The following is a 576,716-nucleotide window of genomic DNA, read 5'->3' as shown; positions in this document are numbered from 1 at the left end:
TGTCTTGCCCTGCAGCTTCCAGGGAGCTGCAGAGCAAGGCACTAGGCACATCCTAACCACAGGGACCCTGGGATTCTTGAACAAGCTTTAGTTCAAATGGCCCAGCTGCCATTTTTAAGTGTGGAGACGCTGATGCACCAGATGCAGGAGGCTGCTGGAGTGCAGCAATTGCCACATTCCAGAAGACTTGATTAACTGAGTTTGCTCCAATGCACTAGAATTCCAGTGCTTTGGAGCAGCTTCATTTATCATGTATAGGCACCCATCAACTGCAGGTTGCTAGAAGAGATAATGGTCAATTCTGTGATCCTTGCTTAAGCACGGCTTCATTGATGGATTTTTTTGAGTGTTTTGAAGATTTACGTACATATTCCCTAAGTTATTGTAAATTAACTAGATGGAGAATTACCAGTATGAAAAACTGTAAAATGAGAAGTAGAACCAGAAAAGTTTTGTTCACTTATGCAGTATTTGTACATACACTTTCTCTCTGATTAGAATGGTTTAGGTCACAATACAAATATTTCTTAACATTTTACAGATTATGAAGGAATGGATAACTGAATTATTTGCTAGATAGTTTCTAATTTATTCAAATTACTAAAACATTTAGAGTTGCATCACAGCATTTCAAAAGTTCATTAACAAACAAGATTACATTGCATGTTTCCAAAAGTATTCACTTAATCCTCTTAAGTATATTGCACTTCTGAGCATCAGTGATCAGTTTCAATTAAAATAATCATTTACTACTTCAGTACCACTTGGTGTCTTGGCTGTCAAAAATACACTGTACTCTTACAGTTGCCTGTGTATAATCCAATGAGGCTCCCATCTTTACAAATTATTGTGCAAATGCCATCAGGAGGATGTACAATTAGTCACAGTTGGAGCCTCAGGTGATCTAATCTAGTATAGTCCACAAGTATGTCACTTCTGTAAACATGTCTCAGTTTTAATGTTCTTAGTCTGCTTTAGCTAGGCCTCTTGCAATTACTGGATTTGTCTTTAAATCTTGATTATTTACTGAATTTTTATAATAAAATCTGATTTCCATGCTGAAGAGGCTTAATTTACTGGTCACTTTTCTGACATTTGCTACCTGTGTATTAAGCTAAATTGAATATCAGGGTGCCAAATCCAAAAAAAAAAAAAAAAAAAAAAGTAGAACACACACAGACTTCAGGTAGGTAAGTGACTGATCTGGAAAGGCAGTCGGGGCCTTGTTATGCTCAGAGTTCCTTAACCCCTGGATTATCCACAATTAACACCTGAAAATAGTTTTAAGCACACTTTAGGTAGCTTAAAGTTATGCCACTGCAGGGTGGGTTTATCTCTGATATGAGTTACCCAGCTCATGTTCCATTAATGTGTGTGGCCTTTCCCCACAGATTAGCTGCCCAAATTGCAGTCCTCTAGCATCCCAGGATGTAGCGTTCCCTCACCCTCCTGTTCTGTGTGGACAAGGTTTCCACCCCCTGACCTCTGTTGCTGGCGGGGGGGGGCACACCAAGCCAACTCCTACTCCTGCCCTGGGGGGTATGACCTTCCCACTCCCAGGTATGCAACCTCATGCAGACAGCCTGCAGAACACATGTCAGCAAAGCTAGCCACGTAACAAGGCACAAATGGGTCTGGAAGTGGGGGGTTTAGGGAGGGTGGGGGAACAAGGTAGGGGGCCAGATCAGCTTGCCATGAGCTGTGACTTCCTTCCCAGGGCAGGGGCCGTAGCTCCTAAAGCACCTTCCATCACTGCTCCCAGCTCCCAGCCATCCCGAAAAGCTTGACCACACCCCAATCCCAATCCGAAACATGAGACCTTCTTTAATTTACTTCCTCTTTATTTCTTTTAAAATTATTTTTAATGACTTCTTTTTATTTTATCCTTCAGTGACTGACTTCCTTCATTTTGCCACTGATCTTCCACCACCACTCCATTAACTCTCTGCCTCCCAGCTGCATGTTCCTGCCCCCACAACCCATCTCTCTCGTGGTCACGGAGAGCCTGTTTTGGAAACCTGTCCTGGCTCACCAGCTCTTTAGTGGTAGCTCACAGCTATAGCTCCTAGTTAGGCCTCTGCTCACCAGCCTTCTGGCAAGTCACAGCTATGCAGGTTGTGCAGTCAGAGAAGGTTTTTAGTCTTAAGAGCTAAGTACAGACAGTCAAAGGGCCTGAGGCTAAATCAGTCTTTGCTGGTTAATCTAGACTGCATAGATTGAACGCGATAGGCCGTGGAATGGGGTAGGCCACCCGGGCCATGGCCTGACCAACTTTTAGCATGTTAATTTAGCTAGCTATGCAGTTAAAAAAATAGCTATACAGTTTTAACTTGAATAACAATTGTGCATTTGTGGGTTATATAAATTAATGTGCTAAAAGTTGCTTGGGCCATGGCCCAGGTGGCCCACCCTGTTCTACAACCTATGGATTGAACCGATAAGCAGGTGAACAGACCTTCACTTTTGATTCTGCAAATGCAGCCACATGCCTGCTGTGACCCAGGCCTGAAATGGTGGGGGATGGACACTAAAGCATGTCTCCCTGAGAGTGGGGTGTTGTGGGGGGGGTGGAGTCCTGGGTCCCTGTCCTTGCTTCCAGGATTTTTTCTGGGAGTCCTGTTGTGTTCTTTGAAGTGGCATGCGTGGGCACCTATCCCCGGGAAAGGAGCTGGAGGTTAGGGTCCTGTATGGATGGAGATATCTGTTGGAAGCGTTGAGTCAGGCAACTATTTTTGGGGCGTGGGGGAAGAATGGTGGGAGCTGAGAGTTGTGATACACCCCAGTGCTTAGTGCTTTATATTGGCTAGTTCTGGGTGCCCCCGTGCTTAGTGTGTGGGTCTTTTGGCTCTCCCTTTTGAGGTGTTTAAACCTTAGTATGTATTGTATAGGGTGCTGGGGTGCCTAACTCTAGTTTTTGGGGCCCAGGGCACCTAAAAGGAACGTGTTGCAGCATCTAAGTTGTAGGCACTTAAGTCTCTTACTTAATCTAGCCTGAGCACCTTCTTTTAGGAAGGGTTTAGAGTGCTTTGAAAGTCTCTCTCTTCTGTTTCTCTTTAAATGCTTCATATAAATAGTTGCTGCTTATTTGTCCTGGGTGGTGTGATATCCATGTTAATAATGACCCAGAACAGTCTTTTTATGAATTTGAGAGGTCATTCTCCAATGTTTCAGTATTCCAGAAAAAGTATTTATTCAGTAATTTGCTAGGAATTTTTATACATGGTAATGATACAGGTAAATCTACCTAGTCATGGAGAAACATGACCGTCTTGTGTAGTGCTATATTAAAGTTTATGAGGGTGAATTCCTATTTGGCATACACAGTGAAAATTAACTTGTATTACACAGACATGTACTTAAGTATAGGCTAGATTTACAGTAATATTAAATTTAGCTTTAATTACTTCATAAAAGTCACATAACTGTACCTCATTGGCTTGTGAAAAATCTAACTTCCTGGGAGCAATCCTTGTTAATGTAGCAGTTTCCTTGCTTTCCCTTAGCTAAGATACTGATACATTTTGATCATTTTAACCTAAACATTAGTTTGAAAGTAAAGATATGGCAAATACCCATGGAGTGTTTTTATTCATCCATAAAAAAATAGTTCTACTCAGAAAAGTATAAAGAAATACCTGGAGTTTTGCCTGGAACCTGTCTGTGTGGTTGCCCATATTGGCATCACTTTTCTTAGGCTATTTATAAAAAAAAACCCAACTCCCCCAAAACTTTCTAAACATGAAATTAAATAAAAAAATATACTTCTACCAAAAGTATACTTTTGATTTAGTGATATAGAGAAGATTTAACTGTAATGTGTAGCTCGTGATTCAGACTCCTTGGTGTATAACGTTTATGGACAGTTAAACAAATGTACATATATTCAGATGGCTTTGAGGCTGAAGCAGTTTGAATGTTACCAGATTACATGTGTATATATGCTCACTGAATACCATAGGAGCTCGTCTACACCTTGGAACGCAATAACTTTTTTTGGAAATGTATTTCCAAATGAACAGGGCCATGTATGTTTTCGCGAATACATCTCCTCAATGAATGCACCAACATATGCACTTTAGTTCTGGCACTGTTGTATAAAAACACTTGAATTCCTTTTTACAATTATTATTTGCTGTCTGTCAAGATTAACAGCATTTGTTTAAAGGAGCTTGTTACCCTGAGTAGCATATTCAGGTAGTTTTGTCATTTGTATTAAACATTTTTGCTCTAGTGTAGTATTGTACTAAATAGCTTATATTTAACTAGCTATCTAAAAAAAATTAACCTGTAGAGATGAATCCAGTCCCCTAAGATGTATACAAAGACAAATATTTATCTTCCATTGAGAGTGCTTCTTTAATCCAAGTCAGTGTTTATAGAAGAGCCTTGCATTCTTTCTGTGTGTGTGTATACAAGTACAGGCAGCCAGTCAGGGAGGTGCTCTAACCTATGGCACTACATGGGTAAATTGAATCCTCTTGTGGGGGGCTCAGAACCTGCCTGCACGGACCCTGGCCAGCAGGTAGGGGCATTCTACCAGCCTCTAGGTAATCTGCCAGATAGCCCCTGCCCCTCCCCTCCCTCCACCCCAGCTCTGGGCATGGCAGCTTCTACCACTGTCACAATGCTTGCATGAGGAGGTATGGGGGAAGGGAACTCCCCTCCCCCGCTGTGAAGGCCTAGTGACTGGGGGGGCTCCCTTCCCGCCCCCCAGTCAGAATCACCTGAAATTAACCCTCGTTAATTAAGCTCTGCTTCAGAGTGCTTCTGTCTGATATTTCATCAGACAAAGGCTAAATTTTTGTACGATCGGACATTTTAAAAGCACTGTGCAGCCATGAACGTTTGTTACGTTATAGCTGTAAAGTGCCTTCAGGGCCCCCATCGCATGAAAAATGTAACTTCTCCAAGTGCCCTAAGTTATCTTTTCAGCCTGCTAAGAGCTCTTTACATCGCAGAATCATTGTGAACCTTCTGTGTTTCTTCCTATTTATATGGAACCTGCTTCGCGTTTCATCCTGATCTTTTTCGTTAGAGCTCTGCATAAGGTGGACTGTCTTCTATCCATCTCTGCCTTCAGATTTCTAATTTATTTAAAATTTGTTTTTAACTATTAGCTCATAGAAATTGCACTGTCTTTCAGTATTCAAAAAAGTTTCTCTAACTTTCAGGTTTGTAGGCAAGAGAAGATTTCTTTTTCCAACAAATTCTAAGAACTTCCACCAGATTTCTAAATATACATTTTTTACCTTCTATCCTGTAGAACAGTAATTTGATAAGGGAGCTTTTCCATTACTAAAACTTCTCAATTTTTTTACACCAGTCAGTAATTTTTTTGGCGTCTCTTCCCTTCCAAGCTTTTGGAATTTTAATTCTTGCATCCACTACAACAGGGTTGTCCAACTTCTGAGTGGTGGGGAACCACAGGACTTCCAGCCACACACTGCGCAGGCTGCATGCCCAGAGGCTGAGTGCCACATGACCTGCATGTTGTGGCACAAAATCCCTGTTCTATCGCACCGCACTTCACAGCCCTTGACGTGTTGTGTGAGCCCCTCTGCTGCATCACATGGAACCCCAGTGTGTTGCATGAGCCCTCTCTGCTGCACTTCATGGGTCCCCGGCACACCATGTGAGCCCCCCTGCTTCATGATGTGGGCTCCCAGTGTGTGGTGCGAGCCCTTCCTTCCCTCTCATGGTGCAAGTCTCTCTTCTGCTGCACATGGATCCTTGCAGTACAGACTTGCTGCCCTATGGAGGTGTCTTGCATGCCATGCACAGGAATGGCACTCCTCTTTCTACTTTCCTCCTCTTCCCCCTCCATGCCCCCCCCCAACCATGCAGCAGGTGATTCCTCTGTACCACACCTGTATGAAGGCCTGCAGGGTCTCTGGACGCCCCCCCAACCCCAAGCCCTCTGATCATAGGCATACTCAGCCCCACAGGCTGTGCCACTCTGTCCTACCCCCAGAGTTGTGAACAGGCAATGGAAGCTGGAGGAAGAAGGTGGAGCCTGATGACTCTGGCAGAAGCAGGAAAAAACAGGGGAGCAGAACCTGAACCAAGAACTTGGTAGCCATAAATTAATCAACCAGGAGCTGCTATTTGGATTGCCTTGCACTAGAAGATGTGATCAGTTCTCTATAAATCTTATGTTCTCAGGGAGATTGATTAAAAACATTAAGGGGTCATCTGATAGTTGGCATTCTTGTATTTCTTTTATCACATCTCCCAAGCCTTTTTTCAGAACAGTTTTATTCATATGTGGGCAGCAAACAAAATGCATTTTAATTTTTAGTGCTTAGGGCTGATGAAATTATTTTTCAAATTTTTGACACATCCCTTTCAGAAATACCCTTTTAAAGTGGAAAGCCTAAATTAAAGAAAAATGAAATGCCATCCCTTTCTTTTAAGCAAACTATACTCTAGATTTCTGTTTCTCAGAGTTAACAAGAATAGCAAAGAACCATATGAGCAGACGTAAAATGAAGGGTCAAATGTCAGGCATACAGGTTTCCCTTGCCAACTGCTGGGGTTATGTTCCTGAAAGTTCCCATGGTTGGCAAAACAAAAGGTTTATGGGAGAAATGGCAGGGGGTGGGCTGATGCATGGCCATGGAGAAAACCATGGTTACTCAAAACTGTATACCGGGGTAGCCAAAATGGTACACAGAATATTAAGTGTGGATTCTCAAAACCATGTTGGTGAGGGAAACCTGTATAGCAAATGTCATTTTTTCCTTTTAATTCTGTTTTTTGCTACTAAGAGTATAGCAAGCATCTGAGCAAAATACAGAAGACGATATAATTTGTTTCACTTGAGGGAACCTAAGAACTGAAATCCCTTAGGAAAAAGAAATTAAAATGGGATAAGCTTTAGCCCACAGCACAAGATGTCCATCTTTCTGTGTTACTGCAGAGTCCTGAAAAGCTCAAAATTTTTGAGGAAAGATTCTATATAATGTGTGGTTTCATGTGGTAAACTCCAGATAGTTCCATTCACATGCAACGTGAAAGATCTGCAAAGAAGAATAGGGAATGTGGTCTTCCTGAAGATGGGGAAGTCTCCAGGGAAAAGTGAAACTATTGTATTTGTTTTTTACCAGCCAATGCACCATATATGCGTAGTTCAGAGCAATGTGTCACACACTAAGCCTCTTCAGCACACCTTTACATCTTCAGTTGCAACATTTATTCATGAGTTGTACAGCATCTGAAACAGAATAGCCCGCGTGGCTCGTTAGCCGTGCTTTCATACGGCTGGGGCAAAGCGACGTCAGAGAGAGGCGCCGCTCAGGGGAAATAAAACGCGGCCCCGAAGACAGAGGGGGCGCGCGGCGAGAGGGCGTGGAGCCCGGGAGGAAGCCCGGGAGTGGAACCGGGCCCCCGCAAGGGGCCTTTGCCATGGGCCGAATAGGCTGCAGCCGTGCCGGGAGCGACGGAGGCGGGGAGAGCTGCAGCGCTGCGGAAGAGCGGCGAAATTGACGAGGGAGCCGGCAGAAGCTCCGAGGAGGAGCCCAGAGAGAGGGCCAGCTGGAACCACCGGTGAGGTAACGGGATGAGCTGGTAGAGGCTCCGGGGAGGAGCCCAGAGCGGGAGCTGGCAGAAACTCTGGTGAGGGAACCGGACTGGAGCCGGCGGAGACTCCGGTGAGGGAACCGGGATAGAGCCGGCAGGAACTCCAGCGAGGGAACTGGACTGGAGCCGGCGGAAACTCCGGTGAGGGAACCGGGATAGAGCCAGCGGGAATCCCAGCGAGGGAACCAGGGAAGACCAGGCAGAGACGCCGGTGGGGCATCGGGGAAGAAGGCCACAAGAGGCAGAGAGGGCCCTCAACGCCCAGTCCTTGTTCGGGGACAAGGAACAGAAGGTCCACGACCAAAGGTGGCGTTGGCTGGGGTGTAGGGGAGGTCGGAGCCCCGTGGGAGCCCGCCCAGGGGCGCTTCGGCACGGGAGGCTACAGCGAGGGGGACCCCCCTGCTGCGGGCCCAGCCACGACCGCGGTCAGCGAGTGCCGGGGACTCCCCAGCGAGAGCGGGGCAGGCCCGGTTAGCCACCCGCGCAAGAGTTGCCCGAGAACACCTTCTGGAGCAGAGGCGGGCACAGTATTAATGAAATATTTGATGACAATGGGATACTGGTTTACCCTAGAGGATAGATTTGGCAAGTCATGAAGTGGTCCTTTTCTTAACAAATGTGGGTAAATCTATTTAGAACGTTCAGTCAATAGCAAAATATGCAATATGGAAAACTGCAATGAAAATCTTACTGACTCATGCACATTCATTTTAGGACAGGAATTTAAAGCTTTGCTGTCTGCAATTCTTCTTTATTTAAGAGGCACATTTAAAATTGTACAGATTCCTAAATATAAAAGTCAGATTGTTATAAATGATGATACACAATACTTTATGTTGCTTTTATGGCAAAGCCTAGCTGCTTGCTACTGTTTTTGTATAATTTATGCATCATAGTGAACTATAAATACAGTTTACATAATAAATGGCTTGCAGTGGATATAGCTCTGCAGTTTAGGGAAGTTGCTGATATCAAACTGAGCTCATAATTTGAGCTCATAATGTATGAATGGGTTGCAAAGAGTCAATTTTATAGGTATGTTTTCATTTTTGGTATTTTTAAACTCATGGTATTTTGTTATGAATATTTTTAGCATCCTCTTGCATATAATAAATTTAGCATCCTCTTTGTATATAATACATTTCTTAGAATCAGCCTCATATACGTATAGGATGCTCTCAGATTAAGCCAGGAAATCCTTAATAGATAAGAAATCTGCAAACAGCAACAGAAAAGCTTAAGCCGAAAATGTTTCTGTATCATATTGATCTACAAAACTAAGACTAGATGTTCAGCAGGACTTGGTATCTATTTCAGATCTGAGTCAAGTATGAGCATACAGTGACTAGCAGCTGTTCATCTCTTTGTGAAGTGAGTTTGTTTTTAGCCATTATTTAAATACGAAAAATAACTATCACGTTTGTCAGTACTTGCAGCAAAGGCTAAAGCTGAATAGACATACAGACTGATTTAACCTTTCCTGTCTAGAAATGGTCCCTTCAGGAGAGGACTGTGCTACGTAAGTAGGGTTGTGAATAGAATTTGTTATTTCCTTATTCCTCGTATTTTAACATTGTTCTTACAATTAATAATTCACTGACTGTTTTATGATGGAATATATAAAAACCTTTCATCCTAACTGAATTTGTCATATGCAAAGTTATCATGACAAGAGTTACCTTGTAGCAGTATCTCTTTTCTGATCATGAGCAAAGAAGAAATGAAGCTGTGACAGAGCATATACCACCACAGTGGTTTGATGCTTTAATTGTTACTTAGATGGCTTATACAGCAAATTTGTGCCACATCTGCTTGAAAAGCAGAGCAGCTCTCTTTCTTGAGTATGAAAAAGAAACAGATCTAGTGGGGGATTATACCCTGGAAGGTGTAGGGCAGGAAAACCCATTCAGACAGTAGTCTGTCGTGGCAAATCCCTTCACAGTGCACACACAAAACTAGAGCCAGTTATCAAAGAAGGTTGACAACCTTGTTAAACCCTCATCCTACTCCTGTGTGGCCCCCCCCCCTCTTTTGCCCACTCCTAAATTAAAAGAGTGAATGAGCAGAAGGGAGACACTGTTCCCTCCTTTCAGCTGATGAATGGCTGGAGATCAAATATCAGAAAACTTTGTTTTGCCTAATTCATCTGCCCATTGCTCACCTTCCAAAACAAACTAAACCATACCCAAAATTATATAGAGTTCTCCTATTCTCCCTCTCACATTAATGAACTGGTGGGGACTAGTGTTGGGTCAGCAACAGTTTTCCTGTCTCCAGAAAAACTTTAGAGATTTTAAAAAAGTTTCCATCCTAAATCATGATGAAAAGTCAAACACTTTGATTCTTTCAAAGTGATAATATTAAAATTCGGTTCAAGTCCATCAAAACATTTTGTTTATATTTTGCTCTTTTGGTTTTACATATTTTTCCCTATCCATAATGTTAAGTCTTGCAAAGTTATTTCAAACAGAAGAATGGAGCATTGAGAACGTTGAAATGGGATATTCTTACACCATTTAACCTCTTTTCAAAGTTTTTTGAAGTAATAAGTTTATCAAAACCAGCCCTTTTTTGTGAAATCTTAGTTTTCTACAATGGGTATAGACAAATGTTCTTGTGAAGCGCTTCAGTTTCTGCACCAATATGAAGTGCTATAGCCTTGTACAGCCCCTCCCAACTGAAGTGCTCCAAAATGTCCCTGGGTCCATGCTGTAGTAGAGCTCTTCAGTTTGGGGACTGAAACACAGAGATCCCAGCATGCTTTTCAGGTCCAAATCTCTGGAGGCCCTTAAGGACTGCTGACTAGAAAGGACAGAGCCCATTGACTATTTGCCTTCCTGGGTTTTATTCTGAATGTTTGCTGCTATTGTGAGTCTGGCCACATTCATTTTGGGAGGGGGGCTCATCAGCAGGCATCCTGGTTTTCTCTGTTTAAAAATCTCAAATTATCTGATTCAGACCCCCCAAAGTCATGTTTTTCTATGATTTAAAATGAAACACCACTAGATATATATAGATATTGAACATAATGTTTTATTGATATATTTACAATTTTAAAGCAATTTGGAACCCTACGAGTGCCTCAATCATTATAATATAATAAATTCTAAATATCTATATATTTTGGTGTTAGATCTTGGTTTTATTTGTTTTTTTCCATGGAAAATCAGAGGTCCAGCTGCCCATTTTGCTCACCAAGGCGTGAGTCCAGCTGTGGTTGTGTCCTCCCCTCCCCCCACTTTTTTTTTTTTTGTGCTGAGTAGCCCTGATATGCCCCTCACTCCTGACCCACTGCCCCAGCCCCCCAGTATGTGAGGAAGGGGGAATGTGGGCAGAGGTGATGCGTCAAGGGGATGGGGCGGCATATGCCCCCAGATTTCTTTTCCCACAGTGGAGTGCAGGGTTGCAGCCTGGCTGGACCAGCTCCAGGCAGAAGCCACCTCCGTGGCCCAGTGGGTAGGACCTGGTGCAGGAGGGAACACTGCTGCTGTGGCCACCAAGGTCAGGCGCAGTGGCAGCAGCATGGAGTTGTGCCCCCCACTGCTGCTGGGGAGGTAGGGGGTGCTTCACCTTGGTAGCCATGATGGCGCAGCACTTCCTCCTGTGCTAGGTCTTGCCCGCTGGACCATGGAGGTAGCTCCTGCCCAGAGCTGGTCCAGCTCAGCTGCAGCCCTGTGCCCCACTCTGGACAGAGGAGTCCGGGGGTTCATGTGCCTGCCCGACCCCCACCCACCCACGCATCACCTGTGCCCCCCCTGCATCCCCACCACATCGCTTGTTCCCACCCTGTCCCCATAGACTTACCTGGAGGGAGTTGCAGGAGCTGCTTTCCAGCGTATTGCTGGGCTGCCACGTCATGCACACGGCGTCCTCTGGCTCCTATGTCCTGCTCCCGTCAGCCACAAACAGCCCCTTGCAGGCTGGAACTCTGCCAGCCTGCGAGGGAAACCCGTGGTTTCTCTGAGTTTTTCTCCTTTAAAGGAGAAAATCCACATTTTTCCATGGTAAACAGAAAACCTGGATCCCTGCTCATCAGTCACAAGAGCCTGTTGCCCTCCAGGAGCCAGGAATGGAACTTTACCGTCTCCTGTGATTGGCTAAGGGGCCCTGTTCCTTGCCACTGATTGGTGAAAAGGGGTGGGGCTGCATGACAGGCAGCTCTCTTAGGCAGTCAGCAGCGAGGGATGGGGGCATCAGCCATCTTGGGCTCCCCTGCGTGCCAGCAGCCCATGCTCCCCCCAGCCTCGCACTGGCGGGCTGCATGGCCGGGCTGCAGTGCTGTGAGGGCTGTTGGCTCCTTTTGGGGAGCCAGCATTTTATTTTCAGTAAGCTTTCTTTTTTCTTTCTTTTTTTGGTAGATTTTGTGGCCATTGCCTGCTTTTTTCCATGAAATCTGCAAAATCTCAATTTAAGTAGGTCCTTAGTTATGGCCTAGATAGGCTTGCCTTGAATTCTCTTTCAGCTCATCTGCCAGCTCCTGGACAATGCCGTGACTGATATCCTGGAAAGACGCCTCCTTCCAACGTGTTATCTTTTCTACACTGCCAACTGTGACATGTCAAAGGATGACACCATATAGGACATCATGGAAGAGGGCCTTCTTTAAGATCCCCTGCAGACCACATATTGGCATTTCTGGGCCAGGGAGATGAATGTGATTGGTGCGGATATGGGCAGGATGATTGGTGGTAGTAGGACTTTAGGATAGCTGTACCATCTTTGTGGGATCTGGCACTTTCAAAAGCTGGGGGCAGTCTTTCCTTTCATGCTTTTCTATTGCTGGATGAGACAGTTCTGCCCAAGAATCTAGCCTCCTGGAGGTGGCAAGACTGCTTGGATGGCTCACAAGGTCCTAGCTGATAGAGTATTTCCAAAAGAAGTTCCAGTGTCTGTCCCTTAATGTCTGGGAGTTGATATAGAATGCCATTGACTCGTTCCTGAGAGTGCAGCAATACCTCTATGGAGACTGTAAACACTGTGTGGGGCTTGTGAGTAGGGCTGTACGAAACTTGGGCAGCTGTTTTGTTTTGGAGGTGTTTCAGAACCTGAAACACTGCATCCGAAACTAAATGGAAGGCTCCATTTCGGAAATGTTTCAGAGGTGGGCTTGCAGGGAAACAAATTCAGAAAGGGGAGGGGAAGCGGGGAGGGGCGGGGGGAGGATTGCTCTGATATTGACATCTGTAGCTGGCCAGTGTCTGCGATCTGTCCCTGAGGTCCCTTCCAATCCCAGTGCTCTGGGGGAGGGGCAGCAGCCTGCTTTCATCCTGTGGCGCAGATCCAGGGGCCTGCATCCCCTGGGAAGAGTCTGGCACAGCCCCGCAGCCCTCCTTTAAGTGCCGGGAGGCTGGGGCCGGGTGGGGGATGGGGCCAGGCAGGGAAGCCATAGGGGCTTCTCCCATGGCTCCTCTGGCTGTGCCTGCCTCTGCCTTGGCAGGGGGAGCCGTGGGAGAAGCCCCCATGGCTGCCCTGCCCAGTCCCAACCCCAGGCCCCCGACACTTTCAAAAAAAACCCTCTGGGGGCTTGTAGCAAAGCCCCCCTGCGCAGCACGGGTCAGTGAGGGGCAGTAGGGACTGCCCCTTCCTCCCCCACCCCTGCTTGGCACCAGCGCAGCAGCTGTTGCATCATGCGGGTGCAGCATGGCTCGGCAGGGCACCATGCACTGTCTGGGAGCTGGGACGGCTCTAGCAGTCACCCAGCACCACTCAGCCCCAGTGGCCCCAGCTCCCGGACAGTGTGTGGAGCCCTGCGGTGCCCTGCTGAGCTCTGCTGCACCCGCACCATGGTGGCAGCTGCCATGCGGGTGCCAGGTGAGGGGGGGGCAATCCCCAGTGTCCCCCATTGCCCTGTGCTGCATGGGGGGGGGGCTCTGCCATGTTCCCTCAGAGGCCACAATCGCTGCTGCTGCAGCTGATAAGTGCAGGGGTTTTTGATTATTTTTTTTTTTAAAGTGCTGCGAGGCTGCGGCTGGGTGGGGGATGGGCCCAGACAGGACAGCCATGCAGGCTTCTCCCGCAGCTCCCTCTACCTAGGCAGAGGCAGGCACAGCCAGAGGAGCCACAGGAGAACCTGCAGCCACCCTGCTGTGCCTGCCTATCTCCGGTTGATCAGAATCTCCAAATCAGCGCCGAAACAGATTCGGCCGAATCAAAATGGAATAGTGATCTGAAACACCGAAACAAATCGCTGTCCCTCCCAAACAACCAAGTCCAAAACGAAACATAGCCATTTTGCACAGCTCTACTTATGAGCTGAATATATCACTCTCATCATGGCTTCAAGCTTCCAGAGGTTCCTGTTCACCAGCTCTATAAGACCTCCGTACTGAAGCTGTTCATGCTTCCCAAGGGAGCAAACTGAACCTACTACCACAATTTCCTGCGCCCCTGGCTCCATCCTCTCACTGCCAGTCCCCAGACACCAGATTCTCAGCAACCCGCATCTTACCATTGTACAAAACATGCTTCCCTGAGCTGCAGCCAGGGAACTGATCCTGCAACATTTAAAACAGTTTCAGTTAGCGAGAGATCTGTCCAGGGACAGCTGGTGTGAGTTTCTGTGTTGCAAAATATGCATGGAACTTACCTCCCCATATCCACCCCCACCTTTGTTGCACGTTCTCAGTGATGCAGGAGAGTGAGGAGGGCTGGGCAGGAGAAGGTGCTGCTGTGATTTCCTGTTTGGAATGTTACTACTGGGTATCATATAACATTCACCCTGTTCTGAACTGTCACAATCTATTATTGCAGCAGTTTGGGCCTGGGAGTGAGAGGCAAGTTCCTCAGGGTCAGTGTCCAGCAAAATGAGGATGCAGGGTGCCTTTGTGCCTACCTGTAAACATGTGAGGTCATTTGCAATCCAGTCCATGACTCTGGAGCAGTGGAACTCACTGTGAGTTGGCTTCTCAAAGCAGGTTGGATGGGGGGTTTGGAGGTGGGAGGGTAGGAAGTGAACCACTGTGGGATACCAGTGAGTTGACCAACTCCATTTCATTAGGCTGAAAGGTATAAATGTAATATGAAGCACTTCATAGTTAAGTACTTCTAAGTTCAGAATTGATCCTATTTTTCTTGGGGTCATTTTGAAGCAGAATGGCCTGTTCTGTGATATAATTGGCTGCATTGTCTACCCTTATTTTTGGTGCGCTTTTAAAGGCACTTGCAGTGCTTCAAGTGTTGTGTGTGTTCATACCTAAATTGGCATGTTTGAAAAGAAAAATATTTCATCATCAGAACTCTTGACTAGCTCTAGTAGGGGCTGAAATGGCAAACCCCCTCCTGAATTGGCTAAAATAGGGATCTGTTTCAAAGCACTAATCTTCAGTTGAAGGAGAATCCAAATAAATGTGCTGAAGATGGAGAGCCTAATCCAGTGACTGCCATACTTCTAAGAGACATTCCAAAATCCAAGTCTGGATGTATGTCAGGGAAATATTTATGGTAGTGAGCTCAATATATATTTCTAGATGTGATATATGACCTAGTTTTATAGAGGACGTGGCTAAAGCACTCTAGAGTTTACCACATTTCAAAATAGTTTGGGCAAAGCACTAAAAATTTGCTGTAGTGGACATCCATGCCCTGACAGTTTAACAAACAGAAATTCTAGACAGGAAAAAAGATGATTTATTTCTAGAATACGTGCATAGATGATGTTATAAGGCAGGGGTAGGCAACATTTTTTGGCTGGAGCGCCGAAAAACACCACAATGCCTACCTTGGAAGGTGCCGGAGTACCGGCATGGCAGAAAAACAAAATGAGGGCGAGGGGTACATGGCAGGATGCCCTGCTTGTGCCCCACAGCCCGGGCTCTGTGGCTGCCAGCAGCTACACCGGTTCTGGGTAGCTGCTGGAGCCCGGGGTGCTCCCAGCAGGGCTTGCAGCATCCCAGCTGCCTGCTGGGAGCAGCCTGGGATCCCGACTGGCAGCAGCTCCCCAGAGCCGGGGCCGGCTGCAGCGGAGAGGCTCCAAACAGCTGTGCCAGGCTCCGGCACCAGCTCTGCACTGGTGTGTACAGATGTGCCTCGGAGCGGGCAGTGGGAGAGGGGCCGGAGGCAGCACAGCACAGTCTCTCCCCCGCTCCCGGCATGGAGGTGATGAGCCCGGCTCAGCTGTTTGGAGCCAACCCGGGCTCTGGGCAGCTGCAGCAAGCAGTGGGCAGAGTGCAAACAGCTCTGCCAGGCTGCACAGCTCCGGCATCAGCTCCATGCTGGTGGCAGCTGTGTTCACCTTAGGGCGGACAGCAGGGCAGTGCAGCCCGCCCCAAGGTGCCCATGCAGTCACCACCAGCATGGAGCTGATGCTGGAGCTGTGCAGCCGGGTGGAGCTGTTTGCACTCTGCCCACTACCTGAGAAAAAATCATTTGGGGGCGGGGGCTGAGCATGTGTGCATGCGTGAATGTGCATTCTCCCCACCCCACCCAGTAGGTAAATTTGTGGAGGAAGGGTCGTGGGGGGTCATATCAAGGCTCCCATGGTTAGGGAGGGTGCCCAGTCGGGCCAGCTGGTGGGACGATCAGAGCCTGGGTGGCTCATCCAGGGGCACTGGTGGCTCCCACCACTGTGCACATCCTGGTGGAGGCCCTGGGAGCACATGCCCCCCTGATCTGTGCATGGAGCGGAGGTGGTGGCCACTGTGCTCTGCACGCCACTACTGGTGCAACAGCCGTGCAACGCTATATGCATCCTGTTGTGGGATGGGCAGGGGGCGCAGTGCAACCCAGCTATGGCAGGACACTCATGGCGTTGTGCCATTCCCAGGGTAGCAGCACCAGCAGTGGCATGCAGAGCCCAGTGTGCAGTGGCAGCTGCCTCTGCCCCATGCACAGATCAGGGGGGCACATGTCCCCCTGTCCTCTGCCAGGATGCGCACAGCGACAGGAGCCCTCCCCCACACCCCCCCTGCACCCCTGAATATGCTGCCCAGGCTCCGATTGTCCCACCACCTGGCCTGGCTGGGGCCCCATTCACCCCAGCCCCTGCTTCTGCCCCTCAGTGTGGGGGTGTCAGTCTGCCCCTCCCTGCTCCCCCAATCCATTCCCCTTTACAGAATAGACAGACTGGTATTTGCCTGCCATGCTGGGCAGCCAGTTATCCACATGCCGGGCTGTGATCCTGACTGCGTGCGTGCCCCTCCCCACTCCTGCTGCACTTGCCTGTAGCCCATGGCCAGGCTGCCTTGCAGCCCTACCTGCTGTCCTGTGTTTGTGGGGGCTGAGCCCCATTAGCCTCAGCCTTCTGCTGTCTATGCTTTGGCTACAATTCTGGAGAGTTTACTTGATCTGAAAAATCTTCAATATATTGAGAAAACTCAACTTGGATATTAAATCCATAGTCTCTGAATGTATCCAAACATACCTCTTGAACTGCAAAATCCAAGTGAAAAGTTTAAGATCCAAAATTAGGGCACAAGAAAAATGGCAGTGAAGGAAGCTTATTCTTTTTCAGAATTAACTTAAATATATCAGTAGTATTCACTATAATACAAAACTTTAGGAGCCAGGATTTCTGTTTACAGTAAAAAGAGAGGATAACAATGAGCCTGCAGAGAGTGGCCAATAATTTGGTACATTAGAGGAACAACTGGGAGGTCTGCTGTTTGTCCAAGATCGATGACCAGTCATTATATAGTTAGAACTCAGATGCTGACATATGAGTGGAAGATTGTGATGGGAACATTAAGAGAATTGTTGGCCGAGGTATGCTATTTAGCATTCTTCTTCTCTGGTCTGTCTTATTAATAATTGCTTATACCTATGCCATCAATTTAAATGCCTTTTCTTATAAGGTGATGCAATTCTAAGGCCAGCAAGTTGTGCACCTGGATGCACTGAGACTGTGAGGACATTAACACCTCTACTCATACTATGCCACTATAAGCAGTCAAACACATCTGCCTCTGGGTGGTAATCTGACCCATATAGAGATGAGGACTTTTACACACACATCCTCCAGTTTATGTAATATATTGACATATAATTTAAAATATGAAAACAAAGGCGCATAGAAGTATAAAAAGTCATTTTTTCTGTGTCCTTCCTGGGGTTGCCTAAGAGTATTTTAGCTTTTCAGCTAGTCTAATAGTTTCTCAGAAAATACGTACATCATTAGAGGAACTGAGAATCAAGACAGTTCACCCCGTTTTATTTTACCTATGATTCCTCTCCCTGATGTTACCATTTTGACTTAATGGGCTGTAGTTCAGTGTTGTTGCTTGTTTTAGAAAATGTATTGTAAGGAACTACACAGCTATGCTTTGCTACTCATTTTAGATGCCAGGCTAAGAATAAGCTCTTTAAGTTACCTATTTTAAAAGGATCATTCTGAAATGGAAAATAAGAGTAGAAAGGTGCCTCTCTTTTGTATGAACAGTGGAAGCCACTGAGTCATTATTTTCAAGATACAAGTGACCTCGCTAGTACATTAAGTGCTATTGGCACTGCCTCAGGAAGTTGAACATCCTAACAGTCAATTACCTCCAAGCTAAGACTCATCTGATGATCTTATTGTTCAAGTGTTTTTTGTGGTAAAATCTGTCTTCCTTTATTAAAGGAATGAAGTACTTTCCTTGGACAGCTAGGACTGGTTGCAAATTCAAAACTAAATAGAAGAAAAGAATAACCTATTCTGGAAGTGTTAAAGGTTAGTAATATTTTGGCCCAGAGTATTCATAAATGGTTGCAAATCTAATCAAACAATAATATAACTGGATTTCACTAAATGTAATCTAACACATAGGTTCTACTAATTTGGATCCCTGCAAAATCACTACTGAGTTCCTTTTAGACTTTGGACAGAAAAGAATGACCCTGTGAAAGAATGTATTAAGGCATACTACAAACAGTTTCACATGAAAGAGTTCTGTTTGGACAAGAGCTAGATTGGATGATTTTGATGGGAAAAACTGTTCCTAAAATTTACAGAGGCAGCATAATATTCCTTCCTCCTACAAAAAGAATAGTAATCATGCATTCAATTATTAATATGTGCTGCATGGTCAGTGCTATGCTGTGTGTAATTTTTGAGGGAAACTCAAAGCAGATGAGGCGAGATATATAACAGTATGTTTTATGTTAATAGGTGCTTCTTTCTATTTATCAGGTTAGTGGTTTTCTTATAATTTAGAATTTGTAAATTGAGTAGTATATATTTTGTGAGGGTGAAAGTAACTTGCAGGATTTAGAATTGTTATACACTTTTTCCTTTTTGTGCTTACATGTTAGTATGAATGAAGTTAAGTGGAAGAGTGTAGACTTCAGAAATATTTCGCAGGTGTTATATGTCTTCTTTGGAAAAGCACAGTTTGTTACCAAAAAGGAAAAAAAAAAGAAATCAAATATCAGCTGCATCTAGTATTTTTTTTAAAGTTAAGGCCAAAGTCATCTCTGTAAAGTTGGAAACAATAATATGCCTGATATGTTCTTGGTGGAGAATAAAGGAAAGGAAGAGAGAGGTTTTGGAAGAAAGTGTGAATGTTAATATAAGTTTAAAAATGCTTTTGAATAACCAAACTTCTTTTTCAGCAGTTGTTTAAGAGAAACACCAAGATAAAGGAGTGTGCATTTTTGTGTTGGTGGATTGCTCGGCCTTTCTTTCTTTGCCTTTTTTATTTGGAGTAAATCTTTAGTTAAAGCATATCAAGCAAATTAGACATTTTGTACTATTCTGATTCTGGCTGGTGGCTGACCACCAAACTGTAATGCATCTTTGAGCTTCATTTTTCCAATCTGGAAAATAATCTTGAAGGAAAAAAAAATATTCCCTGCTGTAAAGCACTTAGCACATTTTACCAGTGATGTTCTATATCAGAACCAAAACCATTTCCCTGCAAAAATCCCTGACAGTGAAGTATAAGGGTCTGTTCCTTTGACCTCTGCCTTTGAGTCATGTATTTTAAGAAGCACTGAATTTGAATTTTGAATCTGTACTGGAACTAGAATATTTAATATGATATATTATAGAAAAATGTTAGGAACTACTGTGCTAAATATGTTTATTTAAAAAAAAATCATTTTAATGTCTCCTCCATCAATTGCCATTCATTGTCTTCAGCTGTGTAAGAAGGTGAATGTGGCTGGGGGTGGGCAGAGTGGCTGCCGCATGGAGGGGCAGCAGCAATTTCCAGTTGCCCCTGCTGCTGCACTTGTACGCTGTGGCAAAAGCCAGTTTTTCATTCTGCATGCCTGTTGGCACCTGGGGCTTTTGCCCTGCTGCCCTGCCCTAGTTATGCCACTGCTTGCCTTGAAAAGATCTCTCCCCTTTTTTAGTAGGTGCTGTGTGTCAGGATTGGGGCCTCTATCTCACAGGCCAGATTCAGCCCATGGCACCATGTCATCTGGTCCACAGGGCTCCACATGGCTTCAGAAATTTGGCAGTGGAGGATCAATGGCACCACTCCCCTGCTGCCACATTTCCAAACCCATAGAGAGCCCCGAGCACTTTGTGCTGGGTAGGGTGCCTGATTCCAGCATGTGGAGCCAGGTGGGAGGTGATGCTGCGCCCCAGAGCCCAATTCTGGTAGTGGGGAGCACCTGGGAAGAGGTTCCCTGGCTCTCAATCCCAGCTTGTGAGGGGTGGGATCAGGCAGCCCCGGGTCTCCAGCATCCAATCCTGGCATGCAGGGCAGGGAAGTGGTGGTGCCAGGCATTAGGACCTGATCCAGCCAACAGATTGGCCCCAGGCCACTGATCTGGCCTATGGGGCTAAAAGCATGATTACCACTGCCCTAGCTCAAGTCAGGTAGAATGGCTTAAAGATAGTCATGCCTCTTTGGGTAAGGGTTAAGATGCTTAGAAGGTACTTAGCAGTATTTAAAACCTTTTAATGTGTAGATGCTCCTGTTTTAAATGCCTTGGGTTTAAAGGTAACCTGTAACACCATGTCAGACTTCAACTGAGCTGTAACCAGATCCCCTTACTTGAGTGTATTTTGGGGGAATATGGATGAAACTGCTGAGGACAGTGATATTGCATGTTACCTGCTGCCTGCATATAGCTTTTTTGATCTCAGCTTGTTTCAGTGGTAACTTGTACTCAGTACTAGTGTGATCCTTTACATAGACCAGAATAAAAATATAATTTTCCTAGCACCCCAAGATTTTACATCTTCATCAAATACAAAAGGGATAACTGATATGGCGATTGGAGCATTACATCTGAAATGACAAATTCCATAGTTTAAAACAGCAGATAATTCAAAGAATTTTAGCTGTGCTTTTCTGTCATCTGGATTCTGATGAGCTCTGAAATGGGAAGGAAATGAGAATAAGCACTGGGACAAAGAGAGCAGATAGTAATATATATATATATATATGCATGCACAGCAGCAAGGACAACTGGAAATTGCTGCTGCCCTTCCATGCAGCAGCCACCGTGCCCCCTTGCAGCCACATTTACATTCTTACACGGTTGAAGACAATGAATGACAATTTATGGAGAAGATATTAATATGCTTTAAAAAAAAAACCCGAACATATTTAGTACAGTAGTTCCCAACGTTTTTCTATAATACATCATATTAAATATTCTAGTTCCAGTACAGATTCAAAATTCAAATTCAGTGCTTCTTAAAACACATGACACAAAGGCAGAGGTCAAAGGGACAGACCCTTATTTTTCAGTGTCAGGGATTTTGCAGGGAAATGGTTTTGGCTCTGATATAGCACATTTTACCAGTGGTGCTCTAAGTACTTTACAGCAGGGAATATAATTTTATTTATTTATTTATAAAATAATATTCCCTGATATATATCAAATTAAAGCTATAGGAACCTGAAAAGAATGGCATGGGAAATAACACTAGAAAGACAGAGACATTAAGCAGTTGGGAGGCAGTAAAAAAAAACCAAACCAAAAACAAAGGAAATATTAGGCTAAGAACAGAGGGGAGAATTCGTGGAAATGTTTAAAGCAAGATGGAACATAATGTAATACAGTAAAGGAAAGAAAAACAAGTGATGAAAGAAACAAAGGGAAATAAGAATGAATGAAAAAATGAAGGAAACTTTCAAAAGTAAGATAAAGTAAAAGAGTGTTAATTGAATTATCCCTGTTGAAACAACTGGGGGAAATTTTAGTTCTTAGAGTAAGGGCATATATTACTTTATCATAACATTTACTTTAATGCACAGCTATCTGAAAGCAAAAGGTCTTAGAAACTATGCTGGGACTGTGTGCACTTCTGCAGCCAGGAGTATAATCTTCAAATTGTCAGACTCTTGGTGTATTTTGGGATTCATTCTTTTCCTTAATATTTTTACTAAGAATAAATTAACCTCCTTGGAGTTTGACACTTGAAATTTGGTTTCCTTATTTTTTTTTTTTTTAAGTAAAATATCTGCCCAATCCCAAGTGGCCCTTCGGCCACTTGGTTTAAGACAGTGGTTCTTGAGATCTTTTCAAGGGTGCCATGGGATACCACACAATGTTAGCATTGTTAGATGTGCTAATGTAATTCACAAGATAAATCCAGAAATTTCAAATAGGAATTCATAGGGTTAAAACATTCTTACCTACTGTGGTCTCTCAGAGTTCTTTGCAACAGAATTGTTCTATTATTTTTCTGTAGTAAAAAAAAAAAAAAAGAAAGGGGGGGGGAAAAGAAAAACAGTGAAAGCTAAGAGCTGATATTTTTCAAGTGGTACCTCAAGTCTAAAAACCATTGAGAACAACTGGTTTAAGATGTGCCAGTTTCTATAGCCAACGGCAAGCAATAGTGACAGGGTTAGCATCACATCGCAAAATGCCATATTTGAGTCGCTAGGTACCCTTTTCTGAGCGTTTGCTCAGCACAAGTCCAGAACAAGTCCCAGCCTCCCCTCTCTGGATCCTCAGTGAGACACTGGAAGTAGTCTAACACTAGTTGCTTCTTCCTTATGGAAAAGGGTTTCCAATTTGTTGTATGCATAAAATGTCTCTTGCATGTATTGCTCCTGAGTTGGGCAGGATTGCTCTTGAGTTGAGTAGCTGGTGTACATCCTGCCTCCCCCCCAATTTTAGGGGTATTGAAGGGTTTGGTGGAGTTTTTTTTGGGGGGGGGCAGGGAAGGAGGTTAAAAATTAAAGTAAAACTGCTTATCTAAATTGAAGCAAATAGATCGTTAATGGGTTTCCATTAACATTAAGGAACCTTGAAAAAAGGATTCATTTAAAGCAAAAATAAAAAAAAGATTAAAACAACAAAAGAGAATGGAAGGGGAAATAAAAGCACTCTTTCAGTTGAATGCTTTGCAGAGTGTTTTTCTTTGCCTACTTGTGTTCTTGTTGCTGTTTGTTCAGCCATCCTCACCTTCTTCGTTTTTCTTCTTGAAGAACATCTGTTGTTACCCTAAAATAATTTCTATTCTCTTTTGACTGTTTGTACCTCTGCATTGTTTTCAGTCATATTTATGAATTTCTGATGTTGTCATCAAGCTTTTTTTCCAGGCATGTAGTTCAGCACGATCAACAAAATCTGTTACATTGACATCTCTCCTAATCCATTACAAGCTGAAAATCACTGATTCCTACGTTGCCAATATAAGAACTCTTGTCAACCACTTGTACGTTGCAAAGAAATTCACAATTATTTAGAGAAATTGTACACACAATTGGGCTTAGAACTCTAGTCCCCCAGTTTGAAAACTCTTCAACACTTGAGGTACGGTAATGGTAATCTCTTATTCTTTCTGTGGGTCCTTCACTAGATAGAAGTCACTTTTTCAGATATAGTTGACTGCTGTTGACTCCTTTTACCATTTAGGCATGCTCTAATTGACATTAGGATACAAACATCACAATCTCATATTATCACATGATTTTATGATATCATGAAGATATTTTGTATATCCAGATTCTTTAATGGCATTGTCGAAGATTGTGAGATTATTGCACAAATATTTTTTATAAGGGGCATGCATCAAGATTCTTCCTCCTGTCCTTAAGGTACAGTTTATACCTACACATTACCTCCCATATAATTAACCTGATCCTACTCCAAATGAACTTTCATGTTTCTTGAGGAGGGACTGGACTTTATTTGCTCCTCACTAATTGGAGTAAATCATTTACTTAAATGAGAAAATGCAGAAATAAAATGTATAAAAGAAGGATCAAAGCCCGAAAACATGCCCTTTGTATGGAACATGAATCTTCACTGGACAAAGAAAAACAGAGTTTGTTTGTAGCCCTAAATGTAGTATTCCACAGATAAAAGTCATATTGCTATGTGAATTGGAGTAGATACTTTTCATTTAGGTCTTTGAAAGGCCAACCTACAGCAGACTTTCTGCTTTTAGAATTATTATTTTTTTGGCTCTTCAGCCTTATCTCCCAGGTAGTTACGAATTTGATGGTGAATGGCCCAGAAGCACTACAGACTCGACTGAGCTGCTGAGTGTTCATAGCTGCAGTAAAGTAGACCTTTAAAGACATGTCTACAAGTCTTCCAAGCTAGACTTGGGAGTATCATCATGAAACGCAGGGAGTCCTTGCTCACATTTGACTGTATGCGCCAACTTCCAAAAATGTGGGCATGCAGCAGCCATAGAGTGGTGTTGATGGCACACACAGTACCATTCATGCGCTCTGTTTTAGGCCTGCTTACTGGCATAGTTTAGCACCCATTATGATGGCTACCTGGCGAACCGGAGTGAGTAGTTGGGGTGTGCTTTGTGGCATTGCTTCCAGGTGTAACAGAGAGGCAGCTTCGACGTGTCTTAATGGAATAACCTAAATATGGATCTCAAGAGGCTAAATTTAAGAACCTATTTTTTTTAATCTTGGCTTTAATTTTTGCATGACACTTGTGAGGTAGATAATAAACATGGTTTTCTATTTTATAGAATGGGGACAAACTGAGAAGTGTAATGGCTTGCCTATATCACAGGAAAGCCGTGTCAAAATTGGAGTTAGAAATGAAGATTTTTTGCTCAATTTAATTTTACTGCTTAGTATAAATAATATTCAGGTTGCAGAAAGAAGACTAGAAAAATGTGTCTTGTATTGTATAGTTCCCCTTTACTTTTTATTTTCATTATTTTGACTTAAGTTTAAAGAGATTATGGGCTCTTCCCTGGGCAGAGGGAGGGTGGAGGGAGGGATCTGGCCTAATATATGAATTGTTCTGATTTTACATATTATCAAGTTCTACCAGCTCTGCTTTTTAAAAAACTCTTATTTTTATAGACTCTGATATTTTATAGACTTTTTATGACACTTTTTTTCTGTACATTCTAGCATTAAAGCATCCCATTATATGTAAGGGAGTTTAATCAGTTTGCATATTGTTTTATTTTATTTTATCAGTTTGCATATTTGTTACAGAACTCTAGATTTTCATGCGTTATCAGTGTGATTTATTGTATTTTACAATGATGTATGTTTTAGCAGTGGTATAACAAATTTATGTGTCTTGTCTTTGAAAGTCTTGTATTTGAGTTAGTCGTTTCAGGATGATACAGGAGGAGTTAAATCATCATAAAACTTTTAAAAAGAGAAAATTACCATTTTGTAATTGGAGATTTTTTTTCCTTCCCTCTTCTGCTCACCTCATCTAGTTACAATCCATTTAAATTTAGAGTTCCAATTCTTCTGATTCATTATCAGTGCTATTATTTCATAAAAGATTGTTATACTTATTGGATTAAAATCGACTTCCTGGAGCAGATTTTCTACATATCCTATTTTATGTAATAGGAAAAAAATTCTGAGACCCATTGTTTTTTGACCTGTACCCATATGTTAGATAGAGTGCATCATTGTAAGTCAGTATGAAAGTCAAGTAGTCAAGTGGGTTGGTGAATCACTCTGTTACCTAACATGCTATTTTAATTTTTTTAAAACAATGTTCTGATTAAATCTACCCTCAGCTGTTCCTTTGTCCATATTGAGTCATATTAACTCATTCCTTTCCCTGGCAGAATAAATTTTTACTACTTTTTCTCTTATTAGCCCTGCAGAAGCAATACAACTATGGGAGATGAAGGTTTTTACTGATGTGTAAATCATCAACAAAAGTGTTAACAAAATTCCAGTTATAGGACCTTTATTACTTATGGATTGTGAATTGTGCATATAGCACTGGCCATTTTGTATTGGAAATTAGTGACAAACATGGGACCTCACAATGCCACGTATAAATAGTCAGTCTTAGGAATAGGACTGTATTATGAGATACAGTGAGGAATTAACAGTACCATAGGACAGAAAGAGCCATTATGAGAATGGTTTACCTACTTCAGAACCCAGACCATGAACTTTACCCATAATTCCTGTATCAATTTCACAGTTTCCATTTGAGCTAGGCTTCATCTTCTTAGAAAGGTACCCAGTCTTGACTTAAATCCACCCAGTCTGTAAGTGTTATTGCATGGTTACAACTCACCAACTCTGATTGGTTGAGGGGCCCCGGCAGTCCCACCTATCCCCACAGATTGCCATGTGGCCCAAAACCGCAGCTTAATTACCTTGATTAAGCCTGGGGAAGCCATTAATCGATGTGTTATTAAGCATGGAGTAATGGCTTCCCCGGGTATATCAGGTTAATTTAGCCACAGTCTTGGGCCATCCCTAAGTGGCAGGCTTGTTGCAAAAAAAACAAATAAATTACTAGCAAGCAGAGAAAAGTGTGTGGGAAATCTTTCTGTCTTAGAGCATGGGGGGGGGGAGAATGGAACAGGTAGGGTGGGGCTGCTCACAGCAGCTTGCTACGAGCAGCCTCATCCCAGTCCCCCTCTATCCTTCCCCCTCCGCCCTCCCTCTCTCCCCCATCCCCCTCCCGTTTTCCCCCCCACGCTCCAAGACTGCAAGGCTTCTCGCATTCTTTTCTCTGGTTGTCAGCAAGTTTGTTTGCTGGGGTTTTTTTGTTTTTTTTGCAGCGAGCCCATGCTTTTTGACACAGCCAGCCTGAATCACAGTTTTCACAAAAATTGCACAATTGCAATTTCAGTAGGTCCCTACTGACTTGTAAATCTGACCCTCCAGTAGAGACTTTGGTGATCAGGGTAGAAGACAGTAAGCTATTTGGGCAGGTGGCCATCCTTTCCTTCTGTTTTAATACATTATGTAGCACAATGAGGTCCTGCACCAGGATCAGGGCTCCTGAATGTTAGTGTGTTATGTTAGAATTCAAAATGATTCAGTCAGTGAACGCACCTCTTGCTTTAAACCTGGAGATGTATTTCAGATATTTAAAATATCAAGAATTTGTTTTTTTTTTCCCCTCCAGAACTCTAAGTTTAGAACAAGGTCAAACCCAAATCTGTGTAAATCAAGCTGATTAAAGCTAGTGGCAACTGGGATAAAGCTGTGTTAGACGTTAAGCTTCAGATGCATGCAAATTAAATTAACTTTTATAAGGAAACTATGATGCCTCTAATGGCATTAGCAAAATAATTGTAAACTATGAATTGTTTAAATTCAAAAGCAGTAAAAGGCATTAATCAATTTATAGCAGGTGTGGCCAGCCTGTGGCACATGTACCACAAGGTGCATGTGGCCTTGTGTGCCACACAGGCCCTGGGTACTCAGTACAGGGAGATGTTGGAATGGAGGAAGAGGTGTTCAAACCTCCAGCCAGCTGTGCGAAGCGGAGCAGGAGGCTGTTCCGTAGCTAGGGACAGAAGTTATACATAAACTGATGTAAGTGATCGGAAGCTGGTTCAAAACTGTAACACAACAGAAGTTCATTGTGCATAAACCACTTTCAAAATGGCTGAAACCAGTTTATGATGAACCTAGATGGATGTAATATCAGACTTAACTGATTTGGGCTAAATCGGTTTTTTTAATTTCTGTCCCAGATCCCCTCAAAAAAAAAAATCAGATTCATCATAGGAGCAGTTGGGCTATTTGCAGAATTTGTAGTGATATGGTTATTAAGCTATGATAACCAAAATGGTGAAAGTGAGGATGGCTAAGCTATCTATATTGTGGGAAAAATTAGGTAGTATTTATAATAATTAGATAAGGTAATATTTTTTAACATTTTTTGATTGGACTGTAAATGTTTTTTCAAATTAAATCATGCCATAAATCATTGTTCCTCTAGCTGATGATCCTTCAGGTTTACCTGCAGTTCTGTCATAATGTCTGTTCCTCAGTATGTCCAAGGATGAGTGATTAATTAATAACAAGAAAAGTAGGTTAAATTTTAATAGGAGAAATAAGGGGAAGATATGCATTCACTTTCACTGTATAATCTATTGACTTAAATGTTTTTTGGATGTAACTTTAGATACTTGTAGAGATTCAGCTTTCTTGACTTTTATTGAAATTTTTTTTAGAGACGTGTTCTATTTATGTCTCTAGCGGGATTTTTTTAAAAGCTCTGTACATACGTATGCAATTTTAGGAACTTTTACATTAAAATCTGTATGTATGTGCAGCCTAATTATGTTGCTGAAAGATTAAATTTATGATTATGAACATAACTTTTTTTTCAAGTTTTTTATTTCTTTATAAGCTCCACATGAAACGATTTACCTTTTCCACCAGAAGCTATAAACTTATTTTTAAATACTATTGTAGCACTATAGTTGTCTTATCTCACTTTTTGGACCACATCTCAGTTTTCTACGTATTTATAAATGATGGGTGAATTTGACAGTGCTGCCAGCAGTGTTCTCCACTCCTATGTAGTTTTCCACTTTGCTTGAGACATACAGCGTGGGGTAGCCATTTTGCTGTTAGTTTCTAAAACAACCTTGTATGTTTTCCTTTGAAAAAAGAAAACTGCGCTTATGTACTGTGAGTCATAACATTTTCTAGTTCATGATTTATCTAAGGTTCCAGGTGGTTCATAAAGAAGGGATTTAGTCGTCTTGGAATTAAAATACTATCCCTCAGAACTAACAAAGGGGAACCAACTCCTAAATATCTTATCATAATTTGCAGAAGGAACGAAACATGACTATACATGTGACAAAGAAAGAAGTAATCTTTAATATTAATTCATTCTGTATGGATCTGTTTAGCTAAGCAGAGGTTAAGATGAGCAAGGAGGAAGTTTTTTTTCCTAATATTAAGCCAACAGCTTCCATTTAAAGACCATTAAGAATTGATGCCAGAATCAAGACCCCTCTGGCTTTGGGGTGGTTTTAATTTAAGTATGATAGATATGTGTATAAATCATAGCTAAAAAATAATTCCTCTTTAGTTTCTTGTCTCAGTTACTTGTTTTAAGGTCACTGTTGGTCAGCTTTGCTGGTCCTGCGTTTCCATATGGAGGATCAAGCACATGCCATATTGAGATGGACCTTTATGGTAATCAATTGGTACACAGGAGGAAGCACGGTGTGCAAGAGATCAATTTAACACACAAAATCATGAGCAGATTGGTGTTAATATTTTAATGCAGGAGTGTCAAACACAACTGTACCCCCAGGCTGGATCCAGCTGTACCTCCCCAGACCAGGGAGCTCCTTGCAGGCTGGATCTGGAGCGTAAGGAATTGTGAGCTGGATCTGGATCTGGCAGGAGTTAACACAGCCAGTGCATACCTTCCCACCATTAACATGCGTGCCCAGCTGTGCTCCATAGCTGGGAATTTGGTGGCAAGGGCTGCTCCTGAATTCCCAGTCCCTTGGGGAGCCTTGCAGATCATATTTGGTACCTCTGCTTTAATGTTTCTTGCATAAATTTATCACTTGAGATTCCATTTACAGATATAAGCATGGTGTCCTAGACCTTTGCCTACAGCTGAGCAGCGAACAGTGCAGCGTGGGAAGAGGCAGGCGTTTGTGGCCTTGTGTTCCCCTGAGTCGGGGGTGACCTGTTTGGATCAGTTTCTTAGAATCATAGGAAGTTAGGGTTGGAAGGAACCTCAGAAGGTCACATCTAGTCCAACCCCCTGCTCAAAGCAGGACCAGCCTCAACTAGATCATCCCAGCCAAAGCTTTGTCTAGCCAGGTCTTAAAAACCTCCAGGGATGGAGATTCCACAACCTCTTGGTATGACTTAAAACCAATTGAACACTGAAAGCTGCTCAAAGTTATTGCAGTGGCCTCAGGACCAGTATGGCAGACAACAGCCGTTGTTGGGATTTAAAGGATCCCCAAGCATGCTCTTGTAAACTGACCAGCAATGGTGGTTGTGGTAGCAGTGGACATTGTGGCACTATGGTTGCTGATCTTCCGGTGTCTCTGAAGCTGGCATAGCTGCCCAGTGTGCATCATATTTGTGCCTACTGTCTTAGCAATCTAAAATGCTTAATGGAAATCCTGTGCATTATATATGTTATTTGCACATGAGTTCAGAAAGCCCTGAAACTTCTCAAGTATATCAGTATTCCTGTATCATTCATTCAGGCCTTCTCCCACAGAACGTACATTAAATAAGATTGCTTTCTTCTTGATCCTTTCTCCTTTTTATATGTGGTAACACTATTAGGAATGGATTGTTTTTATTTTCTTTCCCTTTCATGTTGTGTTACTATTAGTGTTCTCAATAAGAGATTTGTATCCATTTTATTTATCTTTCAGAACAAAAAGCAAAAGGATTGTATTAGAGTGTCTTATCTATGTAAAACACATCTATGTTTGCATATAGTATCCTAATCATTCTAATGCATGGGGAGGTTTTTTTTTTGTAATAGTTTGTTGTATTACAGAATAACCTCTTTTCTCAACAGATTTTGTAATTGGCTTATTGCTCTTGTAGACTTGTCTGAAAAACCTTTGGTATGCATAGATTTGTTGTTTCCTTTGCCCTTTTCTTTCTGTGTGTAAATTAGGACTGTCATACATAGTAACTATATAAACTGGTAGTATTACAGTTGTTAGACACAACGATGGTATTTTTTCATCAAGGGTGTAGGTTAGCAGGAGATATTGTGGAGTCAGACTATACCATTGTTGCTTATTTAAGTCAGATCTCCCAACAAAGGATTGCAGCTTCAGTATTTCTAAGTTGTAAAGCTTAGGTCAGTAGTAGCCTTTTTGGTATGTGTGCTACTTGTTAAACGTTGTCCTACCCTCAGTGCAGCTCTGATCCCTGCACCCCAGAGGCATGCCTGTTAGAGTTTGTACCCTGGGAAGCTGGGGTGGACATAGAGGGCTTGAGCTTCCAGCTGTGTGGAGCGCAAGTAGGGGCAGGATGCTGCTGCAGGAGAGCTGTTGCAGTCAGATTCCAGGTTAACCTTTCCCTGGCCCTGCAACTACCAGAGTTTTATATGGTGAGCAAGGATCCAAAGCCCTGAATTTAGTAGTGTCTGTAGAGCTAGGGAAGTTAAACTGTCTCTTGGTGACACCTAACACCTGTTCTCCCAGTAGCGTCCTGCCCTGTCACCTCCCACATGACCAGAGACGTGAACCCTGTCCCCTCCTCTTGCCTTCTTTCTAGTACCTCCCTCTACTGAGCACCTGGGGCTCACATGTCACACAACAGCTCCCAGTCCCACCTGTGAAATGTGTGCTGTGGGTTGGCCACCCATGGCTTTGGTGTTTTTAGTAAAAATATTTCTATAGCATTCATTATAGTAAAATCTAATTCTTTTCATCCTATGTGGTGTTATCTAGGAGAATTATAGATGCCTAGCAGTATTTGTGCTATTATATCTCAGGGCAAGAAGGTAATATTTAAAAAAATAAGATATTTGATACCTCTTACTACAGAGAAATTATTCCTACTTATCCACAGAACAAGTTCTGTTGAACATGGACAACATCAGTGTATTGTTCCAGCTATGGTAAGTCTAAGCCTTGTGAGAGTAATAATATAGGGAGGGGCGCTAATTTAACTTCCTTGCATTCTCCAGCCTAGACTTCTCTTTTGGGAATGCAATGCAAGACGGGTGGCAGGTTTTCATGTAGACTTTTTGTGATGGAGACATTGGTTTGCTAGAAGATGCATTGGAATCAGAAACTCATTTTGCTCATAGTAGAACACAATATAATACCAGCTAGCAGCAGCTTTTGGTCATCCTAGCTGACTTTCTGCCCCTGGGGCAGGGGACTGGACTTGATGATCTTCAAGGTCGCTTCCAGCCCTAACATCTATGAAATCATTGACCAAGTCTGATTTGAAACCAGTAACATAGGGCTGAAAGTTTCTGACTCCTGCTGTGGCTCCTGTTAAATGAACAGAACTGTTCCAAGTCAGTTGTATTGGAGTTAAATTAATAAATATCATAGTATGTAAGTTTATGTTTGAGCACATCAAAAAGGTTAAAATTTTGGAACTTTCTAATAATTTCCCTCATCCCTTTAATCTCCTTCATCTTCTCTCCCCTTTTCTGGCTATATATCTAAAACCTAAAAGTGATGATGTGCTTACTGCTATAAAATTGCAGGTTAAAATGTACTTTGGTTGGTGCAGTGTGTTACTGTTTTCAGCCCCTTTTTCCTATTACATTGCTTCACTTTGTTCAAGTGATTGACAGTGAAAGATATTATGGATATTTACATGTTTACAAATATGCGAACAGCTACTCTTGCTGTGGCCAGATGACAGGTGGACACAGTTCAGTGGCTTGATATTGTCCTGGCATTAAAAGGCAATAAATAAATAGCTGAGTTGGGAAAATGCTGCATAATTTAAGCATCACATCTATTTGCAGCTCTAGTTTGTCTTCTGTGAGACTAAAATTTAAACCTACTAAATTCAAACAATTTCTCATGTTAGCTATTATTGCAATATAAAATTTAATTTCTTGTTGATATTGTATTATTGGAGTAATATTTACCACTCTTGAGGTGAATTTTAGAGGAACAAATGGATGAATAACTCAACTACAGGAAATCACAAGTTGATTCAGGAGTTGACGCTAGGTCAGGTGGCTCTCTCTCCGTCTTCCGCTTTCCATTATTTCCAGCACACTTGCTTTAGCTTTACTGTAACATGGGCACTTTGTGTTTGGTATGGAAGTTGCCAACCATGTGAAAGAAGGGGAAATCCTTTTGAAGGCTGATAAGAAAAGGGTTTCGTGCTAATCTGGATAAGCGTCCATACATGAAGGACGGACAAGCAACTGAACGTGACAGAATAGTTGCTGAGCAAGCCACAGGGCAGGCCTTAAATTGGAGCAGAAATTTGATCCATTGACCTTCAGTGAAGCCCAGCGTCTCAGTAAAATGGACAGTGTTTTTTGCTTAGGTAACACAGATTTTTTGCAACTAAATCAGAGAGAAGATACCTGTATTAATGAAATAATTTGATATATTTATAAAGATTTCATTTTTATTAACTAAGAATCCCGACAAAGGTTTCTTCTTGATCGATTAACAGGCTTACTTGAAAGACTTCAAGCGAGTCTTAAAGACCTTAGTCTTTACTGTAGTTATGCTAGTTTTAAATTGAAGATTTGGCTTCCAAAAGTAGAGGAAGAGGAGGCTATATAATGCATTTTGAAGGATGCAGGTTTTCTTTTCTAAGACTGTACATGGCATACGAATAATGGTGACATTACATCAAAGTTGCTACTTAGGGTCATTGTATTGTGTAGCACAAAGCTACAGTATTCCAGCTGTAGGGGGCCTAGAATTTTAAATGTGGATAGTTGGCTTGATTCTGACCTAGGAGAAACAATTTTTATCTGATTATTTTAATTAACAATGACATGCTAAAAAATTGTAAAGCAAGAAATAGAAATTCCCAAAGAAGCTTATAATTTATGTCCATTTTGAAACATATAGAAACTGGACCCGGAAAATGGTATAAATAATGGCACATCAGGATTTTTTGGGATTGATTTCAGTTCATTGACTGTCAAATGTTAATGTGAAGAATATTTCACCATAATTTAGGTGATGAATCATTTCTGACTCATGCAAAAAATATCAAATAAAATGAATAAAAGTCCAGCTATGAATATGTAGATGCTAGCCATCGCTTAAAAGAAAAATAATTTGGCATGGTGGCAAATTTTTGCTGGTTCTGGGTGTGTTAGTCCTATATCTCAGAAGTTAGAGCAGTGGTCTTGTAACGAAGGGATTTATAACTTCAAATCTTACAGGTGCCTTTTTAAGAGAGCTTAAATTAACCATATGTGGCATGTAGCTCACTTATCACACAAGCTGCTTGCAGGTTGCATCCTCTGCTAAAGATGTGGGTTTTAAATCCAGCTCTGACAATGGACTGAGATTTTTTTGGGGATTTGATAGATTTAAATGACCACCTGATATCCCTTTCTACAATATAGGAATCCTCTGGCCTTCCTTCAGAAAAAGGAGGGTTTTTAGGTTTGGATAAAATTACGAAATTCCTTCTCCCTATAAAAAAGCTACCTTCAAATATTGGTACTTACTGCAGTTGAAACCCTTAACTTTGAGGAAAGAAGGACTTTTTTATAATAAAGTTTTTAAAAGTCCAGAAATGGAGAGAGACACCTTCATTCTTGAAATATTAAAAACAAATGGTGAAAGTGCAAAGGTATGTGTCCTCACAGGGGCCAAGTATGAGACACTTGTTAACACTAAAAAGCCCCACTATGTCAAGATTGAAACCCCATCCCTCTTACCCTTCATGGGGTTACATATGTAAGATCAGGTGTCTGACTTCCACCTTGCAGAAGGCCCTGTCAGTGTCTGAGAGTGACACAAACTGGTCCATGTTTTGCTGCAAGGTGAAGTGTCCAGATTCAAATGCTGACCTGCTCCCAAACCAAAAAACGGAAGAGTTGGAGGGTGTCATCAGAGCTGGTGTCTGCAACCTGGTTTCTGTGGCTCTTCAGAATTGCCATCTTGGCCTGATCCAGCAGGAAATTGGCCAGGAAAATTGCTCTCCCCTTGGTTGCTTGGTATAGGCTAGATAACTTGTATATAGTTTCAGAGAAGTCCAAGTCCTGTGTACCAAAGAGAGTGCGCAGGGCAGCAAAGAACTGCTGCAGCCAGGGGTAGTACAGGAAAGTGTGCGAGGAGGAGATGAGAGACTCCTCGCAGGAAGAGGACGCCACTGATGTCACTAGGTGTGGTGGGGGGAAGGTCAGTCTACTGAGCTGCCACTTGGGGAGTGGGAGGGGAGGGCAGTGGGAGTGGGAAATGGGGTCTTCAACCTTTCTAGACTCAAGGCACTTCTCAGAAAACACCAGCTTTTAGTTTTCACTCTATTTTTTGACTCCAGAACAATAACAGAGCAATTCGTCTGTTGTAAAGCACTCAGGAAGACCACGGCATGTCAGAAAGTTTTGCACACTATGGATTCCTATTTGAAATCTCTGGGTTTATTTTATGAATGATGTTTGCATGCTTAACAGTGCTACCATCGTGTAACAACCCATAGCACCTTGAAAATAACTCAAGGCACTTCAGGGTGCCATTGCACCCTGGTTAATAATCCCTGCTAGACCCTCTCCTTCATGCAAATTTGGATGATCTTTTAACAAAAGCCCTAGCTTGGGGCATTGCCAAGTATGTATTGAGTAGGTTCTTGCCCAGTTGTTGTCATGTGGTTTCACCAGCAGGAACAATCCCAATTACACATCTGAGGAAGAATCCTTACTTCTTTGATTTGGATGATATTCAACTGAAAATTCATTCTAATTTGGTAAAATACTCAAAGGGGAGGAGGCAGAAATATGCTCAAGCAACAAATATCATTCCATAATTCCATAAAATAGGGGGACAGGGGGAAGGCAAACGTTTTCAGTCAACTACATATTTCATAATTTTAAGGCTTCCTCTTTAAAGTCTTTGGTTAGCCATTTTAGAGACAATAGAATATTAACCAGATCTGAAAGGAAAATATTTGCTATAGAATTTTGCCCGATATTTCTTTAGCTGTGACCTGGTCTATGGGGTACCTCTAGAGGCCCAAGTTTCTCCCCACTGTCCTGCTGCTTGTCCCAGGGCAAACCTTGGTCTGTTCCTTGAGATAGCTGCTTCTCCCCACAAGCCTTGGCTCCTCTGTCTTTTTGCCAGGCCCTACAGCTGCCAGAGCCCTCCATAGAAAGGGTTAGCCTGAAATATTGTTTGCCCCAAGATTATGCATGTGTTACCACAGGTATTCAGTAAGGTAACAAAATGAGAAAAGGATTTATTGCACAGGGAAGAATTGTACATGAGAAGTTGACCATATAGTTTGAAGATGGAACAAAAACTCAAGTCAAGTTTTTCACCCTCTTATTTGACTACAGCCTAGTCCTTCAGAGGGTCCTGCCATTATTTCCATCCAGCATGAGTCTTCCTGCTAGTCCTGACTTCCAGGAGCCTGGACTCACCCCACAGCCTGGGATAATCCAAAGATAACTGCTACCTCAAAAATAGCTTCTAAATACTTTAAAACCAGTTCCCGCATCTCCCCCCCCCCCCCCCAGGAATTCTCCAGGTATTTCTTTCCTGCCTGGGGGATCTGGCATTTTCCTTGTTAATTACTGATCTCCCTGAGATGCCTTTGTTATTGCAGGGCTGGCTTTTTTTTCCATTGCAGGCAGACAGTATCTTGGGTGCCCATCTCAATAGCCCTTCCTGCCCTGTGCCTGGGAGTGGCTATTGTTCTTGTCCTAGTAAAACAATTGGCCAGTAATACTTGGTAGCATTAGAGTGATGCTGTAACCATGGTGCAATGGTGGCTTTAGGGTTGTTGGGGCCCTGGGCAAGAGAGTCATTTGGAACCCTTAGAGGCTTAACTTTGACCTATAAGCAAATTGGACATTTTCGATTTCAATTTCACTTTGCCCTATCCATGAAATTGTAATGACATACAAAGAAAGAGTTTTTTAACATTGAGCTATATTCTAGGTTCAACATTTTGGGTCTCCCTGAAGTGCAGGGCCCTGGGCGGTTGCCCAGTTAGCCCTTCCCTAAGGCCGCTACTGCATGATGGTCCTGGAATTATACAAGAGGCAAGGATTTCTTAGTGTGTTATCTTTTATTGGACCTACTGCATAGCTGGGATACAGTTAGACAAGCTTTCGGATATAATTTTGAAATTTTTCATTTGAAAGCTTGTTTAACTATCCCAACTATGTAGTCAGTCCAAAAGAAGCTATCATCCCTGAGAAATCCTTCCCTCCGGTTATATACATTCCTAATTTCCTTTGATGCATAAAAAAACTTTTAACTAAAATCTGGCCATAATTTTTGCTTAGGTTACATCCCCAAAATTATAAAGATACATATTGACAGCATGAGAGTCCATACAGAGATAAAAGTGACATAAATGAACATAGCATAGCATAGCACTGGCTCTTGAAAGAGACTAAACATGAGGTTAGTCAAATCAAACTTGGGACAGATGTCTCTGTGGGAAACACTTTAAACCCCCAAATCATTCCTACTTTTCAGGTGGTTTTATGACCCTGTCTTAGGCACCACTTGATTTTTTCTGGAGATGGTCCATCATGATCAGTGTATTTGGGAAAAATCAAATTTAGTAGATAATGTAAAAGCAGGCAGTAGGTCATCCTTCTCCTACTGTCTTATTCTTTGCAAAATTCACAGCTGTAGAATTATTTAGCAATCTTACTCTCTTGTCGCTTTTGCTTGGTAATGATTTTTATTATTATTTAGATGTTTATCTCTCCTTTTAATTGAAGTCAGCATTACCTCACTTTAAAGAGACAAAGAAATGTACGTTTATTTTCTCTGGAGACAAGCTGGGGTAACTACTAGGATGTGCTATTTTCATTCACTGTTTCTTTAAAATGTTTTGCTCTCATATTAGATTTCTGGGGAAAAAAAAGCTAGCTGTGTCAGCAGTAATATTTCATTAAGCATAGTCTGTCATATTTGCACTTTAATTCATCATCCGGTACAAAGATGTTGAGACTCTGAGGAACTCAAAGTCATTTTGGTCCTGAGAGTATTTATTATCATGGACTACTTTGCTTGAAGCATTTAATACCTAGCTTAAAGATAGCTTCAATTTTCAGTCAACTATAGACATTTCTTATATATGTATAGCAATACTCACTATTGAAAACTACTGGAACTTCCCTTAGATATGTTGCAAAATGTAAGCAATGAAACTACTTCTTCCCAGGACCCCATAAGCACTGTTTAATTTTTTATCATGTGAGATTTTCTGCGATGCTGTTCCTCTCCAAAAACAGTGGACACTATTAAACATTTGATAATTACCATTTGCAGATGCCTTAACCTTATTGTAGTATCTCTGGCATGCTTGTATTTGAATTAATTTAGATTGGAATAATATGGATTCCTGCAAATATTGTGGTGACACCGTGAGTACTGTAGTGAAGATTAGGTTTCTAATGGTGATCAATGTAGATTGCAATGTACTGTTTAAATAAATAACAAGACTATGTAGGTACTTTACTAATTAATATTAAAATGTTTGATTTTTCCATAACTTCCTTTTTCAACTTTAGCAATGCATTAGAAACGGACACTGCAGAAATACAGTAGTCAAATACAGCTTTAAACATGAAAATCTTTTTTTTTTTTTTTTTAAATGTGCTAGAGGAAATACTGGTTAGAAGACCAGGACTGTCCTATTTGTAAAGTGTTGTGGGATCCAACTCCTAATGAAACTTCCTTCAGAAATGTGGGGAAAGTATATAGGTTTAACATTTTGCATGAGGGCAATGGTTGAAACAGTGCAACATCCAGCCAGTGTTCTTTTTTTAACTGTATAATACAGGAAAAAGCATTTTTCTTAGGTCATTGTTGCTGCATGCAGCAGATTTCTGGACTGAAACAATGGCATTTGGTTTTAACATTTTTTGTTTAATTTCTGTTAAGAGACAAGAGATGTAAAGTCAGCTTTAAAGTCAAACAGTTACAGGGCTAAAACCTTGGGCCGTGATAACGGTGAAAGTATCCCGTCTCTGCTGTTCTTGGGGAATGATGCTATGAAGCACACCTTGGCTACCCACTCAAATGCATTGGAGACAAAGGGCTCAAAAGTGACCCACTGGGGAACACTCCTAGCACAGCTTATTGTCACGCTTCTGGGTTTGTCTTCTGTGTGCAGAAGCTAATGAGTGAGGTGTTCTCAGAAACATCTCACCCTGAGAGTCCTGGGAATGCAGTATAGAAATATCCATTTGTTTCCTTTGCCTGTACTCTTGTTTCTGGACTGCTCTGGGTGGCAAGTGATGGGGTAGGAGCATGGCTGGTTTAAAAGGTGCTCTGCATTCCTGGGCTGGAGTGCTAGCCTGTTGAAAGCAGCTGCAGGCAGAAATCATTCGAAATTACCCAATAAGCATCATCTGTATTAAGCTATGGAAGATCAAGTTCAAGGTCTAAAGCCTTCCTGAGCCCAAAAGCATATGAGGCTAGTTTAATGAAGGCGTATCAATTTCTGTAGTCAGTGCCACCAAAGGGAAGGGTGTAGCTAATGGTGCATTTGGTCACCTTTGATCCTTCAAAGGGTCCCTGGGGTTGACAGGGACAGTTTTTGGCACAAGTCTGGAATAGGGTTTGAACTGATACCTCTGGAGCTGAAGTGAACTGCCTTAACTGCTCTACTACCTCCCCCATAGTTATATAAGCTGAAAAAACATAGTCAAACATAACACTATCACTCAGGTAAGAAATGTGTAGGAGATTTCACAGATAAAACATAAAACCTTCCAAGACACCCTGAGTGCCCCCCGCCCCTGAACATTGTAGCTATAGTTGTGACAAATGTAATGAACTAATTTGTAGGTGCAGAGGATGGTAGGGGAAGATTCCTAAGATGGGCTTGCCATTTAAGAAAAACAGATTTCTGAAAACTCGAGAGCTCAGAAATCTTATTTTTAAAGTATGTCAGAAAAAAGAACATAAAAAATAGTTACCCTTCAATAGGCCTGTACTTGACGGGCACTTCTTTGCTCTATGATATCAATAATAAATCATCGTATATTTTCAGTTGAAATTAGCAGTGAGATTTAAACAATTGGGTACAAGGAAACTACTCAAGAAAGTGATAGTTGGAGAACGCAAGGCTCCTGCGCACTAGTATATGTTATATTTTATGGCAGGACTGCCATATCAGAGGTGAGCATCAGGAGCTAGGCAAACAACTATTCACCAAAGCACCCCAGGGCAAATCCGGGAGCAAGTCATAAACTCCTAAAAGACGTTTTCAGACTAGATATAAGGAAAAACTTCTTCAAGGTTTGTGTGACCAGACTCTGGAATAGACTCCCGGCTGGAGTGTTGTAGGCATCTACCCTGCAGATCTGCAAAAGGAGACTGGACATACACCTTGCTTTGGTTATTTGACCCCAGCAGTCTTTCCTGCCCAGAGCAGGGGAGCTGGACCTGATGATGTCACAAGGTCCCTTCCAGTTCTAAACTTCTGTGAATCTGTGAGATGAAAGTAGGAAAGGAGAATTGAAAGTCTCTGGGGTTTTGTGCAAATAATGTGAACAGTTTTAAAATGACTGAGGAACCTGGCAGTGTATGGAGAGGAGTAATATTTGAGAGAGCACATGCCAACATTCTTCTACTCTTGAAGGCTGGAGTAAGCCTGTTTTTTACTTCATTGGTGATTGAAGGACAGCTGTACATTCTGGGTGTAGGAGGGCCATATTTTTAGTTCTTATCTGTAGGTAATTCAGATTGAAAATACGTGATCTGATTATAAAGTCCTAGAATAGGTAGAGTGACCACCTTTTCAGAAAGCAAAGGTGGGTTGCATGTTTGCTCACCCACGCACCTCAACCCCATCCCATGGGCGGCATGGCTGGAGCACAGTCCAATGGAGCTCATGGGTGGGGAAGGATGTAGACTGTCCACTGCAGGGCTTGGGGCTCCCCATCTTGCTGCTTTTCCCTTGGGGTCTCTGTGGCCCAGCAGGAGGGTCCCAGCGCAGGAGGGTAGAGAGGCTTGGTGTTGCTGCCACCACCACTGGGAGCCCTGCCCTACCATGGTGAGGCACCCCCTGCCTGCCCAGCAGCAGCAGGAGGCATAACTCCTTGCCACTGCCACTGTCCCTGATACTGCCGTGTGGGCTGGGGGCATCTCACCATGACAGCACAGCTGGCATGGGGCTCCTGGCATTGGTGGCTGCACCAAGCCTCCCTGCCATTCTCTGCCCTCCCGCTCTGGGTCCTGTCCACTGGGTTGCAGAGGTCTGGGTGGAAGGGCAGTTGAGTGGGGAACCTCAAGCACCACCTGTGGGCAAATCTGGGTGGGGGGTGTTCTTCCATTCTCCCTCCCTGGGAGTGTGCACAGCAGCAGGAGCCAGCCCTGCCATTGCCCCGTAGATGAGCCACTAGTGGCTCCGTCCCACTCCCCCAGCTGGGTCCCATGGCCATGCATTCCCACCCTGCTCACAAGCCTCATGCACCACCTTAGCTGGACAGCACTCCCACCCACAGCTGCCATCTGTGCCCCACTCCCTCCCTCCTCATGGGGGCCTCAATCTGCTCCCCCTGCCCTCTCTGCCTCATCACCTATTCCCTCGCTCCCTGACAATTGACTTACCTGCAAGCAGCTGGGGGAGCTGCTCTTCACTGGTGCCTGGCTGTATTGCTGGCCCACGTGCATGTTTGTGCACGCACACATGCACATGGCGCTCCCTGCATCCCACTCCCCTCAGTCCCAAGCAGCCCTTGCAGGCTGAAACTCTGCCAGCATGCAAGGGGAAACCCATGTTTTCTCACATTTTTCTCCTTCAAGGGGGAAAATCCACATTTTTCCACGGCGAACAGAAAACCCAGATCCCTGCGCATGATACTGGGATGACAGTTGAGTGTGTTGAGAGGAATCCAGGACAAATGTTGTCCTGGAGCCGTGCAGCCCGGGACCGGAACTTGATGTCTATATTTCAAGATTGTCCCATGCAATTAGGGACATGTGGTCACCCTAAAGTTTTTTTGCAAACTCTAGACAATTATTGATGCATCCTTTTACATTTGGTGCAATAACCTTGTATGTTTAGGAACCAATCCTGTAAGCTGCTCAGTATTAGCTCCTGCTGGGGGTTGAGGGTTATCACCACTCACATGATAAGGCCCTAAATATGCCTGTAGTACAAACTGCATAGTCTGTGTACATGCATCTGCAGTAAGCATTCTGCTGAAACAGTTCTGGCATACTAAGAATTAAGCAACACAATGACTTTGCTTCTCTTAGTTTAAAATCTCATGTCAGTGAAATGTCTCTAAATATTTATTTGCATTACAAATTCACCTCTTTCCTCCTTCTTCCCCCCCCCCTCGCAGCAGAAACATTTTCCTCTCTGGTGGACTTCCCTGAATCCCAATAATTAGTAAGGACTTTTAAAATATTGCAGAGTCATCATGAGTTCATTGTATCTGCAGCCAGCATAGTTTGCAGTTGCTATGCCCACTGCCAACTCTGCCACCCACAAACTGTGCCCCCTCACGCCCCAGTCTCAGGAGGCACCAGTCAAATTTATTGTGCAACACTACATTTTGAGCAACTTGCAAAAAATGTATTTAAATACAGAACATTGTAATTTACCTCATTTTGGTTTCCCTGTTGAAAAAGAATTACAAAAATAAAACTCTCAAAGCCAAATTTATTGTGCAACACTATTCATAAAATGACATTTCTATCTTAACACAGCTAGCAACTGCACCAGTCACCCATGCATCCAGATTTTGTTCAGACAGGTGCATGTTTGATGCAAGTTCTCGTGCTTGCTTGTTTGTGTTCCTTTTCAGAGTGCTGGGAAGTACTTATGACACAGTTTGGAGTAATCTGTAGAGATGCACCAATACATCAATCCATAAAGTACTGGCACCGATAGAAGGAAAATTGACATCAGCAATTGGCCTTTTGGCCAATATGGCCGATAATGTCACAGATAAATGCCTTGTGCATGTGCACAGCTGCAACAAAATGCAGCCAGGGGTACAGCCCATCAGCTTGGAGAGCAGTGTCTGGCTGGTAAGTCTATTGGGGGCAAGAGGCATGGGGTGGCAGATCAAGGCCCCCACACTGGGCTCTTCCCAGTGGGGGGCCTAGGCTGGGCTTGTCCTTGGGGTGGACGGTGGTGATGGCACTGTGAACGTAAGCTATGTGGGGGCTATGGCAAATTTTGGAGTGGCTGTAGCCCACCCCATACACAGCCCCGGCCCAGCCCTTCCCCCCACCACTGGGAAGAGGCTGCAATGGACAGCTTGCCCTTACCTTGTGCACAAATCTGGGAGGCATATGCCCCCTACGCCTCCCCCAGGGTGTGCACAATTCAGGGAGTTGCCCCCCCTCCAAACCCTGTGCCCCCCCACAAACAAGCCATCTGAACCTCCATCGCACGCCCCACCCTGGCTGGGTAGTACCTGCCCCTGCCCCACTTCCTCCCTCACCGTGGGGGCTTCTATCTGACCCCCCCATGCCCCTTCCCCCCCCCCCCCGAACTTACCACGCAGATGCTGCTCTCCAAGCTGCCAGGTTGCATATCAGCAAATGGATCAGTATTGGCTGATATGGCTAGTTAATAATTGGCCATCAGTATCAGCCAAAAAAAATCTTTATTGGTGGACCCCTAGTAATTTGTGTATACTTTAGCATGTGTGCCGAAAGCCGGTGGGTCCAGCTTCCTAAGCCTATACCCTATTATGGCCATGGAAACCGAGGACTGTTGAAGTCTAGAATTCTAGAAAAGGGAGCAACAGATTCATTCTACTTAGTTGTTCTCTTCCCACTTTATACATAACAGGAAGAAATAGCCCATCATTTGGCAAGAAGATTGAATTTAATTTAAAAATAAGCTGAAAACTCTACTGCTGTTTTGGTGCAGCATTTTCTGCTAGGATATAATTTGTGAATACAACCTGCTCTATTTTAAATTTATAAATGGATCAAGCAGCAGAGAGATTGACAGTAAATCTCCATTAACTACTGTGTGTGTTAGAGGCATGTAGGAGTTTAACCATTATGGTAAAGGAATAGAAAGACTTGTCTTTAAAGCTATGATCAACCATGTCAGCTGAATTACAGGTGCTGAAGAGCTCCTTTTTCATTCTGTGCAGTGCAGAGGTACTGCTTAGTAAGAAGCTTTTCACTGAAAGGTTTATTATTGACATTCTATATACTACACTTTAACGGGAGTGACATGAAATAAGAACTCCTAAGACCAGATAGTCCTTAGATAGTGCCACAGATAGTTGGTTTAAATATAGGTAAAGTAGTGCCTAGTCTATAATTAATTTATCACCCCATCAAAGGCAGATTTCTCATTCCATTTTTGTGTGTGTGTCTGGAGGTGGCAGAAGAGAATTAAAGGGTACAATGAATGTCCATAAAGCTTGTATATCTCAAATTACTTTATCTGAAAAGTGACTGTACTACAAGAAGTTAAAAATAAAGGTATGGCCTGAAATTAGGGACTTGGAAGAATTCTGAATTGAAAGTGGTCCTCTACCACTGCCACTTTATGTAGGTTTGGGTAGGTTATTCTCTTTGTTTTTTTCTCTTATTAAAATGAGATAGAGATTGTAACAAAAGTTAAGTAATTAAATTAGAAAGTCAACATTTTTCAACATCTGTTATACCATAGGAGATTAAATAACTCAGCTATTTCCTGTATTGAGTTTTTGTGGTGGGTGGGGGAAGAGGGAGAAATGCTTCTGCACTGAGAGCATCTTTTCATTGACTTGAATGAGAGTATCAAGCCCTCCCTGTAGCATGTATCAAGCCCTCCTTGTAGCATGGTATCACTGGTTCACTGTATGTTATCTCACAGAGATAGTCAAAGTTTGTACTTCAATTTATATTAAGTTATTATTAAGCAGACATCCTGATACCTACCCAATATGTTATATGATTGTTTAAGGCGGGGATCAACAGCCTTTTGGACTGCTGGGACCATGTTAATGGAGCTTAGCTCTGAGCATGGGCCCCTTCTAATCCAAACTGCACTGCTTCAGCTACAGCCACAGTTACTGCCCCCAACCCCTCCACTTCCCCCTTCAGTGCTGCCACCACCACTTCTACCTGCTGCCTGATTGCTACATGGGTGAAGCCCTCTCCCACTTACATGCTGCAGAAGGCCCCTGACTCCATAAGTCTGATCAGGTCCATGGGCTGTATGTTGCTGACCCCTGGTTTAAGGAGTCTTGATGTATGTTATACAGCCTTAATTATCTTGAAAATTAGGGAGCACCAAACAAGTTTGTATCATGCCATTGAGGGAAATTTCAATATAATTTTTAGAGACTGGGGTTCATGACCCTGTATTAAATGACATGGACACTTGAATTAACAGGGTGTGGAATAGAGAGTTTTTTCTTCTGCTAATTCTTTTTGCATAACTTATGAAAGGTGGCATAGCCAGTAAGCATTGTGCTTCTTTCATGTATTACTCATGGTCATTATTCATGAAAGGCAATCACTTGGCTTGTGATTGATGACTCATCAAGTATATAGGTAAAGGAGTATGCAAGTTTTAAAAAAAGAGATTGCAGAACAGTCCCCATCCAGACATGTATATGTTACCTTCACCATACTTCCGATTGTTGGATTGTGCATCTTGGGCCCTTACACATTACATTTGTAGTGTTACATGGGATGTTTTAGTGAAACAGAAAATGAGCAACCATAGATTCTTAGATTCATAGATGTTAGGGTTGGAAGGGACCTCAATAGATCATCGAGTCCGACCCCCTGCATAGACAGGAAAGAGTGCTGGGTCTAGATGACCCCAGCTAGATACTCATCTAACCTCCTCTTGAAGACCCCCAGGGTAGGGGAGAGCACCACCTCCCTTGGGAGCCCGTTCCATGAACCATAAGTTCATGCTGTTTGTCATGCTAAAAATGGCTGACCTGACACAAAAATGTTACTGGAAACTTTTCCACCACAAATCTAATGTGTGTACATATTTTCTGCCCCCTCCTTCTCCCCCCCCAGTATGCCACAGTGCTCCATTCCCCCTTCTTCCTCCCCCAAGAGCAGGTGGATTCCTACTAGCCTGCCTAGCCAGCAAACCATCAGGGAGCCCTGCAGGGACCAGCTTGCAGGCAGTTCCATCATCTGTTGCTGCTGGGTGGCAACAGTGATGGGGCTGCAGTGGTAGCAGAGGCAGATGGGATGGCAGAGACTGTCCAATCAGCTTTCACCACACAGATGGCTTGTAGACACCTCCATCAGCTGGTGCTGTAGCAGAGATGATGATGGCACTGCTTTAGCAGCAGCAGGGGTGGTGTGAACAGTTAAAGCACCAGCACCATTGTAGGTTAAAGTTCTTGGTTCTTTAAAGGGCTCCTGGTGCTTGGGCACCAGGAAGTTTAAACTGTAATGGTGCCAATGCTTAACCATTCCTGCTGCTGCTTGTGCTGTAGTAGCAGTGTCATCATTGTGAAGGGCCACTAAAGCACCAGAAACAGATAGAGTACCCATTGTTCCTGGTACTGTAGCAGCAGTGGCAGCTGTGGTCTTGGTAGGGACTGATCAGGTGGCAGAGGTCATATGATAAACCTTTGCCACTGTAGGCAGCTTGTCACTGACTCCTCATGCATACTTGTGGGGTGGGAGCAGGATGAAAGCAGAAAAATCAAATAATTTTGTCTGTCTTCTACATTGTTCTGCCCTTTTTCTTATTTCTCTATCCTACCAAGGTATTATTTAGATTTTTGCAAGGACATTTTATTCCAATTTTATTCCAAGATCCACCCCCCGCCCCGCTGAGCACTTTGAGACCTGCATGCCCACAGCCCCACTGCTTTACCCTTTGTAGAGAAACCACACACTGCTGGCTCTGGGAAGAGGTTTCTTCTGTTAACAGGAAGGAGTGGAGTAGTTATTGCTTCCCACCCCTTCTGCCAACAGATCCCTGGTCTGGGGAAGGTGCAGAGGGCAGGGATGAGGGGATAGCTGCAGATGAAGTGCCTGTCTTTCTCCTTCTCTTGGAATGACTGTTAGCAGTGAAAACTTCTAAAAACAATTTCTACCACTAGAGATGAATGCCTGTTTGAGGCCATAGTTCAGGGATGGGCAGTTATTTCAGCTGAATGCCACTTAATGAGGCTTTATAATTTTTTTGCCGAAGCTAATTATCAAATTTGATGCAGGTTTCATCTTCAAAATACCAGCCATAAATTGAAAATATGAACATTGAGATCTCTAAGATGTCTCTGAACTATCCTTTTTCTCCCAAACACCACATATTGTAATCCACTGGTTGTGATTTATTTATTTTACTGTCCATTATTATTTCAACTTCAACATATTGTTTGTTGTCTCTGTTAAGGTCTTGGTATTCATTTTTTTCCTAAAATAGGTTGAAAAAATACTTTAGAATATTAATTCATCACTGAGTAAAACTAATTTAAATTCTGCAGTATAGATTCTTTTAATCCATATGTAATAGATGTTTTAAATTTAATATGTCATCATGCAAAGATGAGAGCAAGAGGTAAACACATTATTAAAAAGTCAGTATATTAAGCCAGTATATTAAAACCTTCATTCAGATCAGCTGGGCTAATCTGGGGTTTTAGATATAGGGGCTGTTGTTAGCAAGACTGGAACCAAGGAATATCCATTAGAAAGCTTAGTAGAGATCAGTCGGTCTGTCTGTCTGTCTGTCTGTCTGTCTGTCTGTCTGTCTGTCAATCAATCAATCAATCAATCAATCAATCAATCAATCTATAGATATAGGTACGGCCAGAGGGTAATGCTGCTTAGTTTTGTGATGGTCCTTACTGGCCAAAAGGAAGTAGTAGTCCAAAAGGCAGCATATATAGAGCTATATATATAGAGCTATAAAAAAAATGCTTCCTTTTGGCCAGTAAGGAACATCACAAAACTAAGTAGCGTTACCTCTGGCCTGGCATCTACTATGTGAATGCCAATATTGTACTGAATCTTTCTAACACAAAGGGAAAGAGACCAAAGAATTGAGTTTATATTTAGAACATCTTTACAGTAGAATATGTTGCCTTTTAGGTAACTGTGCTTGCTCTAAAAACTTTTGAAAAAAAACAAATAATTGATATTAACTATGTTTGTTAACAGATGACTTGGGGAAATTGTCAGTACCGCTAAATTCCCGTACAAGATAAAGAAGCAGTTTCAGCTAGGCACCCATGCTGAGCAGTAGCTTTCTCTGCCACGAGCCCTATTAAAGTCAATAAAGCTTTTTCACTAAATAAGACACAACTTAAATAACAATGGTAGGATCTAGTCCAAAGGTTCTTAACAGACAAAAGGGTAAAATCCTGGGCTACCTAATCAATGGGAGTCTTGCTGTATACTTCAGTGGAGACTGATTTTAATGCAAAATGTGAGAAAAGTATAGTACATGACCTGGAAACAAATGTCTGGGTTCAGACATTATTTTAAAAGAACCCCAGGCTGCTGTTGGCACGATTTGAGGAACTGCCTGTTGCCTCCTTCCATTAATCAAGGTCAGACTTGCCAACCTGTATGTTGAATGAATTCTTTCTCCTCAGGTTCTAGGAAGAGAATAAATAAATGCTTAGTGCTTTTACGCCCTCATTTTAATGAAATTTAAGTTCCAGAACAACCAGCATATATGCAAATCTCTCTCTCTGTCAGTCTTCCCCATCCCCCCCTTTTTTTTCTTACTGGAAGTGAAATTTTGGGATAATTTAAATGAAAATATACAGAAAATGTAAAGGGGAAAGTATTCAGAAAATGCAAATCTACTTATTTTTATGGCATTCTTTGACTAGTAAAATATTATACTTTAGAATATATATTCTACTCTGCTTCAAAATCTTACATCATTTATATAGTGCTGGAATGCATGACTTAAATGTTTGGCTAAAACAAATATTATATAAAAAGTATTACTGGAGATGTAGGACAGTTTTTAATTACTGAGTGTTAGAAGAGTTGACTAAAATAATATTAAAATGCACATGAAGTATAAGCAGGTTTTACGTGTATATCAACATTTTCTTAGAATTACAAGATCTTTTATGTGTATGCTTGTAATAGCTTTTAGTTCAGATTAGATGAGAACAAATACAGAAAAGAGTAATTTTGGTGAATCTTGAGCTTGGTGAAAATTTACCCATGGCATTGCCATAAAATATAACGGACTAAGTAGGATCTTGCCTACATACCTGGTAAGCAGGTGACATGAGGAAGACATTAACAGAAAGAAGTGACTTATCTCTGCCACACACGAGCAGTTTAATATCTGCCTGAGATTATCCACGTTCCAGGAATAGGTACTGACAGCGTGGACTTTTCTAGTGTGGGTGCTATTCACACTGTTCACGAAACTCAGTTGTTGATGGCTTTCCTTCATTGTGCAGATGCATTACTTCACTGCTACGGAAGACATAGTGCTGTCAAGTTGAGCAGTATTTTTAGCGTGTGTACAGTATACTTTCTTCACTGAATTTTGGGACTTACTTGTACTTGTTTAGCTCATTCCTTTCCCAGTGTACTCCCCTCATATATTTCATATGAAAAAAATTACATTAAAAAAACATTCTTAAGATTGCGAAGTCAAATAGCCAGAAGTCAGAAATGCTTGGACTATGGTTGCTTTGCAAATCTATTTTGAAAGTTATTCACAAGATCACGCACCCTTTTTTTCCAGATTTTCCCAGTCTCATTCGTTTAGCAGAGTGGAGGGTGTTCAGTTTCTGAGCAGCTACTGAGCTATGCATTAATTTGTTTTCTGCCCCTTGTTTAGCATGAACCTTTTAGTCTTATTTACTGCAGACTGTTGGAACCTTGTTCTGAAGGCAGAATTCTTAATTTCCCCCTAAGGTTTTGGTTTAAATGAATTAGGGGTCTAAGTTCCTTTTGAAGTTCAGTGGGGGTTTGGTGACTAATTTCCCTGTTTTCTTTAGGAATAGCAGGTTTAAAAGTTTGAACCAGAACTCTTAATTAAATCCTCTTTAAAAAAGAAAAAGAAGAGGATTAAGTGAAAAGTATGGAACATTTGTGGCCTGTGTTCTTAATGGTTTGTTTTGCTTAATTAGTGGGCTGCATAGTCCTTTGTGCAGGCTGGAAAGTTGAAATGGCCTTTACTTCAGCACTAGCTTGAAAGAGTTTGCTTTTTCTTGTTTTGAGAAATAGACTTTTGACTTAAGTTACATGTAGTTCAAGCTTATGATCTCCAATAGAGCTTAACACAAGAATAAGCAAGGAAGCTACTGCAGATAAAAGTTGTTACTAGGCTTTAATCAGTTATTTAGTTTTAGTCAGTCCCTTGTATAATATTAACAGCAGAATAATTCCATACCCATTTCTGAGTCCAACTGGATATCCACATGCAAAAAATTGTACTGTGGCAAATCTCAGATTAGGCCCTACAGTTACTAGAAATGCACAAAACTGACAGGCTATGGCAGATTTAACTTTTCTTAAGATGAAGTCCATTGTGACAAAGATGATAATAGTTTCCCTTTGGTAAAAGAGGCATGGTATCCAGGAAACTGAGGGAGGGAGTTGTGAATATAGTACTTGCATTGTAATCCCATTGATACCTTATGTACCCCAGGGTAAGTCTCTAAACTTTTCAGTTTCTCTGTTTATAAAATGGTAAGATAATTCCTGTATTTACTTGAATCTCAAATGACATTGTATTTAAGATAATCCCCCCAAAATTAGATATTATACATGGAAAATTATACATTTATTATAATTTTCAATGTGTAGAATCTAATTATAGATTCATAGATGTTAGGGTCAGAAGGGACCTCAATAGATCATCAAGTCCGACCCCCTGCATAGGCAGGAAAGAGTGCTGGGTCTAGATGACCCCAGCTAGATGCTTATCTAACCTCCTCGTGAAGACCCCCAGGGGAGGGGAGAGCACCACCTCCCTTGGGAGCCCGTTCCAGTCCTTGGCCACTCTAACTGTGAAGAAGTTCTTCCTAATGTCCAATCTAAATCTGCTCTCTGCTAACTTGTGGCCATTATTTCTTGTAACCCCCGGGGGCGCCTTGGTGAATAAAAACTCACCAATTCCCTTCTGTGCCCCCGTGATGAACTTATAGGCAGCCACAAGGTTGCCTCTCAACCTTCTCTTGTGGAGGCTGAAAAGGTCCAGTTTCTCTAGTCTCTCCTCGTAGGGCTTGGTCTGCAGGCACTTAACCATACGAGTTGCCCTTCTCTGGACCCTCTCCAGGTTATCCGCATCCCTCTTGATTATCAGAAGGCCATCTTAAATTTGTTTCTTCTTCATTTCTTGGAAGGAAAGCAATGATGGGGGGCAAAGGGCCAGATCTCTGGCCCTTGTTCTCCTGCCCCTTTTTTCCCCGATGCTGATTAGGGAAAAATACTAATCTTGGTTTTCAGTAAATATGATAGGTCCCCATCTTCCAGAATTGTTTGAGTATTTATTATTTAATATTTGAAATGCTTTTTGAAATATGAATCTCTAAACAAATGCAGTGTATTATAGTTGCACATTTGTAATGGGAAGATAAGTATTATGAATATTTTTTTCTTACCGTTTTCAGATACTTTTATTTCTTTCTCCAACTGGGCTTTTTACTAGGTTACCAAGTTTGGACTGAGGGTTGAATAGATGTTCCAAGATGTGGAATATAAAATGAACTTTGGGTCAGACCCTATTCAGCCTATTAAATACCTAAGTGGATTTAGGTGCCTAACTATGATCCCAGTCCACATTTCTCATGTCCCTGGAAAAAATGTTAATGCGTCTATTTTTGTAATGCGTCATTATGTCACAGAAATCACAAAAAAAACAGCAAATAGGTAGAGGACCCTATCCACCTTTTTTACTAGCCTTTTTCAGGAACTTGAATGGAATGGAATAAAATCACAGGTGCCTGTAAGAGGCAGGAGAGGGCTCTTTGAACTCTGTTCCTTCCTAGAAGTGATCTTCTCTGTGTTTCCATCTGCCTTCTGACTGCAAACTAGGTTCCCCCAGCTTGAGTGCTTGCTTTCTCTCCCCTTGTGCTTTTAACTGCCAGGTAATCACCAACACCTGGGCTCAGAGCCAAGGACAATCTGCCCCAGATGAAGGGTCAGACTGCCCTGTTATGCATCTCCCCCGCAAGAGTGGAGTCTGAGACTTAGTCTTCTATATTCAGTCCTCCCCACCCTCTTCTCCCCACACAACAAGAAGTCTGCATTGGTATGTGCTGCTCTTGGGTGGTGGCAAATATTGAATGAATAGGGCTGCAGCACTAAGTACCGACACATGAATTGGGGATTGGCTTCCTTCATTGTGTGTAGCCATATCAGGGTGGCATGATCTGCGACTAGAGTAAAGCGGATCCTGAGGATGTAGTGGAGGGTCTAAATTGCCCATGTTATTGCAAGACACTCCTTTCAATAATAGATTACTTTTGATCTTCAGGAAGGAGTTTTCAGCTTAGATATGGGACCAGGTATTCCCCATCCTCAAAGTCTTGGGAACGCATGGCTTCTAGGCCTTGTTCTGAAGCATCTGTTTGTAGGATAAACCTCTGACTGACTGAAGTTCAGACTGTGTAATACTGGTGTGGTACATAGAATTTCCTTTATCTTTCAGACAGTCAAGCTGTGGGTGACACTGCACTGTTTTGAATGCTGTCAATGGGGCGTTAAGCACTGAACGTTGTGGGATAAAGCGGAAGCAATAGCTGGCTAAGCCTAAAAAGTTTTGCCTTTTAGTTTTAGGCATGAGAGACTACCAGTCCCTATACCTTGTCTGCAGAGGATCTAATCTCCTCATTCCTGAAAGCATACCCCCAAATATTTAGTCTCCCAACTCCTGAGCCAGTCCTTACCAGATTTGTCATTAGACCTGCAGCCCAAAGTGGTTATAGTGTGACCCTGGCCAGAGAATTATGTTTCTTCCAAGTGCCAGTGAACACTACCACATCAGTGAGATACACTGCTTTACACTCACAGAATTCTGTCCACCAGATGCTGGAACATGGTCAGGGCACTGTGGAGACTAAAGGGGAGGGTGTTAAATTGATAGAGCTTCCAAGGTGTTATAAATGCAGTTAGCTTGGAGGATTCTGGAGCAACGGGGATTTGCCAGTATTCCTTCTTCAGATCAGGTCCAAATATGTACTTGACCATCTCTAGCTGTTGTATCAATTCAGTGACTTGAAGCATTGGGGATGTATCAAAATTCATGCTGCATTTAGTTTGTAGAGCCAATGCAGAACTGGATCATTTTGTCCAGTTTGAGAACTAACACAACCAGGCTGTGAACTAACACAACTGGGCAGAACTTCTTTACCAGACCATCTATCTCAGGATATGATAAATAGTAAATGGACGGTCTGCATGGGTGGACTTCCACAAGTGCACATACTTCTTGCAGAAGCCAAGACATGAAGATGGTGCTTTAGTCCATTAATATTTCTCATTGGAGATCCACCCTTAAGAAAATCCTTAGCAGTTCTGTGGCCACTATCTGGCCATGATCATTTCTGAATACCAGGTAGCGTAATCTGCAAGGACCAAGAGTAGTGGTACCCGCTGGTACTAGGTTCCAAGGGTCTCACAATATCTGTCCCAACCTACTCAAACGGGGTACTTACCAATGGCAACAGAATCAACAACACCTGATGCTATTGGCATGGGACCATCCAGTGGCACCTGAGGTATGAGGCACAGTAGTCCTTAATATCCTGGTAAATTCAAGGCCAGAGGAATCTGGTGAGCACTCCTCCTTAGGTAGTCTTTGTCCCTAAATGGCTGGCCTACAGTATGTTGTATGCCAGTTTCAAAGGGTGATTTGGTATGATTCTGGCATCCGTAGCTGGGTCCTTCTGGTCCCAGTCATTTGGTCCCATAAGATCTTCATCAGGACATTCCTCTGCCGCTTAAAGTGGAGTCTTAGGTAGCTAGGTGAAGATCTAGTATTTTATCATTCACCTGGCCAGTTGGCCATAAAGCAGTGCTAAAATTGGTTCCCCTCTTTGCCTTTGTATAAAGTCAGATCTCTCTTCTAGATGTCCCCATCTCACCCTCAGGTGAACTTTCTATGGAGCCAGCTTCTTTGGGCCCACCAAGCTTACACTGGACACCAACCCTTTTCTTTTGCCTCTTATCCAATCTGTTCTCTGTTCTAGGGCTGTCTTCCTGATCTCTCGGTGCTCTAGTGTGGCATAGCTTGGGATCCAAAGACCTTGGGGTCAGAAGGGAATATCTCCCCTGTTTGATCCCCACACTGTTCCAGCAGCTCCCAATTTCCTTTCTGTCATGCGGCCTGGTATAGCAGTTTGGTTAGTGAGCTCCAATTCTGACCCACCACTTCCAGGTAGGAAAGGTGGCTGGCCACTACTGCAGCCAGATCAGCCATTCAACTCGTAATTGAGAGCTGCACCTTTGTAGTGGGATAGGGCCAAGTATCCCTATGTATGCATGTTAGATGTACACACTCCGCAACTGATAGCTGGGCAGGTCCACAAGCTGCCAATGCACAAAGGTCTGGATTGAGTCAGAGCCCGTGGGGCCCAGGACCTGGACATCTCAAATTGTTACAGGGAGTTCTTGGGTTCTCTGTTCAGGGTTTTCTTTTGGGACTTCAGAGACCCCAGACTGGACATGACTGTAGTCCATGAGTGGGCAATCCTAGTGCCAGTGCCTGAGGTGGCAACTTGAGAAACAGATTGAGGGCTGCCCTTTTCCTGGGTTTAGTACAGTCTCTCAGTTATGATCATCTTCTAGCCCTGACTCCATGGCCCAAGGCTGCTGAGCCCACTACTGTTATTTTGGGGAGTGAGGTAGGACTCCTGGGCCAAGTGCATGCCTGGCTTTACTCACTTTATTCAGGCTGTGGTGGACTTGTCCCTTTGGCCTGGATGAAGAGTCCTCCTCTAATTCCAACTCAAAATGTTTGTATTGAGAAAGTTAAAATAACAATTCCAACTCTTAAGGTCCATAACCTGCTGCCTACAGACCCCGCCCCCCACTGGCAACACCTGTCTGAATTGTTTGACTGGCACCATCCCACAATACTTACGAGTGAGTTGAAGTCTGGTTTCAGCCACTGGGTGCATAGTTCATTAAGGCACTGCACCACTGCTTGGGGCCAAGAGTCCTGGTGAAAGGGCTGTGCCCAGAACTGGTATCTATATAAGCCTCACTCTAAAATGGTGGACTTGTGGGTGTCATAACTGGGCAGGCCTCAGGGCCTCGTTTGCTACTTGAGCTTCCCCTGTCAAGTAGGGTAACATCTTGATAACCCACTACACCCAGGGCCACTGATACATCTCGTTTATTTGCTTGAAAGTCTCTAAAAACACTTTGGGGTCATTGTCTGCTCCCATTTTGCTGAGCATTCTACAGTTCCACCTCATTCTGCCTGCTTTGGAGAAGCCATGCCCACCCACCTTCTGGGCTTCACTTCCAGAAACTTAAGTGTGACATTTGCATTTCTCTTGCCATGTTCACTTAATCTGCAGCTGCTGCACCTGAAGTGTATAGAACTCCTGCTGTTGTTACTCTAGCACTCGTTGCTGCAGCTGATGCAACTCCTCCATCTATTTCAACACAGCCCTGGGATCTGTTCGACTGGTTTATGGCTGAGGGCTATCCATGTTCTCCACCACCTGTTTGTGTGCCAGCTTCTGTGCAGGTGGGCTTTGCCCTCTTAGAGTGCCCTCAGCCAGTCCAAACAATAGTATGTAAGTGGGGTTGAGTGCCTGCAGCCTTGCTGTCTGGCTTTGCCACCCAGGGAGGCTCTTAGGCAGCCTCATAACACAAATAGTAACACTTGACTGAGACAGGTGGAGAGGACCCTTATAGCTCTGTCTCTTCCTAGAAGCGAGCTCCTTCAGGTTTCAGTCTATCTCCTGGCTACAAACTGTTCCTTACCAAGCTTGAGTGTTTGCCCTCTCCCCTTGGGCTGTTAACTGCCAGCTAATTGGCCACACCTGGGCTCTTACCACAGGGCTGTCTGCCTGTCTTAAAGGGCCAAACTGCCCTGTTACAGTGCCTAATAGATGGAATTGGATCTCTGTGCATTTCAAGCTGACACTTCTGTATCATTTCTGTTCCCTCTTTTTTTCTGTTTTACTTGAAAGGTCTATGCTGCGTGCTCTGCATTTGAAACCTGACAGACTAAACACTCTTTGGTGATTGATTATCTTCTCCAGGAGCTAAGCACATAACTACTACGACATGTAAGGAGCAATAGCTCCAAAATTCTGGCAGCTCGCTTAGAGTGGTGGAATGGCAGGGATCCAGCTGAATTCTTGCACACAGTGCAGCTTCCCTTGCAGATCTGAATACTGTATTATAGCGGGCCTAAAGTAGAAATCGCAGCAAGTATCCTTAGTTCTCTAGGGGATATTAAACCAACAGACTCATGTGTCCAGTGCCCACTAAGCATAGGGTCTCTTGTTATCAGTGTTATTTGATTCTTGGTCTCTTTAGACCAGAACCTAAGCACTGAGCTCATCCTGGAACCAAGGGCCTGGCCCACTCTATAGCATAAACACTTTTAAAGACTTGCTGCCCTAATGAAGCTCATCTTCTACTGCCTCTTTTAGGAAGGATTGTTATTGCATGATGCCTGGATAAAGCAATTGTTTTTACTCCCCTACATGAAAACTTAGTTTCTTTCTCCATTTGCTAGGGTATGATGTGCACACCCTGCCAAGATGGCCCATGTGATGAATCTGACTCTTCATTATTCCAAACAGTTACTGTTGAATACCTTTCTAATTAAATCTCAATTTTACAATGGTAGTACATCATTTTCTGTTTGATATCCTGTCCTCTTACAAGTAAGATTTAACTTTACTTTAAGTAAAGTAATCAAATGAAATAGATTCTCAATTGTTTTAATACTTTTATCTTTGTATGTTTCTTTTGTACAAAAAAGGCACCAGGGTAAGCTGACTTGGAAGGCTCATAAAATTTAATTAGAATAGTATGAGTGTAGGTTTGTCTCTAAAAAATGTACTATTGTGTTCATGAAATCTTAAATCTTTTAAAAAAGAAAAGGATTGAATTTCTTGTATTTGTTTCACAGACTGAGGAATCAAGCTTTCAAAAATTTGAACATGCTATAAGGTGCTGTACATTATTCATTAAAAACCTAAGCTACTCTTTAAAGATTTAATGACAATTTACAAGAAGATACTTTATCCAAATGGATTTCTAAAACCTGACTTAAATCTGTCTATCTTTGACAAAAGGGAAAGAGTATTTTGGGCCTGCTTATAACATTCTTGAAAATAGGCAATTTGTGTTTTGTTTCTACTTGCTCTCCGGTCCTGAAAAGCAGCTTGGAATTTGAAACCTGGGCATGTGTGAAAATGTGTTTGATTTCTCAGTTCTTAGATGTTTTTCCATACCATAATGCCAACACTTACTTCTCTTTCTTAGAGAAGCTTATGGCTTGAGTAAAACAAATTGGAGGGGTTATGGGAAAACTGATAACAATTGTCTGCATTTGATGTAACTGAGTTGAGTCTGTGCTCGGATTAAGATTTTTTTTTTTCTCGTTTGTGAAATACTCTGAGGTGTGCAGATGAGAAGTAAAATGTTAGCGCTAATATTGAGGACATTTTGTTATTTTAACTTTCTCATTACAAATTGTATAACTGAGGAAATTACACATTTGTTTGAGATGGCATGACTTACTACCACACTAATATACAGAGGGTGCACTAACAGCATCATGAAAAAAATGTAAGAGATCAAAGTAAACAAGACCAGGAAATGCCACTGCCAGACTGGGAAGCGGGGAAGAATTGGGAAACTGGCCATCTTGGTCAATGTGACTACACAGCTAAGAAATGTTACATACTGTTCTATTCTCTTCTAGCGGAAGTAAGAGATCTGTTTTTTCACTTTGGAATTTAATAGCTGTCCTGGACCAAACTGAAGACTATCCCATGCCTCCATCCCCTTAACTTTGGCAATGGAAGAGAAACTAGAGTTCTATAACATGGTCAGGAATAAAAAAGTATTTGGTTTGTTTTTCTTTTTTTCTCTTCCTTCATGAGCCTGAATCTGCTGGTAAAGCCACACTCATGCAAAGCTACTTTAAAAAATATGCAGACAATACTTTAAAGTGCTTTAAAACATTTTATCAGCAGAAACTGAGCTCCTGCTAACTTCAGGCTATGCTTTTCTAGGGCTGAACAAAAGTTTCGTCATTAATGGAGGAGGAATAGAAGGTGGAAGATTTGATTCAGAGGTTCAGGATTTTCAAACTTCTGAAAATTCTCTTAAAGACTAATGGAAAAACAGGGTAGGGTAGGGTAGGGTAGGGTATGGTATGGTAAGGTATGGTATGGGGCAGACAGACATGGAAAGAAGAATGGAGACTACAAGGGACTTCAAGTGTGGGTTAAAGGGCTATTAGGCCTGTCCGAAGCAGCTAATATTCGCTTCAGATTCAGCTGATTTGGGGGACAGTGATCCGATTTGGTGATTTGAATCCCTGTCCTGAATCGATTTGGCTGAATCTTCAAATTGGACAGGCCCCATCTCCTGCCCACTGTCCCAGCCCAGTCAATGGCTGCCCCACCCGGCCCCAGCTCTTAAAAAAAAAAAAAAAAGCCCCAGGTTCAACGGCTTCTGCCAGGCAGGGAGGGGGTGTGATTTCCCACTGGCCCATGCTGCATGGGGGGCTCTGACACGAGCCCCCAAATGCCCCAATGGCTGCTGCAGCAGCTGGTGAGTGGGGTTTTTTTTTGTTTGCTTTTTTAAAAGAACTGGAAGCTGGGGCAGGCAGGACAGCCATGTGGGGGGTGGGCTGGGAGAGCGGTTGGGGGGACTCAGAGGGACTGGGGGAGCAGGCAGGGGATGGGGCCTGGCGGGGGTCCCCCTTGGTCCCCTCCCTCCTTTTTCAGGCCCTCCCCCCCCCCCGCCCCTGTGTGCCAGCACGGAGTTCAGGTCCACCTCCCTGCAGCAGCGAGCGGGGACTGCCCGAATCTCCGAAGCTCTCTGAATCTTTTCTGAATCGATTCAGAGAGCTTTGAATCGATTCAGACCTTTCTATTAGTCTTCTGATTCTATTCAGATTCAGAGATTCAGCTGTCAAATCGAGCCGAATCTCCTCTGAATTGAATCAGTACCCGAAACTTCTCACAGTCCTAGATGGTATCAGACACAGAGACAGTGTGAAGCTGTAGCCATTGGTTTCAGGATACGGTATGGAAGGGGCTGAGAGCGTAGAGCTGGAATTCAGTGCAGGGGTGGAGATTGAGAACAGGAGGGTGAAAGTATATTTTTAACAGGAACCTGGAGACAAGATATTACAACTGCATTTTGACATTTTTTGAGGCTGTTCTTCATGTTTATCTGTTAACACCATTACTTTTCTCTGCTGGGGAAAGCCTTTCTTGTTTGTTAGGTATCTGGAAAATGACAAAGTATCATATACTACATCAGCTATTAGCTGGGTTTGGCAAACCAGATTCTGAATGTTCAGTAAGACCACAGAATACCCCTTTTTTTTGACCAAATACAGTTAACGTTTTTCAGTTAACTGATTGAACATGATGCTCCCTGTTTACTGATAAATGGGGACCTACTTAATTCGCAGTTTCACAGAAACTGCAAAATCTTCAGTTGTCCATGTCATCAACTTAAAAAAAACCAAAAACAATAAAAATAAAATGCTGGTTCCCCAGTGGGAGCCAGCTAGTAGCCAAGATGATAGCCACTCCTTACCCCTCCTGTCCTTCCACAGGACCTGTCCGCCAGTCAGTGGAAGGGCGAGGGACCAATAGAAAATGCTCACAAAATTGGCTCTTCAGGCCATGACCAAGCTGCAAAAATTGCTTTGTCTGGCCATGAATTAAGTAGGCCCCTACTGATGAAATAATCCTCAGAACCTGTTATCCCCCATGCTAGGTTTATGTGCAGACTCTAGCTTGTCATGTGCCAGGAGAAGGAAAACGGATTTCATACCCACAAAATACAGCTAGTTCAGAAAATTATTAAATAATTATAATTTCTCTGTGGTATTTACATGTTTGTATAGGTGAATCTGCCTAACCTGGCATGCTTGAAGCAAGATTTTCAGTTGGGTCTTATACTCCTAAGGGGTTTCTTTGAAACGCTAAAGGGCACGTGAACATTAATGCTCTGGTTCCAAACATAAGGAGTCTTTAGGGGGATTTTCTTTGTGTCATGTATAAAGAAAAGCATCCTTGACACTGGGCAGGGAGCATATTTCATCCATATTACTCCAAAGACCTGGCAAGGTTTATTGTACTATTGCATTGCTGCACTGCAAACTCTTGATTTTAACAGAGAGCCTTTATTTTTCTATAGATTCATATAGCTTTATCACATAGTATGAGTCCTCCTTTTTTCATAGTTACTCCTTTTTACATTTACAGATGCCTAGGTGCATATAAATTTGTAGCTAATAACCTATGTAGTCAAATATCTATGTTTTATAAATTTGATATGGGAAACTGTATTTTCATTTGTATATTTAGCATATGAACAGTGGACTTGTATGAGATGCTGCAGTGATCAGAATAATAACCTATCATACATCTATTAAAGCAAATCATGCTGCAAAATGACTAGTTATATAGAACGCTATTCAGCAGAATTGTACTACAGAGGACACTGCTCAACCATGCCAGTGTGAGCTATTCAGCAGGAAACCTAGCCAAGATATCTAGCCATTTTGGATGAGATTTGGAAAGTTTGCTGGTAGAGAGTTGATAGAAGGTGCAGAACATCTAAATTACTTTCTAAAATTGCTGAAAGCTCTCTTTTAGGAAGAACAGAAAATAAAGCTGGAAAGGCTGTCAGGAGCCCATCTAGCCCAAGTCCTTGCTGAAGGCAGGATCATCCCTGTCTAGACCATTCCAGATACGTGTTTATCTAACCTGTTTTTAAAAACTTCCTGTGTTAAGGATTCCACAGTCTCTGTAGGTAGTCTGTTTCAATACTTCACCCTCCACATAGTGAGAAAATTATTTCTCATTCATTCTAAATATCCTTGGTTGCAAAGTTGGTTTTACTTTTCCTGTTCCTGGTGGTAACAGAGTAGTCTATCTATACTAGTAATGTATAACCATCTCCTTTATAACCATACTTCACGTACTGGAAGATTGTTATCAAATCCCGCCTTAGTTTTCTCTTCAGGCTAAATAATCATAGTTCTTCCAAACTTTTCTCATAAATCGTGTTTCTTAGACCTCTAATTCTTTTTATTTCTCTCCACTGGACTCTAATTTACTCATGTCTTTACTGAAACATGGTGCCCAAAACTGGACACAGTGCTCCAGGTGAGAACTCACTGGTGCTGAATAGGGCAGAAGATTCCTTTTCCTTAACTTGCACACTGTACTCCTGTTAACACAACCCAGAATGCTCTTGGCCTTTTTTGTAACAAGAGAACACTTACCACACCAGAACAAATGACTGGGGAATGGACCACCAGTTTGTTTTGTTTGTTCCCTGTGTGTTTTATTCATCTGAAGTACAGGACTTTGTATTTGCCCTTATTGAATTTTATTTGATAAATTTTGAACCATTTTCCCAGCTTATCAAGGCCCTTCTGAATTCTAGTCCAATTAGACATTGAGCCATTGATGGCAGTTCTTTGAGCAGGATGATGTAGCCAGTTATCTACCTTTATGGTATTTTTGCCTAAAGCAGGGGCTTTCAACCTTTTTTAATAAGCATACCCCCAGAAACCGGATGCGGAGCAGGGAGGTGGGGAGGGGGCATGTGGCCGGATGTGGAGTGGCGGCAGTGCGGGGTGGTGGGTGGTGGCAGCTGCTGTGTACAAGCTTCCCCTTCTGCCCCCCCCCCCGTGTTCGGCTGGCCATGTGGCGCCTGAGAGGCAGCAGCACAGGGCGGTGAGTAGTGGTGCTCTGTCCCCGCCCGCCCATACATACCCCCTAGGGCCTTCCCAAGTACCCCCGGCAACTGGACAACCCCTGGCCTAGACTATAGTTCCTTAGCTTCCTAATATTTAAAACCTTGCTAAAGTTGAGGTATATCACACCCACTACTTTACTTTCCTCCCTTCCACAGAACCTGTCACCTTGTTATAGAAGGAAATGAGGCTCGTCACACATGATGATTTTTGATGATTCCATGTTGACTGCTCCTGATCACTTGATTTGTCACTTCAAAAAACTGGCTTTCTGAACCATAGGCAAATTGGGATTTAAGAGAGCAGTTTTCATTTGGACTTCTCTGGAAAAACTGTGGAGCCTATTCCAAACTCTTGCAAATCCTATGAAGTTTTAGAAATACATTTATACATATTTGTTTGTCATTTCTGAAACTTGTGTTTCCTTAAAACTTCCCTAAGGGCTGTTTGGAAGGTGTCCCTTAAGTCTCTGGGAGTAGCTCACAGCATGAGCAGGAATATTATTTTAAATTGCTCATTGTGAGCCACAGACAGCACCATAGGTAGCTAATTTCTCCTTATGGACACTGGAGGAGAGAAAAAATCACATAAGTGGAAACTGATTGAAAATCTTGATTTATTCCTATGAGAGGAGAGCAACAGTATTTTTTTTAAGCTGGCATTACGTATATGTGGGTGCATAGTACATGAACAATTATCTCTCTCTTTTCTGTCTGGCACCTGTGAGCTTTTGAATAGCATTGTGGACTGTCATTGTGTATTTTGAAAGAGAGGGTGAAATTGCTTCCTGTATAGGTGTAAAATAACTCTAAATCTCTTTGCTATTCCAGTTAAGCTTTTGACTAACTAGTGTGAAGAGCAGATCTGAAAAGCCTCACTGGCCTAGAAAACTCAAAGTTAAGGCTCTGTTTCCATCCCTTTCTTCTCTGTTGCTTTCAAATTTGAGGGGTGACTATCTGGACAGTTTTGCTTCCTATTTCCCCTTTTATTTCTTATTTTCCCTTTTCCCCTTCAACTACCCAGTTTAAGTCGTACATACTTCTCTACTTTCTTTGTACCGTATGATGTCTATGTTTCTATAGGCAAAGTAGAAGCTCAGGCAGACATTTATGTACATGAGATCCTTCTGCAGTGAATGGATTTATTTGAGTCCAAGATGAGGTTAGAGTTACCATATTTTCAGTATCAAAGAAGAGAACACTTATGGGGGTAGGTGGGGGGCGAGGTGGGACACGGAGGAGGGGGAGGAAAGAGTATATGATGGGGGGGGCGGGCAGGTGATACACCCATGCCCTGCTGCTGCCTCTTACTCCTGACTGACTATACCCTGCACTTCAGACCTGCCAGTGACCTACATGCCCAACCTGTCAACCCTGCAGGTGCCCTTCACACCCAACCAAGGGCCCATACTGCCCACTCTGAGCCCTGCTGGTGCCCTGCAGACCCATAGCCCCCTGCTCTTCCCCAGTCCTGGTAGTGCCCCTCACTCCCAACCCATAGCCCCCAGACCTGCTACCCATACAGCTCACATGCATGCGCTCTCTCCCTCTTACCTGTGAGCACTGTTGGGGCCCGCATGCAGAGCAGATGATCCCCCAACAATCAGTCACCTTGCTGTGCTGCCCCAAGCAGCCAAGCTGAAACTGCCCAGAAAAAGCCAGAGGCAGAGCAAAAACCTGGACATTTGCTTGTGCAGCATTGGGCGGGGGCAAAGAGGTGGTGGAGCCTTGTCTTGGATTTGAGTACCAGCCTGGGGCAGTCATCATCTCAGCTCCAGGTTTGTGCCTGAGCTTGGAGCTGAAGCCAGAGCTGAGCCACCACTTGTCTTAAGGTGGAATGGCTCATATGATGTGGGAGGGGACGTGCAGGTAGTGGGGGTTGCAAATGTGGCAGGGACTGGCACAGGCATGAGCGGTAAAGGCCAGGGGGTGGAGAGCAGGTACTGGGGGTAGGCACAAACAAAGAGTGGCAGGTAGCAGGGGGTGCATATGGTGGGGGCCTGGTACAAGGGGACAGGCACAGGCATGGGGAGAGAAGGGGCAGGGGTCTGGCCCCTCACCCCCTGCCATTGCTTTCCTTACCATAGTAATGGGAGGGATGAATTTAAGATGACCTTCCATTAATTTGATTCTTTACATGGAAAATTGTAACGTTTGTTATAATTCTAATATTATAAAAGCCTTAATCTGTGTGTCTGTCTGTCAGTAATTCTTTATTCATGCTCTGATTGGCTGACAAACAGCCAATCAGAGTGTGAAGAAGTGTTCCGACAAGTGGCAGTGCGCCGCCATGATAGTGGGATACAGGGGACGGCGGGGGGGGGGGGTGAGGCCAGCATAGCTGACCTTGCCCCCCCTGCCCTGCTCCCTGGAGGCAGCAGCAATGAAGTGGATGGAATGGGGGAGCGAGGCCATCAGCACTGGCTTTGCCCCCACTTTTCCCTGCTCCCTGCAGGTGGCAACGATGAGGCAGAGGGTGAGGGGCGAGGTCACTGAAGCTGGCCTCACCCCCACCCTTGCAGGTGATGGCAGCAGCGGTGGCCCAGGCGGGAGCAGGGTCGGGATGTCATGGGGGGCTAAGGCCACTAGCGCTGGCCTCGGCCTGCCCCTCCCCCATTCTGTTGTCATCGCCTGCAGGGCTGATGCAGCAGCAGGGGGGGGAGGAGCGGGCACGCTGTGGCAGTGGCAGTGGGGGGAGGGGAAGAGTGGGCCAGGGCCCGATGTGGGGTGGGGAGGAGAAGTGAGCCCAAGCGGGGGGAGCGGGCCCGCCATGGCGGTGGGGTGGGAGCAGCGGGCCCAGCCCGAGGTGGCAGCAGCTAGGGGAGGGGAGGAGCGAGCTTCCTGGGACCCAAGCGTTTCCCCCCCCCCTCGTGTCAGATCTGAGCTCGTTCCTCCCATCCCCTCGCTGCCGCCAGGTTGGCCTGGACCTGCTGCTCCCCCCTCCTTTCCCTCCCCTTTCCCACTGCCACAGTGGCCCGGTTTCTCTCCACCCTTGGGCCTGGTCCTCCCCCTGCATTGGGCCCAGGCCTACTCCTCCCCTCCCCCTGCTGCTGCAGGGGGGGGGGTGGGGGGAAGCAGGCCTGGACCCCAAGCAGCAGGAGGGAGTGGGCTCGGATTGCAGGGAGGGCACGGGGCTCCATCCCCGCCCGCTCCCCACCTCCATCATTCTTGACGGGCAATTGACTAGATTTTGTACATGGAAAATTGTAACAATCTAAATAGTGGAAGGTTGTCCTAAATTAATTCAAGTAAATACTGTAGTCATGGTGATGAAAAGCAAGCGTGTCATGGATCCAGACCTGGCTTTCTGAATAGTCTGTATTACCTCTCAAGCTTCAGACTGGCTGTGTGGATGCAGGAAGAGCAGTGGATGTGATGTACCTTGACTTTACCAAAGGATTCAAAATTCATGGAAGAGGTGATAACTTTTATTAGACCAACTAGAATTTTGCAAACAAATTATTTTATTTATTTGCAAGCTTTCAGGCACACTCATCCTTCATCAGGAATAGGGGAGAACAGAGACTGTAAAAGTTCTCCTAGGTAGAAATGAAAATTCATATTTCACAGGACAGCTGAAGGTATGGTAAAGTCTTCTGTTTGGAATAGTTCATTTTGTCCAGGCACAGAGAAAGGTTGAAAAAGACTTTTTACCTCAAAGTTGCTTGGTGGCAAGCAGGATGTAGAAGTATATTTCTTTCAGGTTATGATGTTTCATATTTCACAGAAGAGTGGAAAGATGGAAAGCTTTTCTGGGCAGGAATTTCTTTTGTCGTGAGGTATTATTAGACCGACTTGATATTTGCAAATAAATTATTTTATTCATTTGCAAGCTTTTCAGTGCATACACTCTTCCTCAGGGTGAGTGTTTGCAAATACGTGTTTGCAAATATCTAGTAGCTCCCTTGGTAACCCTCCTCCCAGCATGCTGCCACCTGCCCCAAGTACAGCCCTGGCCCAGCCCCAGCCCCCCTGCTGGGAAGAGCCTGGCGCTGCCCTTGGCCTGCCCTCACCCCACACACAGATCTGAGGGGCATGTGCCCCTCATACATTCCCCAGGTGTGCACAGTGGCTGGAGCCTCTCCTCTCTTCTTGCGCCCCCCGGACGAGCGACTTGTGGTTCCATCCAGTGCTCTTCCCTGACCCTCCTGGGCAGCGGCTGCTCCTGCCAGAGCCCCAGCCCCACTTCCTTCTTCACTGTGTGGGCCTCAGTCTGTCCCCCAGCCCCTCTCTTCAACAGACTTAGCAGCCAGACGCTGCTCTACAAGCTGCTGGTCTAGCCATGGCATTCATCAGTGACCTTATCAGCCACATCAGCCAAAAAAAGTCAATTGCCGATTTATATCAATTTTCCTTTTATCAGTTCCAGTATGATATGGACCAATGTATTGGTGCACCTCTAGTTTAAAGCAGTTTCTGCTCACTTAAACCGGTTTATGTGTAACTTCTGCCCCTAGGAGAGGCTAAGGGAAGGAACTGGGCTTATTTAGCCTGGAGAATAGAAGACTAAGAGGGGATTTAATAGCAGCTTTCACCTACCTGAGGGGTGGTTTCAAAGAGGATGAAATTAGACTGTTCTCAGTGATGGCAGGTACACAGAACAAGGAGCAATGTTTTCAAGTTTCAGCAAAGTAAGTTTAGGTTACATATTAGGAAAAAACCTTCTCTGTAGGAGGGTAGTAAAGCCCTGGAACAGGTTACCCAGAGAGGTTGTGGAATCTCCATCCTTGGAAGTTCTTAAGACCCAGGTATACAAAGCCTTGGCTGGGATGATCTAGTAGAGGATGGTCCTGCTTTGAGTAGGCCCTAGATGACCTGCTACACTAGATGACCTGCTGAGGTCCCTTCCAACCCTAATTATCTATGGTATTATGCTTCTTGGTACTTATTTTCTGAGAATAGCGTACATTTTTAAAGAGATTGAATTCTTGGAAAAAGTGGGTGGTGTCTGTAGTTCAGCAAATGGGTAAGAGATCCAGGGAAGCAATTATCTGTTGAAGACTGACAGTAAATGAAAATATGGACTTACTGAAATAAATATAATGCTTTGCATGCTATTAAAAAAATCTAATGCTTGTATGTACATGAGATGCTCTCTCCAAATTAAATCCAGTTGGAGAAAACAATTTCACTTTATGCTGGGAACAGTTGGAGAGAACAGGCAATTATTGTAGTCATTCAGGGTTATATCCTAAACTTTGTGCCTTTTGGTGAAAACAATGGAACAGGTCATGTGGTCTCTGGAGAGGGTATTTGATCACAGCTGGTTGAAAATTGTCTTATTTTCCATGAAAAATTGGCATGCCTTTTCTTTACAGAATTTCTGGGGTTTAGTGAAAATTGAACCTCCTTATAATCACTTGGCAAAATCTAAATAGTTTTATCATTTGATAATCTAATTTCTTTTTATGAGAACAGAAATTTTCACCAGAAAATGTCTTAGTTGCAAAAGCCAATTTTTGTCAAAAAATACTTGTCAACAGCATATATAATGTGTGTATATTTGTATATACATGCACACTTCAGTTTCAACGTAATATTTAAAACTATTTAAAAATAGAAAAATGTCACCTATGCATGTGTACCTGTGCCCATATTTTGACATTTGTATATATTTAACCAGGTTTTACAATGGATTGGAAGTGGCATCAGTCATCTCAATCTTTCCTGTAGTCTCTCTTCACCTTTAAATAGAAAAATAATGGGAGATGGTTAAAATTTTACAACGGCTTGTGTTTAACTCTTCTTTCCACACCCCGCCCCATCACAGGCAGCATTCCAATGTGTAATATGTGTAAATGAACTGCTACTACAGTAAGTTAAAAAAAATTCCTACCTCCAACTTGTGAATCAGTAATATCAGTGCAACATCATGAGCAAGGAGGAACGACAAATAAATCCTAGGATCTCTTCAGCTGAGTCAGTCTTTAGGGAATGAAAAAGAACTAAAATCTCATTTCCAAATTATTGGCTAAGATGCAGATTTGAATGCATGGGAACTCCTATAATTACCATATATATGCTTCAGGGATTCTGAAAGGGTAGAAAACTATGCTTAATCATGTAGGCAAGCAGAAAATAGAAAAGGCAGATGTTGTACTGACCTCTCATCAGAATCTGATTATTGGTTCTTTGACCTCTTTCGTCCATTTGAGGTCACCATTAATGATGAAGTTTGTGTTAGCTATGTATTTTAAAGCCCTATAGGCCTGCAGAGTTAATTTTCCTTATATCTTATTGGAATATATCTGAGCCAGGATACGATATATCATTGTAAAAGAAATGTTGTTGAGAGGAGTGTTTTGAGAATATGCAGGAACTGTGAGTACCAAGTTAATAAAATCCTCTATAAGATGGCATTATAAGCAAAGTAAACCTTATTGATGCTTGCTTATGATTATGAGATCTTTGGTGGTACTTCATATTTTGTAACTGAGTATAAGTATACTTAAAAAAATCAGTAGATTAACAGACAAAGCTTTGCCCACATACATTAATTTTAATGTGAATGAGAAACATATATTAATTTTAATTATTTTAATAACCTTTGTGCAACTAACAGCAAATGTCCTGTGGTACATTAGGCAAACATCAAAAATATTTTCCTTTTTGTCACCACTTTGAGACAAGTATTAAGATAAACTTACTAGTCCTTGAAGCATTTTGTGCCTGCGAATGTTTTTTAAATAGTCCTTAAAATATGATTGCAACTCAATGTAGCAACTTTTCTCCAGTTCCCTTGCTGTGTTGATGAATATCAGTCACATAACACTTTAGTAGTTTCACAAAACTTAACACCAATTTAAAAGTTTCTGTAGTTCCCACTTAGAGCTAAAGTTGTTGAATCGGCTATAAATTGTTGCTGACATTAACCATTTCTTTGTCCATCTTGCTGGGGTCATCTGACCCCAGCAGTCTTTCTTGCCCAAGTGCAGGGTGGCTGGACCTGATGATGTCTAAGGTCCCATCCAGCCCCTAACAACTATGAAAGTATGGAAAACGATAATTTTTGCAGTTTTGTAGAACCTGATAATATGGAATATGGAAAACTACAGGCAAACCATAAAACACAGGTCTTTCTCGCTTTATGCGGGTTCTGTATGTGTGAACTAACTCTTATGCAATGACCCTTTTTATACCAAAAATTCATTATGCGAGGTAAATTCACTCTTATGTGATTGGTGTGGTGGAAGCCCGCAGTCAGTGGCTTTATGTGGTGCACTGGGGAGCGATGTGCACCAAAATATAGTCTCCCGTGCGGCTCTGTGCCCCTCGCTCGTCTACGACACGTGTTTCTGTACTTGCCATCCCCATTATGGTTTCTATGCATCCTGCTAGCTTATCTCCTACCCTTCTCTGGTGTTGATGAGTACCAAAATTGTCTTGTAAAAGTGGTAGAAATGAGTCCGGGGGGGGTCAGTACAGTTGAGGTTGTGGAATGTATCCCTACATTGTTACATTGTCAAGTGGGTTCCCTTTATACAAATTTGAGTTATATGCCATTTTCCAGGAACGCTCATACAGCATAAAGCGAGGGGAAACCTGTAACTTTCTTCCAACTGTTTTCTCCGGTGCCTACCACGTAGTCTAACTTCCGCATTGCAATGAATGCCTATAATTAGAAACTAATGTTTTATACTGCTCAACCCTGGGCTTTTATAGTAGCTGAAATATATTACTAATCAATTGATATGAATTTTAATGTTTGGCATCTCACCAGCAATTGGTATTAAAAACTGATTGGCCCTCCTATTAGCTCATCATTTGTTTCTAGCTATAGCCATTCAGGAAGAATTGGTTATTATTTAAATAGTCATTGGTCCCTGAAACTAATATTGCCATTTTGGCACCCGTGCAGGGTTTTAAATAAAACGCTGATCTCCGATCTAGGACTATTTTTTTAATCCTTGCTTTAAATCTTAGCACCATCAGACCTCCTTATACCTCTGTTATTTGTTCTAAGCATGAGAAATTGATTTTTTTTTTTATTGAGACATACTAAAGTTTGTGACACATTAAAGAGAGGATTGATGAGGTTTTTTTTCCATGTTACAGATATGCCAAGAATAATTAATAGTTCTTTAGGACCTTTGTTCTCCAGGACCTTTGTTATTTCTGACACAGGGCCTGAGGGTAAAGCAAATTCTTGTAATGCCTGAAATAAATCAAGTCAACGTTAGTCAACATTTTCACTTCACATTTTAATATCTGCTGAAAAGATAAATGTATCTAGGAAGTCAGAGGATTAATTTTCTTTTTCCCAGGTTTAATTTTAATGTTTATATTTAATGTTAATGCTTAGTTTTAAAAAGATACGAGTCCTTTGACTCTTTAACCCAGTGAGCGTACAGAGAAATTTGGATATCTACTTCTCATTGCATCAAAAGCAGGAATTCTTCTAGAAATGACAGACAAACAATAAGTCTCCTGTAGATGTGGGTTGGCTCACTGTGTAGGAAATAGCACTGTTGTGGGGGGACAGATGCAGAAGCTGGAGGTTGTGTTCTATGTAAAATGTAAAAAAACGTTAACTTCGGTGACTGCCTGTGCTAACTGTCTACAGCTTTCCCAAGCAGCAGTAGCAGACTGAAAATGATATAATATCACCTTGCTTCAGTGCTTAGTATAACAGCGATGTAAATGAGAGAGGTTTGTACTGCACTTCAACAAACCTATGAACAGCAACAGTAATGGAATTGTCTTTGTCTAGACACAGGAAAGAATCAGTGCATTATATTCTCTGCAACTATAGATGATTTTGTTTTTCAAATGAAAAGTAAAAATCTAAAGATGTTAGTGGTTATCATGCTCCTTGTCCCTCCTTACCTTTGCCCACATACCTCGTCCCACCCAGCTTGAGCACAGCTGCTGGGAAGAGGCTGGCTTCCCTCTCCCCTGTCATCTCCTACCCCTGCTGCTTACCCGTGCTTTGGCCTCTGGCTCCAGCAGGTGCCATTGCTGCTCCAATCTGGGGCACAGGGTGCATGTTTGTTCTGGCCCCAGCCTAGCTCTGTAGCAGCATCAGGGGCAGCTCAGGCTAGGGCCTTGAGATAGAGCTGCTCTGCTACTGCTGTGGGACCAGTCTGGGGATGAAGCAAACGCATACCCTATGCCCCATGTTGGACCACAGATGGAACCTGCTGGAGTTGGAACAGAGGTGAAAGGTGAAGGGGTTGGGGAGAAGGCTGTGATGGGGGCAGGCAGAGGGTGACAAGTGGTGGGGAGTGGACAAGTGGCACATGGCAAGGTGTGCAGGGGCAAGAGGCAGGAGTCAAACTGTTGACCCCCCCCACACTGCTTCCCCCACTGCCTGCCCCTCAACAGCCCCCCTCTTGCCTGGCCCCTACTTCCTGCCATCCTAGTACCTCCCTACTGCCTGGTCCTCCCACAGGCCCACTGCCAGTCCCCCCTGTCAGTGCTTTCCCTGCTGCAGTAGTATGGGGAATGAATTTAATATTACTTCTCAATAATTTGATTGTATACATGGAAAAATTATACATTTGTTCAGATTCTCCATGTATATAATCTAATTAGTAGAGGTTTGTCTTAAATTCAGGGTCATCTTGGATTTGTGTTAAATATGGTAACTACTGTCCATTTTGCTATTTTTGTCAAGTGCAGGACCTTGAACACACCAACTGTTCAGTAACCCATATTTTCATTTGCTGATTTAATGCAAAGCTAGTGCATAAGAAAGGTATTATTGCCTGTGTTTTGATTAAGTATCTCCAGCATGTCTGCTTTTGTAACTAAGACCTGTCTGAGTGAGGCTGCAGGCTCATTTATGCAGTTCAGCAGATACTAGTTAGATACTCGGTTCAGAATATATTGAGAGAAAGTCAGGAAGGAAGAGTGGCTGTGATGTTAGCATCTAGTCTCAGGAGCAAAAGTTTAAGAGCTTTTAAATAGGTATAACTAAATACCTATGTAATGTATGGTTTTCCATTTAGGGAAAGTCAGCTTCTGGTACCTTTTAAAAAAATGTCTCAAGAAATAAGTGTACTTAATATAGTTAAGTACATAAAGTTAAGTAAATAGCAATATTCACAGGACATGTTCCAATTATTAAATACAACTATTAATTACACATTCCAGGTATTTAGCCTACTGCTTTGGAATGTCAGACTAAGTTTATCTCCATCCACTCATCTGAAGCAAACTAGATCCGTTTCTGATGTAAAGTAGTTGGTGGTTAGACCTGAAGAGAATCAAAGGGGTAAAGCTTAATATATAAGTTTTTGCTTCTGTAAATAATTAAAAGAAATAAATAAAGATTATGAGTTTAAAAAGCAACTGTGATCTTGTTAAATGGATTGAGCAAGAGATCATAGAACATCCTGAAAGGAGAGCATAGTCCCTAGACTTTATTTATTCCTTTTTCTTATGGTTTGCAAAAATGAAATCTGGAGAATACATATTCCTAATTTTAAATCAAGCAGGTTTCTGCTCAGAGTTCTCTCTATCCTCTGTTACACACTGATCTCTTATTTGTTGGTGCTGGGATAAAAGGCCACATAGAGACATTGGTTCTCCTGGGAGCATTGCTGCTTTTCCATTAGAAACCACCAGTATACAGATGATGGTCAGGATTTTCTGCAAGAGCCCTCTGGGAGAAAAATAGCCTGGGGATGACTGGGGTTAAATTGCTCTCTGGAGAGTTTCTCCTTAGAGAGTGAATGTCTGTACACATTCCTTTTTGAGAGAAACCATAACAGAGTCCTCCAGCATCCCAGGTGCTTTGCCTTTTCTCCCACCCGGGAGGCAGTGTGTTGCTTCAGCTGGATTGTACTGCTCCATCCAGGCAGGGAGCAAGCAGATTATATACCCCCCGCACAATGTCTACATTGTGATGCAGGCAGACACGGGCTGACACTGAGCTATCTCAGTTGGTCAGGGCTGCCCTGTGCACTGCTGCCATCTGTCTCCAGGCAGACTGAGGGAATCTGCAAAGCACTCTGAAATGTGTGTACAGGGCCCCCTGGATATGCAGCATCAGCACTACAAGTTTTCTGCTCTTTAGGGGCTCAGCATTCAAATGTCTATTCAGGGGTCTCTGGGTGAGTCTTTCTACCAGGAAAACAAACCTGAGAGAATTCTCCAAAATCATTTGAATGTGCGTACACAGCCTAAATATTTTTCTCTCCCTCGGGCAGAGAGAGACAGCTGGTTAGCCATGTTAGTCTGAAGTCAGGCAGGGTAGCACACTGCCTTGCCTTCTTCCTCAAATATATTGGCTAATGCTGACCCCAGTTACCTTAAGAGGTACTAATTTACATTTCTGAGATCTCTTAATTAACATTTACAATAGGAAATCAATAGTAATGGAGAACTCCATTGACAGAGATAATTCTCCCTCTTTTTTTCTTGGGTTCAGGTAAATTATTAGAAGAAGTTATTCCCCAGCTCTAAAATATATTAGTTCCTTGTGCTGTCTTCTCTTCTGATCTGTATAATTTTAGGTTCCTTTAATTGCTTAGGATTTCTTAGTCAGTTCACCCTGGATTGTAACTCTCTGGTGGTGTAGAAGTCCAGAGCTTTTCCCCAGAGATTAACTTTAAATGCTGATGTGGCTGAACTTGAGTTAGTGGCTATGAAGAGATTGATTCTCTATTTAATAAAAAAGACAGATAGCTCATTTCCCATAAGCAGGTTATTAAATCACCAGCACTTTGCTACATTATTGAGATCTGTTGTTTTTATTGTATTTTTCATATGCAACATTTATAACCTATTGCCTTGGGCCGTGATGAAAGCAGGGTTATGAATTTATTGCATCTAAAAAGATCTGAAATATGGGTGGTAGTGGAACATTTAGTAAAGTATAAAGAGCACTATACAGTGGCTAGTGGCATAAACTGACAGTTCCATACAACCACAAAACAACACATAAAAGCTCTTCCCTCCTTTACTGATAGACCACTATGAAGAAATGCTGAGGTCAAAGTGATTAAAAAATTTTGTGTCAGTCTGATGCATTTTTAATTTGTTTATGTCTACATCCTTACTTCCACCCCCTAAATTGTGTTGTCAAATTATTCCTACACTACCTAAGATATTAATCAACCGATAAATTATGTTGAGCAACCATGTGGAAAAGAATTCATTATAAGAAACAACTAGCCTTTGGGGAACAATACACATTTTTTTTTTTACAGAAATGTGTCTTAGATTTGTCTTTATCTGGAGCAACTCAGCAAGAACTTTCAAATGCTGCTTTTTCTATACAGGGTATGAGGTTATTTCTGAAACTGGGTAGAGCAGGCATATATTGTTGCCTTATCAACATGACTTATAATGCTTTTGGGACTGGAGAAATTCTGAGCCTGATACTTCATGGGAGCACATGCTATTCATAGATGCTGGGGTCAGAAGGGACCTCAACAGACCATTGAGGCAGGAAAAGGTGCTGAGGTCAGATGCCTATCCAGCCTTCTTTTAAAGACCCCCAAGGTAGGGGAGAGCACCACCTCCCTTGGAAGCCCATTCCAGATATTGGCCACCCTTACCGTGAAGAAGTTTTTCCTGATATCTAGCTTCAATCTGCTCTCTGTCAGTTTGTGACCATTGTTCCTTGTTACCCCAAGAGGGACCCTGGTGAACAGAGCATCTCCAATCCCTTGCTATGTCACCCTAATGAATTTGTAGGCAGCCACAAGATCACCTCTCGGCTTTCCCTTGCGGAGGCTGAAGAGGTCCAGGTCCCTCAGTTTCTCTTTAGGGGCTTGTCCTATAAGCCCCTAACCATACGAGTGGCCCTCCTCTGGACCCTCTCGAGTCTATCAACATTCTTCTTGAAGTATGAGGTCCAAAACTGGATGTAGTACTCCAACTACGGTCTGACCAATGCCACATAGAGGGGAAGTATCATCTTCTTGGATCTATTTTTCATGCATCTGCTGATGCATGATAAAGTGTGGTTAGCTTTGCTAAGGATTTCATCACACTGACGACTCATGTTCATCTTGGAGTCCACTGTGACTCTGAGATCCCTTTCCGTTTCTGTGCTGCTGACATGGTCACTTCCCAGGCAGTAGTTGTGCTGGATATTTTTGTGCCCTAGGTGCAGCACTCTGCACTTGTCCTTGTCCTTGTTCTTGTTGAACTGCATCCTATTGTGTACTGCCCACTTTTCTAAACTGTCCAGGTCCACCTCCAGAGTCCCTACCCTCCAGAGTGTGCACTTCACCCCACAATTTAATATTGTCCACAAACTTGGACAGAGTACACTTCACACCCACATCCACGTCTATACTGGTGAAGATACTGAAGAGTACAGGTCCAGGACCCCATTACTCACATCCTTCCAGGTCGATACTGACCCGTCTGCTACCACTCTGGGTGCAACCACTAAGCCAATTTGCCACCACCAGACCGTGTAAACATCTATATCACAGCCTCTTAATATGTTTATGAGAATGGGATGAGATACCAGATCAAAGGCCTTGCTAAAATCCAAGAAAATGACATCCACCTCTACTCCTGCATCTAAGCATTTTGTGACCCTGTCATAAAACGAAACCAGATTTGTCAGGCATGATCTACCTGCTACGAATCCATGCTGCTTTCCCTGCTGCATTATTTTTCCCACTGGACTCCCATGATTATGATCATTCATATTTTTTTCAAAGACCTTTCCAAGGATGGAGGTGAGACTGACTGGCCTATAATTACTTGGATCCTCCTTTCTCCCCTTCTTGAAAATAGGGACCACATTGGCCCTTTTCCAGTCCTCCGGGACCTGACCCGAGTGCCACAAGCGCTCAAACAGCCGTGCCAGTGGTTCTGCTATGACACCAACCAATTCCTTCAGTACCCTCGGATGCAGCTCATCCGGGCCTGCTGACTTGGATGCATCCAGTCATCTAAGTGACTGCATCAAGTCAGCGTCGACAGTTGGTAGGCTGGTGCCCCTCTGATACCCGTCTAAGAGCTCATTAGGAGACTTATCTTGACTCCTGTTCAAGAACACTGAGGCAAAAAACTCATTGAATAGCTCAGCCTTATCCCCCTGTCTGTCATTAATTGCTCCTTCTTGTTCAGTAGGGGTCCTATGCTGCCCTGCGCCTTCCTTTTACTCCCTACATACCTAAAAAAAAAAAGACTTTTTGTTGTCTTTAATTTGTGTTGCCAGCCTCAGCTCTGTAGTTGCTTTAGCCTTTCTAACTGCCTCCCAGCAAGTGCAGGCCAAGTACGTATACTCCTCCTTGGTAGCTTCCCCCTGCTTCGACTGCCTGTATGCCTTCTTTTTTGCCCTTAGACTTCCCTGGATTTCCCTGTTTAGCCAAGGAAATTTTTTGGCTCCTTTCCCGCTTTTCCCTCATACCGGGATCGTCTCCCTCTGTGCCCAAAGGATTGCCTCCTTTAGGAACGACCACCCTTCCTGGACTGTCATCTTGCCAATTCTCCTGTCCTGCAGTGTGTCATTGGCTAGGCTGTGTTACCTTGGAGAGCTCTCCATTTCTGTGATGCGGTACAGGTCTTCTCAGCAATGTCAATGAAGTTGTTCCAAGGGTACTCTTCTGTACTCCTCCCTCCATTTCTATTTGTGACAGAAGAATTGCTGAAAAATGCTTATCAGTGAACTTTTAAAAACAATTCAGGAGCAGTACTTGAGGGAAGCAGGTCTGGCAACTGGAAGAGTCAAGGATATTTTTTGAGGGGCTGATATCTTTCATGGGACCAGCTGCCTGGTTGGTAGGGATTTTTAGTCACAGACAGAAGTGCAGCTCCCCATTCCCTTGGATCAAACAAGTTCACTGTTGGTTCCAGGGGGGAGGGGAATCCAGCTGTTGGCTGGGAGCCTGAAGCTGGTTTCCCCTAGCAATGGCTCCTCCTCCCTGTCAGCCTGTCCCTGTTTTTAAAATGGGAGGGGGGGGAAGGGGAGCGGAGGGAGCTCATTCTAGGGGATCCCCAGCCAGCACTGGAGGGTGGCATGGGTGAATTGGAGTCCCCCTACGTCGGGGGGGGGGGCCTCCAAGCTCCCCCCCACACGCACACACTCTCCAACGGGAGTAGAAAACCCCCCAGACTGAACTCTCTGCTCCCTTTCTCCCCTCCCATTCTGAAAACAGCTCGGAGGCTAGCAGGCAGAAAGACACAAGTTACAGAAGACGCTATGTTTTGAAATGTCTTCATCTGACCCCTCATGCAATGAGGGTTCAGATTTTCACCTGATCATCCATTTTTTTTAAGCAGTCTGCAACCATGCACTTGTTTGGTCATGGCTATAGACCACTTTCTGTGGCCAGATTAGCTGAAAATTGTAACTTCTGTCTTCAACCTTAGTTCAGCTTTCAAGCCTGAAATACTCATCCTCAGGTCTAAAAAAGAAGCAGATGTGATCTGAGTTAAGTAATGAATAGATCAATGGCTTGTGAAAAACTCTCTATGTAAATAAAAACATTCTGCTAAAAGGAACGCAGCAGAGCTGTAAAAAGAGAAAAGAGACAACATAGGGATAAGCAGACAGAGGAGTGAAATAGGGGAGAGAACCTGATAAGTGAAAGATCACAACTTTTCAAAAAGGAAGAGGATACTAGAGCAATGAGGTATTAGCAGGTAGATTATAATGAGCCAAACATTCAACGTCTGTGTGTTTATTCCCTGTGTACCCGCCTGACTTCGTGGAGCCTCTCTCTGGTGGCCCTGGAACGGGCACCCAGGGTCTGCCGTGGAGGCTGCTCCTGCTGCCATGATGGTGGGTGGTGCTTTCCCTGAGGGATACCCTGATACTCGCCTTCCACATCTTGGATATTTCATTTAGTAGTAGGATACCCTCTTACCCTCTTGCGCACCAGGCATCATCACTAGTGGATGTTCCTGAGGCTCCACTTCCCTTGCACCCCAACCATTCGCCATCCTCTGGGGACAGCTGAATGATGGTCAACTTGACTACACTCAGGTGCTGCTTCCTGTCCCCTCTGTTCTGGCCCTCAGGGTTCACAACAGTTTTCCTTTGTCACTCGGGTGTATTCAGTGCAGTGAGGCAACCCGGATAATGGGTCGGGTCTCTGGGTGTTGGGGTCCCATATGTGGTCCTGGCTCTCTCAGCCCTCCGAGCATTGCTTGTGGGCTTTTTCTTGACCCAAGGGCTTAAAATGAATCAAAAGAAAAACATAACTGAAATTCCAGGGTGGGGCCTCAGCCTGCCCCCCACTCACACATCCTGCATCTGACGACCTTGCCATCCCTCAACGCCCTCCTCTGGCCCAGTTCACTCGCTGTCCAGGGTGGCGTGTTATTTAATTAGATGCCAGACCCCGCAGATAAAAGTGACTGACAAACTGTGTGGGCATTCTGCCCCTCTGCAGCTCGTCTGGCCCAGCTGCACCTGTGAAAGGTAAGTTTGCTCTGTTCTTGGGGCTTTTCCTATTGTCATGGAGGGGTGTCCCCACCTCAACCCATGCTGCAGAAGGGATCTCCTGTCCATTTTCCTTCATGCCCCTGGGACACTCTGGGTTTTTTGGTGTCAAGAAGTTATGAATTTTTGTTGCAAGCCCTGTTTTTGGAAGCGTTTTGTAGATTTCCCTTGAGCACAAGTATTATGAAGTCAAAAAGTGAGCAGTGTTTATTGAAAAGGGTTCTCCAGCCAGTGTTTGTGGGGCTCTGCCATTTATCTTTTTCCTGGATCATTCTGGAGCTTAGTTTGTTTGTTTGTTTGTTTTTCTGGTTTCACCCATAGAGTTTCCATGAGGGTATTTCATGCATTGGATCTGGTGTGCCAGTTTCTGGAATACACATGTAGGATCTGTGGACTCTGATGGTTTTCTTGTGGAGACTATTTTATAGTATTAAGATGAATTAGCAGGTTTTACATTTATTTTTAAGGCAGGATTGTGTTATATTTGGTGTGTATTGATCAGTGGGGAGTTTGCTTCTGAAGGTGAGTTGGGACAGATTAGGGTTTGTTTGAAAGACAGGAGCAGTGGGGTTGGGAATATTTCTCTTAAGGCCTGATTGTTGGTTGTAACTGTTTGCTGGGTGAGGGTAGTTTTCAGGTTGGCAAGGTAAGTGTTACAGGTATTTTCCTCACAGCAAATGAGGTGGTATCTGGGCATCTGACTGTACAATACAGCTTTCTTGGCGTGTTTGGGTTGACTGCTGGTTTTGTGGATGTAAGCACAGTGGTCTGTGGGGTTTTTGTATATACTGGTTAGTGGAATACCATCCTGGATTGTGAGTCATTGCATCTAGGAAGCTGCTGATAGTATAGTAGTTAGTTCCAGAGAGAATTTGATCAATGGGTGGCAACCATTGAAACTATAGTAGAAATCGGTAAGCAAGTCCACGTGGTCAGTCCACATGATAAAAAAAAAAAAAAAATTGTCTGTTTAGTGCTGGGGTGGCTATGGTACCTTTTTCTAAAAATTCCTCTTCCAGAAACTGCCAGAGGGTTTTTCTTGCATTATAAGGAATACTGTATTTTTTTTTTTTTAAAGAATGTCTTTTTTTGAAACATCAAAAAGATTGGCCATTTGAGTGCTTCTGTGACCCAATGAAGTCCATTATATTCCTGAGGTCTGTGATTGTCAATGTTTTCCAGACCCCCAAACCCTTATTCACCAGCGTCATTTTCTTTGTATAATCATAGCCAGCTTTAGGAAAAATGGTGCCCTGGGATAACTTGCATTTTGTATTCTTTAACCAGAGCACAAAACAGAGTTGATAGGGGCAAATTCTCTCTGGAACTAACTACTGTACTATCAGCAGCTTTCTGGATGCAATGATTTACAAGGGGCATATACTGAAAAGACCTTAGAATTCCAATACAAGAAAAATGGTAACTAAAACCAAGTGGAAACCCATCACAGAGTGAGCAGAATATACTTAAATCCAACTGTTGAATTAAGAGTCAAGGAGGTCCCACTATTATCCCTGGCATAGGTAACCAGTGCCTCCCCACAGCTCCCACACTATAACAAAACATTTCCCACTTACTATAATCCAATTTAATTAGCTGTTACATCTGATAAATTCTCAGTATTATAATTAAATTGTGAAGGGAATGTAGTAAATGCATATAATAAAATTCTAAGTAGTAGAGTAAATGTCACCTCCTTTCAGCCCATCTACTGTATTTCATATCCAATTTAAAAAATAAAAATGAATTAGCAGTGGAATGCTCAAGTCAAACTAAATATGAAGAGGTTCTTACCCCTTCAGGAATTTGTAAATAGGTGATAACTGCTGCATAAAATCATTGAGGCAGGAAAACTGGGCTTATTCAAAGTACAGGTGACAGCTATGAAGCAAATAAGCAGAAGAAAAATGAACTTAGAGGCTAAATGATTTCATAGACATTAGAATTGGAAGAGACCTCACAAGACCAGATCACCCCAGCAAGATGAGCATGCAAGCAGTTTTTAAAGGTATCCAGAGTAGGTTCTTGCACTACTTCTGAGGGAAGTCTATTCCAGACTCTGGAGCCTTGGACGGTAAAGCAGTTTTTCCTTGTGTCCAGTCTAAAATGGTTTTACAGCAGTTTGTGACCGGTAGACCTGATATTCCCTTGGGGTGCCCTGGTGAACAGACATTCTCCCAGTTCCTGATGCATACTCCTTATACTTATAGGCTGCCACTAAGTCACACCTGAGCCTTTGCTTCTCCAAGCTGAAGAGTCCCCTGACTGTCAGCCCCTCATAAGGCCTGCTCTCTTGGCCTCTAATCATGTGTGTGGCTCTCCTCTGGAATCTCTCAAGGTTCTCTACATCCTTTCTAAAGTGTGGAGCCCAGAATTGGATGCAGTACTCCGTCTGCGGCCTCACCAAGGCCAAGTAAAGCGGGAGGATGACTTCTTGGGTCTTGCTTGAGATGCATCAGTAAAATGCAAGCCAGAGTTTTATTTGCTTTGCTGGCTGCAGCATCACATTGGTGACTCGTGGTCAATCATGACCCCCAAGTTTCTTTCAGTTATGGTGCTAGTGAGTGTAGCACTGGTGAGCTTATAAGTATGATGTGGGTTTTTTCTCCATGCATTTCTACATGTTGAATGTCATCAGGTTTTGATCCACCCACCTTGCGAGCCCAGTTTCCCTACATGCAAAATGAGGCAACATTTCCCTATATCATAGAGATATTTTGAAGCCTAGATAGATGGTTTAGAGTTGTTACATTTATGAAGTGTTCTGTAAGTTTAAAATAATATTGAGTCCAATGAGCAGAGGTGGAACTAGAATTCCTATCTCTGTGGTAATTCCTCTAGATCAGAGGTCAACAACTGATGGCTCAGGGGCTGGATCTGGGCTTTCAAGTGATTTATGTCTGGTTCATGAATCTGGGACATCAGCAGCAATTCAGCAACATGGGAATTGGCACAAGGAAGGCCAGGTTGCAAGTGGCAGCCTACTGTCGGACTACGCTCTACCACTTCTACAAGGTTGCTAGCCCATGCTCTAGGTTTTCATAATCTCTCCAGCGCTGTCACTTTCTTGTTTTCAGATGTCTGCCTCGTCTTGTTCCTAGTATCCAAACTACATGTTTGTGAAATACATTTGGTATAAAGTGCACAGGTCTTACAAAGGTCAGAGTAAAGCCTCTCTGTGCTACCCAGGATTCCTAAATTTTATATGGTGTCTTTGTGCTCTACAAATTCTCTGAGATTACAGTTCTGACATTGCAGTTAGAAGTACCTTGCAGTCAAAAGGGTGTTTATAAACAGGGTTGAATAACCAATGGCCTCTTTTAGCCACCCATTATGCACATCGAGTAATATTGTAGCCCAGGGGTGGGCAATTATTTTGGGCAGAGGGCCAGTTACTGAGTTTTCACAAGCCATGGAGGACTGCATGACAGGCAACCAGGGGCAGATAAATATTAATTTTCTAAATTTTTTTAGGGGCCACGCAGGCCAGATAAAATGACCTGGCAGGCCACATCTGGCCCGTAGGCCACATTTTTGCCCACCCCTGTTGTAGCCCATGAGTTCTCCCATTGACTTCAGTACTTTCCCAGGAAGATGCATATTGTACAATATTAATAGCAGAATTGGACCTACATAATTCTGACAAGAAACCTCCCACAACTGGTTAAGGCCTAGTTTTTATCAAGAAAAAAGGGTTAATACAAAGCTGCAATTATCACAACTCAAATAAAGCTAAAACATGTTTAAAAACCGAGACTATGTTACTGTTTTTGGAATTCTCATTTCCTGAATTTGTCTAATTTCCCTCCTGTTTCTACCTTGGCCTATGGCTTGACCCTTCTCCCACTGAAGTCACTGACAAAACTCTAAGCAGCTGTAATGGAAAAGGAGCAAAACCATGTGTGATTTAGTATAGCTCTGATAAATTTAATAGGATGATCAAAATTAGTTTTCTAAAAGAAGTTGGCTTTGGTCTTAGCTGTGGAGAGGCAGTAGTATTTCCAGGAGGTTTTTAAAGTTTATCGCTTTTGATATGCTTTTAAGAAGTTTGATTGCTTCAACTTTCAGGCAAAATTTGGAAGATAAGATATGAAGATCTGAAGAAACAGAATCTAAATTCAGTGTACCAGAAAAGGAAAGCTTAATTTTGGGGCATCCTTCCTTAGATTCTATGTTGTTACATTATAAAATAGAGATATTGGTGATAAATTCATTAATAATTTCTCTCATGCTTACAATGTCTGCCTGTTTTTTCAGTCACCTTTCCTAATTTTGTCTATAATTCTTTTAAAATTATTAGGAACCTCTATACTAGAAATATTTAATTTTGTTAATGCTTGTGTTATTATTGCCTGAAGTGTTTTCACTGAGCAGGTACTGAGGTACTTGAAATTCTGATGCATCAGAAAATTCAAATTGAAAGCTGTATCATAGATATTGTAAAGTTCTTACTTTTTTAATGGAATAAGCAGTGTTTACATCAGTATTAAGGGAGATGGTGTGGTTTTCCATGTATTTCTTCATTGGCAAGAAAACAACCTGATATTAGGTTCAAACAATTTAAGAGTTTGGTTGTCTTGCAACCACAGAGTTTAGCTCAAGTGTCAACAATTTAATTGTATTGTATTTGAAATGTGAATAGGAAGCACTTTACAGTAGCTTGGGACTGGAGAACATTTATAGAGTTGCTGTTCTGGAAAGCTACTTGCTGGCCCATAGCTTCGTTCTACCTACTTACCCTTCCTGGACACCTTTAGAATGGATTAGACTAGAAGTGGATAAAATATGGCTGAATCTGGCTTGTCAACTGATTGGAGCTGGCCCAACTGATTGGATCTGGCACATGGCTGTTCCCACAGCACTCTTCATGGGGCTGAGCCCCGCTGACTTCTGCCCAGGGTGGCGTGTACCACACTCCCTCCTGTACCTGCTGCCGACCCTGGCCAGTGTGCAGTTTCCTGGTGGGGCCACTCCCACTGTTGCTGCAGCCACCTGGGTACTGATTGGCTCCCTCCACCTTCAGTGATGGCTCTTCTTCCTCCTCCTGCCCCTGCAGTGTCATTCTGGGCAGCAGGTAATGGAGGGAAACAGCAGCAGCCATGGGGATGCATTCAGGAAACCACATCACCAGCTAGGCAGGGGGGAACTGCAGCCAGGGGGCTCCTGCCCCAGTGTGTGGGGCTCCAGCTCTCAGCTATCTTCCATTCATTCAGCCACCTGGAGGTGGCACTCATCATGCTGAGTGGGTGGAAGGCCACCTGGTGCTAGAGCTCTGGATGCTGGGGTAGGAGCCACCTAGCTGCTGGTCTCTCCCACCTGGAGTGGCTCAGCAAGGAGGAGCAGGAGGAGCCACTAAAGGCAGGGGGAGCAGAGCAGTACCTGGGTGGCTGCAGGTGCACTGGGAGCAGCCCTGCTGGGAAGCTGTGCACTCTGGGCAAGGGTGGGGCTGAGACTGGGCAGGCTGCTCCAGGTGGGAGCAGATGAGGCCCGCAGCCTCATGTAGAGCGCTGCAGGGGCAGTCACAGGCCAGATTGGAGTAGTGGGCAGTGGAATGCTGCACCTACACCAGCACCACCCCAGCAAATTCTGCTGCACACGCCCTCTGCCCTCACGCCCTTCCTGGGCCTACTCCTGGGACCTAGTGTGGTAGCCTCCCACACACACGCATGCATCCACTCCCCATCCCCACCCACAGCCCTCCACACACCCCTCCCATATGCACATCCATGCCCCCCATCCCTCTTCACACACACCCACACCCCCTCTACAAATCTCCCCCCACACACAATATACAAGAGTAAGAGTCTATTATGTAATTGCCTCTATATACAATACTCAAAAAACATCAGTCAGGGCAAAAAAATTTTGAGATGAAATTAAAATATGTTATAGTAGATGTTTGATTGCTAGTATATGATTTGTTTTTAATTTATAATATTTTAAAATGATGTCTTCTAAAATATTTTATGTGTGGCTCTCAACAGCTCACCAGAACTTAAGTGGCCTTCCAACTGGAATAATTGCCTACCCCGGATTAGACAAACCTGAAGTCACCATCCTCCTGTGCTAACACTAAATTAAATATTTTCCACATATTTACAAAATATATTTGTACTATTTGTATTGTATAGCAACATTATTAAAATGGACTAGCCATCCTCAACCTGACACAGGAAGAAGGAAGGACCTCAACTGGAATCTCAATTTATTACCTTTTCAGTGTGTGGGCTGTCATGACGAAGGAGGCAAGAAGCACTGTAGAGACCTATTTATTGGGAAATTATGATTTCAGACGAATGGACAAAAATAGTGTGGGAGGGCAGATTATGAAGAGAAGTACTCTTCTGAAGTTCTGATTATCACTTTTCCCTAATTCATCTATAGTGTAGAAGGGTACAAATTTATTGACTTGTAAAGAGTTGTATTTACTTATACCAGGGTAGACTCTGGCCCCATGCTGTGTATCTTTAAAAACTAAGTGTTTTCCCCTCCTAGTATTCGTGGTAACAGTACATTCAGGATAAGAATATACCATAACAACCACAGATACCTGAAACATTTAATACTGTTAATGACTGTTCCTCTACATTTAAACAAATATGAATAGTGATAACAAATATAAATAGTAATAAGTTATGAGAAAAAAAAAGAATGAGCTGTGAAACAAACACAGGTTGGTTGTTTATGTTCAAGATTGCAGAGAGTTTGGTCACTTAGGAAACTAGCACAAATCAAGAAGATTAAATCAGCATCGTGGCAAGAGAGAATTCTAGTGTAGATGGAAGAAATGATTGGAAAGTTTGAGAACTCACTTGTTTAGGCCAGCACTCCTTGGACAGTGCTCTATGGAAATTTAGCACTGGTAGCATTTGTTGGTATGGTAGTCATTTGATAAGCACCACATACACAAAATGATTTCTTAGTCCCAACAACAGTATGTTTTTAAATATGATCTTGCATCAAATTTAACTGACCTTTGTTATTTTTCTTGACAGGGTGAATTTGCAGCTCTAGGGGCAGATCTTGTTTTGCGGATCAAAGCAGACTAGGACTGGCTATACCTGCAAAAATGTAGGGTAGCCAGCCAGTTCATTATGCCTCCAGTAGCTGAGAGAAGGCTTTATAATTACTAGTTCTCTTTCAGGCTAAGTACAGAGAGTCAAAAGGCAATCTTTGTAGGTTAGTAGAGAGTCAATCTTTGTAGGTTAGTCTAAATTGCATAGACTGAACCAATAAGCAAATGAAGAGACATTCACTTTTAATTCTGGAAATGTAGCGACATGCCAGCAGTGGCCCAGGTCAGAAGCTGGGGGGCACTAGAGCATGCCTCCCTGCTCAGCAGGAGCAGATAGTTTGGGCCTAAGTAGCCAGCCCACTCTGCGAGGAGGTGGGGTTTGCAGGAAGTACAAAGCATCCTGGGATACTAGGGGGACTATGAGTTAACTTGAATCTGGGGGGGAACTGGATCAGAAGATAAACTGATTTAGCCTAAATCAGTTAAGTCTGACTACATCCATACAGGTTTATCTTAAACCAGTTTCAGTGATTTTGAAAGGAGTTTCTGCACACTGAACTTCTGTTATGTTACAGGTTTTGAACCAGTTTCTGATCACTTATACCTGTTTATGTGTAACTTCTGTCCCTAGTCTCAGAGAGCAACAGCAAAACAGAAGAAGCAAGAATGGTGGTAGTGTTTTTTGAGGCCACAGTGGCCTAGGAAATCTGTGAGAAGCAAGGTTTTTGGGAGTGACCTCTTATTGGACATCTTTTATTGAAAAGATATCACCAAAAAAACCCTTTGCTTCAGGCAGACAGGGACATTTTCCATTCTTTATCTACTTGGTTTATCAGATGCTTGGCAGTCTCCAGTTGTTATTTATCTGCATGGGTATTATAACAAACTTGCTGAAACCCCCAGATGCAATGGTAGCTGGCTGCAGCAGCTTCCAGAACATGTCTGGGGAGGTATTTCTTGCAGGAACTCCTCACAGAGAGCCTTAGGAATAGACAAATTAGAAGTTCTGAACCCTTTCCTAATGGACTATCCAGACCCTGCTCTGTCTACCAGGCAGCAGTGTCCATGCCAAGATAATGGCATGGATACTGCACATGCTGCCATCCTACCCCGTCCATTGGGTAGGAGGACACTGTTTACATGGAAGCTGCCATGGCTGCATACCTAACTAGTAGGATCCTGCTCTCTCTGCTGAACTCTTTCAGAGCTAACAGGACCTAACTCATGATGCAGGGCATCCATGCCTCACTGCTCTGTCATTTATCCTTGTTAGGCCTAATCCTGGAAGAACAAGAGAACGGGCAGAAGATCCTGTCCCTGCCTGCATCCCCATGCCTTGTTCCAGACCATTTCCTTTAATGACATCTGTGGGAAAGGATGTGAATCACCCCCTGTATCTGGTGTGGTCAGTGAAACTAAATATCTGCTGTCTGTGCAGGATCATAGATTCATAGGAGTTAGGGGCTGGAAGGGACCTCATGAGATCATCAGGTCCAGCTCCCCTGCTCTTAGGCAGGAACGACTGCTGGGGTCAGATGAACCCAGCAAGGTGTGTACCCAGCCGTTCCCCCATCTCTTACTACAGAAGGGGTTTAGGAAACATCCGTAAAATTCCGGAGTCATTTCGGAAGAATGACCCTTTCCAGGTATTACTCTTTATTTCTATAGTATAGTAGCAGTTGCAGTTCTGTCAGATTCCCTGTTGTGTGATATCTTAGCAATAGCCGTTATTGTCCTACCTGTTATTGTCCTATTGTCCAATAGCTGTTATTGTCCTACCTGTTCTAAAATGAAAAAGGGAAAACCCTTTTAGTTAGATTATTCTCAGTGTCAGCCTCTTGAGAGGTTAATTTCTCTTTCCTTCCACATATAAATCTGAGAAACTGGAAAAGAAGAAAAAAGGTATCAGCTCTACAGATTCTGATTCTCAAGGTCTTTCCTTTATAGGAGAACATCCCTATGATTCAGTTTTCCCAATAAAACAAGAGGTTCAGGCAAATCCAACATAATACAGATCTTTTCCAGTGTAAAGCCTTCAAAAGGGACCAGAGAGAGCTTAAGTATCTTCCTTGGAAAGTAGGACAGGTCTTTTGGACATGGACTTGGGCCCAAAGAAGTGTAAACTCAGAATGTTTGTTTTGAGGAAGAAATGTGCTTTGAAACTATTTTAATTAGTATTATGCAGACTCTGTATGCATCTCAACTGGTCCTTGAAAAAGAAGTAAGTCTACTGCAAGGACATTTGTCCTAAATTATACTTAGAATCATAGGGCTTTTTTACACATATAAGCACTGCAGTGCCAGGCGCTTTGAAAAGCTCCCAGTGCTGTGACGTATGCAGCTGTATAAGTGGCGAAATGTGCGTCAGCACAAATAAAATGGCGGTGGCACGCTTTTGAACTAAAACACCTCAGAGGCGCTTTAGTTCAAAAGCACACCACTGCCATTTTCTCTTCACTGACATGCATTTCGCAGCTTATACAACGGCATGTGGTGAGCGCAATGCAATTAATTGAGTCTGCTGCAAAGCAGATTTCTGGCACATTGTGGGATAAAAAGGTACTTGTATAAATGCCCATAGAATCCTAGAAAATTAGGGCTATAAGGGATCCCAGGAATTCACCTAGTCCAACCCCCTGTTCAAAGCAGGACCATCCCCAGCTAGATCATCCCAGCTAAGGATTTGTCTAGCTGGTGTGCGGGCCGGGAGCGATCCGTGTTCCGTTTTGTGCACGCGGGCTGTGGCCAGCAGCCCGGGCATGCGGGGTCGGAGAAAACCGGGGGGGCGAGCTAGAATTAGTCACGGACGCTTAGTGGTTGATTCAAGATTGTTTACTTACACCAAAGATGGTCGTGGTGTAGGCTGGACAGTTTTCCAGGCACAACTCCGCTTAAATCCTCGTTTGAGGATTCTGACAAGCTCGATCTCCTACGGAGTTGTCGAAACTCCGTGGGTCCGTCTCTTTTTGCGCGCAGGGAGGGATAAGTCTAGGAATCTATCGGCGACGGGGAGAGGCCAGAGTCTGATCAGGCCCCTGTTGCCTTTTAAGAAATGCGTTGGGTCCGTAAGGATCCGCAGCGCTTAGAGATCTTCACGCAAGGCGAAGGTTTTTCTCTCACTCTCTTGACCTCCAACTTGGGCGGAAACCACCCAAGCTCTTTATACGGCTAGCAAGCCAGTCGCTAGCCGCCACACATGTATAATTTAATGTGAACCAGTAATGTGGCTCGAATTTCAATACAAATGGTGGGAACTCTTTGCACCGAGCATTTCTTAGATGCAAAAAGAAATGCACCCTGCAAAGAAAGCTACAATTTGGCGGGAATTCTCCGTTGCACCGGGATTCTCTTCTGCAGCAGAAAACTCCACCGTGCAAAGAAGCTGCAATTTAGCGGGAAAATAATTTAGCAGTGCTGAAGCACACACAAAACACAAAATCACAACTTTGGGTTGTGACAGCTGGGTCTTAAAAACTTCCAAGGATGGAGACTCTACCACCTCTCTACATAATGAGTTCCAGTGTTTCACCACCCTCCTAATGAGTTTTTCCTTATATCCAAGTTAAACGTCCCTTGCTGCAACTTGAGACCATTGCTCCTTGTTCTGTCATCACTGAGGACGTTCGCAAGTCTTTGTTTAAAATAATGTAGTATTGTAAATAATAAAGTTAACAATTCTAAATTCATCTGCCACCACCACATCTTGTGTTAAGCCAGGCATCAGTGGTCAGTCTAGCTATTACTTGTTGTGTTATTTTAGATCAGAAGATGCTTTGGGCATTTTTTTAGAGAGATATTCTTTCCTTCCCTTTGTCACAAGAGATACTTCCTCTACCTACCTCAGAACAGCCTGAAATGAAGCCATGAGCTATATATAACTCTATGGCAACACTTGGTCTGCTTGAGGTCATGGAAAACTGATCCACAGAAAAAGTAGATACTTGTTATCACTAAATATCCATTGGGTAGGCTCATTGCTGAGTCTACACAGATAGTGCTGCCATGGAAACTTCCTTTAAGTAAAGACTGTATTTTCTCACATACAACACACCTGTCATAAAAAAATACACATTGTTTTTGAACGATAAAATGAAGAAAAAAATCTTTCCTTCAGAGCAACCAAATAGCAACAGCTAGGAAGCCAAACCTGCTCATTGTTCTGCTCCCTGTAGATTGTGTGTAGTTACTTTCACTTTCACCAGACAGGAGCTAAGACAGCAGAAATCGTTGTTACTGTATTTCCTCATGTATAATGCACACTTCAATTTCCAGCAGCTACTTTTTGGAAGAAATGTTTGTTGTATGCAAAAAATACGGTAAATTCAAGGACTAAGTTGACCTTGCAGCTCAAAAGGAAATATAGATTCTATGGTGGATCTTGGTATTTTTGATCCAGATAATCAAAATTATATAAGGGACATCCAGTTAGCCAAATGACATGAATCAATGGCATTACTTCATGGAAACCTTCTTTAGCCTTCAAGTAAACTTAACAACATCTGCTATGTGGTTCCTCATGTTGGGGGAAAGTGGGAGGAAATTTTGAAATGTTGGGTCAATGCTATAACAGAAGCAGGAATGTTAGGCAGAGCTATCCAGCCCCACTTAATACTTGGACTTAAGTGCAATTCCAAAATCAATATGGCTGATTTTTTTTTCCTTCCTCATCCTGTCATTTGAAACACTTGACTGTGGGAATATGAACATTGCAACATGCCACCATCTTCAAACCAGGAAAACTGAACTTCCAGGAACAAGAAGTCTCTTTTACTCTATGCTCAAACATTCCAAAGGCAGATTCACACAAACAAGAGATCAGGATGGAGATCCTAAACCATTTCCAAAGAAGATTTCCACCCCCCCCCCCCCCTTTCTTAGTTGAGCCACTGAAAATATCGGTACTAATTACTAGATAGACATCTCATAGGGTATATTTCAGCTTTATATGAAAAATACATTTTTACTGGTACATTGTTTTATCTTCAACTCCTCTGCCTTCCTAAAGGTACAATCTAAAGTGCTATTTCACATTTTGCTTGCAGAGTAGTAGTCATCTACATGGATGTTTTACAATAACTTGCTCTTTTTAGTGGGGGTGTCAAACTTGCTTGGCTTCTTGGGCTGGATGAGAGTGGGGCCAATTCATGGGTTAGGTTGGGCTCATGGAACCCCCTCCCTTCCTCTCCCACATGCCAGATCCAGGTCATGTAGTGCCCGCTCCATCTGAACCAGGCTACACGGGCTGGTCCAGTGTGCCATACATAGGTCAGCTCTGAGACTGGGAGCAGGACTGTGGACCAGACTGTGGGGCTCCGTGACTTGTATCTCTGACATCTCTGCTTTTAGAATGTTCTTTACAGAAAATGCACACAAAACAGCTATCATACAGCCCAAATTATGTTCTGGTTTTCTCATCACTCCCAAATGGCCTTATGCAACCTGTTTCTTGTAGGAGACTGGATAGTTTTTAATATCCACAGATTCCTACTTTTTAATATTGACAATACAGGAGAAGTGGCCACAAGGCATGATGTTCTCCAGCCTCTGGTGTCCTGCATCAGAATGCTAATCTCTTGCACTAATGTACTGTTGTGAGTGAGGCTCTACATGTGTCCTCTCCAGGTTTCCTAATTTCTTGACTCATCTCATTCTTCCTCAGTACCATTGTCAAGGATTATTTGAAGGACCACAGAATCTGAAAATGTTATTGAATGAGTAGAGAAAGTAAATGTCAGCTTCAAAATGGGGAAGCTCATTCAAGGAGCAGTTTTATCCAAAGTTAATGGAAAAACAGACTCTTAACACAGTATTGGATCTATGTTTATATTGCACCTACTTATTAAAAAGAATGAAAGGACAAAAAAGGCATTTTTATGGTTTACTCTTTGTTTCCCTCCATCGTAACACATTGGTATTGGATCTGTCATTGTAATGAATTTGCAAACTTCATTATGAAGTAGAATAGGAGAAATTGTCTGAATTTACTCAAATGCCCACTGAAGCATTCTTCTAAACCAGTGATCACCAACCAGCGGATCTCAATCCACCAGTAAGTCTCGGAGCCTCTTGCAGTAGATCTTGGATCCTCTTGGAGTTGATCCAAGGTTGGGGTGGGGGCTGAGCGCTCATGTGCATGCACATGCATGTCTCAGCCCAACAGGTCCATGGAGGAGGGAAGAGACGGGGGCTAGGTCAAGGCCCCTGCAGTGAGGGACACTGTTGCAGAGGTAGGAGCAGGGGTAAGTTGAGTGGGGCTCTGACTGGGTGGGACTTTCCTGCTGTGGAGGTGTGCCCCCAAATAATTTTTTTCTCCCTCTGCCTTGATCTGCCCCACCCTTCCCTCTCCACAGACTACCTGCTGGGTGGGGGGGAGGAGTGTTGGTGGCGTACATTAGATCTTGGGTTGTTTTTAAATGCCGAAGGTGATTTCCTACATAAAAAGGAGATCACATAAAATGCCACAGTTCTAAAACAAGCTTGAAAATTCTAATGGAAGCTAAACTGTCACATTCTTTTCAATTTCCTTTTTGGCACAGTGCACAGACCTAGTTGAAGTTGGGGTAACATTTGAAGTTGCTCTGTAGTCAGCTGGGTATGTGAATCTTTTGTTCTATCTAATAACCTGGGAATTGAAGTTTAAAGGAAGGAATTCTGAAGTTGCATTGTAGAGCTTTCTTAAATTGGCTGGATCTTTATAAACGTGGCTACCAACCTGCCTTGATTGACAAGTCTAGCTCTACCACGAAAGTACTTCAACTAAGGGTAAAAGTTCTGTAGACTTTTTTTTTTTTTTTTTTTTAGAAGAAAGGATTTTTCTTGTAAATTACAAAGACACTACTCTTCAATTATTTTAATGTTACTGCAATTGCAGGTAAAAAAATGCAAACCAACTACAGGTGTAAAAAAAAATAAAATAAAGATGAGATCTGTTGAATATATTCATGAAACTATATTATAACATAGCAGCCAAGAGTCCTAGTGGTGTAAATAAAGCTGATCTTTCTTCTGGTTTACTTGCAGATGAGCAGTGAAACATTTTAAGGGTGAAAGCTTATTCATTCTTTCTTTTTTTTCTTCCTTCCTTTCTTTTTTTAAAAATTAAGGTGAATTTTGGATGCCAGCTGAGTTCATCTCCTTCCTGCCAGTAGAGGATAAACTGTGAAACAATTATGTGGAAAAACATTCCAGTCTCATTTTGTACATGAGTTTCAGAGAGGATTGGCATGGTTTTAACACCACAAGATCATCACTAGGAATTGGCTGCAACCATGAGTTCAGAGGAAAAGGGTATATCTCCTTCTCACAAAACATCTACTCCATCACATAAAAGTGCCTCCTCTTCATCGTCCCAGAGAGACAGTAGACAGGTAAGGAAAAGATTCTATACTGTTGATTTCCATCATAATTTGTAATGTCTGATGGTTAGACTGATTTAATACTTCTTCACAGGAGGGAGGCTTCACGATTAGTTGTTTAATTTATTTGATAATAGTGTTGGGTATAGCCTGTGCAGGTAAAGTTTGTGTTTCAGTAGGGTTTTCTTCCTTTTATTTTGTGATTAGGAGAAGACACAAATGTAGAAGCAGTTTGGATGCTCAATTCAAACCTAAATAAAACCATAGTGTAATATGCAGGAAGAAAATATTATAACCTTTAAAATCTTAAATATTCTGCAAACTCTGTACATGAATATTTCACTACTCAGTGTGTCATATGGGTTTTTTAAATGCGGTAACATGCTATATGGGAAGGTTCTACTTGAATTTAAACGTTTTATAGAAACAAAAAATTATAAAAGAATGTATCAGGTTTTCCAGGGTTTCATGTAAAATGTCTGGATGTTATATGCTAACTAGCCAATTGCCTGTCAAGAATGATGGCGGGGGGGAGGAGCAGGCAGGGATGGAGCCCCTTCTCTCCTGCTGCTTGGGGTCCGGGCCTGCTCCCTCCCTCCCTGCCGCACCAGCGGAGGGAGGAGCAGGCCTGGGCCTGATTGGGCTGTGGCAGCCCAGCTTTTCCCTTGGCTTGGGCTCGCTCCCCCCTTCCCTGCATTGGGCCTGCTCAGGGACAGGAAGAGCAGGCTTGGGGCCAACACCGGGACGGATGGTTGGGGAAGGAGTGGGCCTGGGCCCGAGGGGAGCAGGAGACCTGCTCCTTCCCTTCCCCAGCCACTGCTGTGGCCATGTCAGGCCAGGCCTGCTGTTCTCCTCCCCTCCCCCCCCCGCCACAGTGGGGTGGCTTGTCCCTTGCTCAGGCCTGCTCCCCCCCCAAATTACCCACAGGGAACAGACCTGGCCCCCGCTTCTGTCCACTCTTGCCACCGAGTCCAGGGAGCAGGGGCGAGGTCAGCTGTGCTGGCCTTGCCCCTGCTACTCCACCCCCTCTGTCTCAACCATCCTGGTGGCGGGCTGCCTTCTGTCAGAGTGCGAATAAAGCATTACAGACAGCAGGCAGGCAGATTTAGGTTTTTATAATATTAAAATATTGCAGTTCTATTGGTTTTCTATTGTTAATATGCTGCCTCTTGCCTAGACCTAATATTTCTCTCTCCCAGGAACTATGCAGTTAGGAGACTTCACACCAGGTCTACTCCATGACAGCCTATTACCTCTGTCAAGTTCTATAGATATTTATGTTGTAGAATTTGCATTTTGCCATAGCTACCTCTATGGGTTTTTCTGGTTGGGAGACGGAGTTGGAATGTGGCTTCAGGCAACTAGGAGTGAACATTACATAACAATATGCCTAATGCCCTGGTAAATTCATACATGTGATTTTTATTAATGCAAATTGTTGCATGCGTAGAATTTAACAAGAACAGAAACCTATTTGGAATTCTGGCCCAAAAACAGAGTGGACGCAGCTATCATCCTGCATCTAAAGTGATTTAACATCAACATTTAAAAGAAAAATGATGTTATATCAATATTTTCATACGGTGGATACTGGATACTTTTCAGCTTAATGAGCAACGCTATCAAAATTGTGAAATAATTGGTGGCAGAGTGGGTATACATGTATATACTTGAGTATCCGTAACTCAAAGTACTTTCTTTACTTATTTGTACCTAGGCTTCCTGTTTTCCAAGTTTCAGCCTGGAATATTTTTTTTTTTCTGCCTGATTTATAAAAACCTTTAAAGTAGGCAACTATGATATGCTATGTCAAATAATGTTAAATTGGGCCCTGCACCAGATATTCATTCCAAGACTAGGACATGGTTACTTCTTAACCAAGAATACATTTATTAAGGCTTTAGCAGTTACAATTCTATTACTGTGTTTAGTCCAAAAGTAGTATAACATGCCCCCCACTGCAAAGCACAATGAACTCGACAGCACCAGGTGATCAATTTGTGAAGTCTTGTCTGGGGGCTCCCATTTGCTATGCCTGGTGTCTGCATAGAGTAGAATTCTTGGATTGTTGTCAGGATGTCTTTGGGAGGGACTCTGGAGTGCAAGCTTGTTTTCTACTTATATACCACATTTCTTATCATATAATTAACTTGTGCTATTCCCTACAATGCATATTAATAAGCCTATTTCCGCTTACCACATATGATAAATCTTTACTAACTTTCCCAATTTTAGGTATCTATTTCATTCTTAGGTAGGGGTCCATTTTACTGCTTATTGTTCCTCTTTCCCAAACTAAATCTCCTTATTTTGGTTGGCCCATCGCTTGCTTTGACTTTCGTCATCCAGACAAGATCTCTCTAGACTTCTTTTTCTTTGCCAAGAACGAATCTCGGTCAAAGTGACTCTCATGTCATCTCTTGTTCTTGAGTTGCAGCTTGGTTGAAACCACGGTTAAATTGGCCAGCTCAAAGATTAATGCCAAGCAAAGTTAAGAAAAGGAAAATCCAGGCCCACCGGTCTCTGAATTCCAACAACTGGAAATACTGACATAACTTTTGTAATTGCAGTGTAAATGATCTCACAGTAAAATATATATTTTAAAACATTTGTCAGTTTATAAAAGTTAAAAACAGAAAGAGCGTTCTAATCCAACTCTGACGGAAGGTGTGAAATGTCTTACATTTTTCTTCATTGCAGTTACCTTTCAGGTGGATTTGAATTATGGTAATTCAGGCTTAATTAAAGCTGTATACAATTAGGATCCTGAGCAGTTTACTATCCCAGGGTCAAGAATCCTGACCGCTTCGGTTCAGCTTGAAAAACATCAATTTATGTGAGATCATGTTGCATCCCCCTGCAGCTAAACCAGAAAATAGAGGTCTTGAGAAACCTGCTAAGCACATCTAACAGGATATCCTTCAAGTGTTGTCCATAGGCAGGCAGTGTGACAGCATCCTATGAGTTATTTATGAAAAGCATAATATTTTTAGAACGCTTTTTACATTCACTCTATTTAGTTTATCAGTGCATTATGAGAATCAGTTACAAAGTACATATTCCCAGTTTTTAAAATTGTAATTCTTAAAGTTAGGCTCCTATATCCATAGGTGAAGCTTTGATGGGAGTTATTGGGTGCTCGAGCCATATAAGTGCTTGGTCATGGTCTTAAGACTGGATACTTTTAGCTTAATGAGCAACGCTATCAAAATTGTGAAATAATTGGTGGCAGCGTGGGTATGCATGTATATACTTGAGTATCCGTAACTCAAAGCACTTTCTTCACCTATATGTACCTAGGCTTAACTCCTGGTTTTTAAAAATATTTTCCATACTATTTAAGGTGCAGTGTAATGAGTATAGACTGATGCAAATGAATGGCTTCTGGAGGTGATTGTCTGAAATGAGGCCAAGTTAGAGCATGTGATAGCCCCTAAAGGTGTTAAAATTTATAAGATAATAAGCACAGGAATATTTATAGTATTACACAAAAACTTAGAGCTAATAAATCATCACACTTTTGTTCTTCAGTAATACAATTGTTGTTTAAATAACCATTTCCTCCTCATGGCATTTTTCTGTATGTATGTATTTTCATGTTTTCTCAAAATATACGAAAGAGAACCTTGCCATGAGAGGGCTTGGAAGTGCTATGCTGCCCTCCTGCATTTTTCTGAACATTTATATTATGTTCCCTTGAAATATGTAATCTATGTGGACATGGAATGGAATGTGATTGGATTAAGTGTCACTATAGTTTCATTTCATAGGTGAGGATAACGTTTAATATTTTTGGTGAATGACTGAAATCTTCTAAGCATATAATTCCTGTCAAAATCAAACTAGCAATTATGGAGTAGTTTTCCAATATATTATGGTGGTTAACTGAATGTGTGTGAATGCAACTATGACTAATCATTTCAGGAAGGATAGAAAATTTCTTACAGTATATAATCCTGGCATTTTAATATAGGTTACTTATTTGTGCAACCTACATTATCTAAAAGAATTAGCAGCCAGCAAAAGCTTGACATTGTCACTTTGCAGACTCCATAACTATGCAATTATTGATAAATGAAGAGTCTATGGCAGCTAGCTATAGCAGAGAAGCTTGTTTCCAATTTTAGTTATCATGAAGACTTCAACATCATTCTGTCCTAATTCATGGTAGCACTTAGGGGACCTGTTACAAAGTAGACGCGTCTACACGTCACTGTAAAGTGATGTGCTATGGCACCATGCTTTGGTACTTCCTTTTGGAAGTACTAAAGCATGGCGCACAGTTAGATTTTGCCACTACATCATCATAGTGATGCACTATAACAGGGGAGCATGCCACTACAGTGACGTAGCTGCCAATTGTGTAGACCCGTGTGATTGCTACGTCACTGTAGCATGCCATATGGCAACATAGCACGTTGCTACGTTGCTGTAGGGCGACATGTAGATATGCCTGGTAGGTCTAACAGTTGTGCATTTGACTCCTGATGTTGCTGTGAGGTCAAACACCATTTGAGGGACATCCTTTAGGATGGTGCAGCATGCTCGCTTTGGTATGGCTGACCTCGTCTGAGAGCTGATCAGGTCAGGAGGTGTTGTGTCCATTCTCTTGACTAACTAGGGACATGCAAGAATACAGTTTCTGCACTGTGGTGAGTGTAAGCACATCGGTTGTTACAGGTATCTCTTTGGACTCACAAGTAAGGACAGATTTTTTTTCTCCACTCCTACATGACACTCCAAAAAGACTAGTCATAATCTGCTGCTTACCAAGTCAGAAAACAAATCAAATTCCTGAAATACCATGAAAACACACACTGTTTATTTACATTGACAGCTGTAAGTTCATTTTAAGTACAGAAGACTTATAATGAAGTACTAAATGTACAGTCATATGTTATAGAATTAGGATGTCTTTGTAATATGTTATGTACTCACTACAACAGTCTGGTAGTAAATCTTTTCTATGAAGGCAGAAAGCCATTTACATAAGCAAGAAACCTCACATACTTACACACATGGTTAATTCATTTAAGGTCAGTAACACTCAGAGTTGACACTAGGGGTGTGTGGGACCCGGGGCATATCAGCCTGTGTGGGGCCTTTGCTGGGGGGGGGGGCAGCAAGCAGCCGCAGCGCAAAGCCAGCAGTGTCTGGCAGCCGTGCAGAGTGCTGGCACCTTTGACATGTGCCAATGGTGCTGCCTGCAGGGACTGTGCAGCACTGATCATGGGGCCCCCTAAAGTGCGGGGCTTGGGGTGGTCTCCCCGAATAACACCCCCCCCCCCCCAGTTCCCCAGGACAGCTCTGGTAACACTGCTCACTTGCATAAGTAAGTCTTGTGTGTAATGGTTTCCAGGATCAAGTCTAGGGGATGCATGGGTGTTAGCAGGATTCTGCTATATCATCTAGAGATAAAATATAATCCAAGATTTTCAGAAGTGGCTAATGATTCTGGGTGCCCAGTTTCAAACCCCTGAGATGGGCCTGATTTTTAGGGGGAGGGAGGTAGAACTGTATAATAGTCATCTCCTTTTTATGGTGTTTTAAGTTTGGCAACCCAGAACTGAGACCTGCTGAATCACCCATGACTTTTTAAGAATCGTACTGTGTCTGTGTATTGCTTTATACATTAAAAACTATATTTAAAATATTATTAAGACTTCAAATGCCTGGGTCCTATGTACCTAAGGGATCACCTCTTTCCATATGCACCATCACAATCCCTAAGGTCAGCTGAGAACAACCTCCTGCAATACCATCTGTGCGCACCAAATTTGCTTAGCCAAAATATGTAGGAGGTTATTTTTTGTTGTTGTTCCTCAGCTCTGGAACTCCCTTTTCCTTGAGGCCTGCTATAGCTCAAGCCTGGTTATCTTTCAGAAGGGGTTAAGGCCAGTAAGGGTGCCTGTCTCTATGCATTATGGTACCTTCTTTAATTATATGATCACATACTGCATTTTCCACAGTACTCCTGCCTCATTCATTGCACACAATAAACTTGCTCTGGAGAGTAATCCAGAACTGGGTAGTAAAGGAGGGTACAAGAGGCAGAAGGCTGCAGGAAGGGAAAGGTATAGTCTTGGGATTAAGACTGTTATCTGCTTATAAAACAGATCCAGCTTAAACATTGTTGGTACAAGCTTCCCTACACTGACATGCTTTATGTCTTCAACATGTCAAGGGATATTTCAGGGCTTGTAACTCTTGAGACCTCGGCCAAAATTGTCACTCAGAATGTTGTAATTGTGATTGGCTTGTGGATAGAAGTGATATCTTTTATTAGACCAACAAGAAATATAAATAAAGATAATAAAAGATATCATCCCTGCCCACGAGCTCTGATTGCTTTTTCCTCTAGACCAATACAGCTACAACCTGGGTAATTGTAATGGTGCTGTTGAGAAATGCCATTAGACATGTAATTGTGGCACTGAGTTTGTGGTGTATATGCTTGTCCACTACCATGAATTTGACACCAAACTGTCCAGAAGAATTCAGTCTTCAAGAAGTTTAAGTCAGATTTTAGAGCAAAGTTGCTTCATTCCAGTTGAAAGGTCAGCTGAACTCCTTGACGTTGATTTTACTGAGAGCTGGTTTCAAAGTGAAAGACAAACTTCTCCAAAAGCTTGTTGAGGAAAGATGCTGTAGATACTCACTTGGCAAGTGAGGAAAGATTAAGGTGTTTTTTTCCCCAGAAGAAATAGCATAATACTTGGTTGGTTTGCTAGAAAGAGGCACAGGTGGACTTGGAGTGCCAGAAGATAGTGGAACATGAGTCATCTTACTAAATTTCAAAAGGACTGCTTGTTACCTTGAATATAAACATGTTCTTATGCACTTTGCTGAATTGAGAGTCCAAAAGGGAAGAGACCAGGAAAGTAGAACTGACAGTTATGATTGAAATAAGGATGCAGTTTTCTTCATAGCAGTGATCGAGGACCCTGGTTTTCTCTGTTTAAAAATCCCAAATACTCTGATTAAAACCCCCCAAATCTGCATTTCTCTGCTATTACAATGAAACACCTCTATATCTATATCTATATATTTTTATAATAATGGTTGAGGCATTGGTAGGCTTCCAAACAGCTTTAAAATTGTAAATATATCACTAAAACATTGTGCCCAACTGATACCTACCTACCTACCTACCTACATATACGCGCGCGCGCGTGTGTGTGTGTGTGTGGTTATAACACACACACACACACACACACACTTTTTTTTATATATAACACACACATGTGTGTAGGTATCAGTTAGACACAATGTTTTAGTGATATATTTACAAATTTAAAGCTGTTTAGAAGCCTACCAGTGCCTCAACCATTATAATAAAATAATTTTTAAATACCTATATATTTTTGTGTTTGACTTTGTTTTTTTATCATAGAAAATCAGAGCTCCCCCTGCCCTCTTTGCTCACCAGGATGCGGATCCAGCTGTGGCTGTCCCCTACATTGCTTTGTGGTGCTGAGTAGCCCTGATATGCTGTTGCCCTTCCCCTGCCCATGCCATTGCCCCTCAATCCCAAGCCACAGCCTCCATGGCCCTGCTGGTGCCTCTCACACCTGACCCGCAGCCCGCCAGCCCTACTGCTCCCTACCCAATGCTCCCCAACCCCACCGGTGCCCCTCACTCCCAAGCCTCTGCCCTCCAGGCTTCCAGTGTCCCTGATTCCTAACCCACAGCCCTTTGGCCTTGCTGGTGCCCCTCACTCCTGACCTATTGATCCCCGTTCCCAGCCCCACATTGTGTGAGGAAGAGAGTGGGTGGGTGGGGAATGGGATGGGAGCTGTGGGCACAGGCAGTGCATTGGGGGGTGGAGGGACACAGGCAAATCAGAAAAGGAGGTGGGCAGGGGCTTTCTGAGATTTCTGAGCCCACAGCTGGGCATGGGGCTGCAGTGAGGCCAAACCAGCTCTGGGCAGGAGCTGTCTCTGTGGCCCAGTAGGCAGGATCCAGCACAGGAGGGAGTGCTGTGGCCACCAAGCTGAGGTGCCCACTACCCACCCAGCAGCAACAGGGGCACAACTCTGTGCTGTCACTGCTGCGCCTCATCTTGGCAGTCATGGCAGCCCAGTGCTCCCTCCCATGTCAGGTCCTGCTCCCTGGGCCATAAAGGCGGCTTCTGCCCAGAGTTGTCTGACCCAGCTACAGCCCCATGCTTCACAAATTGCAGTGGGTGCAGAAATCTGTGTCTCCTGTCATCTGTACCCCCCCCAACACGTTGCCTGTGCCCTCTTCCCTTTGCCCTTCACCCCCAGCTAGAGGGAGCTGCTCTCAATCGCTGCTTGGCTGCCACATACATATGGCGCCCCCTGCCTACGATAGCCCTCCCCCACTCCCCCCAGCCCCAGGCAGCCCCTTGCAGGCTGGAACTCTGCCATCCATGTTTTTCTCTATTAAAGGAAAAAAATCTGCATTTTTCTGCAGTGAACAGAAAACCCAGATCCCTGGTGATGATGAAAGAGCTTCAAGAGACATGGATGAAAGAGAGCTGCCCAATTGTAGGTAGATTATTGAGTTTGAAGGCAACAGTAATTCATTCATCTTCTTGCTTTGTTAAAGCTTCCATAGTACTTATAGAATCCTATGTCCAAAACAACCATTGTGAATCATGGGTATCCTCCATGTAAATTAACACACAGAAGTGGGTTTTGCAGCCTTCCAGGGTGTCATCTAATTAAACAGTGAATTATGTCTTCCATATGTCCTAAGTTTAATTTTTTCACCAAATACTATATCACTGATCCATGTACTAGAGTGAGGGGCTGATGCAGGAGGAGAGGTGAGCAGATAGGAGTAGAGCAAATGTGTTGAGCAGTGTAGAAAGTAATACGTATTAACTTACAAACTGGGGGCCTAGGGTAGAGGAAAATGATAAGGTGAGAGAAAGTTCAGCAGTCCAGATGCTTTTTGGGTGAGAGGACAACATAGAATGAGGGTGAGCTGGTTTGCAGAGGGTAACGTAAAAACTGTTGATTGGATGATTGCAGAGGGAAGGAAAAAAAAGTGAGGGGAGAGGAGTTTGAGAACATAACTATGGGTGTTAGATAGAAGAACTGATTGAGGTATAGCAGATGTGAAATGTTAATTTATTTTTACTGAATTTTTTCTAGTTGTTTTGATGTCTAATAAACTCCCTTTGTTTGGCTATGTAAGAAGTAGTCATCGGATTCACTCTCTCTACCTTGTACATTTTCCCAAGAAAACTATTACTCGTATCAACTTTTCCATTAATATGGTTGTAGGGTTCCTCTTGTGATTTCTGCTAGCTCTTCAGTAAGACTTTCACTTGTATTTTGAAATAATATGTTCCTTTGACTTGATTCAAGTAAATTACTGCATTTTATTTCCTTTCCAGGAGACTTAGAACAAGCATCTGTACTGTTGCTCTGTGTAGTGTGTGTGTGTGTGTGTGTGTGTGTGTGTGTGTGACTAGTATTATTTTTGCATTTATATTAGGTTTTGTCCAAATTTTTAATTTACTGTTCAATCGAAAAAGAGAGAGAGGCAAGTGAAGGTGGCATTTTTTGTGAGACTTCATTATTGATTCCAGCTTCATAAACTGTGGGTAGTATATACTCTTCTATGGTTTTGTTTCTTGCCTGTCCATCATAGAAGGGTGTAAAATGTTTAAGGTAACATTCTCTGCATGGAGGGGAAATAATATGGGAACATTCTCTGCATGGAGGGGGAATAATAATATAATATCTAAAAAGAGTCCTGCTGAAATCCCTTATTTTTTTTAAATCCCTTTTTAAAAAATGAGCAGAAACAGATGCATTCATTTATTTCTAATAGCTCACTGTGATACCCCAAAGAGCTCTAAACAGTGCTTTTATTTATTTGTTCATACCTTTGAGGGAATGGAAGTTATATTCCCTCAAAGGAATATGTTCATAAGGAAATATGTTGCTGTCTAGCAGTTAAACTGTGTGCTTGAGTTTTGGGCTATATTTGTAGCTTTCTTCTTTCATGTGATAAAAACGGTGTCCGTATCTTTATCTTTGCGCGCTTTGGCATGTTTGTCGATTCCAGAGCTCTTGTAGAGCCATGTAGAGATGTTACCAGGGATCACTACATGGAAGTGGCTTCCGTCAATCCCCTTTGTAGCTGTGACACCACTCCTTATATTTGTCAAGTCACTTTACCTGTCAGTGGCTATTTCTCAATAGAAAGGGACTTGGTGAGGTTTACTTAACAAATATTAGCTCAGTACTCAAAGTACTGAACTAATATTTGTTAAGTGGCTTAGATGGAAGATGATACTAAGTGTGAGGTATTAGTATTACAGTGACATAATTCCTTTCGAAAGGGAATTCCACTTCCTTTCCATCTATATTTTATCCTTATTATCAGAACAGAGTTAACCATGAAAAAGATAATGTGAGATAATGGGGTGGTAAATAAACAGAAACCAGTTGGTAGAATAGTACATGTAAGAATCAAAGAATGAGGTACCAGAACTACTAACAGAAATATGGAATTCATCACTGAAATCAGCTACTTTAGCTACACTTGACTTCTCTGATAACATGACACTTACCTTTAGCAAACGGCACTAGGGATCATCCTGGAAATTACAGGATGCTATGAGCTTTACTCAGTATCAGGAAAACTGGCTAAAATAATAAAAATAAGGTTATGAAACACCTAGGCAACACTCCATATTAAGAGCAAACCACAGAAATCATCCTAAAGGGTAGTTGGACCTTTCCAGTCCCTTAGATTCCTTTCTGAGGATGAGAATCATGCTGTGGATTGAACCAATTGATTTTTGTTAATATAGACTTCTGTAAACTCTGTGATAAATCCTTAAAGAGAACCAGAGGCAGTGGGAATTGCTGAGAGACTAAATGGCTGTAGTGTAGGGTTACCATATATCCAGGTCCAAAAAAGAGAACACCTGTTATGCGGGTGGGGGGACAGGGGGAATATGATGGGAGGGGCAGAGGGAATGATGGTAGTGCAGCAGCAGTGCTCTGCCCCTGCCCATTCTGTTTCCCATCACTGACAATACCTCCCCCGCCCCAGCCCTGCTGCTGCCCCTCACTCCCAAACAGCAGTACCCTGCCCCCACCCCTTGCTGGTGCTCCTCACTCCTGACCCATAGCCCCCTGGTGCTGCCAGTACCCTGCACACCCAACCCACAGTCATCCATCCCATCCCCCAGCCCTTCCAGTTTCCCACACTCTGGACCCATCCCCCATGCCCCTCACTCTTGACCCGCAGACCCCTGCCCGCCCCCCCCCCCCCCCCCCCCCCCAGCCCTGCTGGGCTAACTTGTTCTCTCTCTTGCTGGCTTGCTGGAGCCTGCTCAAGGAGCATGGGACCCCTGACAACCAATCACTTTGCCCACTGCTCCCAGCACAGCCAATTTGGGACAGCAAAAAACCTGGATGTAACAGGCTCGAGCAGAAGCCCTGTTACTGAGTAAAACCAAGGATGCCAGTGAATGGGAGAGCCAGAGCACAGCAGTGGCGGGGGGGGTTTAACATACCGGGGAAAGATGAGGGTAATTGGGGCTACTGCCACACATAAAAAGGCGGAGCCAGGGATCCCACATTTGCCCTCAGGGCATTGGAGAAGAACGGAGACCGACACAGAGATGGCAAAGCAACAGAAGGCTCTGCAAGCAGAGGCTCGGGAGATCAACGTCGGACTGGAGAGGCTAGGGGTACTCCCACTGAGGTGAGTGGTTGGCGAGACCCTCAAGAGGCTGGGAACACTGCCCCAGACAAAAGATCCAGAGACTATCATTCCCTGATCAGGATGGCTGGGAGACCACTGCAATTAGGAGAAGAACAAAGCAATCAGCTAAGTGGCAGAACAGCCGCTTTCACGCTGAAGCAATTAGTGCTGTTAGTTACATTGTATTGGTCACAATAAAGGCTGGCACTTGGTAAAGCTAATACCTGGGTGGTCTATTACTTAGCACCTTCTCCTTCAGGGATTAACATCCAATTTTTTTTTCATCTCCTTAGTCGTGGCAGGTGAGTCCTGAAGGGAAGAGGGGCGGGTAACCAGCACCCACTCACACTGGACATTTGCTCTTATTTTAAAAACCTGCCTCGACACAACACAGGGGTCCAAAAAAGAGGACATGTCCAGGAAAACCCAGATGTATGGTAACCCTACCATGGGGGTGGGGGGGGGCGGGAATTGGCAGTAATTGGCATCAGAGGGAAGTGGTAGTGGGGGAATAGGTGTGAAAGTGGCTAGCTTTTCTGGAGTGGGGCATAAACCCAATAAGTTTGTAAAAAGCTACATTACAGTATCTTACAGGAAGGGAGCAGGAGAGACAAGGTTACCATTAACGCATAAGCAGCTGCAGAGAAAGGAGTATTAGGTAAAATAGGAAGTGGACTACGTTGCCCAGGCAGGGAAACTGAAACTAATACCAAACAATCCTTCAGTCCCCAAAACACAGTGTGAGAACCAGATCTACCAGTCAGGTACATGAGAGGTTTAGGAGCACTTAGGCTAATCTTCAACCTTTAGCAGTGTCCAGTGCTTGAAAGGGAAGCAGTTTCCCCTCTTCTTCAGGAAACCAAACCATGCATTCAAATGGGGAAAAAAAATCTTCCTGGTCCCAGCAACCAAGAAGCAAAACCTTGAAGAATGGGATTAATGGCTGAAAGACTTGAGGAGAGAAAGGCATTCAGGCAGGGGGAAGGCAAGAGATCCTCTTGTCAGTCATCCATAGATTTGGTGGTGCTAAAATACATACTTTATTTCCTTGTGCTCCCAGACATGGGTCATCTGTGATTTAATAAATTCCATCAATTGAGCCATTTTAGTTCCGGGAGTTCAAACACTTAGAGTAACTGTACAAATGCAGTTAATGTGACACAATAAACTCTGGAGCTGTTTGAACCGGCGTGAACTGCTCTTGGGTACAGTGTCTACACGTGTACCTGGGACAGCAGCAATTTGAGCTGGAGTGGAGCAGCCCTAGGCTGGCAGGGGGCACTGGGGACCAGCCCCAGGCTCCAGGCAGTGGTGTCAGCTGGTTGGGGTATGAGGGTGCAGAACATGCAGAGTTATGTGGCTAGTCATTAGGCAGAAGTCTGGGCCCAGTGATGACATGTAGGGGGTGCATGTGCACCCCCTGAGAGCACCAGTGCAGCCCCTGTCAGGCCATGTTCCCCACTCAGGCGATGGGCAGAGGGGACAGGTGGGAGTGCCAGCACTGGATGTAGGCCGCAGCTGCTTCTGGAAACCCTGCAGCCATTTTCTGGAGCAGCGCAGCCACTGACCAGTTGGTAAGTTTTGCAGCGTGGGGGATTCTCCCCCTGTTGGTGCAGTTGGCCACGAAGGAACCCCCCCTGGTTGCTTACTGGTCGCTGTGGGGGCATGTGCCCCTCCTGACTAAGGCGGCACCAGTTGTCCATGTCTGGCCCCCAGCTGGCTGGGCTAACTGGGTGCATTTATGCTTATCTACACGTGTCTTTTGTTGCAGTTAATTACTCCACCTTAAGATAGTACTGTCCCTGAGTTAATGTACTGTTCCCTAATGATGGCTAGAAAATGCTATCTAGAAGTTTGCTTTTAGGAATTGACTTGTAGGTAAGGTAGATATTATTGCATTAGAACAATGGTCCAGGGGAATGGCAAGGGTTAATTGATTTCTAAAAGCGTGTTTGTGACAAAGTTTCTTTCCAGGCCCACTGTGTCTAAAGCCAGCAGAAAACACGGGCTGAGAAATTAAAGTCATGTGCCACACTGTTCCATATCAGAGATAAGGGACTTTGTGGCATTGACACCAGGTCATAGTGACCAGCTGCAGAGCCCTTGGGATTTCTGGTTTTGGTGAACAGACCAAATTAGGAGAACTCATAAAAGTAAAAATTAAGATGTGTGCATGTGATCAGTTTGTGAAACGAATACGCTGACAGGACAGAATGTGAGCAGTAGGACAACCACAGGGAAACCAATCAATGATGCCCAGAGATGAGGAGTCATCAGAGGGGGAGTAAGAAAGAATATAAAAGGAGGGATTACAGCACAGCAAAGGGTCCCTGAGAGGGGAACCTGAGGCTACCATGAATAGAGGGGGCACCACCAGCTTGTCTCAACCCCTCCTCCCACTGTGGGGTGGAGGGTGGGCCTTGGCCTTCAACTTCTAGGCTGCTGACATCTGACATTCAAGAAAGAACCTCAGGATGAAGCTCACGTACTGGCCAGCTCACGTACCTTCCCTCTGTGACAGCTCTCGGACTGGTAGCTATAGAATTGTTTGCTTTATTCTTATGTGCTATCATGGAGTATCGATAAAATTTGCCTATTATTGATTGGAAAGGGTTTGGTGGTCAGTTTGAGGGTTTGGGTCTGCCCAGAACAAGGTATCTGGGTCATAAATACAGTGCCAACACCTAATACTGGTACATGTGTAGATGGTGATGCTTTACTGCTGAGCTAATTAGTCTACTTCGTAGTAAAGCACACATGTAGATGCACCCTCTGGCCATGTCCACACAAGTGCAGATATTTGTTTCCCCAGGGACAAGAAGCACCGCTGCTACTTGTCCCTAAGGAACGCCCATGCCACGTGCCCTCTGATGCACAGAAAGTTATTCCAGGTCGGGTAGGGGAGACTGGGGCCAGCAACTGTGATGGCCTCAGCAGCCTTACCTGGGGTCCTGGAGGCTTCAGGGAGCTGCAGCCATGGAGATGCTGCAGCTGGGAGGCTGGCTGGGAGCCAGAGCATGGCTCCAGCAGGCCACGCTCCGGTTTTGGGTGGAGCATGCTGTTGCCACGTGTGCCACCTGGCTTTTTTAAGGCAAGGGTTTTTTTGACTCTGGGGTCTCCTTGGCTCAACAAAACCTCCCACACTACAAGGTAGCACCGCGGGGAACGCCTGCATGTGTAGTGTGTGGCACTGCAGATAGGCCCATGGCACCATATACTGCATGTCCGTGCTTGTCTGGATGTAGCTTCTTTGTAGTAAGCTCTGAGGTGTTTTCTGAAAATATTTCTTTTAGAACTGGATCATGTTATCACATAGGATTATAAGAAGGTAGGTCTGAAAGGGACCTCATAAGATCATCCAGTCCAGCCCTCCACTCAAAGTAAGAGTATCCATGACTAAATTATCCTGACCAAGTTCCTGTCTAACCTGCTCCTCAAAATGTCCGGGGATGGAGATTTAACACTTTCTTCAGGAAGCCTGTTTTAATGCTTGATCACCCTCATACTCAGAAAGTTCTTCCTCATCTCCAACCTAAATTTCCCCTGTCTTAACACATTGGTTGAATGTATCATACTGTACATTAACTTGGTTAACTTTGTTGGCAGTAAATGGAATGTACATGTGCAGTTACTGAATTTTAGATGTGATGTATGAAGTGAGGTATACAGTACCTTCCCCATTCCACTTTCCAAATCAGAATTTTTCCTATTCTATATTAGATGAAACCAATGACTTCCAATTTTTTGGGGGTGAGGACAGATGTGTACATATGTCTAGTCTGGTTTCTGGGCACTGTCCTGGAGTTTGGGAGATTCAGGTTCAGGTCTGTGTTCTATATGAAGTAGTGCAGTGGTCACCAACTGGTCGATTGTGATCGACTGGTCAATCCTGGAGCCTCTTCCAGTTGATACTGGGCTAGGGGGGTGGTGTCAGCCTATGTGTGCATGCACGCACATGCCCCCCTGTCCCCCCCCCCAAGCCCAGCAGGTCGGTCAGTGGGGGAAGGGAAGAGGTAGAGGCCAGACAGAGGCCCCCACGATAAGGGACAGAATGCAGCAGAGGCCCATAAGGCAAGTGGGGCCCTGGCTGGGTGGGGAGTGGGAGGATTGAACACAGGTGGCTCGTCCAGAGTTTGGGGTGGGGGGTACTCCTGCTGCTGTGTACACCCTGGTGGAGGCCCTGTAGGGCACATGTCCCCTAATCTGTGCACAGTGGAAGCTGCTGCTACTGCGGGCTGGGCTTTGTGCCCCAAGCCCCTCTGCAGCTGGCCCAGGAGTGACCCAATGACATGTGTAACCTGGTTGCTGGATGGGCAAGGGACAAGGCTCAGCCTAGGGAGGGATGCACGTGGTGTTGAGCCACTCCCAGGCCAGCTGCAGCAGGGTTCAGGATGCAAGGCCCAGGCTGCCTCCACCGCACACAGATCGGGGGGCACATGCCCCTTCAAACATGGGGCAGTGCGGGCAGCTGCAGTAGCTGTGAGGTAGGGAGTGGGGCAGGGGCAAGCCCTGCACAGCCAGGGCGGGGCAGGGGATGGAGCTGCAAGCAGCTCGTCCGGGGGCTGCAGGGAGGAGGGGGCATGCAGCCCAGGAGGGCATGGGGCACGTGCCCCCAGATCTGCACGTTGGGTGGGGCAGGCTGGGGCCAGAGCAGCACTGCACTGTTCCTGGTGGAGTGTTTGATCGTACGGTGCTCGGGCTGGGTGGTGGTGCTGCTGGGAGTGGGGCCACGGGCAGGGGCTGCAGCCACCCCAGAACTGGCCATAGCCCTCCCCAGCCCCGGCTTCCAGCGTCATCCCCACCTGGCCCAAGCACCGTGTGACCAAACACCTCTACTGGCAACTGCGTGGCACCATCCCAGCCTGCAGTCTGCCCCACCCCATGCCCTTCTGGGGTGTTGTCCCCCTCACTGTACCCACTGGATGAGCCACTTGCTGAGCCAGCTGTGCAGAGCTTGACCCTGCCCCCACTCCCTCCCTCACTGCTATTGTAGGAGGAGGGGGCAGATCAAGGCCCCAGCAGTGAGGGAGGGAGTGGGGCTAGGGCTGGGGCCTTGATCTGCCCTACCTCTTCCCCTCCCCACTTCCCTCCCCCACAGACTTATCTGCTGGGATAGATCTTGATTCATAGATTCATAGATGTTAGGGTCGGAAGGGACCTCAATAGTTCATCGAGTCCAACCCCCTGCATAAGCAGGAAAGAGTGCTGGGTCTAGATGACCCCAGCTAGATGCTCATCTAACCTCCTCTTGAAGACCCCCAGGGTAGGGGAGAGCACCACCTCCCTTGGGAGCCCGTTCCAGACCCTGGCCACTTGAACTGTGAAGAAGTTCTTCCTAATGTCCAATCTAAATCTGCTCTCTGCTAGCTTGTGGCCGTTATTTCTTGTAACCCCCGGGGGCGCCTTGGTGAATAAATACTCACCAATTCCCTTCTGTGCCCCCGTGATGAACTTAAAGGCAGCCACAAGGTCGCCTCTCAACCTTCTCTTGCAGAGGCTGAAAAGGTCCAGTTTCTCTAGTCTCTCCTCGTAGGGCTTGGTCTGCAGGCCCTTGACTATACGAGTTGCCCTTCTCTGGACCCTCTCCAGGTTATCCGCATCCCTCTTGAATTGCGGCGCCCAGAATTGCACGCAGTACTCCAACTGCGGTCTGACCAGTGCCCGATAGAGGGGAAGTATCACCTCCTTGGACCTATTCGTCATGCATCTGCTGATGCACGATAAAGTGCCATTGGCTTTTTTGCTGGCTTCGTCACACTGCCGACTCATGTTCATCTTGGAGTCCACTAGGACTCCAAGATCCCTTTCCACTTCTGTGCCACCCAGCAGGTCATTTCCTAGGCTGTAGGTGTGCTGGACATTTTTCCTCCCTAGGTGCAGCACTTTGCATTTCTCCTTGTTGAACTGCATTCTGTTGTTTTCTGCCCACTTGTCCAACTTGTCCAGATCTGCTTGCAGCTGTTCCCTGCCCTCCGGCGTGTCCACATCTCCCCATAGCTTTGTGTCATCTGCAAACTTGGACAGAGTACATTTGACTCCCTCGTCCAAGTCACTGATGAAGACATTAAAGAGTATCGGTCCAAGGACCAAACCCTGCGGGACCCCACTGCCCACACCCTTCCAGGTCGAAACCGACCCATCCACCACGACTCTCTGGGTGCGACCCTCCAGCCAATTCGCCACCCACCGGACTGTGTAGTCATCCAAGTCACAGCCTCTTAACTTGTTCACCAGTATGGGGTGGGATACCGTATTGAAGGCCTTCCTGAAGTCTAAGTATACGACATCCACCCCTCCTCCTGTGTCCAGGCATTTCGTAACCTGGTCATAAAAAGAGACTAGATTGGTCAGGCATGATCTGCCTGCCACGAACCCGTGCTGATTTCCCCTCAGCATAATTTGTCCTGCCGGGCTCTCACAAATGTGAGCCTTGATAATTTTTTCAAAGACTTTGCCAAGGATGGAGGTGAGACTGACTGGCCTATAGTTGCCCGGGTCCTCCTTCCTCCCCTTTTTGAAAATGGGGACCACGTTGGCCCTTTTCCAGTCCTCCGGGACTTGGCCCATGTGCCATGAGCGTTCAAATATTCCCGCCAGTGGCTCTGCAATGATGTCGGCCAGTGCCTTCAGCACCCTCGGATGGAGCTCATCCAGGCCTGCCGACTTAAAGGCATCCAGTTCTTCCAAGAGACTCTGCACCATTTCAGGGTCTACGCATGGAAGTCTGGCGCCTTGCTGCTGCCTCTCTACAACCCCAGTGAGAGACTTGTTGTGCCCCTTACTTAGGAACACTGAGGCAAAGAACTCATTGAGGAGTTCAGCCTTGTCCCCCCTGTCCGTCACCAATTGTTTCTGCCCATTTAGCAGGGGTCCTATTCCTCCCTGGGCCTTGAGTTTCTCTTAAATTCCAAAGGGTGGTCTCCGACTTAAAAAAGTTGCAAACTGTAACAGGGAGCCTATGAAACGAGAGAGCAGAGATAAAAGGAAACAGCTGCAAGAGATCAGCCCCTGGAAGGGGACATGAGAGAAAGAGAGAGAAGTTTGGAATCTCCCTGTGCAGAGGCACAGAATGGGGAGTGCCTTGCTGCCCTGAGCAGAGAGACTGCCAGAGAGGTTTCATAGTAGCTAGGGTCAGAAGGGACCTGAACAGATCATCTAGTCTGACCCCCTGCCACAGGCAGGAATGAATGCTGGGTTCACAAGACCCCAGACAGGTGATCATCCAACCTCCTCTTGAATTTGCCCAATGTAGGGGCGAGGACCACTTCCCTGGGAAGTTGGTTCCAGATTTTGACCACCCTAACTGTAAAATATTGCCTTCTGATCTCTAACCTAAACCTATTCTCCATCATCTTATTACCATTGTTATGGTAATAAGTAAGTAGGTGGGTGCCTACCTACTTACTGGATTAGACCGTGGCATTTCTATGGAACAGAGGGTCAGGACTGATTCTTCCTAGAAAAGGAAAAGGGTGGTAATTAGAGGGAGCCTCAGTAGAGGCTAATCACCTAATCTAAAGATGTATAGAGACTGTGCATATCTGGGGCTTCAGTGTAATGATGGTGCTATCAAAAAGGGTTAAGATAAAAACATCAGTGAGGCTTTGTTTGTGGCTAATCTTTATTTATTCTCCCATCCAGGTGTGGCAGGAGAGTGCCTGAACGAATCAGAAACCCACAGGAATCCTCCTCTAAAGAGAGCCCTGAATTAGAGCATTTGATAGCCAGGCTGTATGCTAATCTGAGGTGTCTCTTTTTTCTGAGCTTGACCTGTAGTTCCATCCTCTAGCTGAGAGACCTTTCCTGTTGTAAGTTTCAACAAAACGTTCATGTTTCAGTGAATAAGTATGTTTTTGAAGAATCATCCTTACAAAGCAGTAAGGATTTTGATAAATTTATGGTAGTCTAGGTTGGTGTAGTTTACATGAGAAGGAGCCCTAGGAAACTTTATACCCAAACGTTTTGAAATGGAAGTCTGAGAAACTAAACCCTAATCTTAGTAACTGTTCGTTCTAAGCACCTTCATTCCAGCTCTCAGGGCATGTTATTTATATTAATTTAGGCTCCTTATGCCCTCTCATTGATGTATAATTTAAACATGCACTGAATTTTGCCCTCCCACATTTCTAAAATGTTTAAATTAATTAGTGAATTAGCACATCAAGAAATAGTTTTCTTTCATGCATGGAATTTTATTTTTCCATCTCTTTTTCAGTTCATCAGCATTAATGAAATGCATCAGCTCAAAACTCTTAGGAAAAATACTGTTCATCTATTTAATTGTCATGAGCTAGTAATCATAATAAAAGCTTCCTCTTAAGCCATTATTTCAATGCTCTCTCATTCCATACTTGACAACTTACTCATTTGTTCTCTTTTGAGACACCAAGTCATCTAGACCATAAAAGAAGAAAATTGTCATTGGAGGATCAAATTCTGTTATCTGTAAAGCATCCCCAGCCAACTGTTACTAAAGCCATTGGTATATTGCTATTTCTGAGGCAGATGCTTCTACTCTAGTCTTTGGTTCATTTCGGGGGCTAGAGTAGAAGCCCCTGAAATAAACCAAAGGCTCAGACTTATCCCAGGCCCTAGGACCAAAAGGGTTCCTCCTAAGCTGTATTCACAGGGCTGCATTTGGACAGCAGTGTGGATTTGGGCTGGTCTGAGAAGCAGTGCACTTCTGTTAGCCCACCAGACTACTGGTGGGCTGCGGATGTAACGGTTCCACGGGCCATATGTTTGACACCGCTGGTTTATCTGGTTCTCCTAAAAGCTCTCCGCAGGACAAAATACTTAACTCTATTACATGTTCTTCTGGGAGAAGTTATTTTAAAAAACAAGAGTCTTTCCCCAGAGCCCAGAAGCATTACCAGTGAAGTAGCACATACTGTACAAAATCAGTTCCACAAAGGGCACATAAATGATACTTGACTAAAAAATGTGTTGTCTCTGTAATTCAAGAAGCATCTGTTAGCATGTGCAGAAATTTATATGTGGATATTTAACTCTGTTCTATAGAAATGTGGCTGGCAACAAGTTTATGTTGAAGTACAAAGGTGACAAGGAGAAACTGTTTAAGGGTGGCAGTTTTGCTGTTCAGTGTATTTCCATCATGTGCTACAAGAGGAAAAAAGTACAAAGGACATGTATCACCCTGCTTGAGAATCACTGCTCAATTGGTTGATAATTCATATTATACTCAAAAGTTCTGGAGTTAGATAATACAGGGTCAGTAGAGGAGATTGAAGGTATGAATAGGACAAGATAATAGAAAGGAGGAGTAGGAGGACTAAATTGATGAGATGCAGTTATATTGCTTCCTACTTTCCCTTCCCCCACAATGACTTTCAAGATTGTCTGTCTCTCTTTATTCTGACATCAGCAGAAAGAAAGCTAGGGCATGTTGACAATCAGTGCAAGAAGATGGAAGCGCAACTCTCAAGGTTATTCTATGCACAAATATCATTTCAGACTAAAACTCAGTTTATGTAATGCCTCTAATTAAAAAGGAATACCTGCTATTATGTTTTTCTTTCATTATTACTGCTCTGCTTCAGATGACTGGAATGTTGTGGTGTGTGTGTGTGTATCTTTATCTTTACACACACACACACACACACACACACACACACACACACACACACACAGAGAAACTATTTAACCCTTCCTGCATCATTTAAAAAAAATCCTAAAAGTCTAAAAAAAAATAATTAAATTCCCAGTGCTAAGAAAAATTCTATGAAAAATATGCAAGTATCCATCAGTTACTTGACTAGAAGAATAATACCATCATATAACAGTAATGGAACCAACAACAAAAGTCTTATAGAGATCAGAAAGGAAAATCTTCCATAGTTCTATTAGACACAGTATCTGTTATATTTCTTGTATACTTAGCTCCCAGGGGTTATAAATGCTGTTTTTATTTGCCACCTTCTGTAGCAATGGGTTAATGTGGTGGAGAGACAGAAAAAGAACTGTCAGCTTTCTTCCATTAGTTAGCTGACAGCTGAATTTTTCTGCATGTTGAGCTAAATCGTGAATCTCTGAGCTTGAATGTGTGTGAGCAAGCGACCGGTGCTTCATCGAGCTCTTTCTCTCTCTTGAAAAATTAAGTAAATTAACACAAATTACATAAAAGAATGAATTGTGTTAAACAATTAAAGAGCACACCTGAAAGGAAAACAAGACTGGTCTCTTCTGGATTCCCTGCCTTCCTGCACACAGAACATTACTATGAGAAAGGAGCCTCTGCTTTCTGTAAGATTCATTAAGTCATACCCAGGTAAGATAGTTTCATTGACTCATGGATTTCCTCATCTCTCTCACCCGAAGCAGGTCAAAACCTGAACTTTTTGGGTTTTGTTCTAGGTGTTAAAGGACTGAGTCACTAAACACCAATGTAGAAATACGGTTGTGCAAGATTAAAAGGGATGCAATAAAATATGTTTCCAGCCTTAATTTTCCAAAGCAGATAAGCAGATTTTCCCCTGCACAGAGGAAGCAAAAAAAAGCACCATAAGGTTATACTCTTCACCAGCATTCTGCTCTTTATGGATTTTTTTCTGCCAAGTGTTGCACTAAAATGTTGAGAGAAGGGAGGTCCTTTGATGGGAAAGGTGTGGAATAGGGGAAAATGCTGCTGGAGTGTATATGTACAGTATGTATGATGATAGGAATACTTTTGAGTGTCCTTGTTGTCATAAAGATTGTAAGTTGTAAAGATGTTCAGAAAATTATTCTTGGGATCAAATAGGAGGGAAGGATTGCCGGTATGGTGAAGTGGCTTCGTAAGTGACAATGAAGAAACATCTTGAATTAATCTTAAGAGCCAAAACCTGGCCTATTGAATGTGATTCCAAAATCTCCTTGGCTAGGATTTCAGTTCTGGATTTGAAGTGAATTGAAAGGACACTGTGGGAGGAAGAGATGTGCAGAATTGAATAAAGGAAAGACTATTTCCCAGTATAAGGTAGGCATGAGGGTGCCAAGTGAACTAATATACCTAAAAACACAGACCATTTATTTGTTTATGCTGCTATGACTACTTTAGGTCCAAATCCAGTAATTGTGTTGCTCCTTAGCCTTGAGTAGCCTCTTCCTTCCTGCTTCTTCTGTTTTTATTTTATTTTTGGTGTCTGTTTCTTTAATAGATTGATTTTTAGTATTTTAACCTAAAAATCAATAACAAGGTTTAGGGCCAAATTTTATTCCTCCAGATTATCAAATAAAAATTAAATTGAAAAAGCTACTTTGTCAAAAAGTCTGGCTTTTCTCCCCACAATTTTAAATAATCTATGTAGTTTTTAGCAATAACTTTGAAGACTAACATACAAAAATGTTTCTGTTAATGGGAAGTATTCTGTACTGTATAAGGATCCTTTGGACTTTATCGTCACCACAGCAAGAAATTAGGTGCGATTGTTTTGTGTTGGTATGTAATAGTCATGACAGAAAACAATAGGAAAGGAAAGATTTAAAGGAGCACAAATGACAGTTTTTAAAATAATGAATCTCAAGAAGGCACTTTTGTTTGAAAAGTGTCAATTTTCTTGTTTCCAAACAAACACTTGAAAGAATTAGCCTTCATTAGAGTGCTGTTGCTGTCAATCCAATATGTGCTCTTCAACCCAAGTGGAGCTATAAAGGCAGGGAATGAAAAAAACTTGATTAAAATACATGATGGAAAATATTAATGGGCATCTGACAACCAAAGGTCTGCTGGGCCTCTCCACTCTAAATATTGTGTAAGCATTAAATTGCAGTTATGTGGCAACATACTGCTTTGGCTGTTACAAACAAGACCTTTTGAACATCTGTGATGGGCAGTGTTCCAGCTCAAGATGGAAGGATCCCTGCCTGCCAAACCAAGCTGGCAGTGAAGAAAGTGGGAGAATAATCTTGGTTATAATAATCAAATATATAATCAAAGCATTTGCTACTTCTTTGAATAAGTAGACTTAAGTTTTTTAGTTTATTATCTCAAGTTGATGTCATGTATAAATGTATAGTTTCAGAGGTTCCACTAGGAAATTTTACCATTATTTTAGCTCTTAAAGTGCTAAACTCCAGTTGGCACATTAATTTACATATTACATAATGTAGGAACTTCCATTAGCCCAGCAAAACAAGTACACAAATTTTGGTTATGTGTAGCTTTGGGCTTTAGGCTAGCAAGGATTAGGTTATATCTGATAGACTAGATTTACAAGCCACAGTCGCCAGAGGTCTTGGTGATCCCTGGAAAGGGGGCTGGTTACACAGTGCTGCTTCTCCTCTCTGTTTTTAGCTGCTAAATGATATTAAAAGAAACTGCAGATGCATTAAGTACTTTTATTCTTTTATGTGGCTTATTAATGTAATTGTAACAGGGATGTTTTGTAAGTATGCATGAGAATGAAGACAATCTGTGCACCTTCCCACCTATTTCTAATAGCAGTTGTAAAAAGTGGAGGATCCTGAGACGTCTTCTTTTTCAAGATATAATTTACATGATGGAAAAAATATGAGAACCCCTGTGATATAAAAGAGGAAGGATGATCTTATTAAGACAGTGGAATAGAATTTGGAAGAGCTGACTTCAGTTTTTGACTGTCATAGCTTCCCTGTGACTGAAAAAACTGTTTCTTTATGACTAAGTTTCCTATCTACAATACAGGGCAATTATGCTATGGTAGTAGAGGATGGGTACAGTCTTAAGTTCATTTAAAGTATTATTTAATTAATTGAAGATTCATTAAACAATTAAGTAAATTCTTCAATTCTTCAGGTAGCTCAACTTGAAATAGATGGAGATGTTTCATATGGTAGATGCTAAGTGCCACATAGACATAAATTGAATTTAGCTTTCATAGCTAAACTTCCTAATCACTAACTAAAAGTACAAACAAACCTGAAAATCCTCTTAAGCAGAAACTTAAAACTAAATCAAATGCTCTATATAGCAGTAAAAGGAGAGGCAGTTTTAAATGGGTGTGTTTTTTGAGCATATGTAGAGCCTCTTTTTAGAGCCTGATCAGATCCCTGCTACGTATGAGCCTCTGCATTAGGGTGTTGGATCAGGTCTTCAGCATTGTGTTTCCAGGCTGATATGTAGTACATAAGTAGAGGGAATAATCTGTCGTTAGGCTTCTGGAAATTCTAGATGAAATTCCATTCTCTTTGGCCACAGCAACAACTGAAGAGCAAAAAGAGCCAAGCTACCACTGGTAGTAGAGGGGAACAAATTGGAAAAGAATCAAATGATCATCCTTTAATTCAGTAAGTTGCTCATATATGTTAATAGTTTTTAAGTAGGCATTTATTAAGACAGAATACGTAATTGTTTCATAGTTTGTGAAAAAACAAAAACAGACACTAAAAACATGTATTTTTTATGTTTTATTTCCCAAACTGCAATGCTTCCTCAGAGGTGTAAAAGAGTAGTTTTGCACCCTGGGTTTCTACGTGCAGACCAAGCCATGTGTTGTGGTTTTGGGAATGTGATAGAGATGTCTTCAGTAGTTCTGGCCCCTTGCAGCCCTTCCACTCCATGGCACAGAGGGGTAGATTCTACAGTCCTCCCATAAGAGACAAGGCTGTTCTTGTCCTTGCCTCTGTTGCTGAGGGAAGAGTAGGAGCCAGATTCCTAGAGATGTCTCAGCAGGATGTCCTGGGCAAAATACCTAGGAAAATGTGTGTACAAATGGAAATGCAAAAGGTACAGGCATGGTTCAAGGTTTGGGAGACTGTTGCTCTGAAGTTCACAATAGGACTGATGGCTAGGAGCAGATGGGATGTACCTGGTTAATATGTTGTTTTTTTCCCTTTCAGGATCCTAAAAAAAGTAAAAAGTACCTTTTTAATTTACTCTTGTATCCAAAGATCTGTCTGCACCAATATGCACTCTTATTTGGGGCAATTAATTTAAAAAACAAACAAAAAAACCCACCGGCCTGACACCTTATGTTTTGGTAAATGTTAAAGATGAAGTGTTATTCTTGGATTTATAAGGGTATATGTGCATGTTTCTAGTTGTGTTCCTTTATAAGCACAAAGTCATCTGAAGAAACTATTTTGTTGTACTCATTCTGTGAGTTAAGTTTTGTGTGAGAACATACTACACTAATTTTTTCATTACCTGTCAGTTTCTACTCTCACTTATGCTGATGAAATCTCAGCCTTCAGTTGGCATAAACAGACTCCGCTATCTTTTCTTAAAAGGTTATCCTTCTCACAGAATGTTTTCTTGGAATAATTTACTTTTTTGTAAATTAGGGATGGCAGGAGCAACAACAGAGTACTACTTGCAAAAAAAAAAGTCAATATTGCCATGTTGTGGTAGAACTCTTACCAATTTATGCGGGAGAACATGATGAAATCTTACTTTAAAACAAAATGTAAATAAGAACAGGCAAAAATTAGCCATTTTTCCTCTGAGGTAAAAAAAATGCTGTTTGCCTGCAAAAACATACTTTAAGCTTTGCTGAAGAACAAAAAAACATTTGTGATGGAATTCTCAAATGTTTAACTTGCTTTGTTATATTTGTGTTGTTTGTTGGGAATAAGGTTATATATCCTAGAAGGTTACTGTTAGGTTAATTAGTTCACAGGTATATGGTAGTTTAGAGATGTGCCATGTTTGTGAAGTGCCAAAGATACTAGTAAATGTCACATGCACTGGTGGGAAAATGTAATCTATGTGGCTAAGAGTACATGTTTTTCACTTTGAAATTTTTGTGTGCAAGAGAAGTTGAGGTAGTATTCTTCCTTTTCTAGCATTAACAATTTCCATTTTTTTTTCTGAGTAAACCAAAGGTAACTGATCTAGGAAGCGATAATATTGAAATAATGTAATACTAGATAATATTGCAAAGAAAACTGGGCATCTGTCTATACTGAAAGAAGAAAAAAAAAGGAATTGTAATACAGAAGTATCAGAAAAATCATGTAGTGCCACCATGCCTGTATACATTTAATATTTAATTTGGCTGGTTACAGCAGTACCCAGATACCTATACCTCTACCATAAACTGTGTAATCATTCATTAATTCATACATTTTTCAAAGCATGTTCTGTAATTGGGAACTTATTTAGGGTTTTTTTTGTTGGTTTTAGAGCGTTCATATTTTGGAGCGGAAGGCTTCATCTGGAAGTACTGATCAATCTATAAGCAAGCAACTACTGGAAACAGATCCTGTCTCTCTATCAAAGGTAAACAAATGAATCTGACACTGTGTTTCAACCTTCCATACTTCTATAATAAAGGCTTTAACTATCAACTTTTTCATGATGGCTTTAGTAGCTGGGCTGTCAAGTATGTTCCGATCATAGCCCTATAGTTTCTGGTTCCTCAAATGCAACTGGATTCAAGTATGCCTTAACACATTGGAAGAGATTATTTTTGGTAGAGTTTTTAGTAACAAAATTTAAGTTTTTTATTTCATTTCACTTCAAATGGAAGATATCACTAAGAAGAACTACTCACATTGTTACTAGGAATAGTGTCCTAAATCACTGATAAGAACTGGGAGTGGATTTAGGAGGGGGCACTGATGCATTTGCACCTGCTCCCTCCTCCTCCTCCTCCTCCTCCTCCTCCTCCTCCCCCCTGCTTTGATTCCTGTTCTACCCAGAGTTTAAAACCAACTCTTGGCAGTAGCAGCAGCATTTCTAGTCAGGCAGTGCTGAGGGAATCAGTTGTTGTTTCATATGTGATGATGCACCTCACCATCTACATCCCATTTTCAAAATTCTAGATCTGTCCATGCTAATGATGTTGTTCATTAAAACACAGCAGATGTGAGATTCTCCTTTATTAGGCAGTTTTAGCAGGGAGAAGTAGTTTTACTATGGAAGGCTAGGACTGCCCAAAAAATCTTGGGGGAGACCTGTCTTCCAGGGTAGTATTGGCTAATACAGCTGGAGAGGCAACTCTTGCAATCCCTGGAAGAGGGAATTTTTGGGTGTATAGCTTTACAATAGACCTCTCTCCAGTTGACTTTGAAGAAACACTGATAAATTCTGGAAGGACTACAAATACAGCTGGGAAACGTTGTTTGACAAGGGCATTCGAGCCATATCACTTTTACTCTAGTCACACTTCTCTTTTTTCTCTCTGTTTTAGCACCTGGAGGGTGGAGGTGGGGATAGAGTCGTACAAGAGCCCTTTTGGTAGTTGCCTATTGGATATGCACAGATTATAGTGAGCCTCATTGCAAGAATCAGGATTAATGGTTTGATTATGAACTTTTTGTACCAAAATATATCTACCCATACTGCACAGGCAGTCCTTGACTTACAATGTTTCACACTTACAATGTTTATAAATTGACATCCCATTTCAACTTTCTGACATCAGTTTTGACTTTACAAGTCTTGATCCGATGCCATGCCATGCCAGCAAACAAGTTCGTTGTATCACCCATCTCCCTGGAGAACTTCCTGTCCAAACTTCCTTGGACACTTTCTTTAAGAAAGCAGACAAGACTCCAGAAAAACCCGCAGCCAAGACTCCTGAGGAGACTCCAGCCAAGAACCCTTCAAAAAGTCCAGCTAAGAGCCCTTCAAAAAGTCCAGCAAAGTCACCTCAAAGAAGTCCTTCCAAATCAATATGATTGCTATTTACAATATAAATACATTTAATGTAGCTATATTACTCATCTGTAATTGATGGAGTACAAAATTCTGGGGTGTTTTGGGTGAAAATAGGGTATCAGGCCTTGGTTCAGGAACCAATCCCATTTATAACATTGTTTCGTATGAGAAAATTGGTTCCGAGTTACAACGTTTCAACTTAAGACAGTTTTCCGGAACCAATTGTATTGTAAGTCCGAGGGCTGCCTGCATACATATATGTATGAGTTCTTGTTGAAACATACTTCTTGCCTAGGTGACCTTGCAGATAAAAGATATTTCCCTACAGCAAATCTTGTAAAGGAGAAATTAGTGTTGTGGAGAATCAGTAGATACAGGTTCAGAAATTCTGTACTTACCTTCTCAGGATAATTGGTTTAAATCCCCCCCCACGCCCTCAACATGTAAGTGTGTATTAAGGAGAACCTTTGCAAAATAAGAGTTCTGTGATGGGAGAAGAAGGAATAACCATCCCAAAGTAAGCATATAAAAACAAACTGCTGCTATTCCTCAAAAAGTATGCTGCACACAGGCAAGAACTGAGACATGCTAGTTAAAGTTTCTGTAGAGAAAGCTGAATTAGGAATACACTTGCAAGAAAAATTGTTTCTGTTATTACTTCTTTGTTTAAACGAGTGGTATTTGACCTTTTTTCCCAGCGAGCCATATGGATAATGCCTGGTGCATGCTGATCCAGGTGGTGGTCCTGGTTCAGCACTAGGGGAGGGCATGGCAGGGACCCCTTTGGCTGCACGGAGTGGGGCAGTGGGACAGCCTGACTGTAACCTGGCCCTGCAAAGGGGGAGGAGGACAGAGGATGTGACCTAGTCTAAACCTGGCCCTATTGGGGGGAGGGGCATGGGCCTTGGCCCAACCTCGCCCTGTGTGGGGAAGGGGGCATGACCTGACCCCAAACCCACCCCATGTGGGGAGGTTGGGGGCAGGAGGGAGAGGGAAGGAGGTATAGCCTGGCTCCAAGGTGGGGTGGAAGGAGCACGGCAGCCCCAACTGGCCCCATGGGAGGTAGGAGGTAGCATGGCCCAGCTCTGACTTGCCAGGGGGCTTGGGGTTTGGGGATTTGGCAGTGGGGGAGAGTGGCTGTACTAATTACCACCACTCCCCTGCTGCCAGATTTCCCAACTCTTGGGGAATCCTCTGGACTGGATGCCAGTGCTCCATGGATTGCGTTTGCCCCACAGGCCAAGGTTGAGCACCCCTGATTTAGACCACTGTTTCTTAACCTTGTTTTGTTTTAAAGTGAAATATTTTTGTGATATGCAACACTTACTGTAAAATTAAGAGGGCACTAGAAGATCAGTGATAGCTGGTAAAAGTATAAGTATCCAAGAAGTGTCTTACTGGGTCCATCTAGCTCAGTATTGTGACAGTGGCAAGTGGCAGATGCTTTAGAGGGAGAGTATATGAATAGGACACATCTAGAGTGATTCTTCGCTTCTCATACTGTCCCTGGCAAAAACCATAAAACTCACTTGAGTGCATGTTTTGAGTGGTTGACAGGGAATAAGTTTCTTCCTTTAGATTATTGTATATTTTTAGTGCCTTTTGACCTTCCTTGTCCCCTGATTGCCTTTCACGATTCCGTTCAGTCAGACACACAAGTTGAGAAAGCATTTAGTTTACTTCATAAAAGTGTTCATAGATTCATAGATGTTAGGGTTGGAGGGGACCTCAATAGATCATCGAGTCCGACCCCCTGCATAAGCAGGAAAGAGTGCTGGGTCTAGATGACCCCAGCTAGATACTCATCTAACCTCCTCTTGAAGACCCCCAGGGTAGGGGAGAGCACCACCTCCCTTGGGAGCCCGTTCCATACCTTGGCCACTTGAACTGTGAAGAAGTTCTTCCTAATGTCCAATCTAAATCTGCTCTCTGCTAGCTTGTGGCCATTGTTTCTTGTAACCCCCGGGGGCGCCTTGGTGAATAAATCCTCACCAATTCCCTTCTGTGCCCCCGTGATGAACTTATAGGCAGCCACAAGGTCGCCTCTCAACCTTCTCTTGCAGAGGCTGAAAAGGTCCAGTTTCTCTAGTCTCTCCTCATAGGGCTTGGTCTGCAGGCCCTTGACCATACGAGTTGCCCTTCTCTGGACCCTCTCCAGGTTATCCGCATCCTTCTTGTTGTTATATTTAAGCAGAGCTTGCTGATCAGACTGGCCATAAATTAAAGGCAATACCCTTACAATCTTTGCACAGATACTTCATATTTTTTATTTTCTTTACTGCCATGTTTCCAACATAGTGTGCCAGAATTCTGGTATGACTCATGTACATCAGGGATGTCAAACTTATCTGGCCTCACAGACTGAACGAGTGGTGTAGTGCTTGTCCATTTACCTCCCTCCCCCACCATGCTGGATCCAGTACATGCAGTGCCTACTCCAGCCGGTCTGGGGTTGTGCTGTACCCAGTACCTGTGCAGGCTGGTATGAGATGCACACCTCATGCGGTGCCCGCTCAAGCTGGTCCAGGACCCGTGCTGCACATGGTCTGTGCCCTGGACCAGGGCAGGCACTGTGTGTGGCAGAGTCCCGGATCCACTGGAGCGGTTGCCACATTCAGTTTAGTCCTGCTTGAGCCAGAGAAGGTGCAGCATGGTCCCAGGCCCTGCATACGGGGCTGGTCCAGTGCATGCCATGTGCTGCATGCAGCACCAGTGGCTAGATGATAGGGCTCTGCAGACTGGATTTGGTCTGCAGGCTGTATCTTTGACACCCTCGCTGTAATCATAATTCATGATGACTGGTAAAGATGACTGGGGGAAGTGGATTGGCTACCTTCAAACACACACAAATATGAGAACTAGTAGAGTACATACATTAAGAAATGATATAGAGCACATCAATTGAATCCTCATATTTACATTTCTTGTAATGCAATGAAATTTTACAGTAGGAAATTTTAAAAGAAATTACATTTTTCCTAAGGCACAACTAGCTTGTAAAACTCTGGAATAATATATCATGGAAGGAAACACAGAGTCTAAAGTGGTTAAGAAGGACTTGTCTCATCTAGTTATCACATGCTGTATAGCTTGATTATTAGTCAACCCCAAATATAAATTCACCCTGCATTTTAAGGTTCAAGTTAAGGAAAAATAGATTTGTACATTTTAGCACATGTGCTTTGATTTTCAAATATTTTAAAATTTAACATCAGACATTTTTAGTTTAGGGCTAGAAATTTTTAAGATCATTCATCTTTTCTGGATAATAAATAGAAAGGCACTGTGTTAGGGAGTAGGGCAGAAAGTGTGATATGCCGAATTATCTTCTCCAGCATGTTGGCAGTGGTGCATATGACCCTGTGCACATGCTTAAATCAGTGGAATGTCGAATGGTCCCACATGTATGTTGATTGTGACTTTTATTCTTCTTTTTGAGCAAAAGCAGGGCAGATCTAAAATTGGAGCGATTCAATAATTGGCTATTTTAGATGGTTTTTTACACATTCCTTAGTAAAGGTTGGCTTTGACTGCTGTCAGGGACAGGAGACTTGACTGGATGGACCACTGGCTTGATTTGCTCTGGGAATGATGAACATGTCTACACTACAAACTTGCCATCCCAGATATTAGTGTCCTCAAACATGCTTCACTGCTGTATTGCTGTTGACAGTGTTCATCACTCCAGCTGCAACACAGTGCAAAACTGAATGCTGCTTTCAATTCAAGATGTAACCCCTGCAGATCATTACAGCAGGTTTGAATGTGCTGCTGTCTCTCAATAAGTTTGCACTGTATACGTGTCCTGTGTTTCTGTGCAAACCTGCTAATATGTGCCCATAATTTACCCATGAATGTGCTTCAGTTCTTTGCATAATACAGTATTTCTAGGAGAAAGAATCTGTATAAGGGTTATTGAGTAGTGACTGTTAGTGAATCCAGAAGTGTAACTTGCAGACCATGTCCTTGCCTCCTTCACCCTGTTAAACCCTTCTGTAGATCTTGCCATGAAGCGTTCACAGAGAAATACCTGTACAGTTTTCTCAGTGGTCAAAACTGTGGAGGAGACCTCTTTTGTTCTGTGCTTCTGCTTCTGTGTACAGATTTGCTAGAGTACACATCCTGATCACAGACTTTGACTTGATTTCCATATTATACTTAGTGTGAATTGCCAGTTCATAGGGCACAGTCCCATCTTGTTCAAATTGGAATGTACAAATAAAATAAAAATTATTGCCTGATTTAATGGGTCAGACATTTTAAGAGCCCACTTGTATTTCATTGCCTGAATAAGGGCCAGATTTCCTGAAGGTGCTCAAAACCTAGCAGTTCCCAGTACTCATGGTCATGTTTGGCATAGACTAACATCCTGAGCTCTTTTGAAAATCTGACTACGTATTTTGATGCCTAAATGATTGCTGAGCTCATTTGAAAGTCTGTCTCCCAAGCATGTGTTGAGTACTTGAAAAACTGAGCCAGGTAATATGGGTAGTTTCATAAGATATACGTATTATTATTACATGGTAAATGTGTTTTATACTCTCCTCAGGAGCCTGACAGCTGGGAAATTATAGAGGGACTGAAGATAGGACAGACTAACGTCCAGAAGCCAGACAAACATGAAGGTTTCATGCTGAAGAAAAGAAAATGGCCTTTAAAAGGTTGGCACAAGGTAAATATCTCATAGAAAACTCAAGGGATTGTAAGTCTGGGCAATTAAAAAAGATGTGGAGAAAAACTTAGAGAAAAAATTGTACTCTTGGTGCATGCACAAGAACACACGTGCATGCGTGCGCACTCCCCCCCCCCTTATATATATCTCCACACCTATTTATTTATGTGTGTATGCATGTATTTTTTCCTTCCGAGGATGTAAAGTGTTGGTTGTATACACAGCCTTACAGCCTCCAGTTTAGATTACTGTAGTGACTGCTACATATATAATGATATACTTCAAGGCCAGTTTAAAGCAATAGCTACAGGAGCAGGTATTTAATTGCTTGGAAAAATTAACTATATAATAACTAACACCTCTTCTTCATATTATTGATTTCTAAATGTTTACCAAGGTGTTTATTTTGACAAAATAAAGCTCTACCCATAAAACTCTCTCAGATTGCCTCCACTGCACAATGCTTTATGGAAACAGAAATAAACTAAGGGGCTTTTGAAAACTCTTCAGATTTAAATATTTGGGACTGGGCAAGATGTTCTTAAGGAAGTGCTCTTATAGTAGAATTTGCTTCCCTTTCTGCCTGCAAAAGGTATAATGTAAAATGCTCATCTCAGGTGGACCTATAAAAGTGTAAGCAATGGTGTGGCACTATCTTGAGGAGGCAGGCAGTTCAATTTTTATTGGTTGTGTGTGTTTTAATTGTTAAATACCTATGTTGCCAAATAATCATGTGTGCTAGGATGGGCGTAAGATATTCTATCATTCATCTACTAGTTGCTCAATTGGCTTATATGGCCACCTATTAAATAAGAGAAATAGCCATATGGCTACCTCTTGGCTGAGAAAGTGCTGTCAGAAGAGGAGAGCTGATAAAGAAACAACCTAATGGGATGTGTAAGAAAGTATAGGATTAGGCAGATTCCCTTATCTTGATATATGCCAGGTTAGGCTCCCTTGCACTGGTATGTGTAATTTTAAGGGACTCCACCAGATTTAGTTTAACAAGTTTACTTGACTTGGTTTATACATTACTTCTGAAGGAGAGTTTGTGAACCACCTTCCTCACGTGGATAAGCAATTACTCATGCTGATAGTTGATTCTGAATGCGAGTGTCTTAGATGCAGGGCATTCATGATCTGGCCGTAGGTCTTTATCTGTTTTACATTTCACATACAAATATGACCTCAATTTGTATTACAGGATTGTGGATTCTAAACGATTTTAAGGTATTGGCTGTATGATATGCAGCCTCTGTAGGAATGCTATAGAGTGCACTTGTATGAAAATTCACAAGGCAGTAAGTACTGTATCAGTAATTCACAAGTGATAGCCTAATAGTTATAACCTAATTTTGTGCATGTGGCACAGGTCATTCTGAAGGATCTCAAAGTGTTTTGGTAATATAACAGTGTTTGGAATATTAAAATTGATGTATTACTTTAGGCAGCTCAGAAATGCAGCAAGCTGAGGAGTGAAATTCTCCAAGTGTTTCTCTGCAAAGTTCAACGCTACACAACTGTTAGAATAGGAAATGAAGGAACAACACTTTATTCAATCAAAAATTCAGGAGAACTGTAGGGACCCTAAATTAGATGACACTAATATGACTATTCTTACAATGCTAAGGGATCACTAGCGACCATAAGTAGTTAAAGAAAACATGTTTTCATGTCATTCAAGAAATGATATTTCCAGCAACATGGTATCTTCTCATACCATGTGAGACATTGGTGCCACCTGCTGAGTCATTGAAGCAGCATCAGCAGCTGTTTCCAGAGATCTTTTCTCCAAATATAGACCTTGTCTATGCTGATAAGAGTTAACAATCTTACAACACAAGAAGTGTGTCTTTCCTTTCCATCTGTGATTCTTCAGAGGGTTTGTCCAAAGTAGGATAAAATGTATTTTTTTTTAATCTTTTGTTTAAAATGCAGTAATATACAACTTGTCCTTCTTGCACAGGGTTTTTAAAATGAGTTGGGGCCTATCTAGGCTAGGCTGTAAAGAAGTGATGTTAGCATGTGCTAACATGACATGTTTTAAAAACCTACTTCAAGGCTGCATCCAGCCCATGAGCAGTTAAAAACCTTGTTCAGGTCTGTCCCATTGACAGTCTGTGGGTTGCAGCATCACCAGAGCTTGTACTGCCCGTGGTGATGACAGCAACAGGGGAGGTCTTGTGCTGCCCACATGATGGTGAGGGGGAACAGAGATTGTATGGGCCACGTGGCAAGGGTCCTGGAAGCCCATGTGACATGTGGTCCATTCATTATGTGGCTTGGCACCTGCAACTGGTGTGGCATGCAGCCCCTGGCCACTCAGAAGTTGGACAGCTCTGACCTACTTAATATTAAGTGTACACAGGTTAAGTTAGCTTAGTTAAGGCCCAGGAATCCCCCAGACTTCATCTTGACCAACTGGGGGATATTAAAGTCCGCTCTAGTTTGTCCTTAATACAGTTTCAAAATGTGTTAATTAACACATGCCAATAACATATCTTATGTCCTAGTCCAGACAAATCCTCAGACCTGCTCTCTGCCTATCCCCTGCAGTGGCTGAGGTTATGTCTACCCAGCAAAATCAAGGTGAGATTGTAGTACAGAGAGTTATACCTGTGATGTACGTAATTTAGCTAACCCAAGTTACAATCACAATGAAGACATAGGATCACAACAAACATCCTCAGGGTCCCTAGAGAAGTTGTGGTCTAGTGACTTTTTCATCTGAAACCCATACCATCCCATCTTCACTAATTTTGTTAAAATGGTATGCCAAAACGTCAGCCTTATGAACTGAAAGTAAGAAATTATCCTCAAATACTGATTCTTCCTAAGAAAATTTGTGGGAACAAAGTTTGGAAAAGGAAAGAAACCAACCTGTCTTTGCTTACAAGATGTTTGGTGCCAAAAAGAAATGAATGCAGGTAATGATGTTTGTAGTACTGGGTGCTGATTACTAAGGGTTGTGGAATAACAACTCTTTCATAGATGAGTTATTTTACATAGTTAAAAAGCTGTTTGATCACTAAGAAGACACTGTCTCCTTCTTTTCCCACTGCAGCGTTTTTTTGTCCTGGATAATGGCATGTTAAAATATTCAAAGTCACCAATTGATGTAAGTATAACTGAAGTATACCTGGATATTTAATCCATTGTTAAAGTTGGATCAAAAGCTGAGCCTACTGTGTGATTAAGTCTCATTTGTATGCTTTGGGAACTTGAGGTAGCACAAAGTTGAGTATTGTGGCTGCTGGGTTCAGAATGGAGCACACTGCTTTTTGTGGCAGAGTTCTGTGCATGTTCTGCATGGCTTGAGCCTTACAGATGAGAGGTGTAAGGCCAGGATAGCTGCTTCCCCTTACAGTGTTCTTCCTAATAATCCTGCATAAACTGGTGTCATTACAATGCCATCCCACTTTACTCACTTACCTTCCCTACACCTTTGGAGTGTGGCTTATGAGGAAACCAGGTTAGTGCACAAGGCATTGTTCAGGCTTTCAGAAATGAATCTAGCCACCTATGAATCCAGTATAACCTGAGTGTGAAAGCTAGAACATCTCCAGAAGAGGAAGGAATCTCTGTAGGTAAAAATTAAGTTACCAATATTCTTCATGGAAAATAATACACAGGAGGGAAGACATGGTCTAAAGTTACTCTTTTTTTATTCTGAGGTAAGATAGATCTAGCCTCGTTACACCACTAAAGAGCAAATTCTGTTCACCTGAGGATCCTAATTAATACAGTAACAGACACAAAGAAAACATATAATTAAAACCTGGTTGGCCAGGGATTTAAGGATTATTTTTCTATCTGGTATACAATCAAATATGATGGGTGAGAAATTAAGACTAAATCTATGTCCACTGAAACTGCCAGCTTATGCCTGTGGCCTCTTTTTAATCAATTCAGCAAGTTAATTACATAGATAATCGTTTTGAATATTACTCAAATACAGCTTCTACATTTCTGTTTAAATGTGATACATTGTGGATGCTCCAATTTCTTGGAGTTAACCAACATGCATTTTAGGCCAATTTCTGTCCTTCACTCTGTTTTTAGTAAGAGTGTCTTTCTTTGGCTGAGAAATGTGTGTATGAGCAAACTAGAATATCGTAAAGATCTGTTCCAGAGAAGAAATTTCCCTCCACTGACTTGTATGAAGGTGCAGAATGTATGAAATAGTAATTTATTTCAGAAACTGCCTTGACTGATTAGCTTGACTGATTAGCTCTTTACGATAATTTTTAACTCTTTGCTTTTGATGTTAATAAAAATCAGTAATTCAAAGTAATGGCTTTGTCTCCCTGCAGTCATCTTGTAGAGGTACTAGGGCTAGCTTTAAACCATCTAATCGGGGTACTGACAGCAGTCTAGCTGTGGCAGGACAGAATTCAGGTTGCACTTATTTACCTTGTTTCCCATGTACCTTTTAGTTATACCATTGTATAAGCCAGCAAGGCTGTTTATTGGAATTGACCCTGTAATGAGCTCTCCTTGGAAGAGATTCTCTTTCTGTAAACAAACGAGGAATCCTGCTTGACTATACTGTTTAACATTAAAATCTTCTCTACTGCTACAGCACTAAGCATATATTCAGTTAGAGACAGTAAAGAAGGTTTTGATGTTACTAATCTCTTCACATGTCTTCTGATTACAGATACAGAAAGGCAAGGTACATGGAAGCATTGATATTGGTTTATCAGTTATGTCAATTAAAAAGAAAGCTCGTAGAATAGACCTTGATACAGAAGAGCACATATATCACCTGAAGGTGAGCAATAGTGAAACCAATTTTTCTTCTCTTTTTATTAATAAGGCAAATGTTTAAATAATAGGTACAAGGGATGAAGAGAACCATGATATCTTTCTGAATGTCTTGTTGACTCTGACCCTTCTTTTAGGTGAAGTCCCAGGACTCGTTTGATGCATGGGTGTCAAAATTGCGCCACCACAGATTGTATCGTCAGAATGAAATTGTAAGATCACCAAGAGATGCTAGCTTCCATATATTCCCTTCAGGCTCTACTACAGAATCTTCACCAGCTGCTAATGTTGCTGTATTAGATGGAAAGGTATGTAGCATCCCTTCTCTGGAAACTTAACTTAAAATTAATGTAATATTTATAACTGGCAGATTCCCTGATGAGTACTGCTGGTACATGCTGGTGTGGCTTCCCAGAGAAGGATCACCAATGTGGGTACCACCGCTGCAGCTTTCATTAGTAGGTCTTCTTTACAGATCCCAGTAGAGCACTAAGCTTCCCATTAAAGCTATGCATACTCTTCTTAGCCAACAGTGATTGATTTGGCCTTTTATTGTTGTATAATGATTGTCTTCATCAAAACTGTTTTTCCTCCCAATGGTCAGCAAGTACTGTTTCTTTATGGTGCCTCATGTTTCCTTTTCAGTACACTGTTGTAAAATGATGCGTCTCAAGGCTCGAAAAATGGTTTCTTGTATGCCATTTAAATTCAAGTATATAGTTTGGTATTTCAGAGTAGAAAATGTAGACTGTTGGTCATCAGTATATCCAGTTGTGTAATGGGGGGGCAGGGAAGACGGGGCAGGGGCAGCAGCGCAGGGGATCACCCTTGTGTCGTGGTGGGGCAGGGGGTTGGGGTGGGCATAAACATAGCACTGCAGCAGTTGGTGCTGCCCCAGGTGTCACATGGCTGCCTGCGACATGGAGCTGCCTGGCTTTGCCTCTGTGTATATCAGCACATTTTAAATGATCTTGTTGTTTTAGGTACAACAAAATAGCTTCCCATGGCAATCTCCTATACCATGCAGTAATAGCCTTCCTGCAACATGTACTACTGGTCCAAGCAAAGTAGCAGCTTGGCTACAGGACTCAGAGGAGATGGACAGATGTGCAGAAGGTTAGTCTCACCTGTGCAAGCCCTTCTTTACAAGAGAGATTTCTTGCTCATAAACAATAAAGAACTAAGATGGTTAAAAATGTGTGTATGTGTGTGTGTATATATATGTGTGTGTGTGTATATATATATATATATATATATATATATATATAATAGCCCTTTAAAATGATTAGTTATCATTGCATGTATTGTGTTTGGCTTTTATTTTTTTATTATTTAACAATCTGAAGGAATAAACTAGGTCATGCTGTGCCTTTTCACCCTCAAGTTGATCCTCAACCAGGGTGCCCATGCAGAACCCTGCAGTGCCTTAAGATCCTTTCAAGGGTAACATGCAATATTAGCACTGGGAGGGGTACAAGCATGATTTTCAAGATAGGAATCCATAGTTTTAAAAACGTTCTCACCTGTCGTGGTCTTTTTGAGTTCTTTGCAACAGGGTAATTGCTCTATTATTTTTCCATAGTCAAAAAGCAAGTAAAAGCTAAGAGCTGGAATTTTTCTGAGAGGTACTTTCAAGTCTACAAAGGTTAGGAACCGCTGATGTAGTGAGATGAAGAGGTGCTCAGCATTTCTGAAAATCAGACTACTAGTTTAGGTGCCAAAGGCAGAATTAAGTACCTAATTCTGAGTACTCTAACTTTAAGATTTAGCCTTGTTGTTCATCTAAAATTTACTGCATCAAAAGCACTAGACTAAATACTAATGGGTTTTTAATCTTTAAATAATATAAATGGCATAGTTTTACTTGAATTCACTTCAGTCTCCCAAAACATGAAATATAGTAAAAAGCAGAAGGAAAACAGGAAACTTGCTCTTGATCTATTGTTGTTCATGGTTTAGACTTTTTCTGGCAAATGTTATTCAGATAGCTTCATATGTCTAACAAAGCTTAATGGCTGGCAGAATTAAATATGCAGCGAATGAAATGACTGGTAAATAAAGAAACTCGGAAGAATAACAGGTAGTGAAGATCACTTTCTGAAGCAAGTTAATCAGCCAGTGTCAGCATAAATCTGATACCTAATAAAGATACTTAAATCTGAGTGGTTGGAGTCTTATTAGCAAATATAGGCAAAGTTGCTGCCGGTGCTTATCTGCATGTTAAATGTAATGCACATGCGTAAGTGTTGGCAGGATTGGACCGGAGTTGCAGCAGACCCTGCTGACTTATGGGAGCAGAGAAGACTATGGCTCCCTGTAGGCTGCACAGGAAGACGGAGAGCAGCCTTTTCTGGTGCCCCTCCTAGTTCCATTGTGTAGAAGGATGAAAGTAACAATTGGTTTATAATCCTTATTATGAAAACTAGACAGGATCAAGGAGCTAATGCCAGTCTTTGTTTTGTGTTTATAGTTTTGTGGTTCCGCTGACATGTGATACCATAGTAAAAAATGTCACTGAGCCAAAGTACCTAATATGTTTTCTTTTCATATATATTAGACCTTGCACACTGCCAGTCAAATCTTGTGGAACTTAGCAAACTTCTTCAAAATCTAGAAATACTACAGAGAACTCAGTCAGCACCAAACTTCACTGACATGCAGGTATGTGTATTTAAAAAACTGGTTCAGTTGCACTCATCATTTGACACCTGCAGGTTTGAAACATTTTTCCCTGTATGTTAGGGGATATGCAGAGATACTTTTAAGTCAGACTAGTTTGTGTTCTGGAGTCAATATCCACACACACTCTTGTACTTTGGACTGTACCAATATAAACTTTGAAAAACATGTTTCTGATAAAAGATGATTTTATTAATTGGTGGCTGGTTTTGGTTATGTCCTTTGTTTAATCAGGGTCAAAACTTGCTGAGAATAGAAATAAAAATAAAAGTAACGTCGCAAGTATGCTCAATTTTGGCAGTTTGCTTTATAAAGTACATTTACATAACAGTAAAGTTTAAACTTTAAAGGGGAGAAGAGACCCAAACCAGCAAGTTGTCAGACCTGCCTTGTGCTTTTCCAGCAAATTGTGAGAGTTGCTGGTGCTCAGCATTTGCATTATGTTGATAATTGGAAAAGGAAGAGGCCAGAGGATGTACCAAACATTTGGTGATTTTTGTCATGGACTTCAGTGACAGCAACAAGTCCATAATTCTGGATCGTTTTTACTTGGTCCTTACTTATGTAAAACACTCTTTGAATGCAATAGGGATGACATTATGACCCCACTGAAGTGAAAGAAAGTGTTGCCATTGATTTCAGTGAGGCCTAGTTTTCACTCAGTAATAAGAGTAAATAGTGATATAAGGATTTAGGATTTGGCCCTAAATATTATGTGCTAACAAAATATACTTAGAATATTGTTATATATAGTTCAGATCTATGCAGCCAATTTGTTTCTAATGTAAGTGGTTTTACATTAGTTTATACTTAGACCCTACTGAGATTGAGAGATGTCATTCTTTCCCTACTCTCTTATTTATATATAACACTATGATTCTTTACTAACTTACTGTTGTCTGTGTCAGCTTTGTCAACTTAATAGTGCCTTGTTGCTTTTAACCTATTTGTATAATGTAGGCTAACTGTGTAGATATTTCAAAGAAAGACAAGAGGGGCACAAGACGATGGAGAACAAAAAGTGTCAGCAAAGATGCAAAAATACAGCTTCAGGTACTGAATTCATGATGTTTTCCTTTTCATCATACTTTTAGATTAACTTTTATATATGAACCAAATATATAAGCTAAGAGCAGGAAAGCAATTGATTCAATGTCCTGGCTCTTTTATAACTGATTATTTGAATTAATTCACATTTGGTTACTTAAATCTGAGAGAGAACCATAAAAATGTATTGTTTTTACTTACACTGACATGGAAACATTGTCATCTAGAGAAGCAGAGACTGAATGCCAGTCATTCAGGATGCAAAGAAGGTTAGTGATGCTCTATTTAATGTGTACCTACTACAGAGAACAGCTGAGTTGGAGGCATAAAAATTAAATAGAAAATTAGAATGAAATATTTCACAAGTCTAGCCCTGCATGAGGGAATTTTATTAGTAAAAATTATTTCCTAAAGTTCTTAAAGGTGGAAAAAGCCAGTCTGTGAAGGAATTAATTAAATAACTCATTGTATGCAATTTCCCCTTTGTTATAACAAAAGTATAAGAAAATTCTGTGAGAGATTGAGTACTGACTGAATGTTTCACGCTTATACTGCCATCAGCTTCATTATGCCTTATTTTGATTTGTTTAAAGCAATTGTGGCTTCTGGGGCAATCCCAAACCTCTCTTGCCGTAGCAATTTTCAAGCAACAGGTAACAAAGGCCCATGGATAGTGGTGTATATCAGTCAAAATGCATTGTTTGCTGCCAAACAAATGCCTGTGTTAGAATAATAATTCACCCTAACAGCTTTTGCTACAATTAAGTACTTTGAAACTAATGTGAACTTCAAAAATCTTTGTCCCTTTGAGTCACAATTAAGGAGTTTGTTTTGCCCATTTAGACTTCCTGGTCAAAGTGATGCAAAAGATTAAAACAATGAAATCTAAATGATTGCAGTTGGTAACATAAACTCTTTCATTTCAGCTGTTAGACCTGGTAAACACAAAATGCCTCCTTAGTAAATATCTGAAAATGGGTTCAGTCATGTATTAATATTTATGAGACTAAGATTTATATTGATTGATGACATTTTTCATTACTTTATCACAGGATCATTGTCATTTGGGGCCTTAGGTTTCCCCTGCTTTTTGACAGCACAACAGGAGCAAAAGCTCAGGGGGGGAAAAATTAAAAAGGATGCTAAACCTGACTAGAGGGGAAGTGGAGCTAACAGGGCATGCTTGAATAAAGACGCTCATCTTGAATTACGAAAAACCCTTTGCACAAACCGCTTGGGCTCTCTGAGTTCTGGAGTAAGAGAGAGAATCATAAAGCAGCAAGCACATAAGATGTATTCTCTTACAAACTCATGCAGTTGCAACCTTAATTCACTCTGAGTTACTTGCATCCATTTTTCAAAATGGATAATATGCCATTACCAGCCAGAGAGCCATATGACAGCTCATCTTTGAGTGAGTCACAAAGGGATCAGTGCAGATGCATGTCTTTCTGCATGAAAGCCCTGAGACCTACTGGGGTAACTCTAGACTTACTATAGCATCTGGGAAGGATTCTGTCTGTATCTTGGCACCATACACACCATGTAAAAAGCCTGCAAGAAGCAAGAGGCAGGTTCCCAATTCAGGTGCAGCCTTTGGCCACCATAGAGAATTCTGGGCTGAGGCTCCTACACAGTCTAGCATAGGAGCATGCTGAAGGTACAGCTAAGCTCAGGAAGAGTCCGTTATACACACTGCTGAGACCATTTTGGCATGTTCTGAAAGCCATCCTTCCAGAGATGCTGTTGTAACTTGGAGCAGTCTCCCAGGCTGCTTGAGTTATGATGGGAGTGGTCTCAGTCCCAAAATAGTTCAGAAGCGAGAGAAAACTGTAGTGGTGAAAATTTATAATTTAGAGATGCTCCCTAATTTAGAAAAGATGGGAATTGGGAGATGGCTCCTCAGGGAGTAGCAGTTAGAGGCAACAAAGGGTCTGTAGAGGTTGCTCCATAATCAAAGTTTCTTGTTTAGGTCTTCTCATTCATGTGTGTGTGTGTGTTTATTAAATGCAATGATAACTAGAGACACAGACTTGAGACAGTTTAGGATGTGCTTTTTGACGTGCATCTCTGGGAGGGATAGCACAGAATCTGACCTGTTTTGTGTCACACCCTCACTACCAAACTCAGCAACCCTTTTGCCCCATAGCACTGGAAACCAGCAGTGCCTATACACACTCTCAGAGCATTACAGCATGTCTCTAATTACAGTGCGTCACAGCAGACTCCGTTAACAAATGTGCTGGAGCATGGTAATTATTGCATTTCAGCCAGCCTTCACATCTCGTGTATCTGTGTCCCCATCACAATGGCTGTGGGGGTACCTTATCTAAAGCACATTCAAAGTGCAGGGATGCTGATGCACAAGATACTCTGGGCACTTTAATTAGAGTAGCTCTAAGAGCTGCTCTAATTAATACTTTCTGTCGTTTCTCTTCTCCCCCCGCCCCCCGGAGCATGTATATAGATGCCCCAGAGTTTTTAGGACACCTTTCTTCCTATTGTATATTGCAGTCAGAAGGGGAATAGAAGCTTTGTGCAGTCTGCTAGTTGGACAGTGAGTCTGTCCCCCTGCCCTATAGGGAAAGGTCCAGTTTTACGTGTTTTCATTAACTATATTTCCACAGTCTCCTTTTTCTACTGGTTCCATTGTCTTGTAGAACTACCTGGGAAAGGGCTCATGTTTTCTTAGTTACAAAAATAAAATAAAAGCATTGATAGGAGCAGTAATTCTTTTCAGAGTGCTAACATACTAAACCTGTGATTTCAAATACCCTTATACCATTGTGTTTTCCTTTATAGTAGCTGTTTGAAACTATTTGTATAGAATATTTGCATTTCAGGCAATGCTGCTTCTCTAAAGGGTTTGTGGCGGAGCTGGAATTAAAATGCAGGGGTTTTGGATTCACTATCCTCTGCATGTCCTGCATGTCATTGTCTTAGACCTCATGGAGTCCGTTACAGACTCTCTTCTAGATTTGTGTCCTCTGGTCTGTTCCTGTAACTAACATTGCTTTGGTTGTGTTCTTGCTAACATTCTTTTCTGGAATGTGAACTCTTTTAAGTCTACATCAGAATAAATGTTTCTGTGAAACAAGTCTTGTTGCTTGCTTTAGTTTCTATAAAGATATTTTTTATCAATTTAGGTATGAGTCCTAGAAATACTCTTCCATATGCTTAATTTAACTCACACAAATAGTTCAATTAAGTACAATGAGAATGCTCCCATGAAAAAGTTAAGCATGTGTATAAGAGACTTCTTCAGCCTGACAAAGGGTTTTTAAACCCGAAAGCTTGCTAATATTTTTCCAAATATTTAAGTTGGTCTAATAAAAGATATTAGATTCACCCAAAGAACCTTGTCTGCCTTCTGAATGGAGGGCTTTAGTTTTGAATTGTTTAAATAACAGCATTGTCTTGCAGGCCTTTGCTCTTCTCATGAGCACAGAGTCTATTCAGTGAGCCTAATTCTTTGAGAAAGGACTACTTGCCCTAAGAGAAAATTTTCAGAAACAGCAAATTTTCCCAAGATTTGTCCAATGAAAAGTATCTGCAAGTGTTGTGGATTTTTTTAAGGCCAGTTGATGTATTTTGTTTTTTTTTACCTTTCTTGTAATTACACTTTTTATACAGAGAAGCTTGGTTCTGAGAATTCTTTTGTGTTCTGGGTAATTCTGTAATTCTCACAATGGGCTAAGCATTTTCCAAAGAAGAAAAGACTGAAGCTTTTACTGACCAGACTTCTATTCTTAGTGCTCTTAAGTTATTTTCTTAAGCTCAAATTAGCAAAATTGCAGGCTCGTTTTACCCATAATTATTTTAAAAATAGAAAAATATTCCTCTTTTTGTAAGCAGTATTGTCTACTAGAAGGTCAGCTTGTTATAGTGAAGCCATCTGGAACAATAGAGCCAAAATGAAACAAACCTTCCATACACAAAGACTGATGTATAACTCCTTCTAATGAGTGTTATAGTTACACAGATGCTACTTGGGGTATAATTTCATATACCGGTGTTACTTTTTAATGTACTTTTGAGTCCATATGGAGTGTCATTCACATTTTAGTAGTGTCCCTCTGCATCCAAACATTGCATATGTTTCATGTATCTAAAACATTATATTATTAATTAAAAATGATAAGAGAGTATTTTGCTGGATGTAGAATAGACTCTCATACACAGGATAAGGATGCTGCTGTAGAATACAAAGAATTTTGAAGTAACTCATATTACACAGCCTTTGTTATAACCTGTAAAAACTTGATTAGTTAAAGGAGAATGTATTTAATTTTGGGGTTTTGAAAAAATACGTTTGATACAGTCACTGCTGTATCAGAATTTGATTATAATATGTTTTACCTCCCCTTTACTTCCTGACTGATAATTGGGATCCTCAGACACTTCTCCTTCTACACTTGACAATACTGCCACTAGTATCAACCAGATTTTTTAAAAAGCAGTTGTCTTTTCATGCACATCGCTTGCTTTAACATATCAGTCTAGCTTGACTGGTCCAAGGAGTGGGAAACTTGAATTAATTCCTGAACTTGGGCATTCTGTAGTGTAAATGCATACAGCATTGTTTACAAACATTGAGCTGAACTATTATTTAGTTTATTTTGAATAAATTAAATTGTGTGTAGCTCTGAAACATTACGGTGCCCGAAAGTAAAGGAGGTATGGAGGAGTCCTCACACAGTTATTTATTAGCAGTATATACTCCTGTTTGCAGGAATTCAAGTTTTCTAACCTTATAAAATCCTGCAGTTACCTTCAAGTAATGACACTTTGATCAGACTTTAAGGAGAAAGACTTGTGATGGGTATGGAGACTCACCATTGTGTAAGGTTTTCTTGGCTCTGGTGCAGCATTATGACTCTTAAAAAGTAATTTAGAGTTGGTTAAATTGAGCATCTACATACATCTATGTGTTATCAGAACTGTCCAATTTCTGAGCAGCCAGGGTTTGCACGCCTTGGTGGCTACATGCTTCATGGGCTGCAGTGACACAAACTATAGGCCATTTGGACCCCACTCCATGTGGGTGCCCCAGCCTCATACTCAGCTCCCCAGCTGTGGGGTCCTCCACCACATTGGGCTGTGCAGGAGCCCTAGCCCATGCTGCACCACCCTGCTCCCTGAGGCAGGGGCAGGAAGTAGAAGCCAGAAGAAAGAGGGGACATCTGAAAACATTGAAGAGGGATGGTGGGGAGCCAGGCCCAGGTGGGATCCTTGGGACTGCAAATTAACCCGTTGCAGGCTGCACACTGTCCCAGGGCCACCACTTTAGAAGATAAAGTGACCCAACATTTAGTTCTCAGTTTGTGTTTCCTGCCATCCCATAGCATTCTTTTGTTTTGGTATCTCATAACTGCATTATGACTATGAAAAAAATCTATTGTTCACTTTTAGTAAATACATGGTAGTCTAATTCCTCCAGAGATAATGTCATGAATTAAATAGTTGTTTAAACCCCTGGCATACATGCATGAGAACATATGATAAATTCTCAGAATGTTTATGCCATTAAGCTCTTTACTGTTAAGAAACAGTGAAATTAAAATTCAGTTAAAGACTCTCCCTCTCCCTTCTCTGATCATCTTTCATCCTCCCACAAACCATCATCCCTTCCCTTCTCTTTTCTATTCCCTTCTCTTCTCACATTCACTGTCAGGAAGGGCCAGCGCCGAAGGGTCAGTTCAGCACAACACGACGCCGGCAGAGACTAGCAGCTGCAGTGGCTACAACAGTGAGTGGATTTAAAATCAAGAGAGAGTTTTAAAGATGGGAAGCTGCATAACTTGAATATGTAACAACAGTACTGAAAAGAGCACTTCCACCTCATAGAGATGTCCTTGTTACTCATGTTCGACTGGATCATTTGTGAGTGATGAGGGTCATCCCTGATACATGAAAATAAATTCCAGGGGCTTGGGTCCCATCTCACTTAACAATGGTTATATATCAGTGTTACCCCATTGTATGAGGAAGGAGTAATTTCTTGCAAGGCAATTGTAAGCTATTTAGAAGTAGGCCTTTACCGTGTGTATATTTACAGCACATTCTATATATATGCATAGCGTAAACAATAGAAAAGCAACCATAAAATTCAAGTCTGTAGTTCCATCAAGGGATTTTGATAACAGCACACCTCAGGACAACAGAACTAAGATGGCTTGTATTATTTTGTTGTTGAGTTTAGTAATATAAAATTAGCTTTTTCATTTGAAACACTTTTTGTTTACATTTCATAATCCCAAAAAGTCATATTACTACCGCTAGTATGTATAATTGTAGTAGTTGTATGAGTGCTTAACATGAAATATGGGGCTGGGCAATCAAAATAAGAGCTACTAATTGAAAAACAGATATTATTTAGTAGAGTTAGCATCCTGAGGCCAATTTTTAGCTTCAGTCTCTAAAGTAAAGTATATCCTATTGAAGGGAAGCCTAAGACTAATCCACATGCAAAGTAGTATATGTATTGGTATATATTTGGTAAAAATAAAAACCTATTGATCCATATGTAGTAGGAATATGTAGCTAAATTAAAAAAGAAGGAAGTTGGTTTGCCAAAGGTTAAGACTTCGCTTGGAAAATATACCTTTATCTAGCACAAGTATCAAGCTTCTTCCCCTGGCCAAAAAGCAGCCTAACTTCAAAACATACTGCTTCTTCCCTAGATTCCTCTGACATGGGCCTGAAAAATCACAAAAACAGCAGATAAACCAGTGCTTCTCATCTACATATTTAGGTTTACTCTCAAGAGCTTCTGCGCTCCATAAATAAGCATGGAAGCCTGAAGAGCAACAACTGATTCAAAGGCAAATTCTCAAAGCCAGTGTGAGTTGCAGAGTTACATATTTATTTACGTATTTTTTCAATTTATACCATGTCCTATCCAAAAGGCTCAGAGCAGCTTACAGTGAACAAACAGCCCATGGACAGGATTCCTCAAACAGCATCTCAAACCTGAGAGCTCCACCTCTCCTTCTTCTTCCCACAGCCCCACACGAGGAGACTTCCACCGATCCTGACTGCACCTCCCAACTGACAATTACATCCAGCTACAAGAAATCCTCCCCTGCCTCATCCTCAGGGGAGATTCCCCTCTACCTCCAATGTCCCCTCCAAACCCGCACCCCTTCTCTTACAGAAGAGCTGTGACTGTCTCCTCCCAATGCCCCCCAAAAACACACCTAACTCCCCCTCCTCCTCCTTCCCCCTCCAAATACAACACAAAATTGCAAAGAACCCTAGCAAAAAAAATAAAAGAAAGACCTTGCATCACTGCTGAAGGGCAGTGTCAAAAGGCACCCTTAAGTGTCACCCACCCAGGGAGGTCTGCCAGTAGGTCCTTCTCCTTTGGGCTGCCAAGATGATGCCTGAGCTGGGCCCCAGATGGGAGGGAAATCAAACTGCTAATAAAAAAGAACACAGTTTGATTTCCTAATGTAGGCAGTAATTGAAGGACTGTTAAGCCTCCAATAAAATAGTTTACAAGCTCTTTGTTAAACCAGTTAACAGAGACTCACTTCAGCGTCTCTGACTGGGCTCACTTGTAAACAAACCTGCAATATAAAGTGTTTTTACACATTATTAAGTGGATAAACTGCCACACCTAAGTTTCATTTCACATTGGTATCAGCAGTGTCAGTCCCCACTTAAGAAAAATAACACGTTCTGTAAAGAAGATTGAATACACTTAGAGGCCTCAGCATATAAGTGGGAGAACCTGCCTGTAAAGGCCTCTGGCGAAGACTGCCACTTGTTCTGCACACACTGAAGGGGTTGCCAATGCCCTTGACCACAATGGCTGGTGGTCTTGTCTCCTACCCGTCCTGAGGGATTAGACAGTCCCCCAGTCTTCCTAAGAACAGCTGTTCTCTATTGCAGCAGCAGTGGGAAGGCTCACGCTGTCTCCCTGAGTTTGACAAATACCACATTATATGTTAAATGCTGGTTACATGTGGAAATCACTATCTGAGCCAGGAACTTTTTATTACTTAAAATGAAAGCTTAGATTTTGCAGAAGCCAATGGTACACACTCAGGAAAGATTCCTGCTCTATGTATGAGTATTCCACTTGCAGATATTTTAAATAAGGACTAGAAGAGTGAGGAAAACTATAGGGGTCTGAATGGAGAATGAAAATGTATAAATAGTCAAGATGATAAGTTAATTATCAGTCAGAAATAGATAAAGATAAAAAATCCCAGGCAGGGAGAATGTGGTTTCTTAACCAGTGTTTCATAATCTTTTGGAAACTTGGGCAAATGAGAGATTCAGTTTAATTTTTTTCAGCTGTTGGGGAAAGCAACTTGGAAACCCTGCTGAAACAGACAAATGTTTATGTCAGTCAACTGTTTCTTTACTTTTGACTTCTGCATAGTGTTCTCTAAAGCAATTGGCAAAAGATTTACTTGTCTCTTTTAGAGTTTTCCTGCAAGGGGCATGACTGTAAATGTTTGTAAACATCTAAACACTAGGAGACATTTTAAAATGTCATTTACACACTTGAAATGCATTGTGTGGTAGTCAGCGAGCTTTTTTCTATGTAGTTTTTCAATCTGGTCATATGAAAAAAACAAGAAATAAATTATTTCCTCCACAGTGTAGGGTCTCAGCTTGGGGGTTGAGAGGTCTAGTGAGATTGTAGCTACTCTGCTGATCTTAACAGTTAGGTGGGCTGGAGATCCAGGGACTTGCTTTGTGTGCAACATGAGGTCATGGTGTGGAAATAGTTGAGAACCACTGCTCTGGGGCTCATATCTTTAATCTGCACCAGACTTGGGATCCACCACCATGTGCTCTTGTCTATTTATTTTTTTTAACCACTAAGTGGCAAAGCCTATGGAATTAATTTGGGTTTTCAGTGTTATGTGGATGATAATGTCTGGTTGGCTAGAGCAATTCAAGGTTGACAGAGCTCCAAACTAGGAGAGTCTGGAAATATGTTCTAGGAGCATACAAATGAAAAGTATGGTAAAAGAAGTTTGACTGCCAGTCTGTTTGTAAAATAAGGTGGTTCTGACTGACTGTTGAGAAACATGTTATTAACATAGTACAGAATGGAAGAATGGTGAATATATTGTGGAAATGGTAGTGATGAGAATTGCTGGGGAAAGGAACTTATTTATTCTGTGCCTCCTTGTTAGAAAGGAAATTGTTCATTATGTAAATATGAAAACTCTTCTCTGCATAATTAAAACTTAGAATGTACAAAAGGAACTAAGAAGACAAGTAAATTTATAATAAACAACTGCTTTAATGCCATTGTTGTGCACAAAGTATGAAAGGGTAGGGTGCAATGTGTACTGGACTTTGGAATGAGATGTGATAAAATGAAGATTTTTAAGGGCACCAGCGAGTAAGAAACATAAACACAAAACATATAGTAAATGGACACAGTTCTCCAAATTGAAATAACTCTTCTCTGACCTATTATTAATGTTCATGACAATTTAACTATTATGTTAAGAAAATCTATAGTAATATGACTTTTTTATGTTATCTGCTGCTCTATAGGAGGCCTCAAAAAGCATATAATTTATATTTAGAGCCCATTTTTCATTCTTGGGTATACAAATTAGTGTAAATTGTCAACCTCTGAATTTGAATACTTAAAACAACTAAAATTGAAATGCAAGTGTTTAAAACCTGAGGATCAAAATGTTGTTCTGAATGCCTTAACTTTGACACACAAGTCTGAAAATTGGGCTTCCGGCCTCCTATGTTTATTTGTGTGCATATGTAAATAATATAAAAAGTATACTCTGTATGTATGCATAGTACATATGACAAAAGTGGTATATGTGTATATACTTTACCATATAATACACATGTATATGTACATTCAATATAAAATATGCATAAATAGATGTTCTGTATATGCAAAAAATATAGAGGAAATATGAAGAGTGAAAACATATGAGAAAAAATGTACTGCTTTTAATTTGTTTGATCCAAGCGGTTTAATGTGACCCAGTAAAATTTGAGTACAGTGGATGTACTTGGTAAGTGAAAGTCAGTTTTTTGTCAAAAAGAACATTCAAACACAAGAAGAGTCTATATGGTTATCTATCTCATGTGATATCCAGATAAATTATACAGTGAATTTCAATAACCAGAATATTAATCACAAAGTTTGGAAAATCTACAGATGGTTTTCGTGTGGGAATATTGAGCTTGATTTTGCTGACTTCATGGAGAAACTAATACACTTTAAAATATTGATTCTGTGACCATTAAACCATACATTATATTAAGTGTTTTGATACTCTGTTAAGTAGAGTATCAGGTTTCAATTTTCTGGTGTTTTGCAAATCTTATACTATATTATTATAAATGCTCTAATTGGAGCTAAAGTGCACCTCTGTCTCACTTCCTCTTTCTCTCTCTCTTTCTCTCATTAGCTGTCAGCCCTTTGATAAACTATCATTTGTGTTTTTATTAAAATTTTTAAAAGACGGGATTTTATACCAATGACTAAGACTAGAGACTCCAAAAGATAATTCCCATTACAATTTTTAAAAAATTTATCACATATGTGATAAACTTACGTTTTTTTCTGTGCAGAAATTTTCTATCTGGTTCCTGTTTTGTATGGAATGTGAATATTATTATAATAGTATTAATATGAGTGGATATACTGTATTTTATCACAGCACCTTTTCCCCAAAATTTTGCTGTTGGAAATTGGGATGCACATTATAAGCAAGGAAATACGGTACTAGCAGTTTTTGCCTCTTCCAGGGGAGAACGAAAGTAACACTGGTGTTGCATGTGAGCTTCCTAGCTCTAGCTGTAGACAATCTCTCTTTCCCCTCATCATGCAGCAGAAGCTGCTACAGTTACTTACTGTTACTTACCAGTAATTAAAAAAAATCTTTTTTTAAATTTAATTCTGCCTTTCAAAACAAGGCACGTATCTTATTTGGGGGCATTTTGTATGCAAGAACATTTGATAGTCCTATACAATAACTATTTATTTCTTGGTTGCTTCTCATTGTAGGTCCCTTTCAGTGCTACAATGTCACCAGTTCGCCTGCATTCGTCCAATCCCAACCTTTGTGCAGACATTGAATTTCAGACTCCCCCGAGCCATGTAGCTGACCCCTTGGAATGTTCCACAGATTACATCAAACTTCAAGAAGAGTTTTGCCTTATGGCACAGAAAGGTAAATAGAAATGTGGGCTCTCTATAAGTCTTTGCTACATCCAAGGTGGCCAGACCCAGAGATTTTATTTGGATCAGGCAGATACCTAAGATTCTTTTAACTGTAGTTGTTTAGGATGCAAATTATACATGTTTATTTTTTTAGATATTTTTATGCAGCTGGTACATATGTAATATATGAATTCTGTTTGACTGAAAATTGTGCATGTCTTTTGAACCATGTTTGGACTGTATTTGCAATAGGGTTGAAGTGTTGTTATAGCCCCTGTGGTCCCAGGAATATCTTTTATTGGACCAACTGTATAGTGGGAAGAGATGTTAGGCTTTCAGGGATCAAGTACCCTTCCCTCCAGTCTGGCAAAGAAATAGGAACAGCCTGGACTAAATATCAGATTAAAAATAGCTTTTGTTTAAACTCCATGGATATATGAAAAGTCACTTAAAACTAAATTGGTATAAAGAGAAGTTATCAGAAATAGCTTTAAACAAGAGAAGTACAGTTAAATAAGTGACCTCATTATGCAAAAGAATAAGACCAAAAGGGAAAAGGGTTGTTATTACCTGTGGAGTACAGGGCAAGCATTTTTTCCCATGTAATATAAACCACCTATATTTTTCCCCAAGGATAAATCAGTTCATTGACCCAAATGACCTTGTAATAGTTTTGTATATCAAGATTAGTGGAGTTCATAAAGGGTCCTACTACATGTGTAATTTTTAAGATAAGCAATGGACTTCAGAAATTACAGTAGATTGAAACCAGTGAATAATTGGCATTGTAGAATGACAAATCATTGTTTGTTTGTTTTTAAGACACTTTTTAAATCTTGAAATATAAAATGAAGGAGCTAACTTTGAGACTAATAAACCAGACTGCAATATGGACAAATTGTTGCATTTCTTAGTTAAATGCAAATAATTTCCCCTGTATTTCCCAGCCCTTGTGAGGTATTTGCTGATGCTGATGCATGCAATCTTGTGACTATATCACACAAGTGTGGTGGCCATTTTTCTGCTGGTCCTTGATAACAATATATAGTTTACAGTGTTTTTTCGATTATATCTATGTGCTTCTGTCTGCAGTGTTTATACTCAATACTGAATGTTTTACGACTGAATGATAATCCTAGTGCATCAAAGAAGAGTTAGCCAGAGACTAAGGCAGGAGCAGATGCCAGCCTGGGGACATTCCAGTTTTGAAAAAAACTATCTGGAAAAGGAAATGGGATGTTAAGCTTGCTTGAAAACCAGAGCCCAAACGTACTGCCATTATATTTCTCTCTCTTTCATCAAACAAAGAGCAAAACTGTCTTAAACTGCCATGTTCAAGAAAGTGATTATGTTAAAATAACATAATCTTTCATACGTGGTTTCTTCAGTGCCTTTGAGCCGTATTTAACTATGACAACAAAAATATGAGTTTGTTACCATCAGCAGCCAGGAACCATTTACATGCCTGGCCAGTTATCTGGATTGCCTTTTGCTTTCTACAATACTGTTTTGCTAAGTTCTCCTTCAGGTACATGTATATTGCATTGTGGGTGTTTGTACACCTTAAATTCTTGCAGGTTTTGTTGCCCTAGCAGTACCTGTATAGCACAAACACACCCTGTCTCTTTGTGTCCTCCAACAGTACTACTTTCCTTAGTTCCTGTCAGTTAACCTTGCCTGAGAGGGAGTTTCTGATCTAGACTCAGTGCTTGACCAACAGAACTTTAAAAATATGGGTTTTTGTCTTCATTTTCCCTTTTTTCCCTTTAATTTTGCCTCTTCACAGTTTGTGGCTTACTTTTTTTTCTTGTTTTAGTTTCTGATAGTTTTTCACCAGCACCTGAGACTCCCTTGGACAGGGCAACACGTTTTTTCAGCTGAGCGAGTCTCCATTTTTCTCTTCACTCCAATCACACTTCTCTCCTCAGCACCGGCATGCCTTCTCCCAAGTTGACTAGTTCCAAGTTATGTCACTCCTGCAGTAGGGAAATGCCTACCATGATTGGCATGCAAAGTGCCTTTTTTTCCTCCTCTGAAGGAGTCTCAAATAATTTACTTTGCAGGTCACAACAGACTATGAGACTAGGCTTCAGGCGTGCCTCCTGAGTAATTTATGAGGTTTGTCTCAGATGCTAGGGGATAGGACTTGGCTAAGTACAGACCTCTGGGGGCACAAGTCCCTTTCAGGAAGACTATCCTGATCAGTGGGCCAAAAAAGTCCTCCTCTGAGCCCATGGAGATCCCCATCCTGGTATCCTTTAGATACAAGCTCATCACTCTTCTTATTCCTTCAGCTCAAAGGCTATATGGGATCTCTTTGTGGATCTCAGTGAAGCTTGGAAGTTTACCAAAACTAGTCTTAGCATCCATCACCCAGTACACTGTCAGCTCCGAGTTGTGTACCTGTTGGGCCTTCACAATACCTGAGTGGACAGTCTCAACCAGCACATCTCTACACCATGGATGGGAAATCAAGGACTCAGCCTAGGTTCATTTAGGAATTGATTCTTTTTTACCATAGATATCAACAAGTCCTGGCTTTTTTGCTGTGTGGAAAGGCTCAGACTTGACTCACTGTCCAATGCTGCCTTTTTTTCTATGGTCAGGGAAACTTTTATATACATTCATCTCTATCCCGCTCCATATTTTGAGTGCAGGATAAGGTAAGTTAGGACTCTGCATACCTGTTCTATGGGCCCCAGGCTGACTGAGGCAGTTCTGGTTTCTGGACCTTTTTTGCATGTCACTGAGGACTCCGATGCTGCTCCTGGTCCTATTTTCACAGCATGAGGGAAGGACCCTCCATCTTACAGCATGGATTCTAGCAGGCTCTGGATGACAATGTGGACCTGCTCCACTCCTTATCACAGATATTCTCTGGAAAGATTCTGCTAGGTTAGCAGAGCTCAATCTTTTTCTCCAGTGGATCGGCTGGAAGGCTAGATCCTGCTGGTGGTCCCAATCCAGCACTGGGGATGGTGTGGTGGGCACCATCTGGCCCTGCAGAGGGGTGCGGGGGTTAACCCAGGTGCAACCCAACCCCAGAGGAAAAGGGGATCTGGCCCTGCAGAGGGGGAAGGGGACCTGGTCAACCCCCCAAATTGTCCCTGTAGGGGAGATAGGGAGTATGGCCTGACCCCAGCCTGGTCCTGCCAGGGGTGGGGGAGGGCATGGCCTGGCCCCTATCCACATGCAGGGGAAGGGGTGTGGCACAACTGCGACCAGCAGTGTGGAACTTGGGATTTGGGAATTTGGTGGGGGGAAGGTGACTGTATAAGTGGTCACCACTCTCCCGCTGTCAAATTTCCTGCTTCATGGGGAGTCCCATGGGCCAGATGTGATGGGTCTGCAGGTTGCATTTGACCCATGGGTCAGAAGTTGAGCACACTGTACTAGATGAACTTTTCACACTTGTTTTTAGCTTGGTTTTTCTTAGGGTTTCTCCATTTCAGCTATCTTCAGCCATCTCTACAGGGTAAAGTTACTATACTCAGCAGCTGCCCTCTCAAACACATTGCACTGCTCTGCATAGGCTGCCTCCCTCTAACCATGTCTTCCTAGTGTTGTGTGGGGTTAATTAGGGTCAGTTAGTCCAGCTGTGGCACTGCATGGGCGCAGTTACATTGCTTCTGATTTAGGAGGCAGCCTATGCAGAAGAATACAGCATGCTTGAGGTTACCACTGCTGGGCATAGCAAGTTTACAGTGTAGGCATGTCCTACTTTCATCTGCCAGAACTAAAATGTAGCTATCTGTCCCTTGGCTCTGTTAAAGTGCACTTGACTCCTGTCGCAGCTCACCATCCACGTAGGGAGGTTAAATGGTTTCCTCCCACCCAGCTTTGCTGAATTTCCTGGCCAATATATTCTAGTGGGAGGTCTTGGGCCCTTGATGGAACCTAAACATTGTCCTTCCAGCCCTGTGGGCCCATCACTCAAGTGTGCTGACTACTGTCCATGAAGACAGTAGGTCTATCCATGAAGACAGCTGTCTTATACTTGCGAGAAGGGTGGATGAGATCCAGATACTCATGGCAGATCATTCCTACCCTTTGTTTCCTTCAAACTTGTCTTCCAGATGTACTCTAACTTTCCATTCATGATTTTCATGGAATTTCACTTCCATCCATAGATTCATGTACCAGTTTTCTTCCAAAAGCTCGCTCCCTAAGAACGGAGGCATCTGTTCATACTTTGGATGTGGGCATGGATCTGATCTTTTACCTGAACAAAACTAAGCCTTTCCAGAAATTTCACCATAACTGAGAGATGGAAGGACACAGCAATTTCTACCCCAAGGCGATCTTAATGTATCTTGTACTGCTTCAGGGTGTGCTGTGAAATTAAGAAGCTGGACCCACAGTTGAGCATATGTCTCAGATGAGTTCTGTGGTTTCCCTATGGAATGTTTCTATTCCTGACATTTGCAAGGCAACTGAGCTCCATGTACATGTTAATCAAGTATTATGCCATCCTGGAATCTTCCAGAGCAGGGGTTGCATTTGTCAGAGTCCACCAGTTATTATTTACAAAGCACTCTAAGATCCACTTTACTGGGGACTGGGCTTTGCACGTATGGACAAGCACTTGAAGGAGAAAGAGAAGTTACTTACTAGTAACTGGAATTCTTTGAGATGTGTTGTCCATATATACATTCCTCATCCTGATTTCCTTCCCCTTTTCCTCAGAGTCCTTGAAAGTCTGGGATTCTGTGGTTGAGAGGAAATTGTGGAGTAGGAAACATGCTCTGTCCTTTGTCTGGAGCATGGAACATAAGAGGCAGGATTCATTCATACTATTTGAGTACTGTTTGGGATAGCACATCTCAGAGAACTCTAGTTATTGGTAAGTAGACTCTTCCTCATTGTAGAGTTGTTATTACTAGTGCTAATATAAGAGTCATGAAGAATGGTGTGATTTCCAATTTCACATTGAATTTGCAAGTGAAAATCTTTTTTTCATTTACATGTTAGAAAAAAGCAGAGCTAGAGGTCACTGGGAAGGAAGGAATACTGAATTGCCTAATATCCTCTTTAGGCAGTGACTCTTTAGACTATTAAGTGCATTTTGATATTTTTGTTTTGAAATGTTCTTTTTCAGTTAATTATTTAAAAACCAAAGATGTTTTTCACAGGAAACATTACTTTTGTTATATTGTCTTGTATTACTTGTTAAATTAATTTATTATATTTGTTATATTTTCATCTGCAATTTCCTATCTCCTGTAGTACTATGTAGTCTATATCGTATCTTTTAGATGCATCATTTTGACAGGCAAACAATGGATTCAGTGGGGAATAAGCTAATAGTCTTTCTTTAAATGCTTTATGGAATTTATAAAAGTTAAACATAATCTGTAAAATCATTAAAACTCTCAATTGCTGCCTGCCTCAGCTGGCATTCAAAATCTACTGAAACAATATTTTTCCTTAGTAGGGGCTTAGACACATTTAGAGTCATGCATATATATGTGTGCATGTGTTTACATATGCAGCATTGAAGTGCATGTGCATAGGTAGTGTAAGAACTCTAGTCAGTTTAAAGGATCTTCTTCCCAGGTGTCACAGAGCACTAAGGTGCCTGCTCCTATAAGAGCCGAAACTGCCTGGGGAGAGGGTGCTAAGAGCCAGGCAGAAGCCCACAGGTGCAGGTTACTGTGGCAACAGGCTGAGTAAATTAGCCTGCACCTGCACCCAGTCAGCTGACCGGGAGAGGCAGGGCTCTGGGCAAATATAAACCCTAGGGCTGGCAGTAGAAGGGGAGTTCTCTGCCAGCAGCCAAGGGGGAAGGAGCTCATGGTTTGGTGGCTTGTTCTACCCTGGGTAGGATTAAGGGGCTCCAGGAGCTCACCCAAGACTCTGGCTTATAAGGCACTTAGTGCTGGGAGAAGCTTGCTGTTTTAAAGGGACAGAGCACACCTGGAACCGCTTATATTATGTTATAGCCCGGGGCTCAGTGTTTAGTTGCTGTTTTGACTGGTGGATTGGGCTGAGGCTATTGGGGAAGGAGGAGGCCTCATTGGGGGGCCCATGACAGTGTAGGGACCCCAGCGCCAGAGAAGGGTGCGGAGACAGGGCTGTGCAGAGCCCGGCGCCAGAGAAGGGCGTGGAGACAGGTCAGTGTGGGCACAGAGACAGGGCTGTGGAGAGCCCGGTGCCAGAGAAGGGTGCGGAGACAAGTCAGTGTGGGTGCAGAGACAGGGCTGCGGAGAGCCCACTGAGGACAAAGGGCTGAGTTATAGCAAGGCTCAGGAGAGACAATGTCAGTACCATCTGTGAGGCTTGGGGTGTGGTAAAGGGACAGTTTGGAGCCATGCATCTAGCCCATAAGACTGAGGGTGTCCCTTGAATCTTCCATTTTGAAGTGGGACATCAAGGGGCCTCTAAACCCACAGGGTTCAGAGGGGTCCAGCAAGACCGTGTCCAATAAGATCAAGGGCAGCCTCCCTATACTAAAAGTACCAGCAAAATGTGGCAGGCGAGAAAGAGGGTGCCTGTTGGGCAAGATTGGCACGGTCAAGGAGCCCAAGGGGTATCACGGCTATCCCTGGGGACCCCATCCCATGACACCAGGATTAGCAGATATTTAAATTTGACTAGCCTATACATGCCTCAAAAGAGAGAGTGCTTCTTCAGTGGGCTTGCACAATTACTGTCTGGTTCAATGGGTCTCCTCCTTGTTAATAGTTAAACAATCACAAGTCCCACCAGTGCCACCAGAGGCACTTATGTGGTGGGAGATGATGCTTGTGGCAGCGAGGGGCTTAACATGGATGTGTGTTGGTGCAGCCCCTAATGTAACTGCTGCTGCTAACTCCTGTTACTAATGCTGCCAATTCCTGTGGCCACCAGCAATGGGAAATAGTTAATTCAATGGCAGCTGCACTTGGTGCTGTGTCAAAACCTCCTACCACAGCAGCCTGAGACTGAGGGGGTTGCAAACCTCACGGGAGCGATTCCTGACCCGACTCCACCATTCTGGCTTCAGGAGAAGACAGCAGACTAGATGACCCACCTGGGTGTGTTTGACCCCCTACCTTAAAAGATGTCTCACGCATTATGAAACCAAAGTTCTCTGCACTGATATTTTTGATCAGTGCCATAAAGTACTAGCAATAGGAAAGGAACATCTTGGGATCAGCTTATCCCCTTCAAGAATGCATTTACATGCGTAACTCAGTGCAAGCACCCTAAACAACAGGTCAGAACAGGAAATGAAGGAGAATGCTGTTCCCTGTTGAATGAGGGGGGGGAGGGGGAGCACAGGAGGGAAGTTAGGGTAGAAAAGGAGAATAAGTGAGCAAAATTTTATTTCCTAATTACCTGAGTTGCAATTTAGTCAGGGCTGTATGAGTTAACAGATTGGCTCTTGCCAAAAGTGTCATATCCATAAATGTGCTGGGTCTTTGATTTATGTCTTAATTAAAAGATGGTAGATCTACTAGTGTAACCTCAAACCACACTGAAACAGTGGTTTAACTCTGAATCACAAGGGGAGAATCAATATAGTCCAATTTGCAGGAAGATTCCAATTTCCAACAGCTGTCTTGAACTGGCTTGATGCTAAAACACTTAAAGATATTTTCTCAGTAGGACACTCTGTAGTAGCCCTTTAAGGGTATTAACTCTCACAGTAGAAACATCATTCTGTAGCTTGTTTGGCTTGTTAAACAATAAAGTCATGGTTTACATTTCCTTCATTTATTTTAATTGGGTTTTCAAAAGGGTGGCCCAAGATCAGATATTTTCTGGCTGATGCTGCAGTCCATCAAATATAAAATATCATTTTTGAACCCAGATTATATTAATTTTATGTGATTTTGTTTTAGTATGGAATGACTAATTTATCATTAGATGATTATTGTATTTACCAATCTTGAGTTGAATTTGTTGCTGACATAAGTGAGAACACCAGTATGCATTCAGTGAAGTTTCCCCCATTTATGGAAGCAGAGTGGGTCCTTTTATATTCAAGATCCACAGTTTGGGTCACAGTTGTCATAAAGTTTTGAGACTGACAAAACTTAAGTTCAAAATCAAGAGTCTTGGTATTGGAAAGAGAATTAACATTTAGAAATGTATGTAATTAGATGTAGGAAGATAGTAATGACTGCAGTTGCAAAAATTTTAATAAAGATATATGAAGAAATGGAAATGTTTAATGAAGGAAAACTTTTACAAAAAGGACAACAGGGAGATTTTTAAGCTCACACAGGAACATTTAGCATTGTATTTAATGCAGTTTGCATTCAAGGATGTCAGTAGAAAGCATTTATGAATGAATTATGACTATTTAGTAAGGTTTCAATAGTGATTTTCTATTTCTTTATTCTGTACTACAAATCTAGAGAGCCGTAAGAAAAAAGAACAAAATATGGGAGAAGAAATGAGAAGAGTTGGATGTTAGGTTGAAAAAAATTTTCTTCGTCTCTTTTTTTTTTTTCCTCAATAATGTATTTCGATTCTAAAAAGGAAGCAGAGCTTATCTGTACAAAGGAATTTACATTAAAGTAAGACACATCACTGTAAAAGTTTCTGTCTAAGTGTTACAGTGAAAATGGGTCCAAATGAACACCTGACTTTTATTTCACTATGAGTCAGTTTTTCCAACTTGGCAGTGAGGTTGAGTTTCCACATTATGGTCCTTTCTGTTGCTCTTGTGTCCCATGTATTACAGCAGGGGTGTTAAACATATAGCCCACAGGCCATTCTGTCTGGCCCACTGGGCTACCAGTAGTTGGAGATGGGGTTAGAAAGTGTGGTTTGTCGTAGAATTGGTGGGTCATGAACATGGCCTTTGGTGGTAGGGGATGAGCAAAGGCTGTGCAGATTGAGCTAGAGCCGGCCTCAGGAAAAGTGGCACCCTGGGCGAATGTATATTTTGGCATCCCCACCACCATCCAAGTCAGCGGCCCTGCTGCAGGCAAAGGCAGGGGCACAGGCTGTAGTCCAGAGGGGAGGCATAGTGGCATGGTGTACCAATCAGGCAGGTGGGCAGGCAGTGCTGCTACTGTGTGGGAGCAAGGGGCCAGATTAGAACAGGTACCATACCCCCACATGTGCCTGGTATGGCTCCTGAGCAGCTTCTCGCGTGTGTGTGTGTGTGTGTGTGTGTGTGGTGCCCCCGACCATGGTGTCCTAAGCAGTCACCCATGTCATCCACCCCTAAGGCTGGTACGATATAGAGCCTCACTCAGCCCGTGGCTGGTGGATACCTGCTGCTACCCCCGACCTCTGCTGCCACTACTTGCCACCCAGACTGCTGCCACTAATCCTATAGATGTGGCCCAGGCAGAGCCTAACAGTCCGGATCTGTCCCCAGGCTTGGGGTGAGTTTGACACCCATGCATTAGAGTATTCTGCATGGTGGGACCTGTACTAGAGTGGCTGAAATCTCTGTGCTCAACTTCCCAGGATCAGATTCTAAAATCCTGTGCTTCCTTTCTCATTATCCCTTGATGCATTTCTTTTGGGTAGCTGGCACTATTTTAAACACCCAGAGGGCACTGATAGATGTGTGGCCCCTGCTCTAACTCATAAGCGCCATGAGTTAGAGCATTCCACCCCCCTGCCCCCACCCCGACCCAACAGATGTTTGCTGTTGGGTCAAGAGGAGAGGGGAGTTGAGCCTGTCTGCAGAACCTTAAGGATCCTGCTTGCCTGCAGCAGAGAAGTCACCCCTCGCCCCCAGCCCTGTTACGGAACATTTTGCCAGCAGTTTTCGAAGCTCCAACAGTAGTAGTTACAGCTACAGCTTCCCCTTTTTTCCTTGCATCGGAAACTAGAGAAAATAGGTGAGGATGAGGAGACTGAGATGCTACTTCAGAAAGTACTTTTCTGTCAGCTTGTGGAAAGTTCACATTTTTTCCATTTTTCCATGGGAAACGGAAGACCCATATCCCTAATGATCACTGGGGTAGCTGCATGATTACAGTGAAGAGAGATCTTTGAGACACCTAAAAAGTAGGTGGTAGGAAGTAAGTGGAAAGCCAGAGGTGGCCAAGCAGTATTTGCTTGAATTATACCTGTTCTGCCCACATCTGCAAAAACAAACGGGAGTGCTTTGCTGAGAGCTGCAAGGTGAAGGTTCAGATACTTTCCAGACAGTTTAAGCACCCTACAGTTCCCCCCTTCCAAGTGCCATGTAACCAAGGTTGTCTTGTGTATCTATTTTGAAAAATGGTCCTAAAAAATTTCATATGCTGCTTGTTGGTGTGTAGCTGTGGGATGTCAGTTTTGCATGCCCTGTATGTCTTCAGGAGTTAAATATAAAGCATATCAGTCATCTCTGTTGAGGTATCTGTGTGACGGATTAGTGGGTCTGCTTTGTAGGGTATCATGGTCTATGTGTTTAATGAATATGAGTATTAAATTGTGCACATTTATCTCTAGGTATATGGTGTATGTGCACACTTGTGCTGACAGACCTATGTGGGTTCATTGTCTATGGGTATATCCATACCACATTTCCAGTATGTCCTGGTAAAGCCCTTTCTGGGTGCTCACCCATTCTCACTTGCATGTGGCAAACTCAAAAGTGTGATGATGATGCGGTGAGGGTCCCCCAGCACCCAGTCTCAAGACCTTGGTCTCTGGCATGTTTGAAAGTGACAGCTGAAGATATCCCCAGAATGGCTTTATTACTGTACCTCCAATTCAGCCTCCAGTCCATACTACATCACAGGCATAGCATAGACATGCCATATAGGCAGTACTGTGTGCTCTACAGAAAACAGTTGCTTCACTGATAAGAGAAAATAAAACTTCCTTAAAGGTAAATCTTCCTTCATGAATAAAAAAATCCAGACTAAAAACTTGTTCAGTTGTATAAGCAGAAGTGGTGGGGTTGAGAGAGAAAATTCAAGTCTAATTTAAGAGTTCAGACGGAAAGACTCTTAAACACTTTTTTCTTTGTGTATGCTCAGGAGCTTTGGAGGCTGAAATGTTGTATAACATAACCAAAATGTGAGGCTTCAAGGGATCAAAGGATCTGGGTTCTCATAGAAGTTGTTTTTTCTGTCAGACAGAGAAAGTAGCTGTGCCTGAGAGTCGTGCTGGCAAACACTTGCAAGTGCGCTTGCCTTTTTTCATTGCTGTAGCACCAGGACCATGTGGCTGCTGGGTATGATGGAGAGTGCCAAGAGTAAAGCAGTTGGAAGACAAATAGTAGCTCTGAAACTTGGTCTTCAAGAGGAACGTCTGTTCATCGTGTCCCTGAGCTCCTGCTGCTGCTTCTCAGTATCAGTTTGTGTGGTCCTTTCTGTAACAGCCAGGCTCTGCTTGTTCATTGGGATTCTCTTTTCTGCCAGCTCATGGGGCAGATTAAACCCCTTCTGCCAGCTCCTTATCATGTCCTCAACATGTTTTCTTGGCTTCTCTGTCCTTCTCCTTTTTGTGCCTCAGGAATGCCCAAATTCCTAAGAAGCTCTTGGTGCTTTGTGGAGGCATTCATAAAGCTCCACAAATATCTCCTCCTTTTCTTTAGAAACAGAATTTGGGCAGTCCAGCCCCTTGGGACTCTGGATGTTGTAGGTGCTGACCTTATAAACAGAGAGCGGTAACAAGCAGTTAATGTTCAAAGAGAGGGTTTTGTTTTTGTTTTTTAAATTAAACCTGTGGCATAAGGTGCAGATACTGTTTGCTTTCCTGTTAAATTTTTTGTTGGAATTCCCAAATGAATTTTCATTGAGAACTTTTCTGTGCATTACCATAGTATTTCTAAGTACATGGGCAGAATGACAGTGCATATTGCTTGAGCATGTGGACTGATTACTCCAAGTATTGCAAATACTTAACAAAACAAAAACATTCGTTTTTATTTTAAAGGTTATGGGAAATACTTATAGGTTTATGATTGCAAGAAAACAAATTCATGCTCAAATTATATATAGAGATGGCCAGGGGTTATTTTCTCCAGTGATAAGAGTTCTACTTGAAGAAAGGCTTGTTTTATATAGTTGGATTGGAAATTATCAAACTGTAACCATTAGGGCTGTGCGAAGATTCAGGTGGTAATTCAATTTGGAGGAGATTCGGCCCAATTCAGTGGCCAAAATCTCTGAATCCAAATCAAATCAGGGGACCAATTTAAATGTCCAAATCATTCAAACCTCTCCGAATCTTCAGAAAAGATTCGGAGAGCTTTGATTTGGACAGTCCCCGGTGGCTGCGGCAGGGAGCTGCAGCCGACTCCGAGCTGGTAAGTAGTAGGGGCTGGGGGAAGGGGGAGGGGACCATATGGGGACCCCTGCCAGCCCCCCCGAGACCCCCTAATGCCCCCCACTCCCCCAGCCCCCCCATGACTGCCCCCGCCCACCCCAGCTCCCAGTACTTTAAAAAAAAAGAAAAAAGCCCACGGGCTCACCGAGTGCTTCTGGGTGTGTGTGGGGGGGGGTGGGGGAGCGATCCCTGCTGCCCCCACTGCCCCATGCTGCACTGGGGGCTCTGCACAAGCCCCCCAACCCTCCCTCATTTCCCTCAGCCCCCCCATGGGTGCCCCACCTGGGCCAGCTCTAGCCCTTTAAGAAAAAAAAAAAAGCTAAGAAAAGCCCCGGGACTCACTGCTCCTGCAGTGTCCTGAGGGCTTCTGGGGCTCGTGCAGAGCCCTCCATGGGACAGTGAGGGGCAGCAGGGATTGCCCCTGTGGCGGGGCTGAGGGAGTGTGGGGGTGGTCGGGGGCCTTATACAGAGCCCCCCATGCAGCATGGGGCAGTGGGGGGCAGCTAGGATCGCCCCCTGCCCAGCAGCACCCTCTGAGTTGGGCCTTTTTTTTTTTTTAACACGAGCTGGGGCGGGAGTGGCAGCCATTGCCAGCTGAGAGAGCAGGCAGGGGATGGGCCTGGCCTGGCTGATTCAGAGTTTTGGCAGCAGCCGAATCTCCAAATCAGATTCAGCCAAAATGAATTGGGACAGTGATTCGAATCACCAAATCAAATCACTGTACCCCGAATAGGCCAAATCCGAAGCGAATACTAGCTGCTTCACACAGGCCTAGTAACCATGCTGCCAGTAGTTTTACACAACTTCAGTCACGTGTGTTCTGTACTGCAGTGTTCTGTACTGCATACAAGAGGAGCAAGCATACCACCCATGCCCTCCCTTCCAAATGTCAGATCATCAAAGGTTCTATTTCAAGATCAAAGTAATACTCCTTTTTTAATACAGTATTAAATAATTATGGTACTGGGATACTTATTGCTCTGTTTCAGTAGGAGAATTAAGAAACAAACTAATTCATTTACAAAGAAAACATTTCCAAAATGTACATTTTTGCATGCACCCAACATGCATACATACTAGCCACAATAGTGTGTTTATGCACGTTATATGCATGCCAACCACAACCAGTTTACATTCATTTTGGCAGACTTTGGGAAGTTTGGGCCTTAGTTTCTTTTTTATATAATCATGGGATGAAAGGTTCTACTAAGTAATTGGGGGGCTCTTTTCTCCCAGCTTCTCGGTAAGGTTGACCCCTTTCTCTGCCAGCTCCTTAGTACCGCCTCATAATTTCCATTACTGAAATATTGCATGTAATGTGCAACACTATCTCAGTAAATATCTTTTTTTCTTTTCCCCAGTGCATTCTCTTTTGAAGTCTGCCTTTAACAGCATAGCTATAGAGAAGGAGAAGCTTAAGCAGATTGTTTCAGAACAGGATGTTACCGGCCACAATGCACAAATAGCACATCTCCGACAGTCGCTTTCTCAGGTATGCTCTTGCTTTTATTTCAAATGTATGTTGTGTTCTGTGACCTGCCAAATGCCTTTATTTTTGTTAAGCTTTTGCCACTTCCAGAGATGGTAGGAAAAATTCCAAATGTTGCAGCCAATTATTTTTTTCATTATACTTATCCAGTAAAATATAGTGGATGCCGTTCTGAATTTAGCCATACGGCTAAAGGCTTAACCTGCTTCCCTGTTTTGAAACGCCTTCTGTTGACAATACGTTAGCGTGCAGAAATAACCTGAATGTGTGCAAAGAAAAATTTAGATGCAAAAGCTGAAGTTTACTTCCCTCTGTACTTTCATTGCATTTGTCTATATAAAGCTAAAGTATGAGGTTTTATATAAGAACAAGATAAATATTAGAAACAATTAAAGACATGTTCAGCCTATTCAAAGAGATTTTTCAGTTTTCCTAAATTAATTTAAAACTGATGAGAATACCATTAACTTGTTACTCTGTTACTCATGATTTGAACTGCAAAAATTATCATTGACAACATATTTTAAAATGCAGAGATTAGACTTTCTGCAGTTCAAGCCCTTCCATAAACATATATTAAAAAGTGTAATTGTTTGAGTTTTACCACCTATTGCATGTATAACTTAAAGGTAGTATTCTTGAAAAAACACTCTATGTTGGCCAACTTCTATTCCTATTAAAGGGAACTTTACATTGGCTTCAGTAGAAGACAACAGTTTGGCCAATACTGATTACAAACCTTACCTTGAATTCTTCTCAGGTTATTAGGCATTACACTTGAACAAAGATACCATTCTAAAAGCAGGTTAAGTTTTGTAATGCAGGGATAGGAAAGCAAGTTCCTTCTGACATAGTTTCTCAGGTTGCAAAATAATCCCACACTTTGAATTCATGGTCAGAGAGCCCTAATGATAGTTTGGATAGTCCTTGAAGGACTTTTCTGGCTGTTTCCACTGGTCTGAAGGAAAATGGACTGTCAGGGAGCATTAGATCTGTTCATTTTTTGTTTGTTTGTTTTTTAAGTATGTGTAAACTTAAAAACAAATAATCTACCTAAATTTACACATGATTTCCTAACTATAACCAAGTAATTGTTCTAAATAAAGATAAGAAGACAAGAGAAGGTAGAGAAAGTGCTGCTTATCTTGATCACTGATCTATGTCTAACTCAAACCAATTGCAACTTTTAAAAGGTTTTTTTAAAATGTGAAATGGATTGATGGCCTGTAACTTTAGTTTAAAGAATATAGACATCTATCTAAAAGTCATAGTTATAAAGGAGTAAACTTGTGGCTGGTGGAGAGAACATGGAAATGAAATTAGATTCCAAGTCCTAGTGGTGATCTCTTACATATATATACAGGTCATCTCTCAAGTAACTGGCAATTCATGTTGTGGGAAAAGAGGCAGCAGTGCACAACATACTGTAACCCTGAGTTCAACCCTTTTGTGTATATCTCTTTTTATAGAACATGCTATATATATATATATATATATATATGTATGCACAGATATAAACTAGGTTTGGTTAATTCTTAAAAAACGATAACAAATATTAGCTGTCAATTGAATTCCATTGGCATTAGTGTATTCTTTGAATAAGAGTGAACACACTCCAAATGTATCAGTTTGGTCTGAATAGGGTATATGGATGCACTTGGAGAATATACCCCCTTGCATCCTGAGTGTGTGTATATTTGTCTTGTGTTTCCCCTTAATGTAACAGTGTCAGTGATTTTCTGTTTATAGCTCCATTTCAGGTATTGTTTGTACTTCCATTTTTGTCATGCAGGAGGTCAGGGCAGTTGTTCTTACTATTGGTAGAGTGAAAGCCCACCGTCGTTTTTTCACTATGACCAGAATTCAGAACAAACCTTGTTCCCTTTCCTTTTCTGGTTCTGCTGTCCCCCACTTCCCTGCTCCTTTCTCCAGAAAACCCATACGTAAACCCCCCCCCCACTTACATTGAAAAAGTCAAAGTAAAGTTTTTCTGGCCCCTGAAAAGAAAGAAGAGACAAAGACACCTTGAAATCTACTAGAGACTTGTCTGTTGGCAATGTAATTAACATGCAGAGTTCTCTGATACTATCATGGAGGGCAACAAAACACATTTCTAAAACAGACAGACACAGCATGCCCAAAAATTCTTCATTGCTTTGAAACCTGGACAATGAATATTTTTTAAAGTGCTGTTATATGCCAAATTGCAAGCCACAGGGAATTTATATAGCTTTTTCAAATGATAATTTCCAGGTATTAAACAACAATCTGTTCTATAAAAGGATTCCTTCATATTGGGTGCATCTACATGTGCATTTTACCTTGGAGCTGACAAATTAGCTCAACAGTAAAGTGTCACTATTTACACATGTGCCCATATAAGGACACAGTAAATGAATGAACTCTTCTGTAGGATTGTACTGTCTGTGATAAGTACTGTCCTATAGCGGAGTAGTTACGAGCCCTGAAATACACATGTAGAGGAGAAGAAGGCTGGGTTCTTAGCCTGGGAGTCATAGCAGCTCTGATCTTATATTGCTAAATATGAAGGAGGGTTCTGGCTAGATCAGTGAAAAGAAACTTAGGTACTGGTGGAGGGGAGCTGTCCCATAAGATTTTTAGAATCTCTGGTCTAGTGTGAAAGTAAAAACCAAAAGAGTGAGGGTAAAAGGCTAGTGATCAGAGAAGTGCATTTTCTTTGGAAAGTGGACATAATTTATCTTAATTGAAAGTCTTGAAAGCTGGCTGGTGATTTTAAAGGAGCTGCAAATTAAGTTAAAATACACTGTTTTGTTTTGTTTTGTTTTTTTTAATGAGAATTGTTCTTAACATTGCTAACTCCAGTGCTATTCCTATTGACTTCAGTGCAGAAAGAGATTCTTGTTGTCTGTTGACTGTTAGGAAGAAAATAGCAGTCATCATCGAATAGTGTCAGAGACGGACGTGGCCACAGTCAAGTTGAAAGTTTATCTTTCTTGTTGGCCACAGTGGTGTTTCAGAAGAATGATTGTAACTTGTTTTGATGCATATCTGAGTTGTCAATTTTGAGAAGTGTGGGGAGACAAAACTGGAATAAAAAGGTGTAGCCTGCTTGGAAAGAAATCAAAGAAGTACATGTAGTAGAGGAAATATATATTTTATCTGATATTTGAAATGAGAAACAGTAATTGAGACATGGATACAAGTAGACCATGCTGTACTGTAGAAACTGAGATGAAGCCAGTTCTAGACAAGGAAATAGAATGGGAGAGTAGCAACGTGAGAAGGTATTTGAGGAAAGCTGGAATAGGGCTATTTGTAATAAGGTGAGTAATTTTAAAATAATTATTGAAATAAATGAGCTGGTAGAGATGTCTAAATGTGGGGTTTTGTGGTTGTTTTTTGCTGAATGTGCAATAAGACGGGCACAAATGGAGATCGTTTACTAGAGTTTTAAGAGTTAGGGAATTGGAAAGGCCATAAACAAGGGACATTGTAAGAGACAAAAATGTGCAAAGAGGTGTAATATTATAGAACGGCTGCTGTTGTACAAAGTCCAGGACAAGGAGTATGTTTTGGTAAATCTGCATTCATTGCAAAATGTGAGATAAATGGATCCCCATGTTAAAATATCAAATATTGTTCAGTGGAACACTGTTAAAATTAAAAGCATATATCACAGTTCACAAGAGACTTGACGCGCGCTAATTATCAGGAGCTAATATGATTTAGTTAAGAGATCCTGGGAATTCTCATCATAAGGAAAACACAGTTGTAGGAACTTGTAGAAAATACAGTCCATCATTCATTTGATCCTTTAAAATATACATATCTGTATTCCTTTTGTTTTGTTTAGTTACAGCATAACAAAATGTTGGAAATAGAAAACAACAATGGCAACAAATCATATACAACTAGTACTAATGTTGCATCACTCAAATTCCATTGAACCTTTTTTGAAAAAATTGTGCTTACTGAAAAAATCGACCTCTGTTTGGGACACTAGAGAGCAGCTCAGATTCATATACCAGGAACATGTCTATGCAGTTAAATTATTGAATCAGACAGTGCGGTGCTAACACATCTGTACTGTTCTGGACATAGGGAGCGGCACACAGGCAGCTGGAGGCAAGTGGGAGGGGGAGTGCAGGGTGGTGGGTTTGGGGAGGGGTACAGTCATATCTGGGCAGGGGTGCCCAATCAGAGGGGAAAATAGTCTGGTCAGGGTCCTTGGGGGAGATGGGGAGTAGTGAAATAAGTGTGGCCCCAAGGCTGTGGAGAGTGGCTGCTCTTTCCCAGCCCCTGGGTTTTGCTGGGGATGTGTGCACACATTCATTATGTCAGGTTAACCCATTTTAGTTCAGGGTAACCCACACTGATCCAAAGTTAGCTCTAATCTGACAGGAATCAACTTTAAATATGGCACTTCATTTTTTGGGTGACCTAAGCCCCATGAATGCTTGCATACTGAGGCATTTAGGATCACCCTAAGCTTGGTTAGGGCAATCTAAATGTAATGCTTGTATGCACTCTTTGGATGCGTCCAGACATGCATGGACGCTTAGTTCCCCGGGGACAAGTAGCGGCAGTGCATGTTGCACTGACGCTACTTGTCCCTGGGGAATGCCCGTGCCATGTGCGCAAGTTCCCCTGGGAGCAGTAGGGGAGGCTGAGACCAGCACTGTGCTAGCCCCAGGAGCCTTACCTGGGGTCCTGGGGGCCTCCCGGGGCTGCAGCTCCAGCAGTCCTGCTGGATGGAGCCTGGCTGGCAGCCATCGCACAGCTCTGGGCAGCTCGGCTCTGCTTTTCAGCAGCGCATGCTGCCCAAGCATGTGCTGCTCTGGTCTTTTTTTCCACAGGAAAAAAAACAGGAGCAGCCTATGCTTGAACAGTGCGCCCTTGCAGAACACCATACTGTGCGGTATGTGGCACTGCAGACATGTTTGCAGCACCACATACTGCACAACTGCGCTCATCTGGACGCACCCTTTGTCTACTTACTGGGCACATCTATATGTGCCTCTGACTGCACATTTGATACTGCACAGTCATTTACTACTTGATGTAGTACCCACCGGTACTGTGCAGTCCTGACAGCACATGGTTATTTTTAGATGCTGTGTCATGATTTGTGCCCACTACCTCTATGTCACCATAGTAACAAGCTATATCGCCATAGCTCATCACTATGGCTACATATCATCTTGTGTAGACATGCTCACTGTCTATTTAGATTGTATTCCCCGTGGATTAAGAATCTGTCTAAAGTAAAGGACTTTGCTCACCTTGTGTTCTTCTGTGTGTGTTTTGCAACTGTGACTTGCTGTGCACAAATTAAAAATGTTATCACAACACTTCTGTCTTTTTGCTTGAGAGTTAGCTGTTCCCTTTGGCTGACTCTTCAGAGTGGTAGTTCAGTATGTACCTCAGCTGCAATATAAGCATTACCTCTTTTGGCATTTGGAGATTTCGTTGTAGTAGTATGATTTAGTTTCATTCTTCCATACTGCATTTACTTCCTTTTTCCAAAATGTGCATAGTCTACTGACATTTCTGTCAAATGCTTTGAGCTAGGCAAATGTTAGAAAGGGCAGAATATTACTGTTTTATTATGAAAAAAGAATCATGGTTCAAAGAAAGAAAGAAAAACAAAGTAAAAACTTGGATACCTGATGGTTTGAATGGTTTGAAAGATCTACAAATGGATCGTTTTATAAAAATACAGCTAAGGAGATACTGTAATTCATTAGGCAACCTCTGGAAAATATATAGCTCAGACGCTTTGTGCTTGCTTTGTTTTATGCTTGCTTTTTAATTTGAAATTAAATGTCCAATTTTTATTTTAAGGCTCTCAACCAGAATGCTGAACTAAGGAGTCGCTTGAACAGAATACATTCAGAGTCTGTTATTTGTGATCAGGTTGTCAGTGTAAATATTATCCCTAGTCCTGATGAGGTAAGATTTTGGCCTTTAATGGATTTAGAGTACAATCAAACCTTGCTAATTCTCACTAATAACTGAGAGACCCTTTGCAAATTATTAAATCTTGAAAACAGACAAGTAAGTGAAAAGCACATGACTACATGAAAAGTATGGAGTATAGATTCTATAGTATCACTAGTGAGGTCAGTGAAGTTTTACCAATGTTAGATCTCACTGGAGAGCTCTGTTCTTGAATCTCTGCAGAGAAGCAGGAAAAGACCACAGATTTTAAATATGAATTATTGGGTGAGTGGATTATTGAAGTGGGAATTAGTGAGGTTCTATTGTATTCGTATATAACCAGACAAGTAGCTGAAAACTACTGTATCTTGGTTTCTTGCAGAAGCGGTAGAAACAGTTTAGTGTATGAGAGCTTATAGGGCCTGTTGCTTACTACTGAGTGGTCACATTGAAGTCAGGAGGATCATTTTATGAAGGCTAGGGACAGACATTACACATAAACCGATTTAAGTGATCAGATACTGGCTTAAACCTGTAACAGAAAATAATTTCAGTGCACATAAATGAGTTTCAGAATGGCTGAAACTGGTTTGAGATAAACCTGCTTGAATGTAGTATCAGACTTAACTGATTAAGCTCAAACCGGTTTATGCAGCTTCTGTCCCAGACCCCTTCCTGGTTTAAGTTAAACCAGAGCCCCCAGCATGCTCTCTGGACTCTGCTCTCTGCTCCAGTGGAGCAGGGCTGGTCCCACCCCTCTGCTCCCCAGTCATAGCAGGGACAGGCAGGGGTGGGGGCCTGGCCAGACCATGGCTCTGGAAGGGAGCAGGGAAGAGGTTCATTTCCCCCCTCTCTCCCCTGTCTCACCAGCACAGACCTGCATTTCTCCGCTGGCTGCTCCAGCAGTGGGGGTGTGGCCAGCCCTGACAGTAGTCTGGAGTGAACTGGCCAGGGTAGGGGTTTAATTCCCCCATCCCTGTCCCATGGACCCAAACTGAGGTCCATCTGGCACTCCCCATTCACTGCTGCAGCCGCAGGGCCATGGCCAGATGCCGGCCAGCGTGGACCCCAGGGGGTGGGGGAGGTAGGGAGGAGGGTTATTCTTCCTTATGCCCCTAGGAGACCGCAGCGGGGCCTGTCTGCCCCAACTGCCACCGCTGCTCGCTCCCTGCCTGGGGCAAGCGGTGGGATGAGCCCACTCCTGCTGCCTCCACCAGACGCTGAAGGGAGAAATAACCCCTCTCCCTCCCCCTCGCCTAAGGGGCCGTGCTGACCAGGTTCTGGTCGCACCCCTGCCCTACCACTGCAGTGGCGAGGGGGCAGGGCCCTGACAGGGGAGCAGCCCCTTCCATGGTGTCTGGGGGAGCATGAGCCTCTTCCTGGTGGGGGGCACCACAAGTGGGGGTCTGAGCTGCCACGGACTGTGAGGGGTGAGTGGTGGCAACAGGGCTTGGAGGGGGCCATAGCACCCCAAATTCCCCTAGCACTGCTGCCCTGCCACTCCCCCCACATAGTCCACAGCAGCTTTCCCCACATCACAGTGTGGCCCCCCCCCCTACTGGGAAGAGGCTTTCATGCAGGACAACATGACAGGGGCTAATGCCCCCATCATGGTTGCTCCCCCCTCACCACTCCAATGGCAGGGCAGGGGCAGGGCACTCCAATGGCTGGTTGGAATGGCCCCATAGGCAGGGGGAGAGGGCAGGGAGCTGGGTTTTTCCCCCCTCTGCTCCTGGGAAACCACATTGAGGCCTGCCTGCCCTGACTCCTGCTACTTGCTCCATGCATCGGGCAAATAGCAGGATAAGCCCTCTCTTGCCCCCTCTGCCAGATGCAGGAGGGAACCCCACTCCCTGCCTGCTCTCCCCGCCCAAGGGTTTGTGCCGGCCAGGCTCTGCCCCTGCCCTGTTCTGCCCTGCCAGTGGAGCAGTGACAGGGGGAGCAGTCCCTGTCATGGAGTCCCAGAGCGCAAGTCTCTTCTCAGCAGGGGGCCGTAACTTCAAGGCGACAAAAGCTGCTGCAGACTATGCGGAGGGGAGTAGCAGTGCTGGTGGGTTTTGGGGGGCTATGGTCCCCTCCGAGCACAGTCTGTAGCAGCTCTGACCCCAGCTTGTGGCCCTCCCACCAAGAAGAGGCTCGTGCTCCTCAGACACCATGGCAGGGGCCATGGTCACTCCTCACTTGCAGCTTCAGTGGCAGGGTACGGGTGCGATCAGAGTCCAGCTGGCATGGCCCCTTAGGCAGTGGGGCAGGGAGAGGAGTTATTCCTCCCTCCCTCTGGCATCTGGCAGAGTGGGCAGGAGGGGGCTTATCTTGCCACTTGCCCCATGCAGGGAGTGAGTGGCCATCAGATTGGGCAGAACCCACTGCAGTCCACCGGGGGCAGAGGGGGAATTACCCACCTCCCTGCCCCCTCTGCCTCAGCATGCCATGCCGGCCAGCATCTGGCTGTGCCCCTGCCACTGCAGCAGTGAGGGTGGGGAGTGCCTGGTGGACCCTGGCTCCAGTCCATGGGACATGTATTAATTCAACCCCCTCCCTGACCTGTTCACTTCAGGCTACCGCCGGGCCTGGCCATGCCCCCCCATCGCAGCTTCTCTGCAGCTGAGGGCTGCTCTAGTGCCCCCCCCTCCCCCCCCGGCTCCTGGCCTGAGTGGCTGCAGGCATGTGCTTGCATTTCCTCGGTCCAGAGGGAATGTCTCTACGGTTGCAACCTGGTTCAGTCTAGGTGGGTTAGCGTAATCTTCAAAGACTGAATCAATTCAGGCTCCGGCTTCTTGAATGTCAGTCCCTAGCCAAAGTAAGCATCATAGTGGTATTAAGCCTTTGCAAGATTTGATCCTTCCTGGTTCCCTGTCCTCAGTCAACAAAGAGCATTTATATCAATGACAATTCACCTTGGCTTACAAGAAGAGAAGATTTGAATGTAGGTAGACATATGTTATAAATTTACGTTGTCACTCTCCATCACTGCTACTGGTGTGTGTATTTCACCATGTTTTGTATTGGTCATTTCCATTCAGAAACGTGTTTTTTTTTTTTTTTTTATGCATCAGCTATTTCAATTAACATGCAATTTGCCTCCTAATTTTTTCCCAAGAATTAAAAAGGGAGGAAATGTTCTTAATTTTTCTTGTTTATTTTTGGAAAAATGGAATTTTACAGGAGCTCAGCATGGTGGAAATCTGGAGATGCCATATGCAGCAGTTTCAAAGCATAATAGTCTGGAGTGAAAATTTAACAGAGACTTTTTCTCCGATTATTTTATTTTGTTGGTTATCATTGACATTATTTAGTTATTTCTGCAGGCTTTGGTATAAAAGCATCTGATCATCTGATTCTACGGAGTTTGTAAGCTGGGGCCTGCTTACATTGAATTGTAAAAGTTTAAGGCTCCGAATATGAATCCTCCTGATCATGCTATAATACAATCCATACTCTGTGTACACTCAATTGTTTCTGCAAAAAAAGCCCCCTAAAACAGCAACCATAACAATATACAGAAATGTTAGCGGCTTTACTCCCAACTATTCAGACTTGTTTCAGCAATTCATTGAGCAGGTGACATTTGTGTCCACAGAAGGTAGGCTACTCATCTGGAAATACACTCTAGAGTATTTTTTTAATCAAGTTGACTCAGGAACAGAAATAAATATTTAATGTTTCATTTATTTTGATATTTTTAGTACCTGTCTTAGGCTCTGTTATCTTGTACTAATTAGAACCAAAAAATTCTAGCTTATTAAGAAACTTAAAACTTTAATGGCTTGCTAATAAAACAGCACTAAAAAACTAGCTTTTTCTGTGGTGATAAGCCATCAAATGCTGTAAGTCATGAATTTTAATTTGGAGTCAGCTTGTAGGCCCAAATCTGCAAGCTTTTGTCCTGGACACCATATATGCACTTCTGTAGTTTGTGCATGGGAGAATCTGTAGTCTTTCCAGCCTGGGAAAAGCTCCTTTAAGAGGAAGTTTGATGGCAACTGGTTGTAAAGGAAGCCTTGGCAGCATGACTTCAAAGGACTCCTAGTGCCAGAGGGTTGCGGAGTAGGGGTTGGGTAGTTACACAGCATGGGGAATCTTCTTCAGAGACCATGTTGGCCACATGTATCTTAATAGGTCTCCAAAGAGTCTGGGACAGGACTTCTTATTCATGCCATAGTGAAGCAACACCTTACACTCTCCTTGCCCAGTATGAAGTGATTTAAGGCATACATCTTGAATAGTTTTTACATCTATCATGGGTTTTCTGATGATGGATAATAGTCTGTCCCTTATTATACAATTGTTTTGATTGAAGTCATAACTAACTCCTTCCCTTTAGCTCTGCTGGCTCCAGTTTTGGCATCAATTATGAATAAGATTTGAAGCATACCCAGGGAATAAGCACATGGAATAAGAAACTTCCGTACTCACTCTTCTGATCATAATTGCACATCAAGTGATTATCACTACAGAAATGAGGCCTTGCGTTGAGAATAATAATTAAAAATAACTACCCAATTTTATAAGGGTTTTTTGTTTTGGTATGTGTATCAAAGCTAGTTTCAGTACTGAGAAAAATTATATATTGTAAAAGATTTCTCCTTCCCAGGAATCTCTTTATCTAGAGTTCATGGTTGAGATTGGTTTGGAACTGCATAACAGAGGGTACAAAGGGTGTCTCTTTGGATGCAGTATCCAGATTCATGAGTATTTACATTGCTGAAGCTTGCATATAACTACTGTTGAATATGGTTCAAATGAAGGAACATATTTTTACAGCTGTGTAATTATTCAGATTGTATTTAATTGTGTAATAGTCCCAGTCTCTTTTGTTAACTGTACTCGAGTATCTAGGGAAATGTTGGCCCAAGTAAAAGGTCTTTGTGTTATTTTTTTCTAAACTGTCTCTTTCTGATTTATAGTTCTGCTCAACTAGAAATAACATCTTATATCCTGGTGTTTATTTTGTTTACAGACTGGTGAACAAATCCATGTTAGTCTCCCATTGAACCAACAAGTTTCTAATGAGAGCAGGCTCTCTATGTCTGAATCTGTCTCTGAATTCTTTGATGCACAGGAAGTACTTATATCAGCAAGCTCTTCAGAAAATGAGGTAGGTCATTGTACTGGGTCATGTCCTTCTAGTTGGCAATCTTCTGAGACCAAGTAGCAGAAAACTACAACTGCCAAATGACATTTTCAACCTAATTAGGAAATGTTTCTATCTGTGGAAGAGAAATTCATGGAGAGCACCGTGGAAAGTTTGAATCATTGTGTAGTAGTACAGTACATTTTGTTGTATGTCCTTATTAGAAAATTGAATCTTAAGGAAAAGATCCATTGATTTAAGATGATAAGTCATTTGGGGGAAATATCTGACCTGGGCACTCATTCGAGCTGATCCAAATTTAAGCAGTTAAGTACAGTTAAGAATAAAGCTACAATCTCCAACTCCAGTTTTTTCATTTGCCTGAACAGGGCTTTGACATTGAATTATGTGGGTTTGCACTGCAGAATTCACTACCTCTTGTGTAAGTGACATGTGGAACGTATTTTGTGTTTCTATTATTTGTGCTATCCAGTTTCCCTAATCTTTCTGCTGTCTTCTTGAATAATCATGTGTTGCTAATTACACCCTTCTATAAATGCTCTTGCAGAACTTGTAATTGAAACACTTAACTTTCTAAATAACATGTTAGTGACCTCCTCAACACTTACGACTACAGTTTGTATTCACATTGATGAAGAGCATCAATATCCTTTTCTATCAAGTCCTTTTTTCAGGCAAATTCCTTGAGGTGGATTCTTCCATAGCTGCTACCTTAAACCCAAAATTAATAATTTGAATCAATTTAAAACAGATTTAAACACCTTCCTTGCAGTAGGTACAGCTCTTGCTCTTGCAGGTCTTCTTACAGAGCAACCCTGCAGAATTGAGTCTTACATCTCCTTTTTCAAAACATTAACATTCTCCTGTTGTGTTTGCAGTGCAAACTGCATGGTATTGTGCATTTTCATGAGAGTCGGAAAGTAAAACTCACTAGAATAAAATCAGGCGAGTTCTGTTCCGGTGTTAAAACAGAAGACATTACATATATATTAATCTAACATCACCTCTTTGCACCTCTTTCCTGCTAAAAGGACTAGTGTTTCCTTATCGATTCAGTGAAGATATAAAAGTTTCTAATTGCACAAGTGTATGAAGGAAGCACGGTAGCCCTGAAACAGCGACAGTGGTAACTTAAAATGAAAGAAAAAAAATCTTGGATCAAATAATTTACGAATTGGATTAAAGTATTGATTTTAAAGTTCCTGTGATCATCCACATGTTGTTAACAATAGGTATTTAAAAAGACAGAAGTAATTCTTTTGTATTCATTTTTTTCAGTGCACAGAATCTACCAGGGTACAAAACTCTTAATAACTGCATGCTACATTTGAAAAAAATACACTTTGTTCTAATGTCAAATTAAATGAAAACAAAGCTCCCAAAACACATTTCATTCCATAAGATTGATCATTTTGGGTAAATAAAAAATGGAGTGAATAAGTTGTTCTCTGCTCTTAAAGTCAACACATTTGGGCTGTGATGGTTTAACAGGGAAAGCAAATTCCAGACCTTTTAGCTGTGTATCAATAGTTCTATCTCTAATCAGAGATTCAGATAAGGGTATAAACAGACATGAAAAATGGCAGGGATGTAAGCTGTTATGATGTAACTGTTACATCTTCATGATTCTATAGAGTTACAAATGTAACAAAATTGTTACAGCTTTAACTTGGTTTGGTTCAGGTTTAAAGTTACAGTGATTTACCCAGCTTGTATCATGCACCTCGGAGTTTCTTGCATGCTCCTGAGTGTCTCCTTTCCATTTTCAAAGTGATTAAAGGGTATGGTTGTCCATACCATAAGAGAAAGTTGTAGAAGTCTGAGAGAGAGGCACATACACAAGTGTAAATGAAGTGTATTGGTGTTTTCTCTCTCTTCGCCTGGTTGGCTTGAACTGAATCCCACTGAAGTTAATGAGCTTTTATTCTCTTATCTTTTATACATTCTTAAATTACTCATCACTTCAGCATTTTTTGCTCCGTTAGTAATTCATTAAGTAACATGGCTAACATCTGCCATGGATTTCTTCTCTCCATCTGCTCTCTGGGAGAAACTTTGATGGGATTTGACTCAGACCAACTGAGGGTAAAGAGGGAATCTAATTTGGAGTATTAGGTAAAATGAGGTTGAATGGTTTTTGTCTATGTTATTTGGAATTTAGGACAATAAAGTGAATATAACACTTCTTTTTATGCTATTAGAGCTTGTTTCTTTGTATGTGCAAACTGAAATACAGGTGGTAGATCTAGTTTAAAATCTGCCAAGCTGGAGATACTTTCTTTGAACGTTTGTTTTTCTAATTATATTCTTGCCTAACTTACATGTGTTTACTATACACTTGATATTTTTTATTTATTTTCTTCCTTAGGCTTCTGATGATGAATCTTACATCAGTGATGTGAGTGATAACATATCTGAGGACAATACCAGTGTCACTGACAACATATCCCGACAAAGTAAACACCATATTTTTAAAAGACTAATAATTGATGTTGTTTCATATCATGAACCAAATTTACCGAAGGTGTAAGCAAACACAGCTCAGCTGATAATAGTAAGATTGCATCTGCTTACATCAGTGGTGACTTTGGTCCCATGAATGAATTTTACTATTTTCAAAATGCTATTTCAATGCAGTAATATACTTTCCCTCCAGTTCTCAATGGTGAGCTGACAGGAGGCGCCTTCAGGAATGGACGACGGACTTGTCTTCCAGCTCCCAGTCCTGATACCAGTAACATCAATCTGTGGAATATTTTAAGAAATAATATTGGTAAAGATCTCTCCAAAGTGTCCATGCCAGTTGAGCTCAATGAACCTCTCAATACTTTGCAACATCTTTGTGAAGAACTAGAATACAGTGAACTCTTGGACAAGGCTGCTGAAACAGATGACCCCTACGAACGCATGGTAAGGAGTTTAGTACAGCACAACTTCACATATGCGAGGGCTCAGATTTTCACTTATTCTTCCCAGGACTATCATGTGGAATCCCACACAGGACTTTGGTGAGACTCTCTCTCCAAGGATTAGGAAGCCAGGAGACTTCAGATAAATCATCTGGGTACTGATGACATTATGGTTCCCAAAGTCCTGCTCTCTCTCCCCCAACTATACAGTTGGTCCAAATGAAAGATATCACAAAAAACAAAAGAATACATATCCTGGACCATCATGTCTACAGCAATACTCCAACCCGATTGCACACAAGCAGTATCTGTGCTCTGTGCCTTCCTACTGCAGTCACCACTTCTCAAGAACATACAGAAACTAGGAAGGAGAGAGTAATACTATTGATGGCTTTCTGGCAGACAAGGCTATAGCTGTGAAGTTTTTGATTAACCTGGCATTGGATCTTCTAATGTCCCTGCTTGACGTCTGCATGCTAAAAAACAATTCTTCATCCAGGCTTGGGCGAGTTCAAAATGGATATTTGGATAAAGCAGTTGTCATTGTTATACATCTTAGAAAGAAGATAACAGATGCAATTTATTCTGCTGTCTAGTGCGATATCTGCAATTAAACAATCATAATATTATACAAGCAAAACGTTGCCTTGAATACTTTCAGATGAGTCTTTTTGTAAGTGCTGACCAAAAAGTCACAGTACTGGTACAGAAGAGGTCAGCTAACATAATTTCTGCTATTAAACAAGTGCTAAGGAAAGAAGCCTGATTCTTTTGTATTGTTTCGCATTTTGTATAGTGCCCAGAAACCATGAAAATAGAAAGCTGTAGGCTTTTTTTTCCCCTCCATTACTTTTAGGTACATTGACAGCTTTCTATCAATATGTAACTGTTAAAATACAAACATGTAAACAAGTAAAATACAAACAAGTAAAATACATACAGTAAACAAACTGTTTCCAAATGAGAGGGAAATTAAGTACTTTTAAATGGAAAAATTATTCACATTGATGCTTAAACAATGTGGGAGAACACCTTAAAGGATCTTCAATTATTTTCTCTTCTTTGTTTTCTTTAACAGGTTCTTATAGCTGCCTTTGCAGCTTCCGGATATGCTTCCACTTACTTCAGAGCAGGAAGCAAGCCATTTAATCCAGTGCTTGGTGAGACTTATGAATGTATTAGAGAAGATAAAGGATTTCGATTTTTTTCAGAGCAGGTAATATCTATTTCTAAGTAACTGCTAAAGAAAGTTTAGAAATAGATTTTGATTTCTTTACAAAAGTGACCTAATTTTCTAGTGAAAGTTTGCTACTGAAAAATTTATTGAATGCCAGTACATGTATACATATGTGTGTGTAATATATATACGTGTGTGTGTGTATAGCAAAAGGGATTCATATAAACCATCTCCTTTAAAGTGTCAGAATATCATGTTGAGGTTCTTTGTTTAGTTGTTTCTTCTAACAATATACACTATTGAACACTCTTTACTAGAGGTGCACCAATGCATTGGTCCGATATCAGATCAGCACTTGTATAAAGAAAATTGTATCAGAAATTGGCCAGTAAACACCCCGTGCATGCGCACAGCTGCAGCCACAGCACATAGGTGTCAAGGAGCACAGCCTGGCAGCTTGGAGAGCTGCGTCCAGCTGGTAAATCTGTTGTTGTGGAAGGGGAGGGCAGAGGGAAGGGATATGAAGGGGGCAGATTGAGGCCCCTGCGGTGAGGGAGGGAGGGAGTGGGGCTGGGGCTGGGGCAGGCACTGCCCAGCCAGAGTGGGACGGGATGTGGGACAGAGCCACAACTTGTCTGGGTGGCATTGGGGGTGGGATCTGTTCCTGCAGCTGTGCGCACCCATGGAGTGTATGGGGAGCATGTGCCCCCAGATCTGTGTGGGGCTGGGGTGGGACAGGCTGCTGCTGTGGGCTGGGGCCGAAGCAGGGTCTGGGCCAGGCTGTGCTCAGGGCAAGGTGGGCGGCAGCATTAGGAGGGGAGGTTGGGGGGGGCTATGGTGAATTTTGGAGTGGCTGCAGCCCCTCCCATAGCTCCCCTCCCAGCACTGGCCCATGAAGCAGCAGGTGCTTCCCCCCTCTCCCCACACCACCTGGATGAGCCTCAGCTTTTTCCCATGCCCTGCCTCACCCTGGCTGGGCAGTGTCTGCCCCAGCCCTACTCCCTCCCTCACCGCAGGGGACTCAATCTGCCCCCCTCTTCCCTCCCTCCTCCCTTTTCACCACAACAGACATACCAGCTGGATGCTGCTCTGCAAACTGCTGCGCTGGGTATTGGAAATCAGATCAGTATTGGCTGATAAGCCTCTTTAAAAATCAGCTGTCAATATCAGCCCAAAACATCTCTATCGGTGTACCTCTAGTTTTAACTTTTACATAAATAGTAGTTGTATTGATTCTAAAGCTTTTTTGTGTATGTGTTAAACCACTCTTCGCTTCCATTATTTTTTTTTTCAGGTTAGCCACCATCCACCCATTTCTGCCTGTCACTGTGAATCAAAGAATTTTGTGTTTTGGCAAGGTAAATATTGTAATTCAATGGACAAAGATCCAATTTTATGTAAATAAAAATTATCATCTAAAAATGTTAGTGTGTTTTCCATCTGGGACTTTAAATGTGTTTTTTTTTTTAATGTTAAGTTGGTGCTGACTGCTGTATTGAAGTGTTTCACTTTGTGTTAAAATGAGCTGATGCATTATGATAATCGCCAGTGTTATTTGTGTAAAAACTTTAAGACCTGTATTAGCTTTTCTGTATTAGTTTCTCTGACTGGTTGGAGGACTGATTTTCATCTGGTATAACCCTTTTCTCCAGATCAGGCTACTGTTCTGTTCAAAACGGGTCTAGCATAGATTGATCTGGTATACCATAAATCAGTGCAAATAAAGTTTGGGTTTTTTTGTAATTTTGTAAAGTTTCCACTCTCATTTAGATATCAGATGGAAAAATAAGTTCTGGGGGAAATCGATGGAAATTCTTCCAGTTGGAGCACTGAATGTGACTCTTCCAAAGTAAGCTACTGTCTTGTTTCCTTTGTTTAATGTTGGGTTATACTGCTTCCTTCTGAATGGTTTGTAATTAAGTGTACAGACCTCAGAAACATAGTAACAGGCAAGATATTAACTACCTGCTCAAATCTCCCATGTTATAAGAGTTAAAATCACGCTGAAGTAGAACTGGAAGGGACCTCTGGAAGCTGTCTAATTTGGGGTGGCATATGAGGCGAATACAGGCCTTAATTTGTGGCACACCTGCCAAAAAGGGTGGTCCTCAGTGATCTGGTCCATCGCTTCTGCTCAAGTCAGGATCATCCATGATTAAATCATTGCAGCCAAGTGTTTGTCTAACCTGATTTTAAAAACTATCAAGGATGGAGATTCCACAACCTCTCTGGGGAGCCAGTTCTAATACTTAACCACCCTCATAGTGGAAAGTTCTTCCTAATATCCATCCTTTTACCACAGTTTAGACCATTGCACCTTGTTCTGGCCCTTGTGAGCAGAAGTGGATCCAGAGTGGGTGCTGTGGCACAGCTGTATCCCCCCTTTTGGATTGCACTACACCGTAGGAGCCTCCAGGACTTTCTGAAGTCCCAAAAGCAGCTGAAAATCCTCTCCCTTCCCCTTCCTGCCCAAAGACATCCCCTCTCACCAGCCCTCTGCACCCTCCATTTCCTCCCTCCACTGCCTTTTTCTGCTCTCCCGAAGGTGGGGAAGCACCAGAGCTGTTCCTACCTTCATTGAGCTGGGGATGGGGACAGTGGCAGTAGGGATGGACAGGGTGGCCTGGGAGGGTGTCAGGCCAAGTACTCTCCCACCACCCTGTTTCTGTTGTCCCCTTCCCAGCTGAGCCAGCCCCTGGCTCAACCCTACTGTCTCTGGAGCTTCTTCCCCCCAAAACAATGGAGAAGACAGCAGTGGGAGTCAGGGGAAGTGAGGGAAGAGGAGGGGAGTGTGCCTCTGAGCTGAAAGGGGAAGGGAGGAAGGATTTTTACGTGCTTTAGGGATTTTTAAAAGTCCCCAGAGGCTTCCTCTGAGCAGTCTGCTTGCACTTTGGGGAGTGAAGGAAACTGGGAACAGGGGAAGCAGCCACCCCTGCAACATGGGTTGCTGCTCCTGCAACCCCTCTAGGAAATCCTGGATCCACCCTTGCCTCTGGACAAACAAAATAATCTATCATCATCATCTTTATAAGCATCACTGGGATATTTGAAGACTGTTATCAAATCACCCCCTCAGTCTTCTCTTCTTCTCCCAACTAAATAGTCCCAGCCTTTCCTTAAAAATCATGTTTCTCAAACCTCTATTCATGTTTGTTGCTTTTTGCTGGACTTATTCTAATTTGTCCTTCATAAAGTGCAGTGTTCAAACAGGGCAAAGTACTTTAGGTAAGGTCTCACTAGGGCTAAATAGAGCAGAAGAATAGCATCTGTTAACTTGCAAGTGGTGCTCCTATTAATGCTGTTGGGAGCAATATGCCACTAATCTATTGTTGTCCACTTTCTTTTTCCATTTTTGATTCATTTTTCTTATATTTGCTCCCATTGCATCTGAGAGCAATATATTGTAACTATAGCACCAGTACAGTATAACATTTTAGTAAATCCTATTGAAGTAATTGATTCGGGACAAAGTGGCCAACATTTTGAGAATTCACACAGTGCCAGGCATTCATGGCTCACTGGACCGCTGCAATGGGGGTGAATGTCACCCATATGAACTGATTCAGGGTTAGCATTAGGAAATAATAGTCATAATTAAAATGGAAGCTTTAATTACAGTGAGCAACTTACTGTTGTTTCAAACAGTTTTGAGGGATATTTTTTATATGATAATATGGCTGAATTTCACTTTGTCAGTAATGTTGCAACTTAATTTTCATTTCCATTTATTTCATAACTTTATCCTCAGGTATGGAGATCACTATGCATGGAACAAAGTCACAACCTGCATACATAACATCCTTAGTGGAAGGAGATGGATAGAACATTATGGAGAAATAACTATCAGAAACACAAAAAGCAGTATTTGTATTTGTAAACTCACATTTGTCAAGGTAACTTTCTGTGATACAACAGTAAAATGTTTGTCTGTCTTTCCATCCACCTACCTATCCCTCTTTTTTATTTTAAATGTTATGAGTGGCCATATTCTGCTATTTAATAACATGAATATCAGGAACAACTCTGTGGACTTCATTGTAGTTAATCTGGTGTCAAGCTAGTCTAAACAGGATTAGAATTTTTCTGATTATCTTATCTCATAAAACAGTGGTGCTTTGTTTTACTGTATACAGATGTCTTGATGATGGGCATATATGAAATATAACTCTAGATTGATTTTTTTTTTTTTAAAGCTGAATTTTCTCCTAAAAATAATGGAAATAAAGGATATATTTTCAGTGGTATAAAGACACGCAAGTGCAAAAGGCCCATTTCAAAGGTAGCAGTGACTCATTAATGCTTGCTTCATGAATTGGATAGTTGGCCCAGAAATAAAGGTGTAAGGAATAGAAATGTTTGTGAAGAGGATCAAGAAAAGCAAATGCAGGGTATTATGGATGGAAGTACTCCACCTTCCATGTGTAGTTTACTGGACTTGGCACAAGAGTTCCTCCATACTATCAACTGGAATTAATCAGAAACTCAGTCATATAGGAAGAGAAAAAACACTTGAAGCTCATCCTTCAGTTTTCATGGGGTGTTTGGATGCCAAAAAGATGCAGGAAGCCACCTGGCAAAGAGGCTGTCTGGTGCTTATATATGCAGACAGTTTAATGAGGATAATCAAACCTTTTTACAGCACAACAGATAACAGTTCTCATGAAAGCCATGTAATAACATACTTTTGCCAAAGTACTCAGTATTCATATTTTAAGTTTTCAACATTTATGTAGATTGACAGTAAACTGAGAAATGACAGATTTGATGCAAAATCTGGAATCTCTTCAGTAATATTTGCAAATATGTACGCATTTTAATTTTATATGTGCATTTTTTCTGTATAGAAAATAATGTAAATTTAAATATTTTTCATTGTACTCCACCAGCTAAAAAGTTTGAGAGAACTTTTTGTTTTCCTTAGTTTTAGAGATCAAGGCATGCAGAACTGTAGTGTCACAGAAAAACATTTTCTTTCCTGTGTTCCAGTGCAACTAGGACATATTTGAAGTAAATTTTAATATAAGTGCCAGTAATCATGACTTGTGCTCTACAAGGACCTACCATGAAAAGTCCCTGCCCTTCAAATTTATACTTCAAACTTTATAGACCTCTACCAGGTCTCTAGACAATTCTTTATAGGTTTGTTGATAATTTTGGAAAGAAAAATTCAAATATGTTACATCCTCATTCATATTTCAGCTTTGAAGGAAAAAAAAAACTTTAATTTTTGTCTCTTGGAGATGTTCTCTCTGAATATCCATATACAGTAATATTTAGAACAACTGTATTTTAAAATTAATGTGATAAAATGTGATGAGGAAATCGATCTGTAATCCTTTGCTTTGTTACATTTCAGTTAAATTACTGGAATTCAAATGCAAATGAAGTCCAAGGAGTTATCATGGACCAAGAAGGAAAGGTTGTGCATCGCCTCTTTGGAAAGTGGCACGAAGGACTGTACTGTGGAGTTGCACCTTCAGCAAAGTGTATATGGAGGCCAGGTAAGGAGATGCTGATAAACTGCTAACTCAGTTGGGTAGTTTTTGTCATGATTTGTGTTTGCGTACTGTCTATAGAGGTGATTGCATAATAACTTAAAAATAAATTTTGAGTTTTGTATATTGTGTGGTATGTGTATATGTGGTGTGGGGGGTGGTGTGGTGTGTGTCTGTGTATAGTGGGTGGGGGGATGGTGTGTGGGGGAGTGTATGGTGTGTGTGGTGGGGTGTATGCTGTGGGGGGGGTGTATGGGGGTGTGTGGCTCTGTGTGTGTGGTAGAATGTGGGTGTGTGAGCTGTGAATGTGAGAGAGGGGGGTGGTGTGGGGGTGGTCTATCGCTGGTGGTCCCTGCTGGAGCCCATTGCCTTCCCTGCTGGGGCTGTGCTTCAGGAGGGGAAGCCCCAGCCCTGACAGGGAAGGCACCTGGGTCCAGCATGTGTGGCTTCCCTTCCTGTGCCTGGTGAGTGCAGGAGCTGCACGTGAGTGTCAGGGAGCACTGGCAATACAGACAGCTCGGGGGAGGCTGTGCCCCTTGCCCCAATGTACAGTGTGGCCCGGAGCCATGCTCCACCGGGCAGCTGCACCCTGAGCACCCCACCTATTGCTGCTGCCCCATGGAGGGAGTGTGGGTGGGTTCCCCACACCCCCCGCCTTCCCTCACACCCACATGCTGCTCCCCCAAGCGCAGCTCTGCGCTGCTGCCAGCCCCACACTCCGGGCTCCCTACCAGCTGCATCCCAGGCCCTGCTGCTTCCCTACCTGCTGTCTGGAGCCTGCAGGAGACCGGGGAAGTGGAGCTGGTACCTGGGGGCTGCAGCAACAGCAGGTCTGCCTAGAAGCTGAATGCTGGCCGGGCAGGGCCCTTCAGCCCACGAGGGTGGGAGCAAGGCAATAGGGCATTTTAGGGGGTGGGTGTACACGTGGGTGGCTCGCTTCCACCCTCGTGGGCAGAAGGGCTGGGGCACAATTTATTGGGCAGCCCTGCAGGCTGAATGAAAGTGCTTGGTGGGCCGGATCCAGCCAGTGAGCCATATTTTGCCCGCCCCTGCTTTAATGTAATTATTCTATAAATGATGCTTTTCTGGAAAGAGGCAAAAGTGCTCATCTTGAATGAAAACTTCTCAGAGATTTCACAAAAGCAGAGGAAGATTTAAAAAGTCTTGGATCTATCATGCAAGTAAAGCTTGTATAATCTTATCAACATTAATATTAAGTAAAATATGTTCCACATAGGAAATAACATTAGATGCATGTTAATTTTACTTAAAAGTATTAGAATATATAACTATTTTACTGGATTTGTAACTTTGTTAAATTCATGAGGCTTTATGTGTATGTTTATAACAATTGTTAAAACAAGCATATTTCTTTCTTGCATGTGTTCATACAGGCTCCATGCCAACGAACTATGAACGTTATTATGGTTTTACAAGGTTTGCTATTGAGCTCAATGAGTTAGATCCTGCGTTAAAAGATCTTCTTCCAGCAACAGATGCACGATTTAGGCCAGATCAAAGGCAAGAAAGCTCATTAAATATTTAGTATATCTGACTACTAAGGGGAAGAGTTTGAAACCAGTATTGAATTTTGTCCGGATCCGCACAATACGGTGTGTTTATGTCTCAGAGGCCCCCTCTACGTATTACATTTATGTGATGATTAATGTGTTAATGTGCAATAAATATGAAGTGGTATACAGTGGCAAACTAGCCATAAAAATCTTGTACATTATGTTTTTCATATGACACCTTCAATTAAACCTTTGGCAGGGCAGGGGCAGACAATCAGCTGATTGTCCACTCTGGCCGTAGGACTACAGCAGGATCTTCACTTGGGATCTCAGTACAGTCTGGGGCTGCCACCCATTCAGCTGAATGTTGGCCACAGCCACAGACTACCAGGACCACTTTGAGACTCTGGTGTGGTCTTGTGGTTGGAGCCGACAAGTAGGTGATAATTGGCTCCAGGCCTGGATCTGTGGACACTCAGTTTTCAGTTTTGCAGTGCAGGGGGAGCTCAGGATTATAATCCTGAGCTCACCCTGCATTGGCAACTTGGATATGCTCCCTGATCCCAAAATCTCACCTCCTGCCATGCATGTGTGGAATGGCAGAAGGCACGATTGTTGGGACTAGGGGTCAGATCTCATTGCACCTTTAAATGAATGTGTGCCAGGAGCCAGATCATTGGTAGATTCTGCTGTTAAAGAATGTATAATGCTACAGTGGAAATGCTTCCTGAGTTCAGAAAAAAGGGAGAAGACAGATATGCTAGTGCCATAAAAAATGTTTATGGCAGAGGCAGAATTGCTTTGGATGAGCTAAGACACATTGTAAAATGTCTTTTCCTGTTCCAGTGCAAGGAAACAGTGTCCACCAACAGGTACCTGCTGTTAGACGTGTTTTTTTTTCCTGACTACCTAAGCACTCCACCTGAATCACTTCTGAGAACACTCCTGGTCCAAGGAGTTGTCATGGACTAAGCCAGTGGTACCCAGCCTTTTCACTCCATGGGTTGAGTGAGGGGTGCCAGATCCGGGTGGTAGGCTCAATCTAGCACAGTGCTGTGGGGGCCCAGTCTGGCCACAGGTGGGGATGCACAGCCCATGCTTGATCTGGCCATCCAGGAGAGTGAGGAATGGCTCAGCCCTAATCTGGATGTGTGGGGAAGGGGCAGTGCAAGATCCAGGCATGAGGAATGGGGGGCAAGGAGCAGCCCAACTCTAATCCTGATGCATGGGGGAGGTGGAAAGGAGCCAGAGTGGCCTCAGTCTGGATAGGTGGGTGGGGAGGGGGAGGAGCAGCCTGGAATCGATCCAGATGTGGAGAAGGGTATGGGAGTAGAGTGGCCCAGCCCTGATCTGGACATGTGGGGAGGGGGCAGGGGAAGGGAGCAGCCCAGGTCAATCCAGATGAGCAGGGTGTGGGCCTGGTCCTGATCCTGTTGTGCAGCAGCAGCTTGGAAGAGGCTGGATCCAGCTTCAAGGAGCTTCCACTGCAATCCTGCTGCCAAATTTCCCAACCCATAGGGATTCCTGCAGGCTGGATGGCATGGTTACACAGCTGGATTTGGATTTGGCCTAAGAAACAGGGGTTGAGCACCCCTGGACTAAGCTATCGTGTAGATACACTGGTAACTTTGCAGTCCAGCATAGAGGCACCAAATGATTTTTGTGGCTAATAAATAATGCAGTGCCATTTTGAATTGCTCTTTGGAACTTAGACACGTAGACTCTGCCTAAGTTCCATTTAGATGCTTAAGAAGGCACTTTGAATTCTGCTCAAAGAGACAGCATTTCAGAAAGGTATAAATTAAAAACTTTCATATTTTGGACCAGGGCTTAAACCAGGTGCCTAGAGCTGAAGAAAGGAAATAGATCATAATTGCACTGTTCTTTTCAATTACAGTGAGCATTATTTTCTGTGCTGAACCTTATTATGACAATGTTTTTACATAAGGTACTATTATAGAAGCTAACAACATCTAACTGCTAACAAATCTATTATTGTCTGGACAGATTTTTGGAAGAAGGAAATGTAGAAGCAGCATCAGCTGATAAGCAGAGAATAGAGGAACTCCAGAGAAGTAGAAGGCGGTACATGGAAGAAAACAACATTGAATACAAACCAAAATTTTTTAAGTGAGTAAATTCATTTTAGTAATAAGCCTGCATCTTACTGTAAGTCCATCAACATATGAGAAAAACAAAGAGGACATTTGAATGTTAAGACAGAAGGCCCCAGCATAGTGCAATGAAGAAGTGAAAATAGGGATGCCGTTTCATATCAAGAAAAATCTTTGTGTATACTTTCCATGTCTGATACATTTTAACATATTGTAAAGGAATTTTTCTACTTATCAAATGACTGGCTTGATGAGAGTGACTGGCTTGTCAGTTGAATCCCCTTAATTGTCCATAAATCAAGAAAGACATGGGCCAGAGCCATACAAGTTTCTATATAGATAATCTTCCTGGTTTAACTATAAAATGGCAAAAAAATGGCAGCAGAAAAAGAGATTGTAAAACAGATTGAACAGAAAATGTTTAAGATATTTTTAAATTGTAATTTTTGTGGGGGTGTGATTTTTAATTTAAATATTTCTTTTAAATCTGGGAAGCCCAAAATTAAGAGCCTTTATGTTAGTTTATGCAAACCCTGCGATGAAACCACCTGGTAGAATTTCACTGTAGAAGAGAAGCAAAGTGCAAAAATGAAATAAACAGCATAAATGATGAAAACCTCTGAGCCTGAAGCCAGACCTGCGTGAATGGATCCCCTCCATGCTATAGCTGTTTCAGTCAGCAAGGCTTCAGATGGGTGCAGGGGTCCACTTGCATGACTCAGATGACAGTATTAGACCTTTAGGATGTTTTAACAATCTTTCACTTTTAAGACAGGCAAAAGATTGTTTTTCTTTGTTCTTTTAAAATATGAAATCATTTTTATTAAGACCTCTTGCATATTTTTTATTTTTGTCTGTTTTCTTGTTTTTTTAACCTTTTGCAGAAAAGTTAACGATGCCAATCAAAGAGAAGCCTGGGTTTCTAATGACGCCTATTGGGAACTACGAAAGGATCCTGGCTTTAGTAAAATAGAAACCCCAGTACTCTGGTAAACTGAGAATGTAGATCTGGTAAACATATCACTCTCTGAAGAAAAAAATAACTATGCACAATATGTTTCTTATAGCTAAGTGTGGTTTGTGGGTCTACACAAAACCTACCATTTGCTTTTTATATTCATCTTTATAAAGGACTTTCAAAAGTGCATTAGACCAGGCTCCTGACCACTTTTGGATCCTTTTAATTTTGCAGCAGCCATTAAAAAAACACAAAAAAAAACCAAGCAAACAAAAAAAAGACAAAAAAAACCTTTTAATGTTCATACGCTGAAAATGCAGAACAGAAGAAGCAGATAAATTATCCATAGTCATTCTGAAGTAGTAGTACAACACAAAACTGCAACCGGTGCTTTAAAAAGAAGTTAAGAGTAATGGGGGATGGGATGGGGCAGTGCAGGGAGAGGGTTGAAAAAGAAAGGAAAAAGGGAAGAAAAAGAAAAAATCCGTTTTGTTGTAACTTATTTTGGTAAAGTTCTCGAGTCACAACACTCTCTCATTTCTGGCTTCAGATTAGTCCTTTGATGTGATGTGCTTGGGCTGGCCTTGTCAAAAAGACATAATGCTTTTCTGGAAGCTGTTCCCATTCATATGCCATTGTCCATGCCTTAAAAAAAACCATGAAGATGTACAATAAGTCATTTAAATATGTATTGTTAGGCTTGTGTGAAGGGCAGATTTTTAAAGCGTTAGGATTTTATTTATATTATAGATGTTGGAGAATATGTCTTGTTTTAAAAAAACAAACACCTAAATGGAATACAGGGGAAAGTAATCTACTGTACATGCTTTAGCTTTGGGAAACGTTGTATAATCAGACTGAAAATAAAAAAAGGAACTAGCTAATTTTGGGGAATTTTGGTAAATGCATCTGTGGTGCTAGTCCAGAAATTCATATTCTAAATAGCTAATGCTAAAATATATGTATCTCATGCACCACTGACTTGACATAGGTTTGCTCTTTGTCTCATTTCCCCATAACTGTTTATACAATTAGAATTCCCTGAAGCTCTGCAGCAGTGTTAAAAGCACAGAGAGGTTCCATAGGAGAGTCTCTGACTTCACTCCAGAGACTGGATAGTACTGTAACCTGTCACTGTCACACTCATACTGCCTGTTTTACTGCACTGTTTGCCTGTGCACACTATCCCCCTGCTTTCTTAATTGAATTTGTTAGTGGGGCCAGGCTGAAGCAACCATATTTGCTGCCCAGTAGCTTGTTCTTAGGTTGTCAAAATAGCTTTTATGCAAGATTATATTTTATGATTTTTCATAAAGTGATTCTATATTTTTGATTAAGGGACAAGTCTCTACAATGTTGCTATGCCACAGTTAATGTGTATGGGAGGAGGATGGGCACTTTCTGTCTGAAAAGACTGAAATTCTAAACTGTAGGGCAAGTCTTACTTAAAAAAAAAAGGTTTATTAGATAAAAAAAAAAATTGTATTCCATGTGGTAGGACCTAGTCTTCAATAGACACTTGTAACAGGTTAAGATTCTATGCATGTGTATGCATCTCTATCTCTCTCTGTCCCTGAAAACTGTATATGTATGTGCAGTATACATAGTGGACCTATTGGAGTTTATATTATTTTTCTCTTAAAAATTAAATCTAAATTTGAAGCTTAAAAAATATAATCCTACAATTGATCCTACAAAGAGAACTGCTGTAGTGTTTAACATCAGAACTCTGTGTGAGCCCTAGGGTGTATATCCATGGTTCTCCTGCATTTCTGCTGATCAGATTACTGGGATTATTTTATATACCAGGGGTCAGCAGTGTTTTCTGACAGGGTGCTAGAATGACCCAGCTCAGGTCTGAGACAGGCAGGCACTAGGACCCAGGCACCTCCATCTCTGTGCCACCTGGCTATGGAGTGGCATGGTGCAGGGACAGCTCCCCCTCTGCCAAAGCTCCAGGCATCTGACTGGCAGAATGCTGGCAAAGCCCCCGCTGTGAAGTGCCATGGAAGCCATGGCTCTGCCGGCCATAGCAAATGTTCTACAGAGCAGGTCTGGCCCGTTATTTTCTGAGAGGAGCAGCAGGGCAGCTGTGTACCTGGTGCCACGTGAGTTTTAAAGTAGTTCTGAAAGATCAAATTCTTTCTCTCCATGCCACCATGTAACTTTTCTTTAATGTCATTGAGCTAACTTTTATCCAATTCATTTTAGTAGCAGTATACTATAAATAAATGAGGTACATAGTATTCAAAATGGCAATTAATTATTCTTTGTCAGATTCCCTCTATAGGGTAATATTCACTTGCCTGTTTTGTGCCCCCAATCTCTGTTTGCACCTCCTGATAGTAAGGACTGAATGTGCATGACTGGTATCTTGATTAACAGAAACACAAGTGGTGAGTTCTTGGTCTCTTTAAACATTAGATTTTACTTTTAGGGCATAACTTCAGGCATCATCTTTTCATGCATGTCAATTTTTGTGATGTATGGCAAAATTTAGTGCACCCTAAAGATTAGCAGATGACAGATTTGAGAGCTCCGACTGAAACTTTATTTTTTAAAAGTAATTTTAAATAACACTCTTTTATTAACATACACTTGCAACAAGATTTCTCTCAGCAGTTGTTCCTTAGAGAAAACTTCCCAGTGATTTAATTAAAATTTTGCCTGAAAAAGGGCCACAAGATCACTCCACAAAATAACTGTGCCCGATTATCTAGTCAAGGTCCCAGTTCTTCAAATACAGACAAGTGACTTTACTTGTAGGAGCTGTCCTATTGACTTTAAAGATGATTACTCACTTGAGTACATACATATCTATGTGCAAGTCCATAGTCCTTTAGGGTGAAAAGATGCGGACAGTGCGGTCCCCCAATGCTCGGTTTTTCGACCTGTGCTATTCAGTGTCTTCATCAGCGACTTGGATGAGGGCGTGGAGAACATTCTGTCCAAAATCGCGGATGACACGAAATTATGGGGTAAAGTAAACACACTAGTGGGAAAGGATCAAATCCAGGTGGACCTGGACGGTTGGAAAAGTGGGCAGAAAAGAATAGGATGCAGTTCAACAAATACAAATGCAAAGTGCTGCATCTAGGGAGAAGGAATTGCCAACACACCTATAGGGTTCTCAGCAGCACCTTCTCACACCTATAGACCTTCTCAGCAGCACAGTGGCAGAAAGGGATCTCAGAGTCATAGTTGACTCCAAGATGAGTATGAGCCATCAATGTGACAAGTTGATCAGTAAAGCTAAATGCACTCTGTCATGCAGAGTGCATCATGAACAGGTCCAGGGAGGTGATACTTCCCTTCTATGTGGCATTGGTCAGGCTGCAGTTGGAATACTGCATCCAGTTCTGGGCTCTGCACTTCAAGAGATGTGGATAACCTTGAGAGGGTGCAGAGAAGGGCCATTTATATGGTTAGAGGCCTGCAAGTAAGGCCCTACAAGGAGAGACTGAGGGACCTGGATCTCTTCAGCCTTTGCAAGAGAAGGCTGAGAGGGGATCTTGTGGCTGTTTACAAATTCATCCGGGGGGCAGCAAGAAATTGGAGATGCTCTGTTTACCAGGGCTCCCCTTGGAATAACGAGGAACAATGGCCACAAACTGACAGACAGCAGATTTAGGTTGGACATCAGGAAGAACTTATTTATGGTAAGGGTTGCCAGAATCTGGAATGGGCTTCCAAGAGAGGTGGTGCTCTCCCCTACCTTGGGGGTCTTTAAGAGGAGACTGGACAAGCACCTGACTGGGGTAATATGACCCCGGTGCTCTTTCCTGCCCAGGGCAGGGATTTGCCCTCAATGATCTATTGAGGTCCCTTCTGACCCTCACAACTATGAAACTATGAAAAAACTCTGTAGGGTGAAATTCTGGCTCTATTTAAGTCAATGGCAAAATTCCCATCAACTTAACTGGGGCCAGAATTTAATTGTATAGTTTTTATTTCCCTAAATCTGTCTTATTCTAAGAGATATCTTAAATAATTAGTAGCAATAGTACAAATTTGTTTACACAACTTGACAGTTGAAGAATAAGCTATACTTACATTTCCCACATTGCTAACAATAATGGTGCTGCACTGGTGATAGCAAAAGGGGAGTGTTTTGAGTAAAGGCTTCCCATGGCCTCTGGCAGACATTGCATTTATTGCATGGTAAATTGTAACATGCCACATGTTCAAGCTGTTTATGTGATAAAGATGGCAAACCAGTCTCAAAGCTGTTAATCATTTTTGTGGCTCATTTGTATTGCTCTTTAGTTTGAATGTGTGGTATGTTATTTATAGAGTGAGAGGGTCATCCAGCATCCCAGGGCACACTGAACTGCCCCCTTGCTCTGCACCCCCTGCTAGGTGAGCTAGGGCTGTGCTTGTGGCCCTGGCTGCCATGCTGGGGTCCTGACAAATCCCAGAGCAGATGGAAAGTAAAATTGTGCTAACAAACATAGGCTGCAGCCACGTACAGGGAGATAGGACATGGTTTCTGCCTGCAGGCAAATGGCTGTGCTCACAACACTGGCTGCCACATGAAAATCCTGACTGGTCTGTCATGGTCACCCCAGTTCTAGGCAAGGAGAATGTCCGCTGCTTCTTGTACAGAAGGAGGATGACATAAGGCTATGCAAAAGGCTGGGGACATTCCCCCATGGCTGGACCTATCCTAGATATCTGTGGAAGGGGTCAAACTATGAGGAATGCCCCCTCTTCCCCTTCCTGCCAGGTCCCACTGATCAACAAGGGACAGTGGGGAAAAAGCAGCGAGACTTGAACTGTCCCAGTTACACCTCAGACAGATCAAACCATGGGGAGATGCCCACCATGTCACACAGCTCTGGGCTATCCTGGTTTTATACAAAGGGCGTAGGTGAGCAGTAGTGGAGTTCACCCACTCAGTTTCAGAGCTACAGGGTAAGCGGGTGAGCTCAAAGACGACACTGCATGTGTGTCCAGCCAAAACCAGGACCTGTTATGGCACTGTCCTCACTAGCCTTGGATCTATCCTTGACAGCAGTTTTTCACCATCAAGGATAGATCCAAGGTTGATGAGGATGGCCCAAACAAAAAAATATTTTGCAAGCAAATCTGAATTAGAAATCTTAGAAATGTACTGTTCCCAATCAAGCTACACTACCAGTATTTCTGAATGGCCTCATAAGAAAACCAACTCCATTCATTTCTCTCTCTTAATTTCTTATCAAGCTATTGAACTAGTACAGAAAAGTGTTAAAATATTTCTGGTTCTCTGTTATGAAAATTTAAGTGTCAAGCTGTGTAGTATGTGAAATAGTTCCCTTAAACATTTTGTAATTAGTGAAAATAATGATCAGGGAAACAAGTGCTGTTATTTACTAAATCTACTCAAAATTGTGAATAATTGTTTAGTATCAAAATAATTTCACCTCCTACTTTGCCAAGCCTACTTACCTTGTTTTTTCCTCTCTACTCTGTATCAGACAGGAGATGAAATTCTGTTTCTTGGAGGGGATTAGGATATACCCACCACCTGCCATGGGAAATAGAAGACATAGATCTTCTGCTGGTGAGAGCTATGAAGGCTCATCAGTTTTTCATGGCTTGGTACTAACTTCTCTATGTGGGGTGTGTGAGTGAGGAAAGGACAATGGATTTAAATCTTTTTGTGTCTGGGTGTCTGTTGCTTCTCTTTTCTCCTGAGTGGGAACTTTGGACCCAGTGACAACCTTCACTTGACCACCATGATGAACGTGATATGAGAGAGATTCATTTTTGTCCCTCAAGCAAGGATACTTTTTGAGATTGCTTGAAAACAGCCTTGATTTTGATCATTTTTAGGAGCCAGCAACAATGCCAAGTCCTCCAGAATCAGCAGATAAAGCAGTGGAGAGGAAATATTTAAGAAAGGAATGTTTATATACCTGAGAATGCAGGGCTCTGCAGAAGTTAAATCTGTCTTAAAATGTTCATATTCCAAAAATAATCATTGTATCTGCGAAAGGGCAGTATTAAGCTATATTAATGGCTATGTAGAATAGAAGCAGAGAGAGACCTATAACATCTACTCTGCTTCCAATGAGCTGTTTATGGTTTTTCCTCACCATGACTGTGTTTCCATGGCCAGTCTTGCTTCCCCTGGCTGCTTCATTACTTTGTGGCTTGAAAATCATGAAACTTTTAAAATGCCCACCTAGAATAAGATTGTAACTAAATTATTTAGACCAGTCTAGCTCCTTTATTAAGAAGAGTCTGAATTTTAAGAGATTTTGTTACTTGGTACATTTAGTGTGAAGTTACTCTAAAAAGTTATAAATTATCTTCATGCCATTTATTGTGTTCTGTTGAACTTGTGCAATATATTCACTTTAGTGTGGAAAAGGCAATGTGCATAATATGTTAAACTAGATATTCTATTTAATGATTCAAGTTTGACTGAAAAGCAGGTAGGTACAGTATCTTATTAAAGGTTTTAGTCATTTTTGACTAAGATACCTTAACTGGGCCAACCTCAAAATAGGACGTATGCCTCCTTAATGAAAGTTGTACAATTGAATGTTTGATAATTAAAATAAATAGTTCATTCAAATAAATAATCAAGTGAAGGAAGTTTGATTTTGGTTTTGTATAAATATTAAGGAACTACCTACAAGAATTAACATTTCCTCTCTTTAAATCAGATATGTGATGCACATTACCTTCATTTATATTTTCCTTATGCATTTCATTAAGTCCCAGACTGTTTTATACAACCTACTTAAGAGGGATTCTTTGATATGAAATCTAGTGAGGTTCAAAAAAGAGAGTTAAAGGTAGTTTGTAGGTGATTTGTTTGCCTATTTGTCAGTTTTTGTGGTTTTATAATATCATCTCTGATTTTTAAAATGTTTGGTCTCCATTTGCAGTCTGTGATTCAAAAAAGGAGACATTAACAGTTTTTTTTCATTAATGTTTTCTTGCATTAGAAGAGAAATTTATTACATTTGTGGTTCGACTGATTTCAGCATGCAATTAAGTGAGCATCATTCCTTTACTTTCCTACACAGTTGGAGGAGTAGGAAAAATCTGCCTAGAATTAGTTATGTGGGTATGAGTGGATCTGGCTAAGTACAGACCTGCAGGAAGTTGAATTGGGTTCAGTATGGCCACCTGATTTAAACTTACCTCATCCCAGTGCTGATGTGACACCTACAGGCTCAGTCTCATTGACTGGCAATCAGTCTAAACCTATAACTGAACAGAAGTTCCATGAACGCAAGCCAGTCTAAAAATTGCAGAATCTGGTTTAAGATAAATCTGGATCTATGTAGCAGCATATGAATTCAATTTAGGTCAAACTAGTGCATGGAACTTCCTCTGTGCAGCCCGAGGGCTGGGAAAACCTGGACACTGGCCCCATCCCTGGGGCTGCTCTTTTCATTCCCCCCCTCCCCCACACTGGTGTAATTTTTGCCCCTCAGCCCCTTGGTCCCCCCACCCCAGCCAGCACTTTCAACCCCCATGTCACAAGTCACTCCAGATGCAGCCACTTTTATCAGCGTTCATCACTGCTGGAGCTGAGCAAGTAAGTCCCAGTGGTGGGGAGAGGGGCAGGAGGGATGGGGGTATAGGTTCATTGGGGTGCACCTGCCCCCCCACCTTCACAGGTTGTGCCTGCCACCCCTAACCTACACGCAGGTCGCACCTGCCCCCCCACCCCACCCGTGGGTCAAGCCTGCTACCTCTCATGCCTACCTCTCATGGGTCGTACCTGCCCCCTACTGTACTCATGGGTCATGCTGCCCATGCCCACCTCCACCCCACCTGTGGGTCATGCTTGTCCCCCCCCCCAATGGGTTGCACCTCCTCCCAGCCCCCGATGGACACCTGATCCCCTCCAGCCCGCTGGACTTTCAACCCCCCAGCTAGCACCCTCCATCCCGACTTACCTGATATCAGGCAGCCATTTAACTTCCCGTTAATGCCCCTGAATTTCTGCACTTAGCCTTTCTCTCTTTTATAACAAAAGTGAAGATAGACAGGATATTCCAGTTGCATATTTGCTGTGTTGGAAAGGAGTGTTGTTTTTCCTAAATAATGAAACTAGGAAAGTCGTAATGTACAATGTGAACTGTATGTATTCTGCCTTTTCAGGGAATGTATTAGTTTATTGGAAAGTAGTGTAAAAGTGCCTATTTATAATTCTGATTTTGCCTCTTCTGAATCTCTCGCTCTCTCTCTCACCCCCCCCCCCCCCCCAGGAATGTTTGGGATTTTTCTTAGCTTGGCTGACTCTCTCTCTCTTAGCAACTTTTGTTAGACTTGATCCTATAAACAGGATATTTTAACAAGGGCATTCCTCCTTGGTTCAGCCATTTAAAGGAAAGTTCAGAATGTTGTTTAGGAAATATATCAGGAAAGAGGAAGCCTGCTATTAAATCCCGACATGTTTAATACATTAAAGGAAAGCTCTGCTTAAATTAATACACTAATTTACTTATGTTCACTCCTTAATAATTATTTCTAAACTATTTTTTTTCTCCACACATGGATTCCTCAGTAGGGACTGCTTACTTGTGATGGTTGAATTTTTAAAAAAACACAATCTTTAGACTCTCTGAACATAATAAATAGACCCTACATTTTGCAACTAGTGTTTTAAGCCTTTCTAATTCTCAGTGCCCATAGTTCAAAACTAGGCACTTTGAATCTTAAGTCAGACTTTTCTAAGACGTCACATTTAGGCTGAAACAAAACATCAGTAACCTTTTCTGGATCTGTTATGCTGTTGCTTTTTGACATCATTTACAGCTATGTACAGAAGTGGAAAATACAGCTCTTAAATCTGATGTTCCAAATCTCGTCCTTCAGAGTAATGCTTAGTGTTAACTGATACCTCACTGCTTGCTCTTTTACTACCACTGCAACTTCTCAGAGGAAGATGTCCTTACTTAGCACTTACAAAGCCATGATAAAATTAGTTATACTGTTGTAGTGATCTAATTTATTGTTATGATAGATCTATATTAGAAATTTTTCCTGGTAGGTATTTTTTTGTTACTCTTGTCATAGTGTGGCAAGAAGTGTGTCTTTTTAGTGTCTGTCTGCTTTTCTTTGTATAAAATATTTTTTTGCAGTAACATATATTATTCATATACGTTGGCAGTAGTGAATTCTATATTCTCCCACTTGTCACTAGGTCACTAAGAATAAGGAACAACTTCACACTGCTTTTCTGAGATACAACATCACATGCCAAGACTTGTATGCAAAATGTATTGAGCCCCAGCATACTGAATATATGTACTTTGCTCAATCTTTTGGGCATACAATTATAAACCAGATTATATAATATTCTTAATTAGGGTGTATATTGTAGCTCCTCAATCTGCTTTGTGTTTAGTCAGATTGATAATCAGTCTGCATTGCCTCACTCGACTATTATGTTTACTAACACCTTACAGAGTTGCAAAGAAAAATAATTCCATATAAAATCTTTAGCAGATTAGAAAGTGAAAGTGTAAATAAAAGGAAGACTGCTTATTGCTCATGTCACTGTGCTCATTGTCTGACAAGAATCTCACAAATACAGTTTTTTTCTTTGTAGATCAAGACGTAAAGCTCACTGCTGCATGTAAATTTTGTGTTGTATTTTCTCATCAATTTCTTTGTAATGAAAGAATCCTTCCGCTGTGATTATACTGTTGTCCCACTTAGAAACTTAAGGTTAAAATTCTTTCGTAACTTTTTTTCTTTAAATATCAAAAATTAAAAACAGATAATATAGTTGCTCCCTAGGAACCTTACATATAGGAGGTTAGTGTTGCTTTTTTCATACCATGTGTATAATTAGTGTTCTAGCTAGAAATCAAAAACTGTAGTTACAAAGTGTCTGTGCCTTCACGCACTAGACAGGAACTATGCTGTTTACATGAAAGCAGTAGAGAAACTGCTACCTGAGGGTGGGGAGGAAAGCAAGGAGCATTTTTATGTACTGTTGCCTAGCTTCCCAGTGTTGCAGATGGAAAATACTCAGAGCACTGTAATATTGAAACACCTACACATTGCTCTTCCTTTTATGTTTAGGAGTCATTATGGGCTTCCATAAGGAGCAAGAGAAGAAATGAGTGAGAGGGGAACTACTAAGAATGTAAACTAACAGTGCTGTATCAGTGTTGCATATTCCAAACACTTCAGTAGAAAATGCATTTTAGTTGCAAATCTTAGCTTTTGTTTCAAAATCTACAAAACTGTACAAAATAGTGCAGTTTTTAACATTGTAATCCTGATTCTGGCTGCAGTTCTGTGAGTACTCATTGATTTGCTTAAGCATTTGTAGGTTTGGGGCCTTCCGAGATAAATATTTATTCTTAATTAATGTGTTCCCTGGTTCTTTACATTTCCTTTCTCTTCAAATACTGAGCATAATTATGTGTGTAAATATATTCCAGTCACTAATATGGTTATACATAAAAAGTTGTGGAATAATATAAGTAATCTTAGAAAAATGGCATTTCTTTTTTAAAAGTTCAGGAGTTAGCAGTCAATATCCGTTTATAAAGTTGTGGGTTCCTTCCCCCCCCCCTCTCCCATTTTATCTACTTTGGCTTGATCTTGCAAATGTATGCCTGCTTAATTTATACATTATAAATAGCCCCATTGAAGTCAATTAGAAAAATGTGAATGTTAATTACTGTTCAAAAGGTAAAGACTCAACAATTGTATTCATAAAAAGTCAACCTAATATACTTGATAACCATCAGGCTGTGTTTTTAAAGCTTCATGAACTAAAATGCTTTGGAACACCTGCATGTGTTTTCATGAGCCTCCTGATGTAGTTTATACTTTAAACATGCATCACATTCGGGGCCTGAAGTGCTCATTTAGGACTAATTATGCAAATATAACACACATGCTATTGAAGTCAAAGGGACTACTCACAGGTGTGAAGTTAGTAGGTTTTACTGTTTGTAGGTCAGTCCTGTGTACCACCTTCCTTTGCTCCTTGACCATGTTGCATTTCAAAATATAATTCTAGGCCCCATGGTATGTTGGGAAATAGTTAGCTTTCCCTGCCAGTAAATTTCAGCTACTAATGAATTTGGGAGAGTGGTTGAAGGTGAAATGTCTAATTGGATCTATCAGTTCAGATGGCATTCTTGCAAACCTGATCATAAATCCATTTGCAGTCTCTATCTGCTTTCTGTAACTTTTCCCCAGGACAGCTCCACCCTGGAGTAGTTTAACATATGAAGACAAAACTAGGAGATTCTGTTTAGCATTGTTAACTTGAGGCAGCTTATTCCAAGGCCCATTGAGAGGCATACTCCTGCCCTCAGCCAGGAGGGTCATATACATGAAAGAAAGTGCCTCCCCTCTCTCCTCTTAGGCTCGAGTATATATAGAATTGCTTTTGCTGTATATAAAGCTCTCTGGCTAACTTTTTAGATGGGACCTGTTTGTCAGCCAGGGACAAGCTGTAAAGGACTTGTGTGAGTGCCCCATGTTACACTACATTTACTCTAAGGCTTGTACTAATGCAGTTAGTTCTCTCTGACTACACTGAAGTAGTTATCCTGAATCCGGAGAAGCACTTAGGATCTCCACATCTAGTGCATTAAATAACAGAAGTTCACAAAGTAGTGGCAGTTCAATATATTATCTGAACTGGGAACGGAAACTTCTGCTGTTGGCTGGAGGAGGGAGGGAATTCTTTCAGCAAGGGAAATTTAATTTAAAGTGTAGGTTTTATATCACTAAGGTATTTCATGTACACGAAACCTTTATCATCATCCCCAGTGAAAGGGAAAGTCTTACAACTTTTGTTAGGAAATTAAAATGAATATGGTTATTCTGTAGTTTTACATCACGTGCTAAAATGTAACAAAAGGTCCATCAGTTTCCTTCAGGCTGAGCCTGATTGAACTGCATATTATGTTAGAAATCACAATGTAAGTAAGTTCTAATTTTTTGAGGAAACATGATGCTCTTTTACCTGTTGCAATGTAATTGGATAATGCATGTACAAATGACGTGTTTAGCCTGCCAATGAATGTTGCTAATGCCTTACCAAAAAAAAAAAAGCATATTTTTTTGTATTTTTTTTCCCTCAGAGGCAAGTTGAAACAATGCTAGATTTGGGAAACTGTTTACTGAAAAGCATTTTCTAATAGATCTCTGAAGAAGTGCAATTGTATAATTATTATTGTTCAGTGCATACAGTACATTGTCTCCATCACTCTGTACACTGCTGCTATTAGTGCTTGTTCTAATAAATCTCAATGTACACTGTTTAAACTACTGTAACTTCTGTGGTTTGATTTATTTGTAGAAGAACCATTTCAGAATATGATTCATAAAGCAACTATGTGTACATGCTTGCTGGAATTTATTGATGAACTCTGTCCTGCATCTCAGAGCAGACACCATGCAGATTCTTACCTGCCAAATTAAAAAACTGAAATTGATTTAGAGACTAGAGTGATTCTGGCAGTCATAACACTAAAGCAGCCTTTTTCCACAAGCACCCTCCTTAATAACCTCCTGCACCCAACTAACATTTTCCACTGCAGGATTCTCTTTATAAAGAAGTGTTTCCCTGGCATGCCACTCTGTTCCTGCTCCTTTAAAGCTGACCTAGCAACTTGGGGTTTTTCAATTGTCACGTCCTGGCTAGATCTTTTTGTTATATCTGATACAGATCTGGTTGTCATAATTTTGTATTATGTATGGTTAGGGGGATCTCATGGTTTGTTTTTCAAATTTCTAAATGTGTCTAAATTTTTATGGGGCAAAGTAGGTATGTGGCAGTTTAAGGTGTTCTCTGTGATAACTAAAGGTAGTTTAATGAAAACACATTTATGATCACTTGGCATATTCTTGCAGAAGGAACGAGATGAACAGCATGAAGTAAATCTATTACATTTGGCTTTGGAATTTTTCAGGCTCTAAAATGTTGTAATGTTTGCAGAAAACAAGAAGAATTAGTTCCAGAGGATGTAAGGCATTTAGTTGTTTCTTGGCCTTATAAAAAATAAAACGTTAAAACAGGCTGGAGTACTGCCTGGTTGGAAACACCAGAGAATGAGGTCAAAATCCTTTTTCTCTATGCCTTTCAATACTACTTTTATGCTGCAGAGTACACATCTATACTCATCTAAGTAGATGCCTCAGGCTTAGTTGTGTGCTCAGAGCATGCTCTCAGTTAAGTCTGCTATTTCAGTGGAGCTTCTCAGTGTTCATGATAGCTTAGTTGAGATCTCAGAATCTGGCTCAAAATGTCTTTCAACAACATTTTTCTCTGTTCGGTGCACAAGCTAAGTGTAAAAAGTCACCTGTCATGTTGACTTGATTGACTGAAAAAATAACCTTTGGGCTTAATGTGATACAGGATCATTAAACTTCCTTGCTATGCTCTTGTAGAATTACCTGACTCAACCTCAGGACTATTACTTAAGCATGAAAATTATTTTATTTTTAATGTGTAATCTATCCAAGAGATGGATGGAACCTCCTTTAAGCTGCAAACATATATGCCCTCTGGTGCAGTGAAGTGAGACAGTGTGGGAAGAGACAAGATGTCAGTCCAACTCAGCTAATGTAGCTGCCCACAGAAAAGCTGTTAGGACTGTACATTGTAGGTACAAAATCAGAAGTATGCTATAGTGTGCAAGGAATTCTTGGCTGCCTATAAGTCACCCAACACATCTAGACAAGGATTTACCCTTTGAATCTCTGTTAGTTTATTACAGGCTTGATTTTAATTTTCTGAACTTTAAAAGCAGCCATAACTGCCTGAGAAGTTCCTGGTCTGTTATCATTTATCAACAATTTTAGCAGTCTGTCTGGTTATAAAATGTATTGGACTAAATCTGAGTTACTTGTAACACACTATTATAGCATAAAGGATGTGTTTAGCAAATGACAGTTTCAATGGTAATCAGAAATTATTTAGGCTTTAAAATATCTAAGAATGTTAATATTATTGTCTGCCCAAACTTTCAGAATACTCAGTATTACATTATGGGATGTGAACAAGTGGAATAGTCTGGTACTATCTTTGGGGGCTGTGTTATTTTTTTTAACTAATGTATTACCTCACCTAATTTACTATGTAACCAACCTGTTGTAATTCCTCAATCCTATTTTGATAAAATCAACTCATTGATAAAATCAGCTGTTTAGTAGGTTTCTATCAGGAGAGGATATAAGGGCTCAATTTTCATTAACAAAGATACAACTGTCATTTGAAATGGGTGATTTTCATCTTCCTAATTTTTGACAATATCACAATGCTGCCTAATTAAGGCAGGTTATCTACTGGATGATTGATATAACTGGTAACTCCCCTGTATAGGTAAAATGTGAACAGACACTCATGTTTCTCCTTCCTTGAACAACTATTTTAGGCACAGTGCAATGTTATGGTTCAATGGTAAAATTCATGCCTGTCATTTGTGAGACCAGGGTTTGATTCCCAGACATGCATATAACTGCAGCCATTGAGGCACCAAATGTCCAGACTCTGGCCTTTGGAAACTGTCTCAATGGTCAAAAGTGGGGATGGAAGGTCTGGACAGCCTCCACTCCTCCATATTCCTGCCTAGGCATATGTATTGAAGGCCCTGGTGACCTTTCATGCATACTTCCATGTCGACAATTGCCTAATGCTGTCTTTCTAATCTCTATAAGTTTTGCAGCCCAATGAGGTCAGAAAAAAATTGGCAAGCATATTGTAGTTTCATTCTTCATGACATTGAAAGGCATTCTTTGGGGTAGAAAGAAAAGGTAGTATACATGTAGAATAGCTCCTACTGGGAAATTGTATTAAATATTTATCTGAGACCTGATGAATTTGATCTTCTGAAGACAGTTGAATGGCAACATCAAGTTTTAGAAGATCAGTTTGGACCTAAGGCTTTAGGTATAGCAAATGCTCCAGATATAATAACTGTTACTATGAAATCTTTTCCATATTCTGTGCCATCAGTCTACGAAGCAGGGAATGTATAATGTTACATAACAGACCAGAAGCAAACTATTTAAAACTCAAATAGCATGAAAACCTAAGTATTCAGAAGACAAAATTCCAGTAGAAATCAGCAATTCAGACTATTTGAACATCTACAGTTGATCTCAGATTGCAGTTTATACAGAAAAAGATAATGTTTTGTCCCAGGACTCCAGCAGTGGCAATCTGGCCACTCAGAGCCTGGCCAACAGCTAGTGTGTGGCTCTGGCTGGCTGGCTCCAGTTTCAGGCTCTGCACAGTGTTGCTATGCGCACTGCCCTGCTTTTTTCCACTGCAGGTTTTTTGACACCGGGATTTCCCAGTGTCAACTCCCCCACCTCCACACACACACACACACACACACACACACACTACAAATTAACAGTGCAGGGAATGCCTGCATGTGCGGCACTGCAGATAGGTTTTCAGCCCCACATACTGCACTTGCTTGTTTGGACGCACCCAAGGAGTTCAAATTGAAACCTTCCTAAATTGCACTTGTAGTAGGCCTAACTAGTCACATGCAGGATTATATTATTGCACTGAAAAAATAGAACATATCCAAAGGTCAAAAGTTGATATTGTGAGATGGCACAGCTGGCAATTATGAAGAGTCATGTTTTGCATGCATAACTGCCTGAACAAGTGTGGTATAATTTGGAACGGGTGTAAGTTGTAGCCGTGTTGGTCTAAGGACAGGCAGACAAGGTTCTTTGGGTGAATCTGATATCTTTTATTAGACCAATTTAAATAGTTGGAAAACAATTATTAAGCAAGCTTTCAGGTTCAAAAACCCTTCTTCAGGCAAAGGAAGCTTCTGCAGTTGGTGTGTGCTCTTCCTGGATGGAATTAAAAGTAAAGAAGCCAGAGGCTGGGCTGGTATGCATACAAGACAGGTAGTATCTGTATAATTTGGAAAGATTTCTTAGAATACTTTTGTAACTAAATTGTCACTCCTTACACACTTGTTTTCTTCTTTCATCCATCTCTTCCCTCCTTCCTTCCTTTTTTCTCTCGCTCTTCCCCCTGTGTTTTGACAGACAGGAGTTCTGGTTGATATGTGTAGTTGACATGTATGTATTTCTGACTTTTGTGTTTTGCATTTAAAAGTCATAATCTTAAAAAAACAAACAAACAAACAAACAAACTATAACTGACCTAGTATTGATACTCTGTGATTAAGTACTCTATGCTTATGCTGAAGCACTTGTTTCTTTTTCCTTTATCTGAACATATGGTATTTATTTTTCACCTTTTGTTAGCTAATCATTAATTGCCTAACTTGCTAAAAACCTTTGCTAGATTACTGCTATATTATGTTGTCACCTGCTCTTCAGGGACACTTAACTACAGTAACTGTAGTTATGCAATTGGTAAAAGGGCATCCTAGTAACTGGAATCAAGCTCTTACCTTGGCCTTTAAGATTATTTTCATGTAAGAGTATAGTGTTGCAGTTTGAATCATGTAGCTGGCAGCAGCTTTACTTCTGTTGCTGTCAGTGTGTGTCTTGGATTCCTAGTATTTTGCTTACCACAGGGTGCCAGCTTCTGTATGTCTGGTTTAAATGAAATAGTATCCAACTATAGCACTTACAAAGACATTATACATAGCATCAAGAATTGCTTTTGGGGTTACTGACATGCCAGTTGCCTGAAGTTAGTATGAAGTCTACCTGAATAGACTTGAATTCTTATTTGAAATTTACTGTGGTAACATACAAAATTTAAGTGGTTTCTTCTCAAGATCTTGCTTAATCTTAGTCACTGAATAATAGGCAGGGTTTATAACAAGTATCACTTTGCCTTATTCCTATACTACAAGGGAATACGTTTCTGAATTAATATGGAAGTGAAACATTTAACTGTCTATTCAAATCATAAATATTTCAGCTGGGACATGGAGGTAAAACTGAAGACTGTAAAAATAACAGAAATTGAGCAAAAAATATTACCTGTAACTTATGTTTGAAAGATTAAAGTCTAGAAAGAGAAGGTATCACATGGTTTATTTTGAACCAAATGGGCAGTCTGCCTTCAAAGGTAAGTAAAGGGCTGTCAGGTTTTGACCTCCTGAAAAACTCTTAAATTTACATTGTGCTTTTTATGTCTGAATACTTCAAAATGTTGATTTACAGGCTATTTATAGAGTGTACAAAATGTGTAGTATGCAAGTATCACTCAAACGTTTTGCTCCCTGGACCAGATGCGGGGAGCAGAGCCAATCTGTGGGCTGGATCAGACTGTGTACACCAGGATTGTGCTCAAGGGCCCCATCCTGCCTTTGGTCCAGTCCCTCATAGAATCATAGAAATAGGGTCAGAAGGGACCTGGTAGATCTTCAAGTCCGACCCCCTGCCTGGGCAGGAGAGAAACTGGGCTCAAATGACCCCAGCCATGTAGGCATCGAGCCGCTTCTTAAAGACCCCCAGGGTAGGAGCCAGCACCACTTCCCTTGGAAGTTGGTTCCAGATCCTAGCCGCCCTAACTGTGAAGTAGTTCTTACGGATGTCTAATCTAAACCTACTCTCCAACAACTTGTGGTTGTTATTTCTTGTTATCCTGGGGGGCGCTAGGGGAAACAAGGTCTCCCCCAAACCCTTCTGATCCCCCCTAGTGAGTTATAGAAGGTCCCAAGGTACCCCCTCAGTCTTCTCTTGTGAAGGCTGAACAGGTTCAGGTCCCGTAACCTCTCGTTATAGGGTCTGCCCTGCAGTCCCCAGATCATGCAGGTGGCCCTCCTCTGGACCCTCTCAATGTTGTCCACATCCCTCTTGAAGTGGGGTGCCCAGAACTGGACACAGTACTCCAGCTATGGCCTGACCAGTGTTGCGTAGAGGGGGAGGATCACCTCCTTGGACCTACTTGAGATGTACCTGTGGATGCACGATTAGGTCCAGTTAGCCCTGCCGACCGTGACTTCGCATTGTCGGCCCATGTTCATCTTGGAGTCGATGATGACTCCAAGATCCCTTTCTGCCTCCGTGCTCTCAAGAAGGGAGTTTTCCATCTTATAAGAGTGCTGTCGGTTACTACTGCCCAAGTGCAGCACCCTGCACTTGTCCGTATTGAAACGCATCCGGTTTTTGTCAGCCCACCCTTGCAACGTATCCAGGTCTTTCTGCAGTCTTTTCCTCCCTACTAGCGTGCCCACCTCACCCCAGATTTTGGTATCATCAGCGAATTTGAACAGGTTGCTTTTCACCCCATCGTCCAAATCGCTGATAAAGAAATTGAACAGCGTGGGCCCAAGGACCAAGCCCTGGGGGACTCTGCTGCCCACTTCCCCCGAGGTTGAATGTGACCCGTCCACCACCACCCTCTGAGTACGACCCTTCAGCCAATTAGCAATCCATCTGACCATGTAGGCATCGATGCCACAGTCTCCTAGTTTTTTAAGGAGGATGGGGTGGTCAACAGTGTCAAAGGCCTTGCTGAAGTCCAGAAAGGCTACATCCACGGCGACACCTGCATCCAGTGCTTGTGACCAGATCGTAAAAGGCAATCAGGTTGGCCTGACATGACCTGCCCCTAATGAAACCGTGCTGGTTGCCCCTCAGCATCACCCCTGATGCCAGCCCATCACAGATGTGCTCCTTGATGATCTTCTCAAAGAGTTTCCCCAGGATTGAGGTCAGACTGATGGGCCTATAGTTGCCCGGGTCCTCCCTCCTCCCTTTCTTAAAGATGGGGACCACATTGGCTATCTTCCAATCTTCTGGCACCTGGCCCGAGCAACACGAGCGCTCGTAAAGCCGTGCCAAGGGCCCTGCAATAACCCCTGCTAGCTCCCTCAACACCCTGGGGTGGAGAGCATCTGGACCTGCTGACTTGGACACGTCCAGGCCCTCCAGAAGCACTCTAACCCAGTCCTCCTCAACCTTAGGTCTTGGGGCGTTCCCCTCCAGTCCATCTTGAGTCACGGTGGGGGAGTCCCTGTCCCTGCACAAGAAAACGGAGGTGAAGAATTTGTTAAAGAGGTCTGCCTTCTCCTCTGGCGAGACCACCAGATGGCCCAGCGTATCTTGCAGGGGCCCCACATTTCCCAGCGCCTTCTTCAACCTCCCTATATATTTGAAAAAGGACTTTTTATTATCTTTGATCTTGGACGCTAGTCCTAGCTCTATGTCTGCCTTAGCTTTCCTAACAGCCCCCCTACAGGCCTGAGCAGTGGAGGTATACTCCTCTTTGGAGATCGCCCCCGCTTTCCACCGGGTGTATGCCGCCTTTTTGGCAACCAGGCCTTCCTGGACGTCCTTGGTGAGCCAGGGGGGCTTTTGGGCACTCTTGCCCCCCTTGCTTCTTGTTGGGATTGTCACCCCTTGGGCCCTGAGTATTGTCTCATTAAAGAATGACAACTCATCTTGGGCACTGAGTTCCGCTGCCCTTGAGAACCCCAGTGCCTCTCCCACCAGTCTCCTCAACTCATTGAAGTTGGCCCTCTTGAAGTCTAGGGCTACCACCTCGCTGTAGGCCCTTGACACCTGCACTGGATGATGAATTCCAGCAAGCGATGATCACTATCACCCAGGTGGTCCAGGACCTGGAGCCCCCTTACCAGATCATTGCCTGTGACCAGGACCAGATCCAACAGGGCATTTCCTCTGGTGGGACTGTGCACCTCCTGGGTTAAGTGGAGGTCCTGTATCTCGGCCAGGAACCTCCTGGATCAGTCCGACCTGGCTGACTGCTCCTCCCAGCAGATGTCGGGGTGATTTAGATCACCCATGACCACTACATCCCTTGCCTTAAGTGCCTCTGCAAGCTGGTCCGAAAATTCCCGGTCCAGCTCCTCCCCTTGGTTGGTGGGTCTGTAGTAGACCCCCACTGTTAAATCCCTCTCCGCACGACCTCCTTGTATCTTGACCCAGAGCACCTCAGCTTGCCCTTCCTCTGACCCCATTTTGCTGGCAGAAGATGTGTACTATGCACTCTGGGATCAGGGTGCCTCCCCTGAATGCCCAGTAGGCACACAGGGTCATGGCCTGCAGGGCTCCCCTCAGAGCTATACCATGAATTTAAAGTAGGCCAAATGTAACAGTCTGCAACTTGATCAAAACTAACATACTGTACCTATTCTTAAAAAAAATTGTCAATAATTTTCAGTGGCCACTATTTGACAGGACCTCTGGTTTACATCTCATCCAAAAAAACAACACAAAACCCCTTTTAATTTCCATGTATACTAAAATGCATCTAAACATGCATTTTAATGCGTATTAGCCTATTTTAAAGCATCACAGAAAAAGAACTCTTTAGCTAATGCACATTAAAATAAGCTAATGCACCTTTTTCTAGTATCTCACAATGGAGGTACTAGATTTAATGCATATTACTTAAACCACATTAATGAATGTGTAGACATACCCACAGTGTAATTTCAGTGTTTTTCACAAGAAATAATGTTATTACTGCTATAGTACCTGAGCTTTCCCATGGGGAGTTATTATCCAGTTGAGACCAGGTCAAACCTTATTTGTTATGGAAATCTGAAGGCCTTGCTGTCCAAGTATTTTAAACAACAGTAACATATTTTCTGGATCTCCAGATGGAATGCTACATAGTTATTGACTTAGGAAACATCAGCTATGTCACAGATTTCCATCAACTCCACTAAGTAGTGGTCTTTATTTCACCTTTCTGATACATTAACAATGGTCACAGAGATGACTATACAAATGAAACTTCATTCAGAAGATGAAAAAATAAAGAGAGATTTCTTATGTTTTCAAACAGAAGCCGCACCCCTCAGAAACAAATTCCATGAACTCTCCCTACCTGGAGGAGTCTGATGCTAGCATCTCTTGCTTCAAATATAGAGGCCTTTCCTAAAAAGAGTAGCAAACTGCACCCACACTTTTTAGGAGATTCTGTTGCTTTCCCCTTTTACCTTAGGTGGGTTTTAACAGAGCAGCAGAGGGTAGAAAAAACATATTTAAATAATTCAAAAATTGCAAAAGCAGAACACTGGCAGGGGGACTTAAATGCCTGAAAATATATATATTTTAATTACAGTGTTTTAGGTTAATGGGGATCCCACAACTTTCTTATATACATTAGTTGGGGATTGGAACTGGCATCAAATTCAAAGGACAAAGAAGCAGAGGTGTTATAGGACATGGGTACATTCCACTCTGACACTTAATCGAAAGCAGCTCTTGAAACATGCTGCAGAGTACATACCATTATATCATCTAGAAAACTACTATTTTTAGTATTAAAGAGTAGTCTTTATCATCTTGCTAATAAACTTGCAGGGTCATATTCTGTGCTAAGAAAGACCTTCAGTGCCTTTTTATTTTACCTACATGTATGTGGAAGAAGTGAAGAAAATATTCATTAAGATGATTTTTGGAGCCTATCTAGACATTCCAGCTAGGGACAGAAGTTACACACAAACTGGTTTAAGTCATCAGAAACAGGTTAAAATTGTAACAGAGCAGAAGTTCAGTACACATAAACTAGTTTCAAAATGGCTGAAACTGGTTTAAAATGAATCTGGTTGAATGTAGTATCAGACTAAACTGATTTTATGAAACTTCTGTCCTAGACCCCTTCCTGGTTTAAGTTAAATCATAGCCCCCCAGCATGCTCTCCAGCCCTGGGCTGGGCTGTGCTGTCTGCTCCAGCAGAGAAGGGTTGATAGGGGGAGAAGAGGCAGGGACTGTACTGTCCCCATCGCCCCCCTCCCCCCCCCCCAAAAAAAAACAAACCCCAGCTGGGGTCTGGGGCCAGGGAGGGAGTTCACATAAGCTAATTGGTTAATGTGGGCAATGAGTAACTAGTACTGTGGTAGCAAAAAGCTTAGCTGTAACAACAGCCTACAAACGGATCCAGTCCTTTAGTGCAGATGGGACTTTATTGTCCAGGATGATGGAAACTGCCTCTATGTTTACAAACGCATTCGTTAGAAATATCCACAGTGCAGTAAGACTTCTACAAATGTCATCATTTGCGGTCAAATACCTTTCCACTCTTCATGTTGGGGTCAAATACGAGCACAGGAACTGTTTTGCTATTCTCCCTCTCACCATTAATTACTGATAAATATTGTGTACTTAATGTTAGGGTAACAATAATTTGGATTATTAGGGAAGCACTGGATTTGCAGCTGAATACAAAGGCTTTAACCTGTGGCCTAGCAGAGCTGATGACCACAAGGCAGAATGATATCTAAGCCAGCCATTTGCTTATGCTAAGTAACCATTTTAACTGTGTTAACCATTTTTCTGAGAAAAAGCAGCAAGTAACTCTGCGAGTCTGTGTGCTGTGAACCAGCTACAGTAAGGAATGAGGTAAGATACAGGGGCCCAAAAAAAGGTGGAAGAGGGTACAACCTGAAACAGAAAAATAGACTGTAATGTGGAAAACAACACGTAATTGGTAACAGAATCCAAGATGAACATATATGCAAGAAGGTGAATGGTAATTGGTGAAGAAGCCTCCAGAAGCTTCCAGGTTTTAGTCAAAGTCCGCCCATTGACTGAAGAGCCGGGAGTCAAGGTCTTAGACATGCACTCATAGCAAAAAGACATTTAAATGAATGAAATGCATAGGCAATTCCATGCTAATGAGGCAAACAGTAAACAGAGGCAAAGCTTAAGATGAGAGGAGAAATGGGTGGATCAGAAGGCAGGGCGAGGGTAGAGTAAATGTTAATGAGTATAAACCAAAATGTATAAATATGGGAAAAAAAGCTATTGTTCATTGCAGCTCCCAATACTCTATCGGTGTGGGAGCTTGTCCGAAGCAGTCTCCATTCTGAATAAAGCTGTTGCAAGCAGTGTGTTCTGGTGTTTGCTCCCTGCTCTGCTCTGGCTAACGAGTAACAGGATCCATGGGTAATTGGACCGTCGTCTCCCTAGTCGTTGGGCACTGCATGGAGTCGGGGTCTAACAATGCATCACACTGGCCATTCAAAACACTGCAATAAAGCATGTAAAATATGGCAAATATTGAGATTTAGAACATAGGCAATAAATTAAGAGACTTATTGTTGAAAGAGCAAGTAGTTTTTGTATTTCTGTGGTCAGTAAAAGCAGATGCCAATCTCCATGCTTCTAGTTTCTTCTGTTCGTCTTGCACATGAATAATATGGCTGGGCTGGAAAGCACTGAAGGCAAGCTAACTGCTCACCGACTTTTCCCTCATCACCAAACATATAGACCAAACACTGCCTCATTTTACTTGTGGGTGGTGGCTAAATTTAACTAGATTATCAACAGCCAAAAACCAGAGAGAGAAGCAGGTAACTGGTATATGTACACATAATACTTGCAGTAAAGTTGCAGATTTGAATATCCAAATGACTAACAGCTGTATTATAATAGAGGACTTCTTGGCAGAAAACCTACCCACGTATTTCTAAATGAAATTGCATCATATATGCTACATATTCACATTCATTATAATCCATTCTGAGACTCAAGCAATATGCAACCACAAAGATGGAAGGAACATTTGAACTGAATCTCTTTTTTTAAAGAGAATTATACTGTATCTGAAATAAAATAGTAATGCTGTTTTTCAAATAGTATCTGGTTACAGATTACCAACTCCTCTGTGCAGATGAAGGTTAAATGTTAATACTAGCCAGTTCACATTCAGTTAATTCATAAGAGCAAAATACTTGCTTCTCTGCTTATTTGCCAAGTATATTTTCCTCTCTCAATCAAACAGAATGCAAATACCAACTACCTCCAATGAGCGAGAATCAAATTTCTCTTACTTTTTGGATGACTTAATTAGCAGAAATAAGAAATATTGATTAAAGCAGCTAACCTTGAAAATAATTTATTAAACAACTGATAATGACATTGTAGATAGCTTAATGAAAATGTAATGTTTCTGTAACAGAACTGTTTTTAAAAAAATTTAATTAAGATTGGGTTTGAAGGCCACTCTTCAAAAAATGAAGTAATAGCACAAATCACCATGTTCATTAAATTTTCTCATCAAAAAACACTTTTTACTAGATGATAAAAAGCAGCGAAATATGATATCAGGGCCCTGACCCGATGAAAGGTAGAGCATGCCTGAAATATAGGATATTTGGTGGCACTTAATACACCATAAAAGTTACCATCTTATGGCTACCATCTTTGATATGTTTGAGTTCCTTAACTTTGTTATAAAATACTTATATTTATCATGCTACCATGATAAATGAGATTTCCATAAGTAGCAGTTAAGCTTCAGTACGTATACAAGCAGTAACTGAATTCTCACTGCTTTACAATACAGAGAGCTTATTACAGTAAACCAACCCACAATGAAAGCCTTACAATGTACCACATAATTAAAATGGTGCTTGTGCTGTGACTTAAAAGTACCCCAAATCAATTTGAACTACATAAGGGAAACATTTCAACTTGTAGTTCTCTCTCCTTAGGTCAGATCTTCATCAAAAGGTTTTGTTTAAATATATGTTTATTTTCTTCCAGCCATAATCTTTAAATACTGTAGTACATTATGAGAAGCATCATTGTTTGCATTACCCCAAGAGATCCTAGTACTATGGCAAACTGTGACTGGATTGGTTGAAAGGTCAGCAAGACACTAGTACTGTCCATTAACACTCAGCTTTTCTGAAGTTACACAAGCAAAAAAACCAATCAATTCAGCATTATTTTTGCCTGTGACAGTTACTGTACAAGTTTAATTTTCAAGTGTTGCATACTGGAATCAAGTATAGCTACTGAACTGTGAAATACTTCACAAAACATGGGTTTAAAATTCATTCAGAATAATAATGAGCTGTTCACTAAAGTCTTAAGTGACCAAATCACATTTTTCTGCTATTATGATGCAATATTTTTGGTAATTTTACAATAAATTTGGAAAGAGTAATTGGAATATATTCATCAACTAAGTACTGATTGGGTTATAAAAGTCTCTTATTTTAAGAAGAGCAGCTAAGTTAACTATCTGTAAAGAAACCACAGTTACCAAAACTGAGGTAAGATTTCATTCTTACCATGTCCTTTCAAAGTTATTTTTTTTTTTTTTTATAATCAGCATAAAGATTTCCCAAATAATAGGAAGTTATACTTGAAAGTTTGTACATCGGTAATGCTAGCTGCATATATTTTGTCTCATTTTATAATAATGCAATAGAAAACCGAAGAATTGGCATTCCAGTCTTGTAAAGCAGCAAGGTGTCCTTTCCACCTGTAATAGCAGTGTCAGCAGCCTCCAGGGTTGTTTATAGCAGGGGAGGGCAAAATACAGCCCATGGGCTGGATCTGGGCTGCAGAGGGGCTTTGTCCAGCTTCCAGCATGTCCCCTGAGTTTCCCCTGGCTAAGGTGCCACTTAGCCCTGGCATGTCCTGCCCCCCACTGGACACAGTGGGGCTGGGGTGGCTCTGCAGTGGGACTACCTTTCTAGGCAGCCCGGGCAATGGCAGCTCCTTCAGGCTGCCGCTGGCTCCAGCCCCGCAGTTACTGCCAGGGTCCAGCCCACACAACCCCGACCCCATGCTGGTTCCGGGCTTGCCCATATGGGCTGAGCAGCAGTAGTACAGGAGAGAAACTGCTGCTCAACGTGGGGAAAAGTGGCTCCTCCCCCTCCCCCTTGCTTCCCGGTGCAGCTGCTCGGAGCCCGCACTGAGCTGCCCTATCTATGCTGCGTTACATCTGGGCTGCCCTGTGGGGCAGCAGTGGCAGCGTAGAGCAGATGCAGGACAGCCCCATGCAGGCACCAGGAAGCACCAATGAGGGGGAGGGGAGAGGCAGCTTTTGCCCCACAATGAGCATCAGTTTGTCTCCCCTAATGAGACGATACTCAGGGCCCAAGGGGTGACAATCCCAACAAGAAGCAAGGGGGGTAAGAGTGCCCAAAAGCCCCCCTGGCTCACCAAGGACGTCTGGGAATGCCTGGTTGCCAAAAAGGCGGCATATACCCAGTGGAAGGGGGGGGGGACTATCTCCAAAGAAGAGTGTACCTCCACTGCTCGGGCCTGTAGGGGGGCTGTTAGGAAAGCTAAGGCAGACATAGAGCTAGGACTAGCGTCCAAGATCAAAGATAATAAAAAGTCCTTTTTCAAATATATAGGGAGGTTGAAGAAGGCGCTGGGAAATGTGGGGCCCCTGCAAGATACTCTGGGCCATCTGGTGGTCTCGCCAGAGGAGAATGCAGACCTCTTTAACAAATTCTTCACCTCCGTTTTCTTGTGCAGGGACAGGGACTCCCCCACCGTGACTCAAGATGGACTGGAGGGGAACGCCCCAAGACCTAAGGTTGAGGAGGACCGGGTTAGAGTGCTTCTGGAGGGGCTGGACGTGTTCAAGTCAGCAGGTCCAGATGCTTTCCACCCCAGGGTGTTGAGGGAGCTAGCAGGGGTTATTGCAGGGCCCTTGGCACGGCTTTACAAGTGCTCATGGTGCTCGGGCCAGGTGCCAGAAGATTGGAAGATAGTCAATGTGGTCCCCATCTTTAAGAAAGGGAGGAGGGAGGACCCGGGCAACTATAGGCCCATCAGTCTGACCTCAATCCTGGGGAAACTCTTTGAGAAGATCATCAAGGAGCACATCTGTGATGGGCTGGCATCAGGGGTGATGCTGAGGGGCAACCAGCACGGTTTCATTAGGGGCAGGTCATGTCAGGCCAACCTGATTGCCTTTTACGATCTGGTCACAAGCATTGGATGCAGGTGTCGCCACGGATGTAGCCTTTCTGGACTTCAGCAAGGCCTTTGACACTGTTGACCACCCGATCCTCCTTAAAAAACTAGGAGACTGTGGCATCGATGCCTACATGGTCAGATGGATTGTGAATTGGCTGAAGGGTCGTGCTCAGAGGGTGGTGGTGGACGGGTCATATTCGACCTGGGGGGAAGTGGGCAGCGGAGTCCCCCAGGGCTCAGTCCTTGGACCCGCACTGTTCAATTTCTTTATCAGCAATTTGGACGATGGGGTGAAAAGCAACCTGTTCAAATTTGCTCACGATACCAAAATCTGGGGTGAGGTGGGCACACTAGTAGGGAGGGAAAGACTGCAGAAAGACCTGGATACGTTGCAAGGGTGGGCTAACAAAAACCGGATGCGTTTCAATACGGACAAGTGCAGGGTGCTGCACTTGGGCAGTAGTAACCAGCAGCACACTTATAAGATGGGAAACTCCCCTCTTGAGAGCACGGAGGCAGAAAGGGATCTTGGAGTCATCATTGACTCCAAGATGAACATGGGCCGACAATGCGAGGTCACGGTCGGCAGGGCTAACCGGACCTTATCATGCATCCACAGGTGCGTATCAAGTAGGTCCAAGGAGGTGATCCTCCCCCTCTACACGACACTGGTCAGGCCACAGCTGGAGTACTGTGTCCAATTCTGGGCACCCCACTTCAAGAGGGATGTGGACAACATTGAGAGGGTCCAGAGGAGGGCCACCTGCATGATCTGGGGACTGCAGGGCAGACCCTATAACAAGAGGTTACGGGACCTGAACCTGTTCAGCCTTCACAAGAGAAGACTGAGGGGGTACCTTGGGACCTTCTATAACTCACTAGGGGGGACCAGAAGGGTTTGGGGGAGACCTTGTTTCCCCTAGCGCCCCCCAGGATAACAAGGAATAACGGCCACAAGTTGTTGGAGAGTAGGTTTAGATTAGACATCTGTAGGAACTACTTCACAGTTAGGGCGGCTAGGATCTGGAACCAACTTCCAAGGGAAGTGGTGCTGGCTCCTACCCTGGGGGTCTTTAAGAAGCAGCTCCATGCCTACCTGGCTGGGGTCATTTGAGCCCAGTTTCCCTTCTACCCAGGCAGGGGGTTGGACCTGAAGATCTACAAGGTCCCTTCCGACCCTACTTCTATAGTTCTATGATTCTATGATTTTATGACTACACCCTCTGGCACCAGGGCCTATGTACCTCAAATACTGCACCCTCTCTGGTACCAGGGTACCCACACTGAAGTGAACCCCCAGGTGAGGCCTCCTCCTCCCCAAATAGCCTCTTCCAAACCACCGGTAATTAATCAATCAAAACTTATACTTAAAGAAGGCAGCATGCCAGCTTACAGTTTCTCAGGGGTTTGTGCTTCTGCTCCCCACCATGTGCTACAGTCCTTCTTCTGGGGTTGCTGCCACTTCTTCAGGGGTCTTCCATAGATCCCCTCCTGCAGCCACTGGACTGCTCTCCATGGAGCTCTAGGACACACTCCTTCCCCCTTTGCCTACTGGCCCCTGGTGCTGCCTAGCCCAGGGTTTTTAGAGTCCTGGCCTGCCCCCTTCTGATCACCTGACTAGCTGGCCAAGCTCAGCTTTTAACGCTCACCTTACCAGAATGCTGTGCCCAGAAAGTTCTGGTCTTAAATGGGGCAACCTGTCTTCTGGTAACAGGGTTAGGGTTCCCTGTTACAGTCACCAAGAAGGAATATATCCTACATGTACTATAATAACATATTAACATACCTGTGCTTAAATGTTTTATAACAAAACTATGATCTTCTGCAAGTTCTCTAAGGAATTGGTTGTAGCATGTATTAGGAATATTGAGTCAACTCCTCTTCAGTATTATCTTACCTCTTGATGAATTCCTTAAGGCATCCCAAGTGTATCCTAAAATATTCCCCAGCCCATTTTCCTGAAAAAAAATTGGAAGAGGTTTTAGATTTTCATATATTTCAAATATCTGTTTCTATATTACAATATCTATGTATCATGAAAAATGCTTTTCAACAACAAAATAATTAAATCTTCTCTTTAACCTGTGCAAAAGCAACATATTCAGACTCCCATAGAGCACCTTCAGACTGTAAGTTGTTTCCAACTTTCTTGTTGGACTGTCCCCATGATCGAGTAGTGACTGGTTACCTATTTCTCTCTATGTGCCATGCACTGACTTAGTTACTAAAGTCTCACTTTCCTGTCTCTAGTCTCCATCTCTCATTCTTTGTGAATTTTTAACTTCCCCACTGCTTCAACTTATTTGCTCTTCTTCGAAGCATCTCTGGTGTCCTTTCAGCCAAGTCCAACTTTCTGCTCCTTTTTATAGTAACTCCTGGTTTTTTACCTCACCCAATTTTTCTCCTTCCATGCTGTTACACAGACAGCAGACAGTACTGCATGGTGGTATAATATTGCATGGTGGAGCTCCACTAATTGCGTGGTGGAGCTAATTAGGCAATTCCACAGTAAATGTTTCATGTAGACATGCCCATTGAGTGCCAGTGGTTCACAGTCCTGAGGTTTTTTTAATATAAAAAGATGGCACATGGCCACATTCCCACGTAGCCTCGGTCAAGGCAGATAGTTTAAACTAGGGAAAAAATCAAAAGATTGAAAACAGTGAATGTCAATTTATTTAAATGTGATGGCACCAGTGATGTGTATGGTTGTAGAGTAATAGTAGAAAAAAAACACACCCACGCAGTCATATTTATGCTAGAATTTTTTTGTGTCTGTAATTGTATTATAAAATATACTATCAGGTCAAAATGAGATGTTGTCTGATTATAGTTTCCTTACGATAGCTCTTGAGCAGACTGGTATGTAAATTGAATATAAAGGATTTGAAAAAGGTATAGTACATTCTTTTCTGGCAATATATAACTATGATCAGTTTCATTCCAGAATTTAAAAGCAATTGTCAGGAAATGTGGTTTTAAGAATTTCTTCATGTGCATGTTTTAAGCTAAACTTTTTGAATCCAGAATCTCAACAATATCTGTAGAAAACAAATATCAGATATCAGAAAACAAATATCAGATAAGACCCCAAATCTGTCACAACCAATAGACAATTTTCAGTTTTTTATTTATAGTTACAGGAAATGATTTGTGTATTGTGCATTTCCTCAGAATCATGTAACTCAGGGCATTTACAGATGTGCTCTTGGAAGTGGGAAGGGCTTAATTAGAGCGGCTCTGAGAGATGCTGTAATTAAAGCACCTGAAGCGTCACATGTATCAACATCCCGACACTGAAAAATGGGGGGGAGCACTTTAACTAAAGATCATCAAACCAGCTTTACTTAAAGCACCCCCACTGTCATTTCTCAGCATGAGAATGCTGATACACATGACGCTGGAGTCTGCTGAAGCACGGTAATTATCATGCTCCAGCAGACTCGACTAATCGAGCCTGCTCCAACATGTTGTAATTGCAATGTATCAGAGCAGCCTCTCTGCACATGTATAGGTGCCCTCAGGTTCCAAGACTGCGTTTAAACATACACTTACATTTTAAGCGCATGAGAAGTCCTGAAGTCTGGCACTCTCCCAAGATGTGAGAGATGTGTGTTAAAGATGACACTGAATCACACTTCCTGGTGGCTATGCTATTCAGCTGAGCAGAGATGTATCAAACTCGTCTGCCTCCTGTGGGCCAGATCCAACCTGTGAGGCTCCTTCAGGAGATCCAGGTCCACCCCTGGTGACAGAGTCGTACAAGCAGTAGCAGGATGTACAAGCATCACTGTATCAGCTCAGAGAATCTGGGTGATTAATAACAGCTATCACTTGCCCCAGAACTGCTAAAACGAGTCCCTAGGGGGCTCCTGGACAAGTCAAGAATTCAGAGGTGGGATCTGCACCTGCTTGCTCTGCCTCTGAAATTCTAGGCCCCTCCAGGAGCCCCACAGACTGGATCTTTGATACACATGCACTAGACTATTGCATGATTAGGTGGGAACTATGATCATTACCTTGAGTTTTAAAAAGTGTGACCATTTTTTAGGGATCCTTATCCTGTCTGTGCATGGTAGACATGCTCTGATGATGCCTGCTGGATCAAAGCCCTGAAGGGATTTAGGCAGAACATCTAGTTCTAGTTTTCAAATGAGCTTAGGCCCAAACTCACAGGCACAAGTGCCCTCAGTTGCTCAAGAGTGGGTCAATTGTAGGCATTCACACAGCAACTCTTGGTACCTAGAGAACTTTAATAAGAAAAAAATAAAATTCCTATGAAGTTTAGGTGCCAGATGGGTGGAAGTTAAGCATCTATATGTTTTTAACTTTTTTTTTTATTTAGGCAACTATAAAAACAAAACTCCAATGCAAGTGGAATACACAGGAATTACATTTTCCAAGGAATGCCTAAGTTTACTGAGGGGTGCTTCAAGTCTAGAAAGCTTGACTAGAGTTCTTGAATACTGCAGCAGACAACCCAGTGCATCTCAAGGGATATGACCACTTATGCAGTAGTTATTGTTCTGGACACTTCCCACAAGAATATATTTGGACATCTAGGTACAACCATCACATATAGAAAAAGGAGGGTCTTACTCAACAGTCTTTCCAGCATGTAGGAATCTAAAGTCTACATGTTGCTTTAGTCACCTAGGTCCCAGATTCACAAGGTATTTAGACACTTAAATCAGTGGAAGTTAGACACCTACATGCCTTTCTGAATACACGTAAATCAGTGCAAGTTAGGCTCCTAAATTACTTTATGAATCTGAGAGAAATGCAAAACTCTAAAGCTCTTGGTTCAGAGGCGGTATCTTTTATTAGATCAACTAAAAAATAGGAAAAAAATATCTTTCTTTGTAAGCTTTTGGGCACATGTGCTCTTCTTCAGGCTGAGGGGGAATCAAAGATTGTAAAAGTCCCCTTAGGTAGAAAATAAACTTAATTCTGCATAGAGGAAGCTGAAGGGTGGATGTATATTCATCTGGGTTCATGAGAGAGACATTGTGTGAGTTACTCCTTGATGTACAGATAAGGCTGTTTCTCTTCTCTGGTGGTGTCAGATATCAGAAAGGTAGGGAGGTATAGAAATCTTTCTTGTTTAGTAATGAAGCTTATAATCCAAAAATGGCTAAAATACGGTATCGTCCATGTTTCAGGGATATGTTTTGTAGCCATGTTGGTCTGAGACAAAGAGAAATACAAAATTTTTTTTGCTACTTTTTAGTTGGTATAATAAAAGGTATCACCTCTGAACCAAGAGTTTTAGAGTTTTGTGTTTCTGTCTCATGCCAACATGGCTACAAAACATTTGCCTGAAACAAGAAGGGTGTGTGTGCCTGAAAGCTTGCAAAGAAAGATAAGCTCTATCAATCTGAGCCTTTGCTAGAATTAGCCCTTAATGCAATGGATAGATATTAGAGGTGGCTGTTTTGCAGGTATATATTTATTGGTAAGGAATGGGTAAAACAAAAATATCAGAGGGTAACTTTGGTACCATTGTTTTCCAGGCATCAAGGATACTGGCTGGGACCCTCCAGTTAAATGGACATGCAGATTTATCATGTCTACAAGGCATAACAGAGCTTTAAAGAACTCATGGGCAGAATCTACTGATGTATTTACTAGGACACTTCTGTAATCACGCCCTGCCGCAGGAACGGGGACCTCAAGCAAGGACTGCTCACACATGCACATGCGCAGGCCTAGAAACATTGTGCTCATCTTGTTTTGGAAGTGAACTACATCTCCCCTGCCCCCCTCCTCCGTTTCCTAACTGGCCAGCAGCACTGTCGAAAGCTGGATGGGGTCCCCAGCACTTCTGAGGGTAAGAACAGGTGTCTGTGAGCCAAGAACGACTGGTGCCTCCCAAGACTGGGGGCGGGGGGGGGCACAATTTGTGGGCTGCAGCGGTGGTGGAGGGATGGTGATTGGTGACCGCCTGCAGAAGCTGGGGGTAGGGGGGGGGTGGCAAGCGGCAGAAGCCAGTGGCAGCAGTGGCAAGCGGTGACCATCCATAGAAGCCAACACTGACGTCAGCCAATCTCGGGGTGGGGGGCATATGCCCCCCCGCCCCCCCCGGTGTTCCCTGTATGAGTTACCTGTACTGTGAGCAGATGGGCTCTGAGCTCTTGCCCCTTGTGCCCCCTCCCCCCACAAAGGCTGCATCAGCTGCCTGAGGTAAAGTGTCACATAGGGGATCCTTCCCCTCCACCCTGTCATGTAGGGGAGAGTGCACAGGATCCCCCTGAAAACTCCCTTAGGGGAGAGAGTGAGGTACAGCACCCCCTCCACCAGGGCATAGGTGCTTCCACTCATGAAAAGACTAATACACACCACAGGCACCCACATAGGATCGTCCCCACAGATAGAGTTGTGTGGCAATAGGTCCCACGTGCACAGGTAGAAGACCCCTCCCTGGGGAGAGGGCTTCCCAAGGTGATCCACATACCAACACGTTCCCCTCCTTGGGGAGGGCACTGTAAGGGAGGGAGATCCTGCCTGTGGGATGGATCCAGCCCACCTAGTCTAGTAGGCTACCAGCAGTGAGGGATTGCGGGGTATGACCTGCTGCAGAATTCAGGGCTCCTAAGCAGGAAGGGGTGAGCAGGGGCTGCCAGACCGACACCACCTACCCCAGATCCACCTCAGCTGCTACTGGCCCAACAGATCTAGCCTGTACTGAGGGCTGATCCTGACCTGCAACCTGGTGTGAGCTTGCTACCCTTGTTGTGTGGCAGTTGCATGCACACAAGACTCCCTTTGGGAGAGAGTAATGTACAGCAATTCCATTCTTACATACCACACATGCAGACACGCACAGAACTAGCTCTTGTGGGTAGAGCCATGTACAGTATCTTCCTTTGTACACAAATGCCCCCCGTCCCCACCTTGGGAGAAAAGTGTTGTATGATAAAGATAATGCCCCAGACAGACAATAAAATGTTATGTCCCACTCTGCAGAAACACTGAGCTACTAGCAAATCCTCCCCTCCCTCCACACACATTTCTAGGAAAATGTGTCAAAATAAGGCAAAATACCCAGAAATATCAAAATGCTCCAAATACATGCAATAAAACACACACACTGAGGCAGAGATAAAATACTTTGCAATATCCTTTCCCTTTAAGAACAGAAAATAATATACATACTGGAACCTCCCCCTCCAAATGCACATGCCTAGCAAGGAAGTCTGTAAATTCCAGTAAAGTATCCCTGGCAAAACCATTATATACAAAACAAAATCTCTCTTCCTCACCCCAAGAAAGAGGTCACACACAGTAAAAGCCCCACAGCTGTAGGTAAAGTCTCATCTATACTTCAGCAAAGGAAGGTTTGAAGGACCAAGAGAACATTTTATTCTGTCTGGGCTGAGTTCTGTACCCATCTATTATGCAACTACTACTGAAAGGAAATACTCCCTTAGATGAGATAACAGCCTTCATGGCTCTGTAACTCAGGAGGCCTGCTGAGATGAATTTAGATTGCACAGCCTGTTTTTGGTAAGCACTTCAGACTCACACTGTATGGCAGGCACAAACAGTCAATATGTCATTATCATTGCAAACCCAAGAAAAAGAATTCAGAAGCGTCTTTTTACTTGAAAGTTATCATGATTTTCAAATAATAGTTGTCAGCTACTAAAGAAAAGGCAATCATTTCCCTATCAGTTTACACAGTTAATATATTATTCAGTATACTGGATTAGATGACATAATTGAAGGAAGTTGAGAGAGTTCTTGAACAATACACTGGAAGCTGGCTTGTTAAGCCATTATTGATTCTCTTCTCCAAGTAAAGCATACCTAGCTTTACAACAAAGTTTAACATTAGGTTTAGCCGCAGGCTAATTAATTTACAATATCATTACAAAAGGATTTTAACATGGGTATGAGATCTGGAAATTGCAGGTGATACAGTGCTTTTTTATTACTGCTACCATAATATGTTTGCTGCTGCTACCAAAAATTTTGTTAAGCAGGTTGATGATGGAGGGAGATTAATTCCTGTTCCCAGTCTCAGTGAAGCTGACAAATACCAACCTTTGAGCCTTGTTATTAAGAAGAGAACGTGTTTTCTTTCAAAAAAATCTAAATTTGCTTCAACGCCTTTCACCTTAAAAGACATTCTTCAGGGAGAGAGAGAAATTTCTTCAGGTACGTTTTCTGTCCTCCTTTAAATCCTATAAAATAATATTTTGCAGTACATGTAGAACTATAGTAATATGTGGAAATCATAAATAACATGAGGCTGTATTGGTATATTTACCAGACAATTGCCTTAATGAGTTATGTAATAAACTCATGGACTGGAGGAGTAAATTATAAACATTGTTGGACTTTAATAAAAAGTTAAAGCTGAACTTCTATGATTACTAGGTGTCTAAAGGAAGGCACCACAGTCAGCCCAATGAAATGGACTAAATATCTAAAGTTTCCAAAAATGAGTTTAAAACTCCATTTAATGTATTAATAAAATTAAAGTGTAATTTAACCTTACGTTTGTTTACAAAGTATGATTACAGAAGAGTCCCCACAAATACATTAATATATCTTGTCTATGACTTACCTAAAGTTCCATTATTCCTTATAGACTTTATAAATACACATATTCAGTAGTATTTACTAGTGACAAAAAATACTAGCCTCAATCCTACAGTTGGTTTATATGAATGAATGCTTGTATTGCCTCAGTTAGTAGAGCTCAGCACAGGGGCAAGAACTTACCAATACTGATCTGATTAAATCCTTTTTATATAAGATCTTATAAAATTATAATTCATTTCTTTTTATTCATTTTTATTTTTCATTAATTTTATGCAGACATTTAAGAAGTGTAATTGCTTCTAGATATAAAGTTTAATAAGTCTTAAGGAGACACTGTCATAGCACGTATACATTTTGACTATAGTGCCTATATTCTCCCTCATAGAGCCACATAACTAACAGCTATCTATAGTGTTGCTTTATATTCTAAAATAAAAAAGTCAAATCAATTTTAGAACCTTAGCCTTAATAAACAACCTAGTAAGACAACCAATGAATTCACATGCAAGGGGAAATAGCTATAGGAAAAAAATTATATTTCAGGATTACAAGGAAAATTGACAGAAAAATAAGTGTTAAATCCTTATACTGATGAGTAATATATTCATCAGTACACTGATAAATCCTTATACTGATGAGAAAGTCAGTTGGATTATTTGTATGAGTTAAAGTTGCAAAAGACTTGTAAGCCTTTGAAAAAATTGAGGACACTTGGATACTTTTTAAAGTAAGGGTGAGATGTCATGAAAAGAATTTACTTTGATTTATATTAAGAATTTTAAAATTTGTTTTCTAATTTTGTTTGACAAAGATGTATTTTTGATGACAGATATATGTATTGATGACTGATATGTATGGGTACAATCCATTTAGCCTTATGAGAACACATATAAAACATTTTATAGAAAATTTAACTGAAAGATTTGATCTCGATAACCTTAAAATGTCACTCTATCTGGTAGACTACAAGGTTTTAATTAACAGATATATAGATTTAACCCCAGACCCTCAAAGGCTTTTAGATGCCTCACTTATCTCACTCATTTGAGATTCTGGGCCTTAGGCATAAAATTTTGATCTTAGTAGGTTCTTTTTTTCCCAGTCAGTCTATCAGAAAAAATACCTTATATATAACTAGGAAAATATTACTTAAAAATACTTATTGGGGATAGAAAATAAAGGAAATTCCCTACTTTATTGTAAGATCCATGTTTATGCAAAATTTCAAGGAAGTTAGACTTGGTTTGCTTTATAGTTTGCTACTTTTTCAAAAATGGATCAAGTGGATTCTAACTTCTATCAAGTGACAAGGGCCAGGAAGCACATATGGTATGTTACCATCAGTTCTTTGTATTACAAATTCAACTCTATTGCTGCTACTGAAAAATTCAGAACTTATTAGAATAAATTTTACTTTGGATAGTATTACATGGGACTTCACAGCAACTAAGATAGTGCAAAAATTACAACGGGAAAAAACTATCATGAGCCTCCATGAAAAACGCTATGAGGAGGGCAACATATTCTGTAGATATAGCACTAGGTTAAGTGTATAGAGACTAGGTTTTGTTTTTGGGTTAGACATTGACATATCGTGTGAATTTGAACAAGTCACTTCCTTTGTACTTAAAGTTCTCCCTTTACAAATGCAGATGAGACATAATCTTCAATTCAATAAAGTACTGTTACATTTATGGATAAAAATAGATGATAATATAATCATGGGCAACTGGTGCCTCCTGAGTCAGGAGGGCACTTGTCCCCACAGCAGCCAGTAAGCGACGGGGAAGGGGTCCCCCTGTAGTTGATTGTGCTGACCGGGGGAAGGTGTTCTCGTGGCCAATTATGCTGACCTGGAAGTGCCAGGGGCATGCCCAGAAATGCCAGGGGTGCTTCTCCTGGCACCCCACTCCCTGGCTGGCGCTCTCGGGGAGGGGGGCAGCACTCCCACCTGCCCCCTCTGCCCATCACCTAAGCGGGGAACGCTCACTTTCAGGGGGTGCACCAGTGCTCTCAGGGGGTGCATGTGCACCCCCCTACATGTCGTCACTGAAAATAATCATTATTGATTAGCTTCCTCTATTTGTTTGTATTTCATTGCAAAGGAATTAATGTCAGTACTTGGTATTGTGAGAGTGATGCACCCTGTTCTTTCATTTAATTTTGTTTTGATAAAACTAGTGACTGTCAAACTCCCTTATATTACTGACATAATTCTCATCCATTTGGTGCCTGCATATTTAGATATTATTCTGTTTATAACCTGAGGATTTCTACTTTATCATATTGTACCTGGACATGAAAGTGTTTTCCAAACCAGAAAATATCCTCTTTTCCTCAGGTGTTTCATCCTATCAGTTGTTGAACTATGAGGACAAATCAGATCTTTCTCTGAATGGTAAACGAGGAAATCAGATAATGAATGATGTCGGGGTCAATATTGATGGATCAGATTCTGTTGCAGTTAAAGCTTCATTTGGCATAGTGACCAAACATGAGGTTGAAGTACCAACTTTGCTTAAAGAACTTACGACTAGGTTAGTAGTACTTTTTTATATACTTAGCCTATCTGACTCTATAATTAGATTACAGGAAATTTCATTGCAGTCTTGTTTCATATTCCATTAATATAATAGTATGCTTTTTATTGAAGAAGTTAAAGAAAAAAAATTGCTATCAGACCCTTAATAAATGCTTGGATTATAAGGTCAGAAGGGACCACTATGATCAGCAGTTCTAACCATCTACATAGCACAAATGTCGGGACTTTCCTGAATCAATCCCTGTTTGAATTAATATATATCTTTAGGCAAATATCCAATATTGATTTTAAAATGTCCAGTGATCAAGAATCTGGCACAAACATTGATAATTTATTCCATTTACTATCACTGTTAAACATTGGCACTTTATTTTGAACAGACTCATATAGCTTCTGATTCCAGTCAGAAGCTATACAAGCTTCTGGATCTTGTTACATTTTTATTTGTTAGATCAGCCATATGCTACCAAAGATCATTTCTTTATGTAGATATTTATGGAATGTAATCAAATCTCCCCCTTAACCTTCACTTTGATAAGCTAAATACATTAACTCCTTCAGTATTTTACTATGAAGAATGTTTCTAATCACTCTTAAGGTTCTTCTCTGAATCCCCTCCAATTTTTCATCATCCTTCTTTAATTGTGGATGCTGGAACTGACTGCACTGTTCATAAAATTGGGGCACCAGTGCCAAACACAGAAGTAATATATCCTCTCTGCTCTCAATTTATATTCCTCTGTTTATACAACCAAGGATTGTATTAACTCTTTTGGCCATAGCTTCCCATTGGAAGCTCACGGTCAACTGATTATCCACCTTGAAAGTTGTCTTTCTAGAATTACTGCTTTCCAGGATGGAGTCCTTGCATCCTGTAAGTATGGCTTGCATTCTTGTTCCTAGACATGTGACTTCCTAGACATGTGACATTTGGCCATAGTAAAATGGAAATGGTTTGCATGACCTACTTTCCCAAGCAATTTAGATCCCTCAATATCAGTGGTCTGTCCTGCTCAGTATTTACTGCTCCTTAAATTTATGTACATTTTATCAATAATTATTTTTTCCAGTTTAGTAATACAAGTTTAAAAACCTTAGGGCTAATAACCAAATCTTGCAAGACTCACTAGAAACATATGTATTTGATGATCATTTCCCGTTTATACTTCTGTTTTGAGATCTATCCGTTATGCAGTTTTTACTAATTTAACATGTACCATATTTATTTTGCATAATTCTAGTTTCATAATCAAAATACTGTGTGGTATCAGATCAAATACCTTTCAGAAGTCTTAGTATACTGTATTAATAATATTTTCATTACCAATCAAGCATGTAATCTGTTCAAAACAGTTATCGTATTAGATCTGTTTTCCATAAATTCATGTTGATTGATATTAATTACAATACTCTTCTTTAATTCTTTATTAAGAGTCCTATATCAGGAGTTCCATTATTTTGCCCATGGTTAAGGTCAAAGTGACAGGTGTACAACTCCTTGAGTTATTTGTTTTAGCCTTTTTTTAGTATTGACATACTTGCTATCTTTCTTCCATTTCAATTGAAAATTCCTAGTCTTCCAAGACTTACTGAAAATCAACACTCACATTCCAGAGACCTCCTCACTTAGCATTTTTTAAACTGTACAGTGCAAGTTATTCAGATCTAGTTTATAATGTCTGATTTTATTAGATGTTGTTTAATTTGCTGATTATGTATGGATTCTTTCTGTTTATTTTAGAAAAATTAACTTTGATCATTGCCTCGTCCGTCAGGCAAGACAAAGTAGGAAGGAAGTTCTGTGTGTGGTAATGGAAAGTATTAGAACAACACGGCAATGCTCATTATCTGTCCATGCTGGAATGCGTGGGGAAACAATGAGGGTAAATATGTTTGACAGATGTATCTCACTAAAGAGAATACAGTAGAATTCTTTTTGTAGTTGTTTGTTGCCAGATTTTTACTGAGTTTACACTGGTATAAACCCAGAGCAATTTTAATAGAAGTCATTGGAGTTGCATTGATGTAAATGATATGGTCCTCTGTTTCTTCTGGGGGGTTTTGGGTTTTTTTTTTTTGTGGAGTGTAATTACTACAACGCTGTTAGGATCTTTGAGTGTCATTCTGGCCTTATGAAGAGCAAAACTCCCATTAACTTTAATACTGTCAGGATTTTAGCTCTGTTCAATTAGTATTGGCTTTGTACCACAATTATATCATCTGTATAAAAATATGAATGTGGTCTTCAATTAGAAAACATGCTTCCAAGTCAGATTCTGTATGAGAGAAGAGGACAGATCACTAAAAATGAAAGGAAGGAAGGAGACATGATGGTGGTGCTGGCAAGGGCCATGGTGATCTGTTCTGAGTTGTTGGAACCATTTGCTCCTAACCCATCTACACTGCTAATAGTTCATCTCTGATGCACCTGAGTGTGAGTGAGTGGGTAGGGCTTATTTTGTCAGTATCAAACTCAGGATATGGAAGGAAGCCATATAGACATAGCCTAAGTTAAGTCTAACCAAATCCGATATTTGTCCCAGAAATATTCCTTAGAAATTACTTGGTAGCCATTCATAATGAACACAGTAAGTCACCTTTACTTGTGTAGTCCCCATTGCTGGTTAATTAGGCCTGAATATAAATGTAAATGCTATTTCTCATTAAAAGGGAGCCTACTATAATGCTATAGAATAGGAAATACAGTCTGTAACACTATCATCAACAAAAAGCAAAGCAAATTCACTAAGAAAGATGGCACATTTGGGCTCAAGATCAGCACACTGAGTTTGAGGGTTCAGGGAGTAGGAACCACAGTGCTGGGGTCCTATTAAGGCATAAAAATTAGAGTTGAAAAGGTAGGAAGAAAAGAGATTTAGAAGTAGGTGGTGTATTACTGTCTTTCTGGAGAAAGGAGGTGGGAAATACCACAGCTTTGCATTTGAAAAAACATGTTATCAGAAGCCAGCCCTGGGATCATTTTTAAATGGAATGTTGTTTCCACACATCCCTATGCTCTTGTAAATGTTAAACCTCTTTTGAAAACTTAAAAGAGCTATTTTTGAATGCCAAAGGAAGGTGAAAGTACCCCCATTGTCTCTGTATGCTGGGAGCAGGGCTGAGCTGATACAGCCCAGCCCTGCTCCTAGCACTATTTTCAGAAAGTGAGGGGGTGAAGGGAGTAGAGGGAGCTAATTTTGAGGGTTGCCCAGATGGTGCTGGAGGATGGGGCGGGTGGATTGGAGCCCCCTTGAGTTGGGGAGCTCCAATCCACTTATCCCCCAACTCCAGCACAGGCTGAGGAAACCCCAGAACGGACCTCCCTCCCTTGCCTTCTTCCCCTCCCTCCCTGAAAAAGCACCAAGGACAGGGGGTGGGGTGGGGGGTGGAGCTAGAGGAAGACGCTTCAGAGACGTAGTCTCTCTCCCTGGATCAGCTCCAAATTGGAGCAGGATCCCTCACCCTCCTGACCTAACAGCTAATGTCTGTTGTGTCAGGAGGATCTGTCTAACTCATGGCATTTTCTGTCAACTGCCATGAGTTAGACTGGGGAGTTGAATATTTTGGATTGCTCATCCAAATCGAAATGAACCAATAATCCTTCGAGATTTGATAATCACTAATGTTTATGTATCAGGCACAAAACCTATGTTTCTATGCCCAGATTGGAAATTAGCTTGTTTTCTCTTCATCAAACAGTAGTGAAGTGTAGAACAGAAAGGATTCCATTAGTATACTGATCAGCATTGATAAAATTTCTTTAGAGATTGAACTTGATCTTGTTTCAAAAAAGTTTCTGCTGCTGAATTTTTTTCATATAGTTGTAATATAATCTCAGTTTAAAATATTTTTCTTTTAATATATTTCTTTTTTTAATCTTAGTTTCACATTATCGAAGACCAGAATTATAAAGTACGGGACAAAGCTATCGTTTTTCCAGCACACACAACCATTGCATTTAGTGTATTTGAACTTTATATTCATTTGGATGGTAATTTTGGTAAGTGGCCTGTATTATAATTATTACTATTAGCTATAGATGTTAGACTTTCAAACAGTTCTTGCTCTGAGAGTTGGCATACCCAAGCCTCAATCCCATAAATGTTTATGCACATGCTGATTGATGTCATAAGGCCTAGTTCCAAAACAATTTTTTTCTAAAATACATGCAAAAAGTATTGGAGTTTGATTTATTTTGTAAAAGATTTCACAAAATTAACTAAGATGTGCATTTTAAATGTAAGCTTAAAAATATTAAAACAATATTTTAATGGTTACATACAGCAGATACTTCCATATGTCAACATATAATTTTTCAGGTTTGTCTAGGCATCTCAGGGTCATCTGATCCACTTCTGCATAAAAGAAGAACGTGGTGCCCCCACCAACAAAACAAAACAGAACAGAACAGAACTTCTAAACAAACAATGGTTTTCCAGCCTGGGACTTTCATTTTAATTAGCACCAAAACAATTAAAAATAGTCTCATGAATCACGGTTATGTATAGGACAGGATAGGTTGGGGCAACAATTATTGTTAGAGGCAAATGATTAAAAATTGTAACAAAATAAACAAAACATTTACTCAACACAAATAAAGAAAATTAATGCACATAGCTATAACTTTCCATCTATAGAAAAGTTAAAATGTCTGTTTCCTTTATTTTCCAGTGCTCTGTATTTCAGCCTAGGACTATAGTTAGGTGGGAACCATTCTGTCAGTCAGGATGCTTTGAAAACTACCTGCAATTCAGTTTTAGGGCTTGTTCCTGTGCTTAGTAAAGTCAGTTGCAAAACTTCAGTTCATTTCATATTTGCAGGCATAGGTTTTTAAGGCCAGATCCATAAAGGTATTTTGAAACTTAAGTTCTAATGATTTGGATATCTAAATACCTTTTTAAATCAGAGCATTAGTGAGCACATTTTGTTTAGACTGTCTTTAAAACACGAAATAAAAGAGAAGAGAGAAACTCACTGAGGTAATGTTTATTTCAGTATATTCATGTACTACTATTCACTTGTTACAGAAGTTCTTTGCAATACCTTAGACATAAATTCTGTAATGGAAGCCCTCTAAATTTTGAAGCCCATTGATTCTGATTTATGTGGCATATTTGTATTTCTGTTATGACTAAGTACATTCAAAACTAGGTATAATTATTGAATTAAAAATTAAAAGAAGTAATGCAACCAGTACAGTATTATTGGATATTCATTTTGGTATCAAGTACAATGTAAATCTCAGTTTTGGAATGCCTATCAACTTGATTTGTAACTGTACATAAATGTACTAGCATCGATGATTTTTTTTTTTTTTTTTTTTTTTTTGCTAAAATGATCACCAGTCAACAATGTTGATTTATATTTTCATCATTAAGGAGCAGAGATAGTCTTCAACTCAGATGATTGAGAGCTGGTAGCATGATACTTTAAAGTGACTGGTAAATCCAGTAAAATGCATATCAGTTTGCTTAGTTTTTACTACAGCTATTTTTGCTAGAAACTTTATTTATTTATACTTTAAAAGCTCACTTGTGTATGAATTTCCATTTTTAGTTGCAAATGGGACTGTGGCTTTATTCCTTCTTCAAATGTAAAGCAGTCCATTAATGGGATACTGACTACCCAGCCCTTTAATTTGGAAATTCCGAACCCAAAGGTCATTCTAAACCATTAAAAAATAATAAAATAAATAGTTACCACTTTACTCCAATAATTACCACTTTACTGGGTCTATTTGTTGCATCTCATTTAATATACTAGCATTTGTACATGTTTGCTTTACATTAGCATTTCTAACAGTTAAAGCCAAGCAGAATGTCCAGTAGAAAAGCTGAATTTAATCTTAAGCATTTTGTTAGCTTTATAATACCTGTTGTAAAGTAAAGAAGATTTTGTACTGTGCTTTGAAATAGAATACTTTTGAATTTCATCCTTCCAAAAAGTCTTTTTTTTTTATATATATATACAGAATTTTGTGTCACTCCAGTTTCCAAAGGCGGATTTGAAAAAGAGCAATCTGGATCATTTTCAATGAGCAAATTAAGGAGTAATCTGTTCCGTCGAAGTATGATGTTTTTGTTCAAGTTCGCTAATTAATATATTAAGTGCATGTTTTGGGGTTTGGGATTTTGGGGGGGGGGCGGGGGTTGGCTTAGTGTGCAAGTTCAAGAACTCAAAATACCTAAGCAAAAAATAATTTAAACTTAAAATATGCACTAAGATAAAAGTCTATTAAAATAATTGCAAAAATCTTAAGCTATAAATTGAAACAATTTGGTTTAAAATAATTATACCTTTAAGAAACATTAGTAATATTATCATGAAAACCATCATTAAGTATTAAAATATATATGTGTATGTATGTGTGTGTGTGTGTGTATATATAAACTAATATTATACAATGGCAACATTTTAGTTTGTTAACCTATTTATATTTTTACAACTTACAGACAGTATTGTTATCAAACCTCCAAGGATGATATATAAAATGAGCTTGTAAATATAAACTATTTATCAATTAAATATACTAAAACATGTTTTGGAAGAAGCAATCCTGAATTGATAAGGAAATGTTGTATCCATGGTTGTAGATTTTCTCTCTCCAACGATATGAAACCAAAATTTTAACAAGCAGTACAGTTGATACAATCAAAGACTTCACATTCTCCATCCTAAGTAGTTAGATTTACTTCAGTACTATCCAGTACAGGCAGTCCTCAATTTATGGTGCTTTGACTTACGGCGATTCCCACTTGCGGTACTCCACCATTTACACTCATATTATTACTTAGGGCGCTGGATCTTCACACATATGACACTACAGGGATATTTACAATGAGAAAAAGAGGGCAGCAAAACGAACATCCCTGGATCAGTTTCTCAAAAAGCCATCAAGTGGCCCCAAGTCTCCCCAAAGAAGCCCTTCTGAATTCCATGACCCTGATGGTGATTCACCTTCTGATTAAATAAAATTCTGTGATTAGTTACTGTATTGCCCTGTTTAATAGATTTATATACAGTACACTTTAGAAAGCTTTGTACTGCATAATGTATATCATTTATAGTTGACTAAATAGTTGATTTAAATATGGTGTTTATAGTCATTTCTATAAAAAGTTGGGCATCAGGCCCTTGTTCAGGAACATAACCCCCTACTAGAACATCGTTTCTATGGGAAAATCAGATTCGACTCGTTTCAACTTCCAGCACCTTTTCCCAGGAATGTAACCTGCTGTAAGTGCGAGGACTGCCTGTAAGGGTAAATAAAGTCACTTGGAACACTGCCATTTGCTTAAGTGAGTAGAGGTTCAGGCCACATTTTTCTCATTCTAAGTATGGGGGAACCTACAAGTGCAAGGGTAAATGTAAATGTGGTGGTGCAGTAATAACTGTTTCTAATGGTGGCCTTTGCAGAGGTGGCTTTATTGTCTCCTCTTTGATCACAGGGGTTTCTTGGGGACAAGCTAAATGTAGTGCAAATTAAAAAGGCCTCTGTTGCTCTGATCAGCTGTGGGAAATAGCAGCCTCTAAGGTGTAGTGATCACTGGGTTCAATACAGGCGCACATGAACGAAAACAAAAAACTAAGTGTTATTTGTGGAGCAGCAGGCAAGCCTCTCTAGTCTTTTAGTCTCTCTAACTAGTTTAGCTGAAGGACCATCTGTCTCCCAATTCCCAACCTCTGTAATCTAAGTAAGGGAGTATTTCCAAACTTTTGTAAGAAATTACACTTTGCAAGAATGTGATTTCAACAGTAATAAAATAAGCCTCCTGCAGATCATACCTCAGGAATTTCTGATGGGAAAAATAATTGATGAAAAAAGAGATGCATAGGAATGTCAAATGTGAGCTGAAAATGGAAAGCCATTTACTTCCTTGAAATTGGTTTCTCAAATGTGGTTTCATGGTCCAGTTATTTCATGGTGTGGCATAGAGAGTTCGTAACATGCAGACAAGTCACTGGTATTTTTGTGTGCATTCTTTTTCAGATAAGTGGGTATTGGAGACTGTTGCTAACTCAGATGATTACTTGGAGGAGCTTTTAACAGATTATTATGAAAAAGCTGCAAGCATGACTGATGTCTCTACAAGCTATCTCAGAGAAGGGTCTCATATCCGAGTGAATTTACTTAATAACAACATCCCAAAAGGTCCATGTGTCCTTTGTGGCATGGGTCACTCTAAAAGGGAGACAGTCTATGGATGTCTCGAGTGTTCTTTTCATGGACAAAAGTATGTACGACTGCATGCTGTGCCCTGCTTTGACCTCTGGCACAGAAGGGTGAGATAAATTATCTGTGACAGTGCCTATTGTTATAGACTTAGGTATAACTGTGCCACAAACTTTCCAAAAGTGACTTAGTAAAGCATTAAAAGTGCAAAATGTTTTAGTATACTACTTTCTATTTTCAAGTGATGTTTTATTTTACACATACAGCTAATTATATTAATTAGTTTAGCACGTAGGTTTGTTTTTTTTTTTAAATATCACTGCTTTTCATTTTCCTAGCACTTTCTCATTTCATCATCCATGGTAACTAGTCCATGTACTTTTAAACTGAATCGGAAAATAGCAATTTTTAGCTTCTTATATTTTGAAATGGACTTACAAAATTTGCTCTTCTTTGTAAAGATATTTTCTTAACTACATCAGGGTATGATGGTAAAATGAGAAAATCTGTTAAATATTTAGTGTTGTCATAAATGTTTAATCGAAGTATCAGATTAAAAACACATTGGAGGTTAGCTCAGTTTAAGGTTTCTTTTATAAAGGAGAAAACTGAAAAGGATCATAGCTGAGGATATGGGTTTCATATCAGGATGTGATTACCATATGTCTTTATTCTGACTATATTAACTCTGACAACCAGCTAGCGCACATTTTGCATAACTTGGATAACTTGCATCTGCTTTATTCTGAGTTAGACTGGCTATTGACTTGAATGTTTTTGATGTATGCAGGTAAAAATAATGTAGCGATAATTTATATCACTAACAATAATGTATCACATCAATCCTTTTAGATTTCATGTCTGAAGTTCTGTTACCTAGAATAGGAATTTGGCAGCATTTTCTGTGGGGGATACTGGAATGACTCAGCCTGGATCAGAGAAAGGCAGGCATTAGGACCCAGCTGTTGCTGCTACTTCTCTCTGCTGAGCTGTTCAGTGTGGCATGATGAAAGCCCCTTCCACCAGAATCTGTGCTGCTTGACTGCAGCCAGGTAAAGGCATAGCCCCCTCCACTGGAGGCGCAGGTAGCTGACTGTAGTGTGCAAGAGGGAGAGCCCCTGCCACCAAATGCTGCCAAAATCAGTTCTGCAGGCCACAGGTTGCTGACTCCTGACCTAGAGAGCCTAACATCACAACTTACAGTAGTTTGCATTATTGGGAGTACATACACTAGAGGGCACTGCAGAGTGTAATTCAGAACACTGGGAACTGGCACTGCTGTCCAGAATAGCTGTCAAAAGTGTTTATGTCTCTCTTAATGTCATTATAAATTAAGTGGGAGATTAAAATTTTTATTCCTGCTTCCCTTGAAAAAAAGGTGTGGTAGGTTTTCTGTTTCTTGCTAGCCCTACCAGTTTTGGTTGAAGCTTTAAATTTCATATTTTACCTAAAGCAGTGTTTTTCAAACTTTTTTTTCATTTGTGGATCCCTAAAAAATTTTGAATGGAGGGGTGGACCTCTCTAAGTTTCTAAATGTGGGTATTCACATACTTTCAATTGAACGTAATTCTCTTTGGCAGACCCTTTAAACATAGCCTGCAAGCCTCTGGGGGTCCACAGACCACAGGTTGAAAACCATTACACAGTCAAATAAACAGCAATGTCTTTTTCTTTATAAATGAAAGGAAAAAATATTTGTTTTGCTGATAATGAAAAACAAGAGTTAGAATATTTGAATTTATGACTTGCATAGCAACCATAACTGTTACTACACTACACTTTTCCAGTGTAAGAGAAGCAAGAATCAGGTTCACGGAGTTAATTATGTTTATATTAAATAATATAATACTCCCACTCCCTCTGTATTGCACAACAAATTAGAAAAGTAGATGTCTGCTTTGAGGTACTGAACCTTAGTTCATTTTGCAATTTAATGTATTTTAAAAAGTGTAAAGAATGATCCACTCATTTTGTTAAAAATTGAATTTTCACTTACTGTTAACAGTATACTTTAAATATGTACAATTATGTTTACATTGTATAAGTTATTGTAAATTGTTTTAAAAAATCTTTGTGCATTCATAGAATTCTAGTGACAGTGTCAATTTTAATGTTTTGATCTTGAGGGTTTTCTTCTAGAAGCATTAACATGATTATGACAAGCACACTTCATCTCACAATCTGTAATTCTATCACTGACCTGTTAAATCTATCAAGATTTATTTTTGTCCATTGTCTTTGGGGAACCTGGGCTAGAAGCCTGCAGGGCACCATGTTTAAACAGCCATGGTTGGTCACATCTCAGCCTGTCAGAACTTAACTTCCCAGGCAAACATTATTCAATTTCTTAGAGGTATAACAAGAAGTTTCTGTGTTGTAAGTTGTAGTGGTGGCTGCCACCATTCTACAGCCCCTCAAAATCAGCATCTAGGGTTGTATTACTGTAATTGCCTTGGCCAGCAATTAAGTTTTTTTAACTAGAGCCAAAATAAACTAATAATTCTAAGTAAGTTTTCGTGAGCTTTCTCTATCTCTTTAGGAGTTTGAGGGGTATAGGAAAGTGTTTCTGCTGCAGCTAAATTACAAACCCATCTTTCCTGTGAGTGGCCTACCATTGAATCCTCTCTGTATCTGATACAAAGGGAATAATGGGTTTGATCAGCACCCTGCTCAGTTTGAGTGAGAATTGGTACTGTAGATCAGAGGATAATTTTAGTTAAGTAATGTCTAGAATAATCATAATGTTTTATATCCGAGTTAAGGATTGTGCAACACAGACTATGACATTTTCCAATTTTATTTCTTTTGTAAATGCATCACATTCTTTACCGAAGTGTTAATGGCAAGGTTTTAAAAATCTTAAGAGCTATTAGAAAATTACCACAACAAAAATGTAAAAAAAAAAAAAAAAAAGGGACAAAAAGAATGTTCATTGTAAAAAATCCTTGAATTTAGTGTGCAGAAAGCAGCCAAGAGATTTTATAAATAATTTACTATAGTTCATCGTGTTGGTAGACATTGTACTCCTTGGCAGATATGAAGCCATCTCCATCATGGTCATTCTTCTTGAATATATCAGTTAAAATAATATCATGATCTGAAGGATCACGCTTTTTACCATCTCTGGCAAATTCCCGTTTTAAATACTGGCTTATCTGAAAAAAATGAAAACATATCAAACTGAGTTGATTTTTGAGTCCACCTTGATAAAACCTGGCAGGCATTCACACCACAAATGTAATTTTACATTTGAGCTAGAAGTTCTCACATTTGAAGCTATAGAAAATTATGCCAAAAGACCAAAATATTAAGCAATCGTATAAAAAATGCATTAAAATGTCTACCTTCTCACATACCTCCTCTTTATCAATATGGATTAATAGTATATAATGAGTCATAAATGACAAATACCTTTAAACAATTTGGTCTGTCTGACCAGTCTATCATGCATAAATATCCCAATCCTAAATATTTCACTTTTGTTGGTAGTTCCAATACACAGATCAAGAATTGAAGAGTTGTAGCACAAATACTGAGCTCTGTGCTTCCAAAGCTATGCTGTGAGTAAAACAAGCTAGTTTGCTTGAAAACAAGCCTACCCAAGCTCTGGTCACCGCAGTTTGTACCCTGGCAAATCTCGGATGCAGCTTTATATTTATCAAAGGATATGATTATGCAGCACAAGGCAGGACTGTGTGGGCATACCCAAACTGATAAGTAGATACCAAGGTAGTTTATATAGGGATAACGCATCTTTTTTTCTATTAAAGTGGTATCTTCCAAAGTAGTTAAGGCATTTTACCTCATCTTGAGAGAGTTTTTTGTCATTATCTATGTCTATCTGTTGAAAAGCTTCAACACTCCGTGGTCCTTTATGTACTGCATACAGTTCAATATCAAAGATCAACGTTGCATTTGGTGGAATCTTGGCTTGTGCTAGGAACACAAAAGAATTTTAGGATTCACAGAAAGGTTAAAGATCACATTACTGGTAAATACACTTGTATCTCTATTCATCCATAGGAACAGGGTAATAGTGCAGTACTCCAATTTGTTTAAAACCTGAATAAAATTCTAATAAAAATATATACTATTTCCCTCTTTAAAGGGAAGTTTTGAAACAAAATGTGTACACAATTCATACCCATGAGCCTTCTTTTGAAATCCTCATGCTGTTATATGTCATTCAATGATATGTCATCATTGAGAAATTAATTACATTCATGCCCTTCAATTTTTTTAAATTTAAAATCAATATCTGCTATAATGGAGCCATGTTTATATATCTTCTTTGTTTGACAAGGAAACAGAACAGGTTATAAAGGTTACTAAGTTCTGCAAAAAAGGTTTGCTACCTAATTGCATCTACTGTTAAGCAATAGTCGCACAAAAAATCCAGAGAGTCAAAATACGTAACCATTTTGAAAAGTAGTTATGGCAAAACAAATGGTCAAGTATTCAGCATCCAAGTCATCAGATCACCATGTTTAAGAGAGCTATAGAATGATCTGTTCAATCCTAAAGGAGGGAAGGAAAGTGAGCTCAAACATTTCTATGTCAAAGCATCTTCTGGTATCAAAGATATAAAGAAAATAATAGTTACAACGATACGTCATTGTATCATGCTTCTGGCCAAAAGGGGGTTAAAAAGTGATAGACAAACAAGAAGACCAGATCACTGAGATCTAAACTTAAGGCAAAAAACTTTTAATGGCTAACCATGCAGCATGCAGTTAATATGGAATCATACTAGATCCTACTTATATACTTGCTGACCTAATGCTAATGATAATAATCAGAAACTTGTCAGTATCTATTTCTGAGCTTCAACACATCCTATTGAGCTGAAGAAAAAGGTAAAGCATTCTTTTTGAAGAGTAGAGGACAATTACTAATATTACCGGAATTTCTCACTCAAGTTGTCTATAATAAAAGATAATGACAGGCTTTAGACTTTTTGCAACAAATTGTTTCAAATGTGTAAAAATCTTGAATATTTATTGCACAGACACATATGCAACAGGTCAGCTGACATTTATAAATATAGGATACAAAGTTATAGACCTCTGTGCAGGTAATTAAAAGAATTATACATACCAGAGGAAAAGATACATAAAGACCTAAGAAAGCCACATGCATCTTGTCTAATTCAAAGTTAGGCAGGCATCTTCCCCGGCATGCAGGAGTACGGTGAGACAGAACAAAATTGTTGTGGGGAAAAAAAAGACTTTCTTCAAGCATTGCCTAGGAACAAATAGTTACATCTAATATTAGATTTAAGGATCTGCTTTTGTAACAGCAATTTCTCATTATGACAAGATGTGCTCACGACTTACAGTGAATAAGCCAATTATAGTGTAACTGCACTGGGTTCAATGCTATTTCATTAAGGATACAGCTGGTTAATGGAATTTTGGCATGGGACAACATCAGTGTATTTAATCAATGCACCTCATTCATAGTTGAAGTTGGATTACAAAAACATACATTACAATACTGTCCATCAGTTGAAACACTTCATGATAAAGCTCCAAGTCCTTAGTCAACCTATGCATGTCTTTTAAATTACATACATACATGTAATAAATTCAAAGTTTTCTTTTCTGCATTCAGTGGAATGATAGCAACCATAATAATTATTACAATGGCTGATGCAACTAGCTGTTAAATTAGTACCTAGACACTTTGCCAAACAAATATTAATTCCAAGTGTCTACAGAATTTCATATGGCTTTGCATACAAGGAACAAGATTTTATTAAAGGACCATTTTGGCAATGCCTAAATAACAGTAGTTAAATGTGAATGTTATATAGCAAGAAAAAAAGGTAACAACAATATTAAATATTTATTGAGCTCAGAATAAGGCAATCTCTGGTACCCTCACAAACAGATAACTGAAGTCCAAAACTTTCTATAAAGCAACAGTTTTAAGAAACTCGTCTTTTTAAAAAAAATAATTCATATTATAATCTAAACTGTAAGGAATTGTTATCTATGTTATGTAAATTTGTAACAGTGATTCCACACAACAGGCACACTCTCTCTCTCTCGCATACAGTTGCTGTCTAGAGGCAAGGGAGAGTAGCTGTATATACCCTTTTGTGGTGGAGACAGAAGATAGGATTAAGAAAACCCTACTCAAGGATGGAAAATTAGCAAAGCCCAGCCAGGAGACCATGGAAGGCCCTGCTGCCAATTGCAGTGCTCCTATCACAAAAGTTCAGGGCTAGCACAGGAAAGGCATTAGCATGAATTCATTCTTATACATTCATTTCTGTATATCTTTACCCACGTGGGAAGGCCTCATGCACGTGAGCAATTCACTTTATTTAGATTGTGTGTATATGTATGGACTACTCATGCTGAATAAAAGTTTGTACGATCAGACCCTGTAGTTTTAGCTATAAAGTGGAAAGACTGGGGGCACGTACAGAGGAATGCGCACGTGAATTTCCCTGGAGAAATAGCAGCAGCACGTAGTTGTGCTGCTTTTAGTTGTCCCTGGGGAATGCCCCTGTATGTGTGCTCTGGCGCATGGCAAATTACCCTGGATGGGGTAGGGCAGGATGTGGGGCCAGCACCTGGGGCCCTCCTGGGGCTTCAGTGGCAATGATGCTGGTATGCAGAGCCTGGCTGGTAGCCAAAGTGTAGCTCTGGCTGGCCAGGCTCTAGTTTTGGGCAACACATGCTGCACCCACAGGCACCACCCTTCTATTTTTTTTAAACACTTTTTTTTTTAGATACCAGGATTTAATTTTGGCTCAATGCCAAATGTAGCATGGAGAACTGTTTCAGGTGTGCTGCATGCATTTTGTAGTGCCTCAAAAGCTTTTGAGATGCCACAAACTGCATGTGTGCTTGTCTGGACATGTCCTGAATGGCCGGTCTTAAAATTAATGGCAACTTTTGCTTTCTTTGATATTTGTAGATAGGCAGCAATAAGGCAGAAAGAATAAAATCATGAATTTTAAAAATTAAGGTTTTTTTTTTTTTTTTTTACCATATCCTTGCTCTCCATACGCTAATGATGGTGGAATTGTAACTTTCCGTTTTTCTCCAGGACACATATTCATCATACCAATATCTAATCCTTTTATTACTTGTCCAACACCAAGAACAAACCATTTTGGATGGCCTTCATTTTGTGTCCGACTAAATAAGAGGGAAAAAACACAAAACACAAAAGCTTTTAATAAATATACAGTAAAAAAGGAACAATATTCAAATACTTAATGAAAAATATTAGTATTTCAGTACAATTCCATTTTAGAAAGAAAAACTATCAATTAATTAATTTAAACATATTAAGTGTTTAATTTTTTTACAAGCTTGTGGTTACTGAATTTTAAATATATCTTTTTATTATGGCACATTAAAAAGTATGTCAAAATAAAAAATTTGTAACCTCTGATAAATATAATAATATATTAAGGTACTATGTTATTTTCTGGTATAATTTACTGCAAACTAGGGATCAAATCTTAAGTTGTGTATGCAAGTCTCCCAGATTTCATAGGAGTTTAGGAGTTTGTAAATCATTAACTAAAAATCAACTGCTAAAATTGCTCCTCCATACAGAGGAGCTGTATATAGAGAACAAAAACATTAAAAGAACAAAGCTTTAGAAATGATTCTTTCTTGAGTTTTCTCCAATCCTACAACAGTAGGGTAGTTCTGCTGCAAAATTGTGGATCACATAGGATCTGCATGATGCCTGGCCATTCCCACAACAGGTTGGGTCTTGAACACTGAGTCTGACCAAATGAGGCAGACACTATGGGCCAAATCTGATTTCCCCTATAAGGTACCTTCAGAATAGCTAATGGGGATGACCCTGGAGCATTATCACTGGTGTATTTCTGGATTTAGAGCATACATGCAGAAGCAGGTGGGCAGGAAGTGTTTTGGGCTATCTCGGTGGAGGAATGCTGCAAGGCAGACATGCCAATGCTAGAATAAGTAGGTGCAGATAGAACAAAGCAGGTAATAAAAGTGATTTATTTTGGGTCTCTAAAGAAAAATCTGATGGTTAACCTATTATAGTTCAAAGAGTCTGTAAGTGAATGATTTCTGATTAAAGGTGTAGCCTACTTTATTTTCTTACACCTAGCATACCCCAGAAAATAATACAGACCCTGATTTTTACACAGCTTGAAGAAAAAAAAAATCTTACCTTTTGGGAGAGGTAAGCAATTAATCCAGTGTGTCAGGTCTCAGGTCACACACTGGGTTTGATTCTGCATGTTGGATCTATGCACTGGGCCTGTACCAGCCACCACTGTTGTGTGGCCAGGCAGGGACTGGAGCGGGCACATGCTCCATAACCTGGGATGGAGCTGAAGCCAGGACAAGAAGGTAAGCAGTGGTGGGGCAGAGATGGTGGGGGCAGCAGCTGTGGCTCTGACTCCAACTCCAGGTTTGGGGTCAGAGCTGTTATCTCTGCCTTATATGCAAATCCAAGACAAGTGGCTTTTTCAGCCCCCTTCTCCCTCCCCTGCCATGTTGAATGCAGGGGAAAAAAAACCTTGTCCTGGATTTGTGTAAATGTGGTAAGTTTATCCTATGCTGTTTCTACACTGGGCTCTGAGGGGTGATACTAGAAAGACTTTAACATTCTTTAAATTTAGTTTTCTGCATTAATATGTGTTGATGCATAGTAAAACCAGTTATTTATCAGCAAATACAGACCTCTTTATTGGTGGCAGATGCCTATTATGGCCCTCACCCTGGAAAAAAACGTAACCACCTACCTCTGGTACACTGTGAACAAAATTAGACATCTGCAGAAGATCCTGCCTACACAAGAAAACTGTTCAAGCAGAAGCAGCCTCTCAAAGGAATGATTTAAATGCAGGAAAGCATACAAATCCTTTGTGTAACCAAGGCCTGCATCTTCACATGCGTCTTTGGCAGAAATGCTATGCAATATTGTTGGGTTGTTGGTTGTAGCTGTGTTGGCCTAAGGACACAGGCAGACAAGTAGATGTGATATCTTTTAATACCAAGTAAACAGTTGGAAAAAAGTTCTTTGCAAGCTTTCAGCCCTGCCCAAAATGGGTGTTTGTGCCTGAAAAAAACATTTTTCCAGCTACTGAGTTGGTCTAATAAAAGATACCACATCTACCCAAAGAACCCCATGCAATGGTGTTTGTGCTTTAAAATAACTGGCTGGGGATGTATATTATATGTCTATAAGGGACCCTCTAGATGTGCAATGGGATCCGATGCATGATCCGTACCATGGTGCTTCCTGCCATGACACACATGCATGACAGGATGGGTAACTGTGGGATTGCACATCAGATCCCATCACTCCTTGCTGCCAGTGCAGAGGGGAGCTCATGATCATCCCGCACTGCCAAGTAACCAGCTCCTGCGGCTGCAAGCCCCCAGGTGGTGCTCTGGCTGGGAGCCCTGGCAGTTGATCTGGGCTCCCAGCTGTGGGGACACAGGGTGCACCCCCAGAGCTGGCAGCCCCAACTGACAGGGCTCCCAGCTGCAAGATGGCCCCTGATCCGTGTTCCCAGCTGACAGCGTGCACGTGGCCACACGTTCGATCAGTGGCGTGACAGGAACCAGCCGCTAAATTATAACACATTTTTTTTGTGGAAGTTTTGCGGCTCACCCCTCATTTTCCTTCCATGGCTTCAAGGCGCTCCAGGGTTACGACTGCACTGGGCGTGCGGCAGGGGCCCGAGGGAGGGAGGCAGCACCGGGACAGAACCCGGCCGGGCCGCTTTACACCGTTGGCACGAGGCCCCCAGGCCTGCCCTGCCCGCCCGCGCTCACCTGCAGTAGAAGCGGGCCCCGCCGCGGGCCAGGTACCCGTCGTAGTGCGCGTTGAGCATGTCGCCCCTCCTGCTGCGCGGGCTGCAGTCGGCGGGGACGTGCAGGACCTCGATCTTGACCTCCTCCCGCCCCGCGGCCAGCTCCGGCGTCTGCCCCAGCACGGGGGGCGCCAGGAGCCCGAGTGCCTGCAGCGCCACCGCCACCGCCAGCGCCATGTCCCCGCCGTGCCGCGTGGCAGCGCCGCTCCCGCCCCGCCCCTTGCCTCCAGGAAGCGATTGAGGCGCGGGGTCAGCGGCTGAGCCTGCGCCGGGGCTGTCCCCGCGCCGGGGCGTGCGTGAGCCCGCGGCTGCCCCGCACCTGGGGCCGCCTGCCCATGTCCCCGGGCGCCGCGCCGCACGCGGAGGCGGAGGGGGACGATGGTGCGCGGGGCCCGGCGCTGAGCGATGGAAGGAGTCCTGTACAAGTGGACCAATTACCTCACCGGTGAGCGCCGGGGCCGGGCTGGGCACGAAGGAGCTCTCAGCCCCCGCCCCGCGGCCCGGAGCTGCGGGGGCTTCTCGCTCAGTCGCGGGCCCCGCTGGAGAGGCGCAGGACGGAGCCAGACCCCCTGTTGCCGGGGCAGGGGGAGGCGAGAGGAGCTCAGGCTTTGGGCCTGACGCGGCTCACGAGTCTGGAAGACCTGGCCTCCATCAGGGCTCCCCTGCCTCGTTTAGACTGGAGGCAGCTAGCTGCTTTTCTCCTGAGAGACGAGGTTCTTTGGGTGGATGTGATGATACCTTTGATTAGAACAACTAAGCCATTGGGAAAATTGTTCTTTGCCAGCTTTTGGGGGGCACAGACACCCTTCTTGAGGCATAGGGAGGGTCTGCTGGTGCCATGCGCTGTCCATGGGGAATAGACACCAACATGCAAAATGCAAATGCTTGGCAGTGAGGATCAGAGGGGTAGGAGACCACAGTGCCATAGCGACCAAGTCTGGTGCCCAAGGCAAAGCCTCCAGCGGCAGCCCACCCTCACCCCGCGCACCGGTCTGGGGGCACACCCCCTCCCATGCTTGCCCGGGAGTGCACGCAGCGGCAGGAGTTGTGCCCCCGCCCCCCCAACAAACAAGCTGTTCACGGCTCCGTCCCACACCCCGCCCGGCTGGGCAGTGCCTGTTGGTACCCCTTCGCTTCAGTGCCTGGGGCAGTCGCCCTGCTTGCCTTGCTACAGCACTGGGAGACAACAGGTGTGGGGCAGGTGGGTGAGGGGGAAAGGGGCAGGTTGAACTGGTGATAGTGTAGCTGGTAAACATGTAGAGAGGTTATCAGATGGCAGGCAGCTTACAATGTGCCATTAATCCAATGTCTATATTTAGTCCAGAAGGAATCAGAACTCATGGAAGAGGCAATATCTTTTATTAGACCATGTAGATAGTTGCAAAATAGTGTCTTTATGTGCAAGCTTTCAGGCACACTCATCTTTTTTTCAGGCCTAGGAGAATGCAAAGGTTGTAAAATTTCTAAGTGGAAATGAAAATTCATATTTCACAGGAGAGCTGAAGGTGGTGTAAAATCTCTTGGTTGGAATAGTTCATTCTGTGCAAATTTGGTTCAGATAAAAGTTGGAAGTCTTTTTACCTCAGATTTATCTGGTGGCAAGCAGAATGTAGAATTGTGTTTCCTTCTAGTTTATAATGTCTCATATTTCACTGGAGGGTGGGGAGATGAATTAGTCCATGATTTTTTGTATCCATTAGATTTATGAAGTGAAGTTCATAGGCTTGTCTTCTCTTGAAAAGTACTCAGAAAGCCCACAGCAGGTCAGAGTGCTTTTAACGCATTCTGGGCTTTGATTGGAAATCTCTGGGTTTAGCCTGTGAATCATGTTTGTGCACCTAACATCCTGTGGCATCCCATGAAAATGTCTCAAAGTGTCCCAGGGCACAGCAGCACCCTGGCTGAGAATCACTGGGACTAGACCATCCTTCCTTTCACAAGAACGAGGTGTTACAAACAATTTATTGCATGTAGCCATGTTATAAGTTCTATTTCATTGAAGTTAAGCTAATTTACATCATGCTGGTTTGAGCTTTTGGAGAGGTAGATATTCCTCTCTAAACCCCTCCCCCTCCAAAAAAGAGTTGGCTTTGGCCACAGTTCATATCCCTGTGAGACTGTCAACTGAACAAGTGGAATAAAATTAGTAAAATAAAGTGCGAAGCCATACAGCATACGAAATACTTCTGTAGTTCTGGGAGGTACTTACAAGTTTTTACTAACAGTTTTAACTTATCAACGTTTTAGCAATGATTTGTTTGATTAAAATATATTGGCATTAAAAATGTGTTTCTATAAGAGCCAGAGAAAGAAATGGAATGCATTTATGTATTTGCCATCAGTAAATCTGTTATATTTAGCTTTGGTTTCCCTTTTTCCGGGTTTTTTTGGTTTGTTTGTTTGTTTGTTTTTGCAGAACTACCCCAGAGCCAGTAATGGACAGCATATCTCTTCACTGTTGGAAAGGTTTCCATTTTGCCAATGCAATGGGACTAATTTTCCCTTTGAAGCCTATCAGTGTTGCATCGCACAAATGCTTAATCAGGCCTGCTGTTTAACTGCAGTGGCAATGGCTTTCTTCTGCCTTCTTTTAGTCTGGTCTTTTTCTGAGCTGTTTTGATTCCCTGAATTCAGATTTGTGTGAGGAGTTAGAGAACTTAAAATATCAGAAATTGTAAAGTGCCTGTGTCTGCTACATTTTGCCTTTGTCCATGGTAAAAGAGCATGATAGGATATTTAAAAAAAAACAACAAAATTCAGCATATAGTTTTGTCAAATGTTTGAGGCTGTCAGAGTTGTCGACCTTTTTCTTTACAACACCCTAGACTCCCTCAATTCATTGGTGTGAACTGTAGTGTAAATCTGCCTCCTACCCTAAACCAAACAGTTTTCACTCCCTTTTTAATTTTTAAAGATATGCTAGGCATGACTTATTCAGCGCCCTCATAGAAGCTGCTTCTGCACTCTTAGAACTGCTAACCTGGCAGTGGTGCTCTAAGCTGGAGCTTGACCTCAGATCCTATAAATAAATACTCTACCACTGAAGAGGCTTCTTAGTTATATTTTGGTTCATGGTGTTTCTATTCCTGTAGTGTGGATTAACATCCTTCACAAGTATAGGGGTTTCACTGCCATATAGCAGGGCAAATCTAATATGTTTGTATTTTGTGGTGAGAGAAAAGTTATATCATTATCAAGTGTTAAATAGTTGTCATCCTTATTCTGCTTCTTCATGAAGAAATAGAGGAAATGTCTGTCTTTAAATTAGTTGGATAGAGAAAACTTCTACCTTTAATTAAATGACAAAATTGTACTTATTTTCTATTAACACTTCAAAAAAAGTCATGTTACAAGGCTCTTTACCAGTATAGTAATTATAATAATATTATTATAAGCACTCTTGAGTTTTCCTGCAGGAAGTGTCCTTGAGATATAATTCATTTTTAACAGATACCATCAAACTTAAAAAAAGAAACAAAACAAAACAAAAACTCCTTCAAAATAGATTTTAACTTTTTAAAGGCAGTTGAAGGTACTACATTTGCTCTATAGGACACCATTTCAACTTAGGGCTTTAGAGTTACATTTTTAAGTTTCTATTTTCCATTTTTGCTGTGTGAAAGAGTAACACTTATTCACTGTTTCCCTTCTAAGTATAACTAGAGAACGGTGGCAGCGATGGAGCGATTAGAACATGTCACTGTACATCCATAGGCATGAGCCCAGGGCCCCTCTTCATAATTGAACCAAAGGCAACCCAGTCATAAATGAGTATCTGGTCATTTGGGCTGGTACTTTTTCATTTGATACTAGTCATACCTCTCCCTTGTGATTTTGGGTAGCATCTAGGTTTGGGACAGATCTTTGAACTTTCTTGATCTTCTGTGTCTGGTTAATAAAAGAGTGTACAAAAAGCTGTCAAATGTGCAGATTAAAGGAACTGAATCTATATGTATTTTAATATTTCAGACACCAACTCCAGTGCCAGATTCTTCAGGTATGTTTAACTATGTAAGGAGGTGGTCTTACTTAAGCCAGTGGGACTATGTCCAATTGTAAAATTAAATCTCTAAATATTTTCAGAATCTGGGCCTTGGTTTTTCTTTCAACAGTGATAAGTAGTAGGGGTGCACCTACTATTATTGCCAAAATAATCTTTTAATTGTTCTTTTTCTGTTAATACACCCTTCTGTAGCATTGATTCATTCACTTCGGACATATGGTACTTTGGAGAGAATTCCAATAAGATTTCAGAACCAGTGGGTGTTTTAAAAAAAATAACATGGGATTAAAATAGAAAGACTGTTCTTTCACTGTACAATTTAAGTGACAGGTGAACTGAAAACGGATGATTGCAACTTATTCAGATAACCGTGATTATTGGTTTTAACTAAATTAAAAAAAAAACTGGCTCAACATAGATAATTACTTAGTTTCTTTTTTTAACAGTCTTGCATGGGGAGAAAAAGAAAAGGCACTGATTAAACATTGCCAATAATCATAGAATCATAGAAGTAGGGTCGGAAGGGACCTTGTAGATCTTCAAGTCCAACCCCCTGCCTGGGCAGGAGGAAAACTGGGCTCAAATGACCCCAGCCAGGTAGGCATCAAGCCGCTTCTTAAAGACCCCCAGAGTAGGAGCCAGCACCACTTCCCTTGGAAGTTGGTTCCAGATGCTAGCCGCCCTAACTGTGAAGTAGTTCTTACGGATGTCTAATCTAAACCTACTCTCCCACAACTTGTGGCCGTTATTCCTTGTTATCCTGGGGGGCGCTAGGGGAAACAAGGTCTCCCCCAAACCCTTCTGGTCCCCCCTAGTGAGTTTGTAGACAGTCACCAGGTCCCCCCTCAGCCTTCTCTTGTGAAGGCTGAACAGGTTCAGGTCTCGTAGCCTCTCATTGTAGGGTCTGCCCTGCTGTGCCCAAATCATGCGGGTGGCCCTCCTCTGGACCCTCTCAATGTTGTCCGCATCCCTCTTGAAGTGGGGCGCCCAGAACTGGACACAGTACTCCAGCTTTGGCCTGACCAGTGTCGCGTAGAGGGGGAGGATCACCTCCTTGGTCCTACTTGAGATGCACCTGTGGATGCACAATAGGGTCTGGTTAGCCCTGCCAACTGTGACCTCGCATTGTCGGCCCATGTTCATCTTGGAGTCAATGATGACTCCAAGATCCCTTTCTGCCTCTGCACTCTCAAGAAGGGAGTTTCCCATCTTATAAGAGTGCTGTCGGTTACTACTGCCCAAGTGCAGCACCCTGCACTTGTCCGTATTGAAATGCATCCTGTTTTTGTTAGCCCACCCTTGCAACCTATCCAGGTCTTTCTGCAGTCTTTCCCTCCCTACTAGCGTGCCCACCTCACCCCAAATTTTGGTATCATCAGCAAATTTAAACAGGTTGCTTTTCACCCCATCGTCCAAATCGCTGATAAAGAAATTGAACAGTGCGGGCCCAAGGACCGAGCCCTGGGGGACTCCGCTGCCCACTTCCCCCCCAGGTCGAATATGACCCGTCCACCACCACCCTCTGAGTATGACCCTTCAGCCAATTTGCAATAATTAAATTCTATTATGCGATATGAACTTGAGTAGTTCTGTTGTCTTTCTTTCCTCTTCTGTGAACACTTTAAATTGCAGGGGGGAAATAGTTTGAAAGTAATGAGATCATGGATTCAGTTCACTCTTCCTTTTGTATGCTGCTTTATGGAAAGGCGATAGAAATGGCCAGTGGAAAGGCCACCTTAAATTCAGTTTTTATTCCTACCTAACTCTTATTGTTTGCTCAAATCAGTCCCATCAGCTCCAAGACCATTTTTGTAAACTGCAGTGTTCCAGGTATGGCCTGTCACACTACTGCAAACCATCATCTAATCCAAAACAAAAAAATATGCCTCTTATAGACTTAATTTAGAGGTAAAAGCTTTTGTAAGCAGCAGCTTACTTTGTCAGATGCTGTGATAATATTAGCCCTGTTTTAGCATTAGCATTATTTTGTTTCCTCTTTATTGGATTATAAACTGTATGGGACAGGCATAAGTATCAGATCTGCTTAGCTATACACAGTAGTGAGATTTCGTAACAATAGTCTTTTATTTTCCTTATATAGCTTTCTCAAAATTGCCACTTGCCATGTTTCTCCTTCCTATGAAACACCTGTATTGGAGATAATTTTCTTCAGCCTACTTATTTACATTTTCTAGCTGAATTTCATTTAGTTATTTCCTGCCCTTTATTTCTCACCTGTAATCTCTCACATTTAAGTGTTCTTGCTGCAGTGTGATACACCTCCAAGTTCATGAGACCCTGTTCATTCCATTAATGTGTTTTTACCCAAGTTGTCATCTTTAATGAAAATACTTGGTAAAACTAGACATCACTGCCCCCACTGTGTCTCATTAGACACTTTCTTCCTCTTCAGTTGATGATTAGGCTCTTTTGTGGTTTTCAAAGCAGCGTGGCGGGGTGCACGTGTGACACGTAGGTGGTGCATGTGCACCCCTTGACAGCCAGCATTCCCAGGCAGGGGGCAGGCGAGAATGCTGGTGCCCCGCCCGAGAGTGCCGGGTGGGGAGTGGGAGCATCAGGAGAAGCAATCCCTCTGGTCCCTTTGCAGTCAGAGGTGTGCCACTGCCATTTCTGGGTTAGCGCAGTCTGCTGCAAGGGACACCCCTCCCTCACCTCCCCTGGTCACTGACTGGCTGCTGCAAGTGCCCCACCCTGGTTCAGGAGGCACTAATCGGTCATGGCAGTATGTTAGGTTCTGTCTAATACTTTACTAAAATTTTTTGCATTTCCTTCTCTTAACTCCCATGTTCTGTTTGCATGCAGTTGTATTGGAATGTATGTATATGTGTACGTAGTGAAGTGTATTTCTGTATGCATGTTCACTTAACTCGAGAATGGCTGGTGCTATCTACTCTAAACCTTCCAAAATGCCACCTGAGGAAAATTATAGGTGGGTTATTTTTCACTTGACCCTTTTTGGGGCTTCCAGTGACTGGGATTATGTTGCTTCTCAGATAGTAAACTGGTACCGTTCCATTTTGTGAACGCAATGAATCCAGTGATGCAGTGAATTCAGTTCAACTGTCATTATTATTTATTCTTGCCCAAAATCTCCAAACAAAGCTGCTTCCACCATTTGGCAGCCATACCCCTCTGGCTGTTGGTTCAGGGTTTCTTCCCCCCCCCCCCCCCCGTTTATCTATTTGCTCTGCATTAAGCAGGCTTGTCCAACATATGGCCCACGGGCCGCCAAGCCATTTTATCTGGCCCGCGGCGGCAGCAGTGGTGCTGCTGCAGAGCACGGAGCCGCAGTGGTGGCGCCACGGAGTGCGAAGCTGCCACTGCGGAGCGTGTAGCTGTGGCGGCGTGGAGTGCAGAGCCACCGCCACGGAGCACAGAGCCATGGCGGTGCAGAGCATGGAGCCATGGGGCAGCGGCGAGGTGGGCAGGGTCAGCCCATCGGCCCCAGTTGGCAGCGGGGGGGAGCTGCTTACCCCTGCGGGGCCCGTGGGAGCGGCCCCGCATGGGAGGCCAAGCAGCAGCTGCTGGCACTGCCAGCCCACGCCTGCCTCCTCACCTGCCTGCTTCAAGCCAGCCCTGCTGCCCTGCCCTGCCCCACAGCAAGGCAGCTCCTGCTTCCTCGGCCAGTCACTCTCCGGGCCTGGCCGCCTGAAGGGGCTGCTTCTCATGTGCTGCTGGGGACGGGAGGAGCTCGGCCCGGTCTGCACTGGCCAGCAGAAGTGGCGGTGGAGCCGTGTGCCGCTTGGGATGGGACGAGCCTGCACCGGTCAGTTCTGAGCAGCACACGGCTCCACCGCTGCTTCTGCTGGCTGGTGCAGACCTGGCCAGCCTCCTCCCGTCCCCAGCAGCACATAGGAAGCCGGCTTCAGCTGCATGCTGCTTTTCCTGGCTGGTGCCGACCCAGTTCTGCCCAGACGGGTCCTGCAGCACCAGGTTAACCCCGGCCTGGCCCCACGGCTTCTCCAGCACCAGGTCAACCCGGTTGTAGCCAAGTGGTTCCTGCAGTACCATGTCAACCTGGGCATGCATGCCATGTCAACCTGGACCATGTCAACCCCTGCAACTTCATTTGTGTCAAAGGTCACGTGACATCACTTCCCGATACGATACCACTTCCTGTGACGTCTTTGAATATGACTCGCTGGCCCCCTGGGTGATGAAAAGTTTATGATCCAGCCCCACATTCGAAAAGGTTGGACACCCCTGGAATAAAGGATAATACAATAAATACCAAGGAAAAGGACTTCAAATCTTAGTGGCGCTTAAGTTGCTGTGAAAAGGATGTGAAATATAAGATTGCAAGAAAGTTATGAAGAGAAGGCACCACATTTTATTAATAATTGCAGAAGGAATACTGCTTCAAGACTGACCGAAATTAAAGAAGAAAAAGCAGACCATCTCGCTGCTTGCTACTCATAAGAAATGCTGCCTCAAGAGCTGCAGAAACTAATGAGAAAACAGTGGAGTGTCTTGCTGCCAATTGCGTAAGAGATGTTGCCTTAATTGCTGCAGAAACTAATGTTGAAAAGGTGGAATATCTCACAGAAATTTGTTTAAGACATGCAGGCACAAGAGCGACAAAGTCATGAAGAAACAGCGGAACAACGCAAGGAAAAATAACAACCCGGGCAAAGAATGGGTACTTCCGCTAGTTTCTATGTATTTTTAATGCACATAATGATGTTCATCTCCAGTTCCAAATCAGTTGCCACTAGCATGGGTAACCTCCTCTCAGTATTCATAACTGCTTTATAATTTTTAATTCTGCTTTAATTTCTGAGCTGAGATCTTTTTATTTCAAAGTGCAGATACACTGATGGGCATATGATAAATTCTGTTTACACATTTTTTTACTTACCTAGGAGATGTGACATTCTTCATTGGGCCCTGGTTCTGGTTATTGATTCAGTTGTAAAACTCCTAATGACTTATTGATTCAGTTGTAAAACTCCTAATAACCAGCATCAGACCCCTACCTAATTATTGACAAAGTCCAGTACATGATTCAGCCTTTTGCACTCAAAGCCATATTTATTGGATTACTTCAGTTTACTCTTCTGGAACAGCACTGCTGTCAATGCTAAGGACAGTTGCATCCTTTTACTGAACTGGGAGGTTCATGGTTACAGTTATTGACATTTGATTCATATATAAACCAGAAAGGGGCTATTTAGAAGGTTGCAAGATTATCTCAGCTCTGAGATGGAATGCATCATTTATGCCTATAGATAAGTCCTTCAAGTGCTAAAGAACTGATGTTCTTGGAATAGTTTATTTTATTGTTTTGCAAAATATCTACTGTTTTGACATCTGGTTGATCTGTGCTTGTTAGCATTAATGACTAGGACTGTGATTCTCAATCAAGGTGCTGCAGCACCCCATGGTGCCTTGAGCTCTTTTCAAGGATGCCACCAAGTGCCATTTAATGTTAAGTATGCAAAGTGATTCATGAGAGAGACCCAAAGATTTAAAAAAGGAATCCATAGTGTTAAAAATATTTTGCCCTGTCCTGGTCTTTCTGACTTCTTTGCAAGAGAGAAATTGCTCTGTTGTTTTTCTTTAGTTAAACAATCAGTGAAAACCAAGACCTGGTAATTTCTGAGGTATACTTTGAGTCTACAGAGTTTGAGAACCGCTGGACTAGGGTATCTCTTGTGAACTTATGAATTGGTCTATGAGGCTAGAGACAGACATTACACACAGACCAGTTTAAGTGAACCAGTTTCAAAATGGCCAAAACTGCTTTGAGATAAACCTGGTTGAATGTAGTATCAGATGTAACTGATTTGGCTCAAACTGGTTTATGCTATGTCTGTCCTAAACCCCTTTCTGGTTTAAGATAAACGAGACTCCCCCAGCATCCCAGCATGCTCTCTGGGCTGGGCAGGGTTCTCTGCCCCAGCTGCAGGGCTGATCCCTCCCCTCTGCGCTCTAGCCGGAGCAGGGACCCGCCCTAGCGGAGACACCAGCCAGTATGACCCTGTTAAGGCAAAGTGGGCAGGGAGGGCGTTAATTCTTCTCTCCTTCCCCTCTTCCCTCACTGCAGCCAGGGCCAGCTGGTCTGCCAGGGAGCAGAGGGGGCCACAGTGGTGGCCCCTGGACCTGGCAGACCCTGGCTGCAGGGAAAGGACAGAAGGAGGAATTAACCCTTCTCCCTGCCCCCTTCACCTTAATGGGGCCATGCTGGGTTGGTTGTCCCGCAGGGTGGGGAGGGGGACCTGGGGGACTCTTTCTCCCTCCTCCTAGGGTGGGGAAGGGGACTCTGTGAAGTGCTGGATGGGGACTCTTCCTCCTCCTCCTCCCCTCCCCCCCCCAGCAGGCCTGAGAGGGGGGGCTCCATGTGATGCTGCCTGGTCCCAGAGCAGGGGTGGGGGTGGACTGGGGAGGCTCTGTTCCATGCTGGGGGGGGGGGGGGACTCTTCCCCCTCCTCCTGCTCTTCCCCCTGGAGGGGCAGCGGGAGCGCAGAGCTTAGCAGGGCTGGTTGTGGGTGTGTGGTGTGTGAGGGAGGAAGGGTGGGGGTGTAAGGACCCCCACACTCCCCCCATGGCCTGGCAGCAGCAGCAGGTGGGGAGGTCAGGGCACTCATGCCTGGCACAGGCACAGCTCCAGCCAGTGCTGCACAGGGGAGGGAGTGGAGCCTGCCTTATCCCCTTGGCTCTGCTCCCTGAGCCTGCAGCTCCAGCACTCGCAGTGGGGGAAGCCCCACACTGGAGCCAGCTGCTTCCCCCACTTCCGGTCATGCAGGTCCCCACACTTTGTTGGGAGTGGAGGGACCCCTGCTTCTGTGTGGACTCCAGCTCGGGGCTTCCCCTCTGCGAGTATGGAGCTGTAGGCATGCAGCATGGAACCCCGGGGATAGAAGTGGCTGGACAGACTGAACAGGACTATGCTTATTGCCCCCAGTGCAGCGCTGGCTGCCTCTATTGCAGCTCTGTGCCACGTGCCTGCATCTCCACACTCATAGGGAAAGCAGGGGGTGGGGCTCCAGTGCAGGGCTTTCCTTGCTGCAAGGACTGGAGCTGCAGGCTCAGGCTCAGGGAGCAGTCGCGGGGATAAGGCAAGCTCTGCTCCCTCTCCCCATGCAGTGCTGACTGGAGCTGTGCCTGCGCCAGGCATGAGCACTCTGACCTCCCCCCTTGCTGCTGTTGCCAGGCAGTGAGGGCTGCACGCCATGGGGGGAGTTTGTGGGGTCCCTACACCGCCCACACCATGCCCAGCTAAGCTCTGCACTCTTGCTGCTGCTCGGGGGGGAGGAGGAGGAGGGGGAATAGTTTTTTCCCAAGCCTGAACAGCTTGGAAAAAAAATCACTGTGCTGCCATGTACTCTATTAGATAATAGTAGTTTAACTTTTGTTATTTAGTAACTTTATGCTAAATGTTATGTTATAATGTTATGTTTTGTACAAGTATTGATGATGGAAGTATGGTCTAAACTTTAAGGCTAGGGACAGACATTCAGAAGCCTGAATTGATTCAATTTTTGCAGGTTAGTCTAATCTGGCTAGGCTGAACTGGTTTTCTAACTGGACAGACATTCTCTCTGGACTGAGGAAATTCAGGCACATGTCTACAGTGGCTCAAGCTAGAAGCCAGGGGGTGCTAGAGCAGCCCTAACTTCCCTTGCACAGCACTGAGCTGAGGGGGGATGTGGCCAGGACCTCTGATTAGGGAGGTCTGCCTGCACCATTCCAGGCTTTTACCTGCTGGCTGCTGAAGAGGCAGGAGTGTTGCCAGCCCCCTGCTAGCACTCTGAGGCAAAAGGGTGTGTAGTGCATGCATCTGCTGGTGATACGGAGCTTTTCAATCTCCCTCCCTGCTTCTTTATACTGTATGCAGCAAACTGACAGGCAAGCAAGCCAGCAGGGGGCTGGTAACAGTGTTCATCACCTCATCAGCAAAACAATAGCCTCTCTCCATTAGTTCAAACTCAAACAGCTTACCAGCTGACCTGTTGATTAAAAAGCCTTAAGTGGTCATTGTTCCGTCTGCCTGTCCCAGTGAAATTGGATAGACACACAGACACCTCTCAGCATTAACTAGCATACCATGTGCCTAGGGTCCGTGGGTCTTGGGGTCCGTGCTGTGGGACATGGGTGGGGGGCATTCCTGCTGGGGGGGGGGAGTAGGACAGGGGGGAGCCAGGCAGACCCTGCTGTGCCTGCAGTCTCTGCCAGAGCTATAGCCAGGGAGCAGAGGGGAGGGGCCAGTCCTGCTGTGGAGCAGAGAGCCCAGCCCAGAGAGCATGCTGGGAAGCTGGAGGTGTCTGGTTTATTTTAAATCAGCAAGGGGTCTGGGACAGACATTGCATAAACCATTTTTTGCCAAATCAGCTAAGTTTGATACTACATTCAACCAGGTTTATCTCAAACCAGTTTCAGCCATTTTCAAACTGGTTTATGTGCACTGAACATCTGTTCTGTTACAGGTTTAAACTGGTTTCTGATCACTTAAACCAGTTTGTGTGTAATATCTGTCTCTAGCCTAAAAGTTTTGGTGTAGCTATATAAGTGAAAACTTTGAATGTGGTGACTGGTGCAGGCCCTACTGACAAATGAACGCTTCTTAGTACAAGTTTTCTTTATTAGGGCCTATTTGAAGTCCCCAGTATGTTGTTGTGATATTAAATCATTGCTGAGAAGTGGGATGGGCTACTTGTGGATGAGAGAATTATTTAATTGGTTTTCTTAATTGTCAAGTGCAAAATAGAGATCTGTATTGCTCTATACGTGGAGGAGACTAGCCAGCAGTTCATTAGATCAGTTGATCATGATCTTGGTGAGGCCCACTGAAGAATATACTTGAAATATGATGGTTTTTGAGAGAGAAATAACATATAAGCCTTCAAAATACATTGGGTGCTGAAATAAAATTCACTTTTCTAAAGAATGGATTGTAAAAGGTGAAATATCATTGCTAATTGTACGTAGCAAAAGGAGTAAGGGTGAAATATCTTTCATGGTTTCTAAAAGTTTTTGTTTTGTTTTGGGTTTTTTACTTCTTGTGAGCATCACAGGAATAGCACAGTACATGCATCTTTGTAATTTTTTTCTGTTAACAGCTTTAATGGGTAAGTACCATTACTTCTTAATTGAACCTTATTTGCAATTATACAAACATTTTTTCATGTTTTTGATCTTCCTAGGTTGGCAACCTCGCTGGTTTGTTTTGGACAATGGGATTTTGTCGTACTATGATTCACAAGATGATGTTTGCAAAGGTAGCAAAGGAAGCATAAAGATGGCAGTATGTGAAATTAAAGGTAAGATTTGAATATATTTCTACTGGAGGAAATAATAATTGTCACATGGATGGACAGGATGACCTAATATCATTCTATATCATTAATTCCTGTGATGCCCACAAAAATGAAAGAGGAAAATGACTTTTTGTCAGATGTGCTTGTTACATTCAATGATTCAATAGCAGATTGAATGTTAAGGTTGGAGGGGACCTCAGGAGTTTAGTCCAGCCCCCTCCTCGCCCCTCTTCCTCAAAGCAGTACCCTCCTCAACTAGATCCCAGCCAAGGCTTTGTCTAGCTGGTGGTACTTAAAAACCTCCACGGATGGAGATTCTGCAATCTCTCTGGGTAGCCCTGTCCATTGTTTTACTACCCTTCTACTGAGAGAGTTTCTCCTAATACCTAACCTAAACTTGCCTTGCTGCAACTTGAGACTGTTGCTCCTTGTTCCGATATCTGCTACCACTGAGACCAGTCTGGCTTCATCTTCTTTGTAAACACCCTTCAGGTAGTTGATGGCTGCTATTAGTTCTCCCTTCAGTCTTCTGTTCTCCAGATTAAATAATCCCAGTTCCTCAGCCTCTCATGCATCATATGCCCCAGTCCTCTAACCATTTTCATTGCCCTCAACTGGACGCTCCAATTTTTGTGTCCACATCCTTCCTGTGGGGGGGGAGGGGCCTAAAGCTGGACTCGGAGTACTGCAGCTGTGGCTTTACCAGTACTGAATAGGGGGGAATAAGCACTTCCCTTAATCTGATGGCAGCGCTTCTACTAATGCAGCCCAGTGAGCTGTTATTTTTGGCAACAAGGGCACACTTGACTTACAGTGAACAGTAAACTGAATACAAGTCTCAGATCCTTTCCTGCAGAGCTGCTACTTAGCCAGTCAGTCCCTAGCCTGTCCCGGTGTTTGGGATCTCTCCGTCCTAAATGCAGAACTTTGCAGTTGTCCTTGTTGAACCTCATGAGATTTCTTTTGGTCCAGTCATCCAATTGTCTAGGTCTCTCTGAATCCTAGCCCTACCGTCCAATGTATCTACTACTTCCCCCAGCATCGTGTCATCTGCACACCTTTCTGAGGGTGTACTCCAGCCCATCTTCCAGGTGGTTCATGAAGATATTGAACAAAATGGGCCCCCGGGCTGACCCTGGGGGCACTCTACTTGATACTGGCTGGTAACTAGATATTGAGCCATCGATTACTACCCTTTTAGCCTGAAAATCCAGCCAGTTTTCTATCCAGTTTACAGTCTGTTCATCCAACCCATATTTCCTTAGCTTGTTTGCACAAATGTTGTAGGAGACCATATCAAAAGCCTTGCTAAAGTTAGGGCCCAGATAGCCAGTCCTGACTTGCCCATAGTGAATCCATGCTGACTGTTCCTAATCACCTTCTCTTCGAAGGGCTTAGAAATGGATTCCTTGAGGACCTGCTCCATGATTTTTCCAGGGACTGAGGTGAGGCTGACCAGTCTACTGTTCCCTGGATCCTCCATTTTCCCCCCTCTAAAGGGGAGCACTATATTTGTCCTTCTCTAGTAGTTTGGAGCCTCCCCTGATCATCAGGAGTTTTCAAAGATAATGGCCAGCAGCTCTGCAATCACATCAGTCAACTCCCTCAGCTCTCTTGGGTGCATCGTGTCTGGCTCCATGGACTTGTCTCTAGCTATTCTGAATAGTCTCTAACCTGTTCTTTTGCCACTGTTGGATGCTCACTACCTCCCCAAACTGTCATACAAGGTGCAGTAGTCTGGGAGCTGACCTTAACTGTAAAGATTAAGGCAAAAAAAGCATTGAGTACTTCAGCCTTTTCCACATCATCTATCACTAGTTGCCTCCTTCATTCAGTAAGGGACCCACACTTTCCCTGATATTCCTCCTGTTGCTGACATACTTGTAGAAGCTCTTACTTTACTGTTAGGTCTGCCAGGCTCTGGAATGGACGCCCAAGTGAGGTGGTACTCTCTCCTACCTCAAGGGTCTTTAAGAGGAGGCTGGACAGATATTTGGCTGGGGTGATATGATCCTGGCACCCATTCCTGCCTGGGGCAGTGGGTCGGACCTGATGATCTGTTTAGGTCCCTTCTGACCCCAAGTACTATGATACCCTGCATGTCCCTTGCTAGGTGCGACCCAGTTGTGCTTTAGCCTTCTTGAGTTCATCTCTGCATGGCTGAGCAATACTCTTATACTTGGGGACCTACCTAAATTGTGGCGGAAGTTCATGGTGCACCTGTGCCTTTAATCTCACTTTTTGGTACGCACTCTTTCCCTGCTGCTGAGTGGCCGAGAGGCAATTCATGCTGTGGTTTTTGCCTCTTGGCCACTCAGTGGCATTGGGGTGTGGGGGGGAGGGTTTGACAAAAAGAGCAAGATTTGATGTTTCTGAGCATCAAAGTCACGTGGTATTAAAAATGTTTTAATAGTTTAAGTTTTAATTAGATCCAGTACAATGTACTTTATAATATATAATTTGATTCTAATAGCTTGAAGTAATACAGTCTACGTTTGATAAAGTATATCCTTGATTTCTAGTTATTCTTAGCAAAATTACTTTTTTTCCCTCCTTTTATATAAGTTCATCCAACAGACAACACAAGAATGGAGCTAATAATTCCAGGGGAACAACATTTTTATATGAAAGCAGTTAATGCAGCTGAAAGACAAAGATGGCTAGTAGCACTTGGGAGTTCTAAAGCCTGTTTGACAGATACCAGAACAAAAAAAGAAAAAGGTATTTATACCCTGTGAAGTATGTGAAATCTAATAAAATGCTTGTGCTCGGCAAAAATGGTTCTTAATCTGTCCCAGCCTAATTCAGCCTTCTTTTTAAGTATATTATAAATCTAATTTATTTTACATATTGATAAATATAAGTTACCAATACAACCACTGATACGTGTATATAGAAACTTCCTGTTTTGTATTTCAAGCTGGAATTTCTTAAAAGGAACAGGAAAACAACTGGTCAGATGTCACTTACATTAAGAAAAGAATACTGTTACTGTATTGCTCTGTTTTGTATGTTCCCTTTCCTTTATATGTGCCTGAATTAATTTGAACTAAACAACGCACATCGTATTGAAACAGCACTGTATTTTATTCAATGTTATTGAATATAGTACTACAAACATGAGAGAGGGTGAGTTAAATATCTCACAATTGTGATTGCTCTCTGAATTATTGTATTTTACTGATCTCAGGGTCTCTTCAGTACCCTGTCAGTTTCTAATGGAAGGTGATTCAGTGGTAAGGCAAAAAGAGATGTGAGTATGGAGATATTAATAGAACATGCAATAGTGGCACTAGCCAGGACACATCCTTTTTGTGCTGCTCATGAATAATGGCCTTGAGCATTTACTTTCCTACTTGCATGTTTTATTACACTGGTGGTTACCTAATTCCTCTCTGGTTTGAGTTTGTACTATGTTCAGATTTACACCGCATTGGCTTTAGCACAGGTGTGGGAAAAATGGCAGATCTGTTTGGCAGCCGGACTGCATTTCCCAGCAGTCCCTGCCTGTGTGGCTGGTGCCGGTCTCCATGGAGACCCCAACTTCAGCTGCTCTGTGACTTTAGCAAGGCTGGGGTTGCCATGGAGACTAGCCCCAGCTTCTCTGGCAGGGGGTGCGGCAGGGCAGGAGCTGCTCCGAGCTGCTGGGATCTTGTGGTGGGGGCAGCTTGGCTTGGGGCCAGGGCAGAGCCGCAACCTGCTGCCTGCGTGGCCCTGCCTGCAGGCTGCAGATCATGGCTCTGCCCCTGCTTGGGACCATGCCTTCACCACTACAAGGAGTTAGGGCAGAGCCACAATCTGCTACCTGCATGCCCCTGCCCAGAGCATGCAGGTTGCAGATTGTGGCTCTGCCCTGGCCCTGGACCAAACTGCCCCCACCACAAGATCCCAGTAGCTCTGGAGCGGCCCCCTGCCCAGCATTGCCAGCATGGCTGGGGCCAGTCTCCATGGCAACCCCAGCCTAATGCTATCACAGGCAGCTGTGGCTGGGGTCTTCATGGAGACTGGCCCCAGCCATGCAGGCAGGGCCTGCTGGGAAGTGGAGTCCATTGCTGGCTGGATCCAGCCCACAGGCCAGACTTTTCTAGGATTCTGCTATAGCAGGAGCAGGCAATGCTGCTTTTTAAAATGCTGCAGACTATATCCACAGCCTGTATAAATCTCTATAAATCCGTTGACTTCAGAAGTATTTCAGTTTGCACCACCTAAGTCTGCATATCTGTCTTCAGTTACGTGACTGATCAAAAGTTTTACAGAGATTGGCAAGGGTTTTAAAGTGAGGTTAGTGGGATTGATATGTCTAATTCCAATATGCTTTGAAAAACCAAGTTGCTATATTCATTAGGTCTGTGCGAGGCTTCGGACCACGCTTTGGATCCAAAGAAGATTCAGATGCTTTGGACACCGGAGCAGCACGTCTAGATCGAAGTGCTGGCTTCTTTAGGCTTTCCGAAGTGGTTCGGACCTTCCAAACCGCTTCGGAAAAGCTTCGGAGCTGCTTCTGAGATCCAGCCATAGGGTATAATGGGGAATCAGTGAAATACCTATAAGTTTGTTGTTTTTTGTCTGATTTGGATGAAACTTGCAGGGGTAGTGGCCCCTGCTGAGGCCACAAAGCCTGCCAAGTTTTAAGAAGATAGGTGCAGGTGTTTGGGGGGAATTGCACCTCAAGCTGCGGACAGGCAAAACTCGTGACATAAATGACTGTGTGTGTGTTAAGGCGCAGCGGGCTGGAAACTGCAGAGGTGGTGGCCCTTGCCAGCTGTCAAGGAGATAGGTGCAGGGGTTCTGGGGGGAACTGCACCTCTAGCTGCTGACAGGCAAAACTCGTGACATGGGTGCTTGTGCAACTGTGTCTGTCTTGGGGCATGGGGTAGGGAACTACTGCAGGCCTGGCTGCTAAGCTACTATGTTACCAATCAATCATGATTCAGTTAGGGACCAGCCCAATTCACAGTAGCTAGCTACTAGTACAGGGGCAGGCAATTATTTCAGGCAGAGGGCCACTTACTGAGTTTTGGCAAGCCTTTGAGTGCCACATAACAGACAGCCAGGGGCAGATAAATATTAATTTTATAAATTTTTTAGGGGCCCCACGGGCCAGGTAGAATGGCCTGGCGGGCTGCATCTGGCCCGTGGACTGCATTTTGCCCACCCCTGTACTGGTAGCTACTAGATAAAAAGTTAATTAGCAAGGATTAACACCTACAAAGCCACAGACAAAGGGGAGGAAGTAATACAGACAATCAGCTGCCCCAAGACGGAGACAGTCAGTTGCACAAGCACCCATGTCACCAGTTTTGCCTGTCAGCAGCTAGAGGTGCAGGGCCCCAGAAGCCCCTGCACCTATATCCTTGACAGCTGGCAGGCTTCATGGCCTCAGCAGAGGCCACCACCTCTGCAGTTTTCAGCCCGCTGCGCCTTAACACACACAGGGTCATCTATGTCATGAGCTTTGCCTGTCAGCAGCTTGAGGTGCAGTTCGCCACAAACCCCTGCACCTGTCTCTTTGAAACTTGGCAGGCTTTGTGGCCTCACCAGGGGCTAACACCTTTGCAGTTTTCACCCCCCTGTGGTGTAACACATACACGTGACATAAGTTTTGCTTTCAAGAATTTGGGGTGCAGTTCCCCCCAAACACCTGCACTTATCTCCTTGAAACTTGGCAGGCTTCATGCGCTCAGTGGTGGCTACCACCCCTGCAAGTTTAATCCAAATCAGACAAAAAACAACAAAGTTATAGATATTTCATTGATTTTCCCCATTATACCCTATGGCTGAATCTCTGAAGCAGCTCCAAAGCTTCAGGGTCGCTTCGGCGGAATCGAAGCAGGAAACCGATCTGGAGCTCTGGATCGGATCCCTGGCATCCGAAGTGGCCGGATCTGAAGCCGAATCGAATAGCTGCCTGTTCGCACAGGGTGAATATTCATCAATAGTACTTTCTTATAAGCATTGTAATGGTATTCCAAATTTCTAATTCCCTTGTGTCAAGGGGGATCTTCCTCATTAGGAATACTGTCTAGATCTCTTAAAGTTAGGGATAAATCACATGCTTCTGTCCTTTCTGTTGAAACATTCTGTGTGTTTATACCATATTGACCCATTTAATATAGACTGAATGAGCACCCAGATTTGCACTGTAGTGGTCCATTTACCCATGCTTACCAGTGCAGGATGTCTGATAATATAGGCTGCAAAAGTGCAAGGAAATTACAATAGTTTCAGCTCATTTCCCTGTTTTCCACTCTTATAAGTGACGGACACAGTCCTGCTGAGACTGAGAACAGCTCTGTTTGTAATGTCTCTACTCCTTTAAGTATTGCTGTCTGTGCTATGACATATTTTTAGAAAAAATATTTCCAACTACTTACTCTGGTTTAGCTGAGCCATTGTTGGTACTGATGGGAACTTAGACAAGGACCTATCCTCATGTATTTTTATTCCTTTGTTTAATTCTGAGCTGCAGGTTTAACTGGTATGTATGGTGAGAAAAAAGCTAGAAGCTGCTGGGGACTTGTCTAAACTAGAGCTGCTATCAATATTAAAACAAATGTAGTTCTAGTGAGTGTTATGATGTAGTTCAGAACTGCAGAAAGGCTACAAGAGGATAAGAATTACGCCCTTAAATCGGATCCAGTCAGGTGGAACTATTGCATCATGTATTAATGCTGTTTCCAAAGCTAAGGTGGGCAGCATAGGACATTTATATGAAAAACATGCAGATTTCATGATGGAACAAAACATGTTATTTCTGTTGCTTCGTTAGAAAATTTTTGTCTCTGAGAGCTAGTTAGAACGGTCTCAAAAACTGCCACCCTGAAAACTGTTTCATGTTGCTGTGAAAATATTTGGTTTCCTTTCAGTGTCCTGAATTTTTTTTTTCAGTCTCTAATTGTATCTCTGTATACTTGTCATGGAGGTGTGAATGCTGTGCAGCCAATCTGAGGGGTTAAAATACGTCGTCCTTTTATCAGATACTAGATTCTCTGAGCTGGCAACCACACTCTTCAGGCACTTGTGGATGTATGAAAGCAGAACCCCTTACTATGTGAAGCTACAGACTTTGTCTTCCTTGTTCCCCGTGTTGCATTGTAATTAAGAAAGCTTTTCACCTCTTATCTGTGGGTTATAGTCCCACTGCAATTTTAATTTTACTTGTAAAACTAGTTTTTACTTTTATTTAGGAACCTCAAAAGGAATCTCTGCTTGGCTTTTTTGGGGAGGGGGGAAATCTAATAATGTTCAGATTGGGTTTTATACTGTAGTCAATATATTGAATTTTTTTTTTGTAGAAATTAGTGAAACCAATGAATCTCTTAAAACCAAAATGTCTGAACTTCGCCTCTACTGTGATCTCTTAATGCGTCAAGTTCATACAATACAAGAATTTGTGCATCAGGATGAGACTTGCTCCTCTCCCAGCATTGAGGTATCACATTTCTAAAATGATCCTAAGGCATTAGATTATTTAACTTGTCTTAGATTCTTGTTAACACTGTGTACTTTACAAGCACATTAATGTTGTGATGGGGAGGACCAAAGGTCAGTTTCCTAATTGTTTTAAATATTATTTATACTCAGATGTCAATATATTAAGTTTAGGTACATCACAGTACAGCACACCATTAACAGATGCTATGTATGTAAAATACAGATTAATTTAATTAGCATGTACATTAACAAGCATGTATGGTGGGTATTTTTGGGGGGGAGGGTTGTTTTGTGAGTCATCCACTTAAACAAAGCAAACAAAACAGAAAAAACCTGAGAAATCTATTTGCTCCTATAAGGCCCCTTCTACATGTTACACTTAAGGCTTGACTAACCACTTAATCATTCTTTAAATTGTAACCCAACTACACAACCAGTTAATGGGGTGATAAAACAAGCAATAAGCTACAAAGTTATTCCACAAAAAATATTGCATAAGTTTGTTCTAATCATACCATTAATTGAACGTGTGGCCAGGTCTGTAGCTGGCAACCCCATTCATTGAGGGGCTCTCAGCCACAGCCCCACAGCTGACAAGCCTTGTCAGCTGTGGGGCTTGCAGCAGGCAGTATGCTGCCCCTTCTGTGAGACTCCTTGGTTGCAGGACTTGCCGCAGGGCAGCAGGAAGAATGTCCCAACTGCTGTGGGTCTCCTGAGCTGTAGGGCTTGCAGCTGCAGCAGTGTTCCCCAGTATTGCTCCCTCTGGGAGCCCTGCAGCTGTGCGGCTTACAGCAGTGTGAAGAACTCTGCCCCTGCTGTGCGCCTCCTGAGGTGTGGGGGCTTGTGTGGGAAGCCTTGGATTGTGATCCCAAGTTTCCTCTGCATCAGAGTTAAGGGCTGTGTGACATGGCAGGAGGCATGATTGTGTAGATCACGCATTAGATTCTATTGCTCCTTTACCAGCACATTGAGGGGGGCGGGGGATATTCTACTTATAGAACCAAATTCAGTCTTATAGCGTTGTGCCTGCTTACAGAAAAAGCAGGTTTTATCTAAAGAGTCCCTGTACTAGGAGAGGCGATGGGTCTTGTGCAGCTTTGCTTTAATTTACTTATAACCTATCACTGTGGAGGGAGCTACAGGTGTCCTACACTTCTGGCAGATCATTGCTTTCACTTTGGGAAGCATGAACAACACTGCAGTGTTTTTGCTACATGATGCTAAACCTCCGAAAGAAAATGCTTGCCCTGTTGTATTTATTTACCTAGAAACAAATATGACCTGCTTAAGAGTTCAGTTTTCAATAAGGTTGACTTAAGTTTCCAGTGAAAAGTATTGTAAACCAATTTGCACATTGGAGAGAGCTCTGGACAAGTAATTTGAAAATCTAAAAACAGGGTCTTTTGTGATATCTTTATTTGGACCAATTGCAGAGTTGGGAGAGAAGTTTGACAAGATTTGGAGCATGCCTTTCTTCAGATGTGTGTGCCTGAAAATGTGTAAAACTTCTTACAACTTTATAGCTTTGTTCAGTAAAAAGATATATTACAATAAAAACCCTTGCCTTGTTCATTTTCTGGACCATCACAGCTACAGCACTTGAACACCACTACAACTTGGTTCTCAAGTAATGTTTTTGGTATTTGTCTTTTCTTCTTTTTAAAATTTTTGCTGATGCTTGTCCCTTTAATTGGTTTTCAGAACTTGAACGAAGCTTCTTCCTTACTCAGTGCTACATGTAATACGTTTATTACAACACTTGAAGAATGTGTGAAGATAGCAAATTCCAAGTTTAAGCCAGAGATGTTTCAACTGCCTCATCCTGATCCTTTAGTTTCTCCTGTGTCACCTTCACCTGTTCAAATGGTCTATACATTTTTTATAACTTAGTAAATGTTTAAAGCATATTTTTATTGGGTTTATTCTTTTATTCTAAAAGGCTATTGGCAGTTCTGGCTCCATTGAAGCTGATAGTTCTAAATATAAAGCATGTACTAATTAAGTATCATATGGAACATGGCATTGCTAATCACGTGTAACTACTGGATCAGTGCTTAATACTTTGCATGTAGTGTCGATGCTTTGCTTTAATTATCCTGGACCATATACCACTAGTATCCTAAAGCTTTGGACCTTTTAATACTCACTTCACCTCCTGTCAAGAGAGAGCATTGTTGTGAGACCAAACTCTCTTTATTTGGAGTAATTCTTGCATCATTTGAGAAATCTAATAGTTGCTTAAACAGAGATACCCCTAATTAACCAAAACAGATTTGTCAAATGATGTGTAAATTTCAACACACAGGAAAAAAAAAACTCCTTGATGTATTTATTTCTTTTGTGCAGGTTGTAGTATGTGGAGAGTATTTTAAACCTTTACTCATGTGGAATCTAATAAGTAGTCTGATCAAGGGCCCATTTTTCTTCCCCACCTCGCCCACCTCATTTTTACCTTTCATTTCTTTGGGTCTGGTTTATATCCTCTCTGTCCCCTGACTTGCTCAGTGCAGCTCAAATTTGGGGCCAATTTATTGGGCATGTATATATCCTTCAGGCTGAAATAGCAGGGTCCTTCTGTACATACAAGTGGCAGAATTTTGGTTTTTGGATTAATCCTAGAGTATAATTTTGACTCTAAACTGGCACCCTTTAAGAATGTTTTGAGTTTCCAGTGGAGTCTAGCAATGAACTAATAGATATTTGCATAATTTTTGAGGCAAAACAGAATGGACTATATACATTGCAGATAATATTTTTGAGTAGTAAACTAATTTTTTTAAATCAGGGTGGACTGTCATCAGTGCAAAGTGTTTTCTACTATTTCAAATACCTAACTAAGATTAGTGAACTTAGGATAGTTAATTTTTAAATTAAAATAACATCATTCAACCCTTCACTCTCACCTCCAAAGTTTAAGTGAACTTGTATAAGCATATTTCTGAGAAATAGTTTACAGCTTATTTCTTTCACCTTTTAGATGAAACGTTCCATTAGCCACCCTGGTACTTGCAGTTCAGACAGGTAAGAATGCAAATTGCCATTAAATGTGCTTTCAGAATGTGAAATAATTTTCTTATTAGGTCAGTCCAGTTATCCCTACAGCATTTGAAATATGCTTTACAGTTGATGTATAGAGGATATATGCTTTATGGCAAATTCCTAAATAACAAAATTTGAAATGATTATTTGTTCAAGTGATGCTATCATAACTTCTCTAAGTTGATTAAACAAGTTTTATGATGTATAATGACATTGTTATGTAGACCAGGGGTCAGCAATGTTTCCGGAGCAGCAAGTAGAAATAGACCAATTTGGTCTGAGGCAGGCTGTCCAGCCCTGCTACTTCATCCCACTGCCTAACAACTGTTGCTTCTCTCTGCTATCCAGTGACCATCACATGGGCAAAGTCTCATGCTGCTGAAATACCATGAAATTCCCAGCTTCTTGAGCAGAATACAAAAATCACTCTTCGGACTGTAAGTTGCTGACCCTTGATCTAGAGCAGCGTTTCTCAACCTGTGGGTTGTGACCCAAAAGTGGGTTGCAAGAATATTTGAAAGGGTTGTAAGCAAACTTAAAAAATGGATCAACAAACTTTAAAAAAGGGTTTTACTTTAAAGGAGAAAAATATGGGAAGCTGCAGCTTTTACCTTGCAGGCTGTCAGAGTTCCAACCTTCAAGAGGCTGTTTGGGGGTCCTCCGTGCGCCACCCCCCCCCCGCCCCATGCATCCACCCTCTATCCCACACACTGGGGGGCTGGGGCCTGGGGGTGATGGGGCATCGGGTCAAGAGTGAAGTGCACTGGATCAGGATTGGCCATTGAAGTTTACAAATGGCTCCTGGTACAAAGAAGGTTGAGAACCATGATCTAGTGTACTTACTATAAACCCCTATAAATGCAAAAAAAGGTAATCCTGTTGTTTTCACAGGGATAGATTTCTGTTCTTGAAATTACAAGAATTTGTACAATTTCCTGAGTCATGGAAAACATTTGACTCTCGTTCTTTTGAATAATTGAGGTTTTTCTTCTTTTTTTTAAATGTAAGAACATAGTCTTACCATAGTCTTTACACTTCAAAATCTGTGCAAGCTACAGTTAATGTTCTGGTCATTCAGTTTACTTTCAAGAGTATAGAGCAAAATGGAAGTTACCTTTTTCATATAGGTTTAGTAGAACATACATATTATAGACCTTTATTTTAAATTAAAAGCGGATAGACCCAATAATATTTTTGTTTTCAGGTTTGTAGAACTAATGGATCCTATTTAAGTTGCAGGAGTAGTCACTCGGTAAAAGAACCAGTTTCTTCAGTTCACCGGCTATCACAAAGACGCAGAAGAACATACTCTGATACAGAATTCTATAATGATGTTCCCCTTGAAGATACAGAAAGTAAGTTGTTTAATATTTAGGTTTTTGTGCTCTCATTTTTTGTGCACCAAATTCTGTTTTATAATTGAATCATAAAAAAGTAAATTGTTAGAGAAGCACAGTTTTGCAGTGCCAGCTTCTGTACAACTTATAACAGTACTTATATTGCAGAATGTACTACTTTTTCCCCAAAAAGGAGTATATCTAAGCATGCAATCTTTATTGGCCAAAAGAATTGCATGTAGGAATCCTGCATGCTATATCAAAGATAATATTTGGTTTACCTAGTGGCTGATTTGCCACTTAAAATATGAACTGGTATATTGAAAAAAACCAGTTTGTGCTAATGATCTACCCACCTCTTGCACAGAAGAGCATTTTTCTGAAACCATGTGGCATAGCTAATAGCAAATCAAAATAATAACGTGTTATTGTATTCTAAACATAATGCTTCTTTGTAACATAGTACCGTTGAGTCCATACACAGAGGTAAGTAAGGTCCATTCATGGATTTTCCCTTGGAACTCTCAATCAGATTGACTCCATTTGGACTTCTCTAAAAAAAGGCTTCTACTTTTTCCTTTAGTCCTGGCTTAGCCCGAGAATACTGCAGCTCCTTTCTTGAAGTTTAACTTCTCTCTGTGTACTGGATCAGCACAAAGCCTCTGCATTGCTGAAAACCTCCTGAAGCACCCAATACTGTACATATCTTTTGACACGGAAATTAATTCCACTCTAGGTGACCCTCATCTGCTTCTGCTTCCCTGGATAACCCAGTCTGGATTCTTTCAGAATAACTAGGTCAGGCTCAATCTTGCTGCCTTGAGCAACATCAGTCTACTTCTGTTCTCTATTGGAGAACTCCTTTTTCTAACTCACCTGCACCATTATAGTTGTTTCATCATGTTAAGTAAAAGAGATCCATGCTTTCCAGTGTAAGGTCTCCATCTTTCAGCATTTGATTCAGTTCCTCCTCTTCCCCAACAAGATGTACCAATAATATCAAATCTTCATGGAATGATCATATCCTGCTTCTATTTTGTTAATGAAAAATCTTTTAACAAAAGATAAATTGCCACACCATACTTAATACATGCTTCTTATATTGACTTTGTCTGGCCACAACATAGACCAATTTCTTACAGTGGTTGTGCATTACGTGGTATGATTTCTTGGAGTTTACACTAGCTTTAATGTTCTTTATCCATTACCCTATTCCTTATTAACTAAAATCATTCAGGAGACTCCATGGACAATATGCAAATATTGCATTCAGTAGGATAAAATATATATTAGGTTGTATATGAAACGTTAGCAAATAGAGTGCCTAACAGTTTGAACAGAGCTGTTTCAGTCACAGTTTAAATACTAATCAATATCTCAATAGGATCTGCTCACTGTTCAAGAAGTACACTCAATGGGGATTTGGCAGTGTCAACCATTCCTGAAGAAAACAAATCTGTGTCCATGAAAAAATCTGAACTGGAAGAGACTCTTGCATTCTCTTCTTCCTGAAGAAACTGAAGTATTCAACTTTCTTTAAGTAATGCTATGCAAAAGCTGCTGTAATTATATTATTGTTATAGGAAGTAGTTCTTTCCCTTTTAGAAGGATTTCTCTGCACTTTATAGATAAATGTAAAAACTAACTTCAAAGTGTATTTTATCTTTATATCGTTTATTTGCAAGACTATTTTCCTAATACTTCACAGTTTGAATGTGTGGTTGCTCTTTTTTTGTTTTTGTTTTTTTGTTTTGTTTTTTGAACAAATGATGGTTTAACAGAAAAACATCTGCATTTGTAAATTTAGCTCTTTTAAAAAGTGTGAAGGTCTGATTGACATCTTAAGTAAGCCTGTGATTAGAAACCTTGGAAAAAAGGTTTCAGATTTTGGGCAGAAAATGTAACTTGTGCCATGGACCAGTTGGTTGTTTGTACAAACCTGGGACCTGATCTCGTAGTCCTTGTGTACTCCATAGTTCCACTGGAATGGGAATTTTACCTAATAAAACGACTGTGGCATAAGCATGCTAGTGGGTTGTTATATCAGCTTGATGGTAATTAATATTGCCTGCCTTTAAAACCACGAGGTTATAAATTATCTGGTCCTTATTTTTAGCCAATGAAAGTAGAAATATCTAGTGTATTTTTCTAAACAAATATATAAAAAGTAACTTATCTTAATATGAAGCATTTGTACCAAACATTGGATATTTAACAATTTTTATTTATTTATTCCTTTTTGCATCAAAAAATTTCTACTGACTTTCATTGCTAAAGATATACAGATTTTATGACATGCTTAAATCATTGAGGAAGTGTATCGCGTTATTAAATGGCTCTTGTAGCACTGTTTAGATTTACTGTGCAATCAAATGAAACGGCTTAAGTATTCTGTCTAACAAGGTATTATTTTAGTGCTTGCTTCTATAATAGACCATTGAGCTGCTGTTGTAATGAATATTTTGTTATCTATATGTATTTTATTTATGACCTATATTTATACAGAAAAGGGGTTTCTGTTGTTTTTGACTTCTAAATATGATGTCAAGTTGGCTTACATCTGGAGCTAGATTCTGATCAAATTTGCATTAATTTCAAGTAGGATCAGAATTTGGTTCTAATTACTCTGTGAATAATATAGAATAGCAGTGCCTGCTAGCACCTTGCTTGTATAAGGTTGTTAGTGTTTGCATTACAAACTTGGTTTTTATATTCACTTTTTTGGACAAAATTGCTCTATAAGGTGTTAGTCCTGGAGTACTTTAAAAAATCATTTGCTGTTTTAATTTACACAGTGTTTAATAAATACATATTTTTTGCACTCTTATGCACCAAATTCTGTTTTATAATCAAACTTCCTTTAATTTGATAATTCTGTTGCCCCATTATTATTTTTCACATGTACAAAAACATTCATTTGTATGGACTCAAGAAGAGGAATAAAGAATGAAACAGAGCTTTCCTTTTGCATCAAGCAGGTCTAAATTTTCACAAAAATATGAGCAATTACATACCTAGATCTGCAATCCTGCAAAAATTTATGTATGGTGCACAGAATGGAACTACTTGCATAAAATAGTCATGTATTTGCTGGATCAGAGTCCTAATTTGTGTTTAGATTACCAACTGCATGTAACTAGCCATTTGCACACACAAATTAGTCATACACATGCTTGCACATTTTTCTGAAAATTTGCATTCTAATGTATTCGGTCTTAGTCTCCTGCTGTCTTATCAGAACTGTAAAAGAAAATGTTAAAAAGTGACCTGATCAAACATTCCAGTACTATATATACTGCAACAAAAGTATTGCAGCTGATCATATTTTTTTACAGTTATCATTATATTGTTGGAACGATCATATTTAAGCTCTGATATAACTACTTTCAAATATTTGGGCAAATGCATTGTTTTTACTTTTTGAGTTCTTTTAATTTGGTTAGGGATTTTTATTGTACACAATTCTTGTTCACGTTTGTAAAAACGAAATCCAGATCCAAGTTTTCTGAGCTAAGGTTGCAAAAGAAGAAAAATCCCTTTAAATTACATTATTTCAGTCGTTTTTTTCATTCCTGTAAGTTTTGAGTGAATGAAAAGAAGAAATTGGAATTAAAATTAACTTGTTGCACTTAATATGAACCTTACACTCGTTTTTGTCACCTGTATAAACTCATTTAATAGGATAAGCAAAACACTGAAATGCATTTAGATATCTTCTTTTTCCTAATAATATTGGAGTTGCATAAATATCTTCTTTTCTAGGAATACATGTCTGATCAGGGTAACTGAGTTGCCAGGGCAAAATGTTAACAAACACATTTATTCTGAAATATCACTGCTAGTGACCTATCTAAATTGTGGCAGAAGTTCACAGTGCAGCAGTGCCTTTAACCTTACCTTTAATTTTGCTTTTTTTTTTGCCGCAAGCCCCTCACCTCATTGTGGCTGCTGAGTGATCAAGAGGGAAAAACCATAGCATTAATTGCCTCTCGGCCATTCAGCATTTGGGGGGGTGGGGAGTAGCATGGTGAAAAGAGCAAGATTAAAGGCGCTGCTGCACCATGAATTTCTGCCACAATTTAGGGAGGTTCCTAATCATTGTGTTTTAGCCCAGATTTCATTTTACCAATGTATATGTGTGCTCAAAGCATATGTAGCATTAGTGCACAAGACCTTCATGTAATGCATAGTATTTATTTTAATTCCACTGTTGTTCACAGTTTTAAAACTGATTTGTGCATATAGTTTTGAATGACGTGGTTTGTAACATTGCCATGGATGAGAGAATGATTTACCTCACCTCCTAGATGCAAAATCAGTCAATTAAATAACATTATTGCATTGCATTACCATGCATTTCATAATTTATTGTAATTGGTAAGTATGCATATTTTGTACCAAAAAAAGCAGGAACTTCTAGTCTGTAGATTTGAACCTCCAGATTTGCCAAAACACGCAATGTTTTAGTTGGTTAACAATGGGACCAATTTATATTATGTATAAATTGGTGTTGTAGAGAATTCATGTCAGTTACTTGGAAAAAACAAACTTACATAGCCCTCCTCATGAGTGCTTTTAATAAATAGAGCTAGATAATGAATATGGTCCAACTCCCACTGAAGGCATTACAAAGTTTCTACTTACAGTAAAAGCCCTGTTATCCGGCATTTTACTAACCAGAATACTCTATTAATTACGGCCACCTGGCTGGATGTGGGGAGATGGGGGGGGGGGGGGAAGCTCGCATGCGGTGGCCGCCGCTGCCACCCACCGCCCTGCACTGCTGCTGCTCTGCATCTGGCTGAAATGTCCACCCTGTGCTGCTCCAGATCTGGCTGCCACTACCCTCTTTCCCCCCTGCTCTGCATCCGGCGGAAAACAGCCAGCCTCAGGTAACCAGACTTTCTAGATATCTGGCACCCCACCACGCCGCATGCGTGCTAGATAACAGGGCTTGTACTGTGCTTCAGTGACTCAGAATCAAAACCCAGCTCTCCTTTAACCTTTTCAACTTCTGTTGAAACTGCTGGTTAGTACAATGGGTGGAAGTAATTTTACTTTGTATTGAGCCACTAAAAATTGGTTAAACCAAATCATGCCCCAAGGCATTGATTTTTATTAAACTTATTGGAGTTGGAATGAAATATTAGCTTGAGTCACATTAACTGTTCACTGGGGGTGTCTATAGAAGACGCTAACTGTGCAGTAGGTGAATAATAGTACACTAGTAGTGTGTCACAGCACCAACAGTGCTGATACACTACTGTGCAGTATTATTAGGTTACTGCACAGTAGTATCACTTAAAAGGCATTTGCTGGCACTACTGCGTAGTAACCACGGTTACTGCACATTTATTTAGTAATTGATTCTGCAAGTACTAAATAAATGTGTAGTAACCACTGCACAGTAGTATCTCATGGAACCACACCCACTACTGCATGCTTTAGAGGGAAGTAAATTGTCCTGTTTATCTCCTTTCTATGATCTTATTCTCCTTGTGTGTTTCTGTTTTCTCCTGAAGCAAAAAGTTCTACAGAACCATCTTAGTGTGGTTACTTTTCTGCTTTTCATTTCCTTCATGTGTCAGTCTAACCTTTTTTTTCCACTTGAATACTGTCAGTATTTGCCGTTACCTGCATCTAATACATTCTGTTTCCACCTCCCTGGGTGACTTCTTGTCCCTACTTTTTATCATCTTCCCTAACTGTTTCTTAAGTTGTAGTGCTGTCTTAGGCCTTAGCACATGTTTATTTAATGGCATGATGCATGCACATGTGTATGGCAGGATGTGCAATTTTGTGATTAGATCAGATCCCACTCATTCCATTTCTATATGTCAGTGCAGGAGAGCCCTGGATCACGTTGAAAGCTGGTAGCCTGCAGCCTGGCATGAACTGGCACAGTCCTGGGGCAGCTGATAGTTGGGACCAGCCTCAGGACCCAGAGCCCTGTACACCAATGTCAGAAAATTTATGTGCAACCCAGCTGTTTATGAGGTTTTTTTTTAAGGTGCCGGCATGCTGGAGCTCCAGGATCCATGACTGTGGTGTCTCCATTCTATGGCTGTACGCAGTTTTTAAAGGTTCTGGTGTACAAGAACCCTGGGATCAGGGACCTCTTCCCCAGTCCCAGGGTCCCCATGGCTGGGAAGTGCCAAGTGCCTTGTTCTACAGCACCCTGGGCACTGTAGTTTGATACAGTCAAATCTGCTGGGTTATAGATAGCCATGGGGCTACGCCTCAGGGCTCTCAGCCTGCCAACATGGAAGAGCTGTCCACCAAGCCCTGCCCTACAGCCACCATTGGGCTATATGGCAAGGCTATCTGACACACATTCAGTTTAAGGCACGATGGAAACCAACAACAAAATCAGCTTTTTCTGGTATATTTTTTTGGCTATTTTCCTGTTCTTGTCACATGATTACAAACCCTACCTAGGAGGGTTACTGTTTATGGCATAATTAACAGGCTAATCACACAGTAAGTGAATGTGTGCCAGCAGATTTACTTGAGCTCTCATCTTGTAACCTGCGTGTTTTCTGTGAGTCACTAAGGCTATATCTGTACAGCAATACAGTGCCATGCACCTCACCTCAGCTAGTGCTGAGTGAACTAAAACCAGAGGCAGTACATCTACAGTAACATGGCATTTCACCTGGGCTAATTAGCTCTCATGAGATGCAGGGAATATTTGTCTGGGCAGCATGCTGTGCTTACATATTCAGTGCCTGGGATGCCCAAGCTATTTGTGCAGAACAGCATTATGAGTTTCAATGTACCCTAAGCTCCCTTAACTTGCATGGAGGTCAAAGATTCTTATTGCCTGATGGGTACAAGAGTAAGGAGAGGCAGAGCTAGATCCAAATGTGTTTCAGAGCTCTCCATGTGTTTGCTTCATCTTACTTCTATGGCATTGCTTTTACCAGCTCAACCTTTACATTCCTATCTGCCCCCACCCCCCAGGTACTTGCCAAAGTTGGGGAGGGAGTGATTTTTATGTGTTGCCCTGTTTAAAACATGTCCTTTTGAAACACTGAATTAACTTCACTTTTAATTCTTTACTTTAAAACTTTTCTTCTTTTATCATAAAACTTCTGTATAACATTTTAATGCCCTGTATGAGTTATGAAAATAAAATGTACTGTATTTTAGTATCTAAAGGAAAAGTTGAAGACATTTTGTTTTTTCAGCAGTATGACTTTGGTTTAAGCTGTCCATATACAACTTGATGCAAGCAAGCCAAGTGGCAATTGCCTTCCTCCTTAAAGATTCCTAAATAAATTTCTTATAGTTGATCATGATCTCCTGTTTTGCTTCTGAAGGCATTGCTTATTGCACTTATTTTTATATGTAATTATTAAATGCAAGCCTTTATAAGTATGTAACTGTCCAAAACTTTAGTTTATGCAGTGTTAAGCTGGCCTGGTACTACTTCATGCTTTATCAGAATCGTGGCTGAACTTAAACACAAAAAATAAAGTACATGCTCCTTTTACAATGCAGCCAGTACAATCTGCCTTCACAGAGCTGGCTTTGGAACGGTGCAGCTGTAGTAAATAGACTCTAGGAAAAAATAAAGGACTATTCCATTGTTTTCTTGTGTTGCAAATTTGATTTCCAACTGTCCTTTCATTGTGTTAAGGTATAATAAACAGTAGAGAAATGGGTTTAAAGTAGGTTAGACTATGTCAGAGATATACTATAATAAAGTAATTTTGTCATGGGGATTATCAACAGCATGGTAGCATAAATGACACTATTCTACAGCTTAGTGAGAGGTGAGTTAAGTGCCACCAATGTCTCGCAGCTCCAGCCAGGCAGAATGGGGGCTGGGTTCAGCCTGGGATGGTAGCAGTGGGCAGGTGGGTTCCCCATTTTTGTTTGGTTCCCCTGGATATTCCCCACCAGCCAGAGAACAGGCATGGGGAGGGAGACCCCACATGCCTACTTCTGCCATCCTGGGCTGCACCCAACTCTTATGCAGCTTGGCTGGTACAAGACAGGAGCTCCCTTTGCCCTTGGGACAGGGGACACTGGCAGCAGCAATTGGTCAGTGGGGAATGGGAGGAGAGGGGGATGTGTCTTTGTGCATGGAGGAGAAGGATGGGGTGGGTGATGGAATTCTTACGTTGTTCAGGACTTAAAAAGTCCCTGGCTGCTGCTTCTGCAATGTGGCCAGAAAGGTGGTGAAGGGTTAGCAATGGAAGGGGGTGGTCATGCCACCGCATCCCCTTTGATCTGCCCCTGTTGTTGACTATTGCAATGAAAAATGTCAATTTTGAAATCCATGTTGTTTGCTAAATATTTGAGCACTCAAAGGTGAAAATTAATTCTTTGGTAGGTGCATCTACATGAGACACTGCAGGGTTTCCTAATTAGCTCCACAGTAAAACATCAACATCTACTTGTGTGGTGCTATTAGGACAGAGTAAAGTAATTAATACTGCCATAGGATAGTACTGCCAGATACAAGTACTATACTATGGTGGAGTTATTTACTGTCCCACAATGCACATGTAGATGCTGACCGGGTTGGCTGGGGCACGAGGGTTCTTTAGTGCAGGGCTGCCTGCTGGCTAGCCCCACACTGAAGCACCCTCGTGTCCCAGCCAGCTCTCCCGCAGCATATTGAGTTGTCAGAGCAGTCCCAGGCTGGCAGGGTAACGCCTGGAGCCCTCTGCCAGCCAGGGCTGTTCCACCCTAGGTCAACATGCTGTGTTGATCCCACGTGATGATGCGGCACCTAGGAGCAATATATTCTGGTGCAAACTGCACTGGAATTTATTTAGGTGCTCTAATTGTATGTGTAGACCCACCCACTATTTGTGAAAATAAAACATTGTTGCATGTTTTCAAAGAAATCCATGTATTCCCACACATCAAGCAGAAATACCTGTTTAAAGTGTTGCAATGCACAGCATGTCAGTTCCCTGGCTAAAATATTTTATTTTTTTCTCTTGACTATGGAACGTTGCTTGAACCATCAAGTTAGCATGTTGGTCAGTGTTTGTCTTAGATATTTTCCAGAGAGCTGTAAATTGTGAACAGTATAAGTGGAGGCACTAAAGCTTTTGTACGCCTTTTGAAAAATTTCTAAACTGGTTTCCAAACAGCTGAAGTAAGGGGGAGAAACCCTATTGTATAAATTAGATGAGGGTGAGAGTCCTAGTTTTTCCTCTTTTTTTGAACCAAAAAAAGAGTAAAGAAGTTGAAAATGATGAAAACAACACCCCTTTTTATGGGTATGGTGAGGAGGGGTACAGACATTATTCCTTAGGAATCCCTTGAACTGGAGTGTCATGACCGTTGGACAGTGGGTCTGTCAGCTAGTAGCACACTTCAGTTCTTCCATTGAAGGTAGCCATTCAGCAGCTACAAGTGCAAGTGTCATGGGGACAAAAAAAGCATACAGGAGAGGAGCCTAATTCTGTAGTGCAGTGATAAGGTTTCTCTTCACTTGGGGGGAGGAGGAGGAGGTGGCAGCTAGCTGGGGAGGATAAGTAAGAACACTTGAGTTCCAATTAAATAGCACATGCAGTAACTATCAACTGAGGGATGAATGCATTACAAGCTGGTGACACCCACAGGTAGGTGGGGTGGGAAGGTAGTCTAATGGAAATCTAAAGAAAGGAAAGTGCAAAGAACGCAGAAGTGGGATAATCGTATAGGTCAATGGTGGCCAACCTGTGTTGTGTGTACCAGATGTGGCAGACAACAGGTCAGAGACAGGACAAGTAGCATGGTGGCAGATAGGAAGTAGAAAGCAGAACAGCAGTTTGGGAAAGGAACGTGGCAGAAAGAGCAAATTGGGCCAGGGAAGGAGATTGATGTGACACTTGGGAGGAATGCAGAGTTAATTTGCTACCTGACAAAAATGCCCTCCCAGTATAGGCTAACAGTATAGATAGTCTTTATAGTTTGGCTTTTTTCAGGAGACAAGGAAAGTTGGTGAAAGTTAGATTTAGGGATCAATTTTTTTTACAGGTATTTAGGTACCTCATTGCCATGGATTTCAATGGAGTTCAAACACATTATTATTTTAAAATCTGTGCCTTCTGTTACTGATATGGTGGCCATCATTATATATAATTTTTCTAACTCTTGTGAACAGTGTACTTGTCTCTGAGGCAGTATTTCACTGTTTTTAGTTTTGGGATGCCATTTTTGTGGAGGTTGGGAGGGGCGGTTTTTACGAAGAGGAATGTTTGCTCTCACTGCCTTAATCTCTCTAGGTTGAGTCAATGCTGAGTTGTTACCTCTGAACTAGTAATTGATGTGCTGGTTGCTATACTGCCAGGAGGACCTGTCTGCATATGTTTTGAGAACACCTCTGTGAAAGAACTGATATGTATGCCACAAGTGAAAGAAGTTACACTAAGAGTAGCCTCAGACTTTTATTACTGATTTCTCTCCTGAAAAATAAGCCAGTCTGGAAAGTCCTGAGATCTGATCAATATCAATTGTAAGAGACACCAGGAATATTTGTATCAACAGCTTAATGAATGTGGAAGCCCAGTGCACTAAAGTGTAAAGCAAATTTTCCCAGCCCTGTCTCATCTCCCCTCTATTTACTCCTCACTCTGATGTTAGCCAATCCCTTCCTTGCAAGGAATTTTTCAACAATTTGTTGTTTGATACTCTGCTGTTGTCTTGCTTTGTACAGTGTGATCCTAACCATCTTAATCCATCCAGGGTATATGCTAAAAGAGTAAGTGAGCGAGCAAGTGAGTGAAATAGAGAGACTGCTAAAAGATTGGAGGGGGGGGAGAGAGAGAGAGAGATGGAGAGAGTCAGTGTGAACAAGATTGTGAAGGGAAGAGAAGCATGCAGGGGTAAAGACAGGAGCAGAGTGCATGGCTCTGGTCAGAGATGGGAAGGTGGTCTATACTGAAAAACAAATGGAAGTACCAATAAAATATAACATACTAAACAAATCACAAGAAAGCCCAAGTTGTAAGGTGCAGATAGCATGCTTTAATTCAAAGGAACAATGCTACTTCAAGGAGGTTCAACAAATACAGCTAACAATAATATGTATTACTACAGTAGAGAACTACATCAAATTGAAGTGTCAGGTTGTATGTGGTGTTGACAACAGTTTTTTGGGTTTTTTTCTAAAACTGTGGTTCACTGCTTAGTTACCCAGAAATTACTACGTAATAGAGTTCTAATACTACCACACAAACTCACAATCACTGCACCCTGGGAACCTCCAAGAGTTGGTACTGCTGCTGCATTTGAGTACCTGAACAACTGTGATGAGGGGATGGCCAGGTGGTGTTACTTTTTAAAGCTATTCAGGCAGTCAGTATGTCAGAAACAGTACACAAACAGTGAGTGAACAAAGTGCTGGCCGCTTGCACTTTGCCCCCAAAAAATTAAGTCAGTCGCAGAAATAAATGTTCGTGAGACATTAATCAGTTCCAATGTAAAACATTAAAGTGCTGCTTACAGGAGGGTATTTGTAAACATCGCCAATGTCTTACATTTCTGATTCAACATAAATAGTTGTGCAGGTATAACATACCATGCACAGTATCCTCTCTTAGGTGTAGGTAGTCTTCAACAGGGAGCCTCTCTACCTGTTGAGGCATTCTTAGACATCAACAATGAGTTGAGGCACAACATTTAGTTAAATGTTGAGCAGGGTATTCATTTCGACAGAAATGTTCTCCTACCAACAGTTAGTTCCGAAAGTTACATTTTAAAATGTCACAAAATAAATGGTACAAAACTCCATAACCGTTAACTTCGGCTATATACAGTATGTACATGTCAATGAAAAAATGTTTAAAATTCATAAGTCAATAATGACTATAAGTCATAATGTATATCTTTGGACTTTGTCTCATTCAGGTAGGTACAAAAATATTTTTTTTTATATTTACAGATCAGATATTTCAGTCCATATGAATCACTTGTAAAAAGTCAAGTGTAAATAAAACAGATCAAGCTCTCTAAATTGATCGAATGTTAATATTCACAGTGGCAGAGTCAGAACCGAATTCATTTCCTAAATTTAGTGTATAAAGTCCACCATCATTCTTTTGGACATCCATAATTATAAGAGTGGTTAGATCTTCACTGGTTTCAACGTGAAATCTGCCTTGCTGGTCCTGACTAGAAACTTTTCTTCCTTTGCAGTACCATGTTACCTCAGGAGCAGGTTCGCCGGAAAAGGCACAGGATACAGTAAGAACCTTCCCTTCATCAATGCTGATATCAGCTGGAAGAGCTTCAATTTTGGGTGGTACTCCTTTACAGAAATGGGGAAAAAATCAAGTTAGTTATTTTCATTAAGAAGTATCTCCCTGCAGTGGAGTTAGTCTAAGTATGACTCCAGGATAGTTGATATGCTAACTCTACTGGTAATTGTATTGCTCACCTCTCAAACCTGATTTAAGCATTTTACTAGTTGAACTCTCCAGTTGTGTCAAACTAGATTTCCCCGTAATACTGCTGGAGCTCATCTCTACAAAGGATTCTTTCATGGAGGACATGCTTTTGGCAGACATGCTTGCAAATTTCATTTCAGTCATGCTGCTACTGCCGCTACTGCTGAAACTGCTGAATGAAGCCTCTTGTTTAGAAGCAGACATGTGTAATGCCTGAGAAGAGAAACTTTCCTGCATGCTTGCATCACCACTTGTCCTCAATACTACCTCTTTTGGAGGTTCTTCAATTAGCGCTGTGGAGCATAGCAAACATAGAAGTAAAAATCAATGACATCCCATAAAGTGGTGAAGTCATGTGATCCTACATGTTGACTTTACAAAAAGAGGAAAGACAAAATTTGCGGTTTAAAGGAAAACTGCAGTGAATCATAAACATGTTTTTTTATAAACTTCATCAAGTGTGGCCAAATAACACATTATATATGAAATGATTCGTTATTTAGCCTGTGCACATATAAAAATCAGAGATGAAGTTCTGCTGCCTTGTAGTTCTAATGTGTTCATTTTGTTTTGACATTAGTTTTTCACTTTAACTAGGGGGAAAAAATGCAAAAATGTACCTAAAAAAATGGCACCATAATGAGTGGTAGGTATCTGAGACATCAGACCCAGGCATCTGCTTGCAGGGAGTAAGTACATAAATGGCAGCTGACACCCACTGCTGACCCAGCAGTTGCAGACAACACAGCCACCTTGGCCCCTGCCACAGCTGCTGCTGCCCAGGGCACAGAGCTTGGCTGTTATGCCTCACTAAAAATTGCTGGGGAATCCCACCCTATTCTCTCAGTCACTAGTTGCATCTTTTATTTTCCTTTGTGGGTAAGTATTAGCTGACAGCATTTCTTGTTACAGTTATTGCTAGAATTGAAGCCCAAGTGATTATATGATTGTCCCGTTCATATCTGTAGAAATCTTGAAACAATGTAATTTATTTAATTTTTTTGGTATTTTCTAATTTTCATATTTTGGTTAAGTGAATTGTTCCATAGTCCTAGAAAGCAGTAATAACTGCTAATATGCAGCTTTCCTTTAAACCTAAGCACATACATCCAGTACATCATGAGCAAAACAGTAACCCCTTGATGCTAGGAATCAAGATCGTAGTCTGGAACTGTCAATAGCTGAACTTAATTCAAATGCTAATAATTGATTATCACATTTTTAATTGCAGTTGAATATTCTTTTTCTTTTGAGCTACTTTCATATTTATTTAAAACAATGATTAGTAGCACTAAGGGGTTAATGGCAAGATTATGGCAGAGAAAATGTTCAGAGCTTTTTGTTAGCACTCGTGGTAGGAAACTACTCATTCTGAAATAGGTGTTGTGTTGATTTTTTAATGCCATTTCTTAAAGTATAAAATAATTGCACTTTGTACAACCAAAATAGAAACTTATTAAAATGCACAAATCAAGATCATCACTGTTTTCAGTCGCATCTCATTCTGCTGGACATATCATGGCAGGATATTCTAGTAATTCAAAACACTAAGATTCAAAAAGCTAACTTACGGAGTACAGACAGTGATGCTGTAGCAGAGCATTGACCATGGTAATTTTTAGCTTTGACTGTGTATTTTCCGCTGTCAGTCACTGAAGCATTTCGAATCTCAAGAGAATATATGTTCTTAGAGCGATTTACCCTGATATGGGATGAAATAGCAACCTGGGGAGAAAAAACAATTAATCAGAGTCAAATTTAAGAATCATGACTACAAAATTTAAAGCCAATATATGAGTAATTACTTACTGGTTGGTTATCCTTAAACCACTCAATTTCAGGAGCAGGATCTCCAGAGACTTCACAAGTAAGTAATACATCTTGTCCTTCGTTGACATTTTGAGATTTGGGCTGTGTTATAAAGGCTGGTTCATTTGAATGTTCTTTAGAAAAGGACAGATCAAACTGGCATTTAATGATGCCTTGGTTTGTTCTACCTTCACATGTAAGTATCCCTTCATCTTTATGGCTAGCTTTTTTGATGGTTAGAGTATGATCACTTCCAGATACACCATATCTATACTCTTCAGAATTTGTTATCTCCATTCCATTCAATACCCATTTTACTTCTGATGCACCAGCAATGTTGGCTTTCAGAGTAAGTTTCTGACCTTCAGATACAGTCATTTTAGTGGAAGAAGCTTTAATTTCTGCCTGTGATTGTTTGACATCTTCAGAAACTAGTGACTTTTTAATGATTTCTTCTTGGATTTCTGCTTTTTCTTGAGTCATGACTGCTGATTTCTTCTGGGTAGAAATTTTAAGTGCCTCAGCCTCCTGCTGAACTGATTTATAAGTTTCAGTTATGCTTGACACTTGGGAATGGATGCTTTTAAAAACTTGGCCAACAAATTGAAAGTTAGTTTTTGAGATACCTCCTTCTCCAGTGATTTCACAGGTGTATTCTCCTTTATCGGATTCAGTAAGGTTATGAATTTTGAGCTCATAGGTGCCATCGGCTGCATAATGAAATTTGAAATGGCCATCTTCTTTCAGTTTCTTGCCATCTTTATACCAGGCTATTTCTTTGACACTTAAAAGACTGCTTTCAGCAGCGCAGGAGAACTTTACTTTATCTCCACAAGCTTCCACCCTCAGCTGTTGAGTTATCTTGGGAGGAGCAGCAGTTGGTAATTGTACTTTCTCTGCAGGTGTGGGCCTGTCTCCTGCTGTTGATTTAGATTTTGGGTGACCAATGGCTGGTTCAGGGGATTTCACCCGTTTAGGTGATTTAACTGGCTCTGGAGATTTGACACGAGGCTCTGGAGATTTGACTCTTGGGAGTGATGCAATTGCTTTTTCAGGAACTCTTGCCTTTTGTATGGTCAAAGTAAAGTGTGCTTCCTGTCTTCCTTCAGAGTTCTCTACCACCACAGTGTAGCTTCCTTCATCTGACATCTGAACAGAAGAAATCTCAAAAGTAGATTTGTACTGTGTTCGTGTGACTTGGAAACGTCTGGAAGAAACAATGGCTTGACCTGCACGTATCCATGTTACTGTTGGTGTTGGTTCACCATCAATGTCACAAGAAAATCTTGCAGTCTCCCCTTCAGAGACAGTGACTGACCGTGGTTTTGTTAAGATGGTTGCTGGCAGAGTGCTCTTAAATGACTTGTGTACAGCCCTTTCCTCTAATGATTTTTCTTCAGCTGCAGTGATTTTCCTTTCAGCAGAAGCATGGTGTTCATATGATGAAAGGGATTCCCTTGTCTCTGTCATTTCTGATTTGACCTCTCTTACTGAAGAAGTAGCCTCTATTGCAGATGCTTTCTTAAATGAGGAAATTGCATAAGCCTCTGTCTTTGTCAAGTCAGGTATAATGGATCTTGGTACTTCCTCATCTCTGCGCTGGGAAGAGTAGGTAGTATAATCTCCTCCCGTAACATCTAATGTTGCATAGTCAGAACATTCTCCTTTGTAGTTTGTGCACATAGCACGGTATGTTCCACTATCATCAATATGGCAGTCAAGAATCTCTAAAGTTAATACACCACTGGTATTAGTGAAATGTATCTTACTGCTTTCTTGTATTTCAATACTGTTATGGTACCATTTTACTTCTGCTGTTGGTTTTGACTGGACATTCAGAATGAACCTGGTATTATGTCCACATGGCACACGGTGTGAGCGCATTCTCAGAGTGATACGAGGGGCATGGTCAAGGGTGAATGGCTGCTGAGTCAGAACTTCAGATTTCCTTTCCATTGTTTTCTGAGTTTTCAAAGCAGCTTTCATAGACTCATACCTCGAGAAGATGTCAAATCTTGCTGTTCTCTCAAATCGGGAGAGTGACCTTTCACTGGAAACTGGGCTTGGTGAGCGTGGCCGAGTTCTTTCTGGTGTAGGGGACCTCCTCTCGGTCTCTTCTGGAGGTCGTGAGCGAGGACGAATCAATTCAGATACTGGACGCATTAATTCAATGTAAGTTGGGGAAAGAGATCTTCTTCTTCTTAGTAGTCGTGAGGGAGGTGAAAATTCTCTGTGAACATGTTGCACCATTTCTATTTCTTCTTCTTCTTCTGATGTAATCTCAGTTATTTCTCTCTCTCTCCTTCTCCTCATTCTATGCTTCTCCTCCTCTGCCATGAACTCAAGCTCACTCTTGTATTCAGAGAGTCGTTGAGTTGTAGTAACTGGCCGAAGTAATTCTTCATCCTCTTTCTCATCCATTATTCTCTGTCTTTGTTTTAGTGGCCTATAAACAGCTCTGTCATGACGCTGACGGAGCTCTGCGTAACTTGCACTAGTTTCAGCTTTAGATGGAATGTGATAGGTTGAATATCTCAGCTGTCTTTCTTTGTCTTCCTCTGTCTTGACTTCTGCCCCTGCTGAAGAGTAGCGAAGAGCAGACAGCTCAAAGCGTGGAGGGCTTCTGCTTGGTGGTGAGGCAGAAAAGCCTAATTCGAGTTCCTCTTCAAGACGCAGTCTTTCCTCTTCAGTTCTCTTCATAGCTAAATAGTCATCAATAGGCAAGAGTAATTCCTCATCTGTCAGGTCACTGAGTGATCGCCTTCTTGGTCTGTAATAAAATTCATAATCAGGAGATGGTGTGCGTCGACGTGCTGGTCTCACAATTTCAAGGTCATCTTGTGAAAGCTTTGGTATGCGCCATTTAGGTTTATACTGATCAGAAATACGTGGCAGTGGCATCACATAGAACTGTTCCCATCTGGAAAGGCGAATGCGCTTTTGTCGTTTCTGAACAATTCTATCAAGTTTTCCTGGCATTTCATACTGGTCTCGCAGCTTCTTATACCACTTCATGTCTGACAAAGGTACAAATTGTTTAATGTTCTGATCTTCCTCAACAGCAATGCGTGCATGCCTGCGAGGCTCTGGGATCTCATAAGGCATACGAAGTCGCCTCTCTTCCTTCCTTTCTTCTTTTCTAATTTCATATTCACCTTTGACAGTCTTAGTGCTCACAGCTGGCTTATACAGGATGGCAGCCTCTCTTAAAGCTTCCTGTGCAGCTTGGGTTAATGGAACTGCCTCAACCCCAGAAAGGATTTGTGCCATTCGTAATGTCTTGTCAATTTGTTTTTGTACATGTTTTTGTCGCTCTTCTTCAGTCTTGTACTCACGCTTGACATATGTCAAGCGTTCTACTTTCAGGTAAGCCTGACAACTTGTAGATCCAGCAGTGTTTGTAGCAGTAACTCTATAATATCCACTGTCTTCTGGTAAAGTATCTCTGATGTGCAAAGCATAGTAATCCAAGCCTTCATGAACAATTTCAATATTGGGACCAAATGACAGAGGTTGACCATCTTTTTCCCATTTTAATGTTGGCTTGGGCATACCAGATACTCTTATCTCAAAAGAGATGCTTTGGCCTTCTTGGCAATCTGCATTTGCCAGTAATCTTTTAAACATTGGTCTTAATGTAGTGTCTCCAGGAGGCGGATGTGGAATTACAGTCAGCTTTGCTTTGCAGCTGTCTTCACCATATTTGTTGCGTGCCAAAATACTATATTCAGCATCATCTTCCTCAGTGACTTTATGGATGGTAAGCTGATAAAGACCCTTGTCAGTCTCAAAAGTGTACTTCAGATCATCATCACCTGGTTTAATTTTCTGCCCTGATTTGAACCATGTTAAGCGTGGTTCTGGGTGGACTGTTATGGTTACTCCAAACCTGACATTTTCACCAACATAGGCAGTGCGATTATACAGAGGCAGGGTAAATTCGGGTGGCCTCTCTAGTAGCCTCATAGTATCAACTCGGCGTTTCACTTTCTTAATGGTTCTACATCTGTAATACTCGGAAACATCTCTCACACCTTTAACAAATAGCTGTGCATAAGAGCTGGATTCGCCATAGTCATTTACTACCTTGCATCTATAGATACCATCATCTGATTTAGCAATGTCTTTGATGTACATGGTTGCTACTCCTTCATGGTAGCTGATTTCATATTTTTCACTGCTCTCAAGCTGTCTGATACCAAAGTGCCAGGTTACTTGTGTGGATTGATCATAGTTTTCAATCCTGCACACATATTTGACATGTCCTCCTTCTTCTCCAACAGCATGCATTATCTGTCCAGAAATAGGGCCAATTTCAATTGGTGCAACTTTAACTTTAGCAACTGTAATGCCTCTCTGTGATCTGATTGCTCCACCACAGGAAATGCGGGCTACTGACACAACTGTATTCCATTCTTTCTTCACTAGAGTTTGATAGTAACGCCTGTGTCTCAATGTCCTGATGACTTTACTGCTGACTTTTTCTGTCCTCTGTTTCAGCCATGCATGATCAAGTGCTTCAGCAGCAGTCATACGGACTTTCCTTTCTTTTACTAGTAGGCGATCAATGAAGTCCATTGCTTCAATGCTTATATCTCTGAAAGCTTCATCATCAAAGTTGTATTCAGCATTAATGATATTCTCAATCATCTGTTGGTTTGTTTCAGCAATGAAAGGATTAATACCACTTAGAAGTATATAAACTAGGGCACCAACTGACCACATGTCAGTAGCTGTGTTGACCAGATCATGCTGATGTATTTCAGGTCCATAATATTCAGGAGAAGTAAACTGGAGTCTAAAGTTGTCTCCAGGCTTCAGTTGTCTGGCCTGACCAAACTCAATAATTTTAATTATAGAGCTTCTTCTTGTAAAGTAAATGATATTTTCTGGCCTAATATCAAAGTGTCCAATGCTGTGATGGTGTAAGAACTCTAGTGCGCTACAGACCTGGCGTATATAGCTTACTATTTCTCTTTCATTAAGTTCAAATGAAGCTGTGCTAATTCTTTCAAAGATATCAACTCCAGATACAAACTCAAAGATCATGACTAATTCTTCCAGGCTTTCAAATGATTCATGAAGATACAAGATATTTCTGTGCCTTGCAATATTTAGGATGGAAATTTCTTTTTTTACTAAAACTTGATCAGCACCCTTTACTTTGACAAACTTGCCCAGATAGGTCTTTTTGGAAACTGCCTCAACAGAGCGGTGGACAATTCCAAACTGTCCACGTCCAAGCTCTTCAGCAATCATATATTTATCATAGAGTTCCTTTGTGGAAGTGTGAGATGCCTTAGCTGTGGTGACTTCTCTGGTTTCATCAACTTCTTCATCATAGTTCAACATTCTAGTCTTATCTTCCTTTGTTATAATTGGTTCTGTAGGCTCAGAAGGCTGACTTTGCCCAAACTTATTTTCTGCAATTACACGGAACTGATAGGTTGTCTTGCCAAACAGATTTACCACAGTGTATCTTGTATCTCGAGCTTGGGCAACACGAAGCCATCTCTCTGATGTAGTAGCACGTTTTTCAATGGTGTAATTTGTGACTCTGCTTCCACCATCGGTAGCTGGAGCATTCCAGGTTAAGTTGAGTGAATCCCTTGAAATGTCAGTTACTTTCAGACCCCTTGGTGGATCAGGTACATCAGCCACATCTAATTCAACTGTTTTTTGATCAATTCCAAATCTGTTTTTAGCACAAACAACATAGAAACCTGCATCTTTTCTGTCAACACCATTGGGGAAAACAAGGGAGGTGAATGATCTTGTAACAATAACTTGGTAGTGTCCATTAGTATCAATGAGATCTTGTCCTTTTTGCCATGTAATCACTGGATCAGGCTTGCCACTGAATGGAATCTTGATACTGACCACTTCACCTCGGAGAGCGTGAACAGCTCCCATGCCTTCAAGATTTTTAGGCAGATGAATCATAGCAGGAACTGAAGAAAGAGAGAGAGAGAAGAATTATTAGTAAATATAACACTTTAAATAAAACTAGCAATGCGGCAAGATTCTTCTAAATTTTGTAATTTTGAAGAAGAACTTGTTTTAAGAATCAAAAGATTTTATTTACCTTCAACATCCAGAGAAGCAGTGCCAGACACAGATCCTCCCTGGTTGGTAACTCTAACTTGATAGACAGTGGCATCCTCATCTGTTACATTTGTAATGACCAGTTGGTGATATCCACCCTTAAATTCTTGAATCTTGACCTTTTCACTGTCTGGCAAGATCTCTTTACCCTGTTTGAACCATTTTACAACAGGCTTAGGATGACCAGTGACTTTGCAAACAAATGTGGCAGTGCCTCTAAATTTCACGTTCAAGTTTCTTAGTTCGTCCTTGAAATGTGGTGCTTGAATTGGCACATCAGATTTTGGAATGACTGGTTGTGATACTTCACTCCATTCACTTTCACCACCTAGATTTTCACATTTTACACGGAATTCATATTCAAGCCCTTCAATAAGATCTTTCACTGAATAGACTGTTTCATGAATTTCCTCTGTTGTTACTGAAATCCATTTGTTTTGTTTCTTTTCACGTTTCTCAAGGTAGTAATTACGAATCTTTGCACCTCCATCACTAGCAGGTGGCTTCCACGAAACAACACAAGAGTCTTTAGTTACAGCAGCTACTACTGGCTGACTAGGTTGTCCTGGTTTTTCTGTAAAGAATAAAAAGATTCAAAATATGAAATGAACTTGGTTTAGCAATTTGCAGATATATGGAAATATAGATTTGGATGCACACTTACCAAATGGAGGCTTCATAACAATAATTGAGGAAACCTCCAGAGCTTCACTAATGCCATAAGTATTCTGAGCAGACACACGGAAATAATAGCCTGCATTTTCAGTCAGGTTAACAATTCTGCACGTTGTGCCTACAATGCTTGAAGATACCAGCTGCCACTCGGTGCCTTCCTTGGCTTCACGTTTCTCTACAACATAGTTTGTAATCAAAGCACCTCCATCATCCTCAGGTGCCTTCCAGCTGATTACCACAGAGTTTTTCAATAGGGACTCTACAACAATTGGCCCAGATGGCTTATCTGGTTTATCTATAAAAGGAAAACGTAGCATTTAATTCTCTGCCAATATATATATATATTAGGAAATACCATTCCATAGAACTTTTGAAAATAAAATGAATACCTTGAATTTCCACATTAAGTACAGTGTCAACTGTTCCAAATATGTTGCTGAGTTGCACTTTGTACTTCCCAGTGTGATTCTTGTGCTGGACATTCTTAATGGCAAGATGAGTATAATGCTCTGTATTCTCAATAGTAACATTTTCTGAGTCTCTCAAAGGCTTCTTGTCATGGAACCAAGTGATAGCTGGCACTGGACGACCAACGTATACAACATGTAGGCGAAGGGTACCACCCACACCTGCGTAATATTTCTCTTTTAGTGGGAAGCCAGGATGGAACTGAGGAGTTGCCTGTAAGAGCAGCTTGCCACTAGTTTCAATTTCCCCAACATCATTGGTAGCAATGCAAGTGTAGACACCTTCATCTTCTTGTTCTTCTGTTATTACTGTCAGTGTGTGGTTGCGTCCATCAGATGACATTCTGTATTTTCGGCTTTGTACTAGTTCTTTGCCAAAGCGATACCATTTAATATCAGGAAGAGGTCTCCCAATGATCTGACATGTCAGCTGAGCTGCTTCCCCCAGTTTAGCTGTAACATCCTTTATTTCTTTTCTTATGCCTGGTGCTTCTCCAGCTGTAACAAAAATAGGATAAAGGTAAGAAAAAATGTTGTTAAACAGATGTCCGTGACTTTTGTTTGTGCACATCCCTTCATTTATATCTGTGACCAGTTTACAGTTATATTTAAACTTGCAGGACTGGACTTTAAGACCACCCAGCCAACATATGATGTGCACTGGCAGAGTAAATTTACCATAACTTAAAGTACAGACAATATGAATATGTTCAAACTTACATGTCAGTTTAGTCTTTACTGTCATAGCAGTTCTTCGAGGTCTGCTGACTCCAGTTTCATTTTCTGCAAAAACTCTGAATTCATATTCTGTAGCTTCCAGTAAAGCTCCCATTGTAAACTGTCTGTCTTTGATCCGTTCTTTATTGCATTTTTTCCAGGAACTCTCTCCAGACTGACGATACTCAATCCAGTATCCAAGGATCTCTCTACCTCCGTCACATTCAGGCCGTTCCCACTCTAAAGTAATGCTGTCCTTAGATATAGAAGTGATTTCAATTTCTCCAGGTTGGCTTGGTTTGTCTGTAAATTACAGAGTATTTATAAAAGTTAAACTTCTTTTTTTCAAGAGCTTTGCTAAATTTCTCTCCAAATGTCACTTATTTCAAACAGTTTCTTACCAAAGGGATCCTTGCACACAACTGGTTCAGAAGCAGGACTTGCTTCACTCTCACCAATGTCATTTTGGGCAATGATACGGAATTGATATTCAGCATCTGGAACAAGACCTGTGACAGTGTACATTGTAGTTGTGATCTGCGTCTTGTTGTGCCTGACCCATTTCTCTGTAGATGTCTCCCTACGTTCAATGTAATAGCCAGTTACACGAGAACCACCATCATCCTTAGGTCTGGACCAGGACAAGCTAATGGAACTCTTTGTAACATCAAGCACCTCTGGTGGATTGCTTGGTGGCTCTGGAGGATCTGTTAAAATAACATAACAATAACCATGTATTTTTAAAGCTTTGTACATTTGTGTGTCGTTTTTGTATATATGCTGTTATATTTACAAATGTAAGAATTGATAAATGGAACAGGGAATTTAGTTAGAAAATCTCAAAATGTAGACTTACTCAGAGGTGTCTTCGGTACAGCTGGTTCTTCAGATTTCAGGGACTTGCTAATTCCAAACTGGTTTTCAGCAGAAACTCGGAAGTGATACTCCACATTTTCTTTGAGACCTTTCACTATTAATGATGTTCCTCTCACTCTAGAATCAACAGTGTACCAGGCAGTCTTAGGTACTTCTCGCCTTTCAACAATGTAACCCAGAATATCTGCACCACCATCATCAGTGGGAGGTCTCCAGCTTACTCTGACAGAGCGTGATTGTATATCATCATATTCAAGTGGTCCTTCTGGTGGATTTGGAATGCCAATCACTCTGACTTTGATATACACAGCTTTCTTGCCACACTTGTTTTCAAGTGCCAAGTCATAGGTCCCAGAATCTTCTCTTTCTGCATCTTTGATTACCAGTTCAGTTTGAGTATCTAAAGTTGCAATCATGGCTCTCTTGCTGATGTCTTGGCCTTCTTTTGTCCATTTGCATATTGGGATGGGCTTGCCCTTAATTGGTACTGTAAGCCTGACAACACCACCTTGTCTCACAAACAGGCCTTCTTGGTATTTTTCATCAAGTTCATAATCAGGATATTCTGAAAAGTAATCCAACATGTTATACTATGTCTATTTTACAGATACTTTGCTGTACCTTGTTTGAAGTAAAAAAAAAAAAAAAAAAAGTTTTAACAAAATTTTCAGCAGGAAAGAATAGCTAAATTATCTTACCAAGCATTTCTGTTACTTTGACTGTTCCTGGCACTTCAGCAGGTTCCCCAGGCCCACCAGCATTACAAGCTATGACACGGAATCTATATTCTGCACCTTGTGGTAGATGCGTCAAGGTGTATTCACGTATCTTTGTTGGAGTGGTATTACATTTGGTCCACTCAAATTGATCAACCTTCTGCATTTCAATTAAATAGCCAGTGACTTTAGAACCTCCTTCATCTTCTGGTGCACTCCAGGCCAGGGAGACTGATGTTCTTGTAGTATCAGTAACTCTTGGATTCTGAGGTTTACCTGGGGGAGCTGGAATACAAGATCAGATAGCAGGTAAATATACTTTAAAATCATTCTGTGTTGGATATTTAAAAAGGGAAACAAAATGCTAATATGATTAAATGGTAGGAAAGCTAAATTATAAAAGTTTTTCAAATTTTAATCAGTCAAAATATCTTTTCCAGCCATTAAAGTATTCAAAAGAGAACAGATAAAAGTAAGTCTTATTGTTGATATTTCCTTCTGCCACCCAAACTCTTTATCCATTTAGGGCAAGGGTGGACAAAATGTGGCCCGCCAGGCCATTCTATCCGGCCCACGGGGCCCCTAAAAAGTTTAGAAAATTCATATTTATTTGCCCCGGCTGCCTGTCATGTGGCCCTCAGTGGCTTGTCAAACTCAGTAAGTGGCCCTCCACCCGAAATAATTGCCCGCCCCGATTTAGGGAATTATCTACCAATTGGATCCATGGCGACAGCAGACTTAGAAGGACGGCTGGGTTTGCCAGTGCCTCTGGCATTGATAGCTGTGACACGGTGTTCATATTCTAATCCTTCAACCAGTCCAGTAGAGCGATAGCGTGTCATAGTAACTGGAACTTTATTTACACGGATCCATCTATCTGCTCTAACTTCTTTGCGTTCAACAATATAACCAGAGATCTGCGAACCACCATCCTCTTCTGGTGGATACCAAGTTAGTGTCATGCCCTCTCGAGACACATCTAACACTTGTGGAGTGTCAGGAGGACCAGGAATACCTGTTATAATAAGACACAGAAATGAGAAAGACAAATGAGAATATGTGTACTAATGCTGTTTTTTGGGAGCACATGAATAATAATGAAAGTAAGCTCATATATCATCCATTTCATAGCATTTTACAGAGGAGGTTAGTATCATCATCTCCACTTCACATTTAAAAAAGTGATGCAAAGAAAGGTGAAATTATTTGCCTGAGGTCACCCAGCAGGCTACCTGGCCTGCTTAACACCCAGATTTATGGAGCTTCTGTCCAGTTCTCAGTCCAGAACATATATATAATAGATTTAGTACATGAGAATGCAGCATTTTGTTTGAGCAAGAGGAATAACAGGATTTATCCTGGGCATCGAGGTCTTTTGTATTAATACATAGTGCCATGTGAAAGTGTTCTTAATTTTTAAAGGTAAACTTACTAATTTTGCTTCTGCATTCTATAATCTCAGACTGTAGATAAGATCCAATTCCAAAGCGGTTCGTAGCAGCCACACGGAACACATATTCAGAACCTTCAGTGAGTCTAGTGAACTTAAATGTTGTTCTTGTTACTGATTCAGAAACTGGTAACCACCCAGGACGGTGAGCATCTCGTTGTTCCACCACATAACCACTCAGTGGAGCTCCACCATCCAGCTCAGGTGGTTCCCAGGAGATGGTTACAGAATTTGACTCAATGTCAGCGATTCTGATTGGACCAGTGGGTGGTCCAGGTTTGTCTGAAAAAAAATCAGAGGAGACATACGTTAATGTTTAACAAAGAAGCTAGGTTGATTTTATGACAAATTTCATGATGGTGAGGATTAGGGACAATCTTATTTTAATAACAAATACTTACCAAGAATGATAACTTTTATTGTATCAACTGCCGTTCCTGTTTTGTTTTTCAGCTCAAGCATGTATTCCCCAGTGTCATGTATTGTGGTTTCACGCACAGTTAATTTAGTTACTTTGGTAACAGTTTCAATTTTGATGCGTTCTGATTCTCTTATCTTGGAACCAGCAAAGAACCAAGATGCAGCTGGAGGTGGTCGCCCACCAATTGGAATGGATAATTCAATGGGTCTTCCAGCTGGCACATGTATTGTCTTTTGAGGTATTCCAGCAAGATCAATTGTGGGTAACACTAAAAAAAAAGAAGCATCAGATGACTCTTAATATCCAGTTTATATAACGTATATCTCACAAATTTTAGTTCATCCTCAATCTGTTCTTTTAAAATATTGTATCTACCTTTTTGGTCTTGTACTGTTACAGCTGTGACAATCTCTCTTGGTTCTGATACACCTTTCTGATTTTGTGCTCTGACTCTGAACACATACTGTTCACCTTCATTGAGTGAGATGATTGTATGCTCAAAGACTGTAGGCTTCAGTGTTGTTACCTTCATCCACCTTTCTGTTCCAAATTTGCAGGCCTCAATAACATAGCCTGTCAGTCTGCTGCCACCATCATGCAGTGGTTTCTCCCATGCAAGTGATACTGTTGATTTAGTGACATCAATAACGTCCAGTTTCTGTGGCAGCATGGGAACATCAGATGCCAGTACTGCATCAGAAGTTTCACAAGGTTCACCAATACCATAAATATTTTCCGGTAGTACTCTGAAATAGTACATGGCTCCTTCTATAAGTCCAGTAATTCTATAAATTGTCTTGCTGCATTTAGTAGTGACTGTTTTGTAAGCTCTCATGGTAGCTTCACGTTTCTCTATTATGTAATTGTTGACTGGAGCTCCACCATCAATATTAGGAATTTCCCAAGTAATTGTCACAGAATCTTTTGACACCTCTTTTACTTTCACTGTGGCAGGTGGGCCAGGTGTATCTAAAAGGAAAATCAAAGAAAATTATTTTCTGTTGTCTCTCTTCCTGCATAAAACAAAACACAAGGACTTGTTCTCCATAGATGCAACACAGCCTTCAGCAACATACATTTTTCTGTCTTATATTATACCCTTCCCTACCATTCCCTCCCTTCTCTGCTATTTAAATTCAGTTTAAGTTCTATTAAATTGAAAACCCCTTTTGGCAAAGACTTTCTTTTATACCTGTAATACAATATGCGTAAGCATAATTCAATATCAGTATATAATATTAATAATACTTACCATATACTTTAACGGCAATTGTTGCTGATTTCTTGCCTGACTGGTTTTCAGCCTCAATGACATATTTTCCAGCATCATATCGATTAACTTTATCCACAACAAGCAAAGTGTAGCTGTCTGTAGTGTCAATAATGCCCCGACTTGCTAAGTCAACACCTTGTTTGTTCCATGTGATTACTGGCGGTGGTCTGCCAGATACAGACACCATTAAACGCAAAGACCCACCAGCTCTGACAGTAACAGTTTTCTTCAGATCATCAGCAAGCTCGAGATCTGGTATTTCTGATGGAGGGAGGAATGAAATGTAATTAATCTATGAATAGTTTAAAGCAAAAATATGCCTCCCTTAAAAATAACTGGATTTTCAAATTTACCTATTCTTTCCACAGGTTCAATTTCAGCTGATGATTCACTGAATTCACTCATACCATTCACATTTGTGGCAGCAACTCTGAATCGGTATTTCTGGCTTGTTTTAAGACCAGTTACAGTGAATTCAGGATTTCTTAGAGTGGCAGTAGTATGTGGTCTGTACCATTGTTCAGTGCCTTCTTCTTTCATTTCAAGAACATAGCCTAAGAGGTCAGCACCGCCATCATATGTGGGTTTTGTCCAGATTAAGCTTATGCTGTGCTTGGTAGTGTCCACAACTCTTGGAGGTGAAGGAGGTGCAGGGGTGTCTTTGGAATAGAAAAACAGACATTTACCATTGTTGCACAGAATTTTTTCAGGGGACTTTTATTCAATATTCTAGACAATTAATGACATTGATCTGTAATCACTTTAGTTTTAAGTTAATTTTAGTGCCAGTTACCAAAATGAATCTATGCATCTTTGTGGTCTTTTATTAGCTTGTCATTTAAATTAATTTAATTGACAACTTACATGATGGTTCCTTGCACAGGATATATTGAGAAGCATCACTAGGCTCACTATTCCCAGCATTATTCACTGCTGTGACACGGAACTGGTACTGATTGCCTTCCATTAGACCAGTAACTTTCAGTCTAGTATCATAAATAGTATAATCTCTGTTCACTCGTGTCCAGCGCAGACTTCTCTTTTCACGTTTGTCTACAAGATAGTTGCTAATTTCACTGCCACCGTCTGATTCTGGTTTCAGCCACTGAATAATGATGTGCTCCTTGCCAACACCCACTTCTTCAGGTGTGCCAGGTTGTGATGGGATGGCTGTTGGTTTTTAAAAGATGATTTTTTTTTCCAAAATATTCATTTCTGATTAACATCTCATAAATTTAGAAGTGAACTAAAACATATGAATACTCACTGAAAGCATTTCTAGCAATTATGGGTTCTGTTTCAAGAGGAACACCAGGCCCATACTTGTTGACAGCTCTCACACGGAAGATGTATTCATTATTCTTAATAAGCCTTGTTACCACACATGATAATGTTTGGCATTCGGCCTCAACGATAACCCAGTGCAGTCTACTGGTTTCACGTCTTTCTACAATGTAGTGAGTGATTTCTGCACCTCCATCTTCATTAGGAATGTTCCATGCCAGAGTACACTTCTCTTCTGTTACTCTGCTAATAGTGATTTTGCCTGCACATGGACCAGGTGAATCTGGGTAGGGGTTAAAAAAAAAAGAAGGTGGTGTAATTACAGTAGTTAAATAAATGCTTTGGTCTTTTTAATTTAAAATGTAATTTTAAAGTATAATGATTGTGCCTCAAACTGCTAATCAAAAATACATACCAAGCACTTTGACAAAGACAGACACTTGCTTTGTTCCACTGGCATTTTTAACTGTGAGAGTGTATTTTCCACTATCACTTCTGTCACAGAATTTGATGATTGCAATAGCCCGTTTGCTAGTGTACTGTAGAGAGATCTTTTCACACAGGTCCAATTCTTTGTCACCTTTGGACCAAAAGACCTTCGGTTCTGGTTTCCCACCAATGGAAGCCTCAAGAACAAGATCAGACCCAGCCCTAATAGTCACAATATCTCCTTGAAGTCTAGCATCCAGCTCAGCCTTTGGTGGTGCTATAAAGAAAGGGAAATGAGAGAAAAACAAATTAACATCATATTATTAAAACTGGAAGATATATAATATTTTAAGTGATCATTGGCATATTTCTTACAATATTCATCTTTGCAAACGACAGCACCAGTAGTTTCCGATCCTTTACTAAGAACACCAGCTGCATTTTTGGCTATCACACGGAATTCATATGCTTCTCCTTCACCAAGAGCTGTCACAGTAAAGAAGTTTTCTGAGACAATGGTATAGTTGCACTTCAGCCAGCGTCCATCTCCAGCTTCATTATATGGCTTGCGCTCTATAATATATCCAACAATTTTGCTACCACCATCATAAAGTGGTGCAGACCAACTCAATGATACTGTAGACCTTGTGACATCTGTTACTTCTGGTCTTCCTGGTGGATCTGAAAGAATGCAGTGTAAAATGAGAAATTAATTTTCCAGTTATTTAAAAAGTAATAGGCAAACAAACTGTAAAATTAACACTTACCAACTGGGTTTTGAGCCACTAGAGGTCTTGAAGCTTCACTGGCTTTGCTCACACCAGCAGCATTTAGGGCATAGACTCTGAATTGATATTCCAGGCCTTCTACTAGTCCTGTGACTTTGTAGTTGCACTCAAAGCATGGTATTTTGTTTTCCTTCACCCAAAGGATTGTATTGCGCTCTTTCTTTTCAATCCAATATCCAACGACCTTGCTGCCACCGTCATGATATGGTTCTTCCCAGCGAATGGCCATAGCATTGGCTGACACAGAGTAGACCTCTGGCCTTGTGGGTGGGCTTGGTGGAACTGAGTGTAAAGAGTATCAGAGAAAAAGTTAGCTACTACTAGCATTTACACAAACCAAAGAAAAAGAATAATTTTTGCCTAAATATTTTTTCCTTACCAAATGGATGCTCAGCAACTATTGGTGCTGATTCAAGAGACTTGCTGACACCAAATCTGTTTTCTGAGCTGACCCGGAAAGTGTATTCCATGTATTTAGTGAGATGAGTGACTTTGATCTGTGTGCGTTTGACACTGGAATTTACCAGCTGCCATGCTGTTGTACCAGATTCACGTTTCTCAACAATGTAGTTTGTAATCTCACTGCCACCATCATCTTCAGGCTCCTTCCAGGACAGTACACAGGATTCCGCAGAGACAGATGATAGATCAATAGGGCCAGTAACTGGACCTGGTCTTCCAATGACAACCACTGTGACAGTAAATGTTTTTGAGCCAGCTGTGTTCTCAAGTGTCAAATAGTATTTGCCAGAGTCACCTCTCATGCTGTCCTTAACAGTTAGTGTTGTTCTCTCCTTTGTGGTCTTAATGGCCACTCTCTCAGTTTCCTTGAGTCTCATTTCCTCAAGTTTCCACGTTACTTTTGGAGCTGGGCGCCCACTAATTGGTATATCAATAGTAAAGGTGCTTCCAGCTTTGCAAGTTATAAGTTGTCTGCTTATTCCACTGAGGTCTGCAGTTGGTTCAATCTGTGGCTCTTTAATAATAACAGAGGAGAAGGCTTCTCTTGGCTCACTGTAGCCAGCATCATTCTTTGCTTTAACCCGGAACTCATACTCATTGTTCTCTACAAGACCTTCAACTGTAAAAGTAAGTTGTTTAGTTTGACCAGCTTCAACCCAATAGTCAGATCCTTTTTGTTTCATCTCAAGAAGGTATCCACTGATACGGCTGCCACCATCATGGTCAGGTTTAAGCCAAGCTAGCACAACAGAAGATTTGGTAGTATCAACGATATCTAGTCTCTTAGGGGGAGCAGGCTCTTCTGTGGCTACAACTGGTTCTGTTAACTCACATGGCTCACCTATACCATATTCATTTTCTGCTGAAACACGGTAGAAATATGGCATACCTTCTGCTAGATCAGCGACCTTAAAGATTTGACGAGTACATTTTGAACTCACTATTTGCCAGCTGCGACGGCTAGCTTCTCGCTTCTCCACAATGTAGTGATGAATACGTGCACCTCCATCCAAAACAGGAGCATCCCACATTAATGTAATAGATCTTCTGGTCACATCCTTAAAGGTAATTGGACCTGGTGGGCCAGGAGTGTCCAGCACCTTGACAGTGAATGTAATAGATTTACTACCACTGTTGTTTTCCACACTAAAGACATATTTTCCAGCATCATTTCTGTTGCAGTCCTCCACAGTCAATGTACTGAAGGAATCGGTTGTATGAATGTCAGCACGCAAGGTAAGATTTGAGTCTGCTTTGGACCATACAGCGGTAGGAACAGGTCTGCCTGAGAAGGCAATAAATAGACGAATACTTGCACCTGCTCTGACAATGTGAGTCTGCTTGAAGTTTGCATCAATATCAATTTCAGGAGCAGACAGTCTGTCTGTTGTTTGGATTGTAGCAGGAACTTCACAGCTTTCTCCCTTACCTGCAGCATTGACTGCACTTACTCGGAATTTATAGTGTTCACCTGCTTCTAAGTCAGTTACGGTATATTTGGTAGCAATACATGTCTCTGCATTAACTTTATGCCACTCTTCTAAGTCAGCTTTGCACATTTCAATGATGTAGCCAATTATTTCCATGCCTCCGTCAAAAACTGGCCTGGTCCATTCCAAGCTTACACTAGTCTTTGAAGTATCTGTTACTTTTACAACAGTAGGAGCACTTGGTGGATTCACTGGCTCTCGACATTTAATCAGTCTTGAGACAGCACTTGGAGGTCCTATTCCTGCAGCATTTTCAGCCATAACATGGAATTCATATTCATTGCCTTCAGTGAGACCAGTTACTCTGTATCTTGTCTCAGCAATGGCTCTCTTACTAGATACTTTTACCCAGCGCATGCTCTTCTTTTCTCTTCTTTCCAGGATATATTGGTTGATTTCACTGCCACCATCTGATTTTGGTCTTGCCCAGGTGAGTGTGATACTCTCCCCTGTTATATTTGTAGGTTCTGGAGTGCCAGGTGCATCTGGAACAGCTGTAAAATGGAAAACATACTTAGAAAAGCAAGTGACAACAGTCAGTAACTAGTTATTTTTATTAAATAAGAATGATACGTACTGTAAGATATTTGCGCTATAACTGGATCAGATTCCAGTGGCCTGCCAACACCAAACCTGTTTGCTGCAGAGATACGGAACTGGTATTCGTTGCCCTTAATTAATTTAAGTGCAGTGTAACTACAGGCTTCGCATTTATCTTCAACTAATGCCCATGCAATCCTGCTGGTTTCACGTTTTTCAATCACATAGTGGGTAATAGTAGCACAACCGTCGTTAGCTGGAGGCTCCCACCATAATGTCATTTTCTCTCCAGTAATATTTGTGAATCTTATTCGTCCTTCAACTTTCCCTGGTGTATCTGTAATATTAAAGTATCAGTGTGTTATAACCTGCTGCTATTTAGAATGTAACTATTATTTAAGAACAGTTTACTAAAATGTTTACAAAGTACCTTGGACTCTGATTGTAATATCTTCTCGTTTGGTGCCTGAGGCATTTTTAGCTTCTACCGTATATATACCACGATGGTCCCGACTGGCATCTCTGGTAAAGATAGTACTGTGTCCAATAGCAGTAGTTACTTCAATATTGAGCCTCTTATCAAGTTCTTTTCCATCCTTAAGCCAAGTCACTTGAGGTACTGGGCGGCCTTTGATCATAGCTTTGATTCTAATGCTCTCTCCAGCCTTAACAGTAAGACCTTCAAAGTGCACTGCACCAAACTCAATTGTTGGAGCAACTAAAAAAGAATACAGTATATACATTTATATATTCAGTCATTTATACATGCATGCATACACTCCCCCCCCACACACATTATAATAATTCCAGTTCTGTAACTTTAACTGCTCTATAATTTTAACTGTCACAAATACAGTAATAGACGGCAAAAAAATCATCACAGGTTGTATAAAAGAAAGATTCTTGTTTTACCTTAAATGTTAACATCTGAGTCCTTGGTTTCAGATATAACTCTGTTCCACCCCTCCAAGCACTTGGTTAAAACCTATACTGTTACTGGAAGAACGTCTATACATACCTTCTCCAGTAAGCAGCCTATATACCCCATATGGTCTGGGATATCCCACCTAGGTGGTTTAGCTGGTTTAGAAACCCACTATACATAAAAATGCACAATGAAATATTAATAAGTAATGCTTACCACTTTCATCCCTGGTCATGATATAGCCTGAAGACTGTGAAGGTGGACTCACTGTTCCAACAGCATTTCTTGCAATCACTCTGAACTCATATCTGTCGCCTGAACTGAGTCCTGTAACTGTATATTGGCATTCACTGATATCAGTAAAGTTGCATCTGAGCCAGCGATCTTCACTTCCTTGTCGTTTCTCAATGTAGTAGGCCACAATCTTACTGCCTCCATCACGCAGTGGTGGAGTCCATTTAAGAGTGACAGTTTCCCTGGTGATATCAATATAATCAGGAGTGCCAGGTGGGTCTAAAAGGAAAATAATTACATGCAGGTTTATTTTCATTATAAATTAGTATAATGGCTTACCATACTCCATGCACAAATATTTCCTTTGTGAAGTTTCACTTACCTACTGGAGATACAGCCAAGGTAAATTTGCTTGTGTCACTAACTGGGCTTAGACCAGCTGAGTTTTCAGCATAAACACGGAACTGGTAATCCAAGCCCTCAATCAGTCCAGTGATTCTGTATTCTCTACCAGATATTAATGCAGTATTAGCTTTCTGCCACAAAATGCTGTTTCTTTCTTTCTTTTCAACATGATATCCTGTAACTTCTGAACCTCCATCATAAACTGGAGCATCCCAAGAAATTGTCATTCCATCTGCAGTTACATTGTATACAACAGGTTTTCCTGGTGGACCTGGTGGTCTAAATTGATGTTTTGCTATAACTTCAGCTGAAACGAGTGGTGGACTTACTCCATATCGATTTTCTGCACGAACTCTGAACTGATATTCCATGTCTTTAACTAGATTTGGAATTTTGAATGTTGTTCTAGAAACGCTAGAGCATACCATCTTCCAATTAGTTTGTGAAGTCTCTCTCTTCTCAATACTGTAGCCGGTAATTTCTCCTCCTCCATCATCTTCAGGAGGTTCCCAGGACATAATGACACTGTCTGCCTTTATTTCATCTAGTCTTATAGGTCCTTTTGGCTTAGTTGGAGGACCAAGAGTTATGACTGTGATTGGAAATGACTTTCTGCAGACTGTATTATCCAGAATTAAAGTGTATTTTCCACCATACTCTTTTTTCACGTTCTTAATGCTTAAAGTTATTTTGTTTTCAGTTTTCTTGAAGCGAATCTGTTCAGTTTCTTTAAGAGGAATGTTGTCCTTCAGCCAGCTCATAGTCGGTTTGGGTTTACCTTTATAAGCCAAGTCTATGTGCAAATTATGCCCAATTTTTACAGTAATTTGTCCACCAGGGATATCAGACAGGTCAGCCTCAGGTATTATTACATAGTCTTTTACTGTTATGGGTCCAACTGTAACACCATCACTCATGCCTTTTTCATTTTTAGCAAATACTCTAAATTCCATGACAGAAAGCTCTTTAAGTTTTTCAACTTGAAATTCACATGCCTTACTTATGCCTGCATGTGACCATTCTTTTTCTTCCTTTGTTTTCTTTTCAATAACATAGTCAGATATAATGCTCCCACCATCAAAGTCGGGTTTGCTCCACTGCAAAGTAACAGAAGTCTTTGCAGAATCTTTCATGGCCAAATCCTTGACAGGTCCAGGTACTTCTGCTGCTTTCACTGGTTCTGCAGTCTCACAAGGCTCACCCAATCCAATTTCATTTTCTGCAAGAACTCGGAAGAAGTATGCAGTCTTCTCTGATAAGTCAGTTATCTTAAATGTTATATGAGAACACTTTGCTGTTACACTAGACCAGGCTCTCTTCGTGGCATCTCTTTTTTCAATGACATAATTTGTTATTTCAGAACCGCCATTAATGAGCGGTGGCTCCCATATTAGTGTAACAGTGCCACGAGAAACATGTTTAAGTTGCAGTTTCTGGCAGGCTGATGGTGTGTCAAGGACTTTAACGTTCACAAATGAAGATTTTGGTTCACCAACTCCATTCTCAATTGTGAGAACATATTTTCCAGTATCATTCCTGGTAACCTGAGAAATTGTAAGTAATGTAGATGATTCTGTGTTCTGGATGTTATATCTTTCATCAACTCCAAGATTCTTTTCACCTTTTCTCCATGTGATGGTTGGGGGAGGTCTTCCTTTGAATGGAATCATTATTTCTACATCTTCACCTGCTTTAGCTACAATGGAAGTTCTAAGAGCAACATCTAGGTCAATCTCTGGCTCCTCTGCAGAAATAAATAGTAAATAAAATTAATAATAAATATTTGGAAACCAAAATACCCAAATACCAAAAATCAATAATCAAAATTTTAAAAATCATTTGAAGGTATTATACCAAGTATGTCCTTAGCTTGAACAGGTTCGGTCATTTCAATAGGCTCTCCCTGTCCAGCACAATTTATAGCAGACACCCGGAAGTAGTAATTGACTCCAGGCTGAAGATGGGCTACAACATACTCAGTTGTTCTCACTTCTCCCTTAGCACTGACTATAGTCCATTCTTCTTCTTCTCTTTCCCTCTTTTCCACTGTATAGCTGGTAATAGCACTTCCTCCATCATAGGCAGGCTTAATCCAGCTAAGGGTGACAGATGTTTTAGTGGTGTCTGCAACCTTTAGCTTAGTTGGGGGTCCTGGTTTGTCTGTAAATAATAGGAAAAAATAACTTGTAAAACCTATTCTTGCATTCATAATCAAAACCAAACCCAAAATCTTTGGTTACTTCCATGCAATCCTGTGGAAATCTTCCCTTTTTTCCTTGTTACTTAATTAATTAGATCCACTGTAATTGATTTCTTACCAATAGGATCTGCAGCTCTGTAGAAGTCAGAAGCTTCAGAGAATGGACCTTGTCCAGCTGCATTGACGGCACAAACTCGGAAATGATATTCATTGTTTTCAGTTAGTCCTGTTACTTTCTGTCTGGTGTCACGGATAGTTTCTTTAGCCACCTTGAACCAACTGAGGCTCTTTTTGTCACGTTTCTCAAGATAATATCCAGTTACTTCACTTCCTCCATCGACAATTGGCCGGCTCCAGATAACAGTCATGGAATGTTTGGTTATCATGGTGGCCTCTGGTACACCAGGTGGTCCAGGCGTAACTGTGTTTAAAACAAAGTACATGTGTATAAGAAAAGTGATAGCAGCTAAAGATCAATTAAAAATGAAATACTTGGTACTGTCCAGTTGTATTAATTAATATACACGTTTCTTACCAAATGCATTTTTAGCTATAACCGGATGAGATTCCAGTGGATCACCAATCCCAAACTTGTTCACACCTCGGACTCGGAATACATATTCATTTCCTTTGATGAGCTTTGTGGTAGTGATGATACATTCCTCTAGTTTTTCAGAAATTAAAGACCATACCACCCGGCTTGTCTCACGTTTTTCAACAACATAATGTGTTAGAGATGCACCACCATCATCTGCTGGAGGTTCCCACATGATTGTAATCTTTTCAGCAGTGACTGTCTTAAACTGTATAGGCCCACCAGGAGGTCCTGGTTTATCTGTTGCAAGTGGAAGAAAGGTAATATGTAAAATATGTAATACAAATCACTAATTTTAGTTCATGAGAATAGCATAATTCAACTAGTTCAGTACTTACCAAGGATCTGCACTCTAATGTGGGCTGATGCTGAACCCATAGCATTCTTTAATTTTAATTCATAGACTCCACTGTTAATTCGAGTTGCATCTTTGATGAGTACAGATGCAAATTCTGTTGTGTTTTCAATAGACACTTGCACACTGGTCTGGATCTCTTTGCCATCTTTGAACCATTCAATTGTAGGTATAGGTTTTCCTGAGATGCCAAATTTTAGCTTAACTGATGTGCCTGCTTTGTATTTCACTACATCTGTGTATTCTGGTGGCACATCAATCTCAGGTGCACCTTAAATAAATTAATTAAAAAGAATAAAACATTTCAAATCCCTCAGTGGTTTCCAAAGCTAGCAATGCTTTTATTAAATAAAGAATCAAAATAGTAGTAGTAATTAACATAAGCTACATACACATATAAAAGGCCCTGCAGACTAAAATGTTAAGTATTTTAGGCATGCTTATAGAAAAATGTATTATCTACAGAGCATGTTTTAGTCTAAAATTTCTTAAACCCTTTGCAAATTAATATATGTATAACGTTACTACTAAAACACCATCTCTGTTGGGAAGACTTTCAGGTAGGTGGGAAACTGGTACAGAGAAAATGGCACATACTTTGAGAAGGGGTCATTTTGGACAAATAGGCCATGTCCAGATGAGCATGGATGTCTGGTTCCCTGGGGACAAGTAGCAGCAACACATCTTGCTGCTACTTGTCACCATGGAATGCATGTGCCACGGCAGGTGATGCATGGCAGGTTACCTCAGGTCGGGTAGGAGAGGCTGGGGCCAGGAACTATGCTGGACTCAGAAGCTTTACCTGAGGTCCTGGGGACTGGGGAAGCTGCAGCCATGGCACTCCTGCATCTGGGAACCTGGCCGGCAGCTTAAGCATGGCTCTGGCTCCAGTTTTGGCTGGTGTGCGCTGCTGCCATGTGTGGCCCCCCCCCCCCCCCATTTTCCCATGCACAATCTCTGGGGGTCAAAAACCACTGCCCCCCTCCCCCTGCTGCTGGGAACACCTGAATGTGCAGTCTGTGGTACCACATACTGCACGGCTGCACTTGTCTGGATGTGGCCATACTGAGCAAATCTCTGTTGCTAAGAGGTCTTTTACAGCTTGAGAACAGCAAAAAGAGTCTTACTTGCTATGATCTTGTCTAAATGGGCTAAACACAGTAAGACCTAAAAGTATGCATACAGATGGTCTCAGTGAGTCTGGTAAAATTTTAATTTTGCCTGGGAGACAGTAGATTATGCAACAAAAGTCCTAATAATCACTAAATTGTCCCTCTAATTTGTAAGTGCCATTTTTCTAAAGTACACAATTCAAAGTGGGGTTACATGAAACAATACAATCTTTAATTCCTGAAGTATCAGAAAATAGCATTGGAAGAGAAATAGCAAATCTCTTACCATAAGTATCAACACATGTGATTGGGCCTATGACATCTGATGGATTGCTAATGGAACCCACAGCATTCTTAGCAAAGACACGGAATTCATATTGAGAATTTTGCGTCAGACCAGATACAGTGAATTGAGTCTCAATGACATTGGTGAAACTGGCTTTTGTCCATCTGCCATTTGGAAGATCACGTTTCTCAACAATGTATCCAGTAATCTTGCTACCACCATCATATGGTGGTTTCTGCCAGGAGAGATTGACAGCCGTTTTGGAAACATCTGACACACGGACATTTCTTGGTGGTTCTATAGTAAGAAACACAATGATGTTAATAACAACAGTACTAGAACAGCACACGAGCTTATTATACAAAAGGAATATTGTGGTAGAACCATTACTTTAAACAAATGGATATACATACTTATTACCAAATACATACCACAAGCATCAATTGCAAGAACTGGATCAGAAGGGTGGCTTGCTTTTCCAATGCCAGCTGAATTTTCTGCATAAACCCTAAACTCATAGATGAGTCCAGCATTGATAGTGGTAACTTTGAAGTGAGTTGTGCGAATAAGGGTCTTGTTAGCCTTCTGCCATAAAATGCTGTTCCTGTCCTTCATCTCTAAATGATAACCAAAGACTGGATTGCCACCATTACTGACTGGTTCATGCCATCCAACAGTAATGCTCTCTCGGGTAACATTAGAGACCCATGGTGTAGAAGGTGGTCCAGGGGTTGCTAAGACATTAAAAAAACAACCAGTTAATAATTTACAAAATTCAGAAACAAATCATAACAAATGGTTTTGTGATAAACTGATTACTTACTGTATGGAAGCTTAACAACTACACATTGTGAATCAATGTGGTCGCTGATTCCAAAGCGGTTTTCAGCTTTGATCCGGAATTGGTATTCTTCTCCAGTTGTTAGCTTCATGACTTTAATAACAGTTCTAGCAACCGTTGCAGACACTTCAGACCAAGCAGCAGTACTTGTTTCTCTTTTCAGAATAATATAGTTGGTAACTTGACTCCCACCATCATAATGTGGTGGCTGCCAATTGAGAATTACACTCTCTTCAGTGATATCACTTATGATAACAGGACCAACTGGAGGACCTGGTCTGTCTAACACAATGACGTTAATGAAAGATTTAGTGGTTCCACTAGAGTTGGCAGCAGTGATGTCATATCTTCCAGCATCAGTAGCCACACTTTCTTTTAGGTTAATGATGAGACTTTCTGCTGTGGTTTCTGTATTAAATCTCATGGTTGGCTTGATTGGAATGCCATCTCTGGATAATGTCACCTTTGGCAATGGTTTTCCAGAAATTGGGATTTCAACCTTCAAGTTTGATCCTGCTCTAACATATACAGTATTATGTGGGAATCCCTTCATGTCAACCTCAGGGGATTCTGGGGGGGAAAAAGACAAACATTAAAATTGTTATTTTTTAAAATAATATATCAGATGTAATGGATGTAAACATGTTAACATGTTTTTTAATGTTAGCAGGCATACCCAGTTGATCTTTAACTGTAACAGGGAGCAGGAGTTCTTTGGGATCACTTAAACCAGCTTGATTTTCTGCACATACTCTGAAGAAATAGTCAACATTTTCTTTAAGCCCATGGATAACATGGTGAGTTGTCTTTACAACGGCACATTTAACCCATTTTTGCTGTCCTTTCTCAAGAGCTTCAATGAGGTAGCTTATAATTCTGCTTCCACCATCATGTTCTGGTTTCAGCCATGAAAGAGAAACACTATCCTTAGTGACACTTGTTACTCCAAGTTTTTCTGGTGGGCTGGGTTTTTCTAGAGAAAAAAATAGTAACAGGGTCATCAGTACAGCATACATTTTCTTTCTATTTTAGCTTACATCACTTGAATTGAGAGAACCAAATATTTTAAATGATGTGTATGTTAGAGATGCATGCAACAGTAATGTTATACAATTACAATACAATATTAAGAATGCAAACTCTTAATGGCTCTCTTTATAACCCACGGCTTATCTTTGGTTGCATGTAAAGATTAACAATTTAGAGTTAATAAAAATTATTCCAAGTAATTCATGCATGTATATTTTGTAAGCCAAGTATTTTTTAATTGAAACTCACCTGTTATTTTAACGCCTTCTTTGGTCTCAATGGGAACTCCAACACCAAATTCATTTTCTCCAGAGACTCTAAAGTAGTAAATGGCACCCTCTTGCAGATGGGTAACTTTGTAGGAAAGGCGATGGCAGTTGTTGGTTATGGTGACCCAAGCTTTCTTGCTAGCTTCTCGTTTCTCAATATGGTAGTTTTTCACGGGAGCTCCACCATCATTTTCAGGAGCATCCCAAGATAACACAGCAGATTCTTTTGTTACATCTTTTACAGAAATATTAGATGGTGGGCCAGGGGAGTCAAGAACTTTGACAACTAATGTCAATGTAGCAGTGTTCAAGACATTTTGTAAAGTTAATGTATATTTTCCAGAATCATTTCTTGTTGCTTTTTCAATGGTAAGAGATGTGGAATGATCTGAAGTATCAATACTTGCTCGTGAACGAAGATCAGTATCTGGTTTACTCCACATCACATTTGGTACTGGTTTTCCTCTGAAAGGTACAGTCATTGTAAATGATCCACCTGCCTTTACAATTAAAGTCTTTCGCATTTCATTGTCAATATCAAAGGCAGGCTCTTCTTCTCTTTCCTTTGCTACTTGAGGTTCTGAGATGTCACTTGGTTCACTATCACCGACTTGGTTAGTAGATCTTACTCTAAAGACATATTCAGACCCTGATGTTAGTCCAGTTACAGTGTATTCTGTGCCTTTCAGGTTTTGAATAGCAGTTGACCAGTCAGTTTCATCAGTCTTCTTGTATTCAACTATATATCCAGTAACAGGGGCACCTCCATCAAATAATGGCTTTGTCCATCCAATGGTTATATTTGATTTTGTTGAATCCACAATCTTAGGTTTAGATGGGGGGGATGGTAAGAAAACTGGATCTTCTGCTCGAATCAATGGTGAAGTTTCACTTGGAAGACTGAGACCACCAGCATTTTCAGCATAAACCCGATATTCATATTCACACCCTTCCCGAAGACCTGATGATTTCACTCTTAGATCATAAACAGGTTTTTTGTTTACACGGATCCATCTCAGACTATTTTTCTCACGTCTTTCAATTACATATCCAGAGATCTCATTACCACCATCACTATCAGGCCTTGCCCAGCACAGCGTCATAGAATCCTTCGTCACACTGGTGATTTCCAAAGATTTAGGTGGACTCGGAACTGTAAATGGATCTAGAGCCTTGACTGCAACACTTTCCATAGATTCACCAACACCATATTTGTTAACTCCCATCACTCTAAAGATGTACTCATTGCCTTTAAGTAGTCTGGTCACTTTACAAGATGTTGTTCTAAGTTCTCCTTCACAAAGTGTCCATGCAAGTCTGCTGGTCTCACGTTTTTCTACGATATAATAATCAATATCTGCACCTCCATTTTCTTGGGGTGGTCCCCATGACAGGTGACACTTCTCAGCAGTGAGGCCAGTTATTTCTAATGGGCCTGCAGGTGGTCCAGGTCTATCAAGCACTTTGCAGTTAACAGCCAGTGATCTTGTTCCTGCAACATTTTGTAGCGTTAATACATACTGACCTGAATCACGTCGAATGCAATCTTTAACAGTTATTGTAGTAGTATTATCTGTTGAGACAACTTCAACTCTTGCTTTCTCTTCAATATCTTTGCCATCTTTTGTCCATAAAACAACTGGTAAAGGCCGTCCAGCAATATCAGCATTGATTTTAAGGACTTCTCCAGCTTTAACAACAACAACATCCCTGAATTTGACATCCATCATGATTCTTGGAGCTTCAACATCATCTTTTACAGTTACAGGCCCAGCTGATTCTGATGGCTCACTGAAGAGTCCAGCAGCATTCTTTGCAATAACACGGAATTCATATCGTTGGTCTTCTGTAAGTTCAGTCACATCAAAGAAAGTTTCTTGTATATTAGTAAAATTACACTTTAGCCAACGTCCATCTGGCAGTTCTCTGCGCTCAATAATATATCCTGTGATCTTAGCTCCACCATCATATTCTGGTTTAGCCCATTTCAGTGATACACATTTTCTGGTAATATTAGTGACTTCTGGTTGACCAGGAGGATCACATGGGTCTCTTGCAGCAACTGGCTCACAAGATTTACTGCATTTACCTATTCCAGCAAGATTTTCAGCATATACGCGATATTCATACATCAGTCCTTCTTCAATCCCGGTGACCTTCATTTGTGTGTCAGATATAAGGCTTCTGTTTACTTTTGTCCAAAGAATACTGCTTCTTTCTTTACGCTCTAAATGATATCCAAGTATTCTACTACCTCCATCATTAACTGGTTCCTGCCAGCTTACAAGCATGAAAGCTTTAGTTGCATGTGTTACTTGAGGAGTTCCTGGTGGTCCAGGTGGCTTAAATGGATACTCTGCAACAACAGAGGGAGACTCAGCATAGGTACTCTTACCATAGCGGTTTTCTGCACAAACACGGAATTGATATTCAGATCCTGTGATAAGACGAGCTACTTTAATTGATGTTCTTGCAACTGCTGCAGATACTACATCCCACGTTGTTGTGGAAGTTTCTCGTTTCTCCACAATATAATTGCTAATATGACAACCACCATCATACTCTGGAGGCTTCCAAGATATGGTTATGTTATCAGCACTAACATTATCAATATGTACAGCAGTTGGTGGTCCTGGTCTATCAAGAACAATTACAGTGATAGAATCAGTTGTTGTTCCAGCACTATTTGAAAGACATAATTCATAATTTCCAACATCTTCACGTGAAGCTTCTTTGATGAACAGTAATGTTGAAGACTTTGATGTTTGAACATTTACTCTAGTTGTCTCTCTTAAGGGTTGTCCATCTTTTTTCCAGTTAACACTTGGAAGAGGCCTTCCTCTGATTGGCACTTCAATCTTAAGATCATCTCCAGCTTTAACACTGAAAGTATTGAAAAGAAGTTCTGCAGAAGGCTTGATTTCAATATCTTTTGCAATTACTGGGACTCCCAGTTGCCTTGGATCACTTTTTCCTTTTTCATTAACAGCAATCACTCTGAAAGTGTATTCTTCTCCCATACTTAAGCCTGTTATTGTTGCTTCTAGAGTCTTAACTTGGGTACATGTGCTCCATTTTTCACTTCCTTTAGTTTGCATTTCCACTAAATAACCAGTAATTTTACTGCCGCCATCAGTCTCCGGTTTTTCCCATGTAATTGTAGCAGTGTTGCGAGTCACATCTACAAGAGTTACTTTTCCAGGTGGATAAGGTGGTTCAGAAGCCTTAATTGGCTCAGCTGTTTCTGCTGGCAAGCCAACCCCATATTCATTTGCAGCCAAAACCCGGAAGTAGTAAGAACATCCTTCCTGTAGCTGATCAATCTTGAAAGCATTTTTAGTGCAGTTATTTGTAACAGTGGCATATGCTTTTCTTGTGGATTCCCGCTTTTCAACTACATAGTTTGTGATTTTAGCTCCACCATCAATAAGTGGTGGTTCCCAGGCCAGTGTTACTGAATCTTTCTTCACATCCCTGATTGTCAAATGAACAGGTGCACTTGGTGTATCAAGCACTCTGACATTAACAAAAGCTGATTTTTTACCACTGTTATTTTCTAAAGTGAGATTGTATCTTCCACTGTCAAATCTGTTTACATTATCAATGACCAGCATTGTATATGAACTAGTAACCTCAATCTGAGCTCTGTCACTAAGACTGCCTTCTGCTTTTTCCCATTTGACTTCAGGTTCTGGTCTTCCTTTGATGGTGACAAATAGACGCAATGTACCACTAGCTCGTACAGTGACAACTTTTCTGAGATCTGCATCAAGTTCAATTTCAGGAGGTTCAATTTTGTCAGCAGCAATAACTGTACCAGGTATAGTTGCAGGCTCCCCAACTCCTTCTGAGTTGATTGCACAGATGCGGAAGTTGTATTCATTGTTCTCTTTAAGATTTGTTACAGTAAACTGTTTTCCTTGTAGTCCTGTTGGTGGTGTACAAACTCTCCATTCATCAGCAGATGCTTCTTTTACTTCCACAACATACCCTTTAATAGGAGCACCGCCATCGTAAATGGGCTTGCTCCATGCAAGAGAAATGGATGACCTGGAAGTATCTGTTACCTTTGGATTATTTGGTGGGCCTGGAGGATACAATGCATCACATGCACGATAGAAAATGGATGGCTCACTGGGTTCACCTACACCAGCTGCATTTTCAGCAGAAACTCTAAATTCATAGAAATGGCCATCTGTAAGTCCAGTTACCCTGAACCGCAAATCTGTTAGTCGTTTCTTATTGCACTTAGTCCATCGGATGCCATCTTTATCTCGCTTTTCAAGTATGTACCCTTCAATTTCAGCTCCACCATTGTCTATAGGACGACCCCATGTTACAACCATAGAATCTTTTGTGATTGCTGAAACTTCAGGTGTTGAAGGAGGACCTGGAGGTTTGTAGGGATTACAAGCCATAATGGGCTCTGATTCCAGTGGTTCTCCAATTCCATATTTGTTCACAGCCATTACGCGGAAAATGTACTCATTGCCTGTAAGAAGTCTGGTTACTTTGTGGTTAAGTGCTTGCACATCAGTTGCTACTTGTGTCCATGAAAGCCTGCTTGTTTCTCTCTTCTCAATGATGTAATGGGAGATGCTGGAACCACCATCATGTAAAGGTGGAGCCCATGCCAAGTAACATTTTTCTGCAGTGACACCTGTAACCTTCAGAGGACCTTCTGGAGGTCCTGGTCTATCAAGTACTTTCACAGTAATTGGTATAGATATTGTACCACCTACATTGCTGAGATTAAGTGAATAGCGACCACCATCAATTCTTACACAGTCTTTGACAGTGAGAGTTGTTCTTTGTATGCTAGATTTAATTTCCATTCTTGCAGTTGCTTCTTCAAGGTCTTTTCCATCTTTTGACCATGTAATGTCAGGAATTGGTTTACCATGGATGTCAGCTTCAAGAGCAAAGGTTTCTCCAGCATGAACAACAATGACATCTTTATATTTTGGATCCAGTGAAGCTTTTGGTGCTTCAATTTCATCTCTAGCAGTAATTGGCCCAGTGCTTTCAGATGGTTCACTGAAACTACCAGCTGCATTTCTTGCAATTACTCTAAATTCATATCTTTGATCTTCAACAAGGCCAGTTACTGTAAATTCTGTTTCTAATACATTTGTAAAGCTGGCTTTCATCCAACGACCATCAGGCAGTTCCTTCTTCTCTACAAGATATCCAGTTATTTTGCTACCACCATCATACTCAGGTTTTTTCCACTTTAGTGTGACATAATTTCTTGTAATAACAATGGCCTCTGGACGACCAGGTGGATCACATGGATCCCGGGCAACATACAGTTCTGACACTTTGCTAACTTTACCTATGCCAACAATGTTTTCGGCAGAAACTCTAAACTCATATTCAAGACCTTCTTCAAGGCCATCTGTTTTAAATTTGGTATCTGGAATGAGAGATTTGTTCAATTTTGTCCAAAGAATGCTGTTTTTATCTTTACGTTCAAGATGGTAGCCAAGAACCCTGCTTCCTCCATCATTAACTGGTTCATTCCACTGCACAATCATATGGTCCTTAGAAGTTGCTGTTACAAATGGAGTTCCAGGTGGCCCAGGTACCTTGTAAGGGTACTGCACAACCACTAGTTTAGAATCCAAAGGAGCACTTCTTCCATATCTGTTTTCAGCAGAAATTCTGAACTGGTATTCAGAACCTGTTTTAAGTTTTGATGCTTTGATTGTTGTTCTTGCAACTGTTGCTGATACAATGTTCCAGGTAGTGGTGGTTGTGTCACGTTTCTCTACTACATAGTTGGTTATCTGGCAGCCACCAGTATAATCTGGTGCATCCCATGATAAAACAACGAAGTCTGAGCTAACTTCATCAAAGCGGACAGGTCCTCGTGGTGGGCTAGGCTTTTCTAATACAACTATGCTCAAGTGTTCTGTGGCTGTGCCTGCTGTGTTTGATGCTGTTACTGTATATTTGCCAAAGTCATCCTTGTTGCTTTCTTTAATATGTAAGATAGTTGATGTTGGTGTGTCCTGAACATTTAACCTGGTTGTCTGTTTAAGTGGCTGCTCATCCTTCTTCCAAGTAATAGTAGGTTTGGGTCGGCCTATAAATGGTACTTCTATCTTAAGATCTTCTCCAGCTTGGACATTATATGTATTAAACATCAGTTTGAAACTTGGTTCAATTGTCAAATCTTTAGCTATCACAGGAACTGCAAGTGCTCTGGGATCACTCTTGCCTTTTTCATTGTACGCCATCACATGGAACTGATATTCCTGTCCTGGACTCAAACCAGTCACAACTACATTACACACTTTGGTCTCAGCAACACCACTCCATTTTTCTATTCCTTTAGGCTGCATTTCAACTATGTAACCCAAAATCCTGCTACCTCCATCATGTTCAGGTTTTTCCCAGATAAGTGATACGCTTGTCTGAGTCACGTCACTGAGCGTTACTTTCCCAGGAGGCAAAGGCGGTTCTGAAGCTTTCACTGCATCCACAGTTTCAACTGGAACACCAATTCCAAATTCATTTTCAGCCATAACTCTGAAGTAATAGATTCCTCCTTCTACAAGATTTTCAACTTTAAAGCTTGTTTTGCCGCATTTAGCAGTCACATTTGCAAATGCCTTTCTGGTTGACTCACGTTTGTCTATCACATAATTCTTTATCTTTGCGCCACCATCATTAATGGGTGGTTCCCAAGATAGTACTGCAGAATTTTTCTTTACATCTTTTACAACTAAATTTTGTGGTGGTCCTGGTGTGTCAAGCACTTTTACAGTAACAAATGCAGACTTAGAGCCACCACTGTTCTCCAATTTCAGAATGTACTTTCCAGCATCATTTCTGTCACAGTTATCTATTGATAGCTGTGTGTAGTTTATGCCTTTATCAATTTGAACCTTATCTGTAAATTCACCTTCTTCTCGGGACCAGGTTATTTCAGGTGTTGGACGCCCTCTGAATAGTATGTGAATCCTAGCAGATCCTCCAGCTCTAACCACTATTCCTTTCCTAAGTTCTGAATCAATAGTAAGTTCAGGAGCTTCTACTTTGTCTTCTGGTTTAACAGTACCTGGAATTGATGCAGCTTCTCCAACACCAATTTTATTGAGGGCACATACCCTTATTTTGTATTCCTGATGTTCAATAAGTTTTCCAATTTCAAATCGAGTGATACGCAGCCCTGTCTGTGGAGTGACTAATGCCCATTCCTCTTCATCTGCTTTACAGATCTCCACAATGTATCCCAGGATTTCACTACCACCATCATAAATGGGCTTACCCCAACCAACTGTAATTGAATTTTTAGTGGTATCCAGAACATGAGCATTAGTAGGTGGACCAGGTTTGAACACAGGATCACAAGCTTTGAAATAAGGAGAAATCTGGCTTGGTTCACCAACTCCAGCAGCATTTTCAGCAGATACTTGGAATTCATACTCATGGTCTTCTGTTAGCCCAGTGACTCTTAATCTCAAATCTGTAATTTGGCGTTTATTGCATTTTATCCATCTGATGCCAGCTCTATCTCTCTTTTCTATGATGTAGCCAATAATTTCACTGCCTCCATCACTATCTGGACGGCTCCAGCAGACAGTCATAGAATCCTTTGTGATGTTAGTAATTTCTAGAGCTTTTGGTGGACCAGGTACCACATATGGATTTTTTATCAGCACTGGAACAGACTCTAGAGGCTCACCAACACCATATTTGTTAACTGCCATTACACGGAAAATATACTCATTTCCTTCCAAAAGTTTTGTTACTTTTAGCATTGTTGCTACAACATCTGAAGCAACAACAGTCCAAGCAAGACGGCTAGTTTCTCTCTTCTCTACGATGTAGTGAGAAATGTCACTGCCACCATCATGGAGTGGTGGAGACCATGCCAATGAACATTTCTCTGATGTAACTCCAGTAACTTGAATTGGGCCTTCTGGGGGTCCTGGTCTGTCCAGCACTTTTACAATTACTGGTACTCTCTTTGTTCCTGCAATGTTAGAGGCTTCTAAGATATACTGTCCACCATCAACTCTAATAGCATCTTTTACAACAACTAATGCCTTGAAATCGGTGTTCTTTATCTCACATCTAGCTGTTTCTTCAAGATCTTTATCACCTTTATACCATTTGATGGTTGGTAGTGGCTTTCCATGAACATCAGCCTCAAGTCTGAACGTCTCTCCAGCATTTACAACTATTGCCTCTTTGTATTTTGGATCCATTGAGATTCTTGGAAGTTCAACTTCATCCTTTGCTGTTATTGGTCCTGTGCTGTCAGAGGGTTTGCTTATTGCACCTGCAGCATTCTTTGCAATTACTCTAAATTCATATCTTTGGTCTTCAGTTAGTCCTGTCACAGTGAACTGAGTTTCAATAATATTTGTGAAACTAGCTTTCATCCAGCGACCTTCAGGTAAGTCACGTTTCTCTACAATATAACCAGTAATCTTGCTACCGCCATCATATTCTGGTTTGGTCCACTGTAGAGTAATTGAACTTCTTTTAACAATTATGGGTTCTGGGCATCCTGGGGGATCACAGGGGTCTCGGGCAAAATAGCACTCTGAAACTTTGCTTGCTTTGCCTACACCAACAATATTCTCTGCAGAAACCCTGAATTCATATTCAATGCCTTCTTCAAGGTTAGTTGTCTTAAAATGTGTGTCCTGAATAATAGTTTTGTTTACTTTTGTCCATAAAATGCTGTTTTTCTCCTTTCTTTCAAGATGATAACCTAAAACTTTACTACCACCATCATTAATTGGTTCATGCCACTGTACAACCATAGAGTCTTTTGTAATGCCTGTTACAAATGGTGTGCCTGGAGGACCTGGCTCTTTATAGGGGTATTGAGCTACAACTGGTTCAGATTCCAAGGCAAAGCTCTGTCCATACCTGTTTTCAGCAAATATTCTAAACTGATACTCTGAACCAGTTTTCAGTCTAGTCACCTTTAAGGTAGTTCTTGCAATAGTAGTTGAAACAGTTTCCCACACTGTAGTTGTTGTATCTCTCTTATGAACAATATAGTTTGTGATTTGGCAGCCGCCTGTGTATAATGGAGGATTCCATGATAATGTAATGCTTTCAGCACTTATTTCATCAAACTTTACAGGGCCCCTTGGAGGATCAGGCTTGTCAAGTGTTATAATTTCAACAGTTGCCGACTTTTGCCCAATTACATTAGCAACTTTGATTTCATATGTGCCACTGTCATCTTTGTTAATTTCTTTAATATTTAGGACAGTGAGATCAGGCAAATCACTAACATTAACTCGTGTTGTCTGCTTTAACGGTTGGCCATCTTTTGTCCAAGTAACAGTTGGCTTAGGTCGACCAGAAATTGGCACTTCTACTTTAAGATCTTGTCCTGCCTGAATACTGTAACTGTGGAAGGCAGGTTTTACATCTGGCTCGATAACCAAGTCTTTGGCAGTCACTGGAACTGCAAGAGATCTTGGATCACTCCTGCCCTTTTCATTTACAGCCATTACTCTAAATAGATATTCTTCTCCTTGTGTTAGGTTAGTAATATGTGCTTCAAGAGCTTTTACACGTGCACATTCTGACCATTTTTCACTGCCCTTAACTTGCATTTCCACAATATATTGTATGATTTTGCTACCACCGTCATGTTCAGGTTTTGCCCAGCTTAGAGATACACTATTTCTTGTGACATCATCCACTGTTATTTTTCCTGGAGGTTGTGGGACCTCAGAAACTTTAACAGGATCAGTGGTTTCAGCAGGGAGGCCAATTCCAAATTCATTCTCAGCAGAGATTCTGAAATAGTAATTGCAGCCTTCTTGAAGTTGGTCTATTTTCCATGAAGTCTTGTGACAGTTAGTTACCACAGCTGCATAGGCCTTTCTTGTTGTTTCACGCTTTTCAATAATATAATTCTTTATTTTGGCTCCCCCATCCAATAGAGGCGGTTCCCATGAAAGTGAAACAGAGTCTTTGGTGATCTCCTTGATTTTCAGATTAACAGGTGGACTTGGGGTATCCAGGACTCTTACACTGACAAAAGCAGACTTTGTTCCACTGCTGTTTTCTAAAGTAAGCGTGTATTTTCCAGTGTCAAATCTGTTCACATTGTCAAGAACAAGAGACGTAAAGCTGCTAGTGAAGTCAATAATAGCTGTCTCTCTGATCTCACCATCCATCTTACCCCATTTCACCTCAGGTGTTGGACGCCCTCTAATGGGAACAAATAATCTTAAGGAACCCCCTGCCCTTACATTTATAATTTTCCTTAAGTCTAGGTCAAGATCAAGGTCTGGTGCCTCCAACTTTTCTTCAACAATAACAGAACCAGGAACATCAGCATGCTCTCCAACTCCTACTCTGTTAACAGCACAGATACGGAACTTGTATTCATGTTTTTCCAATAAGTTTTCTACTTCCATATTTGTTTTCTTGATTCCAGTTGGTGGAGTACAAATTGCCCACTCGCCAACACTTACATCACATTTTTCAACAATGTATCCCTGGATTTCAGAACCACCATCATAGATTGGTTTGCCCCATGATAGGAAAACAGAAGATCTTGTAACATCTACTACTCTTGGATTATTAGGTGGACCTGGTTTGTAAACAGGATCAGAAGCCCTGTAGTAAGTAGAAGGTGGGCTTGGTTCACTAAGACCAGCAGCATTCTCAGCTGAAACTCTGTACTCATAATCATGATTTTCGATAAGTCCAGTCACTCTGTATCTCAGTTCACCAATCAACCGCTTGTTACATCTGGTCCAACGAATGCCTTCCTTATCTCGTTTTTCAAGAACATAGCCCAGAATTTCACTACCACCATCTGAGGATGGTCTTTCCCAAACGACAATCATTGAATCCTTAGTAATGGCTGATACTTCTGGGGCCTTTGGTGGTAGTGGTACTACAAATGGGTTCTTTGCAAATACTGGTTCAGATTCAAGAGGTTCACCAACACCATATTTGTTTACAGCCATGATACGGAAGACATATTCATTTCCTTCCAAAAGTTTGGTAACTTTGCAACTAAGAGTTTGCACATTGGAGTCAACTACAGTCCAAACTAAGCGACTGGTTTCTCTTCTTTCGACAATATAGTGTGAAATATCACTGCCACCATCCTGTAGTGGAGGCTTCCATGACAGCATGCATTTTTCTGCAGTAACTCCTGTTATATTAACAGGTCCTTCTGGTGGCCCAGGTCTGTCAAGAACTTTGACATGAATAGAAACTGATTTTTCACCTGCAACATTCTTTGCCAGCAATACATACTGACCACTATCAACACGTATAGCTTCTTTTACACTGAGGCTTGTTGCAAAATCAGTACTTTTTATTTCCAAACGTGCTGTGTTTGCCAGCTCATGATCACCTTTAAACCACTGAATTGAAGGTAATGGTTTCCCATAAACATCAGCATCAATCTTGAAAGATTCGTCAGCGTTTACTATAATAGCTTCTTTATATTTTGGGTCCATACTTATACGAGGTGGTTCTACTTCATCTCTGGCTGTAATTGCCCCAGAGCTTTCAGATGGTTCACTGAAAACACCTGCAGCATTTCGTGCTATGACCCGGAACTCATACCTCTGATTCTCAACTAGGCCAGTTACTGCAAATTGGGTCTCAATGACATTTGTGAAGCTTGCTTTCATCCAGCGGCCATCTGGCAATTCTTTCTTTTCAACAATGTAACCTGTGATTTTGCTTCCGCCATCATATTCAGGTTTTTTCCATTGAAGAGTTACTGAGTTCCTTGTGACTATTATAGGTTCTGGACGACCTGGAGGATCACAAGGATCATATGCTTTATAGCATTCAGAAGCTTTACTTGCCTTTCCAATTCCAACTATATTTTCTGCAAAAACTCTGAACTCATATTCTAGGCCCTCTTCAAGGCCAGTTGTCTTAAATTTTGTGTCAGGAATAGCTGATTTGTTCAGTTTTACCCAGAGGATACTATTTTTTTCTTTGCGTTCCAAATGGTATCCAATGATCTTGCTACCACCATCATTGACTGGTTCATTCCACTGTACCACCATGCTGTCTTTTCCAACAGCTGATACAAAAGGTGTGCCAGGTGGACCAGGAACTTTGAATGGATATTGGGCTACAACAGGCTCTGATGTGAGATAGAGACTCTTTCCATATCTGTTCTCAGCTGCAATTCTGAATTGATATTCACATCCAGTCTTTAATCGGCATGCTTTTATGGTTGTTCTCGCAACAGTAGCTGACACCATCTGCCAGACAGTAGTGGAAGTATCCCGTTTTTCTACGATATAATTATTGATAGAGCTGCCACCATCATATTTTGGTGGTTCCCAGGATATGGTAATACTATCTGCTGTTACCTCATCTACCTTTACTGGTCCACCAGGAGGTCCTGGTTTATCAAGGACAACAATATTAAGGGTTTCAGTGGCTTCACCTGCAGAGTTTGTAAGTTTTACCAAATATGCTCCCACATCTTCTTTGCAGGCTTCTTTTATTGTTAACAGTGTGTTGTTTTCTGTGCTTTCTGCATTAACTCTAGTAGTCTGCCTTAACGGTACACCATCCTTAAACCATGATACAGCTGGTTTGGGCCGACCAACAAATGGGACATCAACCTTTAGGTCCTCGCCTGCTAGAACACTGAAAGTGGTAAACAGCAGTTTGAAAGCTGGTGCAATCACAAGATCTTTTGCAACAACTGGTATACCGAGTTGCCGAGGATCACTAATACCCTTCTCATTCTGAGCTGAAACACGGAAAGAATATTCTTCACCTTGGATCAGTCCAGTTATAGTGGCTTCAGTAACTTTTACAGTAGCACAAGTTGACCACTTTTCACTGCCTTTGCTTTGCATTTCTACAATGTAGCCCAGAATCCTGCTACCACCGTCATGCTCAGGTTTTTCCCAAGATAAGGATACACTATTTCGTGTCACATCCAACAAAGTTATTTTCCCTGGGGGAAGTGGCCTTTCTGAAACTCTGACTGATTCTGAAGTTTCAACTGGAAGGCCTATTCCATACTCATTTTCAGCTAGGACTCTGAAATAATAGTTGCAGCCTTCCTGCAGTGAGTCTACTTTCCAGCTGGTCTTGTGGCAATTGGCAATAACAGTGGAATAAGCTTTTCTTGTTGATTCACGCTTTTCAACAATATAATTGTTTATTTTAGAACCACCATCTATGAGGGGAGGCTCCCAGGTGAGTGTAACAGATGCTTTTGTCACTTCTTTTATTTTCAAATTTTGAGGAGCTCCTGGTGTATCAAGAACTCTGACATTTACAAATGCTGATTTACTTCCTGAACTGTTTTCTATAGTCAATATATACTTGCCGCTATCAAATCTATTTACGTTGCCCATAATAAGCAGGGTATAAGAACTTGTTGATTCAATAGAAGCTCTATCTAAAGACTCTCCATGTTCTCTTGTCCATTTTACCTCAGGTGTTGGCCTTCCTTTAATTGGGACAAACAGTCTTAAAGTACAGCAGGCTCTAATAGTGACAACTTTACGTAGTTCTGCATCAAGCTCAATCTCTGGAGGTAGCATTCTTTCTTCAGCTTTTGGTGTTCCAGGAACAAGGGCTGGTTCTCCAATACCTTCAGAGTTCATGGCATATATTCGGATTTTATATTCCTGGTTTTCTTTGAGATTTGTGATGGTAAAGGAAGTAGCTTTCAATCCTGTTGGTGGAGTTACTATTTTCCATTCATCCTCTTCAGGCAGTGCTATCTCAACCATGTAACCAGTGATTTCTGAGCCACCATCATATATTGGTTTATTCCAAGCTATTGTAATTGAAGACTTACTGCTGTCCAAGACACGAGGATTACCTGGTGGACCAGGCTTAAACACAGTATCACAGGCTTTGTAGAATTGACTGGTTGGACTTGGTTCGCTAACTCCAGCAGCATTTTCAGCCATTATTCTGTATTCATACTCATGACCCTCTGTCAGTCCAGATACTTTGTAACGTAAATCTGTAACAACTCGTTTGTTGCATTTTACCCAACGTAATCCGGCTCTATCCCGACGTTCTACAATGTAATTGGTTATTGGGCTTCCACCATCAGAATCAGGATGTCCCCAGCAGACAATCATAGAATCTTTTGTAACTGCTGTAACTTCAGGTGTTTTGGGTGGATCAGGTGGCACATATGGATTTACTGCAAGAACAGGCTGTGATTCCAGGACCTCACCAACTCCATATTTGTTAACAGCCATAACACGGAAAACATATTCATTGCCTTTCAAAAGCTTAGTGACTTTCAGTTTAGTTACTGGAACTTCTGAAGCTACATTTGTCCATGCCAATCTACTAGTTTCACGTTTTTCAACCACATAGTGGTCAATCTTTGCACCTCCATCATCCAATGGTGGTAACCATGACAGTACACATTTTTCTTCTGTAACTTCAGTTACGGTTAAAGGACCCTCTGGTGGACCAGGTCTATCAAGAACTTTAACCTGAAATATATGCTTTGCAAAGCCACCAGGGTTAGAAGCAGTAAGTATATATGCCCCACCATCTTTTCTCACAGAATCTTTGTTGATGAGGACAGTAGAGAAATCTGCAATTTTTATTTCTAATTTTGCTGTGTCTTCAAGCTCTTTTTCATCTTTTGTCCATGTCAGAGTAGGTGGAGGACGGCCTGAAACATCAGCCTCAAGCCTGAAAACTTCACCTGCTTTTAGTACTATGGTATCCTTGTATCTAGCATCCACCATTATTTTTGGTGCTTCAATATCATCTCTGCATGTTATTGCATCTGATGGCTCAGATGGCTGACTGACTGCACCAGCAGCATTTCTGGCAATCACACGGAATTCATAAGCAGCATCCTCTGTCAGACCACTTACAGTGAACTCAGTCTCCAGTATATTGCCAAAGTTAGCTTTTAGCCAACGACCATTAGGAAGGTCTCTCTTTTCAACAGTATAACCAGTTATCTTGAAACCCCCATTATATTCTGGTTTAGTCCACTTCAGTGTTACTGCATGTCTTGTAATGTTGAGTGGTATGGGCTTACCAGGTGGATCTATTGGGTCCAGAGCAAACATAGGCTCAGATGGCTTGCTTGGTTTACTTTTGCCAGCCATATTTTCTGCTATAACACGGAATTCATATGCAAGTCCATCAGTAAGTCCAGTAGATTTAAAGATATTGCCAGACACCAAGACTTTGCTTACTGTTTGCCATAGAATGCTATTTCTTTCTTTTCTTTCAACATGATAGCCAAGAATTGGGCTTCCACCATCAGTAACAGGCTCATTCCAGCTAATAGTCATTGATTCTTTTGTAACTGCAATCACTTGAGGAGTACCTGGAGGCCCAGGAACTTTAAATGGATAATTAGCAACTACAGACTCTGAAGTGATGGCTGGACCTGTTCCATATCTGTTTTGAGCTTTAACACGGAACTGATATTCAACTCCGGTAGTAAGATGAGCAGCTTTGAACATAGTACGTATAACAGTAGTTGCTAATTCAGTCCATGTAGTACTATCAGTTTGACGCATTTCAACAACATAGTTACTTATTGGCACCCCTCCATCATTTTGAGGAGGTTCCCATGAGAAAGTTACAAAGTCAGATGAAATTTCATCAAATTTGATTGGTCCAGTAGGAGGCCCAGGAATATCGTGAACCTGGACACTTATAACTTCACTAACTTCTCCAACAATATTTTTAGCTGACAGAGGGTATCGGCCACTGTCATTTCGTGTGCACTCATTGATGTTTAGTATAGTTGCAGTTGCAGTATTTTCATAGTTTACCCTTTGAGTTTGTTTAAGCAGCTGGTCTTCCTTTTTCCAAGTCACAGTTGGCCTTGGACGACCAAGGACAGGGATCTCAATTTTGATATTGTCACCAGCTTTGGCAATGACAGTTTTCTGGTAAATACCACGGAGGTCAAATTCAGGAAGCATCATCTGTTCTTTGACAACCACTGGTCTGCTCTCTCTTGGATCACTTCTTCCTGCACTATTAACTGCCATCACCTGGAAAGTATATTCTTCATTTTCAGTTAAATTCCTCACTACACATTCTAACGTTTTTACAGTTGTGATATGTGTCCATTGAGTGGAGCCTTTTTTCTGTGCTTCAATTACGTAACCAGTGATCTTACAACCACCGTCATGTTCTGGCTTTGGCCAAGCAAGGCTAACAGAGTTTCTTGTTGTGTCCATAATATTAAGGCTCTCAGGTGGTGATGGTGCCTCAGAGGCTCTTACAGGTTCTGCAGTTTCAGCTGGTTCACCAATCCCAAACTCATTCTCAGCCAGCACTCTGAAATAATATTCACATCCCTCAGCCAAATTAGGAATTCGAAGAGAACATTTCTGGCAGTTGGTTGTGACTGTTGAATATGCCTTCCGAGTTGATTCACGTTTTTCAACTATATAATTTGTTATGCGTGAGCCACCATCTAAGAGAGGCATATCCCATTGTAGGGTGATGCTATCTTTAGCTATTTCTCGAGGTTTAAGATTTATTGGTGGGCCTGGTGTATCCAAGACTTTTACATTTACAAAGCCAGATTTCTTGCCAGCAGCATTTTCAAGAGTCATTACATATTTTCCTGCATCATACCGATTACACTCTGTGATAATGAGGAGTGTGAAAGAGTCTGTGTTTTCAATGCTGGCACGTCCTCTCAGTGAGATGTCATCTTTTGTCCATGTAACTTCAGGAGTTGGCCTACCTTTAATTGGCACAAATATACGAATGCTCAGTCCAGCTCTAACTACAAGTGTTCTTCTCAGCTCAGCATCTAATTCAAAGTCTGGTATTTCTTCACGGTCTTTGATTTCAATGCTTGGAATTATTGCTGGTTCACCAGCACCTGCAGCATTGAGAGCAGTGATTCTAAAATTGTATTTGGCTCCTGGCTGGAGATTGGCTACAACAAATTCAGTGATTCTTAGAGCTGTCCCTGTTGTGTCTTTTACCCAAGCTTCTTCTCCTTCCTTTTGATGCTCTACTATATAACCAATGATGTCGAGTCCACCATCGTAATGAGGCTTGCCCCATGTTAAAGTAGCAGTTGTCTTTGTAGTATCTATCACTCTTGGGTTTGCAGGTGGGCCTGGTGGATCTAATGTAAAAAGATAAATATAGTCACATTAATTTAAACCTGAATTTTTAAAGGCAACCAAATATCAACACACTGGTAAGCACTGCTAAAATAAAAAAATGATACTAACATGCTGCATCCTTTGTTACTACTGGGTTTGAAGCATCACTTGGTGGTCCAACTCCTGCTCTATTCTCTGCACTGACACGGAATTCATATTCATTTCCTTCTAGGAGTCCGGTAACTTTGCATCTAAGGTCTGAAACTGGTTTCTTTGTTGCTCTGACCCATCTCAATCCTTTCTTTTCTTTCCTTTCCACATAGTAGCCTGTTATCTCACTACCACCATCATCAGCTGGCCTTTTCCAGCTAATAGTCACAGTATTTTTAGTCACATTTGTTACTTCTGGCTTTCCAGGAGGACCTGGGGGACCTGATAAGAAAAAAACAACCATGTATTGTAAAATAGATGAGTCTTTAAATACTGTAATAAGCACCTGCTTAAAGCTTTTAACCTAGTCTACTTACCAAATCTATCCACCATTTTAACTGGTTCTGATTGCACCGGTTCACCTTTGCCAAACTCGTTCACTGCTGACACACGGAATATATATTCATTTCCTTGAATGAGCTTGCTAACAACATGTCTGCAACTCTCAATACCTTCAGCAACTAATGTCCATAGCAGTCGGCTAGTTTCTCTCTTTTCAAGTACATAAGACTTTATTGGTGATCCACCATCCTCTGCTGGAGGTGACCACGTCAGAGTAGCTTTTTCAGCTGAGACGTTGCTGACATCAAGAGGGCCAGGGGGTCCGGGCACATCTAAAACTTTCACATGTACCCGCTCTTCTTTTGTGCCAAAGGGATTGGTAGCAGTAATTGTGTATTCACCAGTATCTTTCCTGGCTGCATATTTGACAGTGAGGGTGGAAGAAGTTGGTGTTTCTTCGATGTGCACAATCTCTGAAGGCTTAAAATCTTTTCCTGCTTTGGACCACACTGAAGTTGGGAGTGGTTTGCCACGGATGTTAATAGCAGACATTGTAATGGTATCTCCTGCTTTAACTGTCAATCCTTCTTTCACAGCAGGATCAATAACAATTGTTGGTGCCTCTGCAAAAGAAAAAAACATTTGTCAGGGGAAAAAAGAGCAAGAAAAGTGTATTTTAATATTATCAAGAAAATCCTTGTGTTTTTGGTGTCATATACACACCGTACTCATCCTTGCATATTATGGTTCCTGTAGATTCGGATGGAGGACTGATAGCACCAGCTGTATTTTTTGCTCTGATTCTGAATTCATACTTTGATCCTTCACTAAGGTCAGTTACAGTAAATGCACAATCTGGAACATTCACATGATTAGCCTTTGTCCAAATCTTTGAAGGCAAGTCACGCATTTCAACTATGTAGCCAATTAATTTATGTCCACCATCATATTTTGGTTCTGTCCAAATGAGAGTTACTGAGTTCCTGGTTACATTGATAACCTCAGGTTTCCCAGGAGGATCTAAAATAATCAAAATAAACCTTGAGTCAGTCAGGTTCCAGTGTTGTTGATTTCACAAAATTTTCTCTTTTCTTCTGCTGACTTACCAATTGGATCAAGTGCCACAACTGGCTCAGACGGTAAGCTTGGTTTTCCTACTCCTGCCAAGTTGATTGCCATCACTCTGAATTCATATTCCAGACCTTCAGTTAACCCTGTAACTCTGAAGTCTTTCATCCTTAGTGGAGTCTTGTTAGCTCTTTTCCACATAAGGCTATTTCTTTCTTTGACTTCAATATGATAACCTAAAAGTATAAATAGATGAAACAATATCAGAGGGTATTACAAAAACCTGCACTTGAATAATTAACTTCCCAACTCACTACTGTATCTGTAGAGCAGATTACAATGCTATAATTGATGCAAAAACAACATTTAAAGGTAGATTAAGGAATGAATATTAGCATATTACATGATGTTCGAGTAACACTCAAATAATAAAATACATTTAATATCTATTGTTGCTCTCATAGAAGATGTGGCTATATGTGTATGAAACAGTTATTGCATCCCAGTTACTTTTTCTAACTTTTAATGGGTTTTAAATTGAATTTATATATTTAAATTCCTTAAGCCTCAAATGAAATTTAAATTCCTCAAATTCCTGTAGCCTCAAATGCAACTCAAATGAGGCTGCAGCTGAAGTACTGCGTCCAGTTTTGGGCCTCCCACTTCAGGAGGGCCATAGATAAGCTTGAGAGAGTCCAAAGGAGAGCCACCTGTATGACCAAAGGCTAAGAGGGCAAGCCTTACAAGGATAGAATGCGGGACTTGGGACTCTTCAGCCTGGAGAAGATAAGGCTCAGGGGGACTTGGTGGCAGCCTACAAGTATAAAGGGGGTGGGGGGCATGCAACGGGACTTGGAGGACAGTTGTTCAGCAGGGCTTCCCAAGGGATTACAAGATCTAACAGCCACAAACTCCTGGAAGGCCAATTTAGATTGGACATAAGAAAAAACTTCTTTACAGCCTGTGTGTCCAGGGTCTGGAACAGACTCCCCCCAGAGGTTGTGCAAGCACCTGCTCTGGACTCATTCAAAAGGCACCTGGATGTTTATCTTGTGGGATCATTTGACACCAGCAGGCTTCCTGCCTATGGCAGGGGGGCTGGACTCGATGATCATGCAAGGTCCCTTCCAGCCCCTAATGTCTACGAGTCTATGAATCTATTAAAAAAGCATGTACTGAGAGACTAATACTAAAATGTGTAAGTAATGAATAATTTAAGGCATAACTGTATAATAGTTTTATTTTACTCTTTGAAAAGAAGGAAGAAAAGCTTTAAAAAAGATACTAAGAAGCTTTTTGAGCAAATACCTGTGATTGGTGAGCCACCAGTTTTCCTTGGGTCTGTCCAAGTTAGAGATACAGAATCATGCCTAACATCAACAATTTTGGGAGGTGGAGGAGCATCTGGTACATCTAAAAAATGTTAAAAATATAAATAGCATTAACAATAAATGCTAACATTAAAGCAATTTTTAGTTTAAAACATTGTAATTTGTTTACTTACCAAATGGATGTTTTGCGACTACAGGGTCAGATTTAAGGCCTTCACCTACTCCATACTTATTTTCAGCACTGATCCTGAAAGTATATTCATTTCCCTCATGAAGTCTTGTAACTCTAAATGTAGTTTTTTGGACAGCAGAAGCACATATCACCCACTTATTGTTTACATTATCTCGCTTCTCTATTATATAGTTGGTGATTTCTGAACCACCATCATCTTTTGGTGGACCCCATTTTAAGGTTATGGCATCAGCTGTGACTTCTTCAAATTTCACCGGTCCTGTTGGGATGCCAGGTTTGCCAACAACTTTCACAGAAATAGTGCCTTCCTTAGTGCCAGCAACATTCTTCAGTGTGATTGTGTACTTTTCAGCATCATCTTTATGACAGTCACGTACCAAGAGAGTAGTATTAACTGCTGTAGCCTCAAATGCAACTCTTCCAGTCTCAGTAAGAACCTGGTCTTCACCTTTCCTCCATGTTACGGTTGGGGCAGGTTTGCCTTTAATTGGGATTTTAAGACGGAAACTACTACCTTCTCTAGCTAAATAGCATGAGTCAGGTAGATCTCTTAAATCAAGATCAGGTGCCACTAAAAAAATAGAAGAAACCAATTTAATCAATTTGGGTGTAAAACCTAGAATTTTTCAATTCCTATACAGTTTTGAATTTCACTAACATGTGTACTAGATGGACATTATATACAAATAAGATCTAGTTTGGATGAATGACAGGAAGAATTCATGTGTTTGTGTCGAAACTTACCAACGTCATCTCTTGCCACAACTGTGATCTCACTTGGAGTTCCATATCCAGCATCATTCTGTGCTCTCACTCTGAAAGTGTACTCCTTCCCTTCTTTTAGATCCTTCATTGAAAACTGTAGGTGCTTTGACCTCATAACTTCTTGCCACATATCATCATCTGTCATAACCTCAACAGTATAGGCAATAATATGGCTTCCACCGTCACTGATGGGCTTTTTCCATGCTAGATTGCAAGATGATTTTGTTACAGCCAAAGCTTTCAGATCTACAACTGGCCCAGGAGTTTCTAGAAGGATTAAAAACATTGATAAATCTCAGTTAAAAATTAAAATAAAAATTCCTTTGAAAGTAAAGTAGGATACGAGTGTTTATTATTCTTACCAGAAGCTTTAACCGCATCACGAGTTTCACAGGGCTCACCAATGCCATATTCATTTTCAGCAAAAACTCTGAAAAAGTAAGATTTGCCTTCCTCCAAGTTAGTTATTCTGAAACTTGTCTTTGAACACTCTGTTGATACTGTGGACCAAGATTTTCTTTCTGCATCACGTTTTTCAACAATATAGTTCTTGACTGGACTGCCACCATCAATTAGTGGAGGTTCCCATGAAATAAAGGCAGAATCCTTAGATGCTTCTTTTACAATCAGATTAATAGGAGGTCCAGGGGTATCTAGATGGATAAAAAATAAACATTTGTTTTATTAAGTAAAACACAGAAAACATTATTTAAATTTTTTATAAAGCGTTAATATTTATAATCAGCCTGATGCTTACCAAGTACTTTCACAACAATGGTGTAGGACTTTTTGCCACAGCTGTTCTCCAGAGTCAAGACATATTTTCCAGCATCATATTTATTTACATTTTCACAGCGTAGGAAGGTGTCAAAATCAGTTGATTTGATGTCTAAACCTGCCCGGTCTCTTAAATTGGCATCCACTTTAGACCAAGTAATCTTTGGAGGTGGACGGCCTCTTACTGGTACATAAAGCCTCATTGTGACTCCAGCACGTAATATTAGTACTTTCCTGAGTTCTGCATCAAGCTCTCCTTCCGGTGGAACTGCATTTTTAATAAAAGAATTATAAATTAAAATGTTAGTGAATCACTAAAATTACCATGATCAGAAGTCCCAATTTACTGGCATTTCCCCAGATTGGCTAGGTTGCTTTTGTGTCTCAACTTATATTATTGCATAAAATGGTGTGTCCTAGTTTCAAGAGAGTTGGGAGACTAGCCTTCTCCTGCAGTGCTTACTATTCTTTGTCCACCCCCTTTCTTATCTTTTCCCACCAGCTACAACTCTTATATTCACTTTCCTTATGAAGCAGTTTCCCACCTCCTCCATATTTTGCAAAAAAAATTCAAGCTTAACTTCCTGCGCTATAGCTTTTACCATGCACCAGTGTAACTCTGTGGTGCTACATTTATGTTCTGTTCAGTTGTGCTTTCAGCAGCCAGTAGGGCATTTGGGGACAGCAGTTCTATGCAATTGGGCAGTATACCACAGAGGACTACAGTGGAATAACATTGACAACTGGGCTCCAAATTCCTTGAAAGATAAGACAAAGATGGAAGGACTGAGGAACAGGAGAGAGACATTTGGAAAGTTTTAATGAGGGTTAGGGTAGAAGGATCAAAATCTTGAAGATGGAAGGAAGGTAGGAAAGCATCTGGCATGCAAAAAAGTAGGAGTGGGCACTAACTTCTCTCAAAAATGACCCCAGTCAAGTTTCATTTTCATCAACCTTTCCATAGCGTTTAAAATAACTGCCTATGCTCTCCCTTCTCTAGGCTGCCGGACCCTGTTGTAATCTGCTACTGCAAACTGACAAACCATTCTTCACAGGTCCTGTATCTATCCTACACATAGTTAAACTGTGCAAGTTAACTGTTTTCCAGAGTACTTACTTAAAATGTCTTTGGCGAGGTGCTTGTCAGGCACATCACTTGGGTCACTGTATCCAATCTTATTGACAGCATAAATACGGAACTGATATTCTGTATTCTCGGACAGTCCAGTTACCACAAAATGGGTATCCTGTAGGTTCTTTGGCAGATTACATCTGACCCAGTTTTCTGTGTCAGCTCTTTTTACTTCTACTAAATAACCAATAATAGGGCTTCCACCGTCATATGCTGGTTTACTCCAAGATAGATGTACAGAATTACGGGTTGTATCAACCACTTTTGGGAAGGCAGGTGGGCCAGGAGGATCTGGGATTGAAAACAGTAGGAAATTATATACAATGTGTTATATAATCATAATGTACAATTGTATTCAGAAATTTCATAAGAAAAACAGAAATTGTTTTTAACTTACATTGAGGATCACGAGCATATGCTGCCTTAGACGGTCCACTTGGTTTGCCTGGTCCAGCCTTATTAAATGCTGTTACTCTGTATTCATATTCAGTTTCTTCTTGGAGTCCAGTAGCCTTTATAGTTCTTTCAATGACAGGCTTCCTGTTTACCTTTGTCCAGTTAACAGCCTTAGTTTCACGTTTCTCAAGTATATATCCAGTTATGGGGGATCCACCATCATCTTTTGGTGGTTTCCAGCTAACAGTCATAAAGTCCTTTGTAATATTACTAATGACTGGTGGCTCACAAGGTCCAGGCACATCTGTAAATATTTATTTGAAAGTTATTTGCACATTCTTAACGTGTATAAAAATCAACGAACCACTAAATCATAATAAGATATGCTTACCATATGGATTTTTAGCAACTGCTGGGTGAGTGAAGACGGGATCTCCAACACCATATTTGTTTTCAGCACAAATGCGGAACTGATACTCGTGTCCTTCTATCAGTTTCTCCACTGTGCAGCTTGTAATAGGTACATTGGCGGTTACTTGGGCCCAGTTTGCTCTGCTTGTTTCACGCTTATCAACAATATAGTTGGTAATTTCTGAACCTCCATCTTCAAGAGGAGGCTCCCAAGAGAGCATTGCGCGATCTACATACATATGGTTGATTTTAACTGAAGCAGGAGGACCAGGCTTATCTGGAAAAATTGACAAATAGTTATATCTCTAACTCTTGACATTTAATCTAAGGTATAAATGTAGTACTAATAAATAATCTCTAACCTACCAAGTACTTTAAGCTTAATGGTTGCTGACTTAGAACCACTTGCATTATCAGCAGTAATAGTATAGTCTCCTGTTTGCTTCCTGTTAACACTGAACAACTCCACCGTAGATAGGTTTCTCTTGGTGGTGATCTTAATGCCTTCAGCTGGTTTTAAAATGTCTCCTTCTTTCTTCCAGGTAATTGTTGGCATGGGTTTACCATATACATTTGCCTCAAGACAAACATTTGTCCCAGCTTTTACTGTAAGCAGTGATTTCATAGATACACCCAACTCTATTCTGGGAGGAACTGCAAAGAAATAAAAATAAGAGACAAAATCAACCTAACAATAATTAAATATATAATTCTTCATATGAATAGAAAGCATAAATGCACAATTAGAGTTCTCAAATGGTTCTCCATTATCCATTCCTTACCATTTTCTTCCTGTATGGTGACTGGGTCAGAAGGTTCAGAAGGACCACTAATATTAATTGCTGTCTTGGCGATTGCTCTAAATTGATATTGAGCGTTTTCTTCCAAATCAGTAACAGTGTATTCCTCTTGGGGAATTTGATATGGGGTAGAATTACATCGTACCCATTTATCACCAGGCAGTTTGCAAGCTTCTACAAAATAGCCAATAATTTTGCTACCACCATCATGCTTTGGTTTTGTCCATACAAGTGACACGGTACTCTTTGTGACATCAATAACATCAGGTTTACCAGGAGGATCTAAAAGCAAACAAGATCGTTATAACTATCCTATAAAAATTTTTGGCATTTCAGGAACATCTTTTTCAGTGATGGATGGATAGATATTCACAGCACAGCTATCCAAAAACAAAAATGCTACATTGTACATGAATATATAGTGTATCCAAATACCCCAAAATATTCAAGAAAGTTGAAAATATACTTAAACAATTCAAGTTGAGTATATATTAACTGTATTTGCAAATTATTGGAATGTTTTGCTTACCAACTGGTGTTCTTGCTGTAACAAAATCAGTTGGTTTGCTAGGTTTACTTGCTCCAGCTTTGTTCAGTGCATATATTCTGAAAGTATACTCTAGACCTTCAATTAGGCCTACGCAAGGGTATTCTGTGGAGCGTACAGCTGTATCATTAGCCTTCACCCACAGCAAACTGTTCCGTTCTTTACGCTCTATAAGATAACCAGTGATTGGACTGCCTCCATCACTGTCTGGTTTGTCCCAAGCTACAAAGATGCAGTCCTTGTTGACCTTGGTAACACGTGCATTCTTTGGTTCACTGGGAACATCTAGAGAGAAACATATTGAATGTTATCTTTTCCTTTATGAATAGAAAATAATAGAAACAGGCAAATGCCGTTATTGGAAGCTGACATACCAAATGGGAATCTTGCAACTATCTTGTCAGATGTAAGTGGCTCAGAAATACCAAAGCGGTTTTCAGCACGAGCACGGAACATATACTCTTGTCCAGGGATCAGTTTTCCTATTCTGCAGCTTGTCTTTGTGACAGAAGCTACAGCTGTTACCCAGTCTCCTCGGCTAACATCACACTTCTCAATCACATAGTTCGTAATGTTACTGCCACCGTCTTCAAGAGGCATATGCCAAGCAAGAGTACAAGCATCAGCGTCTAGGTCAGTGATGTCAAATGGAGGCTGAGGTGGACCTGGGGCATCTGCACATAGAATCAAAGAATAATTTAAGGAAATGGTCAAGAACAAAATGTGTTAATTTTACTTCTGAAGAAAGTTAGGTTTAAAAAATAGGGAAAAGGAAACTTACCCATGACAACTACCCTGATTTTCTGAGTGGCAATGCCAGAACTGTTTTCTGCAGTAAGACTATAATAATCACTGTCTTTTCTAGTTACATCCTTTATGATGAGAACAGAAGAATTTTCTGCCTTGTGCACAGCAAGACGACTGGATATACGTACATCTTGTTCTGCTTTCATCCATTTACACACTGGCTGAGGTTTCCCATAGACGTATCCTTCAATTCTGAGCTTCTGTCCAGCCTTAATGCTCATATGATCTGGCATCAAGATCTTAGGTGGGACTACAAAGATAAATACACAAATATATGTAACTCTTCTGAGAAATTATTTTAGTTTTTCATATGTATACCTTCTACATCTTTCTCTGGAACAATAAGGATATTAAAGGCAGTATCCTTGGTTCTAACTCATTAGGGAGCCTAAACCTGAGGTCTGAATTATGTAGACACCCTGGAACCAGAAACTCTATAGTTGGCAATATCTGCTCTGACATACAGTTTTGTATTCTGATTTAGACTGTAACAGAATATTTTTGTTTGCATTGTTTTCTTGTATGTTTGTAAATATCTAATACAGCATTAACACTTTATTAATACTCATTCTCCTTAAAACAATGGGTAACCAAATGGCAGTCTTTAAGCCTGCCAATATCACCTAATCATTCAGAAGACCCACTGCTCTTGAATTGCTTAGTGTCTCTGGTGGAAATCATGTGACCAGACTCCACCACAAGTTTGTTCTTTCCTTCTTCAGTGCTGCCATCTTTCCCTTTTTCTACCTCCATTTATCCCTCAGCAGAGGATTCTGTTAACTTCATTCAAAAGAAAACTGATGAAATATAGTGTGGCCATATTCTGCCATCAGCTTGCTTTTTCTTCTCTCCCTTCCAAACCTTCTCCTTATTTTCCTTTTGTTATATGTGTAGAAGTTTTGCATTTGTTCTCTTCCTCAAACCTTTCAATTTGCCAACAATTCTTTCCCATCCTGTCTTCTGATCTCCCTCTGCCAACCTGCTCATTCTCTTCTTTACCTCTTTCCTTAACCTATCTTTCTCCACTGGCTCTACAACTCCTCCCCAGAATGCAACCAAGAGTTAATTTTTCCCATATTAAAGAATTTTACAAAATCCTCAGTTTTACTTTCTTCTTCAACTACAACCTTTAATTTCTAAGTTAATTAATACTAACTACAATTGCTATCTGGAGCAAAAGACAGGTTTCTCAGTGTGATCTTTTACAGAAGTGCAGAAAAGTTTTTAAAGAGTTCTAGAGCTTCTAGGACTTCATCTAAGATCCAAAAACTTTGTAATTCCATTTCTAAATAGGTTTTAGTAGCATAGCCAGTATTTATTTAATTACTTACTGAGTTGCTCTTTAATTTCAAATATTCCCTCAGTTTCTCTTGGCAAACTTACTCCTACAGCATTTCTAGCTGCCACTCTAAATTTGTATTTCTGTTTTTCTTTCAGGCCAACTACAACAATGTTCAGATCCTTGACAATAGAATATTGTGTCCAGTGATCCGCAGCTTGTTCTTCTTCTTTATAGCTAATAATGTAACCATCAATTTTAGAGCCTCCATCACGCAGGGGTGGCAACCAGCCTAAAGTGGCACTGTTCTTTGTAATTTCAGTAACTTCAACTTTTCTTGGTGGATCAGGTTCACCTTAAGAAAAAACAAAACAGGAATATTTAAACATCATTATTTTAACTAATGAATGTTAGTGATAGTCTTAAGACTGTTGAGTAAGATAAGAATATATTTATTCAACAAGGAATTCATTTATAGAGTTATGCTTTGGATTTGGAAAGCATGTCATATTACAAGCTACAGAAGTGATTACATAAATGTTAATATATTATAGTATGCAGTGTGTTGATTTGTACTCAGCAAACATGAGTTTTAGAAGATTTATACCATTGTGACTTAGTGCTTTTGAGAAATCAAGAGCTTATTGGAGGGTAGAACAAATAATAATGCAGCAGTAAAAGAAGCACATTAATAAATACTTACTTAGTGGATCTGTTGCCCGGATTGGCTTTGGTATATCGGCTGGAACACCTGAACCATATTCGTTGACAGCAGTTACTCTAAAGAAGTATTCATTTCCAGGTACAAGATTAGCTATTTTGAAACTAGTTTTCTTTAAATCTGCAATAACTGTTGTCCATGTCTTTCTATCGGCCTCACGTTTCGCCAGAATATAGTGAGTTACTGGGCTACCACCATCATTTTCAGGAGGTGCCCATGAGAGTTGACATGACATTTTTGTGACATCTGAAACCTTGAATTCAGCCACAGGTCCAGGAGTATCTAAAAAGAAACATCAATTTATGTATCTGTCCTCCTTGAGCATCCTTACTAAATTAAAATTAAACAACTTATAGTTTCTTCTATATGGAAAATTAATATTAGCCATGTACAATGATATTTAACTGTTATTAACAATATGGATTGTAACAATTTCTGTAAGACACTGAGAGGAAGAATAAGTAAAAAATAACATCTTTAAAAATTGTTTCTGATTACTCACCAAGGACTCGGACATTCACAAACACAGCTTTTTCTCCAGCTGCATTAACAAGTGTCAAAGAATATTTGCCTGAGTCATCACGTGTCGTATTGGGGATGACAAGGAAGGCCATTGTGTCAACCAGATCAACCTGGCCCTTTCTGATTACATTATCAATACCAGTTCTTCTCCAAGTGACTTTAGGTGCTGGTCGCCCTCTTACAATGGCAAAAAGTCTAATGGGGCATCCTGCTCTGACTGTGACTAACTTTCTCATGCTTGCATCCAAATCAATCTCAGGTGGTTCTGAAATATAAATTAAATTAAAAAAAAGTTTAGATTGTGAAATCAAATCTAAACAGAGTAAACAAATGATGTATATCTTCACAGAAAATACGTCAAAATTTACCAAGTATTTCCTTAGGAGACACGGCTTCTTTCAGTTCAGCTGGTCTGCCAAGGCCAACCTGGTTTTGGGCAGAAACCCGGAACTCATATAGTTGTTTCTCATCAAGACTGGTAACTGTAAATTCTGTGTGAATAACTTGGGCAGCAACATTGCATCGTTTCCATCCTGCATCAGGTTTTTGACCTTCAACTTTTTGTCTGACTTCTACGACATATCCAATAATTGGAGCCCCACCATCATACACTGGTTTTCCCCAACCAAGTGTAATGGAACCCTTTGTGCTATCAACCACCTTCAGATTAGTTGGAGGACCAGGTGGTTCTGGAAGACAGTTAAAAAAACAGTTTATAAATATGTTCAAATAATTAATCTACTTACTATTTTAATATTTATTTAAATAAAGCAATAAATATGATAATATGGTACCTATAGGGTCTTTTGCCACTACTGGTCTTGATGGCAAGCTTGGCTCTCCAAGGCCAATTTCATTTTCGGCGCTGACACGGAATTGGTATTCATGATATGGAATGAGGTTTGTAACTTTCTTGCGTCTCTCTGGGATTGCACTCTTTGTAACAGGAACCCATCTTAATGATCGTTTCTCTTTCCTCTCCAAAATATATCCTGTAATTGATTTGCCACCATCATACTCTGGTGGATTCCAAACTACTGTCATTTCTTCTTTGCTAACCCTTGAGACTTCTGGGGGTTCAGGACGACCGGGTCTTTCATACTTTGTTTTTGCAATTATTGGTTGTGTTTCTGTGGGTGGGCCAGTGCCCATCTTATTCTCTGCACGGACCCTAAATATATATTCATTGCCTTCTATGAGGCGTGTCACATGTGCATAGTTTGTTAGAACAGAGGAAGAATATGTAGACCAGATCATACGCTTGCTTTCACATTTTTCTAAAATGTAGTTTTGTATTTCACAACCACCATCATCTTCTGGTAGGTCCCAGCTGACAGTACACCTATCAGTTGAGATGTCAGAAACCTTCAGATTTCTTACAGGACCAGGTTTATCCAAAACAATAACAGTTGCATATGCTACAAAACTGCCGGCTATATTAGTTGCAGTAATCACATATTTACCACCATCACTACGCTTTGATTTTGTGAGAACAAATTTAGATGAATCAGAAGTTGTTTCAATTTTGACCCTTGGAAGTCTTGTTAGGTCTGTTGCATCTTTGTCTTTTGCCCATACAACTTCTGGTTGTGGCTTCCCTCTAAGTCCTGCCTCAAGTCTAATTGTTTCACCTGCTTTCACAATCAGCACACCACTTAACTTTAAATCAAGCACTGGCTTCTGCAGGTCTTCCTTCACTACAACTTCACTTGTTGTCACCCAGCCACTTTCACCCGCCTCATTCTTGGTCTGAACTCTGAATTGATAAATTTTATTTTCAACACATTTATCAACCATGTAGTGTGTTTCTTTAATACTGCCTTTATGTACTCTTTCCCATTCATCTGAATCCTTCAGTTTTCTTTCAACATGGTAAGTTAAATTAGGACTTCCACCATCATAATCTGGTCTTCTCCATTTTAGATATACAAATGTCTTTCCTTTTTCTGCAATGTGAAGATTTTCTGGCTCACCAGGTCTTTCAATTGGATTAATGGCAAGGATAGGTGTCTTGGTCTCAACGACAGGGCCTGGGCCTATTTTGTTCTCTGCACATACCCTGAAGAAGTATTCATGGTTTTCTATGAGATGTGCCTTTATTAACCTTTTAGTAAGATCTGAAGAGACAATTGCCCATCCTTTCTGATTCGGTTCACGATATTCTACTATGTAATTTGTAATTTCTGAACCACCATTATCTATTGGGTTTTCCCAAGCAACCATACACGAATCTTTTGTTACATAGCTTATTTTCAAGTTCTGGCATGGTCCAGGTCTGTCAAGCACATTAACAAGGGCAAATGCTTGGGCATGTCCACAGCTGTTCTTAGCCGCAATGATGTATTTGCCATGATCTCCTCTTTTAGCTTCTTTCACTTGCAGCTCAACATGAGGGAATTCATGAACCATCTCGATACGTTTTTCTTGGGTTAATACTTTGCCATCTTTAGACCATGTTATGTCAGGGTCTGGTCTGCCTTTTACTCTACCAGTAATATGGATTATTTGGCCTACTCTGACGGTAATTAAGTCACGACAGGTCACATCTAGTTCTATTTCTGGAGGAGAAAGAATATCCTTTGCAAGAACAGTTTCTGGCACTTCTCTTGGCTCTCCCTCTCCAACAATATTAGCAGCTTTTATTCGGAATCTGTATTCATTTCCTTCAATTAGTCCAGGGACCCTAAAAGCACACTGTGTAATGAGTTTATCTTTATTAATCCTTTTCCACTCTGTAGTTCCGGTTTTCTGACATTCCACAACATATCCCAGTATAGGGCTGCCACCATCTTTAAGAGGCTTTGTCCATACGAGATCAGCTGTTTCTCTTGTCTTGTCTTTTAGTTTTGGATTAATGGGTGGTCCAGGTGGAGAGATGGGACGTGAAACTTTTATTGGGTCAGAAATTGGGGACGGTTTGCTTAAGCCAACAATGTTTTCTGCAAAAGCTCTGAATTCATATGTATTGCCCTCAAAAAGGCCAGTGACTCTTAATTTCAGATCAAGCACAGGTGTCTTGTTCACGCGTACCCATTTTCCAGATATTTCCCGACGTTCAAGAATATATCCAATTATTGGACTTCCACCATCAGATGTTGGTAGAGTCCAAGACACAGTTGCAGCATTTTCTGTAATATCATGAACCATTGGTTTACCAGGTGGGGATGGTGGATCAAACATATGTTTAGCAACTGTGGGTGCAGAATCTAGGGGTGCACCAATGCCTATCTTATTTTCTGCACGAACACGGAAAATATATTCACAGCCTTTCAGCAGACGTGGAACCTTGATTTTTGTGTGATCTGTTCCTGAACTGACCACTCCCCAAGTTTCTTTCTTTGATTCACGCTTCTCAATGATATAATTTATTATTGGACTTCCACCATCATCTTTAGGAGGACGCCAAGAAATAATCATATGTTCTGGTGTTACTTCAAGAATATTAATTGGACCAGTTGGTGGACCAGGAACATCCAAAACTGTAAGATGAAGAGCCACAGTCTTGCTGCCAGCTGTATTTGATACTGTGAGCAAATATTCTCCTGTATCTTTTCTTACACAGTCTTTAATGGTCAGTACAGTTGAATAATTGTCAGTGTCAATCTTATAGTTGCCTTCTGTTTTAATTTCATTGCCATCAGTTACCCATTTTGCAGTGGGAACAGGTACACCTCTCATAATCGCAGGAAGTCTTACTGTACTGCCAGCTTTAACAACAAGACCTTCAATTAACTTCACATCTAGTTCCACAAATGGCGGTACTGGAATTAGAAAAAAATATAGAAATAGTCATATATTTTTATCTGTGAAATACTAAAATACTACTGCAATACTAAGGAATGAAATAAGAAAACAGTTCTACAAACTAAAAAGATACCTAGTTTTTCTTGACACTCTATTGGTATAGTTGTATCTGGAAGACTAAGGCCCACAATATTCTGGGCTTTCACACGGAATCTATAGGTCTTTCCTTGCTTTAGACCAGTCACAACACACTCTAGCATAGAAACTGTCTTGAATTTGGTCCACTCCTCTGCACCATCTTCTTGATACTCCACCAAATATCCAGTAATTTCAGCACCACCATCACGATCTGGCCGATTCCAAACAAGGGAAACTTCAGTTTTGTCAACATCTACATGATGTAGATTCTTTGGTGGCCCAGGAGGATCTTTTAAAAGACAAAATCAAGAGGATTATTAAGGTGACCAAATCTTCCTACCAACAAACATGTTACGTGAACTAAAAAGGTCAGCTCAAATTTCACAAACAAAATAACTCTAAACAAAATAATGCACATAACAGAAAGTGCTTACGAAGTGGATCCATAGCTTTAATTGGCTTGACACTTTCCACAAATGGACTTCGCCCATATTGGTTCTCAGCGGCAACGCGGAAGAGATACTGAATCCCTTCCATAAGATGTTTAGCCAAATGACTGTGTTTCTTGGAGGATGATGAGATGGGTACCCATTGGGCTGAAGCAACGTCTTTCCTTTCTACCACATAGTTGGTAATGACAGAACCACCATCATCTTCTGGCTCCTTCCAGGTGAGATAGCAAGAATCTTTTCTAACTTCACTGACTTGAAAGTTTCTCGGTGGACCAGGTTTATCTAATATTTTTAAAGTAAAGAATATTTGTTTAATAAATTACACAAAATTTACAAAACATTCAATTTTAGTAGAAAGCAAGTATATACTAAATGTACTGCTTGCCAATTTATAGTTCTTTTTTCACACAACTACTACATGTTATGATTTCTTATATCTGGAACCTATTCATATTTTTCTGTTTGCCAACCTTCTTGGTTTGCAATAAAATATTTAAAAGCATACTATACAAAAAAAGATGATTACCTAGTACAAGGACTTTTACTGAAACAGTCTTTGAACCTGCTGGATTCTCAACAGTCAAAGAGTAAATTCCACCATCTTCATGGACAGTGTTACGTATTTCCAGCTTACTTCCAACACCTGTAACCTCAATATCTGCTTTGGGTGAAACTTCTCGACCTTCTTTCTTCCATGACACTTTTGGGAATGGAATTCCTTTAATCACGGCACTAAGTCTAAGGGTATCTCCAGTTTTTACGTGTTGTTCCCTTGCCATATTAGCATCAAGTATCAGCTCAGGAGGTTCTAGGAGAAGGATCACAGTTTTAGGAAACAAAGTAATTCTGGGCATATCTTTTATTAACAAACTTTTCTGAGTTTATTTCACTTACCAAGTCTATCCTTTACTTCTACCGGATCAGGAACATAAGCTGGTTCTGATTCACCAGCTGCATTAACTGCCATGACTCTGAACTTGTAGGTCAAGCCCTCGGTAAGGCCAGTAACCTTATATTTTGTTTCAGGGCAGGAGTCTGGTGTAAGGTTGGCCTTCTTCCAATCTTCATCCCCAACTTTCTGATACTCAACGAGATAGCCAATGATCTTGCCTTTGCCATCATGCCGTGGTGGTTGCCAAGACAAATCAACTGAGTTTTTAGTTTTATCTACTGCTTCTGGGTTAACAGGTGGACTTGGCTTGGCTGTAAAAAAAATTAGAAAACACTGAAACGGGTCTGAAAGGAATATTTAAAAAAATCATAAATTATGAATGAAATGTTTTATACTGTACCAATTGGATCTCTAGCAAAGACTGGCCTTGATGGTGGGCTAGGATCACCAACTCCAATTTCATTTTCTGCTGAAACACGGAATTCATATTCACAGCCTTCAAGGAGATCAGGCACTTTGAACTGAGTGGCTGGAAAAATTGGTTCTTTGGTAACTCTGGCCCATCGATTAGACATTGTTTCTTTCTTTTCCACAATGTAAGTGGTTATTGGCTTGCCTCCATCGTATGGTTTATTCCAAATTACTAAGGCAGAATCTTTGGTAACATCCTTGATGATTGGTTGCTCAGGTGCATCAGGAACACCTGAAAAAATGTTTTTATATTTTATATTAATAAGTATGTACAACAAACAGTTTGACAGTTAAAGTATAAAAGTAACAAGTAACATACTGAAACGATCCTTGGCCTTTACTTCATCAGATACTAAAGGATCACTTATGCCATAAAGATTTTCTGCGAAAATTCGAACAAGATAGTCTCTTCCCTCAAGCAGCTTAGGAACTTTGCATGTTGTCTTGACAGTGGCAGATGTTACTGGCATCCAAAGGTCTCTATGTGCATCTTTCTTCTCAACTATGTAATTTGTAATTGGACTGCCACCATCATCCAGTGGAGGTTTCCAGGAGATTACCATGTGATCTTTATGAACTTCTTCAAAGATAACTGGGCCTACTGGAGGCTGAGGGCGATCTATTAGGAGACACAATAAAAAGCAGTATGTATTTATAAATGTATATAATTTAAGTACTACACAGATTCAACAATATCAATACACTACTCTAAACATAGCTAGGAATTAGAAGTGAGTTTTAATGTTTATAAAAAAGAATCAGGAGACCTAAGCCCTATTCTAATTTGTACTGCTGTCTTGCAAAGATCTTGAGAGAGTCATTTTCCTTTACTGTGGCTTCTGTGAAAATTGGCTAACACTTACCTATCTCATTAGGCTTAATTTAGTGCTTCATGCTGCTTTTAGACTCAACGCTCTCTCTGCCCTCCCCAAAATGCCAGCTCTTAGCTTTTGCTCATTTTTTACTATGGAAAAATAATAGAGCAATTCTTCTCTTGCAAAGAATTCAGAAAGACCAAAACAGGTCAGAATGTTTTTGGTAATATGGGTTCCTATTTGAAATCTCTGGTATGATTTTGTGAATCATGTGTTGGTGTTTGCATAGTTAACAATGTTAATAATTCACAGCACCCTGCAGCACCCTTAAAAGGATCTCGGGGCACCCCAGAGTGCTGTGGCACCTTGGTTGAGAATCACTGGCTTAATTAATTAATTAAATGCTTTGCAGTCCTGCACTGAAATTTGCAAAAATAGTGCCAAATGTTACTGTTAGTGTTTGCCAAATTATGATAATCCATACACTAAACCGAAACTAGTTGAATATACAAAGTCAAAGAATAATATGACAACACAAATAATGAGGCTGTAAATTCAAAATATTTATATAAATTACTCATTTTAATATTTAAACTTTTTATTATTCAGGCAGGTACTATCAAAACCAAAGACATTATTGTGACTTGGTAAAACTTACCAACAACAGTAACTTGACAAATGCCTTTTCTTGATCCTGTGCTGTTCTCTATAGTGACACAATATTTGCCTGAGTCTTCACGGGTAGATTTTAATATCCCTAGGCAGAGGGTTGAGGGTGTGGTCTGAATCTTTGTGCGCTTGTCTTCTTTAACTTGAATATCATCCTTTAGCCAAGTAACCTTTGGTGCAGGCTTGCCTGAGTAATGTCCAGTCAGGCTAAAAGCTTCACCAACACGAACAGTAAGCTTGTCTCTAAAGTCAAGATCAAGCATTGGAGGAGCTAAAAGATATTTAAAAAAAAAAAAGATCAGCAGCAGTACTACTAAAAAGTAATAAATAGATAAATATGACTCATTGTTTTCAAAATAAAAAAGGAACAATAAACATATACCTATTTCATCCCTGCATGTGATTGGTTTTGTGCAGAATGATGGCTTGCCTTGTCCCACAATATTGCAGGCACAGACACGATACTCATAGGTGTCACCCTCTTTCAAACCTTCAACAGTGTATTTCCTGTCAAGCATTTTCTCCTTGGTAATTCTATGGAATTTCTCTTTTCCAATGAGACGGCTTTCTAGGACATACATGGTTATGTCCGAGCCTCCATTATATTTTGGGGGGTTCCAAGTCAATGTAACAGAATCCTTGGTAATTGCTTTTACCTCCAGATCTTCTGGACGGTCGGGTACCGCTGTGAATACACATAAGTAATGTAGTAAGTAAATAGCCTTTTTTCTGTGGATTTTTTTCTTATGACAATTTTTTAACGGAAAAAACCCATTACTTACTTATGGGTTCTCTGATGACAATCTCTTTTGTTGTCTCTACAAATGGACCCATGCCAATGATATTCTCAGCTGCTATTCGGAAAAAGTACGCCTTTCCTTCAATCAGTCCCTGAACAGTAGCATTCTGTCTTGTGACCGTATAGCTTACTGGGGTCCAAGCTTTACGTTCTGCTTCACGTTTTTCAATTATATAGTTGGTGATTGGAGAACCACCATCATCTTCTGGAGAAAACCATGTCAGTTTGCAAGAGTCATTGGTAAGGTTCTCAGTAAGGAATGGAATTCCGACTGGACCTGGTATATCTAAGGGAGAAAGGAAAAATATATATTTAAGTTTATATTTTGGATATTAGGAAACTATGCTTTTTAGAATAAATTTTATACAAATTCTGAAATTCCTATTTACCTAATACATCAACAATAATAGTTTTCTTTCGTTCTCCGCCTGCATTTTTGGCAACAAGAGTATACAGACCCTGGTGGCTTCGCTTGCAATTCTTAATGACCATTGATGAACTAATAGCTGTTTCTTCAATTTTAGCTTCTTCTGGTAAAGCTCTGTCATCCCTGCTCCAAGTGATTGTTGGAGTTGGCTTTCCAGAGACATAAGCTATGATCCGGATTACACCCCCAGCATGAACCACAATTCTGTCTTTGACACTAGCATCCAGATTAACATCAGGAGCGACTGTAAGAAACAAAACAAAGGATTTCAGCATATTCTTACTTTTTTACTTAGACTGAAAAAAATTAATAAACAGATATTAATGCTAAGTACCTATTCTGTCCTTTATTTCAATAATATCTGTAACTTCTCCAGGCTCTCCAATACCAGCAGCATTTACTGCTCTAACTCTAAATTTGTAGAAACTTCCTCCTTTTAATCCTGCCACAACAAACTTGGTTCCTCTTACTTCTTTATCTTTTACCTGGAAAAAAAAATTACAACATCAGTAAATACCAGAAAATCACTAATTCCTTTGTGGTGTTCAGGATTGGTGAAAATTTTATATATGGAATAACATATTTCAGATCCTGTTGCACATTCGCATCACCCAAGTACAAATACATGGGATGAACAGTCCATAAACAAATCATGCAGGAAGATTCTTAATGTGTCACGTGTAGTTTGAAAAGGTCAACGTGAAGGGGATATTGGTAAATTCAGGACAGTGACTTGGAGAGGTATCATTTTGTAGGTTTACATGCCATAAACCCATAGAGAGAGACATATAGGAGCTACAGCAGAGGTAATGGGGTTCATAGTCTGAAGCACAAAAATCACTGTATAGCTACTATATATCAGACTGAAAGCTTAGGGGAAAAAGGGACACAAATTCTCTGTGCAAAGACTATGTTCCTAGACGTTGTACACTGGTTGAGACATCATTTGATCAATACCAAACATAGTTTGGATAGTTATAAAATGTGACAGAATTCAACAACTGGCATTTATATCCAACATTACTGTTTTGAGGCGTTATCTTTTATTCTGTGGGTGCGTCTATGGGAGCTAATGTTCTGACAAATTAGCTTCACAGTAAAATGTCACTGTCTACCGTTGACCCTACTAGGTCACAGTAGACCAATAAACACCACTGCTGGGTAGTTTGGCTAGACACAAGTACTATGCTGCAGCATCGTTTTTTTGAGTGCTGTAGCGCACATGTAGACAGTGACAGGGTTGGCTGGGGCAGCCCTTGTCGTAGCAGCCCTGCGCTGTTCTGACCAGGCTCCATGTGCAGCAGGGTGGGGGTGAGGGCTGGCCGAGGCACTAGGGTGCTTCAGTGCAGGGTGCTTCAGTGCACCCTTATGCTGCAGCCAGCTGCTCCACAGCACGTGGAACCCCATTGAAGCAGCCAGCCCAGGGCTGCACTGATGGGGCTCCATGGGCTGTGGAATGGCTGGCTGGGTCACCAGGGTGCTTCAGTGCAGGATTAGCCATCAGGGAGCCCTCATGCTGAAGCACTGTCATGCCCTAGGCAACCCCCCACTGCAGCACATGGAGCTCTGTTGAAGCAGCCAGCCCAGGGATGCTCCAGTGGGGCTCCATGTGCTGTGGTGCAGCTGGCTCGGGCACAAGGCTGCTTCAGTGTAGGGACTGCCTCAGTCAGCTCCCCCTTCATCCCCCCACTGCGCATGGAGCCCAGTTGGAGCAGCCCTGGGCTGGCAGGATGACCCCCCAGGTCTCATGCCAGTCTGGGTTGCTCTGACTGGGCTCCATGTGCTATGCACAAGTAAACTTCCTAGCAACATGCTCCAGAGTTTTTTGCTCTCTGACACATATTCAAACAGCACACCTGGGAGCAAAAATGTCTGAAGCAATAAGAACTGGCATTTATTCGTGTACATTAATTGCATGCATAGATGTGCCCTGTATGTCCCAGTGATACTATTTGTTTATATTATTGAAAAGAAAGAAAACATGGATATATTGGCCACATAACTAGGATAGATTCCAAATTAGTATGTCCACCTACCTTTTCCCATTTCTCTGTCCCTTCTTCTTTATATTCAACAATGTAGCCAGTGATTTTGGAACCACCATCCTTTAATGGTGGAGTCCATTCCAGATCAACAGATGATTTTGTCCAATCAGTAACTTTTGGGAAAGGAGGACCAGGTGGGGCTGGAAAAATATTATTGCACCATTACAGTATAGCATTCACTTTTTGTTTTCATTAGACATTTTTAAATTTAAAAATATAAATCTAACATATTTACCAATAGGATCTCTAGCAATTGCTGGGTCAGATGGCATGCTTGGTGGACCAACACCAGCTGCATTAATAGCTGATACACGGAACTGATATTCTGAACCTTCAATAAGACCAGTTACTTTGTAAGAAACACCTAGTGTCATAGGTTTGATAGGATCACGGTTAACCCTGGTCCATCTTTTTCCAGTGGTATCCTTGCGCTCCAGCCAGTAACCAGTCACAGGGGAGCCTCCATCGTGTTCTGGTTCCTCCCAGTTGACTGTCATAGAGTCATGTGTTATGCTGCTAACTGTAGGCTTGTCACATGGCCCGGGAACAGCTAGGGGAAAAAAAGTTGCACATATTTTGAAAATAAATAAATAAATAAATAAATAAAATAAAATACAAAATGTCTGAGTTCCATTTAATAACTGTGAAGAGTTAACTTTCTTCTGAACTTTTGGGTGTGTTTATCCTTTCATTGCTCAGTCTGCTCTTGGCCAGGTAAGGAATATTCTTCTTTTGTCAGATCTGATTGTTTTTGCTTTGTCAGACTTGCCAGATCAGTGACTCAGGGGTTAATTTTTCATTCTCTATTTCTTCTCTGAGTGAAGACATGAAAAAAAAAGACTTCCAGAAGGATTCAGTAGTATCCAAAATAGATAATGATGTGATTCAGATTAAGAAAAAGAAAAATGTTAAAGACATGTATTTTAAGACAGGGGTATCCAACTTCTAAATGCAATGAAGAGTGGAGGGCACATCCTGCATCATCCACGGGTGCCACTCCCCTGTCTGTACCACATCATGTTGCACAGGTACTAACTTTTGGGTTTCCCACTATACTGTGTTGCATGGTTTCCTGGCACCAGGGTCTGTGCAGTGCAGCACCATGCAGCATTCTGGGGCAGGGACAGGAAATAAAACCACAAGAGGGAAGGGGAGCCCTGAGACCCTGGCTGCTGCAGCTGAATAATAGGAGAAGTGGCAGCCAAGTGGGAGCCACAAATCAAGCCCTGGCAGGCACATACAGTCTGTGGGTCACCAGCTGGAAAGCCCTGTTTTAGGATATAGTAGAGAAAAGAGAGAAAATAAAAGTCTCAGTATTGGCTAAATAACTACTTATCTAAGATAACACATTCTTCAAATTATTTTAGAAATGTTAGATAAGCAGCAGAGACAAAAGCGACAATGGTAAAATGATAATAGCAATAGCTGCTATAATAGATAAACAGAGTTCTTGTATTCTGGTATATCAGTTAGCAGAGGTTTTGAGAACAAATTACAACATTTGAAAACACCATACTTACTGAAAAGGTTTCTTGCTGTTTCTGGTTCGCTGTCAAGGGGTTCACCAGTGCCATATTTATTTTGTGCCATGATGCGGAATACATATTCATGGCCTTCCAGTAACTTGGGTACTGTGAAGATGCATTCCTTAGGCTCATTGGTCACATGTACCCATGTTCTTCTGTTAGCTTCCCTTTTCTGAATAACATAGTTTGTAATCTTGGAACCACCATCGTCTTTAGGAGGAAGCCAAGACAATGTCATCTGATCAGCTGAAATGGACTCAAATTTAATGGGTCCTACTGGAGGTCCAGGGCGGCCTAAAAGATAAATTTTAAGAAATAAACATTCATTAATAAAATACATTTAAATAAAAACAATCATGTGAATAGAATGAGTAGATGCTATTGTAAAAAAGTTCTTGGTATTTACCCAAAACATTTAGCCTCATTTCCTTTGAAGCCGTTCCCAGATTATTAACAGCTGTTAAAGTGTACAAGCCTGTATCTTTTCTGCGAGACTGCTGGATCACCAAAGTGCAAGTATCTTCACTAACAACCTTATTGACATGTTGATCATACAGTACTGGCATTTTGTCATCAGGTTTTTTGGGAGGAGCTTTAAACCAGGTTAATGTGGGGAATGGCACGCCTTTTACTTTGGCTACAATGTTAATATCGGTTCCCTCTTCAGCCTCCATAAATTCTTTGAGTTCAATGGAAGGTGGACCTAGGATGAAACATAGATAAAAGTAAATTGCCATTAAAAGGGGCAAAAAAGCAAATTATTTTACAATTGTGCAATGAATTCGAACTTCAGTCAGTACTTACATGTCTGATCCTTGACAATGATTGGGCCAGCTGTAGCTGATGGTCTGCTGGGACCTGCTTCATTTACAGCTTTGACCCTGAACTCATATTCTCCACCTTCTACAAGGTCCTCAACAGTAAACTTTGTTTCTTCTACATCACGTCTGCTGCACTGTTTCCAAGCCTCTTTCCCTTCCCCAGTGCGATCCCAGCGCAGACACTCAACAATATAGTGTGTAACAGGGGCACCACCATCATTTTTGGGAGGTTTCCATGTCAAGCCAACAGTGTTCTTAGTTACAAGACCAATCTTGAGTTTGATCGGTGGATCAGGAGGATCTTTAAAAATCAAACACAAATAAAAATCAATCTATGCTATAGTTGCACCAGTATCATCATAGGAATTGAATTAGTGCACTTTAATTTAGCTTACGGATTGGATCCCTGGCTGTGGTTCTTTGGATGGTGTCTGCAGGGGGCCCAACACCAAAGCGGTTTTCTGCACGCACACGGAAGAAATATTGTTGGCCAGCTATGAGATCAGGTACAACGAAGGAAGTGCTTCCACAGTTTGGATTGACTTTTGTCCAGGCCTTCCCTTCAACAGTCCTTTTCTCTATCACATAACCTTTGATTCTGTCTCCACCATCATTGTCTGGCATCTTCCATGAAAGTTTGCAAGTGCATCTTGTTATATCACTCACTTTGAGGTCTTTTGGTGGGCCTGGCGCATCTATTACCATAAAAACAAAATGGAAACCATTTTATATTAATATCTATAAATTATAGATATTTTGAGAACACTATTTGAAGTAGAGCTCTGTTTGCAAGTTACAGTATATAGAATTCTTACCCAAGACATGAACTCTAACATTTACAGTCTTCTGCCCTGCTTTATTTTTTGCTGTAATACTGTATCTTCCAGAGTGGCCTCTGTTACATTCAGGGATAGTAATCTCTGAAGTTGTATCAGTTGCTTCCACCTGCACATGAGAAAAGATATAGATCACTTACAAATATTTCAACACATAGCAATTAGTGCTATAGAAATAATTCGAATTATTTACATTACCTGAGCCTCTTCAGGTACATTGTGGATTCCATCCTATAAATAAAGGGCAAAAAAGTAAATACACAAGGATTTTCTGAGAATTAGCAATTTAGAAAAGTACTCTGTTCATTTATTAACCTTTACTGTTTTCTTAGCTTCTCCTTCAAACTCCCAAAATGTTTTTGGAACTGGACGCCCTTTGATAACAGCTGGAATTTTAATTGTGGCACCAGCACGACAAGAGAGGAAATCTCGTGCTCCAAGATCAAGAAATATTTCTGGCTCTTCTGCAAAAAATAAGTAAAAAAGGAGAGAGAAAAATTTTAAAATATAATTCTCAGATATTTCATTGATATTAAAATTTAGAAAGCTGTCAACTTTTCACAGTACCCCCAAAAGTACACAAAACCTATACACATATATAAACTGGTGTGCTCTACCTAGAAGGATAGGACATTTGTTACTGCTGCTTTTGCATGGGTTGTACAGTATCCACTATATGTGGCTGTACGTGTATTTTCCATTTTCTGTTTGATCATGCTTTTTTCATGGTCACCATGCCACTTTCTTATGTTTGCATCTTCTTTGGTTTTTCTCTTGTATAATTATTTTCTTGCCTACTTTTTTGAATATGCTTAGTTTACTACAGTGGACAAAGATGCTTGAACCCATGCATTCCAGCCGTTACATTTCTTTAAGTGTGGACACATGACATGGTTACTCCAGAGTAATTGAATGTTAGGGTAAAACTGGAGTGAATACATGATATCTGCCCTGACACTGGTACTCCATGCTGGAATAAAGATACTTCTCAGAAAGTAAGTACTGGTGGAAGACGCACCGCAGTGTCAACTGGGTGTCTAAGGCTCTTGTCAGTTTCATCCCACGCATTCCATGCTATAAGAGTGCTTACTACAAATACTTATCTCTGAAGAGATGGTTACATGTCTACTCTAGACACCAATGTAATTCTATACCACAGCAAACTCTGAAATAAACATGTACTATATCTGCAACCTATGCCTCCTAAAGAACATGCTGATCATGGGAAGGATCTATATCTAAATACTTAATCCAAGGACTCTTACCTAGAATCTCTTTGGCAGGTATCTCTGATGTTGCAAGACTTGGTTCTGATTCCCCAGCAGCATTTACAGCTTTCACTCTAAAGCGGTACTTTCTGAGTTCTTTCAAATTGGGTGCAACACATTCGCAAGTAGGGAACAGCTTATCACCTTCATTAACTTTCTTCCAATCAGTGCTACCTTCTTCTTGCATCTCAACAATATATCCTTTTATAGGACTACCACCATCTTTTTGTGGAGGCTTCCATGCAAGAGATACAGTTGATTTAGTCCTGTCTTTGACATCCGGGCAAGATGGTGGACCAGGTACAACTTGTAAAAGAATGAAAAGAGTTTTATCACTTTTATCACACTTATTTATAAAAAAAGAATGGCAGTAAAAACAGAAATTATAATGCCATTCTCATGTATAATGGCATACTACATGCTCCTACAAACACTTCATGTTATGTATATTTGCTCAAGGATAAACAGCAATATAAATGTGAAATAATTATAATAAGATAATATGGAACAACAACAAAAAATAAGTCTCTAAATATCAAGTGTCTGATTTTGACACAGTCATTGGAGTTCAATTGCTAGAAAAGAGGTAGTGGAATCAAAGTCAGAACTAATTATCTTAAATACTACATGGTTATTAATAATAAGAAAACCACTTATGGTACAACTGTATTATTTAGGTACTAATTCTGCAAACATTTAAGCAGGGGTGTAGGAACATTGAATTCCAAATGAGTAACAGTAGCAGAAGTTCTTTATGTAATCTAATCCTTAAAACTATTCGTAAAAAAAAAATATATATACATACATATATATATACTTACATATGGGATCTGCTGCTAAAGCAGGATCTGATGGTTCACTGGGAGGGCCAATTCCAGCAATATTTTCAGCCATAACTCTAAATTGGTATTGAACGCCTTCAATCAAACGTAGTACATTAAACTCCAGGCCCTTCACTGATGGTTTAGTTACTGGAGCTCTGTTTACACGTGACCAATAGACACCTCCCTCCTCTCTCTTCTCCAGCCAGTAGCCAGTGATTGGGGCTCCACCATTGTCCAAAGGAGGCTCCCAAGTCACTAACATTGATGACCTAGTGTGATCTATGACTTTCGGTTTTTTAGGAGGTCCAGGAAGGCCATAGGGATCTTTAATAACCACTTTCTCTGAGAGGCATTCATCACTTATTCCATATTTGTTTACTGCCCTGACTCTAAACTGGTATTCGCCATTTGTTGTAAGTTTCCATACCTGAAAAAATAATATTTTTAATGAATAATGGTTTCCAAAATGAACTTATGATCATTTTCATTTTTTGAATGAGAATGTCATAATGCTGTACTCTTTGGGGCAGGGGCAGACTTATACTTTTGCTCTCACTTACTGCCCTTTTGGCAAAAGGGCAATGTACTGGAGGGGAGCTGAGGATGAATATTACTAAGAGATACAACAGCAGTTCAGAATAACAGGCTAAAGGAAAAACCTGACATATCAGTCAAACCTGACTGTCTTTGATAATATACTATTGTTGGTTTCTTCCATCAGTGAGAATCATTTTGGTAAGTACCAATATAATTAAGTTTTAATGGAAGCTGAGAGTGAATTTTCAGTGAAATGCTTGTCAGATCAAGTCAAAGGTTCAGCCTAGACTAGCAGCTGACTGAAGCAGGTATGGTTAAGATACACCAGTTTCTCTAGCCAACAGAATACTAGGAAGTGATGTGATTAGTATCTCCTTTGGCCACTTCTGATCCACCAGTTTAAATGGGCATGTACCCATTTACAGCTGAATCAATCAGCCTTTGGCATAAGTCCAGAGCAAGGCTTGGATTCACAGCGCTAGAGCCACAGTGAGATACCCTGATTGCTCTGCCACTGAGCCCCAATGAGATCCTTCTACAAACTCAAAAATAAAACTGGAAAAACATGTAATAAAAATATACTGGATTTACAAAGTCCATACAAGCATATTTCCAAAGACAGAATTCATCAATCACCAGAAAAATATTCTCACTCCTTAAATAATTCCTAAAATTACTTTTCTGCTATAAACATAAGGAGAAAAAAATGATCATATCTTCTTAACTTACATAATATATTTATACTAGGGTACTAGTCCAGATACCTATATATTTTGTCATGTGTTCATTGCATTGGGCATTCATTTTATTTTAGTATTGTACATGCCTTACTCTTATTAAAGTATGTTAAATTATATAAAGATAATTTTGCAATTTACAGGAAAGTTAAGATAACTTTACCCCAAATCGCCTCTCAACTGCAGTGTTGGTGACCTCTTCCCATTCAGATTTCTTTCTACTGGCATCACGCTTCTCAATAATGTAGTGGGTAATTTCACTGCCACCATTGTCAAGAGGGACATCCCAGGTCAAAGTACAAGACTCTACTTTAATATCAGAAACTGCAAGGTTTCTTGGTGGAGAAGGACGATCTAAATAAAAACCATACAACAGAAAAGTATACTAAGTAAAAGGCAAAAACACAGCATTTGTGTTCAGTTCTTCTAAATGTTACATGCATACCATATACTTCAACATGGGCATTGCGATATGCTGCACCAAGACGATTTGAGGCAGTCACTGTGTAAGTGCCTCTATCATCCCTTGTTGCTTTAGGTATAATAACTTCAGTTTTTGCATCGCTTCTAGATAGTTCTTCCTTTGTTATTTTAAGTGCAGCTGATGTTTTGTCAATTACTGCTTCATTTTTAGTCCATTCAATCTTAGGCATAGGTAGACCTGTCACATCAGCTGGAATATTAACTGGCTCTCCCGCCTTTACTTTGATAGTATCTCCTCTCACAGCTAGACGGAGTGTGACAGTTGGTGGTACTAAAAAACAAAACAAAAAATAAGAGAATGAAGTTTAGGAAAGAAAAAGTATAGAAATCAGTGTGTAGATTTTTGAAGGTTATTGTAAGTGGTTGTACCTTCATCATCTTGTATAACGACATTAAGAGGCAGTGATGGTTCACTTTCACCAATTTCATTGACTGCTTTGACACGGAATTCATACATATGCAGCTCATCAAGATTTTCTACAAGAAGGGATGTGGTTGGACAGAGCCTCTTGTTAACCCTTACAAATTCATTTGAGTCATGTCTTCTTTTATCAACGAGGTAGCCTAAGATAGGGCTTCCACCATCATTACGTGGAGGTTTCCAATCAAGTGTAATACTTGACTTTGTCCTCTCTGTGTACATGAACCTCTCAGGTGCTGTTGGAGGACCTAACATAAAAAGGAAATATTAATGAAAAGTGTAAGTAAGTACAATCAAAGTTTCATTTCTCATTTTAAGAAGATTAAATTGGCTTCTAAATATAGATTCTTTGTATGTCATATCTGCATTATTGTACATAGTTAAACATTTTGTCTGGTAGTGAACTAACTATGATAGACAAGTTGTTCAGTTATAATTTTAAAAGAGCATGTGACAAAAGAAACTACTTGCTTAACAGGAGGGATGAAATTGTTCTCTCCTACTACTTGTCAGAAAGGACAATTATAATTTTACATTACTATTTGAGAGATCACGCTTCACCAATTATTCTGTTGAAGCTCTTTCCCATAGTAGCAAAGACTGAATGCCACAAGGACTATTACTGGTAATATAATAGCTATGAATGTATTGTCTATACATTATATTGTCCATACAATATTAATGAGTAAATTATTCAGCAATCCATAGACCTCTATATTTAATCATTTATATAATCATTAAAGTAATTATTTTACCTAGTGGATCAACTGCAAGAATAGGTCCTATTTCAACAGGTGGACCACAGCCAAACTTATTCTTGGCAAAAACACGGAATCTATATTCCTGTCCTTCAACGAGACCGGTAATATCACATTTAGATCTCTCTGTGTCTACAGCTAGTCTCCAAGTATGCATTTTGGCATCTTTTCGTTCAACAAGGAAGCCTGTGAGATCACTTCCTCCGTCATCATCAGGGTCAGACCAGTTAAGCAGACACATCTTTCTGTTTACAACAACAGGTTTTAGGTCTAGTACTGGCCCAGGAACATCTGAAAAAATAAATAAGTAAATATACAAAATCATAAGAAGATACAAAAAAATCTCTTATCCAGGCAGACTTACAGTTGATTTCATAACATATATTTCTTACCAAAAATATCCACTCTGGTTGCTGCAAACTTGGACCCGCTTTCATTGGTAGCAGTAATTACATATCTTCCATGGTCTTTTCTCAATGCGTTCTGTATAATTAACTCAGATTTGGTGCCAATATTTTCAATAACAACACGATCTTTATCTAGTGCTCCTTCCTCCAGAGTCCAAACAATTGTAGGTGTTGGACGCCCAGTGACAGTAGCAGGAATTCTGAGAGTTTTCCCAGCCAGTATCTGAATACCATTTTTTACAGAAACATCCAATTCAACATTGGGAGGCTCTGCAGAAAAGTTGGAATAATGCATTATTTTAATGGGGGAAAAATGCCTTACTTGCAGTTGACATAAAGCACCATTTAAAATTAATATTATCACAGTACCTTGAGGTTCTGAAACTGTGACGGGCTCTGTTTGACCTGGTGGTCCTTCCCCAGCTATATTAACTGCAGTAACACGGAGTCTGTAATCAGCACCTTCTCTTATTTCTTTAACAGTATATTGTCTAATCTTAATGGACTTCTCTGTGCAGCGTGACCATTCATTTGTTCCCACAAATTGCTTGTAAACATGATAACCAATGATATCACCACCACCATTGTATGCTGGAGGCTCCCATTCTAGCTCAATAGCAGTTGTGCTGGTATCGACAACTCTTGGAATTGGTGGACCAGGTGGCGCTAAAAAAATAAAATTTTACAAATAAAAATTTCTGATTATGAAATCTACCCTATCACCCTCCTACCATTATCTTCTATTGAATCACTTACATATTGGGTCCTGTGCAGTTTTTGGATCTGATGGTGGACTAAATTTGCCAGGACCAGCTGCATTTTCTGCACATACTCTAAAGACATAGGTTAGTCCTTCCAGAAGTCCCTCAACTTTCATTTGTAGGGCATTCAGAAGTTCTCTGTTGACACGAGCCCAGTGAGTACCGTTAATTTCACGTTTTTCAAGCCAATAGCCCAAGATAGGGCTGCCGTTGTCTTTTGGTTCATTCCATTTAACCACCATACTATTGCTGGTAACATCCTCCACTTCAGGTTTATTAGGTGGATCAGGTGGAGCTTAAAAAAAAGAAAGAGAATTACAATTTTGTCAAAAAGGAATACAAAGTTGTTATCGATGATATCTCATTCTGAAAGGAAATTTAATTTTACATATGTAAGGAGGTTTAACAGACTATGCATGGAAGAAAGAAACAGGAAATGGCCAGCTCTGCTATTGTCTTACTGAGTGATTTTGAATGTATCAGCTAATCTCACTGCAGTTTAATTCAACAATCTAAAACAACCAAAATGTCATAATGTGCTTCACAAGAGATGGCTAGGTTTAGTTTGCTAATTTTTTAAAGTGAAAAGTATTATGTACATAGCAAGGGTTGTTATTCATTTATATTAAAAGTAGTACGTTTCAGGATTGGTCCTTATCTGCCAGCTACTCAAGGGCCTAGTATGTCTAAAAGAGCACCTTAAGCTCTGGGAATAAGACTGCAGGCAACAACCTCACTCTACAGGCCCAGGAGAACTCCCCAATTTAAGGGTAAAGCTCATCTCATCTGGCAGATGACAAAGCATCTGTGGGGGAACCGTCTAAGACTATGGAACCAACTTCCAATGAAACTATCCACCATCACAAACTTCACCTTGACTGTGAGTACAGGATACATTTATTTGACATTGTCTGCTTTAACATAAATAGAAGCACAGTTCTACCAAAACAAAATACTACCTAGGCCAAAGGATAGGAATAAAACTGAACTACATGCGACAGATGTTATTCATGTTGTTTAATTTTCTCTCTGAAGCACTCTGACCCTATAGTAATGAAGGCAGCATGAAAACATAAACAGAACAGAATTTCTCCAATAGCACACCTTTAAATATTAACAAGAGACTTACAGAATGGATCTTTAGCTGCCAGTGGTTTTGAAATACATGGTGGTCCAGGTCCTACTCTGTTTTCAGCTTTTACACGGAATAGATATTCCTTGTCTTCAATCAGTTTTGTCACATGGTATTTGCAATGCCTGAGTGTTGATGTGCAAGTAACCCAGCCTATTTCAGCTTTTGAGTTGTCTTTCTTTTCCAGGACATAGTTCAAGATTTCACTTCCACCATCATCAAGTGGAGGCTCCCACTTGCAAACAACTGAATTTTTTCTAACATCTTCAAATGTAAAGTTGACAGGAGGTCCTGGTGTATCTATTTTTAACAACAACAACAAAAATAGCATTAGCATCACATTATGCAAATTTCCTTCTAGTTTTAAACAATGATGTATTTAAGTGCCTACCTAACACGTTTACTTCACATGAAGCTTTTGCAGCACCGTGATCATTTTCAACTTTGATTGTAAATGTACCATGGTCAGCCCTGATTGAGTCACGAACGACGAAAACAGACTCCCCTTGTTTGTGGTTGTCAACACTCAAGCGTTCTGGTAGTGAAAGGAAGAATGGTTCCTCTTCTTCAACTTCACCCTTCTTTTTCCTACTAATCTTTGTTACTCTCTTTTTGATTTCCTCTGGCCTAATAATTTCATTATTTTTTAACCAAGTGATAGATGGATAAGGTGACCCAGAAATATGTGCTTCAAGTATAATCTCATCACCTCGCTTCACCTCAAGGCCAGCTTGCAGATTAGCAGCAAGGAAGACTTTTGGAGCCTCTGTAATAGAAATAAATGAAGTTAAGAACAGATTTTTTAATTATGTTTAAGAATTAATGATGGCAAAAAATTAGAGCAACATACCAATAGGATCTACAGCTTTCACTAAAGGAGTAATACGAGATGGTTCACTGATTCCTGCAGCATTCTCTGCACGAGCACGGAACTGGTATTCTTTGCCTTCCTCCAGACCTTTTACTGTGTAGGTTAAAAGAGGTACCAGATAGTCATTGCATCGTTCCCACTTGTCTTCCCCCTTAGCAAGTTTTTCTATGATGTAGCCCATAATCTTGCTTCCTCCATCATACAAAGGTGGTTTCCACGTAAGTGTTACGGACTTTGAGGTTGGATTAAGAGCTTCAAGATCAATAGGTGGATCTGGACGCTCTGTAGAATCATAACAAAAACATTTAAATAAATGGAAGATATAAAGAAATTATTTAAAATAAATGGAATCGATTATGTATTGGAAAATGATCTTACGCTTTGGATCTTCTGCAATCACTGGGTTCCTTATTTCTAGGTATTCACCACCTCCAATCTTATTGACAGCCTTAACGCGGAAATAATATTCACCATTTGGAATAAGATCCTTGACAGTCCATGTGAGTTTGTTCTCACCAGACATCACTGGGATATATGTTCTCCGACCAGCTTCTCTACGTTCCAGAACATAATGTAAGATAGGAGTGCCGCCATCAAATTCTGGAGGTTCCCAGGTTAGCTTGCATGAACTTTTAGTCACTTCACTTGCCCTAATATCTTTACACTGTCCAGGTGGACCTGTTTCAAGAAATAATGATAATAATAGTTTCTATTATAATAAAAACAAGCCAAGAAACTGAATATGTACATTTTTTCCAGTAAGCAAATGAAAAGTACAAATATTGGTTATGTACCCAGTATGAATCTATTTATTTATTAATATAAATATGAGTATATTTTTCTTTATGAATAAAAACAAATACATAATTTTATTTATATCTATTTATATATCTTCAAGGCAGAAGGCATCAAAGAGTTATACCACCTCTTAGCTTATGTTCCCAACAATTGAGTTACTGAGTTTTTAAAAAAAGTAATTCAGTTAGCAATCTGGGACTAATTTCTCAGAAGTTTATTGTCTAATGATCAAATTTGATATAAATCTATTGCTGTTTAGTAGTATCATAGAATTATACTGTTTCAAAATAGGCATAGAGGGTGAGATTTTGTTCCACACATCCAAGATGAACAGCATAGAACTCAAAGACCAGTAAGGGTAATATGCCAGCTTGCACACTTCAGCTCCTGGACTCTTCTGGGGACTAGAGAAGCCTCTGATGCGACTTAGCTCCGGGGCTTCTCACTTTAGGCCTCCCCCTTCTTCCCCCAGTAGTTCAGCCCATGGTTAACCCATATATCAGGTCTTGCAAGAATGTTATTGAAAGGCAGCCTTTTACACAGTGTCTGTGTCAAGAGAAACTTTCCTTAGTCAGAATGAGTTATTTCTAGACCTTTTAATACCATACAAGTGTCAGAAAGGCATGAGTACAACACCCAAAGTGTTGATGTTAAAAAATTTAATTACCTATGACTTTGACGTTGACTGAGCCAGTTGTTGATCCCAATTTGTTCTCCAGTGTGATTGTGTAAACACCAGCATCAGCATAGACAGTTTCTGTGACTTCAAGCAGTGCAGAAGTGTAGTCACTCTTTGCTGTGGTTCGATCAACAATTTTTACCTCCTTACCATCTTTATGCCATGTAATAGTTGGTGATGGAACAGCTCTGAAAGGTACAGGAATACTTAACTTCTCTCCTTTAACAACGATAATGTCACGAGTCTTCAGGTCAACAGTTGGATTGCCTGTAAATGTAACAGTATATCATTTTTTTAAAGTTTCTAAATACCAGAATTCCTTTATGGTATAAATTTATTTTTTAAAAAGAAATATAGTCTTACAATCTGGGTCTTTAGCAACGACATTTTCTGAGATGTCTGATGGTTCACTGGCTCCAACAGCATTGACAGCTCTGACTCTCAGTACATACTCCTTGTCAGGAACAATACCCTCTTCCACTTTACATTTCAAGTCTTTTATTGGACGTGTATTGATTCGCATCCATTTTTCTGTTCCTGCTTCACACAGCTCAACGTTGTATCCAATGATAGGGCTACCACCATTTTTCTCTGGTTGTTTCCATGAAATAGATATGTGCTTTCTGCTTGCATCTGTTACATGTAAATCCAGAGGTGGGGAAGGAGGGCCTGAAGAAATGGAGAAGTACATCACTTTTTGCCAAACCAGACATATGATTCTACATATTTCAGATCTGTAACATTATAATTTTACTTACCTACTGGATCTTCAATACAAAGGAGATCAGTTGGTTCACTTGGATGACCACAACCAGCTTCATTTTCTGCACGAACCTGGAACTGCACCTCTGTACCTTCAATGACATCAGTCAGTCTGAAATGACAGTCAGGTCCAGGTGTCTTTCCAGCCTTTACCCAGCGTGTGCCTAGTTTTTCTTTCTTTTCAATAACGTATCTGTATAAGAAAGGAAATAAAAAAAACCCCAATACCATTAGCTGCATGAAATCATAGAATATTTGGAATTTCACATTCAGAAATTGGAAAGAGAGATCAAAATAAGCTAAACATAATACAAATTCATAAACAAAAAAACATGTATGGTGAAGCTAATGGGCTGTGGACTTAACTTCACACATTACGACACAGATCCATTAGAGCTGGGATTTGGATGGGAGAATCCCAATTTTGGCAGCCTGTTATTGAGCTCCTGAGTAACTATGCCAAACTCAGCTTATATCTCTATCTCCCTTCCTTATGATGAATTTTAGTGATTACTATCTCTCGTAACTTGACAAAGATTCTATCTGGTAGGATTCTAACCACAGAAACGTTGTCTACCAGCATAGTCCTAACCTACCACATGGCCAGCATGATAATGGACTAAGTGAGATTTGAGATGATGGTCTATTTATTTTTTTCTAGACATCTCATGTAGTAGGTAGTTGTTTATGAAAACTCATGCTCCCCTGAACCAGTTAGTCTCTAAGATGTTGCCTTGCCCTATCTTTTGCTGCCCTACTGACAACACTGAGGGCCCGTGTACATGAGATGCTGACTGCAGAGTAGCTGAAAAGTATTGCTCAGTAATGTGTCACATCATGGATGGTGCTAATACAGTAATGCATGGTATTATTATGCTATAGCTCAGTAACATCACCTGAAAGATATTAATCGGCACTACTGCACAGTAGGGCTGTGTGAAGCTTTGGTTGCTGATTCAATTCGGAAGAGATTTGGCCCGATTTGGTGGCCGAATCTCCAAATCTGAATTGAATTGGGAGAACAATAAAAAGGTCTGAATCGATTCGAAGCCTCCAAATAGATTCAGAAAAGATTTGGAGAAGATTCAGAGATTCGGGCAATCCCCGCTTGCCACTGCAGGGAGCTGGACCCAAAATCCATGCCGGTAAGTTGGGGGCAGGGAGGGGGAAGACTGGCGGAGGGGGGAGAGGACCATGGGGGGACCCCTACCAGGCCCCATCCCCTGCCTGCTCCCCCAGACCCCATGGGTGCCCCGCAACCCCTGCCCACTCTCCCAGCCCTGTCAATGGCTGCTCTGCCCTGCCCCAGCATCCCAGCACTTTAAAAAGAAAAAGGAAAAAGCCCTGCACTGACCAGCTGCTGCAGTGGCCATTGGGGCCTCTGGGGGCTTGTGGTAGAGCCCCCACACAGTGCGGGGCAATGAAGGGCCTTGGGGATCGCCCCCCCCCCTGCCTGGCAGGATCAGGTGAGTGCGGGGCTTTTTTTTTTTTTAAGTGCCGGGATGCTGGGGCCTGGTGGAGCAGCCATTGACAGGGCTGGAAGAGTGGGCAGGGGATGGGGCCTGTTTCATTTGGATTACTGAATCGAATCACTGTCCCCTGAATTGGCTGAACGCAAAGGGAATACTAGCCGCTTCACACAGGCCTACTGCACAGTAACTCCAGTTACTGCACGTTTATTTAGTACTTGTATTAACAAGTACTAAAAAAATGCACAGTAATAACTGTGTAGCAGCATCTTGTGTAGATGTGTGCCTAAGATTGATGGAGGGGTTAATAAAGCAAATTACAAAGGTAACAAGCAGTCAGAAATGTTTTTGTGGGGAGGGGGATTTGGACAGCAGCCTGATGGGATTGAGAAGGAAAAATATAGTTGGGAAGTCAAAGGAAGGGAGAGGGACAGGGTGAAATTATGGTGGAAAAAATACAGAGGCAGAGAAAAAAGCTAAAAAAAATAGATTTGACAGGGACAATGAAGAAAAGCAAGTAACTGGAGGATTGGATGGGAGAAGTTTGGAAGGAAAGGAGTAATGCATATTGTAATAGATTTCCCATCTGATCCCAGCTGAGAATAGGCAGGGGTGGTTTGAGCTAGAAGCTAGAGGAAAATTGAAAATATAACAGTGTTATTTGGGTGGGTGGACTCAGCTGTATACAGTTCTGTAAGAAGGAGGCACACTTTTGTAAGGGATCATGTTGTACTTGAACTTTCAAAACAGTGTGAACTCATTTCATGTTGTTGCAGTGATCACGATTGTGCCGATAAGCTAATTATATACATATTTGCATACAATCTCCAGGTGTTTTTTACCTCAGTCTTAGCAGGCATAGGCATGCTACTTCCCTTTCCTTTCTATTCATCTTTATCCATTTATATCTTGTCAGTTTAAATTTTAAGACTGAGACAACATCCCTGCTTTCCTGCATATATCAAAAATAGCCAGCATTCAGAAAATATATAAATATGGAATTAGCTTACCTCTGAATTGGTCTGCCGCCATCATTCTTGGGTGGTTCCCATTTTAAGTCAACATGACGCTTTGTCACTTCAGCCACTGTGAGGGCATAAGGTGGTCCAGGGGTAGCTAGAAATAAAACAGTGATATTAGAAGAAAAGTAGTCCAGAAATTATAATTTTGTTCTATTATTTACGAAATATGCAAATTGTGAAAACTTACTGAAGGTGTCTTTAGCAAGAACTGAGTCTTCAATTTCACAGTAGTCACTCTGTCCAACTGCATTTTCTGCAGCCACACGGAATACGTACAAAGAGCCTTCTGTCAGTGGGCTCACTGTATATTTAGTCTCTTTTACTGTTGTGTCAACAGTTTGCCAACCTTTCCGTCTTACATCTCTCTTTTCAACAATGTAGTTGGTAATAGGAGAACCTCCATCTCTTTCTGGTGCTGTCCATTTAAGATCCGCTGTATTTTTAGTAATATTAATAACCTCAAGCCATCGAGGTGGTGAAGGAGGAACTATAAAAATATTAAATCAATCAAAATCAGTTTTGTTTATTTTTTCTCTTAGAGACTCTGAAAACATGGCATAACATTAGCAGCATAACAAAATTAATTTTTTACAAATAATACAGGTAAGATTTTAAAGTTTCATAAACCTGTAAGCTTATTATCTGTCTTATGTATAGACAGATCTTAAGCTTTACTTTAAAAATTGTGAATCTTGTGATTTAATAATATTTTGAAATACTCACGTAGTCTTTCTTTGCACAGCACAGGGTCACTTGGCTCACTAGGCTCGCTTTCCCCAGCCTTGTTCACAGCTCTTACACGGAATGAATATTCTTGTTTCTCCATAAGCCCTTTGAGGAAGTGTTCAGTTGTGGGAACTCCTTCAGCCACTCTGACCCACTCATCTGTTCCAGTCTTTAGTAACTCAATGACATAAGACTCAATCTTTGCACCTCCATCATGTTCTGGCTTTGTCCAGTTGAGGAATAATGATGTCTTGGCAACATCTTTCACAGTAGGCTTGCCAGGGGGCCATGGAGGATCTGGAATCAAGTTAAATAATTATTAAGACTTTAAAATCAAGGAAATAACTTATTATGTTAAACTGAATCATGGAAATATTATATTCATAATACCAATAGGATCTTTCACTAAGATTGGTTCTGTCTCCTTGCTGGGCTTTCCAGGTCCTGCAAGATTCTCTGCCAGGACACGGAACTTGTACTTCTTCTTGTTTTTAAGGCCTTTAACTCTGTTAATCATGTATACAAAATGTATTTAGTAATAAGATACAAATCACCCATTTATATATGCTTAACATTACATGTATTAATTAGAATACTGCTACTATACTGTAAACCACCCACCCACCCAACTAACCAACCAACCAGAAAAAAATGCTAGCTATTGATAAAGACATTATTTTACATGGTATCAATTAAAGATTCTAGGCAGATGTGCTGACACTAGCAAGATATACTATTATAGAAAAGATTAATGTGTGACAACTGCCATATGTTTTGGCTTGCTGGACTGAATGCTGAATGACTGTTATATACAAGTGTTTGCAAAATTCCCTGAGCAACTAAATGCTTAGAATGGTGATGTATTAGCTTTGAGAATGTCTTATGGTTAATCATTTAGAGAAAGAAGCTATGGCAATTTGGGGAGGGGGGGAGGAGGGAAGAGAAGATTCAATCTTTTTAAAAGTTTCTTATTTAAAATTAGGTATCAACAAAAAGCATGACATCTATTATTAGTAGATCTACATTTAGAGAGCAATGAAAGAGAAAAAGACTATGATAGAAAATGGTATTTGTTGAGAAAGACTTTTAATCTATATTTATAATCCCATTTACAGACTAAATTGATAGTTGGCATACTTGAATGCTGTATCTTTTACTGGTATCTTATTGCATCTTATCCATTTATCCAGATCAGGGTCAAATCTCTCAACCCAGTAACCGGTGACTGGACTGCCACCATCTTCATCTGGTTCATTCCATATTAAAGACACAGACTCTTTAGTGACTTCTGTAGGCACAAGACCTGTTGGAGGACCTGGGGTATCTGTACAAATTAACAAACAAGTACAAAATAACATTTCTGGACTTACATATATTTTCTGTAAAAGTACTTAGTAAATTGAGCATCAAATTAATTAACTTACCAAATGAATATTTAGCAACAATGGGGCTATGTTGAGCTGGCTCCCCAACACCATACATGTTCTCTGCACTGACTCGGAAGATGTATTCTTTATAAGGGGTTAAGTTTGTAGCTCTGAAGTTTGTTTCCTTAATAGTTGATGACAGTTTGTGCCATATTTCACTGTCTGCAGCTCTTCTTTCAAGAACATAGTTTGTAATTTTAGAACCACCATCATCTCGTGGAGGATTCCATGTCAGGAAACAGGATTCATTGGTGATCTCTGATATATCAAATGCAGCAGGGGGTCCAGGTTTATCTGTGGAAGGCACAGATGAATGTTAGTTTTCTCTGCTTACATAGCTTGCTACATTAATGTTGATTCTTGTAAATAAATAAATGATTGTTGTAAATACACAAGCAAAAAAAAAATGGATATACCTAAAACATTAACTTCAACAACAGCAGTAGCACGCCCACTGGAATTTACAGCTTCTATAATGTAGGTGCCACTGTCACTTCTCTTGCTCTCAGCAATAGTGACTGTGGAATGATTAGGTTTGGTCTCAATAGTAAGCCTATTGTCAGGCCTCAGAATTTTTCCAGCCTTGGTCCAAGTAACCCGAGGTTCAGGCTTTCCAGTTACTGTAGCTGGCAGCTCAATCTTTGTTCCAGCTTTTACAGTGATTCCAGCAAGCAGTTTCACATCTAGGAACACTTCTGGGGCCTCTGGTTTAAAAGAAAATTAAAACAATATTAGTATTACAAAAAAACTTTAAAAGGAAAGAAATGCTTTCTTGATGCTATAATTCAGTAATTTCAATAATTACCCTTTCCATCAATGGCCTGGATATCATCTGTGGGCTTGCTTGGTTTACTTGCTCCTACTCTATTCAAAGCCTTAACCCGATATGAATACCATTCACCTTCTTTAAGGTTTGTTACTTCCATTCTGTTAATTATAAAATAATTCAAGCATTTAAAATGGTGAGAACAGAATATTTTATTTACTTAAAATGACATTCCTTCTGACTTTAATGTACCTACTTTGTTTCAGGAGTATCACCACAGGGCTCCCATTTGTCTGTGCCACGCTGACATTTCTCTATCAAATAACCCTTGACTCGTGAACCACCATCATACTTAGGTGGGTCCCATGTTAGGAAGATTTTCTTAGATGTTGGATTTCTCCATTTAACATTCTCTGGTGGATCAGGCACAGCTATAATAAATTATATATTATATAATATATATGAACCCATTCTGAGAAAGATTTTTTCCTAAAAAGGAAACTAGAAATAGCAGAAACATGATGAAAATGGCTTACTTGCTGGTGCTGACATATTTACAGGTTCATCAATATATGCAGGTTGCCCAGGCCCACATTTGTTGCATGCTGAAACTCTAAATAAATACTCTTTTCCTTGGATAAGGTCAGGTACGGTGAACTCTTGGTCAATAACATTATCCATAACCTGAGAAAAATGTATGTTCCAATTTATTTCTAGAATCCTCCCCAAAAAAGGAAAGTACAGTACTATAAATAGAAAAAGTATAGGAAATGAGGGCTATATTAAAAAAAACAGAAAAGGGAAAACTTACTTTGGCCCATGCTTTACGGCTTATATCACGTTTCTCAATAACATAGCCAGTCACAGGACTTCCTCCATCATCTTCTGGGGCTTCCCATGTTAGCTGTACTGTGTCCCTGGTCACTTCTACAACTTTTAGTTCTCTTGGTGCACTTGGGCGAGCTAGAAGGGACAAAAATCTGGTTAATTTATCTTGAAGTCACCAGTTTATCATATTCTCCATTGCATCTGTGTATTCAGAGTCTTTGGCTATTTAGACACTCTCGCCAAAATGACAAATTGAAAACTAAAACTAAGGCCTTGTACAAACATTCATTTTCTCCTGGAAGAGTTGCTCGCCACTCCAGGAGAAAAATAACCTGGCAACAGCCAGGGATAAATTATTCCCCGGAGAGTTTCTCCTGGGACAGTGAGTATCTAGGAAACATGTGGTTTCCCTTAAAAGAGAATGTAGTCCTCCAGCTGCCCCTGCCCCCTGCCAGCCAGGGCAACAGTGTGTCATTTGCTGAATTCTGCTGCTCCAGCAGGGAACAGAACATGCCCCCCTGCCTTCAAATTCCCCACACTGTGCTACAGGAAAATACAGGCTGACCATGAGCAGTCTGGGTCAGCCAATCAGGGCTGCTCTATGCACTACTGTCACTGGTTGCCAGGCAAACTAAGGGAGCCTGCAGAACATGCTGAGATGTATGCACATGCCACCCCCTTGGCTACACATTGTCAGAACTGCAAGCTTTTCACTCTTCAGGGCCTCAGCATTCAAATGTCTGTCCATCTGGCTGTGGGTAAGTTTCTCTACCAGGAGAACAAACCTGGAAGGACTTTTCCAGATTATTTGCATGTGTGTATGCCTAAAACTACTATAGAAGGACTTCAGTAAAGTCAATTTTTGTTTAATGTACCTGGTTTGTTGAAAGGTGCATGGTTTCCTACTCTGTAAAGATGTTAGGATATCAAGATAGTATTAGATGTTACCATAATAATTTAATCCCAAAATGGGTTTACCTACTTACCAATTACATTAACATTAATTTCTCCTGAAACAGATGACACTGGATTTTCTAGTTTTAATGTATAAATTCCCTTGTCTGGACGTTCACTTGGAGTAATGACAAGTTCTGCAAAAGCTGCAGTAGTCTGTATTTTCACGCGGTCGCCTTTTTCTAAGATTTTGTCACCAAAAGACCATGTTGCAGTTGGCACAGGGTAGCCAGTGATAGGAACACGGATCTTCAGTGGCTCTGGGACAATAACTTCCAGTCCATCTTTAAATGCACTTAAGTCCATTGTAGGTCCAACTGAAAAAGGAGAAAAATTGATACCATGAAAAATCATCAAACATTTTGATTTTTACAATATCATCCATGATACCACTGTCTGCACCAACAGCAGCCAAGTAGGAGCCACCTGAGCTCAACTGCAGCTTCTTGCTCCTGTACTTTCTCATCTAACGTACTTTTGGAAATCTCTAAATATTAATAGCTGGGAAGTTTAACTCCCATTTATTTATAGTAAAAATTGTAATGTATGTATTTTTATATTATGTATAACATATTGTATATCAATAGCTAGCTTGGCAGTTGTGTGGCCATCATTTTCAGCACAGCTGCCCACACAGTTAAACAGGTTCAACAAGACAGTCAGCCCTTATTCAGAGCTGGTTATGGGGAAGAATATCAAAGGTTCTGGGACACTGGCTGCTGGCACTCAGTACTGGTATCATAGCTGAATGTCATGTATAGCAGCAACCTGATACTCTGAAATGTATGCAGCTTTGTCATAAATGACTAACTGATTAACTATCCAGATTAAACCAAGTAACACTTACCATGACTGTCATCTGCTGTGAGTGGCCCAATTGCTTCAGCTGGATCTGATATACCAGCTGCATTTTCTGCAGAGACTCTGTAGTAGTAACTGGCTCCTTGTTTCAATCCAGTTACCTGAAAAGATACAAAAAAAATTTCAAGTTAAAAATAATGTAAAATTTGTGAATACATTCTGAATTTTGCATTGAAAATGAACCATTCTACCTTATAAGTAAGATCAGGTACAAGTCTTGCATTACAACGGATCCAATTGTCTGTTCCCTCTTCACGTCTTTCAATAATATAGCCCAATATTGGACTTCCTCCATCTTTCAGAGGAGGCTCCCATGTGAGCTTCACAGATGATTTTGTTTGGTCTGAATGATCTAGGTTAATGGGAGGACTTGGTTTTTCTGAAAAGAATTTGAATGAACTAGACATTAGAAACTGGAAAAGGAGATTTCATCCAACTGTATGTAGGCTGAATGATACTTTTCATTGATATCTTAAATACTCCTTTTAAAACTTTCACTTAATTCTAATAAATCATATAATTGAAAAACTTAGAATTATATAGAGAAGATTTCACTCTCTTTACCAGGATTCACTTCTGTACCACACAGCTGCAAAATCTTTCTGGTTAATTCAAAAAGAATAGTAGGAAGAGCTAACTTGTCATGCTATATTTTCAGCCCCCACCTCTCCCTCCTCTCCCCTTTGTATCTTTTTCACATAAATTTTAAGTATATTCACATTTACTTCATAATATTAAAAAATCATTATCAATAATTGCACATTTACCAATTGGGTCCATAATTTTCACTGCACGTGTAGAAGCACTTGGTTTGCCAATTCCAACCAGGTTTTGGGCTCTGACTCTAAAGAAGTATTCATTGTTTTCCACAACATCAGTCAGAGTTGCAGATAATTCATCTGCTGAAGTATTCATAGTTGGCTCCCACTTGATTGAAGTTCTTTCACGCAGTTCAATAATATAGCCAGTAATTGGAGAGCCTCCATCATACTCTGGTGGCTCCCAGGAAAGTGAAGCACCAGACCTGTTCACATCAGTAACTTGTACATTCAGAGGAGGACCAGGAACATCTGAAATTTAATTTGGGGAGAGAAATGAACAATGATGTATATTTAGTTACAGTGGAATAAAGATCAGCAAAATACAATGCAAAAGCTAAACCAATATTTTGATCTACTTTACAAAATTGCTGCTTACCAAATCTGCTCTTAGCTTCTACAGGTTTGTCAGTTTCCACTGGTTCCCCAGTGCCCACTCTGTTTCTTGCACTCACACGAAAGAGATACTCAGCTCCTCCTCTCTGAAGTCCAGTAACGGTAAATTCACAATTTTCTGCACGATCAGTGGCCAAAATCCAGGTCTTACGTTTGATATCACGTCTTTCAACAACATATCCAATTATTTTACTTCCACCATCACTTTCTGGTTCTTCCCAGCCAAGGCTGACTTCACCGTCATATGTTTCAGTGACTTCCAGGTTTCTAACTGGACCTGGAACATCTGAAATGTAGTTGAAAAATATTTTATCAGATCTCATTTTTGTTTTCACTTTAACCTACATGTAGGTCATGATTTGTACTGAAATGGCCTATTCTTGCTCCAAACTGAAATAAAACTGCACTAGCGAAAATCAGGGTGTTTCCTTCCTGTGCAGTTTGTACTGAATAGCTACATTGGTGGATAATGACCAACAGATGTAAACAGAACAAAACCAATACTCCTTTTTAAAAGGAAAGCTTACCAATAACATCTACATTGATGTGTGCTTCAGCTTTGCCGTGTTTATTTCGAAGTATAACCTTGTATCTTCCTTTATCTGATTTCTTAGCTTCGTAAATTTTGAAGGTGGTCGTGTCAACTGTTGTATCAACAGTTTTTGTAGGCAGACTTTCATCTTCTTTTATCCACTCAGCTTCTGCTCTTGGGTATGCATCATATGGAACAACCATGGTTAAAGGCTTCCCAACATCAACCACAAGGTTCTGATCACCAGTCTTGATTTTTGGTGCAGCTAATGAAGACCAATAAGGCAAATGAGTTTTATACTTTGGAAATAACTTACTTCTTTGCATATTCAATGCAGGCACTAATTTAAAAGTGTTGCATGTGAATTTTAAACAAATTGTTTCTATATTTGCAGGATGGCCCCAAACAGACAAATTCAGCCTTGCCTGGGTAAATGAAGTCAGTCAGTACTGTTGGCTTAGAAATGACATTTAAAGGTCTGTTTTTTGGGAGTGGGCTTACAGGTATAGATATATGCATTATAAGGGTTCAGGATTGGCAGCAGGGGTTAATTGATTTCTAAGAAGCTTGGGTCTCACAAACAGAGTTTCTCATAGCCCTGAAAGTTGACAGGTTGTCTAACACAACAAGGCCAACAAGGATACAGTCTGAGAACTGAGGAAGTATATACCATACTATTCCAGAACACAAAATAATTGGCACCAACTAACAAGGATCCAGAGCAGAGAGGCACTTGAGTCCCAGTTTTGGGGGAACAGACCAAATAAGGAGAAGCCCCAGAAGGCTACGTGGACATGTGACCACAGAGAGACAGCCAACCAGTGATAGCCATGGATAAGGAGTCATCAAGAGGGAAGGAGAATACAAAAGCAGAGACTTGAGAGTAACAAAGGGTTCCTCCCTGTCCCTCCTCCCTCCCTTTGTCCCGTCCCTCCCTCCTTGGTCCCTCCCCATTACTTCTCCTTCTCCTCCCCGAGAGGAGAGTACCCATCCCTGTACCCATCCCTGTACCCTTGGGGAAGGGTCCCCAAGGCCACCATAGACCGAGGGCATATGACCAGCACATCTCATAAACCCCACTGGAGTGGGGTTGTGGGCCTTGGCATCCCACCTCCAGAAAGCTGACATCTGACACCTAAGAGAGCGAGCCTCAAGTGAAGATTGTGTCCTGACCAGATGTACTTTGACTCTGATGAGCCTTAGGATTTGGTAGATATATACAATTGATTGTTTGCATTGCTTCTTTTCTGTTATAACTGTGTATCAAGAAATCTGCCTATTATTGAATGAAAAGGTTATGGTCGGTCTGAGTGTGGGTCCTCCCCCACTCCCCTTCCCACACAGAACCAGGTATCTGGATCCTAAATCCAGAGCCAACAGGTGCTTTATCAAAAACTTCAGTGGGGGAAAAGACCAGATGAAATGTACTGAATGAGTATAAGAGAAACTATCACGACTGTTTAATGTTTCTCTAAAATACCAGATTTTGTTGAATAAGAGACCCTAGTAACAACTGCAGGGAGGTGTTGCAGATGGGGTTGTAGAATTCACAGGGCAAGATATCTACATTTTTGTATGCCTGCTCCCACTGCATATATGAAAGGTGGGGAAAGGAGATGCTATTGAGCATTAGTTCAGTACACTTTAATCATCCCAAAAGAGGAAAATAAGTGCCTTTATTTACTAGGTAGTCCCTCTAATTTGAGTAGGCTCACAAAGAAGACATATCTTACAGAACATCAGCAATACAATAAATATATTCTATTTGGCCATTATAACATGATTCCTTATTTCTGGAAATTGCCATTTAAAACCTTTTATAATAAATAGATACCACAACTTAGCAAACGCCTCTGTCTACCAAATATAATTCATTTGGTCATTTAATTCAGGGCTGTACAACTTCTAAATGACCACGTGGGCTACACCAGCAGAGGCCACACCAGAGTAAGTCATAGGCCCCATGAGCTGCACACTGCCTCAGCACCCCCTTTTCACTGGCCCAGGCCCTACCTCAGCTCCCTGACCAGGGGCTCCCTGGGTCATAGACTGCATCCCACCCCATACCTGGGGGGGAGGCAGGGGGGTAGAAAGCATAAGTTGGAGGATGGAGGGAAAGCCCAAAGACCCTGGGTGCTCCACATGGCCACATGTGGCCCATGGGCTGCCAGTTGGACACTTATGATTTAATTTATTGAGACTCCAAATATTTTCTACTTGACCACATATTCTTATTAAATTCTTTGAGAAAACAAGTCTTTATATAATTAACAACACCATTTTATTCACTATTCCTAAATTAAAAAAAGAAATATGAAGTATACAACTTACCTGCCAATTCAAGTTTTGCTCTAGCTTCTTTATCTTTGGCAATAAATCTGTATTCACCTTGGTCACGAGGCCTTATCTCACACACTTGCAGCCTATGGAACTTTCCTTCACTCATCATCTGGTGTTTGTCACCCTGGACTATAATCATGTTATTTCTTAACCACTTGACTTCCACGCCATCTTTATTCAGTTCAGCCATAAAAATGACATCAGTACCCGGAGCTTCATAAGCATCTTGTGGTGGGCGGATGATCTCCACTGGGATTTCTGAAACACATATAAATTAATTTGTATTTGTTTAATATTTCTTCTAATTACTAAGAACTAGTAACAGATATTGTCTACATTTATACATACCTTCAACAAAAAGTCTTGCCCTAGATTTTCTATCATCTACTCCACAGGAATATTCACATTCATCATTCAGTCTACAGTCTTTTATAATTAATCTGTGCAAATTTCCATCCTTTTCAAACTGATATCTTTATAGGAGAGAAATAAGTGAATGATTTATTTAACTTCAGAACAAGTAGCAAAGCATTACAAACATATCTAGAATTTAACATGAGAAATGTATTTAAAAGTGCATACTTTTTGCCCTCTCTAATTTCTCGTCCATTTCTGTACCATTTTACACTTGCTTTCTCTTTGGAAAGCTGGCAAGTGAAGACAGCATCATCAAATTCAGTGACAGTCTGATCCTGCAGGTGTTCAATGAAGTCTGCAGGAGCCTCAGCAATAATGAGTTCTGCAACAGATTTATCTTGTCCAGCAGTGACTGTGTATTCACCTTCATCTATAAACCCACAGTTTTTAATGATAAGTGAGTGCTTGTATTTATCAACTTTGTATAAGATGCGTTTGTCAAATGTGACTTCTTCACCATTCTTTGTCCACTTAAGGGTTACATTAAGGCGATTGACTTTGCACCAGAATGTGACAGTTTTCTTCTCCACGGTCTCAATATCTTCAAGAGGCTCAATAATTCTGAGATCTTCCTCTATTAAAATGAAAAATAAAAATTAGTTAATGTGTAGTCTTAAATGAAATTAAATTTGATGGAATGAAAATCTAAAATTAGCACATTACAAATTATGTATGTACCTAGCACTGTTAAGGTAGCAGAACTCTTGACATGTTCTCCTCTCTGGTTTGATAGTGAGATAGTATAGGTAGCTTGGTCATTCAAGTGGGCATCTCTGATTCTGAGGGTGTAAACTAAGTCCTTCTGCACCATGATATATTTTGGACTATCAAATATTGCCTCATCATTTTTGTGCCACTTAGCTTTGGCACCTTCTTTATTGACTTCACAGTTGAAGACAAGTTCTTGTCCTTCTTTAACTTCTTGGTCCTTAAGTGGAGTTATAATCCTGAGTTTTTCTGAAATTGACAGAAAAAAATATTACATCTTATATTATAAAATGATAAAATAAAATCTGCATATATACTTGAATAAAATCAATCTTACCGATCACTTTTAAGCGTGCTGTTGCTTTGGATTCACCGACCATAGCAGCATACTTCCCTGCATCTGCTAAAATAGAGTCTTTGATGACAAGTATTCTCTTTTTCCCTTCTGAAATTATGTCATACTTATCATCAGTCTTAAGTATCATATCGGCCCACACCCACTGCACTTCAACAGTATCCTTGGACATTGAGCATACAAATTCAGCCTTTTCTCCTTCAAGTACTTCAACATTTTGTGGTTTAGTAATAAATTCTGCTGCAAGTTCTGAAAAAACAAGATTGAAATAAGTGAAACAAAATTACATACTCTTATCTAACCAAATATCATTTGAAAACTAAGATACTAAAGTACCATGTACTTACCATGTACTGTGAGCTTGCCAGTTGTACCAGAGCTTGGAAGCCTGCAGCTGTACTTGTCAGCATCATCAGGACGAGCATTATGAATGACAAGAATTCTCTTTCGGCCATCAGAAATTTGTTCATATCTACCACCATCAGGTAATTCCTTATCTCCTTTAAACCAAGTGACTTCTGCATTAGGCTTGGAGACTTCACAAATCAATTTCACAGTGTCAGTTTCATTTACGTCAACATTAGGAAGATTTTTGGTGAAAACAGCTTCCTCCTCTGTGAAAAGAAATCAGAAATGTTTGGTTAAAACAATCATCAAGATATTGTTATTCTTTACATGAAAGAAATTCAAAAGCGTATTTAGTTTTACCTATAACTGTAAGCAATCCGGAAGTTCTAGCTGCTTTTGCTTCACATGCATACTCTGCTTCATCTTCAAAGAGACATTTGTTGATAACAAGAATTTGTTGAGCACCTTTGGAAATTATGTCATACTTTTTGCCTTTTCTGATTTCAATGCCATCCTTAAACCACCGTACCTGTATTTAGAGTGAATTTATGTTGTAATACTGTTATTAATATTAATACATGCATCATAAAACTTAGAATTGAGATACTTTGCAGTAATATATTAAGATTGAGAACTAAAAAAAACCCCTCATGTTAAAATATTAATCAGGTAATAAGAATATCAGTAATACATACCTTAACACCTGGACGTGAAATTTCACATTCAAATCGAGCAGACTCTTTTTCTTTAACTTCCAGGTCAGTAAGGGGCTTTGTAAACTCAACCCGGAGAGCTATAAGAAACATATATTTTTCAAAGTAGAGGATAATAATAGTTAAACAAGTAGAAATGATTGCTGCTATTGTTATTATTATTATTATTATAATTAACAAGTAAAATGCATAAAGTCCCTTTGCAGAAAATCTCACAGTGACTTACGTTCTACATTCAGGAAACAAGAGGTCTTGAAATCCTTAGCATCACAGGTATATGTTTTAGCATCATCCAGTGTACAGCCATGGATAATGAGTTTTCTGACCCTGCCCTCAGCAATGATATCATATTTCTTCGTTTTATGAATTTCTTGTCCATTCTTGAACCATTTAACCTTTGCATTCTCTCTGGATACTTCACACTCCAGAACTGCTGTGGCTTCTTCCTCTACTGTCTGGTCCTCAAGTGGTTTAGTAAATTCAACTGGGGGTTCTAAAAAAGCATATATATTAGTGATAGAAAAGACCTTAACTCAGTGACTTTTAACCTGGGTAATAGGGCACCCTGGAGTGACACAGGATCCTTTGAGGATGCGAGGAGGTGTGAGAAAATAAGCCAGGTGTGAGGAGATAAACTGATAATCGCAATCTCAAATACAATCTCAGGCTTAGTCTCTGTCTGGCCATTCCACACCACCATTGCCTGGCAAGGAGGTAAGTGCTGTAATTCATAAGTTAGTGTTTGAAATGGGGTGCTGCTCAATTTTCAACTGTTATGAAAGGGTGCTTTGAGTCTAAAAAGGTTGGGAACCACTGCCTTAACATTAGCTATTCATCTGTCAATACGGGATTGCCCCATACAGCATGTTCCTGAGTGATATTTTCAGCTATTTCTTTTGAGGGGGCTCCTCTGGGAAACTAATCCACAAGACTAATATGCCATTAGGAAATGCTTCATAATATTCAGTTTAAAATATCTTTCCGCCATTTTTAACCTATTATGGTTGTAAAACATTAGATCAGAATAAACAATAACTTTGTCTACTGTGTGTTTAGAGTTTACACATACTTATAAACCATTATCAAAAGCCCTCTCAACTTAATTTCCTTTAGCCAATCAATACACAGATAGTGTAAGCTTAATCTTTTCTCAAAGTGATTCTCTTCAACTTTGTAAAGATTTGTTTGTGATTTTTTGAATTTGCCCCAGGTTGTTTACATTATTTCCAGCACTGAGATAGCCAGAAGTATATTAAGTATTTTAGGTAAGATCTGACCAATTTAAAATCAAGAGTGTCTATAACCACTCTGGTTCATGATTGATCACTAGTCACTAGAGAAGTATACCTATGCTGACGGACTCACCTTTTACAAAAAGATTTGCTTGAGTTTTGAAATCCTTTGCAGTCAGTGTGACCTCACCAGCATCTGTTAACTTGACATTTCTGAGAGTGAGTGAGTGAACTCTTCCTTCAGCCCGCATGACAATCTAATGAATGAACAAGAAAGCATGTTGTCTGTATCCACTTATTCAACTCAATTTAATTTGCTGTTCATTGTTTTAGTGGCTTATTTTTACTATTGTTGGTATGAGTTGTGGGTATTTTCCTGCTAAATAAAAAGTATGTAACCAGGGTGCTTACAAGATTTGTCTTTTACTTTGTCTTCTTATTTAGCCAATAGTTGGCATTTAAATACACCTACTTGTTCTAATATCAGGAAGAGAATTTTGAAATCTAAAGATATTATATTTCATGCATAGTATTAATTTGGAAATTAATGTTCATATTATTATGATGTGCTTGTTTAAAATAGAAAAAGGCCTAATTGGGAATAAATAGCATGTAAATATGTTTATCCCTTTGTAAGAGTGAATGCATTTCTAAACTAAATTATTTTGTAAAATGAACCTTGCCTGAGATTAAGTTTATCATGAATGATTGCTTAAATATCAAAGTAATTATGGACTGTGACAACAGTTTCAGGGGAACACATGGCATATCTCGTAGTTTGATGATATGCATTAGAGAAATATACAGGCACTGAAATGTTCATTGTAAGTGTATTTTGTCCTGTTATAACACTATACCACTGTATTCCAGTAGGTGAGAGTTGCCTAGTTAAAGGAACGCTTCTTGCTAATCCAATGTTAAGTCCATTCTTGAATTATTTGTTACTGTCCTACAACTGCAAGTTCCACATATATTCTAGGAATGAGTCCAGCATTACAGCCACAAAAGTGTTGCCACTAGTGATTAAGTGAGATCCCTAAGATGCCCCTGAGGCTCCTGGCACATGTTACACTTAAGACATTGCTGGGAACCCCATCAGCAGGCTGAGAGCTGTCTGCTGCTGGGGCACTCAATCACAGGGGTGCACCATGCACTCCCATGGCTGGGAGCCCTGTCAACTGATTTGGGCTCCCAGTCACATGGTGTGCTCAGGTGGCTGGGAGCCCCAGCAGCTGACAGCTCCTAGATGCAGGGCATGGTGGACCCCTGTATGGCTTGGAGCCCAGATCAGCTGGAGCTCCCTGGCATTGGGGTGCATGCCAATGGGACTTCTAGCTGCAGGACCTTGCTACTTGCTGGTGCAGAGAGAGTCTGGAATCATGATCATGATCCTAGGCTCACCCTGCACCAGTGCTAAAGATGATGCTTGAACACACAATCAAACCTCCTGCCATACATATGTAGCATGGCAGGAAATACAGTTGTGGGGTTCCCATGTCAGAACCCATCATGCCTTTACTTGCACATCTGCTGAGGCCTTAGAATTTTACTAGAAAATATGTGTAGGAAAGTACAAGGTCAAACAAAAGAAATGGGCATGAGGAACTGAAGATAAATGGGAATCCTTTACTGAGGAGACAAACTGAATTCCCAGTGAAGCCAAGGCAAGCTTTGACTATACAGGCAAAAATTTGAATTCAGGTTTAAAATTTCATTAAGTAGCTGATGAATAACAACACAAGGTGCAGATAGAGAAGAATAAAACAGTGAACTCTTAATACTTCTGAATACATTCAGTATGTTAGTAATAATGATTAATCCATTGTATTAACAGCCTTGTAAAGTTTTATGCTAAGATACAGGGCTTGAAGTGGTACAGGTACTAGGGCATCCGGTTGACAGGGGCTGCACGTCTGAGGCCATTGCAGAAGCACTCAAAGTGTGGCCTATCAGATTTCAACAAATCTGTGAATTCTGCTGAATACCTTATTATAAGGACATAAAAAAGGAAGGATGTATAGAGTTGAATTTTCCTTCTGTTTATTTCCTAATCTGCACAGTTTAAATAAATTTCTATAATTATGGGTCTTATTTATTTTATTTATGTCCCATTTCTTTGTATGAATTCATTTTATTTAGCCAAAATCAGTATAACTTTGAAAGCTCTCACTGAAAATACTTGTTCTATTATTAATATATTAAAATACATTGAAAATTAAACACTTTTTATTAAAGTAATCTGTAGCAGTAGCATCATAAATTCTAAAACCTCATCAATCTGCATAATATTTCAGATATGTATTTTGTTTTAGATTTCCAGTTCATATTTACCTTTGTATCATTTCCCTATTAAACTAGATATTTTGACTACCTAAAAAAGTATAACATACACATTACAAAAAGAAAAAACATCTCTAAAAAATTGTAACACATTTTATGATATAGTTCTCATAGCATATTTCCTTCTCTTAACAGACTTCTAATATTTAATCCTTTGCATTCCAAGCTGTTCACATCTGAGGGTTAAGAGCCGGCACTTGAAGAAGGTTTAAAAATAGCTAACGAGAAATGCTTGGCAAGCAAATCTGTCCAAAAAGTTATCTGGAAAGCCTGAACAGATGCCTGAAATGGAATTTTTATCCCCTTAATCCCCATATATGCAGAACTGGATCACAGCTAAGCATTCGGGGGGGGGGGGGGGGGGGGGGAGAGAAAATGTGGAAGTGCATTTTATCACAAAATTTTTTATAACTGCAACATGCATTAGCAGGAATCATTCCAGTATGATTGTGGCATAAAACTTAGCTTTGGGACCAGAACCTTGGGACTCTTTAGCTTTTATTTGTATAATAAGTATGCAAGGTATTTCAGATCCATTTCCTTTACAGAAAACTTCAATTTCTCTTTTAGGGAGAATATATTATATTCTAAAATAGCAGCAATAACACATTCTTGTATTTTATTACTTCTGATGGCAGAGCAGAGGTAAGAAATAAAAGAGAGGAAGGTGAGAAGAGAAAAAGGAAAGGAAGAATGGAAAAATTTAAGAGGAGAAAAAAGCAGATGACAGAAAATGTCCTTACCTGCTCGCTGGGTTCTAGTTTCTGCCCATGCAAAAACCACTCCACAGGGATTCCTTCATAGGAGAGCTCACAGTCAAAGGCTGCAGTTTCACCAGCTGTCACAGTTACATCCTTGAGGGGCCTCAGCAAGCCAATTACTCGGGCTTGGTAAGGAGGAGACATCTTCAGATTAGTTACTTCCACCCAAAAAGACCTGCTGTCTTTACCCACTAACCTTCATGATGACTCCCCCAAGACAGAGAGACATTGTAATGCAGTTCTTTAAATTTTCTAACTAGAAGAGGCCACTTGGGGTTCTCAGGGGGAGGATTGGTCACTGGAGATTCCCTATTTGCAGAGCCTATTTCTTTAAAATGAACAAGGTCAGCAGGAAAGTTGCAGTGCATCTGTCTCTCTAACCAAGCCTTGCATACCTCTTGCTAGATAAGGCATGTGTCTTCCAAAATAGTAAGGGCTGGGATTGGAGTGGGAAACAAGTGGTCTTTAACCATGTGCTCTGTCTCTGTCCATCAAGCTTTGAACTCTATCTACAGATATCACTGTGTTGCTATTCCCCCCAGTCTTAATATGAAACATTAATGCAACAAAGCCTTTTGCTGTAATACTTCAGTTTCATAGCTGATTATTTAGGACCACCAGGTGACCTGGGGGACAATATATTTTTTTACTCAGGCACTAATAAAACAACAAAGTCATTGAAGTAACCAATTATTTGGAATAATTTTTCCTAGAAAGAATGGCCATGTGCCAAGCACAATTAAGTGATTCACCAGCTTCTATCCCAAACAATAGACTGTGCAACAATATTGTCATTGTTTTATGTTAATTCATTTTTGTTAGTTCTAAAGATACAGTATAAAGATACTTACGTTTCACTCTCAGGTGAGCACTGGATTTGGCATTGGCTGCTTGGAAATCCACTCCACCAGCTTGGTCCAAATGTACATTATACAGTGTAAGGAAGTGCCGTTTGCCTTCTTCCTTAATTTCACATTCCTTTAAGAAGAAAAATGAACAAATTACAGCACCTATATCCCTGGACAATTGTGTTTAAAGAATTATTTAAAAATATAAGAAAGCACGTGTGTAGAATATATGCTAACACTTTTTTATCTACACAATTTCCAAAACATCTCTAATTTCTAGGCTCTAGAGGCTTTTAGGAAGACTTATAAAATCTAAACTCCCACCACATTGCCAGTGCAATAATAATGCAAGTGATTTGCTGGCTTACAAGTACCCTTAAGAATTCTTTCCGTTCGCATTCATAAAAATATACATTTACTCTTATACAACATGAGTAGATAGCAGGGTTTTGAAAGTACTCTAGATAGACTGGAGACACTAATCACTAATCACTAAACACTAACACCAACAGGTTTCTGGCACTGCTAATAAACACATACATATTTCCTATGACACCTCTGCAGCAGTCCCAAAGTTGTTGCAGGTAAACAATTTCTATCATGCAGCTTATGCTGCATAGATGTTGTTTTTTTTGGAGTGGGCTAAGCTATGCTCTCAGGCTCTCAATCATAACCATCAGTAACATAACTAAATGGGACAAGCAGGGCACCAGCTTGAAGGGGTGACAAAATCCCAACCCACCCCCCCCCATCCCTTCCCGAGTCTTTACTATGACAGAGGCAGCCCTGTGCATGTGGAGGCAGAGAGCACTTACAATGATGCTCCCTCTCCCTCCTGCACCTCAGGCATTTTTCTCACAGTAGGTGCATATGCACAGTAGTAGCAGCTATCTTCTGTATGGAGAGCCCTGGCAGGTAAGACTTCCCTTTCCCTCATCTCCTCAGTGATCCCTGCCCTCTGCAGTGGTCAGCACTGCTCCCTTCCCTGCTTCTGGTCCCCATCCCTTCCCGCACAGGGCTCTGAATTAGTTCGCTCTGCCTCTGAAGCCCCGTTTCTGAGGGTACTGCTGGGTGTGTATGGTGTCACTCTAACACTGAACATGTGACCTTTTCCAGCGTACAATGGAATAGAAGCAAGTGGGTTGGCTTGCTTCTTAGAAGTTGTCTCAGGATTGCTGGAGAAGCAATATAGAAATATCCTAGCAATAGGCATCAGTTGTCTCTTGCTACAAAAAGACATTCCTCATTTTTATTCTCACTTATGTTTATCTCTTTCCCACTCTAACCTACAAATATTTTCCTTTCCCTTTTTATTATTTACATCAGGATTGCCGTATCACAACATTGCCAGTTCTAATAACTGTATTATGAGTTTCCTAATACTTGGTGCTTTACCTAAATCTTCCACTGTTAGAAATATGTGAATATGAGAATCTAAACTTTTGATAGATAGATAGATAGATAGATAGATATTTATATGTGTGTGTGCAAGTAAAGTTATTATAACTTATAAATTTATTATAAACACATAATACATTATTATGAAATATCATTATTAATTTCAAATAGATAAATCATGTTAATTAAAAGCTTGAAAATGTGATGCAGATGTTCCTAAAAGCTCAAACATGCAAAAGAAGATAAATAGGAAGCCTTTAAAATGTATTTTAAATTAATTATAAGCCACTTCCATGATATTTGAATGTTGGGGACTAACAGTCTGAGAATGAGGCAAATGGGTGTTACTGAACACAGAAATTAATTAGTCCCTGCTCTGTTCTTGCATCCGTCATATATCTCAGACCCACCCTAAAGACCCACATATTCAGCAATGTGCTTACAGGTGATTCATTCAGGGTTTCCCCTTTCAGTTTCCAGTTGGCATGGACACCTTCCTCAGAGATTTCAGTATCAAAATGGGCAGTCTCTGTCTCGATTACCTCCACACTGTGCAGGGGACGCACAATCTCTATATCCCGATCTGTTTTAGGGAGGAAAAACAAAAGAAGAACCACCATGATCAACCTCTTACTGTAAGTCATGAAAAGAGCTTAAACAAGATATATAAGCTTAAAAGAGATATTACTTAAATTACTCTACCTTCAATGTTGAGTTTGGCAGAGGTTTTGTCAGTGCCACAGTCACAGGTGTATGTTCCAATGTCTTTCTTCAAAGCTCTCTTGAGGATCAGAATTCTCTTTCTGCCATCGGCCTTGATAACAACATTCCTTGATGGAGTTATCTCTTTGCCATCCTTCATCCATTTTACTGGAGCATCTGCTTTGCTAATTTCACATTGTAATATAACTTCATCTTTCTCTACAGCAGTGTAATCTTGAAGCTTTCCAGTGAAGTAAGGATCTCCCTCTGCAAGTGCAAATTGAGATATGCATATAATGATTTTAGTCTTTTTAAAAACACATTTCTATTGTAAAATCTATACCTCATTAAGAACATTTGGATCTTGCTTATAACTGGGAATTTACAAACTGAAACAACAGCATAAATCTATTAACAAACCTACTAATATGACTTAGAACTGTACAAATATTAACTAAACTTTGCAACACTTCTATGAAGCTTTAAAATGATTATTTTTTACCTTTTAAATGTGGAAATGGAGACACAATGAGAATAAGTAGCTTGCTAATCCATACAGGGAGCTTATGGCAACGCAGAGATTTAAAAACAAGAATTTGGTAGTCTTTGACTGATGTTATAGTCAGGGCTGCCCTTACAGGTAGGCAATGTGGGTGACCACCCAGGGCACTGTGGTCAAGGGGCACCACACACACACACACACACACACACACACACACACACACACACACATGTTCACAGCATCACTCTCCCCTGCCCTGCCGTGGCTAAGCCTCATCCCAGGCAGCAGGAGTAGTGCCCAGCACACCCCGCCCACTGCTGCCAGCCTCTGCTTAGGCGGAGCTGGGCCAGGCACATGTGGGTGGGATGTTGCCTCCTTCAGTCCACCTGTCTTGCTCCTGCACAGCAGCAGTGCTTACCCACCTGCCTGCCTGGTGCACCATACTGTTTTGCCTTCCCAGACTGTGCCTCACACCCTGGCCAGCCCGCCTAACACTACTATGTACTTAAAGAAAGGGGGCCAAAATACAAGTTTGCCCAGAATGCCATTTTCCCTAAGGTCGGGCTTGGTTATAGCCATGATGGTCTAAGAATTATGTGAGAAGCAAGGATTTTTTCAGGGGTGGTTTCTTTTATCAGGCCAACTGCATGGTTGGAATAAAGTTAGACAGACTTTTGAATGTAAGACTTTCTTTATTGGCTCTGAGGAGAAAAGAAAGCGGGCAATCAGAAACTAGAATTTCTAATTCTCACTTGAGTATTCGTTCCTCACAAACAGGATGCCTCTGATAATATACAACATGTGAAACTCCACTTGAAAAATGACGATACACTTACCAAGAACAGTGAGCTTAGCCGCAGAGGATTTGCCCATAGCTTCCACTCTTATCTGAGAAGTGTCATCAATAGAAAGATTTTTAATTGTAAGTGTATGGAATTTGCCATCATCTGTCATTGAAACAACCTTGCTGGTATGCAGTCTTTGGTCATTCTTGAACCAGATAACAGGGATATTGTCATGAGACAATTCCACAGTAAACACTGCAGTCTCACGCTCCTTTGCTGTTACATCCTTGAGGGGGGTAATGAATTCTAGACGAATACCTATACCAACAAAGCATCTAATTAATGATTATGCATCATTGTTTACGAATACAAACAATTCAAAGACAGCTATCAGGTATATTTTCAGTTGAAGCGTAAGACAAACAAACCTTCAATAATTAGTTTAGCACTTGTTCTTTTGTCTTCAGCTTCAAACATATATTTAGCTTCATCCTCAAATGCAACTATTTTAATAACCAGAGAATGTTTTGTGCCATCTGAAATAATTTCAAACTTCTCATCGCTTGTGATCTCTTGTGTGCCTTTCAACCAACGGAAAGTCTTGGGTTCTCTAGACACCTCACATTCAAATCGGGCTTCATCCTTTTCAAAGACTTTAACATCACTGAGTGGTGTGATAAAGATGAGAGGCAGTTCTGAAATAAAATAAGATTATCAGTTTAAAGATTGGTTTCTATTGATTTTTTTTGCTAGTTAATTTAAGAATTTTTTGTAAAATGCATTGAAAATGTTGGCAGTACCTTTCACTTTCAGATTAGCTGCACTTTTAGCATTTGCAGCCTGGAAGGACACTTCTCCAGTCATATCCAGTTTGCAGTTATAAAGGATAAGAACATGCTTCTTCCCATCCTCAATTATTTCACAGTCCTGATTTTAAGGAAGAAAAAAGCATTATTTTTAAGGAACCTCTTATTACTATTGGACAGTTTGTTTTTTAAAGTGTACTTTGTGACTTAAAAACAATGAGAGAGTCTTACAGGTGAAGGTGTTAAAGTTTCGCCTTTTAACTTCCATATAGGGCGGACATCAGGCTCAGAGATTTCAACTTCAAAACGTGCTGTTTCACCAACAAATACCTCCACTCCATATAGGGGTCGCTCCACTTTTATTAAACGAGCTAAAATAATAATAATAAAAATGTATCATAACTGGCTTAATGTGAGCATTGAAATGTATAGTTGAAAAGGATCTTAAGAGGTCACGTAGGTTATTCCCTTGTTCTGATGCAGTGTCAAGTACAGTGCTGTCATCAATAATAGATGTTCATCTAACCTGTTCTTAAGAACATCCACTGATGGTATTCTACAAGTACCTCCATAGGTAACCTAATCCAGCATAGTTAGAATTTTTTTCCCAATATATAATCTGAAGTTTCCTTGTTACAAATAAAGTCAGTTATTTCTTGTGCTACTCTTCATGCAGAATAACTTACTGCCAACCTGTTTAGAATAAACTTTTACATATTTGAAAATGTACTCTCTCCCTTTTAAACAAGCACGCTTCTTTCATTCTCCCCTTAAGAGGCGTATTTTCTAAATCTCTGCTAGCTTTTGTTGTCTCATTTGCATGGCTGTTAGATAGCAACATACAGCTGTGAAGACTGGACACTTACAAAGTCAAAGAGAAAATGACAAGCATTTAAGATAATGTGCTACAAAAAGTAGTTGAATGTTTCCTGGACCCAAAACAAAGATCCAAAACAAAGATGTAAAGATGAAAAAGAGAAAATGAGGCAGTATGGGCATGTTTTAAGAAGAGACAGAAACAAAAAAAAAAAACCCTAGAAAAGGCTATCATAGAAGACTAAGCGCCAGGGACAAGAAAGAGGTGACTTAAAAAAAGATGGCAAGAAGACATAGAAGAGATGACTGGATTACATAGAAAAAGAATGGTAAAGCCAACAACAGACAAAGCCAAGTAGAGAGCATTTGCCCATTGTGTTGCTAACCCTCCTGACAAGGATGGTACTTGATTTATCTGTACTTTCTCCAGTTCTCCTACAATAGGTTACAAAATTTTTAGTTTTCTCCAGTAGGTCACTTACGCTCAATGTTGACATTAGCTTTCGTCTTGTCAGTTTTACAGTCGCAAACATAATCAGCCTTATCAGCATCTCCAACCTTCTTGATTTTTAAGATACGGCGCTTGCCATCAGTCTTCATGGAGATTCTGTTGGAAGCTTTAAGTTCTTCACCATCTTTGTACCATTTCACTGGCACATCTTTGCTAAGTTCACACTCCAGAATAACATCATCTTTCTCAACAGCAGAATAATCTTGTAATTTCACAGTGAAGTATGGATCAGCTTCTACAAATGGCAGTTTTGGTGTGAGACAATTAGTAAACTTGCAAGCCATCGCTAACTGAATACATTTCAAAATGTAAAATAGTATTAAAACATCAATGTTTTGACACCACTTCTTTAAAAATGCATATATAGTATATATTTACCTAAGACTTTGAGTTTTGCCTTAGTGTGCAAACCCTTGACTTCGGCCTTTATCTCAGAGATATCGTCAAGTGTCACTTCCCTGATTTCTAATTTATGAATCTTGCCTTCTGCAGTCATAACAACTGTTCTGCTTGTGTGGAGTTTGTCATCATTTTTGAACCAAGTCACCAGCATATTTTCATGAGACAGCTCAAACTGAAAGTGAGCCGTTTCCCCTTCTTTCACTGTTTGATCTTTTAGTGGTGTGATAAACTTCAATCTAATACCTGTAACAAACATTGGTTGTAAAGATATGGGCTACTCAGGTTGATGCAGTCTTTATAAATCCCCACACTATCTTCTTAACAATATACTGACCTTCCACAAACAACTTTGCTGTGCTTTTCTTGCCTTCAACTTCAGCAGTGTATTCTCCCTCATCATCAAATTGAGAATCATTGATTATAAGGATGTGCTTCTTTCCATCTGCAATAATGTCAAATTTGTCTCCAATTTTGATGATGTCAGTGCCCTTAGACCATATAACGTTGGCTTCTCTGGTAAGGACACATTCAAACCTAGCCTGACGTTTCTCAGGAACAGTGACATCTTTTAGAGGCACAGCAAAGTCAAGTTCAATTTCTGGAAACAGAACAAAATTAATAGTTTTCAAGTGCTCGATGTGCAATTGGGCCAAGCAGATATTTTGCAGCATGCACTATTTCATGTACCTTTTACTGTCAGGATAGCTGTAGTGACTACATTTAATGCCTGGTAGAGCACTTCACCAGCTTGTTCTAATTTGACTTTGTGTAATGTTAGGAAGCGTTTTCCTTCTTCAGCTTTGATTTCACAAGTCTAGAGAAACAACACATTTTGGTGAGAAACTGGTATTCTAAATATAAACTACTGGACTTAATTAACATACAAAATAAATGCTCCCAGTCTTATATAATGTATGGCAAATACTTTCCCACCAAGTACAGAGTAATATTCTGATGATAATGAATCAACTAATTCAAAAGGTAATAATAAAAAATAAAATAAACCTTATGACCTCACATTATTCACAACTTCACACTTATCTTTTTTATGTTAATGCCATGCTAGCAACGTACATGGGACTAGATATTTCTATGCTAATGTGAGAAATGATCTATTGTTCCTGTAATACAGTGAACCCTTGAAAATTACTTTATGTTATGTGTTTCTCTGAGAAATATAATTCTCTGAGATGGTCTAAATTGTTAATCGCCATAAAAGTTAATCTTCCAAATTTCTGCGTTGGGCAGATCTGGCATATGAGCTTAACATTTCACATGTGACTAACATAAAGGGTGTTTTCATATTAAATGAATTCTATAAATTTATGGATGCTTACAGGTGAGGGCCTCAGGATTTCTCCTTTCAGTTTCCATTCTCCAGGAACATCTTCCTCAGAGATTTCTGCATCAAAGTTTGCTGTTTCTTTCTCATAAACAGTAACATCCTCAAGTGGTTTAAGCAAGTCAACTTCACGTTCTGAAATTCATAAATAAAACAGCACACAATCTATTAATCAGTTTTAGGACAATCACAGCAGTTCAAATTTAAATTTTTATTTTTCTTATAAAATGACTGGAAATAGATACAATAGTCAAATACATAAAGCAATGTAGGCATATAAATTCATTAGATAATACCAATGAAATCTTCCTTACCACCAAGAGTGAGCTTAGCTGGATATCTGCGACCTTCAATTTCTACTGCATATTCACCAATATCTTGAGGGGTAGCATTCTTAACTTTGAGGAAAATGCGATTTCCTTCTTTCAAGACCTCTGTTTTGTCTGTTGGTTCAGCAGGAATTTCATCATCACCTCTGAACCATTTAATATTTGGTGTATCCTTGACAATCTGACAAGTGAAAGTAGCTGTACCCTTTGGTTTCACATGCTGATCTCTTATAGGTTTCACTAACCAGTCTCTTATAACTTCTGTGAGACAAGAAATAAATAAAATTGATCATTTATACAAAACTCTATAAAAGGAAGGGAAAATGAGTTTTTTGGAATTTAGATTATATTTGTCCTTTAAGAAATGAAACCTATATACCAGTATAAAGTGGCAAATAAAATATTATAATTTGAAAGGTGCACATACAGTTTACAGGGCAGTATTTTCCCCTCATCTCAATAATAGACATTATATATATATGCAAAGTAATAAATTCCCAAAGTCTTGCCCTAAATTTCTGGAGGGTCATATTCCTAAGAAGGATCTATGTTAGAACTGACAAAAACCTCCAGTAATTCACATCCACCTAAGGGGAAACTGAGGGATGTGCATTTATTTGATAAAATTATCCTCTAAGTACCCAGCAGATTAGAGGAGTTAGTTTTTCCTATAACTTTGCTAGGAATTTATCAGTACCCAAAATTAAATAATAATTAATCTATTGTCTTAAAATATATAGTTGTCAAAACTAAATCAACTTTACCTTGCAGGATTCATAAGAGTGAATTGCATCTTTTTAACGCTCCTTTTCAGGGTTTTTTTGTTTAATTTTTAAACACCTTAAAATCACAAGAGAGCAAACAGAGTTTGACTTGGATTGCTTACCTACTACCTTAACAGAAGAAGAACATGAGACGTCAGTATTTTCCACAGTCACAGTGTAATTGCCGGCATCAGAGTCATTAGTATCAGTGATGGTGATGGCATGCTGCAGTCCAATAATGCCCAAAGCATACTTTCCAGGTACGCTCTTGATAATCTTCCCATCCTTCCTCCAGACTACGTCTCTCTCTTTGTTCAATTCACAGCTCAGATAGAGAGGTTGTCCTTTGACCACTGTGACTTCCTCTTCAAGAGTTTTCACAAAACGTATTGGTAGTTCTGGGGAAAGGGGAAGGGCAAATGTGTTTCATCTTCTATACACGAAGTACTGTCTAGAATAGTAATTTATATCAAATCAAAGTACAAAAAGGTCAGTGGAAACTAGAGAATGCCTGTCAACAGTTACCCAAAATGCATTAAATGTAAATATTTATAATTGTTCTTTATAGCTAGCCTTTGAGTTGTTGATCAATCTGAAGCATATTCAGGGTGCAAGGAAATACCTTCAACAATTAGTTTGGCTGTAGAGGTCTTTTCTTTGTTTCCTAGACGTAACACACAAGTGTAGTCTCCGGCATCTGAAAGCTGGACATCAATTATATGCAGTTTCCTATCTTTGCCATCAGCAATAAACCTGTGTTTTGGACTCTCTCGGATGTTGCCTCCATCTTTCATCCAGCCGGTAATTGCAGTAGAGGGGGAAATAAGGACCTCAAAAATTGCTGAAGAACCAATAGATTCGGCTTCTGTCAGGACTATGTCCTTCATTTCCTTGACAAACTTGAGTGGCACAGCTTTAAGTTGGTAGGTGAATGGTGGCTCCTCAGGAGGTTTTTCACCACCACTTCCTGGCCTTAGTTTTCTCCTTTCTGCGTCTGCCGGTGATGGTGTCTTTTTGGCTATAATTCAGATGTGGAAATGAATAAACTGATCTAGATTTAAGGTTTTGCTTGCATACATGCTGTTGAGCTGACTGGGATGCAGTTCAAGGAGTCAGGTGCTTAATTGCCAATTTTACAAAATTGGCATTGATGTTAGAGCATAAAAACTGAACAGTCAAGGCTAGATTAAACAATGTAAAACTCTACCTGTCTTGCATTAAAAGCACAGGCATTTTGCTTCATGCTGAAAGGATCAACTGGCTAAATGCATAATTTAAATCTGAAATGTCCTTATTGACCAAGATTTGTCACCTTTTTTTTAAACATTTTTCCTCCCTGACCACAAAGTATTCACAGCAAAGCTCAATTTGCTTTATCCAGATCAAGGAAAAACATAACCATGCTCATGGGTATTTAACCTGCGTGAAAACCTCTATAGAATTTTTATTTAATATTTTTATTAATCTGCATTGTAAATGCATCCATCTGTTAAAATAAGCATGCCAAAGCAAACAAAGTTAAATTCCACATTCTATGCTAGTGGCTGAATCAGAGTAAATTTTAAAATTTAAAATGTGGTTTCATTAAAACTATGTCTTCAGAAGTAGGAAAAATTATGCCTTTTAATAAATTTTGGTTAGCTAAGAAAGGCATATTATCTGAAACTTAATCAAAGTCCTGCCATTTAGAGTCAAATTTAAAAATCTGCTGTCATGCCATTTGTACCACAAAAAGCTGTACGTTAAGTTTAATTAGGAGTTCAATCATGCAGACTTTTCAGTTGTTTGCATGTTATATTCTACCTCTTACCTCTAATTGGACTTATCCCTTTGCCAGGTTCCTCTTTTGGTGTTTTGGCCTCTGAAGTAAAACAGCACTAGTATTAGCAACATATTAATAATCAGGTTCAAGTAGACTAAGTAACGAATTAAGACAATTTTTTTTTACAAAATGGGATTTTTCTCTTCCTCCTGCCTCTGTACAGATATGTACAGATATGGAGGCAGACAGAACATAAACACATATATATTTATACAACTTATACTCTCAATATTTTGAAGAATATGATGAATACTTTGAAGTCAAGCATCTAAAGCTGCATATCCTATGGTAAACTTTGAAAAGGGTAATTTAGGAACCCTCCTTCCTGGGAGTGTGTTTTGTCAAAAACGTTCATAAGAACTGCCTGACTGAGTAAGACCAAGGTGTCCCTCTATTCTATCTTTTACCATGGCCAGTAATGGATTTCCATTGTTTTCTAAGACTGGCTAAAGCTGTATGTTAAGTTTAATGTACAGCTTTAACAAACTGACTAAAGCCAGTCTTAGAAAAAAAGCCAATCGTGGTCTCAGTCAGATTCAGTCATTCACAGTCATTCAACTTTCAGTTAACATTGTTTATCTGATGAAAGCAAAACAAAAAAGCCAAAAATAACAAATATACAAATACAATAAATAATTAAACAAATTGTAATCACCAGCTCTGAAGGAAGCAACAAAACTTGTGAAATCAATGATTTCTTAAAGGATGGCAATAGAAAAATCTACCGTTCAACATGCAGAAACCCATCCTCCCATCGCTACTGAAATGCCACAGAGATGTATAAATTTAAGTACAAGTTAAAAAGAAACACTAATAACATTCTCCCTGATTCATAATCATCATTTGAAATAAAAGTAATTTCAAAGTTCACAACCAACACAAATTTCATTGTCTCCACAAAATACTGATTCTGACTAGTGCCCGAAGTCCATGTCTGAACCAGCCACCAGTCAGTAGCCTAGGTATTTCTGTCAAGTTGCATCCATTTATAAACATAATACATATTTTACAAACTAACAAATATAAGTTGTATAAATTAAATACATGTTAAAGGGGAGTGTTAGGGGTGACCCATCTGCTATACCTGGCCATTCACAAGTAATGACAGGTCATCCCTGACTTACAAAAATATTTGCCACACTAAACTGCCTATTACCAAGTGTTCTGCATATGTAAAATAATTGTTGTTAATGCCTTAACAAAGTCAGGAGGAAGGACACAGATTTTAAATGCAAGAAATGGGAAAATGAAACAATAGTATGAATAATATGTGAGCTGCATGACAATGTGACAGCAATGATTTAAGCTACCTCTAAAACAATGTAGGACTAAGACAATGAGTACAAGTTACATGAATATATGTTCACATAGTACACACATGAGAAGACAAACAAGTAGCAGGATGGTTGAATGCCTATGTAAGCCATTGAGATGATAGGTGGAATATGAATGGTGCTGAAAGACGAAGGCAGACATGAAGATAAATTATATTTCTCCCAAAGCATGTGATGTGTACTTTCTGTGGATGAGTTCACCAGCAGCTTTCCTCACCTTGCTTTGCATCAGATTTTGCAGAACCATCCACAACTTCTTGCATCTCCCTGAATTCCTCCAAATCCCAGTCCTTGATGCTACCATCCTGATCAGTAAGATGAACAAGTTCTGGGCTCCAGGTTTTTCTTCCTTCTTCAGCTGGTTCTTTTCTTTTTGTTGGAGTAATAGTCTTACCTAGGCTCTGGGAAACTGGCACTTCTTTTACAGGCATTCCTTTGCCAGACAGCTTTTTGTCTGTAGAAGTTTTCTTTTCTGATTTCTTGGTGACGTGCAAACTCTTTCTATGTTTAGCTGCTGACTTTTCATCTGGTATGCCTTCAACAACAGAGACTTCTCTTCCAGAAAGTGTCAGGGTATCTATAACTAAAGGAGATCTATGTTTTTCAGTTTTAGGTTTGGTCACTTTTTTGGGAGCCAGTGTTTCTCCTTTTTCATCCTTAGTGGTTTGGGGAGATAACTGAACTTTTTCAAATCGCTTTTTGTCATCTTCTGACATTCTAATAGGGCTTTTCTCTAATGTTACAGTTCTGTCACTTATCTTATCTCTAGATAATTTTTCAAAGTCTCCCAAAGACTCTTCAATATCCCTGCCTTCCCCTGGAATCACAGTTTCAAATTCTTCTCTCTCTGCTATTTGTGTTTCAGGGGTTTTAAAATGTCCAATTTCATCTTTATCTAAGAGTCCCCTTGAAGGAGTTATGACTTTCTTCACTGGAATAATCCTTTTTCCTACTTCTTTTTCATATAGAAATACCTGCTCAGTCAACAATGGTTCTGAATCTTTCTCTTCATGATGAGTTTTGATGGATTCTTGTTTTGCAAAAAAAATTTCATCAGTTTTCAGTTCTGTATCTTGTGGCTTGAGAACCGAATCTGTAAAAATTCTGTCAGGCTTTTTCCTGGGAATCTCCTCATCTTCAGTGGGACTTGCCATGCCCCTGGCTTTTTTCAATACTATTTCTATATCCTCAGAGAATGCCAAATAATCTAGGTGCAGATTCTCATCCATCTCTTCTTCTTCAAATGCTTCAATGTTTTTTACTGTTCTGCTAAGAATTTCAGTTTCCCTAGTTCCAGAAACATCAGGCTTCTTGATACCAAATTTCTCTTCTTGGTGAGTTTTCTTTTTTCTGCCACGGTCCCTCATGGATTCATCCAGTGGAACTTTTTCAGATTCCTCTTCCTCATATTTTATGGGAAACATTTCAGGTTGTAAACTTATTTTGGTTTTTCTCTCTTCTTTTGGAACATCTTTCTGCTTCTGAATCAGAACATCAAGCTCTCTAGGAGCATCTTTAGGGAGGGAAAATAATTCAATTTCTTTTTCTTTTTCATGCACAGGAATCTTTTCCTTTGCTTGGAGGAGAATACTGGACTCATCAGGAAATCTATCATTTTCATCTTCCCTGTGAATTATTAATTTGATTTTCTCTTTTTTGTCTCCTATGGCACTTTTTTCAATGTGGTCAACTGCTTTGGGTTCCTCATCTAATTCCATTTTTATTGAAGGTTTCCTTTCTTTATCTCGCTCTGTAGAAATCTTTTGTGAAGTTATATGTGCTATATTTGGTTCCTTTTCTTCAGGAAGTTTTACAAAATATTTAGGAGGTATTTTCTTTTGACTACCTTCTGGTTTAGTTTCAAATGATATCTTTAATTCAAATGGTTCTTCTAGAGTATCCCTGCCAGCCACTTTATGGCTTATACTCTCTTTTGAAGACAAATATTGATCATCAGTAGGAGACACCTTCCTTAACACCTGTGATTCAATCTTGCCATCATCCAGGGATGTCATTTTACTTTTCGACTTCAGTATATGTAGTACATCAGGCTTTTCTGAAGCTACAAAGGTTTCACATTTAATTTACAGAGAGTTAAAATATCATCAGAATAAGAAGTAGAAACAATAAGATACTTTAAGATAAATGTCCAAGTTACACCTGAAATAAAATGAACATAGAACACCTTTTCAGAGCACAAAATTCACAAAACGAAGATAAAAATAAAAGACAGAAATAACACAGAGGACTGGTTCTTATACTGAACTGGTGATGAGCTTTCACCTCTAATGTACAAGTTTAAATCCAGTTTAGATTTGTTGTAGTATAAAGATTCTGTTCTCTAGTGCTTTTCTGATAAACTATATGATATAGGTTGATGGTGTCAATCTGGCTCTTATTAAATGGCTGTCCATATAGGCAAACAAATATCAAATTAGCAGGCTTGAAAAGTGGTCAAGGAAAGAGTAAACAGCATGAACTATATTTTCATTTAAAAATGAGGCTTCCCTGGTTCATAGTTTAGTTATATACTGATGGGTACACTGTGTGCGCCAGTTCTGTGAATGATGCTCTTGATTTGTAAGCACTTAAGGCAGGAATAGAATTTTCAAGTGTGTTTGTTCATCCTGGGTCCCTGATCCTGCCTGAAGCCTTTGAATGTTATTATAATATTCAGATTAAATAAAAAATATTAATTCTGGAAAATTTTTCTCCTTGTGTCACTTTTTGTCAACACTCAGAAAGACAAGTTGCAAACTGGAAAATAAAAAAAAACACAGCAATTCACAACATGTATGTACAACAGAAAAGCTTGAATCTAAATATAGCATACTTGCTACAGGTGATAATAGACATATGATAAAAACAAAAGTAGGGCAGGATATACAAAACGCACACAATGAACGGAATACATATATTTCATTACATAACAGTGAATAAAGAAACCTATTTCATCCCCTAAAGACAAAAGCACAGACTCAGCCTACTTCTACAGCTCTAGAACAGGGATTATGTTTTTATTAAGTGAGTCTCAGTGTCTAGCACAAGGAGATCCTGTTCTTTGAAGGGCTATAGGGATGCTGAAAATGATAAATGATAAGTAGATTCAGCCCTTAGGTGTCCTGTTCTCTTCTAAGAATTTAATCATCTGAGTATGTGATGCAGAACAGCAGTACAAATTGTTAAATACTTTGCAGAATCAGTATTAATACCTGGTTTCTTTCCAACCACTGGTGTGGTCACTGGAGCTGTAACAGGGGCTGGTTCTGCTGGTGGTTTGGGGGACTTCAGAGCTGTAAAAAGAATTTAAATGTTTTCATTTATTTGAATTTATAATTATTTAAAACTACTAGACAACTTTTAATGAAATGTTCTGGAAATGTTCATATATTTACTCCTGATGGTGCTAATAGTTTCCTGAACATACTTTTACCAGGAAATTGTTCAACGATAAAATGCAAGATTTATAGCATTGTGTGCAGGTATTCCTGTTTACAGAGCTCTTACCTACTGCAGGTTTTGGTTCAGGTTCAGGACGCGGAATAGCTGGCTTAGCTTCTGGCTCTTTAAACACAACAAAAACAAATAAGTTAGTATACGTGCCATAACCTTGTTGAAACAGCTGCAAAGTTATCTTGCTGAAGTGGGATATGTTTATGACATTCTAAAACTCAGACAAAGTTAATGCAAGACAAACTTTCTAATTGCATTTTTTTTATCTTGGCAAGCAGCAAAGGTAAACATTCATAAAGTAAGATACAGGTTGCTCACTGGAAAAGAGATGACTTTTTCAAGCATTCCAGAATTTAAGAGAAAATAAGATCCAAAAGAGTGCAAAGAAGATAATAAAGACACAGAAGTTATGCCTGCATGATATTAGTTTAGCTCCTCTAACAGAATGTTCAATGATGGATGCAGTTTAGTTTCGGCAATCAGGAAAAGAATGCTCCATGTTTATACCTTTTGGTGGCTCAGGCACAGGTTTCTCCTTTTTCGTAATAGGTGGTGCCTCAATTTTCTTCTTTGGCACTTCTGGGACTTTAAAAAAATATCAATGTTTATTTTGAAAGATATGTTTAAGTGCTTAGAATTCCTAAACACATTAGCTAATGTCATTTTAATATTAGTGTAAATTTACTATTTTAAAGTGTGTTAAATTCTGTATATGTAATAAAGATTTCCATTCGACCCTGGGATTAAGGTACATATATTTTAGCAGTAAGGCTCAGTTGAACTAGAAAAAGAAAACAGACAACAGGAAAAGTATTTACAAGATCATACCTGAAAGAACTATGGGTTCACTTTAATCTGCACGTTGTTATATTTGCCTTTACTTTATAACATATTTCTAAAAGATCTCTTGTATACAATGAAAATGTAGATACAGAAATAGACACCCACAACCTTGTTTCAAACATCCTGAATTGAGATTTGTTTACAGTAGAGTTTTGATTCAACATTTTGTAAGTAAGAAGCCATCTGTAAAATTCTGATCTGAATCTAGGTTTGGATACTGAACCTCACAGTACTATTAAAAAGTGGGATTTTGTTTGGATCCTTTCCCTACTCAGAAGCATATGCGTGTGATCTTGATTTATACCTTCAGGTTTCTTAATCTTTTCTACTGGTTTAGGCACTGGTTTTACTTCTGGTTTAGGTTCTTTCTCTGGCTTAGGTTCTTCCTCTTCTGGCTTCTTTCTAGGAACTTTAAAGAGAAAGAATTTTAGATTTTAAAGCATTAGTGAACAAATAGATTAGTGAAAAGATTGCAAAATCTATCTTTGATTTATATTAGTTTAAAAGAGAAAGAATTCAATATAAAGAACTGGAACTATTGCTACCTTTCTACAGAGCAAATAATTATGAATGGGTTGAGAGCCCCAAATTTTAGGGAAAGTGGTCATCATTGTTCTCTGCCCTGGAAGAAAGTATGAACTCTGTACAGTTGGTGGGTGTGGAGGGTAAAGGGAAGGGGACAAAGCACAACATGGAGAGGAAGAGGAATAGGGAGAGGAAGAGGAAGAGGAAGACTTCCTAGGGATAATGGCCAAGGATTTTCAATGTTCTGCTCAGCCTTCCATGTAGATCCTTTGGATTAGCTGGCTTTCTAAGCTATTCTGCATGCAACCACACTCTCTCTCAGAATTGAACATTAGTTAGCATTACTTAGGAATATGACTGAGTGGATTTAAATGCTTTCTTTTTTATATCATAGCCAAATTACTGTACCTTTTTTTAGAATAACTTCTTCCTTTGGTGGAGGAGTAACTTCAGGAAGTATTTTGCGGGCCTTCTTTTCAAGTCCTGGCACTTGAAAGAATATTATTTCAAATTTAAAAATAAGTTTGTACCAGTAATAACAGCTTCCAAACAACTAACTATTCAAGTGCCTAAACCAAATGCTGACTTATAACTAAGCTTTCAAAACAGACTTGAAACTATTAAAAGTGTTTCATTTAATACTTTTCCCTATAACAACTGTATATGCTTGTTTTGATGATCCATGGTGAACTAGGGATTTTCATGAAAAATAACAAAATTAATGTGTGAGTCTTCACTGACTACCTGCCTTGTATGCATACCAGCCCAGCCACTGGCTTCTTTACTTTTCAATCCATCCAGGAAGAGCACACACCAACTGCTGAAACTTCCTTAGCCTGACGAAGGGTTTTTGAACCCGAAAGCTTGCTTAATAATTATTTTCCAACTATTTGGGTTGGTCTAATAAAAGATATCAGATTCACCCAAGGAACCTTGTCTGAAAAGCTATGACATTCCAAATTAAGATTTAATGATAACATTATTTTTTCTTGCCAACATAGTGGATCTCATCCTTGATCTGCTGTTCTACCTGCTTGTGAATTTTTTACCTATCAATTTTAGCTGGACTGTCAGCCTATGCTATTCTTTAGGATCATGTTATCTAAGTTTCTAAGATCTGAACAAAATCAGGAAAATGCAAAAGACCCCCAAACGTCTTTTATTCTCCCTCTCTCTTCCATGGCCATTTTCATTATAGAGTTTCATCGCTTGGAATCAGCTAAAAAGAATGTTCTGAACCCCAGACTGCCTATCTAAACCACAGTCTCCCATTGGAAATTTCTTAACCTCCCATTCCCACAACAAAAGCATCATCTGTTTCAACACTGACTGTACTGATATGAGAAGTTTACTTTAATCCTTAAGTAGTTATAACAAAATATAAGTTCATAAGATGTTTGTAAGGTGGTAGTCTCCAAAGCTTACTGCACAATGCTTGATCACTTATGTACATGGAAAATCTCTCTGTCAAAACTAAATTCAACTTAATACAGATGGTTATATGTGGGTGCTTGAACAATGCTAAAATTCCTATCTAATCTACAGTCAATGTGTGGTTCATAAGAATGTTTTCACTTGAGTAAACACTGCATAATCACATTCTTCTCTGAAAAATAGATTTTTTTTACCAATACAGTAAATGCAGTTTAAAAATCGTATTAAATAACCTAAACATATTTATTTCACTCTGCATGGATCTCTCTAGGACTCATCCTATTTTACTCCCTTCCCCTACTCAGGTCTTCAGCATCTCCTGAACTGCAGGATGGGAAAGAAATGTGAGTTTGTATCAGAACTGAAAGAAAGCAAACAGAGTACAATTAAGATTGGTTATAGGCTGGCGATGTACTCCAGATAAAAATAGTTTATTTGGGAGCATAGTGAAGAAAAAGAAGAATGCCAAGAGTACCCACAAGAGTCAGGAATGAGAATAAACTTTCCCTTTATCTGCTAGATACCTTTAGCAGGAGTGAGCTCCACTTTGGTTGGTTCCTCAGCAGGCTTCTCAGGCACAACCTTCTTTTTCAGCTCAGGAGCTTTAAAGAAAATACATTTGATTTTTACTTCATATATCCTGAGAGCAAAACTAGTACAAAAAAGATGGAAAAATCCTTGTTCCAGAAAAAACAAATAACTGGTTTACAGTAATTACATAAAAGAAAGAAAACAGGAGAGACAAACTACTGAGTTTTTTCTGAATAACTGTGCAGAGTTGTAAGAGGATCCTTAATGTCCATGACTGGCCCTAAGATTTAATTTGCATAACAGCACCAGAGAACTGTTTTGGGGCTGTTTCTATAGAAATGAAAATAGGAATATGTTTTCAGATATGTAGTACAGTTTAAAACAAACAGATTTTTCATAAATCATGAATGAAATCCACACAAAATTACAGGACAGACATTGCTGAAATGTCATAATAGATTAACAATTAGTATAGAATTTCATGACTGAAAATAAAAAAAGAAATACTTAGGTTCAAAACTAAAGAAGAGCACACTTTTCAAGAAGCGTAAATAAGTTATAGTGTTATAGTGTTAAGTAAAGTTGTTAATACTTGTTTTATCAGCTTCTTATACCTTTAAGTTGAACTTTTTCCATCTTAGCTTCCTCTTTTGGTGGAATAGGCACCCGTGGTTTTGGTTTTTCAAGAATCTTCTTTTCAGGTTCTTTAAATGATAACAGGCAGTTTTAGTATAAACCTATTCTCATAAAAGTCAGATGAAGAACATAAAATATACAAAATGTCTAGTTCTACTTCTAATGGACTTCGGGACTTAATGGAAAGATGAAAAAACATTCTAAAAGAGTGTTTTGCTGACTGCACATAATGTGAATGTCTACAATGAATTATGAAAGCACAATATTAACATGAGAACAAATACAGATGCTGAAAAACCAAATAATGAAAAGATGAAGTGAAATAATGAAAGTAAAGCAAGAAAATAATTAGTAACATGTTTTTAAAACAACGTGTAATGTATATTAAACCGAGTCAAGAATTTAGGACATATTTACAACACATAACAGCGTAAGGAGAAATACACTGATACTTAAAACAAACACGCATGGAGAACTTTGTGGCAAGATGTACACAATTTTGAAATGAAGGTGTCTGACTAGCTACTCTATATACCTTCTATTAGTAAGATCTCTTCTATTTCAGAAATAGGTACAGGTTCTGGTTCTTCAGGCTCAATTATCATTGTGACTTCATGCTCTTTAAAGAATATTTACAATCAGTTAAGATTTCTTTGATAATACTGATTCACATAAAGAATTACACAAATATCACATAAAGATACATGCAAGAGAACTAGATCAATATACAAAGACAGGTGCACACAATCTGAGCCAAGTACATGTACACATGTTCTTATAGTTAAATTAGCAGCAATTTTCAAAAACTTGGGCAAATGGTTAGATAAATATCTACTGTGTGATCTATTGTGTGTATGTGAGAGAAGGGCTCCTGGATTAATCCTGGATTAACCCTGGATTAATTCTGGCTGCCAATAGAACTTCAACAAAATAAAAGTCCTATGCAGCACATTTCTAATTGATTCATTTTTGTTATTGATAGGGAAAAAAAAATTTTTAATCATATAGGATTCCAGAGAAAGAAAAAGCTTATTTCTTGCAAAACAAAAATAACAAAAAGAGGATTAGGGTGCTGCATATTTACAATGCTACATATAAAAATGCTAAGACAGTAAAACAATATTTTTAATAATAGATCCCATGAATTGAAAATCTGCAGCCTTATTGAAGGGATCCCCAATTTATAAGGAAACTTTTTTTTTATGAATAGCCTATATAGCTATGCTGCTTGACAATATTATTTAATTTTTAATATTATATTACACTGTGAAAAATAAAAAAGGCACAGCATATACTGAAAATACAAAATACATTATTTCAAATTTTATAGTGTAGCTTATGAAGCACAGAGTAGTTTACAAAGGACAGGACAAAATATATGAAAGTCTGTCTTTCAGTGAACAAGATTAAGATTTTTCTTTATAATGATATCATGTTGATATGTACCTTCAGCTGGTGACGGTTCTAGTCTCTCTTCTGGGACAGGTTCTTTGGGCAGCTCAGGCACTTAAAAGATATTAGTTCTTTTTACTTGCATGAATATCAAGGATGGGTAGAAAATGTTAAGGTTAAGTACAGACAAAAAGCCTGAGGCTAAATTTATTCAAACTTCGCAGGTTAGTCTAAGCTGTGTAGATTAAACCAATAAGCAAGTGAACAGACGTTCACTTTTGATTCTGGAAATGCAGCCATGTGCCTGCAGTGGCTCAGGCCAGAAGCTGGGGGTGGGAAGGAGGTAAGGATGCTACAGCACACCTTCCTGCTTAGCTGGAGCAGACAGCTTGGGCCAAGGCTGGCCCGCCAAACCTGCAAGGGGGTGGGGGTGGTTAACAGGGGCTGTGTAAAGCATCCTTGGATGCTCGGGGACTGTGAGTTAACTTGAATCTGGAGGGGATCAGGGACAGAAGTTCCATAAACTGATTTAACCTAAAACAATTATGATGTTACATCCATCCAGGATTATCATAAATCAGTTTTGGCCATTTTGAAAGTGGTTTATTTGCACTGAACTTCTGCTGTGTTACAGATTTGAATCAGTTTCTGATCACCTATATCAATTTATGTGTAATTTCTGTCCCTGTCCCAAAAAGGAACAATATACTACATAACATTAGGATCTCAAGCATATTAACAATAACATCCATTTTCAGATACATAGAACTCTCTCTCATGCACAAAGACACACATACTCACTCACACAGTAATTTGGCAAGGAATATGATCTATAAATGGCATGTCTGAACAAAGTCAGGACAGAAATATATGAAATAATGTTCAAGGGAAGATGACAATGATTCCTGCTCACATTGACATTGAAGGTAATATGTACCTTTAGCTGGTGGAGGTTCTGGTTTTTTTGGTACACTGATGGGCTCTATTTTTTTAGGTTTAGCAACAGGCACTTTCTCTTCTGGAACAGCTTTCTTGTGTTTCTCAGGCACTTAAAAGATAGTAATTAATTTTACTTTTAAAATTGTTAAGATATATATATATATATAAAACGCTATTAAGACTATAAAATATGAAAGAGTTATTAAGAAGTATTAAAAATGAAAGACAAAGACATCAAAAACAGTCATGATACAGCCTTGAACCATTGATTAGTCACTCACACACATTTTATGTGCTGACTACAATTTACAAATCTCAGCTAGCACATAAGAAAAAATGTGTTAAAATACTGCTCAAGAGAAGAAGAAAAGGTTGCGCAGACAGAACTGCCCTTATGGGTGGGTGATAAAGATGACTGTCCAGGCTACCATGGTCAGAGGGGCGCCCTCCTCCCCAGTACAGCAGTGCTCTACCCCTGCCCATGCCACCCTGCCCCAGCTGATGCCCACCTCCCACCTCCAGCCACTGCTCAGGCGGAGCCAGTCTGGGAGTGCAGGTGACTGTGGGAGCACATTTCCCACCCCCCCATGATGGGAGCCAGGGAGTCACCCACAGTGCTGGAAACTGAGCCAGGGATATGGCCACCTGCCCAGGCAGCTGTATTCTCCCCACCCCCTGCCTAGCTGGGGCTGGCCATGCATCTGTGCAAGTGTTGTTGTGATCTCTCCTGGCCTCAGCAGTGGCTCCACATCGGTGTTCAGACAGCGGCAGGCCAGGCTGATAGCTGCCGGGTTTCTGCAGCACAGCAGATGAGGAAAGGGACAAGCCCAGGCATCTGCATTCCCCCTACCCCTCATGGCCACGGGGTGGCACCAAAATACAAGTTCATGCAGGGTGCTAGTTTCCCTAAGGCGGCTCTGTGCGCAGATGACATGTACCTTTATCAGGGGGTGATTCTGTTTTCCTAAGTACAGGACGCAGTTCTACTTTTTTATATTCTGGCACTTTCTCTTCAGGGATAATTCTCTTCGGCTTCTTAGGCACTTTAAAGATATTATTTTATTTTACTTTTGTGAACAGTAAAGTTGTATAAGAATCATTAAAAAGAACCATAAGATATAAAAGGTAAGGATGTCAAATCCATTCAAGTTATAACTATCAACTGTGGATTAGTTTTTCTCACAGGAAAGTCCACAGCCCAAGTACCCTTTATAAATTCCATAGACACGGTGTGTTAAATCACACTGGAGAAAGAGAAAAGTTTGTCAGTGATGATATGTACCTTTAGCTGGTGGTGCTGCTGGTTTTTTAGGTTCAACCACAGGTTCTGGTGGTGCTGCTGGTTTTCTTGGCTCAACCACAGGTTCTGGTTTTTTAGGCTCAACAACAGGCACTTCTTCCTCGGGGGCAGGCACTTCTTCCTCGGGGGCAGGCTCTGGGATTTCTTCCAACTCTTCAGGCACTTTAAAGATATTAGTTTGCCTTGCTTTTAAAATTGTTAAAGATGTGTACTTAACATTATAAACTACAATGAAACATAAATCGCACACTTTTGAAAGGCATGGATATCATAGGCAAACATCAATTAATTTCTCTGGTTGGCCTTTATTAGCAAAGCACTTGGACATGCACTTAAAAAGCAGATAAGCACTTGGACATGTGCTCCAGTTTTCTGCTGAATAGGAGTCCATCTCTCTCACTCCCCTCCACCCCACCTTTCTGACACACAGACACACACAGATTGTGAACTGGGTAATGAGTCAAATTCATGAAGAGATGAATGGAAAATGGATGGGACAAAGTATAAAACTCAAGTTATTGAGAATAAAGCACTCTCAGGAATGTGTTGATGACATTGTGTACCTTCAGCTGGTGGAGCTTCTGGTATTTCAGGTTCAGCAAAAGGCTCTATTATTTCAGGTTCAACCTCAGGTACTATCTCTTCTGGGACAGCTCTCTCGGGTATCTCTGGCACTTTAAAGATATTAGTTTGTTTTATTTTCCACTTGCCAAAGAAAGTGCACAACCTCAAGAAAAGCCCCGGCAAAGCAAAAAGATGGGGCTCTCCAAAACTTTAATACAGCAACGGTTTAAATCTGACACACTTATAATCAGTCCAATTTATGGAATTTATGACCATTTACAAAAGTCATCCAAAAACCAACTGACTGGACAAAAGCTGTTAAGAGAACAAGACAAAGTATCTTCTTTATGATGATATATACCTCTAGCTGGTGGAGGGCTTGGCTTTTTAGGTGCAGGAACAGGTAGTCTCTCTTCTGGCAGAACTTCCTTGGGTACTTCAGGCACTTGAAGATATTAGTATCTTTTAGTTTACTGAATGTCAAAGTTGTGCATTAAACATACAATGACACACACCACATAGACATATCCTTGATCTTATCAAGTCCTTTTGGTCTTTGCCTCTCACACACAACAACATGGGGTCAAATGCACTCTCTGAGAAACTAAATTCTCCTTTCAATAATGGTTTCTGTGTCCTAAATATAGCCCCACTGGTTGCAACAGAATTTCCTGTAGGAAGATTTGTGTAGGAACAAACCTAGACCTTTCCTTTCTCATTCATTGTTTGTTTAGAGCCACAGTCAGCAACACTGTTATCAGTGCTCGCCCTTCCATTTGATTTGTTTTTTATCTGTTGACCTCTCTCTTTTCTTCTCCTTCTATATCTCTGTTCTTCCTCCTAGATTTCCTTCCTTGTAGCCACTTCTGGTTTCTGTACTATCAGTCACCCCCACATATATTCTCTTTCTCCTTTTGTTTCTTTCTAATGATCTAATTTTCTTTAAATCTCTTGATTGTTTATCTTTGTGCCTTTGAGATTGTGTTTCATGATTTTAAGTGTTTATATATGTTTGTTTGTGAATGAGCAAATTTTTGCATCTGGAGGAGCTTACTTCTCTTAAACCCTTTGCTTGTAAGCAGTCATCAATACAGCAATACTGTAATTGATATTATTTTAAATCTGGAAAGTTCTCAATATTCCATTATTATTTAAATAATAAAGTTTTAGTGTCTGATTAGTTTGAATACATGGAGCATATCAGAGAATGATAAATTCTGGCTTAATAGAGCCAGTAAGCAAAGTGTTTGGCATCCCCTCAGTACAACTATACTTAGAATCTGCAAATCCCAGGTGTTGGCTAATAGAAGAGATAAATTACATTCAAACTAAATGTCAAGAAAATAAGACAAATATTCTTTAGGGTAATATCTATGATGACTTGTACATCTTATTGATGAAGGTTCTAGCTTTTTAGGTACAACAGCATGTACTTTTTCTTTTGGGATAGTTTTCTTGGGTACCTCTGGCACTTTGAAGATATTAATATATTTTACTTTTGTAAATGTTGTATGTGAAAGAATGAAATATGTAAGAAAACAGAACATGAACATATCCAACAAGTAAACAAGATTATATTAAATCATCATTACTTTCACTGTTCTTATATCAAATATGAGGCATTAAAAGGGTGTCATGCAAGAAAGAGGATATTCATTTTTTAATATTCTCTGCATCAGGATACAAATGCAAGAATACACTCCTACTCTCTGTACACAGCTGACTTCCGAAGACAGGACTAAACATCAAATGTGGAATCTGACCACCATACAGTAACTTAATTTATAGTTCTATTTTGTGTTTGTTAATATCTGTAGGTGGACATTCAACATCATGTTGGGAATGAAACATACTTTCCTTCAGTATTATCACTACTTCTGCTCTTTATTTGTACTCTTTTCTCATCCTCCTGTCTCAGCCCATCTTCCCCACTCCCTGTCTTCATGGCAGTCCAGTCTTCTATCCTCCAGAGCCTACTCTTTGGGTTGGCATGTATATTTGGGTACTCATTCTATTGCTAAAATAATTACCAAAGGTGCATCTCATTACAGAGTTACCAGTAGGTTTCAATGTTAGATAAATTTACAGAAAGGGGAGGAGTTGTTTAAAACTTCCTGATCATTGATTCAAGCTGTCAGCAGATTAAGGAGGACAGCATTGTATTGACTCAAAATGAGTCAGTAAGCAGATATTTGACACCCATCAAACACAATTCACACATTAAGTGAAATTCATGCCTTTCAGCAGAGAATAGACTGAAAAAAGTCAGTGGAAAATTATATCCAAGAAAACAAGACAAAAACGCTTCGTTATGATATCATAGAGGATGACATGTACCTTTGGTTGGATGAAGTTCTACTTTTTTAGGTACAGCAACAGGAGCTTTCTCTTCTGGAACTGCTCTCTTAGGCATCTTAAGCACTTTAAAGATATTAGTTCATTTTACTTATATGATTGTTAAACAGATGTGCAAACCATTAGGAAAGGGAACATAAATGTAAAGGACATAAGCACTGTTAACAATCTACTATTGAAGTCACTCATGCTCTCACATAGACAGCAGAATTAACATCACAATTATGTTTCACAAACCTCATAAAAATATTAGCCAAAGTATGCTAAACTAGTATTCAAGATCAGAAGAAAAGCCTGTGTTGATGATAATATATACCTTTAGCTGGTGGTGCTGCTGTTTTTTTAGGCACAGGAACTGGTTCTGGTTTTTTAGGCTCAGCAACAGGCACTTCCTCTTCTGGGAAAGGCACTTCTTCCACTAGCTCAGGTACTTTAAAGATATTAGTTTGCCTTACTTTTAAAATTGTTAAAGATGTGTACTTAACATTATAAACTACAATGAAACATAAATTTCACACTTTTGAAAAACATGGATATCATAGGCAAACATCAATTAATTTCTCTGGTTGGCCTTTATTAGCAAAGCACTTGGACATGCACTTAAAAAGCAGATAAGCACTTGGACATGTGCTCCAGTTTTCTGCTGAATAGGAGTCCATCTCTCTCACTCCCCTCCACCCCACCTTTCTGACACACAGACACACACAGATTGTGAACTGGGTAATGAGTCAAATTCATGAAGAGATGAATGGAAAATGGATGGGACAAAGTATAAAACTCAAGTTATTGAGAATAAAGCACTCTCAGGAATGTGTTGATGACATTGTGTACCTTCAGCTGGTGGAGCTTCTGGTATTTCAGGTTCAGCAAAAGGCTCTATTATTTCAGGTTCAACCTCAGGTACTATCTCTTCTGGGACAGCTCTCTCGGGTATCTCTGGCACTTTAAAGATATTAGTTTGTTTTATTTTCCACTTGCCAAAGAAAGTGCACAACCTCAAGAAAAGCCCCGGCAAAGCAAAAAGATGGGGCTCTCCAAAACTTTAATACAGCAACGGTTTAAATCTGACACACTTATAATCAGTCCAATTTATGGAATTTATGACCATTTACAAAAGTCATCCAAAAACCAACTGACTGGACAAAAGCTGTTAAGAGAACAAGACAAAGTATCTTCTTTATGATGATATATACCTCTAGCTGGTGGAGGGCTTGGCTTTTTAGGTGCAGGAACAGGTAGTCTCTCTTCTGGCAGAACTTCCTTGGGTACTTCAGGCACTTGAAGATATTAGTATCTTTTAGTTTACTGAATGTCAAAGTTGTGCATTAAACAAACAATGAAATACACCACATAGACCTTGTTCTTATCAAGTTCTTTTAGTCGCTGCATCTCTCAGTGGTCACATTTACACATGCACTTAACTGCAGAGTACACAAAGTAGCTGCAGAGTAAAGCATCACTGTGTACATGTCTGATGGCATTAGGCCACTGTAAACTAATAACACTGACATTTTAGGCCAGGATAGGTTACTGCAATTAAATGCACATGTAAATACTGGCTGCAGGCATAAATTGCACCTAGTCAGCCCCTGGGCAGGCCCAGCTCTTGCTTGCCACCTAGTCACATGGCTCCACACTTTCAGCACCCTTTTGCTCCAGCCAACCCCTCTGCTTCCCAACGCTGCCATCCAGAGCCTGGGGCTGACTGGCCCTGGCATAAACTGCTCCGCCTCAGCTCAAATTGCTGCTGTCCTAGGCACACGTGTAGATACTGTGCCTAAGAGTAGTTTATTCTGGCTCAAACTGCTCCAGAGTTTATTGCATTGAATTAATTGCATGTGTAGACATACCCATTGAGAAACCAAATTCTCCTTTCACCAACAATTTTTGTGTCCTAGCATGTCAATTAAATACAGCCCTACAAGTTGCAACAGAACTCCCTTTAGGAGGATTTGCACAAATATCCTTCATTACCTATGTAGGAGGTAACATAGTTTTTTTCTTTCTCATTAATTGCTTGTTCAGAGCCCCACAGTGAACAACACTGTGCGGTTGTAGAGAAAGCACTTGTCTCCCCTCATTGTTACCCCTACTATTGCCCTTTGGTTCTATTCCCTCCTCTTTGTTGATCTCACTCCTATCTTTTTCCTTTCCTCATTTTATCATCTAATATAGTAATATATTTTAAAAAATATACATCTAATCCTTTCTTATTTTGCTTAAATGTCTAAGTGTTGTCAATTTAAGTGTTTTATTGTGAATAGTAGAAGAGGATCTGTATGTTGAGGAGTTTATGTCTCTCTGTTCCATTGCTTGAGACTGTCAGCAGAATCGTAAAGACCATGCTGCCATAATTTACATTAACTCAAAACTGAAAACTTTCTCAAAAACACTTTTTCTTTTTTTATTAAAAGTTCTTAAGAGTCTTATTATATTGAATATATGGAGCACATCAGATAATTGTATTGTTTGGCTTAATTGATAAGTCAATCAAGTTTTTGTCATATTAGTAGTACTCATTCACAATAACCTACACTCTACACATCTCAGATGTTGAATAATGGAGGAAATAAATTGTATTTAAAATAATTGTCAGGAAAAACAGGCTAATTTTTTGGCACTATGGAACTATTTGTATCAACAGGTACTCTGAGCTGGTGGAAGTTCTAGCTTTTTAGTTGATTTCTGATCCATTGTTTCAGTCTGTCAGTAATCTAACTTAGGAAGGCAGCATTGTTTCCTAAGTTTGAGAGAGTTTTGTTGGGTTTTTTTGCAAACAATTAAATATTAACTATGAATTTGTGAACATTCTAGATGCCATAAAATATCTCCAGTTGCTAGGCAGAGTCAGTGTTTGACACGTCTGCATTCAATTTCTACCCTAAGTACAATTTACAACACACAAATAGGAAAGAATAGATTGGAGGAGGTCAGATAAAAATGATGTTCAAGGTAACAAGACTAATCTTATTCCTTATAACCATATGCATGGTGACATCCACCTTTAGCTGGCAGTGGTTCTTTTTTTTGTTAAACAAAGTAGTAAGTGGGATCACTGTCACAGAAATTTCAGCTACTTTAAAGATATTAGCTTGTTTTAGTTTTACATTTATAAAAATGTGAATGAGGTATTAAGTAAAGGAATAAAACACAGAAGACAGTGATGTTAAAACATTATTGTACATACATTCAAAGATCTTGTTTTCTTACTTTTGCACTATTACATTCAGTACAATTTTCACAGTAAGACAGGGAATAATAGACTGGACAAAGGACATTAAGGCAAGTCTTATGAGAACAAAATGAACTTTCTTCTTTATGATAATATCTCTAAAGACATGTACCTCTCTCTGGTGGGGGTTCCAGCTTTCTTGGTACAGCAACAGGCACTCTATCTTCTGGCACAGCTTTCTTGGGTATCTCAGGCACTTTGAAGATATTAGTAACTTTAATTTTATGCCAGCTGAACAGTGAATCATAAAGCATGAATATATTCAAGAAATGAGTGAGGTCAATTCACTCTCTTAGATACAGTATGATTCACATGATAAATGCATGTAACATACTTTAGATGATAAGCAGGAGAGCATATGTTAAACTTTTATTCAAGAGGACAAGAAAAAAGTTACATTAATTATCTTTAGTTGATGGAGCTTCTGGTTTTTATAGGAAGGGCAGTTGGCTTTGGGTTTTTTTAGACGTTACAACAGGCACCTCTGGAACAGCTCTCTGTCTCTTCAGGCATTTTTAAAAGGTATTTGTTTTCTTACTTTTAGGATTGTTAAACGTTTGTGCACGACATGGAAGGGATCAACAGAACAAAAATCACAGACTTATGAAAGACATTGATAAGTTGGTATTCAATTATCACTTAATTGCAGTTGCTAGCCTTTTTCAGCAAAGTACTTAAATATGTATTGAAACATTTTGCTGAATAGGGGCTTGTCTCACACCACACACATACACAGAGAATGCAATTAGACAATGAGAAGATTTACAAACAACAAATGGAAAATGGTAAGGCTATTCCAGCTGACAAGACAAGGGGTCTTTCATGATAGCAGCAAGGAAGACATGTACCTTTAGCTGGTGGAGCTTCTGGTAGCTTAGGCACAGTGACAGGTTCTGTTTTTTTAGGTGCTGCAACAGCTACTTTCTCTTCTGGGACAACTTTCCTGGACACCACAGGCACTTTAAAGATATTAGTCGCATTGATTTTCATGAATATCAAATATACATAGAAATATAAGGAAGAAGAATAAAACATACAAACAGAGACAGCAAACATTTTTACACTGTTTTTTAGACATTAGCTAGATAACATGCACACACATAGTACAAGTCACAGAATTTATAGAGTTTAGAAGCCTGAGATGACCTGGACAATTTTTAAAAACCAAGAAAACCAGATAAATATATTAGTGTTATATTTTCTTCAGTACTGTTTTTTTGTTTTGTTTTGGTTTTTTTACCTTTAACAGGTGGAGGTTCTGGTTCTTTAGGTACAACAGCAGGTTCTGGTTTTTTAGGCACAGCTACTGGTACTTTCTCTTCTGGGACAGCTTTCTTTGGTACCTCTGGTACTTTAAAGATATTAGTTGTTTTTACTTCCAGGAATATTCAATATATACTACATTAATAAGAGTTATAAAACATAAAGCCTAGGAAACATCAGACACAAACAATGCCAATGTATATTTAAACATCAGCTAGTCACACACAAACGCATACACACATATGTGCACATGAACCCCCCAAACTCATGTAAAGACTACCTTTAAAGATCTGCACCTTTAAAAAATAATAAAGTAATACAAAAGATTTTATTTTATGATGTTCAGTGTATATATACGTACCTTTAGCAGGTGGAGGTTCTGGTTTTTTAGGGACAGCAGGAGCTTCTGGTTTTTTAGGTACAGCCACTGGTACTTTCTCTTCTGGAACAACTTTCTTCGGCACCTCAGGAACTTCAAAGATATTAACTTATTTTATTTTTTTGGAATATAAAGAATTTGTATTAAAAATATAAGATTAAAATTTAAGATGGAGAAAGACATAAACCAGCAACAGTAATAGCAAGCTCAAAAAAACAGTGTTACAAAGACAGGGGACTTATTGCAAGTGTTTGACAAGGTTACATAAAACCCACTGTTTATAGGAACTATGCATGGATAGCTAAAGGAGAGGAGCCAATCTAGTTATATTTATTATAAACAGTAATTTTTTTAAAGGTAATATTTGCAAAAAATAGTCAACATTTTATTATGATTTTCTCAGTGACTAATATATACCTTTAGGTGGTGGAGGTTCTGGTTTCTTAGGTACTTCAACTGGTACTTCCTTCTCTGGGACCACTTTTTTGGGAACCTCGGGCACTTAAAAGAAAGCAGTTTCTTTTATTTTTATGAATGTCACAGATAGTTTTAAAATATTAAAAATACTGTGGAAAATCAAAACTCCGAGATATCAGTAACATTCATGATGTCAATTTGCCTCTCTCTGGACATATGTATACATAAGCTTTAATGCACATTAGCTTATTTTAATGCACATTAAAGCATTTAATCCATGGTTCCTCCATCACAAAGAAAACATGCACTTTCACCAATGCACATTAAAATAGGCTAATGCGTCTTTTTCTAGTACCTCAGAGTGGAGGTACTAAATTTAATGCACATTAGCAAAAGCTCATTAATGAATGTGTAGATGCACCTTCTGTCACTCAATGAAAATCATTCTTTTGAACCTATCTCTTGCTAGTCCTTTTAACCATGTTGAGTTTTACTCATACACAAATGCACTCTACAGTGTACACAAGAAGAACAATTTACAAATGTCTTAACAGGAAAAGAAGAGTATGTTAAAATAACATTCCAGAGAACCAAGCCAAGATTTTGTTGTGGTTTCATCACTTATAACAATTACCTTTCAGTGGTGGAGGTTCTGGTTTCTTTGGTACTTCAACAGGTACTTTCTTTTCTGGGACCACTTTCTTGGGTACTTCAGGCACTTAAAAGAAAGTTGTTTCTTTTATTTTTATGAATGACAAAGACATTTCTAAAATATTTAGAGTGCTCTAGAAATCCAAAGCTCAGAAACACAAAATACATTCACAATTACAGATCTAAGTGGTAATTTATCTCTTTCACTTCATGACATTCCCTCCCTTGCATTGGTCTTGTGGTGGTGAGCTTTAACTCCTCCCTCTCATGTGTATACACATAAATGAGCACATACGCACGCACGCACACACACACAGACAATAATTTACACAATGAGAAAAAATGATAAATCTCATAACAGAAAAAGAAGACTATTTTAAAATGTATTCTGTATAACCAAAGAATGTTTATGTGACTTCATCAGTTATGACATATACCTTTAGGAGGTGGAGGTTCTGGTTTCTTAGGTACTTCAACAGGCACTTTCTTTTCTGGGACCACTTTCTTTGGGACCTCAGGCACTTTAAAAATATTAATACCATAATTAGGGCTAAAGCATTAAGAATAAAATAGCAATATAAAATATGAAGGTCAGGGGATTTTCATGAGGCTATCAAGTTCCAAGAATCCTTTGTTTCACTTATACACAAAAAATAAGATTTACAAACCCATAGACAATAGCAGTACAATTTCAAATGTCTTTGGTGTTGTCTTGAACAATGTTCAAACAAACAAACAAACAAACAAACAAACAAACAAACAAACAAACAAACAAAAAGACTAAGATGTCCCCCCAGTGATTTCTCAGTAATAACAAATACCTTTGGCTGGTGGTGCTTCTGGTTCTTCAGGCACGGCAACTGGTTCTTTTTCTTCTGGAACCACCTTCTTGGGGACCTCAGGCACTTTAAAGTTAAATGTTATGTGTACAGTAAAAATTTCAAGGAAGTGTGGAAAGCATTAAGAACAGTATAGGGCACTCAATAATTTTGATCTTAAAAGGCAGATCTTATATTACTACATGTAGAATATACTATACCACTTAACGTGTTGGTTATTTGCACTCTTTATTAAGAGCCATGTATAAATATCAGTTGGGGAAGAGACATCTCCCCCCAATAAAATGTATAAATGATAGGTTACAGTGGAAAAGAAACTAGACAAAGTGAATATTTAAGATATATTAGTGAGAATAGGACAAACTGTCAGTAGGATTTTACCGTAATGACACATACCTTTAGCTGGTGGAGCTTCTGGTTTTTTAGTTACAGGCACTTCTACTTTCTCTTCAGGGACCACTTTCTTTGGCACCTCAGGCACTTTAAAGAAATAAAAAAATTAGTTTTTTTTATTATAGAGAATTTTGTTGATACCTCTAAAACTTTAAAGCAAAAGAAGAAAATGGAGATTATTTAAGCCATCATACACATTTATTACCCTCATCCTTTCTTCTACTATAACGGGCATATTTTCACTGCAATCCTCCACGCCAGCTGGATTTTCTTTTCCTTTTGGGTTAATTTTTTCTTTCATTTTTGGCTCATGCTGACATTGCCTTTTTTATAGCTGCCTTTTCCACCCAACACTTTTTAGGAGGACAATTTCTCCTAAAGTGAAGATGTGCTTGACAATTTCTTCTCTAGACTACTCTTTCATCCATATTTCAAGGGATTTGTTTTATGGCTACTGAAACCATCTGGAACTAATGTCTCCAAATTTGTGATTTGAGATTATTTAATCCCGCTTTTTAATTGATTCCACACCTAGAGGCTGTGTCTACATCAGACGTTGACTGCACAGTTGTTACTGCGCAGTTATGTAGTACTTGCATACTCAAATACTACATGATTGCGCAGTAACTGGCATTACTGCATAGTAACATCTCCACATGGTTTCCTGGTGACACTGGTAGCACAGTAGCTCATTACTACTGTGCAGTAGGTCATTACTACTGTGCAGTAGCGTCGCATCATGGTTCGTGCCACGCAATGCTACTACACAGTACTAATGAGCTAGTGCACCCTGGTAGTGAACTCCTGCACAATAAGCATCGAGTGTAGACGCGGACAGAATCTAGTATGCTTGAGATAAACGTATCAAAGAAGACTTGTTTCTCCTTAGAAATTTTTAAAGTAGCCTCAAAGCCTTTTCCTCTGTCTATCTGATGTGCAGCTATCTCTAATCTATGAATCTATGAACTTTTATTATTCTGATGAGAGTTATAGTCCAGCAACATGGGATTTGGACTCTTCAAAATAATAGAAAGTGTAGAGTTTAGACAATAAAAATAAAGAAACAGGATCATGCTTACTCAAAGTATAACATTAATAAGAACAAGGCAAAGGTTTTCTCTCTTGATTTATCTGTGCTGAAATGTACCTTTAGCTGGAGGAGGTTCTGGCTTTTTAGGAACAGCAACAGGTACTTTCTCTTCTGGAACTTTCTTGGGCACCTCAGGCACTTTAAAGAAAACAGTATTTGTTTTGTTATATTTAATATTCCAAAGGTATTTAAATAGTTAAGAATAAGGATCCACCATAAGAGGCATATTGGGAAGATTAAAGATATAAAATGCAAAGAGTGATTTGTTTTATGCAATATGTACTACATTACTACTAAAGGCTATTTTAGATTAAAAAAAAAAAAAAAAAGGATTATAACCCTTATTTCCAAGAGAGGGAGACATTTATCTTCAGAATGTCTCCAATATTGGCATGTACCTTTAGGTGGTGGAGGTTCTGGCTTTTTAGGTACAGCGACAGGTTCTTTCTTTTCTGGGATAGCTTTCTTCGGTACCTCAGGCACTTTAAAGATATTAGTTTATTTTAGTTTTAGGAATTCTAAAATACATATACAAGTATTAAGAACAGAAAAGAGACAAAAACATGTTGACATGAAATAACAGACATTTGTTTAACGCACATTCTGTACCATTTATATAGACTTTTTTTGGTCAAGATATCCCTATTGGACTTCATTGGTCCTATTATTTTAGTGAGGGCATTGGTATTAGCACCATTCACAGGAACTCCAATAGTCTTTTATCGACCAATGGTGAAACACCTACAGAACTGACAGTTCTAATACATTCTCAAAAATGGCAGAAGGAATGATTGCTTCTGGACAGCCACTTCTCCCATCCAAACTAGTAGTCAAATGGCCATTAAAACTAACATGAGGCTGGTAATAGGGGGTTGCAATATTATTCTCTAATAGTTGTGAATGGACTTGTAAAGTCATTTACAGGGGTTCTGATATCCATTGGTGACAACATTCGAACTATAGGGAATGTCTATTAGATGGGCTATGTTACTGCTTATTATTTGCAATCATAGCTCAATTTCTTTCCCTTTCTTCTATCCAGTTGCCTGACATAATTTTATGTATCCTTGCAATAAATGTCTCATCAGAAATGTACTTCTAGAAGAGAAGAACTGCTGATTGTAAATAATTTCCAAAGATCTGATAATAACAAAAGCAAAGACCAAGACATGCTTCTGAGAAAAAATACTGTTTATCTGGCAAACAAGATAATTGTTCATTACTTCCTATTATGCGATATACCTTTAGTGGGTGGAGCTTCTGGTTTTTTAGGAACCGTGACAGAGATTTTCTCTTCTGGAACAGCTTTCTTGGGCACTTCAGGCACTTTAAAGATATTCATGCATTTAATTTTAGGAATTCCAAATGCATATACAAATAATAAAGAATAGTAAAGTAACACAAAAAGGGACATATAAAAAAGGGATATTGATACAAAATCCTGATATTAATCTGACAGACAAATTAGAAGATAATTAAAATTAATGAACAGTATCATAGACAAAGAAGAGTTTTTCCTATCAAAATAAGATAGAACTATTTACTAAAACTTCAGTTATCAAACAATGTATACCTTTGGTTGGTGGAGGTTCTGCTTTTTTAGGCACAGCAGTTGGTTCTGGCTTTTTGGGCACAGAAATATGGACTTTTTCTCCCGGAACATGTTTCTTGGGCATCTCAGGCACTTTTAAAGATATTAGTTAATTTTAAGAATGTATAAAAAACAAAGAACAGAAATACAACGTAAAACATAGGCAGACAAATTGATAAAAAAGTAGGAAATAATTAGGATAAACATAAGGGTGAAACATATTGAACAGGAGTTAAACAATGAACATGAATAATTGCATTTTCTGGTTTTTGGTGCTTTGTAAGTTCTTTGAAGACTTAATGAAGAAGGTAATGTACCTTTTTCAGGGGGAACTTCCTCTTCTCTTGGAACAACAGTAAGAACTTTCTCTTGTGGAGGAATTTCATCATAAACTTCAGGTTCTTTAAAGATATTAGTTTTCTTTAAGAATTTTCAAATATACTTACAACATGTTAAACCAAAAAGACAACACGAGAGACAAAAAGCCAAATGCAGGACCTGATATCACAGTGGGATACATAGGCTCCTGACCTATCCTTAGAAATGGGCCACTGTTAAGTAGGTTACCAAAAAAGCATAGGCTATTTAACATTGCTCAATTCTTGACTTCAGTGTGCTGTGGGTAGAGAGGTAGTGTGGTATGTCCTAAGCCTCATTATTTCCTGGGACTGAATTTGAATGTGGTGTAGTGATGCTTACTTTATAAGCCACAGCCGCAAGCCAATCTATGTCCACTTTCTTTCTTATCTATTGCTAAGTGATTTTTTGGGTGGGACTGCTTGCCACTTAATCTCATGCATTTATTCTGTTCTCTCACTATTTTGAAATGTTTTTATTAATATCTTCAGTGAAACAAGCTTTAAACAGACAGAAAAATTAGCATCTTCTTTAATACTTTGTTTTTGTAAAATCTTTACAAGAAAATTATGAAAAATACTTTAGTTTGTGACCCAGAAAAATATTTTCCTGTAATTTAAATAAAACAAGGTAATTGTCTCAAGAACAACCTCAATGTGAGGAATTTTTTTTTTATCATCCTTTGAAATAAATGAACAGTGCCAATAAAAATGTGCTTAAACAATTCTAAATTTGGTGCAGAGATTAATAAACCTCACTTCAAAAGCTATCCCTTAACTATTGCAGCTAGGTAGGGCTTGGGTTTTATATCAAATGGAACACATATTGCACATTAAAAGCGGTTAAAGAATACATAACAAGTTATTTTCTCTCCTTAAATTCCATTCAGTTGTGCATGTACCTTCAAGAGGTGGAGCTTCTTCTTTAGGTACAGCGATAAGTACTTTTTCTTTGAGGATGGCTTTCTTTGGTACCTCAGGCACTTTAAAGAGAGCGGATTGTTTTAGAAATTTAAAAACTTAAAATATAAAAAAATAAGGAGCAAAACACACAGTTTGTAAATCAACTGAAGAGCTAGTGGAAAATATACCAGAATAGATGGTATTAACATATGAAGACCAATGGTTGGAATTCACTGCTTTATAGTTTCAATGAAGATGTAATGTCTCAAGGAACTAGTTATCAAGGAGTTATTAAGGAATTAATGAGGCTCATAGATGATGCCTCAGAATATCATAATATTGCTAGAGAGCCACCTCTTAAATCAAAGTAATACACAAGGGCATTGGATACCTCACAAAGAGAATTAAATAAACTTTAAAAGAATATACCAACATCTTTTGTTTCATTAAAATCCTAGCTGAAGCTCATGTACCTTTAATTGGTGGAGCTTCTTCTTTTGGTACAGAAGGAGATATTTTCTTATGTGGGACAGGTTTCTTGGGCACTGGAGGCACTTGAAAGATATTAGTTTTAAGAATTTGTAAAATACAAAATTCAAAGAACAGCTAGACAAACTTTTAAGACAACTGGGGATTAGTTATTATGAACATATGAATTAACTGTAATGAACATAAATTGAATCAGGAAGATGAATAACGTGATTTACAGAGAGTTCATTATTTTATAAATTGCTTGAAGAAATGATATACCTTTAGCTGATGGAACTTCTAGCTCTCTAGGAAAAACAACATGGATTTTCTCTTCCAGGAGAATTTCTTCATAAACTTCAGACACTTTAAAGATATTAGTTTCTTTTAAGAATTTGTAAAATACAAAATGCAAAGAACAGAGAGAATGGAAGATGTAGACAGACAAACTTTTAAGACATCCAAGGAGTAGTTAGGATGATTATATGAATTAATTGTTTAGAACTTAAAATGAATCATGAAGACAAATAATATGATTTACACTGAGTTCATTATTTTTTAAATTGCTTAAAGAAATAATATACCTTTGGATGGTGGAGCTTCTGGCTTTCTAGGGATAACAACAGGAATTTTTTCTTCCAGAATTTCTTCATAAACTTCAGATACTTTAAAGATATTAGTTATTTTAGAAATGTCAAAGTCATTTAGAAAACAAAGATTAAAACAACATGTTATCATACAGATTTGTAAAGTGACAAACAGCTACCTGTACAAATACATAAATTAATGAAATATCTTTAGTGGATAATAATACACTTCTGGGAATTTTTGTCTACAACTACTGCAAATAATAGTCAATATTAGTAAAACTAAAAGATTACAGAACTATTTTCCTATGTTTTTCCAATTAGATTATTTTGGACATTGGACAGCATTTTATGTATAGTCAAATTGTACTGTTTTTCCCCTCTAGTTATTTAAAGTGTAATTGAGCAATGGAATTAGCAGCACTTAAATGACACTCATTAAGTCTTATCATATCATTAAACTTAAACATTGTATAGATCTTTTCTGGATCAGAACCTTGGATTTGAGGAGAAAGAAACTTTTAAAAACTAATTAAAAAAATTAAGGTAGGAAATAAACTTAAAGGTACAGGGGGAAATTACTTTTAGCAGTTCTCAGAATTCAAATTGATGGTTTCTCTTCAATTGTACTGAAAATGGACATGACCCTGAAACTAATTACTTTAATTTTCTGCAATGCTTTGTAATTTCATTGAAGAATTGATGTATGTTCATATGGAGGAGCTTCCTCTTTTCTAGGAATAACAGTAGGTACTCTTCCTTCAGGAAGAATTCTCTTATGAACCTCAGGCACTTTAAAAATAGTAGCTTTCTTTTAGTAATCTCAAAATTACTCAAACTCTCAAAATTTGTAAATTAAGACAACAGTCTCACACAGAGAAAACAAAGCATTACTAATAAAAATATACTCCTAATGTACTTCCAATATTTTGCATTTCTGTAGGAACTGATATGTTTAGTTTCTAAATTAATCTACTGAAATAGAATTAAATCTTTGAAAATATGTTGACTCTTATTTGGTATTGTCCTTCTTGGAATAGGTGCCATCCATTTTTTATTTGCTGTTTTAAGAAATGAACAAAGTTTTTAATAACTTTTGTATAGTGTATTTTAAATAAACATGTCAATGTCTTTTCTTTAACACTTGTGGACAAGTTACTCACTACACTTAGTTTAAACAAAACTCACTAAAGTGTTCCTAGAGTAAGAACACTTTGGGCCTAATGTTAAAATTCCATGTTACATACATGTAATATTGGCCTCAGAATTTCTTGCTCATCATCACAAAACCTAAGCTATGGCAAGAGACTAGAAATCTTGAGTATATCAAAGAAAAAAAAATCAATTAAACTGTCAAATATGTTAGTTCAGAGAAAGATAGAGCTATGTTTTCTCTCCATAAAATTCCAACCAATTCCATAAAATTCCAATCAAAGGTCCACCTACTTTTCATTGGTGGAACTTCTATTTCAGAAGCAATTGTGGGCATTTTGTCTGCAGGGACAGCCCTCTTGGGTATGGCACATACTTTAAAGATATTATACACATTTAGAATGTTTAAAGTTATTTGGAAGAGCTCAGTACAGGCTCTTCCCTGTCAAGAAGAACTACAGTACTTTTTTCTTTCTGTATTGCTTTTTTATGTGCTTTGGGCATTTTAAAGATATAATATTCTTTTAATAAAGTTCATGCATTACTTTAACAAATGACTTAGCAGGGCAGCATAAGACACACAAACAAGCATGATTCAAACAAGAAAAGAATCACAAGAAAAGACACAAATTGTAGTCATATCTTTCTCAAAGAACAAAGAAGACACAGGACTTAAAGAATTAAAGTTCAGTGGTTCATAATGAATGGAAGAGTAGATATACCTTTAGGTTTGGGAGGCACTTCTTTTTTAGATACAGGAATAGGTACTTTTTCTTCCGGGACAGGTTTCTTAGGCACTGCAGGCAGACATTATTTGTTTTTTTAAGAATGTTTGCAATATTTTAGAAAAAAATAAAACAAAAAATCAAACAACAAATCTTTTCTTTCAACAGAGAATTACAAAATTTAAAAGAACACAAGTAAACTGCACCTTATAACATATTAGGAGTATATCAACATAGAACAGAAAGCCCCCTGCCTCCATCTGTGTGATCTTGGTCTTTCCCTGTCTCCTGACTTTGGGAACTATTTTACTTTGGCTATGCATCCAGACTCTATGAATATCAAAGGAGCTTGTACATATTCATTAAAAAGAAAACTTTTGCTCTTGTTGGATGAATTGTAAATTGGTATGGGCTCTTAAATAGACATTCTAGATAGATGATTAAATGCTGCATGAACCAAGAAGCCCAATGTACCTGCATGCTACTCAGCTGCATGAGTCATATTTGACAACCCTACCTTTAACTCAGGTATGATTAAGGACAGTGGAGGGACTCCCATTGGTTTCAGTGAGCAATGGCTTAGGCCAGGGATACTCAACCTCTGGCCTGTGGCCAGAACTTGCCCCCAGAGCCATGTCATCCAGTCAGCAAGGCTCGCCATGGGTCCAAAAACTTGTAGGTGGCTACACTCCTGCTGCCAAATTTTCTTACTTGTGCAGAGCCCTGTGGTGTGCATAATATGGCACTTCAGCTAGATCAGGCATGCAGGGCAGTATGGGGCCTGATTTTGGAGTGCAGGGGCAGTGTGGGGGCCCAGGTCCGGTGTTGGATGCCAGGGTCTGATCCCAGTGTGCAGGACTCAATACCGGCATGTGAGGCTGGGCAGAAACTGTGCTGGGTGCCAGGGCCCAATCTTGTTATGTGAAGTGGAGCCCCAGTGTACAGAACCCAATTCCAGTGGGTAGGGACCGCATTGGACACAAGAACCGGATCCAGAAATGAGTAGAAATTTAATATATTTGACATTAAGAAGGGAGAGGAAAAAGACCTTGAGCTTTAACCAATGTGGGATTATGTGCCTGCGAGGTAGAGTTGGATAGACCTTAAGTACCCTCTTATTATCATGAAGCTTGTTTAAAAATATATATAGGAATGTGTGAACCTGGTGGAAAACTACCTTAATTAGAAGTTTTAGGAATGGGCCATGATTTCACATTTTGAAAGAAACAGAGTTCATTTAGCATCATAATCCTAATTTAAACCTGATTGGTTTAAATCAGGTTAAAGACTACAGGTTTCATTGTCAAATGAAAAGAGAAATCTTAGTGGAAGACATTTTGGGAGACAGAGCTTTGGTTTTAAATTTATCTGAACACTGATGTACCTTTAGCTGGTGGAGCTTCTTTTTTAGGAACAGCAACAGGTACTTTTTCTTCTGGTACACGTCTCTTAGGAACCTCAGGCACTTTAAAGATAGTTTATTAGGGATTTTAAAATTAATTTCAAAGTATTACAGTGGATATAAAGAAATGAAATACATATTGACTGACCTCAAAGTTATGCAAGCAACTGATAATTATGCAAGATTTTTTTCTCATGTGGGGAATAGTCATTTTTTTCAGTAGACATTCTATTTTGTGTGAAATATTACAAATTAAAATGATGGAAAGAAAAGTTTTATCTAAGCTTTATCTGTTCCATTATTGGGAATAATTCTTCACAATAGGGAAACTGGTTCACAATAGGAAGCAATAGGAAGCAATGTTGGCACTCATAATTAGGTTGGATCTAAATTATAATTGAATTGAAGACAAAAAATTAAGGAATTCCTAAATTGCTCTTGTTACAGCTAAACAAAGTCAGCTTTGCGCTATTCCTTATTCCTGATAGGAAAGTCAGTATACTGAGAAATGGCCAAGAGGGGAAATGGTCATATAAAATTTCTCTCGTTAACTACAGGCACAGGTGGGACTTCAAGCAGGAAAAAACAGATTTGAATGCTGGAAGAAGGTCTGAACATCAGTAGGAAACTCAATACAGACTATTAAGAATAAAGAAACCATGAATTGATATACCTCTTGGTGGTTGGACCTCATAGACCTCTTCAGGCTCCTGAACTTCCTCATATTTCTCATAGATCTCTTCAGTCACTCGAATCTTCTCATACTTCTCATAGAACTCTTCAGGTTCCTGGACTTCATATTCCTCATATATCTCTTCAGGCTCCTCAGGCTCCTCATACTTACAGACCTCCTCAGGTTCCTCAGGTTCCTCATGCTTCTCGGGTTCTTCAGGTTCCTCATATTCCTCATATTCCTGAATCTGCTCAAATTCTTCAACTGCTTCATACCTCTCATATTTCTCATACTCCTCATATTCATATCTGTGCTCCTCCACTGTGGGAACAAGGATTCTCTCTTCTTGGATGGGTTTCTTAGGCACTTCTGGCACTTTAGAAATAGTATTATTACCATTAATCCCTTGCAAATATTTGAACAAAATTTGTGTAGAATAAGATACAAAGAGATAACATGGAACAGAAAACCATTTACAAGAAATTATGTTAAAATGGAAGAAATATATTTAATAAAACAGCAATTGCAATACAAAATGTTTTAGGAATGACTAGGAAGAATGTATCTTAAAATGAATTTAGTGAGGCATGTTTGTACCTTTAGCTGGAGGAACTGCCTTGGGTTTGGGCACAGCAACTGGCACCTTTTCTTCTGGTACAGCTGTCTTAGGTACCTCAGGGACTTTAAAGATACGGGTTTCTTTTTAGTAATTTTAAATTGGCTTATAAAAACAATATGAATAAGAAAGCAACAAAAACTCATACGAGACAGAGATAAAACTTCACAAGAAACACAAGAACTCTCATAACACACAGGATGTTAGAAAGAATAAGATCAAGAGTTTTGTTTTAACATGTACAACAATAGTCAAGAGTACATATACCTTTTACAGTTGGAGCCTCTACTTTTTTAGGAGGAGCAATGGGTACTTTCTCTTCAGGAACAGCTTTCTTGGGAACCTTAGGCACTTTAAAGACATGACCTAGCTTTAGTATTTTTGTTATTTACACAATTTCAAAAAACATTGAGGAACATACATGTACAAAACAGAAAGACAACTTACAAATAAGTACATATCCAAGAACAAAATCAACATGAGGGACATACATTAAACTGCAAAGATTAAATTAAATAATGCTTGTTATTTATTACTGTCATTGTTAACATTCATTTATAAACTGTAGTACCTTTAGCTGGTGGAGCTGCCACCTTTTTAGGAACTGGCACTTTTTCTTCAGGGATGGGTTTCTTGGGTACCTCAGGAACTTTAAAGACATTGTTTTATTTTAAGAATATTATTTGCAAGTAAAGAGGAAGCAAAAAGACAAAAAAACATAAGGATACAGACTTGTATACAAAAGTAAGATTTGCTATAAAGAATATAATCAAAATCATTTTAAAACAGAATTAGATTATAAATAACAAACATATTATCTCCAAAACAGGGTTCTCTGACAACATAAATACTTTGTAGATGTTATATTATGTTAAAACTCCAGTAATAAAATATACATATCAAACACAAGACGACAATACAGACACAAAAATACAAATTTCTAAAATTATAACAGTATCTTGAATGTTAGTGTAGTTGTTGAAAATGCAAGTAAATAATAACAGTGCTTATTTTCTGAGTTATTTACTTGATGTACCTTTTTTTGGAGGAGGCTCCACTTTTTTAGGAACAGCTACTGGTATTTTTTCTTCTGGGACAGCTTTCTTGGCCACCTCGGGAACTTTAAACATATTGTTTCATTTTAAGAATTTCAAATTTAAGCAGTATTACATAGAAAAATATCATGACACAAAATAAAAAGGACATACATTTGAACAGCAACAGTAATTTTTTATATAAAAACTGTGTAAATTGATTTCCTCCAGGAACACTACAGTGGAACTGGATGATAAGGATTGTTTTAGGGAGCTCTCCACTGTAAGTATTATGATTGTTATATATGTTATGATGCAAGTATTTTGATTGTTATATATGTTATATCATTACCAAACAAACATGTAGTGTAGAGGAAAGGACATAGGGGCACATGTACACAAGATGATTACTGCAGAGTAGACTAATTAGCTCTGCAGCAAAACATCAGTATCTATCCGTGTGGCCCTGTTAGATGCTGCAGCAGGGTAGTACTTGTAAATACCAGTGCTATCCTATTGCGGAATTATTTACTGTGCAGCAATGCATGTATAAACACTGACCTGGGTGTAAATTCCAACCGGTCAGCCCAGCCAGCAAGGGGCCACACTCCTGCATGCTACCTAGCCACACGGATCAGCAGCTGCAGGAGCCTCGTGGCCCAGCCAGCCCCTCTGCTGCCTGACTCAGCACCCACTGCCTGGGCCTAATCCCCAGTGCTCCCTGCTAGCCCACGGCTACCTCACAGACCCAGGACATATTGCTGCCATCAGCCAGAGCTTGAGGCTCACCCCCGTGTCCCCTGCCAGTCCAGGGCTGGCCCCCGGGTAGCTGCAGCTGGAGCATGGAGCTCCCCTGGCTGCTGCAGGAGAGCTGAGTAGGGCAGCTGACCTAAACTGCTTCTCCCCAGCTCAATTTGCTGTTGTCCCAGGTACGTGTGTAGACGCTATACCCAGGAGTAGTTTACCGGGACACAGATTGCTCCACAGCTTATTCAGTCACATTAACTGCATGTGTACACACGCCAAGTATATAGACTATTTTGTCTAAGGTTTTTCTACAAATTGCCTAAGTGTTTGCCTTTCAGACTGTTTATGGTCTACTCAGCTGAATGGAAACAGTGTTCAGAGGATGTTTCTACAGTAACTTGTTTCAGTGATGAAGTTTCCATTTTGAATTTTGGTTATTCACACAGTCAATTATGTTTTTATTTTCTTTCTGTAGTGGCTTTGGCAGTGTGTGCTGTGGGATTTTAAAATGCACCTACAGATCTCAAGCTAAATACTGGTACAATTTCAATGCTCTGAAGAATGTCCAGTTTGTAACCTATGGGATAAACCACTGGATGTTTTGGTTAAAAGACACATTATGCCATGTAAACACTATTTGCCAGGTGCTGCTAGTGCAGATTTATATGCAACAAGGCTCTTAATTCCAGTTGAGGCATATTTTTATAATTGATCAATAAAGGTCTGATCAGTAAAGGATTCTGAAGTCAATACTAAAGCTGTCATGGATTTCAATGCTGCAGGATCAAACCCTATCTGAGCCCTAGTATTTCTTATAACAATGAATACTGGACTACTGAAAATAAGGATTGGACATTAAATTTTTACAAGCTGTGATCCCCAAAACCAAATTCCACAGAAGTGTGAAATCCTAAGTAGCAAGAAAATTTATTACGTGTATTACAAAACTAGTGGAGGTTCCTTTACTTTAAGAACAGCCGTAGGTATTTTTCCTTCTTGATATAGCTTTCTTAGGCACATCTGGCACTTTAGGGTAGCATTTTGCTTAGAAATGTAAAAATTACTTTTAAAGCATAAAAACATTAAAAAAAGACAAGACAAGACAAAACAAGATTACAATTTTTCAAAGAAGAGAAATGATGAGATGGAAATCACACGTAAAGATCATACAGAACATAAATAAAACAATGAAGATGCAAGTATTTTAATTAATTAAAAATGTTTCTGATAATTTTAAAGACAAAGTGATGTACCTTTTGCTGGTATCTCTGGTATAACTTCCTCTTCCATTTCCTCTTCCTCAGGAACAAAAACAGGTACTTTTTCTTCTGGGGCAGGTCTCTTTGGTATTTCTGGCACTTCAAAGATATTTAAGTTCAAGAAATTGATTTACGTACACAAAAGGTAAGACAGAGAGAACATAAAGTGCAAGAGCTGAAATTTATGAACCAGGAAGCACATATGTTGGGTACCTTTGGCAGGAAGAGGTTCTGGTTTTTTAGGTACAGCAACAGGTACTTCCTCTTCTGGGACAGCTCGCTTGGGTACCTCAGGCACTTTAAAGACATTTTTGTTTTAAGAATTTCATTTTCAAAATAATATCAAATAGAAAAAACCCCAAACACTTTAAACATAAACATTAAGACATTTCTACTAATATGTCTTTACTGGTGTGATAAAGAACTGATAGAACAAAATGTTATGTATTACAAATACAAACACATGTACAGAGTATGTTTCTATATTTATTTTCATAGACACATACACAAATTTTAAATTACAACTTGATGTACCTTTGGCAGGAGGAGGCTCTGGCTTTTTAGGTACAGGAACACGTACTTTCTCTTCTGGGACAGGCTTTTTGGGCACCTCAGGCACTTTAAAGACATTTTGTTTTACGGATGTTATATTCATTGTAATGTAAACAAGAAAAACCAAACATACATATAACAAACATCAAGACAACTATGCTAACATGTCTGTACTGGTGTGTCAAAGATGTGATGGAATAAAATAGTTGTGTATTACATTCACATACACATATATAGAATGGATGTGTGTGTGTGTGTGTGTGTGTACATACGTACATACATACACAGATTTTAATTACAAATTGATGTACCTTTGGCAGGAGGCTCTGGTTTTTTAGGTATAGGAACAGGTACTTTCTCCTCTGGGACAGCTTTCTTGGGCACCTCTGGTACTTTTAAAAACATTTTTGTTTTAAGAATTTTGTTTTCAGTATAACGTAAAACAGAAGAAAACTAACATTTATAACAAACATCAGGACAGCTACACTAACATGTCTTTTATTTGTGTGTCAAAAATATGATGGAACAAAGAATGTGTATTGAGTGCGTGTATATCTTCTGTACATAAGTATGCATGTGCATGCATGTGTGTGTGAGTATGTGTGTGTATACACACACTAATCTTAAATTACAAGTTCAAGAACCTTTAGCTGGTGGAGGCTCTGGTTTTTTAGGTATAGCAATAGGCACTTTCTCTTCTGGCACAGCTCTTTTGGGCACCTCAGGCACTTTAGACAACATTATATAATTATATGAATAATTACTGTCTTTTGCTCTGCTCCCAAATAGAAAAACAAAAGAAAGTGGTACATATGTGTAAATCCTGTATCATAAAAATTTCCACAATATTCAGTTCAGTCCTGATCCTATTGAAGTCAATGAGCATTTTGCTACTATATTCACTGGAAACAGGAATGAGCAGGGTTCAAAATATGGGGGGGGGTTGAGGTGGATTGAGCCCCCCCATAAGAGATGAGAGCCCCCCATAAGAGATGAGCGCCCCTGTAAGAACCCCATAAGAAATGAGAGCCCCCCATGAGAGACAAGAGCCCCTGCCCTGCCCCACGCCTTTCTAAGTAGCTCAAGCCATAGCAGCAGCAGCAGTGGTGGCTCTTTCTGGGTTCCAGCTGCCACCACTGCAGACCACTCCCCAAGACTCGTAGTTTAATTTGAACCCTGAGAATGAGTTCCTTGTATGTTATGCTCTATGAGCAAGCAGACAATGACAACATTTTGGGGAGCATCTCAAGCTGATGTACCTTTCACTGGTGGAGCTTCCACTTTTTTAGGCACAGGAACAGGTACCTTCTCTGGCACAGGTTTCTTTGGCACCTCAGGCACTTTAAAGATATTATAGTAATTTGAGAATTTAACTTGAACCATAAGATGAAGAACAATGACATGAAATACAGGAACACAAACAAGCACATGGAACAATAGTTATCAAGAAGAGAATTATCTTCTTTATTCAAGTACATTTAACATAAGTAAAAAGGAAGGTGACAAATGGAAGATTTTTGTAAGCATGTAAACATGAGCAGGTGTACCTTTAACTGGAGGAGCTTCCTTCTTTTTGGGCACTGGAACAGGAACTTTTTCTTCTGGCACAGGTTTCTTTGGCACTTCAGGCACTTTAAAGATAATAATTATAATATGAGCATTTGAGTTTTGAAATATAAGATAAAGAACAGTGGCACAGATTACAGGCACACAAACAAACAGATGGAACAACAGTTTTCAAGAAGAGAACTCTCTCATCACATTACATTTAATGTGACTGAAAAGATGACTGATGAATGGAAGATTTTTCTGTATACATTAATCATGAGTAGATGTACCTTTAGGTGGTGGAGGTTCCTTCTTTTTGTGAACAGGAACAGGTACTTTCTCCTCTGGCACAGGTTTCTTGGGCACCTCAGGAACTTTAAAAATATTATTTTTGAATAAGAATGCTGTACAAGTCATTCGAAGCAGAAATGCAACAAAAATAAGAAAACACTACAAACATTTTACATGAAAACCCCTCTCAAGAACAGGAAAATTAGCATTTACATAAAAGAGTTATAAGTAAGATTAAATTCTAAGAGAAACATGATATTTTTAAATGAGGAGAGCTGTACCTTTTACTGGAGGAGCTTCCTTTCTCTTGGGAACAGGTACTTTTTCTTCAGGGACAGGTTTCTTGGGCACCTCGGGCACTTTAAAAATACCATTTTTATTTGAGGGATTTACTTTTAAAACAGGAGCACATAGAGCAAAAACTCACTTCCAATTCAAGAAAACATCCCCCACAACAACTTAACACATATCCAAACCAACATGGTATGGCTTAACACCAATTTAATATTAAAAAGACAGGAAACAATAGTGTACAAGTAGGTTTATGTGTTGAGGCAATCCTTACTCAGCCACTGATCCACCTAGGTAAAAACTTCAGCATCAGTAAGGAATTGCCTAATCAAAGACTAACAGTAATATGTTTTGGATCTTTTAAAAATAAGTAACTTAGAAATGGTCAAAATGATGGTGGGAAGGAAATTTGCAGAAAAAAATGTAATTTTATTTCTGCTTTTAGTGGATTAAAAAATAGTCAGAATTAAAATTTAGATAAATGCTGATTCTCTCTTCTTTTCAATTAGGAAGAGGTTCAGGCTCCCTCCAAATAACCCTTTGGCACATTTTCTTAAACTTCTTGTGTACTTTTAAACATACTGAATTTCCAGATTTAGACCATATTTATGTATGTATAATGTGGTATGCAGATATCTATAACATGGTTGCATTTTTTTCTAAGAAGTGTTGAGAGTACTGCCAGGGCTCCATACATGATAAGCAGAGCTATGGGATTTTATCAACCAACTTGCTCATAAGGTGGAACCATTGGTTAATTAGATATATGCATCATTTCATATCTAAATTTAATTTTGAAGGCCAAAGGTACCCAGCGGTTTCCTTGAAGGATAAAGAGTAAAATTCTCACTCTGCTGAAGTCAATGGGAGTTTTGCCTTCAGCATATTACCAAAAGTCTTTCTTAAACATTTTTTGTACTTAATATCCCTGACATCAATACCAAATGAAGGGTAGAAGAACATAATCCTATTGGCTTTCACTGAACTAGGAAAGGAGTAATGTGAGCTAACTCTGCCAACAACAATCATTTCATTAGGGCAGAGACAGCTGTTACCTCCTTTAAAATGACTGAGGTTGACTTGATTTGAGCTAATCCCAATCTCTCTTCCTAATCTAGAAAAAAATTGTGGTTGATTTCACAGCATGTAACATAGACATTTATTTGGAATAAATTCTACTTTTGAAATATGTTAATTAGTATGTTAAAATAGTAATACAGACAATGCAAGGTCTAGGTTTGATATGTGTTAACTGGTTGGAATATAACGTAAACTTCTCCCTGCTTGTGGCAGCCAGAAAATGGAAAATGTGAAACAAGGACTTAGATAAAATTTTCTAAAGTATCTACCCACGCCTAAGTGCTCATATCTCTTCTAAAAATGGAACCTTAACAGCTTTGGATATCTTACCCTTTGTCTTTATGTCATGATAAAGGACACTGTCATTTTTTTATTACCAAGAGTTTGGGATGACCTGATTTTCATGTCAGCTGTAAATATGGTCATTCCAAAGCAAGAGTGTTGAAAACTTCTAGGCATCTTCATCAAATATTCTCTTAAAAATATTTCAAATTAATAATTGCTATGCATTTTATGGGAATGGAATGGATATTTAATATGCTTCTTCCACCTCTGGATGCTATGAAAATATTTTTATTTCCTAAAAAATACTAACAAGCTTTTCAAATAACCTAAATAAAAATCAATTGGATCTGTATGCTTAAATCTCTTAAATACTTTTGAAAATCCTACTCATTTTCTGGATACGTACAACTTTTCTTATGACTGAACTGCCTTTAAAGTCAATGATAAATTTAAATATGATCTGATGGAAATAAGACATGATGGAAGAATTAGGTAAATTGAACGACATGTTCTTTGTCCTATTTAATTATATGAATTCCCTTCTTGTACCAGATGACCATGTATACCATGGACAAGTTATATTACAAAATGTTAATGGACAGTAGGCGTTCCAACACACTTTACAACACATACTAATTATTAATGATTATAACAAAAAAAACACATATCCTCGAGTAAATTAAAAATAATATATTGACATATCTGTAAAACAAGAGTCCTTTTTTTGATGTTTATATCAAAATTAAATTTCTACCTTTGACTGGTGGGGGAACCTCCTCTTCATATTGAGGAACTTCTTCCTCTTCTTCGTATTGAGGAACTTCCTCTTCATAGCTGGGTACGACTTCCTCCTCATAGTAGGTGACTTTCTCCTCATAATGGGTGACTTCCTCTTCCTCCTCATACTGAGGAACTTCTTCCTCATACTGAGGAACTTCCTCGTACTGAGGTACTTCTTCCTCATAGTGGGTGACCTCTTCTTCATAATGAGTTATTTCTTCCTCATATCTGGTAACTTTTTCCTCTTCCTCATATTGGGGAACTTCTTCCTCTTCGTACTGAGGAACTTCAACATATACCTCTTCTTTTCGGATGACTGTCTTACGAACTTCAGGCACTTTAAAAGACGTCAATGTTATAAACTTTAAAACTCATGAATACTAAGAATTGTCAAGCATTTCAAAAGAAGAATTAAACCAAAATACATACATTCAAAAAAACAACAAAAACATAGAACAGTATTTATAGCATATTTATAAAAAGACATTCAAAGAACATGTATGCCATATCTAATACAATATCCAGTGTACCTTTAGCTGGTGGTTTCTTCTCTTTTTTAGGAACAGAAATTGATACTCTTTCTTCAATGGTAACTCTCTCAGGCACATCAGGCACTTCAAAGATACAGTATATTTATATTTAAGAACTTTAGAAAACAACATATAAAAGCAAAACTGATGGAAGCAAGAATCTGAATGCTAATGCACAATAGTGCCATTCAGAAATATGCAAGAAACAAAAAAGATACCTGACATACAAACGGTTTGACATGTCACTATGGGAAAAGAGCAGACTGACACTGGACAAGTTATGAGAGAAGCAATAAAACATAAATTCAATACAATAACCACAAGGCCTGCATCCCAATGAAGGCATGTGATCATCAGATGGTCCACATTGTTCCCTGGCTAGTAGGAAATGTAAACTCATCCTGTGTCAGAGCTCTGATTCAATATCAGATCAGTTTTAAGAGAAGTCAGTCCCTTTGTGATCACTTCCTTTCCTAAGAGGATAATGGGGTGTTCTATGCAAATATACTTTTATGGCTTTCTCTGACCTTCTTCAGTAAATACAGTAGCAGCTCTCAGTCTACCACTTGCAACAAAGGATTTGTGCAGGACATACACGCTCAAATCCATACAGCAAAATGGGAGCTCAGGTACAAACAAACTTCTTGCACAGATCAGAGCAGGTAAAGAGCCTGAATTTTTCATTAAAATGAAAGCAACTCTTATCCATTATCCAAGGCAAGATGACAGAACAGAAAAATTGCCAATCTTTTTGCAAGCAATCTGTTTCATATCTGTCAGGTTTATTAACCAGCTTTTGCCTCTGCGCAAAATAACATGACTGATACGCAAATTGTATTCTATATTTTAGATTCATCCATGACAGAATGTATACTTTTCCTGTGGATCTTCACTTTTTGGAACACCAGTGGGTCATGGTTTTTAAAATTCTGGAGCAAGTCTTTCAGAATGAATGTTTAGTAAATAAAGCACTAGTGTTTGGCTGTAAGAATTGGCAAAATACTAGGATTTTCCTTTAGCAAGTATGAGAGCTTATTAATCTTCTTGATAGATGGAATCCACTTTTCAGTAGCAAGTCTAAGTATCTTCTATCTTCATATTGCAAGGAACAACCAAATATAGTCTTGTAGCAAGCTACTGTGAGAGTCTAGATCAAGCAAACAGCTGCTCTTTAGGATGTCACAACTCATGTTTAGCAAACATTACTGTATGAAGTCTGACCAGCTTCTAAAGTTTAGTCTTAGGTACCAGTTACCTCTGAACCCAGAAACTGTACTGTTATTAGTGTATCTGGCAATAGATTTTGTTAACTTGTTAATACAATCAGCCACAATTTGCCTCACCGCTCCTGTCAGGAGGTTTAATCCACAAAACAGCTCTTTCCCACCTACAGCACTTCTACTTTCTTTCTATGGGGAGGGCTGCACTCTGTACCTTCCTCTGTCTTTGGGAACAGCTGGCTCATTCTTCCTGTCTCAGATGCTTCCAGTCTCAGATTGCTGGACTGCCAGGGGCCTTTTCCTTCTGTTGTTTTCTTCCCTCAAGTCTGTGGCTAGATGTCCTTACTTCTTCCCACCCCAATATCCTACTGATGTGGGGCTGGAAAGATTCCTCCATGTTACACATAATATCTCAAGCATTAACTCCTTAGAGTTGAAACATTTAGCGGGGTTTCTCTATTGCCTGGATGCTCTAGATGTATCAATATCAGACTGAGTTAAAATTCTATACTACGCCTGAAATCCTGGAGGTCACTTCTTTTGACCTAAAACTATTTTTTTTAGGTTACTTCATACCTGTATATGAAATGTCTTCTTCTGAGTAAAAAGAAACAGAGACTTCCTCTGACATAGCCCAGTGTTCTTCCATTGCTGGCACTTTAAAGACAGAGTCTAGATTTAGTATTCCTCTTGTACAATATTTGCAGTAAGACAATATAAAGATCCATATAAAATCAAGATATGTTTCTTAACTGCTTTTCTGTCATTTTCCACACAAGAAAAAGTAGGAAAACTCAAACTTCATTTGCTGCTCCAGTTTAAGGTGCTATCAGAATTTTGATGGACTGAGGCAAAAGAAGCAACACAGCAGCTGGAACACATCTTTTCTAATTTAATCGATAATTGAATACCTTTTGGTGATGGAGCTACTTTTCTTTTTGGAACAGCAATGGTCTCTCTTTCTTCTGTGACAACTTTCTTTGGAGCTTCTGGCACTTAAAAGATAGTAATTTTAAGAAATGTAAAATTCAGGTGTTCTTCTTTGAATATTGTGATATTCATGTAAAAGAATTGTGCACAACCAAGTACACAAAATGTACATTTACAAAGCAGGAGAGTATGTGTAAAATAGACAAGACCTTTAAACGAAACAGGATACATAAATACATTTAACAAAGACAAAAAATAAATGTTCATGTACTGAGAGATGGATGTACAGTTGGCTTATTAAATGTATAACTTTTGAAGAAGGGTAACATATTTTTTCCACACTGTGCAATTTTAGTATCAGAAATTACATATATACAAGTATGAAAGAAAAAACAATAGAGAAACAGAAAACAATGGACATTTTTGCATGTCACAGAATAAGGGTTCTAAAGTTTAAAGGCAAGGTTCTGCAAGGCAGATGTTACTCTGTATTACATATTTTAGGTATTTAACTACACAAAATGACACGCAACACACATGAAAAGATAGATATTTAAACAAGGAAAATCACAGAAGTAAAGGACATTGTATTTGACTCTGTCCCTTGAAATGCTAACGATGCAATAAAACATTTATAGTTATTTTATGGTTTTTAGTTTTGGGGGTTTTTTAATGGTCAGATTCAGTGAGTGTCTGCTCACGGAAATTGAGGGATGCTCAATTTCTAAAAACAGCTGCACACCTGAAGTGGCCAATGAGACTAAGAATATTTTGGAAACATGAGAAATGCAGGACTATGACCATTCCAGACAATTTTCTGCTTTTTTGTCAAACAGAAGTGGAAGTCCTTTTAATTTATGACCAATTTTGTATGAATTAATTTTTTTATCAAACAGTTCTCACCACTGGTTTTCCTTATATGCTTCATAAAGAGGTTCTATACCTTTAGCTGGTGGAGCCACCACTTTTTTGGGAACTGGTACAGGCACTTTCTCTTCTGGCACAGCTTTCTTCGGCACTGCCGGCACTTTAAAGATATTGTTTATTTTTAGAAGTTTTAAATTATTCACAAACAACACAAATAATAAAAAACCCCATGAATACAGACAATTGACATATTTGTAAGTCAAATAAGGAAACAAAAACATAAACTAAAATTTATATTTTACACAAAGTAATTTAAATGTTAGCAACATATTAGATACAATATTAAGATACAGACATCTTTTGAGTAGCTTTAAAAAATAATCTACCTTTTTTGGGGGGAGCCTCCTCCTTTTTAGTGACAGATACCTTTTCTTCGGTGACAATTTTCTTGCGCACTTCAGTCACTTTAAAAATATTAAATGTAGGAATATTAATCTGTAATATTTGGAATATAAATATTTTATTTCTATCAGCTATCAGTGCACCTTTTTCATCTTAACTGATTTTTGGACAAAGGAAGTACACAGAAAGTTTCACCAAATACAGATTTGTGACAGTAAAGTAAATGGTCAGAATCTACAACACAACCAACAATGGTATCAGGTAATAGACAATACATGATTAAGATGCAGAGGACAGGTTTATAAGGGTTATCATCACTAGGACACATAATATTTGCATGTAAAACACTTAGAAAACAAACAAACAAAACAGGAAGATAAAGAAAAGACCCCAAAATGAGAATATTGTTCTCATTGTTTTACCTTTGGTTGAAGGAGGCTCTTCTATTTCAATAGCAAAAGTGGGTACACGTTCTTCTGGCGGTTCTTAAAAAATATTGTGTAATTTTAGAAAACTGGAATGATTTTACTATTAATACAAACTATTAAAAATACAGCTCTTTAAGAATACATATACATGAGACAGCTTTGCATACAAATAGAAGCACATGTATGTTTAATGCTAAAGAAGTTAGAAGCAAGTTGACCATATTTTTCTTAACAAATTAGGAATTAAAGACTGAAAATGACAGCAAAATATTTTTTCCAAATGACAGGAAACAAATTATTGCTGTACCTCTAGCTGGTGGCGCCTTCACTTTTTTAGGAACAGGGACAGGTACTTTCTCTTCAGGAACAGCTTTCTTAGGAGCTTCAGGCACTTTAGAAAGATGAGTTTTTAGAATTTTAATCCATAATATCCTTATTATATTCGGTACAGAAATGTCACAGTGTTTTCTTATCCAAACAATAACAGAAGTGTTTGCATAGGAAAACACACAAATACTAGACATCATAACACAGTTGTAATGCAAACAACATCATGCCTGTTTGTTAGAAATACACATCTTTATCAACACAAGATAAAATTAACAAATTGAGAACATAAAATGGAGGTTACTTTTTTTGAAGATAAGTACATAAGTTTAATTAGCAAATGTTTTATACCTTTTGCTGGTGGAGCTTCTTTGATTTTAGGAGCAGCAGGAACTTTTGGTTCTGGCACAACTTTCTTTGGCTTCTCGGGTACTTAAAAAATATTACAGAATATAGTTTCAGAGATGAGAGTGGTGTCAAGTACAACATGCACTTGTTTGATCCATAAAAAAAGATTTTGTAAAACACACACTGGAAACATCAAAACAACACAGCGAGAAGGCTAAGAGTAAAACAAACAAATAGTTCATGTTGAAGAGTTGAAGTACCTTTTGGTGGCGGGGCTTCCTCTCTTTTAGGAACTGCAGGAACTTTTGGTTCTGGCACAACCCTCTTGGGCTTCTCGGGCACTTTAAAAAGATTACATAATACTGTTTCAGAAAAGATAATGGTATCAAAACAGCAAGCTTATACTTTATTAATAAAACGTGAAATACGCATATAACAGACACACACATGCACAAACTACGAAACTAGGTACTTTGAGACATGAAAGAACCACATTGACAAGTGCATGTACCTTTAACTGGTGGGGCTTCTTCTCTTTTAGGAACAGTATACTTCTCCTCTACATAGTAATGCTCTTCTTCAGTCACTTTAAAGATATTAATATTAAGAATGCATCATTTCAATATTTGGAATGTGTGACTTACTGTTTTCACTAACCTTAGCAAAAAAAAGGATAACCAATGTTTAATACTTATACTTTCATACTTTGCTACTGGGCTTTAAGAAAGTTTGAAAAAATTTGTAAATTTTCATGAAAAATATGTTTGAAAATGACACACAAAATCTATTTTAGTGTATTTTGAATAGCAGTTCTGATGATCCTCTTAACGGACTATTTTCACCTGTTTTTTAAGAGGACCCAGCTATGATTTTCTCAGGCAGGTGATAAGAATAGCAGGTCATATTAGTGGAATTAGACAATTTTTCTTGTACAAAACCAAAATTAATTTTTAAAATAGCAATAGTCATGGATAGTTTTACACATAGCCTAGACTCTCTTATTTGCAGTCCTACCTGCTGAAATTTCTTCTTCTTCTTCTTCATAAACAGAAATTGACACCTCTTCCATTTCTTCAGTCCATTCTTCCACTTCTTGTTCTTTAAAGATATGGTTTGCTATTAGCATATCTGTATCATAATTGTTGTGGTAGATATATAACAATATTTTGAGGTCAAAGTTAGAGCTACATAAATACAGACAGACAGACAGACATGCACATAACACATGAAGTACTTTGTACACCTATGGACAGGTACAGACATTACACACAAACTGGTATAAGTGACCAAAAACTGGTCTAAACCTGTAGAAGAACAGAAACTCAGTGCACACAGACTAGTTTAAAAATGGCAGAACCTGAGCTACGATAGACCTGGATGCATGTCATATCAGAGTTAATCAATTTAGGTTAGACAAGTCTATCGAACTTCTGTCCCAGATCCCCTATTGATTCATGTTAGGCCACTGACAGCCAGCATCCCAGTGGCCTTTGGGGTCTTCCCCTGCCAGCTAGCCTCCCCTTCACAGGGAGATGTGCTAGCACTCACTGGATGCTTGGCTATTCTGGGCTGTCACAGACCTGAGCCAGCACAGATGTAGGCAGGTGGTGGGAGTGGGGTGGGGGAAAAGGGGAATCATGCTGGGGAGTGGAAATAAAAGCACTTCATAGAAAAATAGATCAGAACTCAGCAGCAGCAGCAGCTGAGGGGCCCAATCCTTCCTTCTACAAAGCACCCCTGTGCCTGCAGCTTGGCATAATCCTCCCAGGCTACTTGGTTCATCTTGCCGGCTGCTGCTGGTTTTGAGCTCCAGCAAGATGCAGCTGGCAGGCTGAGAGGTTTTCACTGGGTAGCAGGCACCAGCGGCAGCTGGCAAGTTGTGCTCAGCAGCCTGGGAGGCTTGTGGGGACACTCCACTGAAGAAAGGATTGGGCCCCTTGGTTGCTGCTGGTGCTGAGCTCTGAAAAGATGCACTGCTCAGCCTGGAAGGCTTGTGCTGGGCAGTGGGGATAGAAGCACTCCATAGAAGGAAGGATTGGGCCCCTTGGAACCCAATCCTTCCTTCTACAGAGCCAGGCCACCCCTGACTGGCTGTCAGGCACATGTCCTCAACCCCCTGCCATCACCATGGACTCTCACCTGCACCCAACTCAAGGCTTCCAGGATAGCCCCGGAGGGGGTCACTATGGCATGGCCAGCAGCCTGGTCCATGGCAGCAGGGGGGCAATATGCCATGATGACCTGCTCTGGAGTTCTCCTGGAAGCCTAAGGCTGGGCATGGCAGAGGGTCTATGCTGACAGCTGGGGACTGGGAATGTGTGCCTGGTACCCAATCAAGGACTGCCTGAGCTTGGCTGCACTCAGTTGCCCTTGGCATGCAGGAATATCCTCTACTTTCTGGCCTCAGCCAAAGAAGGCATCTGCATTCCCTTCCTACCCCGTCACTGAAGGGCGAATGTGTGTTCCGTTCACTCCCGATCCAATCTATGCAGCTTAGAGAAACCTGCAAAGGTTTGATTGATTCTGGCTTGGGCTTTTTGAATATCTGTACTTAGCCTGTATTTGCATTGCTACAAATGCTCTAGTTTATGCACTGGACAAAACACACCTTCAGTGTTTCCCCATATGCCAAATAAGTCACATTGTTCAACTGTAATTTCAATGTAATGCCATAATTTCCTAAACTTCCCATCATAGTGCCTACAGAGGGGAAACAGCACAAAAGAATTAAATACTTCTATCTCATTTTGTGTGCAGGTTAAGAAGAAGTAGTATAAAGTAAAAGGGCAGGTTATGTGAACAAGCATATTATGTATGGCTATATTAGAGAAAAATCCAACTTGTGGCAGGGCAATGGGTCATTTTGTGAAGGTCCAAACCAAAAGGATTGTGTGGATTTATGTATACATCATCAGGGAAATTTAGGTGCCTACTTTTCAAAATCTGGCTTTTGCAGCATTTTGAAAAAAAATGTGTAGACTATCCGGAACTGAATGGCTATTCATTAATGGGGTATAGGAATAGGTTCATACTGGGAACATCTACATGTGCACCCCACTGCACATTTGCTACTGCGCAGTAGTGGTGGCGTCATGGTTAGTGCCTGCTGATGCTACGTCGCCATAGTGATGAGCTACGTTGCCATAGCTTGTCACTACAGCAATGTAGTGTCTTGTGTAGACACGCCCACTGAGTGCAAGAGCCAGCTGAGAAACAAATCCTTCCCATTTGCTCCAACTGGCTGCATCTGTGCAAGATGCTTACTGAGCAGTAGCTTGTTACTACTGTGCAGTAGTGTTGCAGGGTATGAGCCATGAGGCAATGTTACTGCGCAGGAGTAATGAACTACTGAATAGTCAGCATCACCATTAAGTTATGTGGAGATGCTACTGCACAGCAATACAGTATACAAGTACTAAATGACTGTGCAGTAACAACTGTGCAGTCAGCGTCTCATGTAGATGAGGCCACTCTGTGCCAAATCCCCCAAATGAGACAGTGCAACCAACTTAGAGAAGTCCTGAGTGACTGCTCCAGTGACACACAGCTCTCAGTCTTGGATGTGCTTCTTCTCAGGGATGCTCTAAAGATGGCTTATTTCTAGGATTTCTCATGTGCTGAGCAAGCCTGAGTAGGTGGTCATGTTTCTCACAGTGACAGTGTAGACATGCCTGAAGTCTTCCTTTGGGACATTACAGGTTTGATGTATTACAGGATCTGACACAAAAAGGTGATGAGAGAGATAAAAGTGCAAAGGAAATAGGAAGTGTTGTTGCATGGGTGTAACATATTGATGGATACAGCTCTTGTGAATGGACAAAGATTTTACAGGTCCAATCCTGCAAGGTGCCATTATCCAAAAAATCTCAGATCTCACTGTCACCTCATTAATGGCCTGAGGCAGAAACTGCTCCACGCAGGAGGCTCTGACTTGATTGGAGACTGTAAAAAGTTGTAATGCAAAAGCTTACACATAACCAAGAGGAGCAACTGGAGTTTGAACAACACAACACAACACAACACACACACAAGGGCAGTCTACAGAAGTTACTTTCCTCACAAATTATCTCTATTTGCAATGTACCTTCAGGTAATGGGACCTCCTCTGGAATTGCAACAGATACTCGTTCTTCTGTAATAAATATTTTCTCTTCAACAGCGGCTCTCTTGGGTACCTCAGGCACTTTGAAAGATGTTAATATTAAATTTGTGAATTTCTAGTTTTAGTATAAAGAAACTTGTTCAGATTGCTAAAACTAGTTTTTGAAGATCTGTTTATGGACACTGATAACTACATAAAAGAAGCACACAGGATTAAAGTAGCATTTGATATAGGATTGCACAACACACACAAAATACTTTAATGAATCACTTGCAGTAACAGAGAATACTAATACAGCACTCCAAATAGGAGCACAAATATAGTAAAAGGTCATTCATAAAAAACAGAAGGTATAAACTGAAGCTATTAAGAATCACACATTTTGCGACTCTATCAGGAAGCATACCTTTAGCTGGAGGAGCCTCAACTTTTTTAGGAACAGCAACAGGTAATTTTTCTTCAGGTACAGCTTTCTTAGGCACTGCAGGTACTTTAGAGACATTATTTAGGTTTAGGATTTTCAAAATGGAAAATGAGTAAAAGAGACACTTGACATTACACAGAGTTACACATTTATACCAGATAATCAAAATGAATCCAGACCAAAACTTTTATACAAACAAAAGCAAAAGAAAAATGTACCTTTTTTAGGTGGAGCCTCTTTTATTTTAGGAACAGTCGGTATTTTTTCTTCAGGAACAGCTTTTTTAGGCACCTCGGGCACTTTAAGAAATATTAATTGCAATAATTTTAAATAATATTTATGGTTGTCCTAAGACTTTATCTAAACCATAATTATGAAGAAAATTATGTAGTATATAATACTTTTTGAGGTAAAATAACTAATTTTAACGACTAACCACATATTCAAGGAACAGATAAAACCAAACGCAAAATAAACAAATAAGGAACTTTGGCTATCAAGAAAAGATGTACCTTTAGGTGGTGGAACCTCTTCTCTTTTGGGAATAGTAACTTTTTCCTCTGGGACAGCCCTCTTCGGTACCTCAGGCACTTAAAAATATCAAATTTAAGAATATTGAATAATAGTTTTGAGGAGAATTACTGAGAAGATAACTGTAGAACTGCATTCATTCATAAGAATATCAAGAAGGATAATCTAGGTAATCCAGCAATCAGACACTTTAAAATATATAGATGGTTTACAAAAAGAAAATATGTTTTTGGAGAAATAAAACCAATCCCCTGCAAAACACCCAACCAAACCATAGTACTTAGAAAATGAATAAAACTATCTTATGATTGAATTATTTAACCAAAGGAAGAGTTATTTACAAGCATACCAGGTAACATTAAGTTGTTGTACCATACTGTTATGGTGTTGTCACTAAAACATAAACCTGTTTTTATGTGCATTGATTAAAAGCCATTTAAAGCAAAGAGTCACACGTGCAATCTATGATTAAATGTACCTTTAGCAGGTGGAGGTTCCACTTTTTTGGGAACAGGAACTTGTACTTTTTCTTCAGGCATAGGTTTTTTAGGCACTGCAGGCACTTTAAAGATATTAAAACAGGCTTAAATAATCTTTCTAAGGATTTTGAAAATGATTGAGACAAATATTAGGAGCAAAACAGATATAATGATTACATGTAACCTGCTTATATTTAAAATTAAGTTAATGATGAAGGCAGAACATAGTAGGGCAAAAGTTAATGTACCTTCTGCTGGAGGAGCTGCTTCTTTCTTTGGAACAGGTACTTTCTTTTCTGGGACAGGTTTCTTTGGAACTTCAGGCACTTTAAAGGAATCATTTAAAAATGGTGGTGGTTTAGTTTTTAGAATGGTTGTGCAGAGCACAGTATTAAACGATTCTTTTATAAAACATACATACCATGAGACTACTGAAGAAAGCAAATTATGCAGCCATCACACTAAACAGCAAGTTGCACAGCATTAAGACATGTAGCAAACTACTTATAAATGAATGAAAACTATTTGCAGTGCAATGCTTTTTTATTATTACTAAAACACCATTATTTTCTATGGTGTTTTAAAATAGTAAAAAAGATCCAGACTAGCACAGAAAACCACAATCTAAATACAAAAAAACAGACAAAGAAATAGTCATAGGATAAGAATTGAAACAAATAATATTTCTGTGAACTAAGTTGGAGCATGCATAATTCTCGAATAAGTCTTGAAGGTGGTATACAATGATAACACAAGAACAGAAGTGTACAGTTAATTAAGATTCCAGAAAATTAAGATAAAAGACAAAAAGTTCTTGCTTTTCCCAAGGCAGATGGAGTACCTTTAGCTGGCGGGGCCTCCACTTTTTTAGGAACAGGAACAGGTTTCCTTTCTTCTGGCACAGGTCTCTTTGGCACCTCAGGCTCTTTAAAGATATAGCAGTGTGAATATTTAGGAGTTTGCCAAATTATTTAGAAAATACTATAGACAATTTTCAACATATTATACATATACACAAACAAAAATTAAAAATTAAGTTGATCTATTTGATCAAATAGGTGCTATGCCATCAATATATACTAAATAATAACTGCTTTTTAAAGGGGTAGTTATGAATGTGAGTTGCTTGAGAGAGAACTATAGAGATGCACTTGCACTAGTGTTTTAAGTCTGGAGGATAAAGCCATTAGTGGGGGAAATTTGTGTAGTCTTTACATTGTATTTTTTGGTGGGGACTAGTATATGTAAATGACATGGGAAGACAGAAAAATGAAACATATTATTGTAAAAAATTATTCAACTTTATTGGTACCACAAGAATAACAGATATTATTTCTGCCTCTACTATTCTATAAAATACAACAAGATGTTTAAAGATATTAAATGTTAGCATCCCTAGTTGTTTTAGGAATATGGTGTGTTTAGCCTTTCTCAAGCACATTGAACATAAGGGATAGGTACAGACATTCAAAAAGCCCAAGGCAAAATCAATCTAAGTTACATGGTTTTCTGTAAGCAGTGTAGTTTAAATCAGTAGCAAACACAACACAAATTCACCCTTTGGTCAGGGGAATAGGCAAATCTTAAATAAGGTTCCACCATTTTAAAACCAGACTGTGAGCCAAATTTCTGTTCTGTTACAGGTATAGACCAGTTTCTGATCACTTATACCTGTAAAAGTGTAATGCCTGTACCTGGCCAGGGTATAATTCAGAGAGGGGAAAATACATACAATTTCCATGAGCACATTGTAAATAAGAGTATAATAATTAACAAGTAAGAGTATAAATAATAATTTAGTAAAATGATAATTAAGAGTTAAAGCTTAATAAGTATATAAACTTTTAAAAATAATTTAAATTTACAATAATTTACCTGGATAGTGTATCTCAGGAACTTCAACTTCTTCAATAACTGTTCTTTCATGTACTTCTCTCTCTTCAAAGAAAATCATTGTAATAATAATGAGATGTTGTAAACAAAATGTTTATATCTATTATTCAAGAGAATACTGAAGCTGTGTAACACAATGAACATAGAAAAGCAATGCAATATGAAACATAAATGTACAATATGTTTAAAATATATAATTTTCCACAAAAAATATTTTTAAAAGAAATTCCAGCAAGATTGATACTTTATTTGAGTTTACAATTTTTTTTTAAAATTTCTTTTACATACCTGGGACATATGTGTACTCTTCTTCTGTGTGAACAGAAACAGACATCTTTTCTTCTGAAATAGTCCACTTTTCTACTGTTGGTACTTTAAAGATAGGATTTCATTTTAGTATTTTTTTCTAGATCCACATTTGTGGTAGACAGTGTATCAATTTTTATTAAACTAGTAAGTCAATTGTACATTTAAGTCTTACAGCGCAGATTTAGATCATTAGTATTTATGCATGAAAATAGTGAATACAAAACAAAATCGTAACATAACGTTTAGGATGTATTATGCTCCAAAATTAAAAATAGTGCAAAAAGCTTCCTAAAACAAGAGAACACATAGGCTTTAACTGTTATCACAGCAGAGATGCACAAAGCACCACTTCTTCAATAAAACTTTGAGACACCATTCAAATGTAGGTGTTCACCAGCAAGCAGTACACAAAAAGGAAAAGCCAGATTTCACTGCAATACCATATAGCGAATTTAAACAAGGATTGGAAGGCCAGCCACAAAACGCATTAAAAAGAAAAAAAAATGCTGTGCTATTTTACAACAGGACAAAACATCCAAATATAAAGCCCTAGTACACATAACTAGTTACACAATGAGAGTGGTCATGACAGAGTAACGTGGGAGAGACATCAGTGCAAACATACTGGCATATATATATATATACACACGTGATTCACATGAGATGCTACAGAGAAAGTAATAGACAACAGACGGATGAGAATCTATACCTTTCACTTTGGTAACCTCTTCCTCAACCAGCACCCGAGTAGGTTTTGGTGGTGGAACCTTTTTGGCAACTGTTGGTATTTTAAAAATATGCAAAATCAGTCACGTATGCAATGAAGAAACCAAAATTAAATTAGAGTTAGTTAATGTTAACACCACATTTTGAAAACATCAAGGGAAAAATGGAATACAATCAATTTCAGTGACTTTGCCAGGCTCACTTGGGACAATGCAAAGCAAGGGAAGGGAAACAGCTGCTTTTTGATTGATCAGTATTGCCCATTCTTTACTAGGAGGTTAGAAAAATTGGAAATGTGAGTTCATGGAAACTCAGTGCCTCCTCATCTTGCTGTATATGGAACCTAGGTGTTTTAGTTCTGTTGTAGACTCGAAAATACTGTTCTATGCTCAACTGGCCAGGAAATCCTGGATGACGAGCCAGGATGGAAGCCTGGAGGTTGCATATTTGAGAGTTTGAATGGAATAATCAGCACTGCTTGCCCTCCAGCATTAGTTGTTAGTAATCTGTGTTCTTTCCTATCTTGCACACTGCATCATGAAGCAAAACATCTGGCAAGCTAAATGGACCATTACATTAAAGGTAACAAGGGACATGATATTGAGAATTTTAAGCCATTCTTCAATATATTGAAGTATATATAATGTTTTGATGGACTGGGATGGTTCTGCCTTGAATGTGGGGTTGGATTGGATGACCTCCTGAGGTCCAATCCAGACCTCCTTTTTAATATGACTGTATGATTCTATGACTGAAATAAGGTGGCAGTTGTTATTTTTGTTGCAAAGACTAAAAATTGGTCAAAATACTGTAAAATGCAGACTAGCTTCTGCAGCTGACACAATGGCAGCAATCTAACTAATTTTGTGTAACAGAGAATTACAATAATTAAATAAATAACAGTACCTTCAGCCACTCGGACTTCCTCTTCTGCAACCCGCTGAGTAGTTATCTTAACTTGCTCATCAACAGGTTTCCTAGTAACTGCAGATGATTTAAAAACATTTCATGGCATTTAGATTATCTTACATACTGTTGCCCAGATACTAACCAATTAGAGAAGGATGTTTCTATATTTTAATCTTTGCCAGTTTTTCTCTTGTAGATTCCTTCACATTGTTGACTAGCAGTAGTGGCAACCCTGTAAAATAGGCCAGAGAGCCTGACCTCCACCTGGGTAGATCCCTAGAGATCCATACTGAGGATGTAGTTACATTGCTCTTCCAGAAACTCTGTCCAGATACAAGTCTCCGAGAATTGGTGTGTGGTACAAAGATGACCTTTGTTGGAAAGTTGCTTTTTCCAGCAATCTCTGAGCTATGCTTTGATCCATCCAACCCACCCATCCAAAGCACCCCAGACACTTGAAATATCTTGCTGCTACATGAGCTGGAGGAGAAAAATGACCAGTACCACTACTATTTCCATAACCACTTTACACAGCTGTAAGAAAGAACTGAAACTTTTTTGGAAAATTAATAATACTTCATTATTAGTTCATGGCAACAATCAGTAAACTCCATACCTTTGCGTACAGTCACTTCCTTCTTTTCTTTCTTTTCAGCTGTAATTGCTGGTGTTATTTGCTCAGGCACAGGTTTCCTGGGAACTCCAACCACTTTAATAAAAATAATATAAGTCAATTCAGAGGAAATACATGCCTTGGTGGAAAACGTATTAGGATTGGGAAATGCCAATACTGGCCAAAGATGTACAAGAATAAAGAATATAAAAATGAGAAGAATATACACAATCTTGAATATTTAATAGCAGGAGGATATGTGGCTTGTTGCTTTCTCACAGATTTTAGAACCAAAATCCATCCTCAGACACAGACACATTGCTCATCCACACTCTAATTGGAACACATCTAATTAGAACGCTCCAGCGTTGCCTCACTGTCATGTGTATTAAGCCTACACACATTTCAAAATGGCTGCAGGGCTGCTTTATCTTAACCTCATTGAATGAGCTTTAGATAATGTGTTTCACAGCCATTTTGAAATGCACAGGGGCTTAATACATATGGCAATGATCTGTTTTAATTACAGTGGCTATCCGTTCTATTAAGCGCTCTAATTAAAATGGTTCCCTCACTCCCAAGCATGTGTATAGGCAGCCACAGAGTTTAGATAAAGATCTGATCAAGTCCAGCGCCTCACTCCAACACTGGGTAGTCAGGTCATACACTGGAAAGCTTATGTATTTTTGTTAGGAATGATCCCATTCAAAAACCTGTTACATGATGAATTTTTCAACTGCTCTAAATTATTTCCCCTTTAATGCATATGTAAAACATAACAGGTCAGGGAAATGGGACAAAATAACAATGATTCTATATACTGTATTTTCTAAATGTGTAATTTTTTTGTGCATTACAAATTTAATGAGGCCAGGAGGTATGAGAAATGGGGAAGTGAGGTGGAGAGAAGAGGAAAGAGATTAATAAAATGATGAAGTTCTAATATACCTTCTTCCTCAATAATTCTTTTTTCTTCATAAGTTATTTCTCTTTCTTCATAAGCTTCCTCCCATCTCTCTTCCCCTTCCTCATAACCTTCTTCTCTCAGTTCATATTCATGCTCTTCTCCAAAGTCTTCTTCCCATTCTTCATATGCCTCTCTTGGTTCTTCATAAATTTCTTCCTTTTCTTCATAAATTTCTTCCCGTCTGGCTATAGAGGTTACCGTGACTTCTTGTGGTTTCCTTGGTTTCTCTGGAACTTCAAAAGAAGATGATCCATTAAAGCATGGCATTTGCAAGGCATGCACATAAAGACAGGCAAATATTAATGACCTTGAAAAAATTCAATTAGATCATTTAACATTTTTACACTGTAGTCTTGATATCAGGTTGCTTCCTACTTGCCTTTCACTATTGTCCTAACTTGGTCAGTCTCAGGCAGAATGGTGACACAATCATGACCAGAGGTGTAACAAGGCAGCAAGGCACCCAAAGCAACAGTGACTTCTGGCTGCTGCCTTGCTGCTGCCATGATTGTGCAGTTTCAATGGCAGTTGCTATTTTTCTGCTCTTTTCTGTTATTTAATTGAATGGTATTCAGATCACTCTTCCTGTTGAATAGCCTGCTCTCTGCATGTCTTCTCATAACAGCTGATAAAGTAAACTCTTGCTCATGAAAGCTTATATATCTCTGATTCAGTTAGTATATAAGGTGCATCTCTATGCTGCCTTCAGATTAACATGTCTAACTACCTCTCTCTGCTTGTTATTTTTAAAGGGTCATATACTGTCTAAACACACATTTTCCCCACATATAAAAAATATTCAAAATATGCTACCTATGTGTTATGCTGGCCAAGATAATTTCTATTTCCAGACAATCTTAACATAACACAAAATAAAAATCCACATAACATCAACATTTAAAGAAAGGGGTCTTGTAGGGAAGGGAAAGGGATAGTTTTATCATTAGCAGTAGCCTAATCCCAGCAAATGATGACAATGCTTTGTATGTATATTATAAAACAAGACAAAACAACATAGAAAAGGTACTATATCTAGTGGATAAAATGTACAAGATTAAAGCCTTTGCTTGACTGCTGTGTTACCTTTAGGTGGAAGTGGGGTAACCTCTTCAGGAACTTTTGAGACCACCTTTTTGGGGACTTTCTTTAGAACAATTTTCTTAGGTTCTGAAAAAAAATAAAGACATTATTAAAGTTATTATTAACTTTAATATCAGAAGGAAAAAAATGCTAGAAATTGAATATAGTGCATTGTTTTCTGAAACGTTTCCTATTTTAAATCACCAGCAGGCTTACCTGGTTTTTTCTCTTCTGGTGGTGGAACAGCAAGAGGTAGAATCAAAGGAATAGGTACATCTTACGAGGAAAAAAAGAATATTTAGAGGAAAAAAGTAGGAACTAGATACAGAAAACATTTCCCATTTTAAATCTACTATATGTCTACCTTTTTTCTTTTCTGGTGGTGGAGCAACAGGAGGTAGAACCACAGGAATAGGAGGAGCTTGGAAAACAAAGAATGCTTTTATTAAAATACTTATTGTGATTGATATGCAGGGCATAGTAGGGCAGCTCTAAGCCTGGGGCAGCACGACCCACAGGACAGCTTTGGGCAGCCATGACCCACAGGACAGCAACAGTAATATGATCAGCTGCCACTGTAGTGATAGCTATTTTTCACTCCCCACAAAGGCAGCACATGGGACTAGTGTCCTGGTCGCCTCCTTTCAGTTATGCTACTGTTGGTATGTGAAAAAAATCCCATATAAGCTTTGAATATCCACATTGAAATGTTCCTGCTGCTGCTACTATATGCACTGGCGAGGTCAGAACACGTCAGATACACACAATGGCCCAATATAAGCCCCAAAAGCTGATGCCAATAAGCCTATCTCAAAGCATCATAAAAATCCAGATATCCACAGGACAAGGTTGCACATATCTACATAAAATACCAAGCACCAAGAAAACTCATAAAAATCCACAGACCATGGTATGCTTATGAGCTATAGGAAAAAGCTAACACCTACAGATAAAGGTTCATTGGCAATAGTAGCATGAATCATGTTATAGTGGCTTTCTGCAGATCCTTTTTATTGAAATAAGGTACTAAGAATCGGACCATTAGTTATTGGGGGAGGAGGGGGAGGCAGAAGGGGGAGAAAAAATGTTGGGGTGAAGAGTGCACAAGAGATCAAAAGGAAGAAGTAGATAAAAAAGGCAGATGGGGAAACTGGAAGACTATAAAGAAAGCAGAGTAATGGAACATATTGACTTAAGAAGAACATATCTGATAAAAGAGTTTCTAGACCTGCCACTGATCTAGAGGCACTAAGGAACAGGATACTGGCTACAGTACTGCTGTTGCTCTGTAGCATACCTGAAGGTTAAGAAGCTGGATTCTAAACACTATTATCGCAGTGGAGTCCTCCCTCCCCACATCAACCCAAATCAAATCAAACCAAATAAAACCCAGCTTATTGAAGATCTGTAAAGTGAAGAATAAATTTTACTCTGCTACTTTTGAAATTTTCTCTGAGATTTCTGAATTTCCCGAATTCTTACTGAATCACTGTATAGGTGATATCTCTCTATATCTATAGATAGATAGATGGAGAGAGAGAGAGAGAGAGAGAGATCTATATAGAGAGATACACACATACATATACACATACACACTCATATATATATGTGTGCGTGTGTGTTTATGTTATGTTTATAGTCATACATACATGCATATGTTTGTCTGCATATATGTATGTATGTATGTATGGATAGATAGATAGATAGATATGTATGTATGTATGTATGTATTATGTATGTATAAAAAATATGGTTATTCACCCTACCTTCAGCTGGTACTTCAACTGGAACTGCAACTCGGGCATCGGGAACATCTGGCAAATCAAAATATAAAATTATTGGAAAGGAATTAAATGTTTTGATAAATTTGTATGTCCCCAGAACTAGTTCACAATATTTCACAATTTTAAAAGATTTTGCAGATGGAGTGTCCATCTTTTCCCAAGGGTTTGTTACTCTAAACAAGCATTGCTTCCCTTTAGTTTAATTGAATTACACCTGTCTGTAACCACTTAGATAGTGTTGCATAATCCTTCCATCTCATGTATTTTAACATCATAGAAATGGATATGGCAAGTTACCAAGACTTGCTTCTCCTCAAGTGTAGGTTACGCTAGTTATGTTTATTGGCAAGGTACAGACATTCAGAAGGCCTGAGATGGAATCAGTTTAGGTTATGCAGCTATTTGTAAATGGCATAGTTTAGATCAGTAGCAAACAGAACATACATTCACCTTTTGGTGAGGGGGAGGGGCAAATCTTAGACTGGGTTCCGTCATTTTTAAATTAGTCTATGTGTACGGCACTTCTGCTCTGTTACGGGTATAGACCGGTTTTATGTGCTGGACTTCTGTTCTGTTATAGGTACAGACTGGTTTCTAGTCTCTTATACTAGTAAAAGTATATTGTCTCTACTTGGCCATTGAGCCCTGCTAACCTTTATAGTTCATCATAGCATGCATTATTATATTTTACTTTATAAATTAAATTCTTTATGATACTTAGGAGGTTATTCTCACATAACACCTACAGAATGGAAATCTATTTTACTTAATCAGAGTAATACACACACTTGGTCAGTGGTATTTTTGTCTGTCTGTTAAAAACAACTTATTCCTTAACCTTGCTGTATCACATTATATTTAGTCACTGGCCCACTTTCAGGTTTCAGAGACAACAAATCTTTTCTTAACTAATTGTTGAGTAACTATAACTTTTACAATAGCTTTGTTTTTAAGGGATCAGGAACATTAATTTTCAGCATATAGCATTAGCTTACTGTAAGCAAATTCTGTGAAATGGTTTCAAGGACAAATTATAAACCAGGGTATGCAATTAAACCAGGATCAAGAGATTCATAGAGAAGTTCAAACGTTTTTCTTTACCTGGTGGCTTCAATTCCAGTTTGATTTCTGCAAGAGAATAATAGATTGAAAATTATAATTATTTCTTGTTCCAATATAGTATATCAGGTATTTGATTTTGTATGCAAGCTACACTCACGAACAATGTTCAGAGCATTTACTAACCTTTGGTTGTCAGGTACAACTCTGCAGTGCTTCTTGCTTCACCCCTTGGTTCAAGACGAGCAATTACAGAATATACACCTGAAACGGAGAATCATTTTGATATTTATTTTTGCCTATCATTGAAAAACATGAGGAAGAAAGTGTTAACTAAAACGTGCAATTACAATTACCTTCATCTTCTGCAGTAACATTGTGGATAGTCATGTAATGACAGCGACCTTCACTTCTAAAACTGTATTTATGACTCTCCCTTAGTTCAATGGGGCCTTTATACCATGTCACGATTGCATCATCAAAAGACACTTCACACTCAAAGGTTGCAGACTGGTGTTCACTCACTACTATATTCTGGATGCTCTTGGTGAATTGAATTGGTTCAGCTGTTTTTGAAACAAGAAATGAATAAATTCCACATCAGGTTTGTTATTGTTTATGTACCTTTCAATGATTGCCTCATTTAATGACAGAAATCTACTTAGTCACTGAATAGGAATTGAGGAAAAAAGAAATACAAAGAAAAAAGTACTCTTCATTCCATCTCCTGTGAAATTCTCTATTTAGGAAAATAGTTAAGAAGACACAAGAGCACTGATTAACAAGACTGTTGTGCAGGAAACCATAGAAGAGAAGCCATAAAGGCAATTAAGATAAAGGATGCTTGAAGTACAAAGAGATCTATAAAATCATAAGATCAAATAAAACCATAAGAATCACAGAAACAGAAGAATAAATGGGGTACATATAACACAGCTCATATTATTTGGGGGAAGGGATCATATTAATTACATATACTGTACACACACTATTTGTTTATGCTGGAAGGGGTATCTTCTTCAAAGAATGCAACAGAATAATTTCTCATCATACCCTCTTCAAACCTTAAGACGTTTCTAAAAAAAAAATTTCTTTCTTAATGAAGCATCCATAAATAATTTATCATTATTGTGATAAAGACATTTCTGTCTGTTTACAAACCTTCAATGCTTAGATCTGCAGTTGTTTCTAGATTGTCAAGTCTGCAGGTATACTGTCCCTGGTCTTCTGTTCTAACATCCTTGATGATGAGCTTGTGTACTTTGTCTGAGACTTGTGTTGAATATCTCCCTCCTATCTTAATGGCCTTTCCATTTCTATACCACTGAGATTTGGCATTTGGGATAGAAAACTGACAAATCAAGGTACATGTGTGTCCTTCCTTGAAAGTAGTATCATGAAGATGCCGTTCAACTGCAGGTTCTGTTAGTATGTTAAAATATATATTTTAGAAGACATCCTAAAGCGATGAATCAAAAATATAAATCATTTTCAAATACATACTTAAATGAACTTACCAATCACAGTTAGCCTAGCACTAGCAATATGTGGACCGCACACCACTCTGAAATTTCCCTGATCTTCAAGTTGACAGTTTCTAATTCTCAGTATATGCCGATCACCTTCTAGTCTTATTTCATACTTGTTACTGGCGTCCAACTTTTGAGTTCCTTTGTACCATGACAGTTTGATTTCTGGATAATTAATTTTAATTTCACATTCAAAGACAGCATCGACATCTGTTAAAACGGTCTGGTTTTCAATATCCTTGATGAGGGTGACAGGCTGAAAAATATTTAAGTGGCTCAGTTTTCATTTCAAAATCAGAGAATAGTTTTTCTAAGCAATCCAAAACTATCTTGTTACCTCTGTCTGTGAAAGTCTTTGTTGAATAAATGCTACAAGTTCATCAAACTCCTGTTCTTCTCTTCGAGCTTTTTCTGTGATTTCAATTTCCTGTAAAAAGACACAATAAGATTTAACATATAATAAGAGCAATGGGAAATAACTATAAATCATTGTATTATGTCTGTCCACCATAAGCCCAGAGGGTCATGTGCATCCCTACTAAGGATGGAAATATTGTTTAAAAAATTACCCATTTTAAATCCTGTAATAATATCAGTTAAATGGTTAACCAATAATACATGCCTAGCACCCATGTGTTGCAACTAGTCCCCCCTCTCCTCTTCCTCCCTCCTTCCAAAGTCAGTAGCATAGGAGAGGGAGGCAGAGGCAGAGCTGCATGCTGTGACTAGCCACCTTCCTGGGGCACTTCGCTTCCCATCACTGGATTGCATCTTGTGCTAAATGTTAACTGGAATGAATTAATGGTATAAATATACTTACCATTTAACCATTTAACTATTTAACCTTTCATATCCCTAATCCCTACCTATACTTTTGGGATAACCTCCCCATCTGTCCATAATAAAATTCCATGACACTTCTGAGCACGGAGATCAAAACCTGACTTCTTGGACAGAATTCACCACTTCCCCAAGGGCTTGGGCAAGCAGGTTGTTGGGAAGGCGTGATTAGAAATTCAGAATTAGAATTGAAATCTGTTGGATATATCATGGGCGACTGGTGGCTCTTGAGTCTGAGGGGGCACCCGCAGAAGCCACCAGCAGTGTTGGTGTCAGGGACGGGACTGCCGAGCACCCACAGAAGCTGCTGGCGGTCCTGTTGGGGGGGCACATGACCCACCCCTGTGCCTCCCCTACCAGTTGCCTATGGGATATATAGTAACATTACATGGAGAACATCTATCCTTTTTTCAGAAATCACATTTCTCTTAACGTCCCCAATGCCATAGTCAAACTAGGTCTTACCAGTCTATGGGTTTCCTCCTCTTGAGTTTGCTTGAGTAGCTCAAAAGCTTGCAGAAGGCCACGAAAATCTGTAATTCCATACATGCGAGCGTACTTCTCATATTCTTTAGGATCAACATTTTTGAGAAGTTCCATGATATCAATGGGCTTCTCTTCCTCCTCTTCTTTCTTTTTAGTTGGAGTCCTATTCAAGTAATAGAATAAGTAATTATTTTAATGTAAAATATTTCCCCAAGAGAACTTTGGAAAACTCAGTGTGCTTGAAAGTATTTTGTATTGTATGACTCTTCATTTTAGCACAAGAAAAGTTTTATAGATTCATAGATTCATAGATGTTAGGGTCGGAAGGGACCTCAATAAATCATCGAGTCCGACCCCCTGCATAAGCAGGAAAGAGCGCTGGGTCTAGATGACCCCAGCTAGATGCTCATCTAACCTCCTCTTGAAGACCCCCAGGGTAGGGGAGAGCACCACCTCCCTTGGGAGCCCGTTCCAGACCCTGGCCACTCGAACTGTGAAGAAGTTCTTCCTAATGTCCAATCTAAATCTGCTCTCTGCTAGCTTGTGGCTATTATTTCTTGTAACCCCCGGGGGTGCCTTGGTGAATAAATCCTCACCAATTCCCTTCTGTGCCCCCGTGATGAACTTATAGGCGGCCACAAGATCGCCTCTCAACCTTCTCTTGCGGAGGCTGAAAAGATCCAGTTTCTCTAGTCTCTCCTCGTAGGGCTTGGTCTGTAGGCCCTTAACCATACGAGTGGCCCTTCTCTGGACCCTCTCCAGGTTATCCGCATCCCTCTTGAATTGCGGCGCCCAGAATTGCACGCAGTACTCCAACTGCGGTCTGACCAGCGCCCTATAGAGGGGAAGTATCACCTCCTTGGATCTATTCGTCATGCATCTGCTGATGCACGATAAAGTGCCATTGGCTTTTTTGATGGCTTTGTCACACTGCCGACTCATGTTCATCTTGGAGTCCACTAGGACTCCAAGATCCCTTTCCACTTCCGTGCCACCCAGCAGGTCATTCCCTAGGCTGTAGGTGTGCTGGACATTTTTCCTCCCTAGGTGCAGCACTTTGCATTTCTCCTTGTTGAACTGCATCCTGTTGTTTTCTGCCCACTTGTCCAACCTATCCAGGTCTGCCTGCAGCTGTTCCCTGCCCTCCGGCGTGTCCACTTCTCCCCATAGCTTTGTGTCATCTGCAAACTTGGACAGAGTACATTTCACTCCCTCGTCCAAGTCACTGATGAAGACATTAAAGAGTATCGGTCCAAGGACCGAACCCTGCGGGACCCCACTGCCCACACCCTTCCAGGTCGAAACCGACCCATCCACCGTGACTCTCTGGGTGCGACCCTCCAGCCAATTCGCCACCCACCGGACTGTGTAGTCATCCAAGTCACAGCCTCTTAACTTGTTCACCAGTATGGGGTGGGATACCGTATCGAAGGCCTTCCTGAAGTCTAAGTATACGACATCCACCCCTCCTCCCGTGTCCAGGCGTTTCGTCACCTGGTCATAAAAGAAACTAGATTGGTCAGGCACGATCTGCCTGCCACGAACCCGTGCTGATTTCCCCTCAGCATAATTTGTCCTGCCGGGCTCTCACAAATGTGAGCCTTGATAATTTTTTCAAAGACTTTGCCAAGGATGGAAGTGAGACTGACTGGCCTATAGTTGCCCGGGTCCTCCTTCCTCCCCTTTTTGAAAATGGGGACCACGTTGGCCCTTTTCCAGTCCTCCGGGACTTGGCCCGTGCGCCATGAGCTTTCAAATATTCCCGGCAGTGGCTCTGCAATGATGTCAGCCAGTGCCTTCAGCACCCTCGGATGGAGCTCATCTATATTTCTATATTACAGAAACTTAGGACCCTACTACATATTTAGGTTAAAGCTAAATAGAAACCGCTGCAGAGTTGTTATTCATTTTCAAGTGCTAACTTTATAGTTGGTTGGCTCTTTTTATGGCTGGATAATAATTTTTATTGTGTGATAATTACTTTGCATGCTTGGCTGGTCCAAATTTATTGCACAATTAACCAATTAATCGTGGGATAACTACTTTGCACTTGTGGCTGATCTTACTTGGCAAATATGGCTGGTCTAAATTTATTGTGTGATTAATCAGTTAATTGAATAATATATGTAATGCGTAACTGGGGCCTTAGGCACATAAGTAATCTCCACTCATAGAGACTTTAGCTTGATACTGGATCACTGATTCCAGTAATAGTTGCTAGAATCAAGCTTTATATGTAATCAATCTTTTTTGGTATATCATGATTCTTAATAAATTACATCTTGATCAAAGCTAATATATTGACTACAGAGTAGTCTGTAAGACACTGCAAGACTTACTTCTTCAGTTTTGCTCTGAGATCTCCTTCAACAACTTCTTGTCTTCTTTCTTCAACTTGTAGGTTGACACTGGTGTCGATTTCACCATGTTGGTTAAAAGCCACACATTTGTACATTCCAGAATCAGTTTTTGTTGTGTCTTTTATTTCTAGTTTGGCTTCTTCTCCTTTCTGTTGGATACTTATGCGACCTCCCTGATTGAGTTGTCTCCATTTTCCCTTCATCCATTTTACATTTGGAATTGGATCACCTCCAACTTTAGCAATAAATGTAGCAACACTCTCTGTAGAAAAATGCAAAATCAAGAAATTAACCTTTTATGTATCTAAGACAACAGAACTTATTAGTAAACAACTAATTTAGAAGTACTGATGATGATGTATTTTTAGACTTATGCTCTTACTTTCTATAACTTTGATACTCTGAGGCTCTTGGATAAAGTAAAGCCTTCCATCCACTGCTACTTTCTTAGCTTCTGGTGCAGCTGTTGGTTTTTCTGGAAAACAGATTAAAGTAATTAAGGCAAATGGTTTGCTTAAATAGCTCATTTTGGAGCATAAGGCCCCTGTTCACTGCCCTGAATGAGAAGATCTACAATACCAGGATATATTTGTTGTGATATTTCCCATTTACCGAAACAGGAGAAAGAAATCCCAAGTAGTTTAATATGACTATTGTTAAAATTAAATTTTATTCTATAAAATGAATCCAGACACTGTGCGTCCATGCACCTGATTCTGTTATTCATTGCCAAAATGATCTCACTGAAGCCATTTTAATGTATGCAGATATAAATGGCACCAAAATCAGACCCTTAGCCCTTGCCTTAAGTTTAGTGTCCAAGGTGTGTATTTTGGTCCATAAATAAGATGCCTGACTTTCAAAACTGCTGATTGGTGATACTCAACAATGACTAATGACAATATCAAGGGGCTGTTTTGGCATTCTTTTTTTTGAAAAGACTGATGCTCTGACTGTAAAGCTCTAGGATCCTACAGTAAGGGGAAACTTACAAAGAAAGTCTCATTCCCACAGGACAACTTACAACTAGTGAGGAAGCAGATGGTTTGGGGGTATGATAGGCCAGCAGCAATCAACCTCTCTGCTACTTCTAAGCTGTGTAGGGAGCTGTTCTGTTCACTGTCTTATTTTTTGGTCAGCTCATTCTAGAGCTTGCTGTGGTTCCTACTGTCCTACAGGCATTGAGAACCCTACCTATTAATACTTCTTTTAGTAAGCTACCCTCCCACCTTCTTACCCATAAAGCTCGAATGTGCACCCTATCCCGTTGTCAGTTTGGCCTTGTCTTTAACTGTTCATTTAAATTCTAAACTATTACGGTAGAGATCTGTTATTTGTTTGATAATAAGTACCTACTTTTTAAAGTGTATATTTAGGCGCTATATTAATTATTTTAAAATGTAATGCATTCAAAGAGACAGTATTTCAGATTATATGATTCTATACAGGAATAAAAGGCACTTTTTGTATTGGATTACAAATAACAATTCACAGAAAACAAAATTACTGTCTATGTGATCACTATAGTTTTGTATTAAATTACCATTACATGTCCTAATTTTTCTATTTTACTTTACCTTTAACTGTCACTTTCGACTTGCAAGTGTCAGTTCCAACTACATTTGAAGCTTTGCATACATATTCGCCTGAATCAGCTTTTGCAACAGGTGAAACTTCCATAAGAGCCATTCCATTAAGAAAGCTAAAGCTGCATTTATCTGAAGCTCTTATTTCTCTCCCAGCCTTCTGCCACTGAATCTTAATTGGCTGTGAACCATGGACATGGCAGCTTAGCTGCAAGATATCACCTTCTTCTATCATTACTGGTTGAAGTGGTTGATCAAACACTGGAGGCTTTTTAGGTTCTGGAATTCAAATATTTTTCAGTAAATAATCAAGAAAGAGCAGTACGTTATGAATGTAAGGGAGAAAAACAAGAAATAAGTATATATCTTGATTTTAAAAAGAAAGTTATATCTGTAAGTAAGAGAATGATAACTTATGTAAGTTAATACATACAAATCAGATTTCTGAGAATCCGCTACTCAGATTTGGAAAATAAAATAAGTATGGAGGAGTACTTTCACAAAAAGCATACAGAGAGGGTGACTTAGATAGTACATCTTCTCTTAATACATTGCTAATGTATTTTCATGCATTCTTAAAAGATAATAAAACAACTAGAGCACTGCTGCAATTTTGCAAAAATTTCCTAAAACCTTGTGAAAGATCATATGTGCCATACAATGCAATTTTGGTTATTGATACCTATTTAGAAGAAGATGAATTTGTGTCAATCCACCAACATTAAAATGTAAAAAATGTTGCAGAGTAAAATTGCAGTATATGAAAAAAATGAGTAATGGTTTAATAGATAATATGAGGCTATTTTATACTACCAAAGGTATGTTTTAAATATATTAATTCATACATCACAACCAGATATAATTAGTTATACAATAAAAGATCTTAGAACAACATTGCTTGCTTTGATGGTTTAGCTCAGGGATCAGCAAACTGTGGCTCACAGGCTGGAACTAGCCTGTGAAGAGCTTGGGTTTGGCTTGGGAAGGCATGGGGGATCAGGAAGTATGCAGCTATGCCAGACCAGCCATCCCTTCCGCACCTCCCTCCTGCATGGCCCTCCCTGCTGCTCTCTCAGGCCTCTGTTTACCTTGCTGTAGAGCGGCCAGGTATCTACAGCAGGGGTAAACATAAGTGACTTGAGCTCTTTGGAGGGGGGCCAGAGATTTCCTATAGCAGTGGGCTAGGTCTCAAGCTCTGGCCCATGAGGGCAAAAGGTTGCCAGCCCATAGCTTAGCTCAATCTCATCCTGATTGAACATCAATGCAACACTATTGGAATAAATGCAAGAAAGCAAATTTACTGACATTACTCCAGGCAAAAGTGAATGAGCATGACATGTTTTAAGTATCTAGGGCTCACTAAAAGCTAGTCTTGGGTGAAGAGCACATGTAAGAATAATATAAAAGGCAAAATAACATGGAGAGGAGGGGTTCTGTTCATTCTGATACAACTTAAGCAGGTGAAATTCAGTTGCAAATAGGAGAAGAGAAGAATGGCATCTGCAAGAACCTAGAGCTCGTTCCTGGCATCAATTGGAGATACGTGCATACTAAGGCTACTACTAAGTTTAAGTGCCCTATTTAGCAGGGATAAAAGACTAACCCTATAGAACATAATGTGCAGAGAAATTGAAACACCCAGAGCTCCAGCTGAGATCACTTGGAAATGAAGGTGTTTGGTGCTGTTGACAGACCACTGTTCCTTGTCAAAGTAAAATATTTCTCTCCTTAAGAGAAGGCAACCCTGGGCTTGAACTATATCGCTGATTTATTATTTACAATAAGCATATATTAATAGCAGCAAGGTTTGTATAGTACTTTTTCATAGAAGAAAATAAGAAATCTACAGAGAATCAGCTACAGCTATTATCTTGAACTTATTTATTATTGTTTGAGCACAAATGTATGAAGGTTAGTAAAAAGGCAAGCTGACTTTTGCTAAGAATGATTTGATTAGCTATACAATTTGTATATGGCCTAGTAATACACTGACACAGAAAATTAACAACATAAACAGGAAAAACATGAAATTAACTAACCTTTAATTACAACAGAAGATGTACACAATATACTTCCCGCTTCATTGGACACTTTACAAGTATATAAGCCAGTGTCACCCTGACCTGTGTTCTTAATATGTAGTTGTAAGGTGTTGTTTTTGAATGATATTTCATAGTTAGCACTTGGATGGACTTCCTGATTGTTTTTGTACCAGGAAACTGTCATAGGCTGAGAACCAGACACCCGGCCCTCAAGTGTAAGGGCATTCCCTTCTGTTTCTTCAACTGTTTCAGATAGTTTCTTGGTAAAACTAGGTGGAATTTTGCGTTCTGTAAGAAATAAACATGCTATTCAAACTCTAAAACCAAATATTTCACATAAACAGGGTTTAGCTTTTTAGAGAAAATATGCTGAGAAGAATAACAGCATGCACCATGCTCTGTCAACAGAAGTGCTAGATTCATTTTTCTATTAAAAGAGAAATCACACTTGTGCTGCTTTAAGAAAAAAAAAAGCATTTGAAAAGTAATATCAAGATTTTAATTTAAAAAAGCAAGAAAGAGATTAGCTTATTTTATGAACTAATTAAAATCTATTTAACATCATAAGGCCTGTAAAGTTTCAGGAAAGTGTGAATTGAAGAAAATATCATATTTCATTCTCTCCATTTCATATAACTCTTGTCTTCCCTTCTCAAATCCCCCCACACTTTTTTTCAGAGACCCATGGATTCTTCCTGCTGAAAACTTTCAAGGCACATTTCAAAATCTACATATCTAAAACTTAGCCTGCAACTTATCTCACATCAATAAGACTAACTCCCTTTGAACTGAAATAAGTAGACATGCACACTGCACATGCATAAGTCAATACCTTTAATATTAAGTTGAGCTGTAGAAGAGTCCTTGCCAACCTCATTGCTGGCATAGCATGTATACTTTCCAGAATCTCCCTTGTCAACTCTGAGAATGGTCAAATGGGCTATGTTTTCTACATAACTGATCTGGTATTTTCCTCCAGTTCGTATCTCTTGGTTATCTTTTGCCCAAGTAACCCTAATTGGTTGTGATCCAGAAATGTGGCATTCAAAGTCAGCACTCTCTCCAACAATACCATCCACAGGTGCAACTGGAATGTCAAAGAATGGAGGAGTCTTCCCTTCTAAAGGTTGTGAAGAATAAACAAAATATTTACTTACAAAATCCTTTTCATTTTAAGGATATTGTTAAATAAATTTTACCATTTTAAATTCATGTGTATAGTAAAAATGTGTTAATAATCAACTAACCTGTAAGAATGAGCCTGGCACTAGAAGATGCAGTTCCAATAGCATTGGAAGCTGAACAAGTATACTGCCCAGCAAGACTCTTGTCAGTCTGCAAAATCTGGAGAGTTGCTACATTATTTACATAGGATGTTTGCACATTATAGCCCTCTCTTATAGGTGTACCATCTTTAGACCAAGATACTTCAATGGGTTCAGAGCCAGTTATGCCACAATCAAATGTAATTGGTAAGCCTACCATTTCATGAATATCTCTGAGTTTTCGTGTAAATGTAGGAGGAAGCTTACGCTCTGCAAGAAAAGAGGTGTGATACAATGAAGCCTTCTGGAAACTATTCACTATTGCTGTATCCTTCAATAAGCACTGCTTAAGACATGGTATTTTAGACTAGGTCAGATTTACAAGTTATGAGAAGATTACTCATTGGTTTGAATCAACACATGTACTATAACAAAGTAGGAGGCCAACAAAGGATTACATGCATTTTTACATCATATAGTTTGGAAGAAAGGAAATCTGAAGTTTGTGGAGAATTCATACAACTAATTTTATCTGTTACACACCTGCATTTCCATTCAGCCTGAAGAACCAATTAATGGTCTCACACTCCCAAGACTGGTAAAAGATAGGGGGAAAACTGAAGCAATGGCCTGAACTCATTTTGAGAGAGATCTGATCAACTAAGGAGTGGTGGTGGGAATGGACTTCCATACAGAGCTTTACTACTAGGAAGTCATCTGGAGGTTTCTTGTGCAGCATGGTCCCTAATGGTTTAGGGAAAAGCACAGAGTGCTCCTAAGAAAAAACTTTTTCTGACATAGCACAATAAGAAAATAATGTATTAAAATAAATTATTCACCTTGAACAGCAAGCAAAGCTGATGAAAAAGCCTCTCCAACACTGTTTTCTACTTTGCAAATATATTCCCCACCATCACTGCTATCCACTTGGCTGAAAATCAGAGTGGCAATTTGGTTCTTAAAATGCATTTTAGCTGTTGGAGTTGCCCTTAGTTTTGTATCTCCTTTGAACCATGAAACAATCATTTCAGGTGTTCCAGCCACTTGGCATTGTAAGGATGCAGAATCTCCCACTGTCACCTGAACTGGTTCCAAGGGTGCAACAAAATAAGGTGGTTCTAAAGAACAAACACAGATCATTAGTACCAAAAATAAAATATAACAAATAAAATAAAATTCTCATTGTTGGAATGATAACGCACCTAATACTGTTACTGCAGCTTGAGAATTGTCTTGTCCAGAATCATTTTCAATATGACAAGCATATTGTCCCTGATCTTCTATTTTGCTATTGGGAATTTCCAGTATGGCAGATGTTTCTGTAGTGGTAAGGCTGCATTTTTCAGATGGAGATATTTTTATGCCATTTTTCTTCCATGACACTCTGATTGGAGGAGTACCGCTATATGTACATTCCAGTATTAATGGCCTTCCTTTCTCTACACTGAAATCATTCAGTTTTTTCACAAATTTGGCTGGTTCTAAAATAAACAAGATAGTGGTATATGTTAAGGATAGGCCATGAGATTTTTTTTTCTTGTTTTTAAAGAAGCATTGGCAACTGCAATCTGAACAAACCTTTTACAAAAAGATGTGTTGTACAAGAAATCTTGCCAGCCTCATTAGTGACTAGGCAGGTATAATCTCCACTTTGGAGTGGATGAACATCAAACAGCTCCAGTTCTGCAATCGAATCTTCCAAGGTAATGTTGCATCTGTGTCCAGGTGTTAATTCCATGCTACCCCTAAACCATTTAACTTCCAGTGGTGGGGTGCCTTTTATGATACTTGTAAAAGTTATATTGTCCCCAGATAACACATTCAAGGGATCGGGTTTCTTCACAAAAGATGGAGGTTCTAGACACACATAACAGAAAGTCAGAATAAGCACCTCTGTACTTTATAAAGAGCAAATTTTTTTAACGTGCAAAATACCATTGGTTAAAAATATATAACAGAGTCAAGAATGCAAATTTTCTGCAAAGCAGTGATTTTCAATCTTGAAGGTCTGGCATGCTCTCAGTACTGACCTCTAACAGTTAAATATGCACTGCATTCATCAGATCCAGCTACATTAGTAGCTGTGCACAAGTAATTTCCAATATCAGATTCCTGAAGCACATTCACTTTCAAAGAGCAAGTATTGTCCGTAAGGGTAGCCTGATACTTGTCTCCACTGGTGATCTCATGTCCATCATGGAACCAGGAAACTGAAATAGGTGGTGACCCATACACTTTGCACTCCAGTACAGTGGATGAACCCAAGAGACCATGAGTTGCTTTCAGTTTTCTTGTGAAAGAAGGAGGTATAATACGATCTGCATAGGTTAAAGCAAAGATTGCAGTATTACTATCAAATTACTATTAGTATCTATCAAAACCAATGTACTTTCTTTTGGCACATCCACCTCAACTTGGGTAAATCCCAAGGAAACTTATAATTCACTCCTTGAGACCTGAGGTCTTGAGAAAAGACAGTAGTAGCCTGATGGTAGAACTTGACTTTGCCTCTTTTCAGAGTTCCCTTTTTTCTTTAATTTTGGTAATACTTATCACAGGGAAAACAACCATGTTGCACCATTTGGCTTAAGACACATGCAGACCCATGTGATGAAACTGAATCTTGACAACACTTCCTGCCTTTTCAGCGATGGAGAAAGGCAATGCAGGATTCACCTACCCAACCCATAGTGATCACATCAGCACATACCAACTGAAAAAGACTCCAATGACCATGTCAATGAGTCATCCAAAGGCAGCAGTTGTTTGATATGACATCAAAGGAAACAGCATTTTGTCTAAATTCCTCTTATTACAAATGGTAGCATCAAATATAACTCAAAAGTTAACCAACTAACCTGAAACATGCACTGAAGCTGTGCAGCTGCTTTTGCCAACACTGTTTTTCACCTCAAAAGTGTACTCCCCACTGTCTTCTAATCCTGCATTGAGAATCTTAAGCCCAGACACTTTGTTGAAGAAACTAATTTTGTGTTTGTGGTCAGTTGAAAGCTCATTTCCATCCTTAAACCACCTAGCTGTAAGCTCTGGTGTGCCATCAACTGTGCATTCTAGAGTACAAGAGTCTCCAGCTGTGACTTTTATTGGTCCAGGTTTCTCTACAATAACTGCAGGTTCTGAAATGAGATGCATATCACAGTCACATTTTAATCTAGTTATCATAAATTGTTGATAGTATAATATTTAAAAATGTGTCTCTACGTAGGGTATGTTTTGTCCCCTTGTTACAAACCTAGAACAGAGAGACTGGCAAAACACTCCTGAACTCCAGCCTCGTTTTTGATCTGACAGGTGTATTTTCCGGTATTGACTGGTTCTGCATTTCCAATCTGTAGAGTTGTAATGTTGTCTGAATAAGAAATCCAGAGATTTTCACTTTCTCTAATGATTTCCCCTTTGTCTTTCAGCCACAGAACAGAAATGGGTTGGGCTCCTTCTATTGTAGCCTGCAGTTCAATTGATTCCCCAACAATAGCAGTGACATCACTGAGCTTCTTCACAAAGGCTGGTGGTGCTATTGAACGGAAGACAGTTGACAGTAAAAAACGTAAGAAGCGGAAGAATCAAGAGAGGGTGATAAGAACAACAGGATGCTAAGAATATAACAACACATAAATCATCGTACAAACCTTTTAGAGTTATAGAGCAAACACACGTGTCACTTCCCACATCATTTACAGCTTTACAGTGATATTCACCGACATCTGCAGTATCCACGTTCAGAATGTGAATACTAGCCTGGTAGTTCTCAGACATGATCTTGTACTTTTTGCTACTTCTAATTTCTCTTTTGTCTTTATACCATGAAATCTGGAATGGAGGAGTGCCCTGCAGCTCACATTCCAGGTGAACATCAGAACCTCTCAGAGACTGAACTGGATGGGGTTTCTTGCTGAAAACAGGAGGTGCTACAAAATAAGAAGTTTAAATTTCTGTTATTTCAGTTCAGGATACTCAAGGAAAAAAACATGCAAATGGGTTTAGGTTTGATCAGCAAGGAAGAGTAAAGACATGATTCACAGCAATAGATGGCTTCTTTGCCACAGAACACTGATATGATGCCCTACTTTCTCAGAAGGCAGTATGGGCCTCTGAAAAATAAAAGAGTAATTCAGCATTCTGACCTTTCACTTTGAGTAAGGTACTGCTGCTTGCACTTCCTGCTGCATTCTGAGCTTCACAAACATAGTCTCCACTGTCTTCAACACTGAGATTGTGCATTTCAATGACTGCCACCGAATCAACAAAGGACATTCTATATTTTTCACTGGGATGGATTACAATCTCATCTTTGTACCAGGTCACTTTGATTTCTGGAGAGCCTCCTATTTTGCATTCATATCTTGAAGAATCATGTTGTTTCACAACTCTGGAGGAGTCTAGTTTCTTTACAAATCTTGGTGGTTCTATAAAACCAAAACAAAAAGGAGTAACAAGATGGTACAAGAATATAGTGTACAAATTCATTAAAATTATGGAAGCAATTAAATAATTAACCAAAACTGATTGCTTCTGGGAGATACAGATATCTATCAACACTGGCCAAAACGGTCTTTGACAAGAATGAACACAGAACATAGAAAACAAACAAAAACAGACTTTAGTATGTCTTTGCCAATTCTATTACATATGTATGAACACCATTATGTCAGTAATAAAAAAGTGTAACAGAAGACCAGAGTCCAAAAAGTTTAGCCAACAATATGAGCAAGAAGAGTATTTATAGTGAAAGGCACAGCAACTGAACCAGATCTTTACATTCTATTACTAACTGATATAATCAATATATGTATGTTGATTGGCAAATCCAAATAGATGTAAGTGTAAGGAACAAGATTATTATTGTTCACATACTCATACTACAGGCTAAGGTAATAAACAACATAATTTGGAAATTTTTGCTCATGAGAAGATACACGATATGGCTGATATTACCGAAACTTGGTAGTTTGGATCCTATGACTGTGACTTAAAATAGATGGTTAAAAATGTTTCCTAAGAATTTAAAGGGGTGGTGGTAAGGAATTTAACATCAAAGACACCATTACCCATGGTTCAGAATCACAAGATTATTTATGGATTAAAATTCTAACTAATAAAACTAAAGATGAGGTACTGGTGGGCATGTATTACAACCGCTCACTAGGGCAAACTTTATTTAATAGTTTCTAAAAATAAAAGATTATTATTATTTAACAATGAAAGTCCTTCACCCACACAAAATACCTCAGTGTCAGCCTCATTCGGACAAACAAAGAAGAACTAATCAGGGAGCTAAAAGTTAGTGGTTGCCTACTAATCCTGATCTAGTTGCATTTACTTTCTGTAAACAGACTATTGCAGCAAATAGGAATACAGGGACTTTAAAATAGACAAATCTCCAGTGTTTAAAGGAAATGTAAATATAACTGATTGCAAACATTTAATTGAAAATGGGAAATGTTAACAATAACAGAAAACAAAACTGGAAATTGTTCAAGGACATTCTCATGGATGTCTAAAAAACAATTAGTTCACAAAAAAATAAAAAGTTATGCAGGGGAAAAAATCCTAATTAAAAGGAAATTAAAAAGCAAAATGAAACTTTTAGCAAAGATAAATTGGCAAAAGGGGATGCAAATATCAATTAATATAGAAGTTAGAAAAGTAGGTAACTGATGAGGGAAGCTAAATGAAGCAATGAAACATTAAAGACCAGTAGGATTAAAGACAATAACAAGATATTTTCTAAATGTGTAGGGGACATAAGTAACTCTAGGGAAGTTTTAGATCTATTGCTAGATGGAAATAATAAGCAGTGATGCAGAAAAGGCAGAAAAAATATTCAATAGATATCTCTGCTCTTTATTTAAAGCAAAGCAGTAGGATCAACATATTATGGATGGAATAAAAAATGTATCACCTGTAACATCTGGGAGGCAGCAGCCATTAAAATGAAATATTTTCAAGTCAGGAAGATGAGATAACTTTTAACTAAAAACTATCTAAGGAGCTGTCTGAACTACAGTTGTTCATTTTAACAGAAGTTGGAATGTTGGTCAAACTCCAAAGGACAGGGCAACTACCAACATAATTCCAATATTAAAAAGGGCAAAAAAAGGGGTGAGCAAGGCAGCAATTGTTAGTCTGGAATTGATTCTGGGCAAAGTAATGGGACTAGTAATTCAGGACTCTGTCAACAAAGAATCAAAGGCTAAAGAGTTTGATTGTTAGTTTAGAGACAATAGTAGGCAGAGAATCACAGCGAGAACATTTCTTGGTCCAGTATGATTCAATAATGTTATCAATAATCTCATGTATAATATAAAGTCTACCCTGTAAAAGTCTGCAGATGACACAGATTGGTAAAACAGTCAATAATGGGGACTGTTTACTGTTGCATATTTATATGAATCATTTGGTGAAATGGTAAAAAGTCAACAGGATGCACTATAATATAGCCAAACACAAGGTAGTACATTTTAGAAGAAAGAACGCAGACATATCAATTGCAGATTCTTCTTTCCTGTTAAGAGAAGGATTTAATAGTCAAGATAAATAACCACCTCAACTTAAGATCTCAGTGCAATGCCATGGCTAAGAAATAGAGAAGTAATTTAGCCTTTCTCTGTTCACAATACCAATAAGACACTGTTAGAATGTTGTGCCTTGTATGACCATGCTTCAACAAGGATGTGGATATAATGCAGAGAGGCTAAAGTTGGACCAGAGACATGATCTGGAGGTTTGAAAACATACCTGAAGATGAGAGGCTTGAAGAGTCCAGTCAGACTAACTTACTAAAGAAAAGATTGAGGCATGATTGGTTGAAGCTGAGTTACCCACAGAAAAGATCTGATAGAGGGTAACTTTGTTTTAGTCTTGCAGACAGTGACATAGAATAATTCAGTGGATACCACCTGCAGTTTGACAAATTTAATCTTGAAGCAAGATACAATTTCCTTGCAGAAAATGTAATGAAATAGTGGGACAGTTTTAGAAGGAGAGTTTTAAAATTAGACCCTCCCTTTGAGTTTTAAAATTAGACTAGATCTTTCTAAAAGATATGCTTTAGATCCAGCTTCTGGTAAAAATTCTAGGGGAACCTGTGTTTACAGAAGGTCATGATCTTTGTTGCCCCTTTCACATAAGAATCTATTAATGCACAGAAAAGTAAATGTGAGTTATAAAGCCTGTCTATTGATTTTTGTACACACCAGCAATACAATACATATGAAAAAACATAAGCTAAAAAAAATTGTTGGAGGTACAGCCATTTTTCATGGCACTTCTTTCAGTAAATAAAAATACAGAACATGTTCTCTTTACATGGAGTAAGGCATTAGTAAGGAACACTACCACACTAAGGCCAAGATTCAAAATTGCAATGAAGCTCTTGCCAGACTGTGGGGTGTTCCACTGGATGCTTGTTCACTTGTTGGGATGACTCCTGGGATTAAATGTAGGCATGTTCATGTATTTGCCACATAAGAGAAGTAATATTCAGGAAAGATTATTATTCATTTCTTGTTTTCTGGTCCCCAAGGCATATTACAAATCAAGATAATATTGCAGTGAACTAATTTGCTTCTCCTGATGAAGATCACTGCCAGGCACTTAAAGAATGTTGTACAAATCAATTTACAACCAGATATGTATTCAGTAGATTGTTTCTAGTTTCAAGATTCTTAGTAAATAAATATTTAGCAGTAGGACCTCAACTTCTCTTTACCAGAAAACAAATCCCACTGTGAAGACTGTGCCTTTTAAGAAGCAGATTTCATGCTCATCCTGTTAAAGATGGATGGGAACGACACATCCGGAACAACTGTAAATTAACCCAAGGTCCCCGCCTACATTAAGGAAATCACCAGCAGGTACTGGTGTAGTTTACACCACTGTAGCTTAAGCCGGTCATAACTCTGGTAGAGTTATGTAAATTGAAAGATCCACTTCCTATGCAGTTAAGGAGAGCGTTGGTGGAATAAATGTTTGTAACCATGGCTGCTTGCTGTCAGCACCTCCAATTTTTGTTTCTAGGAGGTGCTCAGTGTGTGTCAAGTTATTTTGCCTGTAGGAGGGTAAAATGAGTCTCAATCCAACCCTAAAATAAATGGCTGCATGCTAAAGTAGGTGCTGTTGAAACCCTAATGAGTATATCAGAGAAGACAGATCCCGTTTAACAGCAGCCAGGGGAAAGGAAAGGTCTCATTTTCAGTCTGCTTTGCACCCTTTTGGGAGAGCCAGGCTCCGATCTGCCTGGCTGCCTTTGGTTTGAAACAGTCAAAAGCTGGGCAAGAGAAAGAAAAGTCTCTGCATGTTTAAATACCTTGTACACTCAGCTGAGCAGCACAAGAGTCCTTGCCCACGCTGTTGCTCGCAGTGCAGGTGTAGAGGCCTGCGTCCCCTTTGCCAACCTTTAGGACGGTGAGGCTGGCCGTGCTTTCCACCAGCGTTATCTTGTAGTTGCCTCCAGGCCGGATTTCTCTATTCTCCTTTGCCCAAGTGACTTTCATCGGCGCTGAGCCAGTGATGTGACATTTGAAGGATCCGCTTGCCCCAAGAGCCACGTCAATCGGGACAGGCTTTACATCAAAGAAAGGAGGTCTCAGGTGCTCTATAAATGGAAGGGAATGTCAAAGAACTCCTGCCTCTGCTGCCCTCATCCCTTGGCTACCCTTACCTCAAACCAAGGGACCTCCCCCCTGCCTCTGTCCCACTTTCAAGGAGGAAGGATTTGGGCAGCTACAGACCTGTGAGGAGCAGCTTGGCACTGGAAGAGGCGCTCCCCAGAGCATTTTGAGCGGTGCATGTGTACAGGCCGCAGTGAGCCATGGCTGTCTGCAAGATCTGGAGAGTGGCTACGTTATTGAAGAAGGTGCTCTGTGTGTTCTCGTCATCACTTAGCACCGCCCCATCCTTGGACCAGAACACCTCCAGGGGCTCCGAACCAGTGATACGGCTGTCAAATGTAACTGGAGAGCCCACAGTCTCCTGGATGTCTTTGAGCTTCCTTGAGAAAGTAGGTGGGAGTTTGCGTTCTGTGGGGGAGGAAAGGAGGAAGACATCAGCACGGGGGAGACCAGATGTCTTAAGAAAGAGCAACTGCTGCCTCTAGAGAGCCAGGCAGTGGGAGGCAAAGGGTCACCTTTGACAGTGAGCTGTGCCATGGAAGAAGCAGAGCCCACGCTGTTCTCTGCTTTGCAGAGGTATTCGCCAATGTCGACTGGCTCCACCTGCACGAATGTCAGCGTTGCCACATTATTCCTCAAGTGCATTTTGCAGGCAGGCGTGGACCTCAGCTTTGTGTCTCCCTTGTACCAGGATACCCTGATGTCTGGTGCCCCGGCAACCTGGCACTGGAAAGTGGCCGCCTCGCCAACCTTCACCTCCATGCTCTCCAGGGGCGCCACAAAGTAAGGTGGGTCTAGGACACAAAGGACCGCAATCAGCACCACAAAGAGCCAGCACCTCATAGCTAGTCCTAGCAGGGGAGGGAGCTTGGGGAGCAGGGAAGAGCCACATACCTAAGACAGAGACCAGCCCTTGGCACCTGTCCTGCCCAGCCTCATTGGTCACCTCACAGCTGTATTGCCCCTCATCCTCTTTGGTGCTATTCAGGATCTCCAGGATGCCAGACTTGTCGGTGGCAGTGATGCTGCACCGTGGGGACTGTGCGATCTGCACGCCATCCTTCTTCCATGTTACTGCGATGGGAGGGCTGCCAGTATACGTGCTCTCCAGCATAATGGCCTTCCCCTGCTCCACGCTGAAATCGCTCAGTTTCTTCACAAAGGCCGCAGGCTCTGCAGCAACAGAGAAAGCATGAGCCCCAGGGCAGGGGCAGGGCAGGGATAGGGGCCAGAGCATTGGGCGGCAGCAGTGGGGACCAACCTTTGACAAAGAGATGTGTGGTGCAGGATGCACTTCCCGCCTCATTGCTGACCACACAGGTGTAATCGCCACTCTGCGCTGGGGCCATGTTGTACAGGTCCAGCTGTGCAACCGTGTCCTCCAAAGAGATGTCACACATCTCGTCGGGCACCAGCTCCCTGACGCCTCTGAACCAGGTCACTTTGAATGGGGCCGTGCCTCGGATGTGGCTTGTGAAGGTCACACTCACCCCAGGGACAACTTCCAAGGGATCAGGGGTCTTGGTGAAAGAGGGGGGTTCTGGGTTTGTGGGAAGAAGGTAAGACACGCACACAAAAACACACACAGAGATGGTCAGTTGTGAAGATCGCAAGCTGGGATTAGGTCCAAAGAAGCATGGAAAACACTTTGCCAAGAATGAAAGAGCAAGGGGTGCAGGCAGCATTTTGCCCAGGTGGGCAGTACCTGGCTGCTTGGCCCTGACCTGCAGGTGGGGGAGGGTATCTGGCTACCTGGTACTGACCTTGCTGGTGGGGCACCTGGATGCCTGGCACTGACCTGGGGGGGGGGGGTACCTGGATGCCTGGTACTGACCTTGCAGGTGGTGGGAGGGGTCCTGGCTGCCTGGCACTGACCTTTTTTGGGGGGGTACCTGGCTGCTTGGGGGTGGGGGGAGGGTACCTGGCTGCCTGGTACTGAGCTTTATTTTGGGGGGGGGGGGGGAAGTACCTGGCTGTCTGGCACTGACCTTGCAGGTGGGGGGGGAGACTTGGCTGCCTGGCACTGACCTTGCACAGTCAAGAAGGCGCTGCACTCATCAGATCCCGCAACGTTTGCCGCGACACAAGTGTACGGGCCCGTGTCTGAGGGCTCCAGGTGGTTGAGTTTCAGGGCGCAGATATTGTCGGAAAAGGAGATCTCATGTTTCTCTCCGCTCACGAGCTCGGTGCCGTCCTGGAACCAGCCCACGGAGATGGGCGGCGTGCCCGAGACCTTGCACTCCAGCAGCGCGGAGGAGCCCAAGACGCCGCGCGTTTCCTTTAACTTCCTCGTGAAAGAAGGAGGCACGAGGCGATCTAGGGCAGGGAAAGGTAAGAGCACTCGTGGGTTTTTATACGTCTTTGCTTCTGGGTTGGGAGGGGGGGGTCAAGGAGAGGAGGTTTTAAAGAGCCGAGCCCGCCGACTCACCTGAGACATCCACGGAAGAGGTGCAGCTGCTCTCGCCCACCTCGTTGTGCACCTCGAAGGTGTAGAGCCCCGAGTCCCCGGCGCCCGCCGACAGCACCCGCAGCGTGGACACGTTGTTGAAGAAGCTGATCTGATACTTGCGGTCGGTCCTGAGCTCGCGCCCGTCCTTCAGCCACCGGGTGAAAAGCTCCGGGGTCCCCCCCACCTTGCACTCCAGGCTGAAGGGGTTGCCCCCCATGACTGTCATGGGCTCAGGCTTCTCTAAAATGATTGCCGGCTCTGCAAGAAGAAGGGGCAGGGAAAGGAAGTATGACCGCCTGGCGGTGAGACCCAGAGGACGGGAAGCCTGGAAGGCAAGAGCCCCGGGGTGCTCCCCTACTGACCTAGCACTTGCAAGAAAGCAGAGCACTCCCGCATGCCGGCGTCGTTCTTGATCTGGCAGATGTACTTCCCGGAGTGGACCCCCTCGGCGCTTTCGATCTCCAGCGTGGCCACGTTGTCCGCGAAGAACATCTGGACCGTGTCGCTTTCTCGAATGATGTCGCCCTTGTCCTTGAGCCACAGCACGGAAATGGGCGGGGAGCCCTCCACCACCGCCTCCAAGGCCGCGGGCTCCCCGACGAAGATCGCGGTGTCACTGAGCTTGCTCACGAAGCGGGGAGGCTCTGGGGAGGGACAGAGGCAGTCAGCGGGGAAGAGAGGCAACTCGCGGGGTCAAGACAAGAAGGCGCCGCGGAGACCTCCGGAAAGAGAGAGCCACAAACCTTTGAATCGCACCGGACAAGCGCAAGTGTCGCTCCCCACCTCGTTCATGGCTTTGCACTGATACTCCCCCGTGTCCTGAGCCTCCAGGCTGAGGATGTGCAGGCTGGCATTGAAGTGCTTGGCTGTCACCTTGAACTTCTTGCTGCTTCTGACTTGCCGCCGGTCCTTGAACCAGGCTACCTCGAAGGGCGGCGTGCCCGAGATCTCGCAGTGGAGGACAACGTCAGCTCCTTTCAGTGTGTCCACGGGGCTAGGGGCCTTGCTAAAAACGGGAGGCTCTATAAAAAAAGAATCGCATCAGAGCCCGTGAGAGTGAGCCCCGGGCCGGGCTGCTGCCGATCAACGAGATGTCGAGAAAGTCGAGCCAGCAGGTATGCTCGTAAAGCCATATTTAGCCGCCTAAAACGGGATCTAGCCTTCAAAAGTGCTGAGCACCTGCCGTTCCCATCGGGGTTAGGATCTCTCTAGGGCTATAAATTCCCAGGTTGGACATTTGAGCCAGATGCCAACGGCTTGAATCGGGGACAGCAGGGCGTGCCCTGGCCCCAGTCTTTGCCCCTCCGGAGCCCAGCGCCGCCCGCCGATCCGTCCTCGTCCCTCGCTGCCCCTCCCGCGGCTGCCGGACTTCACCGCCCCGCTCCGCCCGTCCTCAGCCCGCCCCCGCTCTGCTATTCCGGGCCCCTGCTCCCGCGCCCGGTATTTCCTCCCCTCCCCTCCCCGCCTATCCTACCCATTTGTCCCGTCCCTTCATCTGTTGTCACTAGACTAAGCTTTGAAGGCTCAGCTGTCTCCTCCCAAGACGTCTGGCCAGCACCCAGTACCAGGAGCCCCTGGCTGGGCTCTCTAAGGATGGCCATGGGGAGCCCCGGCTGCGCCTGGCGGGCTCTTACTCCCCTAGTTTTGCTACGGACATGAGTGGAAAAGTCACGGAGCCACGAGGGCGGAGCGGGGCTGAGTCTAGAGATGAAACTGGCCGCTTGGACTGAAGAGATCGCTTAGGTAAGATCGCAAGGGAATGAGGAGGGAGGTGAAGCAGCGGCTCCTAACCTTTCACTGTGAGCGCAGTACTGCAGCTGGCGGTACCGATAGGGTTGTGGGCTTCACAAATGTAATCGCCGCTGTCTTCGACGCCGGCGTCAAGAATAGCAAGCACGGCCACGCCGTCCGCGAGGGACGCTCTCAGTTTGTCGCTGGGGTGGATTTCATGATCGTTCCTGTACCACACTACTCTGATTTCCGGCGAGCCACTTATTTTGCACTCCAGCTGAACTGAATCACCCTGTTTCACGAATCTTGAAGCTTCTAGTTTCTTCACAAACTTGGGAGGTTCTGTGAAAGGAAACGAGTTGGTAAAGGACAGTGTTTAGTTTTCCTCTGTCAGCATGGCTGGGACCAATAAGAATCCTTGAGAGCACAAGAAATGAGTAAGGGAAATCACTTGTGTGGATGCCATGGCTACAAGCCTCAACTCAGTTTTCCCATAGGTGACAGAATATAGAGGGGGGAAGATAATGCAAACAACCCCTAGAGTGAGAGTCTGTCCTCATCTACACGGATGGGAAACACCCCGCTAAAGTTAGTAATTCCCAACCACGAACGAAATGTTGGGTGAAATCCCCGCCCCATTGAAGTCAAAGGGAGTTTTGTCATTAACTTTAGTCGGACTAAAATTTCATTCCTAGTGCTAATTGGAGGGGGGGAGGGGGGAGGGGAGAGGGCACGCTTCAAAAGATTCGAAATATTTTACACTGGATATTAAGCATACACCTGGAACATTCTTGTAAATCTCTATACATTGTCAACCTTAACATATGCAGGTTTGAGCGGGGTAAAGAACCAGAATTGGTCATATTCCAAATTGGTTCACCAATTCATAATCCGCAACGAAAATACCCATTAAGGTTGAAGAATGTTTGGCGGCATTTTGCTGCCCTAAAAATATAAAGTAAAAACAAGCACGATTTGCTATTTTGCTGTTTTTCGACAGTAAAATTACTATATTAAATTATCACCATAGTCTGGTTTAACATGCGAACAACGATCAAAGAATGGCATAAATCTTAAGCAAGGAACATGGGAAGTAATGTATAGGTCCATCTCTAGTGCATATACTTGCAAGGGGAACTAGGAGACAGTGTCCCTTTACATTTTTGCACATTCTTTCACACTGCAGCATGAAGAAGTAAAAAAAAATATTTAATATGTATAATATCAACGGGTTAACGTTAGCAGTTGGGTAAACTCCCTTAGATATAGCTCCAAAGTGAAAGGATATAACGAACTTTTCAAATAAAAAAGAGAGAGATCCCTTACTTTGCCTCAAAGAAAACAAATTAGTGCGGACTGCTCCATGTCAATACCTTTAACACTAAGTTGGGCTGAGCAAAAATCTTTCCCAACTTCGTTAGTGGCTTGGCAGGTATACTGGCCAGAGTCTCCTTTGCTTGCTCTCAGGACTCTCAAGTGGGCGGTGTTTGCTACAAATGTAATGTTATAGTTTCCTCCAGTTCGGATCTCTTTGCCGTCTTTAACCCAGGTAACCTGTATGGGTTGGGCTCCAGTAACATGACATTCAAAATCAGCACTTTCCCCGACGGGAACATCTATGGGTGTAGGTTTTATATCAAAGACGGGAGCTTGCTTGGGTTCTAGAAATGAAGCAGAACAGTAGAGTGCTGATTGCTCATGACAAGATGCACTAAACGCGGCAGATATCAGTTCAGGCACAAAGAGGAAAGAAGTGGGCTATGCATTAAGGAGAAAAAGATTCAGTAGGGGACGAACCTGTGACTGTGAGCCTAGCACTAGAGGTAGCGGTTCCAACAGGATTAGTAGCCGTGCAAGAGTATTGCCCGGTGTAATTCATCTCGGTTTGCGCCAGTTGAAGAGTTGCTACGTTATCTACGAACGAGGTCTGCACGTTGTGATCGTCTGTTAGCGGGACACCATCTTTATACCAACTCAGAGTAATAGGCTCTGAACCGTTTAGACGACAAGTAAATTTAACGGCAAAGCCAACAGTTTGTTCCATGTCTTTTAATTTCCTGACAAATGAAGGTGGAAGTTTGCGCTCTGTAAGAAAACAAGCACATTAAAATGTGTTTCCCCTGGTATTTATCTGGTAAAGCTATACATGAAAGAAAGAGCTGTAACAAGTCGTTCTCAACAAGCTAAAATGAAAATATCACCTTGAATTGTTAAGACAGCCTTTGTAGATGCAGTTCCTACGCTGTTCTCGGCTCTGCAGACATATTCTCCACTGTCATTTCTATCTACTTTATTAAAAATGAGTGTGGCGACATTGTCTTTAAAGAATATTTTGTACTCAGGAGTGGATCTCAATTTTGTATCTCCTTTATACCAAGACACTGTAATCTCTGGTGTTCCAGCAATTTGGCATTGCAAACTCGTATAATCTCCAACTGATACCTCAAGGGGTTTCAAGTGCGTGACGAAATAAGGAGGTTCTAAGAAAAGAAAACCCAAACCGAATCGTTAGAATCCGTAAGGCAACCGGACCTGAGAAGATGCTTTCTGACAAGGACGATGAAGAGAAATAAACCAACATGGTCACACACCTAGTGTAGACACCAGGGCTTCACAGATATCCCTGCCCGCCTCGTTCTCCACATGGCAGCTGTATTCTCCCTCGTCATCTTTGCTGCTGTTAAGAATTTCTAGAATACAAGATTTTTCCGTGGTGGTGATGCTGCACCTTTCAGACTGAGATATAGCGCGCCCATTCTTCTTCCATGTCACTGAGATTGGCAGGCTACCAGTGTAGGTGCTTTCCAAAATGATGGATTTCCCCGGCTCCACACACTGATCACTCAGCTTTTTCACAAAGATGGCTGGTTCTAATGGTCAGCAAGAAGAAAAAAAAATCAATATTGAGTTTCAATGTACAAAAGTATGGCTATGTTACAGTAAGAAGAGAAACTGGGATAAGTACAAACCTTTTACTGAAAGACGGGTTGTACAGGATGCCCTGCCTGCCTCGTTTGTCACTAAGCAAGTATATTCTCCACTCTGGAGTGGGTCTAGATCAAACAACTCCAGTTCTGAAACCGAATCCTCAAAATAGATGTTACACTTGTCCCCTGGCACGAGTTCATTGGCCCCTCTGAACCAGTGCACCTTAAATGGAGGGGTCCCTCTCATAACACTGGTAAAGGTAACACTCGTGCCTGGCAGGACGTCCACAGCTTCGGGTTCCTTCACGAAAGAGGGCGGCTCTAAACACACGTGGGGAAAAAGAACAAGTTAATATCACTGAAGCCTGGCACTTACATGTACGGCTGGAAAATGAAGAGCAAAGAATTTACATCCCAATGAATGCTTTTCCCAAAATACACTCAGAAAAGAACAGAGATGTCCAAGCAAGAGAGACGGTTACACGGAAGACCTGTGCAAAGAAGGAGCTGAGCACCCTGTACTGACCTTGCACGGTCATCACAGCTCTGCACTCGTCGGACCCAGCCACATTGACAGCTTTGCACGTGTACGTCCCCGTATCTGATGAGCTCAGTGAACTGACTTCCAAAACGCAGACGTTATCTGAAAACGTGATCTGGTGCTTTTCTCCACTTGCTACCTTATTTCTATCGTGAAACCAGGCAACTGAAATAGGAGGCGACCCAGATACTTTGCACTCCAGAAGCACAGAGGAGCCCAGTACGCCAAAGGTTTCTTTCAGTTTTCTTGTGAAAGAAGGCGGAATAATGCGATCTGTGTAAGAAAAATGTAAGAAATCCACAGTGGTTTAAAAGGGAGGTAAGCTGCCTAAAGAAAACCTTGGTGAAAGACGGAAGACAAACGACCCAACCAACCTAGGACGTCAACTGAGGCCGTGCAGCTGCTTTTGCCAACGTCGTTCTGCACCGCGAAGGTGTATAGCCCGCTGTCTTCCTTCTCGGAATCGAGGATCTTAAGGGTAGATACTTTGTTGTGGAAGGTGATTCTGTATTTGTGGCTGCTTGTCAGCTCCTTTCCGTCCTTAAACCAGCCCACCGAAAGCTCGGGCGTGCCGGCCACCTTGCATTCCAGAGTACAGGCATCCCCTACAGTAACCTGCATGGGCTCTGCCTTCTCCACAATGACTGCAGGCTCTGGAAGGACAGACAGCCTAGGTGAACCACCCAAATTACTCACTGGGATACCACGATAGCACAAACATATTAATTGCATCGCAGTTTATTTGAGCTGTGGTTTTAGAGAACTACCTTTCTCCACCCTTTGCTCCCCCCACCCCTCTATTAGAGGCATTATTGGACAGAGATTATTGTTACTATTATTGTTGTTGTTGTTACTGCTCTCTATTTCTACAGCACAGTAAGGTTCCTATCGTGGCAGGAAACGTTGGGCACTATCCTCATTTAAATAACTAGCCCTAGAGAGTGACAGTGGGAAAAAAACCCTGATCAGACCTTTTACACTTCCCCTCTCAGCATCCACCCTCTGCCACTGCGACACAGGATATTGGGCAAGATGGACCTACGGTCTGAGCCAGGGAATGGCAGTTTTTATGAGAAAGTACTAATCCTCTCGGTCTAAACATTATTTGGAAGAGGCCACACTTTCCTTAAGAGGTTTCACAGTGTGGTCTTTCTCTGGGAGCTCTCTCAGTGCCAAACTGATCCAAGCCCTGCATTTCTATGACGGAGAAGCTGTTGTCTGCTCACAATGCGGGAGGGATAAAACTCCCTCCCCACTTCACATCCGTTTTGAAATCAGTCTCCAGCATAAAGAAAGAAAACGGTGAGCTGACGCCTCGTCTCACCTAAGCCCCTGAATACAACTCAGCTCACTTACAAAAACTGCAGGCGTCCCGCAGCTGAGATACCAACCTAGCACTGTGAGGGTGGCCATGCACTCCCGCGTCCCCGCATCGTTTCTGGTCTGACAGATATACTTCCCAGCACTGCTGGGCTCCGCACTTGCGAGCTGCAGAGTGGCAACATTGTTCACAAATGTAATCCTAGTGTTTTCGCTTTCTCTAATGATGTCTTCCTTGTCTTTAAGCCACTGAACCGAAATGGGTTGAGAGCCCTCCACTTTGGCTTGTAATTCTACCGGTTCACCGACCACAACCGTGAGACTGTTGATTTTCGTCACGAACTTGGGGGGTTCTGAAGAGGAGAGAGGGACTTGTGATATGAAGCTCTCCAGTGTCCGCCTAAGGCGCCATCAGTACGGGGGCAGTGCCCTCCTGCTTACCTTTCAGCCTCACAGTGCACAGGCAAGTGTCACTGCCGACGTCGTTCTGAGCCTTGCACTGGTACTCGCCGATGTCTGCAGCCTCCACGCCCAGGATGTGCACGCTGGCGTTGTAATTCTTGGCTGTAACCTTGTACTTTTTACTAGTGCGGATTTGTCGCCTGTCTTTGTACCAGGTGACATCAAAGGGCGGCGTCCCGGAAATTTCACATTCGAGACTAACCTCAGTCCCTTTGAGCGAGTCCACTGGAGAGGGCTTCCTGCTGAAAACGGGGGGCTCTACAAGGGAAAGAAAGCAGTCGGCATCCGGCTCGCTCCCAGCGCAAACAAACACCCGGAGACGGTTCCTGCAGCAAAGCGAGCGGGGAAACCCGTGGGCTTCTCGGTGCCTCTGTCTGTTCTGGAGATGGTGGAGCAAGACAACGCCGGTGTTCACAGCGAAGCCGCGCAGAGGGATCAGCCCCGTAGCAGACTAAGGGTGACTCCCATTTGCACATCAAGCAGTGCAAAACCGTAAGTGACCGGATTTATGTTCTTGTGCCCAGCGATTGGGTTGGAGATTAGAAAAAAAACTTTCTCACTAGGAGGGTGGTGAAGCACTGGAACAAGTTACCTAGAGAGGGGGTGGAATCTCCATCCTTGGAGGTCTTTAAGGCCCGGCTTGCCAAAGCCCTGGCTGGAATGATCTAGTTGGGGATTGTCCTGCTTTGAGCAGGGGGTTGGACTAGATGACCTCCTGAGGTCCCTTCCAACCCTAATTTCCTATGATTCTATGATTCAGCTCCATGAGGCAGCAGGTAGCAGGAGCACTGTCAAAAATATCATAGCTCAAGCTTTAGGAAAAGCCTCCGCATCCAGTAAGGGTGAATTAGATTAGAAAAACCTGCTTAGTAGCCTGGGAGGCCACTAGGCAGAGTGGCTTAACACTGGGGCGGGGAGAAGAAAGATAGCTCCGAATTAAGAAATAAGCAGCGCGTATGTCTGAGAGATCCGAAAAATTAATGGATTGCTCGATTAAAAAAAAAAAAATAATCAAAGGAAAGAGCGATTGCTAACCTTTCACCACAACTTTGGTGCTGCAGCTTGCTCTGCCAGCAGGATTGTGAGCTTCACATATGTAATCGCCACTGTCTTCAGTGCTGAGATGGTTCATTTCAATCACAGCCACGGAGTCAATGAATGACATCCTGAATTTTTCACTGGCAATAATCTCGTGGTCATTTCGGAACCACACCACTTTGATCTCTGGAGAGCCGCTTATTTTGCATTCAAGCCGGGCGGAGTCACCCTGCTTTACTACTTTTGACGCTTCTAATTTCTTGACAAACTTGGGGGGTTCTATGAAACCAAAGAAAATGGAGATAAAGAAGGTGGCAATGCAGTGATTTCTGAATTAATATGGGGGGGGGGGAGAAAAAATGAAACAAATCTAGGTACGGATGAAAGAGGTATGGCAAAGCTTAAGAGTCTCCACAATTAGGAGCACAGCAAAAAAATTCGCTTGTAAATATTTACAAGAATTAGTTGGGCTTGATCAAAGACTGACAAAACGGAGGAACACAAGACGGGAACGTCTGCACACCTGTTACCATCAGAGTTGTAGTGCAAGAATCACTACCAACGTCATTGGAGACATGGCAAGTATAATGGCCACTCTTTGCAACATCCACTGAGTACAGGTTTAAGAAACCCGTTGACCCTTCTACCCCCAGGAAACAATTAGGGCCAGGTACAAGTTCCAAGTCTTCTTTAAACCATTTTATTGTAAACGGCGGCGTCCCTTTCAGCACAGCTTTAAATTCCACCACGGAGTCGGGGATGGCTTGCTGGCTTGCGGGTTTTACTAGGAAGCTTGGTGGCTCTATATTTTTTTAAAGGGAAAAAACAGATTTAGTTAAATCCTTTGCAGAGGAGACGGCTGAAGATGAAGCAAAGAAAGCAATCGATGAAAATAAAAGTGTAGAGCACTTCATAAAGAAAAGGAAACCGCGGATAAAGAAAATGTGCTATTATTCAAAGACGTGAAGATTGTAATTAATTGTTAAAGATTTACGTATTTTCCCAGCCGCTTGGTTAGCTAAGAAGAAGCCGTAAAGAGTTTCAAACCTTTCACAGTCAGGACCGCACTGCAGGAGTCACTGCCCGCCACGTTAGACACGCTGCACGTGTAATTGGCGGTGTCCTCCAGCCCCAGATTAACGATTTCCAGCGACACAGTGTTCTCGTGGCACTGGCTTCGGTGTTTTGCGCTATCAGTTATCTCCTTCCCATCTTTGTACCACTTGGCAGCAATGGGGAGTGAGCCGGAAACTTTGCACTCCATGTGGACTGATGATCCCACCACGTTATCTTTTTTCATTAATTTTTTAGTAAACGACGGAGGGATTGATTGATCTGCCCAACAAGAATTGCAAAACACATCAGTCAGCTTCCCGTGCTCCCTTCGCAGACACATGCGTCTTTTTTTTCACAAAGAAAGCAATTTTGGTTAAAGGAAATACAAACCTAGCACTGACAAAACAGCCTCGCAGGTGCCGCTGCCAAAATCATTCTCAACCTTAAAGGAGTAGGTGCCACTGTCCTCTTTCATCACCGGTTCAATCCTGAAACTGGCCACGTTATTTTCAAAGCTCATTGTATAATATCTACTGGGCAGAAGCTGTTTGCCATCTTTAAACCATTTCACTCGAAGTTCTGGTGTGCCGGCCACAGTGCACTCCAAGGTCACTGGGTCTCTTTCAGTCACTTTAACTGATTTAGCCTTTTCTATGATCTGGGCGGGTTCTGCAGTAAGAATTAAAGTGCAAATACGTTAAAGTTCCCCAGAGTGGCAGGCGGGTGTCTTAAAGCAGAGCTACAGCATCGTCTCGAAACTGCAGGGCTTACAAACCTTGCACAAAGAGCAAGCCGAAGCACTTCTCCACCCCTGACTCGTTCTTGGCCTGACACGTGTACCTCCCGCGGTGACTGATGTCCACGCTTCTGATTTGCAGCGTGGCTACATTGTTCACGAATGTCATGCGGAAGTTCTTGTCCTCCTCGATGATTTTCTCATCCTTTATCCACGACACAGATAAAGGATGAGCCCCCGCGACCACGCACTGAAGCTCCGCCGAGCTTTTCAGCACTGTGGTGACATTCTCCAGCTTTTTTACGAAGGAGGGTGGCTCTGTGTGTTAAAAAAATAAAAAAGAAGCCGGGGAAGGGGAGTTACTGTTTAATCGTTTTTAACTCAATAAAGAATTGAAGAGTTTGGAGTGGGGTTTCCCATCGGTGTCCCTGAACTGACCTTTCAAACCTACTCTGGTGCTGCAAGAGCAGCTGCCTCCGTCGTTGGAAATAATGCACTGGTATTCACCAGCATCCGAGACATCGCAGTTGGTGACGTTAAGCGCAAACACTGCCTCCTGGGCACTCATGGCATACTTTTTGCTGCTGTAAATTTCCTTGTTGTTTTTCAGCCAGGTCACTTCGAAAGGCGGAGTGCCCGTGACCTCGCAGTCCAGCGAGGCATCAAAGCCTTTCACAACGTCCACGGGTTTCAGCTCCCGTATAAAGGTGGGAGGTTCTACAGCAACGAATGCACAGGAGGGAGAAAGGGCAGCAGCTTAATACGGAGGGAGGCCACAAAAAGAAGAGCCGAACTGCAAATCGGCACCAAAAAAAGACAACCAAAACCCTGCTGAGAACTGACCTTTCACTTTCAGCTCAACGCTGCAGCTCTCGCTACCTGCGTCGTTGTGCGCCTCGCACACGTACGTGCCGCTATCCTCCACTTTGGCATCGGTCACTTTGCAAACGGCAAAGCCGTCCACGAAAGAGATGCCATACTTGGCGCGGTCGGTCACTTCGTTGCCATCAATGTACCAGGTCACGCGGATTTCGGGCGTGCCTGATACTTGGCACTCGAAAGTGGTGGACTTCCCTTTCCTCAAAGCCACGACAGGACTTGGCGTCTGAATAAACCTGGGGGGCTCTGGACGCGAGCAAAAGAAGAAGAAAAAATGCAAGACTTAACTCACTCGAGTCGCACCTCAGAAATAAACCATCGTTCCTAGTAACAAGAGAAACCCATGATACAAAATGACATTTCCTTGGAGTCTCAGAGCAGCAGAGACTCTCTGTGTCTGAACAACGCCCGAAAGCTTGCCCTCAACTACTCAGGTGGTGTAGTAAAAGGTATCACATCTACTCAAAGAACCGTGCGTGAAATGAAATAAGAGCACACACCTTTCACAAAGAGATTGGCTTTGCAAGTCGCTGTACCCACGTCGTTGCTTATCTGGCAGGTGTAGGTCCCTGAATCCGAAGTCTTGGCTGAAAACAGCTCGAGCACACTGGAGGTGTCATCCTTCCAGACAGAGCGAGTGGCCCCTGAAAGAAGCTCTTTGCTCTCTTTAAACCACTTGATCTGCATAGGAACGGTGCCTTTCACAAGAGCTTTGAACTGCACTCTAGCGTTGGGCACCACATCTTGTGACTGTGGTTTTTCCACGAAATAAGGTGGTTCTATAACGAACAGAAAAGTGGAGGAGAGGGAGGGGTGGGGGAGAATCGCTTTAGGATCAAAGAACTCCGAAAAGGTAAACGAAACGCTTAGTACTCGCGAAAGAGTAAGCAGCTCAAACCTTTGACTGTTAAGTATCCACTGCACTGATTTCTTCCTGCTTTATTCGTGGCCTCGCAAGTGTAAGACCCACTGTCAGTTCCTTCCAGCTGACTGACCTCCAGGAAAGCGGTGTTATCAATGAAAGAATATTTGTGTTTCTCGCTTGCCGTGATCTCCTGGCCATCCTTGTACCACTGGATACTTATCGGATGTGACCCAGACACTATACACTCTAGGTGGACGAAGGACCCTTTAATGCTGTCCATTTTCTTAAGCTTTTTTGTGAATTTAGGCGGTATGATAAGATCTAGCCAAGAGTTAAAAAAAGGAAACAAAACCAAACGAAACAACGAGTTAGATTAAACTGCCCGAGTCCCAGGTCTGGTTTCAGAAAAGAAAGAGCAAGCAGGACCCTAAGGCCACTAGCAGGAGAAGCACGATACACACCTAGCACACTAATGCTAGCTGTACAGCTGCTGCTCCCGACATCGTTGAGAACCTCGAAAGTGTACTCCCCACTGTCCTTCTTTTCCGCGTGCACAACCTTCAGGACGGACACCGTGTCTGTAACACTGATTTTGTATTTCGGGCCCAAAGTCAGCTCCTTGCCGTCTTTGTACCATTTGACTGTGATGTCTTTAGTTCCTGAAAATTTACACTGCAAGGTGGCGGGGTCACCCTCAGTAACATCTATGGACACAGCCTTTTCAACGATAGTTGCAGGTTCTGCGGTAGGTACAGGGAGATACAGCTTGTTAGGTGCGTGCCCACGTGTGACTATGGTTCAAAGGAAAAGGCTATTGCTCGGTTACTTTGAAAGCATCTCGTGTTAAACTAACCTTTCACTGTGAGCAAAGCGGAGCATCTCTGAATGCCTGCATCGTTTTTAGCCTGACAGAAGTATTTCCCATCATGCTTCAGTTCAATAGACCTGATCATGAGAGTGGCTACATTGTTCACAAAGGTCATTTTCACGTTGTTGTCCTCAACGACTTCATCATTATCTTTCAACCAAGAGACAGTGATGGGCAAGGAGCCTTTAATGGCAGCCTGAAACACAACCGTGCCTCCTCGGAGGGAGCTAATATTTTCAATTCTCTTCACAAATTGCGGAGGTTCTAGTGGGAGGAAAACAGATTTTTTTTTTAGGAAGTGTCCGCTGCAGAGCAGAGCGGTCCAATTTAGAAGAACACACGCCAGATGGTGTGATGCCGAAGGGACTAACCTTTCAGGACCACCTCAGAGCTACAGAAGCAGGTTCCGACGTCATTTGTCACCCTGCACTGGTATTCACCAGCGTCTGAAGAATCAAACCTGAAAATGTGCAGGCTGATCAAGGATTCCTCAGCGGTTATCCTGTGCTTCTTACTGCTTCTCACCGGTTTATCGTCCTTCACCCAGAACACTTCAAAGGGAGGAGTACCCAGCACTTCGCACTCCAGCACAACATCCGAGTCTTTTAGTACCTCCATGGGCTCAAACTCCTTGCTAAAGTAAGGGGACTCTATAGTGCAGGAGAGAGAGGTTCGTTTGCCTTGGGATCTTTTAATGGTAAAATGAACCATAGGGGATCGGGGGCAGGGGATCTAGCACAAACCTTTGACTGTGACAATACTGCTGCAAGTATCCTTGCCAGCATCATTTCTTGCCTCACAGAGATATTCCCCACTGTCTTCAATGGCGACATCTATAAGTTTAAGAATCGCCATGGACTTGGCGAAAGACATTTTGTATTTGTCGCGCTCTTTAATTTCCCTGTCATTCTTGAACCATGTGATTTTGATCTCAGGGGACCCAGTCACTTTACAGGCCAGCTGCGCGTAATCGCCTTTCTTTAACAGCCGGGACGGCTCGAGCCTCTCCACGAAGGCAGCGGGCTCTGGGGATTGAAGACAGGCGGTAAGAGCAAAGACAGAGGACAAGGATTCCCGAGAGCCAGGCTGCCTCCCTCGGGCCCCGGTGCAGGGCGGAAGGCGGCCCGACCACTCACGGCCGGGAGGGGAGAAAGGAAGGAGACGCAAACCTTTCACAAACAAGTTTGCACTGCGCGCCACGGAACCGGCCAAGTTGCTGGCTTTGCAAATGTATTCCCCGGAGTCGGCAGGTTTGACGGCGTACAGCTCCAGGTAACTGGCTAGCTGCTCTGTCAAGATAAAGCAGGCCCCGCCGATCTCCAGCTCCGTGTCACCCTTAAACCACTTGATTGTGAGCGGCGTCGTCCCTTTGAAGGTGCTCTTCAACCGCACCGTGGATCCCGGCACTATTTCCTGAGACTCCGGCTCTACTACAAAGCTGGGGGGCTCTAAATGGCGTTGAAAAGAAACAATCACAAAAGAGTAAGGAAGAGTCGGCTGCGCTGGCGGGGAAGAAGGAATGGTTACATCATGCAAAGGGAAATGCAAGAAGGCGGTCTGCCAAACCTTTCACGAACAACGTGCTACTGCTCTCTTTAACGCCCGCAGAGTTGGTTGCCCTGCAAGTATAAAGTCCAGCATCGTTCGTGTCTAGATGTTTTATCTCCAGAGAGGCTGAGCCTTCCGCAAAGTGCACAGTGTACTTGGCGCTGGTCTTGATCTCGGTGTCGCGCTTAAACCAGGACACCGTCATGGGGAGGGAGCCCGCGACCTTGCAGTCCAGGCGGCAGGAGCCGCTGACGATGCTGTCCACGTTCCGCAGGGGTTTAGTAAAGAAGGGAGGGAGGGTACGATCTGTCGGGTGCAGAGCAAAGACAAGAAACCAACCGCGTGAAAAAGAGGGAACCCAGGGCTAAACTGCCCACTGCTTTGTAGGGCCGCAGGTCGGGGCAAGGCTGGGCTTTGCAAAGACAAGATACCAACCTAAGACGGTAAAGCTGGTGGTGCAGGCGCTGAGCCCAACGTCATTAGAGATCTCAAAGGTGTACTCGCCGCTATCCTGGATCTCGGCGGCATAAAACTTTAGCTGCGCAACGTTATTTTTAAAACTGATCCTGAACTTTTTGCTGGCAGCCAGCGGCCTGCCGTCTTTGAACCACTTGGTTTTTAACTCGGGAGTGCCTGCCACGGTGTACTCCAGAATGACTGGGTCTCCCGCGGTCACCTCAATCACTTCTGCTTTCTCAATAATTTTGGCGGGTTCTATAACAGAATCAAAGACTTGGCATTAAGGACAAATCGGAGCCACTTCCCCTGCTCTGCCGAAGTCTCCGGGAAGCCAGCGTGCCCTGCACTGACCTTTCACTGCCAGTTCTCCGAAGCACGTTTGACTTCCCGCATCGTTCTCGGCCACGCACGTGTACTTGCCCCCCGCGCTAAGCTGGACACCAGCGATCTGCAACGTTGCAAGGCCATGCTCAAAGGTCACTTTGACTTTGTGATCGTCTTTAATAATGTCTTTTCCCTTCATCCATGTGACAGAAATGGGATCTGACCCTTTGACAACGGCTTGTAAGGTAACCGTGTCTCCCACCAGGGCAGTCACGTTTTCGATTTTCTTAACAAAAGATGGTGGTTCTAGTTCAAAAGAGAAAAACTCACGGATTAGTAAGTGCATCGTCCTGAGCCCCCGGATACTGCACATCACGTGTTATTTGTTAAAATCCCCTTGTCCAGTGGACAGCATTGGTGCACTACTTAAGTTATCTACGGGCAGGAGGGAGAAGGAGGATATGGCTGCAGTGAATGCATCACTCGACAGCACCCGGGGGGGGGGGGGGGAGGGCAGAGACACCGAGTTGCTCCTGGTTGCTTGCTTTGGAGGTTGCACTGGACTTAGCTACCAAAGATATAGGCAGGACATTACAGCACGCTAAAGAGCAGCAGGAAAGACGATAAACCCGATACTTTTTTTAAAGAAATAAGATTTTCTTAAGATTTTCTTAAGTCATTTGTTTCCACAAGGCGGCAAAAGAGTTGTCTTTGACTCACTGACCTTTCAGTATGAATGTGGCACTGCATATGCATTTCCCAACTTCGTTGGCTACTGAACACTCGTATTCACCAACATCCGCACTATTAAATGAGGAAACCTCCAGAGAAATCACAAACTTCTGAGAGGTCAGCCTGTATTTTTTACTACTGCGGATCTGCTTCTTGTCTTTGAACCAGCCGATTTCGAAAGGGCCGGTGCCAGCCACCTCGCACTGAAGAATGGCATTTGTTCCTTTCACGATCTCGGCTGGCTCGAGGGTTTTGATGAAAGTTGGGGCTTCTATAAAGCATTAAGGCACGAGGAAAGAAAGAATTAGTTCCCGGGCCCCAAAGAGAAAGCCACATCTCCCAAATAAAATGGCCAGTGACCGTGAGCACAAACCTTTGACAACTATTTCAGTACTGCAGCTATCGCTGCCGACATCATTAGCTATTTCGCACGAGTAACTTCCACTATCCTCAACTTTCATGTCGGAAATGTCTAGCACGGCCACAAAGTTCACGAAGGACATGTTGTGCTTGTTGCTTTCCCGGATCTCTTTGTTGTTCTTGAACCAGGTCACTTGGATGTCAGGAGAGCCTTTGACTTTGCACTGAAGGCGAGCCGAGTCGCCCGGTGTCAGCAAGTAAGACGGATCCGCCTTCTTCACGAAGGTTGGGGGCTCTGAAGATGTCAAAAAAGAAAAGACACTTGAAGCAGGGAGCCCTGGAAGAGTGAGTCGGCGCCTAACAAACCAGCGCTTTCCGAGGAGCCGGGCCCGATCCCAGCCGAGGCCCAGCCCCAAGATCACATTCCTTAATGAGATCTTCCAGGAAATAAACCCCACCACCAGGCAAAAACCGGAGTGCTTGCGGGGGAAAAAACGACATCTTCAGGTGGCAGAAAGGACATCGGAAACTAGGAACGACTGGACAGCAGACACGGAAGGGACGATGAAGACAGGAACGTGAGGTTTCTTTTTTTCACCGGCTTGGAAGAGCAGGCCCCCCTCCCCAATCCCCCCCATCCTCCCCTCCCCAGGGAGAAGAAGAAAGCCAAGAGCAGATGAAACCTGGTCTTACCCAGTGCCAGATTCACCCTTTAGTGGGGCCCTAGGCAAACAAACTCCTGGGCCCCTAGGTAATACTGTATATTTATATTACTTTTTTCACTCAATAATTATAACATGTAAAATAAGCACAACTGGGCCTCTTCTTCACTTAGGGCCCTAGGCATGTGCCTTAATCCGGCCCCGGCCTTACCTCTGACTGCTACAGTAGCGGAGGAGGAGCTGCTGCCCGCCTCGTTGGAGGCGGTGCACACGTAGTGTCCCGAGTCCTTCAGTTTGGCCAGCGGGATTTCTAGCGCTGCTGTTTTGTCCTCGAAGTAAATCTTATAATCCTTGCCAGGAGGGATCTTGTTGCCGTCCTTTGTCCACACGACGGTCACCTTCCTGTCTTCGTCCACCTGGCACTCCAGGCGGACCTTCTTGTTGACAGGGGACTGCGTGGACTGCAGCACCTTGATGAAATGCGGCTTGTCGATAATGACCATTTCCGCCTGGCAGATGTCCGCGCCGAACTTGTTGGAGGCCTTACAAGAGTAAACCCCCCTGTCGCTCACGGTCAGAGAGGAGATTTCAAGGACGTGTTTGTTCTCGACCGAGGAAATGCGGTGATGGTCGGAAGAGGCGATGGCGGCGCCGTCTTTCTGCCACACCGCCTCGATGACCGGGGTACCGGACACCGTGCACAGGAACCGGGCGCTTTTCCCCACGAAAGTGGTGATAGATTCGGGTCGGGTCAGAAAGGTTGGAGGAAACGCTTCTGCAAAAGAAAGGGCTGCTCAGTTACAGGTCCAAGGGCGGCAAGTGGAGGTCACGCATTGCAAACTGGCCAAAAGAAGAGGTGAGCAATGAAGAGGACAAACGATACTAGGAAGAAAGGAGTCCAGGTCATCTGCCCCTCTGGGACGGTACGTAACATCCAAAGCCTGGGTTACACCTGGTAAGTACCTATAGACTTGTATCGACTTGTAGACTCAAGTTACTAATGTCAATGATTTAACCAGGAATATCGGATCCAGGACAAAGCAATAAAAAAAGACACGAATCAAACCCAAACCCGCTCAACCAGTAAAATATACGGGAGGAGGGAAGAGGGTGTATTAAAAATGTGTGCGTTTCAATGTAGTAATTGAATATTCAGTAAACTGAGATAGGCCGATAGGTACCCTTGGCTCCCTAAGACAACTGCCCGCTCTCATAATTGTTCCTTTAATCAAGGTGCTTGACCGTTCAATGAAACCGAGCCTCCCACATGAGTAAGTACTAGGAGGGAAAGGTTTGTACAACTGTCAGAGGAAGGGAACTGGACCCTAGCCACCCTCCTCCCCACGTGGGTGAATGGAATATATGACAAATCATGCAGACTTTTATTCTTGCTGGTGAAGACACTTCTTCTTGCTTCAGACACCGAGGAAAAAAGAGGGGATTATTTTTTCCAAATAAACGAGAACACACTTACGTGCATTTGCTGGAGGTGAAATGAACCCTCTTCAAGAATCCCTCCATTGAAATAAACACAGTATCTGTTTCGAGTGGATGTAATCCCCGCCCGGCCCATCCCATCCCATCCCCCCGTGGCACCCGACTGCCAGCTGTTTCCTCCTCGGGATGCAGAAAACACCCGAACCCGGCACTGGCAAAGTTCTGTCCTCTTCGGCCTTTGCACCTGCTTGGATCCGCGTGCCGTAAGACAAATCATAAAAAAAAAACCACAACAAAGAAAACCATTTGAAAGTGTCGGGGTGTTCACAATGAAAGGAGATCAGATGAAGGCACCGCACTTACCAGACACCTTTAAAACCGCAGTGGAGCTTACACTGCCGTATTGGTTGGAAGCCTTGCAGCTGTAGTCTCCACAGTCAACTACTTGCGGCCTGGGGATCTCCAGCGTGGAGATGTAGTTCGAGGTGCGAATGGAAAACTTGTCCCCGTCGTATATTTCTCGGCCACTTCTATACCACTGGAATCTAACGTTAGGGGCCGCCTCAATCTCGCAGGTGAACTTGGCCAGGTGGTTAGCGGCTACTTCCTGCGACTCCAGCCTCCTCCTGAGGATCGGGGCAACTGGAATCAGAAGCACAACAGGTTTCAAATACACGCCCGCTGGCATTTTTGAGAAACAGCTGTTAATGAACTGACCGACTGACATCTACAGGGGTGATTTACTAGCAATCCAAGGAAAGTGACTGTAAAGGAAAAATAAAAAACAAAGAATGACCGTCAAACACTGAAAGCAGACCGTGAGCAGTGCCAAACCTACTGAACAGAAGGAACCAGGGTGCAAACGCAGAATGGGATCAGAGGAAGACAGCGCGGTGACAGCACCGGCCTCATGCATCACAATGTGATATAGAAGTATATACCACGTTGTGCTGGAACAGCGGACGATGAAGAAGTGCATGAGACTGGGCTAAGACGGGGTGATGGTGCCCAAGACCTGTGGCCGTGATGAGAAGGGTGAAACCAGGGACCCGATGGCCGCTCGGTGGACACGGGGGCAGGTGTCGGTGCACGACATGCGCTGTTAAGAAATTCCGAGGCAGGCAAAAGTGACACGTGGGCCCGCTTGAACCTCGCTTATATGAGGCTCAAGCTAGAGCGAGAACCAGAGCGATGCCAAAAAGGTGGGAAATACGCGGAGTCGCAGGTGGGGGCGGGAAAAGTGAACAACTTCCAGAATGTGAGAGAAACGGTGAGAGAAGAAAGAGAAAGGGCGAAACCGCTGTTAGTGCTGTGATGGCATTAAGGGAGTCGCCCTGAGTCTCGTATCTGTATCGGGGGAGATACAGATCAAACGGTCTCTGCGGCACGAGTGCATTAGTGAGTATTAGAGGGCAACAGGATTTGATCCCCAACCTCTTGTTACAACTGTGAGTTTCGCGGCTGTCGCTGTTTTTCCACCGCCATTCAGAGCCTCACAGGCATACTCTCCTTCGTGCACCTCCTTGCACGCTTTGCTGATTACTAGTGTGTACGTGTCCTGGTCTCGTGCGCACTTGAACCGTTTGCCTGAAGAAACCGCTTTACCTTGGAAAAGCCAATTGACCGTCTTGGCCCCGGCGATGACCGCTACGAGACTGATGCTCCCGCCTTCCTCCACAACCATATCCACCAGCTCCCTGCGGAGCTCTGCGCGAGCCTCCCCCGCTACCTGCCCCTCCGCTTCTCCGGCCTCCCCCCCGCCCTCCTCGCGGATCTCTTCCTTCTGCTCCTCCACGTGCAGGGTCTCGGCGGGGGTTTCCAGCGGGGCGGCGGCCGCGGCCAGGTGGGCGGTGAGTGCGCCCGCGCCCACGTCGGGGATGCGCCTCCCGATGCCGGCGGCTGGGGCGGCGCGGGCAGCCCGGGGCTCCTCCGGCTCCGCCGCTATCTCCACGGTGCCTCGAGCCCGCTGAGGCTCCCGCGCCGCGGGGAGGCGCCCCACGGGCTCCACGTGTGCCGGGGCGGCGCTGACAGCCGCCGCTGCCAGGACCAGGGCAGGGGAACGGGCGGAGGCCGCCTGGTGCCGTGGGACGGGGTCCAAAGCGCCGGGCTCTTCTGCATCCAGGGTCGCCGCCGCGTCTTCCAGCCGGGCGCGGACGAGGCAGGCGGCCAGGGCTGGCTTCGCCTCCTCGCTGACCCTGGCGGCGCTCGCCTCCCCGCCGGCGCTGCCCGCCGGCCGCTCGCACGAGCAGATGTGGGGCTCGCTGCTAAGCGCGGCGTTGAGCGCGGCCCCGGCCTGAAGCCGCGGGGCCAGGCGGCAGCCGGGGGGCGGCCCGCGGGCCGCGAGCGGGCGCTCCTTGGCAAGCAGCGGGCTGCGCCCCACCTCGGCCGCGCTCGCGGGCTCCGCGCGGGGCGTCCGGGGCGCGGCGGTGCGGGCGTCGGGGCGTGGGAGCGGGGCGGCGCGCTCCTCCTGCAGGGCCCGCGGCTCGTGCAGCGCCAAGGGGAGCCGCACGGCCTGCCCCTCCCGGATGCGGGCCGCAGAGTCCTGCTCGGCAGCGCCCAGCGCGGGGGCGCTCTCCAGCCCGGCGCCCGGCGCCTCGGTGCCCGCCGCCTGCCAGGGCACTCGGGCCGCGGCTCCCGCCCGGGCGCGCTGCGGCGCAGCCCCCGCCAGCGCCTCCGCGTGCTCCTCCGCCAGCGCCCAGCGCTCCGCCACGCCGGGCAGCTGCAGCGCGGCGCGGGCCGCCTCTTGCCCCGCGCCCGCCCGCTGCGCCTCCTCGGCGGCCTCCAGGACGCGCTCCTTGCGCAGCGGCGCCGCCTCGGCCACGGCCAGCGAGCAGGGCAGCGGGCGGGGCTCGGCGCCCGCACGGGCCAGCGCAGCCTCCGCGCCGCCCAGCAGCCTGCCCAGCGCCTCGGCCCGCAGCGCGGCCCGCTCCTCCGTGGCGGCGGCCCGCCCCAGCGCCCTGCGCACCCTCTGCGCGGCAGCCGCGGCGGGCGCGGGGTCGCCGCGGGCCAGGAGCCCCTCCTTGGGCAGCGCCTGCTCGAGCCGCGCGCTGGGCAGCAGCAGGGCGGGGGGCGGCTCCGTGCCCGCCGCGGCGCTCGTCGTCTCGGCCGGCTCGGGCAGCGGCTCGGCGGCCTCCGGGCTCACGGGAGTCTGGTCCTGCGCCAGCGCGCATCGCAGCAGCTCCGGGCTGCGCCGGGCCTCCGCGTGCGCCTCCGCGGGCGCCGCCGCCTCGACGCGCCCCTCGCTGGGCAGCGCCGCCGCCGCCCGCACCACCGCGGCCGTCCAGGGCTGCTCGCCTTCCCGCCGCGCCTCCGCGCCGCCGCCGCCCCGTGCCTCCAGCCACCCCGCGCGCTCGGCCCGGACCCGCAGCGCTTCCTCCGTCACGGCCGCGGCGGCCGCGGGCCGGCCCTGCAGCAGCTCGGCGGCGGCCTGCGGCTCCACCGACGGCGCGTCCAGGGCGGCCTCCTTGAGCAGCAGGCGCGGGCGGGCGGTGAGGGGCCGGCGGAGCTCGGCGCCCGGCTCCCGCGCCCGGCCAGCCTCCGCGGCGGCGTGGAGGGCGCCCAGTGCCTCGGTGCGCGCGTCGCGGATCTCCCGCTGCTCGGCCGCCAGGGCGGAGAGGAAGGTGTCTCCCGGCTCCCGCGCGGGGAGCGGCACGGAGCTTTCTTTCGGCAGCTCGCCGAGGTCTGCCACGGCGGGGGTGTGCAGCAGCGGCCGGGGCTCGCGGGCCGGGCTCGCCGCGGGGGAGCTCCCGGCGCGCTCTTCGTCGGCGACGGAGGGCTCCCCCTCTGCGCGGGGCCTCCCCTCCCGCAGCGCCGGCGGCCTCTCCTTGCCCGGCTCCTGGACCACAGGCAGGCCGAGCTCGGGCGCCCCGCGGAGCCCGAGCGGCGGGCTGGCAATGGGCTCCAGGCGCTGCTCCAGGAGGCCCGGCTGCTCCCGGACCTCGGCCGCAGCGAAAGCCGCCGGCAGAAGCGGCTGGCTCGTGGGAAGCGCCCTCTCTTCCGCCAGAGGGGAGACGTTCGCGCTTTCTTCCAACCTCGGGGACTCGACCGTGGCTGTTCGGGGGGTTAAAATCGTCTTAGCTGCCGCGTAAGAGACCTCCAGCGGGCCCCCCCCCGCCTCGCCCCGCGCCCCAGCCGCCACTTCGGGCTCCGCGCAGGGGGGCGCCCCGGGGGCGCCCCGCACCACGCGCAGTTCTGCAGAGCAAGCGGCTTCCCCCAGCGGGCTTCTGGCCTGGCACGTATACAGCCCGGCATCGTCTCCCTGACACTCGCGCACCGTCAGAGACCCGGAGCCGTCCACGTGGTGGAGCAGAGTGTGAGACCCGCTGGGGAAAATCTGCCGGTTTCCCCTAAACCACCGAACCGCCGGGGCGGGCTCTCCCAGCACGGAGTACTCAAACACCGCAGCGAGCCCCCGAGCGCACTCCACGGATTCCGGTTCCTTCACAAAACAGGGAGGGAAGGGCCCCACGGCTCTCTCTACCTCCCATTTCCTGCTGACTTCTCCAGCCTCTTTTGGCTCTACCTTAAGATAGGCACTACACGCAGTCTCCCCGCACCTATTGCTCGCAGTGCAAGTATATTCTCCCTGGTCTGCAGCTCTTGCATAGGGAATGATCAGACTATAAGCATTGCCTTCGAATACAAATGTATAGTCCGTGGAAGACATTAACTTTACTCCACTGAAAAACCACTCAACTTTAGGTTTAGGACTGCCAGTAACAACAACCGAGAGTCTAGCTACATCCCCCTGCCTGACTTCAACACTGGAAACGTGTTTGAGGAAAACTGGGACACTGCCCTCCTCTGTTTCCACCTCTAATTTGCTGGAATAAACGGTTTGTTCAGGCAGAAGTTCAAGTGTTTTATCGCTATTAGACAATTGAAGGCCGCTGCTGTAACTTTCCGTTCTTTCTTCCTCAGCAGACACAACAAGAGAGCTAGAAAAGTCTGTATGGGAAAAAATTATTTCATTTTACTAAAATGCTTAGTCAGAAAGCTGTATTTAGTAACTACCAGAGAATAGCAACAAATGGCTCTCCGCCAGTGCAACTGTCTTCTCAGCACTACAAAGCAGTTCTCAAAGAACTTGAAGTCCTTTCACAGTCATCACCACTCTTAAAAATATGGAATTGCACCAAATAGAGAGCCATATCATGCTCTGGGTTTTATAAAGGCAGTTTCCTTTCTGAATCAATGGTGGGTTCAGTTAAAAACTGAGGGCACCATATGACCCAGTACTTTTGTGAAATTTAATTTACCCAAACAAACCAGAATAGTGACATTTGTGCATTTCAAACAGTAGAATAACCTCACACATTTATATGCATAGTTTATATGCACAAATTCATATATACAACTACACAGGAACAAAGATGAGGGCATGATTTAAATCTACAGCACTACCAAGAAGTCAGAGGTAAAGATTACATCCATCTCAATTTATGTGGGAACTTGTTTGGACTCACTGTGCTAGGATTAGCTACATTATGCAGAGGATTAAATAAAAGAATGATGCTAAGGATCAGGATTATTTGGGCAGAAGGTTTTCCATAAGACTAAAAGCCTTAATTCTCAGCATTCTGGATTTTCGGATTTAAGAAAGATCTTTCTTTTCTAATGTAACAAATTTGTTTTTAATGGTAAAAAACAGGGAAGATCTTGATGGGAGTGCCAGTCATGGGCGACTGGTGCTTCCTGAGTCTGGGGGTGGGGGGTACCCGCAGAAGCCGGTGTTGGCATTGGTGGCGGGGATGGAGCTGGTGAGCACCCGCAGATGCTGCTGGCAGCATCAGGGATGGCCCTGTTAGGGGGGACTCGTGCCCTCCCCCCCGCATGCCTCCCTTCCAGTTGCCTATGGTGCCAATTGTCCTCTAGGGCTAGGTACATACATTCAGAAAGCGTGAGGCAGAATCAATTTAACTTATACAGTTTTCTGTAAGCAGCATAGTTCAGATCAGTAGTGAACAGAATGCATATTCACCCTTTGGTGTGTGTGTGTGTGGGGGGGGGGGTGGGCACAACTCTTAGATTGCGTTCTACTATTTTTAAATCAGTCTGTGTGTGCTGAACTTCTGTTACTGGTATAGACCAGTTGTGTGTGCCAGGCTTCTGTTCTGTTATAGGTATAGACCAGTTTCCAATCACTTACACGGGTAAAAGTATAATGTCTGTACCTGGCCTAGATCACTTCCAAAAGAGATTGCAAAAGAGTCTTCCTTACAGAGAAGTAATTTACCTGGGTTATTTCTAGTTCTTCAGTGGACATTTCAAATTATCCAGGAACGGTGCCAACAAGAAAAGAGCTTGAGCACCAAATCTTGCAGTCTTTATTAGGCAAAACATCCATTCAATTTTGTCTGATAAGGCCTGCAGTATTTGTTCCTAGAATAGTCTGGGAAATATTTAAAATGTCTCCCATGTTTTCTGACAACTGACAACATATTTGCAGTTGTAGGTTTTAAGGCTAAGAAGGTCTAACAAAATAACATTTTGTCTCATTCTAACAGAAGCAAAAAAACAGCATAAAATACTACATCAGATTAATTCTAATTGTCTCTTTTGGGCACTCATCTTCCAGATACAATGCTTTTTCCCCCTCCTCCTCCCCACAGGGAAAGAGTGATGGGCTAAAAATTCACCAGAAACTGTCCTTGAATACTACCTTGCTGCACCAGGAGACCTATTGAAACTGCTGGGACAGTTTCCACAGTAAGGTGTCAGCTAACAGGAGGACAGGTGGCAGGGCTGGGCCTAACAAAGGCTGTACGGAGGAATCTCAGTGAAATGTCTGAGAGGTTTTCATAAAGCATGGCACTAGAATTGATGTATTTGGTGTGTTTCAGGATGGTAAGCTATGCAGGTAAGCTATGCAGGAAATCTATAAGAGTGGCTTTTAATACTTTACCTACACATGTCACTAATAAAGTACAAGTGACAATTAATTTAAATAGTTTATATATTTATTTCAGAGACAAATCATATGCAGTGATATTCAAATATGTCAATTACAAATATTGATTTTTTATCTTTTTAACATACCCTGTTCATAAGAATGAAAAAAGACATTTAACCTGACAATGAAATAATAAATTTCTTATTTTCTGTTTAAGTATTAATTTTAGAAGACACAGGGTCATTCCTGATCTTAGTTGCACCAGAAACTCTGGAGTAACTTTTTTGAAAGCAGGAGTTATTCTAGATTTTATCAGTGTAATTTATCTCAGAGTTTCACAGATAATATTTTTTATTTTAGTACCCCTGGCCCAAGTCACAATGTACAAAACTGACATTTACAACAAGACTTTTACATATAGATTTAAGAAGTAAACATTAAAAGTAGAAATAGAAACTCTAAGACATAAAATTCAGACCTGAACTTGAATTTTCTCAAAGTTTGGGCCTGTCTGGATCTAAAGTTTTGATTTTGGCCCATTTCTACTAAAAATGTTTGCCAGCTTCAAATGTAAATTAAACCTTAAATAACTGTTTAGATCCTGATACAAGGCCCTTTGACTTCAAAGGCTTTGGATCAGGCCAGAATTATTTGCATTTAATCTACAACACAGTACATTTCATGCATTCATCTGGTGCCTAACAAATAAGTAAGTGGTACGCACCTGTACAGGGAATGAATATTGATACAATACAAAACTATTCCTACCCAGCACAATGTTGGATCACACATTCTCATTTCTCTAATTTATTTTCAACTTGCATTGTACTGATGATGGTGATGTTATGCATATGCACTTTAATGTGTACTAACATTTATTCTATGGGTGTTAATGTTATCAAAATATTTTGTCTTCCCCTAGCACTAGCAGGGTTTGGCTAAGGAAAGTGGAAAAGCAATAAATTATATCCACTTTGGAGTCTCTGAGTCATCGTGACTTGGGCACCTGTATAACCTGGAAATAAGTAAAGTGTTTAGCTCAGAAGTACAATCAGGCAAGTTAGACCATCAGTGGAAAAGCCAGGTATTTTATTGGGAATGTTGCAAATTAGCCATGGGAAGAAGTCCAAAACTTTGAATATTTGGTTTAAATGACCACAAAAGGCATAATTCTCTTTTGCCCACCATGGTAGTCTTCTGAGTCTGCAAAACTAGTTAAGAAACCTAATTGGTGGTTGATTTGATGGGGATTCACTAAAATGTATTTTTATAAGTTTAATATATATAAAATATTATAAGTTCTCCTGTGCAGCCATGGATTTTTAAGGTGACCTAACTTTCACCTAACTCAAGTTTCCCAGCTGCTTTAAGGTTCCCTGTGGAAGGTGAGAATTCAGAATGAACTCTAAGTGGGTTTGATGGTGTTGACAAGCCACAAATCTTGTGTTATGCAAGTCCCAGTGTGAGTATACAACAAATATAACAAATAAGAACATGCATGAATATAATTGAATATACCACAGAAATATTTTAAGTCTTAAGTCATCATGCTTCTTAAAAACATTTTGAAAGTCAACTGACATAAATTAATAAGTAGCCCTAACCTTGTGTAATGAGGAAGCAAAATAATAATTCACTTGTAAAGCAACAATCCAGAGTTGCTAAAATTAGGGCTTCATCTATTTTATTATAGGTAACTAAAGAGCTGTCACATGCTTTATAATTTTTTCTTCCTTAATTGTTAATGTTTTAGAAATGTTTTTCTTCCTTAATTGTTAATGTTTTAGAAATTTAAAAATATTTTTGCCCATTTTATTTGTGGAAGCTTAGGTTCAAATTGATCACTTCAACACAATGTTGACTATTGCACTCAATTACTTTGTTTTTTGTTAGATCATATCCTAAAATATTTGCTTGCATTAAATATGGTACCAATCTAAACTATCTGTTCTTATGCTGAAAAAATGCTTCATATAAAAGTTTAAAGGCATCCAGTTAATTTCTGGTTTAGATATTTAACTGTCTATGTTGGTAGGACTACAATTAAAAAAACAAATCCCTGGAGACTGAGTTATAAAGGTAAATGAAAAGATTAAGTGAAAATATCCTGTTTCTTTATTGTTGTGTGCCTTTCATTCACAGCACTGGAGTATGGGGACACAGGTTTTATTTTAATAATCTCTCAGTAACATTGTATGCTGATGTATTATATTTTTGACCATTTTTGACCTCTAACTCTTAAAGATATAATACAAAAATATAGTTGCTTGCTTATTACTTAGTAATAGACAAATAAACCCTGAAGTCCCTACTCAGTTTTAATTACAGCAAAACTCACATTGGGACTGATTCTGATCTCAATTAGACTGGTTTTGTAACAGTGTAAGTCCATGGACGTCAGCAAAGTTATCTTAGATTTACATAATTAGAAACAGGCCAGCTGGCTACAATGGGAGTTTGGCTGGAACTAGGGACTGTATAAAAATGTGTGAGCATTTTAGAACATAACCTGGACAGACTATTTATTGCTGACACAACATTGTGAAGGGGGAATGCCAATTTTAGGAGTTCTTTCACTGTACGGTATTCAAACTGCAAAGCATGTCTGAAGTTGGATTACATAAAGTACTTAAGTTACAAGAAAAAGGCAGACTTTGTATTTCAAGATCATTGCTAGGTGTTCTTAGCACAAAGATGATAGTACTTTTAAACAAACACAGGAATATGTACACATACATGAAACGAAGGCCTTTTACACATATGAATGACTGTTTAATTGATACTTTTACAAAGCATGGGGGCGGGAGGGGAGGGGAAGGAGTTCATTTTGTGTAAAATTCATCCCTAAATGGAATATCTGTGCTACTTCCCTCCCATGCCAGTTACCAAAATAGAGTTTACATGGACAGTGTGCTGTGGGATGTGAACGTCACTCTTCCAGACACATGAAAGGAAGATGCTAAAATGAATGTTACATGTTCACTGATAGAATTCTAAGACTGATACAAACCTGTTTAGCGTTTAATCCAGAAAGGCATCTGGACATTTAGCACACTGTTAACACAGCACTTGTCTCAGCAGTCCCTGCCTTGTTTGTAGCCATACACTTGTATTCCCCTGCATCGCTCTGGATTAGATTTCCAATAATCAGGTTATGATAGCCTGTCTGCCGTTCTTCCACAAAGTATCTATCCCCTTGAAGCGACACTCCATCCTTGTACCAGCTGACACTGGGTTTTGGGGAGCCATCCACAAGGCACTGGAAGCATGCAGAGGCTCCTTCAGAGGCATCACAGTCAGAAATGTGCTTGATAAATCTTGGGGCGGCTTCCGTGACCTGGAATTCGAAGGAGCAGCTCTCTGAGGCTTCTGCAGTGAACTCAATCCCTTCCTCTTTGGCTGGCTCCGCGAACACATCTAAGTTAATACTGATACATTTCTCTCCTTCCACCTCCTGCTCCTCCTCTGTGACAGCGACCAGCCGGACTGCTTTCTGAGAATCATCAGTGGCATGCTCAAACTCAAACTCGAGCTCTATTTCAGTCTGGCTGCCATTTGGAATAGCACTATCCACCAGCAAATTGAATTTCTGTGGAGCACTACCGGCAGTGCCTAGAGCTACCTCTCTCAACACCTCGCCATCTGCCTCGGTAGCGGCTCTCTGCCAGTCAGTTACCACTAGGGAGCTTTTGCATACAGTTTCTCCTATGCTATTGGTTGCTTTGCACCGGTATGTGCCACTATCAGAGTGACCTACATTCTGAACTATAAGGCTGTGATGCCCCTTTTTGTCACTCACAACATGTGTCCCTGCAGCTGGCATAATGCAAGTCTCTCCTTTAAACCACTGTACTACTGGAGTAGGGGTCCCTGTCACTGCACATTCAAACACTGCTTCTGACTTTTCAGGAATTTCTAAATCAACAAGGGGTGTGGTAAAGCATGGGGGCATTTCAGTGACTTCAAAATCAATTTTCACATCTTTGTTTCCTTTGGCCACCAAGCTGCCAGTGTGCTCCACAAGTGCTAATGGGAGGACATCAAGAGAGAGTATCAAACTTTTGTTGTCAGGATTAAATTCAGGAGTTGTGACTATTTTCACCTGCTTTTCAAATTCCTTCACCTCATTTTCATCCAACTCCACTTCCAACAATATCTCTTGAGGGGAAGGGGACCTGGACCCTGTATTCTGTTCTAGGTCAAACTCCATAACATGTTGATGCATAACTGGAGGGGGCAAGGCCAAAGACCTCCCATCCTGAGACAAAACTTCCACCTGGGCCATACTTTTTGCTTCCCCTATGATGTTCACAGCATGGCACATATATTCTCCTCCTTCTGATTTTTGAATGCTACCGATTTCTAGAATACATGTATCACCATCTTTTTCAATTTTGATTCTCTGATCTTGTTCAAGAAATGATTTATTCCGGTACCACTTCACAAGAGGAACAGGAAAGCCTGTAACTTCAGCAGTAAAACCTAAAGTACTGTTTTCATAGACCTTCCTCTTGGTCAGGGGTTTAATAAATGCAGGAGGCATTTCATTCCCCTTTGGCTCCATTGCCTCGCATGGGGTGTCAAACAGCTCTGAACCCTGATCTTCAGAAGGAGACCTCTCTTGGAAAGGAGAATGTACCATTCTGGGTTCTGCAAATTCACCAGTGGGGGTCCTGTAGTGCTCTGGGGGAGTACTGTCCCCTGCTGACACTGAGGGGGACTTTCCTAAGGGTAGCCCCTCCATGGGGGTAGAGTACTGTTCAGGTGTGGAAATGGGTGTGTAGTAAGATTCGGGTGACATGGCATCTTCAAATTCACCAGTGGGTGTCCTGTAGTGCTCAGGGGGAGTAATGATTCCAGTGGGTGTCCTGTAGCACTCAGGAGGAGTAATGATTCCAGTGGGTGTCCTGTAGCGCTCAGGGGGAGTAATGTCTCCAGCGGGGGTCCTGTAGCACTCTGGGGGAGTACTGTCCCTTGCCGAACCTGAGGGGGACTTTCTGGAGTCCGTATTTAAGGGAGGCCCCTCAGAAGGGGTGGAGTACCGCTCAGGTGTGGAAATGGGTGTGTGGTAGGACTCGGATGACCGGGGAGTTTCAAACGTCTCAACAGAGGATGGTGGTGTGTAGAATCGGTCAGATTCTGTCTGTTCATCTCCACTGGTGCTTCCAATTTCAATCGACATTTCAGACTCAGGAGAAAGTGGACGGGTCAGTTCTTGTTGCTGATTATAAAAGTCATAAACAGTGCTGAAAGTGACCTCCTCAACCTCCAAAGATGTGATGGACTCGCTGTGATAAAAGGCCCTATCAGCCCTATCTTTGAAATCTGGAGTTTCCTGCTCTCCAGCTGCGATCAAGTATTTTGTAAGAGAGACGTGTGGCTCATGTTCTGATTCCTGAGCAACCTTTGGCTCTTCAAATTCAGAAACATTTTCTGATAGGCCCTTTCCATTCAGATGTCCTGCAGCGGCCTTTATAACTTCCTTACTCTGAAATGGAATGTTTTGTTCATGCTGCTCTTCCACCTTAGGCTCATGTTTCTCAAGGCTCATCTCCTCTTCTTTCATTTCTCCTTCCTGAACTACAGATTTTTCATGTTTTAATTCGAGAAGGAACTGACCAAAAGACATCTCCCTATCTGATGTCTCTGACTCCTGCTGAAGGGTTAGATGTTCTTCTGAAACCGCTTTGGTATAATCCATAATTTCACTTCTGCTTTCACTAAAAGAAATACTGCTTATTTCCTTCTCTGGGGCCTGCTCTACCTGAAGCACCTGTGTTTCTTCTTTCTCTGGTTTAAGTACTGCCTGGTGCTTTTTCTCAAGTGCAGCTTTTTTCAAGTCTGCTATGAAGCTGTGAGTCTCAAGCTCTCCATTCTCCAGTGGCTCCACACCCCCAGACACATCTCTTTCTTGCACCAAATTTTGAGAATACGAACTTACAGACACTTTAGCCTCTGCTTGCTCCAGTACAAAATCTTTACTTTGTGACTTAAGTGATTCCTCTACACTAATACCTTTCTCAGGTTCATGAGCAGATAGTTCTTGTTCAGTAGAAAAGGTAATGTCATCTACTTCATGTGGACTTTTACATATTTGCTGCTCAGTTTCTGTTGACAGTGTCTGTTCTTGGCCAGTAATTCTTTCCAGTCTCATTTTGTAACTCTGGTGAAGTTCTTCACTAAAAGATATTTCTTCTACAAGTGCATCATTTTTATGTGAATGGTGTATGAAGCTTTCTGTTTCCACAGTCTCAGGAGAGGCCATTTGGTTTAAGGAATGTATTTCTTCCTGTGGTAACCCTAAAAACTCTTTAGACTGAAATTCTCCTGAGAAACACATTGCATGCTGTTTTAGATCAAACACTAGGGCCTCAGTTTCATGTTCTTCTTTTCCTGTAGATAATGAATCTTCCTGACCAATACCTTTTTCTTGCACAGCTTCAATCTCTTGGGAAAACTCTTGACTGGGATAGACTTCCAATGGTATGGCTTTTTCCAAGTTTTCTACAATGTAATCTGGCTTCCTTTCTATTTCCTCAGAAGCAGAAGGTTGACCTTCAAAATATATTTCATCCTTCTCCAGTTGTCTCTCTTGTTCTTGACCAATATTTTCTATAGCAGAATAAACTTGTTTTAGATCAAATACAATATTGGTTGCTTCAGCTGCTGGAGCCACTGGTTGCTCAATTAAACATATTTCTTCCTGATGTGTCTTAACTTGCTCTGGAAAATCCTCATCTACATGTTCTAGGAAAGAAGCAGCTTGTTTTAAATCAAACACACCATCAGCTGCCTCAGTTTTGGAGATTGGATGTTGCTTGATGAAAAGTAATTTTTCCTGTTGCATCTTAACTTGCTCTTGAAGATCCTGACTGACGTTTTCTATGATAGGAGCAGTTTGTTTTAAATACAATGAGATGTTGTCCATATCAGGCTCTAGTTTTGTCAGTGTTTGTTCATCGTGATACATTTCTTCCTGTTCCATCTCTACAAAGCCAAGTAAGGTTTTATCATGGAGAGACACATCTTCCTCTTTGTCACACATAAAGCTTCTGAAATCTTGTGCTTTCCCTTCTATTGACATTTCTTGTTGCCCACTGGGTTCTTGTTGGCTTACAAGCTGTTTTATTTCAGATGAATCTTGAAATTCTCCACTTTCCCCACTCAAATAGGGTAAGCCTTCCTTTTCTATGGTAGGTGAATCTTGAAATGTGCTATTTAAATGATCTTCTGCATGCAGATGACTATCCGCTTGTACAGTCTTTGATATAGGACTGAAAAACCTATGATCCTCAGATTCCTTCCTCTGTGCACAAAGAGTTTGCTCAAAGACATGGATCTGATCCTTTACTTTCATAAATGGTGTATCTAAAATGTCAGGACTTTCTTCTGTGGTGGTACTTAGGGTTGGCTCGTGTGCCGGACTCTCTAGTTGGGACTCTAGCTCCATTTTAGTATCAAGTGATTTGCTTTTACTGTCTTGCTGTGGTACATCGGCAACATCACTTCTAAAACTGTATTCCTCCAGAACCGTATTTTTCAAGTACTGCATCTTCTCAAAAACAGTGACTTTATCTTTCACACTCTTTACTTCATATTCTAGATTGTGAACTGCAGCTTCTTCTGTGTTACAGGATGCAGTTTTCTCTGTATGACTGTCAACAACATTTTCAAACTCAGAGGTTGCACGTTTATATATAATTTCTGGTTTTATTTCATCTTGCTTTCCAGACAGACTTCTTAATTCTTCCCTCAGTGGGACCGGGCTTAAATCGTCCACTGAAGTTGACACTTCAGCTTCTCCCTTCTTAAATTTCGATTGTTCACTCATGCTTGTTTTCTCTCCTCCTCCAGCCTGGAGCTGGAAGTCTAGCTTTTCCCTTGCTGGCTCGCTAGCAAGCAGGGGCTTCCTAATGTCAGGCACAAATGGAGGAAGTTGGGATTCCAGTTCTGTGGATGATGTCCTTGGTTCCTCCTTGGTGAGCTCCACTTGCTTCAGCCCACTGAGGTAGTGGAAGTACTGGCCTGAAGAATAGTCCTTCCTACGTAGCTGGTCCCTGGCAGGGAATTGGCACAGGCCCTGCAAATGCTCCTTTACCACTGTTTGCTCAATCTGTATTTTCTGATCAATACTTCTGCTCTGCTCTGAGAAGCCATGAAAGCCGTGCTCTTGGGCCTTTACTGTAACCTCAGAAAGTGCCTCCACTACACCTGCTTTGTTCTCAGCAACACATTTGTATGTGCCAGCATCCAAGATGGAAGCACCTTCAATGCACAACCTGTAAGTCCCCTCTCCTGCCTCCTCAAACCTAAACCTCTTGGAGGGTGTCAAGACCCTACCGTTTTGAAGCCAGGCCACAGCCGGCGGTGGCTCCCCGGCAATGGTGCACTCCAGTGTGAGTGAGTCACCCTCCCAGCAGTGCAGGCACTCAGGGAGCTCCTTGAGCAGGTGTGGTGGCTCATTTCTTGCCTCAAAGGAGAATGTGAACTTGTGCTTGCCGGCTTGGGCAGGCAGCTCAGGGGTGCCCTCAGTGGGCAGTAGCGGCTCCTTAAGCTCCTCGTCCTGCTCGGGGCTGGGAGTAGGGGCAGTGATCTTGATTTCCACAGGCAGTGCCAAGAAGTCTGAGTCTGGGGCAGCAGGCACAGGCCAGGGACACTCACAGGGTGGTTGGGCAGGCATGGGCTCCTTGTCAAAGGCCAGTGCCAGCTCTTCCTCATCCTCTTGGGCAAACTCATAGGCAAGGCAGATGGCTCCTGTGGGTTGGGGCTTGGCCTCCTGGCACTGCACTTGCAGCATGGCTGAGGTGCTGGCAGTGCCATGCGGATTGAAGATGACACAGGTGACAGAGCCCTGGTGGCTACGGTGCACACAGTTGAAGGTGAGCACCGAGCGGCCATCGCTAGTGCACATGGTGTAGTCGGCACTGCGGGGCACTGGGCACTCATTGCTATACCACATGGCTGTGGGTGGTGGGTGGCCACGGAAGCGGCAGACAAATGTGCAGCTTTGTCCTTCCTCCACTTTCTGTGGCCACAGCCCACGGACAAAGGAAGGTGGCCCTGGCTGCTGTGTCCTGTTGCCCTCCACCTTCCCCGCAATGTGGGGCTGCGTCTTGGTGATGCATGGCTGTGCTGGCTCCTGGCTTGTTGTGGAGCTCTCCTGGTACTGCTTCACCTGGGGCTTGCCAATGCTCAGCGTGAGCATGTCAGACAGCAGTGTAACTGGCTCAGGCACCCCTTGCTCAGGGCTCTCGCGCTCACTGCCAGGCTCACCCAGCATCACATAGAGGATGGGCTCAGAGGCTGCCTGTGCACTTTGTGGTGCCCAGTGCTGGGGCCTGATGTCTCCTGCTGCATCTAGTGCTGTCTCCTGCACTGCCATCTGCATTGGTGCCACCTCTGCCTGTGTGCTCATGTCAGGCAATCCCACGATCTGAGGCATCTGTGACTGGAAGTGCTCTGGCTCAGGCTTAGGCTCAGGCTTAGGCTCAGGCTCAGGTAGGATCATGAGATCCTTCCTTGGCTCAGGGAAATGAGGGCTCATGTCCTCCCCCTGGCTTAGCCTTGCCCCTAGTGTGGACACAGGCTTGAGCTGCAGGTCGGCAGCTGCCCGCTGCTTCTCCCGCAGCGCCCGTTTGGCTTCCCGTAGCCTCTGCAGCTTCCTTTGGATTTCCTCATCCAGCAGCACATTGCCCCCATGAGCCCACTCTCCCCCAGCCACCCCAACCCTCTGCCTCTCATGCACCAGTGCTGGAGCCTTCAGCACAGGGGCCTCCTGGAAGCGGATGGTTCGCCTGAGCACAGACAAGTCCCGCAGCATCTTTTCAGCCTCATGCCCCTTGTCGAAGGGAGAGCCTGTGCACCTCAGCACCACCTTGAGCCTGGCCTCCTTTGTCTGCTGTGCCAGGCCCTCAAGGCTCTGGTGGGTCCATTCTGCCTCCTGCAGCAGATCCAGGTCTGGAGAAGTCTGCTCCACTCTGCGAGTCACTAGCAGTGAGGCGGTGGACTCAGCCGACCCCACACTGTTAATGGCAAGCACCTTGTAGCTGCCTGAGTCCCTCTCCTGCACCCCTTTCACCTCCAGACTGGAGCTATGAGCGGGCAGGGAGCTCTCGGTCCTGATTATCTTACGCGGATCCCTGAGGATCAGCTTGTTGTTATGGAACCAGCTCATGGCGGGGGTTGGACAGGCGACTAATTTACAATGGAAAATTACAGGCTCTCCCTCCAGCACAGACTTAAATTTCAGCCTCTGTGTGAAGGCAGGTGTCAGAGTCCCAGAGGATCCGCTTGTACAGCCTGGAGCAGGGGCCAAGCCACGCTCCGTGTAGGCTTCAGAATCATGGAAAGGCCTGAGCGTGTCTTCCTGCCTCTTGGGGGTCTCTGGCTCCTTTTCAAAGAAGAGCTCTGCAAGAGAAGGACAGGCCATTACAGCACATTCCGCCCCCTTGGCCAAGCCATTGAAAAGCAAACCAAACCAAAATTGAAAAGAAATGAAATGGCAAGATATTAAATTAAATAATAAGCATGCAACAGAGTTCATCACAAATCCAGAGAAAAAAATTCACTCACCATATTTGTTCGAATAAACGCAATGCCTTGCTCTGTTTTAAAGTTTCTGACACGAAAATCGTTCGTTGTCTTTTCTTTCTTCAGACTGTGGAAATTTCATCTTGAACAAGCAAAATCAATCGCAAAATATCATGTTCCTGTGCGTTTAATGGGTTTTTGGGGGTTTTCATTTCACTGCCTGAAAAGCTGTGTCATTTGTTGGCAAAGGAGAAAATCTTACCTGACTTGCAGACAGTAGAATAAACGCCCTTTCTGATCCCTTTGATTACAAGTAAAATTTAAAACAATTGAGAAAAAATATTTTGAAAGATATAAAAAAAAATGTAAGAGTAAGTAATTAGCTAAAATGAAATGAGAAGGCGTTTATTCGAACTAATACAGCCACTAACTTCACATTGTTATGCAAAAAAAGCAAGCAACATGGACCACATATGCTATCTGCAAGCCAGTGTAAGAAATGTATAATGAAGAATTAATGTATGTACATGAAAGTGTTTGGGAATGGGAAAGTGTAGCTTTCATGTATCCTAAAGAACAGAGGGCTTCTATTATACTCCATCCATCAAATTGTGTTCATTAAGCTGATTAACATTAGCTTGCTAACTTGTTTAAAAATAATTTCAGTTAAGATTTTTATAACTTTCTTCCAAATTAAACTTATTCATGCATTACAATGAGAATTTAACAAGTAAAAGATTTTGTGAACAGCTGCAAAGCATGAACTAGAAGGTAAGAGTATGGCTGCATAATTATAAAGTTTAAACTGATTTTAAAACTTGAATAACCTTGTAATGCAAGTATCGTTATAATGCAAGTATCCTTTAGCATTTCAAAAACAAGCATGCAGCATATTCAAATCTGTTCCAAAATATGATTTACTTTTTCTGTTGGGCACTGTATGTAAGCAAATAAAAGCTTCTCACGCTGTTACTAAATCTTTATGCTAACTTGCTCCTAGGGGATAGCATTCATTTATGACTATACCTTTCACTTCCATTTCAATCTGTTCTTCTATCTTCTCTTGAAGAACTTTTTCCAGAGCTAGAATAAAATGAAGAGATCACTGTGTAAAAAAATGCTGATTGCATCAAACAACATTCAGTGAAGTTGAAACTATTGATATCTTTTGATACAAAATTTCACACGTACATACATGTAAGTACATGCCAAAACAACTCAAACATCCAATAGAGTTGAGGAAACTGAGACTGAATGCTTAAAAACATGTTTGTCTTGTACTCTTCTCTACAGTTTTTTGTTTTGTAGAATTTAACATGCCTTTAACATGCCTTAAACACCATGAGGGAAACATTCAGCAATCCGCAGACTAATGAGGTTTTTTTCTTTCTTTGCTGCCTCCTAGTATTGACTGAACGTACTTGAATGCAATGGTCGTATGCAAGGGGAATTTACACTTGGAAGGAACATGCAGTTGCCAACCTGTCACTCTCAGATGAGTGCTGCACTCGGCTTGTCCTGCAGAATTAATTATTCTGCACTTGTATTTGCCCCTCTGATTTTGAGCAACTTTCAGTAATTTTAAACTGCACAGTGGCCCATCGTGTTTTAAGGAACATAATGCAGAGTCCTCAAGTATTAGCTGATGATTGTAGAGCCAAAGCACACAGGGAGTAGGCACACCCTGTATTACACAGAAGAGTGTCACGTCCTCTCCTTCTTTTACAATGGTTTCTGAGGGCAGAGTTTCAAGAAACTCTGGTACTTTAGCCCCAGTTTCTATGATATCTTCATATGGCACAACATCAGGATAGTAGTCTCTGTTCCTTTGTTTCTCCATTTCCTGTGGTCTTTGGGCTGTAGAGATAAAAGTGCTTGAAGTTTTCTTTGAAGATTCTTGTTTAGCTTCAGAGGTTGTTTTAAACTGAAACTCTTTGACTGTTTTAATGCTTTTAGTATCAGATTCAAGGGTAATTTTTGTTACTGCTTTGGCTTGTGCTTCTTTAGCTAGGTAAGAATAAAGTTAGGAAAAGGATTAGATGTTTTGCAGGACTAAAACCCCCCTTGTACTTAGAAGAAATATAAAGCCATTAGTATGGAAAAATGCTTGGAATGTTAGTGCTAAAACTAATACAAAGCATTAAATATAAGACTATATTACACATTTAAGGGCTGTATTCATGCTGGACTAAGTTTAGGCCCCAATTAATCTAATGGGATGTTTCCCAATAACTTTAGTGGAATCAAGAATTGATCCATAATGATTAATATAAGCACATCTTAACTTCTAATTGAATCCTCCTCTTTTGATGTGTTCACTTCCTAGCACATGAGTGAAGGCTACTGTAGAAGATCCTGTATACAAAACATTACATACATTGATAATGAAGAGCGGATCTTCAGCTTGCAGAAGCCAGGTAACTGGCAAAGGGCAAATAGCTTCATGGTACAACAAGAGAAAATGCTTTTCTTCTACTCTTGCCTCTTCTGAATTCATAAGAGCTGCTGTCAGATAGTCTAAAATAATCAGTGACAGTTGAAGTAGATATTCTTCAGGAGTGAAGAAGATCAAACCAGAATTTGTGAATTGTCTGCAGGTGCAGAATTTGTTGGTGTAAGTAGAATCATAAAGTGGGGGAGGGCTCAGAAGAGGTACAGGTAGGGAAGAAGACTGAAGTACACTAATATACTCTGGGAGAAAGAAACTTAGGTAAGAGCACAAGGTATGAATGTGTTCAGGAGTAAAAAGCAGACATCTTTTATGAATGCTGGATGACAATATGTAAATGGACTGCTTAAAATTGTTAACCAGTGCAAATAGGTTGCCCTGTAATGCCATCAAAGCCAGCCTTGACTTGAATTTTTAGTGGTGTATTGGCTTTGTGCAACCAGGAATGACCTCCAGTTTAGGTTAACTAGGCTTCCTGACTTCTGTTTTTCTTAAAGAAATTTTTTGTACGTTTCAAACTTCAAAAATCAGCACATGTTCTTCCTTCCCAGATCTTTGTCTTGTTTCCTTTCCACCACTTCAAGGTCTCACTGCATCTCCAGAGGCCTCCCTTGATGACTACAAACTTCATACAGCTGTAACTTGCTGGGAATGGATATGACATACTTTTCAAGCAAGTTATAAAACTCTCTGCCTAGTGCTGTATAAGTCACTGATGAATGGAGCCCCAAATGAATAAAGTTTATGCATATAGGATTCTGAATTAAATACAGTACTAATGCTAGAAAATAAGTGAGCTTTTATGTAGTGATAATGAAGTTGAGATGATGTAAGTCATAATGTTAAAAATCAAATAACCACCTTCTACTGTTAGTACTGCAGCATTTGTCGCCTCTCCATGGTCATTATATACAGTGCAACTGTATATTCCTTGATCTAACAATTGCACGTTTAGAATTGTAAGTAACAGGACACTTCCATTTTGTGATAGCTTCACTCGTTCAGACTCCTTTATCCTTTCACCTTCATGGGTCCACAGAACCTCAGAGAAATGTTCACTTTCTAGGGCACAAATGAACTGAGCAGTTTGGCCACATCTCACTGTGAGGTCATGAAGTTTCAGGAGGATCCTTGGAGGAGCACCTCTCATCTCCTGAACAGCAGCTGTGGAGATTCCAGTGCTTTGAGATGTTTGTAAAAAGGCTGTGGCATGGTGGGTTTCTGTTCCTCTCACTGATGTAGCTTTCATGGTCAAATGTTCTGACACACTTTCAAAAACTTGCGTACCCAGTTCCTGTGATGGCTCTTGCACTGATTTAATTTCTTTGTGATAAAGTTTGGTCTTCTTCTTTGTGAAAGGGGCAGCAACATGAACTTCAGATATTGCCTGCGACTGGGTAGACTCTTTTACATCTTTCCCAAAACTTTGCCTATCTATGGCTTGCACTGTGTAATCAAGTAACAAAAAATAACAACAGTATTAATATCTAAAGTATTTTAAGTGGGCCACGTTATGAACAAAATCACATGGCATGGCGGATGAGAACAAAAGGTATCATCTTCATTTGAAAACGCAGCATGCTGGATGCATTATGTTCTTCACGCAAAAAAAAAATCATTCACATGTATGAATGGAAAATGACATGTAATCTACTCATGCAGTTGATATACAGTTGACGTTTGTCTCTTCTTTCACTGAAGCGGTCCATTCCAATATGAGATAACTTGTTATGATGCTCTTTAAGGAGGCATTTTATTTTATTTTATTTTATTTTATTTTATTTTTGTTACAAGCCAGTGCAGAGTACTTAGGACAATGCTGTAACTATCCCCTATTCTTTGGTTTTAAAAGTCTGTATTTGTTTAGTTTAGTAAACATCTCTATTTTCCAACCTTTCCTAGGAGTCAGGTTTGTGAGGTTTTAAAGAAGAATTTTCGAAGTGGAGGAAATGACAGTGGCTTATTGGTTACAGCTAGTACTACCAACATTAGTGAACTAGCTGCTAATTAAAAGGTGTGAAATGAGGAAAGAAGTCATTAGTAACAGTGTAAAAGTGTGATATGCAACAAACTGAATCCCTTTGAACAAAAATGGGGCTTTACCTTCCGCGATCACTGTAAGTGTAGCTGTACAAGCTGCTTCTCCAGCACTATTTCTTGCCTTGCAAGAGTATTGGCCAGCATGCTCTAAGAAAGCATCTACTATTAGTAGTATAGCTGTGCCTGTAGACTCATCAAAGTGGAAAACTATATCTTTTGTTGGCAACATTATCTGTTCATTATGAAACCACTGGATTTCTGGTTTTGGCATGCCAGAGACCCTGGCTTGAAATCTGACTGTTTCCCCGCTGCATACCCTGCAGCTTGAAATAGGCTGGATAAAGGTGGGCCTTTGGCCAAGAGTCTCCTTCTTAAGTGAAACAGATGAAACATGCCATTGGGACTCTGTTGTAACTTCTTCAACCTTTTTAAATCCTGAAAAGAAGCATGCCAACTTTTAATTTCTTCCCCTACCTACAATACGATTCTTTGACTGGCAATTTTATAACATGAATCATTTTAATTCCTTAGTTTACAAATCTATTACAAAAAAGAAAATAAAAAGAAGAAAATGTTTGTGGTTAAAATACATTGACAACCACAGAAAATGAAAATAAACTTTCAAGACTAATTTGTGTTCTGACATTTATGATTAATTTTTTAAAAATGCATAAAAATGTACATTTCTTTTCATTGTCATTAACCTAGTACATGCCCTAGCTTATTTTTTTTCTAGCATTTCCTACTTGAAAACATTTTTTCAAAACTAAAAATCTTTAGAGAATTTCCTTTTAATGTTTTTTCAAGGTATTTTAAGCAATACAAATCTTTTATATGCACTTAGGTTAGAGAGCAAGTTTTTACCTTGTTTGGTGCATGTTAAATGCTAATAATGAAAAGGATGGAAAGATGAAGTGAATAGAACACTGAAAAAAATTGTGAAACAAAATTTACTGCTCAATACCCGTGTTTTGAGCTGGAAGTGTACTTTAGAAGATGTAAATGGTATTGGTTAATTGAATTAAAGGATGAGGATAAGATGGACAATGACTCACAGACGTATTAGTGAATGTTAGCCATAATACAGGAACACAATCTAAAAGAAATGAAATTTCTTTTTTAATTACACACTGTACCTTCCAGCTTCAAGGTAGCAGTGCTTGTCACTTGGCCTACAGAATTACTAGCAACAAAGGTATAAGTTCCTTCATCCTCTGGATAAGCTTCTGCAATCTCCAGTTGGTAAGTGTCTTCAAACTGTGTCATTCTAAAGAAACGGGATGGCTTGATCTCCTTATCTTTGCTATACCAAGAGATTTTCAGATCTGATCAAGTAATATACAAAAGATGAAATATGTAAGATACTTATTGCCACTATAAAAACTACAGGCACACACAGATATCTTTCAGCCCATGCCCCATTTTGAATTTGAATTTGCCTGGACTAGTAACAAAAATGCACAGTGAGGCCAGTTTCAGTTGACACAGAGCTTACTGGCCTTTTTTTTTTTTAATTTTCAGATTGGATCCATTTATGAAGGGAAACTTATTTTGTTGCTGCTATATTATAAATCTTAGAATATAATTAAACATTATAAAATGTGCTTTTGCTACTGATATAATTGGAGAACTGCCCTTAGTTTTGAAATCTGAAACTCCCTGGTGATCAAGAAAGCTTCAAAATGATACAGCTAATCCAAACATGTCAAACAAATAAATATAGATTACTTTATTCTTTGAGAAAGGGAGTACATTGTCTTTTTTTCCCAGAGTTTTGAGAAATTCCAGTTTTTAAAACCTATTCTTAAGGCCTATATTAGATCTCAGCTGATATAAACTGTCATAATAGCTCCACCAGCTCAGGATCGGATCCAGATGTGCTGCAACTACCATCCTGTGTAAATATATTCTTTTATTGACCAAAAGAGGCACCACAGAATTGAGTGAGATGCTCCTCATGAGTGAAGCATGTTGTTTTCCCCAGTTTTCTTTCAGCTTGGGAAACAGGTGCCTAGTGCTAGAACTCAGACCTAGTTCTGCCACTTGATGAAGCCATACATCAATAAAACAGTAATCTGTCTTAAATTACTTTCTTAATTGTTTATCCTGGGTGCATCTACATGAGACTCTTAATGTGCAGTAGCCTAATAACACTGTGCAGTAGCGCATCACAGCACAGACAGCGCTAATACTCTACTGCACAGTATTATTAAGCTACTGCACAGTAGCATCACTAAAAAAGGTTCACCGGCACTACTGGGCAGTAACTCTAGTTACTGCACATTTAGTTAGTACTTTATTAAAGAAGTACTAAATTAAAGTTGCAGTAACTACTGAGCATTAATAAACATGTAGACGTGTCCACTGTTTTCATTTTTAGAAAGATACAGTGTTTCAGTAGCTAATGTATTGATTGCAATTTAGAAACTATTCTCAACACTATATTGCATTAGCTAAGGTAATATAAAAGATTTTCATACTATATTTGAGAAATATGCAAAATCATTCATGTATGATGTAAAAAGAGAGAGAGCTGAAAGGGTAATTCCCTATGCTGTGTGCTGCCAATGTAGCTCTCTGTCTTCAACATGCACATATATACACTATGTGTATACAGATGTGTGTGTGCGCGTATGTTTGTGTGTGTATGCATATATTAGAGTGCCATCTAGTAGCATAAGGTGGGGGAACTGGAGCAGTATCTTTTGAGGGCTGACATGGGGGAGAAGAGGGTCATGGACAAATGACAGTCACTTCCAGTAGTGGTGACCAGAAGCCAACGCTGCCCCCTGTCTTGCTGTTGCCCCAAGTTATTCTGTTACACCTCTGGTAGCATGCATCACTAGTTGTAATCAAGATTATGCCAGTATTGCCCATAAAAGATCCCAAATGTTTTTTCTTTTTTATCACAATTTTTATTCTGGATGTAGATGTTTTCAGTGTTTTCTCCCAGTTTTTAGAGTTGAATTGTTTTAAGTGATAGACATGCAAATACACAGTAGTCATGCTGCCTGCTTTATGCACATTTTTTGCATGTCTGTAATGTCACATTTTTTGCACTTCTATAATTCAAAATGACTTAAATCTGGACCTTTTGTCTATAATCTATTGTAATTTCTTTGGGACAGGGACTAGAGTTTATTTTGTTTCATGTCCAGTATCAGGTAACTTGACAGCTACCTTTAAGTATTTAATTGCTAATAGTGCCTAAGACTGTTTGAGGAACTTAACAATATATAGTTTCATTTAGAAAAGTAGCTTCTGTTTGACATGGAATTATAGCATGGCATTTTATTTAACTAAAACATGGCAAATTCTTTTAAGGAGAAAATCTATAGCATACTTTTAAATACATATATATTTAAAATCCTTTGGATGCTAGGATAAGGCAATATTATGTATTCATGTTTGAATATATTTGTATTCTTTCCATAAGCTATACAGAAAACATTCTGAAAATATTAAATATTTTGACCTATATATTTTTAAATATTGTGTCAGAAGGTGGCAGCAGAGTCTTGTTTCATTTTTTGTGTACCTTTATAGGACAATGCATTTTCTGAGATTTACAGACAGTGCTTCAGATTTCTGCATGTCACTACCCTGACACAGTTTAAAATGTGTAGTAGCTGGTACTCTAAGAAACATAACAAATATATATTTTAATCTAATCTTTAAAAACTGCTGAACCTGTGACATTAGGGGGAAGATCTTTCTAACTTTTATGTTTGCTGTAAGCTGTAAGATATGACTTGTTTAATTGCTAGCTAAGAGTGAGTTATGGGGGTCAGCATTGATCTGTGTACATGTACCAGATATTGTATACAATCCTGGGAGGAACTGATTTCAGCCATTTGATTTGTTTTGAGTACCAGTTGAACAAAATTTGATATAAAAAAAGTTTATTTGATCTCAATAAACTAACCTGTTCCTGTAACTCTGCATTGAAAACGAGCAGATTGTCCCTCAGCAGTAATAGCATCACGGATTGGTGTTAAAACAATAGGTGGATAAGTTGGCACTTCTAGCTCAGGAGAAACAACTTCTGGGACTAAAGAAAAAGATAAAAAAAGGTGTTATTAGATGACATAGAAAAGTACACATCACAAAATATTGAGGATGCCATGTCAGATTTGCCTGAACAACTGTGGGACTTACTTTCCACTGAGAGTGAAGCTGAAGTTGTGGCAACTCCATAGTCATTCTTTGCTTCACACGTGTAAACTGCTGCATCTTCAGGGAAAGTCTCAATCAACAACAAAGTGTATTCTTGGGCATCATGAAGAAACTTGCATTTAAAACCTGGAGAAAGTGGCTGATCATCTTTGTACCAAGAAACTTTAGGCTGGGGCCGGCCTGATACTACAGCACAAAAGCGAGCGGGTTTACCAGACTCCACAGTGGTGGGCTGAAGCTCATGGAGGATCTGGGGTGGCTCGGGAGCTGCAAATAGAAAATGAAGGTCTGTCTCTTTTACTTTGCCAAATCAAAGTGCTCTGGACAAATCATCAGAACTCACAGAAGTTTTCTCATGCAAAGTCCCCAGATACTCCAGTGACTGAAGGTCTAGTTTAGAACTTTTCAAGCCTACAAATTTTCTATTACTTTATAATTAATTTTATTGTTTAACAAAAAGTAACATCTGTGATCTCTTTTATTAGACCAAAGGAACAGTTGGGAAACCTGTTGGACACGTTTTTGGACATCTGGTGCCCTTCCCTGTGTAAAGAAGATGGATTAAAGATAGCCTAAGTTCAATTGTTCCAGAACAAGTAGCTATTTCAGTGAATAAAATGTCTTGAAACGTAAGATTGTAAAAGTGCTGGGCTAGTCTATCTGGAACTAATATTTTAGATACCACATTAAAGACTCCTGCTTTAATTACTGTACTGTGAAGTGGGAGTGTTTCCTGATCCACGTAGATAAAGGTGGGGAGAGAGGAAATGGGCAGCAGCTATGTAGCATAAGGGCTATGAATTGTTCCACAGATATGCTCCTTTCTGCAGTTACACAAAGCTTACAATATTTTAATGCAGAATGCATAAAACTAAGGCTAAAAATGCTGTTATTAGCAAGATTAATGGCTCCACATACCATTAACATAAAGAATTACACAGCTTCTGTTTCTTCCAGCTACAAAGGTGTATTCCCCAGCATCAGAGTATCTGGTTTCAGTGATGGTCATCCTATGGATTCTTCTTTCCACTACATAATGATATCTTTCCTCGTACTCATAGTTTATTTCAATGCCATCCTTGTACCAGCGAGCATCAATTTCATCTTCATTGACTTCAAATTCAATCTCAGCTCGCTGTTTCTCAATTACCTATATCAAGTCAAATAAATATAATAAATAACACCTGCTTTTACTATTGCCTTCATGTTTCTTTAAAACTTATGAAGCAGAAAGCTGGCTTTTGTGAATTCTGTCTTTGCTGAAGTCTAATTTATCTAGGACACAAGATGGCCTGCTCCATAGTGTAACAACCAGAAATAACTATCTAGAATAGATAGCTGCAGCTATGTTCTTTTTCTACACAGTTATCACATTTGTGTTGGAAATGATGAGGAATTTTACCTGTCTGGTAAGATTAAGGATGGGAATTACCTACCTGGTGAGACGCATGTACCTTTAGTATCTCCAGGCCTATAGACAGTGGTAAATGAATTTGCCCACCAGAACTCACACTGGAACTCACACTCAGTATGGCTGTGGGGGATTCTCACATATAGTTTAATTATGTTGGTTTACTGTTTGTGAATATGATCCTTCAAATTATAAACTGAGAGGTCTGTCAAGTTTTTATTTGGTTCGTTTCTGTAGAATGTACCTGAATATCTTTACGGGCAGTTCTGATACGAACATCACGACCTTCCACAATCAAATTAGCACTAGATGTACTTCCGCCCGCTACTACAGTGTATTGTCCAGCATCAGACATCTTTGTGGAAGGAATGAGAAGACGATGGACATATCTCTCCTGCTGAATTTTCATTCTAAAAACATCAGAAAGTGAACCAAATTATTTCTTTTTTTTTTTAATAAAGAAAATATATATAATGAATATTAGGCCCTGTTTCAAAGGAAAAGCTTACCTGTCCCCAATCTGGAGCTCCTGCCCATCTTTCATCCACTGTACCTGAACATCGGGTTCTGAGATTTCACATTCAAAAATGGCCCTTTTCTTCTCTACAACCTTAATGTCTTTAATGTGTTTCCTAAATTCAATATGACGAGCTAGGGGAATATCAGGTATACAGGATTAGCACTGAATAAAGTTATATCAGGAAAGTCATTACATTAATTAAATATGCTGATTAGAGAAAGAAATACCTTCCACATATAGAGTGGCTGATGAAGCAGCTTTTCCAGCAACAAAGCTATATTCTGCACCATCACCGAAGTGGACATTTCTTATGGAAAGGAAATGTGTAAGCTTTTTTGTTCGTATCTGACATCTGTCGGTTGATTTTATTTCCACCCCGTTTTTTAACCACTTATATGAGATGCCTTCATAGTTAACAGTAACTTCAAATGTTATTGTATCTTTTTCTTCAGCATTGATATCCTTGAGCATCGAGGTAATTAGGACAGCTAAAGAAATGTAATAATCACATGTTAAAATGTGCTATCAAGAGACTGAATACAATCAGTAAGTAGACCTTTCAAACAAAGTCATATCCTAGTCACACTCACTAATTACAAATATATTATATTATTATAAAAATTATATTATATATAAAACAATAAGAAGTTATATAAAAACCGATTAACACAAAAACTGGTGAACACAAAAAAGATAAAAAAGAGAGTGTACTTGTTTTTTATTTTCATTTTTATCAAACATAGTTGTAAAATACATAAAAAAAACATGTTGAATGCAACGGTCATAGGTACAAAGTCACTTGGATAATCTTAGTATTGTATTTAAATCAGCTGTGAATTCAGGGGAAAAATATTCTAGCTATACAGAGTGCCTTCTATTTGAGGATCTCAATGTACATTACATAAGGGTGTACTATTATTCAGATTTTATAGATGGGGAAACTGAGGTCAAAGAGCAAGTTGCAGAATCAACATTTGAGAATAGAATCTCAGGGTAACATTTTTCATAGCATCTAAATGACCTAATTGCCCAAATTCCATTTTCAGAAATCACATGGGCATTTATGAGCTTAAAACTCAATATAAGCCAATGGATTTGGGGTACCTAAACTACCTTTGCAAATAAAGACTTAGGCTCCAAGATATTTTGAAAATATTACCTTACATTTACCAATACCCATTCTCACTGTTAGATGAGGTCTGTTCCAATATATACTGATCTCAAATATTAATATAATGTCTATTATTGATCATAGAAAATATTCTGTTTAACTTTAATTTTTCACTTACGTTTCACTGTCAGGGTTGCACTGACTCTATCATTCCCACAAACAAAAGTATATTCTGCAGAATCTTCAGTGCTTGTGTTCATGATATTGAGCTGATGGAGTTTCCCCTGTACCACTATTTTAAACTTCTCGCTCATTTCAATTTCTACACCATTTTTCAGCCATACAGATGGCACGTTGAAATGAGACACTTCACATTCAAAAGAGGCAGTTTTGGTTTCAGGAACCTCAATGCTTTTCATGGTTTTTGTAATTTTTATAGCTATGAGGGGAGAAAAAAATAAAGGAAGCAAGACAGAATGAAAAAAACTGTGTATACTTAAGTGCAAATATCAATGTCACAGGTGACAGATCATCTTGTGCAAGGACTGGCTGTAATAATGTGAGGTGTTGAGATGTGAAATACTTACTTTCCACAAACAGTTTTGCTTTGCACTCAAGTTGTCCAACTACAGCTGTGTATTCACCGGCATCAGAAGGTGATATATTCTGTAGCATTAGTTTGTGAACTTTCCTTTGAGAGATCATTTTGTACTTTTCACTTGGCTTAAGCTCAATATTTTTGTGGAACCATTTGACTGGTACAGTATCATGGGACACACTCAGTTCAAAGGAAACCACAGCATTCTCCAAAGCAGTCACATCTTTTGGCTTTTTGATGATCTTAACAGCTAAAAAAAAGAGCATTACAACAGAGTGGTTACTAGTTTGATTTTAAATTTTAAATCAGTCATTAAGCTAACTGCTAAAATGGTAACAACTCTACTCACTTTCAACATGGAGTCTGGCATTGGCTCCTATCCTTCCAAGCTTAAAGCTGTAGACAGACTCATCCACGATAGCACAGTGTTTGATCTTCAGGGTTTGAATCGTTTCCTCTACTGAGATCTCATATTTGTCACCTGTCTCAAGCTCAATGCCATTTTTGATCCACTGAGCTCCTTTCACATCAGGGTGGGTCAGTTCCACAGTAAAAACTGCATCTTGTGTTTCTGTTACAGTTAGGTTCTTCATTGTCTTCTTTATCTTAACAGCTAGTAAAAACATACCAATACATTGAAAACACAAGCTTAAAAAAAGTTAAAAATGGGTATTTTTACAAAACAGAAATATGTTATCCTTTATTTTATGATCTAAAATAGTAGGTATTAAAGCCAACTTTTTGTGGCTATCAGTATTTAAGGTTAAAACAATTTTCTCTAAAATTCTACTACTCAACTAGCAAATGTTGACTTTTCAATGACTTGCAACATACACTTTTTTTCTTACATTCTAAATACAAAAACTACTTTCTAATAATAAAGTACAATTTGTTTAATTTTATTTTGTCTTACTGTCTTACTCTGTCTTACTTTAGTCTATATTATTTTTGGGTTCTCAAAGAATCAAATCAAAGATAATTTACTGACCTTCAACCTTAAGCTTAGCAGATGTTTTTGAAGATGCCACTTGATAAGTATATTCACCCATATCATCTAGTTTAGTGATTGGGATATTAAGTCTTCTCTTTACACCATCTGATTCACTTCGGAAGTGATCTGTCATTGATAATGGTTTACCATCTCTTAGCCACTGACCATCAGAATCAGGGTTTGCCACCTCACATTCAAAAACAGCCTTCTGGGATTCAGCCACTGTTAGATCGGTGAGAGGCTTTGAAATGGCACCACCTGTTGAGAAGCAACAGCATCAGATTTATGTATTCAGTGTTCCTGCTGTCTCATTACACTTCTTTTCTCTATACAGAAATATACTGGCTGAAGATGCTGCAGGAAAATGGCAGAAGTCAGTTTGAGTTCCATGCAAAAATTAGCTTCCTGCTTCTGGCATTGTTTTTTTCCCCTACCATCTTAAATACCCCAACACACATATTGACCACCAAGAGACAAAGCCATCTTTTTTTTTTACTGTAGTGGCATGAAGAACACTGCACAGCATTCTACATTCTATGGCACAAATTTAGCAAAATGCTTAAGTACCTGCTTATGTGCTTAATTGAATTAAAACCAAGTAGAAAACAGAAAAAGATAGGGAAGGACATAAGAAGCCTTAGGAAAAAGAAGAATGAAGAAAAGTGGTAGAAGAAAGTGTACAACAGCAAACTTTCCAGGTGCTGTTGAAAACATAGTCCCTCCTACCTTTGTTTAGTTTTTGTTAATGAAGATGGAAAAAAAAAGCTGATTCTGAACCTACTAACCTGCTACTATCAGCTTCCCAGATGTCTTCTTCTCTCCAGCATAAAATGTGTACTCTCCTTCATCATCTTTCATCATTTTCACTACTGTCAGTTTGTATATTTTGCCACGTGCTTCAATTTTGTATTTAGGACTAGGCTTGATCTCTTGGTCCTTGAAGTGCCATAAAACATCAATTCCTGCATGAGACAGTTCAACTTCAAAGGACACATTCTGAGTTTCAGTACAGGTGATATCATGAAGACCTCTAATAATCTGAATTTCTGTAAAAAGAGTACATTACAAATTAGAATAGTTGCTGGAATCATTCTTACATTAGCAAGAAGTGTTGCCTGAATGATCCTGCACCTTATTGAAAGAAAACTTACTCTCAATTATGAGATTGCAACTGGTTTCAACCTTGCCAACGACCAGTTTGTACTGTCCTTCATCTGATGCATAGGTCCTGGTAAGCACTAGCCTCTGTTTAGTGCCTTTACAAATAGTTTGTATTCGGTCATCAGGCTTTATCTGGTGATCGTTTAAGTACCACTTGGAGGAAGACACATCAGGGATGGAAACTTTGCTTTCAAAGATAGCTTTTGTTCCTTCAATAGTGTGAACATCTTTTAGAGGCACTACTATATCCACACCTGTCAAATTACAACAATATTCATCGCATTAGAAAACAAAACAAAACTTTTAGCAACAAACAAAACAAAAACACATTGGAGAACCTCCAAAAAAGGGAGAAAGAGTCACTTACTATAAACTGTGACACGTCCACTGGTTGAAAGTCCAAGGCTGGGAACATTAAAGGAGTAAGTTCCACTATCTTCCTTTGTTACATCTTCAACCAATAACATATGTGACTGCTTATCTAACACAACATGAACACGATCACTTGGCTGAATTTCATGACCATCCTTCATCCAGACACCTTCAACATTTTCTAGGGAAACTTTAACTTCAAGTTGTACAATATCACCCTCACATACTTTTTGATCTGTGAGTCCTTGAAGAATAGCCATGGGACGAGCTATGAAATATGGAAGTAACATAAATTAATTGACTCTCCGAAAGGATAAACAAAACAATACCCATTAAGCAGCATGGGAGATGAAGTAGAAAATTAGAAAAACTTACGCCTCATCTTCAGTTTGCAACTACTCCTTTTTCCATCGACAACAAAGCTATACTCTCCTTGGTCTTCCTTTGTAACATCTTTAACTGTAAGAATCTGGCGACCCCGACGGGATGTGATTGCATATTTATGATTGGAAGTAATCTCAACATCACCATGATACCATTTTCCTTCCACATCCTCAGGGGAAATCTCACATTCAAGTTCACCTGAGAAGGATTCTGGCACTTCAACATCTTGAAGTTCTTTAATAAATTCAATCACAGCACCTGCATTTGAACATAAATACATTAAAAAATTAGATTTAAAAGTTTTATTTAATGTTCTTTTTCAAAACATTTCTTGAACAATTGGGGTTAAAGAGGCAAACTTCTATCCACCCGAACTTTATATTTAAGTTCAACATTTAATCATATTGTCAGACTTTTTTTTCAGAAGATATGAAAATAATATGAACATTTCTGCAGTTTACTACTACTATTATTATTTTAAATATTCATCTTTTATTTCTTCCTGATATAGATTTAACTTTAAAAGTATTGATGGGTACTAGCATTTCTTGTTCCTACCTTCAACAATAAGTTTTGCTGTTGTCTTTATAGATTCATCTTCTGCTAGTGCACAGGAATAGTCATCAGCATCAGACATGTCTATCATCAGTACAGAAAGAAAGTGACCCTTTCTGTCAGAGTGCGTCCTATATTTGTCTCCTGAATGAATCTCAAATCCATTCTTAAACCATTTCACCTTGATAAAGGGCTCTGAGGTTTCACATTCAAAGGTTGCCATTGAATCTTTCTCTTTAGCAACAACGTCTTGCAAGTTCTGTGTGAAATTTATCAACTGTTTGGCTGCACACAAAACACAAAACAGAGAGAGTTGAGAACATACAGATCCCACAAACCAATGAATCTTATTAATGAACAGACACAGTAAAGAAATTTACACTACCTTGTACCAACAAGAAGGCATGGCTTGAAGTTTCACCAGCTATATTGACTGCCTTCACCATGATGCTGGCAGAGTCCTCAGCGGTTACATCTCTAATAACCAACTCGCAAACATTGTCTTCAGGCCAGTACCAATATATCCGATCAGACCTTTCAATCTGCACACCATTTTTGAACCATTGACATTCAGGGTCTGGTTTCCCTACTACTCTAACACGGAAGTGGGCATCACTTCCCTGAGCTACTGTCTGACTTTGAATTCGCTCAAATATCTTGGGGGCCTCCATGCTTGGACTGAGCTCAACCCTGTCTGGTTTGAATGGTGGGATGGTGACTTTGCCTTCAGGAGGAAGTCCTTTCTTCTCTTCTTCAGGTATTTCTTTAGTCCAATGTAGGAGTTCTTCTTTTGTCTTTTTAAGCATTTCCTCATAGGCTTCATCCTTTTTCCGGGACTTAAGCTCCACAGCAGTGATGGCTTCATAATAACCCTCTTCTGTCCTCCGCTTGAATTTACTGCGCAACTCCTCAGACTCTTCTGACAGTTTCTCATGTGTGACTCTCTCAGCTCTTTTCAACTTCACCACCTCTTTGCTGGTTGGTTCAGTGGGTTTGTCAATCTTCTGCACCTCAAAGAGAAGCTTACCTGGCTCTGTCACTGCAGGTTCATACTTGGGCTCTGGGGCCCTGCGTAGCACAGATCTGAAATCTTCTTTCTGCTGGATTTCGAGTTTCACTTTGTGTTCAATCACCCCTTCAGGATTTTCTGCAGTCACCTTCACTTCTCCAGTATCATAGGATTTGCAGTCCACGATATCGAGGTAGTAGATCCCATCATAGCGGAGTCTGAATCTTTTGCTCTTGCGGATGAGCTGCCCGTTAAGATACCAGTTGACTTTGGGTTGTGGATAGCCGGTTACACGGCAGCGGAACCGTGCAGTTTCACCCTCCAGCACCCTTGCCGGCTCTGGGAGCAAAACAATTTCTGGCTTTTGTTTCTCTTTCAGATCCACTGTAACCCCAGCAAGAGCCCCTTCATGGGCCATTCTTTCTATCTCTTCAATGCGCTGCAGTCCCCTCCTGCCTTCTGGCAATTGAGATTCCTCCACTAGGCTTTTCTCATCCTTCACAATGAGAGTAGCTGATGTGTGGTCAGTACCATATTTATTAGTTGCCCTGCAAGTGATGATTCCACTATCTCTAGGGTAGGCTACTCCAAAATCCAGGCTACAGTACCCAAATTCATTGATCATACGGAGCCTGTTGGCTGCCTCCAAGGGTTTGCCATCATGCAGCCACTCGACCACCATGGTTGGGTCCCCAATTGGTGTAAGCCTGCACTCAAAATGAGCAGGGCCGAACTGCTTAAGTCTCAGTGAAGTAAGTTTTTTCTTAAAAAACGGCTTTTGCTGTTTCTCTTTGTCATATAGGTCACCTTCCTCCCACTGCTCTTGACCATAACGTAAGTGGAGGGGCTCTAACTCAGGTGCTGCAATCTCCTTTGCTTTGTATGTTCCTCTTGGGATGATCAGTTTCCTTTCTGGTTCAGGTTCTGCAAGTTCAACCTCAACATTTACTTTGCATCGAGTTGTGTCACGCCCAGCTTTATTGATAGCAGTGGCTGTATACCATGCAGCATCTTGCTTGACAGTGGATTCAATTTTAAGTAATGCTTCCCCTTTAGTTCCTTCAATCCTGAAATATAACATATATACACTCATTATTCTTTTCCCCATTTATGGGTTTTCCTATAATTAGATTCCTGTCTGGGAATCATTATGCAGACAACTCCTGGTAGAATCAAATATGTTGTTTAATGTATAATTATGCTTATTATGGCAGGGAAAAAAGACCAGTAAGGTCTGTGATTTCATTTCATTAGGTATTGCACAAATAAAAAGTAGCAGTTAATAGAAGTTTTGTCCTCCAAAAGACCCCATGACCAGAAAGCTGGCAGAGGTTTTCGACAATTCTGTTTTAAAAGTTTAAATTACATTTATGCAGCATTAAGGTACAAAAGGGTACAGAAAAGGGACCAGATCCTGTAAGTTGCTGGGCACTGTAAGGCCTGATCCACTGGTCAGAAGTCAGCAAACAGGCTCATAGCAGCTTCCATAGCCATAATTTTAGGCCAATGATTCTTAACCAGGGTGCAATGGCACTCTGGATTGCTGTGAAATCCATTGAAGGATGCTGTGAGGTGTGAGGAGGTAAGCAGATAAGTGCTAATGCATGCTCACACTGATTGTCCACTGACACTGCCTGGCCCCTCTGCAAGGACTTAGGCATTGAAATATATAAATTAGTTTTTGAAACTGGGAACCATTGAATTCACAAAAGTTATGGAATGGGACCCTGAGTCCACTGAAGGGGATCTCAAGTCCAAAAAGATTGAGAACCAGTGGTTTAGGCCCTCCCACTGTGAGTGCTCAATGAGTTCTTTGCTTGGAAGGTAGGGGCATTCAGCAAACGGTAAAAAATACCTTGTAGAATTGAAATGTATTTAGGAAGCACTTACTTAATCTTTGGATATTTATGAGGTACAATGATATCACTGTTTTTCAACCACACAATGTCAGGATTGGGGTTACCAGTAGCTTTCACTCCCATTTGGAGTTTAGAACCCTCCTTTACACTAACATTCTTCAGTCTTTCCACAAACTGTGGTCTCGCTATGTGTTCCTTAGCTGAAAGATCAAGGGAAAGATTATCAGAATAGGAAATTGAAATAACTGCTTTTAGGCTTATAATTAAAGGCCTCTTTTCCTCTCCCCAAAATATGTACAGAGTAAATACCTTCCACAGTTAGAGTCATGGAGATGGAAGCCTTGCCTGCCCTATTCTGAGCAATTACAGCCCATTCACCAGAATCAGCAGGCATAGCAGGTGAAATGATCAGTGACTGCGTGCCATCTTCCTTAATTACTATTTTATGAGTGTAGTCATTAACCACTTGTTGACCTGAAGAGAAAGAAAATGAAAACTTCACACTCAATTCTGTTTCCCAACATACAAAAATATTCACAAGATTTTTTTTCTAGATAATTCTCTTATAAAAATAGAGTTACCATTATGAAACCAGAAGGTTTCTGGCATAGGTCTGCCAACTACTTTTAAGTCGAATCTTGCCGTCTGCCCCTCCGCACATTTAAATGATGTGGGTTTCAGTACAAAAACTGGCTTATATAATCTTTCCAGTTGCCCCTCATCTGCTTCCTCCAATCTGCGGGCTGGAGAACGAGAGGGAGAACTGCGTGCAGGAGAGCGGCTGGGGGAGCGGGGAGAAATCGATCTGAGGGGGAAATAAAGTTACTTTGTAACAATGGTACTCAGGTCAAGTTAGAGCAGTACATGCATTTCATCTCTCACACCTTGTATTGTTAGTTTTAAACATGTCTAAACTATTTACCTAATGGAAAAGTTAAGGTAAAATTATTATTTTATTAAAAGTTATATCATATATCAAGGCAAGCTGTGTAGTCTCAAATCATCTTCAAGTTATATACACTTACACAATATGTATTTTTCATATAAATTTGATACATGCATCTTAGTTTCTGTAATAATGCAGATATGTAAATATCATATATATGATACATATTTTGTACCGAAAGGACACAAAAGGGTGGGGAAGAAAGGGGGAGGGGTTGCGCTCTATGTCCGTGAGCAATATACATCAACCCTCATCAAGACGGAATCCAAGGATGAGGAAGTAGAAGGATTGTGGGTTAGGTTACATGGGGGGCAAGGAGAAAGGGATTTGGTGGTAGGGGTCTGCTACAGACCCCCACATCAAGGGGAAGAAAGAGATTCGGGGCTCCTGAGGCAACTCTCAGAGACCATAAAAGCTAAAGAGGTGGTAGTCATGGGGGACCTAAACTACCCGGACATCTGCTGGGAGTCACAGACAGCAAAGTCCCGCTGCTCACGCAGGTTTCTAACCTGTGTACAGGACCTCCACCTGACTCAGGAGGTACACGGTCCCACTAGGGGGAATGCCATATTGGATCTGGTATTGGCAACGGGAGATGACATGGTAGCGGACCTCCAGATCGGTAGCCATCTGGGGGACAGTGATCACCTAATAATAGAATTCACCATAAGACGGCGAGTGGGTAAGGTAACTAGTAGGGTGAAAGTGCTAGACTTTAGGAAAGCTGATTTCAATGAACTCAGGCGATTAGTCAAGGACGCACTGCAGAGTAGGAGATTTGAAGAGATGGAAGCCCAAGAAGGGTGGTTGTGCCTTAAGGAAACGATCCTTTGGGCACAAAGCAAGACGATCCCCGAGCAAGGCAAAAGAGGGAAAGGGGCCAGGCGGCTTCCCTGGCTGACCGCAGAAATCCAGGGCTGCCTAAGGGCCAAAAGGGGAGCACATAAAAATTGGAAACAGGGAGATGAATATGAATATACCTCCTCTGCTCGTGCTTGTAGGGAGGCAGTTAGACGGGCCAAAGCTACCATGGAGCTGAAGATGGCAACCCAAGTAAAAGACAACAAGAAATTGTTTTTTAGATATATGGGGAGTAAAAGGAAGGCCCAGGGAGGAATAGGACCCCTGCTAAATGGGCAGAAACAATTGGTGACGGACAGGGGGGACAAGGCTGAACTCCTCAATGAGTTCTTTGCCTCAGTGTTCCTAAGTGAGGGGCATGACAAGTCTCTCACTGGGGTTGTAGAGAGGCAGCAGCAAGGCGCCAGACTTCCATGCGTAGACGCTGAAATGGTGCAGAGTCATTTGGAAGAACTGGATGCCTTTAAGTCAGCAGGCCCAGATGAGCTCCATCCAAGGGTGCTGAAGGCACTGGCCGACATCATTGCAGAGCCACTGGCGGGAATATTTGAAAGCTCGTGGCACACGGGCCAAGTCCCGGACGACTGGAAAAGGGCCAACGTGGTCCCCATTTTCAAAAAGGGGAGGAAGGAGGACCCAGGCAACTATAGACCTGTCAGTCTCACCTCCATCCTTGGCAAAGTCTTTGAAAAAATTATCAAGGCTCACACTTGTGAGAGCCCGGCAGGACAAATTATGCTGAGGGGAAATCAGCACGGGTTCGTGGCAGGCAGATCGTGCCTGACCAATCTAGTTTCTTTTTATGACCAGGTTACGAAATGCCTGGACACAGGAGGAGGGGTGGATGTCGTATACTTAGACTTCAGGAAGGCCTTCGATACGGTATCCCACCCCATACTGGTGAACAAGTTAAGAGGCTGTGACTTGGATGACTACACAGTCCGGTGGGTGGCGAATTGGCTGGAGGGTCGCACCCAGAGAGTCGTGGTGGATGGGTCGGTTTCGACCTGGAAGGGTGTGGGCAGTGGGGTCCTGCAGGGCTCGGTCCTGGGACCGATACTCTTTAATGTCTTCATCAGTAACTTGGATGAGGGAGTGAAATGTACTCTGTCCAAGTTTGCAGATGACACAAAGCTATGGGGAGAGGTGGACATGCCGGAGGGCAGGGAACAGCTGCAAGCAGACCTGGACAGGTTGGACAAGTGGGCAGAAAACAACAGAATGCAGTTCAACAAGGAGAAATGCAAAGTGCTGCACCTAGGGAGGAAAAATGTCCAGCACACCTACAGCCTAGGGAATGACCTGCTGGGTGGCACGGAAGTGGAAAGGGACCTTGGAGTCCTAGTGGACTCCAAGATGAACATGAGTCGGCAGTGTGACGAAGCCATCAAAAAAGCCAATGGCACTTTATCGTGCATCAGCAGATGCATGACGAATAGGTCCAAGGAGGTGATACTTCCCCTGTATCGGGCGCTGGTCAGACCGCAGTTGGAGTACTGTGTGCAATTCTGGGCGCCACAATTTAAGAGGGATGTGGATAACCTGGAGAGGGTCCAGAGAAGGGCCACTCGTATGGTTAAGGGCTTGCAGACCAAGCCCTACGAGGAGAGACTAGAGAAACTGGATCTTTTCAGCCTCCGCAAGAGAAGGTTGAGTGGTGGCCTTGTGGCTGCCTATAAGTTCATCACGGGGGCACAGAAGGGAATTGGTGAGTATTTATTCACCAAGGCGCCGCCGGGGGTTACAAGAAATAATGGCCACAAGCTAGCAGAGAGCAGATTTAGATTGGACATTAGGAAGAACTTCTTCACAGTTAGAGTGGCCAGGGTCTGGAACGGGCTCCCAAGGGAGGTGGTGCTCTCCCCTACCCTGAGGGTCTTCAAGAGGAGGTTAGATGAGCATCTAGCTGGGGTCATCTAGACCCAGCGCTCTTTCCTGCTTATGTAGGGGGTCGGACTCGATGATCTATTGAGGTCCCTTCCGACCCTAACATCTATGAATCTATGAATCTATACACTGTGCTTAGTATGCAATTTATCTAAACTGGATCATTTCTCTTCCTACTATTGAAATTCAGCCATCTTTGGAATGGAAAACAAAAACTACTTAATAGCTCAGTGCACAATGGTTAAGATTCCAAGGGAGAAAGAAAAAACCTTTTACTGAAATCATTGCACTTTAGAGAAAGGCTGAAGTCATAACACCAATGCCTTGATTTGACATGTGGCAACTCTGGAATCACAACTGTGTTTACAAGGGTGAATGAAAAAGAGAGTCCCACTTGTTGATTTGCCATGAGCACTTCTGACAGCATCTTGGTAGTAGACTAGCAACTTACAATACTGTGGCTGGGGCACAGTGACATTGCTGGATGCTATTTGTTCATATCAGCTTGCAATGTATAGGATATCTTCATATTACTTATTATCTTCAAAAGGCTACATATTACATATTATCTTCAAAAGGCTCACATTTGCGAGAGCCCGGCAGGACAAATTATGCTGAGGGGAAACCAGCACAGGTTCGTAGCAGGCAGATCGTGCCTGACTAATCTGGTCTCTTTTTATGACCAGGTTACGAAACGCCTGGATACAGGAGGAGGGGTGGATGTCGTGTACTTAGACTTCAGGAAGGCCTTCGATATGGTATCCCACCCCATACTGGTGAACAAGTTAAGAGGCTGTGACTTGGATGACTGCACAGTCCGGTGGGTGGCGAATTGGCTGGAGGGTCGCACCCAGAGAGTCGTGGTGGATGGGTCGGTTTCGACCTGGAAGGGTGTGGGCAGTGGGGTCCCGCAGGGCTCGATCCTGGGACCGATACTCTTTAATGTCTTCATCAGTGACTTGGACGAGGGAGTGAAATGTACTCTATCCAAGTTTGCAGATGACACAAAGCTATGGGGAGACGTGGACATGCCAGAGGGCAGGGAACAGCTGCAAGCAGACCTGGACAGGTTGGACAAGTGGGCAGAAAACAATAGAATGCAGTTCAACAAGGAGAAATGCAAAGTGCTGCACCTAGGGAGGAAAAATGTCCAGCACACCTACAGCCTAGGGAATGACCTGCTGGGTGGCACGGAAGTGGAAAGGGACCTTGGAGTCCTAGTGGACTCCAAGATGAACATGAGTCAGCAGTGTGATGAAGCCATCAGAAAATCAGTGGCATCAGCGGCACTTTAACGTGCATCAGCAGATGCATGATGAATAGATCCAAGGAGGTGATACTTCCCCTCTATCCGGCGCTGGTCAGACCGCAGTTGGAGTACTGCGTGCAATTCTGGGCGCCGCACTACAAGAGGGATGCGGATAGCCTGGAGAGGGTCCAGAGAAGGGCCACTCGTATGGTTAAGGGCCTGCAGACCAAGCCCTACGAGGAGAGACTAGAGAAACTGGACCTTTTCAGCCTCTGCAAGAGAAGGTTGAGAGGCGACCTTGTGGCTGCCTATAAGTTCATCACGGGGGCACAGAAGGGAATTGGTGAGGATTTATTCACCAAGGCACCCCCGGGGGTTACAAGAAATAATGGCCACAAGCTAGCAGAGAGCAGATTTAGATTGGACATTAGGAAGAACTTCTTCACAGTTAGTGGCCAATGTCTGGAATGGGCTCCCAAGGGAGGTGATGCTCTCCCCTACCCTGGGGGTCTTCAAGAGGAGGTTAGATAGGCATCTAGCTGGGGTCATCTAGACCTAGCACTCTTTCCTGCCTATGCAGGGGGTTGGACTCGATGATCTATTGAGGTCCCTTCCGACCCTAACATCTATGAATCTATGAATTTATTACATTTACCTACCGGTATCGTCTCATAACTTCTGGTGCCGGCATGTAACCTGGAGCTGCAGCCGGTGCAGTAGGCTCAACATAAAGCTTTGCCGAGCAAATGGCATTTCCTTTAACGTTACTAGCAAAGACTGTGTAAATTCCTTCATCTTCAGGCAACACAACAGGCAGACGCAGACTGGCTCTGCCATCATGAAGAACCTCCATATGGTAGCGCTCTCCATGCTTAATGCGTTTACCATCTTTATACCACACAATCTACACAGAAGAAACAGTAAAACTCTGAGTGATCCCTCAGCAAAACAGAAGTAATGCAATTCATCATACAAGTGACTTGGAGCTTAGCTATCTTTTACTACTATTGTATGAATGTAGTTGACAAGTAATTGCAAAATATTTAACTTGAAATAAGTAAGAGTAAATTACAATTTTTGCAGTGGCACAGGAAATGATTATTTATATTCAGTGTAAAATACACCATTCTGATGTATAACAAAATGAAACAAAAATAGACCAGGTTTAGTTCAATGCTATGCTTCGTTATTCCATGGCAGAGATGCTTGAACAATGCTAAGCAGCTCTCATTCACTGGCACTGGTGAATTTAGTCTATTTTCTAATCCAGGACTATTGTACAAAACTAAATACTGGAAACTCAGCTTGGTAGGAAAACAAGCCTGAAAATATACATTGTTCTTTGAATCTGTTGCTTTCTATCTATGTAGGATAAGGAAGAAGTTTTTGGGACCCAAAAGTATCATGCATGATATGTTTCCGCATCATTACACGTGGTGTGATTCTAATAAAACTGCTCCAAAAATAGATACCATTACAAAAAGTATCTTATGATTTATATTAGGGATACATAAAAACATCTGAGTTTTACCTTGGGCAATGGGTATCCAGTCATTTTACAGTGGAAAGTAACACCCATTCCCTCAAAGGTTCTGAAATTCTTTAATCTTAAATCAAATCCTGCTTCAATGGCGTCAGATTCAGCAACCTCAATCATCATCTCTTCGCCATCTTCTTCCAGGAGTTCTTCTAGAGTGGTCTTGATAATTCTGAGTTCAATTTCTTTGATAAGTCTTTCTTCAAAGGAAGAAATGTAAAATTCCTACATGCAAAAGAAGTACATTTAATTTGCTAATAGTAAGATACAGATCTTGTAGAACAACTTATTTCTTGCAATTTTGAAACTAAGTAAAATGATTTGAACTGTTCCTGCCAGAATATAAAATGAATCTCAAATAATAAACCTACCTGATCTTCGACAAAAGTCCTGACCACTGTGGTATCTTTTGCCATTTTCTTCCTAATTAGTGCTTGTTCTTTTTCATATTCTTTTTCAAAGTCAGCATATGAAATAGCAGGGGCTACCTCAGCCACTTTTGGCTCTTGTACATATGCAGTTACTTGTGTTTGATATATCATTTCTTGTTGCAATTTTATATAGGCCTCATAATCAGCTAGAAATTAAGAACAACAACATTAATTCAGATAATTTTTATTTTCACTGGCATTAAACTGAAGAGCAACCTGCAAAGATTAATTATGGTTGCATTGCAAACAGATTTTCAGGTGATTCATGAAATAAATTGAGAATAATAACAAAGTGCACAACTTGTAATCTGTCAGAATCAATATAACAGATAAAAGTTCAGGCCTGTCTTGACTTAATAATTTATGTATTTGAGGACTTGAGTTCTCAGATATGGATTACTTCTAAAGAAAGAGCTGATCTCATTCATGCACCTTCATGCACCTTTGACTTTCAACAACCACTCGCAATTCTGGTATTTGATGATGTTTACATGGACAATTAGAAGGTCTAATTTAGTTTCCCATCTGTGACCCAACTCATTAATTGGCTTTCTTTTCTTGCATCAGTCTATGCTCATTCAACTTCTCATGTATTAGTAAAGCTTTGTAGAGTAGATGCCCTGCCTCCCAGCCGTGCTGCCCAAGCAGCTCCCACTTTGTGCACATGTGTACACACACACACACACACACACACACACACACACACACACAATCTCTTTACCTGGGATGGCCCATGCAGGGAGCACGTGACCCCTGACAGCCAATCACCTTGTGTCCCTCCCCAAGCAGCCAGCCCGGGAAAGCAGAGGAAGAGCAAAAACCCAGACATTTGCTCTCATTTTAAAAACCCACCCAGACATGAGGACGGGGCCAAAAAAGAGGACACGTCTGGGAAAACCCGGACATATAGTAACCCTATTCCAGTATTCTGTAGATTGATGTAGTTTGAGAGCTGCTCCCAAACAGCACTGAGGATCTTGGCCTCTCTTAGAAGAATGACTTAAGAGAAGAACTACATTTTGAAAATGATCAACTGTTCAGAAAAAAAAGAGCTACATGAATAGCTCACTGATTTTTAAGGCAGCCTTTGTTTCTTGTACTGATCAAACTGGGTTGTCACGAATTAGCCCTTTTTAAAAACAAATTTAAGAAATTCCACTCTTCTTTGTTCCAGTCACTGTGACTGTCTTGACTCCATGCCACCCATTTTCCCTTCACATACCTTCTTCTAGTAAGGAGACCGATGCAGAAGCTTCTCCGTATTTATTGCGAATAACAATAGTGTATTCTCCGGCATCATCGGCAAAGGTCATGGAAATTTCAAGTTTGCATTCCCCGATTTCTCTTTTGTAACTCACTTTGTATCTTTAGAATACAAAAACATGAGCCCTCCATGATTCTGATTATCAAGCTCTTAATGTATTAATTTTAGGAATGATTTATAACTAATTACTTCTTACAAAAGAAAAAAAAAAAGGAGATTTTTCAGGCCAAGATTAACTTTGTGTGACAGCAGAATAGTGTAGAAGTAAATGCACTACAAATGGAGCTCAGGTATGCCTTCTCTGTGGGGCTTCTACTCTGTGGGGGTTAGACTAGATAACCTCTGAGGATGCTGCTAGCACTGTGATTCTATCCTTCAAACAGTTGAATGCAGAGGCAAAAGACAAGGCTAAAGTCTTGAAAATTATCCATTATCTGATACAGTAATACCTTTCTAGTAGGGGCATCTACACATATAGTTAATGTGATGTGATAAACTCTGGAGCTGTCTGCGCCAGTCAAATTCTCTTGGGCACAGCATCTGCACGTGCACCCAGGACAGCAGCTGTTTGAGCTGGGGTGGAGCAGCCCTGTGCTGGTAGCAGGCTTGGCGGGTGAGCCCTGGGCTCCTGGTGGTGGTATCAGGTGGCATCAGGGATGGCTGGGGCACAAGAGTGCTGAAGTGCAGAGCTGTGTGGCAGCCAGCCCTTGTCACTGTCTACACTTGCGTTTTGGAGGAATTAGTAACTGTTTTATTTTTTGATGGTACTATCTTCCAGTGGGATCAATTAATTTTCTGTGCCCTAATACCAGTGCATGTGTAGAGTGACACTTTACTACAGGGCTAATTAGTCAACTCCTCAGTAAAGCACATGTGTAGATGCAACCAGTATCATGCTTTTGTACACATGGGATGTATATGTTGGGTAATGACATTTCTATTATTTATCATGGCACATTTCAAGAGAGTGTTAAATTGCTTCTTCACTGAATATTTCTTCACATTCTATAGATTTATCTCTGTAGCCTTTAAAAAATGCAAAAAAAAAAAGCTTTTAAAATGTATGTGTAGATTTTTTACTTAACCTTGTATGCCTAACTGCTATTATAACCTTCAGCAAAGATATATATTGACATCCTTGCTTATGATGAACATTGCACTTTATGAGTACCAAGACAACTTGATGGATGTTAAATGCATGATTTGTTCAGAAACAGGATGCTACATTAATTCTTTATGAAATTCCATTGAAGTTGATGGTATTACTTTCGAAATTAATGTAGCCCAGTATGGATAAGTGAATCTAGTGTGCATCAAATCTGTGAAAGTGTCTCTTACAAACTGTAGTAAGAACAATGTTTATATAGTTCATAAATAGTACATTTATATAAATAATACCTGTAGCCAGTTGTGAGAGGAACTCCACCTTTTTTCCAGTAAACATGTGGCTTTGGGTTGCCCCCAACTTGGCACTCAAAAATGATTCTCCCACCTTCAATTAACCTCTGTACTATGGGTTTTGTTATAAAGAAAGGAGGCACAGCTTCACCAGACACTTCTTCTGTTGTGACAGTGGTATCTTCCATTACCACATCTTTTGTCTCCACATACCTGGAAGAAGATTCCAGTGAAGATCAGTGAGCTGATACACAAGGCAATCATAAATAGAGTGGAAGGAAGTAATGAGAGGTCAGCTGAGAAAACTTTACCGTTTCTCTTCTCTTATGACTTTCTCAGAAATGGCTTCTCGGCTCTCAAGCTCCTCGGAAACTGCAAGGAAAACATGACACTATTGATGCTAAGAATTGGGAAAATGGTCAGAGAAGGAAGCTGGCAGAATAGGAGAAAAAGTAGTTTCACTGGCTGCTTAGCTTTAAGTGACAGGTATTCATCACACTGAGGTTGCAAATTAGGAGCCTGCATAGGACCATCTTTACCATTCTGTAATACATTCCCAGGCATGTCTAACTGACAGTCTGTTAAATGAAAGAGAACCAACATCTCTTAGCCATTCACTTTGCCTCTGGTCTGGTATACTACTACTTTTTTCTTGGCTGTTTCTTTTTCGTGTGGCAATTGGCAATCTGATGTCCCATATATGGGGTATAGCCATAACATGATTTGGGATTTGGAGTATGTTATAAGGTTCCTTTGGTATGATGGGTTTGGATTGCCTTGTATTTACTGCAGTTATATAACAGTTATACTGTGAACACCTCTCTCTCTCTCTTTGAGCATGAACAAGCACTTGCGGGACCTGTCTCAGGTTTAGGAAGCTGCGTGTAAACTGCCTACATCTGAGTGAGCATCCCTTGTGTACAAGCATTTGCTGCTTGCTGGAAAGAAGTGCAGCAGTGGAAGGTAAGTAAGTTAGGGGAGGGGAGGGGCTGGCAGGATAATGGGGGAGGCTGGCTGGTATGTGATAAGAGGCTGTCTGGTCCAGTGGGGTTAGCTGCAGGAAGGGGAGGGGAAAAATAGCCTAGTTTGGGTCAGGGAAATGGGGGGTAAAACCGCACAGCTCCAGGGCTGTGAAAAGTGGCTGGGCTTTTTCAGCCCTGGGGCTGTGCTATGAACATGTACAGGCATTCACTAAGCCCAGTTAACCCTTGCTAGATCAGACCATTTTTAGGGCAAACTAAGCCCTATGGATGCTTGTACGCTGGGGAATTTAGGTTGCCTTAACCTTTATTAGGGTGATCGAAATGTAATGCTTGTATGTATACTTTGGTGTTTGTCAATAGGTGTTCTTACTATTTAATCCTGTTTGGAATACATTTCAGGCCATTTGACAAAGGGTAGTGATTCTGATAGTTGAGGCTTAATTATTTTTCACTACTCTTTGAGAGCAGGGGGTCCCCAAAATAGTTGGAAGATGGGGAACATGAACACCCTACCTCTGAACAGACATCATCTGTATGGTGGGGATGACAGACAGGGCAGGAGATCCTAGGTGAGAATAGGAGTGGTATACACCATTTGCAAACTCACTAACAGATAAGCCTACAATTTGTCTCGGTCACCACCATTTTTGAAAAGGCGAAGAGCCTAGATGTAATTGGCCTGAAGTTTTAAAAGTCCTTGTGCCTTTTGTGGATAAATCAAGATACATGCTTTGTTTTGAAGCTCTCAGGTACAGAGAAGCTGTACTGTATGTATATCATGAAGATGCATTTAAGAACGCTGTTTTGAAGATTAAGCAAACATTAGTATCCTCATTGTGACAAATATACTTGCCTTGCACATGTAAGTGGCATGAAGTGCTGACACTTCCAGCTTCATTGATGGCAGTGCAAGTAAATCTTCCACTGTCTTCTGCAAAGGCTTCACGAATCACAAGGCGAGCAACTCCTGCTTTAAAGGTAATCTGGAAGTCCATGGAGCTCTCGATATGGTAGTCTTCTCTGTACCAGGTCACAGTCGGCTCTGGATGGCCAGCAAGGCGGCACTCCAGAGTGACAGACTCTCCTTCAATCACGGTCATATTTTTCAGGCCCTGTACCACAAAAATACATTTCTGAAATTAGACTGGATATTCACTAGTACATAACTAACCTCAATGGCTAAAACAGCCTTGGACTGAAAATTCAACAGATATACCAAAGCAAGAGTTTGTATATCAATATTTTGAGGACAATAGGAGAAAGAGGTGCTGCTAAAGTATAGCATCTAAAAAGCTGGGAGTTGGGCTGTGAATGCAACTTTCTTCACAGATAAAATGGGACTTGGTCCTTTTTGTGTGTTGTAATGAGATTTTACTTATTTTGATATGGCAAAGATCATTATGCAGTTGCAGAGATTCCCAACCCACAATAGACTCTGGAACCAACTTCCCAGGGAAGTGGTCTTCGCCCCTACCTTGGGCATATTCAAGAGGAGGTTGGATGATCACCTGTCTGGGGTCTTGTGAACCCAGCATTCATTCCTGCCTGTGGCAGGGGGTCAGGCTAGATGATCTGTTCAGGTCCCTCCTGACCCTAGCTACTATGATACTATGACACTATGACTCACTATGGTGAGAGATGCAGTGTAATGCAAACTCCATGAAGTACAGGACAGAGAGGGTAAAATGGAGAAGATCTTATAAGGAATGAATTAGAAAATGGATACAAGTATTACACATAGCTATATCTGAATTACTTACTGAGACTAAGGTGGGGGGAGTAGCAGGGACTTCTTTCGGCTCAGGAATTCTAGCACCTTCCGTCACCTAGGACAGTTAAAGCAGAGTTTATTAACTATCCCACAAATCCAAAGACAAAATATCAGCATATAAGATTTCTTGGAAAATAGTTTTTTGCTGTACTTCTCTGCTTTTTTTGCTCTGGGAAAGTGATGTTAATGATGTTATCAATACTTGTGCACAACAGAAGATAGCCAAAGGTCAGTAGGGACATAGTAAAAGGGTTGAGATGTGATGAAGAAAAATGAATAGGCTATTTTATAGTTTTTAAAATTCAAGACAGTTAAGATGATAGGAATTAATTTAATGACAAACCTTGGCTTCAGCTTCTCTCATTAATTCAATATGTTCTTCCCGTACCATCCTCACACCTGTCTCTCTTTTCGTCTCTATATCATAGCGACTCTTATAAATTTCAGCTCCTTCTCCAAAGGGAAATGGAGAAACTGCCTTCTCTGCCACCATTTTGGCTTCAGGTGGTTTTACGTGAGGAGGTTTTACTGGTTTGGTGATCTTCTGAACGGAAGTTGCTGATAGCTCTTTTTCCAGAGTAGCCATAGCAGACCCTGCTATTGAAACCTAACCAACCCAAGAGAAAGAGAGTAATGGTTTTGTCATTCTTTTATTTTCCAAAAGATAAAGTAAATATTTCTTAAGCCAACCCATTTGACAAATCACATATTAACCTATTACTTCTTTATTTTCTTCCTTGTAGACTTTAGAAAAAGCACACTTTAACAATACCACAAAGTAATGTATTTTTTGAATATATACATTATCTCTCTCTCTCTCTCTCTATATATATATATATATATGTATCTGTATGCAGACCTAGCCTTTTAAACTGTTTGAAAATATTCTATTTTATAGCAATAGAATTGTAGTGAAACAGCAATGAAACTCCTAATTGGAACATGCTGTGAGTTCTTTATGGGAACTTAGAATTTTACTTAATCACTGTGATAAATATTTCAGTTGAATATACCTTGGAACTAATTATATAACAGGCAATGATTAAAATAGGTGAAGCACTTTCAAAATGTTATTTTAAGAATATCAAGTTTGGATAAAAAATACTTAGGAGGATTTTTTTGGAGGGTAACTATTATAAGGTCTTTAAATATACTTGAGCAAAGAGTACTGCATCGCTAAGATCCAGCTAAAGGACTTTGACAGATTTAACTCTAAAAATGCATTACATCAAAGCATCGTTTGAAACTTGTAAAGGCTATCTGGATTAAAAAAAGAGTCAAATGATAGCAAGGAAAATGTAGCATGAATATAATTTAAAAAAACCACATGGCTTTAATGGGGCCTTACAATATAGCTTAGATTATGGAGCTAAAACATGTTAATTCTTAAATTCTTATAGTATGCAGTAAAACTACAAACAAAAAATAACTATTGCACTTGATGTATTATTTGGTTAATGAAAATTGTGAACATATATAGGAATGTTTCTGTCCATTAGACAGAGAAATTGTATGCAAATAGGTAGTATTGTATTGTACCGTATTCAAGTTGCATTGTAATTATATGTGAGGGGCAGGGATTTTTGGGGGATGGTATATTTTATTGGACCAACTGCATGGTTGGGATAAAGTTAGATAAACTTTTGAATGCAAGGCATTCAAAATGAGAGACTGAATTAAAAAAAAGATTTGCATTCCAGCAGGATTTCACCAATAAAGTGAATATATTTAATTGTGTGAATATACATTTTTTACTATTATATTTTATTTATATCTATAATGTAATTCAGGTGATTGCAAATTCAATGCCTCCTCCCTGCAAGAGTAGCTTAGTATATGGCAGCGGAAGGGAAAAGGAGCAAACAGGGAAAGACTCAAGAGTGACATATAATTTAAGGAACCTTGCTGTTTGCCTGCCATACCATTTCTCCACTTCTTACCTCATATGTATGGTCTGGTTTAGGAACGGAAATTTTAGACACTGTAAAATGAGGACTTGCTGTACGGGGACGTGGCTGTTGCACACGGAGTGTTTTTTCAGCTGCAGTTTCTGCTGTTCTTTTAATCTATATTAATCAATAAAACATTTGTTGAGTATGTGATGACGACAAACTGAAAACTAAGTGGCTTCATTTAAAATAAAAGCCATGAAAAAAGATTGCAATGTAAACTGAATCTAACCTGTGTTGTTACTTGCACTCCCATTTTTTCAGCAGCTGAAATGTGCTTTTCAGTAGGAATGTGTACTGCCTCCGTTTTGACTTCTTTAGTAACAACATGACGTTCTGCTGGCACCTCTACAACACGTTCTGTTACAGCACGTTCTTTATAGCCGTATTCCGCTGCTGTCCGTTCAGCATAAGCTTCTTCAGCATGCTCTAATTCCCAAGGCTCTCTGACACGGGCCAGATCAACTGCAGCCACAACGGTAGCAACAGCTTCAGCCTTTTTGCCAACTCCAACCTGAAGAAGAAGATTTGCAGAATTCAGGCATGTGCCCATGCTGATGACAGAGATATGTTTATCTGGCAAACACACATGTATATGTACAGTGCATAGTATATACACAATACTGAGAGACAGAGGAAATATTCATACAGTGTATAACAGATAAAATATTAAATATCTATTCACATGACTATTTTGTAGTAAGTAGATGTAAATATTGAATTTTATACTGAATATATGTATATACACTGTAAACATGCTTATATGGACATGCACAAGGCCACATTTACAGTATGTATGAGGTGGATACAGATCTAGTAACAAAATCTATAGTCATAGTTTTCATCAACTGCACATAATCTATGCTAGACCTAAATAAGAGAAACAGTGGGCACATCTACACATGACAGTGTCGCCATAGCAATGTGCTATGGCAACCTAACGTCTGTAGGCAAAATCTGTGATACTGCAGCTATGCTGCTGTAGCAATGCACTCCCTCATTATAACACACTGCTATGGTGATGTAGTGACTAAAAATAACCGTGCATGGTGTGCGCGGCTCAGTAACTATGACACCATTGCAGCACATGTAGTTGCACCCAGTGTGTATATGTTGGATGTACACATACTATATAATGACCCATTTGTGCATAAAGAAGTATATAACTCTAATGTCAGTACAACAAAAAGGCTAATCTATTTTAAGTCTTAGTAGGGAAGGAAAAATGACAGTTTGGGTAAAAGGTAAACATGCTTTTGTGTCAGGAGATGATTAGTTTTTAGCTACCTGATCTATAATTGATTGCATATCATCGTTTTTTCAGCATCTTCAATATTCTAACCTCTGGCCCAGGTTATAGAGGAGATATTAGACTAGAAACTGCTGCTGTTTCTTAAGTATTGTAATTTAGCTGGATATGGTTAACAGTAAAACAAGATTTGAAAATGGAATGGTTGTAAATGATCAATTACTTAAAATATTTCACACCTTGAAGCACTAGCTCTAAAATATGCGAAAGAGAAATTGTCTGTAAAATCTTGTTTTATGATTGACAAGAAGGCTTTGGGCTCTATGGCCTATTTTATTCAGTATGGCCTATTTTATTCAGTACTGGTACTAACTTCCAAGCAGTTGATTATCTTGAATTTGGCCACAAGTTTACAGCTTCTGCTAAAGGATTATAGATTTTCCACACACTAGTGATTACTAGTATGTGCTTTATGTAATCATATAGATCTTTTAACCAAAATTAATTAATCATCTTTTTTTTAAAATACCAGTGATAGTAATTAATTACACTAAGAAAAAATAGGTACATCCTGTAGCTCACAGTCATGCTGCTATCTCATCAAAGTCAGGAAAGAGAAGAGTGCTAACAAACCATAATCTTGGGTGTGTCTACATAAGATGCTTTACTGCACAGTAAACTGTCAGCATCTACATATGCACACCATTTACTGTGCAGTAAATTATTCTACTGTGTAGTTAGCTAGTATCTGTAAATACAGGTAGTAAACTAACTGTGCAGTAGCATATGTGTAGAAACTGAACAGGAGCAAATTTGCTCCTGGTCAGCCCCAACACTAAGGGGTCACAAAGGATGGAGAACTCCCCCAGTCCTGGTGCTACTCAGCTCTCAGCTCCCAGAAGCTGGGAGCCAAGCAGCGCCTGGGTGGGGTAGCTCTCTATGCCACCCTGTCCCAGCACTGCTCAGCTCCTGGCTTCACACAGGATTCAGGAACTAAGTAGCGCTGGGACTTCAGAGCTCCCTGCTTCCCTGTACAGCCCAGGGCTGGCCAAGAACTGTCCCTGCACAGCCCACAGCTGGTTAGGAGCTACCCCAGAAGGGGGATAGTTCCTGGCCAGCTCTGGGCTGCTTGGGGAAATCCCTGTGCAGCCCCAGGCTGGCTGAGAGCTGCCCCAGAAATGGGACAGCTCTCAGCCACCCCTGGCCTGCACTGAGAACCCCTGATGGGCACAGGGCTTGCCCCCATGGGCATGAGGCCAGGAGAGTTCTGCAGTGCCAGCTGTCTCCCAGTTCTATGCACATCAAGACCACTCCTGATGTATATGGGACAAAAAGAAAGCTGCTGCTGCAGCTGGCAGATCTCTCCTGGCCTGGTGAACCTGGGGACTGGCCCCATGCTCCTTGCCAGCCCCAAGCTAGCACCCTGGGGGACCCTGGAGCTCTCCCTGGCTGCAACAGGGGGCCTGAGTAGGGTAGGAGCAGCCCTGCAAATCTGCTCCCAACAGGGAACACATGTAGATGTGTTCCCAGGGAAGGCTTACTGTGCAGTATTCTACTGTATAGTAAGCCTTTATAGCATTAATAGCAAATGTAGATGTCCCCCCTTATTATCGCAGTCTGATAGGAATATGTCAGGAAGAAATGAATTATTTGCAAAGTATGTCTTATAGAAATTGAAAAAAGAAATACTCTAATGAAGAAAGCTTATCTGGTCTAATAGCCATAACATTGCAGAGAAGTTTCATATACTAACAAAAAGATTTGGGAGTGGGAAATTTGTACAAGTACCAATATAAAGTCATTTGCTGAGTTCAGGCTTTCAATAACAGCCATACATGTGTGAAGCAAGAGTTTTTGTGGATGAAATCTTTTGTTAGATGAATTGAGTGATTGAAATAGATTGCAAGTTGTCCAATCAAAGATATCACCCACAAAAATTCTTGCATCTAGCATATTTCCTGGACCATCATGGCTACAACATCATTTTACAACAACCATGTTTGTGCCATTGAAAGGTATTTTTCCTAAATAGATGGGCTATTAAGGTTCTAGAGAGACTAAAATCCATTACATCAACCCTTACTTGACAGTCATCCCAAATAAGTAGGCATATTATGAGGAAGGAATCTGAGAGGATTCTAGAGTAGATAAGTGGCTGCTAAATGATGGGTTGGATATAAAATAAGTTGTTACTGAACATTTCACATCTGCAACAACTCTAATCACCTGATCATGAGCTAGATGTGTATGTTCTCTCTTGGTGGCAATTTCTTCTCTAGTTCCTGATACTGTGACTGGTTCTTTGGGTTTATCAGTGGCAATTATTGTTGGAACTATAGTAGTTTTCTCAGCTTCCTGTCTTATCTGATTATTACAGCAGAAAAAAGTTTCAATTATATATGGTCTCAAACAAAAAATAGGTGAACAAAGGGAAAGTATGCTGGAATGAGAATGGGAGCAGAAGACTGATGTTTTAGATCCTAACTGCACAGCTGATGCATAATGATTGTATTAGGTGGCTATTGATGAATATTGTTACATCCTGAAACCTATTAAAATCAAATTCATTATTTATAGAAGAAGTTAAAATTAGGAAAATAATAATGGTCAGTCAGAAAAGAATTATGGTTGCTTTATTAATGCAAACTATTAGGAATGAAGGATGAAGCAGGTAGAACATGTTCTAGTTAATAGGAGTTATTAAAAGGTATAGCTTGAATATTTTTTAGGAAAAAAATGGAAAACGTATAAGTTTTTAGTGTTTTCTGAGGGGAATATGTAGTTTATGAGGAGGATGTGATAGGAGAGCAAATATCATATTGGTAAATACACTATTCACCTTTTCATGAGTTACACGCACTTGTTCTTGTTTGGTAGCAACTCCTTCTCTAGTTTTCAGTATAACTGGTTCTTTTGGTTTATCAGTAGTAATTACTACCTTTGGTACAGAAGGTTTCACAGTTTCCTTTCTTATCTGTTTTTATAGTAAAAAAAAAAAAATCAATTATATATACTTTCAAAATTATGGGATTTTCAGATGCTGAAATGTATGCAGGCAAAAGAGAGAGGAAAATGATCAAATATCACTTATACAGTGGAATAACCATTATGGTCAGATTTTATCTGGTCTTGCATGAACAAATTACATTCAACAGAGTTGCATTATATGGAATATACAGTGCATGAATTAGAGGAGATTTTGGTTTTCTATTAGTTCTACTGTATTCTGATTGAAACTCTGGTTAGCAGTTGAATAAAAACAAGTATTTCTGTGACCGAACTCACTTCTGCAAGCTGATGGGACTACTTACAAAAATGCTAGTAATAGTTCTAGAATCAGGTCTGGTATAAACGATCTGTTCTTAATACAAAATTTCTAGTCAACCTCACTGGATCAAACTTCACATACTAATGAGTATTAGTTAACTCTGAGTGGTACTTTAATTAAACCATTATATTTTTTTCCAAAAGTCCACTTTACTACAAATGACACAAGTCATAGTAAACCTCAAATGAAAATGATGCACATGCTAGTAATAAAAGCCATAACGCTGAAAGAAATACAGAGGACCAGGTCTCACAGGTCCAAAGTAGTCAGACTTCCTATTGAAGTCAACTGGAATTTTGCTTACAATGGAAGTACTGGGCCTCTGTTTGGAACAGTTTCTTTATAAAATATTTCTACTTCTGAAGAAGTTATTTCTTCTGCTCTAATAAAAGCAAAGTGAAAATGCATAAGGAGTATTTGATGATGAAATAAATAGTAGGGATAACAATAATTTATCTATCTTTAATGGCTGCATTCACCTTTTCACGAGTGACAAGAACTTGCTCTCGGGCTGAAATTTCTTCTCTGGCTCTTGATACTTTTTCTTCTTCTTTGGCTTTCTCAGTGACAATAACCACCTTGGGTATAGGAGTTTTCTCTGGTTCCTTTCTTATCTGATTTTTATCAAAACAAAGAAACAAAAAAGGTTTTAATTGCATATTGTATCATATACTAATCACATGACTCTTCTATAAAATTGGTAATAAAATTGGAATAATTGGAATCAACAAGAAGGGAAAAAAGGTAAAATTCCACTGGGGATTTTTGTAGAAAGAAATGATTATGGCTTGCACTATTTGCAACCTATATTAGCTGTTCTTATTAGTATCACTGTTACCTGATACTCAACGGAAAACACTTGATTCTCAAACTATAGATTTCCAAAATCTGGTAACAATGATAGCAACGGTCTTTTATTCAATTAGCATACAGTTAGAAAAATAAAATATAATGCTTTATTCCATAGACGAGGTTCTTACTAAACAGCAGTAAGAAGAAAAAACTAGGTTAGGAAAAACTGTCCTGTGAGGAAAATTCAGGATTCTGAATGCAAGTTTTTGGTAAATTTCACTTTGTCCAGTTGTTATATATGAACATACACAAGCTGTACCTCCCTGACTAAGTAATGGTAGGTTTGTGATTTTTTTTCTTCAGTGCTCTAAAACTGCATTACTCTTTACTCTCTCCAAATAATTTCCATTTAGCATTGATTTCATGTTTAGATTCTACCCATCCTTAGTGCTGGATTTTAAAGGATCTACCTATCCTTTAGCACAGTGCTCTAAGGATAGGTAGATTCTCAATGCTGACCACAGCATTAGACTGCTTAAACTCCTCCTACTTGCTTGAGGAACAGTCTTGTCTGGTAGTACTGGTTTGAAAATCAGAGAGTGGTAGAACTCAGAGACACCATTTCTCGGAAAGGAGGAGGAGCTTACTTAACTTCATATGCAACTCCTTGGAATCATTTGCAGATAGAATGAAGTAACACAAATAGCCCTGATCCTGCCAGCACTTATAGACAGTGCTAATTTTATTCAGGTGAATAACTCTACTGACTTAAGAATCTACTGAATAACTCGGTCCTCAGGCCCACACTGTTCAACATCTTCATCAGCGACTTGGATGAAGGGGTAAAAAGCCCCTTGTTCAAATTTGCAGATGACACTAGGATGTGGGGAGAAGTGGGGCTGCTAGAAGGGAGGGATAGGCTGCAATTGAATCTGAACAGGTTACAGGCGTGGGCAGATGAGAATAAGATGGGATTCAATACTAACAAGTGCAGGGTACTGCACCTAGGGAGAAAGAACCAGCAGCATACCTACAGGCTGGGGAATTCCCTTCTCATCAGCACAGAGGCAGAAAAGGATCTTGGAATCATTATAGACTCCAAGATGAATGTGGGCCACCAATGTGGGGACGCAGTCAGGAAGGCTAACCGTACCTTGCCATGCATCCACAGATGCATCATGAGCAGTTCCAAGGAGGTGATCCTCCCCCCTCTATGTGACATTGCTCAGGCCGCAGTTGGAGTACTGCGTCCAGTTCTGGGTGCAGCACTTCAGGAGGGATGTGGACAACATTGAGAGGGTCCAGAGGAGGATCACTCGCATGATCAGGGGGCAGCAGGGCAGGCCCTACGAGGAGAGGCTATGGAACCTGAACCTGTTCAGCCTCCACAAGAGAAGGCTGAGAGGGAATCTGGTGACCATCTATAAACTGGCCAAGGGAGACCAGCAGGCTATGGGAGAGTCCCTGTTCCCCCGAGTACAACTGGGAGTAACAAGGAATAATGGCCATAAATTGACAGAGAGTAGATTCAGGCTAGACATCAGGAGGCGCTACTTCACAGTCAGGGCAGCTAGGATCTGGAACCAACTTCCAAGGGAAGTGGTGCATGCTCCTACCCTGGGTGTCTTCAAAAGGAGGCTAGATAGACACCTTGCCAGGGTAATTTGACCCCAGTACTCTTTCCTGCCATGGCAGGGGGTCAGACTTGATGATCTGCTCAGGTCCCTTCTGACCTTACCAACTGTGAGACTATGAGACTTCAGTAGGGCTACTCATGTGAGTATATATACGCAGAATCAGCAGAATCAGGTTTTAAGTTAAACTAAATGCTTCTGATTTATTAAAAAAAAAAGCTTGAAATGCCTAATCTCAGCCACTTCCTAATATTCTCAAAAATTATTTTAATTAGGAATGAGTTCTTTCCTAATTTATCTTTTTCCCCAGCTTGACAGCAGGAAAACAATATCCATCATGGAGGAAGCTGAGGAATTTTCATGGAAAATCAAGGGGGATTTCTTATTTTATAAATACAGTATTGGCATATTATCTAGTTATATGGAGTACAGAAGGAAAACAGTGACATTATCCTCAAACTCATTCATTTAAAAGATTCTCATTATCTGCCATACTCATAAAGTATATGCTATCAAACTACTATCAATCTTTATATGAGAAAAGTAAAGATAAGTCCTCATCCAGAAAGAATTATGAGAGTGTTAGTAATGAAAACTAAGTGTGTGTTTGTCCTTGATAATGAAGTATGAAGCCTACAGATGAAGTAAGGATATGGCAATGACTATCACATTGGAAATAGCTGTATTCACCTTTTCATGTGTGATGTGTATTTGTTCTTGTTTGGTATCAATTCTTTCTCTAGTTCTTGATATTATCTCTTGTTCTTTGGCTTTATCAGTGGTAACTACCACCATAGCTTCTTTTCTTACCTGATTTTTATAGCAGGAAACAAATAGACAAATAAGCCATTGTTTTAAAATTTACCTTAACACATAGTAAAAATCAATTATCACCAAAGAAAATAATAATGAAGAGGAAGAAAAAGGAAGTTGGGAAGCAAGTTTAGTGATGGGAGAACACCAGGAAAGAGTGTTATTTAAAGTTCAATTGGGAAAATTGAACTTGAGTATTAGAAAAAACTTTGTAAGTAAAAGAACAATGTTAGGTTATGGAATATACTGACAAAGGAAATTATGGGACTACTTTCACTTGACTTATTAAAAAAACAGAATAATCACCCATTCTTTAGGAATGGATTAAGAATAATTAGTTCAATCTTTCCATGTTGTAAAGTGATAAACTATAAGTGATAAACTGGTTGATCCACTAGCACTCCTTTATAATTCAAATGGTTTTGTATCAGTAACACATGCTTTTGTGAAGCACTTAGTATCTTGTTAATTCTTCACAGTAAAATACATGCCTTGGTTGCATGTAGGATAAGGGTAAATTATTAAACAGCTCTATGCTGTACTTCTACCTGCTCCTGAACAGGTTGAATGTGTACTGTAGTCATTGCTGTCCTTTTAGAAGTCTGCTCTACAACACTTGGAAGCGGTTCTCTCACTCTGGCCAGGTCAACAGCAGCAACAACTGTAGCAACAGCTGCTGTTTTTTCACTATCCTGTATGACCTAAATTAGCCACATTGAGAGACATTTTTTCATACATTGCATACACACAGAATAAGCACACAGCAACTACATGTACAGAATGCTACAGTCAAGGAATTATTTAAACATTTCCAATGGAACTGTCTAAATAGCTCTTTATAAGCAAGAATTTACACACAAGCCTTCTCATTACATTTAGCACATGTATTCAACAATAGCACCTCAATACAGAGAGCATAAATAGCCTTTGCAAATATTAGCAGACACTTTACCTCTTTAGCGCCAGCAGCTATTTCAGCGGCAGCAGCACCACTAATGGTCACCTGCTCTTGAACACCATATCGTCCTTCCCATCTTTCTTCGGTCCTTATTTGGGTGGCACTTGTTACTTTAGTTTCCCTCATCCGTGCTTCAGCTGCAGCAACATAACCTTCTTGTTTCCAAGGAGGAAGAGCTTCAGCCCCAGCTGCTGCCATCATCTGTGTTTTACGGATTGGAGATGGAGATTTCACATGCCTAATAGGTGAAGTGGAAAGTCCTCTTCCAGCAGGAGAAACAGATCTAATGAATAAGCATAACTTTATCAGTATTAACTTTTTATTATCCCTTAAGAATAAGCAGATACTTAACTTCCTATAGAATTGAACTAGGCCCTGAGATTTGCTAACCTATCCTACCTCCAGTACTTCGAAGTGGAACTGGTCAAAACATAAAAAGAAGTTTCCTTTTTCCTCCAATAAGAAAATTTTCAATTTGAAATTTTTGACCAGTTCTACTTATAAGTTATGGTGCCAAGTTAGCAATTTTTGAAGTGATATGTATAAAAATTCAGCCAACTAACGACAGGAATATCGAATGACAGTTTAGAACAGTTGATTTATTTAGAAAGAAAGCAAAACTTTGAACTAATTTGTTACTATCAAGTTGTATACCTTTTGGGATTATTCACTATCACTTGTGTGAACCCACTTCTTTCTCTTCCTATTTCTTACAGCTTGTACCGCAATAGTTCTACCTTGTTTTAAATTATACTGTAAGCTCTTCAGAAAAGATTGTGCCTTTCTATGTGTTCATGCCACTCTTTGTCCAGTTGAGCTGTAATCCTGACTGGGTTTTTTGGACTCTATCACAACATAAATAATAAATGGGGGAAAACCATCCTAAGTCTCAATGTGCTTGGCACAAAACAAGCAAAAACATTTGAAGAGATTTCTCGCTTTTAAGGTGCCAGATCCATACAACCATATAATTTGTGTGATTTATTTATCTTAACAATGAAGGAATAAGTGAAAATACCATGATTTATTTCACTCAAATAGGTACCTTTTAACTGGAAATGTACTTGGAATAATTAGTTCATACGGTCTTAGAGCCTGCATTCTTCATAACCTAGGTAACAGGAATTTTTAGAAAGGACAGAAAGCTCAGTGAGATCCATCCAGTCCTACCTCTGTGTCTGCCCAGAGCTTCAGTGAATTCAGCAGTTTCCTGAGTACAGCAGCTTGTTTCAGAATTTGGACCCAAATCTTTTGCAACACTTTCTTTTATAAATCAAATCACCAAAGTGATAAATAAAACAAGGTTTCTGAACATGTATATGTTTTAAAAGTTCATTATGAATATTAAACAAATAGTTGCAAGATACTTTTCAAAATAAGATAACACTATTATTTAGCTAGGTTCCCTACCCAAGCGGAATTCGATAATCCAAGTATCCCAGAGCAAATATTTATAACAGAATTCTTTTAAACAGAACCTGAACCACTCAGGCTGGACTGCTAGGGAGTGCCAACATGACACTTACTTTTTTTCTATTCATTTTTCTAATCGAATTCAGCTTTAACTGATATTTTTGAGTCAATATAGTGTATTTTAACAAAGGTCTAGCCAGTATGGCATTTTGAGTACAGTATATCCTCTAGATGGCACTATTGTAATACTTTTCTTGTATTTATATAGCTTGTAGGCTATTTCTGGTTACTATACATCCATTACTTTTTTGGTGCATGAAAAAAAATATTGTGATTGGGATGAAGCTTATCACCATAATGAGTGTAGTTACAAATATTGAATGGGGCTTTGTGCTTATTGCTCAGCTCACAAACACCCAACTTCCTTGGTGTTAATGCTTGGTGTACTGGGGAGCTGAGGCAGCAGAAGCAGAGATACTGTTTTTGCCGCTGTGCCTCAGTGCAGATACAATGGACCCTGTCACGTTACAGCTGTAGGCCTCACACGGTAGATCAGTACTTTCCTTCTACAAGCTGTTTACACATAAGATTTCCCCATAATTTTGCTTACTCTGCTTGTCTCTGCAAGAGTCACTCTGGAATCCTCAACTAACATGGTGAGACATACCCATTCACAATTTTTGCTTATTGATTTTTCCATTCTGTATGCAACCTATTAAAATGTTTTTGGTCTTCTTTCAGTCCCCAGTACAGCACTTTTCAATTATCAGCTGCCCTATTATTTTCTGCTTTAACTTTGCTCCAATTTTACATATAACAAAGAATAGAATCTTACCCAACATATTTTCTAAAGGATTTCCTAAACCTTCTCACATACGGATTGAGAATTTATAGGCAGAAAACAGAATACTTCCATTATGGTTCTGACAACGGTATAAAATTAAATCAACCATCAGAGCAAGGCCACATTCTTCTGTTTTATACTCTGCTTCTAGTTTGCAGCATTTTTATTCTCTACATTCCGGTGTTACTGATGGAACAACCTAGATCTTTCTTTAAAACGTTACATGATTTACCTGACTGGTGATGGGGTTGGTGCTCTAACATGTCTTACAGGTGATGGAGACTGCCTAACAGGAGATGGTGACTGTTGTCGTGCCATATGAGCTTTTGCAGCAATTATTGGTGGAGTTGGTGATTTTGATGAAGGTCTAGGAGGCATTCGTGGAGGTGCCTTATGTGGGAGCTGTTGCCCTGTAGTACTGTCTATGACCATTTCAACAGTTGCAAGTGATCTGGCATCAAAGTGGGCTTCTATCTTCTACAATGAAAACAGGGTACACAGTTTGTAAGATACTTGAGCATCAATATCAATACCTGCATATTTTAAACAGAATTTTCTTTGTAAAACATACCTTTTCAATTCTGGCTTGTCTTGTTTCTGAAATCTGAGCAGTCGAAACAATTGTCTTTGTCTTTTTAGCGGGCACTGCTTCTTCCTCGCCTAGTAGAAGGAAAAACATGAACAGTCAGGAAAAATATATGTAGCAATAAACAACAATCAGTTTCAGAAAGAAACAAACACACAATTTTAATTATATGGCAGCATATGCAAACACTAGAAAGAATTAAACAGACATCTGTTTTCCATGCAGTATCTATAGACAAATAACTGTGGAAATTGTTGAAATGAGATTAGGGGTTGTGTGTATATAACCATGTAATTAGGATAAAAAAAATTAGAAAGTTTATTAATTATATAGGTGTTTGAATAGTTGATTCAGAATCATTCCAGGATCTCAAATAAATACACTGTTAGTCTGGAAATCTTATTTATTAAAGGCCCAAGAAATGATGCCTTTGACGTAATAGTGTTATGAGGACTACTGCAGGTGTATCTACTCTACCCAAAATTGACTTCAAAGTAGCTGGTTTCAATCTGAGAGTCTTCTGTGTTCTTAAACCAAAAAAATCTATACTGTAGTATAGAAAGTAACTTTCCTAGAAATGGTTGTGTAATGCCAAGTACAGTAGATCATACTTCTGTTAAGTCTTTCCCATGTTTAAAATCTGTGACTGTATTCAGGTCAATTCCCATACATGGTTTAGACAAACTAAAAGGACTCCTATTTCATTCTGTACTGAGCCTACTTCATATAATGTTGATGTACTAGCAATGCTAAAATCCTTGTTTCTTAATAGGTAAATTTTGAGTTTTAATGTCTTAGTAGTTTTATTTTTTTTATACAGTGGATGGAATGCAGGCTCTTCTACAGTTGTGTCTACGTGTATGTCTATGAGATAACCAACAAGGACACATTTGCTGTTCCTTATTTTGGGCTCCTCCCATTTCCTTAAAGTTGACACTACAGAAGTGTGGCAAAAACAGAGGCCTGGAATTACTGTACACTCATCCATTCATTTTAATATAAACATTTTCTGATTTATTTGCTGCCTGTCTCACAAATTGGTCTAAGGAAGGGTCATAGTCAAGTCAGAAAATGAATCCCACACAGACTGCTCTTGCAGTAATAGCACACAATTATCTTAAGTCAATAGGAATTTTGTCCATTAAGCACTCCAATATTTGGCCTAATGGCAGTATATTTAGGACCTTGTTTTTGGAAGATAACTACTCTATATTCTATAGAAAAAAAACCAAAATAAAAACCAAATAAAAATACCCCCAATCAATAAATATTTATAATATGTAGATAGTATTTATGTTATTCAGAAGTGTCTGACTGAGACAATTTTGTATTAAACGTAGAGAATGTCCTTTTATTCCCAAAAAGAAGTTGTTATGACTAGTTTCACTTGGGAGTAATTTTTTTACAGCCAAGTTATAAATTCTTGAGAAACAGGTTATTAAGGAAATTGTTGATATTACACTAACCACAGTGGTACATATTAAACTATAATAATCTACATGTTCGTGCTTTTATGGCTCACAACCTCAGCTCCATTACCTTGAATCAGCAATTCAGCTGTTGAAGTAGCTCGGCCTACGCTATTTGTGGCATTTACTGAGTAGGTTCCGGAGTCTTCAGGATAAGCTTCTGCAATTATTAAACTGTATAGGTCTCCTTCTTGTAAAATTTGAAAATCGGGGGAACTTTGAATTTCTACTCCATCCCGATAGAACTTCACCACAGGTGTAGGGATTCCAGTCACTCTCACGTCAAGTCGAACTTGACTTCCTTGTCTTGCTGTCGTGCTCTGTAGTCGTTGTGAGAAGTTGGGTGGTGCTGTTTCAGCTACAGTTTGATTGGAACAAAATTTTTAGTGAAAAGACATTTCAGAAGAGGTAAATGCTAATACTAGACTCATTCTCAGCCTTTGAAGCGTTATCAAATACACTTATACACAAACTACTGATTCTCCTTATTTCTTTCCCCAGTGCTATTGATACAGCAGACTACCACCTTGTCCAACATTAAAAAAAGAAAACCACTTTCTTGAAAAGACAAGGTTCTTTGGGTGAATCTGATATCTTTTATTAGACCAACTTAAATAGTTGGAAAACAATTATTAAGCAAGCTTTCGGGTTCAAAAACCCTTCATCAGGCTAAGGAAGTTTCAGCAGTTGGTGTGTGCTCTTCCTGGAGAGCAACAGCTTCCTGGAGAGGAAGAGCACACACCAACTGCTGAAACTTACTTAGCCTGACGAAGGGTTTTTTAACCAGAAAGCTTGCTTAATAATTGTTTTCCAACTATTTAAGTTGGTCTAATAAAAGTTATCAGATTCATCCAAAGAACCTTGTCTGCCTATGTCCTTAGACCAACACGGCTACAACCTACACCCCTGTAACTTTCTTGAAAACACACTTATGCTTAATTCATGAGTAAAAGTCCATATCCAGCAAAAACTTAACTACAGGTAAGTACATTCATGGGCATCAGCTTGCTCATATCAGCAAAGTTAAGCATATGTACAAGCATTAGCAGCATCAGGACTAAAGGGATAACAGTTGATTTTTCATTCATGTAAGTAGTTTCATGAAAGACTATAAGGAGACTAGGCCTGCAAAACTGTTCACAGGTAAAATCCTTATTTTTACAAGTAGTTCCATTGAAGTCAATGAGACTCTTGGTGTGAGTACAGCCTACCCTTGAGTAAAGATCTGTAGATTAAGAACAGGTATGTAAGGAAAGGTTTATAAGATCAAGTTCACAGTTCATCTTGCTAGAGGCTGAGTGCTGCCTATGCCTATAAGGAATCTGCAAGAAAAGTATATATTGAAGAATTTGGGGGGGAAAAAAAGAGATTGATTATGACCAAAAAATTTGATTTGCTCCTTCTCCCTTGGCTATACAGTCCAAAACCCTTATTTCTGTGTCATTTTTTAAATCTAGGCTTGGAATTTTTTGCTTTAGCTTATGTGCTGTCCTGAATTACTAACATCATACCTGTGACAAGTAGTTCGGCGGTACTAGTTGCTTGCCCAGATCCATTGGTGGCTTGTACGGTGTATCTTCCACTGTAGGCTGCTGTCACGGCGGGGATCATGACTTTAGCGCGGCCATCACTAAAGGAGATCTGCACGCCGGGCAGAGTTGCAGCAGAGAGAACCTGGCCATCCCGATACCAGCTCACCTCAGGAACTGGGAAACCTACAGAAAGAGGAAGGCAAGAAAGATTGTAGCATTGTGACAGACTCCCCCCATCCCAAATGCCTTATTTGTAAAGGTCAGAAACTGTAGCTGGGGACAAGAGGATCACAACATTCAAAGAACGTCCTAATACAGAGACCTTGGCAACATACCCATAAATCCCAACGTGTTGCATTAAGAAATCCTCAGTGAGTAGCCTCTGGTATTTGAAAGTTCAGAGAGCTGGACTGAGTTACATTTAGGAAGTATGAGAAGGATTAATAAACTCCTGGGAGCTTGCACATCTGTGTACTATTACACTGGTTCCTTGTAACACGTTTAGAAAATCAGGTGTGAACTGGAAACTCAAACTGATTTACAGGGTTTGCCCTCCTGGTTAATACATTTAGAAAATAAAGTTACTACTGAGAGCAACTATTGCAACAATTAAACTCAGAGTTACCTGCATTTTTTTTGGAGAGGCTGATGTCAAAGCTTGGTGGAGAAAGCTAGGCTGGGCCCTTAATGTTCGATTTTACCGTGTTCTTTGGGGCAACCCCTGAAGAAAGACTCCCTTTTTTTAGCAAGGGGGTTGACTTACAGATGCACTGAGTACCCCGCTTCAAATAGTAACTTCAGAAATTATAGGAAAATCCTATTCCCAGCACTCAACTCAGGTAACTCTATTGGGCATAGGAATTTCTATGAAGGGGAAAAGACTCTACCTCCCTCAGTCACAAAGCAGAAAATAAACTGTTTTGTGGAAGCTCAAGTCATAAGCAATTTCCAAGGCTCTAGAACATCTCTTTTATGAAAATAATAAATACTAAATAATGGATCTGTAGCTTTCTCCATACTCCTTCCTACTGTTTTGTATGAGTGGTCATGCAGGTAGCCCCTGTAATACTAGTCTCTGCATAGTACTATGTTGTGTATTTGCAGTAGCTTTTCCATCACATAGTGAATTTCCAAACTGTACCACATCCATTGCAAAAAGGCCCTTTACATGCTTTTGAGGAAGATCTGAGACTGCACTTAGCAGAGTTGCTCTACAGCTGCTATTTCATTCTCTAGATTTGCATTTTATGTAATTTTGTAGATGTAACTAAGCACACACCATAGATTTGGTGTAGTTCATTTTTTGACTGATTGGTTTGAAATATGCAAAATTTTATTTTTAGAAGCACCAAGCATTCAAAATTCTTCTGGACTTCAATTGAAGTTACTGGTTATCAGCAGATCTGGAAACTGGATTCAAGGTATCAAATCTCCCATACTGCTTCTGAAAATTTTGCCCCTCATTTCTAATTTTCTTTGAATGGAATATTGCATAGTGACTGGCAACGCCTCTGTGTGTGTGTGTGTGTGTGTGTGTGTGTGTGTGTGTGTGTGCTTGCTCTTCATTAAGGTTTAGATTATCTAAAATTATTTATCATGTCAGGGTGCCAAAAATCCAGGCAACCAGTATTAGAAATTGATCTGGAAAACTGGAATCCATGTTGTCAAATTAAAAAAAAAAATCACAGCTAGAGATTGAGATACACAATTGAGGATTATGAGGATACAAGTTATAGGTATTTAGGTGTAGGCTACGTGGATCAGATATTGCGTGTACTGATGCCAAACTCCTAGCTGCATTATTGCTTAATTCTTTAGTACATGGACAATTTAAATGTGGGTTTTCAATTTTTAAATGTGGGGTTTCAAGCTTAATAAGCTCTTTATTGCTAAATAAAATTTAATCCAGAATGTTTACTGAAGTTCCCACAGTAACTAATTCAATGGGGCAGTTCTAAATAAATGGTAGAAGTGGTTACCAAAAGAACATATTATGTATTGCTTTCAACAATTTTAAAAGTGAAGTTTGCAAATGCAGTTTTGCATTGCTCAAAATTTAGAATGTCATAACTCAAAAGAACTAAGCAGAGTCCAAGTTAACTCTTTATAAAGGAATGCAACGTTTTAATAATACTATGGACATATCTACAGAGAGGTGTGTAATCAAAATGCTGATGTGACCACAGTTCTTTGACCATGACATTTACTAACTAGGTTTATTTCATCATTTCCCATATGCCATGGCCATTCCTGAACAAGATGTTGGCTGCTCTGACACTTACTGGGTGCATCTACACATGCACTTTAATATGAATTTGACTAATTAGCTCCATAGTAAAGCATTACCGTCTACATGTGTGCCCCTATTGGGGTGCAGTAGATTAATTAATTCTACTGTAGGACAGTAATGTCCTGGACAAGTACTATCTTACAGTGGAGTTACTTAGTATGCTAACACACATGTAGATAGGGACCAGGGCTGGCTGTGGCACAGGAGTGCTACGTTGTGGAGACTGCCTGCTGGCTAGCCCTGCACTGAAGCATCCTTGTGCCCCAGCCAGTCCCTCCACAGGATGTTGAGCCAGAATGGAGTATCTCTGGGTTGGCACAGTGACCCCCCCAGACTCCTGCCAGCTGGGGCTGCTCCACCCCAGCTCAACATGCTGTGGTCCTGAGCACACATGTAAACGCTGCACCCAGGAGCAATAACCTCCAGCATGAACTACACTGGAGTTTATTCAGGTGTATTAATACCATGTGTAGATGCACCCACTGTGATTAAGCCATAGCTTTTGTGTTGGTCTTTATGTACTCTGTATACTGAGGCTAATTTACTGGGTATTTTCAGCATGTTAATGCCTTAATAATGTGATACTTAATTCATAGTCTAATATAAATATATAATTATTTATTCACATTACAGACTGCAAGGCTACATCCTCAGGGGCTTTATTAAGCACTTCTTTCGTACTATCAGATTACTTGTGCTCTTCATATTCAACTTGCAACTCTACATTCACTCTTGACTTGAATATAAAATGGTTATATTAATACACCACAGCATACTTTTTTGACCAAAGTTGTCTGCTTCTCTGCCGGATGCCTGAGGAAGGGTACTATGATACTGAAAAGCTGGCCTCTGTCCATCCCAACCATGCAGTTGGTTCAATGAAAGGTGTCACCCACAAGAATTACTCCCTTGACCATGTCATTCTTAGCCATTTCTCCTTAGTCACTGCTCATGTATTGATGCTGCTCCTGAAACAAGGTATTGGCTGTTCTGACACTTGTGCCTCTAGGGGTTGTATGGGACTTTCAGCAACTGGAGGATGACTCATAGGGTATTTTTTATCAGGTGTTTAGTACAACCTAAAGGTGTCCCCTCATTTTGATAGTGTGACACAACTTAAAAATGAGGGGACATCTTTAGGTTGTACCACAACCTGTTATCCAATCTTGCACTATGACTACCCAGAGCTATTTACCACATTTAGTGGGTATATGGGCACAAATGTTGTGCTTAAAATCCATGTCAGGCCACTGAAGTCCTGTAAATGCAAAAAGGAACCAGCATGCCCAGTACAATGTCACTGAAGAATATGAGCCCTTCTATTTTGGGTTAGTATAGCCATTTTCAATCTGTCTCCTCTCTTGATGAATTTAGTCTCAGTACACTCATCCCAAGATTCCTCATTAACACAGTTTGTACTTTTCTCTCTAGTTCTTCCACTGGCTAGTTAACTGGTACCCAGTTCTGCTTCCTTTGAAATCAGTGAGAATTTGATCACTGACTTCAATGGCAGGAGGACTTAGATTTTATTTAGGAATTTTCAAAATGTTGCACAATACAATTGCTGGAATCTGAAAGTATTCTATAAAGAAGAATAAAGTACTGAAAAAAATCTAACTAGGTTCTGTCAATGCTCTCTGGTTTGCATATATTCATGTGCCAACAATAATTTTTACTGATTCCTGTTACCAGACTATTTAAATAATGGGAAAAAAGCATATTTACAATTATCTTGCACTGTATAAATGTGTTTCAAAGAGTCAGGAAAAAGGAATGAAGAGTGTGAGAATGGATTAAAGCCTTACCACTAATATGAGCCTCAAAGGTTGCGGCACTACCCTCCAGTGCCACAACACTTTGTAGCGGCTGCGTAAACGTTGGTGCTTTTGTCGCCATCTTGATAGGCACTCTGAAAACACAAAAACATAATTAGCTATCAATGGTCAAACTCTTTAAAATTGTTACTTTCCACATTTCTTCCTCTTTCCTAGTGCTCAGTTACTTTTGACTTTCCATGGTACGGAAGGATTTTTCCTTCTCAGGTCTAAACCATATTGGCCTGCTAGGCTTAACTACTAAAGTCACTTAAGAAAACCTAAATTTGACAGTTTTGCAGTGTTTAATGTTTCTATCTGTAGAGATGCTTCTGCTCCAACTTGTCAGTATAAATTTCCTATCAAATTTAGTGGAGCTAGATCAAGTCCAGTTACCAAAACATGGTATCAGGACTCCAGGTCCTACTACTTTGTCCCTTTCTAAACCATGACCTTGTGTGGGTCACTTAGACATTATGTGTTTGAATAACCCTAACACCATTTCACTCCATCTCTTTTGTCTTTATTTGTACATGTGAAAGGGGATCAGGTTGAATTAAAAATATTCTGCAACTACAAAACATCATCAATAATATTCAGGGAGAGCAGAATCAGGCCTTTACACAGCAACTTTAAAGGATACAGAGGCTTATTTGGCTTTGAATAATTAAAAATGTCTGGAAGACTTCTATTTAAAGGCTTATGGCAAGTAGTGAATATTTAACTTATGCAAAAAAATGGTAGCAAAAATGCAGATACTATTCAATTATTTCTTAGAAAGTAGCTCCGTGGAATTTGGCATATGGAAGAGCCATCTTTGAAATGTGAGCTTGGGTATATGGAGGCCACTGACACTGACAGCTTGAACAACTGCAGGTGGGAAACATGAAAGAAAAATAGTTCTCCTGCCCTTTCTATTCAAAATAATAGCTTCTGAAATAACTCACTGAACACCATGGAAAATAAGTTATTTTGTACGTTATAATAAGCTCTATTTTGAATTGTACATCAAATTAAAATGAATTGTAATTGCATATTTCAAAAAGTTAGGTAAACGTTACATTTGAAAAAGGGTAACATTTTCACACTCTGTATTGTAGTTATTTGAGTTTTTTAATTTGTGAAAAAATGTATTGTTTAAATAAATTATTGTAATTTAGTCTCAGGATGACATTAACTTCCAAAAGTTACAAAAACAATACTGTACAAATAATGTCCTTTTATATTTATTCTATTGGTATCTACTGTAATTATAGTTCAATGATATCAGGATCAGTTGAGACATCCCAAAATAATTTTGATTTAAATAAACACTATGAAAGCCCATATAAAGTATTTTAAAACTCCAAATATAGAGGGAATCATTTAACTAAGTATAATTAATGTTGAATTCAGCAAATGTTAAAATATCTCTTTCAGTAGGCAAATTTCAGTGAATAAGAATTTGATCTTATAAGGCTTTTGTAGAATTAGGATTAAAAGGTATGCATCTGAAATGTCAGGTTCCAAAATTAGCCTTCCCAGCTATGACTGACAGCAGACAAGTGTTCTAGAGCTGCAGTGTAATTGATACCTTAGCAGTTGATTCCCTTAAAAAGTCATCAGTGCTTAGCTGATACCATATGCATTTTATCAGAGCTATTCTTGGAGCTTCTCAATTTATCTGAAAGTAACAACCTTGAACACTCCTAACAAACACAAACGACTTCATTAATTAACCCAACATTTCCATGCAAATTTTAAATCCTAATTTAAATCTTTTTTCCTATTAAATGCATTTGTAAACTTTTTAGTTGAAGGTTATCACAACCCGCATTCAGAAATCATTTGTACATATCTTGTGTCAGAGAACTTTAGTCCTCGGTATCTACAGACCACTCTCATTATATACCCATAAATATATATATATATACGCACACACACACATCCCTCCAGAATTAATGACTGACAAAAAGTGTAGTTAGATAGAAGTGTACTATCAAAAACATGCTACTAACCTGATTTCTCAGGAGTGCCTGAGTGGGCTAAGCCCAAACGAAAGCTTCTTAAACGACACCCTTATCCAGAGTAAGTTTTTAGACAATCCCAGCATGAGAATGGATGAGCCTCTAATAAAAGAAAAGACAAAACTACACGGTTTTGACACATGTAGTTTTGCTTTTCTTTGCAATCCCTACACCCGAGGCGAGGCGGGGAATGCACGACTGCTCAGAAGTGCCTAACATAGTTGTTTTACTTTATATACCCCAGATCTGCTGACAGCTCTGCAGCATCATGTCAGTGCCACTTCTGATTGGTTTCTCAGAGAAAGCATTATGGGAGAGGAGATTCACTTTATACAATCATACACCACCTGTTAGTTTGATTGACGTTGCTAATTCTGGCAGTATAGAAGGGACTCACTGAGGAAATGAACAAGTATATTCACAATGCATTCTATTTTAAAAGGCTACCATTTTACTGGCTATTGCTACAGAGTTAAGTCAAAAGTATGAAAGGTTAAAAAAAAGCAAAAAGGGACAATTTTTTATTTAACACTGCAGACACCAGCTAAGTTAGTAATAGTTCTGTCAGTACGATCCAATCTTACATGCTCTTCTCTTTCCATACAATCAATAACCAGATACCAAATGTATCTGTCAATCACCAGCTCAAATAAGTAAACTGATCTCATATGTGGCCTCATGTTGCTAGAATATATTGTTTCATTTTTTTAAAAAGATGATAATTTCAGAGGATTTAGCTCAGGTAGATTTGGCTCTTTTGTTACCACTTAAATCTTTTAATTGAGGCTTGGACATTTCTTATCCTGGATTCTTGGGGAAAATGAATGCCTAAATTGCAGAAATCTGAACTTCACACAAGTGCATAAACACTAACAATTACTGCAAGTGTCAGATTTTAACCATCCAGGGTCTGGGACAGAAGTTGCGTAAACCGGTTTGACCCAAATCAGTTAAACCTGATACTACATTCAACCAAGTTTATCTTAAACCAGTTACAGCCATTTTGAATTTGGTTTATGTACACTGAACTTCTGTTCTGTTACAGGTTTACACAGTTTCTGATCACTTAAACTGGTTGATGTGTAACTTCTGTCCCTAGCCTAAGTGCCTGCTCAGCCAATCTTCATTTTCTTTCTTGCTAACATGGTACATAACCAGGCCCTGATTCAGTCAAACACTTACGCACATGCTTAACTGGGTACTTGACTTGCTACTCATGGTCTTAAAACTAAGCATGTAATAAATGCTTTGTTAGAGGACTTTGGTATTTTATGCCTTCAAAAATACATATTAAAAAGGCCATAGGTACATATGTGTACAGGGTGCACTTTTGTACCCTAGTCTTGTAAAGGGAAGTGCAGGAGGTGGGAGCAGGACTAATTTCTTTTATGTCACATCTCTCTCTTCAGTAGACCATACAGAAAGATCTCTTCAAGCACCAAAACCCAAATATGAAGTTGGGGGTGGTGACAAATAGATGAAAAACTCTTCCGTTAACCTCACCAGGGTTACTTAGAAAAGTAAACACAGGCTGAAATTTTTTGATGTCATCTTGGTTCAGTTTTGAAAACAACTACAAAAAGAGGATCTCCACTGGCAGCTTTGTCAGGGGAAGCTAAAACATATCATTGCTAGAGTGCTGGAGGAAGGAAAGCTTCTGAGAAGTATGGTCCCTGCTTGGATGGATAAGCACTGCAGTTTGTAGGTTGCAGGGAATGAGAAAGTACAAATCACTTATCCTTAGGTGAATCTGATGGACAACGCAGCGGGGAGCTTAGTAATTTAGTAATTTACTTGACAATGGCTGGAAGACAGGCTACTGATTCTATGATTAGTTTGGCCATTAGTATTAAGCCTTGCATATACTTACTTCATTCTGGAGTTCTACCAGCAAAACTTTGTAGACTAGGCCCAAGGGGGAAACTAATTTTTATACATCAGCTTTCCTGGGGTAATATGCAGCAAGCCATGATGAAGAGGTAGAGAAACCAAGTTGGCCTTCAGCAATGGGTGTGTAATATACAACAAATAGCCATGTTACTGTAAATAACATGAATCAGGGATGAATTTTTAAAATAGAATTTAGGGCGCTTCTAACACCATCAAAGAAGTGTGCTACTGAAACAAGGCAGGCCCACTCTGCCTGTGATACAAACTAAAATGAACGTAATTGTGTTGCTTTAACATGACCAGGTACTTGCTGATTTGCCTGTTGCAAACTAAGTGAATATCTATACCATCAAAGGCCATGAGAAGGAGTGTGCCCAAGAGTGAGCTTACTGGCAGAAGCATGGCACCATGCTAAAGCAGCACCATTACATTCATTTCCCATGTATTTGTACAAGTGGTAAATCTGGTAAAAAAATCTGTGAGAAAAAAATATTGTATATTCTCTGCAGATTTATCTGTCTTATTTTTTTAAAGCAAAGAATTAATTGTGATTGTAAGTAAAAAAAATAGTGTAGCATGGAAATAATTTTTAGTTGCATAAATGCACACATTGTTACCTTTCAAAGCCATGAAATTTGGCCAGGAGGTCAAAGAGGATGAAAAATCCTATCAGGACAATATTCCTTCAAAAATATCTATAAACAGTGCCATAAATAAGGTGGGTGGGAGAAGGAGGGGAATGGGGGCAGTAGCCATGACCAAGGCACAAGCCCCAAGCAGATTTGTTGGGCATTACAAAAATAGCAGCCCCGCTGCAGCTGCTGTCTTGCATGCTGCCATTTCTACCCAGGGTGTAGAATTGCCCAGTGATGTCTCTGTTCATAAATATTAGAAGAAACTAAGATTTTACAACTAAATACATGAAGAAAATACTGATATTTTTCTAAACTATTGAGCACATTTTAAAGATCAGTCTTTTCAGTTTCCTGCTCTCTCTCTCAGAAGCTTGACACTTGCATTTGTTCATTGTTGTGCCTGTGTATATCCAAATGAGTTCAGACATTTTTAGTGCTCTCCTCATTTCTTTCCCAACAGTGAAATCAGCAGGAATTATTCTCTATGCAAAGCTGCGTCGTACTTTCTGCAGATGTTCTTTCACCAGAATTACCGTTAACCTCTTTGCAAATTGCATATGTAGTAAATCTCTCTAGTGCAATATAGAATGACTACACTATAGATAGAAAAGAAAAAACTTTTGCCACAGTAATGGGTGTGGGGCAGCATGTACAATGCACAGAAGTCACCATCTTTTGTCTATACCTGGACTGAAGGATCAAACAAAAAGCCAAACATTACGAGATAGAAAAGTTGTTTTTTTTTTCCCCAGACACTAATGCAATGCCATGAAAAAGTCAAAAGGACTACAATTATTTACTGTTTAAGTGAATGGAAAAACTGAGTGCTAACGTTAGCAAATCCTGATGGATCAATTATAAAGAGTATTTAATAGAAAAGAATGAAGAAAAAATGAGTAACCAATGAAAGTGTTTCACATTAATATTCACTTCATTTATATTTCCTCCCTCTATCTGTAGTTTCTTAATTAAAACACAAACATACTAGGACATAATAATTTGGGATAGCTCCTCAGCTTTAGGCTTCTTGACCCTTAATAGTGGCATTCTCAGAAGTACCTGCATTAGCACCTGCTCTAGCTGAGTTTAGTGATAAACATCACCCTTGACCTCTGCTCCTAGTGCAGTAGATGCTGAACACTTCTGAAAAATCCACTCTTCATAAAATAAACCTGGATATTAAAAAATTACTTTTCAAACCCGTTAAATACATACAAAAACTATATTAGAAGAGCATTGAAACTGCAAGTAAAACACTTGCGCTGGAGGAGATGGTAAGATTAAAAGCTGCATTCATGATCTGGGCTGCATACAGACATGGGTTTATATCTGCCCAGAATTCCTCACAAGATAACCTTGGGTAACAGACATTTTGCAGTTGCTATAAATTGTAAGAGCTCGATTTATTTTGGAACTCTTACAGTTTACACCAGCTGAGAACCTGTCTCTTTGTTCCTTTAAGAAAATTATAGATTGTACAGAAAGGACAGGTCGGGGAAGAAAGGGGGGGGGGGTGCACTTTATGTCAGTGAGCAATATACATCAACCCTCATCAAGACAGAATCCGAGGTTGAGGAAGTAGAAGGATTGTGGGTTAGGCTACATGGGGGGCAAGGAGAAAGGGATTTGGTGGTAGGGGTCTGCTACAGACCCCCACACCAAGGGGAAGAAATAGATGCGGGGCTCCTGAGGCAACTCTCGGAGACCATAAAAGCTAAAGAGGCGATAGTTATGGGGGACCTAAACTACCCAGACATCTGCTGGGAGACGCAGACAGCAAGGTCCCATCGCTCACGCAGGTTTCTAACCTGTATACAGGACCTCCACCTGATACAGTAGGTGCAAGGTCCCACTAGGGGGAATGCCATACTGGATCTGGTATTGGCAACAGGAGATGACATGATAGGGGACCTCCAGATCGGTAGCCATTTGGGAGACAGTGATCACCTAATAATAGAATTCAACATAAGACGTCGAGTGGGTAAGGTAACTAGTAGGGAGAAAGTGCTAGACTTTAGGACAGCTGATCTCAATGCACTCAGGCAATTAGTCAAGGAAGCACTGCAGAGTAGGAGTTTTGAAGGGATGGGAGCCCAAGAAGGGTGGCTATGCCTTAAGGAAACGATCCTTCGGGCACAAAGCAAGATGATCCCCGAGCGAGGCAAAAAAGGGAAAGGGGCCAGGAGGCTTCCATGGCTGACCAGAGAAATCCAGGGCAGCCTAAGGGCCAAAAGGGGAGCACATAAAAAGTGGAAACAGGGTGAGATCACTAAAGATGAATATACCTCCTCTGCTCGTGCTTGTAGGGAGGCAGTTAGGCGGGCCAAAGCTACCATGGAGCTGAGGATGGCAATCCAAGTAAAAGACAACAAGAAATTGTTTTTTAGATATATGGGGAGTAAAAGGAAGGCCCAGGGAGGAATAGGACCCCTGCTAAATGGGCAGAAACAGTTGGTGACAGATAGGGGGGACAAGGCTGAACTCCTCAACGAGTTCTTTGCCTCAGTGTTCCTAAGTGAGGAGCACGACAAGTCTCTCACTGGGGTTGTAGAGAGGCAGCAGCAAGGCGCCAGACTTCCATACGTAGATCCTGAGGTGGTGCAGAGTCATTTGGAAGAACTGGATGCCTTTAAATCGGCAGGCCCAGATGGGCTCCATCCAAGGGTGCTGAAGGCGCTGGCCGACATCATTGCAGAGCCACTGGCAGGAATATTCAAACGCTCGTGGCGCACGGGCCAAGTCCCAGAGGACTGGAAAAGGGCTAACGTGGTCCCCATTTTCAAAAAGGGGAGGAAGGAGGACCCGGGCAACTATAGGCCAGTCAGTCTCACCTCCATCCTTGGTAAAGTCTTTGAAAAAATTATCAAGGCTCACATTTGTGAGAGCCCGGCAGGGCAAATTATGCTGAGGGGAAATCAGCACGGGCTCGTGGCAGGCAGATCGTGCCTGACCAACCTAGTCTCTTTCTATGACCAGGTTACGAAACGCCTGGACACAGGAGGAGGGGTGGATGTCGTATACTTAGACTTCAGGAAGGCCTTCGATACGGTATCCCACCCCATACTGGTGAACAAGTTAAGAGGCTGTGACGTGGATGACTGCACAGTCCGGTGGGTGGCGAATTGGCTAGAGGGTCGCACCCAAAGAGTCGTGGTGGATGGGTCGGTCTCGACCTGGAAGAGTGTGGGCAGTGGGGTCCCGCAGGGCTCGGTCCTTGGACTGATACTCTTTAATGTCTTCATCAGCGACTTGGACGAGGGAGTCAAATGTACTCTATCCAAGTTTGCAGATGACACAAAGCTATGGGGAGAAGTGGACACGCCGGAGGGCAGGGAACAGCTGCAAGCAGACCTGGACAGGTTGGACAAGTGGGCAGAAAACAACAGAATGCAGTTCAACAAGGAGAAATGCAAAGTGCTGCACCTAGGGAGGAAAAATGTCCAGCACATCTACAGCCTAGGGAATGACCTGCTGGGTGGCACAGAGGTGGAAAGGGATCTTGGAGTCCTAGTGGACTCCAAGATGAACATGAGCCGGCAGTGTGACGAAGCCATCAGAAAAGCCAATGGCACTTTATCGTGCATCAGCAGATGCATGACGAATAGGTCCAAGGAGGTGATACTTGCCCTCTATAGGGCGCTGGTCAGACCTCAGTTGGAGTACTGCGTGCAATTCTGGGCGCCACACTTCAAGAAGGATGCGGATAACCTGGAGAGGGTCCAGAGAAGGGCAACTCGTATGGTCAAGGGCCTGCAGACCAAGCCCTACGAGGAGAGACTAGAGAAACTGGACCTTTTCAGCCTCTGCAAGAGAAGGTTGAGAGGCGACCTTGTGGCTGCCTACAAGTTCATCACGGGGGCACAGAAGGGAATTGGTGAGGATTTATTCACCAAGGCACCCCCGGGGGTTACAAGAAACAATGGCCACAAGCTAGCGGAAAGCAGATTTAGATTGGACATTAGGAAGAACTTCTTCACAGTTCGAGTGGCCAAGGTCTGGAATGGGCTCCCAAGGGAGGTGGCGCTCTCCCCTACCCTGGGGGTCTTCAAGAGGAGGTTAGATGAGTATCTAGCTGGGGTCATCTAGACCCAGCACTGTTTCCTGCTTATGCAGGGGGTCGGACTCGATGATCTATTGAGGTCCCTTCCGACCCTAACATCTACGAAGCTATGAATCTATGAAAAAAACATACCCAATTTCTTAGATTAAACCATAGGACAGAATGTTATTTCCTTTTAACTTTGGGATAGCATCTTGAAGAAATGGGTATTTCTGTGCACACTGGACACATGGTTACACATTATTTCCCAGATTATACAGTAATATATTTGATCTTAGTTTAATAAACAGAAAGTTTTGTAAAACTGACAAGCCACAACCAATTTTAACCAGAACTACTATATGACCTAGACGGTGTATCCCTGATGAACTTTGCTAACACCTACTAGAATGGGTCAACAAATATATTTTTATATTTTCCTCTCTTCATCCTAGCAAATGGCTGAACTTCTTTACACTCTCCAAACTTTCTAAAAATAGTCACTCATGGACTCAAATTCAACATGATGAATTCCAGTGCAAGAGAGGGCTGTTGTTGTTGTCTGGGAGTCATAAACAATGCAATGTCTGTGGTCTTAATTAGAGATGGTTTTGAACAGGGCGCTTACAATAAAACTCTCACAGAAAAAAAAAAGGACAGAAACACAAACAGCAGTAGGACCACACTTTCCACATAATAATTTCCTTTCTAACCTCAGAAATCTACCAAACACCTTTAAAAGGTGATTTTGGGAACAAAAATTCAGAAAATGGATTGACACTAGGAATTAAGGACTAAAAACTTATATTGACTTTATGGCACACTACAATCTACCTGAGTCCTGAAATTCTGCTTTTATACTACAGGTGATAGTGACCCTCTTCCCTTTTGATAAGTCTTGATCTTCTTTTCTTCTGCTAATTGTTTGTTTCCTGCCCCTGGAAATCTCTCCCCTCTCCAATTTCACAGCTCTACTGACTGTCCTTAATCTTGGTTGTATATGCTTTCCCCCTCAGACTTGATGAACAATGGTTTGTGTCTGAAAGTGTGTCTAACTTTACCTAACAATGCAGTAGGTCCAATAAAAGTTACTACCCACAAAAATCCTTACCTCTTGCATAATTTCTAGACCATCACAACTATGACATCAGTCCAACTCTACTAAAACAGAAACTGTTTCTAGCCAGAGGGATACCTTAGAGTAGTTTATTTTGCTACCATGTGAGAAAGCAAAGTTTCCAGCCAATGGCTCCCACTCCCCAGTCTTTGATGCAGAAATATGAGAATGATGATGGTGATGGAAACAGATGATGTGGATTCTGATGATCATCTTCATTTGTTGTACATTTTAGCAAACAGCGAAGGAGAGATGCAACCTCCAGGGCAGATGTTTACATTCTCTGCTGAAAAGATACTGCTACAATATAAGGAGTTGACATAGGAATAGCAAATGAAGCCCTGAATAAGAGAGCAACTAGGAACAAATTTTATATCTCTGCTCAAAACAGTGGTGGGATAGGCTTCTCAGCTAGGAGGGGGATAGCCTCCAGAACCTGTCATATCCTTTTCTTCTCTAAGTTCTAGGATTCTACGATCAGTTTAGGCATGTTCACAGTTGGAAGAGAGATTATGTAAGCAAAAGAAAATAACTGAAATTACTGCGACTTACTCCAACTTGAGCATAAATTTGGTACCTGCACCGTGAAGATAACAAAATTTTCCCGATTAGATACTGCACAGTAACACATGTGTAGACATCTTACTGTGCAGTAACACAGTGTGTGTGTGGACTGACTTGGGACTAGCTTTAGTCCCAAGTCGTCAACACACGCGTTAATGTGCTTTAACACCTGTACATGTAGACGCTGGCCTATTCCTGCTTACCGCACAGAAACTTACTGGATGGTAAATTTAAGCTGGCACAATTGCACTTATAGACATGTCCACTGTTTACAATTTAGTGAATAAAATTTTCAAATGAAGAATTTATTGACTGAAGATGAATTAGTCAATGGGACTCACAGCAGTTAGGGTTTTGCCTTCATTCCTTTTTGAATTAAATCTAATTTTGAAAGATAGAAAGTAAAAATATTCCAAAGCAAGTGGAGCAGAAACTCTACTCCTATCTATTATATTTATGTGCACATAGATACATTGTGATGACTGTCAGGGACCCAAAAAAAACCGCATTGACTTTGCCATACTATCATCAGGCAAGTGATTTATTTGATCAGTTAAAGACATTAGGCGATTTTTATTTCAGCTCATTTTCTCACTGGTTATACAATTTGCTTTGGAGTGAGTTGGTCAGGCTTCATTTTCCTATGCTTTTAGACTTAGACAACTGCCAATGAGTTATTTAGTGTTCTTTTCTGCAAGGATAAAGATTATATGACTTTATTCTGCTGAAAGCCCTGTTTTAGATACCTGAGTGAGACTTGACTGGTGCATAGGCCTTGTACTGGCCCAAACAAATATTCACTAAGGCTAAGAACAGAAGTACAGACATTCGAAAAGCCTGGGGCGGAATTATTCTAAGTTATGTGGTTTCCTGCAGTTTTCTGTGAGGCGTAGTTTAAATTGTAATGAATAGAACACACATTTGCCCTTTCGTGGGGGGAGAGGGCAAACTTGGACTGGGCTCCACCATCTTTAAAACAGTCAATGCATTCCAAACTTTTGTTCTGTTACAAGTATACACTGGTTTTGTCTATCTGTTACAAGTATAGACTGGTTTTGTGTGCTCAACTTCTGTTCTGTTATGGGTATACACCAGTTTCCAATCGCTTATACTGTTAAAAGTGTAATGTCTGTACCTGGAATTACAGTACACTTTTTGCATAACAGATGAACTGTACACAATGCATAGAAACCTGTCGTATCAGCCTAATCTCACACAAAATGCTGAAATAGGTTGAATCATGCATGAATCATCTTCTGGATGAGGCTTAGAATATTTAAATCAGTGATCAATGTGAAAAGCTATTTTAATGTCTGTGGGTAACACTGCTTGTCAAATTATTACCCAAACTTGCTTTTTCCATACTTCTTCAACATATTGCAGTATTGTGATGTACTTCTGCTATTGATCTGCAAGTGGCTTTGAACAGTTTAAGGAAAAATGCAGGAAGGTCTGTAGTCATAAGAAGGAAAACTAATTTCTTCCCTATGGCTATATCTACTTTACAGTTTTATCGAAAGACGTAACTGCAGCTAACAGGCGTGCCCAGACTAGGTTTAAGTAGCTTGTTTTAGGGTCAGATAGCAATATGTAGCTCAGTGTAGGATAGCTAGCTAGGATCCTGTGCTGGTTTTGCAGCCCATGCTAAAACTTGTGCTACTGTAGCTGTGCTGATATCAGAACATGAGCTAGCTTATTATAAATCTAGTTTGGGTATGCAATATTCAAGCTAGCTTTTGGATTACAGTATATATATATACTATAACAGACAGCTGTCCTATCTGTCACCAAGCACTATAACCCATGTCTTGCAAACAAGATGAACATAAGGATAAAGTTTCTATTATGCTGTGTTAGTGTATTTTGTTTGCCTGGAGACTATCTTTGTAGCAGTCATTACTTGGCCCAAATTTCTAGTCACCAGAAGTGAATCCATTTTAATATACGTATCTCCCTCTGATCATCAGTGTAGCTCACAAGAGCAAGCAGTACCCTCCCCCCCCAGGAGTTTCAAACCCAAAATCAGTCAAAGGATAAGAACTCATTTTCCAGTATGCCTTGAGCCTGGGAACCATTAAGCACACTTGATTACAGAATTCAAGCACAAGTAGTAAGATGACCATTGGATTCTTAAAAGGAAATGGATAAGGAAACTCACTATCCTGTCATTCAGTTTTTTGCGTACCACTCTTCATATTTGTTCTTAGTCTTCTAGATAGAACGGGTAAAAGAATACTGACAGACTAACAAGGTAAACTGTAGTCTCAGAAGGTCCATAAATACAGGTAAAAATGGGAGGGAAATTTCCAGTATCTACCTTTCTTTTGAAGTGGTTTAAAAAATAATTTCTAAGAAGCCAGGATATAACCCAGAAAGTGAGAGAAAAAACCACTCCTGTCAAGCTGATGCTGTGGTACATCAACTTTATTACATATACAGAAAAAAAATAGAACACAAGCATTAAGGATGCCTGCAGACATTTAGGCAGCCTGTCAGAGAGTGTAACTCATGGTGCTTTGCACAAAGAGAAGGGGGAAGGTGCCCCTGCTGGCCTGGGCCTACGAGGTGAGGGGGCTCTGCTCCCTCTGCCCCAGCTCTGGCCTTGGCAAAGCTGAGCTGGCAGCTTCACACTGCCACAAGAGGCTCAGGTTGGGGGTTGGGTGGAATAGAACCCCCCCCGCCTTGCAGGCCTGGCCCAGCTCCTCCCCAATATCCCAGTTTGGGTATGTGGGGGGACTCCCTTCCCCTATCTCCCCAAACTGAGCCTCTTGACAGGGGCAGCTCACAGCTGGCAGCTCAGCCTTGCTGTGGCCAGAGCTGGGGGGGGGGGGTGCTGGGGAGAAGGGCAGTTTGGCAACTTCCTGGAAGATGTTAAATACCAGGGACGGGAGATTATTTTGGACAAGGGCTGATTACTGAGTTTTGGCAAGCTGTCGAGAGTGACATGGGTAGCTCCCCCCGCCTTGACAGGTGCCCTACCCCCTGGTCGCCATCTTGGGAGTGGAAGTCCCACCCGCTAACCCCTGACCTTTGCCACCAGCAGCCCCTCCCGTTGCCCCCAGAAATACTCCTTTCAGCAATGAGTTTTGCCATAAAATACTAAATTATATTCTAAAACATGAACATCTACAACGTTCATTAATTTGATTTAAAAAAAATTTTTGTCCTGATTTACATGTGTTTGTGTAATGTACATAGAGGTGATAGCACAATAGCTGAAAATGAAGTCTTATTCTTGTAAACTGTGGGGGTGTGGGGGGCTGTGGGTGTGTGGGTATGTGGAGGAGGGTGTGTGTGTGTGTGTGTGTGTGGGTTTGTGGGGGTGAATAGATGTGTGGAGTATGAGTGTGGGGTGAGCGAGTATGTGGGTGTGTGTGTATAAGTGGTTTTGGATGGGTATGGGGTTTGTGGGGGGAGGGGTGTGTGGTGGGAGCCTGGATGGGGTGTGCAAGGGGGTGTGGGTGTCTGCGTGTATGGCAATGCAAGAGTGTGTGTGGGTGCATGTGTATTGTGGGGGGTGCTTGTGGGACTTACCCTATGAACACACATACAGTGTGATTCCCCCACCACACACCCACACTGTGTGCTTCCACCACTACACACACACACGCACTCACACTGTGTGTTTCCCCCACTACATAAACACCCACACCCACTGTGTGCTCTCTCCGGTACACCCCCCACCACACCCACTGTGTGCTTCCCTCACTATACCCCCCCCACTCCTGGCCCTGGGGTATCGGCATGACCCCCCCTTCTCCTGTGATCCAGCGATGCACCTGGGGGCCACATGGTGCTGGAGCAGCCACGTGCAGGGAAAGCAGCTGCAGCCAGAGACTTTCAGGTGGGGGGGGCAGGGGTGGGTAGGGGGTGAGGGTGGGGGGGCGGGGCGGGGCTGGCTTTTCTCCTGACTCCTGCTGGCTTCCCCTGGGTCCTGCTGTCCCTGGCTCTGTCAACTTTGACTGGCAGCTATTAGCAGATAAGCATTAATTTTCTAAAGCTTTAGGTGCCCCATGGGCTGGCTAGAATGGCTTGGTGGGTTGGATCTGGCCCAGGGGCCAAACTTTGCCCGCCCCTGTTAAAGACCTACTAAAAGTCTGGTAGATCTTTTAGAAACTATGAAAAGCACAGAGAACATTCAGATATTGATTTATTTAAGAAACATCACTAATTCAAATGAAGTTGCAAGAATGCCACAAAAATAAATGGCTAACCTACAACACAATAAAATGGTTAGTCTACATTTTACAATATAGTAATGCACAGTATCAGTCTAGCTGGTTTTCCATGGAGACATTTTGATTTTCCTAAATTTTTCAATTTTCTTGCATAGGAAAGTCAAGGTAATTTGTTTTAGGTTGAGCACAGCCATATTGAAGGAATTTTGTTTTAGACCATTTCAATATTAAACCAGGACCACTTTGACCTCTATTTATGTCTCATAGGAGTTGTAGTTGAGGTACCTCATTTTCTCCAGCTCTTTGGTCAAATTTTATCTCCCACAAGACTTAGCTGTGTCATAGGAGTCCTTACTTAAGTTTGACAAATGCAGATCCTTGCCCCTTGGGGATGTTGAAATGACACACTTCATCAGGTTTGGATCCATTTTTTTTCCAGAATTACTTGTTCCATGAAAACTTCTACATTTCAACTTTTTATCAGAATATCAGAGAGAGAGAGAGAGTCCCCACAGGAGGGGAATGAAAACTTTCTTTCAGGTCTCCTTGTTAAATATGTAATCAAGGTATCACAGTATCTGCCATCAGCATGAACTATCATTTCTTCCTCTGACTTACTGTAATCATTTGTCTACCCCCAACCTAGTTTTCTCCCAGGACTTTTTGTCCAACCAATCCCAGTCCTCTCACACCACTGGCTCCTTGTCTGAGCCAATGCCATCCCCAGCTTTTTCAGTCTATTTCAGTCTCCTCCCCTTGTCCAAGATTTCTAATTAAAGTAAGAGTGAATTGATATGAGAGAGAAGTGGATTAACCAAACTGATATAGCATATAAAATGACCAGGGAGGACAACCTTCCCTTCTCTCTTCCCCGCTTCCCCAGCTCCCCTGCCACACAAAACCTCTTGCCTTTGAGTTCTTTGATCAAGTAAAAGATAGACAATTTATGAAAGCATAAACTATTGCATAGTGGACAGAGGCAAGATTCACTTCAAGGAATATCAACACTTTGTATCCCACTAAATCTCTCAAATTTGGATACTAGTGACTTTCACCTCATATCATAGTCACCTTCGGTATATTTTAAAATCAGGTTATGATGCTTCTTACATTACATACATCTAATTCAAATGTACAAGTCATAACCACAATTAATGCCAACCAAGTTGTGCCTCTCAAACACTGAAAACAATTTCCACTTCAGTCAATGGAAGTTATATGTATATATTCAAAAGCTCTGCCTGGTGCTTAACAACAACAATTTATATTATATAGCTAATAAAAATGCGCTGGATCTTGATAAAATGGTTTGTATCCATTTGCGAACTCCTTCAGATTTTTTACCTACTTTTTAGAAATAATTAGTTACACATTTCTTGATGTATTCCAACTCTCTATAATATGAACCATATCATACTTGTGATGCTAGTCATCGCTGTAACTGGGGGTTATACTGGACTGAAAGCTGAGTACAAGTCAGCAGTATTCCCTTGGTTCAAAAAGCCAATAGCTTACCAGGTTGCTTTAGGAGGTATGTCACCTGCAAGTCAAAGGAAGTGATTCCTTCACTCTATTCGGAACTGGTAAGGTCTTACCTGGAGTATTCAGTGCTGATGAGGCTCACCTGGAGTACTAAGTCCAGTTTGGCACTGCATCAAGAAAGATGCAGAGTTCATGGAATCTCCATCCTCAGAAGGTTTTTTTGGAGAGAGGTTAGGTGAAAGAGATATTTATACAGGAATAATCTTGTCTTGAGCAGGGGGCTGCAATAGGTGACCACCCAGGGTCCTTTCCAGTCCTATTTTCTATGACTTAATAATCCTTCACATCTTTTTTGTGGCTGCCAGGTAATATTAGTAAAGATGTGGGTATAACAGTCATCAGTCACTTCTAACCTAGTACAGGCAACCCTTGCTTAATACGGTTTTGCTTACCACAGTTTTGCTATAGTGCTCATTTAAAATACCACTTTGCACTCAGCACAGTTTGTTATAACGCTGAGCGTGGAAGTGGGGAGAAGCGGCAGCATCGGCATCAAGTGAAACAGTGAGTGGCAGCTGGCATGGGCCTAGGGCGGGGTGGCAGGAGTGCAGGGTCCACTCCAGTCAGCTCCAGCTGGCGGGAAACAATGAGAAGGGGCAAATGGGAGGGTGGGCAGTGGGCGTGAGTGTGGAGCCCAGGCTGGTGGGGCCCAGGACGGGGCAGCAGGAGCGCAGGGTCTTGGAGCGGCCAGCGGCCAGCAGTGCTGGAGCGGCCAGTGGGTGGGCATGGAGGCATGGTGGCAGTGGTGGTAGCAGCAGTGAGAAGGGCTGGGTGGGAGGCATGACCACAGAGCTCAGGCCAGTGCCTGGGGCCAGGGTTGGCAGGGCAGCAGGAGTGCAGGGACTGGGCCAGGGCCAGATGGGGCGGCAGGAGCGCGGGTCCCAGGCCAGTGCCCAGGGCTGGTGGGGCAGCAGGAGCACAGGGCCTGGGGCCAGAGTTGGCAGGGCAGCAGGAGTGCAGGGCCTGTGTTGGTGCATGGAGCCAGGGCCTGCAGGAGCAAAGGGCCAGGGCTGGTGGGGCGCAGGGCGGGATGGCAGGAGCGTGGGGTCTGGGTTGGCAGTTGGTGCTGGAGCGGCCGGCGGGTGGGCATGGAGGGGTGGCCAGAAATGGTGGCACCGATTATATTTATCTACATTAATTTCTATAGGAAAATGAGTTTCGCTTAGCGCGGTTCCACTTGACACTCATTTTTTTCAGAACTAATTATGAGCTCTAAGCAGGGTTGCCTGTAGTCCCAGTACATGAATGCAATAATTTATACAAATTGGGACACTTTTAGAATAAGCAACAATTGTAAATTGCATAGAACAAATTTCTAATCCTGTGGTCATCTCATGTACAAAAAACTAGAGGTAGATCTTTGGGCAGTGATGGTGGTAATGCCTATTTTAATTTGTTCAAGCAAATGAAAAAAACACACTTGAATTAACCTGAAGTTTTGTACCGCTCTTTATTCCAAAAATGCCTTTGAGACATTCCTGCTTGGAGATTTTATTAGATACAAAATTATAAGAGTTTTGACTAAAGCAGAATATTTTACATACATTCTATATCACAGGGTACATTAATTACATTATGAAAAGGTCTTATGATTGGTATATTGCCAGATAAAAAAAATAAATACAGATGACAGGTTAAATAGCTCCTTAACATTATGCCAAATTTTGTGAAATTAAGAAAACAGTGCCCTATGCTTAAGTCATAAACGTAGGTGACCAATGTTTTGCCATTTGCCTTTGACCTGTCATCTGATACATGACTTGACCTTTGACTACTTCAGTGGTAGTGACACTCACTTTTACTGACAAACTTGCTTCATCCCATTTTGATTGTTTCAGTTACAGTGGTAATAGCTGCTTTGATATTTTTCTCTGAAACAAGATCTGTACAGCAGTGAAAGCAGGAATGAGACTCTTGTTTATTATATGAATGTACCTAAAAATGTGCATTTGGAGAGAGAGAATCACCTACAACTTTTAGGAAAGCTGAACAGTGTGCCTCTCCAACTTCATTGCTGGCAATACAGACATATTTCCCAGTGTCAGCAAGGACAACATTTCTTTTTAAAAGGTAATAGCTGTCTCCTAATTTATCAATCTGAAAGACAATAAAATGCATACAGAAGATTATTAGTAGCACCCAGAGGCATATACTCTGTCCCTCCCCATGGAACATTTTAGGAAAGTTAAGACATACACTAATGTCTCCATCTACCACTTGGATAGCATCCTTAGTCCAAACGACATTTGGTCTGGGTCTTCCATGTACAGTGCAATGCAGGATTAAATCTTCTCCTTGTTGTAGAGTTTTATGTCCAAATTTTTGTATAAAGTCTGGCAGTTTTCCTTGTACTGAAAAAAAGTGCACGCTAAACTTGAAATGGCACAACTAAAAGAAGAAACTACTCTCTGATTTCTACTTTGTACTGTATGGAAAACTAATTAATGCAATAATAGTGGCCAAACATTTTTAATCTATGAGAAACAAAAGAGGGAATAGGGTATCTGAGTAAAACTCTTCTTGATGAATAGAGGAGTTAAGCAACTAAAAACTTTCATGCATTGGCACTGTGGTATTAATTTTGAGGTAGTGTTAGATACATTCTTTGTATGGGTATTGAATAAACATAAGGCTGAATTACAACATTGCAGTGAATAGTACAAATACATATCAAGCTTAGCCATATCCATTTTAGGCTTACAGATGCACGCTTTTTTCTTTACTCTGTGTATCTGTTCCATCTTTCAAAGTTGGGATCTTACTGGTATACAAAAATGCTATTTTATAGGAGTGAAAAGGTTCATGTGTTACTTAACTTCTAGTTAAATACTGTTTTGAAGATGGCAGTGAAAGAAATAGAGTAGATTTTCAAAAAAATACACAGGTGTAATGTTCCATACCACACTATACAAATTTAAGAGATACTGAGCTAACCATACTTTCCATGTGACCCAGATTATTTTGAAGGTAAATCCTTTTTGTACCTGAGTATCTAATAATCTTAGAATAGTGAGTCTTAATCAGGGTGCTGGGGCACCCAGGGGTGCTGTAAGATCCTTAAAAGGGTGCTGCAAAGTGTGAGAAGATAAGTCAGGTATGAGAAGATAAGTGCAGACTCAGTCTCAGTCCCTGCCTGGTTGTCCTGCTCCCCAGCTTCCCAGCCCCTCTGTAACTCCTTGCACTATAATAAATAAGTTCTTTAAACTCACAGAAGTTATGAAGGGGTGCCTTGAGTCTACAAAGGTTAGAATCACTGTCTTAGAAGAACAGACAGTGTTTCAGGGCCTTCTTCAAATTAAAACTCCCAGGCTTTTTTTAAGGTTTATCAAATTCTAAGCCTTGCGGCAGAGCAACTCCATACTTGCACTAGGGCAACTCCATTGCCTCATTAGAGTTACTCCTGCAATAGAACAGCAAATCAATGTACCCTTCATTCTAGTGCTCAGGAACATGTAGTGACTGACACCAAATGTAAAAATGTTCTCAGTGCTCTTGGCATAAACAGTGGTAACTTCAGGAATATCAGCAGGATCAGACAGATATTTTCACCACCCTGTTCTAATGAACCTATTTCTTTCAGTGGACTTGGTGGCTATGGACTTCTAATTCACAACTACAGTGATAATTGTAAGCCTTTGCTGCCTCTGCATCTGTCCCCCTACAAAAGCCTTTGCACAGGGACCATGTCACTAGTGAGTAGGGCATGCCAGCAAGTGTGGCCAGCACAATCTTGTGTCCTTATTTTCTCCTGACTACATTAAGAAAATGGCTATAACAATTAGCTCAGGAGAAGGTTCAAGCAATCATTTTTTGCATTGTACGCATAACAGAGACACAACGTATGTAATCAATTCCTCTTGAACTGAAGCAGAGGCTTTACGCCACAAATAAACAATTGATGTGACTGGCACAGTGGAAGAAACAGCCTACTGGTGACATATAAAAGGTGTCAACTGAAAACAAATAACATTTGATTATTGCTAGCTATAGAGGATAGGTTTGTCCACTCTGATTTTTGAAGAGCAGATATTTAAATGATTGTTGTACAACAGAACTGCAAGGTGGAAATGATCCAGATTTGATTATTTTGGCTTCGTATTGAATGCTAGTGTATGATACAAAGTTAGTTGCACAAATTGATTTAAAAAAATATAACTTTTGATCTTCTAAGCTTATCACACTCTTGGGAAACTGGAAGGAGATAGACATTCCAGGTCTTCAGTGGCATCATTCTAATTTCTGTCTATGATGTTTCAGAATGCCTAAAATCTGTCATGGGTCCAGGGCTGCTTGTTACAACAGCTGATACTAGTTTGACTCTTGGATTTCATGGTTAAAGAATGAATAAGTTTTGCAACAAAATGTTAAAATTGCAGTCAGATGAAAAAGATATTGGGGGGAGGGGCCAGATGAAAAAGATGTGTCAACATACAGTTTTCTGGTTAGCTAGTAAGTGAAGCAATGAAAATACATAAGAAATGCAATTTATCGCATCATTCTTAATTTATTATATAGTGTTCCTTACCTGCACCTCTCCCGCCTTAGCAAGTGAATGATAAATTGCAATTAGTAAGTGAATGATGATAAATTGCATTTAACATTCACATTAGAATATTTTACTTCACAGAGGCGCAGCAACATGTCTAATTAATGTGATGCAATAAACTCTGGTGCATATAGAGCCAGAGTTTATATTGCTTCCATTTACATGTGTACCCGGGACTACACCATGTTGAGCTAGGTTGGAGTAGTGTTTTCAGGCAGGGAACCTAGGGGGTTATCCTGCCAGCCTGGAGTTGCTCCGATCTGGCTCAGTGTGCTGCAGAGGGGCTGGCTGGGGCACGAGGGTGCTCCAGTATGAGGCTAGCCAGCAGGCAGCCCCCTCACTGAAGCACTTTCATGCCCCAGCCAACCCCATCAGCATCTACATGTGCTTTGCTGCATGCTTAAGAACACTGCCATAGTATAGTACTTGTGGTTACAAGTACTAACCTATGGTGGAGTTAATTCGTTTACTGTGGCCTAATAGGGCTGCACATGTATACACTGGGCACATCTACATGTGTGCTTTAATGAGAATTAGCCTATTTTAATGTGCATTAAAGTGTCAAAAAAACCCCATGTTCTTTCACATATGTGCATTAAAATAGGTTAATGCACATTTTTCTAGTATCTCACAATGGAGGTACTAGATTTAGTGTGCATTACCTAAAGTGCATTAATGAACATGTAGATGTGCTCACTGTGACTTTTCTGTGTAGCTAATTAGTCAGCTCCACAATAAATGTCTTGCATAGATGTGCCCATACACTACTAATCCATCTCCTTTTGGAACTAACATTTACAAAATTATGACCAGCTTCATAAAATGATATTTAACAACACGTTTCAGCTTTTTTCTTCCTAACATGGGACTTTGCTAAATAGCTGTTCTGGACAGACAATATGTAGTTAGCAAGAGATTTCAGGCCCCATTTCTACATTTAAACTATAAATAGTAGCTTTATATCAAGGACTAATGAAGGAATGCTAATGTTTTTATAACATCTCTACTTGTCCCAGACTACCCCTTTCATTTTTGCAGGACTCCATCACCTAGGTCAGCAGTCAAGAACCTTTTAATGCTGTGGGCTGGAATGACTCAGTTTGGGTCAGAGGTGGGTGGGTGCTACCTGGTAGGAACCTACCTGCCACTGTCTCTTTTCTCCATGGCAACATAGGGATAGTGCCTGCAGCTGGCACTTTTCCCCTACAGCACCATGGGAAAGCAATTGCTGCCAAGGCCCACTGCTGCTGAATGTCCATGCCTGCAGGCCAGATCCAAAGAGGACTGTAGGTGGCCAACCCCTGACTTAGGACTAATGCAGACTCAGAGTTGCATGATGCAATTTTCAGATCTGAACTTTATATGAAGAAAAACAAATCCTACCATTTTAAATAGGTTTCTTAATCTGCCTCAGGAAGATCCAAGCCAAGATCAGTTTATAAGCGTCGCCCTGCTCAACAAAGTCCCCCCCAGAGTAAGTG

General features: G+C 40.9%; 5 protein-coding genes and 1 long non-coding RNA gene across 10 annotated transcripts in view; 3 read left to right on the top strand and 3 right to left on the bottom strand.

Annotated features, from left to right (window-relative positions):
* The window catches only part of OSBPL6 (oxysterol binding protein like 6), a 208,883-nt gene extending 13,277 nt beyond the window's left edge, over positions 1-195,606 (top strand). Inside the window, exons 2-25 of one of the 4 annotated variants that reach the window (XM_059727248.1) lie at positions 91,599-91,862; positions 118,648-118,743; positions 124,676-124,798; positions 127,863-127,916; positions 129,459-129,572; positions 129,703-129,873; positions 130,549-130,681; positions 132,123-132,226; positions 133,205-133,297; positions 138,966-139,040; positions 144,306-144,471; positions 158,039-158,169; positions 163,993-164,100; positions 169,049-169,186; positions 171,552-171,639; positions 171,840-172,093; positions 173,171-173,308; positions 174,564-174,627; positions 175,040-175,118; positions 177,018-177,162; positions 178,626-178,770; positions 180,159-180,285; positions 182,286-182,408; positions 183,277-195,606. In XM_059727248.1, coding sequence (XP_059583231.1) covers positions 91,764-91,862; positions 118,648-118,743; positions 124,676-124,798; positions 127,863-127,916; positions 129,459-129,572; positions 129,703-129,873; positions 130,549-130,681; positions 132,123-132,226; positions 133,205-133,297; positions 138,966-139,040; positions 144,306-144,471; positions 158,039-158,169; positions 163,993-164,100; positions 169,049-169,186; positions 171,552-171,639; positions 171,840-172,093; positions 173,171-173,308; positions 174,564-174,627; positions 175,040-175,118; positions 177,018-177,162; positions 178,626-178,770; positions 180,159-180,285; positions 182,286-182,408; positions 183,277-183,385 — 2,877 coding nt within the window. In that variant the 5' untranslated portion in view covers positions 91,599-91,763 and the 3' untranslated portion in view covers positions 183,386-195,606. Of the gene's footprint in view, positions 1-18,124; positions 18,221-91,598; positions 91,863-118,647; positions 118,744-124,675; positions 124,799-127,862; positions 127,917-129,458; positions 129,573-129,702; positions 129,874-130,548; positions 130,682-132,122; positions 132,227-133,204; positions 133,298-138,965; positions 139,041-144,305; positions 144,472-158,038; positions 158,170-163,992; positions 164,101-169,048; positions 169,187-171,551; positions 171,640-171,839; positions 172,094-173,170; positions 173,309-174,563; positions 174,628-175,039; positions 175,119-177,017; positions 177,163-178,625; positions 178,771-180,158; positions 180,286-182,285; positions 182,409-183,276 lie in introns of those variants that run through there. The other 3 variants (XM_006257828.4, XM_059727246.1, XM_059727247.1) reach the window with 3 other exon arrangements.
* Positions 195,607-216,258: 20,652 nt separating this feature from the next.
* On the top strand, positions 216,259-229,428 carry PJVK (pejvakin). The gene is made up of 6 exons (XM_059727245.1): positions 216,259-218,096; positions 220,828-221,023; positions 222,770-222,911; positions 224,911-225,028; positions 227,000-227,095; positions 229,019-229,428. Exons 1-6 carry the CDS (start codon positions 217,886-217,888, stop codon positions 229,318-229,320), a joined length of 1,065 nt encoding a protein of 354 aa, XP_059583228.1. The 5' UTR covers positions 216,259-217,885; the 3' UTR covers positions 229,321-229,428.
* A 2,554-nt stretch (positions 229,429-231,982) lies between these two features.
* On the bottom strand, positions 231,983-239,242 carry FKBP7 (FKBP prolyl isomerase 7). Its single transcript, XM_019480257.2, has 4 exons — positions 238,993-239,242; positions 236,204-236,355; positions 233,004-233,137; positions 231,983-232,356 (listed from the first exon to the last, which is right to left on the bottom strand). Exons 1-4 carry the CDS (start codon positions 239,205-239,207, stop codon positions 232,195-232,197), a joined length of 663 nt encoding a protein of 220 aa, XP_019335802.1. The 5' UTR covers positions 239,208-239,242; the 3' UTR covers positions 231,983-232,194.
* Positions 239,243-239,304: 62 nt separating this feature from the next.
* Positions 239,305-267,754, top strand: PLEKHA3 (pleckstrin homology domain containing A3). Of its 2 annotated transcripts, none has more exons than XM_006257832.3 (8): positions 239,305-239,475; positions 252,198-252,314; positions 254,877-255,032; positions 259,607-259,743; positions 261,447-261,611; positions 262,723-262,766; positions 264,024-264,139; positions 265,506-267,754. In XM_006257832.3, the coding sequence occupies exons 1-8, from the start codon at positions 239,436-239,438 to the stop codon at positions 265,631-265,633; spliced, it is 903 nt and encodes a 300-aa protein (XP_006257894.2). In that variant the 5' UTR covers positions 239,305-239,435; the 3' UTR covers positions 265,634-267,754. The 2 variants fall into 2 exon arrangements, with proteins under 2 accessions (XP_006257894.2, XP_006257893.2); XM_006257831.3 differs by having other exon boundaries at positions 264,018-264,139.
* Positions 267,755-275,072: 7,318 nt separating this feature from the next.
* Positions 275,073-556,899, bottom strand: TTN (titin). The gene is made up of 320 exons (XM_059726268.1): positions 556,716-556,899; positions 554,710-554,813; positions 550,594-550,797; positions 549,153-549,440; positions 547,599-547,687; positions 547,260-547,504; positions 544,765-545,053; positions 544,361-544,513; positions 543,690-543,809; positions 541,053-541,187; positions 540,085-540,219; positions 539,472-539,609; positions 536,229-536,510; positions 535,988-536,113; positions 534,391-534,654; positions 534,037-534,102; positions 533,130-533,388; positions 531,605-531,665; positions 531,294-531,506; positions 529,854-529,996; positions 528,572-528,777; positions 528,195-528,425; positions 527,323-527,567; positions 522,302-522,525; positions 522,030-522,194; positions 521,752-521,920; positions 519,238-520,928; positions 518,856-519,137; positions 518,289-518,555; positions 517,909-518,181; positions 517,532-517,795; positions 517,166-517,426; positions 516,378-516,638; positions 515,739-516,002; positions 515,379-515,639; positions 514,970-515,230; positions 513,908-514,168; positions 513,670-513,811; positions 513,405-513,570; positions 512,668-512,899; positions 511,732-512,016; positions 511,499-511,624; positions 508,710-508,898; positions 504,111-504,167; positions 487,097-490,609; positions 486,026-486,304; positions 484,437-485,000; positions 483,577-483,858; positions 483,196-483,474; positions 482,499-482,777; positions 482,124-482,402; positions 481,707-481,994; positions 481,310-481,588; positions 480,884-481,165; positions 480,512-480,790; positions 480,126-480,404; positions 479,734-480,012; positions 479,306-479,593; positions 478,908-479,186; positions 478,372-478,653; positions 477,967-478,245; positions 477,568-477,846; positions 477,183-477,461; positions 476,784-477,071; positions 476,260-476,538; positions 475,734-476,015; positions 474,678-474,956; positions 474,308-474,589; positions 473,291-473,569; positions 472,902-473,189; positions 472,418-472,696; positions 472,040-472,318; positions 471,650-471,928; positions 471,246-471,533; positions 470,822-471,109; positions 469,509-469,790; positions 468,461-468,739; positions 468,080-468,361; positions 467,697-467,975; positions 467,297-467,584; positions 466,530-466,808; positions 466,163-466,441; positions 465,784-466,062; positions 465,389-465,676; positions 464,965-465,252; positions 460,781-461,062; positions 460,286-460,564; positions 459,889-460,170; positions 459,494-459,772; positions 458,666-458,953; positions 458,214-458,492; positions 457,838-458,116; positions 457,475-457,753; positions 456,618-456,905; positions 456,203-456,490; positions 455,368-455,658; positions 453,320-453,607; positions 452,125-452,217; positions 451,722-452,004; positions 449,362-449,545; positions 448,394-448,483; positions 448,045-448,312; positions 447,689-447,949; positions 446,884-447,093; positions 446,714-446,791; positions 446,570-446,596; positions 445,451-445,498; positions 443,901-443,960; positions 443,688-443,771; positions 442,586-442,837; positions 441,641-441,733; positions 441,022-441,099; positions 440,099-440,167; positions 439,369-439,452; positions 439,063-439,125; positions 438,029-438,112; positions 437,436-437,513; positions 437,187-437,270; positions 436,690-436,767; positions 436,396-436,476; positions 436,160-436,243; positions 435,736-435,834; positions 432,666-432,779; positions 432,163-432,237; positions 431,912-431,992; positions 431,655-431,735; positions 431,284-431,367; positions 430,971-431,033; positions 430,533-430,610; positions 430,223-430,306; positions 429,261-429,344; positions 427,130-427,213; positions 426,574-426,936; positions 424,445-424,555; positions 424,163-424,246; positions 423,872-423,955; positions 423,584-423,697; positions 422,307-422,390; positions 421,986-422,069; positions 421,767-421,871; positions 419,769-419,852; positions 419,304-419,381; positions 419,000-419,098; positions 418,117-418,521; positions 417,426-417,506; positions 416,039-416,113; positions 415,611-415,691; positions 414,162-414,242; positions 413,860-413,961; positions 413,583-413,663; positions 413,109-413,189; positions 412,168-412,251; positions 411,833-411,943; positions 411,502-411,585; positions 410,658-410,741; positions 410,317-410,397; positions 409,173-409,256; positions 408,759-408,842; positions 408,375-408,458; positions 407,921-408,004; positions 407,287-407,370; positions 406,852-406,962; positions 406,468-406,578; positions 406,076-406,186; positions 403,189-403,272; positions 402,827-402,937; positions 402,312-402,488; positions 401,978-402,061; positions 400,002-400,085; positions 399,640-399,750; positions 399,059-399,301; positions 398,715-398,819; positions 397,775-397,885; positions 395,981-396,064; positions 395,424-395,513; positions 394,803-394,880; positions 393,253-393,333; positions 392,624-392,728; positions 391,984-392,061; positions 391,531-391,587; positions 391,382-391,396; positions 391,236-391,316; positions 386,677-386,728; positions 385,490-385,890; positions 384,990-385,265; positions 384,089-384,364; positions 383,770-383,909; positions 383,120-383,246; positions 382,767-383,030; positions 382,409-382,675; positions 382,002-382,265; positions 380,935-381,074; positions 380,698-380,824; positions 380,326-380,592; positions 379,949-380,215; positions 378,611-378,877; positions 378,352-378,491; positions 376,514-376,640; positions 375,645-375,787; positions 372,695-372,818; positions 371,556-371,822; positions 371,312-371,409; positions 370,977-371,145; positions 370,616-370,882; positions 370,251-370,517; positions 369,884-370,162; positions 369,371-369,779; positions 369,137-369,261; positions 368,780-369,046; positions 366,444-366,713; positions 365,900-366,202; positions 365,470-365,772; positions 364,894-365,081; positions 364,689-364,803; positions 363,874-364,158; positions 362,871-363,022; positions 362,596-362,743; positions 362,316-362,490; positions 362,099-362,220; positions 361,710-361,997; positions 361,291-361,587; positions 361,004-361,190; positions 360,257-360,372; positions 359,864-360,163; positions 359,328-359,627; positions 359,129-359,234; positions 356,646-356,842; positions 356,251-356,556; positions 355,876-356,154; positions 354,789-355,088; positions 354,390-354,692; positions 353,931-354,305; positions 353,537-353,839; positions 352,403-352,702; positions 352,016-352,312; positions 351,632-351,916; positions 351,237-351,530; positions 350,430-350,729; positions 350,023-350,331; positions 349,741-349,931; positions 348,301-348,730; positions 347,477-347,785; positions 346,527-346,675; positions 346,410-346,442; positions 346,191-346,320; positions 345,771-346,070; positions 345,359-345,676; positions 344,961-345,257; positions 344,549-344,848; positions 343,264-343,578; positions 343,020-343,168; positions 341,318-341,468; positions 340,946-341,227; positions 340,540-340,842; positions 340,140-340,442; positions 339,747-340,028; positions 338,593-338,892; positions 338,203-338,505; positions 337,805-338,113; positions 337,437-337,718; positions 336,893-337,192; positions 336,454-336,747; positions 333,371-336,337; positions 332,945-333,265; positions 332,557-332,841; positions 332,037-332,336; positions 331,386-331,688; positions 330,029-330,304; positions 329,622-329,921; positions 329,230-329,532; positions 328,683-328,982; positions 328,267-328,554; positions 327,881-328,177; positions 327,491-327,793; positions 327,079-327,384; positions 325,942-326,229; positions 325,547-325,837; positions 325,164-325,451; positions 324,400-324,990; positions 324,204-324,308; positions 322,934-323,131; positions 322,551-322,847; positions 321,863-322,450; positions 321,465-321,767; positions 304,250-321,355; positions 303,648-303,944; positions 302,954-303,541; positions 302,562-302,864; positions 302,131-302,427; positions 300,716-301,003; positions 300,318-300,617; positions 299,901-300,203; positions 299,437-299,742; positions 297,560-299,326; positions 297,160-297,456; positions 296,449-296,736; positions 296,056-296,355; positions 293,906-295,972; positions 293,506-293,808; positions 293,114-293,419; positions 292,725-293,015; positions 292,293-292,592; positions 291,890-292,195; positions 291,379-291,684; positions 291,005-291,286; positions 290,128-290,721; positions 289,733-290,020; positions 289,314-289,613; positions 288,594-288,896; positions 287,864-288,166; positions 287,146-287,730; positions 286,691-286,996; positions 286,293-286,592; positions 285,495-286,070; positions 285,095-285,400; positions 284,411-285,004; positions 278,326-284,276; positions 278,088-278,241; positions 276,507-276,809; positions 275,073-276,377 (listed from the first exon to the last, which is right to left on the bottom strand). Exons 2-320 carry the CDS (start codon positions 554,798-554,800, stop codon positions 276,079-276,081), a joined length of 104,151 nt encoding a protein of 34,716 aa, XP_059582251.1. The 5' UTR covers positions 554,801-554,813; positions 556,716-556,899; the 3' UTR covers positions 275,073-276,078.
* Positions 556,900-572,120: 15,221 nt separating this feature from the next.
* On the bottom strand, positions 572,121-573,103 carry LOC132249902 (uncharacterized). The gene is made up of 2 exons (XR_009461373.1): positions 572,886-573,103; positions 572,121-572,786 (listed from the first exon to the last, which is right to left on the bottom strand). It is a non-coding gene; the product is annotated as an uncharacterized LOC132249902 (long non-coding RNA).
* Positions 573,104-576,716: the final 3,613 nt, after the last annotated feature.

Source organism: Alligator mississippiensis, chromosome 4, assembly GCF_030867095.1.
Source record: "Alligator mississippiensis isolate rAllMis1 chromosome 4, rAllMis1, whole genome shotgun sequence".
Taxonomy (NCBI): domain Eukaryota; kingdom Metazoa; phylum Chordata; order Crocodylia; family Alligatoridae; genus Alligator; species Alligator mississippiensis.
This window is presented reverse-complemented; position numbering and strand designations above follow the sequence as displayed.

Coding starts and splice junctions, on each gene's coding strand:
- PJVK (XM_059727245.1), top strand. CDS start 217,886: ATGTTTGCTGCTGCTACCAAAAATTTTGTTAAGCAGGTTGATGATGGA. Junction 218,097..220,827: donor AGAGAGAGAAATTTCTTCAG/GTACGTTTTCTG, acceptor TCTTTTCCTCAG/GTGTTTCATCCTATCAGTTG. Junction 221,024..222,769: donor CTTAAAGAACTTACGACTAG/GTTAGTAGTACT, acceptor TGTTTATTTTAG/AAAAATTAACTTTGATCATT.
- FKBP7 (XM_019480257.2), bottom strand. CDS start 239,207: ATGGCGCTGGCGGTGGCGGTGGCGCTGCAGGCACTCGGGCTCCTGGCG. Junction 236,356..238,992: donor GGGGCCCGCTTCTACTGCAG/GTGAGCGCGGGC, acceptor CCTCTTATTTAG/TCGGACACAAAATGAAGGCC. Junction 232,357..233,003: donor AAAAACTCTCTCAAGATGAG/GTAAAATGCCTT, acceptor CATTTTTTTCAG/ATAAGCCAGTATTTAAAACG.
- PLEKHA3 (XM_006257831.3), top strand. CDS start 239,436: ATGGAAGGAGTCCTGTACAAGTGGACCAATTACCTCACCG. Junction 252,315..254,876: donor GGCAGTATGTGAAATTAAAG/GTAAGATTTGAA, acceptor CTTTTATATAAG/TTCATCCAACAGACAACACA. Junction 262,767..264,017: donor GGTACTTGCAGTTCAGACAG/GTAAGAATGCAA, acceptor ATCCTATTTAAG/TTGCAGGAGTAGTCACTCGG.
- TTN (XM_059726268.1), bottom strand. CDS start 554,800: ATGGCGACAAAAGCACCAACGTTTACGCAGCCGCTACAAAGTGTTGTG. Junction 527,568..528,194: donor CTGGATACCCATTGCCCAAG/GTAAAACTCAGA, acceptor TCTTCTGTGTAG/ATTGTGTGGTATAAAGATGG. Junction 480,791..480,883: donor CAGTATTGTCACAGTCAAAG/GTTTGTGCTAGA, acceptor CCTGCACTATAG/AGTCCCCTTACTTTAGCAAG.